At 42.4% G+C, this 576,716-nt stretch overlaps 1 protein-coding gene and 1 non-coding gene across 4 annotated transcripts; one reads left to right on the top strand and one right to left on the bottom strand.

Moving 5' to 3' along the window:
• Positions 1-107,446: 107,446 nt before the first annotated feature.
• Positions 107,447-523,171, bottom strand: DST (dystonin). 3 transcript variants are annotated; one of them, XM_056108983.1, is made up of 98 exons: positions 523,050-523,171; positions 428,158-428,219; positions 393,361-393,450; positions 390,946-391,023; positions 387,401-387,493; positions 347,610-347,776; positions 324,798-324,910; positions 324,599-324,705; positions 321,525-321,644; positions 317,203-317,298; positions 316,991-317,118; positions 312,128-312,221; positions 311,649-311,803; positions 310,165-310,627; positions 309,946-310,074; positions 309,714-309,791; positions 309,462-309,623; positions 309,270-309,374; positions 306,596-306,691; positions 304,981-305,106; positions 303,992-304,144; positions 303,593-303,747; positions 303,267-303,393; positions 301,675-301,858; positions 299,986-300,143; positions 297,966-298,144; positions 297,116-297,254; positions 295,552-295,745; positions 294,340-294,502; positions 293,880-293,963; positions 291,014-291,121; positions 290,243-290,341; positions 279,572-279,700; positions 275,845-275,933; positions 274,559-274,694; positions 268,070-273,520; positions 267,802-267,951; positions 264,430-264,645; positions 264,092-264,241; positions 262,312-262,545; positions 260,710-260,862; positions 259,526-259,759; positions 258,496-258,762; positions 255,014-255,562; positions 252,725-252,901; positions 243,008-243,131; positions 241,452-241,660; positions 239,748-240,065; positions 239,088-239,254; positions 237,133-237,289; positions 236,110-236,236; positions 231,538-231,600; positions 230,559-230,800; positions 229,082-229,211; positions 227,015-227,214; positions 224,070-224,565; positions 220,495-221,963; positions 201,050-201,211; positions 198,580-198,750; positions 194,996-195,162; positions 192,624-192,783; positions 190,836-190,920; positions 188,659-188,900; positions 187,234-187,440; positions 177,843-177,962; positions 177,533-177,640; positions 172,843-173,061; positions 167,552-167,755; positions 166,018-166,249; positions 165,015-165,241; positions 163,753-163,875; positions 163,148-163,249; positions 160,698-160,799; positions 158,537-158,710; positions 157,466-157,621; positions 152,184-152,381; positions 151,001-151,129; positions 150,037-150,207; positions 149,045-149,200; positions 148,637-148,843; positions 146,712-146,831; positions 144,272-144,441; positions 140,884-141,043; positions 137,556-137,750; positions 136,557-136,685; positions 132,398-132,541; positions 130,614-130,802; positions 128,935-129,064; positions 126,856-127,019; positions 125,331-125,493; positions 122,848-123,002; positions 122,559-122,633; positions 121,725-121,742; positions 118,310-118,427; positions 115,320-115,391; positions 114,172-114,371; positions 109,663-109,786; positions 107,447-108,714 (listed from the first exon to the last, which is right to left on the bottom strand). In XM_056108983.1, the coding sequence occupies exons 1-98, from the start codon at positions 523,138-523,140 to the stop codon at positions 108,452-108,454; spliced, it is 22,344 nt and encodes a 7,447-aa protein (XP_055964958.1). In that variant the 5' UTR covers positions 523,141-523,171; the 3' UTR covers positions 107,447-108,451. The 3 variants fall into 3 exon arrangements, with proteins under 3 accessions (XP_055964958.1, XP_055964956.1, XP_055964957.1); XM_056108981.1 differs by lacking the exons at positions 115,320-115,391; positions 262,312-262,545; positions 264,092-264,241; ... (1 more) ...; positions 267,802-267,951; positions 268,070-273,520 and adding exons at positions 113,437-113,547; positions 192,078-192,404; XM_056108982.1 differs by lacking the exons at positions 262,312-262,545; positions 264,092-264,241; positions 264,430-264,645; positions 267,802-267,951; positions 268,070-273,520.
• LOC130018233 (small nucleolar RNA SNORA11) lies at positions 194,003-194,115 on the top strand. The gene has a single exon (XR_008791509.1). It is a non-coding gene; the product is annotated as a small nucleolar RNA SNORA11 (small nucleolar RNA).
• Positions 523,172-576,716: the final 53,545 nt, after the last annotated feature.

The following is a 576,716-nucleotide window of genomic DNA, read 5'->3' as shown; positions in this document are numbered from 1 at the left end:
AAGACGAGTTCTCGTCCACTTGTTTGCATTTCCCTGATAATTAGTGATAATACTAATTTTTTCATGTGCCTATCAGCCAGCTATGTGTTTTCTTTGGGGTGTGTGTGTGTGTGTGTGTGTGTGTGTGTGTGTGTGTGTGTGTGTGTGTGTGTGTGTTGAGGGAAAGGTATTAGGGCTTCACTGGAAATGCTCCAGAACTTATCTTGGACCTGAGTTCAGGGATCACTCCCAGCGATGCTCAGGGGATCATACGTGGTGGTGCTCTGGCCCTATCTTCTTTGGCAAAGTGTCTCTGCCATTTTTCTGAAGGGTCATTTGTTTTATTGCTGTTGAGTTTTGTGAATTCCTCATATATCTTGGATACAAGCCTGTTGTAGAGTGCATGGCATACAAATATTTCCTCTCATTCAGTAGAACGTTTTTTAAAATTTTAATTATGGTATATTTTATTTTACCATTCAGATGAATTTTAGTTTGATAGTTTCATTTGTTTTTGCTTTTGTTTCCCTTTCTGTTGTAGTCAAAATCCTAAGGCAGTTCTAAAGCCAATATGAGAGTATTTTGCCTGTACTTTGTTTAGTATACTCACGGTTTAAGATCTAACATCCAATTCTTTTTCAACATTGAGTCACCTTTAGTGCATATGATACAGTGATCCAATTTCGTTCTTTTGCATGCTATTACTCAGTTTTTCCAGCATCATTTATTCAAGAGACTTTCTCTATTTCGTACTTTTGGCTTCTGTAGGGTAAATTAACTGTCCATGTATGTGAGGATTTATTCTGGGCACTCAATTCTATTCCCTCGAACTGTGTCTTTTCATTGTAATACTATGCTACTTTGATTAATCTAGCTTTGTAGCTCACGCACTCTTGGTGAGAATATAAATGAACTAGCCTTTTCAGAAAATGTCTAAAATGTAGATATGATCTAGTAATTCTACTTCTAAGCAACTATCTAGAGAATACAAATTTTAAAAGATACATGCACTCCTGGGTTCATTTCATTGCTATTCACAATAGCCAAAATTTGAAAACAATCCAAATGCCCCCGAATAAGTGAGTTGATAAAGAAGATACATTATGCACACACAATGGAATTTATACAAGAAGAGATAAAATCTTGTCTTTTGCAACAACATGGAGGGGCTCGTACCAAGTGAAACAAGTCAGGAAAAAAATGACATTTACCAGATGGTCTCACTTATGTGTGTGATATGCACTGTAGCACTGTCCTCCCATTGTTCATCAATTCTCTTGAGTGGGCACCAGTAATGTCTCCATTGTGAGACTTGTTGTTAGTTTTTGGCATATTGAATGTGCCACAGGGAGCTTGCCAGGCTCTGCCGTGCGGGTGGGATACTCTCGGTAGCTTGCTGGTCACTCTGAGAGGGAAGGAGAAATTGAACCCAGGTCGGCCATGTGCAAGGCAAATGCCCTACCCACTGTGCTATCGCTCCAGCCCTGTGTGTAATATAAAGAAACAAATCCTGGGGACAGGAAAAAAAACAGCAGAAGCCAACTCGAGCACTCAGACATAGAGCTGCAGTTACCAGAGGGGAAGAGGAAGGGAAGTCTATGGGAAAGGACTGTAGCATGAATGGCTCAATGGATTATGGTACATTAAGGTACATTATGGCTCAGGTGTGGTGGGAATTGATGGATACTTTAGATGCGAATATGGTAACATTCTGAAGAAGTATGAAATGGCAATGCACTCCTAAAAAGACAGTTTTGGAAAATTGCTACTGTAATGAAAATAAATACATATTCTTTAGATATATGCATTAATCAAGCAGTGATAAAATAGTAATTTTTTTCAGAGTATTTTTACATGCATGAGGAAATGTGAACTTGACACACTGCAACGGAAGAGAACAAATGCTAAGTGGTTTGATTTCTCTGTAACTGAAAGAAAATCTTGGTTAAGAATTCAGAAGAGAAAATGCAGGGCTGTGACCATTTTGTCCCCTGGTTTAAGTCCAAGTGGTCATGGAGCTGGTCATCACACCACACTCTCTTCACCTCACTCCCATTAAAACTCATTTCCACTTCCCTTTGTTGCAGAATTATCTTCCCTCAGCTGCCAGGGAAAGTTTGTTGATATTTCTTAGGAGCAAAGCTTCAAGGTCACTTCCTACCATTAATTTTTGTCAATGAGTGTCACTTGGGGGCATTTCCTGTTCCTAGTCTCAATAGTGCTAAGGAAAAGAATTTCTCAATGGTTTCTAACTTTTATTTTATGTTAACAATTTCTATAATATAAATGTTGTACATCTCTTGCTAACACACTCTACAGAATGGGTAGTACATTATTTTCTTTCATCTTGGAAACAAACTAGACTGAGAGCAGATTGCTCAGAAGTCTGCAAATAAAGGAGGTATGAATTCAGACAATTGCCCTGGTCATCTTTACTAACTAAAGTCAATAGACCATTTGATTTATAAAATCCATGAAATGAATTAACAAAATTAAACTGACTTAAATGAAATCAATTAATAAAATTTCATCGTTGATGTTTTTATTTTTAAAGGAAGTCATCATTGGGGTGAGAGTGATAGTACAGAAGGTACTTGCCTTGCATGTGGTTGACCTGAGTTCGATCCCCGGCATCCAAAATGGTTCCCTGAGCCTGCCAGGAGTGGTCCCTGGATCTAGAATTAGGAATAAGCTCTGAGCACCACCAGGCGTGGTCCCAAAACAAACAAAAAATAAACAAAGGAGTAAGCAGTTATGAGAATTATTTTCACATTCTGATTGGCTACACATGATCATAAGTTAGTAAAATTTTTTAAAATAAACACATATTTAACTTTTTTTTTCTTTTTTTTTTTTTTTTTTTTTTGCTTTTTGGCTCACACCTGGCAATGCACAGGAGTTACTCCTGGCTCTGCACTCAGAAATCACTCCTGGCAGTGCTCAGGGGACTGTATGGGATGCTGAGAATCGAACCCGGGTTGGCTGCATGCAAGGCAAACGCCCTCCCCACTGTGCTATCACTCCTGCCCAACACATATTTAACTTAAAGAGACTTAATGTCTCATTATATTCAATATATCTGATATAAAGGAAAGTATTTTTATTTTATAATTTTATTATTCTTATCATTATTTTGCTTTTTGGGTCACACCCGGCGATGCACAGGAGTTCCTCCTGGCTCTGCACTCAGAAATTACCCCTGGCGGTGCTCAGGGGACCATATGGGATGCTGGGAATTGAACTCGAGTCGGCTGCGTGCAAAGCCCTACCCCCTGTGCTATTGCTCCAGCCTCAAGGAAAGTATTATTAAACTCCTGACTCAAAACCCAGGTATATGGCTCAATGAGAGTGCATTCCTCACTACCTTGAGACCCTGTGTTTCATTTCTGGTACTAGAGAAAGTAAGAAGCCTTGCTTGATTTGTTCAAATATTAGATATTATTCTCTTCTGTACTCAGAATGACTCAATGGTGCATGAACAGCCTGTAGAGATAACATTATCAGGTATTGTAATTTATTTTGATCCTAAATTTATAATTATAATTTATTTTCATTTGTTTTTTGAGGTGAGACCCACTGATGCTCAGGGCTCATCTCTAACTATACAGGGGTCACTCCTGGCAGAGCTCGGGGTAACGTATGTGGTGACAGGGACTGGACTGGAATCAGTCATGTGCAAGGCAAACACTTTAACCCCCATTCTACCTCCAGTCCTCAGGGCTGATTATTTTTAAAATTTTATTAGTGAAACACCATGAGATACAGTTGTAGACTTACAAATTTTTGTACTTGGGTTTCAGTTATACAATGATCCAGTACCCATCCCTCCACCAGTGCCCATTCTCCATCATTTACACTTTTTAAAACATTTTTGTTAGTGAAACACCATGAGGTACAGTTTTTTTTAACATTAAACTACATTGTTTTCCCAAAAATAACCTGTGCTATTTACTGAGAATCCTATTCGGGTCTCCCAAAGAGGAATCAAAAGAGCTAGGCTTGGAGTATCACGTTTCACTCAAAGGAGAGAAAGAATCCGGAGTTCCGACCTCTGTCCACGATCAAGAATCAGGGACGCTGTCTCGTTTGCCAAGGCGTCGAAAATCAGATGGGCTGGACACCTAATGTGATTTGGAGACGGCCGCTGGACTAGAGCTGTTACCGACTGGATTCCACGGGATGTCAAAAGGACGCGTGGCCGCCCACCTACCAGATAGTCAGACTTCTTTTCAAGACCCTGAATGATCAGTTTGAGGCTCTTCATGTTCCTGGAGCGAGAAAACACCATTGGGCTATGCTAACACACAACAGGGACGAATGGAGACGTTACTGGTGCCCGCTCGAGCAAATCGATGAGTAACGGGAAGTCAAGTGATCAAGTGATCAACCTGTGCTAACACTAGGATGAGAAAAATTACAAAATATGAAAGAGCAATATCAAAGACTATTTAAGTAAATGGAGAGGAACACTATGCCCCTGAAGGGGAGAATTTTTCAAAGTCATTTGATGAATCTCTCAAATTTATCCCACTCTTCAAAATCCTAAACTACCATAAATTCTGCAAGAGACAAAATTTGCAATTGGGGCAAATTACTCTCATAGAAAATGCATGTCCTCTAGGAGATCCTGGAAAGCTACCGAGAGTATCTCTCCCGCACAGATATCTGTGACTTATTCAATATGCCAAACACAGTAACAAGTCTCAAAATGGTGACGTTACTGGGCCCGCTCCAGAAAATGCATGCTATAAAGTGACAATAGGGTCATCACTAATTAGTCAATTTATCATTGGACATTAATCAATTCAAATCAGAGAATACACAAAGCAAGGACAATAAAGAAGTATCCTGTACATCACACAACAAAAGAAATTCCAAATGTCAGAGAAATAGAGTAAAATTGTGTCCACCAAAGAACTGGAAGAAATTCATCATGAGCAAAACGTATGTGATCTTGAAAACCAGAGATTTTAGTGGACGTAAAAGCAGCAGAGGAAAACAAAGAAATAAACTGATGAATGTTGACAGCATAGTAATGCAAATATTCCTATTTTTTTAAATTTTTTAAAAGACTAAGAATTCTCATCCATACAATCTTTCTACAATGTTTAATAAAACGAGTTAATATGTTTAACAGGAATAGAATTAGGTTGTATTTAATTCTATTCCCAATAGAAATATGGGCAAAAGAGATGAATAGAAAATTCATCAAAGATAATTATATAAATGGCTATAAATCGGTGTAAAAAAAAGGACTCACACAGGGGATTGCCCTGCCACAGAGGCAGGGGGAGATGGGGGGATGGGGGTGGGGGGATATTATCCATGGTGGTGGAAAATGGGCACTGGTGGAGGGGTGGGTATCTGATCATTGTATAATCAAACCCAAGCACAAAAAATTGTAAATCTACAACTGTACCTCATGGTGTTTCACAAATAAAAAAAAAATTTAAAAAAAGGACTCAATCTCAATGATATTCAAATATAGATAATTAAAACAACCATGATATATATTTATACAAACCAACTAATATTCTGTAATCATATCAATATTAAATCTATTCAAACTCACTCTCAAAAGTTGTTTTCTTCTAATTAAAGGTCAGAAAAAGTTTCAGAAACATTTTAATTGAAAAGCTAAATTAAAAAAGTTGCCAAAGACTGTGTCTAATTAACTCAAAAACATATATCCTTCTGTGTCAAAATATATACATAAGCTTAGAAAAAAGACAGGTGATTCATAGGCATTGTCTCCAGGTGGTCAGATACTAGGCTATTTTAAATTTATTTTGTTTTTTTTTTTGTATTTATGTCTTATTAATAAGAAAATGGAACTAACTAATGGCCCATTGCAGAGTCGGATTTCAGCTCTTCCCTGCCTGCTTCACTCACTCTCCCAGCAGTTCCTACTGGAGCAAGGTTCTTTGGGGTTGCAAAATTGAGACCCAGATGCTGAAAGTAGATTATAGACCAAACATGATTGCCACTCAATGCCTCTTTTGCAAGCCAGAACACCCAAAAGGAGAGAGAGAACAAAGTGGAATGCCCTGCCACAGAGGCAGGGTGGGATGTGGGGGGATGGGGGGTGGGAGGGATACTGGGATCCGTGGTGGTGGGAAACGGGCACTGGTGAAGGGATGGGTACTTGATCATTGTATAATTGAAACCTAAGCACAAAATTTGTACGTCTACAACTGTACCTCATGGTGTCTCACTAATAAAAATTTAAAAAAAGAGAGAGAGACCCAGATCTAAAGGGGGAAAAATGTGTCTCTGCTCCCAGCCCTCTTCACGGGGCTCCACTGACTTTATGTCCCTCCATGAGCACATACAGTGAGAACTAATCAGAGCCTTTCTGTAAAATGTGAGATTTGTCAAATATATGAAAGCGAAGCAGTAAAATTTGACACACCAGCTAAATTTAGGGGGTGCTAACATCCAGTTAAAAATAACCTTGGTCCCTAGGCTGAGGGCACGGCACATGATTAACAAAGAACTGTACCCAATGGCTGATGTGATTTCTGCATTTTTCAAGTGCCTTGCCTTGGACCTTTTCAAAATAAACCGTGGAATTGGGCTTTATGTGCTTATATGGCAAGGTTGCTCCCTATCATACCGTTACAAGGCTAAAGCATAAAATCTAGTTAGGAGTCCTTGCCAAAACATGAATCAGTTGCAGCATAATATTCTGAACTCTGGGTTTTTTTTTTCCATTCTCTAATATTTCTTCACATCGCAGCCCAAACAATCGCTCATAATTAAACTGAGTGAAGGAGGAGGCCCTGGCAGGAAATGTATTTGGCAAGAATCCCATAGCTCTTCATTGTCTTCCACACAGAACAATGACATCAGTTCCTTCCATTTCCAGAGGGAGAACGGATTCTGCAGAAACCCCAATGAAAATAAGAGGAAAGAGGCAGCTTATTTACATATTCCTAATCGGGTTAATATAGGATTTTTTTTAATGGGAAAAGGAAATGCCTTAAACAATTGGATGGTCATTTGGGAAACTTGCTTTCAGTTCCCCAGAGATCCACAGCCCATGCTGACCCTCACCTCTCCTGATGTCTGCTGAGAAACCTTCGGGTTCAAAAAGAAATTTAGTCAACAAGTGTGATATATTCCAGAGACGGGAAGCTTCAAGAGAAGTTAAATGCCATCCATGTTTGAGAAGTTTAAAATGCATCACTGCTCAGTTCTTGGGCATCTGCTATTTACTCAGTAGATTCATTGCAAATCCCGAGGCAGAAAGAGGATTTAGAGACAAAACACGTTCACTGAGCTGAGGCGAGACTGGGGGTGTCCTAAGAGTGTCTTGGCTTCATCTTACCTGAAAGACAATGTTAGCACCAACTACTACGAGCCTGAGGATGAGTATTCCCAGCTTACCTGCAGCTGGAGGGCAGGTAGACTTTACCTCAGGGTCGACCAGATCAGGTGGGGTCATCTCCATTCTAGATTGATTGTACTTCTACACTTGTTATCCAAGTCTAGAGATCTACCTTGATTAACCTTATAGTCTGATCACCCAAGTTTTCCTCTCTCTTCTACCATCCAACAACTCTTAGAAGCCTGGAATTTGTCAGGGTTTCTTTCTTCCTTCCTTCCTTCCTTCCTTCCTTCCTTCCTTCCTTCCTTCCTTCCTTTCTTTCTTTCTTTCTTTCTTATTTTAAGTTTAACATTTATTTTATTTTATAATTAAAAAAATTTTAATAAATCACTGTGAGGTACAGTTACAGACTTACAAATTTCCGTGCTTACGTTTCAGTCATACAATGATGGAGTACCCATCCCTCCACCAGTGCCCATTCTCCACCACCACTGATCCCAGTATCCATCCCACCCCCCATTCCACCAACTCACCCTACCTCTGTGGCAGGGCATCTCTTTTTGCTCTCTCTCTCTCTCTCTCCTTTGGGGTGCTGTGGTTTGCAGTGTAGGCATTGAGTGGCCATCATGTTCGGTCTATAGTCTACTTCCAGCTCGCATCTCTGTCAGGGTTTCCTGAAAGGGACAGGATAGAGTGCCAGCAAGTTAGGATAAAGATGCCAGCTCTCACCAACTCAAGAAGGGCCTGAAACATTAGCTGGGGGTTGGGGGGGTAAGGAGTGAGAGGGAGTGTCGGTCACACTTGAGTTTCTCAGGGCTTACTCCTGGTTCTGCACTCAGCTTCACTCCTGGCTGTGCTCGGTGGACCATACCTGGTGCCAGGGATCAAATCAGGGCCAGCTGTGTAAGGTGAGCACCTTACCTTCTATAATTTCTCTCCGGCCCTATATACTGAATTTGCTGTCCAGTGTTACCCTCCACAGGAGTGTTTTGGCCATTCAGGAGGAATGAGTCCTTTTTTGGACAACAAGCAGACATTAGATTCCTCCTTTTTTTTTGGCTTGACCTTTTAATTCTTTGATTGCTCACATGTTTCTTTTGAACTGAAGTCCCACGGGCCTCAGCACTCTGGGTCACCAGAGGAGGTGCAGGATCAGAGAAACAGAGGGACCACCACATCTCAGGTCCCTGCCCCTAGAGCAGGAGTGAGTCCTTTTGTGACAGAGACCTAGGGGAGCCTCTCCAGCCGATCGGACAGAGATCCAAGCAAAGGCCAGGAGGAACAATCTAGCAAGCTTTCTGCATATTGGGAAAGTACCAGGACAGTTATTCCTTTCAGAGACTGTGTTTTCCAAAGTGACCAACACCACACCCTGGAGAAGGTGCTAGAATCATGGAAAACATAGTATTCTCAGGTGTCATTAAGAGACAATTCCTGTTTGTCTGCTTAAAGGAGGTAGATTTCTGGTGGGGTTCTAAGTGGTTTTTTTTTTCCCGAAGAAAGGTAAATAGACCAAATAAATTTGGGAACTTCTGCTCCAGAGGCTAAATCCTTGGGTTTATTCTACTCTAGAAAACAAATTCCCCTGAATTCAAGTTCTAATTCTAATTCCAGGAGCCAACCCTTAACTATGTTTACAACCGGATTCTAGTAAAAATTCACATATTTTAGAGACAATGCTGATCTTGCTCTAGTTTTGGGCCACTCTGACTGTTCTCAGGATTTCTTGTGGTTTTGTGCTCAGGGGACCACCATATGAGGTGCTGGGGATCAAACGGGATGATCATAGGTGAGACAAACACCTTAACATCTGTCCTATCTCTTTGGCCCTAACATTGACTTTTGACTTTGTTTTTTGGTTTTGAGGTCATGCCTGTTGGTGCTCAGTGCTTATTACTGGTTTTTGAACAGCTTCGTGCAAAGCAAACAATATCTCCTCTGTACTATCTCTGCCCCATCAAAGTTGACATTTTGACTCTACAATTGGACCCAGAGCATAGTTCTCTGTCTCCTTAGCTGAGAATAATATTAAGTATAGAAGACAGAGGCAAAGGAAAACCAGAGAGTTTTATCCGAGGGAGCATGTCCACAGGCTGAACTACAGGTTGAATCACCTACAGGTTAAACCCCCTACAGATTGAACCAACTACAGGTTGAAGCTGTGAGAAAGGCAAGTTGGTCCTTTGTATGCAACAAATCAAGAGTACTAATCACTTAGAGGTAGTATTTAGAGTAACAGGATGAAAAAATGCAGTGGTTTAAAGGGGGATGCCTGGATCACCCTTGGTCCCAAGGTATATGGAGGAGAAGAAAGACAATGAGTGGGGGGCATAGTGGGGAGGATGGGGGTGGCAGGAAGACAGATGAGAAGCAACATGAGGCAAGGATCAAGGTACATCAGTGGTGCTAAGGAACGATAGAACTGAATATCCAAACCACAGAGTAAACAACACTGAAATCCTGAGACCCAACAACTTTAATCGCCAAACTTAGAAGGTGCCTTTCAAGATGGCAGGTGGGGGATGGTCAGAGGGGGGACCTGGGAACACTGGTGGAGAGAATTTGAGGCTGATGGCCGGTTCAGTGATGGAATAGTATACATCTAAAACCCAGCTATGAATAACTTTCTAAATAACGGTGCTTTAATAAAATAAACTTTAGTGAAGAGTATTTAGAAAGTACTGGCCGAGGAAACAGTAGAAAGTACCCCAATAAAGAAATAAAAAATAAGATTTTAAACACTAATAATGAAAGCAGCATCATATAAGGCAGGGGTGACTTATTTACAAGTGACAGATGCTCCACTCGAAAGGGAGTTTGTAACATAAGCCAAAGAGAAATTTAGTAGTTTACATAAAGAGGTCAGAGTTCTTCCCTCCCCCCCCTTTCTCTTCTCCCTTCTCCTCTTGACTCTCGTCTCCCCTCCATCCCCCAGTCCTCTTCTTCCCTGAGTAAATTTACATTAGAGGCTTCAACAATCATCTGTTTTTTCTGGCTTTTGTATATCCATGTCTTGACTTTTCTTCCTTCTCTGCTTTGGCTAAATTCTGTAGATAAGTTCTGTGACTAGAGACGTTGATTGTGGACGTTGAACTGGGAGTAACTTTTGTTCTGCAGCATCTGGAACTCTTCTCTGTGCATTAGGGAATTATTTCCCATTTCATAAATCTTGGAGGGGCACGTGTCCTCTTGTTACAGAAGCTGAAAATAGATGGTTTCCCAGACTCCATTGCAGCTGGGGCTGAGACATGTAACCCAATAAACACCAACCAAACACAGTCTTCCAAGATTTGAAACTAGAGAGAAGAAGCAGAAACGTCAAGGCATTTTTGTGTTCCAGGGGCAGTGACACCCTGGGATGGTGTCCAGAGTCCCAGGCTGTGTCAATTCTGTGGGTTTGAGGCTTCACACTCAAGCAAGATGGAGAAGTCGTCCTCATCAGACCCACGCTGAATCATAATGTTAGAGGCAGATTGTTGCCATAGAGCCTTGAGGATGATTCTGCTACCAGGGAAACTTTTGATAAATAGTCTTGAGCATCCCAGGATTCTTTCTCCCCAGATAAACTTTTAATAAATTTCTTTTTTCATATAAATCATCCAGGGTGAGCTTCTTTTGCTTGCAAATAATATTAAAGCTAAGGACCTGGACCATATTCACTCCATAACAGCTTAATAACCCAGGCTAAAATAAACTTTACCACTAGACTGCATAGGAATTCAGACAAGGATTCATGTTGATCTCTCAGGAGTTTGTGTGTTCATCTCTATTCTGGTCGAGTTGCTGGGTTTTGTGAGTGGATCAACCTGGGTGAAATATCACTTTCTGTGGCTAAGGACAGTATAGCTCATGAAAGACAATCTCATAAAGACTTTATGGGTCAGAGGAGACATTTCCCAAAGATATAATCATCCACAGCAAACACATTCCTATTGCATTAAAACTTTTCTAATTGTTCACCAGACTTTTTTTTTTTTTTGATAGAGGGAGGCACACCTTGCAGTGTATGCTTAGGGATTATTCCTGGCCTACTGATCACCCTGGAGATGACCAGGGACCATATGCAGTATTGGGAATTGAACCAGGATGGACCGTATGCAAGTATATTGCTGTAACCTTTGTGCTACTATCTCTCTGACTCTTACAAGACTCTTTCTTTTTTATGTAGGAATATTGCTATTTATTCAACCATTGATAAGGCTGATTGAATTGGGCATGAACTCCACTTTATTTTTTCTTTTCTTTTTAATAATTTTATTTATTGAATCACCATGAGAGCAGTTACAAAGCTTTCGGGTTTAAGTCTAGGTCATACAATGAAACACCTGTCCCTTTACGAGTGCCCATTCCCCACCGCCAAAACCCCCAATATAGCCCCCTTCCCAAACCCTCCCCCTACTTGTGGGGCACATGATTTCCACATTACTCTCCCTCTACTTTGATTATATTCAATATTTCAACACCAGACCCACCATCATTATTTGGGATTTTACCCCAACACTCAGATCTGCCGAAAAGGCAAACATAGACAATTTGTTTTCTATTGATGGTTATGAATAACATATGATGTCGTGTGGCTGCAGTAGTGGCCTTGCGATTTTGGAATTCCGAAATTTTAACAATTAAATCTGGCGGGATTTCTGCCCAAACCTGCTGGGTTCCATGATTTGTTCCTGAGTCTCTTGGATCATGGCCACTAAACAGCTTGATCAGGAGCCAGAGAGGCTGTACATGGGCGGCGACTTGGGATCTTGTTGGGGTGGGGAGGAAAGGACCAGCTTCACCCCCATCCTGTGAGGCCCTGCGTATTTTGTCACTGAGGGCCCAATCCTGACTGTCCAAAGACCTCTGGAGGATGGTGGCCACTGAGCCGCCAAGAGGGAACAGGGGGAGAGACAACACCCTTTCCCCCTCTGGGGTGGCCCGGCGACAGTAACCTACTGCGGGGTCCGGATGCATCTCTACCAAAAGCCGCTAGGTTCCGAGATTCGTCTCTGAGTCTGGGATCATGGCCATTAAGCAGTTTGATCAAGAACCAGAGAGGCCTTGCCTCCAATTATATAGCTGAGCCAGAGGTGGTTTGTGGGTATGTCTCCCACATACCTAACTTTTGGCCATTTGCTTTCTTGGTAAACTTGGCCCCAAGTTTTTGGGGTCTGGCCAAAGGCACAGCAGCAATTTTAGGGTATCTGGAAGTCTGAAGGCATCATCAGGCTGCTGATGCATCACCTCACAGGTACAGATCGACCTGCTGGTGGCACCATACCGCTTACAAGACTCTTAAAACTCACAAATAGGTAACTGCAAAGTGAAAGGTCAAGTCTTAGTTGCTAGTGCCACCTAGCAAGTAAGATTCCTTAAATTACAGAAACTAAGAACTAAGACCTCAAAAAGGGATCTTTATATGTTGAATTTCTCAAAATATGACAGAATGTTAGAGCCAGATTGTTGCCATAGAGTCTTGAGCATGATTCTGCGACCAGGGAAACTTTTGATAAATATTCTTGAGCGTCTAGCATCTTGAAACATTTTGTCTCCCAATCTTGCAGTTTGTAGAAAAATCTTTCAGTGACAAGTAAACATTTAGGAAATCACTCTTTCTAAGCCAAACCTCTTCTGATTATCTATCAATTTCTGGGTCATCTAGAACTAGTGAGAGTCTTCAAGATCTTATAAGAGGCCTACTGTCCTGCTGGAAGTTTGCCAGAAAAATCATTTTTACTAAGGGAAATAAATATCTTTCACCGTCACACAATGTCACTGTGCCCCAGAGAGCAAAAACCACAGCCCATGTGAGTAGAGTCTTCTGGAATGATCAATGTCTTGGCATATGGGGTCCCAGCCAGAGGCAGAGTGCCAATTTAGAAAAAAAAAGTAGGAGAATGCCAGGGATGAGGGATTATGAAAGAAAGAATATTAGAGAATGAGAAAGGGAACATGTACAAAACTGCACCAAAGTCATCAAAGCCTTAATATAAATAGTCGTGCTGCAGACCTAGTTCTCACAGATGAATCTGTGCTGTGTATTATATTTTCCATTTGCCTTTCCAAATCTGCTCTCTATCCTCATTATTCACTGACCAAGGAGATGTGGAGTATATCGATAGGCTGTTCGCTGACTGCTAAATTGGGTCTCCTTTGAGCCTGCCAGGGATTTTCTACCAGGATCATAACTGAGGCAGATTCAAAGTATTCTTCGACGACATGGTCCCCCAAGTGACTCGGGTGGGAAACTAAATGACGTTCACGGATACATTGAAAGGCAGGGAGAGAGCCCGCAGGATGGAAATGAGGAGTTTAGCTCTGCTGCATTCAGCTCACAGAGATGTCAAGTTTTGCCTAAGGGTGGAGGCTTTACTTTTAAAGAGAGAGGTTTTAGGAATTATTCATAAGTAGATAGCTTCGCAGTTTAGGAAGTATCAGAGGGAGAAGAACAGACTCCCAATGATCTCTCCTATGTGAGATGCAAGGAAAGTTTGTTGGGGGAATATCAAAAAAGAGCAAGAGAACTGGTCTTCAGCCTGTCACTGGAGCAGGGATTGGAAGAGAATAAATTAGGAAAGAAAGTACTGGAACAATCATGAAGGGGAAAGTGTCTGCCACAGAGGCAGGCTGGGGGTGGGAGGGAAACCAGGAACATTGGTGGGGGGCTGTGCACACTGGTGGAGAGATTGGTATTGGAATATTGCACACAGGAAACTCAATCACAAATAGGTTTATGACTTTATAATTCATGGCGATTCAATAAAAGTTGATTTTAAAAAGAAATTAAGAAAGTAGCTGAGGCTATTCAAGAAAGAACAAGGTGAGTCTTGGACTTTAGAAAGTGCTTTATCACAGGATTTATGCTCTACTCACTTGTCAGTCTTCATATCTGCACTAATCCTCGTCACCTCTGCTATCAAAGTGGCCAACTGGCCAAGAGACAAAAATGTCCTCTGGAGGGAAAGAGTACACATTGCTGATTAGAAGCACTTTCTTTAGAAGGGAAACATCAAGAACTTACTTTTAATTCTAAGTAATTCCACTTTAATGTACATTTCTTTTATAAATCGTTAATACTGTATAAGTTTTCTTATAATATATAAAGTACATATCCATATAATATAGTAGGTGACAATGATGAATTAAATTTAGGTTTAAAGGCATAAAGCAATTGGCAGGTGGTGGCAGGAAGAACAAGATTTAGTGGGGGAAAAGTCCAAAAAGGATTAACAAAACAAATGTCCATAAAAAGGTGACCAAATAAACAAAATGTGATATGTCCATACAATCAAGCCATTCCTTAGAATAAAAAGAAACCAGCTATAGATACACTTCAAATATCGTGCTGAGTGAAAATAGCCAGACGTAAACGTGCATAGTGTATAATACCATTTATATAAAAATACAGAAATTATAATTAATCTATAGTAACTTAATGCAGATTTCATTAGTTGTTAGAATCAGGAGTAAGGTTTTAAACAGGACTGGAGTTTTAAGAGATTTTGCATAGTTGCAGAAGAAATAAAAGAGGATATTCATGAAATACTCAATCTAATTGACAAGGGGGATGAAATGTGACCCAGTGTCTTCCAGTGTAAAATACAAGTATGTTGTCCATCAGCAGTAAGAAATCAAGATAAGATATAGATGAATGTAGATAATGTTTTCTAGATAAGTGGGCTAAGGCAAGATAATGTATACTTGTAAGTCTACGATCTTTTCACTCTCTCTACATAGAGATTCATACTCATAAGAATTAAGGCGTAACCCCTGAATGCAGAGTCAGGAGTAAGCCCTGAGCACTGCCGAGGATGCCACCCCAGCCAAACTAAGTAAAACTACAGGTTTCAGCCAGAGGGTAAGTTGCTTGCATGCACACGGTCAACTCTGATTTGATCCCCTCCATCACATACGGTCCCCTAAGCACTGCCAGGAGAAATACTTGTGCACAAAGTGAGGAGTAATTCCAGAGCACTGCTAGTGTGGCCCATTAGCCAAAAAGAAAGAAAAACTAGAGAGGTCAGAGAGACAGTACAAAGAGTTGAAGTTCATAACTTAAGATGTGTGAACCGTGAACGCAATTCCTGACACTTCATGGCCCAACTAGCATGATAGGGCCTAACTAAGACAACATTCCTGGGCCTGTCCTGATGGGCTGAGCACAGTGGTGACTGGCTTCCAGTTCTCTGAGCTCTTTTAGAAAGTTTTGCTCCCAACACCTGCCATATCAACTCCTCCAAAGAAAAATTAGAACTTTATATATAGGCAGCAGAGTCAAAAAAAAAAGAGTGCTCTAGTACCCTTAAGTAACAAGATGAGATGGAGCGATAGCATAGTGGGTAGGGTATTTGCCTTGCATGTGACCGACCTGGCCAACACGAGTTCGATTCCTCCTCCCCTCTCGGAAAGCTTGGCAAGCTACCGAGAGTATCTCGCCCGCACGGCAAAGCCTGGCAAGCTACCCGTGATGTACTCGATATGTCAAACACAGTAACAACAAGTCTCATGATGGAGACGTTACTGGGCCTGCTCGAGCAAATCAATGAACAACTCGAGGACAGTGCAGTGCAGTGCTACTATAATTATATACTATATATGATCTTAAATAAATCAGGAGCTAGAAGAACGCTAATTTTTGCCATTTAGACATACATGTGGACTCACACATGCCACACACTTCTAAATTCAGTTGTCTCCACAAACTTTCTAACTTTTGTATAAAACTGCATGATATTTCATGCTATGTGTCTCAATGTATCACTTTTTTTATTAAAATTTTTTTTAATAGTGAGACATCATGAGGTACAGTTGCAGACTTACACATTTTTGTGCTTGGGTTTCAATTATACAATGATCAAATACCCATCCCTCCACCAGTGCCCATTTTCCACCACCACGGATCCCAGTATCCCTCCCATCCCCCATCCCCCCCATCCCACCCTGCCTCTGTGGCAGGGCACTCCCTTTTGTTCTCTCTCTCCTTTTGGGTGTTGTGGTTTGCAAAAGAGACATTGAGTGGCAATCATGTTTGGCCTATAGTCTACTTTCAACATGCTTCTCCCATTCTGGGAAGATCCTCCCAACACGCTTTATTTGGTGCTCCCCTCTTTATCTGAGCTCCCTTTTCCCCTAGTATGTGTGGTTGACCTCCAAGTCGTGGAGTAAAATTCCTGGCACTAATCTCGGCCATTCTTGGGTGTTAGTTTCCTATTTTGTTACTTTATGTTCCCCAGATGAATGCAATGTATCACTTTTTGGAGTGAATATAAGTATCACTGTCCTCCTCTTGTTCATCGATTTGCATTTGCTGGATCGGACCCAGTGACATTGTGAGACTTGTTGTTCTGTGTTTGGCATATCGAATACATCACGGGGAGCTTGCCATGCTTTGCCATGCTGGCGAGATACTCTCGGTAGCTTGCCAGGCTCTCCAAAAGAATATAAGTATCTATAGGATAAATTTCTAGAAATGTAATTGGTAGGTAAACACTTATGCTTTAATACTCACATATTAAATCATTTTTATACTTCCACGGACAGAATAGAAGCGTATATTTGCTATGAACTCTCCAACGTAAGAATTTAACCAAAATTACATTTTGAGTAATCTGATAAAATAGCACCTCAGTGTAATTAATTTTATTTTAGTCCTCTTAATATGGCGAGGGGAGGTGGTTGAAATTTATCCTCTTTTCATATAGTTAGGAGTTCCTTGTATTCCTTATCTTGGAATCTGTTTACCCATTGCCTGTACCGTTGTTCTACCATATACTTGATATAACTCATTTTGGAAACTCTTCTTAGACACAATACTTCCTCATCTTCACAAAGTCTAACCTTGTAAATTGACTCACTTGCTAAAGTTTATTTGCAAGAACTAAATTAATACCCAAAGTACTTTGTGGTCACTCACAGATAAGCTCAGAGAGGTTAAAAAAAAAACTTAATCTCCTTAATCTCCCATGACAAATGACCTGGCACCCGAGCTGCGCAGGAGGAAGAGAGCGGCTTGGAACGCCTTCAAGAACGTCGAAGAAATAGCTAAGAGGACGAAGAACCTCCGGCTCCGGGCACATCTCTTTGATTCCACTGTTCTTCCTGCATTAACATATGCCTCAGAGACCTGGGCCCTACGCAAACAGGATGAGAACGCTATTCAGGTCTCCCAAAGAAGAATAGAAAGAGCTATGCTTGGAATATCACGTTTCACTCAAATGAGAGAACGAATCCGGAGTTCTGACATCGACGATCAAGGATCAGGGACGCTGTCTCATTTGCCAAGGTGTCGAAAATCAGATGGGCTGGTCACGTAACGAGATCTAAAGACGACCGCTGGACTAGAGCTGTTACCGACTGGATTCCACGGGATGTCAAAAGACCGCGTGGCCGCCCACCTACCAGATGGTCAGACTTCTTCGTGAAGATCATGAACGATCGGTTTGAGGCCCTTCATGTTCCCGGAGCGAACAGATGCCATTGGGCTACACTAGCACGCGACAGGGACAAATGGAGACGTTACTGGCGCCCGCTCGAGCAAATCGACGACTAACGGGAAGTTAAGTGATTAAGTGATTAATCTCCCAAATGAGCGTGTTCCCATATGTTCCCATGCTCATTTCTACGTTCTGTCTTCTTGTTTTAGCTTCTATTCCAAACAAGTATCCTGTGGTCTGCCACTGTGTAACACATTTGCTTTACTTTTTTGTGGGTTGTTTATGTTATATATATCACTGCATCACTGTCATCCTGTTGTTCGTTGATTTACTCAAGTGGGCACCAGTAACTATTCCTCCCATCCCTGAGATTTTAGCCACCTCTTCTTACTCATATTTCCCCCAGCGATTGGAGGCTCTTACAGAGCCCGGGGAATGAGACCTGTTGTCGTTACTGGTTTTGGCATATTGAATACGCCATGGGGAGCTTGCCAGGCTCTGCCCAAGCAGGCGGGATACTCTAGGTAGTTTGCTGGGCTCTCTGAGAGGCACATATTTATAGATTTCTTCCTATGATTTGTTAATGGGTAGAGAGTGTCCTATAAAGTGTTTGGAAAGCGGCCTGGGGCTTGGCGGCAGTTGGGTAGTGGAGGCAGTTGGGTAGTGGGGTCAGCTGCGAGCTGGGTACCTTGAGGCATGGAGGGCTCTCAACCCCCCCCCCACCTTTGGGGCACCCCAAGTGAAAACAGCCTGGTACTGAGTCCCATAAAAGTATATATATATATTTTTTACACTTTTGGTGATCTGGTGATTTAAGAGTACCCCTAAAACACAGTGCTAAAATTCTGATTATTCTTCTCCAAAGCAAGAAAGCTTTGCTATTCCTTCTGGAAAAACAGGTGAGTTTGATAAACTTCATTTAGGCCTGAGTTATTGTGTTGTTGACCATCTCTTGAAACAAAATACACATAAAACAAGGTTATGTATTGATTAATTAACAGAAATGGCATGCCAAACACCGACAGGAAAGTGCCCCCATATTTCTGCTATAAACAAAAACAGGTTTAGTACCTGCTAGCTGTGTACACGGTGACATAAAATGTTAACTATTAAAGATAATGACAACCACTTGGGAAACTAATTATGGCAGAAGTTGTAGTTAATATATCCAGCATATCACTTGTCTTATAATTTTGTTATTTGGGAATCAATATATGTTTGTTATTTTTCTGTGACCAAGTTATGAAGTTATATATTTATCATATAACCTGCTTACTGTGGTTTAATTAGAAGGGGGAAATGGATATTGGAATAAATACCTAAAAATGAATATTACCTGTTCTGTGGCCTGTGAATTTTGCCTGGGCAGAAACAATCTATCTATGCGCTCAAATAATGTTCACCTGTCAGAGAGGAAAAGTGAATTTTATGCTTGCCATCACAAAAGGGAGTAACTGGACTCTGAAGTGTACTTTTTCACTTTATCTTGAAATACTCATTTGGAGGGAAGAATGAGCCCATAATTTAAAAACAAATACATGGAAATTTTTACTTTGACTACTACAAATTTTATAATAGGAATATTGTTATATTTTTTGGTGTCATGTTAACATAACACCTATAAGGTACAAAAAAAAGTTGCTTTGGCCAATCCTAATAAAACTTTCCGTTTCATCAATTTTGACTGAGATCTTTCCCTAAACAATAAAGACCTACCTCCCCCACAAAGTGACAAATATCTTGTCAATTATCAGCTAAGAGAGTCCACAAGTTGTATTTTAATGAAACTAAAAGTGACAAAGTGACTCCAAATTGGAAGTCACACTTATAGCACCTCAGTTAGTCAAATCTCAGGTGACGGTTGATTTTCAAATTCTGAGAGCTGTATCCTTAATTTTCAGATTTTGATAGCAACATCCTCAAGAGCACCAAGAAAAAGCTTCCTCTTGTCCACAATCCTCTTTGTCAGTAATTTGACTTCAGCAACGTGTATGAATCCTTGACCTAGAAAAGAATTACTCTTGGTGACATGGATTCCATACTATAAAATGGAGATTAACAAAACCATCTGGTATAACAAGTAGTTGTGTTCATCACCAAGAGGTCACTTAGCAGGCCACACTGGTCAACTTTATATTGTCTGATCTGCACAAATGAGAGCTGTAAAATTGTTCATATGCTGATGATTAATTCAACATTTGTGCATTTTAATTCCTGAAAACTGCATTTGTAATGCCTGGATCTTCCAATCTAGATCCACATTGGGTTTTCCAACATACGTGTTTTTTCGTGTAGAACAAAAGCATAATATTGTCCCACACCCACAAAGTCTATGGAAAAGTCAACTGGACTTGTCCTTGCCATTCTTAAATAATCGTCTTTGAATAGGCTCAAGGATATCACGCTAAGCCGGACAGAGACAAACACTGTATGAATTCACTAATAGTTGCTTATAGGAAAAAAAAGATGAACTACGTACAACAATAAACTTTTGAACTCTAGGACTGATTCGTGGTCCCTAGAGAGAAGTAGAAATGGGAGTGGGGTATGAGTGGGAACAAAGAGACACACGCTGTTTTCAGTGATGCACATCTGATACTGAAGGAATGTTGCAATACAATATTATTTCAAATTTTCCAATTAATTCACTAAAGGAAACAGATTTCTGAGGAAGCAGGTACCTTGGAGGTGAAGTTAGAAAGAATGTTCTAAAGAATGTTCTAAAGAATGTTCTAAAGAATGAATCGTGACTGCTCTCCACCCCAACACATACTGTTCTTGAATTTATCTCTGTTCACCGTCATTCATTACCTTTCTAATCATTCTTATTGAGGTACTGGGATTTATAGTGCTATCAGTCGCACTTTACATGTATATGACGTTTGAAAACCATACCCACTTCCTTCCACCAGTGTCTTAAGGACTCTGCCCTCCCAAACCCCTATGTAACCTCAGTTCTACAGACAAAATCTTCAGTTCTGATAGCTTCAACTATTTGTTATTCTTTTATTATGTTTATTTTTCATCTCATTTTTTTCTTTTTTATTGTGGAGATGGTGACCCCGATTCATATAGGCAAATAGAGCAAAACTCCTGGAATTCCACAAACTACAAACCAATGATAAATTGATAAACTGTTTTTAAGAAGCTTTATCTTTTTTATGGTACATGCACTTTAAAAATTAATGTTATGAATAATACTGTGCTAATACATTTTAAAATTTTATATGAAATAGATAAATCTTACAAATGTAAAATTTAGAAAAATTGAAGGGAGTTAAGGAAAATATAAGGGGAGAATCTGAATGGGCTATAAAAGTAAAAACTGTGATTTATCCTAAGAAAAGGCATATTGGGGCTGGAGAGATAGCACAGAGTGTAGGGCATTTGCCTTGCACACGGCCGACCCGGGTTCAATTCCCAGCATCCCATAAGGTCCTCTGAGCACCGCCAGGAGTAACTCATGAGTGCAGAGCCAGGAGTAACCCCTGTGCATCGCCGGGTGTGACCCCCAAAAGCCAAAAAAAAAAGAAAAGGCATATTGACTTTGTGTTAGGAAATGTTACATATAAATACTACTGAATTATTCACATTAATATGTGAAGGATTGTAAGAAAAATCTTTATAGATGTTAAAACAAAACACCCAATCACATATATAACATTCAATATAAATGACACATTAATTCATTATTGCAAATGTATGCAATTTTTTGACAGGATAGCAGTAAACAAATCTTTCTTAATACAGTGGAAGGAAAACTTAAGAGCCATAAATGAATGCCCCACTCAATTCCAAGCGCTTTTAAAACAGTCCTTCTAATGCTTTTTTCCCCCATTTTTATAATTTTATTTATTGAATCACCATGAGAGCAGTTACAAAGCTTTCAAGTTTGAGTCTCAGTCATACAATGAAACACCCGTCCCTTCACCAGTGCCCATTCTCCACCACCAAAAACCCCAATATAGCCTCCAACCCACACCCTCCCCCTACCTGTGGGGCAGATGATTTCCACATTACTCTCTCTCTACTTTGATCACATTCAATATTTTGACACCAGACCCACCATTATTATTTGGGATTTTACCCCAACACTCAGGTATGCTGAAAAGGCAACCGTAGACAGTAGTGGCCTCGCAATTTTGAAATTCCGAAATTTTAACAAGTAAATCTGGAGGCATTTCTGCCAAAACATGCTGGGTTCTGAGATTTGTTCCTGAGTCTCTTGGATCATGGCCATTAAGCAGCTTGATCAGAAACCAGAGAGGCCATTCGTGGGCAGCAATTTGGGGTCTCCTTGGGGCGGGGAGGAAAGGGCCGGCTCCACCCCCATCCCGTGAGGCCCCATGTGTCTCATCACTGTGGACCCAAACCTGACTGTCCAATGGCCTTTGGCGGATGATGGCCACTGAGTCGCCAAGGAGGAGCAGGCGGAGGGACAGCACCCATTCCCCCCTGGGGTGACCTGGGGACAGTAACCTACCGCGAGGTCTGGATGCATTTCTGCCAAAATTCCCTGGGTTTCGAGATTTGTTTCTAAGTCTCTGGGATCATGGCCTTTAAGCAGCTTGATCAGGAGCAAATGCTCTTTGCAAGACTGATTTCAAGGTTTCAGTTCCCTCAGCTGTTGCCTATCTTTGAAATTCTGATTCACTCCTTAAAATAAGCATGTTAGGGGGCCGGAGTGATAGAACAGCGGGTAGGGCGTTTGCCTTGCACGCAGCCGACCTGGGTTCAATCCCCGGCATCCCATATGGTCCCCCAAGCATCGCCAGGAATAATTCCTGAGTGCAGAGCCAGGAGTAACCCCTGAGCATCACTGGGTGTGGCCCAAAAAGAAAAATAAAAATAAAAAAAAAAGTTAAAAAAATAAGCATGTTAATTGAGTTTAGTATTCTTGGTGACATTCATTTCTTTGGGTTGTTGTACTATTCCTCCCATCCTCTTCTGGCTCATAGAGTCTGATTTGATAGATCAGCTGTGAATCTTAAGGCTTTCCTTGATATGTAAGGTTTAGTTTTGATCTTGCTTTTTTCAACATCCTGTATCTATCTTTGGATTTTGTCATTCTGAGCAACGTCTTGGAGCTTTCCATTTGAATCTAGTTTTGCTCAGACCCTTCAGACTCTTGAATCCCGGTGCCTATAGTCCTCAACTCTGGGAAATTCTTATCGAAGATTTCTTTAACTATCGTTTCTTCATCAAAGTTGCTTCTTGTTCTCTAGGACTCCAATGTTCCCTATATTGTTCCTCTTGGATTCATTCCACAGTTCTCTGGTGCACTGTTCATTTCTTTTTAGATGTGTCCATCTTCTGTTGTTTCTACCAGTTTTCTCCATCACATTTTAGAGCACCGACATCTTTTCCTCTCTTGTTATTCTGCTCAGAGAATCTATTGAGTTCTTTTTTATATCTCTTTTTTTATGTCACCTACAATACTCCTCATTTCTGTTTGTAGTTTTCTTATTTTGGCTCTCAGACTTTCTTGTTGCTTACTGTCTACTCATGCCAATATTTCTTTGAGCTCACTAAACAATGTTTTCACCAAGGTTCATTAAAATCATTTCTGAGGATTACTGAGCATTATAACTGGTACTGGTTGAGCCTTCCATGTTATTTTTCTCACTCACTAAATTTGGTGGACTTCTATGCATCTTCCACACTGTTTTTTTGGTGCTTCTCTCTGCTAGGGTGAATCTTTGCAGTTAACTTCCCTGAGAGACTCTCTGAGAGATTAGGCTGGAAGTTGCTCTTTTCCTTTTCTGATAGGAGGTATGACTGTGAGCAGTGTGAAATTTGGTGAGGAGCCGTCACTTTACGAGCTGTGGATGTGGGTCTCTGAAATGGTGGAGGTCAGGTATGTAGACTGGAAATTAATCTGACTTGGTTAGATGTGGCAGTGAGCAGAGTTTCAGGAATGCAGATGTGAGCCCTTTGAAAGGACCCATCATTCATTATTGACACACAAACTTCCAATATTTCTTTTTTTATTTTTTTGCTTTTTGGGTCACGCCCAGTAATGCACAGGGATTACTCCTGGCTCATGCACTCAGGAATTGCTCCTGGCAGTGCTCGGGGGACCATATAGGATGCTGGGAATCAAACCTGGGTCAGCCACATGCCCGGCAAACGCCCTACCTCCTGGGCTATTGCTCCAGCCCCTTCCAATATTTCTGTATTTGGATAACGACCTTTTTAGGAGGTCACAGAAGTTTGATGCATTCATAAAGAAGGGATCATAAATTCAGTGATGCTGTTCATAACAGCCAGAATCTGGAAACAACCCGGGTGCCCAAGAACTGACAACTGGTTAAGGAAACTTTGGTACATCTACACAATGGAATACTATGCAGCTGTTAGAAAAGATGCACTCTAGCACTGTAGCACTGTCCTCCCGTTGTTCATCAATTTGCTCGAGAAGGCACCAGTAACATCTCCATTGTGAGACTTGTTGTTACTGTTTTTGGCATATCAAATACTCCACGGGGAGTATACAGGCTCTGCCGTACAGGTGGGATAGTCTTGATTGCTTGCCGGGCTCTCCAAGAGAGTTGGAGGAATCAAACCCTGGTTGACCACATGCAAAGCAAACACCCTACTCGCTGTTCTATTGCTCCATAAAATTTGCTTATAAGTGGAAGGAAATGGATAGTATCATGCTAAATGAGATGAGTCAGAAAGAGAGGGGCAGAAATAGAATGACTGAACTCATTTGTGGAATATAAAGTAACAGAAAACTGACACCCAATGATAGTAGAGACAGGGGCCAAGAATATTGCTTCATGGTTGGTAGCCTGCCTCACAAGCTGGGGGAGAAGGCAGCTGGAATAGAGAAGGAATGACTAAGTCAGTGATGGTTGGAGGGATCAGTCGGATGGGAGATGTGTGCTGAAAGTAGATAAAGGCTGAAATATGATTGCCTCTCAGTATTTATATTAAAAACCATAATGCCCCAAAGTAGAGAGAGAGTATGGGGGAAATTGTCTGCCATAGAGGCAGGGGGAGGGTTGTGGAGTGGGTGGGGATATGGGGACATTGGTGGTGGAGAATGTGCACTGGCGGAGGGATGGGTGTTCAATTGTATGACTGAAACTCAAACATGAAAGCTCTGTAACTAGCTCATAGTGATTCAATTAAAAATAAAACATAAAAAATTTTCCTATATGATTAGTAAAGTAAAGTAAAGGCCCTCCCGTTGATCGTCGATTTGCTCGAGCGGGCCCAGTAACGTCTCCATTGGAGACTTTGTTGTTACTATGTCTGGCATATCGAATACGCCATGGGGAGCTTGCCAGGCTCTGCCGTGCGGGCAAGATACTCTCAGTAGCTGGCCGGGCTCTCCGAGAGGGGCGGAGGAATCGAACTCGGGTCGGCCATGTTGGCCGCTTGTAAGGCGAACGCCCTACCGCTGTGCTATCGCTCCAGCCCATATGATTAAAATAAATTAATTAATTGACATTGATGGGCCCATAAGGGAAAGAACTCGGCTGTTTTCTAATTCTTCACTTGCATGCCCAGAGAAAAGGCATGATACCACATATCAAAATGGGGATCTTCTGGAAGTCAGGAAGAAACCTGAAATTGAATTTTTGTTTTGTTTTGGGCCACATACCAGGTGATGCTCAGGGCTTACTTCTGGCTCTGCATTCAGGGCACATAATATGGTTCAGGGAATCTAACCTGGGATGTCGCATGCAAAGCAAGGGCTCTACTCACTGTACAGTCACACTGGTCCCAGAAACCAGAATTTGACTGTGCTTGGCCCTCTAATCTTGAACTTCCACTCTCCAGAACTGTGAGGATCTAAATGTGTGGTTTAAGTCCTAAGGCTGTACTGTTCTGTTAGGAAACTCAAGCCAAGACACTGCCTCTCATTGGTGCAGGGGGCCTGGATCTTCCTTGTTACTTCTGAACGGACCACATGCAGGGGTCATCTACTCAGACCATCCCCTAGCATTACCTCAATACACACTGTCACTGTCCTCCCATTGTTCATCGATTTGCTCAAGCGGGCCCAGTAACGTCTCCATTTTGAAACTTGTTGTTACCGTGTTTGGCATATTGAATATGTCATAGGTAGCTTGCCAGGCTTTGCCATGCGGGTGAGATGCTCTTGGTAGCTTGCTGGGCTCTCTGACGGGCAGAGGAATTGAACCCAGATCGGCCAGGCTGGCTGAGCACAAGGCAAATGCCCTACCGCTATGCCATCGCTCCAGCCCAATAGCATTATAGACTCCTGACCTTTTCAGTAGCCTTTTCTTCCCAATTGGTAAAAATCTCTCCTTCTGGCCACTGCTCCCTTGAAATACTGTTCTAGGGCACTGAACAATGTTTGACCAAATAACCTGTTTAATTCTACCGGCGTCGATGTCTGGTAATGATTTGATATCATGTTCATTTCTTTCCTCTCCTAACTGGTATGGAAGAAGCAGATAGAGCAAATCTCCTGAAACCTTTTTCATATCCTCCCACAGATTTTGATAAGAACAGAACAACCCTGACAACTCTGAACTTTCTCTGGAGCCAGGCAGGATAAGACAGCTCAAGTGACACCTTCCAAATGTTCCACATGGAAGTCAAGCTTCCTTTTTCATAATCTTGTTCAATGCTTTTAGAGAATGACCCAGATCTTTGGCTTCTTATTCTGTGGTCTTTCCAACATAGCTCATTGCCGTCATTGGTGACTTCATGACAATAAATTTTTAAAAGCGAAAATATGATAATTTCAGATACTGAAGTCCATGGCCAGAAGAGAGTAAAAGATATGGGGATTTTTTTTCAACCACCATTTGGTAGTTTGATACTATTATTCCATTTCTCCATATTAAGTACAACTCAGTCCAAATTCAAAGATGAAGGAATGCCAATTTTTAAATTATTTTTGGGGTCAGAGAAATATTTCAAGAGTTTATAACTCATGTGTTGTCTGTCTCAGGCCTGTGTTCTGTAATCTCTGGTCCCTTGTGGACCCCTAAGCAATGCCAGACATAATGCTGCTGTCCACGTGCCATGTATATGGACCTCTCCAAGCACAAGTGGGAAGGTCACATGCAAGATTAGTTTTTCCTTAGGTTAAATCAATTCTTGGCCCATTCCTGCTGATTATGGGGCATTCAACCCTACTCAGCCCATTTTCAATATTCAGTCATATCAGAATCTAACAACTCAATAATGCAAGAAAATTTGATTTGGGGCGGTGGCTTAAGAGATAACCCCCTGGCTCTGTGTTAGGGAGTCACTCCCATCAGTATTCAGCAGATCATACATGGATCAGGGAACAAGCTGGTGAAAGCTGTGTGCAAGGTAAACACATTAACCCCGGTACTACCTCTCCATCCCCATGCATGGGAACATGGGGAGAGGCAAGATCAGTTTCTCCTGGGGTTCACTGATGGGCTCACAGTGTTTCAGAACTGTGTTCAGAACCTGAAGAGTTCTTTCTTTGCTTCTGTACCTTAAGTGTGGTACCATGTCTAGATACAACATCCTTCTTCTCTTCTTTCCAATGAAGATCTCTCTCTCTCTTTCTCTCTCTCTCTCTCTCTCTCTCTCTCTCTCTCTCTCTCTCTCTCTCTCTCTCTCTCTCTCTCTCCCCCACACACACACTTTGTCCAAAAAATTTTTTTCAGAATAAACTTGTCAAAGCTGAGGCTTTGGGACAAAAGCCGGAAAGAGAAATATCTTACTAACAACTTCTGTTTCCGGTCCAATAACAAAAACTTCCTCTGAACTGAATGAATATCAAAGAGCTTGGAAATGGGACTCGTGGAAATGGGAAAGAAAATATGGAGAGAAAAAAATTCCTTTTCTAAATGATCCTGATCTACCAGCAACTATTATTTGAATAGAAATATTGGGTATAATCACAGTAAGTTGTTCTTACTCTTCGTCACGTAGCAGCAACTAAGAGCACCAGTTACATGCAGACTCTCCCAACTCTGTTAATAATTCGCTATACACCACTTCTCTACTCTGGACGCAATTTTGTCTACTCATCTACTCAACAAAATATTATAAACCAATATGCTGCAGTAATTTGGGGAGAGTGTATTATAGTCTGTGGGACTTCAAGATATTCCATGACATCATAGGACATCATATCTAAGTCAAAGAAAAATTGTAAGGTTCGAGAGACATTAAAGCACCAAAGAGAGAGACACAAGGAACCACCAAGGAAGGGGACTCAATGTAGCCTGGAGGGAAATGACTGGGCTGAGACTTGAAGAAGCAGTTGATATCTAGGCTAGCGGTTCTGGAAGGGCATTACTAGGGTTTGGCACTAACAGTATCAGTAGTGTCTGAGATTTACGGAGGGACATGTGAGTACAGATCAAATCCCATTGGAGCTTACCTTCATTGATGAAGAGAATGCTTTGTTTTCTAATCGAATGAAGTCTTTTGGAACAACTTTGGTGGAATGAATTATATGGCTAAGATTTGCTTTATGTTTGTAAGGTAAAGGTAAAGGCCCTCCCGTTGATCGTCGATTTGCTCGAGCGGGCCCAGTAACGTCTCCATTGGAGGCTTTGTTGTTACTGTGTCTGGCATATCGAATACTCTCGGTAGCTTGCCGGGCTCTCCGAGAGGGGCGGAGGAATCGAACTCGGGTCGGCCATGTTGGCCGCTTGTAAGGCAAACGCCCTACCGCTGTGCTATCGCTCTGGGCTGGCAAGCTACCGAGAGTATTCGATATGCCAGACACAGTAACAACAAAGTCTCCAATGGAGACGTTACTGGGCCCGCTCGAGCAAATCGACGATCAACGGGAGGGCCTATGTTTGTCAAACAATACAAATTTATGATCTTAGATCAAGGACTTCTGCACTAAAATCAAGATGTCATCTGAGCAGAATTCCCTTCTGGAAGCTTTAGAAAAGAAGCCTGCCTTGCTTTTGGCAGCTTCTAGAAAGCTAGTCACATCCTTTAGTTCGTCATAATCTTCCACCATCTTCAAAATTAACAAAGACAAGTTGGGTCGGTCTCATATTGCATCACTCTGACCTTTTCTGCTTCTTTTGCTCAGTTAATTTTTTCCTTTTTCAAAACTTGAGATGAAACTTTACACAGCATAAAACCATTTTGAAATACGCAATTCTCTGGCTTCCTATATTCACATTTTGTGCGACAGCATCTGTTTCAAGTTCCATATCATTTAATCACCTCAAAATAAAACCCTGCACACAATTACTCTTCCACCTCACCCCAGATCCTGGCAATCACCAATCTACTTCTGTCTCTGAAAATTTACCTATTCTGGTTATTTCTCATAAGTGAAGTCATGCAACGTGGGACCTTTGGAGTCTGTCTTCTTTCCATTAGCATGTGTTCAAGTTCCATCCATGTCAGAATTTCATCCTTTTATATTGCTGATTCATTTTGTTTATTTATTTATTTATTTTGTTTTTTGGGTCACATCCAACAATGCACAGGGGTTACTCCTGGCTCTTCACTAAGGAATTACTCCTGACAGTGATTGGGGGACTATATGGGATGCTGGGAAACGAACCCGAGTTGGGCCGCGTGCAAGGCAAACGCCCTACCTGCTGTGCTATCGCTCCAGCCCCTCATTTTGTTTATTTTTAAAAATAGCTATTCTGGAGGGTTGAAAGTAGTATCTTAGTGTGGTTTTTGATTTGCATTTTCCTAATGACTAATAATGAGTATCCTTTGAAGATTTCCTTTTCAAACAACGAAAAATTGACAAAATGTGAGGACCTCTTAAAATAAAAAGGTAAAGGTAAAGGCCCTCCCGTTGATCGTCGATTTGCTCGAGCGGGCCCAGTAACATCTCCATTGGAGACTTTGTTGTTACTGTGTCTGGCATATCGAATACTCTCGGTAGCTAGCTTGCCGGGCTCTCCGAGAGGGGCGGAGGAATCGAACTCGGGTTGGCCATGTTGGCCGCGTGTAAGGCGAACGCCCTACCCGCTGTGCTATCGCTCCAGCCCTAAAAAGAAAAGAGAAGCCAGAGTGTCACCATCGCCCTTAGTCAAAAAAGAAAAGAGGTGGTCCTGATAACCTAGACTACTTAGAGTACTTCCCAGCACTGAGATTCTTTCACAGCGTGACGACCTCGCAGAGGTTTATAAGGTGAAATTTACTTGAGTCCTTAAAATTGAAACTACTTGTGTACATTAACTGAATTATAAAGCAAACCTTTATTACTGCAGGGATAACTAAGAACAAAATTCAAACGTAAATAATTTAATAATTAGAAATTAAATGCCAGTTCAGGAACTAATTCACAAATATGGCATCTAAATTTTTGTTTGTTTGTATGTTTGTTTGGGGGCTATCCCTGGCAATGCTCAAGGTTTACTCTTGGCTCTTTGCTCAAAAATTACTCCCAGTGCTCAGTGGATCATATGGAATGTCGGAGATTCAACTCAAGTCAGCTGTGTGCAAGGCAAATGCCCTACCCACTCTTCTATCTCTCTGATCCTGAAAATACTATTTTTTATTTATTTCAGAAGTGAAGAATCATGGAATTGTTAACATGATTAAATTGATTGCTTTCTTAAAATGTGAATATTGAGGTCTGGGACACAGGTGAAAGAGCATTTGTAGCATGTTCAAGGCCTCAAGTTCAGTTCTTAACACCCAAATGATCCACACAGCATCACAGGACAGGGTCCCAGTGGCTACTAAAAAAAATACTAGGTTTAGGTCTTTTTTTTTAAATTAGAACATGAGTTCTGATGGAATTAGTGCTTATAATTCTATGCAATAAAATTCAATGTTCCAATTCCCAATTCAAAGGTTATGCACTTTTTTAATAATAGCACAACTCTTTGATAAGAAGAGTTACAACTCTATTACAAGTAACAGATGTTAAAATTACCTTAATTTGGATTCTGATTTCCTCAATTGTGACCTAAAAGATGCCAAAATTAACACACCTCTAAACTTAATTTCAAACCAACATAGCATAGATTAGAGCCAAAATAGTTTCAGTAAGAGCGTTTCTTCAAAGTTAGCAACAAATCATAGATAACTGTTCATTAGACAATTCTCTTTAAAAATTAAGGACAAAATTGATTCTGAAAATACATTTAAGCTATACAGTATGAATAAGAAACACTTTTACTTTTAAAAAAGTAAAAATGTTATCACGAGTTTATGTTAATATAAAATAGTATCTTTTGAAATATTTTAAGTTTTTTAGTATATTTTTGTTAAATTTTTATTTTGTTTTGAGGCCATGCCTGGCTGTGCTCAGGGCTGGAGAAATAGGGTGTTTGCCTTGCACATGGCCAATCCGGGTTTGGTTCCTCCGCCCCTCTTGGAGAGCCCCGCAAACTACCAAGAGAATCTCGCCCACAAGGCAAAGCCTGGCAAGCTATCCGTGACGTATTTGATATGCCAAAACCAGTAACCACAAGTCTCACAATGGAGACATTACTGGTGTCCTCTCAAACAAATTGATGAACAACGGGATGACAGTGCTACAGTGCTACCTGGCTGTGCTCAGGGGTTACTCCTGTCTCTGAACTCAGGAACTACTCCTGGCAGGCTCATGGGACCATATGGGAGGTCAGGGGTCAAGACAAACGCCCTACCTGCTGTATTATTGCTCTGGCCCAGATATCTTCTGAAATATTGAGAGATACTTTGACTTCACTATCTTTAGGCTATTGAGAAAGCAAAAAATTGAAGGATTTTACTTTTCAGGAGCTACATTGAAGCATCTTTTATTTTTTTCAAGTACTTTGCTTCTTAATCTCAATTCCTCTCTTTTTCCTTAGCTCCATTGTCTTTTAGAAAACATTCCACCCAGTCATTACATTGAATTATCAACCTACCAAGTAATTTATATTGTCTTCATTTTATCATAAGAAGACACTAACTATATATTTTCTTACCACTTAACCCAACCATGCAATTATTTCCACCGAAGGAAATGATAGAGGTTAAAGATTCAAATGTAATGTTTGTAAAGAGAGAAATTAGAGGACCTGCCTTCCTCCTGATATCATCCCTCCTCATGTAACTAGAAATTTTTCACCCAATATGCCCCACTCATACGGAAGCCTGCCTCAGCTCTTGAACCAGCCTTATGGAGGATAACAGGTCTCTTAAATGAGGATTCTTCCATTTTTCTATCTACCAACTTCCCTTTACATGATCTTAGGGAATTATAAAACGTTTGTCTATAGCAATATTTTTGTCTACCTTGTGTCACCTTATACTTATTATAGATTCTTTCTCTACTTTGTGTCTTACCAAGAAGTATCTTTTACTATCAATGGTATAGAGAAATATAGAGAAATATTCTGTAGTTGCTCCCTAGCAACAAGTTTCTAAAAACCTTGTAATTTACTATTCTTTTAAAGCTAATGACATGATCTCGGGTGCAGAGACCCTAAAGATTTCGGTGTTGGGGAATGGTTGCCAGAAAAAACAACCACTTCTGGAGTAGTTGGGGATACTGAAGACTGAGTTGAATCACAGGGGATCTTTAATTCAGTCAATCACTCACTTAATCACTTAATCACTTAACTTCCCATTAGTCGTCGATTTGCTAGAGCGGGCGCCAGTAACGTCTCCATTTGTTCCTGTCACGTGCTAGTGTAGCCCAATGGCATCTGTTTGCTCTGGGAACATGAAGAGCCTCAAACCGATCGTTCATGATCTTCACGAAGAAGTCTGACCATCTGGTAGGTGGGCGGCCACGCAGTATTTTGACATCCCGTGGAATCCAGTCAGTAACAGCTCTAGTCCAGCAGTCGTCTTTAAATCTCATTATGTGACCAGCCCATCTGATTTTTGACGCCTTGGCAAACGAGACAGTGATTCTTGATCATCGACGGATGTCAGAACTCCGGATTCTTTCTCTCATTTGAGTGAAACGTGGTATTCCAAGCATAGCTCTTTCTATTCTTCTTTGAGGACCTGAATAGCGTTCTCATCTTGTTTGCTTAGGGCCCAGGTCTCTGAGGCATATGTTAATGCAGGAAGAACAGTGGAATCAAAGAGATGTGCCCAGAGCCGGAGGTTCTTTGTCCTCTTAGCTATTTCTTCGACGTTCTTGAAGGTGTTCCAAGCCGCTCTCTTCCTCCTGCGCAGCTCGGGTGCCAGGTCATTTGTCATGTTGACTTATCGACCTAGGTACACATAGCTGTTGCATTCGGAGATGGTCATTCTTTTGAGAGCAAATGGGGCATCAGGAACGAGGCTGTTTCTCATGAACATTGTCTTCGTAAGATTCAGCTGTAGTCCTACCTTTCCACACTCACGGTCAAAGTCGGCCAGCATTTGTGCCGCTTGGCTGATGTTTGGTGTTATGAAAACAATGTCATCAGCAAAGCGGAGGTGGTGTAGTTGCCGACCATCTATCTTCACTCCCATTCCTTCCCATTCCAGTCATCGCATGATGTTCTCGAGGGTGGCACTGAAGAGTTTCGGTGAAATGCACCCCTCTCTTGACATCAACGATCACTTCTTTGTAGAATGGTGAGGTCCTGGTAGTGAATCCGCAATACAGCTCACGGAGGATCCTGATGTATTGGGCTTGAATGCCCTGATTGGCTAGGGCTTCAATGACCGCTTCCGTCTCAACAGAATCAAAGGCCTTCTTTAAATCAATGAACGTTAAGCAGAGCGGCATCTTGAACTCCCGAGAAACCTCAATGAGCTTGGTTACCGTGTGGATATGGTCGATGGTGCTGAATCCTTTGCGGAACCCGGCTTGCTCGCATGGTTGTCCTTCATCTAGTGTTCTGCCAATCCTATTCAGGATGACTCGAGTGAACAGCTTGTAGATGACAGACAATAGGCAGATCGGGCGATAGTTGCCAATGTCATGGATGTCTCCCTTCTTGAACAGTAGTACGGTCCTGCTGGTTTTCCATTGAGATGGAACCTTGCATTCAGACAGGTAGCGAGTGAAGAGCCGAGCCAGTGTATTGATGAGTACTGACGGCAGGTTCTTCAGGTGTTCAGGTCTGACCTTGTCTGGGCCGGGTGCTGTTTGCTTCTTTACTGACGAAATGGCGTGTCGGATTTCGGAAGGGAGAACGTTGGGAACGACATACCCATCCTGTGGAATTTGGTATGTCGGCAAGTGGACATGGCTATCGAAGAGATTTGAGTAGAAGTCATGGATAATCTTCTCCATTGCCGTTCTGGAGGATGTGATGGATCCATCAGGACGTCGGAGGGCAGTCATCTTGGTCTCGTAGTTGGCGAAGGACAGGCGGGCGTTACGAATACTTTTCCCAGTCAATCACTCACAATGAAAAAATCATTTTAAGATTATACATTTTAAAAATGCATGCCTACTCTTTGTTTTTAATTTATTTTAAATATAAACTTTTGTCTTATTAAAGAACTAAAAGGGCTGGAGCGATAGCACAGCGGTAGGGCGTTTGCCTTGCACGCAGCCAACATGGCCGACCTGAGTTCGATTCCTCCGCCCCTCTCGGAGAGCCCGGCAAGCTACCGAGAGGATCTCGCCCGCACGGCAGAGCCTGGCAAGCTCCCCGTGACGTATTCGATATGCCAAACAGTAACAACAAAGTCTCCAATGGAGACGTTACTGGGCCCGCTCGAGCAAATCGATGAACAACGGGAGGACCTTTACCTTTACCTTTTAAAGAACTAAAATTTATAAAGTAATTGATTATTGAGTGTTAGATATATGATGTTCTAGACCAATTACATCACCAATGTACACTTCCCTCCATGGGTGTTGCCAAGTTCCCACCCCATGCCCCCAGATTGCCACCTTGACAGGCAAAAAACATGATGAATTTTAAAGTAACATGTTCATAAGGCAGGAGGATGGTATACCCTTTCTCCAAGGAGTTGGAGGCCCCAGTGCTTGGGACTGCTGTAAAGTCTATGAAACTAGGTTGTAAACATAGACTTTTAGATTCTATGAATCTCTTTGTTCATTCATTTATATTCTCAATTATGAACAGCTTTGTAATGATGTATATCATGGTTACTCAATAAATTTAAAAAAATTAAAAAAATAAAGCACACCCTATCAAAAAGAAAAAAAATATTTGCACATCTGACAAAGAGATAATATCCAAGACATAAAGCACTCACAAAACTCAGCAATGAAAAGAACCCAAACCATAAAAACAAAAACTTCGAGGGAAACATAATAAAAGTTTTCTCAAAAAAGATATAAACTGCCTACATGCATATGAAAAGGTGTTCATCATCACTTCTTTTCAAGGAAATATAAATTAACAATGAGATATCACCACACAGCTTTGATAATGGTCTATGTTTAAAAGTCCAGAATCAACTTCTGTGCTCTTTGTAAGGAAGGTGTTGGAAAAACAAAAAACCAAAAATCCTCATTCACTATTGATAGAACTGTCCTCTGTTTAAACCTCTATGGACAATAAGGATTTTTTAAGAATTAAAAATAGAACTTCCAGGTGATCCAGCAATTCCATCACTTGGAGCCTCTTCTGAGAACACACAAAAATAATACATAAAAATATATATACAGCACCTATCTTCATTTGAGTTCTATTTCAAATAGCCAAGGTCTGCAAGCAATCCAAATGTTCAATGACAGATAAAAGGAAAATGAAATTGTGGTATACAATGAAATTCTACTCAGCTGTGAGAAAAGGTGGTATCTTGTTCTTTTTCACAACTTGAATAGAATTAGAGGCTGTCATGTTAAGTAAAATAAACCAGAGGCAGGAAGATAAATGCTAGATATCTTACTCACTTGTGGTATGTAAAGAAACAAAGAAAGAGAGTGAACAGTGTCCAATGTTTGGATCCTAACAACAGAACTGATGTTATCAAGCAAGGGGACAAGAAATATGGTGAAGAATGTGACCTAGAACTGACCTAGGAACCATGGTGGAGGGGTGTTGGCGCTTTGGTAGTAGTGGTAAAGAACCTTCTGTGTGTTGAAAGGATAAACATTAACAATATTGTAAAACATGTTATCATCTTAATAAAGATATTTTGGGACAGGGAAGTATGCAGAAAGAATAAAAAAGGAAACAAAGCATGGAGAGGATCATGCTGAGTGAAATGAGTCAGAAAGAGAGCGACAGACATAGAAGGACTGCACAGATTTGTGGAATATAAAATAACATAATAGGAGACTAACACCCAAGGACAGTAGAGATAAGGGCCGGGAGGATTGCTCCATGGCTGGAAACATGCCTCATGCACTGGGGGTGAAGGCAGCTGGGATAGAGAAGGGACCACTAAGTCACTGATGGTTAGAGGGATGGCTCGGGATGGGAGATATGTGCTGAAAGTAGATAAAGGACCAAACATGATGGCCTCTCAGTATCTGTAATTGCAAACCATAATGCCCCAAAATAGAGAGAAAGATGGAAATTGTCTGCCATAGAGGCACGGGGAGGGGTGGGATGAGGAGGGAATACTGGGGACATTGGTGGTGGGAAATGTACATTGGTGTTGGGATATGGGTGTTCGATCATTGTTTGACTGAAACTTAAAACATGAAAGCTTTGTAGCTTTGTATCTCATGGGTGATTAAACAAACAACAAAATCAAACAAACACTGTCCTCCCATTGTTCACCGATTTGCTCGAGTGGGCCCAATAATGTCTCCATTATGAGACTTGTTGTTACTTGTTTGGCATTCTGAATACATCACGGGTAGCTTGCGAGGCTTTGCCGTGTGGGTGAGATACTCTCGGTAGCTTGCTGGGCTCTTCGAGAGGGGCGGAGGAATCGAACCCGGCTGGGCTGGGCTGACTGCACACAAGGCAAACGCCCTACTGCTGTGCCATTGCTCCAGCCAACATGGTGATTAAAAAAAAATTAAAAAGAAACAAAGACAATGGAAGGAAGGAAGGAAGGAAGGAAGGAAGGAAGGCAGGCAGGCAGGCAGGCAGGCAGGCGGGAGGGAGGAAGGGATGGAAGGAAGGAGGGAAGAGGGAAGAAGGGAAGGAGGGATGTAGGAAGATAGGGAGGGAGGAAGATAGGGAGGGAGAGAGGAAGGGAGGGAGGGAGGAAAGGAAAGAGGGAAGGAAGGAGGGAGGGAAGGAGGGAGGGAAGGAGGGAGGGAGGGAAGGGATATGTTAGCATCACAAGCAGAGGTGTGACTAGGGTTGAACGCTGGGCCTGGAAGTGTGACCTCTCATGGTCATATGTAGGAGTACTACAGTGACCCCCAGTGAGCACCATGACCATAACTTACTTATGTGGAGTAATTTAGAGTGCAGCCCACGGTGAGCACATCTTTAAGCACTGCAGATAAAGCAGTACCAACGTCAGTAGGCACAGTGGCTGGGTGTGAGGCACTGCAGCCTGATGGGTGGCCCGGAGTAAGCAGAATAGCGAGAAACATGTGAGCACTACAGCCAGGCATGCATGCAAACCCCAATGAGCACTATACCACCACCACCAATAAAACGATGAAGGAGGAAGGGAAGAAAATAAAAGAAGAATGTGAGAGTCCTCACTTCAGCTGTTCAGAATCTAGGAATCTGAATCTTTAACAGAACTGTAGATGATTCCAGAAGAGAGCAATTAAGAACTAGGCAACTAGTGACAAGCTCCAAAGTACTTGGTGAGAGGAAACAGCATAGGCAGGTTAACTCAAACCTGAAAAAGAAAAAGAAGACATACCAGTGTTTTCACGGTGTAGAGCATGGTGATGAGCACTGGAGCAGATAAGACCCGACCTTGCAGAGCCATCCTGAAGCGAGGCCCTGCGGGAGTCTCTGGGCAAAGCTGGCAAGAACAGGGTGTCAGCTCCAGGTGTCCAGCCTTGAGCCTCACCCGACCCCCAGTCACACGCACCAAAGACGCAGAAACTGTCACGCACACTTAGCAGGTCATCCTAACCACAGCGTCTAGCCTTGAATGGGATTGGACCAGGGCAAAACAGAGTAGAAAAGTTAACAGGCCAATAAGCTAAACTTTATGTGATTGGACCTTCCTGTAAGACCCGCTATAAAATATGTGTATATTTGGCAAAAAAGTGAACAGCCATTGGCTGCTCCCAGAGGGTGTTTCTAAGAGAGCCCGTCATACCTGACTCACGTCTGCCTAGACCCGGTCCTGGCATGTTGGGGAAAAACTGTTCCCCAACATCACAGCAAGACAGTTAATAAACTAGAATTGTGAGCAGGGACTGCAAGTCAGGACTTTATGTCTGTCTGGTAAGCATTAGTCCAACATATTCTGGCGTAGGAATGGCCCCGCACCACAACTGAACTCCATCAAGTCGCCAAATTGCTCTCACTCCTGGAGCACTCGGCAATATATATGTGACTGTGCAACACCTCCAAATTTTATAGTACCAAAAGCACAGTAGGAACACTAAATTTGGTGGGAAAACCTGGATAGAAAACTAACCAAGCTCAATGAGCAAAAACGGAAACACAGAAGGCTCCGCTAACACCAACCAGTTCTGTAAATTCTCAGACAATGACTTTAGTAACATGACTGTGAGATAGACCTTTCACAAATAACTTGTTATCGATCTATTTTCTCATAACTCTTTGTTGTAATAAGCAAGATAGATTGTAACTGCTAAGGGGGAAGGCTTGGAGGTGGGGAAAGCCAGTGTGGGAAACCAAAATACTGAGCCAACACGTGTGTGTGCTTCCTCAGAGATCAAGCACGCACACACACACACACACACACACACACACACACATGTGTGTGACCTCAGAGAGCCAGGATGTGTATGCAACCCCAGTCAGCATGCATGTACTATCTGTCCATCCTAGCAACAAGCCCCCCTACAAAGGGAAACATTAAATCAAGATTAATTTTTATTTTAGTCCATGTTGCAAGAACCAACATAAAGCCAATGATTTTGTTCTTGCTAAGAAGGCAGGCTTGGGTGATGGTTAGAAAACTGGAGACAAGGGTGAAGAAAAGATCACACTGGCGGTAGAATTGGTGTTGGAACGCTGAATGCTTGAACAACTGTATTGTGACTAACTTTGTAAATCACAGTTTTTAAATAAAGTTTAGGAGAAAAACTTATTTTAAATGCATCAATTTGCTCCAGATAGGCATCTCATTCCATTTGGGCCTGAATCACAAGTAAAGAGTCACACGAAAATGCATTTCTGGACAGTGAGATAATCCTTGGGTGGCTCTATTAAACAATGTGCCGGCATAAAAAGACATGCAGTCATTACTTTGCCTCATTTCCAAGTTGTGATAATTTTTCTCAACACACACAAAGGTTCAACAAAGAGCCTGCTATATAATTGCTAGCCTGAGCAAAAGCGCTCAAGTAAGATAGTTGTTTAGTATTTCTCTACCTCTACCGCACACTAGCTGGATGACCTTGCCTGTGTTTTTCTCCTTTTCCTTAGTTATCTAATCTGTAAAATGGGAATCATTGTGTTAACTATTCCACACAAGATGCAAGAATTTAACACACACACATATATGCATATATTATATATATATATATATATATATATATATATATATCAAAGCTCAGATCACCCAAACCTTGACAATATGTTAGTGATATCCTATAGAAAGTCTTACTGGCTTCTGCCAAAATAGAACAATCTTCATACTGTTTCCTATATGAACACTTTTTGTAAGCATGTTCAGCAGTTCTTCATAACAGACAATATGAGCTATATTATTTTGGTTATGTTTTGGGACAGGGATTGGGGTTTGGGATGGAAACATCTCGAATCTGGTGTTGGGAAGGTATCATGGTGGTGGGATTGGTGTTTGAATATTGAATGCAACCAAAGATTGTGAACTAACTTATAAGATTTAAAAATTTAAACTAATAATGCAGAGTTCATGCTCAATTCAATCAGCTTAATCAATGGCTGAATAAATAGCAGTACTCCTACATTATTTAAAAAAAAGAAGAATTTAACACTTATCCCGTGGCCGCTGTTGTGGCCACACGACATCATATGCTCTTCATAATTAGCAATAGAAAACAAATTTTCTAATTACGTCTTTGTGGCAGGTCTGAATGTTGGGGAAAGTTCCAAATAACAATGTTGGGTCTTTTGTTGTAATGTTGAATATGATCAACGGGGGGGGGGGGGGGAGAGAGAGAGAGAGAGAGAGAGAAAGAGAGAGATATGTGAAAATCTGCCTCACAGGCAGGGAGTGGGTGGGAGGGGGGTATACTGGGATTCTTGGTGGTGGAAAATGTGCACTGGTGAAGGGACGGGTGTTTGATCATTGTATGACCAACCGAGACTTGAACTGAAAGGCTTTGTAACTGTTCTCACGGTGATTCAATAAATTAAAAAAATTTTTAAAAAGATAAAAAAATATTACAAACATAAAAAAATAAATAAAAAAAGAAGAATTTAACACTTAGAAATCACTATACCTGGTACATAGTTGCCACAACGAAGCAGAAAATGAATACTTACTCCCAAGACAGTTGATGTCACAACACTGCCAACATTTTCACAATGTTGGGTACAGGGGTAGCGAGGAGAGAGGAGAGAAAAACATCGCTGCAATGCCTAGAGGGTGGACACAGTTGGCCAGAGGGTGCCTTTTATAGCTAGGACTTGGACTAAGGAGAAAGCTATTTATATCTGGGCTGGGAAACCAGCTTACTCTTGCCTCAAGCATTATTAAAATGGACACATGCCAAGGTTTTGAAGGCAAAGATAAATTTTATAATCTTGTTTGTCTGCTTTTTGCCCTCATTCTGACACCGAAATAATATATAACACACTCTCAGGGATTACGGGTAGAACTACCTGTTTCTAGATCTAATCTCTGCTTCCTGTGCTGATGACATAGTCCCCTGGGAATGAAAGTGGGTTTTGTTTGTTTGTTTTGCCAAGAGCAGCCTCCTCAACGTCTTTGACTGCCTTATTTAATGTGAAAATAGAAAGAAAATTTCATCACCAAACACTCCACACAATCAGCCCAAATAAGCAGGCAGCTACAGCTCTTTCCCAACTTTTCCCTCTAACCAAAAAGCATCTGGGATGCATTTGGAGGAAGACTAATTAATTCTTATCTTCCCAACAATCATCTCCTGGCATTGGACTATTTGATAATGAACTTTAGGCCAATGATCAGCTTGTGCTGCTGTAAATAAGACATCATCACCTGAGCTTCGCGTATTTCTCTTTTCTGTGTGTTACAATATGAAGGATAAGATATAATTAGAAATACCCAGAATCTGGAAACAGTCAAGTTATTTTACTCAAAATACAAAGGATCATGAAGATGGGCTTTATGGCAATTCCAGTGAATACAAGTTACAGCAATGAACCGGCATTGACTCTCTGATCCTCCTAGGTTATGCTTCCTAAAAGTCTGAAATGTGAGTGGGAAACTCTCTTCCCTGTGATTGTCCCAGCAGATATGTGCTAAATGACGGTATCTCATGAGTCAGAAGGGAAACAAGTGATTTCACACTGGAAACAGGTGACAGGTATTAAAAAAAATGCTCACACCTTTTTAGGAAGTGATTCATCCTCCCCTGTTTTTTTTAAGTATATTCAGCTATTCATTTATTGATTTACTCTCCAGTGGTAGAAACATAAATACACATGAAGCAGGCAGGTAGATTTGGGGGTGGGTGGGTAGCTCTCTGAGGGATTCAGTGAGTTATTATGACATAGGAAAACTAAGATGGGATTTGAAAAAGTGACTATCGTTGGTCCTAAGGCAGCTAAAAGCATTATTATTGGACCTACCTTGTGGACGTAGGAACTGAGGTATGATAAGACGGTAACTGAGGCCAGCAGTGGCCAGGAGAAGGCTTTCCCCACTTACCCAGAGAGAAATTCCAAGAGGAGCAAAGGGTTGTGATAAGGTCAAGGGGGTGGATCACTAAAAGTTTCAAACTCTTCTTTTCAATTTCATAGCAACAGTCTATTCTGGTACACTTTCACGCGAATTCAAAAATATTATGGATTCTGCTATTGTTTTCTGAAATAGTCTTAGCGACATATCCATGTCTTGTTGATTAGAGTGTTGATTGCCTGTGTTATTAAATTCAGTTGAGTTCTCCAATTTTCTGCCTGTTGAATCTGTCCATTTCTGTTGTATGTCTGGTGAAATCTTTGATTATACTTGTAGGTCCATTTTTTTTTCTTTCTGCAGTTCTACCGGTTTTTGTGTTGTATTTTTTTTTTAAATTTTCTGGAGGAACTTCCTCCTCCTTTTTTAAAATTTTTAAAAATTTTTTATTTTTATTTTTTTTTTGTATTTTTAAAAAAAATTTATTAGGGAGACACCATGAGGTACAGTTGTAGACTTACAAATTTTTGTGCTTGGGTTTCAATTATACAATGATCAAATACCCGTCTCTCCATCAGTGCCCATTTCCCACCACCACGGATCCCACAATGTATAGTTTTGTTTTGTTATTAAAAACATACATATTAAGAACAACTATGTCTTCTTGGAGACTTGATTCCTTGTAATTATTTAATACCCCCCTTTATCCCTGGTAAATTTTCTTGGTCTTTTCTTCATTGAAATTTCTTCTGATTAGTACTAACATGGCAAATTATTCTCCAACCATTTACTTTTCATCTATATATGACTTTATATTTTAAGTAGATTTCTTGTAGACTACATATAATTGAGTCGTCTTTTTATATACTCTAACATTCTCTGTCTCTTCATTGGTACATTTCCTACTGACACGAAATGTACTTTAAAAGTATATTCTAGGGACCAGAGCGATAGTACAATGGGTAGGGCATTTGTCTTGCACGAGGCTAACCAGAGTTCAATCCCCGGCATCCCATACGGTTCCTCACGCTTTGCCAGGAGTAATTTCTGAGTGCAGAGCCAGGAGGAACCCCTGCGCATGGCTGGGTGTGACCCAAAAAACAAATGTGTGTATATATATATTCTATTGATGTAATATTTCAATAATAATATTCATATAAATAGAATTTTAATTTAATATCTGTGCATACTTGATTGTGATCACCACCAAAAATCCAGTTTTTATAACCATCAGATTTTCAGTTCTTTTGTAAAACAATTTCTATTGATGTCATTGTTAAAGCTGTATGATAGCACAGCGGGTAGGGCGTTCGCCTTACAAGCGGCCAACATGGCCTACCCGAGTTCGATTCCCCCGCCCCTCTCGGAGAGCCCAGCAAGCTACCGAGAGTATTCGATATACCAGACACAGTAACAACCAAGTCTCCAATGGAGACGTTACTGGGCCCGCTCGAGCAAAATATTTTGAATATTCATCTACTTTTCAGACAGATATATGGCTTATAAAGACCTTACATTTGTAGGTTGCCTATCAAGGTCTTAGATTCTTGTTTTGCTGTTGTTGTTGTTGTGTGTGTGTGTGTGTGTGTGTGTGTGTGTGTTTGGCCTAATGTAATACCATTTGTTTATTTTTGCTTTTTCCCCCCTTTGCCATTGACAATATTTCTAGGATAACTGCCAAAATGCTATTTTTTTAGGGTTTGAGATCTTATCATTAATTCATTAATTGATCTTGAGCTAGTCATTTTAAAGTATACGATTATCTGGTATGGTCTATTCATATTTTTGTGCAACAGCATCTGTTTTAGGCTCCAACTAGTTTAATTACTCCAAAACACAATTACTCCACCAGCTCACCCCATCTCCTGGGAGTCACAAAAGTAGATAATCTACTTTATTAGTAGTAGTTCTACCATCCTTTTAAATTATTTTTTTTAAATTAAGTCAACGTGAGATACACAGTTACAAAGCTATTCACGAATGGGTCTCTTTCTCTCCCTCTCCCTCTCCATCCCCCTCTCCCTCTCTTCTCTCTCCCCCTCTTCTCTCTCTCTCTTTCTCTGCCCTCTCTCTTCTCTCTCCTCTCTCTCTCCCCCTTCCCCTGCCTTTGGGAATTATGATTTGCAATACTGATACTGATGATACTGGGCAGTTCTTATCCAGAGTGATCGTTTTCAACTATCTTTGTCATAGTGGTCCCTTTGCTGTCCCAACTGCCTTCTCCCCAAGCACTCGAAGCAGGATTCCAACCATGGACCAATTCTCCTTGTCCTTGTTTCTACTGTCCTTGGATATTAATCTCATTTTATGTTTTTTTTACATCCCACAGATGAGTGCATTCGTTCTAACTGTCCCTCTCCTTCTGACTCACTTCACTCAGTATGATACTCTCCATATTCATCCATTTACAAACGAATTTCATGACTTTATTTTTCCTAGCAACTGCATAGTATTCCATTGTGTGTGTATACTATACTATCGCTCCAGCCCCATTTTCTCTTTTAAATATTTTCCTCCTCCTTTTTCTTTTTTCCTTCATTCATACTGCCTTTTATAATAGTTTAATAGTTCCAGAAATTCTAGTCTATTTATTTTAGTCTTTGTACTATTTACTTGGAGGAGTGGGGGGGGCATGGTATTGATATATCTTTTCTCAATTTTCTGTAGTCTACTTGTAAGACTATCAGAAGTATGTACCTTTTTCTGTTATATCGTTTATTATGTTTTGTGCTTTTTTTGTTCTTTCTTGAAATTTCCATTTATCTGCTTATATCACCTACACTGTTAGCTTTTTATTAGAGCCCATAGCACATTAATCATAATTGCTTTAAATTCACAGTATAAGAATTCCAACATCGCTCCTACATCTGAGTCTGGTTCTGATGCTTGTTCTGTCTCTATAACTTACATTTGATGCCACTTTTAAATTCCTCTTCATCTTTTTTTGCAAATCAAGCATCATAAACTAGGCAAAGCAATTTTTGTAAAGAAGCTTTTAATAGTGTTTTAGAAAGGTATGGGAAATTAAGCATTCTCTAACCCTACAATTTAGGTGAGAATTTTACATTTTCTTAAATAGTGATTAAAAGCTGATATCTAAAACTGCTTAAAAAAGTAATTTTAGCATTACTTGAAAGCATCGTGTCATTTCAAATTAATGTTTGTTATTCTAGTATTCCATTGTGGTTGTGCTTCCAAATTCAGCAACAGTTAATTCCTTTCTCCATTAACTACTATGATTCTGGCAATTTTTAATGGTGCAGAATAATTTCTCTTACCCATGTGAATGATTATAGAGTTTTATCTGATGTCTTTACTCTTGGAATTAACTCCCTTCTATTTCTCTATTTTTATTTTGTTTTAAAATATTAATATGCAGTATAAATGACTTTAGTTTGAGCTAGAAATTGTGTTTCTCAGTAACAGCTTTTCTCTAGGTCTGCTTTCAATTAAAACTTAATTTCACCTTATTGTTCCCCATATTATGAAATGCGTTATATGAAATCTAATTTGCATGCCCTGAAACATTAGAAGCACACCGGAGGCACTGTTAGTTATTTTAATTCTGAAACTGTTCCCTTATCCCACATCTGGTGGAATCATGTAATGGTCACTTTTTCTTATCCTTTGAAATTCCCCTGTGAACCATTAACACTAGATGAAATCACCTTCATAGGTTCTAAAAAGGACTTTATCAAAGATTCATACCTCTAGTATCTTGATCTCTTGTTATATTCACATACAAAAGATCTGTCCATATTTGCACAAATAATTTTTTTGTTATGGGGGCCACACCCAGAGGTTTTAAGGACTTACTCCTGTCTCTTTGCCCAAGGATCAATTTTGGTGGGGCTCAGGGGACCATTTGGAGTGTTGGCAATCCAATCTGGGTTCACTGCACACAAGTAAAAGGCTCTACCCACTGTACTATCTTTCCAACCTGGAATAATTCATCCTTACTTGTCTCTAAATGTACAATTGCATTACACTTAAAAAAATGATTATGGGACTGGAGCGATAGCACAGCGGTAGGGCTTTTGCCTTGCACGCAGCCAACATGGCCGACCCGAGTTCGATTCCTCCGCCCCTCTCGGAGAGCCCGGCAAGCTACTGAGAGGATCTCGCCCACACGGCAGAGCCTGGCAAGCTCCCCGTGACGTATTCGATATGCCAAACACAGTAACAACAAAGTCTCCAATGGAGACGTTACTGGGCCCGCTCGAGCAAATCGATGATCAACGGGAGGGCCTTTACCTTTTTTACCTTTTAAAAAAAATGAGAAGGATCAATGATGTTTTTGGAATTCATTCACTCATCCACTCACTACTGTGTGCATGCTTATGCACACAAAGAGACACAAATCCAAGGTATTGTATATATTTAATTTTGGTAATACTCCTTTGATTGCATATATCAGAGAACACAAAAAATTAGTTTAAACAAAATCGACTGGTTCATATTATCATAAAGTACAAGAGCAGATTTCCTTTTTTAAAAAATTTTAATGAATCATTGTGAGATACATTTACAGACTTACAGACTTTCATGATTGCATTTCAGTCAAACAATGCTTAAGTACCCATCCCTCCAGCAATGACCATTCTCCACCTCCAATGTTCCCAGTATACCTCCCCCCACCCCCACCCCTTTCTACCTCCTGCCTCTGTGGCAGGCACAATTCCCGAGAGCAGATTTTCAAGGGACTGGATGCCCAATCAACAAGCAATAACATCAGGCTTGAGTTTCTCTATTTCTACACCTCAGCTCCTTTTCTTTCTTCTTCCCCTGCCTGCTTTCTGCATGTCCCTTCCCAGAGCTTTCCCCTCCTCCACGTCTTTCCTTCTTCCTTCCCCCTCTTTTTTTTTCATTCTTTATTACACAGTCATTTAACAGGTACTGGGACAGAATAGCTACCGGCGCTTTGGTTTCTTATAATTTGCCAGTTTAGAAGTCACATTAAGAAAGATCATTTCTTCCAGCAGAGTTCCAAAGAGCCATGCATTGTATCATATTGAATTAATTTGGGTCAGTTGCTCAACTTCAGTCTGACCACTATGACCAGTGGGTGACACCTGCCTACTGACCAGGCCATTTCACATATATCTCCAGGATCCAGCGAGGTTGATTTAAACAGGCAGAAAGTGGGGGAGAAGAACCTCCTAAGTGAACTTAGTGGGGCATTAAGGGCAAGATACAAACTAAATATCTACCACATTCCCTGGAGAATGTAGAGAATCAAATTTTCCTCCAGCCCAAATCAGATCCTTCATACTTTTTTACTCAAATAATGTGCTTAAATAGGCCAAATGATTCAGTATGTAAATCAAATCACTAGAAGATTTGAAATCTTTGAATGCTATTGTCAAATAGAATGTTGTCATCAGACACACAAATGCGATAACTGGCTATAGTCATCACAGCAATAAGGTCAACATCAATGAAAAAGAAGGGTTAATCTATCCTAGCTGAGTTAAAGCAACATATTTATCTCATCTATCTTCCAAAAGCCCACTAAAGTGACTGTAAAAAAATCATAAACTCAGTAGCACAAAGAAAATAACAGAAGAGATGACAGCAATGAAGATCAGGCAAAGCTGGAAAGCAGATGAGCATGTCTGTAGAAAACGAAGAAGTGAGCCAGCAGGGGATGGGGGCCCAGGAGCACAACCAAATCAAAGCAGGATGGTGGAGAGGACAGACACCTCCAGAGGACTTTGGAGGGGGCTGAAAGCACAGGAATCAGATCAAATTAAGCAGAGGACCAGTGAGATGTGTAATTCTACCTCCCAATCCAGAATGAGAGACTGACAACACGAGGGACATTAAAGAAGACTTGAAATATGAGGGGATATGAGACAAGACTGAGTGTCAGGATAATGAGCTCAACATATGTGTGCTTGAATAGTGAATTGTAATGTAAGATGATTCCCCACCCTCCTTCATCCCAAGAATTCTAAACTTGATATTTAAAAAATAGGTGTCCGAGAGTCCCTTTCTCCCCACATCCACGCCAACACTGGTTGTTTTTGTCCTTTTGGATGTGGGCTAGCCTCTGTGGTGTGAGATGGTATCTCATTGTTGTTTTGATCAGCATCTCCCTGATGATTAGTGATGCAGAGCGTTTTCTCATGTGCCTTTTAGCCATTCTGATTTCTTCTTTGAGAATGTTTCTGTTCATTTCATTGCCCCACTTTCTGATGGGGTTGGATGTTCTCATCTTGCAGAGTTCAACCAGTGCCTTGTATATCCTTGATATCAGCCCTTTATCAGATAGGTATTGGGTGAATATCCTTTCCCATTTTGTAGACTGTCTTTAGAGGTACATAAGTTTCTGGTCGTTGGCCGTTGACCGTAATCCCCTCAACGGCCAAGACTCAGAGACTATAAAATCCAGCTCCCGGACGAGACCAGTGCAGTCTCCTGCCCCTGCGCCTGGCTGTTCCTCGCCGGGGTCCCTTGGAGGGGAGCGGGTTGAGCTTTCCTCCCCGCCCCGACCAGGGCTCCAGCAGCAGAAGACCTCCAGGACCAGCCACCACCATGCTGAGACCACTCTCCGCACACATGAAGGTACTGGCAGAGGGACAAAGCCACACAGGTTCCGAGGCCGAGATCTCCAAGCCTACTCAGATTGGAGTTGAGCATCCTCCACCCAGATCCTCCAAATTCCAGTAGGCGGGGGTCACACCCACCACATGGCCCCCTGGCACCGTGTAATCCCATCAACGGCCAAGACTCAGAGACTATAAAATCCAGCTCCCGGGAACCGCGCGGCCACGTGACATCTTATCAGGACATCTTATTATGACATCTTATTATCTCATTCCTACTTTGGACAAACTTGCAGGCTATCGAATGTAGCCTGCCCACAGGGCAGAGTCTGGCAAACTCCCCGTGGCGTACCCAATATGCCAAATACCAGTAACAATGATGGGTCTCATTCTCCTAAAGAGCCTTGAATATAATCTCAGGGCTAGGATGAAAGAGACGTTACTGGGGCCTGCTCGAGGCAATTGACGAATAAGAGGATGATGAATGAATGAATGAAGTTTCTGGTCACTGTTTCTTTAGAGGTACATAAATTTCTTACATTAAGTTAGTTCCATTTATTTATCTCTGTTTCCAATTGCCTGGTCAGTAGTGAGTCATCTTTGAAGATACCTGTAGCTTCGATGTCGTGGAGGATTTTGCCAACCTTGTCTTCAGTGTACCTTAAGGATTCTGGTCTGATGTTGAGGTCTTTTATCCATTTTGATCTGACTTTTGTGCATAGTTTTAGGTAGAGGTCTGAGCCCATTTTTTTTGCATGTAGCTGTCCAGTTTGCCAGCACCATTTAATAAAGAGGCTTTCCTTGTTCCACTTCATATTTCTTGCTCCCTTATCAAAGAAAGCCGACTGGTTCAGCCCTTTTGGAAAACAGTATGGACGCTTCTCAAAAAATTAGAAATTGAGCTTCCATTTGACCCAGCAATACCACTTCTGGGAATATACCCCGGAGAGGCAAAAAAGTATAGTAGAAATGACATCTGCACTTGTATGTTCATTACTGCACTGTTTACAATAGCCAAAATCTGGAAAAAATGCGAGTGCCCAAGAACAGATGACTGCTTAAGGAAACTCTGGTACATCTACACAATGGAATACTATGTAGCTGTTAGAAAAGATCAAGTCAGGGAGTACCTGCCCACCTCATAGCTGCACCAACTTCTCTGCAGGTTCATAGGTCAGCGTGTCCCTGCCTTGTGCTCCCCCACTGCTGGGAAGCCAGACAGGACCGCTGACTAGCATTTGGGACTGGCTGCAGGTGTGACCTCCACTGTAGGGGGCGTGGCCTCCACAGAAGTGGTGTGGCCTTCTGTGTGGCTGGTGGCTGCTCATGCGGCCGCAGTCGTCCCCATTCCCAGTACCCTCAACTCATATGCCAACCTATATCATGTAATTCTGTGCAAAACGTCCCGGCCGCCTCAACCACAATGTGACAGCAATCCACTACACCAACTCCATTAAAAGACCAGTGTATGCAAAAGGCTGTACAAGCCCTATATAAAAAAGCACATCCTCCAATGTTTCACTAGATGTCTATCCTAAGTCACAGAATAATGTTTGAGAGGAAGGACATATTCTAGAAGGGGAGAAGGGTGACCACCATCTACCAAGCTCATTCAGAACCCTTTTCCCGCAATAAGAGGGAACAGTACTAGTGAACTTGAAGGTTCTACCTCTATACAACTGCAACAACATGAAGAAACAGCTCAAATCTCCACTACGACGAAGAGTCGAGTCCCGAATCCTAAACAGGGGTTACCCACAAATATGATCTCTCCGATAAAGAAATCCGAGATGATATACTGTGGATGTTCAAGGAACTCAAAGAATCAGTGGAGCAGAATCCAGAAAATTAAAGGAAGAAATGAAAGAAACAGTGGATCAAATAGTTGAGAAAATTACAGGAAGAAATGAGAGAAGAAATAAAAAAAGCTACAAAAAGAAGTGTCACAAATAAAGGATTTGGTAGATGAAATTAAAAACTCAGTGGGTGCCCTTAACAGTAGAATGACGACAGCCAAAGACAGGATCAGTGAGTTTGAAGATGAGTAGCAGGAATCGTATAGGCAACAACAAACAATGGAAAAAGACCTCAAAATAGTTCGAAGGTAAGTCAGAGACCTAGGGGATGACACCAAGAGGAACAATATTAGAATCATTGGAGTACCAGACGGACAGGGAGGCAACCCCAATGAAAAAGCCACAATGAAAGAAATCATTTCGGAAAAATTCCCAGAGTTAAAGAATGCAGACATCCAGATTCAAGGATCCAGAAGGGTGTCAGCTAAAAGAGACCCTAAGAAGAACACTCCAAGGCATATCATAGTCAGAAGGATTGATGCGTGGATAGAGACACAATACTGCAAGCAGCAAGGCTGCTGGTACCCACTGGAGCAAATTGATGAACAACAGGACCACAGTGCTGCTTATAAAAATACTCTTTTTGTTTATATAAAAGCAGTAACTATCTTTTGGTTTACATAAAGGCAGTATTAGCCATTCTTGCCCCAGATCCTGCAAAGAGAGTTCAGAACAAATGGGAAAGACATGTTAGGATGCACAACGTGCTGGAGCACATGCTTCACATGTGGGAGCTCCAAGCCCTCTCTCTGGCACCACATAGTCCTCCAAGCACCATAGGTAGCAACCTTGGAGTACCAAGAGTAGCCTCCAAGTACTGACCATTGTGACTTCCCCTGGAAAACTGGCAAAAGGAATTTTGAGGAGTACAGTTCTGGGAATAGAAGCAAGCAAAACAAAGTCACCAGTAAAAATAGTTGGAAGAGAGCTTCCAAATGCTACTGGCACCGAATTTCTCAACCTCCCTGCATCTGTACACAGAGACTTAGCGTTTACTTCCATGGTAAATAAATGAGTTGTCCCAACTCCACTGAAAGGCCAGCTTCTTAAGTGTTGACTGGATTCTGTCTTCTACCACCACCTGCTCAAGAATAGATGTGCTGTGGTTGCCTCTCTCTATGCTGAAGCATTCATTTTTTTTCCTCTCAAGTGAATCACTCCTATTGGAACTCCCATTAAAGAGATGAAGAGCTGGAGGAGGAGGCGACATGCTTGAACTCAGCTCTCTGTAGCTACCACCACTCTTTCTGCAGCATTCAATTTTTATCAAAATAGAACATGTCGGGGCTGGAGCAATAGCACAGCGGGTAGGGTGTTTGCCTTGCACGCAGCCAACCTGGGTTCGATTCCCAGCATCCCATATAGTCCCCTGAGCACCACCAGGGGTGATTCCTGAGTGCAGAGCCAGGAGTAAGCTCTGTACATCGCTGGGTATGACCCAAAAAAGCCAAAAAAAAAAAAAGAACATGTCTTTAAACGAGTAAAGAAAGCATATGGAAAATTCACTCAATCCTAGTTACTTTTCAGTATTTAGCTCTCCACAAAAGATAGGTAAACCTTAAAACAAGCCCCAAATGTGGCAAATACAAGTTTTTAAAAGTGACAATTACCTTTTGTAGATCATCAGTAATACCTTTTAGAATTTGATAAAAATAGTGATCTCTCTATTAAAATAATGAACTAAAAATCCCAGAGAACTCCATGACTTTCTCATACTTACTCTTAAATCTTGTTCACAACTGCATATTACAATTAAGAACTCTTATTTTATTTTTATGCTTTTAATTTATTTTTTAATGAATCATCATGAGATACAGTGTTGGAGTACAAGGAGTTTACACAACACAGTTACAGACTTACAAACTTTTGTGCTTACGTTTCAGTCATACAATGATCGGGTATCCATCCCTCCCCCAGTGCCCATTCTTCACCACCAATGATCCCAGTAACCCCCCCACCACAACCCCAATTCCACCCCTGCCTCTGTATCAGGTGGATCCCCTTTTTACTCTCTCTCTCTCTCTCTCTCTCCTTTAGGGTGTTGTGGTCTGCAATGCAGTGACCATCATGTTAGGTCTGTAGTCTACTCTCAGTACACGTCTCCCATCCCAAGCGGGTCCTCCAAGCATCCTTTACTTGGTGGTCCCTTCTCTCATCTGAACTGCCTTTTCCCCCAGCATGTGAGGCCGGCTTCCAAGCCATGGAGCAATCCTTCCGAATAACCCTTATTTTAGAGAAAATAATAAAAGTCAGACAAAATGTTAAAGCCTTGATGCGGTTCCTATGGTTCCTTCTTTGTCAAGAATTCATAAAACTGGCTGAGAGCATATGACAACGGTGAGCCATTAGCTCTTTCATACAGGACCAAGATTCCAAGTGTATCTGAAAAAGAGTCTTGTTTGCAGTCACTAATACTATTTCCTGCTCTGTGTGGTTTTTAAGCCCCGAGGGCAGTGCTTCTCTTCCATACTAAATCCCTCTCTCTGCTTCAAGAGTTTGTTTTATTTTGTTTCAAAGAGTGTGTGCTCTAGAGATTGGATAGCACAGGATTCACACACATTTCCTCTCCATTAGCAATGTTTTGTTTAGCTGGAAAGTGTTGGTCCATACTTCCATCTTCTGGACCCAATTTGACTATAAAAGATTAAAGAAACCAAAACCAGATCCTTTACATATTAATAATGACAAAGGCCCCGTGGAATTTGGTATATAAATGTTTGCACTTAACTAGAAAGTCTTCAAGACACTATTGAGAGAGATCAGGTTTGGCCAGAGGGGTGGGGCGGGGGGGAGGGGACAGGAAGATTTTTCAGACTTTCAGTCATTCGCAGAGACCCACTTCAGGGTTTTAGAGACATATTATAGAAAATATAAACAGGGCGAGGAGAAAAATGAAGGTGTCAGTGAAGTACAAATTGGGAGTGACTTTGAGAGACCAAGTTTCCCTGTTGAACATGACTGTTGAGTAAGACTTTACACCAATCTCTCCATTCGGTAATCTATAACTCACATGCAGTCCACTGCCAAATTAAAAGGATGCCAAATAACATTATTTATAAAATGTGGAAGAATAGTTAGGCACTCTTTTTTTATGCTGGCAATCTTCCCCACAAGAAACACAGAAATTTAGAGTTTGCAAGATACTTATTGCACAAAAGAAAAAAATAAGATTATCTTGCAGTCTTTTATAACTAGTGGATTGCAAAGCTATCCTCTTCTCTAACGCCAATTTTCAAAAAATATATAATTTTTAAAAAGCCAGTTCTGGAGTACTAATTTTCCATATTTGGGTCTGTATTCAATTGAATTTTAGTAAGACCCTCTCAGTTTCTTTGCTCTTCCCAAAAAAGGCTCTCATGAAGAGAAACATTTAATGAAATTATTTTTCACTATCAGTTAAGAGACTGCTCTTGCATATTTTTCCATATTGTTCAAAAACAAAACAAAACAGAAAACCCAAAAAGAATTAAAAATTAAACCAGAGAAGAGTATATAATATTCACATGCAATGAATCATAGGATCCAGATAAAGACCAATCAACTAGGTTAGCACTTAAGAAGAATTGGCCACATGGGAAGTTAAAGAGGAAAATGTTAGCTACCACCAAACCTATAATCACCATGATCTTCAGGATAAGCCATTAGTACACTGAGAGTCTTTTAGTCTTTCATATCCACTCTGTAAGCCTATTTGCCTCCTTGTCTTCTGTCTGTTTGTGGGCCACACCTGGGCTGGAGCAATAGCACAGCAGGTAGGGCGTTTGCCTTGCATGCGGCCTGCCTGGGTTCGATTTCTCCATCCCTCTCGAAGAGCCCAGCAAGCTACTGAGAGTATCCCGCCCGCACAGCAGAGCCTGGCAAGCTCCCCATTGCATATTTGATATGTCAAAAACAGTACAGCACGTCTCACAATGGAGACATTACTGGTGCCCACTTGAGCAAATCGATGAACAACCAGAGGACAGTGCTATAGTGCTACAATGGGCCGTACCTGGTGGTATTCAGGGCTTACTTCTGACTCTCTCTTAGGGATTACTCTTGGAAGTGCTCAGGGGACCGAGGAGAGTGAATCAGAATTGGCCACGTGAAAGAAAATGCCCAACCACTGTCTGAGCTCTCTAGTCCCTCCCCATTTGTCCTTAATCAGAAGAAAGCTAAAATGGTTATATTCTCTCAGCTCTTTTTACTGGTTTACCTCAGTACCCAGAACAGGAGAATTTCCATGTGGGTAGTTAGACCAAGACTAGCCAACACTCCATGCGTTACAGAACCCAGGAGGGCACAGAGAAGCGAAACCAGAACTTTACAAACTGTGCAGTGTAAAATAATGTATCCCCTTATTGTTCAAACCTGTTGGTCAGTGGCTTCTAGGCTTTTCGATGACGGTAGCATAACAAAGGTGAATGACACGTCCAGAGGACATTGCTGAGGATTTTTCTTTTTAGTCTCTATCCTTGGTTTTCTCTTAATATCAGAAGCTTCCTATATAAGAGTCACACAAACCAACAGGAAAACCAGCCTGATTTCAAAGCACTCATTCAGTTTCCCTAACACCATTTGAAAGAGTCCATATTTTCTAAAAAAATTTTTAACATAAGAGCTGGAGAGATAATATAGGGGTTAAAGTATTGTCTTGCATGCAGGTCACACCAGTTTCAATCCCAGTATCGCACACAGTCCATTAGTATCACTAGGAGCAAAGCTGGAAAAAGTTAAGATCCAGGAGTTTCCCCTGATCACTTCCAGGTATGGTACCTCCCACATCCCCCACATAGCAATATGTATCTTTAAGAAAGTCATAATCATTACTACTGCTGTGGTGTAGCATGCTACAGAGTGAGTTTGTCAGCAATAATCATTCCATTTCCATTTATGACAATTTTTTGGTTTTGTTTTGCTGTATCTGGAATAAAACCCAAGTCTTCACACATACCGGGCAAAGGTTCCTCTTGAGAAGGAGGGAGGAAAGAAAGGGAGAGACAGATGGGGATGGGGGTGGGTGTGTTTATGGAGTATTGGAAAGATAAAAATAAGGATAAAGCAGGAAGGAGGTATGCATTGCTCAAGAAAATCAAAGCAACGGTGACACAGTAATATCATTATTGCCAACTGAGAAAATTTAATATAGTGTGCTTGAGAGACCTACTTCTAAATGAATCATTTACTGATTATCCATCAATGAATAAAGGTAATAAACACCCGCCTGCTCCTCTCTGGAAAGAAAGATGGCGGCCGCACGGGAGCCTTGTGGAAAGCGGGTTTGAGCCGGGCTCGGGGGAGCGGCGGGGACCTCATGGGAAGGGGGGCTTTGTGGGCCGTCCCCCACGCCCCACCGAGGTCGCCAGCTGCCCCCCACGAGCGGCTCTCCGGCACGGCCACGGCCCTGGAGGCACAAGGACTTAGCACAGAGAACCAGCCGCTTGGAGCAGAAAAGCAAATGGACTTGTGTTGATCCGCGCCACCAAGCCTGCCCGGAGGGGGAAGGGCGTTGACCAGCCCGCCTGCTCCTCTCTGGAAAGAAAGATGGCGGCCGCACGGGAGCCTTGTGGAAAGCGGGTTTGAGCCGGGCTCGGGGGAGCGGCGGGGACCTCATGGGAAGGGGGGCTTTGTGGGCCGTCCCCCACGCCCCACCGAGGTCGCCAGCTGCCCCCCACGAGCGGCTCTCCGGCACGGCCACGGCCCCGGAGGCACAAGGACTTAGCACAGAGAACCAGCCGCTTGGAGCAGAAAAGCAAATGGACTTGTGTTGATCCGCGCCACCAAGCCTGCCCGGAGGGGGAAGGGCGTTGACCAGCCCGCCTGCTCCTCTCTGGAAAGAAAGATGGCGGCCGCACGGGAGCCTTGTGGAAAGCGGGTTTGAGCCGGGCTCGGGGGAGCGGCGGGGACCTCATGGGAAGGGGGGCTTTGTGGGCCGTCCCCCACGCCCCACCGAGGTCGCCAGCTGCCCCCCACGAGCGGCTCTCCGGCACGGCCACGGCCCCGGAGGCACAAGGACTTAGCACAGAGAACCAGCCGCTTGGAGCAGAAAAGCAAATGGACTTGTGTTGATCCGCGCCACCAAGCCTGCCCGGAGGGGGAAGGGCGTTGACCAGCCCGCCTGCTCCTCTCTGGAAAGAAAGATGGCGGCCGCACGGGAGCCTTGTGGAAAGCGGGTTTGAGCCGGGCTCGGGGGAGCGGCGGGGACCTCATGGGAAGGGGGGCTTTGTGGGCCGTCCCCCACGCCCCACCGAGGTCGCCAGCTGCCCCCCACGAGCGGCTCTCCGGCACGGCCACGACTCCAGGGCACAGAAACCAATCTCTTAACTAGCTAACTTTTAATAGAAATTCTTCCAGGGTCAATAAGTAAAACAGCAGAAATTCAAAACCGCGCGGCCGCTATTGCGGCCGCGCGACATCATTTTATTCTTAAACCAAGTTGTAGAAAGCAAATCATTTCACAACGCTGTTTCAGCATGTCTGATTGGGGGAGGGGTGGGTCGTAAACTCTAAACAATAATTGTGCATCTTCTATCGAAATAATCTATCTAGTCAAAGTAGATAGAGTATTAACTAGAACTCATCTGCCTCACAAAGAATTGGGAGGGGTGGGAGGTGGGGGTCTATTGGGGTTCGGGGTTAAAAATGAGTATTGGTAAAGGGAAATGTGTTTGGTATCTACATGACTGAGACCTAAACCCGAAAGCTCTGTAACTTTTCCCACAGTGATTCAATAAATAAATAAATTATATATATAAAAAAAAAAAAAAGGTAATAAACACCTTTATCACTAGTGTGTATAACCAGCTAGCATGTAATCTATGGTCTTTTAAGTGGTCTACTAAACGTGGTGAGAATGTACAGAAAAGAGATCTATATCTAATTTACATCTATAACCAGATTTATTTTTAAAGAACTAAACATGGGGTTTGGAGCCAACAGTAGGAAATAGTATTTCACTCTCCCGGACTTTGGTTATTAGGGTAACATTCAACACATCAGGTTTGGAATAGAGGACAGGCTATTCGTTCCTCCAAATAGCCTCTGCCCTTTGCAGGAACATCTGGGAGTCTTAGGGCTTTCTTTCAAGCAGATGAAATTGACTCTTCAGATGAATCTGAGAGAAAGTGAACGACCAAGTCCAATGTGGTACGAGGCTGTTAAAAGATTAGTATTGACTTTTGGTGGAAAAACAATTACTCTGGCTTAGAAACATCTGCCGTACACTCAGCAAAGTAGTAGAGAAGGCAGATTTTTCCTCACATTTCACTTCCTGGGCCCTTTTTAATTTTCAAATTGGAGACAATTCTCTAGCTGTTACTTTAAAAGAATACAGAACCAATGTAGAAGCCTGATTCTTTATCCGCTTCTGTTACATCCACGATTCTGTACTTGTATACAGTTTTCTGGACTGTCTTACAATATATGACTTTAGAGTTTTACCTTATATTATTTGGCTATTCATTTGATTCAAAGACTTATTTACATTAATTCACTCAATAGACTCTAGAGGTTTCAGGTTAAGTTCCTGGTTGAAACCATTTTCACCACATAAACCAATTTTCTCTAAGGCAGTTTAACTATAAAAGGCAAAATAATTGGTTGACGGTTTAGGCTAAAATAGTTGGATTTCAAATTCTGTCTGCACAGCAACAAGTAAGTGTGGTGGTTTTGAAGTAAAGGAGGAGAGCAGCATCATATACTGACTTGATATAAAACACAATAAGACCTACTGAATGTGTAAGTAAGAGCAGCTAAAGCCAGCTTGCATGCAATGCCAGAAAGTGGTAATATCGGAGTTGGCAAATCCTCCCATGAGCACAACCATCCCTGTGACCTGACAAAAGCTTGTGGAGTAGAGGTCCTGGAAACCATGGCCGTTTGACCACTGTCATACTTCCAGCTGTAGCCCTGGTGACTCCTGAGCACTGCCAGGTGTGTCCCTCCCCCAGTGTTCTCTTTTAAAATTTACCATGCTGTGACAGAGAATAGGGGCGGCCAGTAATCCACACACTCTAACAAATATCTAAGTATTGTTATTATTCCTCTGCACAGCAAAGTCTGGCAAGCTACTCGCGATGTATTCAATATGCCAAACACAGTAACAACAAGTCTCACAATGAGACATTCCTGGGCCCGCTAGCGTAAATCGATGAACAACGGGAGGACAGTGCTACAGGTATTACTCTTATCACATGTTCGAAATGCTTTAGAATGTTTTGTGTATTCATTCTTTAAAATATTTTCAATTTTACAGTTAATGTTTCCTCTTTTCAATGTATTTCGAACCCAGGTTGGCCACAGGCAAGGCAAACGGGTAGGGTGTTTGCTTTGCCCATAGCCAACCCGGGTTCAATTCTTCCATCCCTCTCAGAGAGCCCGGGAAAGTACCAAAAATATCCTGTCTGCACAGCAGAGCCTGAAAAGCACCCCATGGAGTATTCGATATGCCCAAAACAGTAACAACAAGTCTCACAATGGAGATGTTACTGGTGCCCACTGGAGCAAATCAATGAACAAAGGGAGGACAGTGCTACAATGCTTTAATGTATTTCATTAATTAATATCCTTTTTTATTTTTTGTATTTTTTTTAAGGGCCGGAGTGATAGTACAGCGGGTAGGGCATTTGCCTTGCATGCAACTGACCCAGGATCAATTACTCCCCCATCTCAGAGAGCCCGGCAAACTACCAAAAGTATTCTGCCTGCACGGCAAAGCCTGGCAAGGTACCTGTGATGTATTCGATATGCCAAAAACAGTAACAAGAAGTCTCACAATGGAGATGTTACTGGTGCCCGCTCTAGCAAATTGATGAACACTGGGAGGACAGTGCTACACTGCTATTTTTTTTTAAAATCACTCTTATTGTGTGAGTTACCCACCAGTGGATCATCCAGAGGTGTACTCTAGGGATCATGTAGTGCCAGGGATCAAACCGAGTGACTTCTATAATCAAGGCATGTGTGCTTACACTTGAGCAAGATGCCCAGCCCCTAACTTGAACTTTGTTATGGCAAAATTGCCTTCTCGATTATCAGTTATAAAGCACAAGTGCTTGCAGCGAATGTTAGCACTAAACAGTTTATGGAAAATCTAGCTTGGACAAATTTGATAAAGGACAAAAAATTAATAATATATCATGATCACGATCATACTGTTGTTCGTTGATTGCCTCAAGCAGGCACCAGTAATGTCTCCTTCGTCCTAGCCCTGAGATTTTAAAAAGTGCCATATCCAAGGCTCTTTCAGGGTTAGGAGAATGAGACCCATTATTGTTACTGGTATTTGGTATATTGGGTACACCATGGGGAGTTTTCCAGACTCTGCCACATTGGCAGGTTACATTCGGTAGCCTGCCAGGTTGTCCAAAGTAAGAATGAGATAATAAGATGTTACGCAGCCGCAAATGCGGCCGCACGCTTCCGGGAGCTGGGTTTTATAGTCTCTGAGTCTTGACCGTTGATGGGATTACACGGCACCAGGGGGCCAGTAGGTGGGTGTGACCCCCGCCTACTGGAAGATGGAGGATCTGGGTGGAGGATGCTCAGGCCCGTTCCGAGCAGGCTTGGAGATCTCAGCCCTGGGACCCGCATGCCTTTGTTCCTCTGCCAGTACCTTCATGCGTGTGGAGAGTGGTCTCAACATGGTTGTGGCTGATTCTGGAAGATATATATATATACATATATATATATATCTGTGTTTCTTGTGCCCATTTCAACCTATTAATAACCAACATTATGATGTACCTATCCTTGTAGTTCTTAGGATTACAGACCCTTCAGCAATAACCATAGAAAGATTTGGGGTCGGGGGAGAATGAGGTGTATCACTTACAGGACCTGGAAATTATGCAACATGCTAGGGTCCAGAAAAGTCACAGGTGGAGAGAGACCTCATTCATGGGCCTAAGGTCCTGCTTTTACTGGAGTTCAGGGTTGTGAATCTAGATTTGTAAAGTTCATTCCCTATTGGGATGAATTACTATATCAAAGAAGAGGAAAAGAAAGAAATGATAAGCGTCTATTATCTATGCAAATCAGACTCTACTGTCCATTATTTATGTAAATCACTCTGTAAAATACAGGCAACTCAGTGTGGAAAGGAAGATTTATTCTTTATATGTTCATATGAATGGCAACATGTATATTTCAGCTAACCCTCTGTGAAGTGCATGCATCAAAGAGCTTAAATCAGACACTTGCATTACAAAGAAAATTATGTGGTTGTGGGGGGTTGGGGAAGGGGTGATATGATTGTTAATAATTTATCAAATATTCCTGGACAACAGAGATCAAGACAAGGAGAAAAGCTACTGGTTCAGTTCCCTTTGTTGCACGACTATGCGAAGATTTATGTGGAGGGTTCTATGGTAATGGTGCCATGTTGAGAAAGCAGTTTAAAAGGAAGAGAAATAGGACTGGAGCAATAGCACAGCGGGTAGGGCATTTGCCTTGCACGCGGCCGACCCAGGTTCGATTCCCAGCATCCCATATGGTCCCCCGAGCCCCGCCAGGAGTGATTCCTGAGTGCAAAGCCAGGAGTAACCCCTGAGCATTGCTGGGTGTGACCCCAAAAGAAAAAAAGTAAAAGGAAGAAAAATGAGTTAGTAATTGCTAATAATAAAGGTTATTATGAGTTTTCTATTTGTAGGGAGGGGATGTTTGGGCCACATCTGATAGGGCTCAGGGATCAAATCCTGCAGATGCTCAGGGGACCATATGTGGTTCCAGAAATTGAACCAGGGCTGGCCTCTTCTAAGGTAAAGGCCCTACCTTCTTCTGCATTATTTCTCCAGTCCTGGTTCTTATCTTTGTGGGGATAATTCGGTCCTTTGGGCCAATTCAAATTAGTAATTATCAAAACAAATTTACTTTAACCCTCTTCTTCACCCTTGTTTGCTTCTGTACTATAAAACCTTGTGAAAATTGCTGTTGTGTTGTTTCCATTCTCCCAGGTTTACCTCCATTACTAAAACATTTTCCTAGTCTTAGTCACAGTAAGTCAGCCTGAAGTCTTTCATTTCTTTAGACTGACCCTGAGCAGAAATACGAAGAGTTTTTGAAGATAGTGCTGAGTTAAAGCCTTTTTTTTTTGAGCCTACTTATAACTGTCCATGGAATTTCCAAGAATGGAGCATGACTGCTACTTTGTACTACCGCCATACCCTCCTAAAGACCCTGTGAAGAGAATACTCTTCCTTGCCCTCAGTTGACTCTGGAGGTTACAGAAATGTCATATTTGGCTTACAAGACCTTTACCTAGTGCTTGTGAGGCTGAGAGGTCCCTCCCTGTACTTCTAAGCCAACTCGGCCAGTGGTTCAAAGCAAAGGCTTGAGAGTTAAGCCCTTATAGTCCCAGGGATTACCCAGGCCATCTTGCTGGTGTCCCCGGGCCCTCGAGGACTGTACCTAGTAATGCTTTGGGAAATTCAATGCTGGGAATGAAACTGGGCTCAGCTGCATGTAAGATAAGCACCTTAACCCTTATATTCTTGACCCTAAAAACGCTTTCTTTCCCTGCAGGTCCCTTGTTAAAAGTGCAAAGGGCTCCACAAAGTGTCAGGAATCAAACTCAAAGCCTTCTATATCGCATATGCTAGGCTGTGCTCTCCTATCTGACGACTTATCCCTGAGCCCTGGGAATGCTTATAAACTGAGCAGAGCCCTTGCTGAGATTGTGGGGATATGCCTCGTTGCAGATCATCATAATCCCTTCTTACTGCAGGATCCCTGAAAGCTGTTGACTGGCTTCCTGAGCAGTTCACCCCTGATTGTGGGTCAAAGTCCTCTCTTTATCAGTGGTCTGGCCACGCTGTATTCGTATATTTAGTCTCTCATCTTCACGGCCTGCAAGCCCTGAGACCACTGAGAGATCAGGACAATCCTTCTGCTAATGCCTAGCAACTGTTATTTACCCTAAGAGCTGGATGCTGGGTAAGCTCTGGCTTTTGTTACAAAGCCCCAGGGATCCTGGAAAGCCAAGTGTGTGTGCCAAGAAGCTCTGGACTGCGCATTCATGAAGAACCTGGTGGCAACCACCATCCTACAGTTTTAAAAAGAAAAATATTACTCCCATAGAGAGGTCAGAAAGAATCGTCTGGTGTCAGACAAAATCAGTGTATCGGCATTAAAAACCAAATACAAAAGACTAAAATTTTTTTAGTCTTAGTTAAAATATGCAAAAGTGGCATCACTCAAATGATCAAATCACAGGCAAAAATTTCAGAAAGTCGCTTGAACTTCTCTCTAAATGTCTACCCACCCATAAACCCAGGAAGAGTTTTGAACCCTTGAGAGAATGGAGTCTGGCTCGCAACCCTTTAGCAATAGAAGCTGATGAATACACTGAAACATCCTCAAGAATCCTTTTCCCCAAAAGCCCAGCACCAGGATAAACAGAGCTGCACGAGGCGACCTTGGCACATGCAATCACACCAGCCTTAGAGTTCAAGAGGCGGTCAGGAGTCCTGAAGTGCACACCACCCAATTACCATCTATTTGTGGAAAGCATAATGTGTATTTGCTTTCCAGGATGACCATATGCTGAGGAGAATGCAGTTGACAGCCTAATGTTTGATGGATCCATAACATAAACAAATAAAGTGCAAAAGGAACATGTCACAAATCTTTGACTTGAAGGGAGAGGTGTTAAGATGAGAAACGACCGTGAACAAGATGCAGCACTTAGTTGGATCAAAGTGCTCAGGATGATAGAAATGGCGTCTGGCTTTCGCAAGGGATAAGACCTGAAAAATGAGATCCTACTCAAGTAATTCATGACTTCCCAGCCAATTGCAAATGGACCCAGTTAGCCATGAAATTGTGTTTGTGGGGGAAAAGGTGACCAATCCCATGAGGGTAATTGATCACTTTCTGAAGTGGCCTTAGAAAAGAAAATGTAGAAAGGGCATGCTATGAAAATTTAGAATTTCATTACATGAGTCTCAACTGACTAAGAAAACAGCACTTGTGAATTTTCTGTGTACACAAAAAAGGGAGCAAAACTGATGGAGAATGTTGCCTCACTGGTCTGCAACAAGATAAGAGTGAGGGAAAGACACACAGCGTGTTTGCTTTACTGCAGTATTTGCACAAGGGGGTATTTTCTCATGAGAAGCAGGGTCTTCTAGCACCGATTCCTTTTTTTTTTTTTTTTGCTTTTTGGGTCACACCCGGCGATGCTCAGAGTTTCCTCCTGGCTCTGCACTCAGGAGTTACTCCTGGCGGTGCTCGGGGGATCCTATGGGATGCTGGGAATCGAACCCGGGTCGGCCACGTGCAAGGCAAATGCCCTACCCGCTGTGCTATCTCTCCAGCCGCCTCGATTCTATTTCTAAGAAAATTATTGACTGTCCTTCCTCTATATCCCCCCATTTTCAGGATGGTGACCAGTTGGGTTGGCGTTGGACCACTGTCCTCACCTCTACCATTACCATCATCATCTACTTCCATCATCATCACTAATTCCATCACTAAGTCTCCACAACCCATCCCCACTTCCCACCCTGGGAGGAATGCCAGAATGTTATATAGAGTGTGAGAGAGCCGGCTTAGGTGCAATTGGAAGGAACATCCTGTCTGTTTGCATAACGAAGGTAGATTTACATGGGGGTATTTTTTTTTTGAACTTTTAAAAATATATTGGCTAGAAGTGAATATCAGGCACTTGAAATTTCATAATTTGTGTTCATTAACAGCTAATATTAATTTTTAAAGTCATGTCTATAATTATATCATCTTTGTAAGATTTCAAAATTAGCTTGCTTGCAAAGTTACCTCTTTTTTTCATTTTTATTAGTGAAACACCATGAGGTACAGTTGTAGACTTACCAATTTTTGTGCTTGGGTTTCAGTTATACAATGATCGAGTACGCACCCCTCCACCAGTGCCCATTCTGTACCACCACGGGTCCCAGTATCCCTCCCACCCCCCATCCCCCCATCCCCCCCCCCCCCCCCCCCGCCTCTGTGGCAGGGTATTCCCTTTTGTTCTCTCTCTCCTTTTGGGTGCTGTGGTTTGCAAAAGAGACATTGAGTGGCAATCAAGTTTGGTCTATAGTCTACTCTCAGCACGCATCTCCCATCCTGGGAGGATCCTCCCAACACCCTTTATTTGGTGCTCCTTTCTCTATCTGAGCTCCCTTATCCCCTAGCATGTGTGGCTGGCCTCCAAGCCATGGAGCAAACCTCCTGGTACTGATCTCGGTCACTCTTGGGTGTTAGTCTCCTATTTGGTTACTTTATGCTCCCCAGATGAATGCAGTCTTTCTATGTCTATCCCTCTCTTTCTGACTCATTTCGCTTAACATGATACTTTCCATGTAGTACCACTTATACGTAAATTTCATGACTTCGTCTTTTCTAATAGGTACATAGTACTCCAGTGTATAAATGTATCAGAGTGTCTTTAACCAGTCATCTGTTCTCAGGCTGGTTTTTTCCAGTTTCTGGCTATTGTAAAGAGTGCTGCAATGAACAGACAAGTGCAGATGTCACTTCGACTATACTGTTTTGCTTCTCTGGGATATATTCCCAAGAGTGGTATTGCTGGGTCCAATGGGAGCTCAATTTCTAATTTTTTGAGAATCGTCCATACTGTTTTCCAAAAGGGCTGAACCAGTCGGAATTCCCACCAGCAGTTAAACTCCACAAGAAGAAAACATCCGACCCCATCAAAAAATGGGGCGATGAAATGAATAGAAACTTTCTCAAAGAAGAAATCCGAATGGCTAAAAGGCACATGAGAAAATGCTCCACATCATTAATCATCAGGGAGATGCAGATCAAAACCACAGTGAGATATCATTTCACACCACAGAGACTGGCCCACATCCACAAGAACAAAAGCAACCAGTGCTCGCACTGATGTGGCGAGAAAGGGACCCTCCTTCACTGCTGGTGGGAAGGCCGTTCAAAATGACTAATATTAAGAAGTAGAATTAAGATGAATGTTTAAATTGTTGTTGTTGGACTAAGGAAAGAAGAAACATCCCCCAGATGATATTTCTCCCTTGAGCAGGATCTCCTGGCTGCAGGAGATCTTTGTCTTATCTTAGAAGAGCTTACCCCAAGGAAGGGCTTTCATATGTTGACTGGGCCACCTGACCTGGCTGTGGTTGCTACCCCCAGTGCTTAGAAAGGTTGGGAATGAGACTGTTGGCAGAGGCTGCAGACCAGAGTGGGGGAAAAGACTCATGGCCACCGATGGCAAGATGCACGTGGCAGGTGAGAAAGGCCAGGCCAGCAGTGTCCAATCACTTGTTTTGTGATTCCTACAGGCCCAGACACCAACTTCTGAAGACCAGGCCTCCAGGGACGGAGGGAAATGGGGACAATTTTCTTGGCCTGCACAGGCCCTCAGCACGGATTGCTTCTGCTCTTTCAAGAAACTCTGAAGAGGGGCCCCTAAATAAAAGACATTGGGGAGGGGCATTCAGAACTTTCTCCCCTTCTTTCCCCCAAATACCCTCGCCCAATCCAGAGGAAGAGGAAGTCCTAAAAATGGATTTAAAGTATAAATAGTATTTAGAATCCCCATGTTCAAACCCTGGATCTATAATTTAGTAGATTTACACAGCAAAATAAAATCAAGTTTAAAATACACCTTGAATCTGTCGTGGCAATTATCAAATTAATACATCTGGCACTTGTCAAATCAATACGCCAAATTAAAACATTACCACATCTGTCAATGTGATAGATAACTTGAGCTATCTTTGCTCTAACTTTATTGTCTGTAAAAAAAAAAAGAGATGCTAATTCTCATTATTGATTGGGTTTTGAGGAGAAGTTAGCTAATGTTTAATTACTCAAGTTCAATCACAGATCCAGCTTTTTGAGTAATTCTTTCTGCAGAGGTATTGTAATATAAACGTAAGTCTTATGAGCATGTGACTCTACTGAAGAAAGAGGCCTTGTCTTATTTTTTAAAGATTTGCCAAGATTTAGCATAGTACCTCTGGAATCCCCCAAATATGTTACAGCTTTTAGATTCCCATGAAATCTTAATTTGGTTTTCTGTCAATATCTTATTCAAGAGTTTTCCCATCAATGTTGATATAATTTTGAGCTTTTGCCAAATTTGACAGAAAAAAAAAAACTAAGAAATTCCAAACTCAGAGAGTTTTGGATCAAAAATATTGACACAGGAGAGGATAAGTTACGTGCTAGCCCAAACTAAGTAAAAACAGATCAGGATTTTAGCCTAACTCTGCCTCTTACAAGGTCTGACATAATATGTTCTTTAAACTCTCTAAGCAACAGTATCACATAATAAAAAAATACGGGATACATAATGAAGGCTCAATAAATGTTGCAGTTAATATTACAGTGAGCTGGATATGGTTGTTTCTAGTACAAATAATATAATCAATATTTATATGTTGACTGCATCCAATAAGCGTTCTGTCCCTGTGGCGTACCCAATATGCCAAATACCAGTAACATTGATGGGTCTCATTCTCCTAACTCTGAAAGAGCCTTGAATATCCTCAGGGCTAGGACGAACAAGATGTTGCTGGGGCCTGCTCGAGGCAATCGACGAATAACAGGATGATTGTGATTGTAATTTATATCTAATGTGATTAAATATAATAATGGTCAATTCTTCTGAATTTCCTATGTCGTGTGTGAATAATATAAACTTTACTTCATCATTTCCTATTTTTGTGCCTCTTATCTCATTTTTTAAAACATTATTCCATGGATAAAGCCCACTAAAAACATTGAACTGAAAGGGAAATAGGGATTAACTGTCTCTTATTCCTGACTCCTAGAGGAAAGGAAATAAAAATCAGCATTTCATAATTTAATAAGGAATTGGCTATGGAATTTTTTGCAGACATCCTTGGAAGTTTTAGGTTCTTTCCAAGAATTGTTGATAATCTTTATTATGAGTATGAATTAAATTTGAATAATTTATTTTCAAAATTTATTAAGAGCTCAAGCAATATTTCTCCTCTTAACTATTGCTAACGTAGACTACATTGATAGATAATTCTGTACAGTAAAACAACTGCATGCCTCTTGAATAAATGCCACTTGGTCACTTGTGTATTATCAGGGCGCTGTTTACTGATGTTTCTGAGCTACAATTCTTTTTTCTTTTTTCTCCTATTAACTTGTTTCATTGTTGTGTTCTGGCAATAAAGTAAGTTCAGCAGCATTATTTCTTTCTTTGTTTCCTAAAAAATGTGCTTGAGATTGGTATTTGTTCCTTGAATATTTAAAAAAAAATTCTTCAGATAAGCCATTTAAGCCTAAAGTTGTCATTGTAGGATCATTTTCAACTGAATTCAACTGCTTTTATACTTGTGGTATTATCCACATCTGTTTTTCTTGTTGGTGGATTCTGATTAACTTTTGTATTAATTAATAATATTTTGAGATAAGCAACCTCCCACCACCTCCCTGTACTTCCGGAAGCCCAAGCAGTCACACCAACATCCCACGCTGACACCATGTAAACTGATCTGCCAAAATAAATAAATAAATAAATAAATAATAAATAAATTCACCTGCCAGTCCTGTTCCAGAAATTCATAAATAAATCTCGAAAGAGAGTAACTAGCCACAAAACTTTCTCAGATACCAAGTCCCACATGAGATCTCCTAGGCAAAAATTGGGAATGGGTCAACTCATGTCCCCACCTACCCAGGCCCAGGCATCCACACTCACTAACACGCCAAGAGCTGCTACCGTGTCTCTGGCCAGATCACGCAGTTAAATACTCTGGGTTTTCTGGAGTACAAGACCAAATTTGCGGTCCCATAACATCTCCAAACTCTACAATACTAACATCCTAGTAGGACTACACCATATTGGATGGGAACATAAAGTAAGGTAAAGGCCAGGTAAGGGCCCTCCCGTTGATCGTCGATTTGCTCGAGCGGGCCCAGTAACGTCTCCATTGGAGACTTTGTTGTTACTGTGTCTGGCATATCGAATACTCTCGGTAGCTTGCCGGGCTCTCCGAGAGGGGCGGAGGAATCGAACTCGGGTCGGCCATGTTGGCCGCTTGTAAGGCGAACGCCCTACCCGCTGTGCTATCGCTCCAGCCCAACTATTAACACAGAAGGCTTAACTTAAAAAACCACTTAGTCAACCCTCCGAAAAGTACTCAATGTCCCCATGGTAAGATAAAACAATTTTCACAAATTTTCTTTTACTGAAGTTTTTATTATTTTTTTTTGATAATTCAATTAGCCATTTAGTGGTACCAAGCAATATAAAACGAATTATTGGGGATCTGCTTTGGGGGTGTGTCTTCCAAACAGGAAATACAGGTTTTCTTCCACTTTCTTTGATCATTAATGCTTCTTATGGTAATACGTTTCTTTTTTTTATTTTATGAAGCAAAATCATTTTGTTTGTTTTGGTTCGGGGGGCCACACCTGACGGTACTCAGTGATTACTTCTGACTCTGTGCTCAGAGGTCATTCCTGGAAGTTCTAGGGGGACCATATGGGATGCTGGGGATCCAATCCAGGTTGGCAGCCTGCAAGTCAACTGCCCCACCCGCAGTACTCCAGCCCCTAAAGTAAATCAAATTTAAAGAAACTTTCTTGGGGAAATGTGGGGGGAGAGGGTATCTGTTCAAAAGAGAATGCAGGTTCCTCTGAAAGAAAAGTGCCTAGCGTGTAACGTCTCAGGTTAAGATGCGAGCCAGTGAGCTGGGTGAAGAATGAGCCCTGCATGCCTTTGCAAAGCAGACTTCATCATAGGGTTGCTTCAGAACTGTGTTGTCTGTCATGTTCTGCATGCAGAAAAGTTAGTCTCAGTGTTGTCTAAGGTGAAAAAGTCTTAGAATTTTGATGGTCCTTTCTCCAGTCCAGCAATTTGGGTTTCTCAAACATAGTATTTACTTAATTCGTAGCACTGTAGCACTGTCGTCCCATTGTTCATCGATTTGCTCGAGCGGGTCCAGTAATGTCTCCATGGTGAGACTTATTGTTACTGTGTTTGGCATATTGAAAACTTAATTAGTATTAACATAATTACTAGGATTCGGGGGTATGAACTTACACTATTATTTTTTTATTTACTCAAATAAGTTGTTTTCTTTGTTCCTGTTTCCAAACCTTTTGAGTTATTTTTCAGTATTCCATTTTATCTTTCCAGTTATCAATCGAATATTTTTAGTGGTTACTCCAAGGATTATAAAATTAATCTAATTATTGACTAAGTACAACCTACTTAATGAATAATTTCACACTACATATATCATCCAAGAACTTCGAAAACACTTTCTGACAGCATTTACCTGCCGCTGTGCTAGTTTTTAAACAGTTTATTTCCACAACTGCCATGACGTTATGAAAATGCTATTGCAAATATTTCAGCTGAATTTTTTTTTCAGATTTATGCTCAGCTGTCCTGTTTGGTAAGGGGCTGCCTTTGTTCCTTCACGCATACTCTTCATATTAATTTTCTTTCACCCCAAAGAACTCACATCAGTTGGGATTTCTCCTGTTGCAGAGTTGCAAGTTAGAACTTGGCCTCACATTTTTTCTGAAATGTTTTCGTTTTCTATAATTTTTTTAAGATTTTTTTTAGGATATAGAGTTCTGTATTGGCAGCATATTTGAATTTTCTTCTTAATACTTTAATATCCATCCTGGGGCCAGGAGATAGCTCAGATGGTAGCTCATATGCCTGGCATGGGAATGACTCTGGGCTCATTGTGACACTGAATGTCAGTGAACCCCTTTCTGCCTGATATCTGAGCAGTGGGGCCTCACAGGAACCCCAGAAGTAGCCCTGACCCACTGAGTGCCAATAAAAAATAATACATATATATTCAAATATATTATCAACCAATATCCTTTCAATGCTTTCTAGTTTCATACTTTTTAATTGAAAAGTTAACTTTTGAGGGGGGCTGGAATGATAGTACAGTGGGGAAGGCATTTGTCTTGCATGTGAATGACCTGGTTTCAATCCCTGGCATCCTATATGGTCCCCCAAGCACCACCAGACATGATTCCTGAGAGCATGAGCCAGGAGTAACCCCTGAGTATTGCCGGATGTGACCCAAAAAGAAAAAAGAAAAAGAAAAAAAAGTTACTTTTTTTTGTCTTGGTGTTCTTTGGATGTCAAATCTGAAACAAATATGCTTCCTCTTTTTGTTGTGAAGGGTTACACCTGGTGGTGATTCTAACAGTACTCAGGGGCTACCAGGGTCCTACCTAGTAGTACAGAAGGTGATGCAGGTGGCAGAAGTGCTGGCCGCAAGTCTCTGTTCGTTTGTGACTCAATATTTTCAAGAATGAAAATGTTGAATAAAAAAGATGCTCAGACTCAGAGTTCGAAAGTAGAAGAGAAAAGAAAAGGAATTCCCCAAATGGGGAAGAACTTAGTATAAGACTAAGTTAAGACTAAGAGTTTTGTGTAACAGTAGAAATGACATCGGTACCTATATGTTCATTGCAGCATCACTGTTCACAATATCCAAAATCTGGAAACAACCCATGTGCCCGAGAACAGATGACTGGTTAAAGAAACTTTGGTACATCAACACAATGGAATACTATGCAGCTGTTAGGAGAGATGAAATCATGAAACTTGCTTGTAAGTGGATGGTCGTGAAGAGTATCATGCTATGTGAAGTGAGTCAGAAACAAAGGGACAGCTATAGAAGGACTGCACTCATTTGTGTAGTATAAAATAACATAACAGACGATCAACACCCAAGGAGAGTAGATAGAAGGGTCAGGAAGATTGCTCCATAGTTGGAAGCCTGCCTCATGAGTGGGTGGGGAGAAGGCAACTGGTATATAGAAGGGATCATTAAGAAAATGGTGGTTGGAGGGATTGGTCGGGATGAGAGATGTGTGCTGAAAGTAGATAAAGGACCAAACATGATAACCTCTCAGTATCTGCACTGCAAACCGTAACGCCCAAAAGTAGAGAGAGAGTCTGGGGAATATTGTCTGCCATGGAGGCAGTGGGAGGGTGGGAAAAGTGGGGGTATACTGGGAATATTGGTGGTGAGAAATGTGCACTGGTGGAGGGATGAGTGTTTGATCATTGTGTGATTGTAACCCAAACATGAAAGCAAAGAGTTTTGTGTAGGTCTTTTTAAAGACCCTTTGAATCAATCAACTATCACAAAGAACATGGGGAATCTACGGGTGGTCTGGCCAGTTTGTCTTTCTGATCACCTGCATCGGGTCTTGTTCATTATCTTAGTCTTGTGACTCCTAGTTCTGGGAAAGAATGATATGGTGAATGACTTTTAACTCTGTGTTTACCAGAAAAAGTCCAGGAATTTTCAGGGAGCCAAAAATGTGGAATGGGCCAGCTAAAAGTTAGACTGCTCACAGCAGCTGTCAAGGTAAACTGAGGCTTCATCTTTCAAAGGTAGGCCTAAAGAGCAAGGGATTGGACCTAGGTCCTTCCATGCATGGCATATATTCTACCACTTGGGTAACACTTCTGTCTCCCTAAAGCACTTGTTCTTACGTATCCATAATTTCCATCTCCCTCCGTGACAAAATGTAAAGTTCTTGATGTCAGGGGCCATGTGTGGTAGTTTTTATTCTAAGCATATATTTAATAAATTGATTGCATGCTATAATTTCCAAAGAATGGAGGACATTGATTAGGCCTGGAGATTAAAAGTAGTTTTGTGTGATTTTAAGTTAAAAATACAAAATTGTCATCTTAAGAGTTAGCAGTACTAGTCTTACAAAGGGATTTTTGTCCTCCTTTCTAAAGTAAAAGATCCCATGTTTTATAATAAATTGGACTTATAATTGACTCTGACACTTTTTCAGACAAGCACTTTCAGTGTTCTTGTCTATAAAAAAAATGGTGCAAAATGGCCATAGGCTCCACCTGAGTGATGAGTTAAGGGCTTCTAGATTTTGTCTATATCACTCGACAATGTTGAGGCCAGACTCTGGAGCTCAAATTCTTATCTGGCCTCTAGTTCTTTAATGGAAGGGTAAAACAGATAGGCTGCACATTAATCAGAATACTAATGCTTATGGCATAGACAATAACGAGTGTAGAAAGAAGTGGGGAAATGAGGAAAATTAACTTTATCTCTGACTCCCTGACCTCTACATAATTCACTCCCAGGAACCTCTCTAAAAATGAGAAGAGCAGAGACCTGACTATCTTTGTATTTTCAAACCTCCTTCTGGGGCACATTTTGTTAAATCAGAAATAGATTAAAGAATACTTGGGAACATTTTTTCGTCATAAGATATTTACTATAACCCTATTTGTGTTTGAGGTTGCGTGGTGACTAAGAGCCAAATCATGTTCCTCCAATATTTCCTAGGCAGTGAGAGAGGCTGAGGGGACTGTCAGAGGAGGGAGGTCTAAGCCACGCACAGACAGAAGGGCGGCGTGCACAGGAACTGGCCTAGTGATGGAGGGGGTGAAGCCGTGGGGTGGGATGGAGAAATTAGGGGATGTTGGGAAGCTAGAGAGCATCCATCCTAAGGCAAGCACATCTAGGTACCAGGAACATGGAGGTATCACAACAAATTCTTATGATAAACACATTCTCTTGTGTAACAGATACCCCAAGAGGCAGACAACACCCCCCAAAAACTGCTTCTTTTTTATGCAAAAGGAGCTACTGTTGGTGCTAATTATTTTTTTAATAACAGCCAAGAGTCTTCATCGGGGCCATTCAGAGGGGGACGGGTTGAGTTCTCCCTCCCCACCCCAAGCAGAACCCCGGCAGCCAAAAACCTCCAGAACCCAGCCACAGCCGTGCTCAAGGCCACTCTCTGCAAACTCAGATGAGCCTCACACATGAAGGAACCAGCAGAGGAACCCAGATATGCTGGACCCGGGGCTGAGATCTCCAAGCCTGCTCAGATTGGGACTGGGCCTCCTCCACCCGGATCCCCCATCTTCCAGTAGCTTGGCAGCCAAACTCACAAACTGACCCTGGTGCCATGTAATCCCATCAATGGCCAACATCCAGAAACTATAAAACAAAGCTCCGACCCCTTATAGTCTAGCCCATTGATGTACCTAAAGCAGCACAAATGTGTTTTGTTTTAACACACTTGCTTGTATTCTCTTATACACATTCTCTGTCCCTTTTGGAGAGCCCGGAAAGCTACCAAGAGTATCCCGTCTGTATGGCAGAGCCTGGCAAGCTCCCCGTGGCATAGTCAATGTGCCAAAATCAGTAAAAATAATGGATCTCATTCCCCTGACCCTGAACGAGCCTCCAATATGGGAAGGACAAGTAAGGAGAGGCTGCTAAAATCTCAGGGCTGGGACAAATGGAGGCGTTACTGGCACCCACTCGAGCAAATCAATGAACAATGGGATGAAAGTGATACAATGATAAGAGCCAATGAATATGATAATAGCTAAAGCTCCTCGTTGCATATTTACTCTGTCTGAGGTACCCCACCTGGGGCTGGGCAAGGTGTCATTTCATGCGATAAACCCAATGGTGTCAAATATTTAAACAACTATTTTAAAATATTAAAAGAATTACAGACGTGAAGAGTGGTTTGCTCAGATTCACCGAATCAGTACCACGTGAGATGCAATTAGCGAGGCTCTGCTAGATCCCAGGCAGAACCATGCCATGGTGCTTACAGTCATAAGCCACACCTTGAAGTCAGCAGCTGTTCGTTTGGTTGTTTTTTTGAGGGGTCACTCAGGACTTACTTCTCACTCTGCACTCAGGGGTCCCTCCTGGCAGACTCAGAGTACCATAGAGTGTGCTGGGGATCAAGCCTGGATTCGCTGTATTCAAGGCACTATCCACTCGCTATACTATCTCCCTAGGTCCTAGAAATCAGCAACTATTAATCCATTATTCACTACTGTCAGATTAAAATAGCTGAAATTGTCAAATTGTCTCATTTTTAAACAGAGAAAAATGAGGCTCACCATAGCTGAGGAGCTTATAATATATAACATCTTATTGTTGTCAACTCTGAGAGGGAAACAGTTGAAGTCAAGAGATGAAATGATAAATATCAAAACATCTAGGCAATGACATCGCCAAGATAATTGAATAGGGAATTGCAACCTGAACAATTAAACTACTAGAGTTGCCTCCAAACCCCACATCAAAGTGAGTTTCATATCTGGAGTACCCCAGAGGGGAACAGGTGAGCCCACCACTTGACCAAACAGAGCCCTCAAGAGCCGAAAACCTCCATAATCCAATCACCACCATGCTCATGGCCGAACTCCATAGGATCAGGACGAGCCTCATGCAGGAATAAATATGTTGAAAACCTCAGGTATGCGGGTTTTGTGACCCAGGCTCTAATGGAGTCAAGGGTTCCCCTCCCCCATCTCATCCCATCATCCTGTTCTTCTGGGAGCCTGGCAATCACACCCATGAACTGCTCTACCGGCCAAGATCCAGAGACTCATAAACAAATCTCAAAAGAGATCAACAAGCTGTGGAGATGCTTCCAGACCCCAAAGTCACCATCCAGTTAAAAATTTAACTCCAGCCATATCACCCCATTCAAAATTTTAGGAATTCCCAGAGCATGTGGCTGTGACTGCGACATCTCATACTCTGATATACCAGAAGTAGCACACCACACCACAGGTGTGGCCCAAACCAACCCCTGACCCCTAACACACATACACACACATACAGACACACACACACACACACACTCAATTTTCTTTCCCAAGCAACAAACCATTATAATTAATAAATTCAATACATTTTCGTGATATAAAATCAGATTTATTTCTGCATATGAGGAGTAAATTCCCGGAGCGTGTGGCTGTGACTGCGACATCTCATACTCTGATATACCAGAAGTAGCACACCACATTGGATGGGATGTAAAGTGGAAGGCATCCAATCTTGTTTAAGAAAATATTAACATGCAAAACTCAAAATGTGACTGACACGTTACATGGGCTTAATGGCTCCAGGGTGAGATACAACCATCTTGACACATTTTCTTCTGAGGAAATCTTTTTTTAGATTATTTTTAGTGAATTCATCATAACAAGCAATAAAAAATAAATTACTTAGGGACTACTATTGGGGCAGGCTTGGGTAGTGGTTGGGAAAATTGGAAATAATGGTGGTGGGAAGTTATAATGGTGCTGGGATTGGTGTTGGAATATTGAATGTAATAAAACATCATGAACAACTTTATAAAAATTAAATTTAAATAATAATTAGACTGCTGTATGAACAAAAAATAGCTCAAGGGGAGTGTCAAGATTAGTCCTTCAAGTGACCAACAGGCAGCTGTCATAAACCTGAATGAGAAAGGAAGAAGAAAAGATTCTGTTGTTTGCTGAGGGTATGCTCTTGTAGAAAATCCTCACTCAGAGATCTAGAAGTAAGTCCTGAGCACAGCCAGGTGTGGCCCAAACCAACCCCTGACCCCTAACACACATACACACACATACAGACACACACACACACACACACACACACACACACACACACACTCAATTTTCTTTCCCAACCAACAAACCATTAGAATTAATAAATTCGATACATTTTCGTGATATAAAATCAGATTTATTTCTGCATATGAGGAGTAAAAAAAAATCTGGAATAATTATTTTTTTAAAAATGAAAGCAATTACTCCATAGCTTAGAGACCAGCCGGGTATTCTAGGGGAAAGGGCAGCTCAGATAGAGAAGGGAGCACCAAATAAAGGGTGTTTGGAGGATCCTCCCAGGAGGGGAGATGCATGTCGAAAGTGGACTATGGACTGAACATGCTTGCCACTCAATGCCTCTTTTGCAGACCACAACACCCAAGAGGAGAGAGAGAACACAGGGGATTGCCCTGCCACAGAGGCAGGGTGGGATGGGGGGGATGAGGGTGGGGGGATATTATCCATGGTGGTGGAAAATGGGCACTGGTGGAGGGATGAGTATTTGATCATTATATGACCGAAACCCAAGCACAAAGATTTGTAAATCTACAACTGTACCTCATGGTGCTTCACTAATAAAAAAAAATATTACAAAAAAAAAACTGAAAGCAATCTAATTTACAGTACCACAAGAAAACAAAACTACAAAATACATTGGAAAAAGCTACCAAGGAAACTATAATATCCAAACTATATGACTGATGTAAGAAATTTTTAAAAGACACGAGTAAATGAAAAGATATCCTATATTTCTGACCGGAAGTAATTTTATTTAAATTCCCATACTGCCAAAATCAACCTACAGATTCAAAATTCCCATGCTATTATTTATAGAAACAGAAGAACCAATCCAAAATTCATATGGAAATACAAACCAAAATAAACAAAGCATGAAATGCCAAAGCAATCCTTAGAAAGAAAGGCAAAGCAAGAGGCTCACCCTTCCTGATTTTTTAATTTAAATTATACTACAAAGCAACAGGGAGGCAGCTCTATCCACCAGCCCCCAGGCAGGGGACATGTTTCAAGACCCCAATGAATACCTGAATCTGTGTGATACCAAGTGCCACAGTTTTCTCCCCACAAGTACACACCTCTGATAAAGTTTATTGGATAAATTAGACACATTTAGATATTCACGACAGAAATTTAAAAAAAAAACAGAACAATTCCAATGCATTGTAATCAAAGTTATGTGAAGTAGTCTGCCTCAAAATCCTTTATAGTACTGCACTTATTTTTCTTGTGATGAGATGATGCTGATACTATACATAGGTGAGGAGGTGAGGGGACCGTTGTATACGCATCGAACAAGAGCATTTGGCTACTACACAGTATGAACATGCCCTGGATGAATGGGTGACTTAAGGCGAGGTAAGATCATGAATGTCAACACCACTGGAAACAAATCACCTTAGGAATAATAACTGTCTAAAAAGAAAATTAAATAAAATTAAAATTGTAAGGGTGTGTTTTTTTTTTAATGGGTGGTACACATTGGGAGAGGGGCAGTGAAAGGAAAGACATGAGCTTTCATTATCCATGTTATTCCTAACAGAGTGCAATTTGAAACTTATACTTTTTTTTTCTGGAATTTTCCCACTCATTTTGAACCATGGATGGCGATGGCTAACTAAAACTGCCCAAACAAAACTAAAGAGATGTATATGATAACGTTTCAGTATCTGTATTGCAAGCCTTAATGCCCCAAAGTGGGGGGGAGGGAGAGAGGGAGAGAGAGAAAGAGAGAAAGAGGAGAGGGGAGAGAGAGAGGGAAAGAGAGAGAGAGGGCAAGAGAGGGAGAGAGACAGAGAGAAAGAGGGAGAGACAGGGAGAGAGACAGAGAGAGAGGGAGGGAGGGAGAGAGAGGGAGGGAGGGAGAGGGAGAGAGAGGGAGGGAGAGAGACAGAGAGAGGGAGGGAGAGAGAGGGAGAAAGAGGGAGAGAGAGGGAGGGAGAGAGAGGGAGGGAGAGAGAAGGAGAGAGAGGGAGGGAGAGAGACGGAGGGAGGGAGGGAGAGAGAGGGAGAGAGAGGGAGAGAGAGGGAAGGAGAGAGAGGGAGGGAGAGAGAGGGAGGGAGAGAGAGGGAGACAGAGGGAGGGAGAGAGAGGGAGGGAGAGAGACAGAGAGAGGGAGGGAGAGAGAGGGAGAGAGAGGGAGAGAGAGGGAAAGAGAGGGAGGGAGAGAGACAGAAAGAGGGAGGGAGGGAGGGAGAGAGGGAGGGAGAGAGATGGAGGGAGGGAGGGAGGGAGAGAGAGGGAGAGAGAGGGAGAGAGAGGGAGGGAGAGAGGGGGAAGGAGAGAGAGGGAGAGAGGGAGAGGGAGGGAGAGAGAGGGAGGGAGAGAGAGGGAGAGAGAGGGAGGGAGAGACAGGGAGCGAGAGACAGGGAGTGAGAGACAGGGAGTGAGAGGGAGACAGAGAGGGAGAGGGAGAGGGAGGAAGAGAGAGGGAGGGAGAGACAGGGAGCGAGAGGGAGGGAGAGAGAAGGAGGAAGAGAGAGGGAGAGGAAGGGAGAGAGAGGGAGAGGAAGGAAGCGAGAAGGAGAGAGAGAGGCGCCTGCCATAGAGACAAGCAGTGGGAGAAGGGTGGAAGGGAAGGAAACTGAGGACTTTGGCGGTGGAAAGTGTGCAGTGGCTGAAGGGACAGGTACTGGAACATTATGAGAAAACCGGTTATGAACAACTTTGCAACTGTGTATCTCACTGTGATTCTAGAAATCAAATAAATAATTAAAAAACAAGTAAATAAAAACTAAGCTGCATGAACAGAAAAGGGGAGCCCGTTATAATCAAAGTAAAGCAATACTGCAACACGGCATAAATTCGAATTCCTGCCTTGTGGCTCTCATGCAAATGTGAAGCTCCAGGTTCCACTGATCCCAGAAACTGCCAATGCTGCTGGGTTCAAACCCTAAATGGGGCAGGGAGTAGGTTTCCAAAATCCAGCAGTGACATCTTCGGCACCATTAAAGAAAAAAAAATGGCATCATGGATTCATACAACAGAATCAAGACCTCACAGAAAAAACCCTTGCATATATGATCAAGTAATATTTGATTAGAGTGACAGGAACCTCCAACACAACAGGAAGAGTATCTTCAACAAATCCTCTGCAACAAATCATGTGCAAATAAATGAAACTGGTCCCTTCTCTAACAATGCACCTCAAAATGAACCCAAAATGGATAAAGACTTGAATAAAAGGTGCGAAATTCTAAAACTTCTAGAGAAAAGTAAAAGGGAATAAAGATCCTTGATAAGGAATTTAATAGTAGCTTTTATTTTTTTTTTGATGTAACCACAATAAATGCGATCAACAAAACAACAGCAATATCCATCAAGTGGGACTACCGCAAACTAAAGACCTTCTATAAAGTATAAGAAACAATTCATAAAATAGAAAGGCAACCCTCAGAATGAGAGGAGTTATCTGTAAGCCTTCTATTTGAGAAGGGGAAGAAGGAAATGAAATCCAAAATACATGCTCCAACAATTCAATTGCAAATAAACAAAACAATCTGTTTGAGAACATATTTGAAAAATAGACATGTTTTCAAAGAAGACATATAAATGGCCAACAAGCTAATTAAAAGACAGTGATTACTTAGCAAGGGAATTAAGTAAAACATAGAGACAAATTTCTAGATTTTCACCCAGTGTAGGTTATCAGACTATGATTTATACAAGCGTTGCTGCCAATGTAATTCTCATATTTGGTCAATAAGAAAATAACAGTCACGGGAATGAGCAGCTACTCTCAGATACATTCAAAGAAAACTGATTGTAAATTAATGTAGAAAGTTATAACTTTAAATAAATATAGGGTGTTGTGAGGATCCTCCCAGGGTGGGAGAAGCATGCTGAAAGTAGACTATAGACCAAACATGATTGCCACTCAATGCCTCTTTTGCAAACCACAGTACCCCAAAGGAGAGAGAGAACAAGGGGGAATGCCCTGCCACAGAGGCAGAGTAGGATGGGGGTATGGGGGGTGGGAGGGATGCTGGGACCCGTGGTGGTGGAGGATGGGCGCTGGTGGAGGGATGGGTACTCGATCATTGTATAACTGAAACCCAAGCACAAAAATTTGTAAGTCTACAACTGTACCTCATGGTGTTTCACTAATAAAAATGAAAAATAAAATTAAAAATAAAAATATTTTAAAAATTCTGGCAGGCAAACAGGGATTTTTTTTTTGTTTGCCAGGTGAAATCTAAGATAAATGAGGTCACCTATTGATAATATTTAAGATGTTCAATGATCAATTATATCTTGTGCCTCACTGAATATATTTAAAATTATTTTTCCACCAGTATCTTGCCATCTTTTACTTGCTATATATCTTCATGTTGTAAGGCCAACCACAAACTACTCTATCATCTACTCCATCATTTTAAAAATGGAATAACATTTTCTATCATTGGACTATTATGAAGATGCAAACAAAATTTATATACCTGCGTAGTTGTATTGATAGTGACACACATTAGCTATGTTTTGTGTGTGTATGTGTGTTATCTTATAGCTTTTTGTGTCATCAGTTTTCTATACATTGACTCGGGTTTTTTCCTCGGGGGTGGGGGGGTTTGGGTCAGACCTGGTGATGCAGGGCTTACTCCAGACTCTGAGTTCAGTGATAAATCCCTGGGGTGCTGGGTGGTGGGGGGAACTATGGGGTTCTGGGGATCAAACTGGGGTAGGCTGATTGCAAGGCAATACTCCAGGTATTTGAAAGTGCTAGCAGACACAAATTCAACAACATATAAAGCTTGTTTTGGGATTTTATGACATTTTCAGAACAACCACACATGAATGCAGTGCAGGATAGGTCATTCATCATTCCTTTGGCCAAAACAACTTTGGTCGGTCTGGAGAAGATATGTACATCTGGTATGCCCATCTTCAAGGAAAATTTCAAGCTCTTTTTCAGGGCCTTCGATACAGACTTCTTGAAGTGCACCCTACAGATGTTGCAAATATTGACGGTGGGTCCATTTCCTGCTCACTACCTTCCTGATGGCATAATGGTCCTTTTTTTTTTTTTCTCTCTCTACCCTTTCTGTTAGGAGTCATTTTGCTGGGCCCAGATGAGAAAAGCGAAGAGTGAAAGGTTTGTCGAGAGAGGAGTCAAGGTCAAAAATGGCTGTGCCTTGAGGCGTGGGCATAGCTCTGGTTGTAATGATTAATATACATGTCTCTTTTTGCCTTTGATGTGTCTATAGCCCTTCACAGTTTAAAGGCTGAATATTTGGCCTATTAGACAAGCTCATCTCTGATTATACTACTTTGATCTATATTTCTGACAATTCTATTCTTAGCCTTCTTAATGCATCTGTCCTGCTTCCATTGCTAAAACAGACAGCATTTCCGAAATGTGAAATTTGGGGGCAACACAAGATTGAACAATATTTAACAGATGTCACACATTTTATTTCAGCAGAAGTTCTCAGAGCCTTTGTTATATATAACACATGAATCTCCACGAGAGTACTATAACTGACAGCATACTTTCCAAGCTTATTTCACAATGGAACTCCTCTTTGCCTGGAATATATATATGGGTTCCAGTGGTCTGTGAAGCACACATTTGCGAAATTTTGCTCTTTAGACGTGGCGGAAATGATCCCACTGCTGAAGATAAGGTGCTTCTCCATTTCAGGGCCTTTAGCTCCCCAAATCTCATTTTGTCCTTTGATATTGCTCTTTAGATTCTGTAGGACATATAAATATAACTGTGAAGTTATGGAACAAGATATTCCTATTGCATTCAATTTAATTACATTATCATAAAGTGTTTCAACATGGTCACAGCTAAACAACCTTGCAGACAGCAAAGTGTTGAGTACCCTAAATTTTCCAGGGCCAAAAATACTCAAATATATTGAAATTTCTGCTTCACTGGGTTCATTTAAGCTAAGAGCATTTATAAAGTCCATAGATATACTTTTAAGACATTGTCAATTCAATACATAAGCAGAGCTGACACGTGTGTTGATTTGATTTGGTACCCTTGTTTGCATAGAATATTTAAATTTGGTAATAATTATACCATCCTATAGAAATAGAAGGCGTAGTGCTTTCTTTCAAAATTTTCCTGATCATGCCCAGGATGGGAGATGCCTGCTGAAAGTGGTCTATGTGTAAAATCTTATCACGCCGAAGGTTGTGTGTTCACGGGCTCGCTGGATAGCACTGTCTCACCACCTGCGTTCCTTGCTCTTGAGCTGCTGTGTGTGGCCTGGATCGGAATGGCTGTTGGCCAAGGGCAGACGGAAGAAGAAACAAGGGCCAGGTCGGTCTATATCAATAGTAGTTTAGTCCAATCCTCTTCACTCCTGTCTTTCTCTGCCTCCTTGTCTCCTGGGCCCCAATATTGGAACCTCTCTCCTTCTGGCTCTGACTCTGGATCTCTGGAGCCCGAGCTCTCTCGCTTCTGACTCCCTCTCCGAGCTTACATCTTAGTTTATATAGCAGTCACATAAGGAGGTGACATAAAGGTGGGTTGAATACTGACGAATCAACAAACAGAGGTAAGACCACTCCTCCAGGAGATTAACTCAAGGATAAAATCTCATCTACAGAGATTACTTCAGATTACTAGGAGATCCACCCAAGGGTGGGATCCCAACAAGGGTGTGTTCTCCCCTCAGTAATCTACTTAAATAGTTGTAATAAATCTACTTCTAATATTTCTAGCAATGTCATTCTGTATGAGCACAGTAAGAGATATAAATTTAGTTTGGTTCTTCCTGAGAACATCTCACTATACATTCTGCAGTCATCAGGCCAGGTTAATCTTCCTAGCTCCAGCAGGGTCCTAGTCTCGTCGTTACTTACTTTTGGATCATGACAGCATTTGTCCATGATCATGCCCTCATATAGTTGAGTATCGTGGCTCTTTGGCCTGGCCCATTTCAATGCCAGGGTAGCTCACTGCTTGCCCTGGGTCCATTCAGTCCCTCGTCAGGACCCTGCTTTTGCGGTGCTAGGAACTAAGGGCAACTGAGTCAAGAAATCAGATGCCCAGGAGTAAATATTATTTGGAGTCAATCAACTCCCAAGTTACAAAGCATAATATTAACTGTCTTCCTGTGTCCACACAGAAAGGACATTGCTTACAAGTTCAGTGTCCTTAGATGGGTGTGACCTGACAAACCTAAGCTACCTGAGGAAGGACAAAAGAGTGTTATCCTACAGTCTATGGACCGAACATGATTGCCACCCAATGTCTCTTCTGCAGACCACAGCACCCAAAACCGGAGATAGAACAAAAGGGAGTGCCCTGCCATAGAGGCAGGGTGGGATAGGGGATGGGGGGGTGGGAGGAATACTGGTAATGGTGGGGGTGGAGAATGGGCACTGGTGGTGGGATGGGTACTGGATCATTGTATAACTGAAACCCAAGCACAACAACTTGTAAGCCTACAACTGTACCTCGTGGTGTTTCACTTCATTCATTCATTCATTCATCATCCTGTTATTCGTTGATTGCCTCGAGCAGACCCCAGTAACGTCTTTTTCATCCTAGCCCTGAGATTATATTCAAGGCTCTTTAGGAGAATGAGACCCATCATTGTTACTGGTATTTGGCATATTTGGTACGCCATGGGGAGTTTGCCAGACTCTGCCCTGTGGGCAGGCTACATTCGATATCCTGCAAGTTTGTCCAAAGTAGGTGTTTCACTAATAAAAAAAAATTTCCTGATCAGGGACATATAATAAATTTTAAAAAATACCAAAGTTTATTTTCTGAACACTTGTGTCACATTCCAAATTTTCAAGCATGAGTATTAATATTCATATAGTATAAATAATGAGCCTGAAAATTTTATGGTTTGGATTGAACAACTTTCTGCTTTATATGACTCTCCTCTCCTACCCACCCAACCAGGTAAATAACTTCACTCATTAGAATTCTCACCAGAATTTGAAAAAAAAGAAGCTAAACATTTGAGTATGCTGAAAAATGGCAAGTGCCTTAAATTAAGGATCATATTGACTGAGAGCAAAGGTGTTTAAAGGTACAGAAGACAATGCAAGCAAAGGAGTCATCTATTTTGATAAAACCACTATAATATAAATGCATACAAATTAGCCTAAACAAGAGAGGAGATGTAGTATTTCTCCCCCAGGTAGTATTCTGGCTTGAAATAACTCCAGTTTGATTCAATAACTATTCATTACACAGGCACTTTTTCTTTTGGCGTCACTCTAGCCTTATTTAACTCCCAAATACAACCATGTTCCGTCCAGGAAGATGGAAAAAGAAGGATATCCTCTTCACCTCACAAAGTTGCACACGGCACTTCTATATCACCTCCGAACTTGGTCACTTACAGAGCAACATCTAGCAGAAAGAGCCATCTTTCGCAAGGAGGTCAAATGTCCCGAAAAACGCTAGACTTCCGTTGTTAAAGGAAAATGAATCACTATTGAGGAACAACTAGAAAACCGTCACATGCCATAAGTAATCTCATTAAGTAATGAGATGTAAGTAATGAGAATGTGGGAATTTAGAGGAATAAAGGAATTTAGGGACAAGAAAAAAAATTCCCCCTATTCCTTTCGATTTGTATTTATGAAGATGTTTAACATAAAACAGGTTAGTAGGGGAAATAACAAAATTACAAAAATATAGAAAATCTACATGCATAGTATGTATATTCATGTATATACATACAAATATTCATAACAAGAAAAAATGAATAGGAAATGCAGCCATGGGAGAGATTTGAGTGGACTGGGATTTCTTGTGTAGATCTTTTTATATTTTTGACACTGAATCATATGAATATGCTGCCTATTTAAAACAGAATTAAGATTTTTTTACCACGGTCCCAGGACAGACAACGCTGAAAAAGAGAAGACCTAGTGGCATTTGATTCACACGTTGAACCCTCTTGGGCCTCCAGGGACGTAGGACTTAATACACACATCAGTTGTGTTCTCTGGGCACTTGGAAAGGAGCCAAGTACTTGTCCCTAGTGCCAGTCTGTTCTCAGATGAAACAAATGTGAGATTCAAAGGCAAGTTCCTGGGAGACGGGATGCAAGGGTCTAAGAATTCCATCGCTGGAGGCATCAAGGCGCCATCCTGCTTAGGTCGCCCAAGGCCCTGCCTCTGGCTGAGAAGAGAGAACGGAGGCACAGGGATTTGGCAACGGGCTTGCAGACTTGCACACTGTCTGTAAAGTGAAGAATGTTCCCGGGGAGGAGTGAGAAAATACAGATCTTAAAGGAGGAAGAGGAAAAAAGAAGCCTCTGGAACACGATCACAACCATCCTGTTATTCGTCGATTGCCTCGAGCAGGCCCCAGTAATGTCTCCTTCATCCTAGCCCTGAGATTTTAAAAAGTGCCAAGATTCTTGCAGAGTTAGGAGAATGAGACCCTTCATTGCTACTGGCATTTGGCATATTGGGTACGCCACAGGGAGTTTGCCAGACTCTGCTGTGTGGGCAGGTTATATTCGGTAGCCTGTCAGGTTGTCCAAAGTAGGAATGAGATGATAAGATGTCACTTCCGGGAACTGGGTTTTATAGCCTCTGAGTCTTGGCAGTTGATGGGATTACACGGTGCCAGGGGGCCAGTTGGTGGGTGTGACCCCTGCCTACTGGAATTTGGAGGATCTGGGTGGAGGATGCTCAGCCTGGATCCGAGCAGGCTTGGAGATCTCAGCCCCGGGACCCGCATGCCTTTGTTCCTCTGCCGGTACCTTCATGCGTCTGGAGAGTGCTCTCAGCATGGTGGTGGCTGGTTCTGGAGGCCTCTGCGACAAAATTGGATGAAACCCAGTGAAGAGGGATCCTGCAAGAATTTCTTACACTATTCTGTTTATTTTTTTTTTTACCTGGCGATACACAGGGGTTACTCCTAGCCGTGCTCAGGGGACCATATGGGATGCTGGGAATAGAACCCCGGTCGGCCTTGTGCAAGGCAAACGCCCTATCCAGCCCCTCTACTCTATTCTGTAGGAGTTCCCGTCCCTGAGGACCCCTCCCTTCACAGGAAAATAGTTTCCCCAAACAACAGCTGGTGTCATTCAGGTACAAGCTTGATACTCATTCTGGGTTCCTGTGGAGTCTGACCTGCAGCCTGTCCTACTTGAGATCTCCGGGCGTCCCTCTCCTATCAGCTTTATTATTATTTTTGAATTATTATTGTTTTTTGTTGTATTGTTGTGGGGCTGGAGAGATAGCACGGCAGGTAGGGCATTTGCCTTGCATGCGACCAGCCCAGGTTCAATTCCTCCACCCCTCTCGGAGAGCCCAGCAAGCTACCGAGAGTATCTCGCCCTTATAGCAAAGCCTGGCAAGCTACTCGTGACGTATTCGATATGCCAAACCCAGTAACAACAAAGTCTCCAATGGAGACATTACTGGGCCTGCTCGAGCAAATCGATGAACAACGGGAGGACCATGACAGATTATTGTTGTGTTATTGGCTTCCGCTTGAGTAAACCCACGAACAATGGGAGGACAGTGATACAGTGAAAGTGATTATTGTTACTGTTGTTGCTATTTTGGTTTGGGAGCTACTCCTGGCTAAGTTCTGGGCTTACTCCTGGCTCTATGTTTCTGGGGTTGCCCCTGGTGGTGCCGGGAAATGACCCCGAGTTAAGTTTTGTGCAAGGCCTTACCTGCTATACTCTGTCCCTCCCTCCCTCTCTCCCTGAGACCAGGCAATTTTAACACTTAGAACCTTAGCCAGTATAGTAACAAGAGTCTGGTGAGAGAAACACTACCTTTTCTGGGGCTGGAGCGATAGCATAGTAGGTAGGGCATTTGCCTTGCATGTGGCTAACGCAGGTTTGATTTCCAGAATCCCATATGGTCCCCTGAGCTACCTCCAGGAGTAATTCCTGAGTGCAGAGCCGGGAGTAACCCCTGTGCATCACCAGGTGTGACCCAAAAAGCCAAAAAAAAAAAAAGGAAACACTACTTTTTTTTTAAATTTTTATTAGTGGCAAACCAAGAGGTACAGTTGTAGACTTACAAATTTTTGTGCTTGGGTTTCAGTTCTACAATGATCGGGTACCCATCCCTCCACCAGTGCCCATTTCCCACCACCACGAATCCCAGTATCCCTCCTACCCCCTCACCCCCCCCATCCCACCCTGCCTCTGTGGCAGGGCATTCCCCTCTGTTCTCTCTCTCCTTTTGGGTGCTGTGGTTTGCAAAAGAGGCCTTGAGTTGCAATCATGTTCGGTCTATAGTCCACTTTCCGCATGCTTCTCCAATCCTGGGAGGATCCTCCCAACACCCTTTATTTGGTGCTCCCTTCTCTACCTGAGCTGCCCTTTCCCCTAGAATGCCCGGCTGGCCTCCAAGCCATGGAGTAATCCTCCTGGTACTTATCTCGGCTATTCTTGGGTGTTAGTCTCCTATTTTGTCACTTTATGTTCCCCAGATGAATGCCATCTTTCTATGTCTGTCCCTCTCTTTCTGACTCATTTCGCTTAACATGATACTTTCCACGTTGTACCACTTGTATGTAAATTTCACGACTTCGTCTTTTCTAACAGCTACATAGTACTCCATTGTGTAGATGGACCAAAGGGAAACACTACTTTTCCTTTGTGTCCTGCAGTATCACACACTCCAGCTGGGTTCTTTTCTAGAAGCTAGGTTGAAGGACACACGCATGCAGACTTTTGAGAAATTCTGCCCCAACCGAAGCTGCTTCTCGTTCTACTCTCAGCAACAGTGCCTGGGTTTCTGCCCTTCCACATTCTCACCAACACGAGACACTCTCAGCCTCTGCTCAGAAGCTGGAAGGGAAGGCTGTGATCTCCTAACGCTTACCTCTGATGAAGGCGAGCTATTCACAGTCTTTTGACGTGATTTGTAATTCTGTGCCTATGAGGAAAGTTGGGGCTAGAGTGATAGCACAGCGGTAGGACCTTTGCCTTGCACGCGGCTGATCTGACCGACCCAGGTTTGATTCCTCCACCCCTCTCGGAGAGCCCGGCAAGCTACCGAGAGTATCTCGCCCACATGGGAGAGCCTGGCAAGCTCCCCGCGACGTCTTCGATATGCCAAACACAGTAACAACAAGTCTCACAATAGAGACGTTATGGGCCCGCTTGAGCAAATCGATGAACAACGGGAGGACAGTGCTACAGTGAGGAAAGTTGAGAGAATGTGTTTGGAGGTTCTAGCAGGGGAGCGCAGCTACTCGTATACCCTCGACCGAAGACCGGTCCGTCTCTATCGGGGAAGGCCGTCCTCTTCGACCGAGCGTGCAGCTTCGGGAGGGACGCACATGGAGCGGTGAGGGAGGAAGGGGACACCCGCCTAGCCAGCCAGATCAGCCGAATCAACCCTGGCGATCAATGGGGTGACAGATGTCGCAGCCAGATCGCCCTCACATCCACGGGGCTGGTGTGATAGCCTTGCACGTGGCCTACCCCGGTTCAATTCCTCCACCCCTCTTGGAGACCCCGGCAAGCTACTGAGAGTATCCTGCCCACATGGCACAGCCTGGCAAGCTCCCCATGGCATATTCGATATGCCAAAAAGTCACAACAAGTCTCACAATGGAGACGTTACTGGTGCCCGCTCCAGCAAACTGATGAACAATGGGTGGACAGTGCTACAGTGCTACAATGCATGAGGAAAGTTGTGCCCTTTGCCATTTCCTTGTGTGTCATTTCTGGGGGGACCACACACAGTGGTACTTGGGTCTAACTTGCAAGCAGCAAGGCAGAGGTTAAACCCCTGCTGTACAGCTGTACAGTTGCCCTAGTCCTTTTGGGCTTTTTTTTTTTTTTTTGATGATCAGGCAGGCATTCTTTATCCCTTTTATGGTCCCTGAATTTTGTTTCTTGCTTGGAAAAGATTTTTCTACTCTGAAACGATATTTTTTTAAAAAAAAATTATCTCTTGTATTGTCACACATTTTCCATTTTTATCTGAGTAGTGGACATTAATGGTATCATTTTTTTTGAGGGAAGGCAGAACTGCACCATTAAAATAATGAAATCATTTTATAAAACTGGGTTTTTTTTCTCCTTTTGTATTGGTTACTCAATGACATAATGGTTTGTTCCCTGCCTGCTTCTCTTGGGGTGTTTTCAAGTCTTTTTTACAACCTTAATTAAAAAAAAATCTATAGAAGCATTGCTAATGCTGAGTACAGGCATTGCTGAATTTTCCCATGCTGTGGACAGCCTACTTCAGGGCCCCCGACAGAGAATGTTTTCTGACCTAACAACAATCTCCAGTATGTAGACGCATGACACAGGAGAAGTGAACTTTCTAAAGACTCCTCAGTTGGACTTACATTATTTGTCAATTACCAACGTGAAAACACGATGTGACAGGTGGTTAATACCATGAGCTCTAAGGCACCCACCCACAAAGGAAAAATTCTCCTAAAGTGTTTTGTTCAAAAACATCGAGACATCCTTCTGAAGAAATGGTCTCATCAACTTTAATACAGAGCCAATTTTTAACTTCAGTTCTTGATTTGGAAGGTCTGCCAGAAGTCATTGTATTCCTCCTCTCCAGGAAGAATACTCTTAAGGCCTTATTCTTTGGGAGAAGAAAATACAAAGCCTGTTGGACTTGTTGCATCTTGGCGGTAAATTCTAGAATTCCTGGTAGGAATAGTCTCTGTCTAGAAGTGCTTCCAATATACCACCAACACAGTTCAAGAAATTTTTATAAAAAGGAGAAAAATGTTCTCTTCTGCACTCTCCACTGTCCTTTGCACCTACCAGGGTATAAGAGAAGAATGAGGTGATGCTGCCAAAGGAACAAGAGACAAAGGAAAAGAATATTAAAAAGTCACAGTTGGGGCTGAAGCAATAGTATCGGTTAGGGCATTTGCCTTGCACGCGGCCGACCAGGGTTCGATCCCCGGAGTCCCACATGGTCCCCCAAGCACTGCCAGGAGTGATTCCTGAGTGCAGAGCCAGGAGTCACCCCTGAGCATTGCTGGGTGTGACCCAAAAAGCAAAAAAAATAAAAGTCACAGTTCAGGCTTTTTCCATTTTGTTGTTGTTTTGTTTTTCCAAGTGGCTTTGTGTTTGTTTTTTTGAGACACTCCTGGTGGTGGTCAGGGTTCCTCCTTGCTCTGCGCTCCGGGATCACTGAGTGGGTCAGGGGAGTGGGTTGGGTAGTTAGGATAGAGAAGGGACTATTATGACAATGATAGTTGGAAATGATCACTCTGGACAAGAACTGAGTTCTGAAAGGAGGTAAGGAGGTAAAGGGATGTACATGATAATTTTTCATTACCTGTATTGCAAACAGTAATGAGAGAGAGAGAGAGAGAGAGAGAGAGAGAGAGAAAGAGAGAGAGAAAGAGAGAGAGAGAGCGCGCGCTTGGGGGACCATTTGGGGTGCCAGAGATTGAACCTGGGTCGACCGCATACAAAGATAGTTCCCTGCCCCCCCTATACTTTAACTCTGGCCCTTGCTCTTCCCACTTTGGAACTGACCACATTCCAACTTGGAGTGTACGATCCCCGATATGTTTTTTTTGCTTTATGAGATTTTGTCCTCTGTCTCCTCCCATACGTCTTCTTCCTCTTCTGCCACACCATGTTTTTTCTCAGTGTTTACTCCTGGCTCTGTACTCAAGGATCATTCCTGGTGGGACTTGGTGGGATCTTATGCGAAGCCGGGGATCAAACCTGGGTGAGACGCTTGCTAGGCAATCGCTCTACCTTCACGCGTCCTAAATACAACAACTCGATTTCACATGCACAGACTCACAAGGCACCGTTCCTCAAAGCCATGAACTTGAACAGCATTTAGTTGTCCCCAACACGTCACTCAACTCTGGACTCAAAGAAAGTACTCATAAAGGTGATGAAATCTGGACCCCATTCTTTAAACAAACCAACTCGACTCATTCTGACACACAGTTCCTCAGTGCCCCATCTCTCTGGGGTCATGAGTGGTTTTAGTCATCGGCAACTAGAAACAGAAGCACTCAAATACGGTAGTTAGACTCAACAAATAAAAATATGCACCAGAGAGTTAGCCAGTGGGTAAGGTGCTTGACTCACACGAGGTCTGCCTTGGTCTGATCACAGACATCCCACACGGTGCCCCAAGTTCCGCTAAAAGTGATCCCTGAGCACCAAGATAGGAGTCAACCCTGAGAAATGCTGACTGTGGACCCTCAAAATAAAAATATTAGGTTTGTGGGAAAATGTTATTAGTTCACATGAAGAAGTTTAAGTAAAAATTTTCATCAAATTCAAGATAAGTAATCTGATAACTGTGACTGATGATCTTTTATAATTAAAACAAGCAATATACAAACTGTAGATTCATTCAAACTAGATTAGAATCACTAACTTGTAGCACTCATACTAACATCATTGTATCACTGTCATCCCCTTATTCATCGATTTGCTTGCGCGAGCACCAGTAACGTCTCCATTTGTCCCTGTCGCGTGCTAGTATAGCCCCATGGCATATGTAGGGCTCTTTCAGGGTCAGGGGAGTTAGGATCGTCATAATAACATAAAAAAATCCTATTCTATGTTGCTATATTCAAGTATGGGTCTGAGTCTTTCACCTGTAGTTGCAGGCCAATTACTTGCGTCTTATAATGAGGTTCCACAGTGTAACAGACCATTCTCCCCTGTTTACTGCTGGGCACTATACTTCTGTTCATATAATTCAAAATCATTTGGTACACCACACACTTCTACTGATCTCTAACTTAGAGCTATTTTTTTCCTTTTATGTCTGTATGTGGGCCGGAGCGATAGCACAGCAGGTAGGGCATTTACCTTGCATGCCACCGACCCAGGTTCAATTCCTTCATCCCTCTCGGAGAGCCCGGCAAGCTACCAAGAGTATTCCGCCTGCACGGTAAAGCCTGGCAAGCTCCCCGTGGCGTATTCGATATACCAAAAACAGTAACAACAAGTCTTACAATGGAGGTGTTACTGGTGCTCGCTCAAGCAAATTGATGAACAATGGGAGGACAGTGCTACAGTGCTACATGTCTGTAGAAAACCCCTCTATGTTGCATTTGGTTTCCTCATTCCCAAATTTACAAATCTTAATTTAATTTTATAGTTTGCTGCAGGTTGACTATAGGTTGACCTTGCGACCACTCACTACTTTCTAGAGAGCCTGGCAAGCTACTGAAAGTATCTCACCAGCATGGTAGAGCCTGGCAAGCTACCCGTGGTGTATTCCAATATGCCAAACACAGTAATAACAAAGTCTCCAATGGAGACGTTACTGGGCCCGCTCGAGCAAATCGATGAACAACGGGAGGACAGTGACAGTGACAATTTAATTTTAGTTTATATTAGTTATAGGTTGTCAATATATCATATTCTGGTTGCTATTGTTTTCCCTTCTTCCTTTTTTTTTTTTGATTTTGGGTTATACCCAGTTGTATTCAGAGTTCACTCTTTGCTCTGCGTTCAGGGATCACTCCTGGAGAAATAGGGAATCCTACTGGGTATTGTTGATAGAACCAGGGTCACCTACAAGGCAAGCGGGATCTATTACATTATATCCTATCTATTTTATTCTTTCCAGTCCCCTACTTTTTAAAAGCATGCTTAAATCTTCATCTACCATCTGTTTGTTTCAAAATACTTCTAAGTTTAGGAACACTAGCTGAGAGTTATGGTGATTCAGGAACCTGATGTTTAAAAACAAAAATGATCCCAACCATGTAAACTTGTACGGGAGTGAGGAGACTTTGCTTACTGGTAATTAGTAATCATCACTCAGGTCAGTTTATAGAACAGATTTCTGACAAGTAATAATCGCTCTAGGGAATCTACTTCACTGTGAAGTCATAGAAAATTAACAAAACAAACAGCAGGTCTTTGCAGTACCCTGAGCTCTGCAGAAAAAAAAATAGGTCAGACTCATTTTGCATTTTCAATCATGTATATTTGAGAATGTATCCTAGAATCAGATGGCTGATCCTCCTTAATATTTTCCCACAAACCTGTTGGAAACTTCACAGGATGTTGTATTTCTGGCATTTATAGTTATGCAGCTACATTTGGAAGAGTTTTCTAATAGTACAAACAAAAAATTCACTTTGCTCAAAAGACTATCCTTGTTCTTAAGGGACCCGAGCATTGTATAAAGAGATAAGAGCCAAGATCACTGATTCTTGGCACAGAAGATGGAGTCAACCCAATTGGAACCAAAATTCAATATAATTCTAAAGTGTTTATATATTATCCTCTACAAGCCAAGAGTTTCCTTGCAAGTCTATATGCAAAAAAAAATAGTTATTCTGAATTTATATCACAATGCCAAAGATGCACATTTATTGATATTTTCCAATAGTTATTTTAAATCTTTTCTCTTTTTATTGCTCACTCAACTTGGAACTCTTAGCAAGTAATATTTACATAAACTAAGAATATTCTACTTCAAAAATTTATTTCAGTTATTTGTTAGTGGGATAAACAGAATGAGGAAGAATATATTTTCAGTTACCAAAGCACTCAAATTCGGGACAAATAAGGCAAGAATTTGATAAGATGTGGACTGAGGGACATGCAAAAATAAAATCTAAAATACAACTGCACATACAAGTAGACTGTTTATTAGAAATATCATGCATTTGGGATTCAGTCACACTGGACTATCAAACGTTAATTTCTCCCTCTACCACCCAGGTAACTTGGCATGCAATTCTTAGAGTACAGCCTCATCAAATTCCTTACTAACAATTTGAATGATGCTATCCTGAGTTGAAAAAGGATTCAGAAAATATTATTTCTACAGCACAAAGAGACTTGTAAGAATCCATATTTCTTTCACTCTTGGTCAACAGAGAGGGGAACGGAAAGCATCATGTCCTCTGAAGCTGCTATACAAAAAATGATACCAAAAAATGATACAAAAAATGAAAAGTAGTGCTGCTTCATTACACATGAAATCTCTTAAATGGTAATTCAAAGTTCACAAGCAGTGCCTGCTTCTGAAGTATTTTGTACACTTTCACTTTCTAGAGAATAAAGTAAAGTAAAAAGTAAAAGCCCTCCCGTTGATCATCGATTTGCTCGAGCGGGCCCAGTAACGTCTCCATTGGAGACTTTGTTGTTACTGTGTCTGGCATATCGAATACTCTCGGTAGCTTGCCGGGCTCTCCGAGAGGGGCGGAGGAATCGAACTCGGGTCGGCTATGTTGGCTGCGTGCAAGGCAAACGCCCTACTGCTGTGCTATCGTTCCAGAATAATACAAAGTATTTATTATGAACTTCAGTGCTATCATGGGCACAAATCAGATGTCAGACCACATTGGAAGTATATATAATGAGGGGGGCCCATAGGAATGTATCTTATGTCACCAACTTCTTTCCCCTTTTATAAAATATGGGTCTTTTAAAACCAAATGCACTGCAAATAGCATCCCTTGGAAGAAGTTCTGAATGTGATTATCACCCTGATCCAATCCAGGCCAGCAGAAGAGCATTTAGGTGCCAGTTGCAAGAAGGAAATAGTTCCTGAGGTACCTAGGAGAATCAAATTTCCTGATGCAATAACCTAGAATCTCCAGGATGAAAAATAAAAGGAGTCGAGTGGAACATGAGTCAGGGAGGCATCTAAGAATGATGGATTGGTGTCATTTCCCAGCTCGAGTCCTCCTGCCATCTATCCAATCCCAGATTTGAAGAAAGTTTGCTCATTAACTTCTCTGTGTCTCTCCACTCTTCCTCTTATGGTATTGTTGATTCTCATTTGCATTCTGTCCTTTTTATTTGTTTACAGTTTTAAATATCAGGCCATATTCCTAGGACTGGTCCAATACTTGTGCAGCTCATTTCTAAATATTATAAATAACTTGCTAGTAAGTAAACTAATGTTTTACAGAAAAATTTTTTTCCCTGCCAAATCTAGAATTGCGAAACCAGGAATTACCTCTTAATGTGTCATTCTCTAAACCATAGGAAGAAGTGAATGACATTGAGACGCTTAACCAGTAACTCCATTACATAAGGAAGGAATCTGAGTAGAGCATTTCAAGTTTCATATTGTGGTGAACGGCCTTCACAGATGGCCCTCGATGAATTTGGCCTCCTCTAGTCATGTCCTGGTGTCATGCTCTGGCCCTATGTGGGAGGCTGCACCTGGACCTTGCAACTTGCTTCTGACTCACTCGATGTGGTAAAAGTGATAGGCGGTCCTTTCTGTGATGAGATTATGAGCACTGTGACTCATCTGGTCGGACTTTATTGCTTTCTTGGCATGTGTGCATTTTGCTGAAGCAAGCTGCCATGGTGATTGCTCCCACGTGTCCAAAAACTGAGCAAAGCATCCAGCAAGGCACTGAGGGATTGTGTCACTTCTCAACTCTAGTTAGATCAGCCTCTAATATATGCAGAATAGACTCCCCCACCCCCATTTTGTGTCTTCTGGATGTTTGGGATCAAGTTCAACTGAGTCCATGAAGGCTTTGAAGAATCTCTACTTTCTCCCTAACTCCTTAATCAAGGAAGCTATTACTGCTCCCAGTACTCACCTAGAAGAACATACTCAGGGTGGGAGGAGGTTAATGCAGTGTAAGTTTATCAGTGAAGACAGTCTCTCCATCTTAGAAAAGCTCTTAGAAACCCATCTTTTTACCCTTAAAAATGAAGTCACCCCTTTACATACAAGTGGTACTACATGGAAAGTATCATGCCAAGCGAAATGAGTCAGAAAGAGAGGGACAGACATAGAAAGACTGCAGTCATCTGGGGAATGTAAAGTAATAGAATGGGAGTCGAACACCCAAGAATAATTGAGGTAAGTGCCAGGAGGTCTGCTCCAGGGCTTGTTAGCTGGCCTCACATGCTGGGGCAAAAGGCAGCTCAGATAGAGAAGGGAGCAACAAGTAAAGGGTGTTGGGAGGATCCTCCCAGGATGGGAGATCCGTGCTGAGAGTAGACTATAGACTGAACATGATTGCCACCCATTGCCTCTTTTGCAAACCACAGCACCCAAAAGGAGAGAGCGAGAACAAAAGGGAATACCTTGCCACAGAGGCAGGGTGGGATGGGGGATGGGGGGTGGGAGGGATACTGGGATGAGTGGTGGTGGGAAATGGGCACTGGTGGAGAGATGAGTACTCGATCATTGTATAATTGAAACCCAAGCACAAAAATTTGTAAGTCTACAAATGTATCTCATGGTGTTTCACTAATAAAAATAAAATAATAATAATAATAATAATAATAAATAAAAAATGAAGTCACCCCAGGGGCTGGAGCAGGTAGGACATTTACCTTGGATGCGACCGACCCAGGTTCAATCCCCAGCATCCCATAGGGTACCCAGAGCACATCCAGGAGTAATTCCTGAATGCAGAGTCAGGAGTAACCCTTGTGCATCACTGGCTGTGACCCAAAAAGCTAAAAAAAATGAAGTCACCCCAATCTTACCACGTGGGACCCTCTCTTCTTAATGTCCCAGCTTCCCTACCACAGGGTTTGCACATTTACTTTAGAATTTGTAATCATAAGTGAGGGTGGAGCCATAGGATAGAGGCTAGGGCTAGAGACTTGTAGGTGGCTGGCCCAGGTTCAACCCTCAGCATCTCATATGATTCCCCAAGCACTGACAGGTGTGATTCCTCAGCATTTCTGGGTATAAACAAACATAAAAAAGAATTTTGTAGCTAAAAAACTTCCTTAAAGTATTGAGTCTTTCCCCCCTATTAATCTGAGGTTAATTTGCACTGCTTAGAAGAAGTAAATGGGAAAGAAATTTACCTATGCCCTGAGAGAATCAAGATTCTGATTCCAAAAACTGATCACTTCACTTGATCACTTGACCCCCGTTATTCATTGATTTACTTGAGCGGGTGCCAGTAACGTCTCCATTCATCCCTGTTGCATGCTAGCGTAGCCCAATGGCATCTGTTCGTTCTAGGAACATGCAGAGCCTCAAACCGATCATTTAGTGTCTTGACAAAGAAATCTGACCATCTTGTAGGTGGGCGTTCACGCGATCTTTTGACGTCCCGTGGAATCCAGTCAGTAATGGCTCTAGTCCAGCGGTTGTCTGTAAACCTCATTACATCTCCAGTCCATCTGATTTTTGATGCCTTGGCAAATGAGACGGTGTCCCTGATTCTTGATCGTCACGGATGTCAGAACTCCGGATTCTTTCTCTCATTTGAGTGAATCGTGATATTCCAAGCATAGTTCTTTCGATTCCTCTTTGAGAGACCCGAATAGCGTTCTCATCCTGTTTTCGTAGGGCCCAGGTCTCTGAGGCATATGTTAATGCAGGAACAACAGTGGAATCGAAGAGATGTGCTCGGAGCTGGAGCTTCTTTGTCCTCTTAGTTATTTCTTCAAAGCTCTTGAAGGCATTCCCAGCCACTCTCTTCCTCCTGCGCAACTCAGGTGCCAGGTCATTCATCATGTTGATTTCTCGACCTAGGTATATATAACTGTTGCATCCGGAGATCATCCCCAAAACTGATATGGGATGAAATTTTGACAACCAACCAACCAACCAACCAACCAACCAACCAATCAACCAACCATCTAAACCAATCAAGGAGTGAACTCAAAAATGGATTCTGTGAGGCCAGAGAAATAGTACAGTGGGTAAGGAGTTTGCCTAAAATGCAGTCGATTTGGGATTGATCCCTGACACCCCATATGGTCCTCTGAGCCTGCCAGGAGTGACTCCTGAACAGAGCCAGGAGTAATCCCTGAGCACTGGCGAGTGTGCCCTCCCTCTCCCTGCCCAAATGGATGCTGTTCTACTTGAACTGCAATATAAAAATTCTGCTCCCAGTTGGCACCTTGAAGGCATACCAGCAGCAGAGGATCCAATGTAGATTCACTTGGGTTCAAGACCATCAAACTATGAGACAAATGTTTTGATTCCAAGAAGTTTCAGTGCAATGTTTGGAATTCACTAAATTTGAATTTCACTAAGAAGACTGCTACCCAGGATTAGAAAATAATACAAGTATAATCACATTTTCAGTTGAGGGGCTAAAATAACTGTGGATAAATATTTTAATCATTGGTCTTTTCAGCTTGAATACATAATTTGTATTTGAAAGTACAGAATGACACACATATTTTTGAACTAGGTCAGAGAGAGAGCATAGGAGGCAACACACTTGCCTTGCGTGCAACCAATTTAGGTTCCATTCACAGCACCACAACTGGTCCCCAGAGCACTGTCAAGAGTGATCCCTGAGCACAGCTACAAGTCAGCCCTGAGCATCACTATGTGTGGCCTTAAAACAAAAAAAAATTGTTTTCTTCAAACAAAATATCAATCATTAAATTAAAAATATATCAATATGACCAAAGTTACTAGTAATTTATTTTGAGTAGTGAGATGAAGAGTGTGAAGGTTTGTATTTTTTAGCATCTACTGAATTTTCCACAATTAGCATGCAGTTACATAAACAATAAAATGTATCACTGAATGTTTGAAACAGCTCACTCCTAAAAGTCAGTCACGATATAGCAAAGCATTATCATAAGGGCCAAAGACGAATACACAAATGGCCAAAGGCAACAGAACCTGAAAACTGTTCTACACAACCGGGTTTACTGGGGTGGTGGGCCACTCTGGTAGAGGATATGGCATTGGAAAACTATAGGCATAAAATACTATCATTAACAATATTGTAAGTCATCGTGCCTAAATTTTTACATACACACAAACACACACATATCAGAGAAATCTAAATACCAATTCTTTAGAGCTCTGAAATTTGACAATGCTTTAGAGCTCTATCATAATTTGACAATTAGCTCTGGAACATAATTTGACAAAAGCAAGTGACTTTGACACACGGGTACAGTAAGCTGATATTTACCAGGTATTTTCAAAGGTAAGAATGTGTCAAAGAACATAAGCATAAAAACACACATGTGATTGAAATCTGTTTATATGGTAGTCAGATAAAAGTCTATGAACACCTTGTCAAGATCTGGAATCAAATTGACCAAAAGTTAAGCAGGAAATTCTAAATGCACATCATCCCTTAGAGAGCCTGTTGCTCAGAGCACGTTAGGAAATTTCCTTGATTTGAAAAGAGCACACCATGGTGTCGTCTCAACAAAGAGTCACAACACTTGTCTACATCTGTTTTTCTCAAAATTAACCCAAAGCAGAATATTCTTCAAAGGGGCCAGAGAGCTAGTCTAGTGGGGAAAGCACTTACCTTGCTGGTGGCTAACCAGGGTTTGATCCCAGCATCACATACGGTTCCTGAGTTCCATGAGCCAGGAGTGACCCCCGAGCACAACCCACGTAGCCTAACCCTCTCCCGCGTCCAAAAGTCTAATTCAAGTTATTTCTCTTAGGACAGTGGTTTCTTACCACTGTTCAACAGATTACTGATGGTCTATGGGTAAACCACTATTTTGCGTACCTATCTGGCTTCAAGAGGAATCTGCAGCCTCTTTGCTAGTGAAATCAGCATAACATTCTCTTCTGGTAAGTAAGTGCAGGCCAAGTGCTGCAGCAAACAATCCATCAACTCACATTGTTTGCAGGTGAGTGGGATTCACTTACATACCGATTTCTTGGCTGCCAGCTAGGAGCCAGTCCATAATAGAAGGAACACGAAATTTAGCCTGACCATCTTATTAAGAATTCTTTTGATTGACATAGGGTTGTGATTAATTCCGGTGGGGCGATAGCATGGCTGGGAGGGCACTTGCCTTGCACGCCGCCGACCTGGGTTTGATTCCTCTGCCCCTCTCGGAGAGCCCGGCAAGCTACCGAGAGTATCTCACCCGCACGGCAAAGCCTGGCAAGCTACTCGTGGTGTATTCGATATGCCAGACACAGTAACAACAAGTATCACAATTTGTTGTGAGACATTACTGGTGCCCGCTCGAGCAAATCAATGAACAATGGGAGGACAGTACTACAGTGATTAATTCCATTGTACAGTTCACATGAAGGAAAAATCATTGTCTCGAAAACTCATGAGACAAACACTCTTGCCCTAAGTTCACTGCACAAAGAAGTTATTTCTTGCACCTGTGAACACTTTCAATTCCCCATCGCATCTCGTCTCAGGACTCTGTCAGCTCCCATCAACCTGGAAGACGTTACCTAGAGTGGGGAATTCTTAGTGCAGGCACTTAGAAACTCCATCTTGTTGTCCACAAAAATGTAGAGCTTTATCTAAATTTCTCTTGTTTATCCCTGTTCCTTAATGTTAAGAAAAGTTCCTGGGACCTGAGAGACAGAGATAGAGCACTATGGTTAAAGCAGTTGCTTTGCACACAGTTATGATGCTGTTTGATCCTTGGCACTACCTATGATCCCTGCCAGAAATGATTTATCAAACCACCAGTGGCAGCAGGATACTGTGTGTGTGTGTGTGTGTGTGTGTGTGTGTGTGAACCTTTCTTTGTAGAACTTAGCACCACTGTGCAAGTTTTGCATATGTGTGTACTAGGGGTAGCAGTAAAATTTCTCTGTGCAAAGGGGTCAGCATATAAAGTACTCGCAATACCATTGGGGAGTTTATGCAATACCATTGGGGATTAGCTGTCTGTGCCTTTTTGTGTGAGGGATGGGGAGCACAGATCGCATCACACCCGGCAGTGCTCGGAGCTTAATCCTTGCCTTGTGCTCAAGGATTACTCTTGCCAGGCCTCAGAGGTCCGTAAGTTGTGCCAGTGATCAAACCTGGATCAGTTGCATGCAAGGAAAGAATCTTATCCACTGTATTCTTTCTGGCCCAAGAGTAGGAATTGTTTTAAAATTTTTATTAGTGAAACACCATGAGGTACAGTTGTAGACTTACAAATTTTTGTGCTTGGGTTTCAGTTATACAATGATCGAATACCCTTCCCTCCACCAGTGCCCATTCTCCACCACCACGGGTCCCAGTATCCCTCCCACCCCTTATCCCCCATCCCACCCTACCTCTATGGCAGGCATTCCCTTTTGTTCTTTCTCTCCTGTTGGGTGTTGTGGTTTGCAAAAGAGACATTGAGTGGCAATCTTGTTCGGAATATAGTCTACTCTCATCACGCATTTCCCATCCTGAGAGGAACCTCCCAACACCCTTTATTTGGTGCTCCCGTATCTATCTGAGCTGCCCTTCTCACCTAGCATGTGTGGCTGGCCTCCAAGTCATGGAGCAAAATTCCTGGTACTAATCTCGGTCACTCTTGGGTGTTAATCTCCTATTTTGTTATTTTATGTTCCCCAGATAAATGCAGTCTTTCTATGTCTGTCCCTTTCTTTCTGATTCATTTCACTTAGCACGATACTTTCCATGTTGTACCACTTGTATATAAATTTCATGACTTCATCTTTTCTAACAGCTGCATAGTACTCCATTGTGTAGATGTACCAAGAATAGGAATTTTTTTAATTTTAGTTTTTATTTTTCAATAAGAGCGTCATCTTCTCAGGTTGCTGGTACCCAAATAAACCCATTTTCTCACACTAATCCATATACATCTCTCATATATTGGCCTTTGAGAAGTGGCAACTGGCTCTTACCAATGTTGATAAAGCAAATTTTGTTTTTGTCTTTTTTTTGGGGGGGGGGGCACAACCAATAGTTCTCAAGGATTACTCCTGGCAGGGCTCATGGGATCACATGGGAGTGCCGGAGATCAAACCCACTTTGGAGTGTGTAAGGAAAGGGTCCTACTCTCTGTTCTATCATCCCAGTTCTAGCAACTTCATCTTTACATTTTTATTTTTTATTTAAAAGCCTCCTGTTGAAGAAACTTCTTGCTCCACTTCATGTTCCTTGCTCCTCTGTCAAAGATTAGATGATGATCATATATTTGACAGTCAGTGTCAGGATATTGAACTCTGTTGATATTGACCTGCGGATATGTCTGTATTCCAATACTATGCTATTTTAATTACTGGCGCTTTGTAGTACAGTTTGAAGTTGGGGAAGGGGACGCTTCCCATCTTTTCCTCCCCAAAGATTGTGTTAGCTCTTCATGGGGTTTATTGTTCCATATGAATTTCAGGAGTGCTCGATCTATTTCTATGGAAAGTGTCATGGGTATCCTTATAGGAATTGCATTTAATCTGTATAATGCTTTGGGGAGTATACGGTTGGAGCGATAGACAGCAGAAGGGCGTTCGCCTTACAAGCGACCAACATGGCCAACCCGAGTTCGATTCCTCCGCCCCTCTCGGAGAGCCCGGCAAGCTACCAAGAGTATTCGATATGCCAAACACAGTAACAACAAAGTCTCCAATGGAGACGTTACTGGGCCCGCTCGAGCAAATCGACGATCAATGGGAGGGCCTTTACCTTTACCTTTAATGCTTTGGGGAGTATAGCCATTTTGACAATGTTAATCCTTCGAATCCAAGAGCAGGGGATGTGTTTCCATTTCCTTGTGTTCTCTAATTTCTTGAAATAGTGTTTGTAGTTTTCTTTATATGGGTCCTTCACCTCTTAACTTAAGCTGATTCCAAGGTACCTGGTTTTCCGAGGCACAATTGTGAATGAGATTGTTATTAGAATATCTCTTTCTTCTCCTTCATTATTTGTACATAGGAAAGCCGTGGACTTTTGTGTACTGATTTTTGTAACCTGCCACTTTACTACTATACAAGCAACTTCTTTTTAAAAAAGAAAGTTGATAGACTAACAAAATTGGTAAGCAGAATCACAAGGGAACGCATGCATCTCGAAATGTCTGAAGTAGAAAAAAGAGTTAAGTAGGAACTGTCTAAAATCAGACCATTGGGGCCGGAGCGATAGCACAGCGGGTAGGGTGTTTGCCTTGCATGCAGCCGACCCGGGTTTGATTCCCAGCATCCCATATGGTCCCCCGAGCACCGCCAGGAGTAATTCCTGAGTGCATGAGCCAGAAATAACCCCTGTGCATTGCTGGGTGTGACCAAAAAGCAAAAAAAAAAAAAATCAGACCATTAGCAAACTAGTAGTCAAAAATTTGTTCAGACCAGATCAATTTAATAAAATGTGAAACAATTAAAACATTATGTCTAAAAAAATTATGTCTAGTTACAAAATATAAGGCATTTCTAACATTCCAAAATGAGTTTAAAACTGACATGATGGAATCTGAGCTTTGATATGCTCCTGACAGAGGCATGGTTGTCTTTTTTTTTTTCCCCTTTGAGTCATTTTGTTGGTACCTCAGACTGTCTTTTTTTTCTTTTCCTTTTTTTTCCTTTTTCTCAGACTTAGTCTTACCCCCCAAATTTATCAGTAAAATTTCAAACAGGCATATTGTAACTAAATTATTGACCAGAACGTATGTCAGCTGTGTGGTTACTTTTGAAACAAACATTTTTACACTAATTAAGACAAAACTATAAAATTTCTCTCTCCCTCAGCCTAGGAAGAATTGTGAAGCACTACTAATCCCAGATGAATTATACACTTTTTAACCTCCTCACCCAATATAGGTGATAACCATTTTTCCACTAAAACATGCTATAAATACCATAAAAATCAATGATTTGGGAAAACCGAGGCTTATCTTTTCTTAAGGCCATACCCACCTATGCTCAAGGTTTACTCCTGGCCTGTGCTGGACTTGCCCACGTGCAAGGCCTGAAGCCCTGTAATATCGCTCCAGAGCCAGCTGAGACTAGTTATTAAGAAAGGCTGAGGCCAGTAAAATTCACATCTTCTTCACTCTGTAGGTAGTAACACCATAGAGCCCCTTCCGCCCATTTAAATATTCCTATGAAAACTTTCCTAAGCCAAAATAACATAAAACAAAGAAGCAATTACCACTAATGTTGAGCATTCGGAGATCTAAATACCAACCTGCTACATCATGCTAAACAACATACAAAACTTAAGATAACACTAACATATAGTAAAAGGAGGACTAAGTTAAGCATAATACTACTGTATTAAGTAGTTCCTGGGGAAAGACCACTGGGTGCTTTCCTCATACTTGAGGTGGGGACAGGGGGTTCAGTCGTCCCTTCAACAGTTGTTGCATGGTTGTGTGATTGCCGTTTTCCCTTCCCCTCCAATGTGGTAAAAAGTGAAAATCCTGCTTTGGGTATTTCATTGCCAAAAAGAAGTACCGACATGGGTCTTTCGTCAAAGAGAAATGATGAACTATGAACTTAGGAAAAGTGGGTGTGGGTGCGGGGAGGTTACCTTCAGAAGTCACTCCTGGTCATAGACCAGTTGTTCTTGCTTAATTAGGAGCAGAAACCAAGGGTGGTGGAGATTGGGGTGGAGGAAGAAAACAGGAAGCTTGCACAGTGACCTCACGGGATGCGGGGAGAAAATCAGTGTAATTATTATCACATTTCATCTACTCCAGCCTGACCTCCAGAGACATCCGCAAACTCCCGTCATGATTGGTCACTGAGGAGACATGGGTACAAGAGCAGGAGCCCTCAGCAGCTTAAAACACTCCCTGGCTGTTTTCAGCAGGTGCAACAATTTATAGTTTATAGTAGAGATTATAAATTTCCTTTAATGAAATAATTCAAATTTAGGCTTTAGTGGATAAAAGGATTTAAGGCATAATGCAGGAAACCAAACTAATAAGAAAATGAGGGGATTTTTCTCTTTACCAAGCCCTTCATTAGTCAAGGGTTAAGCCAGAGAGGATTTCATCAGATTTGACCAGAATCTGGGTCCCCCCCCGCCCGAAAAAAAAACTGCCAAGATTAGTTGATTATGAACATACATGTACTCAATTGTTATTAAAGAAAGCACACCCAACATTTTGGAAATGAGCCAATAATAAAATACGTGTAAGTAAGATCTAATAAGATCTTATTACATATGTAATAAACATACAACGCAGGTGTTTGCTCAAAACCTTTCATTGGTGGGGGCAGGCTAGCGAAGAAACCGGAAGGCTACTGACACAGAATCAGAAACTAAGGTGGTGAGGGCTAAATCATGTCTTTTATTTTCCTGGACTAAAACGTAGCTAATATTTTATTTATTTATTTTTATGTAGGAGTCCTGCTATTTATTCAGCCACTGATTAAGCTGATTTAAGTAGCTAATACTTGTCGATTAGTAATTTTCTAAAATAATTTTATTTGAGGATAACTTTTAGAAACCTCTCATCTCCCCTCTTATTCTCATCTTCTAAACAGTTACTTCAAATAATCCAATAAAAATTAAGTATGAGTAAACCCACACCGTACAAAATTCCTATTGAAAATGAAAGAAACCATGTTTGTTCTTTTAACTGTATTTTACATTGTTCTATTATTTCCTGGGTAGGCTTTTAGTGTGTTAGAGTTTTCCATGAATCAACCTACCCACCCACCACACAGCAGGCAAGATGAATTGATGAATGTGGTGTCACAAACCAAGCATAACGTTTTTTTCTAATTACCACTTATGCTTCTGTACATTGGATATGTGTAAGATAAAGGTCAAACATGTAAGAATGTGGGCTTGTACCGCTTCTTTGTAGAATTGGGTGTATAATGAGTGCTGACTTAAGGGTCAGGGCTCCTTGACTTGCCTTGGCATGGGAGTCCTCAGAGCTGAGCTTTAATAAACTTTCATATGATCTCCATCTTTCTGAGTCTGGGTGTTTGTGACAAGCAATGACTTTAGACTATGAACAAATTTGCTGTGTACATATTGTTTTTTTTTTGGCATCTCACCCAGTGATGTTCAGGGGTTACTCCTGGCTCATGCACTCAGGAATCACTCCTGGTGGTGCTTAGGGGACCATAAGGGACGCTGGGGATCGAACCCAGGTCAGCCGCGTGCAAGGCAAACACCCTACCCGCTGTGCTATCATAGCTCCAGCCCCACTGTGTATATATTCTTAATTTAGTACAGTGGAAGCAAGAGCAAAAAAGAAAATTGCCCACTATTTTTTGTCTTTCATCTTAAGTAGACAATCTCTCCTAAGACAATGGAACTACAGAAAATCAACCAAATCACATAATTTGGTGAGTTGAGTAGGGATTCTTGAATATCTGAAGTCATTTGAGTCATTTTTTCCACAAGTATTTGTCTATTTTTTGGGGGGGGAGGGCTGCACCCAGAACTGCACAGGATTTACACCTGGCTCTGCACACAGGAATTACTCCTGGCAGTGCACAGACAACCATATGGGATGCTGGAGATCGAACCTTGGTTGGCTGCATATAAGGCAAGGGCCCTGCCCACTGTACTATCACTCTGGCACCTTGTCTAATGGTTCTAGTTACTCTCAGGTAGATTTTGTAAAGTTAGCAAGTAAATCCCTAATGTGATATAGGAAACTTAGCTTTTAATGCACTAAAAAAGCAAACTGTCCTTGACTTTGCAGAATCCTGAGGATAAATCCATAGCTAGCAACAGTATCATCAGAAACACAAGAAACTTCGATGCAGATCTACTTTTAGATGCTATCACATCACTCACTTGACAAGAGTTAAGGAAATCACCCACTAGTTTTTGACTTTCATCTTAACTAGATAATCCATTACCCACTTCAGAAGAGTTTATGCATCTGGAAGTATTTTATCTAAAAGGAAGAGATAACTGCATCTTATTACTATTTTCCTTATGTTTATGTTGGTTCAAAATAATCCAAAAAAGGCAGCCCAGACTTCTCTTGTTTGTGTAGACCAATTCCTGACAGCCAGTAGCGTTCTAAGCCTTCCGCCCATATCTGCCATAAAAGATACCTCTCAGCATGGTCATATGGTCAGATACATCCACATTTGTGCTGTAATCAGAGGGTACACTATTTCAAGAGATGCTATGTTAGGGCTGCAGTACAGTGGGTAGGGCACTTGCCTTGTACGAGGCCAACCAGGGTTCGATCTTCAGCACCCATCTAGTCCCCAACCCCTACCAGGAGAGATCCCTGAGCATAGAGCTAGGAGTAAACCCTGACCATCACCGAGTGTGGCCTCCCTAATCCCACCAAAAAAAAAGGAAGATATGGGAGAACTAGTGGTTTGGCTTTTAAGAGAAAACTATCCACACAATTAAGCTCTCTGCTACTTAAGAACCATTTTTTTTACATTATAATGTAATGTTTATAAAGGAAATTTGTTTCAATGCTCTGTTTTGTTTTGTTATACAGGTGGTTTGGGGCTATATTCAGGTATTCTCAAGGCTTACTCCTGATTTTCTGCTCAGGGATCACCCCCACATGTGTTGCCAGAAAGCAAATTAATGTCCTATTCTTTGAAGGAAAGAGAGGAGGGAGGAAGGAAGCAAGGAATGAAGGAAGGGAGGGACGGAAGAATAAAATAAAGAAGACAAGGAAGGAACGGAGGGAATAAGAGAGAACTCTGTAAGCAAGAGCTGTTTGCCATCACTTAAACTTAGAGGATTCCTCTGAAGTAAGCCTAAAATTCTAGGATTAACTCAAGAGGAAACAAATATCACACACATCACAGAGAAGCTCTGGAAGGAGGGAAATCACTGATAAGTTGGGGTCATTCCTTAAAACTTCTCTCAAAAACTTTAAACCACTTATCATTTTCTGAAAGCTTAGCTTACGTCTGAAAAATAAATGCTTTAACAGGGGCGACACTTAAACAGGCTCCGATAACATCATTCTCTTAAATTTGTCTTTGAAGTGGAAATGTGATCATGAGCATGGCACCAATGGAATAAAGACAATTTCTATTGCCTTTTCAGCTGGCATGCATATATAATCAGATTCTTGAATTTGAGCACACGATCGCTTGAGTTAGAATTACCCTTTCCTCAAAGCGTCATCTTTTTTGAGGAAGGAGAGATGACTCTACTTAATTATGGTGCCTCATTGGAGACCGTGGGAACTCCAGGCTCTCCAGAGTTGGCCTCCATGACAAAGGCCAAAGAGAAAAAAACATGATACAACCTCCTGGGACCCAGACATCATCACCACTGTCCAATTCCAATGTTACGTGGAAAGTTAATTATCTGTCTTAAAAGCCTCCTGCCACCATTCTTTGAGGAAATTTTATATCTAGGAAAAGTCTATGACTTGCTAAAGTTTTTCCCTGCATACAGAGAGTGGGGTAGAAGTAACAATGAAACTATTATCACAAAACCAAGTTCAAGATCTCACGTTGTTAGATTTGATGTTTGAGTGTGTACAGGTCAGAAGAATAGCACTATGTTACTTCGGTCAGTCAATTCCATCACACAGCCCTGGTCAAAGGTCACATTTCTCAGTGATTGGTTTATTCTCTGCTTCCACCTTGAACATGATGACCCTCAGGGTCACTGACGGTGCCAGATACTTGACTGGTAATTATAAAAAATATTTGTAGAAGGAGTAATCATGTCATTTTCTTACAGGTTGATTCTTTATCACTGGTGTTTGATAGCCCCTAAACAACCTGCCACTATCAATATATACCAAACATTTACCATTTAAAACCAACAGGAGAAAAAATATTTACTTGAAATAATCAGGTATTCCATATGTTCAAGTGAATATGTTTTATTAAATGCATACTAATATTGTTCTATAGTATGTGAGTATACATAATAAATTAAAATGTATATATTTATTAAATATAGATATAATACTAGAACATGATTATTTCAGATGAGAAATCAAAATAAACCCATTTGTAAGTATCTTTTGGTCACTCCAAATCGATATTGCTCATAAAAAATACACTGATTTTCCCTGGGGAAAAAAATTAATTCCATAGCAAGGTAGTTAAGGGACATGTTTTATTTTATAGCCTTCCGCAAGCAAAATTTGCTCTGATACAAAATGAGTTCAATGATACAGGTGCTATTGTCCACTCAAGCAAAAGAAAACCTCACGTTTATATGAATGCACTTTAGTTATATTCTTACAGTATAGGAGGTGTAATATTCAGGCACCTCTGGCCTCGTGTAAAGCCATGACACAGAAATGCTGCAAGGTTCGGGACGGCCATAGCAGCGGTAAGTGCTGAAAGTAACTTCCTGCAATCTCTCTGTCGGACTGAAGATCTCTGCGTAAGGAACCATGTGCGGATGTGTCTGTCTTGCTGTTTTCCTCTAGTCTGCATTACCATCATCTCAAAATACAGCTCCAGTGTTCGGTTTTCCAGAGTTTGCACACAATCAAGGAAATGTCATGAGGCATCCTTCACCCTAGCTAGGGATGTAGGGCGGAGGAGGATGTCACCGAAGATGTGAACTTACCTGTTGGGACAGTGATCGAGTTTTAGTGTAAGAGCCACACCTTGCGGTGCAGAAGGGTTAGTGCATGTTAAACTTTTTTCTTCCACAGATGATGTGACTTTAACCCGGGAATCTGACCCCAAATCAGACAGGTTAAAAAATAAAAAGACAAATACACAAATAAGGCCATCTGTAGAATTTTAAACTCGCCTCTTACAATATTTCACAATAATTTCTACATCGTATTTTACAGTTTTCGGAGTTAAATAATAAATGCTCAAGGAAGGATGGTGGTGGGACCCCGGTGCACTATCTCTTGGAGGACTTGTCCAGTTTGCTGGCAGGAGATTTCCTCTGGGGCGTCGGTATTTTGGAAGGCTTGGCTGCAGATGGCCGAGAACCTGCTCGGGGCGTAGGTCTTTGTGTTGGAGGGGCCGTGTCCACGTCTGAGCACACAGACTGGATTTCTGAAATGTCAAAGTCTGATGCATCACTCCCTCGACGGCTGCTGGCCCGGCTGCCAGCTTTGCTTCCAGCTCTGCTTCCGGGCCGGCTGGGGGTCTTCTTGGGATCTGGGCAGAGAGAGAGAGCGAAGATGAGACTCCCTTGTTGAAGGGCACGTCTGTGCAGATAGCAATACCTACAGCACCTTAAATCGCCTGTTCCGGATTCCCAGCAGGCGCTCTGCAATACTGTGGGTCATGAGGCCTTTGTCAGGTCCCGCCAAGGTAGAACACAGAGCACAGAACTCTACAGATGCAACGTAAGGACTCCTCCTATCCTTTCGGATCACGCCTTCAAACGTCATAATGTGTGCCCTGTGTAGTATGTCGTGCAAACAGAGCTCTAAGCTCTGCCCACAACTAAGCACACTCAAAAGATAAGACATGAACCCTTAAGATGCTTCATGCCTGGTGATATCAGAACACCGGAGGTGAAGTAAGGCTCACTATTCTCTTCAGGAGTGTGAGAAGCAAGCATTGGAAAGGCCAGGGAGGCTGTGTTTTTCCAACCACCCAAACAGAGTCCAGTGCAATTCCTTTCTTTATTTTTCCTTTTGCTTTTTGGGTCACACCCAACAATGCACAGGGGTTCCTCCTGGCTCTGTACTCAGGAATTACTCCTGGCAGTGCTCGGGGGACCATCTGGGATGCTGGGAATCGAACCCGGGTTGGCCGGGTGCAAGGCAAATGCCCTACCCACTGTGCTATCGCTCTAGCCCCCCTCCAGTGCAATTTCCAAGCCAGTGTAAGAACCAGCACTAATCAGCCTGATGGGATATGAGACTGTTATGTTTAACGGTATTGTTTCCTTCTGTTCTTCAGTCATTCGTTGGCTCTTTCCAAAAGGGATTTTCCAGTCAATATTCCTATGATTCATGTATCCCCTACCTTGGTTGGAAGGCTTGGGGCTATGTGCTTTTTCAAAACAATATGCCATCATCAATTTCTCATTTCGACCCCAAAGAGGAAGAAAAGGGAGTTCAGAAGCCATTGACGGAACGCATGCCCCACACTCACCAGCAAACTGGGTCCTGACTCTGGTGGCTGCGGTGGTTATCAAGCCACTGTCTTCTCCAGAGTGGAAGCCTTTCCCGGAGAGATATCCTGGAAGTCGAAGCTTGCTTCCTTGTATTGGGGTTCCCTGTATGGAATCAGTGCAAAGACATTTCAAGATACGGCCCCTGTTTCGTTAAATTCCACCCGCACCGTAGACAGGTGGGAACCCTCTGCTCATTGTCTTCCAAAGGGCGATGAGAGACCACAAATGGGGGCGGGGTGTGTGTGGTGCTCCCATGCTTCCTTCCCCAGTTTCTTCTCCTCTCGTTGGATTCAGAGGGAACCTTCTAAAGAGAAGTCCACACTCGAGGAGAAAACACAGACACGGAAACTCCCACAGGATGCCAAGGAAAGAAAGGCAAATGAAAGGGTGAGTCTGTTAGTTTCACACTGTCAGGGACCGTTTCTGAGCATAGAGCGTTGGTGCCAAAAAGACGGGACTGCGTGGTGCCGGGGAGAGGTGGGGATTCTGCCAGGCGGTGTTTGGAGACTAAGCTGCCTGCAACGCTTTTGGGGAACTAGGCAGAAAGAAATACACAGAAGTAGAACAGTAAGTACATAAGTCGTGCTGAGACAGCAATTATTTCTTGACTACAAAAAAAATGTTCTGTAACTTGGCACACCATGTCACTTCGCTTCTTGGTGCCATCACTGTGTACAACCTTTATATACAAGATAGCATGGCAACGTTGGGGGAATTTTTAAAATTTCTTTTAAATACTCTTACAGGCATTTGTAGACAACGTTTAAAGCAAGCACAATTCTGGGATCTTATTTTTAAGTATAAAATCACTGCATTCTTTCCAGATCATCACAACATTTTGAAAATTCTTCCGAAGTTAAAAAAAAAAAGTAAACAAATATGAGAGACTAAGCATTGCCACATTTCTCAATGAACTCACAATCAGAGTTCACTGGAGGAAGTAAAGATGTGAAAATAATGTGGTTCTCTTTAAAAGCATCTTTCTTTATATTATGAGGTTCAAAAAAATTTTTTGCGGGGTGAACCACACCCAGTGGGGTCCAGGGCTGACTCCTGACTGTGCGTTCAGGGATACTCCTGGAAGGGCTCAGAGGACTATATGTGGTACTGGGGATTAAACTTACAAGGCAAGCACCCTACCGGTTGGACTATAGCTGCTGGCCCCAGCAGTTAAAAATTCTTATAAAAGCATATTACCGTTTTATAAATTGAAATTTTAATTTTATTATTATGATTCATTTATGTAGCCTGTCTGTTGACTGAGTATGAAATTTATATGATTTACATACTTAAATTTTCAATCCCCATTCACAAAATTCTCACACTCAATCCTAATTTTATGTATTAGGATAAAAATGTAACTTTTATGTATTAGGGAAAAAATGTAACTCTAAGTTGTGAATGGATTTCTGCAAGATCTGACAAATCTGACCTTGTTAAATTCCTAAGGGAGAAAAAATTGGGGACAGAGATATGGCTCAGTGCTGAGTGTATGCTTGGTGGGCAGAAGGCCTGGGTTCCATCCCCAGCACTGCGTGGTCTCCTGAGCACTATCAAGTGAGCCCACTTTTTTTGTTTCTGTTCACTGAGATGACTCAAAAGAAAACAAACTTGTACTAGTAAAAACAAAACTTCATTTGGGAATTGCTACGCTTAACATTTTGATCATAGTAGCAGAGCTCTAAGTATTTCAGATTTGCCATTTGAGATTCTTTAATCTTTCCTCAATTTTTGCTACCAAGGTGTAGGCTTGAGTGACAGGTGTCTGTAGATGTAATATATGATATTAACACCCCCCCCTTCCCCATTTGAGGGAAGGGATGGAGATGAAGGTCTGGGAGAATGAAGAAGAGTTGAAGAAGGGGCTCTTCAACTTGTCCAAATTATCCCACTCTCAGCAGTAATTCCTATCATATTCAAGTGAGTCATGAGGGAAATGAAATTACCGTTGCCAAGCTCTTATAGTTGATACAAGGATTAAACAGGAAAGAAAATGCTTTTAAAAGAATAAAGGACTTGAAAAAGGTAGCACTGTAGCACTGTTCTCCCATTGCTCATTGATTTGCTTGAGTGGGTACCAGTGACGTCTCCATTGTGAGACTTGTTTCTGTTTTTGGCATATCGAATATGTCATGGGGAGCTTGCCAGGCTTGCCGTGTGGGTGGGATACTCTTGGTAGCTTGCTGGGCTCTCCGAGAGGGGCGGAGGAATCGAACCCAGGTCGGCCGCATGCAAGCCAAACACCCTACCTGCTGTGCTATTAAAAGGTAGAAGGTAAAGGCCCTCCCGTTGATCGTCGATTTGCTTGAGTGGGCCCAGTAACATCTCCATTGGAGACTTTGTTGTTACTGTGTCTGGCATATTGAATACTCTCGGTAGCTTGCCGGGCTCTCCGAGAGGGGCGGAGGAATCGAACTCGGGTTGGCCATGTTGGCCGCTTGTAAGGCAAACGCCCTACCCGCTGTGCTATCGCTCCAGCCCAAAAATATTCCAGAAAAAGATATTGTAATATTTTTATACAGGGTCTTGGTGACAATATGAAATGCCTCCTTCATTAAAGAAAAGGTATGTAGGGTCTTCCTTGCCCCCCAATATTATGATTATATCAAAGATGTAACTATTTGGTGATTCTGTCTCTATAGGAAAGATATCTCTTTCAAAAGATATATGACATGGGGCTGGAGAGATAGCACATCAGGTAGGGCATATGCCTTGCACGCGGCAGACCCGGGTTTGATTCCCAATATCCCATATGGTCCCCTGAGCACTGCCAGGAGTAATTCCTGAGTGCAGAGCCAGGAGGAACCCCTGTGCATTGCTGGGTGTGACCCAAAAAGCAAAAAGCAAAAAAAATCTCCAGATAAAACACAGGAAACACAAAATTTGTGTTTAAGACAATAAATATTTTTTTAAAAAAACCCACAAAAGATATATAATAGATTTTCTACTGAGTGTCAATAATCTGATATATGAGCTAATTTTGGCAAGCCTGTTATCACTTACAAATCTCCTCCCCATATATCGAATGCCACAATAAGAATCTAGAGCATGCATCAGTGACAATCATTAGTGTAAAAAAACATGCATACTTTTAAAAAATGGCAGATAATTTCCCCCCTGCGGAAACTCACTTCCTCCACCCTGACATTCTGCACTGAAAATAAAATGGTTCTGTCTACCTCGCCCATTCACTCAGTGTTCCTGCACAGAAATAAATGGAACAGATACTTGGATACATAGAATAGGACTGTGCCCCTTGTAAAGACTAGAAAAATATACTTCAAGTTATTTTCTTGCAAATCATCTTGCCTCTTGCTCTCACTTAAAGGGCATATAAAAATATCCATATAAAACAAAGGGCATATGAAAATGTTATATTTCTTGGCTAAATTATGTCTAGAAGTCAAGTCATGCCACTGGAAGTGAAAGAAATTTATTTAGGTCTGGATATAATCTCTTGTACTTTGCCGCTCAAGAGATAAACGTAAGAAAATGAAGGACCGAGGAAGTATCGCTCTGTAGCTGTGGTTATGCTGGGCTCACATTCCTCAGGGAGCTGTAAACGGTTTCTCCTGTTACCCTCACATCTTTCCAGAAACCACTGAGCGAATATTTCTTACAGAGAAGCTGACTTATAAATACATATCGTGTTGTCATAAGTACGTACATCAAGGGAGAAGTGAGGCGATGTTAGTGGGAAATAGTTTTGATTAGCGAAACTGGTTAGACCAGAAAGTGGGGCCTTACAATACCTCTGCAGATGGTACGGAAAAGTCTGAGCTCTCTGCTGGCTTACAAGGAGTTGACATTTTGCTGTTTGTCAACCATGGTTTACCATAATTGCGTGTTAAAGGTTGGAGAATCTGCATGGCAAATCAAACAATGGCAAATCAAACATAAAGGACAGATGAAAAAAAAAGCCACGGAAGAGATATTTATAGCAAAGAGTAACAATTCACAGAAAGAATGATAAAAATAATTAAAACATGGAAAGATTTGATGGCAAAAATCCTACACACCCAAGACCAAACCAAACCAAACCCCTGAGTTTTTCTGAAGAAGGAACAATCTGTCGGATAACAAAGCTTCTAAATAGCCTGAAGATGGGCCATTAGGTGTGATGGACATAAGATGGGCATTAGATGGGCATGTGTGTGTGTTTTTTAAAAAAAACCTCCATTTGTCCGAGCAGGGCACAAATGGAGAGAGTTGGTCTTATGATTTTTTTTTTTGCTTTTTTGGGTCACATCCAGTGATGCACAGGGGTTACTCCTGGCTCATGCACTCAGGAATTACTCCTGGCGGTGCTTGGGGGACCCTATGGGATGCTGGGAATCGAACCCAGGTCGGCCGTGTGCAAGGCAAACGCCCTACCTGCTGTGCTATTGCTCCAGCCCCGGTCTTATGAATTTTTGAGGGCTGTTAATGCCCACTAGTATGTGTTGATTGCTCAGAAACGGGGGAAACATGTCACAATTCAGCCATACCTTGGGGGTGCTGGCAGAAGGGACCTGCGGGGAGGCCACTTGAGCAGCCTGACTGGACACGGACGTTGATCGGTTGGGTGAAGCTCCTCTCGAGGAAGGCCGAGATCTTCGGCCCCGGGGCCGGAAGGCTGCCATGCCCTGACTGGCACCGTCGGCTAAAATGAACTTCTCACGCAGTTCCATGTTTGTCCTTCCTTTCGCTGGATGTCGGAACATACAACGGTGCAGACAAACAACAGAGCAAAGGGGAAAAAAAAAGGAGGCCTTCAGTCACGGAGGGGAAGAAGCAGGTACCAGAGGAGGCTTTGAGGATGTCAAGCATGTCTTTTTGCCATGCCAACTCCAACTCAGCATAACAAAAAGTCAAATGCATTCCTTCACAATGCATTCCTTTCGGATACAAGTAAGTTGGGAAAAGAAAAACAAAAGTGTGCTTATTCTAACACTAGACACCAGCAAGAATATTCACCATTACAGAAAAGAGTCAGCATGAAGATGGGAGGCTCATGCTAATTACTGTTAATCCACCAGGTACCGATGCCCACAGGGTTCCATCACCCTTCCCCCACACTGAGAAGACAAGCCGAAAAGGCAGGGACTGTGTCTTGTGCATGTACTACCGAGGCAAGGAGAACACTCGTGTTTAAACACTGGGATTAATCGGACAATAGAATTACACAGAATGAGAAATGGCTTGTTAATCATGGTGACAACATATAAAATGTTCAGGTTTTTTTTTTTTTTCACTAAAATCGAGGCAGTTAGCATTTTTTTGGTTTTTAACTCTTGGAAGACTCTTTTACCAACATGCATAATGAACACCAGACCCAAGGGCCCATAAAGTAGGTAGTCAGTGATACAACACTCATACAAACACATATGCACACGGAGACCACGCCACAAGAACCCGATGAGCAACGTGTTAGCATGTGTTTGATCACTTGCAGAAGACCCGTATTTGAAACACACCGGAAGTGTGCCAAATTTTCAGAGGTTTGCGAGTTGGAAGCATCAGCTCAGCTGGATATGGGTTAAGCCATACGCAATGGATGAAGCGCATTATTTCAAAACAAAACGGATTAAAGCAAGAATGTTCAAAGTACGAAGGAGAAAACAAGAGCGAAGAGGCAAACAGAGGGGTTGCCAACCTATAGTAGGCTGAGTAGTAGTAATTGAAGAGTTTGATTCCGAACGTAACATTTTACTCCCATGATGATGAACTAGAAAAAATGACACAGGATACCAATCACATTAAAGAATACCGTTAGCGGGAGAAGAAACAGTACAGCAGTTGACTAGGCAAAGGTGTTCAGGCCGGGCCTTCGGCACTTATTTTAGAAGAACAGTTGCGTGAGGAAAGAAAGCATGCAAAGGTCTGCCTCGGAAAGGAAAAAAAAAATATATATATATATATATCTGGAGGACTTTACCACTGTCATGCTTCGCTCTCCTACGTAACCCAAACCACTACGGCTCGACTTGCTCTGTTTCAGAAGCGACGCCACCTCGCCTTAGGCTTCTTAATTTTCAAAATATGAAACAAAACGGGAAGTTTCTCTTCTGAGCTCACTTCTTGCACCTGCAGCATCTTTGACCTGCCTACAGCAGGGTTATTGGGGACACTTGTCGAAGCACCCATGGGGTCCTCGGCCCCCAGCTGCAGACTTTGAAAATATACTTTGACAGGCCTGTGGGATTCAGAGGCAGCCAAGATCCAAAAGATCCCACTGGAGGGACCTAGCATTCCTACCCCATAGTTAAAGAGCTCCAGCACCAATTGGTGTTATTATTAGGTAAAGGTAAAGGTAAAGGCCCTCCCGTTGATCGTTGATTTGCTCGAGCGGGCCCAGTAACGTCTCCATTGGAGACTTTGTTGTTACTGTGTCTGGCATATCCAATACTCTCGGTAGCTTGCCGGGCTCGGCTTTAAATAAGTTCAGAGATTAAAGAAAAGTGTAAATATTTTATTGCCTTTTTTAAAAAAAGGGTTTTACTAATTACTTCTTGAGGGACTGAAAGACATGATGCTTAAGGACTCTGTATTTAATTTTTTAAGAAATGCAAACAATAACAAACTATAAAGTAGCCAGCCCCCCCTCTGGTGGGTGATATAAACAGAAAAAAAATTATGTTCATTTAAACCGGCAATTAAATGAGTTCCTGCTGTAGATTCTCTTTCCCTTAAATATGGCCATGATGTTAACCTTAAACAGATGACAAGAGTTTGGTCTTTGTTTTTTTCCATGTGTTTCTAAATATCTCCTAATTAAAAAAAAATAAAATCAGTAGGTAGCGAACAGTGATTTTCTTCAGATAAGCTACAGAAAATGAACTCGTTTTACATGCTGCTTTAAAAGGGAAGTTTTAAAAATCAGATTACAAAGTTTAAACAGCTGTCAAAACACCACACTTCACACTTCCTTTTAAATATTAACTAGCTATGTTTTAGTTACTCCTTACATTTATTCAATTTTTAACTTTTAAAAAGACTAAAACATTTTTTTAATTGAGGGTACACGACTTAGATGATGTCATGACATGCAATCACGTAAGTCATGTACCCTCGATTAAAAAACAAAACAAAAAACACGGAAGTGCTTTTTCCCACCTCCTCAGAAGTTGACACATCACATAATGACCAAAATGCCAAAATTCCTCCACCACCATTTATTGAATGTACCCCCCGCCCCCAGATCCTCTGTGTCCTTAATATCCCCCTCTCCTCAATCTGGCAACCAACCTTCTGTGGTCTAAATCCAAGGGTTGGTTAGCTGGTTCTGTTGGTTCCCATTCTCCTTCCTCCTTTTTTTTGTTTTTTTTGAATCTCAAATACATGAGCGAAAAGATCCAGGATTTGTCCTTTGCTTTCTGATTTATTTTGCTTAGTGTGAGCCCTTCCAATTCCACCCATGTTGTAGCCAAGGATAAGATTTCTTCTCTCCTTATTAATGAATACTACTGTTTTTTTTTTTTCAAGGAATAACGGGTCAACTAGGTAAATAGGATCTAACACTGCAACTAACAGGTCATTTTATTTATCATTTTTTTTATTAGTGAAACACCATGAGGTACAGTTATAGACTTATAAATTTTTGTGCTTGGGTTTCAGTTATACAATGATCAAGTACCCATCCCTCCACCAGTGCCCATCCTCCCCCACCACGGGTCCCAGCATCCCTCCCCCCCATTCCCCCCCCCCCCCCCGTCCCACCCTGCCTCTGTGGCAGGGCATTCCCCTTGTTCTCTCTCTCTTCTTTTGGGTACTGTGTTTTGCAAGAGAAGCATTAAGTGGCAATCATGTTCAGTCTATAGTCTACTTTTAGCATGATCTCCCATCCTGGGAGGATCCTCCCAACACCCTTTATTTGGTGCTCCCTTCTCTATCTGAGCTGCCTTCACCCCTCGAGTGTGGCCTCCAAGTCATGGAGTAAACCTCCCGGTATTTATCTCAGCCATTCCTGGGTGTTAGTCTCCCGTTTTGTTGCTTTATGTTCCCCAGATGAATGCAATCTTTCTAACAGGTCATTTTAAAGGTAAACCAATGATGAATTAAAAAACGGACAGCTCTGAGAAAATAAGAAAAATGACGCTTTGCTGTAAGTCTACATGAAGAGAGCCACGGTATCCTAAGTCTATATTTTCAGTGCTCTAAGCTGCAATTTGGAAGAGTCACAGTTAGTAGTTATTAAGTATGACTCTTATCCCTGCTCCCTAATTTCGTAGCCTTCACTCTGCAACGTTTACTTTCCAATAGCGTTGGTCTTCAACTCCACTTCCTTTCCTCTTATTTTGCCCTTTAATGAAACATGAAGCCTTTTCCACGGTTGATACAATTGCTCATTTTTAAAGACTGCAGATGGGAGCATCACAAGAAGAAAGGCCAATCTTCTATATTTCCTGCCTATCAGCCCCAGATCCAGAAGAAGTGAAACAAATAAATAAGCGTATAAATAAATTTTGTTTAAAAGAATGAGAACATGGTTTACATGATTGCCACGAGTTCTTTGGGTGCCTTCGGCTGACAGAGACCAATGTACACATTCACTGTTAAATAAAATTATAACTAAAAATATAACCAAGGTGCAGTTGACACCACAACTGCTCCACAAGTTTCGTCCCGACATAAGCACTTCCTTACCCCTGCAAGGATCATTTTTCACCAAGAACTCATCAAGGGCCATCCAGCCGCCACCGACACGAACCATCACGGTGCTTCGTAAGATTCGGACAAGTCGCAGCTGTTGGGAGTCTCCAAACTGTGAAGATGAAGAAAAAAACAGCCTCGAGTTGTCAACAGTCATTCTCAGCAGAAGGAGGACGCTCAATATGAAGTAGCTTAAGCCACCAACTTCAATTTCTTGCTTAGTTCACAGTGATTAGTAAAAAAGAAAAAAAAAGGAAAAAAAAAACTCAGAAGAAAGGGGTGGGGTCTGTAATGATTTGCTTGTTAGACTGCTGCATGCTGTTTTAGCCCACAGGAGATAGTTTGGAAAGAGATAATGAAGGTTATCAAGTATATTATTGAAGCTTCCTTCGAAAAGGTATTTCCCTTCGTATGACAGAAACAATATTAGTAAGGCAATCATAGGAAACAGCTTCTAGAAATTCAACGCCAGTCAAAAATGAACCCAGGCACACTTGCCCAGAGGCTGTGTAAAAGAAGACAATTCTAAAGAAAATGTAAAACTCCTGCCTACTTGTTTACACCTGATCTTACATAAAATCTTTTCCATTATGTGTGGAAGAAATCTTTAGAAACTCATTTTGCTTCCGACAAAATATGGTGGCTTTATTAATAGCTCATCTGACACGAAAAATGTTTTCCACTGAAGTCTGTGGAAGGAATATTTATGAATTAATTGTTTTTTTTTTCTAAGAGGAGTTAGGAGGATAACCTGGGGAATGAATATGACCAATACAAATTTCACAGCCAGCTAAAATTCCTGCATCACTAATGATGTGACAAGACAACGTGTTAAAGGCTGCATTAATGTGTCATTTAGGTTACTGCAATATTAGAACAGCAACAGATGTTTTATTGACACCACTTTTAAATTTAAATGTGATTTAGATTTTAATCACATTTAAATCCTTTTTCATACCACCACTGCTTAAACTGATAAGCAATCACCTTTTCTTGCCCTTTCAATTGATCTCCGCTTTCTTGAATATACTACGAATTTTGAAAGTCTTGAATGAATGACAGATAGTTTCTGATAGTGAGACTTATTTATCTTGAAAGCCCATGAGAAACAATTTCACACTTTCAAATCATTTCTAATAGGCTCGTGTCCAACTTAGAAAAACCACCATACTGAATTTCATGGTTGCCAACTCAATAGACACCACGGCAAAATAAGCAGTCAATTAAACATAAATAGCTTATTTGTGAAGCAAGTAAGACACAATTGTGACTGTAACTATTTGTCTGTGTTCAGGAGGAAGCCAAATTTTTTTTTTTTTTTGCGTTTTGGGTCACACCCAGCAATGCTCAGGGGTTACTCCTGGCTTTGCACTCAGAAATAACTCCTGGCGGTGCTTGGGGGACCATATGGGATGCCGGGGATCGAACCCGGGTCGGCCACGTGCAAGGCAAACGCCCTACCCGCTGTGCTATCACTCCGGCCCCAGTCAAAAATATTTAAATGGAAATAGCTTTTTTTTTTTTTGAGGAGGGGTCACATTCAGCAGTGCTCAGGTCTTACTCCTGGCTCTGTGCTCAAGGATCATTCCTGGCAGGACTTGGGGGACCATCTGTGGTGCTGGGGATTGAACCCAGGTCAGCTGCATGCAAGGCAAATGCTTTACCTGCTGTACAACTTCTCCAGCCTCCAAATGAAAATGATTTGTTATGTCTAAGTTTTAGGATAAAACTTGCAAACAAAGCCAAACAATCAAGACCTGACACTGAAAAGCATGTGGAATTCACCAGCAGAAACTCATGCAGTTCCCAGCAAACCCTTTTCTATCATTAGATATAAAGTCCATTTTTAGGCCTTGAGACTTACACTTTACTATAACGGAACCTACTCCTTGACTCATTAAGCTTAAATTAGAAACCAAAATACACATTTGTTAGAATAAATTTGTGCCGCTAATAAGCAAAGGGAAAGGAGGAAGTTTAAAGAGAATTACCCTTAAGGAACCAGATAATCTTACTTTTGGGCCAAGACTGTGTTCAAAACAAACACTTCAGGAAATAACTGAAGCAGTTTACGGTGATTCCATTTCAATCACAGTACACATGAATAATCTTATTTTGAAAAAGTAGTCTCCAGGTAACAAGCACCGTCACAATTTCCCTAAGATCCAAATTGGTTCAAGAAAAAAAAGAGAGACTAATGTGGTTCTTTTTGTGCTTTATATGAATGAGTAAGACCTTTTGAGATATTTCGTCCTCCTTAAAATGTAAGTTGTGATAACTTCTGGTAACTAAGGAGTAACTAAAATGGAAAAGAACCATATGTATTTTCTATTAATTAATTTGTTTCATTTGGGGGACCACATCTGGCTTACTCCGAGGTCTGTGCTCACAGATCATTTCATTTCTCTAGCCTCACTTCCGTATTTTTAATGGATGTTTTAAAATCATTTGTTCCAAGTAACCCAAATTTTTATTTGAAAACTATACACTTGATGAAAAACACGTATGACAGGTAATTTGAAACTTAAGGTGTTAAAAGGTCTTTAAAAATGAGTGGCAGATGGGGTCAGAGCAAGGCCTGGGGAGAGCCGTGTGTGGCCCCCCCAAAAAAACAAAATGATGGAGTGGCACAGTCATATCATATATGATGCCGTCAGGTAGGATAAATGGTTCTCTGAGTGCATGCAGTAAAAAAATACTTCATATGGAATCAAAAACACAATCCGTCTTTAGTTCCAAAATTCTAATCATGACGTTGAGTCACATAGTTTGTATGTGAGGTCAAAATGGCACAGAGTGTAACTCGGATTTTGAGTACGGGTCAAATTATACCTTTCTTCTGAGGAATTCCATCATTTAAAATGTCAGGGGACACAAAGCCCTGCATCCTTGATTGAGGACAAGCGAATCATGGCTGTTCTGGAGAGAACTCATCGCGGCTGAGTTCCATGGGGAGTCCTTGGTCTTCCCATGTCTCTGCCTGAGGCAGATTCATTCCAGCTAGTGCCCGCCACCTGTCCTCAATGAGCAAAGCCCTGCGAAGCTGCCGAGATAAGTTGAGAACCACATTCATGCTCCGGTGGGTATTGGCACATAAGACAGGTGCTAATTACACCATTAACCATGGGGACTGAAAATTGCATCCGGAACCCTGTATTCAATCAAGCGAAGATACATTATCTGGTTCACTTAAAAGTAATCTCCCTATTTAAAACACAAGGCAGTAGGAATCCTGAATCAAGGACCCTCAGAGCATTTACAGAAACACCACGCCAACCAACAATGTAGTAGCTGGGGGGGGGGGGGGGGGCAGCATGGGAAAGATTGGCCATGGCAAGCTTTAATGACTATGAATTAAAGTTAAAAAAAAACCATTGGGAACTTGAGAATACATTCCACTGGTTTATACCTGATTTCCCAGGAAGAACTGATAAAAAAAAAAATGAAAAATGGAAGAAAGACACAATTAGTTCAACAGGAAACTTTCTATATGATTCTAGAACACAACACACACACACACACACACACACACTCTTACACTCTGCACTTCTGAATATAGTATCTAGCTTGGAGATGTGCAGGTGCCCATTTGAGTCTAAGTTAAAATTCAAATATGTAGATAAACAAAAACTAACAGGGTTTCATCTGAAAGTAAAATACCCTCTTAGGGGAAACCCAGCACATTTCCTATCTAGCTACTCCATGTACGAGATGTTCCAAAAAAAGAGAGAAAGTTAGAGAGATGAAATCACATTGATCTTTGAGTTACTGTTTTAAAGGTGAAACAAGTTATTCAGATTCCTGAGCAAAAGGAAAAAGTACTGCACAAGTAGTAAAATGAAAAAGTCTCTATTCCATATTTATAGAGCCAATATCTTAAATTTTGTGCTGAGATGTAATCTTCTTGTTATTGGAAAAATTAAATGTCACATTGATCATAATGAAATAGAAAGCAACACGAAGAAACCTAAATAGAAAATAAACATCCAGGCAGTGTTTTTTCCTCTCACTATTTTTCCTTAAAAGTAATGTAGCTATTGTGAATCTTAAGGATGTGTAAGTCATAGACAAACGAGAGCTATCTCTAGATGATTGACAATGACAAAGTTAAAATTCCACGTATCATTCAATTTGGCCTAAGGTAAAAACTAGCATTCCTGGAACACAAGGCAAATCAAATTACATACAGATTTTCACTTTTCCATTATTTAAAAGAACCGCAAAGGTCATCTTGAAAACTTACCCTGTACTTGTTGTCTCCAATCTGTTCAACTTGAAATCGTTTTGCACACTTACACTTCGCAACCTGTCTTGTCACCTGCCAAAAACAATGATAAGACAGCGCTTTACTCATATTCTAATAGCAGACTCCTTAAAAACCTTGATGTAGCAATTAGCTATGGGAATAAAGAAAACGGACTATAAATGGCCAGTGTTATCTGAGCAGGGCACACTATTACTGCTGTAGGGGCAAGCAATAAATAATACTAAATAAAATTTATATATTTATAAAAATAAATAATAATAAATACTTCATCTTCAATTTTGTCAGCATCAGTGACAGGCTTGTAGGCATCTTTGTTGGGATGAAGGGCGGCTACAAATTCGTAGTAGTCAATGTAGCCATCACCATCTCTGTCAAAAATGTCCGCAACGGCACTCATCTCCAGGCGACTGGTTGGGAACTCTGAAATTTTCAAGACAAGAGTAAATGAGAACTCAGGAAGGACCAAGTTTTAAGACATTCAAAGCACACATCACGATGATGTTGTATGTGTTTACAATGTGAAAGGACTTCTGCCATCTGATCAACACTTCCATGACCTTGCATATATATTTATCTGTGTGTGTGTGCATGTGTATATGTACACATGATGTGTGTGCACACTCATTAGAGAAAGAAAGGGCATTTAAAGTTCTATTCTTAGCAAATTTCAGTTGTACAACCAGTGTTACCAGCTATAGGAACCATGTATTAGCTCCTTAGTCTTTATTTGTCTTATGGTCTGAAGTTTGCAACCTTCACTAATCTCTTGTTATTTCCCCAAAAATGGCATGCTCCAACTCATTGTTTCTGTTTTTTTAAATTTAGACTTAACATGCAAATGTAAATTCTAATACTCCCAGTATTAAAGTACTTGTAAATTTATAATATTTGATACTGACAACACAATTTCACAAAAGGACTAATCTTTATTTAAAAGGTACTCAGCATGAACTGTTAATTCGGCTTGGTATTATCAATTGTGCCATTCTATCTAAGTGAGGCTTGATAGGTTATTAGTGTTCTCAAATGTCTTAATATCCTTTAAAAAAACTGATTTTTAACATAATCAATGAACTAAGTATAAATTATATATTAGATGTTAACTTAATTCCCACTAGGGTGGATTGTGTAATTGTGTGAGATTGTTGCTTCTGGGCTAAACATCAGAGCAAATTACATAGGGTTCAACTACTATTTTATTTAAGGAATGGCTGATATGCAATTTAAGAATGCCTTCCTGTCACAACTCTGAGAGAAATCTCTCATCCTCATGACCTAAAAATAAAAACTGACACATCCTAAAAATTCTTAAAGAGTTCGATTTTTGCTTGTTTGTTTATTTGTACCACAAACACTGGTGGTGTTCGGGGCTTACTCCTGGCTCTGCACTCAGGGATCACACCTGGTGGTGATCAGGGGACCGCACGCAATACTGGGGATCAAACCTGGGTTCAACATGTGAAAGGCGAGTGTCCTGCCTGCTGTACTATCTCTCTGTCGCTTCTGGAGTTCGAATTTATTATCAACAATAATATCAGATCAGAATGAAAAGGAAAAGGACTGACTTTGCATGTATTGATTTCTATTATATTCCAGGCAACGCGGATGATGTGAGAATCAAATAATATCACTCTTATCACACTAAAGATTTCGGCAGAGTAAAGAAGAGTACCCGTAGCTATACAATTAGGAAAATGTACCAGATCCAAAGCCATAATCCACCACCCCCATTTTAATTGTGCCATGATTCACAATATTATCAGTGATAGTTTCATGCATTCAACATACTGCTTCAACACACCAACCACCAGAATATTTCCCTCCACCAATGTCCCAAGGACACTTTAAATCCCCAACCCCAGATTTTACCAAGGAATCACTTTCTTTTAAGTGTAAAGGTGTTGTTTTTTTTCCAAATTATGTGTAAAAACACAGGCATTACTTAGTAAGTTTTTATTTAAGTCATCCTGCTGTTACTCCTTTCCCTCTGGGTACACACTCCTCCAGCTCCAGTCTCATCTTCATTTTAGGATAGCCATGGAGAAAACAGGTACCAAACACTGATTCCCCACAGGAGGGTTATGCAGCCCAGCAGAAGAAGCAATGGTACCGTCTGAGTGGCCACTGCATCAGGGGGGAGGCTTCAGTCTTTGGTCACAGCCTTAAGAGCTCCTGATCTCAATCCCCAACGTCTCTTTGAAAAGGCCAGACAGAACCTTTCATTTGTTTAGGGTTATGTACTACACAGACATGTTTATAATATTTTTTTGGGGGGATGGTTTGGGCCACACACAGTGGTGAACAAAAATTACTTCCAGTTCTGCACTTGGGTGCTGGTCCATGTGGTGCTAGGGGGATTGAACCAGGGTTGGATGCATGAAAATTAGGTGGGAAATGGGCACTGGTGGAGGGATGGGTATTTGATCATTGTATAATTGAAACCCAAGCACAAAAATTTGTAAGGCTACAACTGTACCTCATGGTGTCTCACTAGTAAAAATTTAAAAAAAAAATCAGAGTTCCAGGGGGCTGGAGAGATAGTATAGTCCTGAGCACCACAAGGTGTGACTCAAAGAACAACAAAACAAGAGCTCAGAGCCCTTGCCTTTATACTGTCTCTCCAATCCCGATAGCCAAGTTTAAAGGCAACCCTCGTTAGCAAGACAAGTTTGCTGGTTCTGCGATTTTAAATGGTACTTATTTTCTTTAAAAATCACATCCATTAGAGTCCCCTCTTCTGGGACTTACTTGAGGAAAGAATTCCATCAATAAATTCTTGTCGGGTTATTTTCCCATCTTGGTCTTTGTCAATTCTCCTAAAGAAGTCCATCACGCGCGATTTCTTGTGATTCATCCACCGCATGTATTTTTTCCGCCAGACATCAAAGTCAAAGTTTGCAAATTCCTTCAGCTGAAAGGGGCAAAGTGGATATTTTGGCTGAGTTAACAATGTGCCCAAGTTGTATCTGTTACCAGAGATTTTTTTAACTGCCGGTCCTTATACCAGTGCTGGTCTTGAAACCAGTCACAGGTTTTTAAAAAGGTTGGAACCCCCTGTCCAACATGATAGGAATAAAGTTATTTTCAGTGATTCTCTAGATATCACACATACCTTTCCAGTGACCATGAGAGGAACATTCTTAAAAAAGGAGATTTTGAACATATTTGATGTGAAGTTTAAGTTCATTACTACCAGTGATTTTTTTTTAATTGAAGAAACAAAACTCAAAAAAAAAATTAAGTGAAATATTCTGACAATACCAAAGTTGGCCACAGGTGTCATGTAAGTGATTTCCCCCAAAGTAAGCCCCATGTTTCGCTGGATAGTAGGTAGGGATAGTGGAAATCTTGCAAAGTGGCCGAGCAACATATATAAGACACTTCCTACCCATTTATGCCTCTCAGAGAGCCCGGCAAGCTACCAAGAGTATCCTGCTCACATGGGCAGAGCCTGGCAAGCTCCCTGTTGTGTATTCGAGTGCCAAATACAGTAACAACAATAGGTATCATTCCCCTGACTCTGAAAGAGCCTCTAATCATTGGAAAAGACAAGTAAGGAGAGACTGCTAAAATCTCAGGGCTGGAAGGAATAGAGATGTTACTGGCACCCACTCGCGTAAATTGATGAACAACGGGATGACAGTGGTACAGTGATTCGAAGTCTGATATATTCTTCTCTCCGAATTAATGCTCGTGGCACTGATTTTAGAAGTAAAATATGCCCTTATGTAGTAAGAGTTTTCTTATGTATTGTCCTAGCAGGACCACAATCACGACCATCCTGTTGTTCATCGATTGCCTCAAGCAGGCAATCGATTGTCTCCTTCATCCTAGCCCTGAGATTTTTTAAAAAGTGCCATCTTCAAGGCTCTTTCAGGGTTAGGAGAATGAGACCCGTCATTGTTACTGGTATTTGGCATATTGGGTATGCCACGGGGAGTTTGCCAGACTCTGCCATGTGGGCAGGTTACATTCGGTCGCCTGCCAGGTTGTCCAAAGTAAGAATGAGATAAGATGTCACGCGGCCGCATTTGGAGATCTTCAGAGACTATAAAACCCAGCTCCCGGAAGAGAACAGCGCAGAGTCTCCTGCCCCCGTGCCTGGCTGTCCTGGACGGGGCCCCTTGGAGGGGAGCGGGTTGAGTTTCCCTCCCCGCCCCGACCAGGGCTCTGGCAGCCGAAGTCCTAACAGGAAAGTTGGAAAATCATGATTTTGGCAACCCGATTGAACAAGGACAAATGACAAGATGGGGTGAGTGCTGGTGTTACTAACCTCCTCTAGTCTGTCCAAAGCATCATTAAGCTTTCTCCTTCTTTCCAATGCAAGAAGCCAGACCTGTTGCCATTTGCTCACTAATAAGTTGATCTTGGGATTCTTGGTTTCAATTTGCGTCTGTGATCCAGAGGGATATAAGCTTGATGATGGAAAGCATTTCCCTGTTAAAAAATATAAATCTGGTTAACATAGCAAAAATTTCAGAGTTCTGAAGTATGGGAAGGTTTGACCTTTATTGTTCCGAGCTAAACTGACTCATCTTAATTACTGGGTATGACAAGTAGAAATACTCTAATTTAGATGACGCATAATGTTAGGACCCAAGTACATTTTTCTCATTAAGGATCATAAAAGCGGTCTTTGACAGGCTGTTTGTAGAAACGGTACTTGACAGAAACATTTAAATTCATAAAGCTCTCTCTCCATGAATCTATGCTTAAAACTGCTTCCAGTTTAAAATTCATGACATTTCAATGAAGCATCTTGTGATTCTCTTCTTCATTAATATATGATTAAATAAATTTCTCAGAGAAGTAAGATATGTCTTAGACTTAATTACAGCAAACCTAGCTGCCCCAGGAGACACTGGGCCTTCATCAGTCAAAGCAAAATACTGTATCAATTCCCAAGTCTTTCTTCAAAGTCCATTTACTATGTGCAGTTTTATCCTCCAATTTACAGCCTTACTAAAAGTTTTATACCTTGCTATTTTTCAAAAGTTTCTACAACCTCAAAAGATAGTAATTTCAGTGCATTCTTCTCGTATAACTCAATGGGTAAATGTGGCCTAGAAATATTACTGACCTAAGATTCCATAGGCTATTAATAAGGAAGCTGGAATTTTCCCAGAATTCCCTACTCCCACAGGATTATATAAAAATATCAATAGGTAATAGTCACTGACCATTGAACTACAGGCCAGGAAGGATGGGATGCTAAACACTTAAAACACATTAGCTCATTTGATTCACACAATGGTTTAGCAGGAAGATTATATTCACCCCCTTTTATAGGTAAGGAAACTGAGACACAGTTTAATTTGTCCAGAGTTCTTTTTCCTAGTTGGTAAGTGGTAGATGATGGACAAGGAGTTTGTTTCAGCATGTTGATGATGATGATGGTGATGATGATGATGACATCTTCTAGGACCATATCAGCTGTGCTCAGGGACCACTCCTGGCAATGCTCAAAGATCATACACGGTACAGGGATCAAACCCAAATGACTGTCTGCAAAGCAAGTGCCTTAGCCCTAAATTATCTCTCTGGCCCTCAACATTTTTAACCACTTGATCACCTTAACTCCCTGGACAGTAAATTACTACAGATAAAAAAAACAAAACCCTACTATAGATGCAAAAAAACCCCCAAAAACCAAAAACACTACTATAGATGCAAAAAAAAAGTCATTAGTTGGGGCAAAGTCATCTGAGAAGTACATAAAATAGAGTCTAAAGTCATGAACATGGGCAAAATCTACCAGACTGCATACAGGACACTAATGGATAATTAGGCCTATGAACTTTATCCAGATCATTTCTGTTAAATCCAACTTGAAAATTATTTACATTTATAGAAGCAAACATGGCAAGAGCCTGGCAAGCTACCCGTGGCATACTCGACATGCCCAAAACACTAAGAATGATGTCCTCATTCCCCTGACCCTGAAAGAGCCCCCCATACGCCATCGGGCTACACGAGCATGTGACAGGGACGAATGGAGACATTACCGGTGCCCGCTCAAGCAAATTGATGAACAATAGGATGACAATGATACAGTGACAGAAGCAACATGAGACCATTAACAGTGGGGTGATGATTTCTGGCCTTGTAAATACTTCCAATTTCTTCTTAGAAAGATCATGCAAGTAGTTACATAAACAGACCTAAATGCAACCTTTTCTTTCTTTTTCAGTAGGTTGCTCTATACTTGAGTCCATGTACTCTTTAAAAAAATCTTTTGTGATAGAAAGTCCATGTAGGATCACCAATTGCCCTGAAATATCACACAGTAACTCAAAATGAACTTGCTTGCTTGCTTTAACCATTTATTTGTAAGAAGCCGGCCACTGCTTACTTGCGGTCCGTCCTTTATCTAAGACTGGGATATGGGACTGTATTGAGGAAGGATCAGCCACTCTCCTCTTATAGGTCTTTGTTACTTTATCAACATCAGGCTGTTTTCTGGTCATTTCCTCCATGAAAGTCTGAAATAAAAGAAATCATGACAAGTAAATTCAAGTAGATTATGAAAACTATCTTCAGACATTCAACTAAATAAAAAATGTTAAAAAATCCACGCTATTTTTTCTGAAAATGAATAAATCATCATGTTTTATCTTCAGGGGAAATCTAGCCCATCAGAGTATATATTTATTCATATTTAAAGAATGCATAATATTACAGTTTATAAAGACAGTAAATTTCATTAAAAACAAGAGAACTCCAGGCCAAGACAAATTAAAGAAATTGTCTACACTGTCTTTCAAAAGCCATTAGAGGTTTTTTGTCCCTTTTGGAAACCCTTGTTTTCTCTTGAACATGTATTACTCTTTTTCTCCTCTCAGAACTCTCTACTTAAATTTCTTTTGATAAAACTATTCTGTTTCATATACCAAAAAAATGTATTTTTACTTGAAACCCACCTCTGAGAGCAGTGTATGAGTAATAAATCCTGTCGGTGGCCCAACCTGGATCAATCTTTGCAAAGTCTTCCTGAAGAATCTTAGCATTAGCTTGCAAAGAAGCTAGCTAACTGGAGTAAGCCCTAGGATTTTTCTGTGACATATTTCACCTACAACTTTGAAACAGTCACACTAAGTGTGAATAAATTTTAAATATTCCTAGCAGTGTATATGCTATGTGAAGGAGAACAAAAATTATTCAGGTTATAATTAATATTGTAAAGGACTGACCATCCTGCCATTTCTCTTTCTTCAGACTTACTGTTGGCTGTTGTTAATATTACTACTAACTTTGCTGTCATTACTTCTGGAACAAATGGCAAAGAAAGACAATCAAAGGTGATTGGAGATTTATAAAAATTAAACTGAAGTAACACATTTTTAGAATATCTATCTCCTTGGAGCAATCTGATCACTCTAATACCTCTGATCACAGAGAACAGAGCTAAAATGCTTCAGTGCCCATTATTTACATTGGTATCTTATATGTTACCCCAAAATACATGATCAAAATTAACTGCTTATGCTGTGAAGCTGAATACAACGACTCTATTTAAAACAGGCATGATACGTGGGAAAGGTAATTCCTCTGAGCAAGGTCATGTATGTCCTTGCAGATACGAAATGCCTGAAGCTCATTGAAGGTGATGTTTTGCGGAAGAAGTAGAACACTCAAACATGGAATCAGGTTGACATTTTGAAGGTCAGAGAGAGGGCAGGAGCCAATCTGATACAGTGCCGTTTGAATATAACAAACTTCACAGAGGCCCCCTCCCAACCCCTCCCCCCCAAAAGTTTGGGGAAATAGCACAATAAGGGAAAAACATCAAAATTAAGTTAACTAGGAAGAGAGAAGAAATAGGGCAATGGTAGAATTCGAATCCCAGCCGGAAGGAAGTAACGAACATGTTTAAAAAAGTAGGGGCATGGGTTTCACTAATAAAAATAAAATAAAATAAAATAAATGAGAAAAAAACAATATATCAAAAATTTAAAAAAAAAAACAAAAAAAAAGAGAGGCAGTGAAAGAGAGGGAAACTGTGTGCAGACAGGAATTAGGATTGTATTTTACCTGGTGTTCTGCAATGAGCGCTTTCACTTCTTCAATTTCCTGGGGGATGACCTCTTTATCCTTATCACTAAGTGTTGTTTCAGCCCACTGCAGCCAAGCCAGCAAAGCCTCCAAGAGTTCTTGTTTAGCAATCAGTCCAGCCAGGGCACTTGCTAACCTTTGCTGATGTTGTTTTGCCCAGGCCAGCACCTGTGGGAAAAATAGACAGTTCTTTTCATTTCTTACACGGCAGAATTTTTTTATTTTTATTTTTATTAGTGAGACACCCTGAGGTACAGTTGCAGACTTACAAATTTTTGTGCTTGGGTTTCAATTGTACGATGATCAAACACCCATCCCTCTACCAGTGCCCATTTCCCACCACCACGGGTCCCAGTATCCCTCCCACCCCCCATCCCCCCATCCGACCCTGCCTCTGTGGCAGGGCATTCCTTTTGTTTTCTCTCTCTCCTCTTGGGTATTGTAGTTTGCAAGAGAGGCATTGAGTGGCAATCATGATCGGTCTATAGTCTACTTTCAGCATGCTTCTCCCATCCTAGGAGGATCCTCCCAACACCTTTATTTGGTGTTCCCTTCTCTATCTGAGACAGCAGCACTTTTTAAGATAAAATGTCCACTACAGAACACTGGACATTACATAAAATTCAGGTGAGTAACTGGTGTAAAAGACAGAGAATGTACAGGAAATTGGGCTCATTCTACATTATCTCCACACTGCTTGTTTCTCTTCCTCCTGTAAGTAGCACCGAGACCCAATTACAGAAGGAAAGGACAGCCTGTAGGATGTTGACGACCCTTAGAACTTTAAAGATACATTTTCATTCCTGAGGCTTCCTTTTGTTTTCTTTTTCTTTCTTTCTTTTTTTTTTTTGCTTTTGGGTCACACCCGGCAATGCACAGGGGTAACTCCTGGCTCTGCACTCAGGAATTACCCCTGGCGGTGCTCAGGGGACCATATGGGACACAGGGAATTGAACCTGGGTCGCCCACGTGCAAGGCAAACGCCCTACCCACTGTGCTATTGCTCCAGCCCCTCTTTTCTTTTTTTTTTATTATTTTTTATCAACTTTTATTGGTGAAACACCATGAGGTACAGTCGTAGACTTACAAATTTTTGTGCTTGGGTTTCAATTACACAATGATGGAGTACCCATCCCTCCCCAGTGCCCATTTTCCACCACCATGGGTCCCAGTATCCCTCCTACCCCTCACCCCCCCATCCCACCCTGCCTCTGTGGCAGGGCATTCCCTTTTGTTATCTCTCTTCTTTTGGGTGCTGTGGTTTGCAAAAGAGGCATTGAGTGGCAATCATATTCAGTCTATAATCTACTTTCAACATGCATCTCCCGTCCTGGGAGGATCCTCCAAACACCCTTTATTTGGTGCTCCCTTCTCTATCTGAGCTGTCCTTTCCCCTAGAATGCCCAGCTGACCTCTAAGCCATGGGATAATCCTCCTTTTGTTTTCTAACTTAAGCTCAATTACTGCATTCTCTGAAGAATTAAATAGGCTCACTTCAGGAAGTACAGAGTGGAAATAAAGACAACTGAAAATGTTAGGTACAAAATTAATTTGCTTCGTGTATGCAATTCACTCCAAAGACCTATGGCCGTCTGAAGCACTGTGCAATGGCTGTCTTATTCTCCCCCCCCCCCCCCCCCCACACACACACTGTGGAAGAGGGGCAGGACATAAAGGTTCTATAGTGCACCATAATGGCTGAAGTTCCACACTCCCCCGGATGCTCAAAGCTACTGCTCTTGGGATGGCCCGAGAACACTGACCTCTTCAAACCTGGCCCGGATGATGGTTATCCAGTGCTTAATGGTGGTGATCGAGTCAGGGTGGCAGATGGCCAAGACAGCATCTCCCATACTGGTAGCTTTATTTAGTGCAGATCGTTTTTCTTCCAGTTTTTTCATGAAGTCCTACATCACACACAAAGACATCAATTAGTTGTTGGCACTGTCTGAAAACAAAATGTCAGTGGCATTCATTGGCTTTTCTGTTGAACAGATGAACAAGAAGCTCAACGGGTATATTCATAACTGGACATAATTCACTAATTGGGGGGACTAAGGGCAGAGAAGGGACGAGATATACAAAATAGCTCTCAAGAGTACATTTTAAAATACAAGTCAAGGGTCCGGGATGTGGCTTAAGGACCTTCCTTTGTACAGGTGAGGCCCTTGATTTATCCCTAGCCTCATGCAACCCCAAGTAGGTGTGGCCTTGCTTCCACTGCCACCACCACTGGGTATGGGCCCTAGCACTATAATAGAAACACTGTCACTGTCACTGTCCTCCCGCTGGTCATCGATTTGCTCAAGTGGGCCCAGTAACGTCTCCATCGGAGACTTTGTTGTTACTGTGTTTGGCATATCGAATACGTTACGGGGAGCTTGCCAGGCTCTTCGAGAGGGACGGAGGAATTGAACTCGGGTCAGTCATGTTGGCTGCGTGCAAGGCAAACGCCCTACCGCTGTGCTATTGGGCCCGCTTGAGCAAATCGATGAACAACACAGTAACAACAACAAAAAAACACAAGTCTACAGTAATATCTCATACTTTAGGAAATGCATTATACCAAAAAGACATACTCCTAAATTTGGCCAGATTATATCAATGGGGAGTAGAGCTAGAAAGATTGTAATATCTGAGATAAAAATAATACTGATTTGAAAGAAAAAACTAGAAATAAGAAAAAGAGGATCAAATTTAAAATAGTATTAATTGCCCCTCCCCAGGAGGGAAAGGGTGTCTGTCTCTTCTGCCTGACCCCCCAATCCCCCGCCAGCAGCATGGTGGCTGCCACCTCAGACCCTATTGGACAGACAGGTATGAGCTGGCAGTGACGGGGCAACTGTGGCTTCATGGGATGGGGGGGGCGGAACTGGCACATCCTTCCTGCCTGGCTGAGACCATGAGTTGCCTCCACGAGCGGCTCTCCAGCACGGCCATGGCCCCAGAGGCACAAGGACCTAATTTGGAAACCAGCAGCTTTTGGCAGAAATGTGAATGGACTATGCATTAAGCTAGGGCGCTGTGCCCCCAGCCCCGGGAGGGAAAGAGTGTCTGTCTCTTCTGCCATCCCCCCCCCCCCGCCCAGCTGCATGGTGGCCGCTGCCTCAGAGCTTACTGGACAGCCAGATATGAGCCGGTGCTGATGGGGAAACTGTGGCTCATGAGTTGGGGGGCAGAACTGGCACGTCCTTCTTGTCCTGCTGAGACTAGTTGCCCCTCACGAGTGGCTCTCCAGCACAGCCACGAACCCAGAGGCACACAAACCAATCTCTGAACTCTTTGGCTTTTGGCAGAAATCCCTCCAGACTTAATTAGTAAAATAACAGAAATCCAAAATCGCGTGCCCAGGACGTCATATGCTCTTCATAACCAGCAAGAGGAAACAAATTATTTCACAATGCCTTTTCAGTAGGTCTGATTTTGGGGGGGGGATTCCAAATAATAATGGTGCATCTTTTGTCGAAATAATGAATGTAATCAAAGTAGAGAGAGAGTCAAGTGGAAATCATCTGCCTCACAGGTAGGGGGAGGGCTAAGATGGGGGGTATATTGGGATTCTTGGTGGTGGAAAATGTGCACTGGTGAAGGGATGGGTGTTTGATCATTGTATGACTGAGACTTAAACCTGAAAGCTTTGTAACTGCTCTTACAGTAATTCAATAAATGAATTTTAAAAAGTAAAAATAAAATAGCATTAATTGTAGCAAAAAAAAAGATAGAAATATGTACATTAAAGTATGAAGGAAGAGGTAAGAATAAGAATGGGACCAGAATGTTTGGGGATCTGAACTGGGGAGCCAGGCTATGTGATAATGTACCTTTCAATGGTCAATAATAAAACGTTTCCAATGAACAAGCCACTACAGGTTTCAAGAGTCTCTGGAATCAATCTTTTAGTAAGAGTCTCACACACAGGGGGTATGGTGCCGCCAGCAGGTCAATCTGTACCTGTGAGGCGAGGGCATTAGCAGCCTGATGGCACCGTCAGGCCTTCAGATACCCCAAAATTGCTGCTGTGCCTTTGGCCAGACCCCAAAAACTTGGGGCAAAGTTTCCCAAGAAGGTAAACGGCCAAAAGTTAGGTATGTGGGAGACACACCCACAAACCACCTCTGACTCAGCTATATAATTGGAGGCATGGCCTCTCTGGTTCCTGGTTGGACTGCCTAAGGACCATGATCCCAGAGACTCAGAAACAAATCTCGAAACCCAGTGGCTTTTGGCAGAAATGCGTCCAGTCCCTGCAGTAAGTTACAGGCGCTGGGCCAACCCAGGCGGGAATAGGTTTCGTGCCTTGGCCTGTCCCCCCTCGCGGCCCAATGGCCGCCATCCTCCAGAGGTCACTGGACAGTCAGGTTTGGGCCCATACTGACGAGACATGTGGGGCTTCATGGGATGGGGGTGGAGCCGGCTCTTTCCTCCCCGACCCAATAAGACCCCGAATCGCCGCCCACGCATGGCCTCTATGGTTCCTAGTCAAAGCTGCTTAACGACCATGATCCCAGAGACTCAAAAACAAATCTCAAAACCCAGCGGCTTTGGGCAGAAATGCATCTGGACCACATACACGGCCATGGCTCCAGAGGAAACATCAATTGATATCAATTCTTGGGCACCAGAGTACAAACTAAGATCGGTACATAAACACCAGATTGGGGAGAAGGGAGGATTAAGTGGACTGGAGGTGACACAGGGGCCAGGGGGGTTGGGCACTTTAGTGATAATGAGGTAAGGCAACTGTGTTGCCTCAAGACCATGAACGTCAGCTCTATTATAAACACATAACCTAAACTGTAATAAAGTTTTGAAAGTTATGTTTTTAAAGTACAAACAAACAATGGTCAGAGCCAGAGAGGGAATAGAGGAATTAAAGTGCTTGCCTTGCCTTGTATGCGGCTGGCCCCCGTTTAATCCTCAATACTGCATATGGTGGATGAATACTGCCGGGTGTGGCACAAAAATTCAGCCCACCAAAAATTCAATTGTCAGGGGCAAGAGAGACAGTTCAACTATTGTTTTGCATGCAGAAATTCTGGGTTTAGTTCTTGGACCATGCGGTCCCCCAAGCACCATCAGGAGTAAGTCCTGAGCACTGGGATGAGAACTGTTCTTGAGCATCACAAGGCATAGTCAAACAACAACAACAATGAAAATCAATGGTCAGGGGCCAGAGCGATAGTTCAGTGGGAAGGGCATCTGCCTTTGCATGCCGCTGACCTGGGTTCTCTCCCAGGCATGCCACATGGGCATCCCCTGAGCACTGTCAGGAGTTATTCCTGAGTGCAGAACCAGGAGTATATCCGGAGTATAGCTATCACTCAAGACCCCCAAAATAAATTAAAAAATTTTTAAAAAAAGAAAATCAAAGGTCAGACTTTATTTGGTTAATTATTATATCTTCTTATATAATTCATTAAAGATTATAATTTATACTATGGGTTACTTCAACATATTTAAAATTTAAGAAGACTTTTAGCTAAAAGCAAAAGTAACAAAGGCTTAAAAATACTATTAAGAGATCAGTTATTAATTTACTTGTTTATCTTGCTTACAAAGGTCAAACTTATTAATTTAAAAGTCCAATAGTATAATTGTATAAATGTTGAACTTTCATGAAGTTAAGTTTCATCTTTTAAATGCACATACAAGTAAAACAAAACTGATCAAAGGTGGTAAGAAATCCAATATTCCTTCAAAAATCAATATCCTTTCTAAAATTAGGAAACAGTGACTGATTTCACAATAATCACCTTCTTCACATGAAAAACACAAATAGCTCTACACACCTAAGCAGGCTGGGTACGGATGACCCTCAAATGTACCAAAATGACTTCAGAGAAAAGAAGATAGTCAAGCAGTGTTCTCAATTCATCCACTTTGATTTTAAAGCTAGTATTACTTAGCAATCATGCAACTCACTTTGTGCTGATCAATCAGAGTCCGGAGAGCATCTTCATCATCTGGGAGAACGCCATGGAAACGGAGGGTTTGTTCTGCCTCAGCCAGCCATTCCAAGAGGGCATGTACCACTGAGTGAAATTCCTCTGCCTAAGAGATGACACACACACACACACACACACACACACACACACAGTCCAAACAAAATCCCCAAATCACTGGTTAGTACAGTAAATTCTTCCTGGCAATAAAAAAAGTCTTAAATTTAAACTCATAATTCCCATTCAAGATAAAAATATATGGTGCTATTTTACAAATGTAGGAAAATCTCCAGCACTGTAGCACTGTCCTCCCATTGTTCCTGGATTTGCTCGAGCGGGCACCAGTAACGTCTCCATTGTGAGACTTGTTACTGTTTTTGGCATATCGAGTATGTCACAGGTATGCCAGGCTTTGCCTTGTGGGCAGAATACTTCAGTCGTTTGCCAGGCTCTCCGAGAGGGGCGGAGGAATCGAACCTGGGTCAGCTGCATGCAAGGCAAACGCCCTACCTGCTGTGCTATCGCTTCAGCCCTAGGAAAATCTCTAATGTCAAAAAGATGCCATATAAAAGGTAATTGACGATCTTGACTTTAGACAAATGGCGTTCACCATACACTCAAGCCGAAAAATCATGCACCCTGGGCTTTTCTGTGAAAATTAGGAAACCTTCCTCGGAGTAATTCACATTCTTGGGGGAGGAGTACCAAGGCGAAGATACTTCAAGAATCTCCTTGGCTGTAGCAGGGAGGGCATTTGCTTTGCATGCAGTTGACCTGCGTTCAATCCCCAGCATCCCATGGTCTCCAGAGCCCCCCAAGAGTAATTCCTGAGTGCAGAGCTAGGAGTGAACCCTAAGCATCACTAGGTGTGTCCTCCCGGCAAAACTTTTTCTTTCTTTAATGAAAGAATAAAATAGTAATTTGCCGAAGCTCCAATCCCTTTCTTTGTACAGCCAGTTATAGTTCGCAGGACTCGTACCTGCTGCAGAGCTGCTTCCAGACGTGTTTGCTTGGATATAGAGAGGGCACACACGGTCTCCCAGCGTGTGCTTAACTCCTGCATCTGGACCCTGACCCAGGAGGAGTCGTCTCGGCTGCCTTCGATGAGCTCCCTGGCGGAGCGCTTCAGGGCCTGCACGCTGCTCGTCCTCTTCCCCAGCTCTTTTTGGAAGACCTAAAATCACCATATTTTTAAAAATTAATTGTTTGGTTATGAAACCAAAAAAGTAAGACATGCTATTTGAAATACAGCCATGTGTGTGCACGTATGTGTATGTTGAGGATACACGGATGTGTATCTTCAACACATTTCACGATCGTATGTTAATCTCTAACACCTTCAATTTAATGGTCCGCATTTCCTGCAGAAACTTCAGAAGATATGGCACGCTGCTCAAAATAGTCAAGAGAAGCAAGAATCTCTCATAAATCTGGTCATTTCCATAGCAGTCTCCCGAGTCAAAAACCATTTTCGTAAATGGCACATTAGAATCAAATAATGGTAACCAACCTTGTTGTTACTGTGTTTGGCATATTGAATACTCTCAGTAGCTTGCCAGGCTCTCCGAGAGGGGTGGAGGAATCGAACCCGGCTCAGCCGGGCTGGCTGCACACAAGGCAAACGCCCTACCGGAGCGATAGCACAGCGGTAGGGCATTTGCCTTGCACGCAGCCCACATGGCCGACCCGAGTTCGATTCCTCCGCCCCTCTCGGAGAGCCCGGCAAGCTACCGAGAGTATCTCGCCCGCACGGCAGAGCCTGGCAAGCTCCCCGTGACGTATTCGATATGCCAGACACAGTAACAACAATGGAGACGTTACTGGGCCCGATCGAGCAAATCGACGAACAATGGTAGGGCCTTTACCTTTACCTAACCTTGTTAATCTTAACTATGCACACATGCGTGTGCGCGCACGCACACACACACATACACACACTATACACACACTATACCTAAATTGTTTTCTTATTCTGGGAATCTTCAATAGGAAGTCCTTATTCCTCAATTGTTACTGTACCAAGACAGCTGCTGACTGCCGATAGATACCACTCTCAATTAGCAAATGATCTGAGACTAACAGATTCATTGGCACTTTGGGGTTGTAACTTTATAAGGGGGGGGTCTATTGGAGATAATGCCCCAAAAAATCTCAAAAGAAGTTGGCATGCGATCTTCTGTGGGCCACATCACGCAGTGTTCAGGGATCACTCCTAGTGGTCTCAGGGCACCAGATACAGAGCAGGGGATAGAATCAGGGTTAGCTGCTGTGCAAGGCCGTGAATTAACTCCTGTACTATCTCTCTGGGCCCAAAGCCTGTGATATTTTCTTCCTATGCTATGCCTTAGCCTTAGGACCATAAAAGAACAGGTAAGAGCAAATAGCACCCATGGGCCAAATTTTAGGGGCTATAATCCTTATCCATCACCTTTCTGGACAGGTCTTCTTTGAAATTTTTGCCTTATTCTAATGAACTTCAATAGTCCCCAAATCAAATAGCCTTTTTGGGGGCAATCCAAGAAATGAACACTGGGCACTTCATTTCTGATCCAAAAATCTCTAAGGAACACAGGTACAGTGTCCTTTTTTTAAATTAACCTCATGCGTAGAATAAAACTAGCATGTACTTCTAAAAGAAAAATGATCACGAATGGGCTGGAGTGATAGCTGAATTGGGCCGAGCGCAAGCTTTGCGTGCTGAAGGCTTGGGGTCAGTTCCAAGCACCACAAGGTCTGCCATGAGGCAACCCTGAGCACTGACCAGGGTATGGCCCCCTAACAGCACAACACAAAATGAAACCAAATCATCACAAATGAGTATTACCCAAGCACACTTTATAATCCTAGCTACAATCATGACATTTTACTTGGATACTCAGAAACAATCCAAACATAGTGTGATATGTTTAATTATTTGTTCATTTCAGGTTAATACTGTTCCATGAGATTACACACACACCACACATACATGTGCAAACATATAGAAAAGAAGTATAATGTCCAAATAGTCTATTAATGGTAGGAACAATACAACAGTCCTAAACAGACTTTCCAATGTTCTTTGTATACTAAGACTTTTTTATGAGCCTTCCAATAGTATTACTAATGCTGAATGATTAATTCATTCTTGATGACTTTTAATATATAAAACCCAATCTGACAAATGCCTCCGGGAGTAAATATTTAGACAGTGAGGTTGTAAAAATAGCATTTATGTATAAAGTAACATCGTATTATTCATTACTCTTTGAATGAATGTCGGGTAAGAGAATCAACAGAATCACCTGCAATAGTCATACAATGAACATTTGTTTCCGTATAAGCTAAAGCAGAATAATTAAATATTTTTAATTACTGAAGGGCTAATCAGTGTTTTTCATTTATAATATTATTTTCTGCTAATATTCATTTCATTCTCTTTTATAAAAAACAACCAAAAAGGGGAAAATAAATATACAAAAGGACCCTAAAAGAACAGGTAAGAGCAAAATAGCAGGGCAGTATAAAGGACATTTTAAAGTAAAATTTTCTGAACTCAAAAATGATAGAAAGGAAATGACACATGAATTCAAATGCAGTACTGTGAGCTATCTATAAATAAAACCTAGCCTGATATTTTTATTCTACATCAGTAGCATGCCTCATATTTTTTCAAGGTTAAGTTGTAATATAAGCACTTAATTATAGTGGAGCACCTCAAATACTATGCCTAAAATATTACTCTTGATTTGCATAATAGTTGAACATACTTATCAGGACAATGCAAAGAAACTACTTTTATTAAAGTAATAAATCCCTAATAGCACAGGCTGGCATCTCCTATCTTGCTATATAGTTCAAGGGCTAGGTTAAATATTTTTTTTTAAGGCAGCTAATCATGATGGCAACAGATCATACCACAAATTTATACCCCTATGTAATTACCAGTTCCAGGCCACAGAATGATTTTAAATTCTATTACATATTATGTAAATAAAACAAAAGACAGTAAAACATTCTTGAAACATATTTCTCAGAACTAGAAGCTGAAGTCATCTATTGCCTAAACTGTAATAATAAAAAGGTTTTGGGTTTTGAAATTAAACATGCAAACTGTCTCACTAGTACAAAAGTCATTTTCTTACATTACTTTAAAAAAAAGTTGCTTCCTGATTCTGCTCAAATGTACCAATACTTTAATATGCAGGACTGTTACATAATATGATATATAGTCTTTAGATTTTAAAAGACTACATTAAGTGGTTGCAGTTTCCTCTCTACTCAGAATAATCAAATGAGATCAAACAAAATGTCCCAAAGAACATTACCTTGTGATTATCGATCAGATTCATCACTAAATCAATGTCTCCGTGGACAGGCTGGTCTTCTGCCAGCTGGGGTTCAACTCGATACAGCCAATCAATCAGAGCCTGCAGGGCATCTGTGAACTGTCCAGAAAATATCAGGGCTTCCTCCAGTTTATTTTGTCTGAGGAAAAATGGGGGTTAAAAAAAAAATCAAAGTGAACAACAACACAAAGTCATCCTATTTTTCTGAATATTCAAAATTCACTTATGAAGGCTGAGCAGCACTCAAGAAAAATAAGATATTGCAACTGATCGCTGTTCCTCTGCTTCCCTTCGAAATTTTTCATTTTTTTTCATTTCATCATCCTGTTATTCGTCGATTGCCTCGAGCAGGCCCCAGTAACGTCTCTTTCATCCTAGCCCTGAGATTATATTCAAGGCTCTTTAGGAGAATGAGACCCATCATTGATACTGGTATTTGGCATATTTGGTATGCCACGGGGAGTTTGCCAGACTCTGCCCTGTGGGCAGACTACATTCGGTAGCCTGCCAGTTTGTCCAAAGTAGGAAAGAGACAATAAGATGTCGAAATTAACAACTTTTTTTTTTGCAAGTAGGGGGCTTCCGAATGGTACACATATAGTATGAGGTAACTCCTGGTGATAAATGGCCAACTAAGTTGGCAGTTCAATACCAGGGCCCATGGGGTGACCACTGGTCCTCCTGCGTCTCCAGAACTACACCTGATGGTGTCTAGGCCTGTGATGCTTGGGCTCGAATTCATGTCCTGGTGTGAGCAAAGTATGCTGGGCTAGCTAATCTCTCTGGCTCACAATTTCTTTTTTTTAATTAATTTTTAATTTTAGTCATTGTGATTTACAATTCACAATAACGTCATGACGGGGTTTCATAAATACAATAATCCATCCCCACCAGAGTGTTCACTTCCTTTTACCATTGTCTCACGGTCCCTCTCACTCTGTCCCCACCCGGCCTAAACGTTCCCCATTTCCGTCCGCCTAATCTCACTGCCACGGTTAGCTCAGATCTGCACATCCGATTCTTAGATTCTGTTGCTTTGGGCCTTTTGTTATTTCCCTACTAAGCTTCTTTACATCCCACACGTGAGAGAAGCACTCTGTATCTGTCTCGCTCCTCTGGATGACTTCACTCAGCATTATACCCTCTAGTTTCAACCACTGTTATTCAACATTCAACATTGGAAGTCCTGGCCAAGAAAGAGAAAGTAAGGCATCCAGGTTGGGAAAGAAGAGGTCAAGCTATCATTACTTGCAGATGACATGACATCATATTTAGATAATCCAAAAGATTCTACAAAAAAAAAAAAGCTCCCAGAAACAATAAACTTATACAGGAATGCAGAAAGCTACAAAATAAATACACAGAAATCTATGGCATTCCTAATGTAAACAAAAAATAGAAGAGAAGGAAACAAAATAATCCCATTCATAATTATCCTTCTAAAATTCAAGTATTTAACAAAAGAGCCGAAAGATTCGTCTAAAGAAAACTGGATTTCACTGCTAAAGCAAACAAAAGAAGATACAAGGCAATATATCCCCTGTTCATTCATTGAGAGGATTAATTCTGTCCAAATGACAGTCCTACCCAAAGCAACATACAGATTCAATGCAGTTCCTTTACAAAAATCATGACATTTTCAAAAGGCACAGACCAAGAAGCTTTTCTTTTCTCAACTTTAAATTATACTATGAAGTCACAGTAATCACAAAAAAAGAATTTCATTTTTGTTTATTAAATAGTTATTATCTGTTCTAGGAAAAGTGACCATCTCCTCTAGAGAATATCAATTCCTCAGTTTCTTAAAAAAATTAAATTAAATTAAATTAAGTTTAAATTAACAATAACTCAAAAGTTTAACTTTTGAGAAGTAGAGGGTTCTATAAATTTTAACACATGTATAGGTGCAGAACAATCCCTAAACTCTCAGAATGTCTCTCACAAAGTCTCTTTGGAGTCACAATCTAGCCCCATCTTCAAATTTGGAATTCACAATCTGCTTTTACTCCGACTGTGGATTCTCAGGAATGTCATAGAAATGAAGTTATTTACATGACACTGCATAAAACATGGCAAAATTTGGACAACTGAGAAATCAAGGAAAAAAATTTTTTTAAAAGAAACAAGATAGTGAATTTCCCTAGAACCAAAATTAATATTTGATTTCATTTTGATCCAATAAAAGCAGTTTTTAGGTCAGATTATTTGGGAAAATAAAATCACACCCCAGAAAGTGCAAATCCACAGAGACAATTTGAAAAATTTGAATGACTCTCAAAAATTATTCGGCAATATTAACTGGCTGGAGCGATAGCACAGCGGGTAGGGTGTTTGCCTTGCATGCGGCCGACCCGGGTTCAATTCCTCCCTCCCTCTCGGAGAGCCCGGCACGCTACTGAGAGCATTCCACCCGCACGGCAGAGCCTGGCAAGCTTCTCGTGGCGTTTTTGATATGCTAAAAACAGTAACAAATCTCACAATGGAGACGTTGCTGGTGCCCGCCCGAGCAAATCGATGAACAACAGGAGGGCAGTGCTACAGTGCTACAATAAAAGTAACTGACCAATGAATGAAAAAACTGGAGACATGCAGAAATTACAGAGCTTCTATTTCGAAACAATTTCAGGTAAACCTTAGGCCTTCGGGATTGTATGCAACTACAAGAAAGGGGACGAGAAAGGAGTGAAGGGCAGTTGGAACGGAACCAAGGTCAGATCCTGAGGACCTTCCGTGTGTGTCGTAACCAATAGCAAATCCCCAAAGGGTATGAATTAGGGAAACGACAGGATTCCATTTATCATTTTTTTTGATTTTTTAAAAAAAAAATTTATTAGTGAAACACCATGAGGCACAGTTGTAGACTTACAAATTTTTGTGCTTGGGTTTCAGTTTTGCAATGATCAAGTACCCATCCCTCCACCAGTGCCCATTTTCCACCACCATGGGTCCCAGTATCCCTCCCACCCTCATCCCCCCCATCCCAACCTGCCTCTGTGGCAGGGCATTCCCTTTTATCATTTGAAAATGTAATTTACAATGGGAAGAGCCCTAGTGACTTGGAAATTGGATTAAGGAGACAATAGCAGATGAGGGTGGGAGGAGGGACTCGTAGGCAGCTGTTATCATCAGATGTATGAGCTGCAGCTGTGCTGGAGAATTAAATCATTTCCGAGTGAACTGAGCAGTTAAAAATAAATAATGAACAGTAAAAGCTGCACACAAAAACTACTTAGTACTTAGTACTGGGGTATTAAGGATGAGCAGAGTTCTCGGGGGAAGTAGGGTAATGAAGTTTCCAAAAAGGGCTCTGCAGAGGGTCACTCGCCAAGATCTGAAAACCACCACACGGCCATCAAGAACACTTTACCTCTCCACAGATTTCCCGCAGATGGTGTCCCATTTATCTCGGAGCTCACTCAGCATGTCATCCAGCTTCAGGTTGTCATCGGCCAGAGTAGTTTTCTCCTTCAGAGAACGCCCTGTTCTGTTGGTGGTGTCATAGACAGAGTGCTTGGCTCCCAGTGATTTCTGAAACTCCTGTGGTTTTAATGAGAAAGCAGTGTGCATTTCTACTTGGGACCAACAAACTGGTAAGAGACCTTAACAAAGGTATTCCTAATACATTAAGTACAAACACTGGAAAACATCAACAAATAATTAAGCCACGTAGGCACTGCTATCCTTTACACAAGAACGCACAAAGAAAGGAATGAATGTCAAAACTTTCCAATGGAAGGATGTGTTTCTCTCAGAAGCCAGGTATCTTTGAGCGCCTAACTATTAGCAAGAACATAGATCGAAAGCAAGACACACCCTAAATCTCTTGTGGCTATATAAACAGCAAACTATAATAGCTATGATAAAGGGGCATTGCTGCTAAATTATTGAAAAACCAGAGTTTGGAGAAGAAAATGGGTCCAGCAGGAACACAAAGAGACTCAATAATGTATAAATCTGACAGTTTACTGTCAAGTTTATTGTCACACACTATGGATAGTCACAATAATGCTACATGAAATTTTGTCTGTGCGTGAGGATGAAGGACAAGAAAGAACCACACCTCATTTTCCACATTCGGATCTACTGCTCAGTCTCTTTGCACCACTGGGAATGCCCACACCACACCCCTACCTACCCCACCTCCCCTCTATAAAGCCTACTGAAGTTTCAAAAGAGCTCGTGATTACTTTTCAAGTATTAATGATCTAAATTGGGTCTAGGGATGTAGTTCAGTGTTACACCAATGTCTTGCATTGGGTAACCCGGGTCTGGTCCCCAGCAATGCAAAAGAAAAGAGATCAGAGAGTCAGTGCAACAGGCTGAGTACATGCTTTGCCTACAAGTGACCCCCGTTCTAGTTCCAGCCCCCCAAGAGTCCTGAACTCAATGGATATGAGCCCATGAGCTCAACGGAGTAGGACCCAAAAGCGAATCCTCCAAAGAGTGAAGCAGAATAAATGAACTTAATAACTGCTTTATTATGTTTGTAATGTCTATGCCTTTGTACATTTTATCTTGCCAGTGATTCTTTTATATTTGTGCAGGTATATGTCTAAGAGGGGTGAATTACATTTCCTCTATATAATTTAAGCCTCTAGAGAGCAGATATAGTATCTTTATCTATTATTTTGTATTTTAAAGGTACTTGGAAGTATTTAATATAAATGGAAACGACTTCTTAATATATGATCACAGGTAGAAGAGCACATGTCAACTTAATGAGCAGCTTAGCAACTCAGTAAGCATCAAGAAAATAATAGTACTATAGTTTTCTTTTGGGCCACATTTGACAGCACTGAGGCTTTACTCCTGGTTGTAGTGCTCAGCAGACCATATGTGGTACTGGGGATCAAAATAGCTGGTCATACCAAACATGATTGCCACTCAATGCCTCTCTTGCAAAACACAGGACCCAAAAGAATAGAGAAAGAACAAGGGGAAATGCCCTGCCACAGAGGCAGGGTGGGATGGGAGGACGGGGGTGGGGGGGGGGGTGGGAGGGATGCTGGGACCCGTGGTGGTGGAGGATGGGCGCTGGTGGAGGGATGGGTACTTGATCATTGTATAACTGAAACCCAAGCACAAAAGTTTTCAAGTCTATAACTGTACCTCATGGTGTTTCACTCATAAAAAAAATTTTTTAAAAATTAAAAAAGAAGACAAAAAAGCTGGTCATAGACAAGGCAAGCATCTAAATCCCAATTTAAAGAAACTTTCATTGTCAATCCTGGGAAAATGCTAGGATCACCTCAAATAGTTATATGCCATACAAATGTATTATTTTACAAAATACCCTTAATGTTCCAGTTACCTAATAAGTTTTCATTGCTTTTAAATGCTAGACTCTTCTCATTTGTGGGGCACCCTCAATGGTACTCAGAAGCTACTTCCAGTTCAATCCACTGGTGACCGTGTGTACTGGGAATTGAACATGAGTGTCCTGCATGAGTGTCCTGCTGTAGCCTATGAAACTCTCTCCAGCCCCAAAGTCAGATACTTTAAGTATCTAATATAACTAAGCTATTTATTTTGTTTGCAAGAGGAGGCAACTACACTTGGGATTTGTAAGTAATAAACACCACTACCATGCATATTTCTGATGTTTATTTCTTTAATTACTATGTTTTCAAGTGATTCTACACAAAAATCCTCATTTTTGACTTAGAGATTGACAAGTTTCTTCAATAGATAGTGTATCCCAAAAGATACATAGTTCACACCAGAAAGCCTTTTTTTACTTTGCTGATGAATAAAATACACAAGTAAGTCGTGTACAAATGAAATATTATGCTTAATTGGACACCCACCTTATGTTGAGCAAGTTGTGTCTTTATTTTGTGTGGATCATTGGCAATTTCCAGCTCAGAATCCAGAGACTTCTCTGACTCTTCAAGCCACTCCATAAGTTTACTCCATGCTTCATAGAACTGTAAAAGAAATTCATGTATTTGTTGAGAAAACATTCAGGCGTACTCAGTTATGTCTGAAATGCTGCATAATTTTAACAGAAGTTAGTATTAATGGAAATTTCAAAGCAGAACCATTAAAAATTTTCACTGCAGAAGATAAAAGGGAATTTTTCTTTGCTTTTTTAAATTTATTTTTAAAATTTCATTTTATTAAAGTACCAATTTGCAAAGTTTTTCATAGTTGAGTTTTAGACACACAATGTTCCTGTACCCGTCCCACCCCTGGTCTCTTCCCTCTACCAATGTTCCCACACCCCCTCCTCTCTCTAACAATCCCCCAAGTCCACAGCCTGCCATCTTGACAGGCACCATTGCAACTTTGGTTGTTAAAATTTGGGTATCATGGGGCTGGAGCAATAGCACAGCGGGTAGGGCGTTTGCCTTGCACGCGGCTGACCCGGGTTCTATTCCCAGCATCCCATAGGGTCCCCTGAGCACTACCAGGAGTAACACCTGAGTGCAGAGCCAGGGGTAATCCCTGTGCATCGCCGAGTTTGACCCAAAAAGCAAAAAATAAAAAAATGAGTATCATGATTTCAGTGTTGTAGATCCCACAGTTTGGATATTTAGCTCTTTCTTTCCTTAACACCACTGATGTATCTGACTATAAAATAATCCAATGCTATATGTGTATGGAATATATTTATATATATATGTATTATAAAGAGAGAGAGATTTGATTGTGGCTATAGTCCTTTTATCTATTTATCATAGAAAGCTAGGGTCATTATTTTTATATATTTATATTTTTGCTTTTTGGGTCATACCTGGCAATGCACAGGGGTTACTCCTGGCTCTGCACTCAGGAGTTACTCCTGGTGGTGCTCAGGGGACCCTATGGAATGCTGGGAATAGAACCCGGGTTGGCTGCGTGCAAGGCAAACGCCCTACCCGCTGTGCTATCTCTCCGGCCCCGGGTCATTATTTTTAGATACAAAATTGTAAAACTGGGGACCAGAGTGATAATACAATCCTGGGTAACCCTTGTATCCCTCTGAGCCCATCAGGAGTGATCCCAGAGTGCAGAGCTAGGACTAAGCCCTAGCTTACTGGCTGTGGCCCCAAAAAACAAACAAAAATCAAATAAACAAAAAGAAAGCAGTACACAATCCTCATAAAGTTGACTAAACAAAAAGGGAAGACAAAAATTGATCCGGTAAACCTGCCTACAAGGAAGGAGGAGTTGTTAGAGAATGCCGGAGAAAGAGAAAATGTTGGAGAAGAAATGAAGACTAGTCAAGAAGTCATGGGATAGCCTCAGAGAGGTGAGGAATATCACCCATTCGAACAGAAAATGCTCTTTCAGAAAAGCTGTCTCCGGGACTCAACGTCTGGCTCCAGCTCTGACAGCGGTGAAGAAAGTCTGACTAAGAAAACTAAATGAAAGGTAGCAGAATAATGAAGGCTGACATCTCATTCTGACCAGGAGAGAGGAGGCTGAAAGGACAAGGCAAAACCCAACAAACTCAATAATCGAAACACTGAGTCTCTTCTTGGGCCTTAATTATACGGCTCTATCTATGAAGTCCAGCTCTAGTCAGACTCCCAAGATGAGTCCCCAGGCATTAAACTGCTGCCAGGTGATGTCATCGCCCCAACAATTAAACCACAGCTCTCTCAGAAAAATACACACCAGGGCTTCAAGCCACGATTGTTACTCCTAATGCAGCCTCCTGTGATGAAAGTTATTCAGAAACATGCACACATGCCAAGAACAAGAACTCTCTGATTGCCAAGTTCAGAGAAGTCTTATGAAGGCTTACCTGCTTGGCCCTCTTCCTTGCTTCATCCAGAGATCTTCCTCTCTCTACCAAGCGCTGAACAACTTTCTCCCATCGACTCTGAACGCTGATCAGTAGGTTCTTAATTAGGACAACGTCTTGTTTCTGACTGAAATATTTCAAGTGAGTTCCGGTTTTGTCCAGTTCTACTATTTGCTCACGGTGTGAATTGACTTCATTGGCAAAAACCTTTCCCAAAAGAAAAGGTTCTAATTAGAATGAAATGATAAATGGATCCCCCCAAAAATGGATCCCCTGGCGCTCCAGGCTAAAACTGTTACAATGGTCAAAAGAAAGCACTAAAACACCAAACCCAGCCTCTGACAGTAAAAAAGCCCGTTACCGAAAAAGTTCTGAAATGACAAGCTCTTCATGTGAATGATGACATACCTTGTGTTCATCGATTTGAAATAAGACTGTGTCCAAGATAAGGCTTGGCCGAGAAGCTACATTAAGGGTCTGTTCAGCCTGTGTAAGCCAGTTGATAAAGTCTTGGAGAGAATTGTGGAATTCCATTGCCAAGTTGAGGGCCTCTTCCAGTTTAGTCTGCAAAGACAGATTATTTTTGTATTTGATGATATTTAAGATTTCTTAATCCCAGTTTGACCACTTTCTGGAAGATCTTCTTCTTCTTCGCTACACTTTATATATAATCCATACTCCATTAATGGTTTATAAATACAATAAGCATTTATAAAAACACTGGAAAACAACACCCCTTTGAAGTACAATTTTTTTTGTATGTAATAAACTGTGGTTTCGTTTGGGGTAGTTAAGCACAGAATACAATTCTCAAATAAATTTGAGAAAAGACACCCATAAAATTAATTTGGGGGGGGTCAAATTTATTTATGAAATATTCACTGTGCACTGACAAACTGTGCACTCTAATATTCACAGTCTCAGTTTTATAGTATTAAATCATAATATTAAGATTCCTTATTTATTCACTATTTAACAACTGACAAATATGAAAAAATTCATAAATCAATATAATTTCTAATTTCTTCGTATGAATTTTTATTAGATAAGTGCTTATTTCATATACAATCATCTCACTCTCTTTCTTCCTTACCTTTACACAATAAAGTCCTTTGATTAATAAAATGTATTTAGAGCTGCATTTCATAATCCACAATTTGAGTGGCTCATACTTTTAAAATGTACAGAGTTACACTTGATGTTATGCCTCTATCCTTGAGTTGAGACCATTAATTGTTCTCCTATGTTAACACAGCATAATTTTTTCCCAATAAATTTCCAGAGTATACAATTTGGATCATTAAAAAATTCTCTAATAAATTCTACTTCAGAGATAAAGCGAAACCCATCAAATTAAACAACACAAACATTCATTATGTCATATTCATCAAAGCACATACTTTCCTTTCATTGAGCTTGGTTTCCACAGATTCCCATTTCTCTTTCAAATTATTGATGTCTTGGTCAATATTTGTCTCTGCAGATTTGGGGCACCTTGCAAGCATCTGCTGGCCTTTCTCCATCAGATTCTTATATGTTTCTTCTTTAACGTCAAAGGCCGCACAGATTTCCTACATTGAAATATTCCTCCAAGTTATATCATTTTCAATAGTTTGATTTTTCTCTAATAGTTCAATTTTTCCAGTTTATCGATCCTGGAAGCCTCTTGCATATTCATACGATCATATTCACAACTCTAAGACTCTTGTCATCTATATCCCTACTGTGTATTTAAAAACTCAAACACAGTTACACTTATATCTTGTGTGTGTGCTGGAAGGGACTGGTCCTAGGGTCTCACACATACAAGGCAAGCACTCTACCAATGAGCACCATCCTTAATTCTCAACTTTTCAGTCTACTGAACAAAACCTAACGCCTGCAACTATGCCCTGCCCATGAAGAAATCTCAGAAATGATGCAACCATTACCAGTCCAATTTGGCCTGCCAAGGCTCATGAAATAGCATTTTGATTTCTATCAAGAAGCACTTTATTGTAGCTTTGTGACCTAAAATGAGTAATTTAACCCCCCTGACCCTCAATTTCCATCTCTGTAAAACAAGGGCTTTCTAAGACTCTCCTCAAACTACTATAAAATGACGAATACTGTACTCATTTAACTTAACTCCACACCCAGAAGACATGCAATAGATAGAAAGTTGAGACAGTTTCTAGTAAGACATCTAAATGGATAAACCTGAGTCCAGAATAATAAATCTTGGTGTTCCATGCACTCGTATGTCCATTCCTACTACAACTGCTTTTCATTTAAATCTCCCCCACGACTTATTCATCACCAGGGCTTATCTGAGTCATCAATTTCTTAGTCTGAAGCCAGCGTTACAGTCAAACAGGAACATACCATGTGGGCATTAAGCTGCTCCCTGGCTGTTTCTGGTAAGCCTCCGAGCGGTTTGGACGCCAGAAGATGACGCTCTGTGTCAGTCAGCCACTGCTGCAAATCCTCAATTTCACCATGAAACCCTTTAGCCTGGAGAGATAGAAAGTTTTATGTTCTGACCCTAGACACTGTGACTTTTGAACAGAATATGTGTTAACAGCAATAAGTGTTCTGGCCTGCTAAGCATTTCTTCCTTCCTTCCTTCCTTCCTTCCTTCCTTCCTTCCTTCCTTCCTTCCTTCCTTATTATTTTTTGCTTTTTGGGTCACACCGGGGGTGCACAGGGTTTAGGCCTGGCTCATGCACTGAGGAATTATTCCTGGTGGTGCTCGGGGGACCATATAGGATGCCGGGAATCGATCCCAGGTCAGCTTCATGCAAGGCAAACACCACCCCCCCCCCCCCCAGCTGTGATATCACTCCAGCCCCTGCTAAGCATCTTTTTTTAAAAATTTTTATTAGTGAAACACCATGAGGTACAGTTGTAGACTTACAAATTCCTGTGCCTGGGTTTCAGTTATACAATGATCGAGTACCCATCTGTCCACCAGTGCCCATTCTCCACCACCAATGATCCCAGTAGCCCTCCCACCCCCCATTCCCTGCTAAAAATCTCTATGTCCTCTTAAGAAAGGTCCCACGCCAAAGGATTGGCCTTTTCTATCTCCATCAGTAGTGTGCTGGGGGATAAGACTATTATACTAAGAATTAGAGAGCTCTTTTCTCTTCATCTCTGTCTGTTCTTTAGCACACATGTTATTTTTCTTCTTAGCACTGCACCATAGCACTGTCCTCCCATTGTTCATTGATTTGCATGAGAGGGCACCAGTAACGTCTCCATTGTGAGACTTGTTACTGTTTTTGGCATATCGAATATGTCATAGGTAGCTTGCCAGGTTTTGCCGTATGGGCAGAATACTCTTGATAGCTTGCTGGGCTCTCCGAGAGGGGTGGAGAAATCGAACCCAGGTCGGCCACATGCAAGGCAAATACCCTACCCTGCTATGCTATCGCTCTGGCCCAATTAAGGGTATCTTTTTTTCTTCTTTAGGAAAAAAAAATTAAAACATGGCTCTGTAAACCAATGAGACAATTCCATGCTATTTGATCTTAAAGACAGTTTTAGATTTTTTTGTTTTTTTCACCTGGCGCAAGGCACCGTCCAGCTGCTGCTTCCTCTGTTCTGTTTTCTCCAAAACATTTTGCCAGCGTTGATTTAAGATCTCCAGCTTGTTCTGCAGGTTGCTTGCTTCTTCTCCTGCACTTGATTCAATTAGATCATTTCCTGCTTTATTAACAGCTTCCACTGTGGACTGATGGGCTAATACATCATTTTGGAGAACCTGAAAATATTATGATAATATTATGTTAGGTTGTTTGAAATGTGTTCATAGTACTTTGAATTGACTCTTTCATTTCTTGGCTATGAACACTTTTGCACCCAGACCATAATATGAAATTTTTACAGTAAGAGTTTTAAAAAGACGGTTTTCTTTTCCTTAAACATTGAAGCTTTCCTAGTTATCTCTATAATCCAGCAATGTTTCTTTAAACAATTATATAAGAATATTTTGCCTGTTCTCCCATTAGATAAACTTTGCAACTGATGATATTAAATGTCTACAATTAAAAGATTTAAAATATTCCATTTGATTAAAGTTAATTTTAACTGAATTCAATTTCCATGTCTTAAAATTTTTTAAAGATATTTTGTACATATATACATTCATTTTCAAATAAGACATTTCTAAGATATATGGTCCCATATTTTATAAAGAGCACTCCAGAAGGACAAAAATTCCCTCAGATGGTTTTCATTGTATTCCAGGGATACTCAAAATCAGCATAGAATATTTAGTTATTCTTTGATTAGAAATTACATACAGGGCATGTATACTAAGATATCTGTTATGAACAGAAGGCATTCCGTTCTGTGTTAACAAAAGTTATACCATTTTGTAAACTTCTTTTGTTTTGTGTGTGATACAGTTAGCTAATAAGCCAGGCTGACACATCTCCTTATCAATGTGGGTCAGATACTTCCAGCCTTGAACTTGGACTGGCCAATTCAACTGGCAACACTCCAAATTGACTGGTCAATTTCTTCTTCTTCTGATAGCGCCTGTCAGATTTGGAAAGAACCTTTGGATCTTCTCCCTGTCTTCAACATGCTTGGGACCTGGCGTGAACATCTGGATCTCCATCTTGGCCCCAACGTTCCTGAGACTGGGATGAACTCTGCCTGACTTGTCTCCAACCTGTCTGAGGGACGCCACTGCTCTTGACCCGTCCCTCTGCCAACCTGATGTCAGGTTCACTGGACAATCCCAAGATGAGACTGTGGAGTTCACTGGTGGCCTAAGACATGTCACTTTAAGAGTGCCTGAGGTGGATATACAAGACACTAGTAGAACTGAACAAGAAAAAAACCTCCAACCCCATCAAAAAATGTGGAGAAAAAATAAACAGATGTTTCCTCAAAAAAGAAATACAAATGGCCAAAAGGCACACAAAAAAATGCTCCACATCACCAGGCATCAGGGAGACGCAAATCAAAAAAACAATGAGATATCATCTCACACCACAGAGACTGGCACACATTTAAATGCCCTGCCACAGAGGAAGGGCAGGGTGGGGGGATGGGGGTGGGAGGGATACTGGGACCTGTGATGGTGGAAAATGAAACATGAAAGCTTGTAACTTTCTCACAGTGATTCAATAAATTTTTTTTTAAAAGAATGTCTGAGTTGTGGTTTCAGTCAGCTAGAGGTGATGATACGATTGGAATATGAATGTTTTTAGCTGGATGTGCTTATTTATATATATGATTTTAGTGATTATATTGATTGTGTACATTGTTATTCAATAAATTGTGTTTAAGCATATCTGATTCCACTCGCCTTTATCATGCTCATAACAATGTTCCAATAAATAGCACTTTCCTTTAATATCATAGAAATATAACAGACAAGTAATAGTCAGATACACTAATCCAGGGAAAAAGTACTTGTGCAGAAAGCACCTGCTAGGCTAAGAAAATGAATGTCTAAAGCTGACAAGAATTATTCTTCAGAGGACAGAGTGAGCATAGTGGGTAGGGCTTGCCTTACATGCAACTAACATGGGTTTGATTCCTGGCAGCCCAGATGGTCTCCCAAGCCTGCAGGACTAACTCCTGAGCGCAGAGCCAGGAGTAAGCCCTGAGCACCGCGGCCTGTGGTCCCAAAACAACAACGACAAACGACACCTTTAAAGAACAAATATAGCTTTGTAATAGTTTCCTTTTAAGAATGCATGTTTTCCCAAAACAGAACAGAAGCGCATCCTCTAAAGAAGAGTGCTAATACTTTCTGATGATCACTGGCTTAGCAATAGGAAAGAAAAGGAACACAGTTCTTCTACTGAGACATTCTACATCTGGAACGAAACTTAGACCCAGGGGATTTTCAGCAAAGATCACTGGACATTTGTGGTCACTTTCTCTGACCGGATTCCTTCCTATGTTAAGGCATCTGGTGAGGGAGTGTTTGTCAAATCCACTGACACAACCAGCCGAATACGAAAGCCGTCTTGATAAAAGGGGGCAGATGTTAACAAGAGAAGCCTTCTTCACCAAGAGAGTTACAAGTTCTTGCGGTCAAAGTGTAAAATATAATTCTATAGAATTCATTCTTCTCAACGGCCCGGGTCCTGCTATATAAGGCAAAGTTCTTGGGGTCAGAAAAACAGGAGCAAGATGGAAAGATTCCCTCATTTCTTTTAATAACTGTGCTGGCAAGTTCTGAGTCCTTTAACTTTTGACCTTTGAGAAATGGAAGGAGAAATGACAAGGAGCCTCCAACTGCTTTGAGACCGATGAAAAGAAATAACTGGATTAAAATAAAAAAGAAAGAAAGAAAGAACTGGTTTCCTACTCACTCCTCACCCAAAAAAGAGCATCGGTGAGCTGCTTCTTCCTACAAAAACTGTCTTCTACAGATTTCTTATTACTGACATGAGATACTTAGAGGGAAACCAGTAAATTTATAAAAATGTAAATCCATGAACAAACACCAAGAACAAATATTTTGTTTTTATGCAAAGCAAAAACATATATATGATACAAAGACCTGATTGCTTAATTATCTAATTGCTTAATTAGATACAAAAAAAAAACAAACACTGTCCTCCCATTGTTCATCGATTTGCTCGAGTGGGCCCAGTAACGTCTCCATTATGAGACTTCTTGTTACTGTGTTTGGCATATTGAATACATCACAAGTAGCTTGCCAGGCTTTGCTGTGCCAGTGAGATACTCTCAGGCTCTCTCATAGGGGCGGAGGAATCGAACCTGGCTCGGCTGGGCTGGCTGCACACAAGGCAAATGCCTTACTGCTGTGCTATCACTCCAGCACAGTCATTCCAACTCTTAACTAGATAGAGTTGGAAAATGACTACACATAGAGACAGTGTCAAGCAAAAGAGAAAGAAAAAAATTTTACTTCAGGCAACAATTACTGTGAAGAAAAGTGTAAAAAGGAGACCTAGAGCAGAAATAGTGGAAAATTATATAGAATGATCTTAAGGTACTAAAACCCTATTCTTTGTTTTAAAATGCTACCAAATATGTAAAATAATCAACGTTTCTATTTAGTAATCATGGGAAAACTACTGAAAGTAAAAATTTAGGACCCAATAGTAAATAAAATAGCACTATTGAATGTGAATCTAAAACTCTAATAAAGCCTGAGGTTCCCAAACTTATCTGTCCTACTGTCCCCTTAAAAAGAAATTCTCAGTTATCCCCCCAAAAATATATCTTCTTCAAGCAAGCAAAAACAAAGCCCTTCTAATTCCTACTATCACTCCCCCTAGAATTTTTGTGTCCCCCACCAACAGACAGAGGGGTCAGATATTGACCAATTTGGGAAACAATGGGATAAACATTACTGAATATAGCCTTGCTTAATTTGGGGGTGGGGTAGTGGCGTCGACACCCAGCAGTGCTCAAGGATCAATCCTAGCGGTGCTTGAGGACCAAGTGCAGTGCCAGAGATGGAACTAGGATCAGCCAAACGCAAGATAAGCATGATACCTGCTATCCGCTATCTCCAGACCCAAAGATAGAGAACTTTATATTAAAAACTCATAACTAAGTACAAAGATGACAATAATATAAACTCTTCCCCGGTACCTCTTTAGGCAACATTTTTCTATTTATAAAGTTTAGCTCAAGTAAGGTATACTTATATATATTCTTTTGAGCATAATAAATATCTAATGACTTAGTAAGGACTGAGATACTCAAAAAAAATTCAGTGAAAAGAAACACAGATGGGGCTGGACAGACAGAGAGTTCAGTGTTATGCTTTGCATGTGGTTGGCCCCACTCTGATTCCACACACCACCTATGGTCCCCCAAGTACTGCCAGGAGTGATACCTGAACACAGAGACAAGAGTAAGCATCACTGGGTGTGCCCCCCAAAACAGAGAGAGAGAGAGAAGAGAGAGAGAGAGAGAGAGAGAGAGAGAGAGAGAGAGAGAGAGGGACCATCCTCCACATAATAGAATGGAATATACATACAGAGACAGGGTGGACATGTCAAATTATCAGCCAGAGATATGGATGAATTGAGGAAAAACAAGCACACACACAACCTATAGTGGAATGTTTTCAGTCTTGGAGGCTACCTTGACATTAAAGAAAATAAGAACAAGTTTATTGCCTTAACATTACCTAATACCGTGTAAGTTTAAGTTGTATAGCATTATATTTAGATACTAAATAGAATCCATTATGATGCTGGTGAAGGCATGAAGAAAAGGGATCCTTTGTTTGACCTTGGTGGAAATATAAACTGGCCGCAGCTGTTCTTCAGAACGGCATGGAAATTATTGTAAAAAACTAAGAGTGAAAATTTCATATGATCAAGCTATTTCCATTCGAGCATTTATTCGTGGAATAAAAAAGCAGTCATTTGAAGAGACATACATGCAGACCCTCTGTTCACTGCACCACTTTTTTCTATACCAAGATTTGAAATACCCACCAATGAATCAATGGATAAAGGAAACTGGAGCACAAAGACGTGGGATCCTACTTATATATAAAAAACAAAGACGAGATCCCAACAGTATGTTCGTCCTATGGCATTAATTATCAGGGATTTAAACCTTCAAGTGTATTTCATGCAGTCACAATAAAATTGAGCCCAAACAGTCTCATCTCTGCTAGGCGCTTTTTTTTTTTTAACGAAAACAGTGTTAAGCACATATTTTCAGTATAATCTTTTAGGAAGAATGTTTTCAGCAGTTTAACCTTTAGCCGTAAATGTCAAACCGAGCTTGTGCTAAAATTGCAGATGCAAAAATTGCACGGAAGAAGGTAAAATATGATGGTGGCAGAGAGGCACAGAAAAGAAACATGCAAGGCAGAAAGCGACCTACGTGATGCTTGGCAAGTTCAATCTCGATGGCCTTGGGGTCTCCTCCCACGGGTTTCTGTTCATTTAGCAAGCCCTCGGTGTGGGTCAGCCATGCAAGGAGCTCGTCCAAGGCATGCTGGAACTGACCCAGTGCCAACAGAGCACCTTCTAGCTTGTGCTGCAAGGAAAATGGAACAGAGGAAACATTAGGAACTTCATATCATTCACAGCACATATTTATAAAAAAAAACAAGAGTAAAACATAGATGGATTCATGTTGCTTAACTCAGTAAAACTATCCAAAATCAAATTGCCATCTATTTCCACATTAACTTTCTTTCTTTCTTTTTCTATTTTTTCATTAAACTGGCTCATAATATTTTATAGAATTTAAGTGGAACCAGCACTGTCCTCCCATTGCTCATCGATTTGCTCGAACGTGCACCAATAACGTCTTCATTGTGAGACCTTATTGTTACTGCTTTTGGGATATTGAATATGCCATGGGGACCTTGCTAGGCTCTGCCATGCGGGTGAGATATTCTCTGTAGCTTGCCGGGCTCTCCGAGAGGGGCGGAGGAATCGAACCCTGGTCGGCCGTGTGCAAGGCAAACGCCCTACCCACTGTGCTATCGCTCCAGTCCAGGATTCAAGTATACAGAATTATATTTTGATTTTTGTTTGCTTTGTTTTGGGGTCACACCCGGTGAAGCTCAAGGGCTATTCCTGGCTCTGCACCCAGGAATTACTCCTGATGGTGCTCAGGGGACCATATGTGATGCCAGGGATTGAATCCAGGTTGGCCGCATGCAAGGCCAATGCCCTACTTGCCGTGCTATCGCTCTGGCCCCCAGAATTGCATTTGGACATCAACATAGGCTATATTCTGATCCCACCAAATGTTTAGTATCTTTCTACAATTTTTTTCACATTTTACGCTTGAAATTTTTTTGTGGTTAAAATTTGGGACATAAGAAAAAAGTTCTGGTGAAATCAAAGAACATAGGTGTTTAAATGACATAATTTTATTTTTTAATAATTATTTTGCATTACTGTGACTCTGAAATTTCTTAGTAAAGGTTTCATCATTTACCTGTCTGTTGATAATCCTCTCATCCAGACTGTCCCATATCAATTTCAATTCCATTAATGGGTCCTGAACGGTGTGTTTGTCACTCTCTTCTGTTACTTTCTTCAGTAAAAGTTCTGCTTGATGATTCAATCTTTCCATTTCTATCTGTTGTTGATAAGCTTCTGACTTAAATTGCTTTGTAACAAAAAAAGATACAAAAATGACATAAATATGCAATGTATATATAAGATACACAAATGTACTGATTTTTAAATCAGCAAATTATTAAACCAAAAATCCTATGAGTGAGGTGTTGATTCTAACTCTTAATTCACATTTTTTAAAATTGGTGGAAATTGTGGGAAAGAACAAAATCTAACATTGGGTTTATCAGGGAAGACTTAGATACTAAAAAAAAAAAAGGCAGCAAAGAAAATCCTTTTTATCTATTCAGTATTTCTGATGACAAGATGTTTCTACTTATAATTTTGATATTTTATTTTTATCTCTATGATAAAAATTAAACTTTACACTAATCTTACTCCAATATCCACATATACTCAATAAATGAATACTAAAATTGTAGAAAAAAAGCCCCTATACACATTAACACAGATGAAACCCAGAGAACATATCTGATTTTTTTTCCTACTCAAAAACATATACACATCTTATAGCCACTAAACATTTTGTTTTCTGTATGTTCTATGCAATGTTCATTAATATTTAGTTATTACTATGCCTCACCATTGTTCTCCCAGAATAATTCTCATTATTCTCTCCCTTGGTGCTTACTGACACTGACATACATTTATTACTCTTGGGTTTTCAAAACAACATAGGTTAGTAAATACTATCTCGTAATCAAAAAGTGTTCTTTCATAAACTTTATCTGTAATAGCAAATAATTTGGTAAGAATGAAAAAGCCGTTCCTTAATTTTTCAAACGTGAAAATAAGTTAAAAACAAGCTAGAAAGAATAGTTGCTTGTTTTTCAAATTATCTACCACAAATTTACAAAGAAAATAATTTTGCCCCTCATTTAAGGATGAAGAAGTGAGGCAAATAAGATAACTCTCTGGAGGTCGTTTATTTTACTAGTAAGTAAATAACCTGGGATGTAATGTCTGACCACCTGATTTTGGAGTAATGCCAAATGAAAACCAGCAAGGGTATTTTAAATTTTCAAAAATAAAGTCTTCTCAATTCTGGTATATCTACATAAAGGATACCAGGTGGTTAGTACATTGACCAAACTAATGTGGTTAGTACGTTAAGTTAAGAAGTGCAACACAGTGATACGAATAGTAAAATTATTCCTCCTTTACACATACTAAAGTATGTGAAAGTGCTTTAGTCATTTTCACAGCTGGAGAACAAGGATCGGAAAAGATTATTACAAAGGAGAGCACCAACATTTTAAAACAGACATCTTGGGTAACACTATTATATTATATGTGATTGCTTCTTTAGCTTTATTGAATCACACTGAATGCAATGAAGAAAATAAAAATGCTCATATATATATATATATACGCATATATATATAAATAATACAACTGAACAACAGTTATGAAATTCTTCCTGTGCTCTGTGTGTGCATAACGCTCAAACACACTCCACACCTCCACCCTGCTCCTAAGATAAGGAATATCTATATCCAGAAGATTAGAAGTCAGATGTCGAGAGTGGCTGCCTCTGGGTCTATAATATGTTGAGCAACTTATCAATTTGGAGGCTGCAGAGATAACTCAAAAAGAGTTGGGAGCCGGATCTATCACGGTGAGGAGCTGTGGTAAATCCTGTATACTGCATGGCTCCCTGAGCAACTCTGCATGTACACCTGGGGGTCCCCTCCCCAGTGAAGCACACTCACTGGCAATAGCCTCTGACACTCTGAGCACTGCTGCGAAGCCCCCCCCCACCCCAAAGAATCATTTTGCTTATTTCTATTTTGGAGATTTTATATAATGGATAGGTATTAACTTAATAATAAAAAAAAAACTATGAGTATTTTATCCAATGTATTCAGGAGGCACTTAACCACTGCTTCATTAAAGCGTTTCATGGCCAAAATGTAATGCTTCAATTATGTAAAAGTTAAACGAATTTGGTGTATAGACTCAAATGAGTCAAGATTTTTTCACATGTCAAGTCTCCAGGCATGAACGCTCACCCATACCTTTAGCTCTTCAATCTGTTGCTTGACAGTCTCAAGATCAGTTCCAATTGGAGACATTGAAGCTAATTTGCCACCTGCAATATCTACCCAATCGAATATGGCCTGGAAAACACAGCAGTCCATGTGTTATTATAATAGAACATTTAAGATGATCACATATCAAGTTTTATAAGAAAGAACAATCATATATCCACAAATATATTAAGGATTCAGACTCTTTTACAAGAAATTAAGATGATTTGCCAAAATAAAAATAGCACTGCACTAAAAGTAATTGTTCCAAACACTATATATATATTGATATATATATATCGATATATATATTGATATATATATCGATATATATATATCGATATATATATTGATATATATATCGATATATATTGATATATATATCGATATATATATATATATCTCCAATTGTGCACCCAGTTTTGCAAAGAAAAGTCTTCCTTGAATAGAATTCAAAAATGTTAAAAAAAATTTTTTTTAAATCCCATTTGCAAAAAGGTTTTACAAATTCAGTAGCAAATTCAGGAAATAAAATTTTCTATGCTTTCTCATGTCTGTCTACTTATTCATATTTACTGAATAAATATATTAAAAGATTCAAATCCATCTATTTATCCAAATAAGCAGTAAGTTTATTGTCTAATACCTTAGCAAACATCTTTGGCTCAACAAAATCCTTAATTACATATTTCTGAGATCATCATTAAAATCCTAACTTAAAATGGTTAGTTTTACTAGTGGAGGGATGGGTACTCGATCATTGTATAACTGAAACCCAAGCACAAAAATTTGTAAGTCTACAACTGTACCTCATGGTGTTTCACTAATAAAATTTAAAAAAAATGAAATAAAAAAATGATTACCATTAAGACCATTATTCTACTGGAATAGACTCCAGACTCCCCTAGTTATCTATTCTTTCTAAGTGAAAAAACAAAAACACCCTAAGCACATTTTATTCTTATTTTGCCGTTACAAATTTTCCAGATCACAAAGTAGATTAAACAAAAAATACCTTGGAAAATATCTGTTATCTAACATTGTATCATTAAAAAATTCCAAGAACATAGAAAATAAAATTTGCTTTATATCAAACCTTTACGACTACGGAGCCTTGGACATCTAGTCAGAGCCTGTACCAGCAGTGTAATAACCCTTTCAGTTTCGCAGATAAGATGCCACATCCCATGGTCACGGATCTCTGATGGACCTTGTTTTTGTGGCAGTGCAAATCAAATGTCAACCCTCTGGCCTACCGTTAATGAGAACTGAGGTCCAATGGCTCTATGTGGTGGCAGTATCACAGAAGAGGGTCATAGCCAAATGATTGTTCAAAGGCACATGAAAATAATCACTGGCTTTACAGACATGATTGGCTGGTGGGCACTGATCCCTAACTAATAAATTGCCACCTTGGTTAAAAAAACAACAACGGACCAGAAGGGAGCATATGTCACCTGTAGTGACATCTACAAATACACTATTTGTATATAGGTGACAAATATTCCTGTAGTGACATATATAAATATATGACATCATATATTTCCAACATTCCAAACAATTGAACTGCATAAGCAGGATTTATGATATTTATTTTTACAAATATAGAAACGGAGAGTTAGGATAAAAAAAAAGATGAGATGCTCTCATCTGAGCTTTAGAATATTCACTTGGTGTTATGGAAATTCTTAGGAAGGCTTTTTCCATAGGGTAGGATGAATGAAAAATTAAACTCTTGCCAGCCTGTCAGGAAATGGAATAAAGAGAAGGTAAGAAGAAAAATATTCCTGTGTTGGTCTCAATCAGCAAGGGTATTTGTAGTTAAAAAAAAGTTCAAAAAATTGGCTAATTAAAATAAATGAATGGGAACATTTAAAGTTGTGGAAATGACTATTATAAGGAATTATATAATGGAAAAGAATAAAACACCTTTAACACTAACAATTATGACTTAATAGAAATCTATTTCAGTTCAAGGCAGTACTGGCCTCAAATCAAATTACTGTACTTCTGACTTTAGTTAAACTCAGTGATATTTTTAGATAGTGTTTACTCCTTTCATCTTATTCCACTCAACTTCAGAACAGAACTCAGATTCAGCTCCATTTTACTGTCTGTTGTTGAGTCACTTTTGAAAAATACCGTGTGGGAACATTTACTCTCGCTTAAAAAAAAATAAAATCATTTCTTTCCAAAGTCAAGTTCACTGACTGTATATATGGCCATGTGTTTTGGAGGTCTATATAAATCCACACACATCTCAAGCGTCAGAAATTTCTTTTGAAAGGCCAAATATGGATTGAGGCAACTGCAGGAATAGATTTGCCAGCATACAAACTTGCAGCGCTGGGGTAGCGCCAATGTGTAAATTGGTAGACATCAATTAACACGACTCTTCTTACCAGCCAAGACCTTCAGACACTCTGTAATTCCCTCACCTGCAATCCATCCTGGTACTGAACCGCTGCCTGCATAGCATCCTCGAGTTTGTCAACCCGGTCTTTCCAAGCTTTATTTAGAGAGTCCCAAGCGGAATTTAACTGGAATATAAACAGAGAGCTCTTTCAGTGTTACATGTTAAGTCCTCGACACTTGTGCCAATAGGCACTAGTTAACAAAATCTTTTTAAAAGATTTCTGTCAGGGGGCCAGCGTAATAGTACATGGGGCAGGATTCTTGTCTTGCACATGGTCAACCCGGATTTGATCCCAGGCATCCCAAATAGTCCCCCAATCCCCGCCAGGAGTGGTCCTGAGCGCAGGGCCAGAAGTAAGCCCTGAGTGGCCCCCCTCCAAAAAAACAAAACAACCAGACAAAACGATTTCTGACAAAAGAGTAGAAATTGCATTGGGTAGGGCATTTGCCTTGCACACGGCCAACCTAGGTTCGATTCCCAGCATCCCATATGGTCCTCTGAGCACCGCCAGGAGTAATTCCTGAGTGCATGAGCCAGGACTAAACCCTGTGCACCGCCGGGTGTGATCCAAAAAGCAAAAAAAAAAAAAAAAAAAAAAAAAAAAGAGTAGAAATTGTCTTGATGCACCTCATCTATACTTTTCTTGACAATGGGCTTATCAGGTTCCCCACAGGCAGAGATGAGTTCAGAACCCAGGTTAACAACTATGTCCAGCTCTTCTTGTAATCCTTCTATTTCTTCTCTGATGGCCTAGAATAAGAAATGGCAGTGTTAGAGTTTTTTTTTAATTTCATGTTGAATTTGAAAAGATGAAAATAAAAACGTTTACAGTAGATATTGCTAGGAAGTGGGATAATGGTCTTTCACTTTCTTCTGTCTGTGTCTACAATAAACTTTTTCAATAAGAACAAAGGAGAAACATTCAAAATCAGTATCTTGTGAGTAACAAACGCATATCAGACATCCATAAGAAAGGCAACAGTACAGGAAGGATCCCATATAACAAACATATAAAAAAAGGAATTTTTAATATCAGCAATATTGAAAAGTATAGAGACATTTCAGTGGTATGTGCCCAAGGGCGGTAGGAAGGTAAAGCAAGGAAATAAAGAGGCAAAGATTCACCCAATGCCTCTTTTGCAAACCACAACACCCAAAAGGAGAGAGAGAACAAAAGGGAATGCCCTGCCACAGAGGCAGGGTGGGTTGGGGGGGATGGGGGGTGGGAGGGATACTGGGACCCGTGGTGGTGGGAAATGGGCACTGGTGGAGGGAGGGGCACTTGATCATTGTATAACTGAAACCCAAGCACAAAAATTTGTGAGTCTACAACTGTACCTCATGGTGATTCACTAATAAAAATTTAAAAAATAAATAAATTTAAAAAAGAGGCAAAGATTCAGAGGCGAGAAAAACCTTTGCACAGAAGTTGAGCAGGGGAAGGGCAACCGCTTCTAATTACTAGAAGGAGCTTGGTAAAGAAACAGGAGGAAAATTCGGCTTTGGAAACAAAGACGGACTAGATTCACCCTTGGAAAGCTTGCAGGTGGCACTGAAGCCCCTTGAAGGGTGTTAAGTAGTGACACGACTGTCAGCAATGTTTGGGGTCTGGTAGGTGAGGACACCCTACTCTGTAGCCAGACACACTACTTTGTGTTACTTCAGAGACATGGAATTAATACAGAGCAGAATCTTTTAGAATTGATACCATCTATGTGAAATCTGTGGGCGCAGTCTCTCTCTTGTTATATTATTTTTCATCCTGATTTTGGACACAAATATGAATCTTTAGAGAGTAATCATGGACCCTTACCAAAGAAATCTTGCTTTCATTATATAACAAGTTTTGGGTATTTTTTTTTCACCTGAAAATGAAATCGACTGCTCACCTCTGCTGCTTCTTGCTGCTGTTTCACTACTGAGGGATCAATTCCAGGATCCTCCAGGTCACGGATGAAATCTTGAGTATCTTTAGTGGTAACAACTAGTGACATGTGATCGCACCAGAACTTCTCTGCCAATTCCATTACATCCAGTAGTTTGGCTTCCCGTTCTTCCACCAATGTATGTATGTTCTCCCAGATGAAAACCATTTGGTCAAGCTTATCTTGAACAGCTATGGCACAAAGAATTACCAAAAATGCAACACATTAGCCCCATTTAGGCAGTAAAGCAGAATATTTTAGTGCCCACAAAAAAACAGGGCTTCTACTTACTAAGTTATCTAAAACTGGACCAAACGTTTGGTTGACTCTAGTCTAATAGTTATCACTGGACCCAGTGACCTTTGCCCAGACAAAAGCAAGATCTGAGGGTGTCCTACTTCCTCCTGAATCAAGGCTTTTCCTGATAAAAGTGGAGGCTCAGAGACAGAGAGCTCAGAGCGGAGCCAAGTTCACCAAGTTTCAAGTTTACCAAGCCTAGTCTTAATTCCAGAGAAAGTGACACGATCATTGAAATACAATTCAATCTTGATCATTGAATACATTGAATTGTATTTCAATGAAGTTCAATGATTGTATTTCACGATCATTGAAATACAATCTTCATGTTCTCCAAATCAAGAACAAAGATACATATTTCTTTCCAGGAATATAACAGGATAGGCTTATTTCCAGATTCTTTCTCATGGATTTTAATTTTTTCATTTTCATTTTTTTTTTGCTTTTTGGGTCACACCCAGTGATGCACAGGGGTTACTCCTGGCTCATGCACTCAGAAATTACTCCTGGCAATGCTCTGGGGACCCTATGGATGCTGGGAATCGAACCCAGGTCGGCCACGTGCAAGGCAAACAAACACCCTACCCGCTGTGCTATCGCTCCAGCCCCTAGATTTTATATTTTTTTTAAATGAGAAGAGTTCAACGGTTCTCATCTACTGAAACATTACCTTTGGCAGATATGTCTTTATCAGTTCCCCCAGATCGAGCAATCATTTCCTCTCCCCGCTGTCTGAGAGTTTCGTACAGTGGCTGAAGCTTCTCCATGTCTACAGACACATTCTTATTCTCACTGATTTGCTCCTTAATCTTCTCCACCTCTGCAGAGATCGAGGGGGGCTGCCTCAAGCGTTCCACAACGCGCTCCAGGCTCTCAAGGATCTGGTCTATTTTGTCATGGAACTGAGGGTAAAACAAGAGGATTATTTACGGGAGGAAAAACAATCTGATATACTGGGATCCGTGGTGGTGGGAAATGGGCACTGGTGGAGGGATGGGTCCTTGATCATTGTATAATTGAAACCCAAGCACAAAATGTGTAAGTCTGCAACTGTACCTCATGGTGCCTCACTAATATAAATTAAAAAAAAAATCCGATATACCATACACAAATTTTAAGTAAAAAAATAAAAGCCCATAGATTTAATTCCACAAGAACTACATTTTAGTTCCTTTGTCAATAGAACCATCCAAAAGGTTAAATCCAATGGTACGTAAAGGAATTCATACTGTGTATATTTATTTGAAAAAAGAGCACATGCTTATATACAACTAGGTTAGCTGTAGCATATTTTTTTCATCTCACTCGTTAATGATAATTAAAATTAATTTTAAAAATTAAAAAAGGTAAGCCAACTGTTCGTTCTCAAAACACACTGTTGTACTCAATTTTATTAATTTGGTGTTCTAAGAAGTGACGAAGTTCCTTTGTGAGAAATGCTTGAAAAATTAAAAGAAAACGCCTGTAAATGTTGTAATGGAAGTTTATATTTAATTCATGGTCAGACATATGATCAAGTTCATGAAAGAGTTTAGAAGCTTTATTTGCAAAGTTAATTCATAGAGAATGAAGTAAAATTATAAAAGTGTGTCAACTGATACTTATAGAATGTTAAAGATTCACAATTGTGAACATTAAGAAAAAAATCATCACTTGGGACCAGAAAATGAAACATTCTAATGCCAGGGTATCTAATGATAAAAATCAACCATTTAAAAAACAAAACTATTTTCAAACTTAAAAACAGAAAATCTGTAGGTAATTTCAAAGTCAATTACTTGGGGGAAAAAAAGGTATCGCAAAAAAGAAAAAAAAGTCCATTCTAACTATATATTTGTCTCCTTTATGTGACCTATTAGTCCTTCTTCTTACTGCATGGCTGAGAGTACTATATTAATAATGATGATGTTTGCTATTTTTCTCTCGCCATGGCAAATATTGCATTCTCCCTTAATGAGAACTAATTTAAATATTAGGACACTGAAGGCAAGGGTATATTTCTAAGTGACTGAAAGCTCTGTCAGTGTAAGTAGGAGCACACAGAAAAACTAAGAACTGGACAGGAGTATTGACTACCTCTAGAGACAAAGGTATCAATATTACAAATAATTTCAGTTGAGATTTTATCAGGCGATCAAGGAAAACATCTTTTCGTGCCGAGCTGCTTGGAAGAGCTCAATCATGCTTCCGTGGTGAGTGGTTACCTGAGTCGACTGAGAGATGGCTTCATCCAGAGCCACTGCCCGCCTTTTGACGTCTTCTTTAATTTGACTGTAAAGGGTGTCGGCTGCCACATACTTCTCTTGGATGGAAAAGCCTTCGCCTGGGCTTAATTCCAGTAACTGAGGCCCAGTTTTGTTCATCTTATCTATATGAGGTTTGTGTTCGGCTATCAACTCTCGCAGTTGCTATAACAAATCAAACAACTTCTTAGTAACGGAGGGTTACACCTCTGCATTACAGCTGTCTGCATCCCCAGTGCATCCAGCTGGCATGAAACTCCCAACAAATACCCTCCCCGTCTTAAGGCACTTGACACGTGATAGCTCTGCCCACCAGAGATGCCACTGGCACAAAGATTAAATGACAGTGTGGCCATGTCAACGTTTCTATAAAGGTACCTACAAGGCCGGGAGGTTGAACGAAATCATGAATTGCCATTGCTTATAATTTCACAACAAGAGCATCACATTTTGACAAGAGCATTAGCCGAGACTCTTATTACGCAAAAAGTATTAACTGTCACTGTCACTGTCCTCCTGTTGTTCATCAATTTGCTCGAGCGGGCCCAGTAACGTCTCCATTGTGACACCTGTTACTGGATTTGGCATATCAAATACGACACGGGGAGCATGCCAGGCTTTGCCATGCGGGCTAGATACTCTCGGTAGCTTGCAGGGCTCTCCGAGAGAGGCAGAGGAATCGAACCTGGGTCGGCTGGGTCGGCCGTGTGCAAGGCAAACGCCCTACCTGCTGTGTTATCTCTCCAACCCCTATTTGTGTTTATTTTTAATGTTAAATTCAGGGAGTACAACCAAATATAGTTATGTACTAAAAACCACTTGAAAGTTAAATTTAAAGAAAAACATGACATGTGAATATTTTCATATTATCACTGAATTAAGAACTAAAATGATATGCCTATATAACAGATAGATGAGTGGATACGGAGTCCAAGCAGAACCACATTTCTTTTTGGGAGACAAATAAACTGGACTATCTCATTCATGCCTGGGACTGGAGGCCCCCATTGCCCGGAAGAAGATGCACATTTGCCTAAATATTTCTTTAGGTGGTCTCCCATTTGCAGTAAGGAATTGGTACCAGATGACCGATTTAAGGAATTGTTCTTGGCCCCCACTGGTAAGTGAGTTTCCAAACTGTTGCTATCAATCCCTCTCAAAAAATATCTTTGAGAGAAAATTGTATTTGGGAAAGACTGTCTAATAAAAAATTTACCATTCATCAAGAATAATCACCAAAACAGCCACATATCTCAATTTTTACTGAAGGTGCCCACTTAATCACTATTATTAGTAAACTATGCTGAAAATAACTGAGGCCATGGTTACACAGAATCAGTCACAATTTCCAGTGTAAAGCAAGTAGAATGCTTGCCTTTTACACGGTTGACCCAGTTCAATCCCCAGCACCCGGTATGGTTATCGAAATCCACCGGGGATGATCCCTGAGCACAGAGCCAGGAGTAAGCCCTGAGGATAGCCAGATTTGGCCCCAAAAAACAAACAAAAAAGAATCCCCCCAACCCCCCAAAAATTAATTTCTAACATATCAAACTATTTTTAAAGTTTGGGGAAACTTCAAAAATAGTACTTCTTATATTCAAAAGAAACACAAACTTTTACAAATACAAGTCAGCGGTTTAATCCAACATGATACACATAGGAAAATCATGGAGGCAATCCATCTCATTGACAGTTCTAGTTCAGAGTTTTGTTTCAAATAATCAACTCATATCTGCATGCTGCTTTGCAGAATTGAGGTGCTCATGACAGTATCTTCTAATACACAAGGTCAGTGTAAAGTGAAATGTTAAGTCAGTCTGGTTTCCATATTCTAGAGGGCCCGTTTGCTAAGCCAGCTGACTCAATAGATTCAAACTGAGGGGCTATAGGGAGATAGTTCAAAGGGCTGAAGCATCTGCCTGGCATGTGGAGGCCTTCCATTCTTGGCACCACATGGCCCCTGAGCAGTGCTGGAGTCTCCTTGGTGACACCAGGACCGCTACATCTGAATAGCATCACTGAGCACAAATTCATCTGGCCTGCACAGCTGGGTGGAGCATTACAAGGAGTGGCTCCAAGGCCCCGTGACACTTCTTGGGATACATCTCCCAAATCAAGTTAAATACACTAAATGAAATATCTCTGCCAAGATTGCTTCTGTTCCCTAGAGTCTACAGAGATGTCATATGCGTGGCACTGTGATCTTTGCTCTGGATCTTTGCTCCGAAGTAATGAAATAACCCTGTGATAAACTCTCCCAGAGCAGACGAGAAGCCTCCAAAATGCCTACTTGGGAGTCAAGAGATTGTACAGTGGTGAGGCACAGGTCTTGCATGCACCTGACCCCGGCTCGATTCCCCGCACCACACGGCCCCTCCCAAAGGACTGCAGGCTGCAGCTCCGTAGAACCCTAACACTACAAGGTGTGATCCTGAAAACCACCTGCACCAATGGAGTGGCAGCTGGCTGAGAATCACTGATGGAGTCACTGGATCTTGAGCACCACGTGGGAGATTCTTCTCTACTGGCAAGCTACCGAGAGTATCTCGCCCGCACGGCAAAGCCTGGCAAGCTACCCGTGACGTATTCGATATGCCAAACACAGTAACAACAAGTCTGATGATGGAGATGGTACTGCACCCGCTTGAGCAAATCAATGAACAACGGAAGGACCGTGACCGTGACCGTGACCCATGTGGGTATGCACATACATCAGGAAAAAGGCCTGAAAGGAAACACCTTGCCTTTTATGTTACAGAACTCTTCTGGGCAACAGACCTTAATAAAAATCTAGTTATGCTAGAGATAGTATGGTATCAAGGCATCTATTTGGTTAGAATGACCTTCTGAAAGGCTGAAAATATTGTTATCAATTTAGCTAGAAAAATTGAATAATTTGGCTGCAAAGTTTTGTATGCATTTATGCATTTTGAGGGGCAGAAGATTAAACAACAACCACCACAAAAAAAATCAATGGAACTTTGAAGTTTTGGGTTTAATAATGATCTTTGTCAGCCATACTATTTGATTTTATATTAAAGAAGCAGCAATTTAATCAATTCAGATAAAGGGAATTTCTGACATTATTTTACATTAAGTGTCGATCAGTAGTTAGGTGTCAGAATTTCTGTGACAAAACTGCATACTAACATTGAATTCAATTCTCAAGTCTTTCCTTGGTTGTATGATTTACAGAAAACTCTCAAAATTTCCATGTTTCACTAAATGTTCTCTAAAACTCTCTTGTAAACAAATGCTTCTATTAAAAGTAAACAAACAAGATTAATAAGTATGTTACTACTGCAAACAATGATGTAATATATCCCTAATTAAACCTTTCTCTTCTCTCTTCAGTTTCCCGCCCCCATCTGTCTCTCTTTCTCTCTCTCTCTCTCTCTGTTTCTCTCTCTCTCTCTCTCTCTCTCTCTCTCTCTCTCTCTCTCTCTCTCTCACACACACACACACACACACACTGAAACGCCTCAGAGTACATCATGTACTGATCTGGAAGTGCAATTAAGTTCACAAGTCTATAAATAGTAAGTCCTTTTATTTTTTTCTGATAGTTTTGCCTTTCTCACTCAAGTCTTTGCAAAATTTTAATTTTGGGGGTTTAAGTTAACATTTAGGTGACTGAGAACATGAATACTTGTTTCATGATGCTATTTTATATTTGCTTGAAAGATGATACCCGGATTCGATTCCTCCGCCCCTTTCAGAGAGCCCGGCAAGCTAATGAGAGTATCTCGCCCGCACGGTAAAGCCTGGCAAGCCATGACGCATCTATTTGATATGTCAAACACACTAACAAGTCTCACAATTTGTTGTGAGACATTACTGGTGCCCGCTTGAGCAAATCGATGAACAACGGGAGGACCGTGCTACAGTACAGTGCTATATTTGTATGGATGAATAAACTCTCTAGTTAACTCATGTACAACTCACAGGAGCCAAGAACCTCAAACAAGTTCATGCATACAAGGAGAAAACAATAAAAAAACAATTGTCTTTGGGCCAGAGAAAGTACAAGGTGTAAGTTGCATGCCTTGCATGTAATAGACCTGGGTTTAGTTCCCAGAACTCCATATGGCCCCCCAAGGCCCGCCAGGGGTGATCCCTGAGTGGAGAGCCAGGAGTAAGCCCCGAGCACAGCTGGGTGTGGCCCCAAAACACTGTCACTGTCACTGTCCTCCCACTGTTCATCAATTTGCTCGAGTGGGCCCAGTAACATTGTGAGACTTGTTGTTACTGTGTTTGGCATATCAAATACATCATGGGTAGCTTGCCACGCTTTGCTGTGCGGGCGAGATACTCTTGGTAGCTTGCTGGGTTCTCCGAGAGGGGCAGAGGAATCGAACTCTGGTCGGCCATATTAGCCGCTTGCAAGGCTAATATATATATATATATATATATATATATATGTATATATGTATATATGTATATATATGTATATATGTATATATATATTGCTTCTATCTATCTATCTATTGATTTATCTATCGATTTGAGGCTCTTCGTGTTCCTAGAATGAACAGACGCCATTGGGCTACACTAGCACACGGCAGAGACCAATGGAGACGTTACTGGCGCCCGCCCAAGCAAACGGACAATTAATGGGAAGTCAAGTGATGAAGTAATCTATCTATCTGCCTATCTATCTATCATCTATGCTAGATAGCTCTAACCATTACATAAAACATAAGACCTAGTCAAGGAAAAAAAGCTGAAAGCAAATTTTTAAAATGAAAATTTTGTTCCTGGTCCCAAATGGTTTGATATTACATACTAACTAGTTTACGAAAGTTGCAATGTAAGGGTAAGGTCCTCCCGTTGTTCATCGATTTTCTCGAGCGGGTCCAGTAACATCTCCATTGGAGACTTTGTTGTTACTGTGTTTGGCATATCGAATACGTCACGGGGAGCTTGCCAGGCTTTGCCATGCAGGTGAGACATTCTCGGTAGCTTGCTGGGCTCTCCGAGAGGGGTCTAGGAATCGAACTCGGATTGGCCATGTTGGCCTCGTGCAAGGCAGACACCCTACCCACTGTGCTATCTCTCCAGCCCCATATACTATGTTCTCTGCCCACAAGTCATATTCCCACAATGCTGGTTAACAGGTAAGCAGACCAGAGTAAAATTATGACTGCAAAGACCCAATCACCAAAGGTGCTGTATAGACACTATACAGACTTAGGATCCTTTTTGTTTTCAGTGAGAACACCTCAGTCTCCTTTACACACTGTGCTTACCCGATGCTCTTCCTGCTGTTGTCTCAGAGTTTCATATTCAAGAGCTGGAGCAGGAAGTCGCGAGATGATTTCTTGTGTTTCTGTCAGCCACGGCCAAAGTTCTTCGTAGGTTTCCCAGAACTGGTTCACCAGGGACTGTGCCCGTTCAAGCTGTAGATATCTTTCTGAGTTTATCTGGCAGATGGCATCATAATTCTTCAACACCTTGTCCAGTTTTTTCTGGAAATTAAGATAATGACATATGTTTAACCTTACATCCGCATGGACAAGGCAACAAGTAGCACGGCTACTCTGGATTGCTTCCTCTAGCATCAGATACCTGCTGATGAGAAGCAGTAACATCAAAATACACCCCCAAAAGAATTCAAATTTTAACTATTTCTATGTATAAAAGTTTATATTGAAGAAAGGCCCTACTGAGAGGAATTGCGTATGTGAGGATTTCCTCCCCTTTTAAAACAGATTATATTCTACTGCAGGTTAAATATTCTTTACACAATAAAATGATTAAAACTATCAAAACATCTTAGTGGAAAAATCTCATATAATAATTAGAGATCTGGCTTATAAGCTATATGTTCATACAATATCATTTTTATGCACTCATCAAATAATGTGGGAGTTAATGACAGACAAGATCTCAAAAATTATATTAGGTGACAAAATCTAATAATAGCTGGGTCATAGTTTTTTATAAGACACAGACGCTCACCCCTCCATGACACTGAAGCTTAAGGCATTTCAAAGATGAAATACCACTGACCGAGCAAGTGGAAGCAAAGATAAACAAATGGGACTACATTAAGCCAATGCCTCTTTTGCAAACCACAATACCTGAAAGGAGAGAGAGAACAAAAGGGAATGCCCTGCCATAGAGGCAGGGTGGGATGGGGGGATAGGGGATGGGAGGGATACTGGGACCCGTGGTGGTGGAAAATGGGCACTGGTGGAGGGATGGGTACTTGATCATTGTATAATTGAAATCCAAGCACAAAAATTTGTAAGTCTACAACTATACCTCATGGTGTTTCACTAATAAAAAAAATAAAATAAAATAATGCCAAAAAAAAAAAAAAGAAATGGTGACCAAGATACAGAGACAACACACAAAATGGAAAAAATTATTTACCCATCAGATAAGGGGTTAATATCGAAGATGTGTAAGTCACTGGTAGAACTTTAGAAGAAAGAAATTCAACACCATCAAAATATGGGAATAAGAAATGAATAGAAACTTCCTCATAATAAAAATACAAATGACCAAAAGGTAAATGAAACAATGCGTCTATATTGCCAATCATCAGGGAGATGCAAATCAAAACAACAGTGAGATATCACCTTACACCACAGAGACTGGCACAAAAGAGTAAGAACAACCAATGCTGGCGTGAATGCAGGAAGAAAGGGACTCTCATTCACTGTTGGTGGGAATGCCAAAAGGTTCAGCCTTTCTAGAAAACAATATGAGAATTCCTAAAAAAAAACCCTAGAAATTGAGCTTCCATAGGACCCAACAATACCACTTCTGGGATTATTCCCCAGGGTGCAAAAAAAAAAAAAAACACACACACACACATAGCAGAAATGACATCTGTACTTGTACTTACATGTTCATTGCAGCACTGTTCACAATAGCCAGAACTGGAAACAACCCAAGTGCCCAAGAACAGACAACTGGTTCCATCTATACAATGGAATACTATACAGCTGTCAGAAAAACTGGTCATGAAATTTGCTTATAAATGGATGGACACGGAGAGTATCACGCTGAGTGAAGTAAGTCAGAAGGGACAGGCATAGAAGGACTGCACTCATTTGTGGGAGATGAAAACACAGGTGGAGTAGGAGACTAACAAGGACAGTAGAAACAAGGGCCAGGAGAACTGGTCCACTGTTGGAAGCCTGCCTCAAGAGCTGGGGGAGAGGGCAGTAGGGACAGAGATAAAGAAGGGACCATTGGGACAATGGTGGTTGGAAGGGGTTGCTCTGGATGGGAGATGTGTGCTGAAAGTAAAGGACCAAACCTGATGGCCTCTCAGTATCTGCGCTGCAAACCATAATGCCCAGTAGGGGCAAGGAGGAAGAGAGGGAAAGGGAAAGGGAGAAGGAGAAGGAGAGGGAGGAAGAGGGGGGGGGGGTAAGGTGACACTTCCTGTCACTGGGGGGAGACAGGAAGGATACAGGGGATATTGGAAGTGGGGAAGTGTACTCTCATGGAGGGATGGGTGCTGGAACATTGTATGTCTGAAACCCAATCATGAAAGCTTTGTAACTGCATCTCAAGGTGATTCAATATTTTTTTTTAAAAAAAGAAACACAGACTTTCTACATATAATGAGCAAAAATTTCTACATATAATGACAGGTTAGAAAACTTGTCTCACATGAACTTAGCAACGTTTACTTTCTTGGAAAAAGTTAGGACTTTTTGGTATAGTTCAGACTGCAGGAGGAATGTTCAGCCAGCAAAATTAACTACACATATTTAGAATCAAAGTAGAACACGAAGCCACGCACTGACTTTATGAGTGTCGTAATAAATGAGAGCTCAGCCAATATAGTCCCTCTGTGCCTCCCAGAATACTTGGAGGCCACAAGTTAAAAGACACAAACAAACAATCCCATAAATGGGGGGCGGGGGGCATTGACTGAGACTAAGTAGCCAACTGATGGGACAGTTTAAGACCACAGACAAGAAACAAGGTCAGAAGCAGAGAGAGGTGGGAAAAAGGTTGAGAAACATTGTTTTTAAATAATAGCATAAATTCGTGTCACAACGTGTTTGTAGATGATAAAACATAGTAGTAATCCAAGTCCCCAAATGGCAGAAATTATTTTATAATCATTGTGCTTTTATAATCATTTGTATTTAAAAATGTATTTTTGTAATTTTGTACATTTATAATAATTATTTTTATAATTTTGTACATTTATAATAATTACTTTATAATCATTATATTTTTCATGTAAGAATCTTTGCAAAGATAATAAAGGGATATTAAATTATAGATAAGGGGTGGGGGGTGGGGTTTTATTGGGGTTCTTCATGGTAAAAAATAAGTATTGTAAAGGGAAATGTGTTTGATATTTGCATGACTGAGACATAAACCTGAAAGCTTTGTAACCTTTCCCACAGTGATTCAATAAATAAATAGAAAAAAAATTAAATAAATAAAAAATAAAAAATAAAAAAATAAAAATAATAAATTATAGATAAGTAACATTGGAAAATATAAATAAAAGATAAATAATATATATTCAGTATCAATATATAGCATATATTTTTTGGCCTTTGGTGACCTTAAATGCAGCACAAAACTTTAAAATGTGATATTAGGCAATGATACATACATATATCTTTATATATCATTTTAATTTTTTAATTTAAAATTTTTAAAATTTATTTTGGCAATTTATATGTCTTAATGTAAACTGACTAAACATTTTTGCTTTTGGCTGGTTTTCCATCAACTTACAGTATCATTAAAACCTCACAAACAGGGAGCTGGAGCGATAGCACAGCTGGTAGGGTGTCTGCCTTGCACACGGCCGACCCGGATTCGATTCCCAGCATCCCATAGGGTCCCCTGAGCACTGCCAGGAGTAACTCCTGAGTGCAAAATCAGGAGTATCCCCGTGTATCGCCAGGTGTGACCCAAAAAGCAAAAAAACCAAAAAAAACCCCTCACAAACAGGATACTATCTTAATTATTCAGCTCCTTTTTTCCTCAACACAGCTTAATATAAGTTTCACAGAATGAATTTTGGCATTAGAGAGAATTCTATTTCGGTTTTGGTTGCAGCTCTAGAGACTCAATGTCCTAAAAGCATATAAGTAAGGCTTGACATATCTATTAACATTTTATACGGATAATCATGGCAATAACAGTGTACCATTCATGGAATGCTTACAAATGTGACAGTTATTCAAGGACTAAAACCTTGATAGCTTTTTAAGATTTCTTAATTGAGTCACCGTGAGATACTTAATAGCTTGTACATCTATTAAAGAAGCCTGTTCTTGGGCCAAAGAGATAGCTCAGTGGACTGGAGCACAGGATTGCATCCTGGACATCACTTATGGTCACTGGAGCTGCACCACGAGTGACTCATAAACACCAAGTCGGGAGCAGTCTCTGAACACTTCGAGGTGCTAGGTAGCACTGTAGCACTGTCCTCCCATTGCTCATTGATTTGCTCGAACGGGCACCAGTAACGTCTCACAACAAATTGTGAGACCTGTTGTTACTGTTTTTGGCATATTGAATATGTCACGGGTAGCATGCCAGGCTTTGCCGTGTGGGCGAGATACTCTCGGTGTGGTCCCAAAACAAAACAAAAAATACTTGTCCTTGGAGCAATTCCCTTAAGGAATGTTCCCTTCACTTTTTTTTTCTGCACGTTTAAAAAATGCCTTATAAAATTAAAAAATTTAGTTGTGGCTAACTGGGGGCATTGGTGGTAGGAAATGTCCACTGGTGGAGGGATGGGTGTTGGAACATCGTATGACTGAAACTCAATCATGAACAACTTTTTTTTAACTGAATCTCACAGTGATTCTGTTAAAAAAAAATTTTTTTTAAATTTAATTGTTTGAAAGGCAGCTGTGGATAAAGGAAAAGTGGAAAGTTATTACAGTTCACGCAGATGCCTCAAATTTCACTACCAGTCACAGAGACAAGGTGACATACCTTCACTGGTTTCTTTTCCTCTTCACTGTATGTGGTCATGATTTTATGTCCGGATTTAACAAGTTCATCGATAATATCTTTGTGTCTCAAAATCTCCATGGTGAAAGTCTGTGATTTACCAAAAAAAAAAAAAAAAGATTAAAAAAGGAGAGTATGTGTAATTCAAATGATAGCAAGAAAGCCAAGTAGTTAAAAAAAAATACCAAGTTACACTGGCAGAGTCTTAAAAAAGTAAATCATACAAGCAAATCTTCTAGACTTAGGACACTCTAGCAAGTATTTAGATGCAAAGGAAAATATATTTCTTCACCTTCTGGACCTGAAGCTGTGCAGAGGTCTGGTCTTGCTCAAGCCTGATGTCACCAAGAGACATCAATTTCTTTTCTGTTTCAGTAATCCAGGATAACTCAGCATCAGCTGCTTGGTCAAACTAAACAAAAGATAAATAATTAGGTCAGCAAGTTCCTGTTACTGGTGCCAGAAAAATACCTATCTACATTTCTTTGAAATATCCTCATTACCCAACTGGAAAAATCTGAGCTTATCTCTTTAAGGCATCCTGAAAGTTTATCATAATGACTGAAGTTGTAAAAAAGGAGAGCTTTCCGCAGCATAATAAAACACATGCTCTCAAAACACAGTGACTTCCTAATGGCACATTAATCATTCTATGACATCTAACACTGTTGTCTTCTTTTCTGATAACTCTAAGAAACTGTCCATAGAAGTTAATACTCAAATTAAAACGTTAAAAATCTCAGCAGCTGCAGATCAGTCTTTCAGTTATTTCACTCACGACCCTAGCCTATAGCCTAGCCTATAGGACAGGCGGACAGTATTCTGCTATTAAAGTATGACTCCTAACTAAAAAAAAGGAATATTTTATTTATCAGTTATCTGCCGTATTATAATAAGTACAAAATATTTCTCTCTGTATACAGAGTATACAACCCAAATAACCTGAGCATAATATTTAACATCTTTAAAAATTACAATTAAAAAACATGCTTAATGCTGAAAGTAGACTATAGATCAAACATGATTGCCACTCAATGTGTCTTTTGCAAACCACAACACCCAAAAGGAGAGAGAGAGAGAACAAAAGGGAATGCCCTGCCACAGAGGCAAGGTGGGATGGGGGGGGGATGGGGGGTGGGAGGGATACTGGAGCCTGTGGTGGTGGAGAATGGGAACTGGTGGAGGGATGGGTACTTGATCGTTGTATGACTGAAACTTAAGCACAAAAATGTGTAAGTCTACAACTGCACCTCATGGTGTCTCACTATAAAAATTAAAAAAAAAAAAGAAAAAGAAAAATGGATGAAGGTGATCAAAAAATAAAAACTTTCAGTTTCTAAAAAAAACATGCTTAAGAGTTTTAAAATTGAATAGTCATTCATAAACATGGTAAAAGTCCATAAAGGAAAGGAACATATATAAAGAAAATAAAAAAATCAGAGTTAATACCATTGTTAATTTAGAAACTGGTATTTGTAGAAGTTGGGAAAGACTTACAAAGGTCTGAAGTAAAAATACTGGAAAAATGGTTTTATTACCAATTATTATGCATTCTCCATTATTATGAAGATTTCTTACATCACATTCTTTGAAGTAAAATTCTAAAATAAAATCACTGTATTCTTATATACCTGGATACTTGCATTTAGGCTGTGGATTTTTTTTTTGTGATTTTATAAACAACCCTGTGATAACTATCCTGGCATAAAAATCTCTATTGATATTTCTAATACTTCCTTAGGAAGATTCCTAGACGTTGATAACCAAGTCAAAAAGCACAAACATTTTCCAAGTATCTTGCATCACAGAAGGTAACTGTAGAAGTGATCATAAAGGAATAGAGAGATCAAGTGTCACCACACGTACTAATGACAGATGTGACCAACAATGGCCTCAGTTAGAAGATTTACTGGGTCCGGGCAATTGTGAGTGTTTAAGCCCAGTCCTGATGACATGATTCACTGAGAGTACAAAACTCAGAAAAACAGCCCAAGCCTTTCTACCTGAGTGCGAAGAGTGCAAAATATCTAACACATGTTTTTCAGTCATGAAAAACAAAAAGCAACACGAAACACATACTGTTTGTGTTCCGGCTATTTTTAGTATTTACATGACAGTTCTAATAAAGAAAATCAGGCTGTTACTGCGTGTATTGATTTAATACTACTTCTGCCTTCACTAAAAGGGGAGATGGAGAGAGAGAGAGAGAGAGAGAGAGAGAGAGAGAGAGAGAGAGAGAGAGAGAGAGAGAGAGAGAAAGTCAAATAAAGCAGCCTGATGGAACCATGGAAATCGCCAAATGGGAGACAGAAACTCAAACAGTCCTTCTTTACCTAAGGCAAATATTTGTGCTGCTGAAAGAAAACAAGATTTTAAGCGAAAATTTTCCTTTTGTCTCTTCTTTGGAGATTTTTTTAAAAAGTAAACACATATTTATTCATTAGCAAAAATGGAATAGCCGCGGAGTCTACAAAAAAGCAATTTACAGTAAAGCAGGGAATTTCAGGCTGATGATTCATTCAAACAACTAGTTAGTGTGCATTTCTAGTGGAATGTAAAAAACTGTATTTTCCTCCTGAACAACATGGAGCACAGGATTTCTTTATTGTTTATACACATAGCAAACGTTACCTTCACATAAACTAAGATCATCTTTATGTCTCACAAATGCTTTCTGAGAAACACTTTACTTTTGATTTAAATGCTTTTATTTTAATTAATTTTGTTTTTTTATCCACACCCAGCGATGCTCAGGGGTTACTCCTGAGTCAGCACACAGAAATTACTCCTGGCAGGATTTGGGGGACCGTATGAATGCCAGGGACCCAACCCGGGTCAGCCGTGTGCAAGGCAAGTACCCTACTGCAGCCCCAGCTTTCTACGAAATACTGTCATGTCTTTCTTTGGCGAAATCTAACCATCGTCCTTAGCTTATATAACTAATTAATTCCCATTTTAGCTGAATCAACGCTTGAGAACTTTCCTATAATTTAGTGAACTACTTTTCATTGGCTATTTCTAAATATTCCCGAGCGACACACTCAAAATCATTGACTGAAGTGCCTAAAATACAGTATCTCCTTTAGCCTTTAGCCTTTAGCCTTTATCTCCTTTAACATCTACATCAGTAAACAATCAACCGAGACTCATTTTTTAAAAAATTAAGGTAGAATGAAGTTAACTTTGCAGAGCTTCTTATTCAGTTAGTAAATGCCAAAGCTGAGAGTCAAACATTGGTCTGACGCAGAGTCTGCACTCTCGGTTGGCCTGTTACACATCATTTGTGCTTGCAGGCATGTGGGCTTCCTGAAGGCAAAACATCCCTCTGATTTCAACGCAAACGGCTCCCACGTCAGAACAGGCAACGGGCAGTGGATCTTAACGTACTCTTTAAACGTTCTCTGGTGTCTGACACGTTGCTTTCGCACTTTTGGGGAAAGTTTCTCGAGTGGAAGTCGAAGTTAAGGACAGCGCGATAAAGTGAACCTTAACCTCAAGGACATCCTTTCTACTCCCTTTCCCTGGCCGCGGATCTTATCAATTTCTTTTGACTGGCGTTTCCTTCCATTTTTCGCAGGCACTATTCATAACCTAGCCCCTATGCTCCCACTCCCACACCACCCTGACCGGTCTAAACAAATCTCCCTTCCTCTGGGGAGGTTTCCTCCTAGTTTTTTAAAGTACATAAACAGGTGTAGGCTGATTCAGAATGATCCGCTGGCTTGTTTATTTTAATTGCCCCCAAGTCACCTCTGCGTGGTTTGATGGTGTTATTGGAGCCAGCACAGATATGCTTAGAAATTAGAAATGCTGTCGCGTATTTGGGATTCGCAGTCCCAGTGAGGTACAAATCATTTTCAAGCTTCTAACAATATACATTTTCTGTCCCTCTCGGAGAGCCTGGCAAGCCTGGCAAGCTACCGAGAGTATCCCGGCCGCACAGCAGAGCCTGGTAAGCTCCCACTGGCATATTCGATATGCCAAAAACAGTAACAATGATGGGTCTCATTCCCCTGACCCTGAAAGAGCCTCCAATATGGCACTGTTGGGAAGGACGAGTAAGGAGAGGCTGCTGAAATCTCAGGGCTGGGACGAATGGAGACGTTACGGGCGCCCGCTCCAGCAAATCGATGAACACCAGGATGACAGTGATATCGTGATACTAACAGCGGTACATTTAACCTTCAAAAAAGGCAAAGAATGATGACCTGCTACTAAGCTTAAAGGAGCACAGTGGTCTGAACTCAGGCTAAAGGTCTGTGCTTTGTAAGCAAAAAGTACCTTCCCCTATTTCCATGTTGCTCATTTGGTTCAATTTACAAACAGACAAAGAAACGTTACAAAGATATCTTACTGTGTGAGGTTCAATATGCAAACCCACATACAGTTTCTAGCCATATAGTGCACGCATTGTGAGAGAGGCAGCTGTGGTGGGCGTGTGTGTTTAAATAAAGCACACCATCATTATTTACTGAAACTGCCTTGTTCTATTCACATATTTCCTAAAAGTAATGAATGGCTTTAATTCTTTTTAAAAAGAATATCCTCTTCAAAATAACGCTTGCAAATCTGTAGAATTATATTCGGAGGCTTGTTACTGGTAGCACAGTGAATACAGGACTCACTCATTCACCCATAATTGAGCCTGTTCAATTATTTTCCAAATCAAAATAAACATCATTTACATTTACACTGGGCCCTGGGCCCTCTGATTTCAAGATTCAAAGGCACATCTTCTTGAACCTGTTATTATGATACAAGATCAAAATGAAAAATCTGAATCATGAATAATTAAAAAAAACTTCTCATTCTTTCCCATGTATTTTCTGGACACATTTAATTTGGTATTTGGAGAGCAAACATTCCACTTCTACATTCTCTAATAGTGATCTGAAATGACTGTCCACAAATACTCATGAATTTGTTCAATTCCCCAAAAGGCAAGTTATCATAAAAGTTAGGTCTGTAAAAAATTAACTTTAATGCCAGACCAAAAAAAAAAAAGACATAAATTAAGAGAGTTTACTTGAATCAGTTTAATGTAGTTAGGTTATTCTGAGACAAATTTCATCTATTAAAAAAAATTTCCAAAGCAAAAGAGTTTATTTGAATCATGTTAATATAGTTAGGTTATTCTGAGACAAATTTCATTTATTAAGACAAAAAATTCAGATTCAAGACTCACACCTCCACCTTTGTCACCTCCGAGTGTGGCTGCACTGGGGAAGATTTAGAAAGGGGTGATAGTAAACTATGTCACTAATGACATGTCTAAAAAGATGAAGAGTGGCCAAACCATGGCCATACATCAGGTGAAAAAGAGAGAATAATCGATGATTTGTTTATATGTCATGAAACAGGGAGCTAACATCTAGGTCAAAAGTTTGGTATTTTGGTTCTCTCTGTCGGTTGGTTTGGGGCCACACTCATTGAAGCTCGTGGTTTCCTCGTGGCTCCATGCAGGGCTGGGAGAGCCACATGGGCTGCCAGGGATGGGACCTCGGTCAGCTGTGTGCAGGGCAAATTCCTCAGTCGTACTCTCTCCCAGCCAGTTCTGGTCCCTCCTCTTGCATCCTTCTTCTGTTTCACTGATCTATTTCCACTGGGTAGACAGCCAACAAATCTTTGACACTTAAACTGTTTTCTAGTCCCAGTCTCAAACGCCTATAAATGGGTTAGCTCTAAAACAATTTTAGTGATGGGTCAGCTCCTTTATAAACTTGAGCGTTTTGAATTGATAAAATACCCTTTGGAGAGTTAAACAGAAACTCTGTCAAACAAGAAAGGCAAGCTACTCTATTCTGATACTTGTTTAGGAAAAATAAGATTTCACGATCCTTTCGGCTTGCATTTTCATGTCTCATAGCCATCATCGTTGGAAACATTCTTATCACATACATTTTGCCGTAACAATGGCAACTTTCCTCAGATTACTAAAGGGAGTTAGAAACAAAATGGATTAGCCTTTAAGATTTTTTTCTTCTGATGTTATTTATCAGGTGACTCCGGGGTGAGACACAATAAGATGTGGGTTAAATTCTGTTTGAAACTCTGTCTGAGGTTATAGAAAATTCACCTTACTATTCACTGCATGGGCTGGAGCTATAGCAAAGTGGTAGGGAGGTTGCCTTGCACGCAGCCAGCCTGGCAGACCCAGGTTCGATTCCTCCGCCCCTCTGGGAGAGCTTGGCAAGCTACCGAGAGTATCTCGCCCGCACGGCAAAGCCTGGCAAGCTACCCGCGACGAATTCAATATGACAAACACAGTAACAACAAGTCTCAAAAATGGAGACGTTACTGGGCCTACTCGAGCAAATCAATGAACAATGGGAGGATGGTGATGATTCACTGCATATGAATAGCTCAAAGCTCTAAATTGCCATTAGACAGATGTATTTCAAGAGAATAAACATATAAACACAGAAAATCATATGTAAAAATATCTAACAATCAGAAGATATTAATGGCACTATATGTTCATTAGGTGTTTCTGTATTCTTTCAGAAAACATGAAATTATAAAAAATAAATATTTTTATTTTTTCTGGAGGGTATATAATTTAGGTTCTAGAAGATTCATACTGAACTATTTACTTATTTTAAAAAAACTAAACACATTTGGCATACGCTTATAAAACCTTGACTAGAACTGGCTACAATTAATGAATGACTAGGGCATTTATCAGAGCTTACCAAGCACTGTAAGCATAACTTGTCACTTTACCCTTAACTGTCTCATTTTACCAAACTAACTAACCATAGTCAACTTCTTAAGAAACTCTTACTCACAAGAGTCAACAATACTTCCCTTGTTTTTCAGAAAAGCCCTAGTGCCAATCCTGAAATGTTCAAATAAATCTTGGTGGAAAACATCACATCGGTATTTTCAAATAGTTGAATAAACTTCACAAATAAATGCACTCATTTTCCTATAATAATGAGGCATACAAATTCCTCCAAACTTTGAAAACAGAGTCATGCAAATACATTCCTCAGGCATGAATGCCGCCCTCACAAAACTTTTCTGGGAAGGTCTCTTGCTAACATTGTATTTTCAGCAGGTTTTGTGATTCTAAGGCATAGAACTAAAGTGAGAAGTACAGAGAGCTTAAGGAAAAAAAATATATGTACATGTACATATGTGTGTGTGTATATATATATATGTTATACTTTTACAGTGTCCTTAGAAAATAAATAGTGAATGCTCCCACAAAATCTCCTAGATTTGTATTTTTTACTTTGGCTGATGTTTCAGGCATAGATATGAAGAGTCTTGGTAAAATGAATTGGGAGGAAAACACTGTCTAGGACCGAAGCAGCCCAAAAAACCATGAAGGCCTTTGAGACACAGACCCCATCTGAGGAGACTAGAAAACCTTTAATAAGATGCAGAACTTCAGGTCCAACCTTGGCTGGGTTGTCTGGGAGGAGAGACCCCCAGCTGGAGCAAAGGCCAGGCTAAGAGTATCAAAGAATCATCGACAGCTCCAAATTTCCCCCTGTGGCATCCACCCCAGCAACAGACTGGAGATGGAGGGCATTTGGGAAAGCATATACATCCACAAGGCCGAGGGGAAAGTGCACATTTCCCCATTCCAGGGAAGAGTCTTTCATGAGATGTGTCCTTCCTTCCTTCCTTCCTTCCTTCCTTCCTTCCTTCCTTCCTTCCTTCCTTCCTAATTTTTATTAGTGAGACACCATGAAGTACAGTTGTAGACTTACAAATTTTTTGTGCTTGGGTTTCAATTATACAATGATCAAACACCCATCCCTCCACCAGTGCCCATTTCCCACCACCACGGGTCCCAGTATCCCTCCCACCCCCCATCTCCCCCATCCCACCCTGCCTCTGTGGGATTCCCTTTTGTTCTCTCTCTCCTGTTGGGTGTTGTGGTTTGCAAAAGAGGCAATGGGTGACAATCATGTTCGGTCTATAGTCTACTTTCAGCATGCTTCTCCCATCCTGGGAGGATCTTCCCAACACCCTTTATTTGGTGCTCCCTTCTCTATCTGAGCTGCCTTTTCCCTTGGCATGTGTGGCTGGCCTCCAAGCCATGGAGTAAAATTCCTGGTACTAATCTCGGCCATTCTTGGGTGTTAGTTTCCTATTTTGTTACTTTATGTTCTCCAGATGAATGCAATCTTTCTATGTCTATCCCTTTCTTTCTGAGTCATTTCGCTTAACATGATACTTTCTTGATGGCATGCATTCTGCTTCCTGCAAATTCGCTCCAGAATCAACATGCGATGTGCATTTCTCTTGAACATGAAACTCTTTCTTTCTTCATGTTGCTCTGAGTCAATTTCTTTGAATAGAACTTATTTCAAATCACTATTTCGTCTCCTCCTAAAATTCTTTAACATGAGAGAAGGCAATGGTGCTGGGAAACCTGGCAGAATGTGGCACTGATTTCCCTTGTCCCGAAAAAAGCAATTCCTCACTCCAGCCTGTGTCCTTGGCTTCCCCAGAGCCAGGTGGCCAAGACCAGTTCCTGCACTGTGCAGACCCAGGAACTTCAGACACAGCTTGACAGCGGCCTCCTGGGGTGGGTGGGACGCTAACCTCCAGATTGCATGGGTGCTTGTAGCTAACTTGGCCAGTCTTGACCCACCCCAACTCACCTTCAGCACAACTGGCAACGTAGCCAGGAGTCAAGAGACCTGCTACAATATTCACAGGCAGTCTGAGGAACCCTCTTATTTTGGTGGGAATCAAATAACAATATTCAAATGATACTAGTTACAGCTTAGTCACACGGCTCCTGAAACTATTTAATGTACACGGGGGCCGGAGTCATAGTAACAGCAGCAAGGGCACATGCCTTGCACACGGCAGACCCAGGTTCAATCCCTGGCACCCCAGATGGTCCCCCAAGCCTGCCAGGAGTGATTCCTGAGTGCAGAGTCAGGAGTAACCCCTGAGTTATCACCGTGTAGCCCCCAAACAAACAAACAATAAACAACAAAGTACACTTTGAGATCACACCATCACAGGAAGTCTGCCCTAAGAGTCTAATGATGCAATCACGTAAATACCCAGAGATTTCAATAAAAGTTTATCAGAACATGCATGATGAACGATTACAAGATCCCAACTGCTGCTCAGAGCTGTCTGCATGAGCAGTGCATAGAGGCTGTCTATAAAATTCTTTGGAACTATAAACTGTATGAGTCATAGAGAGGTCAGGCACAATCATGGTCCCCCTGGAGTCATCTTCGACAAACACTCTCCCTTCCCCACACAACTGCTTCCTTGTTCACTCCGAAAGAACAGACCCACCCTTGGCCACAGTTGCCTGGAAGGGAACAGTTCACACTGACAGGATAACTCTGGTGTTTGCTGACAGAGATGAGATATAACTGCCCCTCAGGCAACAACACTTAACGCCTCAACAGGCATCTACGTGGGCCACAAAGCATTTTTGCCAGAAAGGCAGGACTGATCTCAAAACCGTGGCTGACCTGGCGTGGCTCAGTCTTGGACACAAAGGGGCAGATGGCTGTCAACAATGCACCAATGCGCCTTGCCCTGCATCCTGATGCTGGAGCGACTGGGTCGCATTCTTTTCCTATCCTGGCAGAACAAACGCATGGAAACGCTGCTCCCAGAAACCTTTGGTCAGGTAAGGCCTGGAAACAACTGGAGAGAATGTATCGCCCAGACAACAAACCACGGGCCCCTACCTGCTGCGACCTCAGAAGGGCAGCATCGATCTCCTCCACCTTTTGAGCGATGGTGTCGCTGACTAAGCGGTAGCGCTCGTTGTCCTCGGCCACCATTTTTTCAAGACCTTCCCGGGCCCTCCACGGTACCAGTTCCAGTAAAGCACTGCTCACTTCATTGAGGGAGTCCACTATAGCTTTGCTGTTCTGAGCTTCCTTTTTCAACTCCTGAAAACAGAATTAAGAAAACGTACCAACCTCTTGGCAACGCTGAAGAGCGTGAAGAGGCTTTTTAGCTATCCTTGGGGTGGGGGGTACGGGGGTGCTAAAGTCTTTGCAGGCAAATGATGGGATACAGTGACACCCACCCCCCACCCCAATGCCCAGATCTAGTGAACGTTCATAAACCTTCGTTGATGCAAGCTACTGTAGAAAGTGTCTACTGAGGTGTTCAGAGAACAATTCTTTTGTCAGTGTGCTAAGATTTTTTATTTGCTGAATGTACATGTTTATTTGTTGGGAGACGTTTCTGGTGCTCGCTCGAGAAAATCGATAAACAACGGGAGGATAGTGCTACAGTGCTACATGTTTAAAATTTGGGAAACTCGGGGCGGGCTGGAGAGATAGCACAGCGGGTAGGGTGTTTGCCTTGCACGCGGCCGACCTGGGTTCGATTCCCAGCATCCCATATGGGCCCCCGAGCACCGCCAGGAGTAACTCCTGAGTGCAGAGCCAGGAGTAACCCTTGTGCATCGCCAGGTGTGACCCAAAAAGCAAAACAAAAAAAAAATTGGGAAACAAAACCAAGCAAGTTAATGCAAAGTGATCTTTACTATTCCGTAACCCGGAAGTGATCGGGTACTAGAAAAGTCAAATTAAAGAGAAAAGCCCAAGTCAGAATAATGCATAATATGACCCTCAAAATGAGGACATACTGGCTTTCAATCATTCTAGCTTCAACACCCAGGCTCAGGGAGCTTGAGCCTCATGTATACTCCTATGTTTAAGGATAATAAAAAACAGAGCCTGAGATCTGAAAAAAAAAAAATTAACTTACACAATGATCAGCAAGGCTGAGTATGATTTCTGTACTGTAATCCTAAAAGCTACTTCTTGCTATGTATCCCTCTTATAAAATGGCTATTCTAAGCAAAGAACAATAACCATTTCCCTTGCTTTGTTTTTCTCCCATCATTCTAGCTCTTGTGTAACAGGCTGCCCCAAACAGCAGACCCTGGAAGCGCATTATAATACCGTGTTTTCATCTTGGAGCTCCTAAATGTTTAAACAGTTGATCTGCTGCCAATTTCCGCTGGGTTCCCACCCACCCCGGCCTCCTTTAGCGTACACTAGTGATGATACGAAACAAATCAAGCTTCGTTTCAGTGTGAATATGACTCCCGGAAAGATGACACAGTGACCCAGAATGGATAAATCTGAGCGTACTTTTTGCCGGGCTTGTGCTTGGCTAGCGGCTTCTCCCTTCAGAACCTGGGTTTCATAGGAAAGCAATTCCACCTCCACTTTGTCTAGCCAGGTGCAGAGCTCCTCGTGCGTGGAGTGTAGCCGTCTCGACAGCTGCAGGGCCTGGTCCAGGATCTTGGCGACGTCCGCACTCAATTTTGTAATGTCTTTGTACCTTGCTTTAATGGCTTCCAATTTATCTTGAATTATTAAGACTTCATCACCTAAAATTTCAAAGGCAAGTTATATCTCACAAAAGAAAAACAAGGGGGGGGGGAGAAATGGGTTCTTTGCATATTATTGTTTGCTGATGAGATTTTCTGGAAGGGGGACAAAAGGAGGAGACTTTTCTTGAAAGGATTTTTTTTTGAATTTTTATTAGTGAAACACCCTGAGGTACAGTTGTAGACTTACAAATTTTGGTGCTTGGGTTTCAGTTATACAATGATCGAACACCCATCCCTCCACCAGTGCCCATTCTCCACCACCACTGATCCCAGTATCCCTCCCACCCCCCATCCCCCCATCCCACCCTCCCTCTGTGGCAGGTCATCTTGAAAGAATCTTGAGTCAAGAAAAAGAGGCCCTTGCTCAGAAAGAGAAGGGAACACGAAATAAAGGGTGTTGGGAGGATCCGCCCAAGATGGGAGAGCATGCTGAGGGTAGACTATCGACCAAACATGATTGCCACTCAATGCCTCTTTTGCAGACCACAGCACTCAAGAGGAGAGAGAGGGAAATGCCCTGCCACAGAGGCAGGGTGGGATGGGGGCTGGGGGGAGGGAAGGGATACTGGGATCTGTGGTGGTGGGAAATGGGCACCGGTGGAGGGATGGGTGTTTGATCATTGTACAATTGAAACCCAAGCACAAAAATGTGTAAGTCTACAACTGTACCTCATGATGTCTCACTATTAAAACAAAACAAACAAAAAAAAAAAGAGGCCCTTTCTGGGACGTAATCTCTTCCAGGACTTCTGACATGCAAACAGTAGAACCGGAAAGGGTCACAGTGACCTCAAAAGGTCACAGTGACCTCAGTTACATAGGAAGCAGTCTTTCCCTTTTGTATCTATTTATGTGGTATTTTCTGTTTTAGGGCTAATATACTGGCTTTGTGGACTATTAACTTTTCCAGGGTACTGGCTTTCTGTGTCCCTGTTTACCAAGTAGAAGTACAGAACCTTGTTCATAAGGCTGTGACCAAAACCCAGTTTTTATTGATAAAGTATTAAGGACAGTACCTGGCATATGGATATGCATATCATACAAATGTTGTTAATTAAAAAAAAAACCTACAGAATTTTAAATATAATCTCATTGAAAACTCATGTGGTTTATGAAAAATACATTTATCGGACTTTCCTACCAGATTCTCACTTGCCTCTACCTTTTTTTTAGAGACACAGAGAAACGGAATCCTGGATTTTAGATTCCCAGTTCTAATTTCAGATACTATATTGAATTACTTCAACTCATAATGAATGGTACTTGCTCCCACTACACACATGCCTGTGCGAAAGAGAGAGAGAGATGGAGAGAGAGAGAGAGAGAGAGAGACAGAGAGACAGAGACAGAGAGAGAGAGACAGAGAGAGAGAGAGAACTGGATATAGGTATAGTAAAACTTTCTCAAGACCAAAGGAATTACAAAAGCAAGTAATTGGCTTGTTTTCTTAGTAAGCATGAAGAAATAAAACCTGGGATCCGTCACAGTAAGTATCACTGAATGCAATTTGTTTTAAAACTAAATTAATGCAAAAAAACCTAAATAAGTGCACACACAAACACAAATGCTAACACACACGCACACACACACACGCACACACACACACCCCAGTGGGAAAAGAATCTAGTTCCATTAGATTCTCTGATCTTCTAGCTCCCAGGGACGCTGTGCTTTAGGTTATGAGTAATCCACACTAGTTCTCTTAAGATCTAAGTGAGATCATGAGAAAAAGTTGGGACCACATTCCACCGACTGCCCTCCCGACACCCCCCTGCAACCCAGCTCCACACCGCTCTTTCAATCATCCCCCAGTCAAGTCGGAGAGTGCCCTCAACATGGAAAAAGAATTTTGCTTCTCCCCCACGGCTAAAATATTTTGAAAGCAATATAAAATGCAGATTGCATGATCACGTGATCTGAAAGGTATCTCACCTGTCGTTTGTTTAAGTAGTTCCAAGCCATTTAGTAACGCCTGATCTACACTTTGTTTTCTGAGTACGATGTCCTCTTGCAGAACCTAAAAGGCAGGTGCCATTTTTCACGTGGTGGCAGTGGGGAATTAAATAAACATTAGAGTTAGTTAATATTCCAAAAATCATTACGGTTCATAAAGATACTCATGTGCTGACTTGGAGGCCAGCCACACATGCTAGGGGAAAAGGGAGCTCAGATAGAGAAGGGAGCACCAGATAAAGGGTGTTGGGAGGATCCTCCCAGGATGGGAGATGCATGCTGAAAGTAGACTCTAGACCAAACATGATTGCCACTCAATGCCTCTTTTGCAAACCACAGCACCCAAAAGGAGAGAGAGAACAGAGGGGAATGCCCTGCCACAGAGGCGGGGTGGGATGGAGGCGTTGGGGGGTGGGAGGGATACTGGGACCCGTGGTGGTGGAAAATGGGCACTGGTGGAGGGATGGGTGTTTGATCATTGTACAATTGAAACCCAAGCACAAAAATTTGTAAATCTACCACTGTACCCCATGGTGTTTCACTATCAAAAATTAAAAAAAATGTAAATGATGGAGAATGGGCACTGGTGGAGGGATGGGTACTGGATCATTGTATAACAGAAACCCAAGCACAAAACTTTGTAAATGTACAACTGTACCTCATGGTGTTTCACTAATAAAAATTTAAAAAAAAAAGAAATTTACTCCAGTAGTCAAGTAACCTATACCACCAACTTTTGGAATAACGATAATGAAAGGAAAAAGGAAAAGCAAACTTGAATAAAAATGTTATCACCTTCAAAAAAAAAAGATACTCATGTGCAAACATCTTTCAGTGTCCTATAATTACCCTCCTCTTTTCAGCACTATAGGCTTTGCCCATGTTTATCCACCATGATTGACAGCACTCTTCCGTTCAAAAAAGGATTTAGGGCACAAATGAACATGGGCTGTACGGAGACAGTGGTTAATGCTGGGTCTCGGTAAAGACAATACAACTTAAAGGTGGGAAGGGAAAACAAAATCCAACTAATGGGATAAATTCCATCTCCTCTTAAAAATGACTTCCTTAAAGGTAATCTGAAGACCCAGGCAATCCTTTCTGGGTACGACAATCCATCTACAGCACAGTGAACACAAAATAGAAAATAGAAAATAAGAGAGACACGAAATAGAAAACAATAGAAACGGAAATGAAATGAAATAAAATAAATCAAAATACCCGAAGTTCAGACTGTTGCTTCCAGAGGCCCTCATTGCTGTAATCCTGGACCGAGAGCTTGCTTAGTTTGTCATGCACTTCATTCAGCCAATTCATCAGTTCAACTTCATCTTCCCCAAAAATCTTAGCATTACATAAGGCCTGCTGGAGGAGCTCGGACCTGCTGTGACTTCTCTCTTGAATCTCAAGGTACCACACTTGAGAGGAGTCTAATTTATTCTGTACCATATCTTTATCCTCCCTGGAGCTTAAAACCTTTAAGGACTGGCCAATGCTAATAGCCTGGTGTAAAAGTTTATTGTGATTGATGATGTCATCTTCTAAGGCCTAAACAGAGTTTGAACAGAGAGAAACAAACAAACAAACAAACAAAAAGAATGGAGAAAAAAAAAATGAAAACATCAACAGAACGAAATGAGGGCTTTTGAAATGGATTCAACTGGCAGTTATACACAAAACAACAATGGTATACGATTCAAACACATGTCATACAACCACAAAGTAAATGAAAAATTGGATCTTAATAACGTGTGATTACTAGCTTACTTTGTGCTGTGCAATTTGTTCCTCAAGTTTAGATGCCTGGGTCCCGATGGGCTCGGAGTTCGCCAGCCTCTTCTCGATGGTCGTGAGCCAGTCGTTCAGTGGTTCTAAGGTTTCATGAAACTGCTGTGCTACCACACAGATACCTTCCAATTGACGATTCCTATAAGAGAGCCAAAATAAAGGTCACTTAGGGATAAGGAATGTATGAAATAGTCAACAAAAGTCTTTACCCATGCATCTGCATCCTATCTGAAGCTCTTTTATATTTAAAAGCTCAAAGGTTAAGATGAAAATATTTAACCTTTCACGCACATGTTAAAAATAGTTGTTAAGGACATTGGTAAGAATATGGAGAAAAAGAAACTCTGGCATACTATTGGTGAGAATATAAATTGGTGATGGTCCCATAGAAAATGTTATGGGAATTCGTTTTATTTTATTTTTATTTTTAATGGCTTATACATTTTATTTCTTTAAAAGTCGCAGCATCCATTTTCTTCTTTTTAATTTTAATTTTTATTGAATCACAGTTACAAAGCTTTTATGTTTGAGTTTCAGTCATACAATAACCGAACACCCATCCCTCCACCAGTGCACGTTTTCCACCCAAAAAAAAAATAGTTGTTAAGGGGCTGGAGCAATAGCACAGGTGGTAGGGCGTTTGCCTTGCAAGCGGCCGACCCGGGTTTGATTCCCAGCATCCCATATGGACCCCTGAGCACCGCCAGGGGTGATTCCTGAGTGCAGAGCCAGGAGTAACCCCTGTGCATTGCTGGGTGTGACCCAAAAAGCAAAAAAAAAAAATTAATTAAAATAAAAAATTTAAAAAAGAATAAAAATAGTTGTTAAAATTATAGCTCAACAACAGACTAACCTTAAGCGCCTATATCTTATGCGTCCTTTTGTTTGTCTTTGGGTCACACTTAGTGGTGCTCAGGGCTTACTCTTGGTTCTGTGCTCAGGGATTATTCCTGGCAGGGCTCGGGGGATCATATTGAGTGCCTGGGATCACACCTGTGCTGGCTGCAGACAAAGTTAGAGCCCTACCCACTGTATTATTGCTCTGGGCACCAACTTTTAGTTCCTGGGGAGCATTTTTGTCTAGGGTCCTAGGAAATAATGAACTAATCCTACTGCAGAATTCAGGATTAGGCAAATTCTTCTTCTTGCCATTCCAGCTCCAAAGAAGACAGGAATTTCTCGAACACAGTCACTCTGTTCGGGGGTTTATTTATTTTCAACTCAACTAGTGTATGCGGCTACACTTCACCGTAGCTCCCTCTCAACACCAGTCAACGTGGTGCCCATGCAGATAATGAAAAATGTGAAGTGCAAAAGCCCAGGGAAGGGGTGTAAGCATGGAGAGATGAAATAAAACAGTGGTGGGGGGGGAGGGGACTAAAGAAATCGTTCCTCTATTTATTATACACCAAACAGGAATCTGGGCTCACTGACAAAATTTGTGCCTTTCCTATCAAAATACCCTCTAGGTAGGAAAAAAAAAAAGAAAAAGAAAAGAAAAACCTTAAAGAGCTCTTTGAAGCCATGCTCCAGGCTACCTGGCCTTCATGAATATTCCAGCACCTTCTTGCAGTTAACTGCTGCTCCTCTTTTTAAACACAATTTATCTATGACTTCCCTGCCTCCAGACCAGGTTCTTCTTATTACATAATATCCCATAGCAGCCTATTGATTTGTTCTGACAGATCATACTGATTATTGCTTTTCAATGGCTATAAAATCCTACTAGATATAAAACCCTGGAGGAGGGCCGAGGTGATGTGTCCAGCTAACTCCCCTAAAACCAAAACCCACCTTCATGCCTGATGCATGGCAAAGAGATAATCACTGTGATACAAACAAACAAACACTGTCCTCCCGTTGTTCTTCGATTTGCTCAAGTGGGCCCAGTAACGTCTCCATTTTTGAGACTTGTTGTTACTGTGTTTGGCATATCGAATACATCATGGGTGGCTTGCCAGGCTCTGCCGTGTGGGCGAGATACTCTCCATAGCTTGCCAGGCTCTCCGAGAGGGACGGAGGAATCGAACCCGGCTCAGCCGGGCTGGCTGCGCGCAAGGCAAACGCCCTATGGCTGCGCTATCGCTCCAGCCCAGAGAAATAAAATCTATACTGGACGAAAATGCTCTTCTTTAAAAAACAAAGGGATTGGGATAAATCCAGTAATTGTAAGAATTGCCACCAGAGGAAGGGAGAGAGGGACCCCTGCCCTTGCTTCCTATGTTCACAGACATGATCAACGTAGGAAAATGACGGTCTGGAAAAAGGTATTACCAAAATTTTTTCAAAAACAAGAGTCAGTATGAAAGCCACTGTTCCTCTTTTTTAAACACCGGCAGCATTGAAATTACCGTGTTTCGGCTTTGCTCAGCAGAGCGTCCCATCTGCTATCCAACAGATCCAGCTGTTTCAAGATCTTCACTTTATCGGCAGGTTCTGCGGTTGCTGCAATTTTTTCTCCTTCTCTTTTGATTACTTCCACAGTCGATTTGCGGTCATCCAGCAGTCTTTGGAGAAGCTTGGGACAAAACATCAAACACGCGTAGAGATAAAAAGCCAGCCAAGAAAGAATTGTATCAACATAAAGGGAAATGTATTCTAAGTTTTTTTGATAAGCGTCAGATATAATTTGTACGGATGCACACCGAATACCCAAGAAGTAGGATTTTTTCATCTGTTTTTGATGATTCATTGTTTCTGGTAGTAGATAATATTAATGTTTATAAGGCCATAAACATGTCATTATTAATTTTTAATGTAAAATAATAAAAGAGTGCTATCTATGAAAATTTCTGAATAATGGGGAAAGTACAAAATTCATTATATTAATGAAATGAAAATGCCCTAAATACTCAACTACTCTCTATCCCACTGATACAAATTATATCATAAATCATTTAATGTTTTCAAACCCATTTCCCACATTAAGTGATCTATTACAGACAATGAAGAGGAGACTTAGCCAAGTTGGTTCACAAATTTGTGAGATTAACACTTGACAAGGCAAGACTAAATCCTCAAATTCTTCATAAAGATGGAAACCTCAAAAAGGACCCTTACATATCATTTCCAAAAGGAAATGACAGTAGAACAAATCTGAACTCTTTCAAGTTATCTAAGTGAGAAGAATATTTTAGGATTTAGCGGCAGAAATAAAATTTAATTTCAAGTACATGTTTCAAGACGACTGGAATGGAATGCTTGACAAAGGGAGCCAGCACTCATGATTACCTTGTTTTAATCTAATCAAAACAAATACTTTAAGAGCAAGTGTTATGCCCTGGCACTGCACGACCAGCAATGAGAAAGGCACAGGTGCATAAAATACTATAAATATTTCATCTCTCCCTTAATACGATTCTTACTGGGAGAAAGCAAAGAATGAAAGATTGCTGGCAGAGGCAGCAAGCTCCGAGAGTGTTCTCTGACTTTCGTTTTGACATCTAGACCACCAGAGCAAGAGGCGAGGTGGAAAAAGTCTAGAAAGAATAAACTCCTGTCACGGGTTAGAATCATGAGACAAAACACGGCAGGTGGTTTCGGCAGGAAAGAGAGCACATGAAGTCAATCACTTTCATTAAACTTCAACAGCAAAGTCTCTGGCAATGAAGATAACAAAATCAATAGGCTTTGTTGACTAAGCATATATAGTTCATTAGCTCTAGAAGAATAATGAAAGATTAAGTTGGAAACGGCAGCAGCTAAATTATTCAAATATCACACACATTGTAGGTTTCCAGCTGTGTTTGTTCAGTTCTCACCTCTAACCTAATTCTACTGTGCCTGTTTCCCAATATGCTGAAGCCTTCCAAAAGTACTTAGAGAGGGTCAGAAAATAGGACAGTGGATATGGCCCTACAAACAGCCGTCCCGGGATCAATCCCCAGCACCACATAGAGTCCTCAGAGCACCTGGAGCATGATCCTGGAGCACAGAGCCAGGAGTAAGCGCTGAGCACTGGTGAAGGTGCGTCCAAAGCAAACAAAAGAGGAATTTTTAGAGTGAATTCAACGGAGCCTCTTAATTTTCTCCCTCCTTTTGAAAATTTCACATGAGAAACTTGCCCACGTACTGTGTCCTAGGTCCCTCCCCATAGGTTAATTCAAGTCTGGATTGAAAAATAAATATGAGGGGCTGGAGTGATAGTACAGAGGGTAGGGCATTTGCTTTGCACGCGGCCAAACCGGGTTCGACTCCCAGCTTCTCATATAATCCCCCAAGCACTGCCAGGAGTAATTCCTGAGTGCTGAGCCAGGAGTAACCCCTGTGCATCGCCGGATGTGACCCAAAAAGCAAATCAATCAATCAATAAATAAATATACTGTAATACTGTAATACTGTCCTCCCATTATTCATCGATTTGCTCGAGCGGGCCCAGTAACGTCTCCGTTGGAGACTTTGTTGTTACTGTGTTTGGCATATCGAATACATGCTCGAGCGAGCCCAGTAACGTCTCCATTGGAGACTTTGTTGTTACTGTGTCTGGCATATCGAATACTCTCGGTAGCTTGCCGGGCTCTCCGAGAGGGGCGGAGGAATCGAACTCGGGTTGGCCATGTTGGCCGCTTATAAGACGAACGCCCTACCCGCTGTGCTATCGCTCCAGCCCATCGAATACATAAATAAATGAAAAAGAAAAATGAATATATCACCAGTTGTTCTGTAGCTGAATCTCTAAACTCTACCATCAGTGAGAACACAGAAACTCTCACATGGTCCCAAGGATTTATTAACTCTCTAGTGAGTATGTCTTTCCAACTCCGTCATGCATTCGTGATGTTGGAGAGAGAACAGCACTCTCTCAGCATATATGAATCAAATATTTGCCTCTTCAACAGACACTGGATCATAGAAATTGCCTGCATTTATTCTATGAAACAAAAGCAGTTTTTTTGGGTCATTTTGCTTTGTTTTTTGTTCCACACCTAGCAGTGCTCAGTTAGGGGTCATTATCAGCTCAGTGTTTGGGGGGAGATCATGACGGTACACCGGGACCATCTGGTATCAGGAGAGAACCCGGGATTCTGACACAAGCTCCAGCCCTTCGGGCTACTCCCCCAGCCTTAACAAAAACAATTTCAAGTGGATCTACCTAATGTATTTCTGTCCAGGGTTCTCTTTTGGTAATGAGATTTTTCCTGGTTTACACTATGTAGCACAGCACCATTCCGATGGTCATTTCCTGTTCCCTATCCTAGTTCTGTCACTTCCTAATTCTTTCTTTCTTTCTTTCTTTCTTTCTTTCTTTCTTTCTTTCTTTCTTTCTTTCTTTCTTTCTTTCTTTCTTTGTCCCACCTCGCGATGCTCAGGGGTTCCTCCTGGCTCTGCAATCAGGAATTACTCCTGGCATTGCTCAGGGAACTACATGAGATGCTGGGAATCAAACTCGGGTCGGTCGCGTGCAAGGCAAACGCCCTCCCACGTACTGTGCTATCGCTCCAGCCCTGACTTCCTAATTCTTATCTCCCATCCCTGCATTATTATGACCTGCTAACTTAACACGATTTACTTTTTATATATCTTGTTCCCTATTCCTTTCTCCCAGTTCCTCCCTTCCTACTAGACCTTTCTTGAACTACGTGAGGAATCGTTATCTTTTTTCATGCAGTGACGTGTCTCCGGCACCTGGAACAATGCCTGACCCATGACAGATGCTTAGCAAATATTTGTTGAATTGCTAGTAAGATGTCTATCACCTCCGTAAATAGTTAACTGGAATATCGAATAACACAAATAGAGTCACACAGTAAATTTTATTTCCGTTCATAAATAAATGGTCTGGGGGCCACACCCAGTGGTGCTCAGGGGCCAGATGAGTTGCCAGAGATGAAATCCAATAAACTGCATGCAAAGCAAGCCCCTTACCGACTCTTCTCTCTCTCTCTGGCTACTAAGATTCAACACGGGATACGATACGAAAGCTTGGCCAACTCACCTTCTGTTCTTGTATTTGGGCCTTCACCACTTTGAACTCTGCCGACGGGGGCTTCTGATTGGCCACAAGCTCCTCAGTGTCCACCATCCAGCTGAGCAGGGACTCCAGGGCATCCTGGAACCGCCCACAGTGCAGCAGGGCCTCCTGCAGCTGGGCTGCTCGCTGAGCCACCTGCAATGGGCCAATTGTTCAACTCATTTACTTGTTTCAGAAAAGGATGAAGTTTGCCCACCCGTCACCCCTTTTCCAGCTTAGCTTCCAATCTGTTCACTCATTTTCCTTTCCTTTTCACTTAAAATACATCCTGCATATTTAAAAAGTGAAGTAAAGTAAAGGCCCTCCCGTTGATCATCGATTTGCTCGAGCGGGCCCAGTAACGTCTCCATTGGAGACTTTGTTGTTACTGTGTCTGGCATATCGAATACTCTCAGTAGCTTGCCGGGCTCTCCGAGAGGGGCGGAGGAATCGAACTCGGGTTGGCCAGGTTGGCTGCGTGCAAGGCAGACGCCCTACCCGCTGTGCTATCGCTCCAGCCCTAATATTTAAAAGGGTAAAAACAGCAGTAGAAAGAGGTCAACCTCTAGCGAGTGAGCAAAATATGATACGGTTATTGGCCTACAGTTATCATTCTCAACAGTAAAATACTGTCACTGTCACTGTCCTCCCGTTGTTCATCGATTTGCTCGAGTGGGCCCAGTAACGTCTCCATTGTGAGACCTGTTACTGTGTTTGGCATACTGAATACGTCACGGGTAGCTTGCCAGGCTTTGCCGTGAACAGTAAAATATGAGAGGTAAAATTTTAGAGATTTAAAAGTACCAGTATATTTATTATTAGCAATAAAACTGACTCACACATCTGAAGGTTACTGAAACAATGCGGAAGTCATTTTTAGGGATACTCAAATTTGGGAAATTGATTTTTAATTTCCTACCAATGAGTATCAGAGATACTGATTTTAAGAATGACATTGAGGTATACAATTAAATTCTGTCACCACCAAGTGTTAGGGGCACTATTTTTTTCTTGATAAACCAAGGCTTCTGTTTTCTAATAAATGGAGTTTCTGTTCCTTACAAGGAGATATCCTTTTGTCCTGCTTATAGATGATTTCCTTTTAGACAGAAAAAGTACTCAGCAAGACATTTTAAACACTACATAATAGATTTACACTGACACTGCATTCCAACTGTGTTTGAGAAACAACACTCCAATATAAATCAGACTTTAAAGAATGGCAAATGTAGTTTTGAGACCGGGCTACTCCTCAGAATTTCAAAGTAGGGAAGACACATGAACGATAACGCCAGTTAAATACGGTCATCCCATAATCATTTTGGATTATCAGTCTCATGTGAAGAGTTCTCACTGTGAGTCAGCATCAACCTCTTAAAATAGCAGAGGTATTATTTACCAGAGTTCATCCTCATGGGCAGTTAGTAAAGAGCTGACCTACATCTTATCAGTGAAATAATATTTGGAGCCAATTATCTATAGAGAGGGAGGCAAGTGCTTAATTCAAGCTAATAGAAAGCTGCAAGTTGTTGATAGCTGAGAATTGGAAGGTTTCACATAAAACATGAGGTTTCTGAGTTCTTTTTTTTTTCTTTATGGGTCACACCCGGCAATGCTCTGGCTCTGAACTCAGGAATTATGCCAGGAGGTGCTCAGGGGACCATATGGGATGCTGGGAATTGAACCCGGGTTGGCCGCCTACAAGGCAAACGCCCTGCCCACTGTGCTATCACTCCAGCCCTGGTTTCTGAGTTCTTTGGAAAGTAAGTAGACTATTGAGGAACAATGAACCCAGAGCTGCTGAAGTCCAAAGGTTGCTATTCCTTAAAGGAGTCCTGTGAGCTCTTTTGGCAAAGGACTTGGCTCATGGGTCACACTCATCTCACCTGCTCTTCTGTGTGGATACTGAGTCAAGATAATAGCAAAGAGGGGCCCTCATCCGCTCAGCTTCCTACTCTTGTTTCTTTCCTGGGTGCTCCCTACCTAGCTCCTATGGGCATCTGGGTTTGGGACATTCTCTTCACAGAACAACTAAACTAAATTTTAAAAAGTCAACACAGGAGCTGGAGCAATAGCACAGCAGGTAGGGCGTTTGCCTTGCACGCAGCCGACCCGGGTTCAATTCCCAGCATCCCATATGGTCCCCTGAGCACTGCCAGGGGTAATTCCTGAGCGCAGAGCCGGGAGTAATCCCTGTGCATTGCTGGGTGTGACCCCCCGCCAAAAAAAGTCAACACATCTTTCACCATAAGTAGCATTAATGGTCAGAATACAGCAATCCCTTGATCACTTGATATCCTGTTACTCATCGATTTGCTTGGGCGGGAACCAGTAATGTCTCCATTTGTCCCTGTCGAGTGCTAGTGTAGCCCAATGGCATCTGCTTACTCCAGGAACATGAGGAGAATATAGCAATAAATAACCGAAGTATCAAAGAAGGGGATAGAGATGTTACCTTCTTATTAAGAGTCTTCCACCTTGCATTGACATCATCCAGGTCATGTTCCAAAGTCTGGGTGCTGGCACCCTTCGCAGCACTCTGAATAAGGCCTTGACCCAACCAGTTCACATCTTGCTGTTTAACCTGCAAAGGTTCGATCTCTTCTTTTTGGAATACCTGCAGTGGAATGGTTAGATGAGTTATAAATGACCCAACTACATAAAAAAAAAAGGTGATCATCTACCAGGCATCAATTGTTAAAGGCAAAGACAACTGTTGCTTCTATTCTGTGAAAAAAACAGTAAGAAAGCAAACTAAACACAGATCCATCCTGTTATTAAAACCACTCACAAGCATTAAAGAAGGGTGTGCTAAACTCACTGAATCAGATCACCTCTAAGAGACGACAGTGTAGATTTCCTCTCTCTCTCTTGCTTCATTTCCACAGCAGAAAATTTCTCTTGTCATTCCAGTTTAACTCTAGCAAACCAATGTATAAAAAATGCCAAGAAGCAAACTGATACTATGAGCCCAATATGCATCCTCCTTGGCAATGAGCTTTACAGGAGCATTTAGGGGTGGCTGCTGTTAGGGAGCAACTAAAGCCTGAGACTCAACTTGGAAACAGAAATCACCCCGAGAAGATAAGTCAGGCAAGAGGCCAATATAAGGCTAGTCAGAGGGACTAAGTACAGGGATGGGACAGAAAAGAGACAGATACCGGCAGATGCTACTGTAATGTGGAGCCCTATATGGTGATTCCCTCAATGCCTACCCAAGTATCTGTGGTTAGTGCATAGATCTGATCCTGTACACACCGCCAGCCCAGCAAGTACTCTCTGTTAGATACTACCTCTCTGGCTGCACTGCCAGGAGTCCCCAGCACTGTCTTCCAACTTTCCATCTCATCCAAGATACTATCCTCAGTTGCCTTAATGAGCAATAGATCCTCCACTGTGCTGGGTTAAGTTGATGCTTGTGTGTACCACTGGTGGCTCACACTTGAATGTCGCTTAATGAACTAAAATTGCAGTGCTGGTGTCAATGTGGTGAAGAGTTCTACGAAGGGAAGATGGATGACACTGGGTGCTATGATGGAAATGTTATATTCCTGAAATTCTACTACGAAAAACTGTAAATTACAGAGTCTTAATTAAAAAAAATTTTTTTAAAGTTATACAAAAGCAGAAAATTATTTTCCTTAGAGCTGTTTTTTTTCCCTCAGAACTACCACAGTACCTTCCAGGTACTATGTGCCTAATAATTATTTGCCAAATGGATATCAATAAGGAAAAATTCTACTTCCATCTTGAGGTCAGTGACATCAAGTCATCAGGAGGGAGTATTAGGCTACAACAACTCTTTCACAGACAATGTAAATATTTTTATAAGATCTTGAAGAATGTCACAAGAAAAATCAACAGAAGAAGGAAAGATTTAGGTCAGCTTATAATGGTAAGAGAAGATTTGGGGGGCATAAAAGTGGAGTCACTATATAAATGTATCATTAGTCCAGTGAATGGGCAAGTGAGAATACATGAAAACAGGATCAAGGTAAATTTCACAAGAGCACTTAGAATTATAGGCACCGTATGGAAAATAATTTTGAAAGTGGAGGCTGCAACAGGCCAACTCTCCAGACTGTGACCCGGGGCCATACATCCAGAATGCTTCTATTATTGTATGAATAAAGACAGAATGCAACAGCAAACAAGAGAGAGACTATTTCCTCCACAGTTTCCTCTTAGTCAAAAGTCCAAAACTACTTCATATAGGCAATTTCCACCCTAATATTTCTGAACAGTTATAAATAGCAAGACCAACTGCACATATCAAAGAAATTATAAATCTCAAATCACGAGAAGAAAGCAACAAGTTGGGTTAGCTTTATAAAGTCATTCATTTACCTGCAAACTTAACACAAAGTTGCGGGAAGGTGGTGAGATTATTTCGCTTTTTGTCAATATCATTTTCTCAGTCACTACTTCTAAGAATAAGGGAAGGATTTTTGTTTGTTTTTACTGCTCTCAAAAAAATGGGGTGGGGCAGAAAAACTAGTACATTCTCAATTCAAGGAATTTGTCTGGGTGTCGGGGTCCAAGGAAAAGTTTAATTCTCCCTTTCAGTTTTCAGGATTCCAAGACCCCAAAACAACAAATATCATAAACTAGCCTTCTAATGTCCCAGAGTTTGAAAGAAATTAATCTTAGAACAGTATATCAGAGTCTGTGGTAATTTTCTACATAGCTACAAAAATACACTAATAATTTTGAAAGGTAACTACAAACAATCTATATAAACTCTTGGGTGTTCATTTTTTAAAAATAATCACTGTGTCACTATATCACTGTCATCCCATTGTTCATCCATTTACTCGAGAGGGCACCAGTAACGTCTCCATCCATCCCAGCCTTATGAGATTTTAGCAGCCTCTCCTTCCTCGTCTTTCCCAACTATTTAATCCATGGAAGAAGAGAGAACTCTGCTAAGCACTTGAATTCGCAGGACATGTAAGACCTTCTCAAGGAAACAATATTGCTAACTTGAACTCACTTCAATAGACTGAGAAGAGAAACTTTTCTGGTATGCCCCAAATTCCTTATCTTTCAGTGATAAAAAGCATACCTATAAAGAGAGTTCCCCATCCTTGCGCCCAAATTCATAAGCATACAGGCAAAAAAAAAGAATAGTTTACAATGAAGTAAAAAAGAAAACAAAAATTCTCCCAGTAAGGCAAAGCTCACCAGGAGAGTTTAGTTAAAGTACCAAAATAGCTGAACTTCAATCTGAGCGGGAAGCAAAAAATTACAGGCTTGCCAAACAAGCTCTGCTTATTATAAGGCTGAACCCTTTCCTTCCTTACCTCATTCACCACTTGCAAAAGTTAAGAGCTACGAGGACTCCAAAACACAGCTAGAATAACTTCGCTCCTTCCACACGCAGAGCGACTGAGAAAAGTTTCAGTACAATTAAAAAGTCCTTCATTTTCGGTCGAGCGCTTCAGAGACCACAACATAACGCTGTTTGTAACCTTCATGACTAAGCCTGTTCAAGCCTAATAAACTCAATATAACTGCCCTTAAAAGGCAGTGTCTTAAACCACAATTGGTGTAAAAGCCTAATGTTGACATCAATTCACAGTGGAGGCATTATAAATGAAAGGGGACAGCCACCATCTGCACAATCAATAGCAGGGTTTTCAACAGCTGGGAGCAATTATTTGTCTCCAAAACGGACCTAAATTAATTTGCTACAAGGATCAACTTATCAATAGCTGGCATCTTGCAGGCAACTGGCATCTTGGGGGAACAGCGCCCAAAATAAAGGACTGGTTTGGACCATGATTAGAAACGTCAGTGACCACTTTCCAACATAAACCACAAACTTCCAGCAGTGAGTTTCACATCGACATGAATTACCTGGGCAGAGGGAAAGCCGTTACAGACGGGGTCCAAGGTCCCTGGGTGGGCCCTGGCTTTTCTGGGAGCTCCTTTCTTTCTTTCCGGAATGAATTTCGGGGAGCACTTCACGTGGATCACTTCCACCGTGTGAGCTGGAAAAGGAACCTCCCCTTCCTGTTTCGGTGCTACGCTGGGTTCTTCCAGATCATACTGGGTCCACAGCGTGGCATTTCCTACCACCCCTCTGTCACACTCTGCGTCATCCCCCCGAAGACCTGTCGGGGTGGCAGCTAGATCCTCAGAAGAGTCCTCAAGAAACTCCCTGCCTTGCGCTGGGATTTGGAATTCACCAGGTCCATACACTTCCTCTTCCGCTGGGTTGGACAGACACTTGTTTTCCCCACCTCTTGGCACAATTAAAGGGTGACACTGAACAGTGCTCTCTTTCAAATCATTCTGCAGGCAGCAATTTTCCCCACGAATTTCCCTTTGGGCATTTCCAGGTTTCATTTCCTCTAGTGGTGAAACATCAGGTAAAATCATTTTGCAGTTCTCATCAGCCCTTCTACACGAAAGCAGTGGAATTTTCTGTTCACTGACAGAATTAGCAGGAAATAACGCCCTGCCTTGCTCTGCTGAATAAATATCCTCGGCAGAAGACAGGCTTCGGATTCGGGAGGGTTCTCCACTCCCGACGCCCTGTTTCTCTTCCCTCTCGACCGGAGGGCTACATAAACCAGAGTCATCCTCCTCGGACGTGAGAGAGTTAGTGCCCCATCTGCACTTGCGTGTCTTGGGAACAACATCTGAAATATCAGTAGGTTCCACAAAAGAGCTTTCGCTTTTGTTTGCATAATCCATAAAATTGGCCGGGACGAACATTCGCCAGGACCGTCTATGCTCTTTCTTCTCGGCGTGGGATTTGGCCTTGGGCAATCCCGTGGTGCGGATGATATCGCTATTCAGTTTGAGCGCATCGAAGATCATCTTTTCATCTAGCTTGTTGGCGTCCCGACCCCTCAGCTCAAACACACTGGAAGAAGCCAGGGCACCGTTGGAGCACAAAGAACTCACATCCAGTGTTCTGTGACTATAGGGCAAAGTTCGGTCTGCAAAATGCCGGGAAGACAAGCTGCCTTTCGAACCTGAGTCTATTTGTTCGTTGAGTCGCACAGTGTCATAGATCGATCGCTGTGGGACATAACAGTCCTCAATATTCAGGTCCTCCTCTTCTTCCCCCTTCCCTACACACGGGGGATTCTGACGTAAACAGTCTGGTCTGCTGAGTGGCTTCCCCATTTTGCAGAGTTAAGACAAGAACGGCAGCTCTTGACACAGAAAACAGGAAGTGAGATAAAGCATCTTTCTGAAAGGTGTGTTTCTGGACAGTACTATAAAGTGCCTTCGACATAAAGACGCACGTTCAAAGACTAGGCATGGCCATATATGAGGTGTTTAAGGTCACAGGCAGTGCATTCAGCCTACATGCAACGATCCCTTTTCCTGGCTGCTTCAGAACGATTTGAAAATAAAGTGCACCAAGAACAGAAAACAAAAAATTTCCTTCCTTCTTCCTCCATAACCCCTCCTCCCCCTTAAAGTTCCCTTTCACACAATTCCAAAACACAGAAAACACCACACGCACACACACACAAACACACACACACACACACACACACACACACACACACACACACTCTTAACAGTGGCTCAAACACTCAGAACATTCCACGGTCGGTCTATTTCCCTTTTTAGTCTAATGTTGCATTTGAGATTTCCAGATTAAAATTCCCAAACGAGGAAGCACCGTTCACTTTGGCTGTGTGTTCATGTCAGCGGCGCTCTGGTCAACTGTAATCCATTTACAGCGGGCTTGCAAAACTCCCTCTCCTTTATAAATAAACCATGCCTCAGAAACTTAGAGGACAAACACAGGGCTGGAGCGGTGGAGGGGAGGGCATGTATTGTTCAAGGCACAGAACAAATCTTCAGAGAGAAAAAAAAAGATAAATCTCACGTTGTATATATATATTTAAAAAAAAGTCAACATTTTCTTTCTATCTGGGGGCGGGGAATCTATAAATAATCCCGATTCAAAAGGCAGCTTTTCTTCCCAGCGCGTCTTTGAGGGACTTTTGAAGAGCCAGGCGAGCAGGAATCAATCCAACAACCATTGAAAGTCAAAACAGCCAGAAAGCCTGGTCTACTCTCAACTCCCCGGGAACTGTAAAAAAAGTCCGAGGTCCAAGGTGTCCTTATCTGGTCCTCCCGGAGGCGACTGGCAGGCAGAGAAGCGCTCCCCGGCTCTCCTCCAAGGCACAGGGCGTTGGGAAGCGACCCACTGCGGCCGCTGCAGCTGGGCTCTGCCTATTGCTGGCGAGAGGCGGCGGCGGTGGTGCTGGTGCAGGCTGCAGCCCTGGTCCCCGGCAGGAGCCCCGCGCGGTCCCCGCAAGCATCCTCCCGAGCCGGGCAGCATCCGACGCGTCCCCGCATCCTCCGCGCGCGCGCGCGCGCTCCGACCCGGCGCGCCGAGTACCGCGCGCGCGCCGCTACGCCCCGGGGTGACTCAACCTCGCCCCCAAGTCCGAGCTGGCTGGCGAGCGCTTCTCGAGGGCGGGGAGGTACCTAGCGGCTGACGGGCTGCAGTGCAACAGCCCGGCGGTGACATCAGCGCCAACCAGACCTCCCAGGGCCAGGGAGCGGGGCAGAGAAGGGGTCAGCGCTCCCAGGAAAAAGCGCTCGGAACTGGGAGGATGCGCAGAGCCGCGGGTCTGCAGGGAGGCAGGACCTGGCAGCAGGGAAGGGTCCCCGGGGAAGGGTCCTGACCGCACTCTGAATATTGAACAGCTGGGGGAAGGGAGAGGCACCCGGGTTCGACTCTCAAGCCTTTGAAGCCTGCTTTTTTTTTTTTTCCCTGCAGGGCAACCACCGCAGGCTCTAGGCGAGGTGATGGGGAGGGACCACTTTGAAGCTGAGTGTTGTGGACATTCCATCCCAAAGTTCAAGTCTGACTGTTCTCCCAAGGAACTTATTCCGACGAGCGAGCACGGAGCCCTGAGCACGTTCACAGCCAGGAATATATATCACGATTTGCTAATGAAAGCCCGCGCAGTCCTCTTGGGATTAGTGCAAAGATCCAGGGCAGTCGGTCAGAGACAATATTTGGTAAAATCACACCACAGATTTTTTTGTTTTGTTTTGGTGGTTCCAAAAAAAAATTTTTTTTTTAAATTGAGGCATAGGTAACATTGCTTTAGGACTCATGATAATAATTCAATATAGGTGTATATTGCAAGACAGCAGAGCAAATGGAATTAACATCCACCACCATACTTTCTTGTGTGAAAAGAACCTTCTTTTATTGTTTTTATTGGGGGGGTACACAACACGGGTTTTGATTTATTTTTCATTTTGCCTAGCTTATTTTTTTTATTTTAAATTTTATTAAAACACCAGGATGTACAAAGTTATTCGTGGTGGGTTTCAGACGTACTCTGTTCTGGCACTAATCCCCCACTAGTGTTTCCTTCCCTCTTCTAGGTTTCCACCTTTCCTCCCACTCACCCTCCTTTCCTAGTTTATTTTTTATATCTGTCGCTCAGATTAAGCAATTTCTGTTGTGTTTTTTTTCTCTCTTTCAACACAGATTTTTTTTAAATCCAATGAACACTCTTTTAGAAATACTGTTTAAAAGGAAAGTCAAGAAGTGAACTATTTCAACAAGTACCAGGCTGTGCGGTATTCAAATGTTAAAAATAAAAGAAAAACAAGCACTTAGTTTACTCTGAATACTGGAAGGGCCACCAGACAAAGAAGTGATCGAAGGGCTTTACTTTTGACTGCTTCTACTTGGCTATGGAAGATGAAAATGACTTGTTTGTAGGAATATTCATAATAGCATTTCCCGTGAAATGTGAATGGGCGCCCTTCTCTAAACATTTCAAGATCCTCATTGAACTTATCAGAATTATCACTTCAATTCTTTCCCCAGAGGCCAATAGGAGTGATTTCTGAGTGCTGAGCCAGGAGTAACCCCCCCCCCCAAGTACTGCCAGGTGTGGTCCCAAAGCAAGCAAACAAAAAGGCCCAAAGCCAAACCCCAAGCTTCAAAACACATTTCACATGCAAACACTAAACAAAGAAGTAACACAAACCTAAAACTGGGATAACTAAAGATATATGGGAATCATGTACATGGACACAGATATTTTCATGACTCCTGAATAGCTTATTTGATCACTGTATAATTGAAACCCAAGCACAAAAATTTGTAAGTCTACAACTGTACCTCATGGTGTCTCACTAATGAAAATTAAAAAATTTCAAACAATTTTAAGAAAAGCTTCTAACTTAGTTTACAACTGCAACATCTGCCTATCGCAGAGTAACTTTTAATAAACGATTAGGCTTCTTTCGAAATGCTTAAAAAGAGTGCCTGTCACAGTGGCAGGCGGTGGGAGGAGGTGGAGGGGCAGGAGGGACACTGGGACACTTGGTGGTGGGAAATGTACACTGGTGAAGGGACAGGTGTTGGAACACTACATGACTGAAATCCAATCATGGACAACTTTGTAAGTGCGTATTTCACTGTGATTCAATTTAAAAAATAAATGGGAAAAATAAAAAGAGAGAAAATTAAACACAAAATAAAAAGATTTCTCCATAAACATTTTTAAAGAGTCCATAAATATTCATATAAAAAACCTGATATACACAATCTCACAACAACAAATCATATTGTATGCTCTCTTGCGCACCACGCACAATTGTGCAGCTTTCCATAATAACAGACCCTATGATATAGGTCCCGCACAGCAGAGCCTGGCAAGCTACCTGAGGTGTATTCAATAAGCCAAAAACAGGAACAATAACGGGTCTCAGTCCCCTGACCCTGAAAGAGCCTCCAATATGGCAGCACTGGGAAAAACGAGAAAGGAGAAGCTGCTAAAATCTCAGGGCTGGGACGAATGGAGACACTACTGGCGCCCACTCGACTAATTCGATGAACAACAGGATGACGGTGACACAGTGACACAGGGACGATACAGGTCTCTCCTCTAAGGGAGGCCAGTAATAACAACAGTAGCTGCTATCTTTTGGAACTTTGAGGGGAATCACTTAAAAATAGTGACTTCCCGGCTACTGAGATAGCTCAACAGGCTGAATGCATGCTGTGCATGCAAGAGGTCCTGGTTCAACCTCCAGTCCAGAAGTACCACAAGGACCAGGCCCCCTCCTGAGCAATGAGCTGGGAGTAACTCCTGAGTCCCATTAGGTGGGACCCCCCCAAAAAAGGTAATACAGATTTATCCCATTGATAAGAATCTTCTTTCCCCCTCCAAATCTCGTTTTAAAATCTCATGGTTGGAAAATCGCTCTGGATGGGAGATGTGTGTTGAAAGTGGGCAAAGGACCCAACATGAGGGCCTCTCCGTATCTGTATTGTAACCCATAGGGGGATGGAGGAGGGAGAGAAAGAGAGAGGAGGAAAGAGAAAGAGAGAGGGAGAGGGAGAGGGAGAGAAGAAGAGAGAGAGAGAGAGAGAGAGAGAGAGAGAGAGAGAGAGAGAAAGAGAGAGAGAGAGAGAGAAAAGAAAAGGGCCAGCTATCGAGGTAGGCTGGGGTGGGGGTGACAGGAGGGATATTGGGTATATTGATGGTGGAAAATATACACTGATGGCACACTAAATGACTGAAACTCAATTATAAAAGCTTTGTAACTGTATCTCATGGTGATTCAAAATATAAAAAAAATTAAAAAATTTTAAAAAAATGCAATCAGAAAAACATCAATTTCTCAACCTTGATAGAAGCCGACAGAAATAAAGTGAAGCTATGCAGTATACAGAGCTAAAAAGGCCAGCTGAGAGCCCGCACTGCCAATTCGCTTTCACAGACTTTCTGAGCAGAATGGCACATTCGCTGTGAGGCAGAGGGCAGAGGGCACGCATACGTTATGCCAAGTTTGTGCGGGTGAGACTCTGAGGCAGTACTAATACTTCGGAGCAGGTGAGCTCCAACACTCCGTGGTCTGATGTGCTCTCCACCTCAGTGGGGCTTTTGCCTCCTGCCCAGCATGTGTGGTGCCCTACCTTCCCAAAATGGCCCTCTGACCTAGCTGCTTAAAGAAAGTGGCCCTTATCCCTGATGAACACGGATGCGAAGATTCTAAACAAAATACTAGCAAATAGAATTCAACAGCTCATAAAAAAGATCATACACCATGACCAACTGGGATCCATCCTGGGGATGCAAGGATAGTTTAACGTTCGGAAATCTATCAACATAATCCATCACATCAACAAAAGAAAAGATAAAAACCATATGACCATATCAACAGATGCAGAGAAAGCATTTGGTAAGATCCAGCACCCGTTTATGATGAAAACCCTTGCCAAAATGGGGATCGAGGGGACTTTCCTCAATATAGCTAAAGCCATCTACCACAAGCCTACAGCAAGCATCATCCTCAATGGGGAAAAACTGAGAGCCTTCCCCCCAAGATCAGGGATGAGACAAGGATTCCCACTCTCTCCAATGCTGTTCAATATAGTACTGGAAGTACTTGCAATAGTGATTAGGCAAGAAAAAGATTAAGGGCATCCAGGTGGGAAAGGAAGAAATCAAGTTCTCACTATTTGCAGATGATATGATACTATACTTAGAGAACCCTAAAACCTCTACCAAGAAACTCCTAGAAACAATAGACTTGTATAGTAAAGTTGCAAGCTATAAAATCAATACCCAAAAGTTCATGGCTTATCTATATGCTATTTGCATATTTGCATTAAATATTTTGCATTATTTATGAGAGAGAAGAAAGTGACATAAAAAAAAATCCCATTCACAACCATGCCTCAGAAAATCAAGTACCTAGGAATCAGCTTAACTAAGGACATAAAAGGCCTGTACAAAGAAAACTACGAAACGCTACTTCAGGAACTAAAAGAGGACACAAGGAAATGTAAAGATATCCCTTGCTCATGTATCAGGAGAATTAACATTGTCAAAATGGCAATACTCCCCAAAACACTGAACAAATTCAATGCGATTCCTATAAGGATACCCATGACATTCTTCAAAGAAATGGAGCAAACATTCCTGAAATTCATATGGAACAATAAGCCCCCACGAATAGCTAAAGCAATTCTTTGGAAAAAGAAAATAAGAGGAATCAACCTCCCCAACTTCAAACTCTACTACAATGCAGTAATAATTAAAACAGCATGGTACTGGAACAAAGGCAGAGCTGCAGACTAATAGAACAGGGTTGAATATACTGACATCTCCCTCCAAACATATGATCATCTAATCTTTGACAAGGGAGCAAGAAATGTGAAGTGGAGCAAGGAAAGCCTCTTTAACAAATTGTGCTGGCAAAACTGGACAGCTACATGCAAAAAAATGGGCTCAGATCTCTACCTAAAACCATGTAGAAAAGTAAGATTAAAATGGATTAAAGACCTCAACATCAAACCAGAATCTATAAGGTACCCTGAAGACAAGGTTGGCAAAACCCCCCACAACATTGAAGCTAACTGGCCAAGCAAGTGAAAACAGATAGACAAATGGGACTATTTTAAACTACGAAGCTTCTGCATCTCAAAAGAAACAGTGACCAAAATACAAAGACAGTCTACAGAATGGGAAAGGATATTCACCAATACCCATCCAATAAGGGGTTGATGTCAAGAATATACAAAGCACTGGTTGAACTCCACAAGAAGAAAGCATCCAATCCCATCAAAAAATGGAGTGACAAACTGAACAGAAACTTTCTCAAAGAAGAAATCCAATTGGCTAAAAGGCACATGAGGAAATGCTCTACATCACTAGTCATCAGGGAGATGCAGATCAAAACCACAGTGAGATACCATCTCACACCTCAGAGACTGGCCCACATCCAAAAGAACAAAAGCAACCTGTGTTGGCGCGGATGTGGGGAGAAAGGGACCCTCCTTCAGTGCTGGTAGGAATGCCAACTGGTTCTGCCCTTCTGAAAAACAGCGTGAATGATTCTCAAAACATTAGAAATTGAGCTCCCATTTGACCCAGCAATACCACTCCTGGCAATATATCCCGGAGAGGCAAAAAAATTACAGTCGAAATAACATCTGCACTTCTATGTTCATAGCTGCACTATTCACAATAGCCAAAATTTGGAAAAAATGCGAGTGCAGGAGAACAGATGACTGGTTAAAGAAACTTTGGTACATCTACACAATGGAATACTATGCAGCTGTTAGAAAAGATGAAGTCACGAAATTTACATACAAGTGGTTCTACATGGAAAGTATCATGCTAAGTGAAATGAGCCAGAAAGAGAGGTACAGACATAGAAAGACTGCACTCATCTGGGGAATATAAAGTAAAAGAATGGGAGTCGAACACCCAAGAATAGTTGAGATAAGTACCAGGAGGTCTGCTCCACAGCTTGGAAGCTGGCAGCACATGCTGGTGGAAAAGGCAGCTCAGATAGAGAAGGGAACACCAAGTAAAGGATGTTTGGAGCATTCACTTGGATGCAAGATGCATGCTTGAAAGTAGACTATACACTGAACACAATGACCACTCAATACCTCTATTACACACCACAGCACCCAAAAGGAGAGAGAGAGAGAACAAAAGGGAATGCCCTGTCACAGAGGCAGGGTGGGATGCCAGGGTGGGAGGGCTACTGGGATCATTGGTGGTGGAGAATGGGCACGGTGGAGGGATGGGTGTTTGATCATTGTATAACTGAAACCCAAGCACGAAAGTTTGTAAGTCTACAACTGTACCTCATGGTGTTTCACTAATGAAATTCAATCAATCAATCAATCAATCATTCAATCCTTTCACTACATGAAAAAAAGGAAGGTAGCCTTCCTTTAATTCCATGCAAAGAGTTCCAGTGTCTACTGTAAAAATACTTTCACCTGTTAAGATCCCAGAAAAAAGAGTCATACCACCTCCTTGCTAATGTGGCAGTCTCATTAACAGTAATACAGCCACACAAGCACCTCAAAAGCTTTAGGGGGCTCTCCACTCTCAAAAAAAATGATGGACAATTCAAGGGAAGCTGTATAATAAAAACCAGCTCTTAAAGTATCCTATGAACAGTTGAACTTCAACTCTAAAACTACCATGATATTAGGCTGGAAACAGCTCAAAGGGCAGGCAGGGTGTCTAGCATGCAGAGACCTACAGTTTGATCCCTAACGTCACCTGGTTTCCAGAACTCCATTGGGTGTGGCCCACATGGTCCCCAAAATGCTACCACGTGGGGTCTGGGTACTGAACTCAACCACTGCACAGTCAGGCTGCGTTTAGCCAAAAGTAGTCATGGACCTCCTGAGCCCTGCTTGGGAAAACCCCCCCATATATATTTTGTTCAATCACAATATATAATTGTTTTATTCTCATTTAATAGATAGCTGTTGTTTTGAAACAACAATGATTTAGTGCCGCAACACTGTTTCTGGGTAGCATGCAAACTGCCTGGCCTCTTTAGCCATGATTCTTGGTATTTTAGTCTAACCAATATTCCAATGATACGTCTGGATTAAAAGTGCCTTCACCTAGATGACAGAAAGTTTATTACAGTGTAATTACTCGTGTGTTCTGGCGTCTGACTCTGGTTACAACTTGGTTTAACGATTGATTATCTGCTTCATGTCACGTCCATTTTGAAAATAAAAAGAAGTCTTTGGTTCAGAGAGACTTCAACCAGTGATGTGATCATCTGCCAGGGCAACATGATTTACTGTTGGGGTAGCAACAGAATGGCCAAAAATAAACAGTGAGAAAATTCCAAAGTAAGACCTTTTGCCATGGCCTAGATAAAGGTAGGGAGGGTTATATATTTAGCTAGGATGCACTCGTATATATGTTCCTTAAAACAACAAGTTTCGTTCATCTTCACTGAAGTTAAATCAATTCAGTATGGTGATAATGATGACTTCATCATGATCAGAAGAACTTACAGGCTGTTGATGACATCATAGGAATTCTGTTAGGATGTGTTCCTTGTGTATAGCTGGTTACATGTGGCTTTGATACATAAAAATATGGAGACATTAACATTACTTAACAACGCAGTGTGGCTTTGAAGATAATCCTGAATTAGAAAATTTTAATCGGTGGTCCACAAAGGGGAAACCAAAGGGAATTCTCTGCTTTCTGTCCAGGAATCTATGATAGTGTATTTAGCACATAACTTAAGGTAGAAATAAAAAAATATAGTAGAAGTACTTTCTTACAATTAATAATCACAGTAGACACTGCATTAACTTCTCAGACATTTTAATTTAATGACTAATATTTAGAAGTTAGAAGTAGGAAAATGTATCATAAACAGAATTTACACAATTTTTCTTTTCTTTTTTTTTTTTTTTTTTGCTTTTTGGGTCACACCCAGCGATGCACAGGGGTTACTCCTGGTTCATGCACTCAGGTATTTCTCCTGGAGGTGCTCGGGGGACCATATGGGATGCTGGGAATCGAATCCGGGCCGCATGCAAGGTAAATGCCCTACCCGCTATGCTATCACTCCAGCCCAGAATTTATACAATTAAAATAGTTTAGGACTGGATAGATAACACAGGGTTTACGGCACTTTCTTGCACGTTGGGTTCAAGTCCCAGCACTAGGTATGACCCCTGATCACCACCAGGGGTTACTTCTGGCACAGAGCCAGGAATGCTACTTGAACACTGCCAGGTATGTGCGGAAAGCATCTGACCGGATCTGGTACACGAGATCAAATCCTGGTTGGTGGTGCAAGGTGAGTGCCTTAACCCATGTATTCTCTCTCTGACCCTCGCATTTGTTTTTAATCAATGTATTTGGGCTGAAATCTTAAATTAATTGTTTCCCTTTCAAAGATATTAACTGTTAATACATAAAATTAAGTTTTAAAGGGGATGGGGGTAGGAAGTCTGTCTTACCTACCTTGAATGGTCTATTATACTCCCACTGAATATAAAACTCCCTCCTGGGTAGTTGAACAGTAGCTTTTACTTCGTTTCAGTTCTATCTACTCTGAAGGCAATTTATTTTATTTGATTTTAGGGACACAACTGGCAGTACTCAGGACTTATTCCTGATGGGCTCAAGGAACCAACAGAGTGACAGGAATCAAAGCCAGTTGGACCGCTTGCAAGGCAAGTACCTTACCCACTGAACTCTCTCTCTCTCTCTCTCTCTCTCTCTCTCTCTCTCTCTCTCTCTCTCTCTCTCTCTCTCTCCCCCAGCCCAATTTATTTTATGAGACAATGTTTCAAGATTTATCCATGACATTAAATTAAATAAAGCTATCAGAGAGAATAAAGTCAAACAACTATTTTATAATGATGAGAAAAATCAGTATTTCACTGCTTTGTTTCATTTTTAGAATTTACAATTTTAGTAGTTTGCTATTTTCAGTAAACTATTAGTTTCTTTCACTTGAGATATATTATACCACTGGAAAAAAATTCAATTCTCTTAAAGCAGTATGTTAAAACTAATGCCTAATATCCAACAAAAAGCGAATTTAGATCTGAAATCAAAACTTTAATCAAGAAAGATAAAACTGAACCAGGGAGACAGCACACATGGAGGGGCACACGGACCAGGTTCAATGCCCAGCACCATGCAGTGGGCCGTCCCAGCACTTCTGGGTGTGGTCCTGGAGCTCCCTGAGCACTGCCTGAGGAGCTAACCCTCCTTCCATGCTGAGAAGAAGATATATCCACTTCACGATGAAATGTTGAGTTCTAACTCAGTGATGGTGGTCACTGTTATCATCTATCATCCTCACACTCTCTCTACATAGGTTTGATACATTCAGGATTTCCCACGCTTTTCAAAGCAATCTGTTTTATTAGTACACTTTTCTCAAAGAGACGGTGAAGGATTAAAGTGAGTAATGGATGATTACCCAAACCAATCCAATTCAAGGGCAGCGAAAACAATCTGAAATATTTCTCGAGGAAATATTAGAGTGGAATATGATGAATAAAGTTGACACAAAACATAGTCTTATTTCCAACAAAAACACCCAAGCCCTGTCACTTACTACCTGCTGTTTGACCTTGGGAAAGGCACTCAGCCAACCTGGGTCAGCTGCCCTACAATACAATGGAAGGAATAACGTCATCCACGCTCAAGATTCTTAAGAGAATTAAAGGCAGAGAGTTTAGAACAAAGATAGATACATTAAGTCCACAGTTAAATGTTAATTCCTGTAACTTCTCTTTTCTGAGCACACACATATAAATAAGAAAAAAAACCTATTGACTACATAAATAACCATCTTTATTTCCTATAGTAATTTCTCTCTCTCTCTCTCTCTCTCTCTCCATCTTTCTCTTAACCTATGGAACTATAGTTATATTAAATGCAAAGATTTGTCCACCTTGTTTTAATCACTGGATCTCAAGAGTGTGGAGATATGTCGTGGTATTTATTACGACTATGTTTTGTTAAAATCAATCAACTCCTTTCAAAATAATCAGAGAAGAGAGCAAACAGAGTATGCTAAGTGGCTTATTTTAGAAGACGTGATCACTTCAATTCTCTTTGCGATCAAAACAATCTCTAATTGGTAATGGTAATGATGCTTATTTAGTGCTTTTCACCCTGCAAAACACACTCTTCAAGCAAAGATGAGAGCGTTAATTCCTAAATCTCTTGATGCTTTTTGCTTTCCAAAGGATTCCCCAGATGGAGAGGCACATTTTCACTGTGGACTCATTCTTAGGAACACAATGAAAAGAAACCTACTAGCACCAGCATTAATATTATCACTTCTGTGTATTTTCTTAAGAGTAGTTGACATCATAAAGATAAATGAAGGCCTCCCCACCATCTCCCACATTACCCCCACAGTGGTGTGTCTTTTTTTCTTTTTGGGTCACACCTGGTGATGCACAGGGCTTACGCCTGGCTCTGCACTCAGGAGTTACTCCTGGCGGTGCTCAGGGGACCCTATGGGATGCTGGGAATCGAACCTGGGTCGGCCGCGTGCAAGGCAAACGCCCTCCCCGCTGTGCTATCTCTCCAGCCCCCACAGTGGTGTCTTGAGCCTCGTGTATCTTGTGCTCTATCAACTCAGTCACAACCTACTCTTGTTGTTGTTGTTGTTGTTGTGTTTGCCTATTTCACCCAAGAGAACGATGTTGTACAAAGGTAATGAACATGGTTTAATTTCATTAGTGACAAAGACTATCCGATTATCGTCATTTAAACTTTGATGTCTTCTCAGGAGTCTATGAAAACTTAAGTTTTCTCTTCTGGGAAGGGTCACTCCACACACGCTTCCCTCTAGTCTTTGAAGCAGCAACTGCCACAGAACTTATGTTTTTCTGAAGAGAACTCTTTTGTATGAGGTTCTTATTTTGCAAATCAGACATATGCAAGATTCAGACCAATGAAGGAAGTCATAAAATTAACCATTAGGATGCTTCCTTCACCACCAGAAAACAAGGGCTGGAGAGGCAACATAGAGTTTAAAGAGCTTGCCTGACACCCCACAGAACTGGGTTAGAATCCCTGGCACCACACAGGGTCCCCTGCGTACCACCGTGGGTCACTACTGAGCAGAGCCGAGAAGAGTTCCTGAGCACAACCGATGTGCCCTCAAGCCCCATCCCCCACCCAACATCAAGATCCAACTAGAAGAATCGGAGATTTTCAAGCCTAGAAAGAAGACCTGGACTTCCAGGACAACATATAAACAGCAACTAACTGAAACAGAAAGAGGAGGTATTTTTCAAAATTCAGCCATCTAAATAATCTTACTAAGGATAATCAAGGAAACTCTGCAGCAACTATAACAGCACAAAATTCCAGAAGTCCATTTGATCTATATTTATTTCTCATGAAAACATTTTTCGGTTGTTCAGGCGCTGTTTTTATTTAGCCTCGTTTGATCCTTTCCGGGCTAGTGGTGGGACTTATCTTTCACTGGTCAATCCCAACTCATGAACAGAACAGGGCCTGGGCAGGAAAGACAGTATGGATGGTAAGGTCCTTTCTAACTCTGTCGCTGGGCCTGTAATATTGGAACAAACATGGTCCCTTGAGCACATAGCCAAGTACGGCCCCTGAGCACTGCTCAGAGTGCCCTGTCCCAGCCCCCAACACACACACAAAAATGATCCGACCTTTTGCTGCAAATGCTTGCTTATTTAGAACCATTTCTGAACATGAGGACACCCAATGTTGTCCCCAGATGCCATCTCTGGTCACTATCGAGAATGAAGAAAATTCCAGGACATGGAACCCAGTTACCATTGTAATCTACTCTCCACTCATCAAGCGTCACTGAGCACTCTCAGTTGGCAGCTGTATCTTGGCACCTGGGGGCCTTGCGTGACCATCAAAAATAATTCTCTCTCACTGGTTGAACTCCACAAGAAGAAAACATCCAACCCCACCAAAAAATGGGGCGAGGAAATGAACGAACAGAAACTTTCTCAAAGAAGAAATCCGAATGGCAAACAAAGCACATGAGAAAATGCTCGACATCATTAATCATCAGGAAAATGCAGATTAAAACCACAATGAGATACCATCTCACACCTCAGAGACTGGCCCGCATCCAAAAGAACAAAAGCAACCCATGCTGGCGCGGATGTGGCGAGAAAGGGACACTCCTTCACTGTTGGTGGGAATGTCCACTGGTTCAGCCCTTCTGGAAAACAGTATGGACGATTCTCAAAAAATTAGAAACTTAGCTTCCATTTGACCCCGCAATACCACTCCTGAGAATATATCACAGAGAGGCAAAAATGTATAGTCGAAGTGACATCTACACTTGTTTTTTTAATTGCAGCACTGTTTACAATAGCCAGAATCTGGAAAAAAACTTTAGTGCCTGAAAACAGATGACTGGTTAAAGAAACTTTGGTACATCTACACAGTGGAGTACTATGTAGCTGTTAGAAAAGATGAAGTCATGAAATTTACATACAAGTGGTACAACATGGAAAGTATCATGCTAAGCGAAATGAGTCAGAAAGAGAGGGATAGACATAGAAAGACTGCATTCATCTGGGGAACATAAAGTAACAAAATAGGAGACTAACACCCAAGAATGGCCGAGAATAGTACCAGGAATTTTACTTCATGGCGTGGAGGCCAGCCACACATGCTAGGAGAAAAGGGAGCTCAGATAGAGAAGGGAGCACCAAGTAAAGGGTGTTTGGAGGATCCTCCCAGGATGGGAGATGCATGCTGAAAGTAGACTATAGACCGAACATGATTGCCACTCAATGCCTCTCTTGCAAAACACAGGACCCAAAAGAAGAGAGAGAGAACAAGGGGGAATACCCTGCCACAGAGGCAGGGTGAGAGGGGAGGATGGGGGGTGGGAGGGATACTGGGATGAGTGGTGGTGGGAAATGGGCACTGGTGGAGGGTTGGGTACTTGATCATTGTATAATTGAATTCCAAGCACAAAAATTAGTAAAATTGTAAGTCTACAACTGTACCTCATGGTGTCTCGTTAATAAAAAAATTTTAAAAAATTTAAAAAAATAATTCACTTTCACTCTTTGCTTTGGCCCCTAGGAAATGAGTCAAAGGTCTGTGTTTTGTGCAACATTCGCTGCTTTTAAAAAATAAATATATATGAACTTTGGGAAGAATCAAATATTTACAAGAAAAAGTCTTTAACGGCAAAAGATAGAGATAATAAAGAGGGAGAGAGCAAGAAGAGACCTTAGTTCATCACGGAGAAAGGGGGCTGTGTGAAGAGAACAAGCTTTTATGTAATGGACAGATCCTGGCTCCGAGCTCAAACATGGCCCTAATTCCCTGAGATGTCAACTGTCAATAAAACCGGAGACCCCTCAATGATGGCCATTTCAAGCTCTCTTCTGACCTCTTAAAATTATCTCCAGCTTGAATCCAGAAGGAGCTGAGTCCTCAGTAAACTGTCCTGCATGCCCAACTTATAACCCCAATACACTCATCCCGTCTCGTGCGGCGGGGATGTTGGAAGGTTTTACAAAATAGGCCATCTCGTACCTCTACCAAATTGCGAATTCCTTTGCATAATAAAAATGCTCAGCAGAGAGGAAGAATTCCCTACCTTGAACACATCAAGCTGTTGGTTAATGGCCTCCGTCTCCATACCAACGGGTCCCTGAGACTCTTCATGTTCTTCGGCTTCCTGAAGCCTAGTGGAGAAGTCTTTGAGCTTGTTGTAGAATTCCTCGACACGTTCGATTGTCCCATCCACCTGCTCTTTCCGAGCCTGGGCTCGGTCCAGCAACTTGTGGCACTGTTTGCTGAGCGCCTCTAAGTCTCTTTTGATCCCCACGAGGTCGGGAGTGGTGTCCTCCGTAGCCAGCATCATTTGGCAGGTCCGATTGGCATGGTCGTTGCTTGTCATGAGTGCTGCCAGTTTCTCCAGAAAGACCTTCATCGCCTCCTTCTGCTTCTGCAACGTTTCCACCTCTCTGCCCACCGGGGCCATGCTGTCGAGTTCATCGTCAAACTCCGCAAACTGAGAAAACATTTCCCGGATGGTATCCTGGAAATGCCCAATGCCCTGAAGCTTCGTTTCTAAGAACGAACACTTCTCATCCACCTGCCGGCTGAGTTCTCGATGTTCCTGAGCTAAGGTTTCTGCCTGGAGTAAGATGTCAGAGGTCCCCTTAGAATCGGATGTTTCCAGCACAAGGGCCTGTGCAAGTTCTTTCGACAAATCAACCTGCTGCTTCAACGTCTTCAGGGATTTCTGCTGAGTCTGCATCATCATCAAGTGTTTGTTACTGTAAGCCTGGGGTCCAAGGGAATCGTGTACGTCCAGCTGCTCCTTTGCGCACTGAAGCTGCCTCTGAGCTTCCTTGGAAACGTCCTGAAATTCTTTAAACTTCTGGGCCATGTTCTCCAGGGAGGATTTCTTGCTGTGAAGTTGCTCAGTGACCCTGTCCATTTTCTCGATCAGCGATCTGTTCTCCTCCGTAACAACCTCTTTATCGGTCTCACAGACACTGAGCAGGCTGTTGGCTGCGTTGTTGAGCAATTCAACCATCCCAAAGTGTTGGTCCGTTTCCTTCTGCAGAGATTTTAACTTGGCAATAGAATTCTCTGTTTCAGCAGGATCCAAGGAAAATTTGATTTCCTCCAGGTTACTCTGACATTTTTCTATCCACGGCCGAAGAGTCTCGACATGCTCTTGATATTTGAGGGCTTTTCCCAGGGCGTCTTTTACTCTGTCCTCTTTTTCTTTCACTTGCTTCTTAAACCCATCCCAGTTGGTTTTGATGGTATTGAGTTGTGACTGCAAGGCCGCCTTCTCGGAGCCCTGGGCCTTTAGTAACAGATTTTCGCCTTCTGCAATAGTTTTCTCATAATTGGACTGCTCGTTCAAAGTTTCACTGAATTGTTTTTGGTCTTCAACTAGCGATTTTAAGACATCAAGTTTGGCTGATATTGGGTGAGACTTATTCTGTTCTTCTTTCTTCGTATCTAGCCAGTCCTGGAAATCTCGGGACATTTGCTGGAATTGATGGGAACTGGCACAGGCTGACTGAAGGTGCCGGACATGATTCTCTGAAAATAAAATCACAGCCATGTTACATGAAAATATCGATATGACCGATGAAAAGCCAAAAGGGGAAAAAAAAGCACCAGATAAGTGTACGGAACTCTAACAGCCTAAAAGCAAGGACTGCGAGCACTATCTTATAAGGAGAAAACTACTAAATGAGTGGAAGTTATTGATAAAGGGGAAGTAAAGGAACAAGAGGCAGGCCCTACAAGAAAAGAGACAGGGCAAGATTTATTCCAATATAGGGAAATGACAGTGGCTCAAAGTTCTACTTATTCTGAGAGATAACCCACCCTTTATCAAACAGGACTTTTTCATTGAATTTATTTTGATACATCCGAGATTTAACATAATATAGTATATACGAGCACACAAATTTGAGTCCCAGCTCAATTTCTTAAGAACTGTTTTCATTTTTTCATTTCATTTCATCATCCTGTTAATCGTCGATTGCCTCGAGCAGGCCCCAGTAACGTCTCTTTCATCCTAGCCCTGAGATTATATTCACGGCTCTTTAGGAGAATGAGACCCATCATTGTTACTGGTATTTGGCATATAAGAACTGTAAAATGATGAAATCACTGTCAGTTCCCCAGATATAAACTGGCAACATCAACAGAAGCTGCTGTGACAATTAGAGAATATTACACATAAAGTGTTTAGCTTATGACTGCCACAGAAAGGTTCATATGAGTGATAATAATCATAATAGTGACTATTTACTAAATATAGAGTGTGTCTAAATAAGTCGGTCTGAAACGGTTGCTGTAATAAAGAACAAATTAAATCCGTTAAAAATTTTACACTGGTATTTCTAGATACCTAGTGTCACTTCTCAACAGAATAAATGTAGCAGCAGTCAAAGGCATTCTGCAATGGTAGGTTCTTGGAAGTCCAGTATCTCCTATTGCCTCTGACACACACGGGTACATCGGTCACTGAATTAAAGCCAAAGTAGGTGAAAGACAAAAACAGGGCCAAATGCTTTTCTCTTCCAAACCTTTCTTTAGAGAAGTTTTCTATGACAGAATAGCTACAAACGAACAAATTATACAAAGGCTTTCTAATCATAGCATTCTCCTGCTTTTCTGGGGCAATGTCACAGAATGAAAAACATTCACACCTGTTAAAGTACAAGTCCCAGATGGGGTAGGTGCTGCATCCTGCTTCCTCCAGATGGAACCCTGGTGACCATGAACCTCTACAAGCATAGCTCGAGTATGCGGGAACCAGGACTTGGACTTTTCCTCCAAACTGCCAGGACTGCCCTGGCCCCCAGGTAACCTCTGATTCCAGAAGTCATGCCCACAACCCTCCTCCCAGCGCCATCTTTACAGCACACAGTCACAGAGAAGAAAGGCTGCGGGGCGGGGGTGGGGGGAGGGGGCTCCACAGCTCCTGGAGAATGCACCAGGTCCCGAAGAGAGCCGAGATCACCGGGAAGTCCCAGATGGGGTAGGTGCTGCATCCCGCCTCCTCCAGATGGAACCCTGGTGACCGTGAGCCTCTACAAGCATAGCTCGAGTATGCGGGAACCAGGACTTTTATTTGAAACTGCGCGGCTGCTTATGCGGCCACGCGACATCTCCCTATATGCAAGGTGATCAATGGAAAGTAAATCATCCAACATTTCTCCCTGAAAACCAGGCTTAACTCTTATACAGGCCACAACACCCAATGGGAGAGAGAGAACAAAAGGGAATGCCCTGCCACAGAGGCAGGGTGAGATGGGGGGGGGGGGTTGGGGGTGGGAGGGTTACTGGGATTCGAGGTGGTCGGAAATGGTCACTGGTGGAGGGATGGGTATTCAAAATAAATTAATTAATAAAAATAAATAAATAAAAAATAAAATACAAATCAGAACACCTAAGGTTTGAATGGACTCTCGCGAACTGGACTTTTACCAGCCGACTCTCTCTTCTCTGTGTAGAACCAACCAATCATGTGTACATGAACAAAGACCCTCATCTCTGCTCTCGTGGGCAGACACCTCTTCTCCTGCGTTTCCCAAAGGGGCAGACTCTGTCCTGGGTCCTGGATTACAGCCACGAGCTTGGAAATGGACAACGGGCGATCTCCATCCCCAGCACATATCTGGAAAGACCAACCTGCTTTCTGTTCGATATCCTTAAACGATTTTAAGATGCCTTCCAGCTGCCTGCTGAGCTCTGCTTTCAAGTACTCTTCTTTCACCAGGGATGACAAATCCTCACAGAGGGTCTGGGCCACTTGTACCTGCTTCCTTTCCTGCTCTACTTCCTGCTTCATTTTCTGGGCTGTTTCCAACTGCTGGTCCACAGCATGGGGCTGCGTGCTCACCGCTGCACTGCTGCTGAGTCTACTGTCCAAGTCGTTCAGCTTACTGGAGAGGCTCCTCAGCAAGCTTTGATACTGGGTGCTCTTCACGATGGCTTGGTCAATCCGGTCACATCTGTCGCTCAACTGTCCGGTGAGGCAGCCCCACTTCTGGGTGACAGCTGCCAGCTGCTCTTTCACGATCCCATGGAAAGAAGGGTGTTCGCCAGGTTTGCGCACGATGCTCTGGCCAGCTGCTGTTAGCTGTTCATACTGAGGTTTCCGAGTATCAAATTCTTGCAGTAAAATCTAAGGGGAAGGGGAAAGATGAGGAAATACACACACAAGTTATCAGGTAATGGCAGAAAACTAAGTTTCAAGTTTCCAAGAAGGCAGAAATGGCAGATATTTATTTTCTACTTGTTGGTTACTGTCTTCACACCCACCACCTGGCCCCCTGGCGCCGTGTAATCCCATCAGCGGCCAAGACTCAGAGACTATAAAATCCAGAAGCGGCCGCGCGACATCTTATCAGAACTTTTTTTTATGACATCTTATTGTCTCATTCCTATTTTGGACAAACTGGCAGGCTATCAAATGTAGCCTGCCCACAGGGCAGAGTCTGGCAAACTCCCCGTGGCCTACCAAATATGCCAAATACCAGTAACAATGATGGGTCTCATTCTCCTAACGAGCCTTGAATATAATCTCAGGGCTAGGATGAAAGAGATGTTACTGGGGCCTGCTCGAGGCAATCGAATAACAGGTTACTGTCTTAAAAAGGGGAGGTGGGATATTTATTTTAAACCAACCGAAGGAGCACTTACGACTTCAGAGATAACTAGCCTAAAAATAGCATCCTGGACTCAAGCGATCACACAAGTATTAAGGTGCTTGCCGGTCTCACAGCCCTCCTGATTCCATCCCCAGTATGACATACAGTCGCCTGATGATTACGAGGAGTGATCCCTGAACATAGGGCCAGGAGGAAGCCCTGAACACTACTGAGTGTGGCCACACACACTGTGTGTGTGTGTGTGTGTGGGGGAACCCCAAAGTAACATTCAAGGAATAAAAAAAGAAAATGATTGTATTTTCTGGCAAAAAGAGTACAATTCAGGAAAAAACTTTCATGCACAAAGAGAAATGTTGTGTGTGTTGGTGGGAGTAGGGACACAGTCCAGCAATAGGGCACGTGCCTCACATGTATGAGGCCCAAGGTTTGAGTCTCTGAACCATCAACCCCACAAAAAAAAAAAACTTCACTTTTTGGCCACATTCATATAACACTAGCACCAAACCTGCTTATTCTGTCTGGTTGCAAGATTCTGAAAACCCCTATAGCATTTACCTAAGGAAATGCATGGCAATAACAGTTTTATAAGACGAAATAATTCAATTCAGTGACTGTAGAAGTTTCTAAAATGTAAGATGTACTGGCATGGAGCTAGAGCCATAGAACAGCGGGTAGGGCATTTGTCTTAAACGCGGTCGACCCGGGTTCGATTCCCAGCATCCCATATGGTCCCCTGAGCACGCCAGGAGTAACTCCTGGGTGCAGAGCCAGGAGCAGCCTCTGTGCATCACCAGGTGTAACCCCAAAAGTAAAAAAAAAACCAAAATATGCATTGGTATTTACAGTCTTGAAATGCAAAACATTTAGCCAATAAACCTGAGTTTAAAAGGCTGCTCATGGGGCTGGAGCAATAGCACAGTGGGTAGGGCATTTGCCTGGCACGCGGCCGACCCGGGTTCAATTCCCAGCATCCCATATGGTCCCCTGAGCACCACCAGGAGTAACTCCTGATTGCAGAGCCAGGAGTAAGCCCTGTGCATCGCCAGGTATGACCCAAAAGACTCATTACAAAATCCCCCAAATTTCCTTCTTAATTATTTTAAGGGCAACGTGGATTAATGCATGCTAATCTTTCTGGTTCCACTTTCTTCAGCTTAAGGATATATATGAACCAGAACCCTAAACTCTAAACTGACTCTGAACTCCCAAGACTGACTTGTATTAGCCGCATCTCACTGCTCGAATGCCGCCAAGTCACAGAGAAATCTAACGGAAACGACCACGGAGCTTCTGCTATTTCAGTGGACTTAAATTTTACGGCCATTTCCCCCTTCTGGAATTTATGTGCTTTGCCCGACCCCCGAGGCTGGAGGAGCCCACTCGCTGCTTCCCTGATCTTTCTCCTCTTCCTCTTCCATCTCCCCACGCGTCCCTGTCAGTGATGTTAGTGTATTAGCTTTACAAGTTTCCTTATCGAATGCCACAATCAAGATGAATAAAACCTCAAAGGGACAGTATCTAAACAATAAAAAGCTTATGCTAGTGTCTCATAAAAATGTTATTATTTATACAATCACATTAATACTTCAAAGACAGTCGTGTTATTTTTTTTAACAGTCTGCCCATGAGCACAGGGCCAGAAATAGCCCTAAACACCACCGGCTACAGCTCAAAATACCCCCTTCCCCACCCCACCCCCAAAACCCCCCCCCAAAAAAAACCTAGGGTCTGCACAAATTACAATATGAAATGTTTACAGGACTAGACCATTCTGGGGGGGGGCTCCTAGATTTGGTTCTTGAGAGGGAAGGATGGTGGGATTAACCTCACGATGGCGTCTTAGGTAGGGACATATGAAACACTGCACATAGACTCCAGGAACTGAAGGCACACAGTGTTCAAAGCTACCGTGTTTAGAATGAAACCGGAAACATCTGTCTTGTTCAGTCAAACCATACTCACCTGCACCTGCTGCTTTTGTGTGTTTAGCATATTTGGGTCAATAGATAAGGGCCCGAGCACGCTGACCATAAGTTCCTTTTCCACAAGCCACTGTTTTAACTGAGCCTCGATGGTTTGGAACTGGGTTAGATTGTTAGAGGATTCTTCCAGTTTTTGTTGTCTATCAACTGTTAATTGATTGAGTTCCTGCCACTTGTGATCTAAAAGAGAAGGGATACGTTTGTGGTGGTTTCTTTCCATGCAAAATATCACAGGATCGAGAAAGACTGGAGGAGAAAACGGAAAAGATGCCGAGTGCCGCCTATATGTCGTCCTATGCAGCTGATGAGTCTTCTAACAAATTTGCCTGCATTGCATAAATGAAACTAACATTTTTTCATCTGTAATTCATGTAAAACCTAACCTAAGAGAATTCCATTTAACTATGCAGATCTCACGGGCTTGCGAATTGAGTGTGAACAAAAGTCCAGGGAAAATATGTCTGAGTTCGATTTTAAATGGAATTAGAAAATATGGAATATTCCATAAAGCCCCATGTTCCTAAGGTATTATTGCTTCTGGTAGAGTCTGTTTAGTCAACAATACTGACCTTAGAGCAACAGACATTTGTTCTTTTATAGTAAATTTTCAGTGATCTAGTCTAGGCAAACGATCCCCAAATTTGCTTATCTAGTCCAATCCTTTTCTTCTATTCAAACCACCCACTAGTAACCAGGTGCTCAAATATTACACTGAAAAACCTCATCAACTCTCTAAAACTCACCTTTAAGAAAAAAAAAGTATTCCTATTAAAATTGGTAGGCTTTTTCTAGTTCAAACAAAATGTATTCCTATTAAAATTGGTAGCCTTTTTCTGATTAAAACTAAATGTATTCCTATTAAAAATTGGTAGCCTTTTTCTGACTTTTAGATTTCTTGCAAAGGTCACATTGGCTCCCAATGATTCATAACAATATTTAATTAGACTTTCACATTCTCATCTCCTAGAGTATAAAAACTCAGTGCACCTTTTACATTCCCAGTAACCAGAACTTCATTTCTGACCTCAGGATGTTTCGCTTAGATTATTGGTTCTCAAACATTAGCAGCATTAGAATCACCAGGAGAGTCTTTAATACAGATTCCTAGATCCCAGGGTGATAGTTTCTGAAAAAACAGATCTGAAGTGCAGCCTGAAACTCCGCATTTCTAACAAGTGTCCCGGTGATGCTAAGTTTGCTATTTCCAGAAACACAGACTGAGAACCACAGACTCAAACTATTAGTCTTCTAATAAGTTTCCCTGAATTGCACCAATACAATTAACATTATCAATTGTAATTCAACTCATTCTGAGTAATTTCTTTAAAAATGAAAACTAAAACACTTTGAAAAATGCGATTTTGGGGGCCAGAGAGATGGCACCACGTGTAAGGCACTTGCATCAATCCCAACACTGGTTCAATCCCTGGCACCACACAAGGTCCCCGGAGCACTGCTGGGAGTGATCCCTGAGCACAGTCAGGAGGAAGTCCTGAGCATTGCTGGGTATGGCCCCGAACTAAAATAAATTAATGAATAAATAAAAATAAATATACTGGCTGGAGTTATAGCGTAGCGGTAGGGTGTTTGCCTTGCACGCAGCCAGCCCGTCCAAGCTGGGTTCGATTCCTCTGCCCCTCTCGGAGAGCCCGGGAAGCTACTGAGAGTATCTCGCCCGCACGGCAGAGCCTGGCAAGCTCCCCGTGACGTATTCGATATGCCAAACACAGTAACAACAAGTCTCAACATGGAGACGTTACTGGGCCCGCTCGAGCAAATCGATGAACAACGGGAGGACAGTGTTTATTGTTTGTTATACTGTGCTCAGCAAAAACAAAAAACAAACAAAAGAAACCCCCAAGAATTGCTAAGTTGCAATACAATAAACTTGAAACACTTATTTCCGAATGTGCAAAAATGAATCCTGAAACATTAAAATAATTAAAGCAGAACTATGACCATTACATAAATATTTTCAGATAAAGGCTCTGATTTTTAAAAGATTAAGCTTCTGTTCATGGACTCTGGTGGAGGCAACATAACATACCTATTTCTGCCAACAGCTGCTTCCATTTGGGGGTGTCGGGAGTGTTTGGGTTCTCGTCCAAAAGCTCTGTCAATTTGTCTTTCAACTCCTGCACTTTGTTTACATTTTGCTTAAGTTCCGCCTCAAAAGACTAAGACGGGGGTGGGGGAAATAAAATGAAATATATTAAATAACTCCACATCAAACAAAACTCAGAACCACAATTAAAATAAAGCATTTGCCCCTTAGCATGACCCAAATAGGGGGAAAAAAATCCACTATCAAACACTGAAGTAGGTGATGCCCTGAATTTAGAACCATTTATTTTCCTTTCCTCTTCTTAATTAATCTCCAACTATCTGAAACAAAATCCTGAAGAGGAATACTAATACTAGAGAGATGGTAACTCTGGTCCCACTATGTAGAAGGAAATTTGTTATTATTCTAAAACATATCCATCTTGGGGGAAAAAAGAAGATGAAATTAGTAAGTTTCTAATTAGTAGAGGCTCACTATTGATAAAGTCTGACAGATTTGAGAATCTACTACTTAATAAGCAATTTCCTAGATAACACATTAAATTAAACTTTTTAATTATTCATTCTGGGGATGCTAATAAAAAATAAATCATTTTTGTTCAAAAAATATTTGTCATTCCAGAACATTCTTGCCATCATTGTTACAATCGAAAACTATTTTCTCAGTCTTTCCAGGTGTAAAAGAAATACCATGTATTGAAAAAGGGGAAGAAAAAAGCTATCCCTCTTTTTAAAAAAAAGTCATCCTACTTAAATAGAAGAGAATAGAACCCTAATGCATTTGGCCCTCAAATCTTTTCCAATAATTAACTGTTAAAATAATAGATTTGAACTACTAAAAAAGGGACTGAAGCGATAGTACAGCGAGTAGGGCATTTGCCTTGCACGCGGCCAACCCGGGTTCGATTCCCAGCATGCCATAGAGTCCCCTGAGCACCATCAGGGGTAATTCCTGAGTGCAGAGCCAGGAGTAACCCCTGTGCATCTCCGGGTGTGGCCCAAAAAGCCAATAAATAAATAAATAAATAAATAAAAGGTAAAGGTAAAGGCCCTCCCGTTGATCGTCGATTTGCTCGAGCGGGCCCAGTGACGTCTCCATTGGAGACTTTGTTGTTACTGTGTCTGGCATATCGAATACTCTCGGTAGCTTGCCGGGCTCTCCGAGAGGGGCGGAGGAATCGAACTCGGGTCGGCCATGTTGGCCGCTTGTAAGGCGAACGCCCTACCCGCTGTGCTATCGCTCCAGCCAAATAAATAAATAAGTAATAAAAATAAACTACTCTAAAAGCAGCAGGACTACTTATATACAACAGCTCGCTCATTTTTATATCTCATCTTGGCAGAAAGGCACGAAAACTGGCCAACTACATGCTGATGATCACAGACCTAGGATCCCGGTCTCCTGATCACCAAGACCAGTTGAATGTGAATCTCTCGTGGACTGGGCCCTCCGAGTCTACCTTATTCTGCTCGACTTGCGTCTTCACAGCTTCCGTGTCTGTCGGGGTCGGTGCCTGATGCCACTTCGCCGCCGTCTGGTTCATCTTCTCCAGCCACTGCATCATCGCGCTGGATTCTTCCTGAGCCTTTTGCAATTTGGAGAGTTTAGCATTCAGTTCTGATATTTTATCCTTGAGTAAGAGGCCAAGATCTTCATAACTGTGGTTTATGTCAGTCATGTCCTTTTTGATGGATGTTAACCCTGAAATTTTCAAGACAAACAAAAATAATAATATTGAGCAGAAGTGAAGAGTGACGCAGGGAGGACACATGCCTTGCACAGAGTTGACACAGGTTCGATTCCCAACATCCCAAATAGGACTCGGAGTCCTCCAGGAGTGATTCCTGACAGACATAATCCCTGAGCACCACTGGTGTGGCCAAAACCAAAAAATAACACCGACATATTTTCAGAGTTCTTAGGGCAGAGCTCTATAAACAAAAAGTTTGCTTGGCACCATTGCTTCCTTCTATTTTGTCAGTGGCAAACCTACTAGAATATTATTATTATTATTATTATTATTATCATTATGGGATAGCACTGCAGTAGGGCGTTTGCCTTGCACGTAGACAACGTGGCCGACCCGAGTTCGATTCCTCCGCCCCTCTCAGAGAGCCCGGCAAGCTACCGAGAGGATCTCGCCCGCACGGCAGAGCCTGGCAAGCTCCCCGTGACGTATTGGATATGCCAGACACAGGAACAACAAAGTCTCCAATGGAGACGTTACTGGGCCCGCTCGAGCAAATCGATGAACAACGGGAGGGCCTTTACCTATTATTATTATTATTATTATTATAAAACTGCTCTAAGGAGCGGTTTTAAAACTTGGAAGATCAGATAAATTTCAACTTGAAATTTCATTATAACCACTATTCACATCTATTCTCTCTCTCTCTCAAAAAAGTTAATAAGAAGCATTATTTTAAATTATCAATCACCTTTATTTGCCAAAATTCCCTGAGTATCCATGGCTGTTCCTTCACCGTTTAACATTACTCCACCTGCAAAAGAAAAATTAACATTGAGGCAATAGGATTTCCTTAGCATTTCCACACATTAACAGTCAACGGCATGAAATTAAATCTCATAAATACTGACCGCTTTAAAATGCTATTACTAATGGGTTCAGAAAGATAGTACAAGGCTTGGAGCTGGAGAGATAGCACAGCGGGTAGGGCGTTTGCCTTGCATGCGGCCGACCCGGGTTCAATTCCCAGCATCCCATATGGTCCCCTGAGCACCGCCAGGAGTAACTCCTGAGTGCAGAGCCAAGAGTAACTCCTGTGCATCGCCAGATGTGACCCAAAAAGCAAAAAAATAAAAACAAAAATAAAAATAAAAATAAGAAAGATAGTACAAGGCTTAAGGTGCTTGCCCGACACACAGCCAACCCATTTTGAAACCCTGGCACTCCAGGTGGTCCCTGTAGCCTGGAGTAAACCCTGACCATAGAGCCAGGAGTAAGCCCTGAGCACTGCTGCCTGTGGCATTATCACTGTCACTGTCACTGTCCTCCCGTTATCGACTTGCAAGACATTGTGAGACTTGTTGATACTGTGTTTGGCATATCAAATACCTCACAGGTAGCTTGCCCGGCTTTGCCGTGCGGGTGAGATACTCTCGGTAGCTTCCTGAGCTCTCCGAGAGGGGCGGAGGAATCAAACTCGGGTCGGCCCAGTCAGCCGCGTGCAAGGCAAGTGCCCTACCGACTGTGTTATCGCTCCAGCCCATTACTATTTGAAAATGTAAACCAGTGATTCTATTGCAATATCAAGTGAAGGTTCAAGATTAAAGACCAAACGATAACCTCTCTTCTTTAGAGAACTTTGGCTGAGGAGATTAGTAGTAGAATACATGCCCAGTGTATGCAGGCCCTTAGTTAACTCCGTAGGACTGTGTGACCTCCCTATCTCTCCTCAGTCCATAGCCAGAGCACAGTTAAGAGTTGAGCATCATACTTTTTGGCCTCTCCGGGGTATATTCCCAGGAGTGGTATTGCTGGGTCAAATGGGAGCTCAATTTCTAATTTTTTGAGAGTTGTCCATACAGTTTTCCAAAAGGGCTGAACCAGTCGGCATTCCCACCAGCCGTGAAGGAGGGTCCCTTTCTCGCCACATCCGCGCCAACACAGGTTGCTTTTGTTCTTTTGAATGTGGGCCAGTCTCTGCTGAACGTTATCTATGGACCGAACATGATTGGCACCCAAGGTTTCTTCTGCAGACCACAGCACCCAAAAGGAGAGACAGAACAAAAGGGAGTGCCCTGACACAGAGGCAGGGTGGGATGGGGGATGGGGGAGTGGGAGGGATACTGGGATTGATCGGGGTAGAGAATGGGCACCGGTGGTGGGATGGGTACTCGATCATTGCATAACTGAAACCCAAGCACAACAACTTGTAAGTCTACAACTGTACCTCATGGTGTTTCACTAATAAAAAAAAATTTTAAAAAAAGGAGTTGAGCATCACTAGATGCTATCCCTAGTACCTGACACTGCTGCATGTGGCCCCTATTAAAAATAAAATTAAATTTATGCTTCAAAAAAATTCTGAATGAATTGGGAGGTGCCCCTACCTAACAGTATATAGGGGCTATTCCTGGCTCTGTGCTCAGAGGTGACTCCTGGGGATATTCTAGGCACGATAAGTGCTAGCAAGACTGGAATCAGGGTTGTGGATAAGTGAGTGGTTATAAAGGTAAAGGCCCTCCCGTTGATCGTCGATTTGCTCGAGCGGGCCCAGTAACGTCTCCATTGGAGACTTTGTTGTTACTGTGTCTGGCATATCGAATGCTCTCGGTAGCTTGCCGGGCTCTCCGAGAGGGGCGGAGGAATCGAACTCGGGTCGGCCATGTTGGCCGCTTGTAAGGCAAACGCCCTACCCGCTGTGCAGGCAAATACCTTTCCCCCTGAATTAACCCTCCAGTCTCAAAAGAAAATCCATTCCCTAAAAATAAGTAAGATGACTGCCTTAGACAGATTCACCAAGCTGATATTTTATGCCTCAAGCTTTAACTATTAATAACTTGGTACAAAGTTGTTTTACTAATAAAGCTATCTTAGCCCCCAAAGCTTATAAGTTGCTCACTCTATGTGTACGCTGGATGAAGCTAAAAGGACTACCAGACAAAAGAACATGTCTCCTATGGGCTAAAAATAGTTACACAGTGTTATCACGGGTTTAAAGGAGGCATGCGGTACAAAAAATACATGGAAAAGGGCTCAATAATGCGGCAAATAAGGCCCTTGCCTCACATGCTATTAGCCAGGTTCAAACCCTGGCCCCCGCTAATGATTCCTGAGTCCACCAGGAGTGATCCTTGAACGTAGCCTAGTGTGGTCCAAACACCAAAAAGGGGGGGAAAACATTTTTCTAAAAAATGAAAAGTAAAACCCAAATAAAACATAACCAAGCACTAACCTATCAGCACAGAGAGGGAAGAGCACTGTGGCTCAGAGTGTCTGGACTTTGGTCTTAAATTCCAACGCCACTGATTACCAGCTGTGGGAATGGATGGAATTACCACCCTCACACACTAAAAGGATGATACCCAATTTACGAGACCAAGGGTGAAATTAAAGAGAGTTTAACCCAGTATTGAACAAATAGGAATTACTCAGTGATCTGTCACTGTTCTCCCGTTGTTCATCGATTTGCTCAAGCAGGCCCAGTAACGTCTCCATTGGAGACTTTGTTGTTACTGTGTCTGGCATATCGAATACTCTTGGTAGCTTGCCGGGCTCTCCGAGAGGGGTGGAGGAATCGAACCCGGCTCAGCTGGACTGGCTGCGTGTAAGGTAAACGCCCTACCGCTGCGCTGCCGCTCCAGCCCCAGTGATTTTTTCCCTTTAATTAACATAAACACATAGTATTCTCTTTCTCACACTGATTATTAAATCAAATTACTTTCAGGGCAGGGAGATGGTACAAAGAGCAGGATGTACACCTTGCACACTGTCAACCTGGTTTGATCCCCAGCTGAATCCTGCCAGGAGTGATCCCTGAGTGCAAAGCTAGGAGTAAGCCCTGAGAACTGTCATGGCCCGGCCACCCAAACAAAACCAAAAGCAAAAAAAAAAAAAATCAGTGACTTCTTTGTGCTGATATCAACTGACTATGTATCCAAAACACAATGATGGAAATTGAGCAGATGGGAGAATACATTTAAAAAGAAAGACTTAAGTATCTGCATCTAAATCCAAGTTTCATCCTTTTAAAAAAAATCACACACAATGGCATCTCAGATGAAAGTAGAAATATGCTGTAGCTGCCCAAGACTAAATCCTACAGTGCTTGATGGTTATCAAGAGTAGAAAGAAAGTACATTTTACTTATCACAAATGTAATGTGGGTACGAGGAACCAAAATTAAACATTTAAGGAAATCTGATGAGGAGAGGAAGAGGAGAGATCATCACAACATCAATGAGTATGCCCTGAAATGGGATTATAGGGCAGAAAAAAATGACTGGCAATGAGGACTTCAGCTGCAACACTGGTCTCACATAAGGGGCCTGGGTGGCTGAGCAGAACCGATAAATCTCAGATACTCAGAAATTCTCGAAATAAAAACAGGAGATATGCTGTCTGTCCCTAGGGCTTAAAAAAACACTTGATAGTAACACAATAAAAATATGTTTTAAACTTCAAATGTTATCAATGATGTAAACTGATCTTAAAATCACTATGTTTACAGGACTCTCCCTTATGATAAGGCAGCTAACTGACTAAAATGGCGATTTAGACATGCTGACTTTGTTTCTGACTTTTCTTTAGCAACATTGTATCTGACTTTTCTTTAGCAACATTGTATCTGACTTTTCTTTAGCAACATTGTATCTGACTTTTCTTTAGCAACATTGTATCTGACTTTTCTTTAGCAACAGAGTACAAAAAAAAAGTAGCCAGGAATGAAATGACAGGTATGCCTTATCAAAAACAATCTCTTTCTTTCTTCCCTTTTTACCCAGACCAGCAGACTCTTTTGTTTTGCATTTTTTGTGTCACATCTTGGGGTGTGCAGGGGCTATTCCCAATTTGGTATTTGGGGGTCACTTCCGGGCGGGGGGACGCTCAGAGGATCTCACCTGGGTTCATTAGAGGAGCTGCATTTCAGCAGCACACTGGGCTCTCTAACAGATTGATTCATTACGTGAAATTCCTCAAACCACTTTCAAACAGCTCTATTCCGAAAAACGAATTGGAATCTGCGCTTTCCTCTCTCCCAACATAATGCTCCTTATTCTTACATACTAATTTGGCTATGTATAAATTGCGGTCTTGAATAAAACCGAAGAAAACGGAAAGCTGACTAGTAACAGATACTTCGCCAGGGCAGCTTTTGATGTGTGTGTGTGTGTGTGTGTGTTTATCTACACACCATCTTTCTTCTTTCTCTGTCATGTTCCCTTACTCTCTAAAGCTACTTCATGCATCAATGCAAAACATACACAAATGAAGCTGCCCCGCTGGGTCCAATTCCGTCCACACCAGCTATCAACACAGGACATACCTGGTATCACTGTGGCCAGAGCCTTCGCAGGGACAGTCACAGCACTTATGAGGTTACATAGCGAGATCCCACTGCTGTTCACTTTCTGAACCTCTGCTGTCTTCAAACTCCACTGTTCTTGTAATTTCTTGAGATATAAAAACACATTTATTTTCAGCCTTTGTAGTTTTAAAGTTACACATTCTAATTCAACTTCTTAAACACATCTCAAAACAATGATTGTGGGTCCTGCTTTGTGGAGAAGTGGATGGAAGAACCATCCCGGGTTATTCCAACAGCCTCGGTGACTGTTAACACTGTTAGTGCCGGGAAGTAGGCTAAGGGCCAGCCTACATTCTGCTGTCAGTCACAGTGACAGTCACTCGCTTCCCAGGGGTCAGAGGTTCCAAAGTAACTGTCAACTGTAACTCTGGAAATCACAGCAGGTAAGAGTAGCCAAGTTACAAGAAGAAATATCTAGAAACCATAAAATAAATAATGCCGAATTCCATTTAATGGTGAGTGTTAAATCATCAAAATTTAGAGTGACATTTAAAAAAATACCCACTGCCAATGATTTAGAATGGAAAAATGGTGCCAAATGGGGTGGTCAATTGGGTTTTATGACTTGAGTCAAATGACCAAAGATTTGCATGTGATTTTACTAGGTAGTCAAGTAACTTCTTCTTTCAAATACTGGTGATGAGGATATATTCTAGGAAGAGTGAAATTTTAGTTGAACAAGGCTCTTCCACTTAACCTTTTGTGACAAGGTATCAAAAATAACTAAAAGTAGGAGATTTGTGGAGAAGCAAATTTGATTTAGATACCTAAATAGTCACTCTGCTATATCTCACTGGAAGCCAAAAAAAAAAAACACCTCAATTAGTCCATTAATATTCATGACTTCTGAATATTATAATATACTGTATAGACACAAGAATCTAATTCATGAGATAATAAATAAAAGAAAACCACTCAGACTTTTGCTTTTCATTAATGACAAAAGCAAGTAATAAATTAGTATGAGATACAAGAACTCACTTTAGTTTCTTCCAAAGCTTTCTCTAAATCCTTTGACCCAAAAGAAGGCTGTATAACAGGCACTCTCTCTGCTGTTTCTTTTATCCAGGACTTTAATGACTTAACAAGTGCTTGGAAACCATCCATCTGTTCTTGACAAGAAGATACAGCTTCTTTTCTAGATAACAAAAATCATCGAAGACAATCTCTCAAAGCCACAGCAGAGAGACATTCCAGAGAAAGTAACTGCTAATTACTAATAATTATTACCGCATTAGATTTAATATTAAAGAAAACCTCGCCAGCACCCACGGCAACGCTTGGTTAGAGGAGGAAAGGTTTCATTGGGAACAAGTGAAATGAACTAAGTGTCTATTCCTTGCGCAAGGCCCATCGCTAGAGACCCCAGTAGTTGGGAAATCTGTGACCCATATGTGAAGACGTGCAATAATGCTACATAAACTCTAAAGGCTATATAAACAGCTTTAACATTATTTAGATTCAGTGGGCTTTGATCTGTTCACTTTATATGGTGCTTAATGCCAGCAGGCAGAGAACCAGAAGGAAAACATTTAGGAAGTATCTCTAACGTGAAAGAAATGTAACGCCACCTAGTGGCTCCTATTTCAGACAACTGTCACTCGAATGGATGAACGAGGTGCACCGAGGACAGATTTCAGTCTCCAAGAAAGGAGGTGAGACTAGTGACAGAGGAATTTCCCCAGGTGTCTCACCCATAGGTAGCCACTGAGCTCCGCAGTGAGCGACTCACAGGTCTGCGCATTCAGGGCTGAGAGGCAGGACACATGCTCGGCATATGAGCGTGTGTGAGGACTGTCACAGTGAGCATGAGGACGGCATGTGGATAACACGTGCAAGCGTGCAAGTAGATGGAACTAGGAGTACCCCCTAGCAGCGGGACAAATTATGACGACTACGTTGTTTGAAAGTTGGATACACCTGGCAGAATAAACCATCTGGGACAATTAAGAATATTTTCTTTTGTGCACTGTGAATTCTGTATGTGTTATACAGAAACAATAGCTCTAATATAAAGGAGTAGAGACTGCACACAAAAGAGGTAAAGAGTTCTGAAGAAACAGGGGAGATCTAAATGAGAAACGACCATTGTCTCTTTAGGGTCTTCTTTATGAACTGAAGCAAAAGCAGGATGCAAATTCTACACTACCACGAGGTCAGAAATATAAAAAGTTCAGCCACAAATGTATGTCTAGCTTTCTAATTCAACTTCTGTTCATTCTACTGTTTTTTTTTTAACTTGTTTAATCACAGTCAGGTCTTATCTAGGATCCTTGATAAAGTAAACTTTTACCAAAAGAAATGGAAGAGGCTCAAAAGCTATTTTCAAACTGTGCAGAGTTTTTCCACGGAGCCCAGAAAACAACAAATACTAAGTTGTGCTTCAAGATTGTTTCTGCCTTTGCATATAAAAATGCAATCTACATCGAAGGCTTCAGAGATGAGAGTTAACTGTATTCATAGCACACTGCCATCACCATATCATTATTCCCTTACATAGTACTTTATACTTTCGTGTAAGAAGCATTTAAGTCCCCCACTCAATAGTCTTTAGCGGCAAAAACTAGCAATAAAAAAAAAAACACTTGTAAAGTCGCTCTATGCTTACTCTCCAGTGTTCAAACTGTTTTAGGTATCCACATGATTGAAAAATTCATTTGAACTAGTAGTGCAAAGTAGAAAAAAATCCAATTTCTTTCTTTCTATTTTTATATGAGTGAATCTTTTGTTGTTGTTGTCAGGGGTGGGGATTGGTTGGGTCATAACTGGCAATGCTCAGGGGTTAAGCTCTGCACTCAGGAATCATTCCTGGCAGCAATCAAAGACCATATGGGATGCTGGGGATCGAACTTGGGTTGGCTGCATGCAGGACAAACAACCTACCCACTAGACTATTACTCCGGCTCCCCAAATCCAATTTCTTACGTGATACTTACTTTTCTTTGATGGTATCCTCCATTTCCTTGAATTTCTTGGACAAATTATTTGTTTTTTCAAAAACCAGAGCCTTATCCCCTGGCAAACCATGGTTGGAGATCTCCTTCAAGAGATTCTGTAAAATTTCAAGATCTTTCTTGCGTTCTAAAAACTCAGAGGTGGATTCCTACAAAACATTTTGACATTTATAATCAAGATAAGATGCTTACTACCTCTTCCACTGACACTCCACTGAAAGTTAGGGATGATACCTGGATGGCTCTAATCAGCGTTTCATGAAAGAATGATCCCATCTATAGTCAATAGACAAATAAATACAAATACGCTGTCCTGAAAAAGCACGCGTGAAACTGAACTTTTAAAATACACTCTATATTATGTCCCCGTACATTCTAGAACATGATCGACTTACATCATCTATAAGTGTGTGCAAAGTGTACATATGAAAGAAGGTGTCCATGGCTAGTCAACAAGCAAGGGCTTCAAGGAGGAGATGGGCTGTGAGGTTCTTTTAAAGAGGGGAAACACAGCTATACACACCTACCCACAACCACAATGAGGGCGGCTAACTACAATTTGCCCATAAGTGTGTGAGTTGATCTTACACTCTGAAGATGCTTGATCTGTCTGATGCATAGAAAAAAAAAAAACAAACGAACCTGCATATGCTGGGACAATTCAGTGACATCTTTTCCAGGTGCGTCGACCTCAGTAAGGGCCTGAGACTTGGTTTCTACAAACGTCTGCAGCTTTTCTGAAAGATTCTCGAAGAGTTCTACTTTGGATTTCAGGGCTTCCATTTTGGCAAGTTTTTCTTTGTGTTTCTGACTCGCTTCAGAAAACCGGACTGACAGGTCCTTCATTTTGGCTTGCAGGCAGGATGCAGTGGATGGATCTGTTGTTTCCATAAACTTCTTCACTTTTTCATTCATGGCATTTATACTGCTCTGTCGACCTGCGATGTCTTGCTCCAACAACTGAAATCAACCAGGGCATCTGTTTTATCATGGTGTTCTACCAATAATATCCGTTTCTGAAAATTACTATCCATAACAGCCTACAATGAAACCACCTAAAGGAGGCTAAGAGTTGGGGTGGACTGACAAGCCCGGTCTGTCCCTGGAGGAACCTCATCCCAGATCTCTTTGGGGGGAGAGCAGAGAACAGCTGGCCAGCTGCCTGCTAGAGGCAGGCGGTGAGTATCCCCTGCCAACCCCTGGGATCCAAAGGAGCCTAGAGATTAGCCATGGTCTTTTTGTTTTGAAAAGACCAGACAGCAACAAGATTGATCTCATTAGCCTCATGTGCAGCTGGGGGAGCGATGAATAACAAGGACTCAATGTATGTGCAAGCCCTCTATAGTGCATAATATTCAGTAAAAATGCACACAAAGCTCTTTCTGTCGCTCCTTTATAGAAAAAAAATCATCTGTATGCAAGCACTACTTTCTGCGATTATATTCAGGGAACTTTTTCCGTATCCTCAAATCTACCTCCAACATATTAACTCTTGGAATTGAGAAAGATATTTTTTCCCATCTAAAAAGCAATGTTTTGGGCACGGCCACGGCCCCAGAAGCACAAGGACTTAATGCAGAGCCCAGCAGCTTGCAGCAGAAAAGTGAACGGACTATGTGTTAATCCACGCCACCATGCCTGCCTGGAGGGGAAAGGGTGTTGCTCCCTTCCGCCTTTTTCCCTTTGGAAAGAAAGATGGCAGCCGCTTGGGAGCCTTATGGAAAGCCAGGTATGAGCCGGTGGTGATGGGGCGACTAAAACCTCATGGGAAGGGGGGCGTTCCAGGCTTGTCCTTCATGCCCTACCAAGGTCACGAGTTGCCCTTCACGAGTGGCTCTCTGGCACAGCCATGGCTCCAGAGCACAGAAACCAATCTCTTAATTAACTCTCAGCAGAAATACTTCCAGAGTTAATAAGTAAAATAGCAGAAACCAAAATCGCGCGGCCGCAATAGCGGCCATGTGACATCATTTAATTCTTGTGACCAGCTGTAGAAAATAAATTATTTCATAGTGCCTTTTCAGCAAGTTCGATTTGGGGGTGTAAACTCTAAATAATAATGGTGCATCTTTTGTCGAAACAATGAATCTAGTCAAAGTAGATAGAGTGTTAACGAGAATTCATCTAGGTCCTAGGTCTGGTTATGCCTCACAGGCATTGGGAGGGTTGGGGGTGGGGGGTTATTGGGGTTCTTCGTGGTGAAAAATAAGTATTGGTAAAGGGAAATGTATTTGATATTTGTATGACCGAGACTTAAGCCTGAAAACTTTGTAACTTTTCCCACAGTGATTCAATAAATAATTTTTTTAAAAAAAGCAATGTTTTGCAGTGTAAAATGTCACTCACAGTGTCTTTACTGATGATATCCTGAAGAGCAGCAGAGTTTAAGGGCACTTGACCATGTTCTTTCAGAGAATTCTCCACAGTTCCCATCCAGTCCAGCATTTCATCCAGGCCATCCTGCACACTCAGTGAGCGGGTCAGGGTTATCTGGAGTTTTTCGTTTCGCTCATTAACGGACTTGGACAGATCATCGTACCTCCCAACAATATCATCTAGTCCAAAATGATTGGGAAACATTAACAGCAAGGTTTGCTTTGCTATATCCTGTTTTAAAATACCCTAAGGTGAATCACGGTGTTTCGCACCGAGATTGAAGAAAAAATTCAATGATATATTTGAAATTCATAACCAAAGGAATACAACCTGAAAAGCTGAATCATATATTTTTTTACAAATCATAACAAAAAGGAAGAAGGAAGGATGAAAGGATGGGAGGGACAGAGGGGTGAAAATACAGAAAAAAGTGAAAGACAGACAGACTGGATATAGTTCAGGGGTCAGAGATATAAACCTACACACCCAAGGATGTCAATGGCAAAAGCACAGGAGAAAAAAATTTAGACCTCCCATTCATAGTTCTATCTTGCATTTTGAAATTTTTGCTTGATTGCTGCCATGCATATAGTAAAATACATGCATAATTTATAAATACACATGCAGATGTGCAGGTGTACCCAGTGAAAATTATTTGATGGCACATGATCAAAAAAAGTTTGGATATTTGTAAAAGACAAAGATTTCTTTCTACTGAATGGTTTGGAAGAGCAGAGTTTCTTCATCTAAAATTTCTACTCCGATTTTAATTGATGCTCTGTTTGGGGTAAAACATATGTCTGATCATCTGTTGTGTTAAGTTTATTACATAAAGAAATCTGTAGTAACTGCATGATAAATCTTATAAAAAGCAATGAAGTCAAAACAAAATTTCAGTAAGACAGTGGAAAACACCAATAAAAATCACTAAGTAGTTAACACAAAGTTTTGTGAGTAGATTAAATGGCTATAACTAATTCATTCTCTAAAGAAATACACAACTTTTAAGGCTAGAGGGTGCAAAAGTACCACTCTAGGTGGGTACAATTTCTAGTATCATTGAAATACCAATAACTGAACTCTATGAGACCATTCAAAGAGTTCTATAAAGTGAAAAAGTCGGTACAACACTCTGACTCTCGATCTCTAAACCTATGTTTCCATCTTTGATAAAAATACATCTCCCAGAAACCTGATTTTGGCCATGGGTTGAAAAGGTTGCATCTTTCTAAAACCACCAACTAAGAGAAAGCGTGTTAAATTCTACTTTCTGTGACAAATATTATAAAATGAAGACTTTTTGTTACATTTTCTAAGTATGAAATTAAAATCTAAGTATACACTTTAAACTATGCAGTCCCTACTCCCAAGGATTCTGATACACGTGCCAAAGCCAAGCTTCTCGGGTTGAGAAGAGAAAGGACAGAGGTTACACAATGCAGAAGAGTCAAATTTTCTCCAATCCTACTGGAATATCTGCACTCGAAATTTACCTCCAGGAAAGCAGGTACGGAATGAACACTTACCCAATGTTTTCTGGATATCATTCTTAGCAGGCAGTAAAGACCCCCTGGCATCTAACAAGACTTCGGCTGTCTTCTTCAGTTTCTCAACAGCAGCCTGCTGACTTGAGATCTGTCCTTGCAGAGCCTAGAGGATTACATGCTTGCATTACTTCCAAGAGAACCACACAGCAAAGTTCCAACATGAAAGAAATTGTTGATGGAGGACAAAGTTAAACCGGACAGAAAATAGAAAACTTTATTGTAAATTTATTAAGTTCGTTATTCTAAGAACTAAGGTGAGTTATAAAGTGGCATTTAGCAAAAGCATCGGGCAGTCTGGAGAATACAAAGTCAGTCTGCAAACAAGCCACCAAGTACATGATCCTGATGATTTGCCCCGATTCTCAATCCTAAAACCCTCTATCCTTATCCTGATTTCCCCCAATTCCCAAGTCCAAACTTTGTATAATACCTTGACTACTACAAGAAAAGAAAAGAAAAAAAAGCAAAGTATAATTGAGAGAAGTTCGGAATATTTGTGCATAATTCTTTTACATAGAGCAGGTTTTGGGCTGGAGCGACAGTACAACAAGTAGGGCATTTGCCTTGCACATGGCTGACCCAAGTTTGATTCCTGGCATCCCATATGGGCCCCCAAGCACAGCCAGGTGTAATTCCTCAGTGCAGAGCCAGGAGTAACCCCTGTGCATCACTGGGTGTGACCCAAAAATGCAAAAACAACAACAAAAATCATAGAGCAGTTTTTCTCTCCAGCTCAGGGCTCCTACAGAAAAGCTTCAAGTCATCTCATCCAAAACTGTTTTGCTTCACTAAAATGTCTTTCAGACCCCTCTAAGGAAAGAAGTCCGATGATCTAATGAAAGTGCCCGCTAAGGAAAGATTTTATATTTCAGTAGATCCTTATATTTACTAATGAGTCATATTTGTTTCTATTCAACAGAAGTTACTGAACACCTAACAAATTCAAAAACGTTCTGTGAAATGTTTTGCTATAGTTTGTGAAAATTTAAAAATCGGCCAGGCAGCTTATTCCCAAGAATCACACAGTGTAGGGCAGAAAGTGATCAGAGCCCCAGGATTCAGGAGAGGGTACTGCTGAAAGTTGGGAGAAGGAACTGTAGAAGGAAACTATGATTTGAAAGTTTGTGGGAGAAGAAATAGTAACAGGATTAAGAGGCTTCCGGTGTCAGGCTGAGGAGTTTACATGTTCTTCTATAGCAATCAAAGTCAGCCAAGATGTCTGAATAAGAGTTAACATACTTAGAGCTATCTGAGGATAAATTTTTTTTTCTCTTTAGGTCACATCCGGCATTGCACAGGGGTTACTCCTGGTCATGTACTCAGGAATTACTCCTGGTGGTGCTCGGAGGACCATATGGGATGCTGGGAATCGAACCCGAGGGGTTACTCCTGGCTCATGCACTCAGGAACTACTCCTGGCTGTGCTTGGGGGACCATATGGGATGTTGGGAATCGAACCCGGCTCGGCCTCGTGCAAGGCAAGTGTCCTACCCGCTGTGCTGTCGCTCCAGCCCCCTAAGGCTAAATTTTTAACACTGGGTGAGATTAATTAAATAAGGAAGAAATGAAGCATCATTTCAGGGACAACTACAGCCGTATGTAGGAAAGGCCTGTCTGAACAAGGAAAGTCAAACTGATTACAGAGTTGGGAAGAGCCCAGAAGACTCGAAGACTGTCTCAAGCAGGGCTGTCTTAGTGCAGAACGCACTCACCACAGATGTCTTTTAAAAGTTTCAATTAATTAAAATCAACAAAAAATTAATTGCTCACTGGTACTCGTCCCACTTTGAGTGGCAAATAGCCACATGCGACTAGTGGCGGCCGTGCGGGCAGAGAAGATTATAGAACACATTCTCATCCCAGATTGCTCTACTGGGCAACTCTAAGACACAGATATAAAGGACAAGGGTCAGGAGGAGATGAAGCACCAACATTCTTGGGCAGTGAGTGGAGTGCATCATCAAAGTGGGAGAAAATTTAGGAGCGAATCAGAACTTTGTGGGGAATAACTCACTGGAGAGAGCTTTTTGGAGGTTCATCTACAGACCCCCCTTAGGTGTATATGCTGCCTGAGGCCATGTGCTGCTTGTGCCCACGTGGCTGAGCACACGGGGTGCCAAGTACATGTGTCACCTTCATCTCCCTTCTTGAGATGTGTTTCATAGTTTTATATCTACTGCTGGGGTGTGTGCAGAGACTCTCTTTGCCCTTGGGTAGCCCATTGTTGTCTCTCGAGTGCATTATTCTCACCTTCTCTCCCTACATCCCCTTCCTAAAATAAATCCAAATTCCATTTTTATTTCACAAAAAAATCAAATAAATAAATAACGATCTTCATTTGATCCCCAGAAAAAAAAAAAACCTGGAATGAAGGAAAGAAGCTGGGGAAAACAGAAAAACTAGAAAAGGCTCGTGACAGTAGGAATTGAAAATGGAAAAGGGAGCAAAATTCCTGCTCCATGACTTGGAGGCCAGCCACATGTGCTACGGGAAGGGGAAGCTCAGATAGAGAAGGGAGCACCAAATAAAGGGTGTTGGGAGGATCCTCCCAGGATGGGAGAAGCATGCTGAAAGTAGACTATAGACCAAACATGGTTGTCACCCATTGCCTCTTTTGCAAACCACAACACCCAATAGGAGAGAGAGAACCAAAGGGAATGCCCTGCCACAAAGGCAGGGTGGGATGGGGGGATGTGAGGTGGGAGGGATACTGGGATCCGTGGTGGTGGGGAATGGGCACTGGTGGAGGGATGGGTATTTGATCACTGTATAATTGAAACCCAAGCACAAAAATTTTTAAGTCTACAACTGTACCTTGTGGTATCTCACTAATAATAATAAAATAAAAATACATCCCTCTTAAAAAAATGGAAAAAGGAGCAATGCAAGCTGGAACCAGACCTAAAGCAAAGCACTGGGCGTCAAGACCCACGAGAGAGACTTCCAAGGAGAGCCAACTCAGGAAAACCGGAGAAGGAACCCCGAAGGGCTCCTGGATCTCCATTTAGGAGATGAGGGTAGGGGGAGAGCCAAAATAATGAGGAAGATGGAAATGCGCCCAGCTGCTCTCTGTGCTTAAAGAGTTTAAAGGCAGAGAAAGTGATAAAGGTTAAGCGTGTCAACGGCTTCCGCAAAGGTAGACCGAATGTGCTGTCCATATGTCCCTGCAGTTCTTTATGAAGTACAAATGCAGTTCCACAGCAAGGGTGGAGGAGCAAAGAGGCAGGAACCACGGGGAAGTCTTTGGAACTCCTCACCCTTCTGTCCAAATGGACTGTCCGCCCACTCAGGGCCCTCGCTTGGCTTTCCCTTCACACGAGGTGTCCAGGCCCCGCTCCCCCTCTGTCTCTCATACAGATTTTAAACTCAAATTCCCACGTCCAGCTGTAGATGAACTCATCCGTGGCCACGGGCCCGGGTCTCCAACTGTTCCACAAATGTTTCCATCTGGCTGTGCACACAGCCACCAAACACTCAAAAGGCCAACTCTGAGCTCATTATCTCATCCCCTACACCCGCAGTTCCTTCTGGACTCGCATCTCATTCGACTCGGAAGCCTGCAGCTCCTCAGAGACTCTGGAGCACCCCCCCTCCCTTAGCAGACACAAGTCAACCCTCAAGACCTGACCGTCTTCCTGACGAAAAACATGGGTTTAGTCAGCTCTCTGCACTGCATCCCTCCACCACTGCAGGAAGCTCTCTTGCTCTGTTGAAAAGGGCTCCCTGACTGTGCTCCTTGAGCCCGGAAGTCTCACCAGATGAAGCTCCCCACAGTGCATTTGGGTCTCAAATGTGTGTCTTCCTATATCACTCCCCGCTTTATGAAGGGGGAGGGTTATTTGGTCCACATCCGGCTGAGCTATGGGATGTGGTCCAAATGGACTGTCAGCCCACTCAGGGCCCCCGCTTGGCTTTCCTGGCTCTGTGCTCAGGGATCTTTCCTGGCAGGGCTCAGGAAACTGTATGGGGTACCAGGGATCAAACTGGAGCAGCTGCATGCCAAGCAAGGACCTCCACCCCTGTGGTATCTTTCCGGCTCTCCTCTAAACTCTTAGGTAGCATCCATGGTTTTTGTGATAAAGGTGAAACCTTGATGATGTCATAAAAACAGTCCATAAAATCGATCCCCTAATTCTATTTTCAATCTTTATTTTTTTTTCATTTTCCAAAAATGTTTAACAACACAGCTTGTTTGAACTCCTTGTTTCTAATCATTCTCATGTCCTAACATCTCTCAGAAACCAACTTGGCATATAACCTTCATCCTCACTTCATTCTCCCCTTCGGAGAGCCCAGCAAGCTACCGAGAGTATTCGATATGCCAAACACAGTAACAACAAAGTCTCCAATGGAGACGTTACTGGGCCCGCTCGAGCAAATCGACGATCAATGGGAGGAGGCCTTTTAGGCCCTTTTAGGCCTCACTCCCATCATCCCGCCACCATCCTGGACTTGGCTTGTATTTATCCTTCAACATTCAGCTCTCTGGGAAGTTATCCTCTCTTCTTACTTGAAAGTATAATTCTCCCCCCTTTCCTGGGAGCCCCCAATAAATACTCCATCGTCAATATTTGTCTCTTCTATAAAATTGTCACTACTTACCTCTCCTGATCCTCTCCTAAAAAATATTTTTATAACGTGGGCTGGAGTGATTTGCCTTGCAAGCGGCCAGCATGGCCCGCCCAAGTTCGATTCTTCCTCCCCTCTTGGAGAGCCCGGCAAGCTACCGAGAGTATCTCGCCCACATGGCAAAGCCTGGCAAGCTCCCCATGGTGTATCCCAGATGCCAAACACAGTAGCAAGTGTCACAATGGAGACGTTACTGGGCCCGCTCGAGCAAATCGATGAACAACAGGAGAACAGTGACAGTGACAGTGAGATCCCCAAGAAGAAGAGGTGGAATTTTGAGATTTGTGTGATCACAAAGTGATGGGCCTGTCATACAAACGTCTACTGAATAGAAGAATGTATGATGGATGTGATCATGGTCCTATAAAACATTAAAGGGCAAAGATGGTCCAAAGCTGCCATCTTGAAACTTAGAAGTGTGGCTTCTGTGTCCAGCAGGGAAGGTGCTTGCCTTGCGGGCAGCTGATTCTGGCCCAGTGATACATATGGCCCCCTGGGCACAGAGTAAACCTCAAGCATCCCACCAGCCTAGCCCAAATCTCTCTCTCTCTCTCTCTCTCTCTCTCTCTCTCTCACACACACACACACACACACACACATAGAGACCAAAAAAAACCCGTCAAAAATAATAAAAATAATAATAATACATCTTAGAAGTAGATTACAAAAGAAGAACCATGCAATCTTCTTTTTTCTTCCCAAACAGCCCATGTCTTTTCTCTCCGTTATGCTCAAGAGAGTCAGTATCTGTTATTCCCTCACCTGGATCTGGTTATACCTTCACTACGACATTAGTTTATGCTGCTACTTTGTAATGAAGTTGCAAATTATTCAAATGGTAGACCTATCCTTTTTTATGGATAATTTTCATGAAAGCAAAACATGAATGCATCTGATTTTGATGCAAGTTAAACATGAATGCGGGGGTATGTTGCAAGATAACTGGTCTTGAAGTTGGTGTTCTTTCCTGGACCAAAAAAGAGGGAAGTCTATGAAGCTGATCATTTTGAGGGTATTTGCAACCTGAGGGTGTCTCCATCTGAATGTGTATCCATCCTGATTCACCTTTTGAGGCTCCTCAAAAATTCTGACCTCAAATCAGCACAGGCTGAGAAGATACGCAACTTCTGACAGTGTTCTAACTCCATGGAAAGTGTCAACATTCCAGCAGCCTGTCTCTCGGAGCCTCGGATGGGACCAACTGTTCTGCCCACTGATTTTCTGAGACGCAGATCTCGAGTGATGTCATTTCAGTTTGGTGGCACCACAGTACTGACCAGAGAGCCACCAGCTTTATGAGCAATTATGATACCACAAGGCACAGAAATGATTTCAAATCAATCAATGAGGTGCCCCTAAATTGCATTTTTTATAAATAGAAGATGCTGGTATAAACGTGGAAAAGATTAGATGAGTTTTTTTAAGTCGGTTTTACATTGTTTTATATGATTCTTAAACTATTATCTGATGTTAATCAAAATGAAAGAAATGACTACCTAATTCTCATGAAAATGTATGCTTACACGTAATGGCACCATCTCTAAGGAAACATATGCACATGTCAGGAATGACTTTAATTACACACTTAATTTTTAAAATCATGCTGTAACTTAATTAGAATTCACTCTCCTTTGAGACACTCTTGTGGGTTTTTTTTTAAAAAATTTTTAAGTATTTCTTTAGCTGTGCCTTAGAATTACAGAAGTCTTCTTTGTCTTATATCCTGGAACATTTCCTGTTTTATAATTAACCAGATATCTACTTAATTTAAAATCCGTAGAATTCCTTTGGGCTTTTCTTTTCTTTCCTCTATAGCCTCATAAAAATTACTTCTATACAGAGCAGCATCAGTTTTCCTAGTTAAATGGAATATACTTAAATTATACATTTAAATCATAAACGGAATAGATATAAATCATAACTATTTAAAGCTCTTGGCAATTCCCATCAGTGTAAATACCTTTCTCCTCAACACCTCCTCTCTTGACTCTAAAGTATTCACTGTCCTTAGAGAGTAATCAAGCAGAACTTGAAACTCAAGACAGGTTTAAAAAAAGAAAAAAATTACGGCAGAATTGTTCTGGCACTTACGGGAAAGAGAGAAGAAAAATCCCAGGATCAACAGTAATACCCCGTAGGATAACACTGCTTTGTCCTTTTTCCCTTGCTCCAGGGAGCTTAGGTTTTCGGGTGCTACCCATCACAGTGCTCCTGAAGCACCCCCATTCTCCTGTGTTTATTGGAATGTAGCTCTAAACATTTTAGGATAACATTGATATGTCCAGTTTCCCTTGCCACAGGGAGCTGAGGTTTATCACAGTGCTCCTGAGGCATTTCCATTCCACTGTATTTATCTGTAAACTCCTCTCTATGCTCTTTTCCCCAATCGGTCGATCACCCTTTCCCCCTAATCAGACTCTGTTAACTTGTAAGGTCAGATTCCTCAGAACTCTATGATTTTGTATGTATGAGTAAAATACTGCCTTTCTCCTCTCCTTATGTCTTTTGAATGGTTTACTTTAAAGCTATATCCTTTATGTACAGACACAGGAAGACAGTTAATATTAAGCTTTTTTAACTTGGGAGTTAAGACTCTGAATAATATTCCCTCCTGGGCACGTGCTTTCTTGACTTGAGCCTTGGTTGCCCTTACTTCCTAGCACCCCAAAAGCAGGGTCCCGACGAGGGACTGAATGAATGGACCCAGGGCAAGCTGTGAGCTACCCTGGCATCGAAATGGGCCAGGCCAAAGCACCACGATACTCAACTATAAGTTGAGATCATGGTCATGGACAAATGCTGTCATAATCCAAGAGTAACAACAAGATTAGGACCCTGCTAGGGTTAGGAAAGACTAATCTGGCCTGAGAACTGTAGCCTGAGATCAGGATGACCCCAGGAGAGCAACTCTACAAGCTTAAGGGATCTCTTACTGTGTCCATACAAAATGATTAATATTATGAATGCGTATATGTTTGTTGGACTAAGGAGAGGAGAAACACACCCACAGTTGGAATTTCGGTCATGGGAGAGTCATCCTGCTGGAAGAGAATCAGTCCTAGAAGCAGCTTCCCCTGAGGGAAAGACTTTACTCCTATTGATTGTGACCATGCCTATGAGTAAGCCCCAACCCTTCGTGCTGGGGGATTTAATAGGGCTCTAAGAGAGGACTGGGGGACCCAGAGCAAGAAGGAGAATTGGAGTGGGATCGAGGAGAATGAAGCCACATGGGGGAGGAAGAAACAGGAGGAGAGTCAGGGAAGAATGGAGATGAGATTGGAATAAATGGCAATGGAGACCAACCAGCCTGGCCCTCGTTCCTTCCTTTGCCTGCCCATTGCCATCAGCCTCCTGGGTGAGGGGTACGGGAGGCTGGAACGAGACTACCGAACGCGGGTGGCGAGAGAGAGAGCCTCCACTGAGGCCCCGCGCAATTTATCTTTTGTGATTACACAACACCCCTGGAGAAGGCTGCAATCAAGCACAGCATCACGTGTGGGTTCTGGTCAGTGAGGGGAATCTCCCCACTACAGGGAGTGGTAAACCTCCCAGCCAGGGAAAAAGCAGTGTTGGCTTCTATCCTAATCCCCTATCCCATCTCTTCTCTCTTCCTGTCATCTTTTAACTCCATCCCCCTCTTCCCTGTCTTGGGCGTAACCTGACTCATTTACCGAGTGGAGGACTTCACTTCATCCAGCCAGAGAGGTTTGCAGTGTCAGGCATTACCTAACTTGAGTCTCGCTCAGGGCTACCTGTTTTCCGTGGTACCAGCTAAATACTGATTTTTGACTCCATAATTACTTAAAAGGACAAACTAAAGGCAACTGTTTAACTGAGAGTGTTTATTTTCAAGCTAACAGCAGCAATGAACAGTGGCTATCCACCTGCCTAAAAAAAAAGCCACACACACACACACACACACACACACACATATATATGTATACATGTGACAGAAGAGATTTTACAAATGGAAAAATGAATTTTCAGGCTCAAAATTACTGATGATATACAAGAAGAATAAAATGTTGCAAACTTTCTCTGCCCTAATTATAAGAATTGGAAATATGCTCAAATTTAATAGGATAAAGATCTGCCCTGCCATTGCAGATATGAGACTCTCACCGGTAGACAATTGCCACATTCAATTTAAAAGAATGGGCTGGTTTCTGGATTTCTGTATCAGGTTGGAATGAAGTCTGAATCTCTATAAATCCTGGAGATAGATACTCAATAGGAACCGCAACCCTACTGCTCAGACACTGAACACGACAATAACCTCTCTTCTTTTGTCTGGTTTGACCGATTATTAACCAAGAACAACTCTGGGCCAGGTACAGGTTCAAGTACTGAGAAAAGAGCAGTGAACAGAGGAGAGAAAAACACCTGGCCACAGGGAGCATGAGTTCATGCAGGAGAAAAGCAGTTAATCAAATCAATTCGTACTAAGACAAAGGAAACAAGTGGCCCAGACAACAGTGATTTTCCTCGGGGACAGGAGAGGGCTGGGAGGCAGGTGACGTGTCATACTTATGTCAAAGCACTACAACAGTGGAAAAAGAGAAACAGAACGGGAAGTGACGAGACCACAAGGAACAGTCTTAACTCCCTCTAGTGAAAGAAGTTCTATTTTCTCCATTTTTCATCCCACTCATCTCCCAAACCTCCATAGTTGAAACTGTCACTGTCACTGTCCTCCTGTTGTTCATCGATTTGCTCGAGCGGGCCTAGTAACGTCTCCATTGTGAGACTTGTTATTACTGTGTCTGGCATATGAATATGTCATGGGGAGTTTGCCAGGCTCTGCCGTGCGGGCGAGATACTCTCGGTAGCTTGCCGGGCTCTCTGAGAGGGGCGGAGGAATCGAACCCGGCTTGGCCGGGCTGGCTGCACACAAGGCAAACACCCTACCGCTGTGCTATGGCTCCAGCCCATAGTTGAAACTACAATGAAAAAGTGTAAAGAAGTGGATGATTTCCAGATTTCCAGCGATACTGCTCTCTTGCACGTGTGCTCCTGTTTTATTCTCTCTCTCTCCTCTCTATCTCTGTCTGTCTGTCTCTCACTCACCTTCGTCTCCTCTAGTTGCCGCTGCAGATTTTTCGGGTCGACAGCAATGGGCTCAGATAAGTGCTTGCTTGCTGCCCCCTCACAGGCCTGGAGCCCGGAGAGAAGTCCACAGGAGGCATCTTCGTAGTGTTGGTATTTATCCACAAGATCTTTAAGGTTATTCCCAAGGACACTGCACTAAAAAAAAATAATAATAAAAGATAAGAGGGGTGAGGGATTAAAATCCATTATTTTTTAAAATTTTTATTAGTGAGACACCATGAGGTACAGTTGTAGACTTACAAATTTTTGTGCTTGGGTTTCAGTTATACAATGATCGAGTACCCATCCCTCCACCAGCGCCCATCCTCCACCACCACGGGTCCCATCATCACTCTCAGCCCCCATCCCCCATCCCCCCTGCCTCTGTGTTAGGGCATTCCCTTTTGTTCTCTCTCTCCTTCTGGGTGCTGTGGTTTGCAAAACAGGCATTGAGTGGCAATCATATTCCATTATTTTTTTATACAGGCAGATTAACCATAGCGCCTATGAATCATAAAACTTGGAAAACACCAAGGACTTCAGCAAAAGTTAAGTGAATATAGCAGGGTTATGAACTTCTTAAAGTAGAAAGTATTCATAAACAAATCAAAATGTAACCATGAAAATCAGAAGCTAGTGCCAGACTTACACAAGCTCAAAATATATTTAAAAGGGCTGAGTTTTGGGGCCAGAACAATAGTACAGTGGGTAGGGAGTATGCCTTGCACGCAGCTGACCTGAGTTCAATCCCTGGCACCCCAGATGGTCAGGAGAAATCCCTGAGTGCAAAGCCAGGAGTAACCCAAAAAGCAAAAAAGCCATCTTTTTAAATAATAAAATAAAAGAGCTGAGGGTTAGCCTAGAATGAAGGATTTCTTTAGATATGAACCATCATAGACACTCCTATTTGGTTTCATACACCGTGTACCTACGTGATATAAATATTTTCGAGGTGCCTAACATAATACCTCTTCGTGTTTTCCCAAGACTGATCAACTTAAGAAGTGAAAAGTATACAGACCACTATGAATTAAAAGCAACAGGCAATGATTCTCTCTAAAACATGTGTGCATCTTAAATCATTTCAGCTTGTAGTGTAAACAAGGAAATGTTTTCTCAGTTAAAAAAACAAATAAACACACACACAAGGAAACTAAACCTTTCACGCATCCACAGGAAGAGCCCAGTTCGCTAGCAAAGGCTAAATAAAATATTCCACTGATCAAGCAGCTCTGTAAAAGAAACCATGCCGCCTGGTGGTAAAACTGGGTATTAGCACTTTTGAGTTGGGGCCCTCACGAAATCACTCTCCAAACTCACTCCATAAATAATCAAATCATCAATCTTTTTTTTTTCTTTTCGGGTCACACCCGGCGATGCTCAGGAGTTACTCCTGGCTCTGCACTCAGGAATTACCCCTGGTGGTGCTCAGGGGCCCATAGGGGATGCTGGGAATCGAACCCAGGTCGACCATATGCAAGGCAAGCACCCTACCCGCTGTGCTATCGCTCCAGCCCCATCAAATCCTCAATCTATGTGGAGGGATGGGTATTTGATCATTGTCTAATTGAAACCCAAGCACAAAAATTTGTAAGTCTACAACTGTACCTCACGGTGTCTCACTAATAAAAATTTAAAAATTAAAAAAAAGAAATCCTTGGGGCTGGAGTGATAGCACAGCAGGTAGGGCATTTGCCTTGCACGCAGCCGACCCGGGATAGATTCTCAGCATCCCATATGGTCCCCCGAGCACTGCCAGGGGTAATTCCTGAGTGCATGAGCCAGGAGTAACCCCTGTGCATCGCCGGGTATGACCCAAAAAGCAAAAAATAAATAAATAAATAAATAGAAATCCTCTATCTTTAAACGACGCTTTTAGAAAGCAGATGAAGGAGACTCAGGATGCCAGTATCTTACTTCCCTGGAGTCAAGTTTTAGAAGGTTTCTGAGACGAAAGTTAAGAGAACAAAAGTGCCAACTGTTGAAGCCAGCACTCCAATGCCTTGAAGCGGACTTGAAAACAGAAAAATAATAAATAAATAAATAAATAAATAAATGAGGGCCGGAGCGATAGCACAGCGGGTAGGGCGTTTTTCATTCCCGCGGCTGACCTGGGTTCGATCCTCGGCATCCCATATGGTCCCCCGAGCACCTCCAGGGTTAATTCCTGAGTGTAAAGCCACGAATAATCCCTGAGCATCACTGGGTGTGACCCCAAAAGCAATAGATAGATAAATTAATCAATTAAAATAAATAAATGAGATTTACCTTCGAGTAGAGAGATCTGAACCGCTCGGTGGCCTGGTCCAGTCTGCTCTGGACTTCCCTGTGGGTCGCAGACGTGTCAACGTCCTCCTGTCCGGCCTGGCCACCGCCGGCTCTCTTGCCGCATGACTTGGCCGCTTCTAAGACTCTGCTCCCAGAAATGGTGATGTACCTCAGGTCGCCCTTGTGGGAGATGATGTCTTCGGAGAAGCTCTTCTGCCTCTTCAGCTTGGCCAGCAGGCCTGGGAGGTCGTCGGCGCCCGCCTGCAGGTTCTGCAGCTCCTGCTCCGACTGCCCCAGCCAGTGCTCGAACTCCCCGCAGTCGGCGTCGAACTTCTCCAGCTCCTCCTGCAGCGAGCGCGTCAGCTTCACCCTCTTCTCGGACGCGGCCAGGGCCGCCTCGTAGTGCGCCTTCAGCTCCTCCACGTGCCTCTGCAGCTTCTCCTTCTCCTCGGGACACAGGTGACGGCCCTGCCTCTCCAGCAAGGTGTGGGCCGACTGCGTGGCCAGGAGGACGGCGGACTGCCGGGCCGCGAGCATCTCGTGCTGCGCCTGCCGGGAGGAACAGGAGATGCTGGGTTGGGTTTGCAGGCCAGGAAGGGCCTGATGATAACGCTCCCCTTGCAGGCCAGGAAGGACCTGCACCGAGGCCACCGGGTGCACCCTGCCTTCTGGTCCCCATCGGAGCGGTCCAAAAGGACCTGACGTTTAGGGTCAACCAACAGCTTGCTTCTCAGGGTGCACCTGACTGCCCCTTTATCAGCAAATTCCAGAAGAGCTGCATTGGGAACACCCGACCTTGATCTTTTTGGGTCACAGCTCCTGGTGCTCTGGGCTTGCTACTAGGCTCAGGGATCACCCTTGTTGCTGATGCTGGGGAGATCACATGTGATGCCCTGGATGGAACCGGGCTCACATGCATGCAACAACAATCGCCTTAACAGCGCCTCTCCCATGCCACACACACACAAACCATCTCCCCTGTCCTCAATTATTCTTCTCTCTCTCTCCCTCTCTCTCTCTCTCTTCGGCTATACTTTGTTTACTAAATTTTCACAAAGCCTGGCAAGCTAACCGTGGCATATTCGATATGCCAAACACCGTAACAAGTCTCACGATGGAGACGTTACTGGACCCGCTCGAGCAAATCGATGAACAACGGGAGGACAGTGACCGTGACACTGTGAGACAGACCTTTACAAAGCTGTTCGTGATGAGGTTTGAGCCATACAGTGTTCCAACATCCACACCTCCACCAGTGTACGTTTCCCAGCACCAGGGTCCCCAGGTTCCCGCCCATCACCCCCCATCCCCCACCCCAGTTCAATAATAATGAGACAAGTACTGTTTCTGTGAATTTTGGAAAATGTGCAACAAGCTTCTAATTCTAAAATAAGGACCCACACTGTCTACTCATTCATACTCATTCTTCCACACAGTTACCAGGCACCGTAGCACTGTCCTCCCATTGTTCATCGATTTGAACGAAGGGGCCCAGTAACATCTTCATTATGAGACTTGTTACTGTGTGTGGCATATTGAATACGCCACAGGGAGCTTGCTAGGCTTTGTCCTGCGGTTGGGACACTCTCTGTAGCTTGCCAGGCTCTCCGAGAGGAGCGGAGGAATCGAACTCGGGTCGGCCGCATGCAAGGCAAACGCCCTACCACTGTGCTATCACTCCTGCCCACAGCTCCCCCAGGGGACTGTTAATTCTTGACCTAATTATTCAGAAGTAGAATAATTTTTTTTATTAGAAGATGATCCTAAACAGACATTTAAAAGAGGAGTGTGGGGGCGGGGGGGGGCATGGAAGGATACATTTGAGTCATACTTTCACTTTCTGTGCAGTTTCATTTTATTCTCTATAAGAACCTCATCAAAATTGTTTTATGCCAAAGTCTCCAGAGTTTTGGAGGAAAACCAATAGAACTATGTATATTCCCAAAGTGCAGCCGAAAGCCAAACACTGAAATAAAAGGATCAATTATGAGATAATTTGAAAGTGAAGTGTCAAACACTGCCTTGTTCCGACAGTAACGACGACAGTGGGATTAATTTCCACTGTGCAGTGAAATGTTGGAAGGGCTCTCATTCCTCATCTCAACACCACCACAGCCTTCACTGCAAAGATGATAAGAGGTGCAGAGGAAACGAGTGAGTTCCTGGCTACAGCCCACAGACATGGGGTCACACTGCAGCAAAGTGACTGGGCGTGTCACTTCATTCAAAATCCAAACCTGATCCCTTGTTAGACAGGTAAGCTTGGACAAGTTACTTCACTACTGTAAGTCAGTTTCTCTTGTTATGAAATGAGCATAATGGCCTTCAGGGTTACTGAAGTGCAAGGGTTAAATAAAGATGCCAGGGCTTAGAAGTGTGCCTTGCCCTCTGTTACTGGTTATAAGTTATAAGAATTTTAGTCATTAGTTATAAGAATGCTGAGCCTAAGGGTTTATTTTCATGGTCTTTGACTTGCTGAAAATTCTAGAAAACCTATGTATATGTATCTTATACATATTATATTTATATAACATATATATGTGTATATGTTTATTTTTTAAAATTTGAACAAATTTTATTTTGAAAAATATTCATATTTCATCTTTGAATATCATTCACATTAACTCCTGATACTTCAATTAAAATTGATTTTATATTGTCAAATGAATACTATTACAAAATTATTTGCTCCCAAAACTCTATTGTAGTACTTTCATGGCTATTTCCTGAAATTCTGAGAGAATATATTTTTTTAAATTTTTATTAGTGAAACACCATGAAGTACAGTTGTAGACTTACAAATTTTTGTGCTTGGGTTTCAATTATACAATGATCAAATACCCATCCCTCCACCAGTGCCCGTTTCCTGCCACCATGAATCTCAATATCCCTTCCACCCCTCCATCCCCCCCATCCCACGCTGCCTCTGTGGCAGGGCATTCCCTTTTGTTCTCTCTTTCCTTTTGGGTGCTGTGGTTTGCAAAAGAGGCATTGAGTGGCAACCATGTTTGGTCTATAGTCTACTTTCAGCATGCTTCTCCCATCCTGGGAGGATCCTCTCAACACCATTTACTTGGTGCTCCCTTCTCTATCTGAGCTGCCTTTTCCCCCAGCATGTGCGGCTGGTCTCCAAGCCATGGAGTAAACCTCCTGGTACTTAACTTGGCTATTCTTGGGTATTAGTCTCCTATTTTGTTACTTTATGTTCCCCAGATGAATACAATCTTTCTATGTTCACATATATTCACATATATATTTATATATACACATACACACATACATACATATATGCGCATATATACACATGTATATATACACATATTTATAAATATATACACACATATATATGTGTATATAAAATAATGGGCCTATCCCCCCCCAAAAAAAATACAACAATGGACCTATAAAAGGGACTTGATTCTATGGGCATTAAGGCCTAAGAGGATATAGCAATCAAGTGCATTGCGTTTGAAATAACACACCTTAACTTTCTGGTATTGCTGGTTCAGATTCTCCTCGGGGCTCAGGATAACCCCGTCCACAGCAGTCTCCAGCAGGTTTCCGTTAACTTCGTCCTCTTCCCCAATCTCAGACTTCCCATCACCATCTTGCAAGTGGGTGCCATTCTGCTCGACGGCCTGCTTCTGGGTCAGCCCTGCCTTTCCCGAGTCTTCGTCAATGTTCGAGAGCCAGTCCAGCAGCTTCTCTATTTTGGCTTTGTTCTCTTCCAGCTGTTTCACAGCAGCAGCCTGGACAGGAAAAGTTCACCACAGCTGAAGAGAGGCCTTAGTCCTTTTAATTTTATTGCTATCATTCTTTTGGTTGTGCTCAGGGTTCACATGTGGCTCTGAGGGACCCAGTGATTTGTCCAGGATCCACTAAGGTTGGGGCTGGCGACATGAGAACTCTCTTTGGCCGAAGGTACTAGTTTAAGGCATTAAACATAACTGTTCGGTTTCTTTTAAAATCAGAGGATACTAACGCCGGCTCAAAAGGAGAAACAAAAGCAATTAAATTAAACCTGAGAACCTTAGTCCCGGCAATAGGCAGTTACTTTTGCTTTTTTTGCTTTTTGGGTCACACCCTGCAATGCTCAGGGGTTACTCCTGACTCTGCACTCAGGAATCACTCCTGGAGGTGCTCAAAGGACCGTATGGGATGCTGAGAACCGAACCCGGGATAGTCTCGTGCGAGGGAAACACCCTCCCCTCTGTGCTATAGCTCCAGCCCCATGCAGTTACTTGGAGAGTTCTCAAAGTTCTTAAAAATATATTCCAATTTTTTAACTAGATGAGTATGCACACATTTCTAAGTCATAAATCTCACGATGCCATTTAAATTTTCTTTAAAAAGTTAAGCAAAACTTTCCCTGGCATTTAGTCAATTACATGCCTGGACATCTATCTAGAGCTAATCACTGATCATTACCACCTGATATTATTTAATAAATCAAGCAGACATCATGCGAATCAATTTTAACCAAGCCATAGTGTACCACGCTTGAATAAGGACCTTTTCAGTTTCTTCCTTCATTGCCGTCGTCACGACTTTATCCAGCTCCTTTTTCGACTCCTCCGCCTTCAAATTAAGCTGCTCACACTTTGACTTCGCTTCATTAAGTTTCTGTTCAATCAAAGCCTTGTCTTCCGTAGACAACATCCCGTCGTTCTCTTTCAAGAATTTCTCTGTGTTTTTCACTATTTCTGCCAATGCCTGTGCACTTCCTTTCATGTCTTTCTGTAATTCCTTTTAACAGAAGAGGGAAAAAAAAGTCTTACTAAATTAAGTACTTAATTACTCCTCAGCTGTAATTCTAAAAGAATGGGTTAGCAGCGGAGAACCTAACAAGTGGGAACTGGAAAATGATAGTCAATATGCTAAATGAGCTGGCTAAGTAGATCACAATATTTTGCGTAAGTTGAAGTCTTGACCAGCATAAAAAAAAAATACGCATGTAGGGGTAGAGAGGTACTGCAGTGGATAGAAAGGGCACTTGTCTTGCACATAGTCAATCAAGGCTTGATCTTTGGCATCACCTAACGTCCCCTGAGCCCCACCAGGAGTGGTTCCTGAGCACTGAACCAGGCGGAGTGGCCTAAATAAAATAATAACTACTATTTAAGAGAGACAAAAGGAACAAAAGAAAGCTGATAAAGGAAAAAGAACCCCAAATGATGACAATTTCCGAGTGAGTTGGCCTTAATGGATCCAAATTTTATTTTATTTTTTATTTTTATCTTTTTAATTTTTTTTTTGATTTTTGGTTCACACTGGGTGATACACAGGGGTTACTCCTGGCTCATACACTCAAGAATTACTCCTGGAGGTGCTCGGGGGACCATATGGGATGCTGGGAACGGAACCCTGGTCGACCGCGTGCAAGGCAAACGCCCTCCCCGCTGTGCTATCGCTCCGTCCCCCATGGATCTAAATTTTAAGACATCACACAAACCCATACCAAATCTCCTTTTAATTTCCTCTACTCAGTATTTCACCTAACAACAGTCAAGAAGATGACTTTCCTCCTTCCTCCTTGTAGTTGAGAATGTGTCAAGTATAGAAGAGCTTAGAGCCCAGGCGTGGAGAAATCTAGGAAGCCTGCCTGGGGAAAGCTAAGACCATTGCTACTTCCACTGCCGAAGAGTTGCCAGAGTTACAGCGACTCCGGCTCACTGATGCAAAAAACCAGCTCCTACCTCTTGCTTGGACTGGTACTTCTTTAACTCGGTTTTGCCATCCCCAATCACAAAGGCTTCTTGGTGGCCAATCAGGCGGTTTTCAGTCTGGGTGAGGAGATCGCATATCCCTTGGAGCTTCTCCTTGTATTCCTGCCGTCGAGCCACCACTGTCTAAAGCAGAGAAAACCCAAAGCATCTTACGCGTGTGATCGCAAACGCCTCACTACCATCATTGCCCCCTAGAACACATTTTGCAAGTTTCCTCTACACACGCTTTTCTTGTATGCTGTAAACATGATAGCAGTGGGGTGCAGACTGAGCGAGGAGACACAGAAACAAAGAGAAAGTCTCAAACACAAGGAAAAAGGGATCATGTTTAGATGAAACAGCTCAACAGAATACTGGCCATGCATCTATGCGAGAGATGAAACTTCCGACCCGCGGGAAGAAACATTCCATTTTCTCTTAAGCTCTTGAAACCTGCGACACACACAATTAATTCTGCAAAAGGATATCAAAACAGAAGTTAGTAGTGATTTGTCTGTTAACATACTTGACATATGTATAAAGGTCATCATGCTAGAGACAAAGCCTAATTGCTTCAAGAAACAATAAAAGAGAACTGTGGTGTTTTCACTTAGCTGATTTCTAATTCCACTGCCACTTACACTTCTTAATACCGATGTCACACTTTCTATTTAATTGCATTTATACTGCCATCTATAAATATACTGCCTTAATAAAACCCATATAAATATACATTAATTTTCATGCTTCATAGAGAAATAACTCAATAGTAATTGCTTGCATCTTTCATTTTCCCATTACGAAAACACTACTTATTCATTTTCTAGCAAGAGATCACTTTTACTAATATTGTAATACAAGTTAGGCAAAATATTAAGTATTTGACATTCATTCTTTAATCAGTGCTCAAAACTACCAGGTATTATTCAATACCCCTATCACTGTCACTGTCCTCCCATTGTTCATCGATTTGCTCGAGCGGGCCCAGTAACATTGTGAGACTTGCTGTTACTGTGTTTGGCATATCGAATACGTCACGGGGCGCTTGCCAGGCTTTACCGTGCGGGTGAGATACTCTAGGTAGCTTGCCGGGCTCTCAGAGAGGAGCAGAGGACTCGAAGGCGGAGGAATCAAACTCTGATCAGCAATGCCACAAGCAAGGCAAACGCCCTATCCGCTGTGCTATCGCTCCAGCCCAATGCTCCTGTATTATTTCTAATTCACCAATGAGAAAATGGTAATGTCTGGCCCAGATTACAGAGGGATTAAGTTCAACTGGGATATAAACTCAGTTGTATAAACTCATGTTGTCCCACTTCCCAAAGGAAAAAGATATCCTAACCCTTTACATATTTGTTTCTCAATCAATACTTTAAAATTTCTGAGTGCATCTGTATTTCCTACTCCTTGAAATTCGGATTGTGACCTGAAAACCATTTTAGGAAGTCATGAACTTAAACCTACTAATTAGAGCCTTAGCATGGGAAACAACACTATGTATTAAAGGTCCTCTCAATTGTATGTTATATTCTATCAAGTGCCATTCCAGAAAAATCTTCCCTATCATGCCATAATTTGCGGTTATCTACAAACCTTCTGATCATCAAGATCTTGTTCTAGCTGTAACTGAGTTTCTAAACATTCCACCTGGGTCGACACTGATTCCTGTACATCAAGAAAACATTTCTGAGTTGAATTTAAGAGCCTCAGCAGCTGTTTGCTCTGGCTGGGAGACAGATCTTGTGCACGTTCAGAAATGAAGAACTGCACATCAAAGGCAGTCGCCTCCAGCTGCACTTTGGTGTGTCCAAGGTCCTTTAGCACATCCTGTGAACAAAGCAGTGCAAGTTACCAATAAGCAGTTATGCCATGAAATAAAGCTTATATTAATGATGGTATTTATTTAAAACTGTCCTTCTTTTGCATATATAAAACATATAATGTCATGTTGGGCTGGAGCGATAGCACAGTGGTAGGGCGTTTGCCTTGAGGGCAGCCAGCCCGGCCAAACCGTGTTCGATTCCTCCGCCCCTCTCGCAGAGCCCAGCAAGCTACCGAGAGGATCTTGCCCGCACTGCAAAGCCTGGCAAGATCCCAGTGACATATTCAATATGCCAAACACAGTAACAACAAGTCTCATGAAGGAGACGTTACTGGGCCCGCTCGAGCAAATCAATGAACAACGGGAGGGCAGTGACAATGTCATGTTATATCAATAAAAATATATTAAAATATGCTGCTTCTTTGGGGACTCAATTTTTTGGGGGGAGAGGGTTTAAGCTATACCTAATGGTGCTCAGGACTTACTCCTGGATCTGTGCTCAGAAATCACTCCTGGCATATTCAGAGACATGAGGTACTGGGGATCAAACCTGGGTTGGCTGTGTGCAAGGCAAATGCCCTACCTACAGTACTATCACTCCAGTCTCCAAGAGACTCAATGTTTATTGACATATTTTCATTATTCATTGAGACAAAAACCTATTCATCATCTATTGATAAATGTCCATGACGAAATTATGTAATTACTATGATAGCTTCAAGCCAACGCAAAGATAATCCCTCTAGGAATATTAACCTTGGCTGCCACATCACACTTCCAATGGAAATCCAACCAAAGGGGAAGATCCATTGAAGGGAAATTATCAACATTAAAAAACTACAACTAATTACGGTATCCACAGAACTATAAATGAGACTCCAGGCAATATGAAACAAAAATTTCACAATTTGACTCCCATAGAACTCAAACCTATTATTAGGTATCTAATAATTACTTAATAGTTACTCATCCCCATCAAGACGGGGGGGGGAGGGCAGGAAAAGTGACTAATATATATAATTATGACTAAAATATTACTAATTTTATTATGTAAGTCTATATTATTTTATATCTGCCTAATACAGAAAAATCACGATCACGATCACGACCATCCTGTTATTCGTCAATTGCCTCGAGCAGGCCCCAGTAACGTCTCCTTCATCCTAGCCCTGAGATTTTTAAGAAAATGCTATATTCAAGGCTCTTTAGGAGAATGAGACCCATCATTGTTACTGGTATTTGGCATATTGGGTACGCCATGGGGAGTTTGCCAGACTCTGCCCTGTGGGCAGACTCTACAGAAAAACAGATAAATATAAATCTTAAATGTCAGTGGTAGCAAGAATTTGTTAAGTCATAGCATCGGAATGAGATCCTATAAAACTGCAATTATTTCAGTTATCAACTACGTAGAAACACTGCATAAAGAAAGGAAATCTTTTGCGTAAAGAAAGGAAACCTTTTACATTCTAGAGACCGCATATGCTTTCTAAACATTTGTTGTACAAGTCTACCAATTTTTGCATACACTTTGCCTATTTTGGTACTTACTTTGAGAAAGTCCAAACTTTTCTTAACACCGTCAGTGTCTTGAACACTAACAGACTGAAGATCCTTCACAGATTTGTTCTTCGCTGATATCCAGTGGGAGAATGATTCAAGTTTATGCAGAAATTCTTCATGGGTAACTGCTAATTTAGACTAGGAAATAAAATCATGTGTTTATTTTTGTCTTTTACCAAATTCCGAATTCCTATTATTTAAATGTCAACAGGAGGAAGCTCAATAATCTGGAAATAAAATACTTGAACTTGTGACTAAATTTTTAACTAAACACATTTTCTTCACAACTCCACATCCGAGCGTGTATTCAATATTCTGACACCTACCATTTCAGAGTCAATTGCGACCATAATGTGTTTCATTTTTTCTGAAGTCACACTGCTGAGGGAAGAGAAGGCACTCTGTAGACTCTGGTGGCTTATATTCAGTTCCTCAAGATGTTCTTTAGGGAAGTCTACGGGAAGAGACTTTAAAAACTCTTCTACCAACTTCATGTCTTTTTTCAAAAGAACAGCAACTGGAGCCAATCCCAATTCGAACATCTTAAAAAAATGAAGAAATAAGAACTCCAGATATAATTGCCACCCATTGCCTCTTTTGCAAACCACAACACCCAACAGGAGAGAAAGAACAAAAGGGAATGCCCTGCCACAGAGGCAGGGTGGGATGGGGGGGATGGGGGGTGGGAGGGATATTGGGACCCGTGGTGGTGGAAAAAGGACACTGGTGGAGGGATGGGTGTTTGATCACTGTATAATTGAAACCCAAGCACAAAAATTTGTAAGTCTACAACTGTACCTCATAGTGTCCCACTAATAGAAATTAAAATAAAAAAAAATAAGTAAGATAAATTTAGGAAGAAAATCAACTAGGAACTCTGGAGAGGTCTGAGTGGCAGCAGTGACTGTTTTACCTGCCCAAGGGAGGCTGTGGGTTTTTGTCTTTTTGGTTTGTTTGTTTTGTTTTTTGGGTCACACCTGGCGATGCACAGGGGTTCCTCCTGGCTCTGCACTCAGGAGTTATTCCTGGCGGTGCTCGGAGGACCATATGGGATGCTGGGAATCGAACCGGCTTGTTCGCGTGCAAGGTAAATGCCCTACCCGCTGTGCTATCGCTCCAGCCCCCAAGGGAGGCTGTGAATCTGATCCCCAGCAATGCCCACAGGCGCCAACCGAGTCCTTGCAGCTCGACAGGGAAGGACCCGAGCATCCAAGCCGAATTTGTGATCTCTGGCCCCCACACACAGGTCTGTGTGAACACCACAACTGAAATGTGTGAGCCCTGCTGAGCACCATGACTAAAGATGTGTGAGCACCTCGGCCATGAGGGCAACCTCCAGCATCCAGAGATTACAGTGCCACTAGGACCAGAATGTGCTCAAACGCCACAACTGAAAGAGCGTGGCCCCTGGTGAGCTTTTGTGCAAGTACCAGAACCAAAGTGTGGGACACCCTCCATGAGCACCAGAGTGTGTGAACACCAGAAGCACTGTGTGTGAGCCCCCAGTCACAAGGGGGAGGAAGAAGAGCAGAGGGAGGGAGGAGAAAAGGAAAGAGGAAGGGATAGAAATGGAAGGGAAGGGGAGGGGAGGGGAGGGGAGGGGAGGGGAGGGGAGGGGAGGGAAGAAGGGTAGGAGTGGGGGGGAGAGAGAGAGAGAGAGAACAGGAGGGAAGGGAAGGGAAGGGAAGGGAAGGGAAGGGAAGGGAAGGGAAGGGAAGGGAAGGGAAGGGAAGGGAAGGGAAGGGAAGGGAAGGGGAGGGGAGGGGAGGGGAGGGGAGGGAAGGGAACGGTAGGAGAGGGAAGGGAAGGGGAGGAGATGGGAGGGAAGGGAAGGGGAGGGGAGGGAAGGGAAAGGAAGGGAAGGGAAGGGAAGGGAAGGGAAGGGAAGGGAAGGGAAGGGAAGGGAAGGGAAGGGAAGGGAAGGGAAGGGAAGAAGGGCAGGAGTGGGGGGGAGAGAGAGAGAAAGAGAGAACAGGAGGGAAGGGAAGGGAAGGGAAGGGAAGGGAAGGGAAGGGAAGGGAAGGGAAGGGAAGGGAAGGGAAGGGAAGGGAAGGGAAGGGAAGGGAAGGGAAGGGAAGGGAAGGAAAGGGGAGGGAAGGGGAGGGAAGGGGAGGGGAAGTGAGGGGAGGGGAGGGGAGGGGAGGGGAGGGGAGGGAACGGAAGGGATGGGAAGAGAAGGAAAGGGGAGGGGAGGGGAGGCGAGGGGAGGGGAGGGAAGGGAAGGGGAGGGAAGGGGAGGGAAGGGAAGGGAAGGGAAGGGAAGGGAAGGGAAGGGAAGGGGAGGGTAAGTGAGGGGAGGGGAGGGGAGGGAAGGGGAGGGGAGGGAAGGGAAGGGAAGGGAAGGGAAGGGAAGGGAAGGGAAGGGAAGGGAAGGGAAGGGAAGGGGAGGGAAGGGAAGGGGAGGGGAAGTGAGGGGAGGGGAGGGGAGGGGAGGGGAGGGAAGGGAAGGGATGGGAAGAGAAGGAAAGGGGAGGGGAGGGGAGGCGAGGGGAGGGGAGGGAAGGGAAGGGGAGGGAAGGGGAGGGAAGGGAAGGGAAGGGAAGGGAAGTGAAGGGGAGGGAAGGGGAGGGGAAGTGAGGGGAGGGGAGGGGAGGGAAGGGAAGGGGAGGGGAGGGAAGGGAAGGGAAGGGAAGGGAAGGGAAGGGAAGGGAAGGGAAGGGAAGGGAAGGGGAGGGGAGGGAAGGGAAGGGGAGGGGAAGTGAGGGGAGGGGAGGGGAGGGGAGGGGAGGGAAGGGAAGGGATGGGAAGAGAAGGAAAGGGGAGGGGAGGGGAGGCGAGGGGAGGGGAGGGAAGGGAAGGGGAGGGAAGGGGAGGGAAGGGAAGGGAAGGGAAGGGAAGTGAAGGGGAGGGAAGGGGAGGGGAAGTGAGGGGAGGGGAGGGGAGGGAAGGGGAGGGAAGGGAAGGGAAGGGAAGGGAAGGGAAGGGGAGGGGAGGGGAGGGGAGGGGAGGGGAGGGAAGGGAAGGGGAGGGAAGGGAGAAGACAGGAAAGAAAGGAAGAAGAAAGGAAAGGCAGGAATGAAGAGGTATAGGGAAAGGAGAAGGAAAGGAAAGCGAAAGGAGAAAAAGGGACAGAGGGGGGAAGGGTAGGGATGGGGAGAGAAATGAAGGGAGAGGGAGAAAAGAAGGGGGTGGAAGAAGAACGAGGGATGAAGGGGAAGGAAGGAGTGGAGGTGTTAGGTGCCCGAAAGTCAAACCTAGGGCCAGATCGCAGCCATGACCGGCCACAGCTAACATTAAGTTCTGACTAAGCCTAAGTTTCTGTTTCCCAGAAACTGAACTTGTAATTTCTGGGAAGGAACTGCTAGAACATCTGACTGGTCTGAGGGATCACTATGCCCATTTTTGGGGAACAACCAGAAACTGACTGTTATCAAATGTTGACAAATAGCCGATGACTGTTGCTTGATCGCTGCTACCATAGCGCTTGCTCAACCTTGGAATTGATATAAACTGCTTGCACTTGGAGGTCGAGGTCGCTATCAAGAGACCACTTTGTGGGTGAGATAGTTGACCCCAGTTCACTGGAATAAAACTCTTTTGCACTTGCATTTCAGTGTCTCTGACTGTGTCATTCACACCGTGACCCAAAAACCCGGGTAAACGGAGGGAAAGGAAGGGGAAGGGAGGGAATTAAAGCACATAAAATAATCAAAACATAAGAATAAAGGACTGCGCTTAAGGCAGCAGACAATTCTCACCTCCAGGTGTTTAAGTTGACTCTTCAAAGCTTCAAGACTATTATCCAGAGTTTCGGGGCTGTCTATGGGAGGCTTCATATCTTGAAGCAAAACCAAATACTCATTCATTTTTGATGTGTACTGTAAGCACTGCTGCAGTTCACTGGAAAACTAAACACGAATTTAGATATTTTAATTCAATGTTATTTTGCAATTATTAAGCAAATACGTAGAATTATTCCCCAATGCTCTATGCCTTTGTTAGCTATAAATGTGTCAATTCACTTACCGGTTCCGTGGAGGAGTTATTTCCAGGAGTCATATCTTTGGACTTAGAAATATATTCCACCTGGTCTGGGAAATCGCTGCATAGTTCCTCAAATTTCTCATCTCTTGGCAATGCTGATGCACACACAGTAGAATCTTCTAGTTGAATTTCGTCAGCATTTTGTACATTCTTGGCACGGGACTTTCCTTCTCTGTTTTTAAGATCATCAAGAATAGAGGGTTTTACATCTGCTGTCTCCAAAGTGGAGGATGTTTCCTTCAATTCTCCAACGTGTTCTACTTTCTCCGAGAATTTATCAGCAAGTAGCTTGTAGAAAATATTTTCCAGTTGCAGGGGAAGTCCTTGGGGTGGAATTCCTCTTTTCTCGAGACCATACTCCATCTGAGTGAGTTCCTTCATCAATTCAAATGTTTCTGTGATTTTTGGGCTCTGCTGATTTTGCATAAGTAGATCTAGCAGAAGTTCAGATCGAAGATTTTCCATACGCAATAGATCGTCTCTACTTTCTGCTTTCAGTATTGGTAAGTCATTCACGACACAAGTTCCAGAAGCATCAGTGAGTTTAGAATCGCTCGACGCACCTGATGCTTCATTTGCCAACTGTGATGTGCTGATTCTCTTAATTAAGTTCTGCAGGAGTACTTTTGTGTCTGCGCAGGCTAAAGGCTCTTCCGCTTCTTGAGGCTTTGTGACGCCTTCTTGCAATGGAGTTTTCAAACGATTCTTCCCATTCTCACCCACAGCCTGATATAATTCAGGAAGTTGAGTCTCTTCCTTGCCTTGAAGTTTAGGAGATAAAGTTTGTTCTTTTTGTGGCTGCAGCTCAATCCCTTCCTTCTTGTTATTAATTTCTAAGTAAGAATCATTAGTGTTTAGAGCGCTACTGGCGTGACCATTCCTTATCTCATTTGTACAGAGTTCTGATGACACAAAATCTGCGTTTTTCCCATGGCCTTCCGTGTTCTTAAGAGGTAAGATTGAAAGTGTGCTTTCACTTTTTCCTGGAGTTTCTTCTCCTCCCTCTAAGATGCTTTCTACACTAAAAAGATCATTCCTTTGTGCCTTCTCACTTCTGTGTATGTCTCTTTGTGTGAAAGCTGCCTGATTTTCCGCATTCATTCCTAATTTTAAGTATTCTTGCGTGGGAGGGGGCTCTACCAGAACAGAACTTGGGAGATCTTCATTTGTTTTCAGGGCATCTTTTGTTTTTCTACATTCAGTATCATGTTCTACATCAGCACATAGATCAAGCTTCTTTTCACACTCACCATCCAGTGAATCTTTCTTAACACTTGTATTCCCTTTGGACAATGTAGTGTCTGAAGTAAGTCTATCATTTATCTCTTTAGAAACCGATGGGCCAAAGGTTCTTTCAAACTGAACAGGACTTACACTAACCATTTCTGGTAGATTTCTGGGTTCAACTTGAAAAGTTTCAGTTGCTTTTTCAAGGCTTCCATTCGGAGTCTGTTCTTCACTGTCTGTGAGTTGTGGGAAAGGGACCTGGCTGTTGACTGAATCAAGATTCTCCCTTACAAAGTTACAAGGCACACGCTTGAGGTACTCATTGTCTACTACACCTTCTATATGCTCTGCTCCTTCACCCGAGCACTCACCATGAATGGAAGCCCCATCTTCTCTCAGTATACCATTTTGATCATCTTTTTGAATTACATCCCTTCGAATTTCTGGATGATCTTTGTCAGTGACAAAGGCTATGGGTGACAAGTGGCTATCCTCAGTAGATTTTCTTATTAAGTGAGGCTCAGAACTAATGCTTCTATTAAAAAAAGAATTAACTTGAGGCACCTCATTCTCAAAACATTGATCTGCACCTTTCATGGAATCAGTGAATTTTGGCTCTTGAGCCAACTCATTCTGCATGCTCACAGAATCATTATCTGATCTGGAAGCTGAGCTTACAGTAGTATTATGGACAAATCCTACAGGCTGAAGGGTGTTTTCTGAACCAGGATCTTTAGTGACAGGAAGCAACGTATCTTCAGGAACCATCTCATTATTCAATTGATATTTTTCAGTTTTCCCAAGTACCTCAGTTGTATCTTCTGAATCGTTGCTTCTTTCTGTAACTAAAGTACTTTCACTAGTTGAGTCAGGCTGTTTTTCTAAAGAGCTGCTCTTCGGTATCTTATCCAGAAGAATCATTTTATTAATACTTTGCTTGTCATGACTATTTTCCTTTACATTTATGATTTCAGCACACAACTGAACATCCCCTTCTTCATCCTTATTATGGCACATGGACTGTTTTTTCTCATAACCTCCTCTTCCTTCATCATTACCATCAGAACTAGCATCATCAGCATCTTCGTCACCTTCATCATCCTGATCATTACTGTCACAAGTATAATCCCAATAACTTTCTTCGTTCTGCACAGAATCTAAATATTCAGAATCTGAATTGAATTCTTGCCCAGTGAAGCACTCTTTGCTACTCTCTCTCCAACAGCCAGTGTCATCATCGAACAAGGCACTGAAGCCTTCTTTTCTTTCAACAAGCCCATAATCAGTCAATGAGTCAGACTTATCCCCTTCATGGTTATTAGTACTTTTTCCTCCTAATATAGTTTCTACCGACTGTTCATTCACGTTGTACGCATCACCTGAATTTAAGTGCGTTCTTCCCGCAGAGTCCAAGTCAGTGGACTCTCTACCTGGGACAAAATTCTGAAGAGATCGTGATCCCTCCCTCAGACCTGACCGATCAACTAGCTCCTTCTTGGTAGCAACAGAATTACCATCCTCTTTTGCAAAATCTTGGAAACCAGAACCACAAGGAGCAACCTTATCACTTTCTGCCTGGCGTGTTTTACAGTCTTCAGGTTGCAGACCATCACGACCATCCTCTTCAAACAAGGGAGTGTCATAAAAGTCATCATCACTGCCAGTGTCTGTTTCTGTGTCACTTTGCTGCGTGTCCAGTAATGATGTTTCATAGTCACCAGCACTGGCAGACTCTTCAAATAATGGCACATCAGAGGGACTAGAAGCACTGATGACGTGATCAGTATCAGTACCTGAAGTCATGGCATGGGAGTAAGCCTTCATACTGGATTCATTTAGCTTGTCTTCAGATTTCGGCTGAGAAACAGCGTGCATCTTTTCATCTCCATCACAGATATGTGCAATCACTTTATTATGATATTGGACTTGAGAATCACTACAACTAACACATATGGGTTCTTGATCAAAGTGTTCTTCCTGTAAACTGATGTTAATAGCTGCAATTCCCAGGAAATGATCTTGAAAAGTTTCTCCCATTGATTGACCCAGTGACATGGTTTGGTCATTGATAGTTTGGTTATTGACTGGCAACGTAGCATCTTCACATTTATTTCCATTTTCCTCTGTGCTGACTTCAGCACTAAAACTCCCCTGGTAATTCAATTTGTCGTTACTTAATAAGGCACTTAACCTTGGAGAATAGTCAAACTTAGTCAAATCCTTCTTGACATCATCTTTATTGTCTGTTTCAACCAAATCACTAATTCTACGAGTTTTTGATTTTGCGTTATGATTTTTTGTCAAATCACTTGCAAAGTTTTCAACACTTTCAGCACGATAACATTCATGTGAATGTTCATCTGTTTCAACTTGTTGGCTTTCCCAGTTTTCTCGAAGGTACTCAGAGTCTTGTTTAAACATATCACCTTCTGCAAGTTCAGGCTGTCTTAAATGTGATACAGAATTTGGAACACATACACTAGATAAAGTCTCAATTTCATGTTCAATTCCTATTACATTTGCCCCATTTTTTAACTGATCAAGTTCACCATTGAAAACATTAGTTTCCCTTTCATGAAAGTCTTCATCTGTGCCATAGTTTCTATTTTCAGGGATTTCTTTTGGCTTAGGTTCTTTGCAATGAATTTTATCAAAACTACTTGGTGAAGTTGTAGTTTCTTCCTTTTCTTTGCTTGGAGAATGACTCAGAAATCCACCTGGGAGTCTTAAGACATCAAGATGATCGTTTTGGAGAATGTCTTCATCATGTTCTACATTAGAGTCTTCCAGTAGCATAGTAATTGCCTCACTCAAGTCCCCGTCATACATCAAAAGCCTTTGTCCTGTGTTTGCATCCATATAGCTGTTTATCATCAAATAAGACAGAAATAGTTTTTTAGTCTGTTCTGAGCTCTCAGTTGCCACCGAATCTTCTCCATCTAAGATATCCTCCTGTTGCCTGTAATCGTGAACAGTAGACGGCTGGAATTTACAAAAAGAGAGCCATCTTTTGGAATTTTTGCAAGCTGCTAACTCTCCCAAATCTGGCATTTTATCAGGAAGGGTTACACTTTTTAAAATGGACGCAGTGTTACTGTCTATAATTCCAAGCTGCGTAGCGGCATCTAAGTCAACGACTTGAGAAGTCTCTGGAATATAAAGAGCAGCTATCTTCTGCCTGCCATCCAGGATTTTGTATGCCAATTCATTTGTAATCAGGTCCTGCTGCAAGGAAGATGATGCAGGAAATATTTCACCAGAGTGAGGCCAGATGAGTCCAACGTAGCCGCGCTGAGCTTCGAGTACCAAAAGAGCACTGCTGGATGTTATTAGATCACACTGGACAGCTTCGTCCACTGTCAAACGTTTAGCCGGATTTGACTGCATAATGCCACCTGTTTGGACCTGATACGTGAGGATGCTGCTAGCCATATCTCTGTCGATCACCCCTGCTGCCATAGCTTCTTCAACAGTCATTCTTTGATCAGTGTTGCAACTGATAAGACCTCCAGAAAGAAGCTGTGCGCCTAACAACCTAAGCATGGTTTCACGGTCGATGAGACCCTCATGAGCGGCCCTTAAAATGCTTATGCTCCTTCCACATTTTAATGTTATTCTGCCGCCTTCTTGCGGTCTCACAGGAAGAAGACGCATCCCAGTGCTTTCCTGTAAAATACTTCTCTGCATGATGTCGTTTAATGATACTTTCTCAGAGGTGCAGGGATCGATAAGATCTCTGCACGTATTTTGCCTTTCCAGGACTTTAGAAAATAATGTTGAGGAAATCAAGTTCTGCTGGAAGGCCTTATGGAGGGTCAACTGTTCTCCTGTGGTTGGAATAACTAGAAAATCTGTGGAAATCAGTATCTCAAGAACCCGGATGGCCATGGATTCTGATATCACTCCTTGAGCCAGAGCATCCAGAACTGGAACTGTGGTCGATGACACAGCGGAAATCAGCTCCTTGGCTTGACTGAGTTCTTTGAGGTGGCTCAGAATTTGATCATCAATAAGGCCGAGCCTTTCAGCATCTTTGAGGCCAAAACCTTTTCTTAGTTCTGGTGATATTATACCACAAATCATTAGCTGTGTCTCAAGCAAACTGATTCCTGTGTCATAGTCAATGAGGCCTCTTAAAACTGCCTGAAAAACTGGAAGGACTTCTCCAGTGGCCTGATCGATGGTCCCTGCGATCACCTTATCCAGCTGGAAGGCAAACAGAATTCTCAGTCAGTCTCTGAGATGAGTGTTGGCCGTAATCCATAAAACTTAGTAAGGTTTTTGAAAAAAATAATTCACTTCAACACAAAAATCCTCTACTTACCCAGATGCAGCAAGGCTGTGAATGTTAGGCAGCTCAAAGGCACAAGTGATCTATGTCAGTGATCTATTCAACAGCACAGGATGTGATAAAGCTTTGAAAACAACATGCATCTGTGAATTGAAAACTTAATATTGTGTACAATAACAAGGTTAGTGAGGACACAACGGAGAAAATGATGAGAGTGAGAAGAATAGGACACATACTTAGAAAGAGAATCATGCTTTCTGCAATTCGGTGAGATTAGTCTACTGACGTGAGAGAGATCTCAAACCCCATGCTATTGATGTTTACAGCATACAAACTTCTTCACAGAGAGTCAAAGATTAAAGAACCATGCCTCCAACAAATTGTACGTAAAATATTCCAGGAATTAAGAACAGTGAATACAACGATAACCTTTTGAACACTGGATATTGTGTTGAATATCAATCATTCTTACTATGTATTGTCGAGTGTTAAAAGTTTAGAGATGGGCCAAATTTAAATTTCTGTTGTATTTTAAGATAGATACCACTGTAACATAGGACCTAGAATTATTTAAATCCACGGATATGGCTGAACATCAAAAAAAGTCTTTAACACTCTAATGTCACCTTTCGAGCGGCTATTTTGTAACATTATATCGGTACAATAAAATAACTAATAGCAGTAGAAGAAAGGCTTTCAAGAGAAGAGTTAGAAAATGAATGATTCCTCTTTAACCATGCAAGGCGCAGTTAAGATGCCACAGAAACTGATGATAGCAAGTGTAAAATTATATAAATTCTGTAAAATTAAACACTCCAAATACTTAAACAAACTTCACTCAGACTTTCTCCCTGTAAACAATTCCAGATCATTAATTTATACTGAAATATGTAACTCTGGAATAAAATGAAAAAGTCTTGAAATAGTTTCATGTTTTAAATAAATAATATTACCTTCTCCTCTACCTTCTTATCTCCTAAAGTCTGTGGTTCCTGGAGCTGTTTCAGAGACTCACTGAAGAATAAATTATAACTTTCTTGAAGACTTTTCACTTGTTTTTCCAATTCATTTCTTTCTTCATCTGTCATTCTAAAATACACAGAAAGTCAGAGGAATGCAAGTGATAAAGATGACCCATTAGGCTCAAAGGCATTATAAAGCAGAACTACTTTTCTCAATAAACAGATCAGCATAAAATGAAATACAGCCTCATCGACATACTGCTTGTCGTAGACTGATGATGTGTGAAAATTAAGGATCATCTAGCAATTCTTCCCTTGCCTGAGACAAGGACTGGAGGAAGGAGGAACTTGTTTATCAAGCAGCAGGTCTTCTGCATATATTGAAGCACTGTCCTCCCGTTGTTCATGGATTTGCTCGAGTGGGCCCAGTAACGTCTCCATTGTGAGACTTGTTACTGTTTTGGCATATTGAATACATCACGGGTAGCTTGCCAGGCTTTGCCATGCGGGCGAGATACTCTCGGTAGCTTGCCGGGCTCTCCGAGAGGGACGGAGGAATCGAACCCGGCTTGGTCGGCTGGCCGCGCGCAAGGCAAACACCCTACCGCTATGCTATCACTCTAGCCCTCTGCATATAGTTTTTAAAATAATACTTCCTATCAAACGACAGAGGAAAAGTTCAATTGCAACCTCCAACACAGAAAGAGGACGGTACAATTCAAGGTGAAATTTACATAAGCTGAAAGATTACGAGAGATGAAATTATGAGGTATATGTGATTCTCTAAAGTACAATACAAAATTTTCCTGGAACAAACCTAAAGGACATAACTAAAAAGGAATTAAGGATAGATTCTTTCTCTCCCTGAGGAAATAGCAGAAATAAATAAATTATTTCGGTGTTTCAAATAAAACTAAAATGTGACAAATAAGTTAGCCATAGTTATCAGTTCTAAAAAATAAAGAAAACAGTCACACATACTTTCAAAGTCTAAGTCTTAGAATTGGCTCGCAGACTTTACCACTCCCTAGCTAGAGACTCTTAATCTCTCTTAACCTATTTTTTTTTATCAGCAACCTATAGGGAGAATAGGAACATTTCCGAGTTTGGGCAAATATTGAAAGTAGACAATAAATTGCAAAGTATATAACTTTATACCAATCCCTAAACTTGTGATTGAGTGCCACTTTTAATATTTCAAAGAACACTTAACATCTTTGCATTGCTAAATGAATCTACCGTTTTCCTAATAAAACCGTTCATAAAAACCAACATACTTATCTCCGTGTTTAGCCAAAAACAGCTGCATGGTTTGAAGCGCTTCAGAAAACTGTTCTTTCTTAGCTGATATTTCCTCACTGGAAATCTGCAAGATAAAGAAAATGCATCAAACTTTCCCCTCAGAAAAACTAGACAAAGTCATTCTTAAATTTAAGTAAGTGCAACTCATGACCCAAAGGATAGTTTTATTTTCTGGGGGATTCCAAGTCCCCAGCCAAACCATTGATCATTATCACTCTAGAGCCCAGGACAAGAAGAGCACTTTATTTGGAATGCATGGTTAACGAAATCTACGTAATCTAACAATAATGCCATCACTTTTATTAAAAAACTAATAATAACACAGCATTATTAACCAGCTCTTGCATTCTCTCAGTCCCTGATACTGAAAGTCTATCTGATCACCCCATGAGGCCAGAGTGTCAGGACTGGCCCAGTGTTCTCCTTTGGCTCATAACTCAAAAAGATATTTGCCTGTAGACTACTACACAAAAAAGAGTACTTTCCCCCAAGTTTCTGGATTTAGAGCCTCTTCTGACAATGTGGGGAAAATACTATTCTCTGGGATCAAAGTCAAGATTAAATTATACTAAGATGCTCACAAAAGTCTGTGATATTCAGAATAAGATGTGTTTGAGGAGAAAAAATGATTTTAATACTTCCTCTTAATGTAAAGGCCCTCCCGTTGATCGTCGATTTGCTCGAGCGGGCCCAGTAACGTCTCCATTGGAGACTTTGTTGTTACTGTGTCTGGCATATCCAATACTCTCGGTAGCTTGTCGGGCTCTCCGAGAGGGGCGGAGGAATCGAACTCGGGTCGGCCATGTTGGTCGCTTGTAAGGCGAACGCCCTACCGCTGTGCTATCACTCCTGCCTCTTAATGTATTATATGTATATAGTACATGATATCTATAACATATATAATACTTTCTCTTAAACCATTAATGTATCTTCTGAATATTTTATTTCAAATATTAAATGCATTTCTTTTAAATAAGTAGAGAAAATGCAGACTGATAAAAGGAAAAGTTGAGTTCCCTCCCCTTATCTTCTACTTAGAATCATTACTTTTTCTTTTTTGGGTCACACCCGGCAATGCACAGGATTACTCCTGGCTCTGCACTCAAGAATTACTCCTGGCAGTGCTCAGGGGACCATATGGGATGCTGGGAATTGAACCTGGGTTGGTCGCATGCAAGGGTAATGCTCTACCCACTGTGCTCCAGCCCCTAGAATCATTTTAAAGTTTTTATTTTTGTAGCTATACACACTACCATGTTGATTTTGGAAAGACACATTGTCTACATCAAAGCACTCTAGATTTCTTTTGACAGAGACCATCAAGTATCGTTCAAGATTTATAATTTAGGACATGATCCACACTAACAAGACAATCTGAGGTTACCTAGCCATCAGAGAAGGGAGCTGAGGGATGGGACAGAAAGAGGCATTCGGCATAAAATGGTGTAAGGACAGTGGTGTCATAATGGAGAGTCTTTTGCAATTTGGTGGTGGTAAGGTCCGGTGGTTTTCTATATACCACAAGCATTAACACTATAGCAACCTGCAACCTCAAATACAATAAAAAATTGAATTCTAAAGAATTTATCTATGAGGCTGGAGCAATAGCACAGAGGGTAGGGCATTTGCCTTGCACATGGCTGACCCCCTGGTTCAATTCCCAGCATCCCATATGGTCCCCTGAGCACTGCCAGGAGTAATTTCTGAGTGCAGAGCCAGGAGTAACCCCGTGCATCAGTGGGTGTGACCCAAAAAGCAAAGGACAAAAAAAAAAAAAGAATTGATCTACTCTTCTGTTCCTACTTGGTTTTAAAAAAGATCCAGAAACATTTTTGAAAACATAAAATTACAGAATAAAAAGACACCAAGGGTCATTCATGTTTCTATAAGTCTTGTTCTCCCAAGCAATCCTTGCTGACGTTAATATCCCGATTTTAGTTCTCCCATTTGATAAAGAAAAAAGGGAGAGGCATTCTAAATTAAGTATGCTTATATAAGTGTTCTGAAGAATTATTCTATAAAACACCTAACGTGATTGTTTTACAACTTACTTCTTCCAAACAACATAAGACAGAGTGTGCAGGATTATGAGTTATAATTATGTTTAAATTATAATTATATTTTTATTTTTAGTTATAATTATTAAAAATAAAAATAAAAAATAAAGGCCCTCCCGTTGATCGTCGATTTGCTCGAGCGGGCCCAGTAACGTCTCCATTGGAGACTTTGTTGTTACTGTGTCTGGCATATCGAATACTCTCGGTAGCTTGCCGGGCTCTCCGAGAGGGGCGGAGGAATCGAACTCGGGTCGGCAATGTTGGCCGCTTGTAAGGCGAACGCCCTACCCGCTGTGCTATCGCTCCAGCCCATAATTATTATTGTTTTATATAAGGATTATTATTTTTTCCCCAACTGAACAAAAATTCCGGTATAAAAAATTCTATTAATTCCCAGAGGAACCCCAGATAAGGCAAAATTAAACAAGACACTGAAGTTTCTCTCTCTCTTTAGTTGTCAATAACATATATTTCTGCTATTGACAAGTGAGACGTGATATGCACAGCTAGCAGCAGCTAATGACAGCTTCCTACAGCTAACGATAGAAAATGACACCACTGCAATTTCTGAAGGGCAGAAAAGGGCAGCAGGGCAGTGCAGAAAAGGTGTGATGAGAGAAAAATGTTATTTAACCTAGCGGAATATATCTATTCTTTTGATGCAGCAGCAATTTTAGTACTACCACCAGCTACCGCAACTCGGGAATTGACATATTAACTACCAAAACCCCTAAAGTGGGGCACTTCATCAGCTGCCATGGAGATCTAATATCTCACAAGATGCATCTATTCAACCAGTGCCAAGTAACTGAGGTGCAGACAACAGTCCTGCAGAACTAAGAACCCAGGGGAAAATGGTTGGAATCAGGTTTCTGGTTCAGATGTTGCTTCATAAATGTGCACACCTAAAACTCGTATGCTATGAAATGACACTGTTTCAATTAAAAAATTTTTTTTCTTAGTGTTTCATTTTTTTAATTTTTTTGTAATTTAAAAGATTTCTTTTAAAAAAATTCACCGAGGAAACAATCTGGAATTGCTGATTAGTGAATAGATTTTTTATGAAATCGAAAAGACACGGGAAAGTATCAACCAAATCTAGCCCCTAATAAATGTTGATATCCTAGATGGATTTCCTGTCACTCTGAAATTTATTTAAGCTAAGAAGAATGAGACCGCCTATCTTTGCAATCTGGGGTGCCTGGACTTACTCGCCATGCTATTGTGTAATTCTCAAGACCTATTAGGAAAAGCAGCGCAAAGTTTATGGAGACTCGTGTCTAATGGTCAGGCTCTGGTATCTTAACTGATTCCTTGAGCGAGTTTCTCTGATGCTTATTATAACTGCCTATAAAAATGAACACAAATTAAGAATGAAGCTTTTTATTTGTTTGTTTGTTTTTTGGTCACACCCAGCTATGCTGGGGTTACTCCTGGCTCTGCACTCAAGAATTACTCCTGGTGGTGCTCAGGGGACCATATGGGATGCTGGGGATTGAACGTGGGTCGGCCGTGTGCAAGGCAAATGCCCCATCCGCTGTACTATCGATCCAGCCCCAGAATTAAGCATTTCATTAGGTGGGACTGTATCAACTCAGTAAATCTAGCCACTGTTCCTAAGTAGATCCTTGGTGAACAGGAATACCTTTTGCTTAGAGAAGGGAGATTTTCCAGCCTTCTCTCCATCTTTCAGAGTCTTGTTGATATTTGATACCCATTTCTGTAATTCTTTGGCTTTTTCAACATGTTCTTTCTTTTCTTCTTCCAGTGACTTCTGATAGATGGAATTGGTTAAAAAAAAAAAGATATGATTCAGTGAGAGATTAAACTAACCCTTCACAGAAAACACGGATGTAAAAATTCATCACACAGGTTATTGAGATATTTTATTCATTTCATTATCCATGTTTACCGTATCATGTAGCAGATATACTTCCCAAAGGTCTGAGTAGTATAGGAAGCTGTGAGATGCATTCTTTAATGATCAGTCCGTCTGACCTCCCAGCTGGTTTTTACAATATAACAAATATAAAATGCAATTTTATTCATGAAGCACTAGGAGACCTTTAAACTGCTGCCTTTGTATTAGCATTACAATCACCATTGTTTTGAAGAGTACCAGATAATCCTGAAGAGTACCAAAGGAAAGCTGAAAAAAATAAACTCTACATACATATAAAAAAATACAAAGAAAGAAGAAAAGTCTTTCTCCTCTGACACATATAAAAGCACTTGCAGTCGCACACACAAGCTACTTCTAATTGTAGTTTTAATTAGAAATAGGAGTCTTAGGAAGTGTTTAATATGTAAAGAATGTTACTATACAGAGAATATTAGAAAACTTTTTTTCTCCCCCTAGGATAACCTGAAACGCTGCAGGATCATTGATGTGGGAACAATTTTACATCTCTCTTTGATTTCAGGGTGCTTTTAGAAGTGCTCAAAAAATGAGTGTGTAGGGCCATTTAATAAATGGATTGCTAACATAACTCTTGCTAGATCCAGTGAACCAAGATCTGTTCAGTGTGAAGAATAGCTATTGTGAACTTGCTGGTGCTGTCTCAAGCCTCACCCATATTGTAGGAAAAATAATGTGTAGTCAGGATATATGATTGAAGAAAATTGTCTATCCATTATTAAGAGCAATAAATCATTTATTATTTCAACTTTGAAGACTTTCTCTTTTGAGCAGTCAACTACTTCCAGCTCAAAAGAAACTGTGTTCAAGTGTGCGACATGATTCCTAGCATGTCTATTTAACTGATCTCATGCACTGCACTGGGCAGATCACGGGATCAGTTGTGTTTCCACTACTGCAAAGTTTCCTATGCATGTCCTACTGTGAAGAATAGTAGAGGCTAGAAATTCCTGTCATCCAGGGTTCAGACACTTCTAGCAGCTTCAGTCCTGTGTGAAAATCGAAGTCCGCCTGTTCTAGGGCTTCTTTATACGTCAGTTTCCTTTTTGTCTGGGGACATATTATATGTCTGGCATACGATTTTTGATCCTTGAGTTCTGTAGCAATGGAGACGTCAATGATACCCACTTGGAGAGCCTCTTCTAAGGACAATCGGGACTGAGCCTGTGGATCTATCAACCCCCCCGTCAGGTACTGGAATTCCAAGCATCGGATCCCCATTTCCTTACTTATGATATTTGCACTCACAGCTTCTACCACAGACATGGGCTTGTTAGTCACCGGATGGCTGAGGCCCGTGATGACCAACTCACACTGGCGAAGTTGCTGGGCAAAGCCCTCATCAACGAGGCCTCTGTGCAAAGCGTCAGCCACGCGGTACTTTTTCCCAGTAAGAGGATCGATGATCCCCCCTGTACTGACTTGGGCTTCCAGGCACCGGAGGGCGGTAATCCTATCCACCAAATTTCTCCGGGAGGCCTTGAGCACAGAGATCCTTTCTCCACTGGCGGTCAGCCAGTACCCGGCAACAGGACTCTGCACATCCTTTTTGGGAGTTAATCGGCTCAGGAGAGAATCAGCAAGTTCTGTCAGTGTGATAAGGCCATCGTGATACTTTTTGAGCAAGGACTTGTCAAGAGTTCCCTGCTCGGTGGCCTCATCGATACTGAACTGCAACCCTGTTTTACTATCAGCTAGCACATGGGAAGGCTGCCCGTAAGATTCAAAGAACGTGGCTTCCTTCCACTGATACTGCTGCCCTGAGAGTTCAAGGTACGTACTTTTCTCGATCAGGTTTCTCTGGAAGGCCTCAAAGGCAGTCAGCTCTGCTCCTGTTTTAGTATCTACCACAGAGATCCTATGTGTTTTCGCTACATTGAGATTGGAAATGTTCCTCTCTCCAAAGGGCAGCAGAAAGCACTGGCCGTCTACATCGAACACACACATTCGCAACAATTCCGAGTAGTACAGAGCTTGCTTGTTATTGGGATTAGGGAAAACCCTTGTGTTGCTCGAGGGCTCGTGTAAAAATTGCAGGATGGCATTGTTTAACAAGCCCTGCTGCAGAGCGATTTCGGGAGGCACGCGAATGCCTCTCACGGGATCAATGACACCCCCCGTGGCAATCTGGGCCTCCAAGATATGTTTGCCTTTCTGTCTATCAAGCATTCTACTCTCCATGGCTTGAAACACGGACAATGTCTTAGAGGAACACGGATATCCCAAAGCTGCCTTCTCCGCCTCCAGGAGCCTACTTTTGAATTCCTGGTCGATAACTCCTTTGAGGATGGCGTCCTCAACTGTGTACATCTGACCTGAAATAGGATCAATTATAAAACCCGTTGCAGCCTGGGCTTCTAAAAATGCGAGCGCAATCATTTTATCAATTATGATTTTGTTGGCTGCGGAAGTGAACGAAATCTTTTCTTTTGTGGATTCTAGATAAAGCCCCGCAATGGAGGTGGCCTTTGTCAAAAACTTGCTAAGAGCTTTTTGAACTTCTTCAACAGTCTTAAGACCAAGTCGCAGCTGCTCGATTGTTTTCATGTCCAGAAGCCTAGCTTCGACCAACTGTCGGGCTGTCACAGAGCGTCGGAGTCCTTGGAACTGAAATTCATCATCCCTGACCAAACAAGCGTCATCACTATCACCATTCTGCAAGGCCTGTGGTTCTGAGTCTTTCTTTAGAAAGTCACACTGGAGGCCACTAGTTGCTCTGCAGCCTTTAAGCATCCATTCTTCAGCATTGGGGACTGGGTTCTTTTCTTGTTTTAATGTCGTGACTTCTGTACGCATGTCATACTGTTTGTTCTTAGCTATCTGTAATGGGAATTTATAAGATGTTAAAAGTTATCTAAAGAACATTAGGCTAATTTGCTCATTCTAAATCCAAGTCTAATACCCCGCATAACAAAGAAAAAAGGTGGAGATTGTTTATTTATGTATTTATCTGCATTTGTGGGGGTCACACCCGGCGATGCTCAGGGGTTACCTCTGGCTCTGAACTCAGGAATTACTCCTGAAGGTGCATCCCACATGGGATGGGATCGAACCTGGGTCAGTCGTGTGCAAGGCCCTACCCATTGTACTGTAACTCCAGCATCAAGGGGAAAATATTTAAGGCCAGGAGGATTGAGGAACAGGCAGTCTTATTTTGAGAGTCAAAGTTTCCTTTACATAATAATTACAATGTGAAGCTGCTATGTTTTCAAAGAACAGATGAAAAATTGTGAGTGTAAAAATGTTATCTTCTTGCTTTTTTTCCCCAGTTTTTTCTATGATCATGTTTTGTCCAAAAGACAATGACAGTAATATAACACTATAATCATTGTTTAAGATGAAGCTTTTAGAGAATAATTTGTAGTAAAGGTTCAAGTAAATCACTGGGAAAAGACAGTCTTGTTTACTGATAAGACTCTGAAATGCCAATGACGAATCACGACCATCCTGTTATTCGTCGATTGCCTCGAGCAGGCCCCAGTAACGTCTCCTTCATCCTAGCCCTGAGATTATATTCAAGGCTCTTTAGGAGAATTAGACCCATCATTGTTACTGGTATTTGGCATATGGGGTATGCCACGAGGAGTTTGCCAGACTCTGCTGTGTGGGTAGGCTACATTCGGTAGCCTGCCAGTTTGTCCAAAGTGGCCCTGAGATCTTTAAAAAGTGCCATATACAAGGCTCTTTCAGGAGAATGAGACCCATCATTGTTACTGGTATTTGGAGTATTATTGGGTATACCACGGGGAGTTTGCCAGACTCTGCCGTGTGGGCAGGTTACATTCAGTAGCCTGCCAGATTGTTCAGAGTAAGAATGAGATAATAAAAATAGCAGTACTCCTATATTATTTTTTAAAAGAATATATTTTAAAAAATAATATAATAATATATAAATAACAATATTCCTATATTATTTTTGTTTAAAAAAAAGATGCTGTCAGGAGTACGGTGCCACCAGCAGGTCAATCTGTACCTGCGAGGTGAGTGCATCAGCAGCCTGATGGCGCCTTCAGACTTCCAGATACCCCAAAATTGCTGCTGTGCCTTTGGCCAGACCCCAAAAACTTGGGGCAAAGTTTACCAAGAAAGTAAACGGCGAAAAGTTAAGTACATGGGAAACACACCCACAAACCATCTCCGGCTCAGCTATATAATTAGAGGCATGGCCTCTCTGGTTCCTGATTGAACTGCTTAACGGCCATGATCCCAGAGACTCAGAAACAAATCTCGAAACCCAGCGGCTTTTGGCAGAAATGCCAATGACATTTGACAATATTTTTTTTTAAATTTCTAGCACAGAAGGGACATGAAAGAAGAAAACTGACATTAGACAGCAGATCAGGCCTGCGAATATACCTCGAGCGGTGCCAATAGCTTCACCAGGTTCATTTCGCATTGGTCATCCTGGTAGCGGACAGGTAGTCTAGAACTGTAGGGCACTTGATCTCTCAGCTTCTCAATCCCTGGCAACCGCGTCATAGGGCTGGCCTCATCAAAAGTTATCTGGAGTTCAGTGCTCGTTTGAGAAAAATACTCAGAGTAACACTGCTGGCTTTTCTCCTTCTCCCGTGACAATCCTGGTTGCCAGAACTGCACGTCCTTGGGTCTCTGTTCAACAATCAGATGGGACCATTTTTCTTGCGGTTGCTGTGGCTCCTGAGGCCATCTCAGCAGAGAAGATGTAGCCGCTGAGTGAAGCGGCCCTGTGCTCCGAGAGGAGAAGTCACGAGAGTTCTGACACTCCTTCACTGCTGTCTCAAAATCTGCCTTGAAAGCGCAGTCTTTAACTGCATTCTTTCTCTGAATCTCACGCTGGAGCAAAGCTAACTGGTTCTCGTGTTCTTTCATCTGTTGATCCATTCTGTGCTTCAGCGTTTCAGCTTCCCGTTTCTGGGCCGAAAGCTCATTCTCCAGCTTCCGGCATTTCTGGTAATGATGGGTGTCCACGTTCTGCCCCTGCTGCATCTGCTCACGATACTGCCGAAGCTGCCGCTCGAGGTCTTCGATGTGCCTTTCGTAGAGTTTCGCGTTCTCTTGGGCTCTGCAGTTTTCTCGCTGCAGAGACACAAAGTCGAGCTTAATGCAGGACATGTCCTTCTCAGTGACCGCTTTGGAATCCATCAGCTTCTCCATCTTTTTCCGAAATTCCTCTGCCGAACGTTTGAGTCTCTCGGCTTCCTCCTGAAACAGAAGCATCTTTCTGTGGGTCATCTGCTCCTCGATGGTCTTCAAATGCAGTTCATCCTGAACCTTCTTCAACTTGTTGTTTAACTCCTGTACTTGAGCTTGCTGAAGCTGTGCTTTCTGCTCCCCAAGTCGCTTTTCCTCTTTGGAAGCATTCAACTCGGCGCTCAGATTTCTAACCTCTTTCTCCGTGTTCCGGATGATAATATTCTGCTGGTCGCACTTTTGCTTGAATTCACTTACTAAATTCTGACTTCTGGCCAGATCATCTTCCAGGCATTTAATTTTTCTATGGTAGTCCTGTTCCGTTTTCGTCTGTTTATGCAAGTGTTCGTTCGTGTTACGCAACTGGTCTTTAAAACCATCTGCCTGAATTTTCAGCGTTTCACATCTTTGCTGGATGGCTTGTTTTTCTAAGACCACATTTGCCGATTCCGCCTGAATTCTCTGCATCATTAATTTGGTTTCGTTATTCTGTCTCGTAAGTTCGTCTACTTTTTGTTTCAGGATTTCTGCACATGCGTTACTTTTCTCCAGTTCTTCGTTAAGCCTTTGGATTTTTTCATTATTTTCTTTCTCAGCCTTAATATTCTGAAGTAACTGTGCCTGGCTTTTCTGAAACTGGTCTTTAAGATGATCTGACTCTCTCTGGCAGAGTAGCATTCTCTCATTAGAAGCTTCCTTCTCGTTCTGAAAAGAGTGAACTTGTGAATTCAGGTGCTGAATATTCCTCTCCGTGATCGCGTGAGTCCTTGTGATTCTGTCGACTTCCCTCTGCAGTTTCCCTTTCTCCTGCTGAAGAGACGCCAATTCTACCTCATAACTGTGCTTTATCTTCTTGAGATCATTGGCTTCTTGCATGACTTCTTCGGCTTTACCCGTGGTTTGGTTCAGCTGCCAACTCAGTTCCCTTAGCTGCTGGGAATAGCCTTCCTCTACCTGATCTTTCCTTTCTAACTCTAACTTGAGGCTCTTGAGCGTACTGTGGGTTTCGTCCAATTTTTCCTTCAGCAAACGAGCCTTTTCCTCGGATGAAGTTTTTTCAAGCTGGAGGGCACTGAGTTCATACTTCAGTTCTCTCATGTCCTTTTCAGCCTTCCGGTTGGCGAGGGTCAGCTCGTCAACCTGCTGCTTGAGTTCTTCTGCTTTCTGCCTGTCCAGCTCCTTCTGCAGGTCTGTTCCTGGGCACGACGTGGTCTGTGGGATCAAGCACGCGGGCACTGGGTTTTCTCTACAGGAGTACTGAAGTTCCGTGATTTTCCTTCTGGCTTCCAGCTCAATCTTCTGCTTCTCCTTCAACTGCTCCTCCGCTATTTGTTTCTGGAAGGTTAGGTCTTTCTCCATCTTCTTTACCAGCTTCAAGAGCTCTTCTTCATTGTCTCTCTTTCTTCTCAATTCATCCATCAACTTCTGTTTCTGCTGCTCCAAGTCGTTCAGGCTGGAGTCCTTTCGTTTCAGGTGATCTTCCAGCGTCCTTCTCGTCACGGTGCTCTCCTCTATCTGGTTCCGGAAATTCCGCAGGTTCTCTTCCACGGCCGCTCTCCTGGCTTCTGCATCCGACGTGAGCTTCCTCACCCTCTCCAGCTCTCGTTCTGCAGCTTCCTTCTCTCTCACGATGGTCTCCAGCTCCCAGCGGTACTGCCGGGCTTCGCTTTCAGCCTTGGTTTTCTGCAGAGCGATGTCTTCCACGTTCCTCTGTTGCTTTCTCAACTCGCTCTCTGCAGCCTCTCTGACCTTGGGAAGTTCTGCCTCGATCCGAGACTTCTGCTTCTTCAGGTCAGCTACCATTTGCTCCAGTTCACTGATCTTGCCCGTCAGTTTGTTGTTCTCGATCATCGTGGCCTTCTGCCGCTGCAGCAGATCTGAGTAGGCCCCGTGTTCAGAGGTCTCCTTACACATTTTAATCTATAAGAGATGTTCAAAAGCATGACTCCTGGTCCACCCACGATTAGTTTTTAAAAATACAAAACAATGATGATAAAAAGTACTTCCAAAAAAAAGTGGACTCAAATGCTATCACGGACACTGCTGCAGCTGGCGTGACCACCACCATCACCTCTTACCACCACCATCACCTATTAACACCTTCTTGAGAGAGAGAAAGCATCAGAGAATCAGCAAGAGAAGAAGACAACCCCCCCCACCCCCCGCCATGGCTGTTCACTAAGCTGAAGAATTCATTATTACTTTTGTCTCTCAGGAATAGCTTTGGATTTAAAAATTACCCGGCTCAGAATTTTTAGAGCATGGACATGGAACATGACAGATGCAGACCATTATCCAACTCTGCACCGATGAGGAAACTGAGTCATGGGGAGGTTAAATAATTTTTAGAACTTAACCAGTGGTGACAACATGGGAATGAAACCACTCAGAACAATGCTCTTTCTGTTTTCATGGGTACAACTTGACACTATCCACCAAAACCACACCACGTAATAGGAAGCAATGGCATTAACGAATTTTCGTTTTCAACTTCTTGCTAGTCTGCAAGAATTTTGAAAGAACATTTACATCCCCCGTTTTATGGTCACAGAAACAAAGCACAAAATTTTGGAACGGAGAGTCTCAAGAGAAAAAAAATAAAATAACATGGAAAAGGAAGAAAATCGTATTTAAAAAATTTGAGTCAAATTCCGTACTTGTTGACACATGCCATGTGATGTAGATTACTAATGCAAAGGCAGCTGTGGTCCCTGATGGCTTAAGAAAATTTGTGCTTCATGTACTCACAGGCTTTGTTGTTGTGAATGATATCCTTCACATGAATCCACCTTGACAAATACTTCTAGATACTCCATAAATACAAAAATATATGTTAAGCAGAAGTAATGTGACAAACACACCAAAGGATTCAGCTCCATTTTGTAAAATAAAAATATAAGAAATATCTTGCTCTATTGATAACAAATCAGAGCTCAGCTGGGAGGAACTTACACTGACTCTGGAACTCCAATATCAGATTGGATCATTCATAAATACAGTTTAATTTCACTCTATTAATATCAGAAGGTTGTTAGTTTCTTAAATCATCATAAACATGAATTATTTAAATAGAAGGAAACACATAAAATCATCATAAATATGAATTATTTAAATAGAAGGAAACAAATTATTCCAGGGAGCAAAGCACCTCCTCACTGAGTAGCTTTGATGGATCTCAGAATCGGTATTATCTTTAATATCTATTAAGGTGGATCCAAGTTTCTTAAACTGTGGGTTACAATACCATCTTGAGCACGTAACTAAATATGGGTGCTATCAAAGGTGGCAACAGTAGAATGTTTCTGAGTGTGCAAGGATCGATAATTAATTCAAAGTCAACCCCGCGATGTATTCAAGGTGTTACTGTTAGTGCTTGCTCACTTGAAATTCTAGGGCAAAAAGGAACTATAAGTGAAAAAAAGTCTGACATTCTGGTCTAAATAACTTGTCTTTAGCAAGTTCTAGAAAATTGCTAAGAAACACTTAAATCATATTGCTGATTTGTTTTCTTGTAGATGCAAAACTTATTCACATAAAAGTAACTTCCTTAAGTTTAATGTTTCCAAAGAGACATATGTGCCCCATCTCAGCAATTTTTTAAAATTTTAATTAAATATAAAATATATATCCTTAAATTTTAAATATAAAAATATATATTTTATAATATAAAAGTTAATATAGTTTGCTTGAGAAAATAAACAGCAGAAATCGCCTTACTCATCTAATATCCAATACAGACATGCTACAAACATTTCACTAGTTTAATTTTACCTCCTGAAATTACTGATCTTATGCTTATCGTGGAAATTTTGCTTTCAGATCAAAGCTCCTTACATGAATTTCCACAGATTTACTTTCAAGAATACTACTAAAAATTTTGGGTCAAAATAAGGTATGAAAAATCTTGTACAAAACATTTCATCAATATGGACCTTAAGAATTTTTAATCAGGAATTTGAAAGATCTATTTTATAGTCTTTGTATGGTCTTTCCTAAACCACACTGTTTTGATTTTTAATTAATGATAAATAACTGACACTTAAAAATGATGATCAGCATAGTTTGGACACATCAGATATTTTTGGGAGTTATTTCAGTTCTGTCAACTACTAGCAGCTTACTTCATCAGATATATTAAGAAAAGTGTTGACTCTTATATGTGCAGGTAGATATATGCTACAAGAAAAAATGTTACTTAATTATAATGTTAACTACTAAATATTCCATTTAGAAGGTGCTATTTAAAATAAAATCAGATCTCTGAAACAGCACATATGCAAAAAACTATTTAGAGCGTCACAAATATTCCAGTTTTCCTTCCTATTCACAAAGAAATCTAGATAGAAAGTCTTTCAGTTTGCGACATTAGTGGTTTAGTTGCAGAAAACTCTCGGCTCTGAACAGACTAAAATAGCTTATGAAATCTGTTATCACATTCTTAGAAAGTATAAATTAACAGCTCTGAGACTTTTACTACTGTTCAGGTTTTCCCATTATAGAAACTGTTGTACTCAAGTAGAATTATCTTCAGAATCTCAGCAACAGTCTAATTTCAAAGAGCCAATGCATTCTGTCTACTATTTTTGTCTGTTCTGGTGTTAGGAATTAAAAGCAGTAGCGGGTTAATAAAGCATAGCATAATCCCTTCAAAATCAGATATCACAGTCCTTAGGACAATTATATTTTTCATCAGTAACTCATTCCTATTTCTGAATATATTAAGAGATGGAATAAAAGACACAGAAGTCCTTCAATTTGGAATACTAAACAGTCTTCACCACACACTATACTTTTGGCAAAGATAACAGCAAAACAAGAATTATTAAAATGTATGATCAACGTAAGACCCTCCTACTCTGTGTTTATGTTTTTAATCTTTGAAAATGTAAGTAAATTTAACGTGCAAAAAACAAATATGCATAATCCAAACAGTATTAACTACACTCAAAGAAATATACTTGTCAACTGTAAGAAAATTGCAGTTCCACCAAACTAACATTTCATAATTTAAAGAGGAATGTAATGCATTAATCGCATTTAAAATCTGAGTGAAAGTTAAGAATATTCTTCCATTTTCAAGTTCATTGACATTTTATAATTCAATCATTATTTTCATCACCTACCAACCATGCCAATTTATCATGATCTTTTTTTGTTTGCCCAAACCAAACTAGAATGCCTTTGTATTTGTAGTTCCATTTTAGTTAGCTGTTCATGATTAATGGTTACCTCCTCCTCTTCCAGTCTCTTTAATGAGTCACCAGCAAATTTAATATACTGTGTCATGAGGGTAACCAGAGCAGTATACCGGGTCCTGAGATCCATGAACTGTAAGTAAGGAAAGAAAACAATAAAACTATCAGCTCCAGTTTTCCTAAATGAATGGAACAAATTCTGAGTAACCCTTTTCCCTGTGCTTTGTGAAGTAAAGTCAGAGCTCACCATTAACGGAAATTAGCTGCAATAAGGAACCAGCTTATTATGGTGTGTTAAACAAGACTCAATGAAATGCTCTTCTATGTTTAATCATGGAGTACATCTACTATTCTCTATGATTAATAGTTGTCTTGAATAAAGATTTTCAGAAGGTTTAAAATATACTTTAGAAAATAGAATAGTAAAGAGTTTCTTTGCGGGAAGACAAAAAAATTCTGAAATTGTACAGTTGTCAAAGATGTACCCCATTGTCAATGTGTGAATGTCACTGAAAGAAGGGTGCGTAATCTTTCATGTGAGGGCTCAGAGAGACAGTCCAGCTAGCAGAGCACCCAGTTTTGCACCCAGCCAACCCAGGTTCAAGATGGTACCCCACAAGTCCCCCTGAACCCTTTCCGGAGTAATCCCTGAGCACCCACTGAGTGTGGCCCAAAACAAAAACAAACAAAATAGGTTTAAATGCTACGTTTTCTATTTTGTATATTTTTCAACAAAAATGTACGAACTAAAATTTTGAAAATTCCATCTCTCTTCCCCGACCCATCCTTTGTATCCTTTTATTACCTCTTGAATAATGAGGTCCGCGGAGCTCTGCATTCTTCGGCGTTTCACTGGAGATTTTTGTTGTGAATCCACCATGGCCCGGTAGGTCATTGTCTGTAACTCATAGTCCTGTGTAAGACAGTCAATAGGGTTATGTTAATTAAACCAAAGTGCTAATAAGGTAGAAGCTGTCACAGAGCAATGGAATTTAATTCGATAAAAGAAAAGTATTTTAAGATTATATTCTTTTCCCCCACATATTCTATTTATTACACATAAGACTATACCAAAAATGGAACAGGAAAAGGAATCTAATACATAATTGTTAAATATATACATTTATGTGCCGACTGCAATTTTAAAAGAACTACTGAGATTTCAGACTACTTGTAAACTAATAGCATCTGGACTGAGGTGAAAATAACCTAGAACACGTCAGCCAAACATCCAAAACAACTACTGATATTCACATCAATATTTTTTGCATGAAAAGAGTATATTATTAAAGAATTCGAACAAATCTCCATTAAGCAATTTTACCATAATTAACTGTTTATCTTTAAAAATTCAGGGACTAATTTCCAACATATCTAATTCTATAAAAATACTGCTGTATCAAATATGAATCAATCACAATTAATTCCATTGAAGAGCTGTCTTCCTTCTGTTAAGTACTAATTCAAATTATGGGATAAAGACTACATTCTTAAGAATCTAGCTAATCGTAAGATGTCTTCCAACATGGTGATAAAACCAGTAATGTTTAAAGTGGTCAGGAAAAATTCATGTCTCTTTATTAGCTCAAACATTTTTTTAAAAAATTATTATTAACACTATCAAAATATGTTAGTTATAACCAGATCTCTTTCTTCTAGTTAGGTCACTGATCTGAGAAGTTGAGAAAGAAACAAGGTGCCAAAAAGTACAACTTCAAAAATTATGAAAAGTATCTGCCATGTTAGAAACTTCGGCGTTCTTCCACGAAAGAGGCGGCAAAGTTGGAGTGAAAGAAGGAAAATCTCACATCAAATGCTGTAAGAACAAATTTCAGGGCTGGAGAGATAGCACAGCGGGTAGGGCGTTTGCCTTGCACGCGGCAGACCCAGGTTCGATTCCCAGCATCCCATATGGTCCCCTGAGCACTGCCAGGAGTAACTCCTGAGTGCAGAGCCAGGAGTAACCCCTGTGCATCGCCAGGTGTGACCCAAAAAGCAAAAAAATAAAAAATAAAAAATAAACAAATTTCAGGGCAACATATTTATTCATGTACATGTGTAATATGCATGCATGTGTGTACACAACATGTGTACATATATCTGGGATTGAAGGAGATTAAGTGCATACTACACATGTGTTGAACTGTATTATGTAGCAAATATACACAAAACAGAGCCTATTATTTGATTTCACAAAAAATTACAAGTGTCAGAGCCGGAGCAACAGTACAGCGGGGAGGGCGTTTGCCTTGCACGTGGTCTACCCAGCCTCAATCCCCGGTGTCCCATATGGTTCCCCAGCAGAGCCAGGAGTAACCCCTGGACATCGCTGGGTGTGTGAACCAAAAAGAAAAAAAAATAGAATTCCAGGTGTCAAAGGTTAAAGTGATTCCAAGTATCCAAGGTTAAAGTTAAAATTGTTTTAATTGCCTAACCTGCAGAAAAAATGAAAGGCGAAAAGTTCTAAAATATGATGAGTAGAATAAAGAAACACACACAGACTAGGAGAGATTATTTTCCCACCACATATCTCATAAACTATTGGCATCTAGTATATATAAAGCACAGGTAGAACTTTACTAAAGCATAGGTAGAACTTGACAAGAAAAGAAAAAGAAAAAACATCAGCCCCATGAAAAATTGGGGGGGTGGGAGGAAGGGGAGCAAAAAAATCAACAGAAACTCCCTCAAAAAAGACATTCAGATAGCCAGAAGGTCACTGTCACTGTCACTGTCCTCCCGTTGTTCATTGATTTGCTCGAGCAGGCCCAGTAACATTGTGAGACTTGTTACTGTGGTTGGCATATCGAATACGTCACGGGGAGCTTGCCAGGCTTGGCCGTGCGAGCAGCCAGAAGGTATATATAAAAAATGTTCCGCAACACTTGTCATCAGGGGAAATGCAAATCAAAACAACAACAGATATTACTGTTGTTTGTCACCAGTGAGACTGACATATATCACAAGGAACAAAAACAAGTGTTGGCACGGAGTGGGGGAAAGAAGGCCCTGCCTGGTGGGAATGTCATTGGTTTCCCCATTTGGGAAAATCAATAGATACTTCTCCAAAAAACTAGAAATTGAGCTTCTATGTGATCCAGCAATTCCACTTCGTGGCATCTACCCTAATGACCAAAAAAAAAAACTATTCAGAAAAGACCTATGTTCATTGCAGCATATTCATAATAGCCCAAATCTGAAAAACAGCTAAAATAACCAAAAACAGCGGACTAGATAAAGAAACCGTGGTACATGTTTATAATGGAGTCCTCCTCGGTTTTAAGAAAAGATGAAATCATGCAATCCGTTGCTACATGAATAGACCTAGAAAATATCACGTTGAGTGAGCTTAGTCGAGGAAAGGGACATGGAATGAGGTCTGTAACATATGGGATATGAAGAAACAGAAGAGGTGAATAACATGTGCCCAGAAGCAACCGAAACAGGAAGTGATCTTCATTAGAAAGCTTTCCACAAGGTGGGGTTGGCAGGTGGCAGGAAGGGGCAGTGGCAGTGGCAGAGAAAAGGGGATATTCTGGTGAAGGGTGTGGTACACTGCCATTAACAGTTTTGCAAACCACACAGTGTCTAAAGTAAAAATGTTAAACCATAAACAACAGAAAAACTTAGGTGTACCCATCAAAACCTGCATTTGACGTAACCGATCTTACCTTCACTGTCGTTGAGTATTGTTCTGCGTATTTCTGACATTCATCTATTTTACTCTGCTTCATTTCTATTTCAGACACCAGCGACTGTAAAGACACACAGCTCATTTAAAAAAAGAAAGAAGGAAATTCTATGATGTGCTCTGTTTAAGATGCTTAGGATCTTAAAAAATAATATAGCCACATTGTTTAATATTGGGCCAGAGCAGTGGTACAACACACAGGGCACTTGCCTTGCATCTGGCTGAGCTGGGTTGATTCCCAGTACTCCTGCCAGGAGTGATACCTGAGCTCAAATGCAGAAGTAACCCCCAAGTATGGCCAGGTGTGCCCACCACCTCAAAAAAAACCCCAACAACAAATATAGTATAATTCCTATCCTAAATGTGCAAATTATAAACAGTCAGATTTATGACCAACCAAAAACACACATAGCTTAATATAAAAAACTGCATTTACATACCTTCTGCTGATTTAATTGTGTGGCGAGGGTTTTGCTATTTTCAGGCTGATTTTCCTGAATCTTTCTCTGAGTGGTTTCCACTTGTTGAATCCAGTCATCTAAAGGATGATAAGCATCTCTGTAGTATTTCAAGGATTTGCCAATGCCTTCTAATTCTCGTAGCCTATAAGGAAAATAATAAAAATTAAAAGCAACGGTTTCCAAATAAGTTATTCATTAGAAAGAGGGGAAGGTGCTGAAAAGAAGGGGAACAGGGTACTTTAATACTATAGTGTTTACTATGAAGGATAAGGGAAAAATAACAAGTTCAAAGCTACAGTACCCTGAGGCATACCTCAAAGGCATTTCTTGACTACACTTTGCTTCTGGAATTGTGCAGCTTAGTGGTTTAGATATTTCTTAGAGCACGCCCAAAAAATCAAGGTAAAAAGCAGGGAAATTGTAAACATAACCATAAGCACTATCAACCGGCATATTTCTGAATACTTATGAAAAAGGAGAATCAGTGAATGGCTTATGGACACTCATGAAACTTTTTTAAAAGCTCTATTTTAAAACTTTAGTTTCCATTATTCAAAACCCTTACATTAAGACTTTTACATGTACAGAGAAAAACTAGCTATCTGAACACTACTTCTCAAGAATGGTTACTATTATCATGAAAACGTTTATTTGCACTAATATATACGGGAAAATAAATGAGAGAGAACATTTCATTTTAAGATGAGCCCTAAAACTCTCCCATTTCCTTTCACTTTATTACACAAATAATTTAACTTTATCTTCAGTTACGGTGATCATCAGGTCATTCCTATTTCCTTATACCTCTGAAATCTGATAGACTGCTACATATAGAAATATCAAATGCATCAATGTTGCTCTTATTAAGTGCTGGCTATTTACATACTATAAGACAATGAAATTAAATAACTATATGATTTCCTTCAGAAATGGCAACTATATTATACAAATGCTGAACACATAAAAAATTTTATTAACATAGAAATGAAAAATAGCTTAAAGTTAAACATCTTAACGTCAGTAAGGAAATATAATTAGGTATATTAACACAAATATAAATATAGAAGCTAATGTATGAAATAAACTATAAAATTTTATTAATATATTTTTAAATAATCCAAGTTTAGATTTTACTTAACGTATACAAATAGACATGAAATTGGTGCTAAAAATGAAAAAATATAAACTAACCTGTTGTCAATCTGAACATGAACATTTTGCCACCTTTCAACCAACTGATCTGCTTTTTCTTTGTGCCAGTCAAAGTCAAGGTCCCGTTCTTTGTATGTCTTAAACATTTCATCACTGATGGCCTTTGCTTTCTGCAACTCGTCCTCTAATGCATGGAACACCTCTCTCTTTTCATCTACTTCAGATCTCCATTGCTACAATAACGTTATAAAAATGTGTCAGTCACTCAACAGGCAAACATATTATTCCCTTTCCCTTTACAAATGATTTTACAATGACATTAAACCTGATAAAGAAAGAATACATTTTGCATACACAAATGCATTAGGCTGAATGCAAAGCAACTGTAACGACTTAAAAAAACATAAATTTTATAAAATTTGACCTAAAATGATCTGTGTATTAATAAAACAAAAGTATGTTCCATAAGCAAGTTCAAGCTACCAGCTGTCTTTTTCCAATGCTTATTTTTTAAATATCCGCTAAAATCTTTTTTTATTTCTTTTGGACCAAAGCCAGGTGTGCTCAGGGCTGACTACCGGCTCTGTGCTCAAAGACCACATCTGGTGGGATTCACGGAACCAGGTGGGTTGCAGGGATTGCACCCGGGTTGATTGCAAACAAAGCAAGCACACCCCCTGCTATACTATGGCCCTAGCCACTCTCCATCTCATCGTTTAAAAATGAAGGCACAATTAAAAATAAAGTATAATATTTTCAATTATTTTAATGGCTTTATTCAGCTTGCTAAATAGAACTCACACAGATGGGTATCAGAGCCAAACTTTTCTTTTATTAACTCTGCTACTCACCTCAATTTCTTAAAATATATCCTTCTTTCGGTAAAAGAACTTATTACAAATCACCTACCTTTTAATTTCAATTCCCTTTACTGATAACATCAATCAATTATGAGTAAAAAGGGACATATTTATGGGCTGGACATAGTTAGATGGCTCCAAGAACTGGAACAAAAGTGCTCATACCAGAGGTCTAGAATTGATCCCCGACCTAGCACACAACAGGGTCCCAGACGCACTTCCCAAGTGATGCTCCCAACATGCCAACCCCACTCCAAGCTTAACACAGCCCCTAAGCACCATAGCTCAAAGTCCCTAGCTCACACACACAAAAGTATTTTCAGAAATATTTGAATAAGTCAAACTCAGGGAATTAGAACTGACTCAATTGCATTGCAGGTAGGGTGTTTGCCTTACACGCGGCCGACCTGGGTTCGATTCCTTCATCCCTCTCGAACTGCCTGGCAAGCTACCGAGAGTATCCCACCTGCATGGCAGAGCTTGGCATGCTCCCCGTGGCGTATTCAACATGCCCAAAACAGTAACAACAAGTCTCAAAATAGAGACGTTACTGGTGCCCATTCGAGCAAATCGATGAACAACAGGAGTTCAGTGCTACAGTGCTATAGTAAATTACATATACTAAACGGTGGCACCAGGAGGTCAAATGAAAGTAAATGTATTTCAGTCAAGACAACTAAATGCTGATGTTTGAAGATCTACAATGCTAGAGGATGAATATTATCTTCAAAGACAGTCCATACCTTTAAAGTGCTTATTAGGTTTTCGATGTTATTCTTGTCGGCTATCACTGTTTCTTCCTCACACAGTTTAGTTTCATAGAGTTTCACAAGAGCTTCTGCAGACTGAGTGTTTTTTAATACCAAATTAACAGTTTTCAATCTAAAAAAAAAAAAGAAAATTAAACAAGAGCCTCTGGGTCAACATTACTTTTATCATAACACTTTCAGGAAGTACCATTATGGCCTACGAGGGAGCAAACCCTTCGTCCTGGAATATTCACAGGTTTGCTAAAGGGTCATCGCTTGAAATCCCCCTCTACTTAATAGACACCACGTATTTAAGCTGATACTCAACAAAGCAGCACTTGGCAAGAGATCCCAGCATGAGATCCTTTTTTTTTTTTTTTTTTTTGCTTTTTTGGGTCACACCTGGCGATGCACAGGGATTCCTCCTAGCTCTGCACTCAGGAATTACTCCTGGCGGTGCTCAGGGGACCATATGGGATGCTGGGAATCAAACAGGGGTTGGCCGCGTGCAAGGCAAATGCCCTACCGGTTGTGCTATCTCTCCAGCCCCCATGAGAACCTTTTTTATCAAAACTCTTTTAAGTCAGACATATAAGCTACAAGCAGTAAGGCACAAAAATGATAAGCAAAATGTAGGGCAGTCATAAATGATGCCCTAAGACTGGGCTACATTCCATTTCCCGTGAAGAAGGACCCAAAGCTAGAGAAATATTTAATATGGTGGTGATCAGGATAAAAGAGAACCAAATACGTCTAGTTCATCAAATACAGGATGTGAATAAGACATGTCCATATCTATATAATTCTTCTCCGAACCCAACGCATTAAGGCAGCGCTGGCGTACTTATCAATGTAGGTAGAAGACATCGAATAGACTTGGTTCAGGCTCTGAATGACCACGCTGAGTTCCGATCGTAAGGTTGGAACTGACGGAGCATTCGCCGCTTGACTGAAGAAATCTTCACATTTACTTGTGATTGTTCCTAAGTCGTCTTTGAGTCGCTCCAGCTCTTTGTTTAGTTTCTATACAACAGAGAAGAAACACAGGAACTAGATTATCTCCCCAAATGAGATATCTTCCTTAAAGCAATTTAAAAGCACTCATTGTACGTGATTCTTAGTGACTTAACTACCTACATAATTTTATTTTTTTTAAATTGAATCACCATGAGATACAGTTACAAAGCTATTCAGTCTATTATATTCCAATACCCCTCGCTCTGCCAGCGTACATTTCCTGTCACCAATGTCCCCCCCTCTCCCTCCTGCCTCCCCCCCACCCTCAGCCTGTCTCTATGGCAGGCACTTTCCTTCTCGGTGTGTCTCTCTGTCCCTCCTCTCTCTGTGTGTCTGTCTCTTTGTCTCTCCCTCTCCCTTCCCTTCCCTTCCCTTCCCTTCCCTTCCCTTCCCTTCCCTTCCCCTTCCTTCCTTCCTTCCTTCCTTCCTTCCTTCCTTCCTTCCTTCCCTTCCCTTCCCTTCCCTTCCCTTCCCTTCCCTTCCCTTCCCCTTCCTTCCTTCCTTCCTTCCTTCCTTCCTTCCTTCCTTCCTTCCTTCCTTCCTTCCTTCCTTCCTTTTTTCCCTTCCCTTCCCTTCCCTTCCCTTCCCTTCCCTTCCCTTCCCTTCCCTTCCCTTCCCTTCCCTTCCCTCCCCTACCCTCCCCTCCCCTTCTCTCCCCTTCCCTTCCCTCCCTTTCCCTTCCCTTCCCTTCCCTTCCCTTCCCTTCCCTTCCCTCCCCTCCCCTCCCCTCCCCTTCTCTCCCCTTCCCTTCTCTCCCCTTCCCTTCCCTCCCTTTCCCTTCCCTTCCCTTCCCTTCCCTCCCTTTCCCTTCCCTTCCCTTCCCTTCCCTTCCCTTCCCTTCCCTTCCCTTCCCTTCCCTCCCCTCCCCTCCCCTCCCCTTCCCTTCCCTTCCCTTCCCTCCCCTCCCCTTCCCTCCCCTCCCCTCCCCTTCCCCTCCCCCTCTACTCTCTCTCTCTCTCTCTCTCTCTCTCTCTCTCTCTCTCTCTCTCTCTCTCCCTCTTTTGAGCATTATGGTTTGCAATACAAATACTGAGAGGTTATCCTGTTTGTTTCTTTACCTTCTTTTCAGCATGCAGTTCTTATCCAGAACGATCATTGGCAACTATCTTTGTCACAGTGGTCCATAGTTATCCTAACTGCCTTTTCCCCAAGCACTTGAAGCCGGCTTTTTACCCTGGGCCAATCCTTCTGGCCCCTGCTTTTACTGTCCTTGGGTATTAGTCTCATATTATGGTGTTTTTTTTACATCCCACAAATGAGTGTAATCATTCTCTGTCATGTCTCTCTCCTTCTGACTCATTTCACTCAGCATGATACTCTACATGTCCATCCATTTATCAGCGAATTTCATGACTTCATTTTTCCTAACAGCTGTATTCTATTGTGATAACCTACGTATTTCTTGAAACTGTTATAATCAATATTAAAACCAAGTTTATGATCAATGATCCCTTTATTGTTTATCACCTCAAGTCGAAACATCTAACTTAATGCTTCTGTATAGATGCTTTTGTATATGATGACTTGATGACTTTCACAAAAAGACCACATAATTTCCATCATTACAGAAAAGGGTACATATATTTCTGTGTTTTAACCTACATATATTTCTGTACATATATTATATGTAAGGGTACATACACTTCTGTGTTTTAAATTTTAAATAAGAGGAAACTTATTTTTAAAAACCCTGGTTTATTATTACTAAAAAAGTAAAAATCAGACCTCATGAAGTGATTGCTGAGCGAAGTTTGAATGTGTAAAAAGTCACAGGTATCAAAGATCAGGATCTAAAGATAGAAAGTCACCTTAAGTTAATTTTTCCCCATTATATGTATAAATCTCACCTCCTGCTCTGTAATTCTGAACACACTTTCATGCAAATCATCTCTTTCCAGTGGAGTTCGGATCTGTCTAATTAACCGATCTTCACAGTTCTCCAACCGAAGTCTAATGTTTCGAACTTCAGAGATGTAAAGATTATAAACAGATTCCTCTTGCTCCTCTGTAAAAATATAATATTTAGGGAAGTAGGTGCGCTGTTGATGGGTGTGGTACTGGAATTAATATGCATGGGAAAACATCAATAAAAGTACTGCAAATCACGGAATCATAATCAGTAATTAAAAAATACATATAATGTTAGAAAATAGCTTGTTTTCTATCTTTTGGATGCTCTTGTTCATATCTTAATATATTACCATCACAAAGGTACCCTAAGGCTACATATAAATCTTAAAGAGAGTTAGGAAATTTCCCCAATGACACTTGAAATACCAATTTTCTACTGTTTTATGTTTGAGCAATATAATATATGGCTTTATTTTGTGTTCGGACAATAAGAGTTAATTACAAATAGTTTCAAATGAATTCTAAAAGTAAAATCAGTATCTTTCATAACGAAATATTAGGTAAATAGTGTTTATGTTTAAAACAATAGCACTGTAGCACTGTCGTCTCATTGTTCATCGATTTGCTCGAGCAGGCACCAGTAACGTCTCCATTGTGAGACTTGTTGTTACTGTGTTTGGCATATCGAATACGGCCAGGGTAGCTTGCCAGGCTTTGCCATTCGGGCAGGACACTCTCAGTAGCTTGCCGGGCTCTCCGAGAGGGGCAGAAGAATCGAACCCAGGTCATCCCGGGTCAGCTGTGTGGAAGGCAAACACCCTACCCACTGTGCTATTGCTCCAGCCCATTGAAAACAATATTAAGTAAAATGTTATCGGTAAAGTTTTTGCCTCCAAATAACAGTGAAAGAGTTCAGAATTGAGTTTGTACTTAACAAAAAGCTAACTAGACAAGATCTTTTTCTTTAGTCCTTAGGTAAAATCCAAGTAGTGGTGAGAAATCACTACACCTTCATCTGAATTTCACTATGAACCTCAAGTCCTTTAAGCCAGAATGTACATGCTTCATATATATAATCCCTACCACCAAAAATAAATATTATTTGTAATCTCAAGTTTGGTACATGGGGGGATATGTACACATAGATATAAATATATAGATATATAATATATATATACTAATCCTTTTCTGACATAGAAAACTTTTCAATCTGAATATCACATCACAAAATGGTGAAAATGTTGAGAAATGAATTCTTTTCTATTTTTTTGATGGGAGGCCACAGTGCTCAGGAGTTACTCTGAGCATGGTTCTGCACTCCCAGCAGAACTCAGGTTCTGCACTCAGTAATCACTCCTGGCAGACTCCGGAGACCAAATGGGATGCCGAGGATTCAACTAAGGCCTGCTACATGCAAGGCAAGCATACTACCCACTATACTATCCCTTTGGCACAAAAAAGTAGCATTTTTAAAACAAACATTAAGCATTTCTTTGCCATACTATTTGATTGGCATCATTAATTCCTCATTTAGAAATAAACCGACTGCTCTTTTGCATCTCCCTAATGCAAACAAGTTCTCAGCATTTCAACTACTGTATCAGAGGCCAAGTAACAAAACACTTAAGACTGTAGGTCTAACCTACACACCGATGGCCAAAAAGACAAGGATTCCCCGGATTTACCTCTTTCTGCAGATTTCAGAAGTTCTTGATAGTACTGTTTACATACGTTGACTTCCTTTTCCAGTTGTGTTATATCTGAGCCAGAAAATATTTGGGATTCCTGACTATCTTCCAGAAAATCTTCAAATCGAGACTGCAGATTACTCAGAACTTGTTGGTGCTCACCAGGTAACATGGTTTTGATCTGAAGGGTATCAAACATAATTAAATGTGTAAAGTACCAAATATTTATGTGAGACTGTTTCAAGTTGGTTTTACAGCATGGAATCAGTTTATATTAAGATTAATACATAGAAGGTCCATTTGAAATTAACCTTTTCATTAAGATTTTGAAAGACAAGAAAAAGCAGCCCTATCAATAAATAAAATCAGACTATGCCAAACACTGTATCTTTTCTCTCGGTCAAAGGCACTGAATGAAATATGTAATCTGTTGACTTCTGCAATACACAAAAGTGCCTCGTATATGGCAGGTATTATCAAACATCCAATAAACTTAATTAATATTTCCATGGATCTGCCAGGCTTTCTACTACAAGGCCACAATTCTCAAAGTTGATTACAGACTGGAGTTACAAGAACAAATCAGAAAAATACCGCAAAAAGCAAAGAGAGGCCAGTCAATAGTGTATACAGCAAGCAGTCTTGCACATTGTGAACCTGGGGACAAACCCTGGCACCACATACGATCCCCCAAGGCATGTCAGCAGTGATCCCTGAGCAGAACCCAGGTAAGTCCTTGGCAACACCAGGTGTGGCCCAACAGACAGAAATATTGACTCGGAGGTCACACCCTCAGAAATTATTCTAATGTGACTGCCATGGCTTTGTTCTGGCCTCAACCATGTTATTAGAAGTATAAAGTTCGGGGCTGGAGCAATAGCACAGCAGGTAGGGCGTTTGCCTTGCACGTGGCTGACCCGGGTTCAATTCCCGTATGGTCCCCTGAGCACCGCCAGGGGTGATTCCTGAGTGCAGAGCCAGGAGTAACCCCTGTGCATCACTAGGTGTGACCTCAAAAGCCAAAGCAAAAAAAAAAAAAAAAAAAAGAAGTACACAGTTCAAGAAACATATTAGGAATTAAAAGGCATTCAGGACTTCCAAAGCTCCCTAAGTGTGTGGCCGGAGCGAGAGCACAGTGTGGGGTGGGGCAGACACTTGCCTTGCACAAAGCCAACCAGGGTTCAATCCCCGGCATTCCATATGACCTCCTGAGTACCACCAGGAGTAGTTCCTGAATGCAGAGTCACGAGTAACCCCTGAGCATGGTCAGGTATGGCCAAAGAAACAAAACCTGAAAGTTCTCCACGTGCTTCATATAAGGAGGAAACTTTGAGAACTTCTGTTCTAGAGTGAATACAAGGTCTACCCTTTGTAGAAAGGTTCTCCCTAATATTTTTTTTTAAAGATTACTCCTCTGCCCCTCTCAGAGAGCCTGGCAAGCTACTGAGAGTATCTCAATATGCCAAACACAGTAACAACAAGTCTCACGATGGAGACATTACTGGGTCCACTCGAGCAAACTGATGAACAATGGGAGGACTGTGACCATGACCATAATAGATTACACCGATATGTGAATTTATACTTACAGAAGCCACATTGCTCGCACGAATTCTGTCAATTTCATTGACCAGGTAATGCCAGGATACCACACTCTTCATGTTTATGTGAGACTCGTGCCAAAGAGTCAGGACATTCTGATACTGCTGCTCAATTCTGTAATAATTAAAAGAATATATATATATGTATATATATGAAGGCTTTTCACTCTCCTGTGAAACACACACTGCAATTTTTCTCGCTAGCAAAATACCCCGCATTCACCAGTTCTCCATCTTTTTGATCCTCTGCCCGTTGACATAGCATTGACAGTACCTATCACGCACGTGAGTCTCCCAAACTCAGGCACACTAACCTGTTTGCAAAGTCAACAGCTTCTTTGTTTGGTGGGGGAACTGTGAAGCATACAGAAGGGACCATAGCCTCATTCCCAGTCGGGCTGATGACCTTCCACTTGGCACGATGAGAGTTGTTGGCCAGAACACATTCATCATCTTTGAAAATCGTGATCTGGTTTTCCAAAAAGAACACAATTACCTGATGTTGACCAAAAGTTTTCCACTAAAAGTTTTCTATCTTGGGCTGTGTGTGTGTGTGTGTGTGTGTGTGTATTAGGCCGTGTATGTGTGTGTGGGTTTGTTAAGATTAAAAAATAAAACCCACTGTAGTACTAGAGAAACAATACATCTCCTTTTAAAATAGGTGCTATGTGCTCGAGGACGAAATTAGATCTATTTCCAGGAACTGCAATTACCTCAATTTGTCTGTAGTCACAAATAGCTTTGATTGGAATAGAAGTCTTGAGCGGGCAGTCAGGGTTCCTTGGCTTCAGCTGAATTATTGTTTTCGCTCTTCCCATCAGGCTGGCCACTGTACTTTTATACTGCAAAAGCTCTTCTTTCTCTTCCTGTGTAAAAAACATCGTGAACTTTAAAAAGTCAAAGACCTGTACTCTCTGTTCTGACAAGGCTTTATATGCATGTGACTTCCTCACCAAAGCCTTTCTTGACTATCTAGCCTATGTTTTCAACCCCTTCTTCCTACTCCGCCTATATTCATCACCCCGTGTTTTATTTGGGCAGGGGACTTGGGGACAGCACGCCCAGCAATGTTCAGGGGATGACTCCTGGCTCTGCACTCAGGACTTGCTCCTGGTGGTGCTCGGGGGACCACAAAGGATTCCAAGGACTGAACCTGGGTCGACCGCATACAGGGCAAGCGTCTTACCTGCTGTACTATGGCTGTGGCCCCCCATCTTCCCTTGTTTTGTTCGTTTGGTTGGTTTGATTCCCCGCTGCTTTAGCATTTACTACCACATAAGACACAATACTTTACTTATCGGTCACGTTTACATTCTCTTCTCCTTCTAGCACATAAGTACCGCAACAATAAAAGTCATGTCTGATTCCTTCCCCTCTCTAGCCCCTGCAGCTAACTATAGTAGCCGAGATCTAGAAAGTCTCGAACAAGTATTTACGGAATGAACAATGACTAAACGTATACACACTTAGAACACTGCCAATGCGTTTTAAGATATTCAGGACATGACATGAAAAATACTGTATTGGTTACAAAAAGCACTAAAGCTGAATGTTTAAAGTGTTAAAGTGTTCGAATGAAAAATGACGTGGAGACAGTAAGAGTATCAGAAAAATATGAAGTTCTGAAAATATAAAACCAGAATAAAATAATGAATGACTCCCACTTCACATCAGTGAATGGTCTGAGCTTCTGAATTTATACCATTGATTCCTGAACCAGGTCTTCCAGCTTGTGAATGCTACTTGATCTATCGCAGCTGTATTTCCGCTGGATGGCATCTTTGAGATACTTTAGGTAATCAGTAGCTTCTTTGGCATCGTCGAAAAACTAGGGAAAGATGAAAAAGGGCAGTTAACAAAAACACTAATTCAAAATGACATATACATACGCATATCCACTGCAGCACTATGTACAAGCGTCAAGATTGGGAAACAACCCAAATGACTAGATTAAGAAGCTGCGTGTATACAAATTGGAATCCTACTTAGCTACGAAAAAGAATGACGTCTTGCTTTTGACTGCAACATGGATAGAACAGGAGGATGTGATTCTAAACGAAGAAAGTCGGGCGACAGAAATACTAGATGCTTTCAGATGCCAGAAGTGTAGACAGAAACAGAGCAAGGGACTAGACCGGTGTTTGTCAATCTCTTTCTAACCATGATCCCCTTCTTTGCTCCTGTTCTACTGGGTGATCCCTCATCTTCTGCTGTGGTTCCCCTCATTTTTTTTCCTCTTTTCACCTGCAGTCCCCCTGAAACAGTCTGGGGGCTTGCACCCATATGCCCTTCCAGTTGAGAAATGCAGTCAAGAAAATAACCAATGAAAATCAACCTTAAGATCTTTCACAACAAAATGGAGGCAGCCAAACAGATAGTAAAGGGTGCGGATGAGATGAGATGAAAGTGGCAGGAAATGATTCACAGAGGGGCGTAGGGATATTGGTATCAATCCCAAACAAATCTTATTGGTGGTACATTGTGGAACCACTGAACCCCAAAAACAGATACACATCTATATTCTGCTACACTGTTACCTTAATAAATGACTATGTCTTTAAAAAGAATAAATGACTAAGTCTTTCATAGTAAAGTATATAAATATCAGTCAGGCAGGGAGTCAAAAAAATTGAGTCCAAGAATTCTACGTATAGGCCTCTGGAGCAAAAAATGGAATAAAATTACAATAGAATTCAACAGTCACAGCTATATTTTAACCAAACAACACTTGAACTTAGGTGGTTATGAATGTAAAGCTGGCCAAGATCTGGCCCAATATTATTTTCATGGAACGTTTGCTCTACTTTAGAGTTCAAACAATTCCTAAATGGAGAAAACTTCCGAAATCATCTTAAAAATTTTGAAGGGGAAAAAAAGGTCTCTCTGTCATAAAAATGCTTCCTTAATAAGAGATCCATGTGGATATTTTCAAGTAGTTTTTAATGGTTTTCCTCCTTCATGCTGTCCTTTCAGACTTGACCCTCAAAGGAAACAGTTCCGTTCATCTCCCTTTACACATCACGCACATCTAGATTTTTATTTAACATCCGTGATTTAAATTATTTATTGTTGCTGTTCGTTTTTCTGGGGGAGTGGGAGCCAAACCCGGTGGGACTCAGGGCTTGCTCCCGGTGGGCTCGGGGTATCATACGGGGTGGCTGGAAATGAACTCGTGTCAGCCTCACGCAAGTCAAGTAAGTGCCTTACTGCTGTGCTATGACTCCAGCCCCTTTTACATAACATATCTGAGCAATGCATTACGAGGAATTTTAAGTCGGGCAAATCCTCATGACACAGACGTGACTCCGTCCACATACCTCAAAATAAGCACAGTTCTCCTTTATGTGTTGCTCCACACACTGGCAGAGCTGTAAGATCCAGCTCCACTGTGTCTGCATTGCCGCTCGGTAGGCCTGCAGGATAAAACACAGTTACCACAACGGGCTGGAAATGAAACACCTCAGCACCCAGCAATGCCTTCGGGATCAAAGGCTCAACTGTCCAGATGATGAGTCACCTCAGCAGAATAAGACCTGACACATCTATGGAGTGAAATGCTGAGTTCTTACCTATACGATTCAGCTCAAGAACCTTAAACATAGTTTATAAAAATGTTTTTTAGATCAATCCAGTCAATACCTTTCCAGTGTTAAACTTGAAATTTCTTAGAATAGATAAGGAAAGCTAATTGGCTATTATTTTCCCATAAAAAAAACATTTAATATCTGGAGTGGAGGCAAACTCGCTTTGGTACAGGGAAAACTGTCCCTCCCCCTCCTCTCCCACCTAATCCTTCCACCTACTTTGTGAAATCCTCAAAGACACCTTCCTTCGCAACATCGTCTTGTCCTTCACCTTTCCTTTCTCTAAATATTTTTAGAGGGTCCCAATAATTGAATCCAGGGACCCAGATATGTAAACCACATACTCTGCCACTGACCAAATCCCATGGTCAGATTTCTCCGAATTTCTATGTATCTGTGCCTGATTTTTCTTTTTACTACTTTTTACAAATTTTTGCTATTGGTTCACAGAAATCGTCTGCTGACACGAGATTATAAAGCTGAATAATTTTTGCTGCTGTTGCTTTGAAACAATCTATGTAGTTCACTACATAGATTTTTCAGAATAGATTCTTGGTGAGAGGGTGAATTATTTGGGATGAGAAACATGTGAGTAGAGCATGCAATCCCATCAATTTTTATTTAAAGTATTTGTTTAGAAGCCAGAGAGATAGCATGGGGATAAAGGTGCCTGCTTCACATGGGGCTGACCCCAGTTCATTCCCGGTGCCACGATGTTCTCCCCGGCCAAGTGTGGCCCCAGAAGCTCCCAAGCATCCCTGGGATAAAACTGGGTAATCCCAGCTACCACAGGGCCCAGGCAGTTCTGCAGCCTCAGGGCTTCTCTGGCCTAGCTGGCAGAGACTTGCTTTAGACATTTTAGACTTGCTGGTCCCTTTAGGGATCCCCACTCCCAACCTCAGTACCGTTTGGAAGATCTATATAAAAAATTTAACCTTGTGCCTACCCTCCGTAACCCCACCAACCTGCACTACTTCGACGATGAGTTCACGAGTCTGCCCCCTGCCCTGACCCCGCCCGATGGCCACAGCCCACTCAGTGCCCACCAGCAGGCCATCTTCCGGGACTTAAACTCTGTGTCCGAGCAGTTCTTAGAGTCCTGAGTGCTCCCCCACTCCCCCCCAGTGGTCCATGGGAGGGGGTCACAAGCCCACCCCACCAGGTCCCAGTTTCTGGTTTTGATACTGGACGTGCTTTGCGAATTATTAAATTTAAATTTATAAAAAAAAAATTAACCTTGTGAAATTAAATATTTATTAACTAGAATTTCTATTTAATTAAAGTGTATCTTCTGGGATTGGAATGACAGTACAGCTGGTAGGGCTTTTGCCTTGCACGCTGCCGACCTGGGTTCAATCCCTGGCATCCCATAAGGTCCCCCAAGCACCGCCAGGAATAATTTCTGAGTGCATGAGCCAGAAGTAATTCCCATGCATTCCTAGGTGTGACCCAAAAAGGCAAAAAAAAAAAGTGTATCTTCTATGAGGGCAAAAATACTATAGAAAGTCCATCTTTAACATAAAACATCCTTGTATATTTAAGGCACAACTTCTTGAGTTCCACAAGAGGGTTCTCAAGGAGTTGTTAATAAACTATCTTGCTTGGCATTTTTCCTTTAGGAAAAACTCCTCTCAGCTGAACCATGCTTGGGCAGGCTTTCTCAACGGAATGCACTGGAAATCTGGCAGCATATCAGGGTCAGATTACCTGTGCCCTCAAATTAAGCTGCTCTGAAAAAATCGGCTATAAAAGACACATTATACTTTGTTATTAGTTTGTCATATAAAACATGAAATTGTGTTCATAATTATTCACATACCGCAAGTCATTAGCCGGGCCAGTCAAATCATAAAGTATTTAACTTTATGCCTCCAAAGTCCTTAATGAGAGTAACGTTTCTACAGAAGTCAGATTCATAATCACATTTTCCATTCCCATCAGTAGTCTAGTTTTTTCTGGGGCCTTGCCAGGCCAGGTTTGGGGGTTATAATACTCAGACTGCGCTCAGGGAAACTGAGGGTGCTGGGTATCAAAGCCAGGACTCCCACATGTAAAATATTAAAAACCTTAACCTCTGATCATATTTTCTAAGAGTTTCATCTCTCCACCCTCAGGGAATACTTACTTGCAGTTTACCCGAGTATCAATGCTTACTATCGTGTCCTTATCTACCCTTGTAGGTTTTGTACACTCTTTCTGTGCCATTTCAAACAGAGGTGAAACCCTATTTTCATGTGAAAAAAAGATGAAATGGAACATTCCCCAAATTTCCTCGTAAGATCTGGAATTTTACTGATATTCTGTGGCATCGTGATTGATTTCAGTGAAATAACTACCCTTATCTGATCTGTGAGCAATTAGAGAAAGGGAATTAATTATCAAATGTCTGTTGTACTTGATGACATACCTCAATAGTTAACCGGGCTGGGTGATTTTCCAGAAGTAGCTGCTCTGCTATCTCCTGTACCGCTTTAATGTTTTCTTCCTTTTGATCAAGCTCTCTCATTAATTCCTGATGTAAGAAAGAACACAGGCGTGTGTTAGGAAAAATGATTTAAATCCAAATACAATTCCAGCACTCAAATACCAAGGTACTTACGGCATGGTAATCTTTTTTCCGAGCTATGTGGGTGTTTCTTTCACTCCAATCATAGGCAACTTCCTCCTCTTCTTTTTCATTCAACCATATAAGTTCATTGGTTGCACGAGTCACAAAATTATGGAGTGTATCAAGGTGCCTCTCCTGATTCCTGGACGTATTCTTTGCAAGAAAAATCAACATAAGAACCATGGCTTTGTTAAAGAGAGGTTAAAAAGAAGAAAATTGAAAGGAAAAACTAAAAATCCTTACCAAGAGTTTTGCATAGAGACTCTCTAATCTGTGCAACTTTTCTGTATAAGTCAGTTTAAGCGGTGCTGTCATCTGGATCTGTAACACAGAATTTATAAGATACCAAGATTAAGAACCTCGAGGAATTCTTAACTTCTCATTTATGTTATTATCTGTCAGTGCGTCTTTATAAATAGAACAAAAAACAAAGGAAGGTCAAGGAAAATACATATAGGTCTTTGAATTTTAATACCTCACTGATCTTAGCTTCTTTAAGGCTCGATTCAAATTCCTCAATAGCTCGATGGACATTTTTATGATTTTCTAAATGGCTCTCCACACTTGGTAAATCTGAACCCCATTCAGTGTGGTCCAGCTGCACCTTCAAATGAAAACAACAAAAAGAGAGCAGATGTGAGAAAGAAACTGAGAGCAGTAAGACTAAAGCTCTCAAGAAAAGTGAAACTTGTACCTGCATCTCATCCACCCAATTTAAAAGGTCCTGGACAAATTTCATGTTTACTTCCTCTTCGGTCAAGTTCTGATCCAGCAGGGAAGACTTGACAAGAGGCTTTCGGATCTGCATCAGTTTGGGCGTCTGCAGTGAATTTGTCTCTATTCCGGAACTGAAGTGTGTCACTAATCCTGATGGGAACCCAGGTGTATAGGCTGGAGTGACAGAGGGAGTCAGTCGGGAGGTCAGACCCGAGGACAGGCCTGAGGTCACACTTGAAGAGGTCAGGGACGGTGTTAAACTCTGGGTCAGCCCTGAGTTCAGACAGGGGTTTAAGGTCTGTGCAAATCCTGAGTTTAAGCTTTGAGTGATTCCTGATATCATGAGCTTTGTCTGTTCCGTCGTCAGCATGCGCCCTTTGCTGTACACGGAAGAACATTCGTTCCTTAAGGCCATAATTTCATCGCGCATTTTTGCAACCCTGGAAGGTACAATATAGAGGCACTTTTGAAGAAAGAATGTAATGTGATATAAGTGATAAACGTTCATTAACAATAACCTATAAATGCCGGTTAATCAATGATAACAAATGTACCACAAACTCACACTGTTAATAAGGGGACAGAGATTTTGAGGATCTACTTTCCACTCATTTCTTCCACAAATCTAAACTGCTCAAGCAATCAAGTCCACTTCTTTAAAAAGTTACTGTAAAATATTGATTAATTATTTATCAATAAGTAATTGATAAATAATTAATTATTAATTATTAATGTGACTCTTCACTGAATTTGTAGTTTGTGCACTTATGTATATTTCTTACCTATAATTTATAGTGAACACAAATGCTATATTTTAATGTGATTTTTCTCTTGCTATTTAAATTTAGGTTACTTCTAAATTTCTGCTATATTTTAATGTGATTTTTCTCTTGCTATTTAAATTCAGGTTATTTCTAAATTTCTGCCACTAGAAATATTTCTGGCATGTATAAAAAGCTTTTCTAGTTTTTATCATAATTTAAATCACTATAATTTCTAAAAGTGAAATCAACAAATGAAAACATCAATTAATATGTTTTACTTAAATATACAACCATATCCATCTCTGGTATAGATAGAGCATATAACCCAAAAGGTTTTATTCCTCCCCTTGTCCCTACTTCCCAAATGTACATGTGTGTGTATGTGTGTATCTTTTCAACAATTTTTCATACAACAGAGAAAGCTGAAAAAACTGAACTAAAAGATACCCTTTTCAGGTGACAGATCACATTAACATTAAGTGATATTAGTTACTGTAATCTTGAAATTATACATATCATAAAAGGTTTCTATTGTTTCCTTTGAAGGATGAATATCAACTTCACACACCAAAATGTGCCAGAATTTATGTGACAGTACTCCCCCACCCAAAAAAAAAGTAATAAAGACGTTTTGTCTCATTGTTCCCCAAACCCATTCCTATCATGAAAGGACCTGGGATGAAAGAGCAGTACCTACCTCTGCACCAACTGATCTGCCTGGTAGTATTTTCCATCAATAAGAATCTGAACATCGATTACATGCTGGCGTAGAAGATTCTCACATTCAAGTATATACCCGGCAATCTCTGCTTCATTCTGAAACTGCACCCCTGATTCCAATCTTTTAGAATCCTGCATTTAAAACACGAAAACACGAACCAAAATGCAGCTTTGATTCTGTGGAATAACTTTCCAAACTTGACAAACAGAATCCTGCAAATATTGGAACTGAAGTCGACTGGGGTTTCCTGCCTTCCCTTTCAGCTCGAACATGCCTTCCTTTCACTCCTGTTTACTCAAGAGAGCAGTGATCAAAATCTTTAACAAGCTTGAAGTGCCAATATTTAATGTCTAGAAAACAAATGCCCATGAATGGCCACGAGTTATGCAGAAGTCCCAATTCACTCATCCATACAAACCCCTCAGTTGCCGTCTCCCACAGGCTCTTAAACTTACACACTGGAGAGCTTTCCGTGCCAGCATTAGTTTGTCTTCACAGATGACACTGTCCCTCTGAACGCGGTTAGCAATCTGCTGCAACATTTCCAACCTGAAAAAAAAAATACATAAATAAAATCAATCCTCTCCTAGCGAAGTCAGCTCACCATCCCGAAAAACGCAGCCGATCAAAAGTAAAATAGAATCTCACACCAACAGTCCACTACCTGTGTCCATTAAAGGATTCATTGCCAAAGCTGATGCAGGAGTTGATCAGCGTTGGACAATTAACGGAGAGAAAATTTTCACTTGAATCAAGACTGGCTCGAGTGCTCGTCGTGTTACTAAACACAGAATCACTGCTATAGTAACTATAAGTATTACTGTGCATTTTTACTCCTGAAATGATGTTCTTTTTTTTTGACGAAAATCGTAGGTTTGAAACAAAGCTCAACGTCTAACGGTGAAAAGTGTCCACTGGAACGTCACAGCGGCGAAGGCTCTTTAAATATGCTCCGACATGCATATTCAACACATGGCAAAGGATATGCTGATAACTATTCAAAAGAATCTTGCCTAAAGCCAGCTAATGTTTGCCTTTTGTAGTCTGCATTAAAACCCTACAAGTATGAACACGGCCAACTGATTGGGGCGTCACCGAAGAAGACAAGCCAAATATTTTCACCAAGAGTCATACAATTGCAACCACCTGAAAAACAACTCAGGTGTCTCACTGAAGCACAGGTAATGATTAGGAGAAGTTATTCTGGAAATATCCAATCATCAGCTAAAAGAACACAAATATTCAATCACATCCTGACTTCTATAAGCTGCAGTTCCGTACTGAAGAACTGTCCCTGTCACTGTCCTCCCATTGTAAATCGATTTTGCTCGAGCGGGCCCAGTAACATTGTGAGACTTGTTGTTACTGTGTTTGGCATATCGAATATGTCACGGTGAGCTTGCCAGGCTTTGCTGTGTGGGCGAGATACTCTTGGTAGCTTGCCAGGCTCTCCGAGAGGGGCGGAGGAATCCAACTCCGGTAAGCCGGACTGACAGTTCAAAGCAAGCATAAATGAATGAGTCTGACGAGAAATAAATTCATTTCCACTTTGACCAGCATGTCATTTGCTTAGGAGGCCAAATGAACTGGAAAAGTATATATCTTTCTTTACATGACATGCTCTCAGTAATATCACGTCTCATTTTAATACAGTGTTTTTTATTGATGAAAGTCTAAGGGCTAAGAAGAATATCCATGCAATGCTTGCAAATTTGTCAGTGCCTGTTTTTTTCCCATTCTATAGGGTATTACAAGGCAAAAGAACACTGGCCATTTCTCATTTGTCTTCTGCACACTCCCAGTTCACATAGCTATTAGTTGCAGTTAATAAATAGTTAGGCCAAAAAACTTGTTGTATCAAGAAATGTAAAAGCATGTTTTCAACCATGCTCCTAAATATTTTCCGACAGTTAACACAACAAACCCAAACTGTTGCTTCTCTACACTAAAGACAAGAATCGAGAAATTTTGTGCTTTCTAATAAGCAGAAAAAGTAAAAGTAATAGTTACACCTAATACTTCTTTGGGATTTTTTTTTTTGCTTTTGGGGTCACACCCGGCGATGCACAGGGGTTACTCCTGGTTCATGCACTCAGGAATTACTCCTGGTGGTGCTCAGGGGACCATTTGGAATGTTGGGAATCAAACCCGGTCAACCGCATGGAACACCCTATCCGCTTTGCTATCATTCCAGCCCCTACACCTAACATTCCTTAAGCAATTATTATATGACAGGATATTACCTCCTCTTTGACATATACTACCTCATCTTATACTCATAACCACAAAATGTAATAAATATCATTAAATCCTGTTTACAAATGAGGAAACTGAGGCTTAGCAAGTTAGGGAATATATCTGATCTTGCATAGCTTATAAATTAAGCTAATAATCTCGTGCAACAAGATGGACTGGTTCCTGAATCTTGAAATCTTAACCAGTGGATTATTTTACGAAAGTATCAAAAATTTAATACCACACGCATTCTTCAAAGATACTTTTTCATTTTTATTTCAGATGATCAGCTTATATATTTCATTTAAATCACCCAGAATTTCTTCCTGTGAGAGACTCATTTTATGAACCTGGGGTAACAACCCAATTGCATAATTGTTTTGGTTCTAACAACCCAATTCCATAAATTTGATATTATTCCATAACAAGAGTCTGGGGAGAAACTTAATAAAGAACCCGCAAATTAGATTCGTTCTTTTTATTTTCAACACGTTATTTCCTATTTCAACACTGAAGCTGCATGTGCGTCACAGCGCCCGTGAGACCAGTCAGCACCTCCAGGCTACCAAGCCCTGTCTTGGGCACCACCACAGAACACTTGTTTCCACATTCTTGAAGCACGCTGCAGCCCTTCTCCTTATGAACACAGAAATCAATACACAATCACCAGCAACACAAAAGTGTGACAAAAGGAACAAAACTGGTCAAACACGAGAATGATACCCAAGACATCTCAATGGGCTGGGAACATCACGGAAAGTTTCTTAAGAAAGTAATACTGGAGCCAAGATCTGAGCGTGATTAGAATGATAAAGATAATGAAATGCATTTCTCTGCCCAAAAAAAAATGGTGTAACGAGCTTGCTCGAGGAGGAGGGTGGGTCCAGCCTGACAGAGCTACACAGTGGCACTGTGGCTGCACAGCAGAGAGCTGGGAGGGCATGGGGTGAGGCCCCAGGGGCTGATGTGCCGTAAGGTCCAGTCCCTAAGGGGTGCACACCTATGACGAACTGCAGTTCCCACATGCCAAGACTCAGGCTGTGGAATAAGGGCTCTGACAGAGACAGATTCATTCTATAACCTCTCCAGGGACCCAGCAGTGCCCTCCCAGGAAACAGGACACAGAAAAAGACTGGGATAATAAACCACAGCCCGGTTTATGTAACTTCCTTTCTTCCACGTGATGGTTTTCTTTCCCTCTCTTTTTCCTCTCTCCTTCATTTTCTCTTTTCCTACTTCCCTCCCTCACACTCTCTATCTCACTCATTTTTTTTTCTAAATAGAACTACTTACCTCTAGGAAGGGTTAAAAAAAAACGCACGTAATGAATATCCCAGGAGATATTCAAAGGGAAAGGGCTGGAGCTCAGTCTCTTCTATTTCATGTGTTCTTGAAACAGAATTCTTACTATCCAGACAGCACTAAAGTATAGTTTCCTAGTTCCTGCTGTTTTTAGGCTTTGGGACCACAGCTGGCAGTGCCCAGGAGTACTGTTGGCTCCGTTCAGGAATAACTTCTAACTGGGTTTGGGGGATGAGATGGGGTGCCAGAGATTGAACCGGGGGCTGGCTGCATGCAAGGCAACTGCCCTACCCACTGGCCTATCGCTCTGGCCCCTAAAATACAGTTTTGATATTGGTCTCCGGGGTGGCTCATGAAACGATGTTTGTGGGTGGAATGTGTGAAGCCTCAATTCAACCCCCGGCCACTGCCTGGCCCTAAGTACATCAGGCATCAATGGGTCGTCTCTGTGCACAGTTACCCAAGCAGCAATAAACCATCAGCTTGAGAATCACAGGAATGGTGCCTGGGTCCCCGTCCCCAGGCACTGTTGGGAAAGTCCAAATAACGAAACAGAATGAATGATGAATTCACGAAAATGCATTTGCAGCACCAGGACAAAAGGGAGTTAAAACTCACACTGATTGGGCATTTTTTTGTTCACTTAATTTCCTTTAAACGAGGGCCAAAGGGTACACAAGTTGGAAAGGCACTTGCCTTGCAAACAGTTGGCCCAGGTTTGATCCCTGGCACTGCATATGGTCCCACAGTATCATCAGGATTGATCCCAGAGTGCAGAGCCAGGAATAAGCTCTGAGACACTGGGGAGAGCCTGCAGGCCCTCCACCCAAAAATCTGTCACTGTCACTGTCCTCCCGTTGTTCATCGATTTGCTCGAGCAGGCACTAGTAACGTCTCCATTGTGAGACTTGTTGTTACTGTTTTTAGCATATCAAATATGTCACAGGGAGCTTGCCAGGCTTTTCCATGCAGGCGAGAGACTCTCGGTAGCTTGCCGGGCTCTCCGAGAGAGATGGAGGAATCAAACCCGGGTCGGCCGCATGCAAGGCAAACGCCCTACCCGCTGTGCTATTGATCCAACCATAATAAATAATAATAACAACAATTTCCTTTAAAAGCAAAGCACATTGTCCACTGTTTGGCTTCCCATGGCTCCATGAAAAACGAGTAAGAGCCAAAAATATAACAAGAAACCAAATAGGTTCACTGTTATATTTTCCTGGTTGACCTATATGTGAATTTCCAGATCTGGGCCTGATGACTTAAGAGCCAGCTTGAGAAATTCTCCTGGGCAATTTTTTTTTTTTTTTGGTAAATGTGTCAGTCTTTTTTATTTTTTCCATTATTTATTTATTTATTTTTTTAATTAGTGAAACACCATGAGGTACAGTTATAGACTTACAAATTTCTGTGCTTGGGTTTCAGTTATACAATGATCAAGTACCCATCCCTCCACCAGTGTCTCCTGGGCAATTTTGATTCTTTCAAAACGGTAACCACCTTACTAGGTGAGACTTCACAACACCAAACCAGCCCATCTGGCCCTTATGAACAAGACTTCACTGATTTACCCCGTTCAAACCTCTCAGAATAGTTTCCAGATGAGTGAAAAGGAAACACTGGAAAGACGCAATGGCTTAGCCAAGGTTACCCAGGTAATAAAACGGAAAAAGTAAATACAGGTCCAAAATCGACCTGGCTCTCAAACTTAAACTCCTTCCACAAAACCAAGCAGTCTCCTTTCCACGGCACTCTGGAGACAGAGGACAGCGGTGGCCTACCTTTCTACTTCGGGACGGAGTGCCTTCTCCCTCTCAAGCATGGCGATGATGAGTTTCCCCCACTCTTTTTCAATGTCATTTGGATGATAACCTTGAAGGAGTTTGATGCGGCCAAATTCTATCCAGATCTTGAAGGAAAGAAATGTTTAGTGTGCGGAGAAGTTTGTGAAAAGACATCTGTGACGGATCACACGAACAGCATTTCTGCTTACCTCTAGTAACTTATAGAGGCGTTTAATTTTTGACTTTTCTGTCTCCTTTGGTGGAATTTCTGTTTCTTTAAACTGTAAATACTGACTATAAAGTGCCTGAAGTGAGAGAGAAAAGACATGGTAAGAGCCGAACTTCAAAACTTCGCTTTCATCAGTGGGAGACTCTAAATTGGATCCCAGGTAACACCAAAACAAACAAACAAACAAACAAAAAAAAATCCATTGTGTCATATGCAGTCACCTGTATAAAACAAAACTGACACACAGGAAACTACCAATTCTTAGCTGGTGACTAAAGTAAAGTAAAAGTAAAGGCCCTCCCGTTGATCATCGATTTGCTCGAGCGGGCCCAGTAACGTCTCCATTGGAGACTTTGTTGTTACTGTGTCTGGCATATCGAATACATCACGGGTGGCTTGCCAGGCTCTGCTGTGCAGGCGAGATACTCTTGATAGCTTGCCGGGCTCTCCGAGAGGGGCGGAGGAATCGAACTTGGGTTGGCCATGTTGGTTGTGTGCAAGGCAAATGCCCTACCGCTGTGCTATCTCTCTCTCTATATATATATATTACTTTATATTCCACAAATTATCACAACCTCTGGTTACTGTTGAAGCTTCTCTCCCCGGGGAACCACCCTTTTCTGGGCCAGTGCTGGTGACAGCATCTGATCAAGCCCCAGTTCCTGTGGTCACCGAGGGGATCCAGTCTTCAAGCTTTGGGGCTACTTTATAGCTGGTAACTAGGATCACAATCACAGTCCTCCTGTTGTTCATCGATTTGCTCGAGCGGGCCCAGTAACATCTCCATCATGAGACTTGCTGCTACTGTGTTTGGCATATCGAATACGTCACGGGGAGCTTGCCAGGCTCTGCCGTGCGGGCGAGATATTCTCGGAGGCTTGCCGGGCTCTCCAAGAGGGGTGGAGGAATCGAACCCGGGTTGGCTGGGCCAGTTGCGCGTAAGGCAAACGCCCTACCATTGTGCTATCGCTCCAGCCCGTAACTAGGCTAATTGAAATCAAATTCTGATTTCAGGTTCTGTTTGGAGGATTGGGGTGGGAGAGGTTGGGCCACAACCACCTGCGCTCAGTGGTTATTCCTCGGTCCGTGCCCAGGGGTCCTTCTTAGCAGGACTCAGGGGGCATTTGTGGTGGTAGGGATCAAACCTGTGTGTAAGGCAAGCACCTTATCCATGGTACTAGCTCTCTGGCCCCTAAATCATATCTTGGTTTTACTTTTTTGTTGATGCTGTTTTGGGGTTTTTGTTTTTTGTTTGTTTGTTTTTGGCTTTTTGGGTGACACTGGCGATGCACAGGGGTTACTCCTGGCTCTGCGCTCAGGAATTACCCCTGCCTGTGCTCAGGGGACCATATGGGATGCTGGGAAGAATCGAACCTGGGTTGGCCATGTGCAAGGCAAACACCCTACCAGCTGTGCTATCACTCCAGCCCCCCTACACATCTTCGTTTTATTAGTTCCTGAGAAACTCATTGCCAGGGGCCCCCTATCTACTCTTTCTGTTTTAATGCCTCACTGACCAAAGTAACTACACAAAACATTGTGTAGTAAACAAAATTAGATGCTGGCTCCTACATAGAGAAATAATATGAACGTGCAATTATTAACTAGTTTTTAAACTATTTACTAGTTTCTGTAATCAGTATATAAGGTATAGATACAAACCAGAGAATATCCTAAATATATTTGTTTTATTGAAAAGGATCTTTATAAAAATCACTTAGCTTGGGGGGAAGGTTCAATTGTAAAATGCCTGCCAAGCATATGCGAGGTCCTTGGTTTGAAGTAAGCAGTCAAGCAAGGAAGCCCCTTAGCATTTAGTTTCAAGAAAGCACTTTTTTTTTTAAATCAAGAAATATTTAAGAATTCTAACCCCCCCAGCTCCAGGTTGAAGACTCGGCTCAAACAAGGCCTGGACAGCTCAGATATAGAAGCGAGCACCAAATAAAGGGTGTTGGGAGGATCCTCCCAGGATGGGAGATGCATGCTGAGAGTAGACTCTAGACCAAACATGATTGCCACTCAATGCCTCTTTTGCAAACCACAGCACCCAAAAGGAGAGAGAGAACAAAAGGGAATGCCCTGCCACAGAGGCAGGGGGGGATGGGGGAACGGGGGTGGGAGGGAGATGCTGGGACCCGTGGTGGTGGAGGATGGGCACTGGTAGAGGGATGAGTACTTGATCATTGTATGACTGAAACCCAAGCACAAAATTTTTAAAAAAAAAGAACAAAAAAAAATAAGAGTTATTTTTGCTGCACTGTCTTCTCCCGAGATTCTGTTCTGTGGGAACAGACAAATGAACCTAGGAGCCTGCAGAGGTCAGGACTGATTTCCTCTTTTCCTTGGAATAGCATGGCCTCATTGCAACCTGCAAACCACAGCTCCCCAAATTAAGGAGGCAGGCACCAGCGCCCAGGCCAGGCCAACTAAATGGATCTCAAGTACAGATGATGCTGCCTTAGTAGAGTTGGCAGAGATGCAAGATCCAGGCTGGGCAGAACTCAGGCACACTCACCAGTCTTGATCTCCCTGGGGACTTCACCCACAAGGTCCTGAGAGTGAGGTGCTGGGCAGGGGAGGTGGGGTGGGTGTAAGACTGCAACACTTCCTCTTTGGTGGCTACCTCCTTTCCACTGTGCAGTGAACCACTACTCCTCCCCCACATCAGCAACAGTTTGATCCCCAGTATCATACACACCCACATATACAAATGCTTATATATTTAATACCACCATATTTACTAAGCATTCATTCTTTCATCTTAATTCACACTGTTCTAAATTAAGTTCCTGTCACTCTTCAAGCAGAACACATCTCAGAAGGATTCCAATTTATTGTCTGGGCAGCTAATAAATTTATTTGCCATTTTCCCCCCAAGGTGTATTTTCTTCCCAATATTATGATCTAACCTCATAGATTACGAGCAGTGATCTGTGGCTCACTCAAACTTTGTTCCTCACTTTAAGAACCTGCATCACCCAGGAGTCAGTTTGCTCAACTATACCTAAAATCGGAATCCACTTGGAAATTATTTGAACTTGAAATCTGACAGCCTTCTGGAACTCCAAATAGAGTGCTTCTGTAAGGAAGGATGCAATGCCTGTTTGTGTTTTTGCTGTCGTGATAGATGTGGCGACAGAAGAGGGAAAGCTTTCTTGGACTGAACATATTTACCTGCACGTCAGGAAGCGTCAAACTGAGAATATTTTAAAGGCATAAGATTATCACATGCCAAGTACCCTCATGCCCTGCTAAATAAGAACCACTCCACAGATATGCTCTGTTTTTGGATAACCATAACAACTAGCTTTAATGGTACCCACTCTCTAGTATGACCGTTTTTGTGATCTCAGTTCAATCGTTAAAACAAAACTAAAGGAACTAAGCTCTACTGTCAATAATCAGGTAACAGAATCTTGACATAAAATCAGTTACTTTGCTATTATAAATTCGAATACATAAATGAGGCGACTTCAATTTCAGTGTGTTTTTCTTTTGTTTCTATACCTTTGGCTCAAAGAATTGGGTAGACCTTCATATGTAAGAGCAAATAGTTTTCTAAGTCATGAATTCATTTCTACTTCAAGTCAGAATAAGTATCTCTGAATTCTTGGTGAAATACAGTATGCATCCTTGCTATATAAAATTAGTTCCTGGAAGACAGGTTTTTGCTAGATTGTGACCACTGGCTGTCTCCTAGTCTTTGCTGTACTTCTGCAACCTTCTTCCAGCCTTCTGCCATCTGATGAGATCCAAGTATCAATAAACAAAATAAACCAAAAGCAAACTGGCAATGTCAGCTCACAACTAGCTCGGACTAAATCTTGAATCTTTCTCCAACTAAAACTAAGACACTATAAATTTCTTCAGGATGTTATTATGTTTTAATTAATGATGTTTACCTTCACACACTGTATTACAGGATGACAGATTTTAATTATGCCGACTTATTAGTGGCTTCATATGAAAGGTTTCTGCTGTATTCCAGATTATGGGACTACTATAGCATCCTTTAAAAGTTTACGTCTCACTAGCCAGAGGGATAATATAATAGATAGGGCCCTTGCCTTATACATGGTGGCAGGTTCGATCCCTGCATCCCATATGGGTCCCCAAGCCCCTCCAAGGAGTAATCCATGAGCACAAAGTCAGGAAGTAAGGCATGAGTGTAGCCAAGTATGGCCCCCAAACAAAACATTCTACAAGTTTATGCCACACATGTAAAAAGCTTGGGAACCACAACCCCTGGAACCACACAACGAAACCTAAGTACAGAAGTAAAGGAATCCTAGAGACACAGACCTTTAGTTCTACAGGATTATTAGGAAATGTTCTCTCAGACATGGTGGTCACATGGTGTCTAATCCACTGAATGAGGTAGTTCACCATATTCTGGTATTCAATCCATTTGACTTCAACATCCTGGAATTAAAAAAAATGACAGAAAAGGTTTATGTCTGTAGATATCAGCAATCATACCACTTTGGTCGGTCATCATACTATGAATTTTCATATGTCTAAACCCAAGAAAAGCCAACTAAATGCTTTCTATTTTCCACCCAGTCCAAATTCTTTCTACATACACAGCTTTAAAAACATGGGATCCAACTCTGACCACTAAAATTAATCAAAGAAGTGCCAATTCTGATCAGAGAGCATGATTGCCAGGAACACTGCGTTGAGAAGCTTTTGAGACCACATCCAAGAACAATAGGAAAAAACTCCACAGTTATTTTGGGTCCTATGCCAGGTGATCAAGAAGGAGGAGTAACGTCTTGTATAAGCTAAGGTAGTAGCTTCTTCTGCAACCCTCTGACGATCTAAGTCCACTGAGAACCTGAAACTCAAAGGAGCTGTATGATATGTAAACAAATCAGGCAGCAATGAAAATTACAGAAAACCCACGGTGGCATTTTTTAAGGACTCAGTAAGCAAACTTCTTTAAAGTGGAAGAGACAGAAAGGTTGTCAACTTCTATTTTCAATTAGGTACTAAGTGAGTGCTTATTATGTTCAAAGCACTGGACTAAGTATGGCAATAAAAATAAAATATATTAAGACAATACCTACTATCAAAGAGTTACTGTTGAGATGGAGAGGCAAGGATTGATTCCTAATACAGACCAGTTAAAGAAAATTAAAAGCAGTGCTTAATTAGGTGTTGAAATATCTGAATCAGGAGTTGAGATAAAAATCAAGTAAGCGTCTATGTGCTTCAAAATAGTCACTAAAAGCTTTTTGACAGAGGAAGTCCCTGGACAGTCAGTAGCTGGGGGGTGGTGGTAGGGAAGTCAGAAGACGAAGTAGGGAGTCTAAGGGAGTTGGGACTCTGAAAGAGAAATTGCCTCGCTACCAGGAAACTGTTCATGTTGAGACATCCCAGTGAAAGTATGTAGGTAAGTGACATTAACATACGCAGAATTCTGAAAGTCAGAATATCTAGATTAGATTTAATCCTGCGTGTTCGGTATAATCACTAAGTTTTTTCAAACTAATTTGGCAGCAGGGTACATAACAGACAGACATAATGGAGATGAAAAGCCAAGGGCAAGCTTTCATTCCCATTTCAGTGTCAAGAGATATGTCAGAAATTTTGGGGGGGGAGTGAAAAGATAAACAAGAAATCTTCACAAGAAATATTACAAAACCAAACTTCGCTGAATTGAAGGCAAACATCAGAGGAGAGGGTGAGTATGGGCGCAAGTTTCATATCAAGACAGAATAAGATTGGGGCTGGAGCAATATCACAGCAGCTCGGGCATTTGTTTTGCACACAGCTGACCCGGGTTCGATTCCCAGCATCCCATATGGTTCCCTGAGCACCGCCAGGAGTAATTCCTGAGTGCAGAGCCAGGTGGAACCCCAGTGCAATGCCAGGTGTGACCCAAAAAAGACAAACACAAAAACACTGTCCTCCCGTTGTTCAACAATTTGCTCGAGCGGACCCAGTAACGTCTCCATTGTGAGACTTCTTGTTACTGTGTTTGGCATATTGAATACTCTCGGTAGCTTGCCAGGCTCTCCGAGAGGGGCGGAGGAATCGAACCTGCCTTGGCCAGGCTGCCTGTGCACAAGGCAAATGCCCTACTGCTGTGCTATCACTACAGACCCCAAAAAACAAACAAACAAACAAACAAACAAAAGAAAGAATAAGATCTTGGAGAAAAAAGAGTAAAAGAAGAAAAATGGAAGCCCAGAAATAACAACACAGTGATGAAGAGAGACACCAGTAAAATGAGCCCACCAATATGAGCTCCTAAATCTTCAAGGAAAACAAAAACGCATCTACCAAGAGTAAGGGAGAGACCCAGGGGAGGGTGTGGGGCTCAGGGATCATCTGGAAATGCAAGCACACACAGGACTTTCTGTGCTCTTCCAGAAACATATAAGGACCTGCCAACATGACCTCTATCAAATGTATTACTGAACTGAAATATGCAGATCTCTGGGTGACCATGCAATAATAAAGACTGTAAAGCTATGTGTCAGCAGATACCATGCCCTGCGACAAAATAAGTCTGGTAAAAATCTAGCAAAATCAAGGAACTTTCCTCTGAGTCATACCTTTAAAATGAAAAAACAATTATTTCATGGAATTATGAGTTAACAAACATGAGAGTGATTTCAAAAGTAAAATGTTGGGGCTGGAGCGATAGCACAGCAGGAAGGGCATTTGCCTTGCACGCAGTCAACCCAGGTTCGAGTCCCAGAAACCCATAGGGTCCCCCAAGCACCACCAGGAGTAATTCCTGAGTGCATGAGCCAGGAGCAGCCCCTGTGCAATGCCGGGTGTGATCCAAAAAGCAAAAATAAAATGAAAAAGACAAAACTGAAATGTCCTAGAATCAGTCAACAAATAGAGCAGTTGGAATATAGTAGCAAACTAAAAATAAAAATTTCCAAATTCATAGAGCTATTACTCATATAGTTATTACACACAAAATGCTATGCAACTTATTTCAACTATGACACAGAATAGATGGTCTTAGTTATAATTTTAGTGGTAGAATGGTGCCTTCAAATGTTTATTGTATAGTTTATTAAATAGTAAAAAAATGGTCAATTAAGATATTTTAAATATTTAAATATTTAATGAAATATTTTACTATTTTAATATTAAATATTTAATTAATATTTAAACATTAAAATATTTTAGAACTACAAAAAGCATATCCAGGGCAAGGAAAAATGTACAAAGGGTTGAGCTCTGGTTCTGCATGAAGGTACCTCAGGTCTGATGCCTGGCACCTAAAGGATAAACCCTGATAACTGTAAGGTGTGCCTTAAAAAGAAAACAGACAAAAATCACATCCAAAAGTTCAGTGAACTAATTATTACTGAATCAGCAGCTTTAAGGATGGCGTAATCAATACTTACATTTGCACCGATGCCTTCACCTCCTTCTGGGACTTTGGGAAATGCATCATAGAGGGATGACACATAAGTTATTACTGATTTTTCATCAGGTGAGGAGACATCAACATCTAAAAGCAGTAACAGAAATTATTTCAAAATGCTGAGACCTTCGGAGCAGATTTTCACTTCAGTCTACAAGAGAGACCGCAAAACAGCTCACCTTCAGGGTCAAGAAGTCTAATGACACCGATTTTTTCTGCTACATAAAAAGCATGTTCTAAATTTGCAAGGTTGCTTTGAACAGCAACAGTATTCATGTCTATCAGGTCCGGCCTAGAAGGAAAAAAAAATCCACTTTATTAAGTTGTCTCACATACTAACTCAATATTACATTTCCACCTGTACCTATTTAACGTCTCTGAATATTAATTCTGAGTCTGTGCTTGATGAAATTTTCACCAAATGTCTATTATTTCTTGTTTCAGAAACTACTGAGGGGCTGGAGCAATAGTACAGCAGGTGGGGCGTTTGCCTTGCATGCGGCCAACGTGGGTTCGATTCCCAGCATCCCATATGGTCCCCTGAGCACCGCCAGGAGTAATTCCTGAGTGCAGAGCCAGGAGTAACCCCTGTGCATTGCCAGGTATGACCCAAAAATCAAATTTAAAAAAAAAGAAAGAAACTACTGTATGCCACAAATAAACGCAGCAAGAAAAGTTTTAAAAATTCAATACACCTACAAATTTCTCAACTGAGTTCTTTGTTCCAATCAACCGATTTCAGCTGGCCTCGTCCAACAATTGCCCTCAGTCCATCACAAACCTTTTTCCCCAGTGTTTCTCCCCAAGCCTGAAAACAGGCACTCAATTCAATGCCATGCACACAGCATGATCATTTTCATTTGTTTTCTGCCATCCTTACAGAGAGCTCTTCTTTGCTTCCAAGACTTTTTCCCCCCCTGCAAAGTCTTCCAAGACTTTTTTGTTCAGTCTTCCAAACCCTTGCTTTTCTGCCTGATCCCTGATCTCATTCTATTCCTGGACTAATCACAGTCAATTCAGCACTCAGGATAATCATGTACTACAAATTCACTCTTTATTACGCATACCCATTCCCGACTAGTCAACTCAATTCATTAAGAACCACATTTGAATAAACTTCGCTATTATAGCCTCAAATTGACATACGGAGGGGCACAGACCGGGCTATTCCGTAAATCTCTACAGATAAGATAGTATGTTGGTTAATTTGGAATTTGAATCGCCAATGAACAAAATAAGCACTCATTAATATCTTCACAAGTATGTGTGAGCTCCCTCTTCCTCTTTTCCTCTCTCATACACCAGACCTTCATCTCTTTGTATTTTGTGAGACTTAAACAATGCTCATACCACAGAGATTCTTTCTTTTTTGAAACTTTTTAATTGGGTCACTGTGAGATATGCCCTTGTAAAGCTGTTCATGATTGATTTCAGTCATACAGTATTCCAACACCCATTCCTCCACCAGGGTACATTTCCCAGCATCAGTGTCCCCAGGCTCCCTCCCATCACCCCAACCCCAACCTGCCTGCATGGCAGATGCCATCTTTCTCTCTCTCTATCTCTCTCTGTCTCTGTATCTCTGTGTGTGTGTCTCTCTCTATCTCTCTCTTTGTCTCCTCCCCATTTGGGCATTGTAGAAACTACAGAGATTCTTTGAAATTATCTATATACAGTAAGATTTCCCTAATGCACACATCACCTAACAATGGGAATGAATTTTGGAAAAAAAGAAAAGTATTGCTACTTTTCTTCATCATTGTGCAAAAGTCATAGAGTCCAATTTATAGACACCTAGATGGAATACTTTATTACATATCTAGGTCACATATTACACTACCTCACCCCCAACTCCTCACCAATATATTGGGATTTCCTTTTGGAAACATTCTGTTGCACTGCAAGCTGTTGTTGGCTAAAATGTCTTTGAGGAGGGCCCTGTACTCCTGATATAAAATTGGGCAAAATATGATAGTTGCAAATTTAACTCAAGACCAGAGGCCAATTAGGAAAGTTTCATTTCAAAAACAAAGCTTTCTAAGAATACAAAACAAGGTGAAATCGGTAAACCTTAAAAAAAAAAAAGTGGCATCCACCCTGACTCCACCCCTAAATCACTAAGAACTCATTCATTAACTTCTAAGGCAATGTTTCATACAAAAGCGTCCTATGTGAATCCTGGTCTGCACATTATAATCATCTGTGAATCTGGAGAAAGAGAACAAGGACTCAGAGGTAGCATGGGGAAGAAAATGCAAGAAAATTTGACAACTACTTGGGAGATTGTTTATATGAGAAACTGAAAATCATATCATTAATGTTAGAATGACAAATAATTTGCTCTTTTACTTTTCTCTGATGAAAAAAACATCTTCAAGGAAATCTAGTTACTTTTTTTCATAGCACATTATAGTTGAAATCACCATGAAAAGCAGCGTCCTCCTTATTTCCCAGGAACTTGAGAAATTCTTTAGTATTTTTCACATGCTATCAATATGATCCCCTAAAAATGTAATCCTACATTTATTATAGGAACAATAACTAGTGGCATACCTCTAAAAATAACATCTTTTATTCACATAAAAGCATTCTGAAAACTCTGCCAACTTGAAGAGGTATGTATGACAGTCTAGACAAAAACAAATATCTAAAGTTCAAAAAAATTCCTTCGCTTCCAGAGTTCAACATTTTGAAGAAATAAGAAACAGCCTTTCTGTGTTTGCCAAATCTCCTAACAAGAAACGGCACGTTGTTCTGAGAACCCTGCCATTAGCAAAGAAAGTAAACAATGACTAATCCCAGAGAGCATGAATAAAATCATTGAAGAATGAAGCTTCTGATTTCGCGAGTAAGACATAAAACTTCTTCACAGTGACAGGGGTGTTTCAGCACAAAAGCGGCTGTATAATAGATTGGGTTCGGATAAGTTATCTCTTTTATCATAGAATTTAACACATTCATGGGACAAAAGCTTAAATAGTTTTCCTCCCTTAAAAGACAACAGTAGATGAGATGACGTCAGGAAACAAAGTACAAAAAACAAAAACACCAACAACCACTTAAATACTGAAAAAGAAATAACTTCAAAGTCTTCACCACTCTCCGCCTCCAGTAAGGTAGCTCTGGTCATTTCTAACCTTCATCCTGCTTTTCCTCGGGTTCTTCAGAAGAAATGCAGGCTTTGACCTGCCTACCTCTTTCCTTCTTCAGTCTCCCTGAGGTAATATAGTCTTTTAAAACTACAGATGGTGGAGAGTCGGGAGAAAAGAGGGAGGGAAAAAAAAAAAAAAAGCTATTTTCCCAAAACAATTTTATGTTCATTCTAAGAACTTCATGTTTCCTTTTTATGTAATATTAACAGGAAATTTCTCTCCCTAGTACACTGGGCTAACCCAAGACTATGCTATACTATACTGTGTAGAAGGGAGAGACCAGATTCCAGTATTTTAGTTTAGAGGACGGAGCATTAACTATGCCGACTTCACTATTTTCTAGACACCTTTCAAAATCCTATCATGTAATCCTGTCAGTTAAAAACAACATGCATTTGTATTTTTATGGGGGGAAAAAAAGTCATTCTAACCGTTGTGAGATTATTCAGTGATATCATAATCTTTTCTGAATGATTAAATCATGGATGAATTTTTTAACATTTTTAAAACCTTGCTTTATACCTATAAAATGATTAGAAACAGTTTACCAAAAACGCAAATACAGAAGAGAACATAAAATCTAAATTTAAAGTATAAAACCAAAAAAGATCTATTAAAATTGCAAACGAGGATAAAACTTGCAAAGCGTTTACATGTAGGTTTAATGCCCTTATATTTGTCCCCAAAATGTATGGGGGAAGGAAAAATGAGTTGTTTTGAGTCTGTTGCTGAAATACTAATAAGTTTAGATCAATTCATGTTCATCTGTCATAAAACACCGATCTTAAATGAATCTTCTTCCTATACACACATAAAAATACATGTGGGCATAACTACATGTATGTGTGCATATGTAAGTACGCAAATGGAGACTTACATATAATTTAATATATACAAATGCACTCATATAAAGGTCATCACCTATACTAACAATCAAAACTGCAGCACATCAAAACTGCATCCAAAAATGCTGATACAGACAACCCAAGCAACTTTCCTAACTTGAAACCTTTCTACAGTAGCTCACACGAGAATTCTGAAGTGACTTTTGAAAGTGAATGCGAGTTCTATAATGTGATACTTGGCTGGAACTATTCAAAAAAGACTGCCTAAAGGCTTCCTCCTCAGTCTTCCACATCCTATCGTGCCAAACAACATGTTTTAAGTACAAGGAAAATAAATTAAATTCCACCTATCTGAAGATTTCACTAATTTTAATAACATCTCTCAGAGTTCTAATCAGAGTTTCAAATGCTTATCAGAATCCACATGGAACAAGGAAATAATGTCAGAGTCCTCCAAGGGCCTCAACAGACACACACCCATCTGAGATTTACAAGGAATTTTCTCTGTGAAAACAATTTGAAAAATAGGCAGGCAGTGAAAACAAAGAAGGAATTCATGTTCAATTTGAAAAGGGAAAAATTACTGGGCCCAGATTCTCCTTTGACAGGTTCTCAGCTGCCCTCCTCTTCAATGTACATTGCCAACTAGGCTGCCATACAAAATAAAGCCTGCAACGAAATGACTCTGAGAAGAGAACACACACTGATATTCAGTCGGGGACAGGGAGTGCAAAGCGATTCGCCTCTTTAAAGCCTCTCAACCCGAAGCAGGACGTTGTGTAACTCATCCTGAACTTACAGAGGAGCAAACAAAAAGCTCCAAGAGGACACACATCTTGAATAAATCACAATCTGCCATGAGACGGGAAGATTTGTATACTGAGGTCTGCCTTAGCCCAAAGCCTGAGCTCACTGCATCACCATGATGGCATCAGAAAGTGAGAACTATTTCAACAGTAAACTAATTAAACGTCTGAGATGAAGCTGACAAAAAACAAGATAAAGAAAATAAAGAAGAAACTCTGTGCCTGCTGTTGGTGGGACTGTTAACGATGGGGTTACTCCCCAGAGAAATGCCAAACTAAGCATGCATGTGCTGCCTTCCTTAGATCAAGTCACGGTCATGGTCCTCCCGTTGTTCATCGATTTGCTCAAGCGGGCCCAGTAACGTCTCCATCGTGAGACTTGTTGCTACTGTGTTTGGCATATCAAACACATCACGGGTAGCTTGCCAGGCTTTGCCGTGCAGGCGAGATACTCTCGGTAGCTTGCCGGGCTCAAGTAAATATAAGAAAAAAAAAAGATGAAATTCCAGATAATTAAGCAACCAGCACTCATCAATATACACTCTACTACATCAACTTTCCACTCCTGAAATGAACTGAGGGCCCTAATTGCAGACTAGGACATGGAGAGAAAAATCCTGGAATCTTGAATTGGCTCTCTCCCCTCTTTTTCTGAGGCTTAACAAGCAAGTTTATGGTCTGAGTCATCCGGAATTTTCTCTCTCTAATGAATCTTTCCCTTTCTTTCAAAATTAACATTTGTTTTTTTGGAGAGGCCGGATATAAATGAAAAGAGGACACCAAGGCAGCAGTACTATCCAATAACATTAGCAAGAACACACAAACACACCTACTGCCTACTGCCCTCGGTGTGAGACTGCCCATCTTACTGTAAAAAAAAAATTTCTACAAGCCTACAGATAATGTGAAGTTCTCCACTGCCAACACTAAAACACCCTTGGACTCCTCCTAAGTTTCCACTGCCTCACAAACAACTCCTGTATCTACCACGAACACTGGTACACATTCAAGCACTGTGACTAATAGGGAAACAACAGTAACTGAAGCGACTTTTAGTTACTGAGCAATCACAACGTCAACTAGTCCATCTGTACCCTGTACAGACCACTTTACAACATCTGAAACTATATCAGGTATCACATGTATCTTAAATTAATTATATTCATTACATTAATATTTAAATATTCCGGTCCTTTCATTAATGTCCTATGATTTGTTTGACTTTTATACTTCTGATGACTACGAACTATCTTTCAAATTGGAGTTTTGTTTTATATTTTTTAGGATTAGGCATTAAATAATAAAAATTTTAATCTTAACAAAAAATTTTTTTTCTTTTCCAATGTTCTTTTTTTTATTATTCAAAACAAGAGGAAAAGAACAAGTTTGTAACTGCAGGGGTGGGGGGCTATGGAGTCTTAGCCTAAGACTGGAAAACCCAGTCAAATGATAAATCAGAGAAAACACAGCATTTGGTTAAGAGATTTTATTTTCTTTTGTTAAAATTAAAAACCACTTAAACTCTGATTATGAGGTGTCTGATCATTCCAAAAGACACTAAGCGATAATGTTTGTCCTCAATCAAAAAGGTAATCATGGGGGCTGGAGCAATAGTACAACAGGTATGTGGAACTTGCAATTTACAAAGTTGTTCATAATAGAGTGTAAGGCTTACAATGTTCCAACATACTTGCACGTAGCCACCGCCGGTTGGATTCCCAGCATCCCAAAAGGCCCCCCGGAGAACCCCAGGCCCTGATTGCAGAACCAGGAGTAAACCCTGAGCACCACTGTGAGTGGCCCCAAAACAAAACAAACAACAACAAAAAAGGCCTAGAGGCTAGCATATAAATATCGATGGTATCACAAAAGTTTGATCCCTGGCATCCTATATGATCCCCCAAGCACCACCAGAAGTGATTCCTGAACACAGAGGCAGCAGGAATCCCTGAGCATTGCCGGGTATGGCCCCAAAACCAAATACCAAACAAACAAACAATGAAAGTCAAAAGAAAATTTTCACATGTGTAAGAGAATACATTATACTATGCATATATGAAAAGAGTTAGCAGAGCTTATGACTCAGGTGTTCTGTATCACAAAACCCCACCCACTGCAACTGAGGTGCAGCCCTGGAGGTCCTTGAGCACTGCCAGGTGAGGCCCTGAAATACCTGACCACTGCTGGGCTGGTCCTGAAGGTCCCCAATACTGTGGGGTCCAAACATCACCACAACCTCAGGCCTATGCATTCAACCCTTTCTAAATCGAGTCTGAACTTGCTCTCTGGCTCTGAATACACATATAGACACACATACAGAAAACTTTGTCTCATTTCCCCTCTACAGAATATTAAAAACAGAACTTGCAAAACCACTTGTGTCATTAAAAGAATTGATTCAAAAAAAAAAAATCATCTACGGGTTGAAGAGATAGCACAGTGGGTAGGGCATTTGCCTTGCATGCGGCCAACCGGGGTTTGATTCCCAACATCCCAACATCCCATAGGGTCCCGTGAGCACCACCAGGAGAAATTCCTGAGTGCATGAGCCAGGAGTAACACCACTGTGCATCGCCAGGTGTAACCCCAAAGGCGGGGGGAAAAAATCTAGAATTTCAATTATCCCTGATGAAGCATCTGGAAATGGAAGGATGGGGGCTGCTAGAGCTGGAAGTTTTGACAAACTCGGCTGATTTGCTGCCAAAGAGCCAAGGGAGGATTTAGGACAAAGCATTTGTAAAACTAAGTGAACTTCAATTTATGCAAGTGATTTAGAAGTGTCTATTGACACAGAATCAGTAGTAATGAAAATGTAATCATAGAAGGCCTAACTCTGACTTTGGGATGCGACTTATAACTCTTTCAGGCACCAATTAGCAAGTTCATTCCTTCATTCAGTGTTTAGTGTCCTGTGTACCCAGGAGTGGGGCACCAGGCATATAAGCTTCATAAATACAGAGTGCTCAGAGCTCCCATATAAAGCAGGAGTAAACGAGGCAGCCAGAGGGAGAGAGAACACGTGTGCTCTGTACTTGAAGGGAGTGCAGGGACCAAGAGAGCAGACCTGGGTGAAGAGCCCACAGCAAAGAGAACCTGGACAGGGATGAGGCTGGTTGGGTGGCAGGAACCAACTGATGCAGAGTCTCGTGAACGTCTTAAAGAATTCTGAACATTTTTCCAGGAACTAGGGAAAATGCACTAGGAAGATTATAAGAGATTAACTGATCCTGAACTGAAGTCAGATGGGTAAGAAATGGTGTTTCACTAACAAAAATTTTTAAAAAATGTATAAATGATGGAAAATGGGCACTACTGGAGGGATGGATACTGGATCATTGTATAACTGAAACCCAAGCACAGAAATTTGTAAGTCTACAACTGTACCTCATGGTGTTTCACTAATAAAAATTTAAAAAAAGAAGAAATAAATTTAAAGTGATATAAGGAGCCCCACAAAAATCCATTGAGGGTGCCACAACGTCTTGCAAAAGAACAGAGCGGAGGTAGACTGACCCTGACAGGCCAGGAGATGGCTCTAAGGTCAAATCTGCAGAATTCACAACGCCCGCTCCAGTAACAGGGAAGGTGGGTATGAATAAGAATCGATACAGAGAAAGTCAAAGGAACAGTCTTGAAAAACTCTAACGTGTTAGGGGTTCTGTAAAGAAAGCTGAGTCAGAAAGGGAATTGAAAAAGGAACAATCAGACAAACGAGAGAAAAGTCAGTAATGCAGCGTATAAATTCGAAGAAAGAGTATTTCCAGCAGAGTGGTCCACAGGGTCAAATACAATTGATGTTACAGTTAATAACCAGGGGAAGATTCTTGTCAATGATGACCTCAGGGAAAACTACTTTAAATAAGATTGTTTGGGGGCAGAGCAATGGTACAGCAGGTAGGGTGCCTGCCTTGCACGCTGGTCCTGGGCATCTCACAGGGTCCCCCGAGCACCACCAGGAATAATTCCTGAACACCGCTGGTGTGGCCCCAAAACAAAAGACAAAAAGAAAGCACCTCAAAAACATAACTAACATTGTCTTGTTCAACACTGGCATGAATTTCTTTTCTTACACATATTTTAAGAAAATGGCACTGAATGAATGACATTCACAAGGGCCTGCCATACTAAGACATGAGAAAGATGAGTTCTAAAAATTGCCTATCGGATTCTGTCACAAGAGTCACATAATTACCACCCTCAAAAACAGTATTTTTTTATAGATTACAGAAACAAAAGTCAGCATAGAGTGGGTTGAGGAATAAATATGAAATAAACTGATGAAAATGGAAAGTAGAGACAATTCTTTGGGAAGTTTGGCCATGAGAGAAAACAGTGAGATAAAGTGGTAACTGGGAAAAGCCTGGGGTTGGGGGAGAGGTTTTATTGTGTGATCAATGGAGGGTCACCAGCCTGCAGAAGACCCCATGAGAGATATCTGCTGAGAAGGAAATTTTGATTGAACAATGATTGTGAGACCAGAGTTTTGAACAATGATTGTGAGACCAGAGTTTATGTGAGAGCCAGGCACACAGATGGAGGCAGATCACTGTCACTGTCCTCCCGTTGTTAATCGATTTGCTTGATCGGGCCCAGTAACATTGTGAGACTTGTTACTGTGTTTGGCATATAGAATACCTCACGGGGAGCTTGCCAGGCTCGGCCGTGCGGGCAAGATACTCTCCGTAGCTTGCCAGGCTCCCCGAGAGGGGCAGAGGAATCGAACCTGGGTCGGCTGCGTGCAAGGCCCAACCCGCTGTGCTATCGCTCCAGCCCAGGGAGGCAGATAAGGGGAGAAACGATTCCTCTGTTAAATGGGAGCAAAGATGACAAGGATGAATGCAAAAACTTTTATCTTTGGTTGAAATTCCACCAGCTGCCCTCAATTTTCTTCGAGAACACAAGTCCAGATCATCAGGTTAGAGAGCAGGGGGAAACTGGGGACAGGAATGAAGGGCTTGATGCTGGAACATTGTACGACTGAAACTTAATCATAAGTAAGTTTGTAATTCATTGTGATTCCATTTTTTTAAGTGTTAAAGATAAATATGAGGTCAGAGCGATAGCCCAACGGGTAGGGTGTTTGCCTTGCACGCGGCCAACCTGGGTTTGATGCCTAGCATCCCAGAGGGTCCCCTGAGCACCGCCAGGAGGAATTCCTGAGTGCATGAGCCAGGAGGGACGCCTGAGCATCGCCCCGTGTGACCTAAAATGCAAAAAAATCAGACTCGAGGGGCTGGAGAGATAGTACAGTGGAGAGGGCACTGGCCTTGCACGTGGCTGACCCAGGTTTGATCCCCAGCATCCCATATGGTCCCCCAAGCACTGCCAGGAGTAATTCCTGAGTGCAAAGCCAGAAGTAATCCCTGAGTATTGCTGGGTGTGACCCAAAAAGCAAAATAAATAAATAAATAAAATTTGTTTTAAAAAATAAATATAAATATAAGTATGGTGAAAGGTTAAAAAAAATGTGAGGAGCTGGAGTGATCAGTACAGCAGGTAGGGTATTTGTTTTGCATGCAGCTGACCTGGGTTCAATATCCGACATTTCATATAGTTCCCCTGAGCACCGCCAGGAGTAATTCCTGAGTACAGAGCCAGGAATAACCCCTGAGCATTGTTGGGTATGACCCAAAAACAAGCAAACTAAAAAAGGGGGGAAGAAAAGCTCATGCGAGGCAGCTGGAACAGAGAAGGGATCACTAAGAAAATGAGGGTTGGAGGAATCGTTCGAGATGGGAGATGTGTGCTGAAAGTAGATAAAGGAAAAAACATGATAATCTCTCAGTATCCGTATTGCAAACCACAATGCCCAAAAGTAGAGAGAGAGTAGGGGGGAAATCGTCAGCCATAGAGACAGGGGGAGGGTTGGGATGGGACTCAAACATGAAAGCTTTGTAACCATACCTCATGGGTGATTCCATTAAAAAACTGATTCAATTAAAAAAATTAAAACTAAATAGATAAAAAGAAAAACCCATTCGAGGGAGAAAAGGGGTGAAGGGCACAGAGCAGGGCAAAAACCACGTGAGGCTTGGAAATCATGAAGCCAGAGTAAGAACAAGCTACCCTCTAGTGTGACTTTCTCTGGTGTGCGTCACTGCTTGGCTTACAGGCAGACATGGAGCTGGGCTCACAGGAAGCCCTGCTGGCTTTGCTGGAAGGCTAGTTCTGGGCTTGGCGGACTGCAAAGAAGTGGGAAAACAAATAAAGAACCAAAAACAAAGAGGTCTCGGGGCTGGAGCGATAGTACAACGCGAACGTGGCCAACCCAGGTTCGATTCCCAGGATCCCATATGGTCCTTCGAGCACCGCCAGGAGTAATTCCTGAGTGCATGAGTCAGGAATAACCCCAGCACATCGCGGGTGTGACCCAAAAAAAAAAAAAAACAAAAAAAGAAAACCCAAAGAGGTCTCTACCTAGCTGTCAAGCTAACAACTTCTGTATCCTAGGTCGCAGCTCTCTAACTTCCACACTGATCAATGAAGTCACATAAATCAAATAACATTGCTCTTCAATAGATCATACAATTTAAAAAATGAATTAAATATGCCTCGTTTATTCAGTGATGGCAGCAGAGCTGCCATAACAAATTCCTAAAGATGAGTGGATTAAGTCATGTCCGGGCTTAGCATCCTCTCCCCTTTCTCATTGGCCCAGAAAGATGTCTCCTTGGTCCCCTCCCCTCAGGGGGGGAAATAAAAGGGCCTGTAATATGGTTCTCCCGCTCCCCTGGCAAGTGAATGGGAACTTGCAGGAGACCCACCCACCATTTCATAACTAGGAGCTGACATTCCTTTATGTTCATATTTGGGTACATGCCGCTGAAAGAGACAAAGGCCAAGAACGCCAAGGTGGCAACCAGCCTTAAAGGTGGTTTCTCCTTCCTGCCAAGCTAGATGCCTGAATCCATTGCTTTATTCTTTTGGGGTTTTTTTTTTCGAAGTTTTATTTTTTTTTTTTTAACAAAGTAGTTCTGTCCTAAAAAGCCAGAAAGCAAAGAATAAGAAATAACATAATTTACAGCTAACTCGGCAGTACATCACGACTGGAATCTAACAACCACAGAAATTAAAAGATACCTATTAAATTAAGATTCTCACCTGACAAAGAATAAATCAAGCTTATAACAGCCTGAATGATTTTAACGAATATGAAAAATAGTACTGATTTTGGTAGAAAAGTGACTCCCTTCTATATCTATATTTTAGTGAATTTATGAGAGTCATTGCAAGTATGCTCTAGGATAAATACCATCCCCCACCTGAAAAAAAAAGGGATAGGTTAACTGGGGAGAGGGGAACCAGGGAGCACTCCCAGCTGTGCTCAGGGATTACTCTTGGCTCTGTGCTCAGGAATGACTCCTGGTGGTGCTTGAGGGACCATATATAGTGTCAGAATAGAACCCCGGTCAGCTGCATGCCAAGGCAAGCACCTTAACCCCCATACTATCTTTCCAGCCCATGGGTCAATTATTTTTTCACTTTGACAGAAAATAAACTATAGACCTTTTTCACGACAGAAGAACCTAAGAACGTGATCCCATAAACAAGTCAAAATAAGTATTAACGATAAAATAGATGAACCTCAAAAACAAAAGTTAATTGAGAACCCATGCCAGCTGATCAGGTAGGGTAAGAGAAATCTGTCAGGAAACAGGGCCACAGCAGGATAGATTTCAGAGTCAGGTCCCCGGGCAGGGGGAGTCTTCGTTGAAAGCCCATCTTGGGCATCACATATCCAATTAGTGGTGGGCTGACAGTAGCTTTTGAGAGAGAGCGTTACACATCCATCCTCCATGGACAGTCTCTGGCACGTTTCCTCCAGAGAGTCCCCATGCTGATAGCCTAACTTGTTAAATTGTGGTATCACTCTGACACTTCACACAAGAACATACATGTTTAGAGAGCGAGTTTGCATGAGAGAGGGAAACAGAGGGTCTCAAATTTTAGACCAGCACCTACTTCAAGAGCGGAAATAAAATAATTGACTGCCTGGGCTGAAACAATAGCACAGCGGGCAGGGCATTTGCCTTGCATGTGGCTGACCCGGGTTCGATTCCCCACATCCCATACTGTCCCCGGTGCACCGCCAGGAGTAATTCCTGAGTGCAAGAGCCAGGAGTAACCTCTGTGCATTGCCAGGTGACCCAAAATGCCAAAAAGAAAAAAAAGTATTTGACTGTCTGATGGAAGAGTGAATGAAAAGGTAAATTTAAATTGCTAGGGTGCAAACAAGATGGAAAAGTTGTTTGTTATATTTTTTTTAAGTCTCTGTCTCGGGGACTTAAGAGAGAGCTCAAAGGGTTAGAGGTCAGGCTCTGCCTGCTTGAGGCCCTGAGTTTGGTCACAGAAACATCATGTGAAGTCTTAGAGGCACTGAGCATCACCAGGTGGCATAGCCTGGCACGAGGACCGGCTTGTTTGGCACAGTTGGTGAAGTATCACTTGGAGTAACCCCAGGCCCCCTGCTTGAGAGCTACCCACCACCTACCCTATGAAAAGCTTCTTCCCCAAAGGTATCATGGAGAGGACACAGTGAGAAGGAGTACGCATCAGTACCGTTCTTTCAGAAAATTCAGACATATGTCTTAAAATTTTAAATTCAATACCCTTTGTCCTCTTAAAGGACACGTTCTAAAGACACATCCATACATCTGCACAAAGATGCAGGGATCAGCATTTTCGAATTTAAAAGTACATAGTATTGGGGAATATAAAGTAACAAAATAGTCGAGATAAGTACCAGGAGGTTCACTCCATGGCTTGGAGGCCAGCCGCACGCGCTAGGGGAAAAGGCAGCTCAGATAGAGAAGGGAGCACCAAGTAAAGGGTGTTGGGAGGATCCTCCCAGGATGGGAGAAGCATGCTGAAAGTAGACTATAGACCAAACATGATTGCCACTCAGTGCCTCTTTTGAAAACCACAGCACCCAAAAGGAGATAAGGAACAAAAGGGAATGCCCTGCCACAGGGTTGAGGTGGGATGGGGGGTGGGAGGGATACTAGGAGCACTGGAGGTGGAAAATGGGCACTGGTGGAGGGATACCGGTACTCAGTTATTGTATAACTGAAACCCAAGCACAAAATATTGTAAGTCTACAACTGTACCTCATGGTGTTTCACCAATAAAAATTTAAAATATATATGTATATATATATATGTACATAGTATCTATAGACAAGGTGATATTAAATAGTTAAATCCCTGTAATAGAACAATGTGCATCATTAAAGAAGGATGAAATAAAAATTACATGAAAAGACTTCCAAAAATGAGGGGGGAAAGTAAAGCAAGAAATAACATATATATTATTCTTTGTTTTTTAAAAAGATTAAGGTTTAGCATTATAAAGAAAGTCTGTAAATTAATCTAGAAATCAATTACAAACAGATAATAATATGCCAATTGCATCCCCCAAACTATAAGCGGAAAGGCCACAGATACACTAAAATACAAAAAGCAGTCTCTGAATAAGGACACAAATGCATTTGGCTTATTGGAGGCACACACATTACATAGGGCTTGTGAGCCCCCTAAGGAATTAAAGATACAATGGTTAGAAATTGGGTATGGTGCCACCCACAGGTCAATCTGTAACAGTGGGGCAATGCATCGAGAGCCTGATGGTGCCTTCAGACTTCCTGACACCCCAAAATTGCCTCTGTGCCTCTGGTGGACCCCAACAACTTGGGACCGAGTTTACCAAGAAATTAAACGGCCAAAAGTTAGGGATGTGGGAGGCATGCCCACAACCCCCTCCAGCTCAGCTATACAAGCGCATTTATTGGTCTTATTTCAGAAACTATATAGATAAATCTCGAAAGAGATCAAAAGCCACAGTTAAGCTCGGACCCGCGCATGGCTGAGCAGACTGGAGGAAATCAGAGGGGGGCAGGTTGGCCCGTGCCTGCCCAAGCAGAGCCCCCAGCAGCCGCTTGCTTCCACAATCTAAAATTGCCGCCATAGCCCTGGTCTGACTCCACCATCTCAAGATGAACCCCACCAAGATATAATCTGCTGAAAATTCAGGTATGCAGGTTTTGTGACTGAAATCTCCAGGCTTTCACGGAGTTGAGATGAGTTACCTCCTCCTCACTTCCCAATACACATGGAAGCACTGGCAGTCACCCCCACAAACCAACTCCGGCGCCACCCTGTAGATTCTATTACTGCTCTTGCTTCAGAAATCACGAAAGAGATCAAAAGTCAGAGATACAGCAGCAGGTCCCGGAAGACAGCACCAGAGATCTCTCTTGGGGCCCCATACTGAGCCCATTTCACCAGGGCACCCCGGATGGAGCAGGTGCAGTCTCCCCACCTACTCCAGATGGAATTCCAGCAACCAAGAGCTTCCACAAGCAAGGCCCAGGTATGAGCGTTCCAGGACTAAATCTCTATGCCACATGGTGGCATAAGCGCCAGGCTGCCTCTCCCCAGCTCCCCACCCACTTGTCTGCTGGCTGTCACACCCACAATGTGCCTCCAGGCGCCATCTTGGCGCACCAACAGTCAGCCAGTCCAGAGGCGCCCAATTGAATCCCAAAATGGATTAGTGGGGCTGGAGCGATAGCCCAACAGGAAAGGCGTTTGCCTTGCATGCGGCCGACCTGGGTTCGATTCCCCGCATCCCATATGGTCCCCTGAGCACCCCAGGGGTAATTCCTGAGTGCAGAGCCAGGAGTAACCCCTGAGCATCGCTGGATGAGACCCAAAAACCAAAAAGAAAAAAAAATGGATTAGTGCCCTACAGAAATGTCTCTGGAACCCAACCACTTAGAATCTAGGATTCCAGAAGCACGTGGCCACGGCACCCCTGATATTCAAAATGGGCAGTGGACAATAAATGATCTAGCATCTGCCCCCAGCAGGTCAGTTTGAATGGTGATGGGAAATTCGAGCAAATTATAATGCCCAAAAGGAGAGAAAGAGCATTGGGGAAACTGTCTGCCATGGAGGCAGAGTGAGGACTTGGGAGGGGGGAAGGGAAGGGCAGGGAGGGGAGGAAGATATCCTGGGGAAACTGGTGGTAGAAATTGTGCCCTGGTGGAGGGATGAGTGTTCGATCATTGTATGGCTGAATCTCAAACATGAAAGCTTTGTAACTGTATCTCACAGTGATTAAAAAAAATTAATGTGGAGTTCATGCCCAATTCAATCAGATTAATCAAAGGCTGAATAAATAGCAGTATTCCTACATTTAAAAAAAAGAAATTATTCATCTATGCTCTGACCATTCAACTCCTCTAAGTTCATTTGGTAAGGTAAACAGAAACTGAGTTTGTCTCATAAATACTCATGACTGTTTTGTAAAAACTAAATTCCCAACTCTCATATATTGCTGGTGGGAACATAAGTTGGTAAAGGGTATAGGGAAAATGATAAGGAGATTCCTTTAAAAAATAAAAATAGAAAATAGCATTACCCAGCAATTCCATTCTGAGGCATTTTACCAAATAATATTAAAACATTAGTTTGAAAGGAGTGATGGATCTCTGTGCTCAGAGAAAATTATTCACAACTGCAAAAACACGTAATCAGCTTAAATTTCCAATGACAGACAAACAGATTAAGTAGGGATGAAAGAAGAAGCATTAATGAACGGAGCACGACGGAGCTGATTATTTGTGAAAGACAATCTACTTCCATCTGTGACAGTACAGATAAAACGTACAGTGACCATGCTAAGTCAGAAAGTAAAAGACATTTAGTGGATGCTTCCACTCACTTGTGGGAGAGAAAACACCAAAGCAAATGAACTGGTAAATGTGAGGAGGGAAATTTAAAAAACAAAAGCAAACACCGTCAAAACGGATTAACCGTGGCCACACAAACCAGCACCCTTACCTGTGTGTGTGTGCACACACACATATATCCACACACAACCTCCCATCTCTGGGCCTGAGGGCAAGCCGGGGTTTGAAGGAAAAGAATCACCAAGTCAACACCAATCCACCCTCCTGTGGGAACATTTCAAACCCTCTGGGGCCTCCTCCCTGCATTATATAAACCAGTCCAGTTTAGTTTCTGATGTATGACTAAATCCAAGCAGATGGCTGAGTCATGGGCCTCCAGGATACACTATTAAGCGAAATGACTCTGACCACTGTCTTAGAGTCTAACCCTCCCAATTACAGCATCCTTAACCATTTAATATAAGGACAATGATGGTCCCGTTAATTCTAATTCAAAATCCAAACAATGCAGGGGAAAAAATGCATAGTCAAATGCTACTCAAATGCATAGTCACATCAGTGGAAAAACTCCTAGTCACTTTCTAGAAAATATTGAATAATCATCTCCTGAACACACTCAAACACACACATTCAAAAACACTTTAGACCTATGGAGGTGATCTATTAAATTGTGCCAGGAATCCTAAAAGGAGATTTAAATAGGAAGTTGAGAGGGAGTCTAGGGGTGGAGGCACTTGCCTTGCAGACAGCAGACCCTATTTTGTTCACCATCATCATATATGGGCTGGACTGATCGTACAGCGGGTAGGGCGGTTGCCTTGCACGCGGCCAACCCGGCCGACCCGGCCGACCCGAGTTCAATTCCTCCGCCCCTCTCGGAGAGCCCAGCAAGCTACCGGGAGTATCTCGCCCACACGGCAGAGTCTGGCAAGCTCCCCGTGACGTATTCGATATGCCAAACACAGTAACAACAAGTCTCACAATGGAGACGTTACTGGGCCCGCTCGAGCAATCGATGAACACAAATCGGGAAGCCAGTGCTACAGAGCAGTGCATCATATACAGAAGCATATATGGTTCCCCTGAGCACAGAGCCAGGAGTATCCCAACCCCACCCCCCCACCAAAGAGTCTTTAAGTAAATGAACAGGGCACAAGGAAGTACGACAAGGAAGAGAGTAGTATCTGGAAATCGCTGCTCTTCCAAACACACAGCCCTAGAAGAGGTTAGTCTGACCTGTCCTCTACCAAGCCTTAAGCTCCCCTGGTCTTCCTGCGCATTTCACTCTGGCCTAAGGGTTTGCATTCAAGTCCGTGCCTGTTCCAGCAAACAAGTTTCCATCCTAAGCAATTCTAGGCAGGCAGGTGCTGCTCTTATGGAACTGGGCCTTTATCAAGGTACTAGGCCAGATACCCACAGGAAAGGACACGTCAGAGGCTGAACTTCAAGCTGGAAGTCAGAGTTTTCTCTTCCAGAAAGAAGCAAAGCAATTTTACTGCGATGTGTGAGCACTCTGAACTACTTATTCATCAAGCTTTTGCCGTGGCATCTGTTTTTGTTGTTGTTGCTATTGTTGTTTGTTTTGTTTTCGAAGCATCATGACTGAAAATACTGTTAATGGTAGGGTTTCATGCATACAATATTAATATCACACCCTCCACAAGAATGTGCACTTCCCTCTATCACTATCCCTGGATCCCCTACTAACCACCCAGCACCCTCCACGCCCCCATCCACAGTAAGCCCAGTTCTGTAAATCAGTCTTCAGGTTCTATGGTCCTTAGCCACTTATTCTTTCCATGTTATGTTTCTTGATAGGAGAAAAAGATCAAAAAGATGCCACAGGATAATTTCTCCTAGGTGGGCATGTGATGGCCTATAAGAGAGATCATTCTGTGACAGCCTTTTCATTTAAATCCACCAAACCCAGTCCTACTTGCTATTCTTCTAAGTGAAACCCAGTTTAGGGGGCAACAGTAAGGTTTATTTAGACTAAGATTTCTTACCAGCTGTGGACTTTAGTTAAAAGATTTAAAAATACTTTTATGCGAACAAAACAAGCAGGAACTAGCATATGTACATGTGTGCATAGTGTTTTTTTTTTCATTAGAATCCTTTTCATTGAAAACTAATCATAACAGACATAAGAGGAATTAGCCAGTTGCCAGCCTATGCCAGCTGGTGCCAGTCTGTGCCTATCAGGGCCAGGTGCCGCTCTGCCAGCCTATATTATACAGTTCGAGGCAGTGCCTCTTATGCCAGGTAGTGCCAACCTTGTTGGGCACTGCCGGCCAAGAAGCAGCAGTCTTGTGAGGGCTTTGCTGCTAGGGCCAGACACAGAGGACAGGTATACACAACCGAAGGTCCTCTGCTTGACGTCATTTGCCTCTGAGGAGAAACTATCTGTCATTTGAGTTTGGTCCTTTTCCTATCACACGAGTGAAATCATCCAGTATTTGTCTTTGACTTATTTCACTGAGCACACTGGCACACAAATTTGTTTATTCATCTACGCATGATGAAGCTGGTCCCACACCCAGGATTTCTCCCAAGCTACCCCAGATCTGTGCTTAGAGGTTATCCCAGTAGTATGCAGGGAACTGTGAAGTGCCAGGAATCCATGAAGTGGGGTCAGTCGCATATAAGGGAGTGGCTTAACCCTTCCAGCCCAATGCGGATTTAGTTTGAAATGAGTGATACTATTTTCTAATTCAGAGAAATCTTTGTGATTCTACTTGGACATAGAGATTTGCCACATAAGAGACAAGCTATCCCTCTTCCCATTTATCACAGTAATCACAAGTTTCTTTCTGCTAAACCTTCATTCTCTCTTACGATCCCCCAAACAAGTATTCCAAACTCGTCCAAACAAAAAGTATCTTTCAAACAAGTATTCCACATGGTTAGACTATAATAGTTGGAGAGAGACCAAATCATCATACTACCTTAGCATTTTTTTAACCTTTGAGTCAAATAAAATTCATATAAATTATAAAACTAGTTATCAAAAGGTCCAAATAAATGTCTTCATTCTTACAATGAAAGGCAAACATATCCCAAACAAAAAACAAACACTGTCATCCCGTTGTTCATCGATTTGCTCAAGCAGGCCCAGTAACGTCTCCATTTTTTTGAGACTTGTCATTATTGTGTTTGGCATATTGAATACGTGGCGAGTAACTTGCCAGGCTTTGCCCTGCGGGCGAGATACTCTTGGTAGCTTGCGGGGGTCTCCGAGAGGGGCAGAGGAATCGAACCCACTCGGCCAGGCTGGCTATGCGCAAGGCAAACGCCCTACCGCTGTGCTATCGCTCTAGCCCAAACATATCCCATATCACAAAATTCATAGTTATAATCATCAATAAAACAACTGCTAAGTAAGATATTTTTCTCTAAGTGTGATTATTCGTGTGCAGTGTCCAAGAATCTGCCAATGTGGTTCTTTTGTTTCTTCTGCTTTTAAAATAAATCAAAGCATTGAATAGTAGAAAACATGTCATTCAATCTCATCCATTTAATTGCTATAGATCATGTAAGAAATGTAGTCATCTGTTTTTTTCATTTAAAAGGGAAAAAAAGTCTGTGAATTTCAGTTAAAAACAAATCACAGTAGTAATTTATTAGGTACCAGATAACTGAACAAAACTTCCACAACAAAAAATTCTTGTATGCATTTAATCCTGACATACAGTAAATGAGTTCTAAAAAAAGAAATCAACAAATTACATAGTTCAATGTTGAGGTTAAAAAGCTTTTAAAAATTATCACTCCTTAGACATGAAGAGTATCATGCTAAGTGAAATGAGTCAGAGAGGGACAGACAGAGAAGGACTGCACTCATTTGTGGAGTGTAAAACAACGTAACATGAGGCTGACACCTAAGGACAGTAGATACATGGGACAGACAGATTGCTCCATAGCTGGGAGCCTGCCTCATGAGCAAAGGGGAGAAGGCAGCTGGAATAGAGAAGGGATCGTTAAGAAAAAGAGGGCTGGAGGAATCGGTCGGGATGGGAGATGTGTGCAGAAAGTAGATAAAGGACCAAGCATGATAACCTCTCAGGGTCTGTATTGCAAACCATAATGTCCAAAAGTAGAGAGAGAGTATGGGGAATATTCCCTGCCATGGAGGCGGGGGGAGGGTGGGAAAAGGGGGTTATACTGGGGATATTGGTGGAGGGGAATGGGCACTGGTGGAGGGATGGGTGTTTGACCATTGTGTGACTATAACCCAAACATGAAAGCTTGTAACTATCTCACAGTGATTCAATAAAATTAAAATTAAAAAAAAAGATAGTCAGAAAAATAAACAAATAAATAAAATAAATCTGGGATATAAAAATAAATAAAAAGTATTACTCTTTAATATTAAAAGTCACACTCACATGATTCAGATTGTCTCCTAAGGCAATATCTATTCTGTGATAGTAAACTTTTCGTAGAAATTTTAAGATGTTTGATGCATACTGGCCCTTACAAAAGTACTGAGAAAAAAATGCATGGCACGAACACACACACATGTCAATTTATACTCTGTAACTATTGAGAAGACAATGCCTAGAAATCATTTCTAAATCTAGTTATTTATTAGATTAGTTAGCTTCTAAATGTTTTTCTTCTACCTAAAAAATTCCAAAGAGCAAATCCTTCATGATGCTTCGAGACATACGTATATAATCCAAATATGCTTATTCAAAGACACAGATCTTATCATCCCCACCACAGAACGTGACCAGCTCCCCTGCCTTCTAAAGGCCTGGTATTTTAAATCACATGGAAGTGTGGTGTGATAATCACAATGTCTGTAACCACTAAGCCATTCTGGCACCAACACTTAGGGAGCCCTGGTACTTTCTTTTGGACAAGCATAGGTAAACACATCCTGGTTTTTTCTTTTTAATTCAGTAATCTAACCCTTGTCTTTACTGAAAGGCTGTTCAATAAAGGAAAAAGACTGTTGTCGTGTTTAAAGGGGCATTTTAAGAACTTAAAATTGTTTAGGGCTAAAGTTTCCAAAATAAAAAAAAAATGAAATGAGAAGGCAAAAGAAAGGGAATGAAAAGAAGAGGTGGAAAGGAAAAAAGAAGGTGGGGGATAGAATTTCACGTCAAACAGATGTGGGTTGGAATCAAAGCTCTGCAGGTTATTTCCGAAGGACCCTGGTGAATCTTAGGTCCTCATCAACAAAACTTGGGCCATTGTTCCTGCTTTGGGAGACTTGCTGCGAGATCTGACCACAGCAACAGGTATAAAACTTAAACAAGTCCCTCACATACAGCAAGCATTCAAAATATAAACTAGCCAAGTAATCATTATTTTCATTTTAACTTTACAAATTTCTCCGCTTGATGAGTATACAGTTTCAGTACTGACTATGTAGGAATCCTTTCAGTTCTTCATAACCATGATAAAAATCTTTGTAACACTAGGAGAATAACTGAGACTTAAAAGAATACACTTGCCAATAAATATTTTCTAGAACTCTAGCTCGGAAATAAGCCCTTGTGTTGCTATTCATTTGTTGTCCAAATGCACAACTCAGGTTAAGCTACATGTAGATTTCACATATCAGAAAGAAGAGTAGAAGGGCTCTCCATGCGGGGTTTGACTGCAAAGTATATCATTTACTGACTCTGTGTCTCAGTTTCCGAACCTTATGCACTCAGGAATTATTGCTGGTGGTTGCTTTATAAACACAACTCTTCCTTACAAGCTAAGTATATTTTTGTACTCTACAGGTAAGAAAACAAAGTTTCAAAATAGGTTAGACTGAAAAAAATTAGTAGACTAACCCAAGAAACTAAACTTTGTATTATCCTCATAGCACTGAACATTCTATTCTATTCTATGGGATGCTGGGAATCGAACTCGGGTCGGCCCCGTGCAAGGCAAACACCCTACCCGCTGTACTATCGTTCCAGTCCCAGTTTCCAAACCTCTTAACTGAAGATGCCAATCTCCCTTTAGAGGTACTGTGAGAATTGGGAGAATACATGTAAATTAATAAGGGCATTAGCTAGCATTTAAGTGCAATGCAAACAATTTGTAGTAATTCTAACCAGGAAAATTGTATCATCACGTGAAAGTCTCTGTAAAGGTCAGATCCTCACTAGACTAACTAGACCAGGGGGGCCTATAATTTGGAAACTTGTGAGTTCTTAATCGGAAAGAAGCCCTTGTGTTGCTACTCATTTGTTGTCCAAATGCACAACTCAGGTTAAGCTGCATGTAGATTTCACGTATCAGAGATTACTATTTTCTGGGCTACTGGCAAAATACGAACACATATTGTATTTCTACGTCTGTGTGAGTGCATTAAAGTTAAGAGTGAGGGTCTCTGAGTGGTGGGAATACGTTATTTTCACTTGCCCACATTTTAAAAATTTTCTACCGTGCCTTCAGGTGAATTCCAAATGAATAAAAGATCGAGTATTTGAAAATGACAGCAAGATACCTCGTATATGTCTAAAGGGGGGAAAGCTTGCAAATTCCATACCTGTATCTGTGAATGATGGCATTGAACAGTTTTCCATCTCTCCAGCAAGTAGTGAAATTTTCACACCGAATTCCAGCATACCCTTCGGTGGCCTGCTGCGTCCACAGGAGCAATCTCTCTTTCGCAGACATATCCTCCGACTCTCCAGTAACATGGATGTCAGATATCTAAAGAACAGAAAAGTGGAAGACCATTAGAAAGGAAACTGAGCAGTAAGTTGACCAGTAAGAAAGGAATCTTGGGGCTGGAGCGGTAGCACAGCGGGCAGGGCATTTGCCTTGCACGCGGCCGACTCGGGTTCGATTCCCAGCATCCCATAGGGTCCCCCGAGCACCGCCAGGAGTAATTCCTGACTGCATGAACCAGGAGTAACCAATGTGCATTGCCGGCTGTGACGAAAGAAAGAAAGAAAGAAAGAAAGAAAGAAAGAAAGAAAGAAAGAAAGAAAGAAAGAAAGAAAGATAGATCTTAACACAAATTTAAGAACTTATTATGTACCAAGAACTTTATAAAAACAACTCTTCCTTGTAAGCTAAGTATATTTTTGTACTCTACAAGTAAAAAAACAAAGTTTCAAAATAGGTGCGACTGAAAAAAATTAGTAGACTAACCCAAGGAACTAAACTTTGTATTCTCCTCATAGCACTGAACATTCTATTCTATATCCTTTACATTATGTATTATCCTCTTGGATAAAAATACAAATACAAATACTGAAATTTTGTATTATCCATAAAGCACTGAAAATTCTGTTACCCTTTACATGTCTGAGTTCTTTGTTATTATTATTGATTCTTTGTTATTATTATTATTATTATTATTATTATTATTAACTAGAGCAGGTAGGGCATTTGCCTTGCATGCGGCTGACACGGCTGACCCAAGTTTGATTCCACCACCTCTCTCGGAGAGCCCGGCAAGCTACCGAGAGTATCTCTCCCACAGGGCAAAACCTGGCAAGCTCCCTGTGCCGTATTCAATATGCCAAACACAGTAACAAGTCTCAAAAAAATGGAGACATTACTGGGCCCAGTTGAGCAAAATCGATGAACAACGGGAGGACAGTGACAGTGACAGTGACAGTAATGTTATTGCTGTTACTCTGAGGCCAAACTCAGCTCTATTATGAACATGTTTTTAAATCATAGTGTGTCTTAATGAAAAAAATGTTTAAATATAACCATCATGGGAAAAAAGTTTCCTAAGATGAGACCAGAGTGATAGCCAATGCATGCATTTCATAAGGGATTCAAATCCAGGTTCAATTCCTGGTACTGAGTATGGTCCATATCAGGAGCAACTGCTGAGCACCAAGAAGGGAGTAGTCACTGAGAACTAATGAATATAGCCCCCCAAATTATTAATAATAATGATGATGAAACAATGAAAGAAAGTACTTTCTCAAGTTCAAATGGATGAAAAATAAACCTACTAATTAATCTAGATTACTACCTATGAAGGCAAATTTGACCCAATAGGTCACCTGATCACTTGACATCCTGTTACTGGTCGAGTTGCTTGAGTGGGCACCAGTAAAGTCTCCATTCATCCCTGTCACATGCTAGTGTACCCCAATGGCGTCTGCTCGCTCCAGGAACATGAAGAGCCTCAAATCGATCAATCAGTGTCTTGATGAAGAAGTCTGACTATCTCTTAGGTAGGGGGCCAGCGATCTTTTAACATCCCATGGAATCCAGTCGGTAACGGCTCTAGTCCAGCGGTCATCTCCAAATCGCATTACGTGTCCAGTCCATCTGATTTTCGACACCTTGGCAAACAAGACAGCGTCCCTGATTCTTGATTATTGAGGGAGGTCAGAACTCAGGATTCTTTCTCTCATTTGAGTGAAGCGTGATACTCCAAGCATAGCTCTTTCGTTTCCTCTTTGGGAGACCCGAATAGTGTTCTCATCCTGTTTTCCTAGGACCCAGGTCTCTGAGGCATATGTTAATGCAGGAAGAACAGTGGAATCAAAGAGATGTGCCCGGAGCCGGAGGTTCTTCGTCCTCTTAGCTATTTCTTCAATGCTCTAGAAGGCGTTCCAATCCACTCTCTTCCTCCATGCAACTCAGGTGCCAGGTCATTCGTCACGTTGACTTCTCGACCTAGGCACACGTAACTGTTGCATTCGGAGATGGTCGTTCCATTGAGAGTGAATGGAATGCCAGGAACGAGACCGTTTCTCATAAACATTGTGTTCATGAGATTCAGCTGCAGTCCGACCTTTCCACACTCACAGTCAAAGTCAGCCAGCATTTGTGCAGCTTGGCTAATGTTTGGTGTTATTAGAATGATGTCATCAGCGAAGCGGAGGTGGTGTAGTTGCCGACCATCTATCTTCACTCCCATTCCTTCCCATTCCAGTCGTCGCATGATGTTCTCGAGGGTGGCACTGAAGAGTTTCAGTGAAACGGTATCACCCTGCTGAATCCCTCTCTTGACATCAACGATCACTTCTTTGTAGAATGGTGAGATCCTGGTAGTGAATCTGCAATACAGCTCATGGAGGATCCTGATGCATTGAGTTTGAATGCCCTGTTTGGCTAGGGCTTCGATGACCACTTCAGTCTCAACAGAATCAAAGGCCTTTTTTAAATCAATGAACGTTAGACAGAGCAGCATCTTAAACTCCCGAGAAACCTCAAAGAGTGTGGTTACCATGTGGATATGGTCGATTGTGCTGAATCCTTTTCAGAACATGGCTTGCTCGCATGGTTGTCCTTCATCTAGTGTTCTACCAATTCTATTCAGGATGACTCGAGTGAACAGCTTTTAGATGACAGACAAAGGGCAGATCGGGTGATAGTTGCCAATGTTGTGAATGTCTCCCTTCTTGTACACTAGAACAGTCCTGCTGGTTTTCCATTGGGACGGAACCTTGCATTCAGAAAGGTAGCGTGTGAAGAGTCGAGCCAGTGTATTGATGATTACTGATGGCAGGTTCTTCAGGTGTTCGGGTCTGACCTTGTCTGGGTCAGGTGCTGTTCGCTTCTTTACTGATGAAATGGCGTGTCAGATTTCAGAAGGGAGAACATTGGGAACAACATATCCATCCTGTGGAATTTGGTATGTGTGCAGGTGGATGTGAGCAGAAGTCATGGATAATCTTCTCCATTGCCCTTCCGGAAGATGTGATAGATCCATCAGGATGTGGTGGGGCAGTCATCTTGGTCGTAGGGTTGGCAAAGGACACGCAGGTGTTGTGAATGCTTTTCCCAGCTTCTGCCATATCGGCCAACACTGATGCTCTTCTCTCTTTGAGTTCTTCCTTTATTGCTTCTCTGGACTGCTTTGAGAGCTCAGACATCCACTTACGGTTGCCTGAGGCATGCGCCAAGCCACACTGGTGAATAAGCTCAAGAGTTTTCAAAGACAGGCATTTTTTTTGTGGCTATCTCTCTCTTGGCATTCCTCGCACAATCATGGAGGTGCTGAACCAGTTGATCGTATTTCTCGTCAATGTTGTTAACGACAGCATCTTCCCATGTTGCCACAATAGTGCCAAACACATTATAAGACACTTAATACCCATCTTCGAAGATTACCGCACTATATTTGATGGAGTTCAAATATGGTTTGTACTACAGGAACACCTGCAAGGGCGATTAGATCTGCCCTAAAAGACTCTATCCATCTCAGAGAGCCTGGCAAGCTATCCGTGGCATATTCAATATGCCAAAAACAGTAAAAAACCAAAAGGTATTCTGTATAAAGAACAGAGGAAAAATAGTACCCTCTTCTGTTAATAAAATTATGAACAATCTGGCCTGAAGTCTAATTTTATCATGGGTCCTCGTTCAACTTACTCAACAAAAGACCATTTCTTACTGAATTTTCCCTACCCTTTGCTTTCAACATTCTTTTTTAATACCTCAATCATTTAGATACGCAAATAATACATAATGTAATATAAGATAAATAACAAAACAGGTCACCAGTTTGCACAATTCAGTTTCCTGAGAACCCTGATAAAGTTCCCACTTAATCTGCTGACAGTGGTATTGAGATACAAAGTGACTTGATTTGGGGTCACATGGCAATTCCAAAGCTGAGATTAACATCAACAAACAACTGTTCCCTCCCATCAGTTGAGGGTAAAAAGCCAAGGGATCAAGACGACAGGTGGCACGCAGGGACCAGGAGGTGCAAAGAAGAAGCTGGGCACAAGACCCAGGGATTTCCAAGTCATTTTGCCACAGGAAAATAAAATCTTCAAGTCACAAGACTGGGCTCCAGCCTTGGCGGCTAGTACTCTGGCTGCGGATAATTCATTTCATATCTATGAGTCAACTTCCTAGTCAATAAATTAGAAAGGCGGAGGTGGAAGCAGATACTGTTTAACTGCAAGTGCAACACCAAAATCAGAGGTCAAAATACACAGAACAAATAATCAACTGTAAGGAGAGAATAAAATACCCGGGATGAGCCTAGAGAATGCTTTTTCCATGAACACTGATGGGTTTAAGCTGGAAATTCCCTATTCTTTTTCTTCTGGCTGTGCCAATATTCGGGGACAGTCCAGGGACACGGGTGAAGAAAGTGTAGTGGTCAAAGCCCATGGCAGGCCTGGAGAACCCAACCCCAGCCCTTGGGGACAGCGGCAGGGGCCACACCCCACACCCGTTCTCAGGAGCCTCGGCCTGGCCTTGCCATGTGGTACTCCATTCTCAGCCTTGCCTGAGTCGCTCCTGGACAAACAACAGTGACTCTAAGTGAAACAAAGCCTGTCACCTTCATCATCTTTCGGGTAGAGAGAGAACTTCTCTCATGTAGGACTTAAGAGATACACAGCAAAGTAGGGGACAAAGGCAACTGAGTTAGAGGAAGGAGGCGTGGAAAAGGAAGTGCTTTGGGATCTTTGGGGGAAGGAGATCGGTACAGTTGGGATGGGTGTGCTTCTTGGAATTAGGTGCAAGGGAAACCATTATTAACACTATTCTACACCACAAAAACTTGTTCCATTAAAAAAAATAATTAACCAGGGTTGAAGAAATAGTGCACTTGTCTTGCACACAGCTGACCACAGTTCGATCCCCGGCACCCTGTATGGTCCCCAGAGCCCCACCAGGAGTGACCTCTGAGCACGGAACCAGGAGTAAGCTCTGAATACTGCCAGGTGTGCCTCCACAAAAGAATTAACCATCTTTCATAGAACTGCACACAAATTTCCAAAGCATGATTTAATCACTTAATCACTTAACTTCCCGTTAGTCATCTATTTGCTCGAGCAGGCGCCAGTAACGTCTCCATTTGTCCCTGTCGCGTGCTAGTGTAGCCCAATGGCATCTGTTCGCTCCGGGAACATGAAGGGCCTCAAACCGATTGTTCATGATCTTGATGAAGAAGTCTGACCATCTGGTAGGTGGGCGGCCACGCGGTCTTTTGACATCCCGTGGAATCCAGTCGGTAACAGCTCTAGTCCAGCGGTCGTCTTTAAATCTCATTACGTGACCAGCCCATCTGATTTTCGACACCTTGGCAAACGAGACAGCATCCCTGATTCTTGATCGTCGACGGATGTCAGAACTCCGGATTCTTTTTCTCACTTGAGTGAAACGTGATATTCCAAGCATAGCTCTTTCAATTCCTCTTTGGGAGACCCGAATAGCATTCTCATCCTGTTTGCGTAGGGCCCAGGTCTCTGAGGCATATGTTAATGCAGGAAGAACAGTGGAATCAAAGAGATGTGCCCAGAGCCGGAGGTTCTTCGTCCTCTTAGCTATTTCTTCGACGTTCTTGAAGGCGTTCCAAGCCGCTCTCTTCCTCCTGTGCAGCTCAGGTGCCAGGTCATTTGTCATGTTGACTTCTCGACCTAGGTACACATAGCTGTTGCATTCGGAGATGGTCGTTTCGTTGAGAGTGAATGGGGCATCAGGAACGAGGCTGATTAACCAGTAACTACAACTGGTCTCATTCACCTGACCCTGAAGCATGATTTAAAAAAAAAAAAAACTATGTGCCTGAACACATTACACAGTATTCATACTAAGGCTTTTTGTTGTTGTTGTTTTAATGGTGTGTAGGGAGAACATAAAAATCTCCAATATTCTTCCCTCCAACAAATCAAGCTCTATCAGATCAGAGTAGAGCAAGCCCTGGCATAGTGAGACTAGAGAGACGCAAAAACTTAACTTTATTATTCTCTCAATTGTTTTCCAGTAAAGATATATAAAAATAAAATAAAATAAAAATGGTTTTATATGTTTATTTGTTTGGGGGTCACATCTGGCGGTGCCAAGGTGAGGATGGGGAGGAAGGCTACTCTGGCTTCTGTGTTAACTCATCACTCCAAGTGGTACCCAGGGAACGATTTGGTGCCAGAGATCAAGTCCGGGCCTCCCACATGCAAAGATGTGCTCAGTCCCTGGAGGTAACTCCCTGGCCTAAAATTCTTTAAATGTGCTGCTTCAAAGTCACCAAAATCTATGGAAAAAAAATGGGTGTACAGTGACCTACCCAGGAAGAAGCTGTGGAAAATAAAAAGTTGAACCTCTAGGCAAAATTTTACAACTTCTTAGTCTACAAAATACAAAACAACGGCTTTGGGAATCATAATTATAAAGCAGGTACCACACAGGTTGTGTTTATAACTATACAGAGCAAAGGGAGACGGGTTGGGGGTGGCACTATTTTTCTGCTGGATCAAGAACATTCCATGCCTGTCCAGTCACAGACAGGCATCTCCATTAACAGGGAAAGTCAGTACTTCCAGCACTACATGGAACCAGCTGAAGTTTGCATGTGCACAGTATGTAACCAGAGGAGGGATAGCTAAGGATAAGGAGACTAGAAATCTGAAAATGAACTAAATGCTAACCAAGAAGAAAAACATGTATAAAGTTTTCAAAAGATTGTTAGTTTCAATTTTATCCCATTGGTTTCAATATGACAGATTTTAGTCACATACAATACTCCTTACTGAGACACATGTACACTATTTTAATTGAAAATTTCCAGATCCATACACAAGAGCCAGAGAGGTAATACAGGATGTAAGGTGCTTGCCTCACAGGCAGCTGTCTTGGTTCAATCTCCAGCAGTTTGATCAGAGAGCTAGGAATAAACCCTGAGCATCACTGGGCATCACGGTCACGGTCCTCCCGTTGTTCATCGATTTGCTCGAGCGGGCCCAGTAACGTCTCCATCGTGAGACTTGTTACTGTGTTTGGCATATCGAAAACGTCACGGGGAGCTTGCCAGGCTCTGCCGTGAGGGCGAGATACTCTCGGTAGCTTGCCGGGCTCTCCGAGAGGGGCAGAGGAATCGAACTCGGGTCGGTCATGTTGGCTGCATGCAAGGCAGACGCCCTACCGCTGTGCTATCCCTCCGGCCCATCACTGGGGAAGAAGAAAGAAAGAAAGAAAGAAAGAAAGAAAGAAAGAAAGAAAGAAAGAAAGAAAGAAAGAAAGAGAGAGAGAGAGGGAGGGAGGGAGGGAGGGAGGGAGGGAGGGAGGAAGAAGAAGAAGAAGAAGAAGAAGAAGAAGAAGAAGAAAAGGAAGAGGAAAAGGAGGAGGAGGAGGAGGAAAAAGAAGAAGAAGAAGAAGAAGAAGAAGAAGAAGAAGAAGAAGAAGAAGAAGAAGAAGAAGAAGAGGAAGAGGAAAAGGAGGAGGAGGAGGAAAAGGAGGAAGAGGAAGAGGAGGAGGAGGAGGAGGAAGAGGAAGAAGAAGAAGAAGAAGAAGAACAACAACAACAACAACAACAGCAACAACCAATTCCTTACTCAATTCTGCCTGAATTCAAATGCCAACTCCAAACAGTTAACGGGATGATTACCTTGAGGTGTCTATACAACCCTAGAAAATATTCTCTTCCTCACTTGGACTTTTTTCTTTTCTCTGTTTTGGAGGAGATTCCTCGTACGTGGCACCCAGAAGTCCCGGATATTATTCCATGTTATTATTAGCCAGGTGGGTCAGCAGCTCAGTGCGAGGGCCTGAGGCTGCAGCGTTGCTTGGGTCTTGCAGTTGCAGCGATCAATAGGGCTACCCCCAGCCCTGTCAAGGGGCTTTCAGGGCTCTGCCCAGTGACACTGAGGTGCCCTGTGAGGCCGAGATCCAAATCAGAGTCAGGCACACGGTAACCCCTCTCCTTTCCACCTCACTTCTGAGACTTAAATGATGACATCATACATCCTCCCCGATTAACGGGTTGTAAAGTTTCGGAAACCAAAGAGTACAGTCGGTAAGGCACTTTCCCTTGCATGCAGCTGACTCGGGTTCAATTCCCGACATCCCAGATGGTCCCCTGAGCACCATCAGAAGTAATTCCTGAGTACAGAGCCATGGGCTGGAGCGATAGCACAGCGGGTAGGGCATTCGCCTTACAAGCGGCCAACACGGTCGACCCGAGTTTGATTCCTCCGCCCCTCTCGGAGAGCCCGGCAAGCTACCGAGAGTATCCGATATGCCAGACACAGTAACAACAAAGTCTCCAATGGAGACGTTACTGGGCCCGCTCGAGCAAATCGACGATCAACGGGAGGGCCTTTACCTTTACCTTTACCTTTTACAGAGCCATGAGTAACTTAAGTGTGCAAAGTATGCAACCCCTTCAAAACAACAACAAAAACCCAAAAACAAACAAACAAAAACAAGGTTATAAAGTTTAGATAAAATAGGTCATCCCAAGCACTTAGCATAGAGCATTTAGAAGACTATAAATATGAATTCGACTTGTATCAGCAGTAGACTGCTGTTTAAAGTCGTCTCACCATCAGGCTGCCAATTAGTATCAAACACAAACAGAATACTGTCTACCAGAGTTCCTTTAGGAAACTTGACGCCCTCATGCTTTATGTCCAGATCATCGCTGGCCACCAACCAAATCCAAGCTCTTCCTGTCACTGAGCCTCTCATGCCCTTATTTCATCTCTGCCTCGTCTCTCCTGACCCAGCTTGCCACCACTTTCGAACTTGCCAGATATATCTCTTCCGTGGTGAGCAAAAGCTCTTACACCTCCAGCACCCTCCAGAACTTCTGCCTTTCTCTCGGGCTCCAGGTTTTCCCTCCTAAGGTAACTCAAGGTCCAGACCACGAGCCAGGCCAGTGCTCTCTAATTCCCCCCCCCCCCCCCCACACACACACACACAGTACAGAGCCAAGAGTCTTCAATCTCCTTTGCATTGTAAGAAAGCCTCACTGTCTCACAGTCCAAGTCACTTTGGCTCTACCAGATTCCTCTTTGTAAAAGTACTCCAGTATATCCCAAATTTTGGGTACTGAGCCGAGTGAATCCCTGTCTCCACCTGGCCCCCCATCCTCCCAGTGTGAGTGTCTCTCCTGTCAGTCACCCACAACTGCTACTCAAATGGAACTAGTCAGCTCAGATTATCTCCCTTCTGACAGCCATTTCCTGCTCTTCCAGCACTGTTCCTGCCCAAACTGTAGCTAAACCAATTAGCACTAAATCGACAGCTCCCCATTTGTCTCAGAACATCCAACTCAGACTCTGAGTCCTCTTCTTTTCCTCCTCCTCTTTCTGGCCTGTCCCATATGATTTCTCACTTCAACCAATAGCCTCGACTCCCTGGCACCCCTCCTTGTTCTTTTTGTTTGTTTGTTTTAATTTTTTTTTATTCTAATGAATCACCAAGAAATACAGTTATAGACTTACAAACTTGCATGATTACGTTTCGGTCGTACAATGTTCAAGTACCCATCCCTCCACCCATGCCTATTCTCCACCACCAAGGTTCCCGGCATCCCTCCCTCCACCCCCACCCCCCCATCTCCCCACCTCTACGGCAGGTACATTCCCTCTTACTCTCTCTCTCTCTCCTTTTGGGTCACACCCTTGTTCTTACTTTGCAACCACACAGCTAACTTCACCCCTGGTCAAGTTGGCTCTAGATATTCCCTACTCTCGCTCTATGGTATGAAGCTCTACGAAAGGAAACCACACGACCACATACATACATGGCTACCACCACAAATCCCAGCGCTGCAATCTCTCGTAGGTAATCTGTGAAGATTAGCAATCTTATTTTGGGTTCTAATTAGCCACTTTTCCTGCCCCAACCCCACCTGCAATTCTTCAACTTTGCCTAAAACTCCCTACACCATTCAACTTCTCATGTATGTTTAGCAATCACTGATTTTTTTTTTCCTTCTTCAGAGGAAACCATAACAAGACTAAGACTCCTTCACTATCATGTTTGTGGCCTACAAATAGTGCTCCTTCTCCCACATCCCGGGGGTCTCCCTCGATCAATTATCTTCTCTTACCTGGGTCTTTGTTCTCATACTTTAAGTACCCAATTTCTTTCCATCCTAAAATAAACTTCATAACTCAATTCCCTCTTCCCTCTGACTCACTCTCTCCTCTCTCCTTCAGTAAAGTAACTCAGAAAAAAATGTGTTAAAAAAAAACATTATCTTGGGGCTGGAGCAATAGCACAGCGGGTAGGGCGTTTGCCTTGCACGTGGCCGACCCGGGTTCAATCCCAGGTCCCCTGAGCACCGCCAGGAGGAACCCCTGTGCATCGCCAAGTATGACACACACACACACACACACACACACACACACACACACAACATTATCTTTACTTAACCTGTTGTGTTTTGTTTTCTGTTGCAATCCACTTCCACTAAAACTTAGTCAAATGACATGATGATTAGCTAAGGAAGCATTATGATACTTTGCCAGTCATGAAGGAAATCAGATATCCTATAAAACATCATCACATCACAGGAGGGTACAAAAAGAGGCAGGTCACATGGAACTAAAGGGGTAATCATTGTGAGGAATCATCAAGTGCCTCCTCCTCCACAATCACTTAATCACTTAACTTCCCGTTAGTCGTCGATTTGCTCGAGCGGGCGCCAGTAACGTCTCCATTTGTCCCTGTCGCGTGCTAGTGTAGCCCAATGGTATCTGTTCGCTCCGGGAACATGAAGAGCCTCAAACCGATCATTCATGATCTTGACGAAGAAGTCTGACCATCAGGAAGGTGGGCGGCCACGCGGTCTCTTGACATCCCGTGGAATCCAATCAGTAACAGCTCTAGTCCAACGGTCGTCTTTAAATCTCATTACGTGACCAGCCCATCTGATTTTCGACACCTTGGCAATTGTCGTACCATATTTGATAGGGTTCAAATATGGTAACACCTACAAGGGTGATTAGAGGTCACCCCAAAAGCCTCTATACCTCTCGGAAAGACTGGCAAGCTACCGAGAGTATTCCGCCCGCACGGAAGAGCCTGGCAAGCTATCCGCTGTGTATTCGATATGCCAAAACCAGTAACTACAACTGGTCTCATTCACCTCATTCACCTCCTCCACAAATACAATAAAAATGCTCACTTGTACCATCCCCAGACCTTGGCTATATGCTGATGGCACTAACAATCTAATGATAGAAAAACAACATGAAGATGAGTTCGAGGTCTGTATTTCAATTCCTGCATTTTCTACTCTTAATCTCTCTGAAGCATCTCTCATGGTGGCTCTTTCCTCCCTGGCTTCCTTAATGACAATCCTGGTCCCCCCCGTCACCCCAACTCTCTCGACATTTCTTCTCACAGCCTCTGTCTTCTCTCTCCCACTGGACAATCTCAGCTCCAACTCATCGAAGCTTTAACTTCACACTCGTGAGCACAAGTCCCACACAAACTGTACCTTTAAATGAATTCAAGGCCTCTATAGACCAACTCTCTCATGCACTCTTTTGCTGAAACAGTGAAATGAACATTAATGGACACTTTAAATGAGCCAATTATGCTTAAATATTCCCAGAGTTCTCTCTTTAAACCTCACAACATGCAATACCATTGTACAAATGGTTAAGGGACAAAGAGTTATATGACTTGCTTTAGTTACACAAGGTCTACCTAGGTCGAGAGGTCAACATGACAAATGACCTGGCACCCGAGCTGCGCAGGAGGAAGAGAGCGGCTTGGAACGCCTTCAAGAACATCGAAGAAATAGCTAAGAGGACGAAGAACCTCCGGCTCTGGGCACATCTCTTTGATTCCACTGTTCTTTCTGCATTAACATATGCCTCAGAGACCTGGGCCCTATGCAAACAGGATGAGAACGCTATTCAGGTCTCCCAAAGAAGAATAGAAAGAGCTATGCTTGGAATATCACGTTTCACTCAAATGAGAGAACGAATCCGGAGTTCTGACATCCGTCGATGATCAAGGATCAGGGACGCTGTCTCATTTGCCAAGGTGTCGAAAATCAGATGGGCTGGTCACGTAATGAGATTTAAAGACGACCGTTGGACTAGAGCTGTTACTGATTGGATTCCACGGGATGTCAAGAGACCGCGTGGCCGCCCACCTACCAGATGGTCAGACTTCTTCGTCAAGATCATGAACGATCGGTTTGAGGCCCTTCATGTTCCCGGAGCGAACAGATGCCATTGGGCTACACTAGCACGCGACAGGGACAAATGGAGACGTTACTGGCGCCCGCTCGAGCAAATCGACTACTAACGGGAAGTTAAGTGATTAAGTGAAGTTACACAAACTACTAACAAGCAAAGTGAAATCTGAACTTGAATCTATCTGTGCTTAAGCACCATATTCCATATCACAGTGTCACAATCTCGTCAAACTACCTGAATTTCTCTCCATTCTGCTCTTCCTTTTGTACTCCTGTCTCAGAGAGAGTCCCCCTTCTTCTTTCATTCCATGCTCAACCCTATCCCACAACCAAAAACCCTTGAGTCCATCCTTGAATCCTTTTCCTCAGGCTGAGTCATTCTTACACAGCCTTCTGGATCCTCCCTAGCCTTCAACGGGAGGGCCTTTACCTTTATTACCTTTACCTTTACCCAAACTCCAGCTACAAAACACGACTTCTAAAATTTCCTCAATACAAATGTCTTTCCATGGTTGGAAATACCCTGGAATCCCCAGCTAATTCAATCACCAGTGTCTGTGTGGGGCGATCCACCCATTCTCTGGTTCCACAGCACATAGAGCCAGGACATCAGCCCAAGCCGTGCATCATCACTGTCTGTGGATGGATCCACTCTCCTCCTAACACTTGAGCAAACATATGTACCACAACAATGTGCTCTTCTCTTTACTTTGAACTTTTTGGCACACGGGAGTAGCCACCCAGTAAATGATGAATGAACTTTCTGCTGAATGAAGACTCCATGGACTGAGTTACCTGGGGCACACATATTCATTCATTCGTGGTCATTCAAACCAGGATATCCTTGATCAATTCTGCTTTATAATGTTTAAGATTCCATACTAGGAGGAGAAGCTTTATTACATGCAGTGGCTATGCAAAGATCAACCAACAAAACTCATCCATCGACTCAACCTAAGGGTCTTATTTACTTCATATTTACACAACAGAAATGACTACACTCTTTGAAAAGATCTGACAGCATTTTTCGAAAAAAAGAAAAAAAAGAAAAATGTTTTGATAGTGTGAAAATGACCAGAATCAGGCTGGCAGGATAGTATGAAGGGTTAGGAGTCTGTCCTGCATACAACCAACACAAGTTTAATCCCTGGCACTGTGTATAGTCTCCTGAAAACTAGCCAAGAGTGTGCCCTGAGCACCTCTAGGTGTATCTTAAAAGTCAAAACTAAAAAAAGATCACAAGTAGTAGTCTCCTAGCCCACGGGAAGTATGATGAAAGATATTAAGCATCTTTCATTTGAATAAATACATTGAATAAATACATTTGAATAAAGTGTCTTTTGATGACAAGACCAAATGAACTTCAATGCCAATCTCAATGGTGTCTTTTAAGGAAGCATCGTTAATAGGTCTAATTTGGCTCAGCAAAGTCTCTACCTTCTATAAGTGACCCTTACTGTTGGAAAGCTGAGGATGGTAAGAACTGCCATGCCCTAGTCTGACTGTTGGGGGCTTTCTACTCTACTTAGAACAAAATTAATATTTTGGCTTATTTTCTTCCATTTTTAAAACAAGTCCAATTATCTTTTCCAGTCTTATCTCTCAGTGAAAATTTTCAGTAGTTTACCACAGATTCTGATTACATTTCCTCTAACTTGTTATTAAATCCTGATCAATTGCTACACAAAAGTGATATGATTTGTCAAAGCAAATTAACCGAAGTATTAGATTTATGGGCTGGAGCGATAGCACAGTGGGTAGGGCGTTTGCATGCGGTCAACCCGGGTTCGATTCCTCCGTCACTCTCAGAGAGCCCAGCAAGCTACCAAAGAGTATTCCACCCGCACTGCAGAGCCTGGTAAGCTCCCCGTGGCATATTCAATATGCCAAAAACAATAATAACAAGTCTCACAATGGAGACGTTACTGGTGCCCGCTCGAGCAAATCGATGAACAACGAGAAGACAGTGATACAGTGCTATTATATTTATATACACTAAGTAGACTGACCAAATCTTTATTTCACTTGAATTACAGAGGAAGTTTATTTCTTCTCCATAGAGTTAAACCTAGAATGTGTTGGTACGAATACATGATGACAGCAAGAAAAGGTAAGACACCTTTTACCACCATCCTTGTTATATATATTCCTCCTCCAAGATAGTCTAAACTATAAGTCAGGGAAAAAAGAATCTGCAGGTTGCATATCAAGTGTCACGGTCACGGTCACGGTCACAGTCATCCCGTTGTTCATCGATTTGCTCGAGCGGGTCCAGTAACGTCTCCATCGTGAGACTTGTTGTTACTGTGTTTGGCATATCGAATGCGTCACGGGGAGCTTGCCAGGCTTTGCTGTGCGGGCCAGATACTCTCAGTAGCTTGCCAGCCTCTTCGAGAGGGGCGGAGGAATCGAACTCCGGTCAGCCAGGCTGGCCGCGTGTTAGGCAAACGCCCTACCCGCTGTGCTATCACTCCAACCTATCAAGTGTCAATATTTTCTAAAACCCTGATGAAAGCTAGCTTACAGAGAATGGTCTGGCTATAGCAATACCAATAAGGAGTGACCAAAACTGCCTGACCATGTTAAATTCTAATTAATTGGTCTTACTCCTAAGAAAACAAATGCTCAGAAAATCTACCCATTTGCTGCAACTTAGATAGAACTGAAATATATCATGTGAGGTGAAGTGAGTCAGAAGGACAAATACCGGATGACCCCACTTATCTGTGGTCTACAGAAGAATAACAGGAAATGGGACTGCATATTCTCAGAGGGGAGATGCCCAAGGGCACTTGACCCTGGAGCACAGAACCGAGAAGGCCAGGAAAGAACAGAAACGAGTGGGAAATCAGAAGAGAGGAAAGAACAGTATGGGGTAAGGTCAGAGACCTCAAGCACGTCAACAATGTAGAGATGAGGTCTACGTACATATGTAAACTGTAGAGCCAACAATACTTTAAGGATGAAATCCAAACGACAAATATAAAATGTAAAAATGCTGCCATCAAAGAGGCAGATGGTGGGGGGGCAGATTCTGGGGACATTGTTCAAAGTAAGACAACGGTGGTTGGACTGGTGTAGGAACACAGTATGCCTGAAATCCGGCTAATGTAAACCCAACGATGTAAACTCAACCACGTAAACCAAAGTACCTATTACCTAGCAAAATAAAATTACTTTTAAAAAAGAAAAGAACGGGGCTGGAGCGATAGCACAGCAGGTAGGGTGTTTGCCTTGCATGCGGCCGGCCCGGGTTCAATTCCCAGCATCCCATATGGTACCCTGCATACCGCCAGGAGTAATTTCTGAGTGCAGAGCCAGGAGTATCCCTTGTGCATCGCCAAGAGTGATCCTCCCCCCACAAAAAAAGAAAGAAAATCTAACCATTTGTATAGAAAGTTCTCAAACCCATGCAAATTAGAAATCAGACTGGTGGCTATGTTCTTCACAAATCATTCTGAGCCCTCTAGGCATTAAAAACAAAGTAATAGATCTTTACAGCAGCGATAGCACAGCGGTAGGGCGTTTGCCTTGCATGCAGCCAACATGGATGACCTGAGTTCGATTCCTCCATCCCTCTCAGAGAGCCCGGCAAGCTACCGAGAGTATCTCGCCCGCACAGCAGAGCCTGATAAGCCACCCGTGATGTATTCGATATGCCAGACACAGTAACAACAAAGTCTCCAATGGAGACGTTACTGGGCCCGCTCGAGCAAATCGACGAACAACGGGAGGGCCTTCACCTTTACCTTTACAGCACACAGCCACAGAGAAGAAATGCCGCTGGGCGGCTCCACAGCTCCTGGAGAAGGCACCAGGTCCCTAAAAGAGCCGAGATCACCGGGAAGTCCCAGATGGGGTAAGTGCCGCATCCCACCTCCTCCAGATGGAACCTTGGTGACCATGAGCCTCTACAAGCATAGCTCGAGTATGCGGGAACCAGGACTTTTACTCCAAACTGTGCAGCCGCCTATGCGGCATCTCCCTATATACAAAGTGATCAATGGAAAGTAAATCATCCAACGTTTCTCCCTGAAAATCAGGCTTAACTCTTATACAAACCACAACACCCAAGAGGAGAGAGAGAACAAAAGGGAATGCCCTGCCACAAAGACAGGGTGGGATTGGGGGGGTGTGAGGGGGGAGGGATACTGGGATCCGTGGTGGTGGGAAATGGGCACTGGTGGAGGGATGGGTATTCAAAATAAATTAATTAATAAAAAAAAAAGTAATAGATACTCATAGACTTGCAAGTTATTCACATCATCCAGCATCCTGGAAATGGAGAACAAAGAAGCTACAATTCGTATTCCTTCATTTCAAACAAGCAAAATCAAAACTGAGATTTAAAAACTGAAAACTAAGCTCAGCTGAAAAATAAAATTGCCAATAACAACAAAGGAACCAGATTCTTTCCCCGCTTTGGCCCTTGTCTCTTCCAGATGACCTCTACCCTCACAAAGAACACTAATATTTTTCTACATGTTTTCCCTTCGCCCTCTTGGCAGAGCTGAGAAAACATTCCATGATTGAAACTTAACAATCATAAGAAGGCCAGGGACTGTGGACGAGGTTCGAGGCAGGGTGCTGGCATACAGGTAGGGAGACCTCAGACACGGGAAGCAAAGCCTGACCTCATCTCATCTCCCGACATATGCCTGTTCACAGTTAGCTGGGGATAAATTTTATTTCAACATGTCGGTCTGATCAAACGCCTTACCAATAAAGTCTTTCTGTAAATATCTCCAAAGGAGACAAAAGTCTCAAGAAGTAGTTGAAAGATACAGGGAACACCTGAAAACAGAACTTTTGCTTCTACAATATGGGTCACGGTCACGGTCACGGTCCTCCCGTTGTTCATCAATTTGCTCGAGCGGGCCCAGTAACGTCTCTATAGTAAGACTTGTCGTTACTGTGTTTGGCACGTCGAATATGTCACAGGGAGCTTGCCAGGCTTTGCCGTGCAGGCAAGATACTCTCGGTAGCTTGCCAGGCTCTCCGAGAGGGGTGGAGAAATCGAACCCGGCTGGCTGGGCTGGCTGCGTGCGAGGCAAACGGCCTACCGCTGTGCTATCGCTCCAGCCCCTACAATATGGGAGAGAGACAAAAACAAAAACAAAAACAGTGATGGAGCTCTCAATGCATAAAGGATAAATGACTCGAACTCCACCATGTGCTGGCCCTACCTTGCCAAGTACCCTTCTGCTCTCTCTCTCTCTCTCTCTCTCTCTCTCTCTCTCTCTAATATATATATATATATATATATATATATATATTTCCCTAGAGAAGATTAGAAGCATTTAATAATAGATAGATTAACTGCCTCAAGTTGGTATTTTTTTTAAAAAAACAAAAAAGGGGATTATAACCCTATAATCCTAATTCTCTTTTCCTACCATCAACAACTGAGCTGAGGGGCTAGAGCGATCGTACATCGGGTAGGGCGTTTGCCTTGCACACAGCCGACCCAAATTCAATCCCCGGCATCCCATATGGTTCCCCCAGCACTGCCAGGAGTAATTCCTGAGCGCAGAGCCAGGAGTAAGCTCTGAGCATCGCTGGGTGTGACCCAAAAAGAAAACAAAAAAACACTGAGCTAACAATTATTTTTGGTCTCTAGGCAAGAAGTTCACAAACTTATTTGGCTTACTGACCCCTTTCCAGGGAGGAAAAAAAAATCATTCAGCAACCCTCCCACCAACTGCCCACCAAAAATCTTCTTTTAGAAGATTTAGAAAACAAGCAGGAAGTGTCCCCCAATTGTACCTAAGGCTATGACTGCCCATCCCCCCTTGGTTTCTCCAATGTCCCCCAAGGGGGAGAATAGCCCAGTTTGGGAAACAGTGATCTAAGATACTTTCAAGCTTAGATGTCAAAGACATATTTTAAGACTCAGTCAAAATTTAGGCCTAGAGTAGTAATGGGCTCAAGAATTATTCCTTCTGAAACTAACCCTCAGCACCTAGGTTCCAACTAGTTTCACTGGACCAAGACGTGACCTCTTTTCAACTTTCCAGAGTCCAATTTGCTCTTTACTCTGTGATCACAGAGTCCAGCTTGGTCTTGACTGACCTGACAAACTCCAGCCATTCTCCTCCTAGTCTACGACTGACCATCTGAGCTACAAAAGGCATGAACTCCAAACTGCAAGAAGCACATGCTCCTGCTTTCCTGGGGTCTCCATTCAACTGCTTCTCTCCTTGGAACATTCTCTCCATCCTCTGCTCTAAACGGCACATATTAAAAGCTCATTAACTATTTGCTGATTAAGAGGAAGGAAGGAAATGAGAAACACGTTTTCTGCTTTCATTCAGTATGAATGAGTCTGCACTGGCCATAGAAACCTTATTATTTTAGAAAAGTAAATGTTTCCCATTAGCCAAAACTTTTCAATAATAACAATAACAGCATACAAAAGCATCCCAGAGCAAGCAGAAGAATCGAGAAAATTCAATGATTTCCCGTAAAATACGGCACATTTTATAATGTGTATATTTTACATTGAGAGCCCAGTTGGTGAGTCTGAATTTCATCTGAATTATTTTTTTATAAAACAATTTTATAAATCCAGGAAATAAATCTGCTTACTTGAATGTGTTGGCAGAAATTTAGAAATGACTGGCAACCGTAAAGAAAGCCAAGTTACAAGCCTTAGCAACACTGAGGTTAAGTAGCTATAGCAGAAAAAAAAAGATTTTTTAATTAAAAAACACTGTAGAAAGTGGACATAGAATATAGCTTCAACAACAAAAAGGGAGAATAACACCCAGGAATGGCTGAGATTAGTACCAGGAATTTTGCTCCATGACTGGAAGGCCAGCCACACATGCTAGGTGAAAAAGAAGCTCAGATAGAGAAGAGAGCCCCAAATAAAGGGTGTTGTGAGGACCCTCCCAGGGTGGGAGAAGCATGCTAAAAGTAGTCTATAGACCAAACATGATTGCCACTCAAGGCCTCTCTTGCGAAACACAGTACCCAATAGAAGAGAGAGAGAACAAGGGGGAATGCCCTGCCACAGAGGCAGGGTGGGATGGGGAGGATGAGGGTGGGAGGGATACTGGGATCTGTGGTGGTGGGAAATGGGCACTGGTGGAGGGATGGGTACTTGATCATTGTATAACTGAGACCCAAGCACAAAAATTTATAAGTCTATAACTGTACCTCATGGTGTTTCACTAATAAAAAAAATTTAATAAAATAAAACAAAAGATGACTACCAAAAAAAAAAGAATATAGCTTCAAATGTCTCTTGAATGAAAGAAAACAAGCCAACGTATGCCTTCTCACGGCATAGTCATTTCATTCACAGTTTACGGCTAAAATGACCCAACTGCTAGATCCATTTCGACTGCCTTACTGTCTTAGTCAGCTGAGCTGCAAATGTGAAAGTCCTCAGAGCAAAGTCAATGCCACCAGACAACTGGGCGACAGGATCACCCTATTTTTACAGATGTTGTCATGGTTCTGCTATGCACCAAGTATACGAAAATGGCCAGCTCCAAACCTGAGTCAGATTTTCCCTTAAAAGACTACTCATATTCTGTAATGTGCATATTTAACATCTCTGTATAAGGCAACCTTTATTTTAAAACCTCTAAAATTAATTCTTGAAAAGACTAGAGAATTTCATCAAATTTATTATCTAAGTAATTTACGTGCAAATCTAACTTAGGAAAAGGCAACATCTTTGAGGGTAAATGTTTAGCTAAATATTAGCTAAAAGTTTTAGCCTAAAGGAGGCTATAAAGGGCCTGAGTCCAGGAAAAAAGGAGCTGGCTTTACATAAGGCCAATCCCAGTCGGATTCTCTAGCACCTTCTGGAGTGAACCCTGAGCACAGAGCCAGGAACAGCCCCTGAGCACGCCGGGTACACCCCCAGCCCCAATAAATAGGCTAGAAATGCAAAGGAGGGTTAAGGAAATGAGAACTCAAACAGAACAGATCTGCTTGGTGGGCGATTCCTGTGTTTCACTGGTGAACAACGGAGCCTTTAAAGGAGCGGATAGGTCTCGGGTCTCAACATGTTTGCCAGAGGTCTATGAATGGAAGTCAGTTCCTAAATTAAGTTCCGGATCTGCCAGGAGAGTGAGAATTCCTCCCTATTAGGGAAAAAAAAAACTATGCTAATAATTCACACTAAAGTTTCCTCCATACCAGCATCCACAGCGGGGGGGTCCCATTCAGTGCACCCCCACTCACTACTGGGAGAATGGCCAAACCCGGACGGCTCACAGTGAAAGGCTGCAGGAACTGACATTAGGGACTTCCATGTTAGTATCGGCTCCACATGGAACAGGCATATTGAGCAGGATATCCGGGTTTATCTTTAACCTAGCTGAGACAAGCACTGGCATACGTTCTGGAAGGCATGGAAAAGCAGAAGAAGAAGCAACAGTCCAAGACCATAAAAGGCAAAGTTCCCAAAAGGGGCAAAAGAAGTCACGTAGAGTAACCTGAGTTTATAGGAAGGGTTGCAAGGAAGGAATAAACCAATCAGGAAAAAGAAAAACACGACCCTAGGGTCCTGGGAGGGAGCCAATCCAAGGCACGAAGGTCTGAACCCAAGTAAGAAGATAAACACCTACAGTGAAATGGGGTCGCCCCCTGTGCAGGGGACCCTGGTCGTCTACTACGTGTGCTTTGCGCGAATACAGAAACTTCTTCGCTCCCATTTTGACTGTGTCTCACTCCTCAGATCACAGACCCTAACAATGGAAGGGCCTCTCCCAGATTGGTCTCAGCCCCTACCATCAAGGCTCTTTCACTAGCACTCCTCAGACTACAGGGCAAAGCCAGTGATACAAAGAACATTCCATATTCGCGGAAGAAGAGAAAATCCTGGATATCTCGCATGGCCAGATGTCGGAGCTCCTGAAATTTTTCCTCACCAGACTAGACTCGCCAAATAGCAGATGGATCTCTGCCATTAAATTTGTGTCTTTCTCTTCCATCAGCTACTCCCACCCCTACCCCTGAAATGTACCCACCATGAGGTGTCGATAACCACGATGAACTTCAAGGACTGTTTTCTGTTCCAACAGGTTGATAAAACCTTCAGCTACTTATGGCATTCGGGACATAGTCATCACACTGTCTGACACATGATCAAGGATTCAACAGCTATTTGTGGAGCACATTTGGTGAACCGAGTTGGGGTGAAGGGGTTGTGGGAAAGTTGCCGGCCTGCACTGTTTCCTTGGGATATTTCAATCACAAAGAAGGGGAAGACATACTCTGCTCAAAATTTTCAACACTTATAGAGCTCAACTATGTGATGGACCAATTAAAGATGTTTTCTCTTCTCTACGTACGACAAGAGAAGCTACAAAGCATTTTGCAGCCTAGGAAGTCTTTTCAACATCTATTACTTCATTGATCCTCAAATAAATAAATAAATAAATAAATAAATAAAGCAAGCACATCTACTTGGCAGATGTGAAAAAATAAGACTGGATTATGAGTGTTCTGAAGTGAAAATCTCATAAATTTTCTTTTTTTTTTAATATACCTAATCGATAGTGATAGTCCCAACAGAGCTTTTTGTATCAATGAACCAATGCTTTTTTTCTGTTTTTGTTTTGCTTTGAGCACCAGTGATGCTCAAAGCTTACCCTGATTCTACATTCAGGAATCATTCCTGGCAGGGCTCTCCAGACGGGATAGGGCACCGGGGATCAAACCCAGGACAGCCACATGCAAGGCAAACCTGCTATCCACTGTATTGTTGCTCAGGGCCCAAACCATTGCTTTGTAATAGAAGAGAAAAACTGATTTAAGGGGCACACACTGAACACAGAAATGACAGCTAATCAGACGTTCTTCCCTACAGAAAAGTCCCTATTTTAGTTCAGAAGTTTAAACGAAGATCACCAAAGGAATTTAAATATATCCGTTTATTTTGTTTAAACAAACAACCCCAAAAAAAGTTCATGTTTTGCGAGAATTCAGAGAGTGATAAGAACAAAAGCAGCAAGATGGAAAAGGTGAGTCTCAAAATTCTTCTCCCATCCTCCTGTCTTACTAATTGCTCCAAGAATAAAAGTTTAACAGAGAGGAAGATTGGTGGAGAACTGTGGAGGCTAATGACTGAGTTTAATTCCCGACTCCACTAAAAGCTAACCCCCTAACTCCTCTGAATTTTGGTTTCCTTCATGCACTGCACTTCATTAAGAGACTAATTAGGCCCTGGGTTTAGCAGTGTCTACTCCTCGAAGAGTGGAGGTAACTGTGTTAAAGAGTGAGTATCATTGCTCAAACTCTTTTATCGACATCTTTTCATAATAGAGTTAGGCAAAACCAAATTCCCTATCAAAGCTACCAGCATGGACAAATATTTCCAAGCCAAGATGTTTGCCCATAAAGGAAATCTTTTTGAAGATGTTTTAACTATTTGGGCAGAAACAAATGTAATCAACACATTTTTACTGTCTGCTTCCAAGTTTAAAATATATGTGTAAATGCTCCACAAAATATTTTTTAAGTGCAAAAATTTAAAAAAAAATTCTGAAACTTCTGTCTAGTTAAAAATGCCCTCACTGAAAGTGCTGGAGAGTAAAATCAAAAAGAACAGCAAAAAAAGAATAAAGCCCAAGTGCTAACAGTTACCTCGGGCAAATGTTCATTTTTTTCTTACTTAAATCCTGGGGTAAATTAATTGAGAACAAATATTTTTTTTTGCACGGGAAAAAACTTTGAAACTTCATTTCACTAAAAATACATTAAGGCTACTACAGACCCGAACTGTGTGCCATTATTTTATGACTGAATTTGATCAATTAAGAAATCCAAATGGAGGGAGCTGGAGCGATAGCACAGCGGGGAGGGCGTTTGCCTTGCACACGGCCAAGCCGGGTTCGATTCTCAGCATCTCATATGGTCCCCTGAGCACCGCCAGGAGTAATTTCTGAGTGCAAAACCAGGAATAACCCCTGTGCATCACTGGGTGTGACCCAAAAAGAAATCCAAATGGAAAAAAAAACATCAGTCAAGGTATTTTCATTCAAAAAGATTAAATATTTACCAAAGACATAAACTAACTAGCTATAAACCAAGTGGCCTTTGGGGTCACAGAGATATATCGCTCAAGGGGCTGGACCACGTGCCTTGCTGATGCGCCCAGAGCCGGCTCCCAGTGGTAACATACTCCTACCCCTCTGCATTCACAAGTGGCCCTAGTGGTCCTCAGCATCTCTGGCCTGAGCAGCAGAACATCTGGTTCTTAGCGCTGAACTATCTGGTCCAGCTGACCACAAGAGTGCTAGGAGTGGCCTCCAGGACCCTGAGGAATCCTTGGAAGCTTCCCCTCAAAAGACAAAGATTTTCTGTGAGTCTTTGAATTTGTTAAAACTTCTATAGCCTTAAAAATATTTAAAAATAAAATATATATTCAATGGGGAAAAAAATCTCAATTATTGCAATAAAAAAAAACTTCTACATTCATAAAAAAAAAACACCGTGGTTCAGGAAAGAAATTTTCAATGTTGTATTTCAGTAAGCTTGAAAATGAATGTATTCCTCACATTCGGAAATGCCCCTTAATTTTTTGTAGTCTCAATGTACGAGTCAATTCATAATCATTAGTTAATTCTTCACAGGGGGCACTATCTAAATTGCGCAAAAATTCCTCTGAAACTCCTAATTTCTCCTCCTTCTTCCTCGGCTTCTTTAACTCCACTATTTACTGACTAAGTGATAATGTAAAAGATAAAAAGGAACATAAGATTTTCACCAAAGGATAAACAGGAACATAAATCACTGTCACTGTATCACTGTCCTCCCGTTGTTCATCAATTTGTTCAGGCGGGCCCAGTAACATTGTGAAACTTGTTGTTACTGTGTTTGGCATATCGAATACGTCACAGGTAGCTTGCTCGGCTTTGCCGTGCGGGCGAGATATTCTCACTAGCTTGCAGGGCTCTCCGAGAGGGGCAGAGAAATCAAACTCAGATCAGCCATGAAGACCATGTGCAAGGCAAACGCCCTACCCGCTGTGCTATCACTCCAGGCCTGGAACATAAAACTTTTCATTATACAGCTAGAAAGTAAAATGGGAAATTATTTTGAGGGGTGCCTCTCCAGCAGTGCTCAGAGGCTGGGGGCTAAAGTCTGTTCAGCCGTTGGGTGTTTGGGGACACCAAAGGCTGCAGCCGTCAGAGTTCAAAGGCCACCAGGGCCACGCTGGGTGCTGCTCAGGATTCCTGGGGTACCAACGGATCACATAGGCAAGGTCCTTTCGCATTCTTGCTCTGGTCCTCAAAATTTAAATTATTCGTGTCCATCCCCAGATCAACCTTTGCAGGTTTATTTTCAGGTCATATATTTTCAGAAATAAACCTCAGGATAAGAGCCATGGTTCCCATCAATTGCTGTGGACCAAATGATGAAATACAGTGTACACAAAAAGGTTATCTTTTACGTATCTGATTTAGTTTAGTTTTTTGATTATCACGTTGATTATCACGTCACGGTCCTCCTGTTATTCGTCGATTTGCTCGAGCGGACCCAGTAACAGCTTCATCGTGAGACTTGTTGTTACTGTGTTTGGCATATCGAATACGTCACGGGGAGCTTGCCAGGCTCTGCCGCGCGGGTGAGGGACTTTCAGTAACTTGCCGGGCTCTCCAAGAGGGGCGGAGGAATCGATCCTGGCTCGGCCAGGCCTGCTGCACACAAGGCAAACGCCCTATCTCTGTGCTATCGCTCCAGCCCGATTAATGTATAACAGGTTGGTAATAGAATAAAGGTAATGAAGGATGGGAGAAAGAAAGAAAATACTTAACAAAAACAGCTATATACGGAGATTCATAAACGTTTCAAACTGGAAATGGGAAAAAGTGAGTAACTCATGTCAGTTCAATTTGGGTCAGGAAGATAGTTTAAGAGCTAGAGTGTATGCTTCTCCCTGGCGCCAACAAGTCCTCACCTGAGCACCAAGCAAAGAGAAGTCCCTAAGTATCATTGGGTGACGCTCACTTCCTCCCACCCCAAACAAACAAACAAAACAGTTTAGTTGGTAGTTTATTATGGGTCAAATTCAAGCTGTTCTACTGACTAGGCAAGTGATTTCAGCAAATTACTTGACTTTCCTTAGGCTCGATTTCCATATCTGTAAAGTGGAGCCAATAAGAGACTTACTTCAGAGGCTTGCTCTGATTGTATTGTATTGATGTACTGATGTATTGATGTATTGTATTGATGTATTGTATTGATGCAGCACTGTCCTCCCGTTGTTCGTCGATTTGCTCAAGCGGGCTCAGTAACGTCTCCAGCATTCAGCATTCAGACCTGCTTTCTAAGCACAATCAGTCCTGCTTATTATTATTATTTAGTGTGTTTTTAAGACACATGTCAAGGTGCGTAAAACATATGCAATGTCGCAGCACTCTTTACAATATCCAGAATCTGAAAAATTTGAGTGCCCAAGAACAATACATTATTTTGTAAAATAATGTATTAATGGAATTCCTAACCATATAATGGGATTAAGCAGGTTATAACAGCAGCAGCAGTAGTAACAATGATGGTCACAGTAGTGTCATGATCTAGTCCAACAGATTGCTTTCCTAGAAAATGAATCTAAGATCTACATCTGCAGTGTGGTCTGCAGGTATAAAAAGGTTGAAGTATACTGGAGTGCTGGAGCGATAGCACAGCAGGTAGGGCATCTGCCTTGCATGCAGCCGACCTGGGTTCGAGTCCCAGTATCCCATATGGTCCCCCAAGCACTGCCAGGGGTGATTCCTGAGTGCAGAGCCAGGAGTAACCCCTGTGCACTGCCAGGTGTGACCACACACCCCCCCCCCCCGCCAAAAAAAAAAAAGGTTGAAGTATACTGATCTAGAGAAATAAAGGCTGTTCAAATTACAAAGCTTTTGGCAAGAGCTTGACGAGCATTCAGACCTGCTTTCTAAGCACAATCAGTCCTGCTTATTATTATTATTCAGTGTGTTTTTAAGACACATGTCAAGGTGCGTAAAACATATGCAATGTCGCAGCACTCTTTACAATATCCAGAATCTGAAAAATTTGAGTGCCCAAGAACAGATGACTGGTTAAAGAAACTTTGGTACATCTACACAATGGAGTACTATGTAGCTGTCAGAAAGGATGAAGTCATGAAATTTACATACAAGTGGTACTACATGGAAAGTATCATGCTAAGTGAAATGAGTCAGAAAGGGAGGGATAGACATAGAAAGATTGCATTCATCTGGGGGGACATAAAGCAACAAAACGGGAGACTAACACCCAGGAATGGCTGAGATTAGTACCAGGAATTTTGCTCCATGACTTGAAGGCCAGCCACATGTGCTAGGTAAAAAGGAAGCTCAGATAGAGAAGAGAGCACCAAATAAAGGGTGTTGTGAAGACCCTCCCAGGGTGGGAGAGACATGCTAAAAGTAGTCTATAGACCAAACATGATTGCCACTCAATGCCTCTCTTGCAAAACACAGTACCCAAAAGAAGAGAGAGAGAACAAGGGGGAATGCCCTGACACAGAGGCAGGATGGAACGGGGGGGATGGGGGTGGGAGGGATGCTGGGACCCGTGGTGGTGGAGGATGGGCGCTGTTGGTGGAATGGGTACTCGATCATTGTATAACTGAAATCCAAGCACAAAAATATGCAAGTCTACAACTGTACATCATGGTGTTTCACTAATAAAAATCAATAAAAAAAAAAAACATATGCAATGTTCTCTCCAGTCCACTAGAAGACATTCTGGAACAAATTAGCTTTAGGATGAGATATGTTCAATAAAATATTTCACAAGCTAATAGTGCAAGAACGACTTGAAGTCACACTTAAAGAAGCATCTGTGACTCCTCCCTGTTCCCTCTCCTCCCCCTGCTCTAATTTACTTGAATCAAAGAGAGACAGTCAAGCACCTGTGGGCTTTATTTCTTGTTTGTTTTTGTTTTGTTTAAGCTCCTCAGAAGACAGGTGTGACCTGCTAGAGAATGAATGACTGGGGAAAAAAAGCATCACTTTGATGAGATCAAGGTGGGAGTATGATCCTTTGCAGAATAAAAACTCAAGGGCAATGGACTTGAAAGCATACACAGGTTTACAAAAATAAGGTGACATACTGAACTAGGTGTGCCCCAAACATGACCTGCCTTTGTCACTTCTGTTTATGTGATTATCTTTCATGGATAAGCATTAAGAATCACGACAAACATCCACCCCTGCTCTGAACTCACAACTGCTGCAGAATTTTGACAATTGATCTGTCAGATACCATTACAGGGTTTAGCTTGTTAATCCCATTAACTGGGTTGCCTTCGGATATTACGTAACATCCAAGTTCTTCACTGTACAAGAAAGGAACAATTTTGCCTATTCGATCCAGTTGTTAGGATGATCAAAGGTGACAATACGTCTGAAAGCATCTTTTCCGATTCTAAAGCAATTTAAGACACTTTCCTCATTAACGTATTAGCCTAACAAATAAGTTACATGTTTATGCGATTTAAAGGAGGTAGTCGAGGAAGGTATGACAGAGCCTTGAAGGTCGCTCTAGTTCATCCTAGGAGCGGAAGGATCTAAAGAGAAGGGAAACTGATCATCTCGACTAAGAATTTCACAAGGCCGTGGAAATCAAACCAGAGGCTGAACTCAGTCTAAATTGAAGATCATCCCAAGGCACTGTTCACCATTGTATTGTACCCTACTGTTTGGAAGGTAACCCAGAAGGCTCCAAGCCCCAAATAACTGCCTAAAAGTAAAAACAGATCTAAAAAAGAAGACCAAATAAAGGGTGGGGTGGGGGATGGGAGTGATACTGGGATCCGTGGTGGTGGAGAATGGGCACTGGTGGAGGGATGGGTGTTGGATCATTGTACAATTGAAACCCAAGCACAAAAATCTGTAAGTCTACAACTGTACTTCAGGGTGTTTCACGAATAAAAATTTAATTAAATAAATAAATAAATAAAAATTTAAGAAATAAATAAATAAGAAGACAAGGGAAAAGCCCTTGAAAGAACCAATTAAAATAATGCTGGTTACCAGCCATTTCTGAGTAAAATACTCATGAGGGGCTGAATCTGCACCCAAGGCTACAGTGAAGAAAGAGATGCAAAATAAATAGTTCTTTCGATTCATTATCTAACCAAAAGATAATTAAGTAAACAAAGGTAAACATCTCACAGGAAATGGAATGAAAATCCTAAGAGGAGAGCCTAGCTGTTGTTTTTTTGTTGTTGTTGTTACAATGAACAGTCTTTATCCGGATTAGAGAGAAGCAAGATATCAGACTCACCAAATACAAAAGTACTTAAGTCAGTCAAATTTTACCTAGAAGATATGCTCTCCTTAACTATCTCCATATCATAAATAACTTAACTCATCTTATCAGCAGACTTATTCTTATTTTCACAAATTTAAATTGAAAAGACATAAAATTCTTGCCATAAGAATAATACAGAAGGGGGAACCACTTAGGAAACAGATGAAAGATTTTCCACTAATGAAAAATGCAGGTTTATCTGAAACCAAACTATGCAACAATCAGTAGTCAAATGTGTGTCCAACATGACAGAGTGTTTGCATTTTTTAAAAAAACGTAAGCCAAGTACACATTCCCCCTACTGAGAGCAGCATATTCCATACTGGAGCGATTTGCTAGATTAAGGGGGGGGGGGGGGCTGGAGGAGGGCATTTAACAACACTATTAGCAATAATTTATGCAGAATTTATAATTTAGACTTGAGCATCCCAAGACATACCAAATGATGCCACATAGAAACGTGCGCTGCTTTCAGATAGCAACGAAACCTGCATTTTCCCTTTCAGACTGACTTTCTGCCAGACCTACATAGGTAATAACAAAGAGTAGATATTTTCTTTTAAAAACGGAACCCCCGTCAAATGTAAACAGAACAGCTGACATAATACTGGCAAGGTGTGGTGTGCATACAAACAGGAACATGTGCAGAACTCAGCTGCTTTAGGTCAATAATGAGTGTAAACACCAGTTCCAATAAAATTTTTGATTACCCATCACCGTGCAAATGATTTCTGCCCAAGGGTATGATGACCTCTGCCAGGTCATCATAATATCACCTACACCTTTGACGGCCACACTTTTTTGCTAAAAGACAAAGGAGGAATAGCCTAAGGAAAAGGCCATCAACTCTTAATCAATAACATGTAAATTACAGGCTGTTTGTCAATGGATTTCTTAGATAAATAATTAAACAGTCATTTACATTTGAACAACAAGTAAAATACTCAGGGGTAAAAAAAAAAAAAAAGATCTAAAGCCAATAAAGAATAAAGATCTCAACTTCCTGGCAGCCTGTGTCATAATCAAATTCTCACGATGCTCACATGATTTCTGATTACAGACCAGGGCTGGGAAATAATTCAAGTAACCAGGAAACAGAATAAATCTGGGTGATTTCACCTGCTCCCCGATCACAACCCACACAAACGGAATTGAAATATTAGTGAATTCTTATAATGAAGTATGAAAAAGAACCAGAAAGATGCTTTTCAATATTTTGATGAGCAGATGAGTTTTAACTGGTAATTACTTTGCATCTTCCCTACATTTGCCTGGAAACTATTGTGACAATGGTCTTCTGGTATAACTTTTACCCACATAAAGACTGTTTCCTAAGAAAACTCAAGAACTTCGAAAGATTAAATAATGTCCTTCTGAGTCTCCCAGTAATAGCAAAAATGTGTGTTAGGGAATTAAAGTGTCATGCAAGAATGCCAGTAGATTAAAACAGTAAATAATAATCAAACCAAAGGCTATAAATGAAATACACCAAAAAGTCCAATCCTACACAAACTCCTAGGAAAATAGTATTTAGAAAGATCAGCATGGAACTCAGGCAGAGATGCGTCCCTGGAGTACTTAGAGACTCTCCCTCCAACTCCACATTTCAACTTACCTCTCTTCCATCTGTGACCTTGCAGGCAGAAGACACATTAATACAGACAGAAAGACACCTCCTTTTTTTGAAATGAAAATGGGGCGCTGCCCGAGAGCCAGAACTATCAGAGCCCTGTTTTTCCTGACCATTGCTCCAACTCTTTGAGCAGCACTTGGGAGAAAACCTACTCTTTTCAAATGATCTCTCCTGGTCGTGGTGAACAGAAGTTAAGCTGACTGCCTTTCGGAAAGAAAAACCATCGGTTTTCCTCTGGAATGTGATTTGCCTCGTGTTGACATCGTCTAAGGACTTCTTCCCTTGAGCACAATATGGAGTGCCTTTTTCTGAAATCCTTCCATCCAGTTCACTCCGTTTTACTGCTGTTTCACTCTCTCCAGCAGGAGAAAAGTCCCCAGACTGGAGCCCAGGGCTTGCAGCCCTGGGCAGGGATGTCTGTGTAACACTGTCATCTCCAAATTCTGTCTTCTGCTGCTGAATATCATCTTCCAGACTGAGGTTCGGGGTAACAGAATCCTCCGGTACCAGTCTCCCAGATAAAAGAGCTGGCTGTTCTTCTGAGGGCTGAATACCATTCTTCTTCTCCCCTTCCTTTTCACTGTGTAGCTCTCCTGATTCTGTGTCGGCAGTGATTCTCTTGATCGGTTTTCTTTGGAAGTATCTTCTTCCAGGAGGGCACTTTTCAGGGCGCAAAGGAGCTTGGGCAGGATCTACACACCGTTCTTCCTTCTCTGCTCGCACACATCCACAGAGATTCCCCATTTGATTTGCAGGGGTCACGGTTCCACAGAAGCACTCATTTCAAAATCCAGCAGCGAGTTAGATCTTCCTGAATTGCATCCAAAAACTCCACTCTGGCTTCTGAGTCCTCGGACTCCCTGACCATCCTCTTCAGCATGAGGCCATTTTGCTTATGAGAAAGGCTCACACAAGAAATGCCATGGCATCTTGCCCAGCTGGGTCCCTGTGTCTCATTAGACACCGCGGCTTATTTCTGGCCACCAATCGTCTGAGGCAAACAGTACAGCTCACTGTCAAATTACGACACACTGACGACTTTTCAAGGCAATTGCTTAGCTTTATTGTCCGAGACCATTCCGACCCTCATTTAACTTTCAGTTTTCTGAAAGGCAGTTGTACTTCCCAAGTTTGCATTAACCTTTGAAACTACTGTTCGCAAAACAAGTGTGATAGCAAACAGAAAGCAGTGCTAGCAAGACATATTCTGCAAAGGATCTTTCAAATGTGGTGTTAAAATGCCTCTCTGAAACTTAGATTGGAGAGTCTCTACCATAACAACTTTTCTTTAGAAAACACTGATCTCCTTCGGTGTTTGGAAAAATCAGATTAAATTTTGTTAAAACTCAATTAAAACAGCATTTTTTAAAAAGGGTGGTTCATTATCATTGGCTAAAAGTCAATAACGCCCTAATAAAATGTATCTACATATTTTTCAGTGATTTAAATATAGCTTGTGTTTTCAAACAGCACAACTCTTGAAGACATTTCTATTATCTGATCATTAGGAATTTCATATAAGCAAATAGAAAATCTTTATGACTTTAGAGCACTCAGCCAAAAGAACTGTGCAATTTTTATACGTGCAGTTAACCTATATGTTCATTTTTGTTTGGGGGTGGGAGGTGTCACACCTGGTTGTACTCAGGGTTAACTCCTTGCTCTGTGCTCAGGAATCATTCCTGGCAGTATTTGGGAAGACCATAAGCTTCGCCAGGAAAGCGATCTAAGTCAGCTGCATGCAAGGGATGAGTCTTACCTGCTATACTATCTCTCCGGCCCCTTTACGTTAACTTTTATTATTACACCCTAGTTAAATATTATGAAGTTTTACTAGGGCTGTGTTATAAAACTAATAAATCCGTATGGAGACTGATTATCGGAGATACACATACTTCTAACATTGAGTCACAGCGACATGGTCAAAGGGAAATACATGGCATGACAAGACTTCGCAGAAATCATTTGACCAATAGCGTCGATAACTGCCTTCCTCTAGGTAGTTGTTAAGTTGGTCAAAAGGTAGAAATTTTCATCTTTCAATGACACACTTGCGTTACAGATGCTGTTGCCGACGCTTGTCAGTAAGAAGACGCACACTGAGATTTTCCTGAATTATTTAAAGAAGAAAGTCAACATTCTCCAGTGGCACAAACTGAAGATGCAGGGAGGCATGCAGAAGACCAAAACAAAGTGTCAGGTTTGTTGACTGCATTTTGTTTGCTCTTTTTCCTTTGGATCTGGGGACCATGTGGTACCAAGGAAACAAGCTTAGGGCTTCACACCGTGCGAGGCACGTGTTCTACCACTGAGTGAAGTGTTCTACCCACTTTTCCTGGTGCTTTCACTAGTGATGGAGTATCACGCGAGAGAATTTAGGGTTTAATGGATCACTGTCACTGTCACTGTCCTCCCATTATTCATCGATTTTTTCGAGCGGGCCCAGTAACGTCTCCATCGTGAGACTTGTTGTTACTGTGTTTGGCATATCGAATACATCACAGGTAGCTTGACAGGCTCTGCCGTGCGGGCGAGATGCTCTCGGTAGCTTGTTGGGCTCTCCGAGAGGAGGGGAGGAATCGAACTTGGGTCAGCCATGTCGACCGCATGCAAGGCAAACAAACGCCCATGGATACAAATTTCTAACAGAGGATAGTCAATGACTTGAACCCCACCTACTCCCCCTTCAAGCCTTGCCGAACTGGGCAGATCACCATCTGTCCCCTTTTGGGCCAATCTCTCTCCTGGAAACAGCCCAGCCTCTGGAAGCAGGCAATATCTTAAAAACTCACCATCTCTATCTCAAATATTAATGAAACTATCCCTTATCCTCTTAACACCTTCCTGATTCCAGCAAAGCAAACCCTCATCGATAGCCCTCCTTTCCTTCCTACTGCAATGGACTCAGCTCGAAATTAGTCCACTTCTGTGAGCATTTTCCCAACAGAACAACACACCTCATAATTTTAGCAAACGAGAACAAATGGCACATTTACTGCGATGATAACGTTAACTTTCAGGGTGGCTCACTAGAAAGGGATTCAATATGCCATACCCCTACAAATACTTTAAAAATAAATGAACAGAGGGCCTGGGGAGAGTTTGGCAGCAAGAAACTCCCGCCTTAAAAGGCTGCAAGTTTGATCCTGGCACTACCTACATGCACCAAGACCACTTCCAGCACATCTACTGTCAGGGACCTCTGGAACCCCCAGAGAACAGACAATTACTAGCAAGCACACGGATGGTCCAAGTCCTAGTGCATGGATGTGGAAGCACCACAGAGATCCCCAACGAGCCCTATAACCCTACAACTAGAAAGTGTCCAAGCACCACAATTAAAAGAGTAAGACTCCCAGCCAGGACCAAATTACCTGCACACACATGATGTCCCTAGCAAGTACCACAACCAAGTATGTGAGATCCCCTCCCCCCAAATCAGCACAACAGCAGCAAAAGGAAGCAAGGGGGAAATATCACAAAAACAAAACTTGAAAACTCAACTGGTCTTCTTGACATCACTTCCCTTACTTCTGCAAAGTATACTTAAAGAGAAGAAAGAAAGAAAGAAAGAAAGAAAGAAAGAAAGAAAGAAAGAAAGAAAAAGAAAGAAAGAAAGAAACCCAGTCACACTGCATGAGGGTAATTTACCACTCCTATAAATAGTCTGATATCTTGGCACCACCAGTAAAACTCTAATTTTTTTTTTGCGTTTACATTTTTTTATTTTTTTTTTTATTAGTGAAACACCATGAGGTACAGTTGTAGATTTACAAATTTTTGTGCTTGGGTTTCGATTATACAATGATCAGATACCCATCCCTCCACCAGTGCCCATTTTCCACCACCATGGATAATATCCCTCCCACCCCCATCCCCCCATCCCCCCTGTCTCTGTGGCAGGGAAATCCCCTGTGTTCTCTCTCTCCTTTTGGGTGTTGTGGTCTGCAAAAGAGGCATTGAGTGGCAAACATGTTCAGTCCATAGTCTACTTTCGACATGCATCTCCCCTCCTGGGAGGATCCTCCTAACACCCTTTATTTGGTGCTCCCTTCTCTATCTGAGCTGCCCTTTCCCCTAGAGTGCCTGGCTGGCCTCTAAGCTATGGAGTAATCCTCCTGGTGCTGATCTCAGCTATTCTTGGGTATTAATCTCATATTTTGTTACTTTATATCCCCCAGATGAATGCAATCTTTCTATGTCTATCCCTCTCTTTCTGACTCATTTCACTTAGCATGATACTTTCCATGTGTAAAACTCTAATTTTAAGGTGTCCTAGCACTGAGAAAATTTTATTTAAATAAAAAGGTACATTTCCGTCTTACCAAAATACTGATTCATTCCCTGAAAGCTTCTGATAGGACTTTTAGATAATGATGATGAGTTAGCAGTAAATAATATCTAAGAATTCGAATTCTAAAATACACTGAATGACCAAATGATGGCCATCCAATACCTCTGTTGCAAACCACAACACCCATAAGGAGAAAGAGAGCCACTAGAAAAGGGAATGCCCTGCCACAGAGGTGTGTGTGTGTGGGGGGGGGGGGGGGAATACCTAGATCATTGGTGGTGGAGAATGGGCATTGGTGGAGGGATGGGTACTCGATCATTGTATGACTGAAATGTAAGCATGAAAGTTCTTAAGTCTGTAACTGTACCCCACGGTGATTCATTAAAAATAAAATTTTTAAAAAATATACTGGATTCCCTAATATAGATCACAGGATAGTAGTCGGAGCAAAACTTGTCTTGGTCCTTCTGGGACTGATGCTCCCCCCTCCTAAAGACACCTGAACCCAGAGAATCTTTTATAGATATCTTCTGAAACGCCTTTTGCTTTGAACTTCCTAAAAATCGAGGTCATTCTCAGCCAGGTATTTACAGTCTCCTCTGGTGAGTGCCAATTTTTGCTCCCAGTAGCTTGGCAGGGTCTTCTCCAGGGTCCCCAATGTCCTTCCTCTAAACAAACCTGTCTACCTGTGGCACGGTAGCACTGATTGCACTGTCCTCCCACGGTCACGGTCATGGTCCTCCCGTTGTTCATCAATTTGCTCGAGCCGGCCCAGTAACGTCTCCATCTTGAGACTTGTTACTGTGTTTGGCATATCGATTATGTCATGGGTAGCTTGCCAGGCTTTGCCATGCGGGCGAGATACTCTTGGTATCTTGCTCTCCGAGAGGGGTGAAGGAATCGAACAAGGCTGGACCGGGCCCAATGTTCATCAATTTGCTCAAGCGGGCCCAGTAACATCTCCATTGTGGGATTTGTTGTTACTGTTTTTCACATATTGAATACACCATGGGGAGCTTGCCAGCTCTGCCATGCGGGCAGGATACTCTCGGTAGCTTGCCGGGCTCTCCGAAAGAGAAGGAGGAATCGAACCCGGGTCGGCCACATGCAAGGCAAATGCCCTACCAGTTGTGCTATCACTCCAGCCCAACTACCTGTATTCAGTGTGAATTTTATGCGTGCCAGGGGCATTTCAATTCCTTTCTACTTCAAATTCTCCAACCTTGGTTTCATCAATGCCACATTTTCTTGGTGGTTCTTCCACCTCTCCGTATGTTCCTTCTCTATCTCCTCAGATCTTCCTCCTGCATGACAGGCCTTGGCCAAATTTCTAGCCATAGCTCTTAATTCCTCTCCATTTATGCTCCTGTATACTCCAAAACCACTCGCCTTCTGAGAGAGGCAAAAACGCTTGTATTCAATTAACTCACGCGTTTGTTTTTTTGTACCCTTGACTTTTGAGTTCTGCTTTCACCTAAATGATCACTTGACGGGTGTACAAGACGGCTCAGGAGGCCTGAACACACCCAGAAAGTCTTTCTGCTTCCCCTTTACCATCATCCCCATTGCTCACAGTGCCTGTTGTTTGGGGACTTCTTTGTTGTTATTGTTCCAATTTTGCTACTATCATCCATGTTAAAAATATTTAGCCGGGGCTGGAGTGATAGCACGGCAGGGAGGGCGTTTGCCTTACACGCGGACGACCCAGGTTTGATTCCCAGCATCCCATATGGTCCCTTGAGCACCACCAGGAGTGATTCCTGAGTGCAGAGCCAGGAGGAACCCCTGTCCATCGCTGGGTGTGACCCCAAAAGAAAAAAAAATTAAAATTAAAATAAAAAATATTTAGTCATAACAAAAACAAACACTGTCCTCCCGTTGTTCATCAGTTTTCTAGAATGGGCCCAGTAACGTCTCCATTTTTTTGAGACTTGCCGTTACTGTGTTTGGCATACTGAATACATCACCGGTAGCTTGCCTGGCTTTGCCATGCGGAGGAGATACTCTCGGTAGCTTGCCGGGCTCTCCGAGAGGGGCGGAAGAATCGAACGCGGCTCAGCCAGGCTGGCTGTGCGCAAGGCAAATGCCCTACCGCTGTGCTATCGCTCCATCTCTAAAAATACTTAATCACAGTCAATAATGGAAAAGAATAATACCTTAGACCAAGGGGCTCATAGGGTCTAAAGGACTCTAAGGAAGACATAGAATGGCACTTTGGTAATAGGTGTCATGTGGTAACACTGCATTCCTAAAACATATAAATATTTATACTCAATAGTATTTCTGTCAAAAAAATGAACTGTGTCAGAGACAAAAAAATAGTTCAATAGACGCAATTATGCAAGAGATCCGGGCCCCATCCCCAGCACCACATGGTCCCCAGAGCACTCCCAGAAGCCTCAACGGGCACAGAACACTTTGGGTCTGCCCCAAACACCAATAAAAAAAAAGCTTTGTCATGTTTAATCATTCTCCTTCATCCTCAAGGCCTGGTCGCCACGCATCTTCCGCCCTTCCTCAAAATGAAAACTCTTCAAGTTTTCACTCCATCTGTGTTGTAACCTTTATCAATCTATTCCAAGGTCACCACCTCTCTCTCACAAAGGCCTAGGCTCATTTTAATCTATTTTACAGAGGATTGGATTCCGTTTTCTAAAACATTGTTTTTAGGCTGAGAGTGCTTCAAAGACTTATGCAATGCCCTCACAGTCATAGATGAGTTAGTGATGGATGACTCTTAGCTTTGGCCTCTCCAAATCCCGGGGGTTTCCCACTGCCCCATAGTGATCTTAACTCTGACATGAAGAACCCAGACAGCCTCATCGGTTGTAGGGAAAATTAAGGTTTATAGGGGAAATAATAGTCCTGGAATTTATTTGGGAATAGAATAAACATGACAGATATGGAGAGTTATAATTAGAGTCTAGATAGTCTTTCCTAGGTAAGTAAGCAGTTGAGCACAAGTTGTCAAATAACAAACACTGTCCTCCCGTTGTTCATCGATTTTGCTTGAGCGGGTCCAGTAACGTCTCCATTTTTTGAGACTTGTTACTGTGTTTGGCATATTGAATACGTCACGGTAGCTTGCCAGGCTTTGCTGTGCGGGTGAGACACTCTTGGTAGCTTGCTGGGCTCTCCAAGAGGGGCGGAGGAATCAAACCCGGCTCAGTCGGGCTGGCTGTGCGCAAGGCAAATGCCCTACCACTGTGCTATCGCTCCAGCCTGCAAAAGTTGTAGCAGTAGGAAATTTAAGGAAGTTAACTAAGTAGCCCCAGGTACCAGAAGACCCAGGTATGAATAAGGCAGGTTGCAGCCTTAGGTAATAAAGGTGAAATGTCCACTTAATCTGGGCTACTGGTGACAGGGAAGTCAGTAACAGTAACAGGAGAATAACCCCAAGGGTAAATGGGTTCTTATTATTGGAGGATCTCATCCTTATGCAACTGAAGATGATCCTATACATTAACTAATTCAGCACAGGATTTGAGCATGGAACCAGACCTTTGCTGAATTGGTTGAGGACTAAGTAGAACTGGCCAAAAAGCTTAGTTCACTTGGAGTTCTTTAGCAGTGTTTCAGGGGTTCTTTGATTTGCCCCACGTGGATCAGATGGGTAACTTTCAGAATAGGTGGAACTGCCTGAATATAGGGAATTCTGATGGAACCAGGAACCACCTGCATCATTACTGACAGAGCCAATGAGGTTGCCATGTCTGGGTTCTTCGTGTCAGGGTTAAGATCATTGTGGGGCAGTGGGAAACAGTGCCACGCGACATCTTATTATCTCATTCCTACTTTGGACAGACTGGCAGGTTACCGAATGTAGCCTGCCCACACGGCAGAGTCTGGCAAACTCCCCGTGGCGTACCCAATATGCCAAATACCAGTAACAATGATGGATCTCATTCTCCTAAAGAGCCTTGAATATAATCTCAGGGCTAGGATGAAGGAGACGTTACTGGGGCCTGCTCGAGGCAATCGACGAATAACAGGATGATTTGTGATTGTGATTTGTGGGAAACACCCGGGATTTGGAAAGGGCCAGAGCTAAGTTTCATCACTAACTCATCCATGACTGTGATGGCATTGCTTAAGTCTCTGAACCACTCTGAGCCTAAAAAATAATGTTTTAGGAAACTGGAATCTACAATTCTATGTAAAGTAGACTGAAATGAGCCTAAGCCTTTGTTAGACGAGTCAATAATTAAAATAACAAGTAAGTCTGCCCAAGATTTAGTTCCAAACTTGAGCTTCTAGGGCTGAAGAAGGAGTACAACAAGTAGGCTGTTTGCTTTGCTGAACCAAATTCGATTCCTGGCACCTGACACAGTCCCCCAAACCTCGCCAGGAGTGCAGGACCCGAAGGAAGCCCTGAGCACAGCCAGGTGTAGCGAAAAGAAACAAAAACAAAACTTCTGCTCTTTTTGAACAAGCAAACTGTCCCGTCCTCCCCTGAGGCCCAATCTTCTGCCAGTCACTCAGGCTTGTGCCGGGCTCGCCCACAGGGTGAGGCTCTGTGGGACACACAACACTGTCTCGGCAAGCAAACCCTTGAAAAGCTAGCACCCACCTGAAACCAAAAAAAAAAAAAAAATGACTTTTCCTAAATGAATCATTTTACAAACATCCAAATCAGTCCCCAGTTGACACAGATTTGTTAAGCGATACCTAGGTAATACACGGGCATTCAGTCCCCTCAAATCTAGCTGGAAAAACACATGGCTACAGAAAATACCAATACTTCTAAGACAAGATCGTCAAGATCGTGCTTTGTGATAGTTCTACTGCCATCTAGTGTCGATTCGTAGAAGACAGTTTGTGTAAATCAGAAATAATCAATGAAAACCGTTCTAAGCAAGAACTAAGACCAAAGAAATTTTGTGTCTAAATCCGGTAACGGTGTCCCGTAAACAAAAGAAACATCTAAGTTCAATACAAAGAAATCTCTGCATTACCATTCTAAGATTATGAATATGATTACAAGCACTATTAAAAACATATACATTATAGAAAATCGAAAGAAAACAGAAACTAAAAATCACACACCTAGATTTGTAACAACAGAAACCAGGGCAAAGATACAGATACAATATGTTACTTGAAACAACTCAAACAGTAATAGTATGTCTTATACGTATTTTTTTCCATAGTACACGAATACCTAATTCACCCTTCATATGATCCACTTGAAAACTTGCAATGAGGAAGGTAAATGAAAAGGCAATTAAGAAAATGTGATCTTACCTGGAAGTGCAAAATTATTGTCCATATTAATCCCAAGGTCAATTTTGGATTTCCATCTGTTATGTCATCATTTCTGATGTTCACCAATTTCACCTGTTATTTTTTAAAAAAAAAATTTTTTAAAACCAGCACATGAGTTAGCCTCATCTATATAAAAGCAATTTGAAATTGTAAAAGATAAGAATCAGTCACTTAAATACCAGTTATATTCAAAATATTTTCTTATTTTCTAAATTCATTTTAGTTGGCAAATTATAAAGTAATTGCAAAGGAGAAATGGGTATTATTTTTATAATCTCGTTTGTTAAAAAATATAATCTATGTAAGAGGGTCTAAATACAATAGTTTTTTAATTATAATAATTCTCTCGCCCGCACGGCAGAGCCTGGCAAGCTCCCCGTGACGTATTCGATATGCCAGACACAGTAACAACAAAGTCTCCAATGGAGACGTTACTGGGCCCGCTCGAGCAAATCGATGATCAACGGGAGGGCCTTTACTTACTTACTTACTTACTTTTAAATAAACTAATTAATAACTAAGAAAGTGGGTCCAGAATAAAAGTAGATAGGGCCTTTGCTTTGCAAACACCCTATCCAAGTTCAATCCTGGGCGCCACATATGGTCCCCTAAGCCCTACTAGGACTGACCCCACAGTGCAGACCTAGGCATAAATGTGGGCACAGAAGTGTATGCCCCCCAAAATTTTTCTTTCAATGTATTGTTGTTTATTCAGCCACTGACTAAGCTGACTGGAGCAAGCAGGAACTTCACCACCCCAAAATTATTTATTTTTTTAAAAAAACTAACTTTTGAACCACAGAGGAATTTTAACTTTCTCGTGTTTATGGAAAACAAAAGCTTTTTAAAAAAACAGCATTACTTTTTATTTGTATATCAGAAAGGACTACTAAGATAAATGAGTGAGTCAGCGAATATTTAGAAAGTCTTTCAGATAGTTTAGAACATAAACCTTGCACATGGCAGACCTGGGTTCGATACCTCCGCCCCTCTCGGAGAGCCCAGCAAGCTACCGAGAATATCTCGCCTGCACGGCAAAGCCTGGCAAGCTCCCCTTGCATACTTGATATGCCAAAAACAGTAACAACAAGTCTCACAATGGAGACGTTACTGGTGCCGTAATAATTATTATTATTACTGGGCGAGAAAATCCATGAACAATGGGAAAACAGTGCTACAATGCTACACAAAAATCAGACATAAAGCTTATCAACTGAAAAACTATGCATTGAGGCAAATCAATGTAGTGATCCGATACATCCTGAACAACAGAATAAAGTATCAATTAAAAACTCAAAAATTACTGGCGCTGGAACCAGTACAGTGGGTAGGGCGTTTGCCTTGCACATAGCAGACCCAGGTTCGATTCCCAGCTTCCCATATGGTCCCCCAAGCACCGTCAGGAGTAAGAGTAATGCCTGAGCATCGCTGGGTGTGGACCAAATAGCAAAAAAAAAAAAAAAAAAAAAAAAAACACCCTCAAAAATTAAGTGATAAAAAGCAGTACCAGGAATCTTCAGACGGGAAGACATAATCAACTATTCAATAATCCTTCTGAAAGCTTCCATTAGAATTATAATATAGCAAGTACTTAAAATAATTTAGTACTATTTACTCCAGCTTAATAAACTACAAACATTCAGAACAAGTCAAACGAACAAACAACGACAGATGGTGTTTCTTTCTGTCTCTTTCCCTCCCTTCCATTTTCCTTTCCCATTAAAAAGAAAAATTTGACACCTCTGATTTCTCGTTGTTTTCTATTTATATTTAGAATCTCCAATTCTCCTGTTTTTTTTTAACTTTTTGATGACTCACTGAAAAATGCATTAACACTTTGTTTTAAAATCTAGGACAGGGGCTAGAGCGATAGCAGAGCAGGTAGGGCGTTTGCCTTGCATGCGGCCGACCCGGGTTCGATTCCCAGCATCCCATATGGTCTCCCGAGCACCGCCAGGAATAATTACTGAGTTGCTGAGCCAGGAGTAACCCCTGTGCATCACCGGGTATGACCCAAAAAGAAAAAGGAAAAAAAAATCCAGGATGTACGGTGATGCATCATTTCCCTGATTTCTTATAAAATCTCATGAAAGCTGGGGACTGTTAGAAGTTTTCTTTTTAACCATTTAAAAATTACTCACTACTATCTCCCTGTAGAAACAAATATTGCCTTGTCACTACTAAAGATTAAATAGAGTCGTTCTCACCAGGTCACAGTCATTTCTGGAAACTGGTGACCAAGATGCCACTCAGTGCTGCCAGGTGATAGAAGTCAGAGGGGGGCATGCATGCCAGGGAGCAATTTCAGGGTTCTGCATTCCAGCATCTGAGCTCTGAATCTGAGCTATCTCTGCAGTCTACACTGTTTTTCAGAGGCATTATTATTTTACAGACTAAGTATGAAAAACAACGTCAGGCTTCCCCACTAGTAACAAGTGTTCATACACAGTCTTTTGTATTCTGGGTTTGGGTAGCAAACCTGCTAGCACTCAGGGATGACTCCTGACTCTGCAACTCAGGGATCACCCCTGGCGGGTTCAGTGGACCATATGTGGTCATGGGGAATCAAACTTGACTATATCATGTCCAAGACAAGCGCCCTCTATGTTGTACGATCATTGGATCATCGTGGCCCTGTTCACACACCATGCACATTCCTAACATTCTTCTGCTCTTGGGCCAGGGCAATAGTACAGGAATAAGGGCATTTGCCTTGCATGGGGATGGCCCACCCCGATTTTATCTCCAGGACCCTATCTGGTCACGTGAGCATGGAAAAAAAAAACCACCATGGCTATTACAATGCCAAAGGGTCCAGAATACAGCAGATACAGCGCTTGCCCTGCACAAGGTCAATCTGGGCTCAATCCCACTACCACATGCAATTTCCCAAGTCTCGTCAGGAGAGATCCAGAGCACAGAGCCAGGAGTAGACCCCAAGAAACCAAATAAATAAATGAAGAAAATGCCATGAACTTCCCAGGCAAAAATATTCTAACCAGAACAGAAAGTAACCACTAGCTTTTAGTCAAATGGAAATCTAATCACTTGTAATTCTTTGGGCTTACAACTACTTCCTGCTCTTTGGAGTAAATATTTTTAAATATTTTAAAATATGTCTGTCGGGGCTGGAGTGATAGCACAGCGGGTAGGACATTTGTCTTGCACGTGGCCAACCCGGGTTCAATTCCCAGCATCCCATATGGTTTCCCTAAGCACCGCCAGGAGTAATTCCTGAGTGCAGAGCCAGGAGTAATCCCTGAGCATCGCCGGGTGCGACCCAAAAAGCTAAAAATACAATAAAGAAAGAAGAAATAAAATATGTCTGTCACCAAAGAATAAGTTTAATTATTATAATTTACAAATTCGTGCTTTTATTTCCAGATATATTTCTGTCTCTCACAGAAGCATAAACTCAATTATTGTAATTTACAAATTCAATGTTTTTATTTCCAGACATAGCTCTATATATATTTACTTAGTTACACGTGTTTACATAACTGCTACACTTGAGAACATCTTACCTGGTGTCTTTTCAAATAGTCAAGTGCAATTTGAACATTCTGTAGTCTGTGAAAACGCATCCGCCCTTTCTCTCTGGGCTAAGAATAGAAAAATGCACAGTATAAAACACATTATAGTCTCTGATACCACTGATTTTGCTAAATATATTTACGCTAAGTATGCTAAATATTTATACTTTAAGTTAATACTAAAAAGTCAACATTGCATTCACTGTTTTTGGGTAAGCCCGCTGAATTCTTAATTATAAATTTCTTTGTATTATCTAGGATTGAGCCGAAACTACTAAGGAATTTTGCAAATGTTTTGTTTAAACATACAACTTATTGTAAATACTTTATTTACACAAAGTAAAAATAACATAAAATTATCTTTTTATAGTCACTATCCCAAATTCTAGTCTATAGTTCCTTTACCTATGGATGCACAGAGAGAATTAAATGTGATCTCTCAATTTTTCCTTCTTAGTGAATTATAAAAATCACCAACGGGAGTTTTACTTCTGTGTGACATGTTAATGAAAATAATGAAACTAGCATGCAGTTAGCATTAACACCACCAAGAGGGACAAAGAGAGTGGAGTTTTAATCAGCCGGGAGAGAGGAAGAGAGAAACAATTAAAAGTCAGAGAATATATTTCCTCTTTATTTTATTTTTGCTTTTTCCCCAAATCAGGTGGACTCTGTGATAGTATTACGTCGCTAAGGCTACGGATCTGGTTATTCACGACTTCAGGAAAACTAACAGACCCACGATTCTTTTCCTTGATGCTGTTTCCCTTGAGAGAGGAACTTACAAGTTAGCAGAGGGAAAAACATAAGGAAACAGAGCCAGGAGAATGCTTAACAAAATCCAAAAAAAAAAAAAAAATGGAGCCGAAATTTACCACATAAAATCTTTCAGAGGGCAAAAAGAAAAAGACAAATGGACGGCTTAGCTTCTCAAATATGAAAAGGTTTTGCTGAAGCTCAAGGCAGCATAATAAAGGGGTAAAATAAGCTCTAGATGACAGGTAGATATGATACATAAGTTCACCCACTGCATCCAAAACAAAAAAAAGACAAACTGTAATGAGGACTCGAATGGATGTAGGACAAAAAAGCAGGACCTATGTCTCCCGCGGCAGGCTACTGTCAACTAAATATCACGGAGATGAAACAGCTCTTGGAGCTCTGTCGGCACTCCAGATTTGAGAATCTGCCTCCACTCTCAGTAAAACAAGACATGGAGGTAAGGGAGAATGCCCGTCAAATATTTTGACAACAGGTAAAATTCAAAGGCATAAATCTCAATACTAAATATCATTTCCAAACCTTCCTTTTAAATAAAAATATAAATAAAAATATAAATAATAAATAATTAAAATTCCTTTTAAATAAAAATATAAGCAATTGCCCTGTTTAAGATATAAAATTCCAACAGTGGACTAAATTGGTATAAAAATTAAGCTAAGGGTTTTGTCCTATTTATATCAAATGTGGTGGGTATTTTCTTTATTTTTACTTTTAGCTAAGTCACCATCACATAATTGAAGTTCAGATCTTTGCTGACTCTGAAGTGCACTACAATGCACAAATAAATTTAAAGAGAAAATATTGCCTTTATCCATTTTTTTTTGAGGGGAACACACACCATCTACCTCACTCTGGGTCTGGGTCCTTTCTGTCGTTTTCTAAAAAGGAGCCTGAACCCGTGGGTTACTTCGCTATCACATTAGCTCTCACAGCACCGTAACGGCTCGGTTAGTCGAGTTATGGGGGCCGACACCTACCCCCTTATCCTCATCCTCCACATCCTCATGCTGTTCAATTGCGCATGCTTCTGTGGCACTCACCAATCGTAAGGTCTTCAAAATATCTCGCTCCCTTGGCTAATGAATATAACAGACAGAAGATAGAACAGCAAAGACACAAGACAGACCAAAAACGAAAAGAAGAGCATGAACAGAACATAATGAAGGAGAACAAGTAACCGAGAAGGGGAAGGAATGTTCACAAAAAAAGGCAATGACACCTGTGGATGGGTTAGACCAGATTTTAGAAAGCAATGTTCATTTCCTTGCTACCGGGCAAGAGAATTTTAATATGCTGTTATAGTATGCATCCAATTTCTGCTAAGCAAAAGCCGAAGGTAAAAAAAAAAAAAGAAGCAAGAACACAAAGAGTGTTTTTCATTATAGGACTGGTTATATAAGCAAGGTAATCAAGGTGTTTCATTTTCCCAAATCCGCAACATTCGAAGTCTCAAAATGTTTACGAATCTAACCAGAACTCGTTCTCAGGCAATAATATGTGAATCAAATAAACACTTTAGGGGGAAAAAAAATCAGAATTGTCTGTGCTCAACCACACCTATTTTGTGCATTTTGAAAACATATTGCATATTTTTCCAAATAAGTCAAGAAGTTCAAAACTTACCAAGGTGTCCCCTGAAAGAACTTCTAGAAGAGAGATCAAGTTGTGTCCATCTCTTAAGTCTTCATAAAGATCATTCACATGTTTTCGAACCTAGGTAGAAAAAAAGCAATTTAAAACTCTTAGAACTAGAACGAAGGGTCATCTTTAGATCGGAAACTAGAAAGAGGACAAGTAGAAACATACCTCATGTGATGTTCTCATTCATGCAAGGTTTTAATTTTTATTTTCTCACTAATTAAAAAGTAAATTTAGGGGCCGGAGTGATAGTACAGTGGATGGGGCGTTTGCCTTGCATGCGGACGACCCGGGTTCAATCCCCGGCATCCCATATGGTCCCCCAAGCATCGCCAGGAGTAATTTCTGAGTGCAGAGCCAGGAGTAAACCCTGAGCATCGCTGGGTGTGACCCAAAAGGAAAAAAAAGTAAATTTAAAATCTTCAAAAAAGAATCTTTCAGATTAACAACTCAAGAAGACAAGTGGAGGGCTGGAGTGGTAGCACAGCGGATAGGGTGTTTGCCTTGCACACAGCCAACCTGGTTCGATTCCCAACATCCCATATGGTCTCCCAAGCACCGCCAGGAGTAATTCCTAAATTCAGAGCCAGCATTAACCCCTGAGCATCGCTGGGTGTGACCCAAAAAGAAAAGAAAAAAAAAAGAAGACAAGTGGAACTATTGCTTCGTTAAAATACTTAGATGAATGCAAACTGGACAACTACCTAGAGTTACAGTACTTTAAACACACAGTCCTGATCTTATTCATCACTCCTGATACCTTGCCCAGAGTCTCAGCAGAAGAGTAAGACTTCATCTCCCAGTTTGTTCCCCTACTTTCAGGGACACATGGTCAAGATGCCAGAGAAAACACTTTAAAAGTCCACAGATGTAAGTCTGACGAAGGTGTACATGACACTATGCACTATTTCTGAAACTTTCTGTCAGTCTACCACTGTTTCAGAATTGATGCTAAAACTATAATCTAGACCCAAAATTGCCACGGCAAAACATAAACCTTGTACTTTTCACAAGAAATTCCTACAGCTTCCTTCCCATTAACATCCACAGAGAGTTAACACTCAAGCTACGTAATACGCCCCTCACCCCTCAATTATCCATAAAGTGAAAACATAATGAACGGTGGCCTGGAAATATTCCATATAGAAAGGTATTCGGGAGAGAGACCACAAGAGACCACCCCCATTCACTTACTCTGCATTACATTCTGTTGTTGCAATTGCTCTTTTTAAATTATTTTTGTTGATCTCTTCTTGCTGTGCCTAACAAACGAGTTAACGGTTATCACAAGTATAAATGTGTGAGAGAAAATGGACTATATAGTGCTCAATAGCATCCATGATCCCAGGCACCCATGCTGGAGGTATGAAACATATCCTCTATGAACAAGCGGCAAAAAGGCTGCTGAAATAATTGCCTCTTCCATTCCATGGGTCTGATTTAAAGTTTTCATCTTAGGGCCCAAACTACCAATGGTTTCCCAGACGCTTTGTTCAACTGGCCTTTGTTCAACTCCTGTAAATATTTGGTCTACTAGAATGTTTGTGCTAGACAGAAAAATGTCAGAGCAGGCCACGAATACAGCTATCCCACAGCTGACCAGCACATTTCCATTTTCTCACCTTTGAGTCATTCTGGGCTGCGTTATTTTGCATTAGCTATCAGGAAAGTCGCTAAAAAGTGGTCAAGAAAGAAGCAGGCCAGAAGCCCGCCATCACCACACATGGCTCAAGCTTCGCAGTCTATCTAGGTAATCTAGTTTTTACATGCATGGATTAAACTTCTTTAATCCACTTTGAAAACATGGAGTGATCGTGCCCCACAGAGTAACCAAAAGATCTAAGATATAAAAATTACCTAACGACATAATAAAAAAAAAAAGACAACTGGAAACCAGAAGAAAAAGAAATACTGAAAGTAAGCTGTTGCTTTAAAGCAAGTCATTCTAGAAGGAAGGAAGGAAGGAAGGAAGGAAGGAAGGAAGGAAGGAAGGAAGGAAGGAAGGAAGGAAGGAAGGAAGGAAGAACTGGAGTGATAGTACAATGGGCATGGCGTTTGCCTTGCATGCTGCCACCCCGGTTCGATGCCCAGCATCCCATATGGTCACCCAAGCACCGCTGGAGGTAATTCCTGAGTGCAGAGCCAGGAGTAACTCCTGTGCATCACCAGATGTGACCCCCCCAAAAAAATCCCTTTCTTTAAAGCAAGTCATTCTAAAATAAATAAATAAATAAATAAAGGACTGGAGTGACAGTACAATGAGTATGGCATTTGCCTTGCACGCAGCCGACCCGGGTTCGATTCCCAGCATCCCATATGGTCCCCTGAGCACTGCCGGGAGTAATTCCTGAGTGCAGAGCCTACCAGGAGTAATCCCCGTGCATCGCCAGGTGTGACCCAAAAAAGAAAGAAAAAAAACAAAAAGAGGAAAAAATATTTAAAAATTTATCATCTTAGTTGATTACATAGTCTTTTCCGCATATCTTATTACAAGCATGAAAAATAAATTGCCTAACAAAGCAAAAATTTCCTTAAGAGTTTCGAAACAAGGGGCCCCAAGTGGGCACAAGTGTCTACCTGAGGCCAAGAACGCGTTCAAGTTCATTCCCAGGTGCTGGTTCTATGCACAGGTGTGGAGCGGTCTCAGCAGCTCTGTTGTCAGAGGTCCCTGACACCGCTACAGAGTGGCCGTCCCTAACACACCACAGCCGGGCACATGGAAGTGCCAGAGCACCACAGCCACCCAGAAGCACCTCTGTGGGCTCCACAACAGAATGTGCAGGACCTCCAGCGAGCACCAGTGCAAGCATCTCAAATTAAACGTGCCATCCCCCGTGAGCCCCACAAAAAAAAAAAAAAAGTGTGCATAAGCACCCGTCACTGCCACCTTAGCAGCAGCAATACAACAAAAAGGAAAGGCAAGGGTTTAAAAAAATAAAGGATGATTCATATCATACTCACCAACTCCTTTGTGACTCATGTTTGGGGCCTCTCTAGCTATAAGCCACAGACCTTTCAACATTCAAATACCCATCCAATGACCGGTTAAAGAAACTTTGGTACATCTACACAATGGAGTACTATGCAGCTGTTAGAAAAGATGAAGTCATGAAACTTACATACAAGTGGTACTACATGGAAAGTATCATGCTAAGCGAAATGAGTCAGAAAGAGAGGCACAGACATAGATTGCATTCATCTGGGGAATATAAAGTAACAGAATAGGAGACTAACCCCCAAGAATAGCCGAGATAAGTACCAGGAGGTTTACTCCATGGCTTGGAGGCCAGCCGCACATGCTAGGGGAAAAGAGAAGGGAGATAGAGAAGGGAGCACCAAATAAAGGGTGGTGGGAGGATCCTCCCAGGATGGGAGATGCATGCTGAAAGTAGACTATAGACCGAACATGGTTTCCACTCGATGCCTCTTTTGCAAACCACAGCACCCAAAAGGAGAGAGAGAACAAAAGGGAATGCCCTGCCACAAAGGCAGGGTGGGATAGGGGGATGGGGGATGGGAGGGTACTGGGACCCGTGGTGGTGGAAAATGGGTACTGGTGGAGGGATGGGTATTTGATCATTGTATAATTGAAACCCAAGCACAAAAATGTGTAAGTCTACAACTGTACCTCATGGCGTTTCACTAATAAAAATTTTTAAAAAAGAATATTAAAAAATACCCATCTAAGCACTATTAACTACAAGCAACTACGAGTACACTACCAGTACGTTCAACAGTGACAAGTACCTGTTGATGTCAATAGGATCTACAAAGTGAATAAACGGCCAGAAAAAAAAAATAACGGGCGTCAGCTTGGTTTTCCACAAGTGTTCCCATTTTCACCGGTATTTCCTTCCGATTGCTTAAATCCCAAGATGTGACAGACGAATCCTTTGTGTCACAAGGTAAGTTTACAACAGTAAAATAAAATTCAAAAGCAGATCACTTCAAGCCAGAAAAACAGTACAAGGATTAAGATGCAACCAATCCTGGTTCGATCCCTGACAGGTGATGATATTTGGCCCACGGAGCATTCAAGAAGGGACCTCCTCTTTGTATCACGTAAACAAAATACAAAATCAGTTTGGAGACCATCCTGGCCGTGCACAGAATCAAGAACGGATCCTAAGCACTGCCTAAGCACTGTGGTCCAACCATCTCCTCCCTTCAGCAAATAACCTTTACTTCCCTTAAACGACAGCTTACCATCACGTTTTAGATGATCTTTATTTTTAAACTGAATAAGCAACTCAGATGAAATGCAAACACTATTCCTTCCACTTAGAATAACAGAAGAGCAGTGATAATCTCGAGAACTTTCAGAGACAAACGAATTTTCACGAAGCTTTTCAGAATTCCTTCACATTCTACTACATATCTGTGTGTGTGTGTGTGTGTGTGTGTGTGTGTGTGTGTGGTGTGTGTATGCATAGAGAAAAGAAGTGTAATGAAATGAATATTCATGCTTAACTTTTCAATCATGTTTCGAAGCCCTGTAAAATACTGCTTAGTACTTTGCCAATCTGAACTTAAACCTTTCACATGAGGGGGGCGTGTACCCTGCACTGCTCAGTGCTCAGGGCCTACTACTAGCTCTGTGCTCAGGGATCATTCCTGGGATGGCTCAGGAAACCACACTCAGTGCCGGGGATCCAGCCCGGGTTGGCTGTGTGCAGGGTAAGCTTCCCTCCCTCTCAAGCCCCATTTAGGACCATTCTAATCCATGAGCTTCAATTTAGAAAGCTCAAGCCTTCCTTTAGCTTCAAATTCATGCACATCAATGGATCTCTTTGTATGCAATTCTCTGGGTATCTCCAGCGTGGCCAGAGAGCTGAATAATTATATTTTTAAAAATCTAAAGAGGAATATAAGAGATTACATGTAAACAAAACACAGAATCGGTTTTGAGGCCATCCTGGCCGTGCTCAGAGGCGACTTCTGGCTCTCGCTCTTTGAGCTAGTTTCCTGGCCTCCAAGACAGTATTTTGCAGTTCCTAACCTTACCCTGTTGCTTAATCTCTTCAAAATAAATGACCGTAGTATGCAGCTCTAACAGCCATGGCGTACACAAGGAACAGTGGAAGCACAGGGCCAGATGTGGTCTCCTATGCCAAGGAACTAACACACAGTGCTCGGGATCAATCCCATGCTCTCTGGTCCTGCCACCCACATCCCTGCCCGAGCCACGGTTTCACTACATCTCCCCCTTCCTATGTCTGTCTCACTGCAGGGCGGTTAAAGATGGGGTGTGATTCTGAACGCTTATTTCATAGGAAGGCAGTTCCACAGTTTGCTTTGCCAAACAGAACTTAAACCTTGCACATGAGAAAAATATTCCCAAACCAGGAGTCATTTTCCACCATCAGATTTACACTCCAGTAAAAAAAAAAAAAAATTAAACTGGGAATGACTAGAGAAAGGGAAGATGATTATCATTCCCTAGCAAAAACAAGTTAGAAAAAGAGAAAGCATATGGAAAAAATTACATTAATAATCACTGTCACTGTCACTGTCCTCCCGTTGTTCATTGATTTGCTCAAGCGGGCACCAGTAACGTCTCCATTGTGAGACTTGTTACTGTGTTTGGCATATCGAATAATAATAATAATATTTCATGCAAAATAAGCTAGAAAAAGAGAAAGCATGTCACAAGAGATCTGCATTTCTATCTTGCTTCTGTCATAGGTCTCAATGAAGCAAGACTGACCACTTACATTCTCCAGGCCTCAATTTCTCATTTGTAAAATAAAATCTGAAAAAATAGCATGCCTCTATTTCAAACTGAAGAAGAAAATTCTGTGTTCAGAAAATAGAACCGTTGAGGATTTTAGGATCAATGTGTCAGTAAAAAACACATATAAAATAGAAAGCCACTCTTAAGCCTTGTAACTTCATTGTTTAATAATTTGAGGAAATAGAAAGGTTCAAAATTTCTCTTCTGTGATGTTTGAAAAATTCCTGAGAAATTGTTTATTTGGCAATTCTTCCTATGTTTCCGATCTCAGATGAATGAATTCTAGGGTCTAGAATGTTTTGTCTACAAAAAATGATGTTTACAATCAACCTTTAACAACATGTTCATGATATCCCAAAGAACGTCTTAATGGCTCCGGCCGAAATAGAACAATCTTCACACTGTTTCCTCTGTGAATACCTTTTCATAGCATTTTCATAGCAGTTTTTCATAATAAACACTATAAAATATATTGTTTTGATTGTGCTTTGGGACAGGGATTGGGGCTTGGCATGGAAACATCCCAAATTTGGTGATGGGAAGGTGTAATGGTGGTGGGATTGGTGTTTGAATATTAAATGTAATCAAATATTGTGAACTACCTTATAAAATAAAAAATTCTAATAAAATAAATGATATTTAAGTAAGAATAGCATCATTTTCAGTATTGTGCTATGAAAAACACTACCACTGTATATGTGATGCATAGAGTGTTATTATAAGGCACCTGATCCTCTTCTGAATGCTTGATAAGTATTGGCTCATTTTATTCACTATGTGAGACCAAGACAAAAGTGAACATTAACATTTAAAATTTTAACTTAGTAATACAGGGAAGAAATGCTCATAGATAAACTGAGGCAGGGGAGAGGATCTGGGACTATAGTTAGGAATAGTTAGGCAGACACTTCAAATCTTTCTGTTTGGTCCTCCATCTGAGTGACAGTATTTGGCCTGGTAGCTTTCCATCACGGATGACTGACTAAAGGCCAACAGTCTCCACCTTCCATCTTCAATTTTTAATAAAACTCTCTTTCTTCTCATTTTGGATGTTTTGCCCCTGTGGGACAAAAGAGCTGTCTGAATAAGCGGTGCTAGGGGAACTGGTGAGCAGAGTGAAAGCACTTACAGAGACTCTGGGATTAAATTACATAACTTGAGTTACGTAATAAGGATGAAGCATCCTTTCTGTACATGACAGAACTTTGCAGTGTTTTTAATGTGGGTGTGCCAACTGCACCTAGAGTTTACCCCTAGAGGGCACTCATCCTTAGCTTAAGAGAGTACCCTAACGAAAACACTGGGGGGAAGGGGGAGGGAGATTCTAAAGGAGGTACTGTGGTCAGGACAGAAGGCAATGTTTCCGTTGCATTTCCAAAAGGAAGAAGACTAGATTAAGCCACGTGTGTCTCCTCCAAATGGAGTGACTATTCACCAGTACTGGCCTTTGTGTGTGCTTTATTTCACTTTCTGTAGGTTAAACAAGATTCAACCACGAAGGGTATCACACACTGCATAGTAAACATTTAAAACTGCCTTTCTCGGGGCCAGAGGAATAACAGTACAGGCAGCAGGGCATGCAGCCAATACCAGCTAGATGCACAGGACAACAAATGATCTCCCAAGTTCAGGAGTGATCCCTGAGCACAAAATCAGGAGTAAGCTCTGAGCACAGCCACAGAGGCCCCACTCAAAAAAAAAAAACATAAAAAATGCATATTTCAGAAGACTGAATTTGTAGTGGCTGATATTTAATCTAAACAAACTTCACCCCCCCCAAAAAATAATTCTCCCCATAGTAAAATACATTACTACCAGGTGCTGCTTTGCAGTATGTATTAAGCATTCATTGTTAGGATACCACTGAACTTCTAGAACTGCAGGACTGTAGCACTGCCCTCCACTGTTGTTCATCGATTTGCTCAAGCGGGTACCAGTAACGTCTCCATTGTGAGACTTGTTGTTACTGTTTTTGGCATATGGAATACGCCACGAGGAGCTTGCCAGGCTCTGCCGTGCGGGCGGGATACTCTCGGTAGCTCGCCGGGCTCTCCGAGAGGGACAGAGGAATTGAACCCAGGTCAGCTGCGTGCAAGGCAAACGCCCTGCCCGCTGTGCTATAACAGGCAGTTTGGGTGAGAGAAGAACCATCAACATAAAGTGAATATACTGAGGAAGTTCGGATGAGGCTTAGGAACATCCAGATTTTAAGTCCTCTAAGTCAATGAAGAAGGCAGAAATTTTCCAGATGCAGAAAGAACAAGAACAAAGGGGGGAAGTATAGCAATGCATGAAACTCTGCAGTGAACTCCAAGAAATCAACACAGCCCATGAAATCAGTGAGCAGGGAGGTGGAAGATGAGGTAGGAAAGGCAAGCCGGGAGGCCAGGTGCTCCATGCGCAGGCCACTGAAAGTTGTTCAGACTTCCGCAGGCAAAGGCTTCTCAGCAGAATATCTGAGCAACACAGAAACTTCTTTGTGAATTATAATCTCGAGCAACCCATATCACACATAGAGCTGCCCAAGGCCAAACTGTACACAGTCATGGAAGAAACGCCCCTTAAGGGGTGAGGGGCAGGCCAGCGAATTCCTACCGGGAATTCTCATCTTGGGGCTGGAGCAATAGCACAGTCGGTAGGGCGTTTGCCTTGCATGTGGCCGACCCAGGTTCGATTCCCAGCATCCCATATGGTCCCCCGAGCACTGCCAGGAGTAATTCCTGAGTGCAGAGCCAGGAGTAACTCCTGTGCATCACTGGGTGTGACCAAAAAAAAAAAAGCAAAAAAAATTAAAAATTAAAAAAGACTCTCACCTTGCACTCAACAGACCCTATTTAGATGGCCATATGGTCCCCCTAAGCACCACCAGAAGTGATTCCTGACCACAGAGCCAGGAGAAAGTCCTGAGCACTGTCTGGTGTACCCTGACCCTGTAAACAAGCAAACTGGAAAGGACATTCAATAAACCTTGGGTAAAAAGCATCCCAGGCACAGCAGCAGGGAACAAAGTATTAGCCACATGAAGGATCACAGTCCTCTCAAAGACACTGACATCTGAAGGATGCGGAATTCCGGAACAATGACAGGCTATGTTTAGTAAAGAATATAAATAATTAAAGAAGGCTTATTCCAAAATAGTTTCCTTCCTTCACTGCCTTCGGCCAACTGGGGAAAGAAAAGAGGGCAGTCGGCTTTAGTAAAAAAACAGATTCTTCTCAGAAATCCTACTTCAGAGATCTATCATTACACGACCAAATTTAAAAAAAAAAAAAAGACAGAACTTCCACGTGGCCCAGCAATACCTCTTCGTGGTATTTATCCCCAAATCACAAAAACATTAGTTCAAAAGGACATATACACACACCTGCACTCATGGAAGGGCTTAGTACAAAAGCCAAGATACAGAAACAACCCAATTGTCCAACTACAGATAGATCCAGAAGTTGTGGTATATGACTACTATGAAACTACTTCTAAGAAAGGACCAAATTTTCCAATTTTTTTATGACATGGATGGCACTAGAAGATATCGTGCTGAGTGAAGCCAGACAGAATAAAAGTAAGAGACACAAACTGATCTCTTTCAGATGCAGGACCTTAAGATTCATAATAAGTCCACTTTCAGCATGCTTCTCCCATCCTGGGAGGATCCTTCCAACACCCTTTATTTGGTGCTCCCTTCTCTATCTGAGCTCCCTTTTCCCCTAGCTATAGACCAAACATGATTGCCACTCAATGCCTCTTTTGCAAACCACAGCACCCAAAAGGAGAGAGAGAACAAAGGGGAATGCCCTGCCACAGAGGCAGGGGGGGATGGGGGGGATGGGGGGTGGGAGGGATACTGGGACCCGTGGTGGTGGAAAATGGGCACTGGTAGAGGAATGGGTACTTGATCATTATATGATTGAAATCCAAGTGCAAATATTTGTAAGTCTACAACTGTACCTCATGGTGTTTCACTAATAAAAATTAAATTAAAAAAAATAAAGATGCATAATAAGGAAGAAACAAGTGGCCAAAGGCAACAGAACCGGAGAGCTGGTCCACAGAACGTACCCTGAGTGGGGTGCAGAGAGGAAAGAGCATTTGGGACTATGGTGGAAGGAAGTGTGTACCCCAGAGGTGGGCGTGGTACTGAAATAAGGTATGCGTAAAACGACCACTAACCATATTGTAAATCGCAGTATCTCAGTAAAGACCTTTTTTTTTAAAGTAAACTGATGCTTTTAAAAACCACAAAGGGGTAGGAAAGATAGTACAACAGAAAAGGCCACTTGTTTGCATGCAACCTGGGTTTAATCCCCAGCACCACATGCGAGGGGCTAAGCACCACCACTCAAGGACTGATCCTTGAATGCAGCGTCAGGAATTAAGCCCTATGGACTACCAGATGTGATCCCTGCCCCCAAAAGGAAAACAAGACAAACATAGTATACAGAAACACTTAAAAATAACATTCTCTTAGGTAGTAACCTTATTTTAACTGTTTTGATTATTACATCTGTGTCATTTGATGGTCATTATTATTTATTCCATTGTTTCATTTGATTATTACATTTGAAAGGGTAATGTCTTTAATTTCTTATTTAATCAGCTCAAATTACAGCTCATATCTGACCAAATTTTAAATTGTTGTAGAAGAAAAGGATAGCGTAATGTTCATATTTAATTATATAAGTTAAAATATTTGTTCTCAGGTGATAACAATGGATCACCTTTAAGGACATACATCTCATGTCCACTGTTTTTTTTTTTTTGCTTTTTGGGTCACACCCAGCGATGCACAGGGGTTACTCCTGGTTCATGCACTCAGGGGTTACTCCTGGCCATGCTCGGGGGACCACATGGGATGCTGGGAATCGAACCTAGGTCGGCTGCGTGCAAGGCAAACGCCCTACCCGCTGTGCTATCACTCCAGCCCCCTCCACTGCTTTTTAAGACTATAAGATAAACCATCTTAAACACTAATATTAGCTCTAAATAAGTACAAATAATTCATCTACTGCGTAATTCACTTAATTCACTTAACTTCCCGTTAGTCATCGATTTGCTCGAGCGGGCGCCAGTAACGTCTCTATTTGTCCCTGTCGCATGCTATTAAATTTATTTTTTTTCTTGATTTGATGCCACACCTGGCAGTGCTCAAGCATCTACACCTGGCTCTGTGCTCAAAAATCACTCAGGGAACCATAGGTGGTACTGGGTATCAAAGCGAAATTAGCTATGCAGAAGGCCAGAATTTTAATCCCAGCACTATCTCGCCTGACCTTGATTAGTTCTTTAAAAAAAGAAGATGCCTTGGGGGCTGGAGCGATAGCACAGTGGTTAGGGCGTTTGCCTTGCATGCGGCTGACCTGGGTTCAATTCCCAGCATCCCATATGGTTCCCCGAGCACTGCCAGGAGTAATTCCTGTGCATCGCCAGATGTGACCCAAAAAGCAAAAAAAAAAAAAAAAAGATGCCTTATTTTTTTTTTTATTAGTGAAACACCATGAGGTACAGTTGTAGATTTACAATTTTTTGTGCTTGGGTTTCAATTATACAATGATCAGATACCCATCCCTCCACCAGTGCCCATTTCCCAACACCACGGTTAATATCCCCCCCACCCCCATCCCCCCATCCCCCCCTGCCTCTGTGGCAGGGCAATCCCCTGTATTCTCTCTCTCCTTTTGGGTGTTGTGGTCTGCAAAAGAGGCATTGAGTGGCAAACATGTTCAGTCCATAGTCTACTTGCGACATGCAAGAAGATGCCTTATTTAAATGTTCATGTTGACAATCTACAATACATTTTAAAAAACAAAGGACTAGTATGTATGTGCTTCAGCAATAAAACATTTGCCATTCATTTATGGGGCCCTGGGTTTGATTCCAGGCACCATTTAAAAAAAAATTTAAATATGGACTCTGAGAGAAAGAATAAGAAGAAAGACACTTGCCTTTTATGCGCTGTGGCTTCAGACCCTGGTTTAAATCCCAATCCTTACATATGATCCCCTGAACACTGCCAGGACTAATTCCTGAGCACTGAATCGAGAATTGTCTCTGAGCATTCCCTACTCCCCCGAAATCAAATCTTTCACCAGATGAGTCTTTCATAGGTTTATCTTTCCACTTATACAGATAATTATTATAATTATAATTATACACATATTATTATAAACAAGGTAACTCAAGGAGAAAAATGAATTCAGAATCTGCTCACCCTACACATAATCTTTACATATATATATACATATATACATATATCTATATATATGCACACAAGGCTCAACCTTTAACACCCTGTTACTAATCTCTTACAGAAGGGCTTAATGGCCCGTGGGTGAAATACAACAACCTTCACACTCTTTCCTCTAAGAAAACTTTTATGGAGCATTTTAAGCAGTTTATTCATAACAAACAATATAAAATAAATTACTGTGGTTCTGCTTCGGGGCAGGGGTTTGGGGTTTGGGATGGAAACATCTAAAATATGGTAGTGGGAAGGTGTAATGGTGGTGGGAATGGTGTATAAATATTAAATATAACCAAATATTATGAACTACCTTACAAAAATAAAATTAAATTTAAAATTTTTTTAATTTAATTTTAAAAAAGGGAAGATGAGTGGGATAGAACTTGATCAGCTGCACACAAGACAAGCTAGTGTATGTGTATTCACTATATTAAGTCTCCAGCCCCGCTGTAAGCAAAATATTCTTATCTTACCTAAGTGCTTAGTCATTTTGGGCCAAGTCCTAAAATATGTCATTGATATAAGGGTATTTCATAAAAATAGTCTTAGCAATAGAACCAAGTCCTGTCTTTCATCACCAACACTCTCAAGAAATTTGACTGCATTTTCAAATTCTGGATATAAAGATTCTAAACAGTTACACGCTTTTAAATCAATTTTCAAGAATATTAAAGGTTTACGTCATAGTAATGACCAAAATTTACAACTAGTTCAAATACATATATTTCCTCACAAAATCCCCCAAAATAGCAACTCCCTGGCATGGTCATATCGATGTCATAAATCTGGCTCAGGTTAATCACCGTGAATTGGTGATAAATTCAGGAAAATACATTCCACTCCCATGTGAAAATAAAGACAGTTACTGGAATGAATCTGCTCTTCATTGCTAGGTGATTTTATCAGACTGCTTTTCTTATTAGCACCTAGTTATGAATGATTCCAAAGACACTTTTAGCTTCATTCTCACTACGATTCAGTATTGGTAAACAGGGAGATTGCAAAAGCGCGGCATGGACTCTGGAGGAGCTGGCAAGTATAGGGAAAGGAGAATTCAGAAAAGGGACAGAGAGAAGTGACAATAATTTCAATGACTTTGCTTTAACTCTGACTCAAAAGCTCACTGTGGCAATTGCCTGCTAAATTCTTGCTGATTCTATGTGGTATGAATCATCTTTGGAGCTTTCTGTCAAATGTACTAGAGCTTGTCCGTGCCTGACCTGCTCTAGTATGATTCACCAATTAAGCACATACTTGCCCCAGATGAGAAGTGTTCTCTCTGCTTTGGGCACTTTTTAGCTTACCTTTCACAACACAGGTATTTATAGAAAAATATCGCTATAATCTCAATGTGTGAGAACACAGATGTGTGAGTACGTGCGCGCGCACACACACACACACACACACACTCACAATTAGAGAGCAAACTAAGTCTTAAAAAAAATAACTTCATTTGGGGCTGGAGTGATAGCACAGAGGGTAGGGCATTTGCCTCGCACACAGCCGACCCCAGTTCGATTCCCAGCATCCCATATGGTCCCCCAAGCACCGCCAAGAGTAATTCCTGAGTGCAGAGCCAGGAGTAATCCCTGTGCATCACCGGGTGTGACCCAAAAAGCAAAAATACAAAACAAAACAAACAAACAAACAAAAAAACCACTTCATTTTCTTCTTGAAAGATGGCTGGCGTGATTCTGCCAGTCCTCAGCTAGGGAACCACTGACGGAAAGAGTGTGACGTAAATAAGGTTCTCACTAAATAAGGAATCTGCAGACAAGTGAAAAACCCACACATGGATAAGGATGGGAGAGGTAGGTGGAGCTGGAGCTGGCCAGTGTGTCCAGTGTGGCTATCTCAGGCCTCACCACCAGAGCCACTTCCTGAGGTAATACTTCAGAGTATTATTTACCAAGGCAACAGACTAAACCTCCAAGACTAGAAAATATATGGGGGGTCTCTAAGCATTTTATATACTCTTGAGGCCTTAATAATATCTGATACCCTCTGATACAAACGAGTCTACTCTTCTTTTAAATATAAACCCATTTCCTCCACTTCTGACATATAAACAGCAGATTAAATCCTCTTCATTAAACCAGGATTACGAACTGACAACTGTCACAGGAGAGATGAACACTGCCACTATTTTTAAAGACACCCACAGATGATGGAATTCCACTGCCTCTGCTAAGAGCCACTCGAATGCTCAACACCTCTTTCCTGCTCAAAATGTTTCCTTAAAACCAAAGTACCACGATCTATATTTTTCCACAGAAAACAAAGCAGGGAAACTGGTACACGTGGATGGAATTGCAAATATTCTTTAATTAACAAACACACTCACATGCTATGCATGTTTTTTTACTAACATTAACATCTGCAATGGAATTATACCACCTTTAAGAAGGTTAGGACTTTCAGAGATGTAATTTCTTTAGAGAAGTAGTTTACGAATAGCAGCCACTTCCAAAAAGCCCTACAATTTGCCCCATTTCCAGATTCCATCCATCCAGAACATCTGTGGACAACGTATAGCACGTAGCTAATCTTCCTATTTGTTCATATCCCAAGTCACAAAAGAGATGCTGCACTTACATCCTATAACAAAGTCTGAAATCTAGGTAATTTTCTCTATAGTGCCTGCTCTGTGCACCCTAGGTTGAAAAGTTTTAACGAAAGTAGACTAGAGCCACTTAACTGTCAGGGTCACTGTCATGACCCTCCCATTGTTCATCGATTTTCTCGAGCGGGCCCAGTAACGTCTCCATCGTGAGACTTGTTGTTACTGTGTTTGGATGTCGAATACGTCACGGGGAGCTTGCCAGGCTTTGCCATGTGGGTGAGATACTCTCAGTAACTTTGCTGGGCTCTCAGAGATGGGTAGAGGAATCGAACCTGGCTCGGCCAGTCTGGCTACACGCAAGGCAAACGCCCTACTGCTGTGCTATCCCTCCAGCTCTTAACACCCACTGAAAATGAGTCCCCATTTCCAAAGGCGAATCACATGGGACCCATGAATAGTACACTGAATAGTAAGTAGTTCTCAGCACCCTAACAGCAGAATTACACGTCCAGTTTCAAATGCTAGGGGACTATGAAAAGAATGTAGTTGGATCATTGAAATCATCCTCAAAACCACCACTGCCAAAACCTCAAAACCATCTCTGCTTGCAGTCAAGATATTCCTTCTACCTGAATTGCAATTTTGCTCCCATTTCTATTGAATTTTTTTTCCTTTAAAGTCAAGCACTTGGGGGCTGGAGTGATAGCACAGCGGGTAGGGCATTTGCCTTGCATGCGGCCAACCTGGGTTCGATTCCCAGCATCCCATAGGGTCCCCTGAGCATCACCAGGAGTAATTCCTGAGTGCAGAGCCAGGAGTTACCCCTGTGCATCACCAAATGTGACCCAAAAAATAAAAGAAAAGTCAAGCACTTATATCACCTAGGCTATTCAGACATCCTCTTCTGTACACTTATATATCGTGGCTTACACCAGGACATCAATCATTATTTTTCTTACAGAGCAGGCATATGCATTACATCTAACTATTAGTTCCTTAAAAGCAGAGGAACCTCTCCTAGGTGCTAACTGCAAATTCTCAAGCTTTGCACACAGTACCTTTCATACTGTAGATATTCAAAGGTTGGTTCATTAAATAAAAGATTATTCACTACATTTTGCCTACAACTTAGCCATGCTCTAGCTATGCACCCCTGCGTGAAGGTCCAGTTACTTCTTACGGAAGTGAGGGGGCAGAGAAACTCGGAAAATAGATTCGTGAATTCCATCAAGTCACTGCCTTAACAAGGGATCAGCTCCCCCCAGAGCCATCCTGGCACCCATCAAAGCTAGCATATGGCATCACATTCCACCATACAGTTGCAAAATAAGTGTTGCTAAATGAGTACAAGGTTTTTTTTCAAGGTGATAAAACATTTTAAAATTAAACTATGGTGATGGTTGCCTGATTCTATAGAGTTACTAAAAATGACTCCGAAAGATAGGTAAAAGTGGTAGCACGTGCTTTACATGCAGCTATGTGGGGCTCAGTCCCTGGAACAGGCTGGTCCTGGGTAACTGTCAGGGTCTGCCCTCATGCAACATTGAGTCGAGAGGCCCCTTAGCACCATCAATAGCCCATTCTGGCGGGATGGGGGGAATGGGGGGTGGGAGGGATACTGGGACCCGTGGTGGTGGAAAATGGGCACTGGTGGAGGGGTGGGTACTCGATCATTGTATAACTGAAACCCAAGCACAAAAATTTGTAAGTCTACAACTGTACCTCGTGGTGTTTCACTAATAAAAATTAAAAATAAAATAAAATATACAGTTACAACATACGTCTATACAATATAAAAATAAATATATGGTTATGCTTTTTAAAAATAGCCCATTCTGTCTGCCCCCCAAAATCATTTCATCACACACTATTTTTGTCAAATGAAATTTCATAGTGTGTATGTTATGTCAAACTATTTGCAAAATATTTAATCACCCCCTCTATGGGATTTTGATGGGCAACTATGTCATTATCATTCAGCACAACCACTAGTGATGAGATGTAAGATTTCTAACATGACCATTACATACCACATACACTGAAAATTATTTATTAAAAAAATTTCCAAGATAACAACAAAAGGACTGATCACAATACTAATAAAGCTGGATTATCTGGACATGCAAATCACTATAAAACCTTTAAAACAAAAAAAGGAGAGAGAAAAGGACCCAAGCTACAGTACAGAGAGAGGGTAGGGCATTTGCCTTGCATCGGCCAACCCATGTTTGACCCTGTATGGTCCCCTGAGCACAGCAGGAATGAGTGTAGCACCAGCAGTAAGCCCTGAGCATCACCAGTGTGCCCCCGCATTACCCCTACCAAAAAACAACAACAACAAAAAACAGAGAGAGATATAACACTAAAAGCAAAAAAAAGCAAGTGAAATCATCCAGGGCCTATCAAATGATCTCATTAGAAAATAAATCTGTCTACTGAGCTGTGACAGAATCGTGTGCTCCGTTTTGTATCAGCATCAGCACTGCTTACTCAATTATTTGCAGTGACCGTCACAATACACGATTCATGGCCACATCTTCACTTAGAAGACTACGACAAATACAATTCTGCCTAATTAATAAAGCAATACTATACAGACAGGGGCTTTTCAAATATCACGTTTCTCAACAAAGAGTGAAGTTCATTCAGAAAATCAGTGCATTGTTCATTCAAAAATTACATACAAAATTATGTTCATATAGCCAGAGCGGAAATTACATATAGAAAAGGAAATCTTTTGATATGTTTAGGAGAAAACACAAAGAGGGGAGTCCACACCACATAAGTGAATATATACAAAAAAAATCATTCTATATACACACAAAGTTCAACCTGCACCAAAAGTTGGAACCCTTTTACAGTAAAGAGCCAGCTACTAAATATTTGTGGCTTTATGGGTCATGCTGATTGACAATATAATTGAATGATTGCAGCTTAGTTATGGAGACTGAGTTTTGAATTTCATGTTACTTTTAGTGTCTCAAAATATTCTTCGTCTTTTGATTTACTTATTCGATTCTTCAAATACATTTAACACAATTCTTAGACCATTGGCCGTACCAAAAACTGGCTGTGGCTCCAATTATTTTTGTAAAACCCCATCCAAGAGTTCAAAGTTAAACCCTCATGCTGTCAGGAGATGAATTATTCAATTGTCTTCCTTTGTTATAGCGAATGAAGAGTAGAAAAAAATTTTTTCTAAAGGAACACTATCTCGTCCTCCTCCAGTAATAAAAGTAATACATTTACTTGTAGAAAACTTTGGTTAGTTAAGACTAAAGGAGTTATCTTACAGTGTGAGGGTGGGGGGAGGGAAATGCTATCTAAGTTAATGAATAGAAAAAAAGTTCGACATGAACAAAGAAAGGAAGAGAGGAAAAAAGGCAGATTAAATTGATAAACAGTTAAGATCACGCTCTAGATACAGCAGTGCACACTCATTGTGCAGCTCTGATTATTTTGCAGACTTCCTTCAACTCATTAATCTTAGGCTCATAAACACTCATTTTTTCTTTTTTTCTGCTTCCATGCAGTCATTTTCCTTTAAGTGGTAACAAACTAAGCAAAATACTCTGGCTATACTATACCAGTGAGCAGCACGGGAGACCCATGACCCCTCAGCTCTGGTGAGATGGGAACTGCTCTCAGGTGCTTCACTACTGCAAATCTGAGGTCAACCCTTGGCATTAAGAATTACTGCTACTGCTTCGCGCCCTACCGAGGTCACAAGTTGCCCCCCACGAGCGGCTCTCTGGCACGGTCATAGCTCCAGAGGCAAAAGGACTTAATCTAGAGCCTGGCAGCTTGCGGCAGAAAAGTGAATGGACCATGCATTAAACTACACTGCCATGCCTCCCCAGGAGGGAAAGGGTGTTGCTCCCTTCTGCCTTTTTCCCCCCTGGTACCAAGGTGGCCACCGCCTCAGAGCTTATACGAAAGCCAGGTATGAGTCGGTGGGGATGAGGCAACTGCAGTCTCATGGGAAGGGAGGCGGTACCAGCTCATCCTTCACGCCCTACCGAGGTCACAAGTTGCCCCCCACGAGCGGCTCTCTGGCACAGCCATAACACCAGGCACACAGAAACCAATCTCATAATTATCTGGCTCTTGGCAGAAATCCCTCCAGATTTAACTAGTAAAATATCAGAAATCCAAAATCGCGCAGCTGCACATCATGTGGTTCTCATCACCAGCTGTAGAAAACAAATTATTTCACAAAGCCTCTTCAGCAATTCTGATTGTTGGGGGGAAATTCTAAACAATAATGGTGCATCTTTTATCGAAATAATGAATGTAATCAATGTAGAGAAGAGTTAAGTGGAAACCATCTGCCTCACAGGCATTGGGAGGGGTGGGAGGGGGGTATATTGGGGTTCTTGGTGGTGAAAAATGAGTACTGGTGAAGGGAAAGGTGTTTGATCATTGTATGACCGAGACTTAAACCTGAAAGCTTTGTATCTTTTCCCACAGTGATTCAATAAATAAATATAACAATAAATAAATAAATGGCAAATATTAACAAGAAAAAAAATTACTGCTACTGGGGCTGGAGTGATAGCACAACAGGTAGGGTGTTTGCCTGGCACACAGCCGACCCCGGTTCGATTCCCAGCATCCCATATGGTCCCCTGAGCACTTCCAGGAGTAATTCCTGAGTGCAGAGCCAGGAGTAACCCCTGTGCAATGCTGGGTGTGACCCCCCGAAAAAGAATTACTGCTACTCTGCCATTCATCACAGGGTCTTTCTGTCTCTGGGCAAAATATTACACTATCTGCTGTCAAATTTTGCCCTTTGGATCAGACTGGATGTCCTTCTTCCTTGATCTTTCACTGTGAATTACTCCCATTACTCCCAGACCTGCTAGTCTGACTTCTCTGACTTTTTTTTAATTTTTTAAAATTTTTTTATTTTATAAGGTAGTTCACAACATTTGATTACATTTAATATTCAAACACCAATCCCACCACCATTACGCCTTCCCACCACCAAATTTCCATCTCAAGCCCCGATCCCTGTCCCAAAGCACAACCGAAATAATATAGTTTTTATTGTCTGTTGATGAAGAACCGCTGAAAATGCTCACAAAAAAAGTATCCATATAGGAAACAGTGTGAAGATTGTTCTATTTTGGCAGGAGCCATTAAGATATTCTTTAGGATATCACTAGCATGTTGTTAAAGGTTGAGGGATGTGAGCATTTGTATATATATATATATATATATATGAAAGTATGTAAAAACAAACACTGTCCTCCCGCTGTTCACTGAGTTGCTCGAGGGGCCCAGTAACGTCTCCATTGTGAGACTTGTTAATATGTTTGGCATCGAATACATCACGGGTCGCTTGCCAGGCTTTGCCATGCAGACAAGATTCTCTCGGTAGCTTGCCGGGCTCTCCGAGAGGGGCAGAGGAATCGAACCTGGGTCAGCTGGGCCGGCTGCATGCAAGGTAAACGTCCTACCACCATGCTATCGCTCCAGTCCATGAAAATATGTATATATACATATATGTATATATATATTTCCCTCTATGATTTGTTGCCTACTATCTGAACCCCATCAAATGTAGTGTGGTACTTATGGACAATGGGTAAGAGTGTCTTATGGTGTGTCGCACGGTCCAAGAATATGTCCACTTGCTTGTGAGGCTTGGCTCCAGAATGTGGGCAGTGGCCTTGAGCGTGGTGGCAGTTGGGTTCTGGAGGCTTTAGGCTGCCAGGGCTGGGTCCCCTGGGGCGGGGAGGGTTCTCACCCGCCCCCCTCTGGGGTGCCCTGAGTGAAACAGCCTGGCGTGGAGTCCGTTGGCATGGCTTGGCAGCCTTCATGTTACACTCCCTTCCGGGAGAAAAGAGCCGTGTGTTCTGACCTCATCTAAATCTCCCTCAAAGCAAAGGAAAACAATGACAAGACTCTCTTAGAGTCAGCCAGCTACACCTCTACGGGTTCACTAAGTCAGCAAACAAGGGACTATTGTGTCAAGACACAATCCTGTCACAGAATTCACAATATAATCACACTCAGTTCCCTAACACTAGTTAACCAGCTAAGGTTATTCCTAAAATTCCAGTTATATTATGCTGCTCTTGTCCTCGACATGATCCAACAATGTACTGCCAGGTCAATCACATCTGTTCCTTACCTGGTTTCACAAATTTTTTTATTTTTTTTAATTTTTTTTTATTTTGCTACATTGTTTTCTTTTTTTTTTTTTAATTTTTATTAGTGAGACACCATGAGGTTAGTTGTAGACTTACAAATTTTTGTGCTTGGGTTTCGATTATACAATGATCAAATACTCATCCCTCCACCAGTGCCCATTTTCCATCACCAAGGATCCCAGCATCCCTCCCACCCCCATCCCCCCCCCCCCCACATCCCACCCTGCCTCTGTGGCAGGACATTCCCTTTTGTTTTCTCTCTCTCCTTTTGGGTGTTATGGTTTGCAAAAGAGGCAATGAGTGGCAATCATGTTTGGTAGGTAGTCTACTTTCAGCATTCTTCTCCCATCCTGGGAGGATCCTCCCAACACCCATTGTTTGGTGCTCCTTTCTCTATCTGAGCTGCCTTTTCCCCTAGAGTGTGTGGCTGGCCTCCAAGCCAAGAAGCAAAACTCCCGGTACTAATCTCAGCCACTCTTGGGTGTTCAAGTCCTTCTTGAAAGTAAGTAGAACGTTACTGTATATGAAAATATCTCACAAGAAATCGCTGTTCTTCATGGTGGGAAGACATTCAGAAACTCTCCGTGATGGCTATTATTGATCTACATGGAATCACTTTGTAGTCTTACTCTTAAAACTGTCATATACCTCTTATCTTGAAATCATCAAAGTTACCAAATAATAATTTTTCCATTTATAAAAACATGATTTGCTTTTAAATGCTGTACTTCTGATCCTGAATCAGACATTTCCCCAGCTTTCAACATTTCCTCTACCATGCATGAAGCCATTCACATCAGAAATAAATTAAGACACCGATCATATTTGTAAAAGATATCAGAATAATGTCCAAACATCAAGCTAAGACTTTATTTTAGTTATAATCACACAAGTATAAATTCATCCTTACAAATCTGATGTAATACAGAAATAAGTTAATGCCAGGCCCAGTAGCGTACAATTTTTACTTCCTCCTTAAACGGTCGTCCAACCTGCTGAAAATTCAATAATATCTTTAACCTAGATTTCCACACAAGTCCTGAAAATTACTCATTGTATGACCTTGGGAAACTATGGACCTCCCTGCAGTCCTAATTTCATTTATCTGTGACAGAGGTTCTTTCTCCTTTTTTTTTAATTTTTTATTAGTGAGACATCATGAGGTACAGTTGTAGACTTACAAATTTTTGTGCTTGGGTTTAAGTTATACAATGATCAAACACCCATCCCTCTACCAGTACACCTGACAGACATGACTCACTCTGCACTCAGGAATCACTCCTGGTGGGCTCGAGAGACCCAGAGGGTCTGAATGCATTCATAGGTCTGAATTCAGTGCATAGGGATTGAACCCTGGTCGACTATATGGAAGACAAGCACCCTACTTGTTGTACTATCTCTCCAGGCCCCTAGAAAGGCAATTTCATGAAAGGTGGTAAAGGTAAAGGTAAAGGTAAAGGCCCTCCCGTTGATCGTCGATTTGCTCGAGCAGGCCCAGTAACGTCTCCATTGGAGACTTTGTTGTTACTGTGTCTGGCATATCAAATACTCTCGGTAGCTTGCCGGGCTCTCTGAGGGGGGCGGAGGAATCGAACTCGGGTCGGCCATGGTGGCCGCTTGTAAGGCGAACGCCCTACCCGCTGTGCTATCGCTCCAGGTGGTAGAAATGAAATTTTCAGGTCACACCCACCACACCTACTGAACCAGAAACTCCTGAGGTGAAGCACAGACACTGCAATAAACCCTCTGAGTCTGATGCAACTGAAGCTTCAAAACACTCCTGTATAAAGTGGTACTACATGGAAAGTATCATGTTAAGCGAAATGACTCAGAAAGAAAGGGATAGACATAGAAAGGATGCATTCATCTGGGGAACATAACGTAACAAAGTAGGAAACTAACACCCAAGAATGGCCGAGATTAGTACCAGGAGGTTCACACCATGGCTTGGAGGCCAGCCACACATGCTAGGGGAAAAGGGAGCTCAGATAGAGAAGGGAGCACCAAATAAAGGGTGTTGGGAGGATCCTCCCAGGATGGGAGAAGCATGCTGAAAGTGGACTATAGACCGAACATGATTGTCACCCATTGCCTCTTTTGCAAACCACAACACCCAATAAGAGAGAACGAAAGGGAATGCCCTGCCACAGAGGGAGGGTAGGATGGGGGGGACGGGGGGTGGGAGGGATACAGGGATCCGTGGTGGTGGGAAATGGGCACCGGTGGAGGGATGGGTACTTGATCATTGTATAATTGAAACCCAAGCACAAAAATGTGTAAGTCTGCAACGGTACCTCATGATGTCTCACTATTAAAATTTTTTAATAAAAAAAGTAAAAAAAACACTCCTGTATATTATAGGGCTTATTTTAAAATAAAGACTTATTTTCAGTTTTTAAGACCCAAATACTACAATTATTGTACTATATACATATATAGTACAATAAACTGTAAGGAAAGGTACTTTTCATTACCCTCTATAAAGTCAATGATCCAAAATCCTTATCTGTGCCCACACATGTAAAATTACCCTGCAAGTATGCAAGAGTCAAGAACTCAAAGCTTTTCCCCACACCGCCTGAAAGTTTATCACTGCGTTCTCAGGTTAGGAATTTACGTTTCCTTCCAGCCAGCAAAACAGAAAACAAAGAAGAGTGTGATCGATTCAGTGGAGCCAGAAAGTCGTTGACTTTACAATGTGAGCAAAGGATATCTATGTCTTAAGTAAAATTAAGCTCTCCAAAGACATGATAGAACACATATAAGAATTCTGATGATCCGCTTGGTGTCTCCACATGGTAACCAGGTAACTAACAAACCGGGTGTGGCTGAATATTGCAATTCAGGGCCTCTTCTTCAACAAAGGCATGTATGCATCCCACAAATTAAAATTCGGACCAGATATGCTGTTATACAATGTTAAGAAATAAATTTCCATACAGTTAACTAATGCTGAAGAATATATTTCCTCTATAGATTTCCATTATAAAGGACTCCACACAACTTCTTCACATTCTAATTCCTGCTAAAAAACAATTCAGCCCCTTAAAGCCCTGGTTTTCCAGCTCTGTACAGCTGGGAGCTAGCACCTATCTGTGGCGGTGCGTGTGTGTGTGTGTGTGTGTGTGTGTGTGTGTGTGTGTGTGTGTGTGTTTACCAGTACAGTCAGTTTAAGACAAGCGTAGTCATACATCTGAAATACCAGAACACCTATCAGTGGTACAAACCTCTGCCTTCAATGATAGCTCTCTGATGCGGCCTCTCATTCATGGGTCAAGTTCAAATTCTGAGTTGAAGTAAACAATTAAAAGGGAATTTTCTCAGCACAATAAATAGTAAGTCTACAACTGTACCTCATGATGTCTCACTAATAGAAAAATTTTTTAAAACAAGGGAATTTTCTCATTGTTGATCTAAGAAGCTACCTCCATCCTGTTTCCCGTCAGAGCCAGGAAAAATCTAACTCATAAGAACTTCAATCTTGGGTGGCATCTCTTACATCATTCCTGAAATATTTCTCAACAGCAAAACAGAGATGCACAAACTCAGCAATCAGCAAACCTAAACAACGTGTAAGACCTCTAGTTTATGAAGTGTCATCGGTAGAACAGGTTTAACTAAATGTTATAAATAATAAAAGAAGGTCATTACATTTTTATTCTGGAAAAACAGCTAGCTGAAGTTGCCGGTATTTTCAAAAACCGCCGCTTTGTGTTTTAAGACTATAATTGAAATTGTACTAAAAATAAAAGACATGAATGTTGTGACACCAATCGTTTCCTTGGAGATGGGCTTTGCAAAATAAACACTCTGGTCTACTCAGGGTGTGAAGAGATGTGAAGAGGTAGCAGACGGGAGTGTATGAACTATTCTTTACTTTCTCGGGCATCCTGAAGGATGATGAATCAAAAAGAAAACATTCTTGGGCCCAGAGTGAGAGTACAAGAGTACAGTGGTGGGCATTAGCCTTGCACGAGGCCGATCCAGGGTTCGATCTCTATCATCCCATGCGTTCCTCTGAGCACCACCAAGAAAAACTCCTGAGTGCAGAGCCGATAAACCCTGCGCACCAACAGGTGTGCCCCCCCAAAATAAAAAAATGGTGGTCGTGTGTGTGGTGTGTGTGTATGTGTTTGCCCCCCCCCCCACAAAAAAAAAAAAACGGTGGTGGTGGTGGTGGTGGTGTGTGTGTGTTTGGCCCAAAAAAAGAAAAAAAAAGAATAGTGGAGGTGTGTGTGTGTGTGTGTGTGTGTGTGTGTGTGTGTTTGGCCCAAAAAAGGAAAAAAAAAAAAGAATAGTGGCGGTGCGTGTGTGTGTGTGTGTGTGTGTGTGTGTGTGTGTGTGTGTTTGGCCCAAAAAAAAAGAAAAAAAAAGAATAGTGGCGGTACATGTGTGTGTGTGTGTGTGTGTGTGTGTGTGGTGTGTGTGCGTGTGTTTGGCCCAAAAAAAGAAGAAAAAAGAATAGTCACGGTGCGTGTGTGTGTGTGTGTGTGTGTGTGTGTTTACCAGTACAGTCAGTTTAAGACTGGCGTAGTCATACATCTGAAATACCAGAACACTAATAAGTACACTTGGAAAAAAGCCAGAGACACCGACTCATCAACAAATATAAATTCCAATTAAAAACTAGTTCACTTGAAACAAATGCAAATTTAGATGCCATAGAGATGCCCCCAGGCCCCGCTCAGGCAGGCTGTCTTATCCGAGGCAACCTGGAGGGTGGCAGGTGAGTTCCCCTTCCTGCCCCACCAGAGCTCCAGCGGCCGAAAACCTCCGAAACTTAATCACCACCATGCGCCCATATGGCGACTTTCCACAGGCTCAGACGAGCCTCACCCATGAGTGAACATATTCCTAGATTATGCACCGCATTTGCGAGTGTGCAACATCTCATACTTTACACCACTGATATACCAAGAGTAGCACACCACATGTGATGGAGTTTAAAGTAGAAGTGCATATATAGTGCGTAAATATATATATGCACATATATCAGTAACAATGATGGGTCTCATTCTCCTAATCCTGAAAGAGCACTGAAATGGCTCTTTTAAAAATCTCAGGGCTAGGAAGAAGGAGACGTTACTGGGGCCGGCACGAGGAAATCAACGAACTACAGGATGATTGTGATCGTGATATATATGCACACAAGGCTCAACCTTTAACAACATGTTACTAATCTCTTATAGAAGGGTTTAACGGCTCCTGGATGAAATACAACAATCTTCACACACTTAACTCTAAGACAAGTTTTAATTTTCTTTTTTGGGTCACACCCAGCAATGCTCAGGGGTTCCTCCTGGCCCATGCACTCAGGAACTACTCCTGGCGGTGCTCAGGGTAGCATATGGGATGCCAGGGATTGAACCCAGGTCGGTCTCGTGCAAGGCAAAGGCCCTACCCGCTGTACTATCGCTCCGGCCCCTGTAAGAAAACTGTTTTTGGATTATTGTCTGTGCATTATTCATAACAAGCAACAGAAAATAAATTACTTCAGTTCTGCTTTGGGGACACGGTTTAGAGTTCGGAATGGAAACATTCCAAATTTGGTGGTGGGACTGGTGTTCAAATATTAAATGTAATCACTTATTATGAACAACTTCATAAAAATTTAAAGAACAAATGCAAATTCAGCTCTAATAAAAATAAAACATTTATTTGTTTCTGCAGAAAAAAAGTTGTGTTTCAAAAAGATCCTGACCCAAACTTTTAAAGCAATAATGATTTCACCTAGAGACAGAACAAGGAACTTAGTAATCATTTAAAAATTCCACAGTGTTCGCTTTTCCTCAGTCACATACACTTTAAAAAAATCAGCTGAGCTGAAATTATTCCCTGGGCTCTGGTATATGCAAATTTACAGCTGCATAAATCCTAACTCTCTAAATTATAGGGATTAACTAGGAAATAACTGAAATGACAAGGGAGAGAAAAGGAAGCACCGCCAAATAGCCACACAGAAGCTCCAGGCAGATAGATCTGTGGCACCGAACAGAACACAGATAAATCAAAGGCTGGGCACCTTCCCTCAGTCACTTGGACGTCCTGACTTCCAGGGCAGCCCTACTGGGAAGAAAGTGTGGCAGGTTTTCCCTGCTGGGAAATGAGGCCAGTGAACTGGATGGCTCAGAAGAGGCCCTTCAAGTGGCAATCTAAGTGAAATGAACACAAGACCCCAAAGTGGGGGGCTGGAGCGGTAGCACAGTGGGTAGGGCGTTTGCCTTGCACGCAGTCGACCCAGGTTCGATTCCCAGCATCCCATAGGGTCCCCCAAGCACCGCCAGGAGCAATTCCTGAGTGCATGAGCCAGGAGTTAGCCCTGTGCATCGCCAGGTGTGACTTAAAATGAAAAAAAGAAGAATAACCTAAAGTGTCCAAAGGAAGGGCTTCTCTGCCTCCGTTCCCAGGAGAGTACGTGGGAGCTGAAGAAGGGAGGAGAGTGGAAAGAGTGACTTGGGCCCTAAAATCAATCCATAAAATGCCTAGGGAGAGGTGGCCAGGGAGGGAGGGGGGCAGGATTATCTCAGGGCCCTAAAGCATTAGATCAAGCTAACAACGGATCATGAACCCACCAGTCTCCTGCCCCCGCCCCATGCCTGGCTGTCCTCGCCAGGGCCCCTTGCAGGGAGGCGGGTTGAGTTTCCTTCCCCGCCCCGAACAGAGCTCCGGCAGCCGAAGACCCCCAGAACCAGCCACCACTATGCTGAGACCACTCTCCACATGCATGAAGGTACTGGCCGAGGAACAAAGGCATGCGGGTCCTGGGACTGAGATCTCTAAGCCTGCTCAGATTGGGGCTGAGCATCCTCCACCTAGATCCTCCATCTTCCAGTAGGCAGGGGCCACACTCACCAGTGGCCCCCTGGCGCTGTGTAATCCCATCAACGGCCAAAACCCAGAGACTATAAAACCCAGCTCCCAGAAGCGTGCGGCCGCATTTGTGGCCGTGCGACACCTTATTATCTCATTCTTACTTTGGACAACCTGGCAGGCTACCGAATGTAACCTGCCCACACGGCAGAGTCTGGCAAACTTCTAGTGGCGTACCCAATATGCCAAATACCAGTAACAATGATGGGTCTCATTCTCCTAGCCCTGAAAGAGCCTTGAATGTGGCACTTTTTAAAATCTCAGAGCTAGGATGAAGGAGACATTACTGGGGCCTGCTCAAGGCAATCGACGAACAACAGGATGATCGTGATCCTGATCATGAGCATTGGATCATGAACCCCTACAGGTCAGGGCATTACTTCCCTTTTTGGGGCAGACAATGGTATTCAGAGCTTCAGACATTCAAGGCATATGCTTGGCCACTGATGCGTATCTCTGGTCCACGTCTCCTCATTTGTTCATTCATCTTAGAAGCTGGAGTTTGGGGGCAACCCCAAAACACCTCTGTCTGCCTTACAGCTCTCCCTCCCACCTCCCACCCTACATCTTTGGCGTACATGCCACATGCTGAGAACCCTGCAGCAGACAGTCTCCTTCCACAGCTGATCTGTTCTAAGTGAGCGGAATGGACTCTTTTATTGAGTGAAAAGTGGAGGAAAAAATCTGTTCGTGGGATGAGCCTCTCCACCCCCTCACTGCCAAAAGGAAGAGAAATCAAGAACAGTTCTCCTTTTGCATGCTGAAAGTAGACTCTAGACCAAACATGATTGCCACCCAATGCCTCTTTTGCAAACCACAACACCCAAAAGAAGAGAGAGAGAGAACAAGGGGGAATGCCCTGCCACAGAGGCAGGGTGGGATGGGGAGTGGGAGGGATACTGGGATCAGTGGTGGTGGAGGATGGGCGCTGGTGGAGGGATGGGCACTTGATCATTGTATAACTGAAACGCAAGCACAAAAATTTGTAAGTCTACAACTGTACCTCATGGTGCTTCACTAATAAAATGAATAAATAAATAAATAAATAAATTTTTAAAAAGAACAGTTCTATTGCCTTTGGCCATGTGTTATTCCCTTATTCGGTTTCTTCTTCTTTTTTTTTTCAATTGAATCACCATGAGATACAGTTACAAAGCTTTTATGATCGGGTTTCAGTCATGCAATGTTCCAACACCCACTGCTGTACACCAGCGTGCAGTTACCAACACCAATATCCTCCTGTATCTCTCCTATCACCCAATGCCCACCACTGCCCCCAGAAGCCTCTATAGCAGGCTCTCTCTGTCTGTCTCTGTCTGTCTGTCTGTCTCTGTCTCTCTCTTTCTCTCTGTCTGTCTGTCTCTCTCTCTCTCTTTCTCTCTCTCTCCCCCTCTCTCATCTCTTTTGGGCATTATGGTTTACAATACAAATACTCAGAGGACATCATGTTTGGTCCTTTTTAGACTTTCAGCCCACCTCTCCCATCCAAAGAGATCCCTTCCAACCATCAAGGTCATAATGGTCCCTACTCCATCCCAACTTCCCTCTCCCCCAGCCCTTGAGGAAGGCTTCCAACCGGGGACCAATCCTCCTGGCCCTTTTTTTCTACTGTCCTTGGGTGTAAGTCTCACATTGTGTTTTGTCATATGACACAAATGAGTGGTCATTCCATGTCTGGCCCTCTTCTTTCTGATTTATTTCACTCAGAATGATACTCTTCGTGTCCATTCATTTATAAGCAAATTTCCTGACCTCATTATTCCTAACAGCTGTATTTAGGATTCCATTGTGTAACTATACCATAGTTTCTTTAACCAGTTGTCTGTTCTTATTATGTTTCTTATAGCCCACATGAGGAAGATCATTTGTGTCTGTTCCTCTCCTTTTGACTGACTTCACTCTGTATAATACTCTAGATCCATCCAAGTAGGGGGAAAATTGCACGATTCTTGTCTTTTCTTATATGACCAGTTAAACTTGAACAAAGGGCCAAATAGTATGAAGTGGAGCAAGGAAAAACTCTTCAATAATTGTTCGGAAAACCATCAGTCACATGTGAAAAAATGAATTTGGAACCCTTTCTCACACCAAGCATAAAGGTCAAATCAAAATAGATTAAAGACCTTGATATCAGACCAGAATCCATAAACATATTTGTTTATTTATATTTGGGGGGTCACATCCGACATTGCTCAGGAATTATTCCTGGCTCTGCACTCAGGAATGACTCCTGGCGGGGATGGAACCCTGGTTGGCCATATGCAAGGCAAACGCTCACCTCCTGTACTATCTCTCTGGCTCCAAAATCCACAAATATATTAAGGAAAACAAGAGCAAAAAAACCTCATGACATTGAAGCTAAAGGTATCTCCTCCTTGCTTTTCCTTCTCAAATTTCCTTTGCTGTTGCTACTGTTCTCTCAATTTCTTTTACCTCAACTTCCCCCACAGCTTAAGGCCTTCTTACAATTGAAGTTAAAACTGACTGAAGGCTGAATGCAATGCAGAATCATTCACATTTTGTCCACATGATTATAGTCCCACTTTTCCCCTCTTTGTCTTCATCACTTACTCTTTCGTTTTATGAACTCATTCTCAGGGTCACCCTTTTCCTTAACATTTAGATAACATGATCCTACTCATTTAAAAACTCTTTCTAACACAGACCTTTAATTAATTGAGAAGGAATGGGGTACGGGCAATAATAGAGGGCCCGCTTCTCCCTCATTTGCTGAACAAGCTCAGTATTTCAAGTGGTGGATAAGAAAATCAGTAGGAAAGAAACATTTCTAGCATTAAGAGTTCTTAATCCAACAATTCATAAACTTGTCCTATTTCCCGTTAACAGGATTAAGACCCAAAGGCCACCTACAACAAAAGTGTGCACCATCCTACTTAGTGCAGGAAGAAGAGCTGACTCCTAGTAACAATGTCTGTATCATCACTTGACCCAAATTTTGTAAGATCACACAAAGGCTGAATTTTCTCAGGTTAACCAATAGTGGGGCTGGAGTGATAGCACAGCAGGTAGAGTGTTTGCCTTGCATGCGGCCCAACCCGGGTTCGATTCCCAGCATCCCATGTGGTCCCCCAAGCACGGCCAGGAGTAATTCCCAAGTGCATGAAACAGGAGAAACCCCTTTGCATCACTGGGTGTGACCCAATAAGCAAAAAAAAAAAAAAAAAAAGTACCACAAATTTTAACTGTCTGTTGGCTCAAACATTTTTAGGATACTTGTTTCGCTTTTCTTCCAGTTAACACTGTAACTTCAAAATGTAAAGGCCAAAAGACTTTAAAGTATGTTCTCGCGTATTTAAGTACTACATCAGAATTTTCTGTGCACAATTTTTAGGCCAGAGCAGGTGACCTGAAGATGAGGGGGGAAAATAATTCCTGTCAATGTTAAATAAAACAGCATTACCTAAGCAAAAATGCGAGTCCTGGGGCTGAAATCTCCGAGCCTGCTCGGATCGGGCTGAGCATCCTCCACCCAGATCCTCCATCTTCCAGTGGGCAGGGGTCACACCCACCAACTGACGCCCTGGCGCCGCGTAATCCCATCAAGGCCAAGACCCAGGGACTACAAAACCCAGCTCCCAGAAGAGAACAGCGCAGAGTCTCCTGCCCCCACGCCTGGCTGTCCTCACCAGGGCCCCTTGAAGGGGGGGGCGGGTCAAGTTTCCCTCCCCGCCCTGAGCAGAACTCCAGCAGCTGAAGACCTCCAGAACCAGCCACAACCATGCTGAGACCACACACATGAAGGTACAGGCAGAGGAACAAAGGCATGCGGGTCTCGGGGCTGAGATCTCCAAGCCTGCTCCGATCGGGGCTGAGCATCCTCCACCCAGATCCTCCAAATTCCAGTAGGCGGGGGTCACACCCACCAACTGGCCCCCTGGCGCCGTGTAATCCCATCAACTGGCCAAGATCCAGAGACTATAAAACCCAGTTCCCGGAAGCGCAACATCTTATAATCTCATTCTTACTTTTGGACAAACTGGCAGGCTACCGAATGTAGCCTGCCCACAGGGCAGAGTCTGGCGAACTCCCCGTGGCGTACCAAATATGCCAAATACCAGTAACAATGATGGGTCTCATTCTCCTAAAGAGCCTTGAATATAATCTCAGGGCTAGGACGAAGGAGACGTTACTGGGGCCTGCTTGAGGCAATCGACGAATAACAGGATGATCGAGATCGTGATTGTGACCTAAGCCAATGTTCTTGTTCTAAGTCTTTTTACTTAAAATCGCAGTTTTCAATGACCTATCCACAACGCCAAATGGAAGAACTGCTGGGCCAGGAAAGGTTACTTGGAACTAACCCTACAAGCAAATAAACAAGGATATAAGCAACCGACAGGGCAGTTGGCCAAGAATGTGGCCTACGCGTCCCACTGCCTAGAATAGCTCCTCATTTACTAAGGGGGACTTTTAAATTCTGACCTATAACAGACTTCAGGAAACAAATGAGGTCACTGGATTACAACTCCAATCAGCTGTATTACACAGTCTAGTAGCCACTGCACCTAAAATACACATTTCAGATACATGTAATACATACACCAAAACTTTTTTTTTCTCCTTTGGGGAAGGCACACCCAGTTCAGGGATCATTTCTAGCTCTGGGCACAGGGATCACTCCTGGTATTGCTTGGGGGACCATTTACAGTGCTGGGGATCGAATCCAGTTCTGCCCCCATACACAAGGCAAGTGCCCTACCCACTGCACTATCTCTGTGGCCCCAAGGTACCAGTTCTTTTTTTTTAATTTATTTTTTTATTTTAAATTTTTTAATTTTTATTAGTGAGACACCATGAGGTACAGTTGTAGACTTACAAATTTGTGTGCTTGGGTTTTAATTATACAATGATCAAGGACCCATCCCTCCACCAGTGCCCATTTCCCACCACCACGGGTCCCAGCATCCCTCCCACCCCCCCACCCCCCCATCCCACCCTGCCTTTGTGGCAGGGCATTCCCTTTTGTTCTCTCTCTTTCTCTCTCTCTCTCTCTCTCTCTCTCTCTCCCCTTTTGGGTCCTGTGGTTTGCAAGAGAGGCATTGAGTGGCAATCATGTTTGGTCTATAGTCTACTTTCAGCATGCATCTCCCATCCTGGGAGGATCCTCCCAACACCCTTTATTTGGTGCTCCCTTCTCTATCTGAGCTCCCTTTTCCCCTAGCATGTGTGGCTGGCCTCTAAACCATGGAGCAAAATTTCTGGTCCAAGGTACCAGTTCTTATATGACAAAATTACGTCTTAATTTTGAGATGTGTCATCTTAGCAAAAGGTAAAGGCAAGGTAAAGGCCCTCCCATTGATCATCGATTTGCTCGAGCGGGCCCAGTAACGTCTCCATTGGAGACTTTGTTGTTACTGTGTCTGGCAGATCGAATACTCTCGGTAGCTTGCCGGGCTCTCCGAGAGGGGTGGAGGAATCGAACTCGGGTCGGCCATGTTGGCTGCGTGCAAGGCAAACGCCCTACCGCTGTGCTATCACTCCAGCCCAGTCATCTTAGCAAAAAATAAAAAGTTACATGTTCTAGGTAAATAAGAATCTAAACCCTTGTTTAAGATCCAGAGGCTACATTGGAATAATTACTAATAATCCACTCTGAAGTGTTGCTGGGAAAATCAAACTGTTTGATGTATGTGTAGAATACACAGTGAGAATAAGGTTGCCAGGTACTGTGATGAGACCTACAAGTGAATCAAGACAGTTGTCAAATGGCTTAACTACAGGCCTGACGATTTTAGCAGAAAGGATAGAAAAGTCATACTCAATAATCCGACTTATGACCCATTCATAATGAATGGACCAATCCGCCATGCCTGACAAGGATTAGGCCCCCAATAAATTTCTGTTCTAGTGTAAGCACTAATCTCTCAAGGGGACATGGCCATTTGTGCTGCTATTATCATCTAAGCACTGCCAGCAGTTATGTCATGATTATTAACTGGAACCATAGCAGCTATCTTCTGGAAGTCTCCAGAAGTATCCAGAATAATTTGTCAGGAGACAGCCACCACCAGTTTTAAAAACTGGGCCCAAGAAAGAGTTCAAAGGCGGAAGTACAAGCTCTGCATGCGAGAGACCCAGTTCCAGTCCCATCACAGCACAGTCCTGAGCAGGCCAGGAGGGACCCCTGCCATGAACAAAGCTTAGTCATATTTAAAATAATGTTTCTGTGTGAGAAAATACTGCCTCAAGTGACAGACTTAAAATATTACTTATTTTCTTTTTTTTTTGCCTTTTTTTGTTGTTGTTGTTGTTTTTCGGGTCACACTAGGCAATGCACAGGGGTTGTTCCTGGCTCTGCACTCAGGAATAACTCCTGGCGGTGCTCAGGAGACCATATGGGATGCTGGGAATCGAACCCAGGTCGGCCGCGTGCAAGGCAAACGCCCTCCCCGCTGTGCTATTGCTCCAGCCCCAAAATATTACTTATTTTCAACTTTAACAATGCCCCTAAAAGGTTTTAATAGCTCACTGCAAAGTCTTGAAGTTCTTTGCTTAACATTTAGAGAGTGATTTCAGAGGAATTCAACAATTCTATTGAAGTATGCCAAACCTATATGCACACGTACACACAAATAAATTTGTGTACATATGCATACAAATAATTAACATGCAGGAGAATTGTTTGTCATTTATTTCAGATTCTCAAAGCAATCCATGGCTCACAAATGAATATTAACTCAAGAGCCACGAATGTTTACTGTTACCCTGCAAAAAAGAAAATATCAGCACCAGGCCCTGGGCCATAACTATTAAAAGCAAAATGCACGTAGACTTCCGTCTCTTTGACCTTCATCTCTATCCTCATCTTATGCTCTGCACTGATATTAAGTCCGATGCCAGAACTCGGTTTCAATCTTGAGAGATTAAAGGTACCTTCCTGAGAACTGCAACTTTTCCATGCTTTCCCATATAAATATTTACATGTGTTAAACTACAGAGCTTTTTCAGAGCCCAATAATAACAGGTCTTACTAATGTCACAGAATGCCCTGCAATCACCACGTTTTTATCTGCCCACCTCCATCATTACCCCTAGACCACACACCAAATAATTACAGATGCCTAAAATGCATGAGAAATGCTCTAGAATTTAAGCTATCGGTTAATATTGAAAAGCTGTGCGTCCAAGTTATACGATTACTTCACAGTAAATTAAAGCAGGCCAAGCCACTGTAAGATGTGATGGACATTTAACTCACCTTCATGAGATGCTGATTTATCCATTTTGTAAACGTTTTCTTTTGAACTTTGTCCCGTTCATCTGGAAGGGAAAAGATACGAATGTGGTTGGTAAAAATCGACGAACAGGAAACTTTGGTTGTGATTATACACATAAACAAAAATAAGATATTGAAGAAGGTAGTTTGAACGTTCCGGTCTAAGTTTAACAACTCTAGACTATGTGAAAAGAGCTGTTTGTCAGATGGTCTCTTCCCAGTACTGTGGCAACATCACCACTTTAGACAAGCGCCTCTGTGAGTTCCGCTGCAAAAACCCACCACCACGAACCCCTCTGGAAGCTGGCTAACCTAAACTTTACGAGCTTCAAGTAAGCCCTTGCACTGAACGTCACAAAAACTCTTGGGCACCGCATCACATTCCATTTGGCCATCACAAGAATAAGGGCAAGGTAATTTTAATTCCCACATTACATAAGAGGAAACCAAGAAAGGCAGAAGTCAAAGATTTGTCCATGACTGTTCAGCTATGCTTTGCTCCTGGGGAGAAGGGGATGCCATCTCCACTTTGGCGCCTGGAGTTTGCTCCCAGCTGGGTTCAGGGGACTATGCGGTGCCCAGGTGTCGAACTTGAGGCTCCAGCAAGCAAAATATGCTCTCTAATCTTGTTTTTCTAAAAAGAAGATTTACAGTCCAGACCTTTGGCTTAAAATGGATCCTGGTTTTACTACTAATCATGCTGCTAGTAGCTAGTCAACAAAAATGGCCCAATTAGATTCCGCTACAGAGTGTGAGAGATACAGCTCTGATTACAGGGGCTGTGCAAAGAAACGGTCAGGGAAGACATCTTAGGATTTACTTTCCTGACATGGACATAGAACTAACTTTTTTTCCGCTTTTTGGGTCACACCCGGCGATGCACAGGGGTTACTCCTGGCTCATGCACTCAGGAATTACTCCTGGCAGTACTCGGGGGGCCATATGGGATGCTGGGAATCGAACCTGGGTTGACTGCATGCAAGGCAAACAGTCTCTGGAGTTCATTATCCTGAAAGGGTTCCTGACACAAGGCAAGTGAGATAAAGTATGCCAACCAAGCAAAAGATGTGGTACTCACCATGAAGGCAAGCACAAAGAAAAGAAAGACCAGCCCTGATCAGGGCAGTCAGGTGACGTTTAAAGCAGAGAAAGCAGACGAGCAAGACAGAAGCCAGACTTGTGCAGACATCTTCATTAAAAAAAAAGGAAAGCTGAGTGCTGGGGAAAGAAAAACTCACCCACTGTTGGTGGGAATATTGAATGGCCCAGCCTCTAAGGAAAGCAATAGAGATCTATCCCAAAAAAATGGGAATAAAATTCCCACACAATTCAGCAATATCACTTCTTGGTATCAATTCCCAAAAGGCAAAAACATTCAAAAGGATACACGCACACAAATGTTCATCACAGCACTTAGTACAATAGTAAAGACATAGAAATAACCCAAATGGTCAACTATAGATGAATGGATTCAGAAGTTGTGGGATAGATACATAATGGAATATTATGCAGCTCTGAGAAAGAACAAAATCATGCAATTTGGAACCAGAAGATATTGTGCCGAGTGAAATCAGTCCAAAGGAAGAACAAAAGTACAGAGTGATCTCTCCCATTTGAAGAACCTTAAATACACATCAAGATAACAACAAAGGGCCAAAGGCAACACAATGAGAAAAATGATCCACAAAACTGAGTTTGAGAACAGAGTGCTCAAAGGAGGGGCACTGGAATCCTTGGGGAATGGAGGTGGATACACTGGTGATGAGTGTGGTGTTGGAATTATGTGCATGGAAAACCATCACCAACCGTAAATGTAAATCACAGAACCTCTGTCCTGTTCTGTCCTCCCGTTGTTCATCAATTTGCTTGAGTAGGCACCAGTAACATCTCACAACAAATTGTGAGACTTGTTGTTACTGTGTTTGGCATATCGAATACGTCACAGGGAGCTTGCCAGGCTTTGCCGTGTGGGTGAGATACTCTCAGAAGCTTGCCAAGGCTCTCCAAGAGGGGCAGAGGAATCGAACCCCGGTCGGCCAGGTCATCCACATGCAAAGCAAATGCCTTAGCCGCTGTGCTAGCCTCAAGAAAGAGAACTTCAATTAATCACTCAAGTTTGCTCTTTTTTTTAAAGCACAAGTAGGACACAAGTACTGTAATTCCTCCAGAGTTTTTTCCACTAACTCAAGAGTGTCATTTTCCAAATAAAGGGTTGAACACATTTCAATCACAGATGAGGCAGGTTGGGGAATCTGGCCCTGCCCTGTGATATGAACTTTGTACAAGGGAATTCAAACAATGGAACCACTGTGCTAAAATCTAGTAGTCAGATTACATTCTCAGCTGCATTTTTCTGAAACCCCCAAAAGAAAACAGTGGCAAAAAACTAACTTTCTAGGTGAGGGCTCTCCTATAGCACAGCCGGTAGGGCGTTCGCCTTACAAGCGGCCAACATGGCCAACCCGAGTTCGATTCCTCCACCCCTCTCGGAGAGCCCGGCAAGCTACCGAGAGTATTCGATATGCCAGACACAGTAACAACAAAGTCTCCAATGGAGACGTTACTGGGCCCGCTCGAGCAAATCGACGATCAACGGGAGGGCCTTTACTTTAGGACCACATAAGAACTTACAACTTAATAACTTAAGACCACAATTAAATTGTCCAGAAAAAAAAAGGTTTATAATGTACCATTCATAATAAATTTTCATAATTCTGGAGCGATAGCACAGTGGGTAGGGCATTTCCCTTGCACGCAGCTGACCCGAGTTCAATTCCTCCTCCCCTCCTCAGAGAGTCCAACAAGCTACCGAGAGTATCTCGCCCTGATGGCAAAGCCTGGCAAGCTCCCCATGACATATTCGATATGCCAAAAACAGTAACAACAAGTCTCACAATTTGTTGTGAGATGTTACTGGTGCCCATTCAAGCAAATCGATGAACAGCGGGAGGACAGTGCTACAGTACAGTGCATTTCAGGAACAGAAGGTATCCATATCAAGTTACAACATCTGAGATTAAGACATTCCTATTTCAGGTCTGGAGTGATAGCACAACGGGTAAGGTGTTTGCCTTGCACACAGCTGACCCTGGTTTTTTATTTTTGTTTTTTTTTTATTTTTATTAGTGAAACACCATGAGGTACAGTTGTAGACTTACAAATTTTTGTGCTTGGATTTCAGTTATACAATGATCGAACATCCATCCCTCCACCAGTGCCCATTTTCCACCACCACTGATCCCAACCCCATTAAAAAATGGGACAACGGAATGAACAGAAACTTTCTCAAAGGAGAAATCCGAATGGCTAAAAGGCACATGAGAAAATACTCTACATCATTAATCATCAGGGAGATGCAGATCAAAACGATCCAGGTTTGATTCCCAGCATCCTATCTGGTTCCCTGAGCAGACCACCAGGAGTAATTCCTGAGTGCATGAGCCAGGAGTAAGACCTGTGCATCGCCAGATGTGACTCAAAAAGAAGAAAAAAAGAGGGGAAAAAAAAAGAAAAAAAAAGACATTCCTATTTCCATCCTTCAAAATGTAAGTAATTCATAGAACCATATAATATTAATGCTAACATGTTTATCTGTCCCATTAAACTAAATATATCAAATCTACAGACTACTCTCCTTCAAAATGGTTAGTGGAATATTTCTTATTTTCCAAATTAATATTCCCTGTATGTTAAAAAATGAAGCAGAACATGTATTCTAAAGACCAATCATTTATTAATTTCTTACCAGGTGATGTATATTAAGAATGTTGATTTGAGCAAACAATTTAGCTCCAAGCACAAAGGAGGTATTAACCTAAACATTTCCCATACAAAAAGGCTCTTTTGGTCACTAAGGTTTTGTTGGAAGGTTGTGGCTAGTGGCCCAAATGCAGTATTGAACATGCAAGACTGGCACTAAATTTGGCAGACAATATTGAGGAAGTGTTTGGAGACTATATCCACAACTAGAATACACAGTACTGAAGTGTGTGACAGAGACCACCTCTTTTAAACTCTAGCAAGTCTACAAGAGTCCCATTGGTATCAATCCCTGGAACTTTTTCATATTCAAAGAATTAAGATGAATTGTGTACCAAAAAAATCTACCAATTTTAACGTCTCAACTTTCTTCAGAAAAGCAATGTAGAATTAGAGAATAACTGAGGTCTGCAAAGACTGTGATTTACCACTTTCCATCCACATTATTTCAAAAGGGAGTATTCCAGATGACACCATCTAATTTTCCAATTACAAGTCTCATAACAGTCCTTTATTTCACTCCAGTGAGGGACGTCTGACACTGAAATTTATAGTTAGGATACTGTTGCTATGACAACAAAAGGGAAAAATATTTCTGTCACTTTAACTCGCTCTGGTCACTTAACAGACGATCCGGTTACTTTTCTGAATGGAATTTCACTACATTTGCCTACCTGAAAATTATTTCATTTATACGATAAGGTTTGAGAAAAATATACATTTATGACCACTTTTCCTTTTTAAAAAGTGGCTGAAAATACATAAGCCAAAGAATGAAAAAAGCAACAAAATTTGGAAGCAAGGGACACACCCAAATGTACCAAGAAAGAGTAATACTACCTACAGTGACTGGTTTTCAATGAATTCCAGAAGAAAGGACACTCAAATATCACACAGCCAATAAATACTGAGATTATTGAGAAACACATACTCTGCACAGCAGTAAGGGGTAAGTGCTCTCTGGGGAGCTGAGTGCTGTCCAGATTTCTAAAAGGTGTCCCACAGTCGGCAAGCTCCCACCACGTAAACCAACACACGGTCGCACACCTCTCCCTCTCTCGGTTCTAAAAATAAGTGAGATTGCAGAGAATCTACTAACCCAAACAGCACATGCGCCCCACCAGCCTTGCGTTCCAGTCGTGATCATTTTTCAAGAGCTGCCCCATCATTCTCCGGGGAATCTATCCAATAGCTTCGCAAACTCTGTGCACACACGCCGGTGTGTCAGACTCCAGTTAACTTGCTATGTGGAAAGGGAAACACTGACTAGACACTCCCACTGGGAAACTGAAAACTAGTCAACGCCCCTTTTTAAACAAACATTAGCAAAGTCAACCTCCTTCACTACTGGGTTGCTGATATGAATAACTATTACAAACAGGAAAGTACATCATCTGTTAATCTCTCGATCAGTTTATATGGAGTCATTTCAAAAGAGTTTTTATTGGCTACTCCTTTCTTCTTAAACAACAGAGGCAGAATTCCTTTGGGGGATAAAAAAAATTAAAAAAAAAAACCAGCCTAACTTGTAAAACTCATCCCTGATTTTCATGCTACAAAGGTGATCTCCGCTTCAGGGGTACGACACATAGCCTCATACCCTTCAGGGAGAATGCCACTATCAAGAATTTATTAATGCATAGTTCACACAGACTGTCTTTTAAGTTGGATGGCACCATCCTCACTTATTTAAAAAAATGCAAAAACAAAGCTTGGAGTGGTTCAGAACATAGCCTAAGACTTCACAAACAAAATAGGATCTTAAGTCTGATTCCAAAGCCCACAATTTTTTTTGATGTCATCAAACAAAAGAATAAGCAGTCTCCAACTGATGAGAGCTTCATTTCTGAGCATAAAGGGGAAAAAAAAGACAAGAAGTAAAAGCACTTGTTCTAAAGAAACAAGAGTCCAAGTACCTCCTACCTTTTGCCTGAAACATTAGGCAGACGTACCTGAATAGAAATTGTACGAACAATAATTCCAAAACAGTATACAAAGAACGGCCATTCTTCACTCGCCAGAGAACCAAAAAGTTGTCATGAGAGAGGAAAAAAACACAGAGACTAATAGTTGTCAGTATGCTTGGAAACATTCATATATAATTTTAGCTGCATTCTAAATATATTGTTAGTGAAAAAAAAAAAACCTGCCCAAACTTCTGCGAAAATGTTCAAAGTCTCCATGTATCTTTCCTTCCTTTCTCTCCCTTCCCAGTTCTCTTTGTTTCGGGTCCCCTGACTTTCCTACAGAAAAAGTCTGAGCCAATTTCCAATTAGGATGAATTACAGTAATAAGAGTAGACACATAGGGTATAATCAATAAGTGCCAATACTGTTCTCCGTTAAGTCCCTATAACACAGATACATCAATATTATTATTCCAACAACTCTATGTAATTAAGCCCATTTACAGAAAAAGAAACCAAGGCACTGAGCATTTAACAACTTACCCAGGATCACAAAGCTACCAAAGACAGATAATGGGGGCTGGAGCGATAGCACAGCAGGTAGGGCATTTGTCTTACATGAAGCCTACCCGGGTTCGATTCCCAGCATCCCATATGGTTCCCCTGAGCACCACCAGGAGTGATTCCTGAGTGCATGATCCAGGAGTAACCCCTGTGCAACGCTGGCTGTGACCCAAAAAGAAAAAAAAGGTTTAAAAAATATATATGAAGACAGATAATGGGTAAAAGCACACTTTGAAAAAGTACGTTCAATATTGTAGAGAGGGAAGATGAAAATGACTATGTCTCCGATGGGGTCACATTGGAATATAGGCAAGGATATGTTTCCATGCTTATTATTAAGAATAAGCATAGCACCGCCCCATAGCACTGTCCTCCCGTTGTTCATCGATTTGCTCGAGCAGGCACCAGTAATGTCTCATTGTGAAACTTGTTACTGTTTTTTTAGCATATAGAACATGCCACAGGGAGCTTGCCAGGTTCTGCTGTGCAGGCGGATACTCTCGGTAGCTTACCGGGCTCTCCGAGAAGGACAGAAGTATCGAACCCAGGTCAGCCGTGTGCAAGGCAAATGCCCTGCCCGCTGTGCTATCACTCCAGCCCATTTTATAAGGTAGTCCACAATATTTGATTACATTTAATACTCCAACACCAATCGCACCACCATTACACCTTCCCACCACGATATTTGGGGTGTTTCCATCGCAACCACCAAGCCCTGTCCCAAAGCACAACTGAAATAATATTTTGTATTGTCTGTTATGAAAAACTGCTGAAAATGCTACAAAAAAAGTATCCATAGAGGAAACATTGTGAAGATTGTTCCACTTTGGCAGGGGCCATTAAGATATTCTTTAGGCTATCACAAACATGTTGTTAAAGGTTGAGTGCTGTGAGCTTTTGTATATATATATGAGATTCTCCATTTCTCATCAATGGCTTTATCAATATAAATTCAACATAGATCTCCAACAACAATGATCTTTAGCTTTCTCCTATAACTTATTTGCTAGAACCTACCTCTGAATAAAACTTAGTGATTTGACAGTTTTTTGTCTTGATCAAAGAAAAATCAGAATCTAACTGCCATACCAGAAATTAGGTATGATTAAAAGCAAAGTGAGGTTTTATTTATTTATATTTGGCTGGAGTGATAGCACAGCGGTAGGGCGTTTGCCTTGCACACAGCCAACGTGGCCGACCCGAGTTCGATTCCTCCACCCCTCTCGGAGAGCCCGGCAAGCTACCGAGAGTATCTCGCCCGCACGGCAGAGCCTGGCAAGCTCCCCGTGACGTATTCGATATGCCAGACACAGTAACAACAAAGTCTCCAATGGAGACGTTACTGGGCCCGCTTGAGCAAATCGATGAACAACGGGAGGGCCTTTACCTTTACCTTTTATATTTGATTCGGTACGCCAGTGGTGATCAGGACTTATTCCTGGCTCTGACCTCAAAGCTCACTCCTGGAGGTGATCGTGAACCATAAGTGAGATTATATATGGTGTGGGGATCAAACTGGGGTTAGCCACATACAAGGAAAACCTCCTTATTCACTCGCCTATTGTTCGAGCCCCTAGAAGCAACATTTTAATGTAAGTTACTGTCAAAGATGAGAATCTGCAATACAGTTCCTACCTCTCATGTGTAAGTCTCCAGGTTCGACCTCTTACATCAAGGAAGAAAAGTGTTATTAGCAGATGTAAGTTATAAACTTTATTAATCAGCTCAGGGCTGAAGCAATAGCACAGCGGGTAGGGCATTTGCCTTGCAAGCGGCCAACCCAGGTTCGATTCCCAGCATCCCATAGGGTCCCCTGAGCACCACGAGAGGTAATTCCTGAGTGCAGAGCCAGGAGGAAGCCCTGTGCATCGCTGGGTGTGACCCAAAAAAAGCAAAAAAAAAAAAAAAAAACCACAAATCACTTTCAAAAAGCCTAAATTTTCTACCAAGGATATGGAGGGAGATGAAAAAGAAGACATTTCCAAATATATATATATATGTATATATATATATATATATATGTATATATATATATATATATATATATATATATATATATAAAAGAAGACATTTCCTGGCCAGAATTACAGCACAAGAGGCCGCGCACCTGCGTCACTTGCATAGGGCCCAATTTCAATCGCAAGCAGTATCCAGTCCTCCAAGCTGAGCCAGGAGTGACTCCAAGCACAGCACCAGAAGTAGCCCCAAAGCACCGCAGGGTGGCCCCAAGAATGAAGGAAAATGATCATCCCCGAGGTCACTAGGAGTGATCTGAGTGCAGAGCCAGGAGTAAACCCTGAACAGCGCATGTGTCCCCAAAATCGAAAAAATAAAACAAAATAACTCAATGAAGATGAAATGAAGTATACTTCTTCTATTCTATTATCAAGGGAAAATCTATATAAGATGACATGAAAAATATTTCAATAGATACAGTTGATATGTAAAGGATGCCCACCGAATTGAGAAAACACAGTTTTCCAAATAAAAAAGTAGAGGCAGAAAGACAAGGGAATTTCACATTTCATTCTGCATTTTTTTTTAAATTGTCTGAATCTTTCATAAGGAAGGTGTACATGTATTAATAATAACCAAGAGAGGAAAATGTTCCAAGTTATTTTATTCATTTATGCATACAATACTCTGGACAAGTTCTACAGAAGGCATTGAAACAGTTGAAATAACAGGCCTCTGCATCCCAACTTAGTGCAGCACGCAGAGCTAAACATTCCAGAAGAGTTTGCTCTTAGCCTAATGGTTATGGAAGGGAAAGAAGAGGGAAGGGAGAGGTGGGTGAGAAAAGAAGGAAGGAATGAGGAAGGAGAAGGGAGGAACAAGAGGTTGGCAGAGGTGGAGAAAAACCAACTTGTGATACATTTCAGAGAATGGTTACCCAGCTAGTCAGAATGAGGAGGATGGATGACGTCTCTGATAAGAGAATCAATAGAGTTAGAGGGGCCAGGGCTATAGTACAGCGGGTAAGCGCTTGCTTTGCACGTGGCCGACCTGGGTTCAGTCCCCGGCATCCCATATGGTCCGCCAAGCACCGCCAATCAATAATCAGATTCTCTGCTTTCCTGCTTGTGCAGGGTCTGTGCAGCCAAGGAGCCACAGCATCTTAGCTGGAGATGAGACCCTGGGTCTTAAGAGGAATTAACTGGTGTCTGTTCTTACACTGACCAAAAGTTCAATATAAACTCCGAGCTAGAATCTGCTTTTAATCTACTCTTCCAACTCAGCTTTCTAAAAAGAGGTACACACACACACACACACACACACACACACACACACACACACAAATTTTTTTAAAAAATCACTGCTTCTGATTATAGTGAAACTGCATTTAAATAGAACAAGAGTCGCTGGTAAGAAGAGAGAGTTTATGCAATTCATTTGGTGTACTAAATTAAAGATATTCTGAGTGTTGGCTGTTTTATTTTCAGTCTTTGCTTTTCTGTCTAGATTCAGAGTTCTATTTCAGCATATATCCCAGAGGGAGACGCAGGTTCAATCCTGGCACCATATGGCCCCCAGAGCTCCACCAGGAAAGCACAAAGTCAGAAACAGCTCCCAAGAACCACTGGGTACAGCACCAAAAACAAAATAAAATCAAGTAATAATATAATCCAGAGAATCCAGGGATGCTCAACCATAGAAAGTTCCTATAATGGGGGCAGAGATACTGCAGGAGGAAGGAGCTTCTCTTGAACATGGCCGACACTGGTTCAATCCCCAGAACCCCATGTGATCCCCGGAATCCCGCCAGGAGTTATCCCTGAGCATAGAGCCAGGAATAAGCCCTGAAGATTGCTAGACATGCCTCCCGCCCCCCCCCCCCCAAAAAAATACACCAAAAAGTCTTGCAAGTCTGAGGGCAGGAAAGTCTCAAATCTAATGGCACCAGCACAGACAAAGATACCATCACACACACACACACACACACACACACACACACACACACACACACACAGCAACACCCACATGCTCAAGTGAGGGGTCAGCTCCTCTTCCACCTGGGAACCCCCAGTCTGAGGATGAATGTGTTACCTTCAGCAGATGGTAGCCAAGTGCGTCTGTAACCATGACATAGTGTCAGACACAGAAACCAAGCATGTGACCCTTGGTCATCATATCATATCAATGACAGAAAGGCAGTAAAGAAGAAAAATAAAAATATTGCTTCATAAAATTGATGACAAATTCAACTTTTTTCCGGACACTATTGATATGTAAGATAAATCCACTATGTTACTTCTATAGTTTAGATAACACTGTAGCACTGTCCTCCCGTGGTTCATCGATTTGCTCAAGTGGGCACCAGTAGCGTCTCCATTATGAGACTTGTTGTTACTGTGTTTGGCATATCGAATACATCACGGGTAGCTTGCCAGGCTCTGTCATGTGGGCGAGATACTCTTGGTAGCTTGCCGGGCTCTCTGAGAGGGGCGGAGGAATCGAACCCTGGTCGGCTGCATACAAGGCAAATGCCCTATCCTCTGGCTATCACTCCAGCCCGCTTTAGTTTAGATAATCTGAAGGTTTAGCGTCTTTAGAACTGAGAGCTGGGAATGCAACTGAGTGGCAGAGTTCATGGAAGCCATGGATTTGATCCTCAGCACTATATATACTATATCTTTATTGTCTTGACTATTGAAAAAAATTCTACAAGGATTACTATACATCAACAGAGAGTAAAAAAAAAAACATTGGTCATGAACCAATATGTCAAAAATAATCAAAACTTGATTTCCAGTAGCTCAAACACAAATGTAGACAACACATCTGAATAAATGCATCTAATGTCTCAGATTTTGATGAAACCCTGTGACCTTGTTTCTGAAAGAATCATATACCCTCGGCGCTTATGCAATTTATTTCCTGTTACAAGGAATACAGAGAGACCAATAAGCATAGACCTCACCCAAGGTGTCCAAACAGACCTTTTTAAAATTTACCTTCACACATTTTGAGCTAAGGTCAATCGTTACTTTAATCACCTAGATAAATAATGATTATCCAGATTTAAGGTCCTCTCCAGAAACCTCTTTTCTATCTATCTCTACAGAGAAACCTACCTCTACGGAAGACAGCTCGAGACCTTCTGGTTTTGTCCTTATGTCACGCCTCATCATGCGTAGTCTTCCTCTTAGATGCCCTTTTATGATAAAAACTCTACTGTATTAATGTTAACTGTAGCGCCATATAACTTCTCCATATGTGTGTAACTAAATTTGCACATTTTTTTTCTTCTAGTAATCTTCCCGATGCTGTGATATTTTGATCAACTGGGTGATCAGATAAGGAAAAACTTCCCTCTTTGCCTCTGAATCGTATTTAGATCTTAATCCCTATAGATGTTCATATGTTTGTGAAATGATCTGATGTCTTAAGACTTTAAAACAGAAAAAGATGCCCTGTCTCTAAACAGATCAGACATATACAACCTGCATTGAGCAGATCCTAGAAGTGGCGGCAACAGAATTAGAGAGATTTATGGGTCAATCGGAGATTAAAGAATCCACACTATACATATGTCAAAATACTGGCATCCACACTGGCTTACAATTTCAGTCTGGAAAAACAGCTCTATTTGTGTGAAAATCAAGTCTACTCATGTGTAACACAATTACCACCTGCAGACACCTTACTGTGTGACTATAAGTGAAATAGACTAGGTCCTCAACAAATCCACTGGTTTCCTAGCCTCTTGAATTCAATTTATAAACATGAACTGAAACCTACAGCCGATATCAAAGTCACAGCAAAGTTACTATGTATGCACTACAGAACTTATTGATCGCACAACAATCCCACAACTGTCCTAATGTATCATGATCCTTATTTGATTGAGTAAAAATATACAAGTCTCAACTCACTTTAGCTCAAGGAAACAAAGCTTAAAAACTGACCTAGATTTTCTAATTCAATTTCTACGACAAAGGAAAAAAGATACCAGGGTCAATTAAACTTGATACAGCATAAAATCAAGGAACCTAGGAAAGGACATAAGAAAAACAGATTCTTAGCACAATGAGGCGAGGCTTCCATCACTGAACACCCTCCTTCAATTTGTGAAGTGTGAGTTCGATCCCTAGCACCTCTCCAAATGCTGGGCGAAACCTCTATTTGTAATGTCCAGTGCACACCAATTAAGCATGCATATAAACTCCACAACTAAAGTGTGTGACCCTCCACAAGCACTGCAACAAAGTGCTGGAAGTTTTGGGAACATTGGAGTATGAAGCCAAGTAAGTGTGTGACCACCGCGTACAGGAAAGACAGTACAATGGTTAAGGTGTTTGCCTTTCGTGGTGTGGACCCATGTTCAATCCCTGGCATGCTCTATGGTCCCCCTGGCTCCGCCAGGAGTAATTGCTGAGTGCAGAGCCAGGAGTAACCCCAAGCAATGGTGGCTGTGACCCAAAAAGCCAAAAAATAAAAATTAAAAAGTGCGTAATCATTAATTGAAAACCAGCCATTATTGCAACGAGAGTAGGGGTCAGGAGGAAGTGGGAGGCAAGAGAGAAATATTTGGTTCTTTAACTTCTCACCATAACAATGAGAAAGAAAAACACAAAATTCCACGTCCTCAGCTACTGAGAAAACGATCCGTTCGCCAGGCAAAATGCATAATTTATCGATATAAATTTCCTGTATCTCTATACAGGAAACTATAGAAAGTCATAGGGAAGTTCTACATTCTGTTCAAGGTGAATTAATCAACACAAGGACAAAAAAAAAGCACTTGGGACTTCTCATCTCTGGTACTAGACTCTGGAGGGTTATTACACAATGGAATGTGTGTTTGCCTTGAACACAATCAGTCTTTCTTGATAAGTATTAGCTGGTACCGTGAATTTATCAAAGTGGCCCGAGGATCAAAATCAAATAGATGCATGTCTTACTACTACAATAAGTTTCACTTTCACCGGAGTGGGTTCCAATTCTTAGTAAATCCTTTCACACCGTTACGGGACTCTTCGAGAAAACTTGAAGAGGCCATGGAAACCTCTCAGGGCAATGGAAAACTCAGAGTGATTCACACACCTAACTCTTCACATCCTGAGTCAGAAGTTGGGTAAAAGGGTGGAGAACACCGACAGACAACCTCCCTGGAACACTGGGGTGGGGGTGGGGAGGGGAACTACAGCCTGGACTTGTTTCATAAAGAAACTCCTTCCACCCCTCGTTGTCTTTGTTTTGCTTCTACTTGAATGCAGTTCATTGCTTGTAGAAGTATCTGCTTTAGCTATACCATGCAGACCCCAGTGGGCTTCAGAAGCCACCAGACCACCCCAACCCGTGCCAGAAGGGTTCGGCCTCTGCCGGTACCACTGCACCCCTCACAGAAGTCACACCCACAAGCACTCCGGAGCAGAAAGGGACACAAGCTAGGAAGAATCTGGGTTGCCAGGAGACTTCCCCTTAAGGCTCATTTCCTAAGGTGGGGCCGTGGGGAGGAGGGGGTGTGTGTTCAGGGGGCCGTGGGCTGCTTGCAACAGGTATGAGTTAGGCAGGTCTGCATTCTCCCAAACTTAGCCAGGTCTGCATTCTCCCAACCAAAGCTGACCCAGGACCGGAAGAGATGAAACAGATGGAGACAGAAACAGCTCTGAGTGAAACCAAGGGAGAAAAGGAACTTTTTGGCTTTTTTAAATTTTTATTAGTGAAATACCATGAGATACAGTTGTAGACTTACAAATTTTTGTGCTTGGGTTTCAGTTATACAATGATTGAGTACCCATCCCTCCACCAGTGCCCATTTCCCACCACCACGGATCCCAGTATCCCTCCCACCCCCCATCCCCCCCTCCCACCCTGCCTCTGTGACAGGGCATTCCCCTTTGTTCTCTCTCTCCTGTTGGGTGTTGTGGTTTGCAAGAGAGGCATTGAGCGGCAATCATGTTTGGTCTATAGTCTACTTTCGACATGCATCTCCCCTCCTGGGAGGATCCTCCCAACACCCTTTATTTGGTGCTCCTTTCTCTATCTGAGCTCCCCTTTCCCCTAGCATGTGTGGTTGGCCTCCAAGCCACGGGGCAAACAAAAATGAGCTTTTCTTGAGCTTCATCCAGGAGACAGTGTCGCCTTGAGCTCATCAATTATGAAACTGGCAGCTAACAGAGGCCCCTTAGCAAAAAAAATTTAGGCCGGTCAAGTAAAAATCAAGATGCCAACAAAAAAAAGGGGGAAGAGTTATTCCAGGGGCTGGAGCAATAGCACAGTGGGTAGGGCATTTGCCTTGCATGCGGCCGACCCGGGTTCGATTCCCAGCATCCCATATGGTCCCCTGAGCACGGCCAGGGGTAATTCCTGAGTGATGAGCCAGGAGTAACCCCTGTGCATCGCCAAATGTGACGCAAAAAGAAAAAAAAACGGGGAGGAGTTCTTCCCCATGGAAGCCCAAGGCCCAGGACCCAGTTGTGCCAGAGCAATAGTACAGCAAATAGGGCACTTGCCTTGCATGCAGCTGACCTGGGTTCGATCCCTGGCATCCCACAGAATTCCCCAAGCCCCGCCAGGAGTGATTCCTAAGTGCATCGCCAGGAGTTAAGCCCTGAGCACTGCCAAGTATGATGCCCAAAACAAAAAACAAAACGAAACGAAAAAGACTGACCTAGTCTGGGGGCAGGAGCAATAGTACAATAGTACAGCAGGTAAGAACTCGCACAAGGCCAACCCAGGTCCACACACAGTACCCATAGGTGCCCTGTGCTCTGTTTCAAGTGATCCTGAGTCCAAACACTGTGGGGGGATAGTCAAATGCAAACCAACCAAAAAACTCACCGACCCTGCCCAGACCCCTCAGAAGATAATTCGGTGAGGACAAAGGTGGAAGCTAGGATTAACTTTTTTTTTCCTTTTTGGGTCACACCCAGCAATGCTCAGGGGTTACTCCTGGCTCGTGCACTCAGGAATTACTCCTGCCGGTGCTCAGGGGACCATATGGGATGCTGGGAATCGAACCTGGGTCGGCCGCTTGCAAGGCAAACACCCTCCCCACTGTGCTATCGCTCCAGCCCCTGGGACTAACTTCTTTACCCTGCCAAGAGCACAGGGCCTGATCAGCATGACTGCTCCCTGAAAACACAGTTGGCAGGGACCAGCTCACCCAGACCCAGGGCTGTTCCCAAATGCAGCTTGACAACTGCCTCAGCTGTGCCGGCAGGACTTGAAGGTTCCACAGAGCGGGAGTGTGTGCGGCTTCCACCAACCCCAACGCGCTCACCTCACAGACATTTCCATCCCTCAATCTTACAGAACGCTTGCCTTGCTCTTTCGGCATTTTCCCTCTTGAAAAATCCAAAAAGAGTGTCCTGATAAAGTGGACACTCTTCTCATCTATTTCAGGGTGAGGGGCGAAGCATGTGTCCACACCTGGCAGTGCTCAGGGCTCAGTCCTGGCTCTACAGTGGTGGGGTTCAGAGGGCCATTTGGGGTGCTGAGGATCAAGCCCCTAGTCCGCCACCAGCCAGGCCAGTGCCTCACCCACCGTATCAGCTTTCCAGCCCCTCTTACGTATCCTTACAGGCATTTTTCAACTGTTCTATCTGACTCTATTGTTGACTATTAGATTAGGGAACTCAAACTTAAATTCCATGAGTCCTACCTATGCTCAAGAGAAATTATCACTGCACTGTCGCACTGGCCTCCTGTTGTTCATCAATTTGCTCGAGCGGGCCCAGTAACGTCTCCATTGTGAGACTTGTTGTTACTGTGTTTGGCATATCGAATACCTCACGGGTAGCTTGCCAGGCTTTGCCGTGCGGGCGAGTTACTCTCAGTAGCTTGCCAGGCTCTCAGAGAGGGGCACAGGAATCGAACCTGGTTTGGTCAGGCTGGCCGCTAGCATTACATAATTTATAAATTGACTTGTTAGTGTCACAGTGAGTGGAACTGTTTTGTTTTTTTTTAATTTGGGGCAAACAATATTTTCAGAGTCCTACGGAGAAAACAATGAGAACTTCCTATTGACATTACGGTATTTGGGAGAATATGAGAACAAGTGGTATGTAACAGATGATTCATGCACTTGTCATCAAAATTAGACAACTTCTGATACGCCCCCAGCAACAAAAACATCAAATTATAATGAAGTCTCAAATTAAAGGGAATATTTGCCGTATATACCTTATTAAAAAAAAGAACCATTGTCACATTAACACTGCTGACCAGAGAGACAGCTCAAAGGGTTGAGCCTATGCCCTGCACACCAGAGGCCCTTGGTCAAGGCCTGGGTTTCATCCCTGGCATCCCAGACCATCCCCCGAGTACTGAGCTCAGAATCATCCCTTCACCTATCCCAAGATTGGCACAAGAACAAGAACAAGAGGGGCTGGAGTGACAATACAGTGGGTAGGGGCTTGCCTTGCACGCAGCCAACCCAAGATTCTATTCCTGGCATCCCACAAGGTCCCCCAGCACAGCCAGGAGTAATTCCTCTAAAGCTTTGCGGTTCTGTCAGGCAGGGGTCCGGGCCACTACAGACATATGGTGAAGGGCATAGCCCACACACCACCTGGCAGCCATATATATTCCAACCCCTTTAAAAACAGATCAATACACTTTATCCTGTCACTGTCACTGTCCTCCCGTTGTTCATCGATTTGCTCGAGCAGGCCCAGTAACATCTCCATTGTGACACTTGTGTTTGGCATATCAAATACATCACGGGTAGCTTGCCAGGCTTTGCCGTGCCGTGAGGGCGAGATACTCTGTTAGCTTGCCGGGCTCCCCGAGAGGGGCAGAGGAATCGAACTCGGGTCGGCCGTGTTGGCTGTGTGCAAGGCATCCATTTAAAATACTGAGAAATTGTTCCCAAAAGATAAGCTACTGAATTTCCTCAGGGCATCACCGTGTGGTCCAGCCACTATAAAATCAACTTTCATTTCATCCCAAAGACAAACAGATTTCTATCACTATAGACTGGTTTGGCCTGTTCTAAAATTTCATATGTAGAGAATCACGTAGTCTTTGCAAGTCTGTTTCACAACAAACATAATCATTTACTATGTATGCATCAATAACTTAATTTTTGTGATTGAGAGTATTTCATTGCATAGATAAACCAATTTGTTTAGCCATTTACCAGTTAATAAACGTGGGCTGTTTTCAATATAAATCGCCCAAATCTATGAAATGTGTCACTTCTTTGATTCATATTTTTGTGTTTTAATGTAGGAAACAGGAAGGTGGAGAAAATGAAGTAGGATGCAAGGACAAAGCTAATAGATCAGGCAAACTCACAAGATAATTCAAGGTGATCAGGCAGGAGCAAAATGTGAGATGCAAGGGGGCTGGAGTGATAGCACAGCGGGTAGGACGTTTGCCTTGCACACAGCCCAACCTGGGTTCAATTCCCAGCATCCCATAGGGTCCCCCAAGCACGGCCAGGAGTAATTCCTGAGTGCATGAACCAGGAGTAACCCCTGTGCATCACTGGGTGTGACCACTGTCACTGTCGCTGTCTTCCCATTGTTCATCGATTTGCTCGAGCGGGCCCAGTAACATCTCCATTGTGACACTTGTTACTGTGTTTGGCATATCAAAAACGTCACGGGAAGCTTGCCAGGCTTTGCCATGCGGGCAAGATACTCTCGGTAGTTTGCCGGGCTCTCAGAGAGAGAGAGGGGGGCGGAGGAAGGGTCGGCCGTGTTGGCTGCGTGCAAGGCAAAGGACCTACCCACTGTGCTATCATTCCAGCCCAGGGTGTGACCAAAAAAGAAAAAAAAAGTGCGATGCAAAAAAAAAAAAAAAAAAGTCAGGGAAGGTTAGACCAGAGTTAAAGGTTTTTAAGGATAAGCCAACAAAAGAAGTTGGAATAGGAAATAATGCCTTCAAATAACTGCACAGACACATTTTTTCTTACAACCTCAGTGAATTTATAAGACACCAATTCCATCCTCAGAAAGATATTGCCCCAAATCCCTCCTCTGTTATTTAGTTCAGTAGGCTGGAACAAAATTATGTTCTTTGTCATTAATATGGAGATAATGCCACCCATTTCAAAAAGTTATAGAGAAACTGAAAAAAATAAAGTAAAACTGAATGTTATACTGTCAAGAGAATACTTGGGAAAACTGGTAGTTCCTTTTATTGATGTCTGATAGATTAAATGCAGCCTTTCCGAACATTTCCTGCAGTGCAAGTAAATTTAATCCTGGCAACAGCAATGTCAGAAGCATCCTTCATGGCTTCTGCTAATCTCATGAAACATTTTTTTTTTTAAATCAAGATTTGTCCATCGAACTGCTAATAATTTGTTTGGGGATTAAATTACTCAATTTTCTCTAGAGATTTTTTTAGGATGATAGCTAAGCATGAATACAATAAACAAAGTAAGGTTTGGAAGGCCACGTATCATGGCTACATACATTCATTCACCAACTAGACATTTGTTCCCAGTTATTGCTATCCTAACAAAACAAGCCTGGTTATCCAGTTAGAGTAATTATACAAATGGCAGAGCCACTTAGATGTCCACAGTCTCAAAATGCAACCGGGGACAAGGAATACCAGACTGTCCAAAATACAATTATTTTTTTGCTTTTTTGAGTCACACCCAGTGATGCACAAGGTTACTCCTGACTCATGCACTCAGGAATTACTCTTGGCGGTGCTGGGGAGACCATATGGGATGCTGAAGATCGAACTCAGGTCGGCCACGTGCAAGGCAAATGCCTTACCCGCTGTACTATGGCTTCGGCCCCCCAAAATACAATTTTTGTATATATGCAAGATTTCAAGAATTCATTAGACACTGTTGATTCCTGAGTTATTAATTTTTTTAAAAATTCTACTGATTACATTAATAAATGTTCAAATACAAGACAAATAAGGATTCCTGTTTCTTTTGACAAAGAGTGAGAAGAAGAAATGACGCCACCATATAGTGTTGCATGGCACACAGCTGAACCCTGGTACGATTACAGCAACTTTGATAAAGTGAAGCTTTCAAATCTGGTTTTCCATTTTCCATTTTAAAACTTTAAAAAAATCAGTTTCCTTAAATTCAACAGGAGAAGCACATGACTATTTGCAAATGCTGAGTTTTTAAAAATAAAAAAGCAAAATACACGAACACTCAGAAATGAAGGTACATTTTTACCTAGCTTTGGGCATTTGAAAGAAACATTGTATTTAGTAGACAAGAATCTCTGGGATTTATTCTCTTTAGATTTACCCTCTTTTGGGTGTAGTTCCAATTTTAGTATATGTGCTGCTGAAGCAAACACTTTATTTTCTGCTCTAACTGGAAAATCAGACTTCCTTTAATTCACCTTAGCCTGTCATCTACCACAAGGCCTTCGAGCAAAGGTGCTCGGTTGATCCTGATTCAGGCGATCCTGTCCATTACGCAATCTCCCAGCAGTCACATATGTATCTACTGGCTCAGTGTATGTGGAATATGAGCATGTTTGATTATTGAAGACATAGTTCTGGAGAAGCTCCAAGAGCTATCTATAAACATGATATATAAATCTGGAGAACCTATATATAAATATAGATACAAAATATGATATATAATATAATTAATATTATATAATATAAATATATATAAATATATAAATAGAAAATCAAAATGTCACATATACAGTAGACCTTGACTCAAAGTAAACTAAAAATAATAATAACCTTCGAGCTACAACTAGTATAAATTAACGTAGTTTCAAAATAAGCTTCTAAAGTCTGAAATTATTTTATACCAGACCAAAATTTTATATGTACAGAGTATTTAAGTTAAAACATATGTTCTTTATTTTCAACTAGTTATTCAGAGGTTAGGTACTTTCAGCATCAGGAAGGGATCAGGCAGGAAATAGGATTATCAAGCAAATATAATTAGATTACCCTTCTATGTCGTTGGCTTGCAGTAATACCAAAATACCACAGAGTGACTTCAGCACCAAAGTGTACCCCAAGACTACAGAAAATAAGAAATTAAATGAATTAAAAGGCAGGAACAATACAGGACCTAGGAAAGAGAAATATATATTATATATCAATTAATATATAATATATATTAATTATATTATAAAGGGGTACACATAACAGATTTATTCTGGGATACATTACAGTTACATAAAATAGAGCCTCTGTCATCAAAGCATTTCAAATCCAACCCAGGAAAATCAAAACCAAACATCAGATACATGACCTGAAATGGAAATCATATTGACCACATGTGGACTGGGGACCGAGAGCAGCCGGCCTGGTGTCGCTCTGAGTGTCACTGGCAGGCATTCAGGACAAGCTGCAGGAGGAACAGCCCCAGAAGTACACCAAGAAGAAGAAGTGCAACGGGAAATAGGAAACAAATTCAACTAAACTATGTCACATGCTGAAATTTGCAGAACACTTTCGCATAATCATCCTGCTTGACGGCCGCCTACATTTTGCCAAGGAGCTATGTGTTCACTTTCAGTGATGAGAACAACCAAAGCACTAGTTGATGAGAGCAATTTATCCCACATCGCTAGCTGATAACCAGGAGCTGAACACAGGTCTCTGGATTACCAAGTTTCACCGCTAAACATAACCAGCAACGAGAATGAATTAGCTGATACAAAATTCAAGACTAATTTTTTATACCTTGAAAACAAGAGAATTAATTTTGTGTGTATCTGTATAGTGGGGTCACACCCACCAACTGGCCCCCTGGCACCATGTAATCCCATCAATGGCCAAGACTCAGAGACTATAAAACCCAGATCCTGGAAGCACATGGCCACATTTGCGGCCGCGCGACATCTTATAATGACATTTTATTATCTCATTCTTACTTTGGACAACGTGGCAGGCTACCGAATGTAACCTGCCCACACGGCAGAGTCTGGCAAACTCCCCATGGCGTACCCAGTATGCCAAATACCAGTAACATTGATGGGTCTCATTCTCCTAACCCTGAAAAAGCCTTGAATATGGCACTTTTTTAAAAATCTCAGGGCTAAGACAAAGGAGACGTTACTGGGGCCTGCTCGAGGCAATCAACGAAATACAGGATGGTCGTGATGGTGATCTGTATAGTGCTGGAGATCAAATCCAAGGCCCCATACTTGCAAGGAAAATATTCTACCACTAGTTTACATCCCTGGCCCTAATAATATTTTGAAAACTATCCCTATAGTATGGGCTGGAGAGATAGCACAGCAGTAGGGCATTTGCCTTGCACACGGTCAGCCAGGCAGACCCGAGTTCAATTCCTCTGCCCGTCTCGGAGAGCCCGGCAAGCTACCGAGAGTATCTCGCCCACACAGCAAAGCCTGGCAAGCTCCCCGTGACGTACTCGATATGCCAAAACACAGTAACAACAAAGTCTCACAATGGAGATGTTACTGGGCCTGCTCGACCAAATCAATGAACAACGAGAGGACAGTGCCGTGCTACCGTGCTATCCCTTCAGTCTCTTGCATGTTGACATAAAATGTACAATATCTTTAAAAGAGAGAGACAGAGAGAGATGGGACAGGAGAGATAGAACAATGAGTATACCACTTTCCTAGCACGTGGACAACCTGGTTTTTCTATCTGGCACCACATATGATCCCCAAGTACCATCAGGTATGATCTTGGAGCACAGAGTTAGGAGTAAGACTTCAGAAATGCTACTAAAAGACAGATAATCACTTCTGTCTTGCTAAAATACGATAATTCAAATTATCTTATTTTTAAAAGACTTTGCTAGAAAATTCTACAAATTGTTTTAATTGCTTTCCTGATCCCTGCCTCCTGCTTCTTTGGGGGCCATTCCCAGCAGCGCCCGGGGCTTATTCCTGGCTCTGCACTCAGAGATTTCTCCTGGGAGTGCCAGGGATCAAACCTGGGTCAGCTGCCTGCAAGGCAAGCACCCTTACCCACTGTATCATCTCTCCAGCCCTCAGTGACTCCTTTGAACAAACAGAAAAAGTCTTCAGGTAGGAGAGATAACCCTTGCAGGCATGACAGTAGAGTCACATGGCCAGTTAAAAGGAGCATATATAGAATATGAAATAGGTATATGAGGGGGGAGGGGAGAGTGTGTCAAGAAGCAAGAAACAGGGCTAAAGCGATAGCACAGTGGATAGGGCGTTTGCCTTGCACGCGGCCGACCCGGGTTCAATTCCCAGCATCCCACATGGTCCCCTGAGCAACGCCAGGAGTAATTCCTGAGTGCAGAGCCCGGAGTAACCCCTGTGCATTGCCGGGTGTGACCCAAAAAGCTAAAAAAAGAAGCAAGAGGGGGCTGGAGCGATAGCACAGCAGGTAGGGCGTTTGCCTTGCACATGGCCGGCCCGGGTTCGATTCCCAGCATCCCATATGGTCCCCTGAGCACTGCCAGGATTAACTCCTAAGTGCTGAGCCAGGAGTAACCCCTGTGCATCGCCGGGTGTGACCCAAAAAACAACAACAACAAAAAAAGCAAGAAACAATCTCCCCTGTCCAGGTTTGGGGCCTCAGGGAAGGCAGTAAAATAGGGATAATGGGGGAAAGCAGAGGATTCTTCCGACTCTATTCCAAATTTAGGATCTCGGGAAAAAGGATTGCCTTGATTTAATTCTACAGAAGCACCGGTGGTTCTGGCTGAGGCACTGGCCAAAGGGTCCTCCTGGCAGGGAGAAGGAAGGGGCTGAGTTCGTAAGGGCAGAAGCACGGACTGACTGAGCTTCGAGCTAGACCTACATGAAACCAAGCAGCAGCTAGAACAAGCAAGATCAAGTCAAGCAACGAAGAATGCGCCTTGAACCAGAAGAGTGAGTCCCAAGTTCACTGCAAACAGACTTCGCCAACAGCCCCCAACAGGCTTCGGGGAGAGGGTAAAAAGGCATCACCTGGGAGGGACTGGAAAAGGAGGAGAAAGACTCTGGCCATGTTGCGTACTGAGGGCAGGGTTGCGTACTGAGCTCGTCCAGGCAGGTAAGGTCACTGAAGGCCACATCGCTCTCAGATTTACAGAAAGAAAATGAGGGAGAGGAGGTGAAAACATGCACCCAGGAGAGTCGGAACAAGACACACCCTCCAGATGACCACAGGGAATAAGTTTTATAACAGACTCAGCTGAAGTCCATTTCCTCTACTGGCCGGTCAGAAGGTGGGTCACACAACATAACCAGAGCAACCATAAAATAAAGCAAAACATTTTCACAGTTCCGAGTTTAACAGCGAATAAAAATCTCTGAAGCATCCCCTCAGGGCAGAAAAGCTGCTTTAGAGGGAGAACAACAAAGAGACAAGGTCTTTCCCCAAGAGGGGCTTAGCAAGACAAAAAGTTCTATAGCAACTGCCGGGGAGACAGAGATGAATCAGTGCGATGAATCAATGCCTGGCAACCGGTTTCAGTCCAGTAGCAGAAATGACTGAAATGTTCAGACTATGTCAATTCTAAAAGAGAGGGGAAAATTCTTCCAGGGAGGCAGCCCCCTTCTCCCGCCCCCCCTAAAACAGCACTTTTTCAAAAAAAAAAAACAGAAGCTCCAACAATACAACTGTGGACAAATGAAAAGCTGTGACAGACGGGCCTATTGTGTGCGTACCAGAAATGAGGCTGTTCTTTTTCAGGAAAGGCACTGAGCGTCGGGGCTGAAACAGTGCAAGTCTGTTCATGACTGCGTATCGTGCGAGTCCATATCAGCTGTCCTTGGTGGTTGGGAAAACTGGAAATAATGGTCGTAGAAAGGTGCAAAGGTAGTGGGACTAGAACTGGAATATTGAATGGCACAAGTCGTCGTGAAAACTGTATACAAATAGCACTGTAGCCCTGTCTTCCTGTTGTTCATCGATTTGCTGGAGCAGGCACCAGTAATGTCTCCATTGTGAGACTTGTTGTTACTATTTTTGGCATATCAAACACGGAGTTTGCCAGGCTCTGCCGTGTGGGCGTGATACTCTTGGTAGCTTGCTGGGTTCTCAGAGAGGGGCGGAGGAATCGAACCCGGGTCGGTCGCATGCAAGGCAAATGCCCTATGCGCTCTGCTATCACTCCAGCCCTTATAAAAATATTTTTTAAAAAAAGAAAGAAAGAAAAGAAAAAGAGGGGACTGGAGATGATAGCACAGCAGGTAGGGCGTTTGTCTTGCACGCGGCCGACCCAGGTTTGATTCCCAGCATCCCATATGGTCCCCTGAGCACCACCAGGAGTAACTCCTGAGTGCCAAGCCAGGACTAACCCCTGTGCATCGCTGGGTGTGACCCAAAAAGAAAAAAAAAAAAAAAAAGAAAAAGAAAAAGAAAAGTTTTCTTGGTGTGACTGAATAAATCACAAAAGTTTAAACTTCCCTTGGAAAGTTTCTTTCTTCATTTTAGAAAATAAACGCTATTAAAATACAAAAAAAAAAGAAGAAGAAAAAAGAGAAACCAACATGGAACTAACCACAAGTGTGTATGGGGCTACAGTAGGTAAGATAGAGAAGAGACCAGTATGACGATAATAGCTGGGAATGATCACACTAGACAAGATCTGAGTGTTAAAAGTAGGTAAAGGGATGTTCTTGATAACCGTTCAGTATTGATATTGCAGACCACAATGCCCAAAAGGAGAAAGAGAGAGAGAGCGAGAGAGCGAGAGCGAGAGAGAGAGAGAGAGAAAGAGAAGAAAAACACCTGCCATAGAGGCAGGCAGGGGGGTAGGGGTGGTGGGTGGTGGGTGGTGGGAGGAAACCAGGAGACATTAGTGGTGGGAAATGTCCACTGGTGCAGGGACGGGTGTTGGAACACGCTATGACCGAAACCCAATCATGAAACAGCTTTGTAAAGGTCTATCTCACAATGATTTAATTGAAAAGTAAAAAAAGAAAAGTCAGCTGCCCCTACAAACCCAACTGTTTTAATAATGGAAAAGGAATGACTGCCAGTTGGTGTAAACATAAGTGTAAATCGGCCTTAGACTCCCAGTGCACTTTCTAAATATTTTCTCTCTGTGTTGCAAGATATAATCCGGCAAGCCAGAGTTCTCTACCAATTGGCATCCTTCAGCAGAGCCTGCTACCTGAAATAAATGCTATATTTCCCCCAGCAATACTTTGAAGAGGCTTGGGCAGGGATAGTAAAATGAGTTTGGGGTTTTTGTGTTTGTTTGTTTGTGGGTGACACCCAGTGATGCTCTGGGGTCTCTCCTGGCTCTGCACTCAGGGATCACTCCTCGCAGTGCTGGAGGACCATATGGGATGCTGGGGATCAAACCCGGGTCAGCCGCGTGCCAGGTAAACGCCCTACCTGCTGTATAATCATCGCTCTGGCCTCTCAAATGACAGCTTTGCTCAAGGAAATAAAGGTAGAAGGGTCAGATGGCAACTTCTAGGAATTTTCTAGGAGAGACACCTGGCAATCTCCTTATCTCTTCCTTTTCTCTTCCTTTCCACCAGCTGGAAAGCCAACGTTGGTGGATAAAATCCAGGCCATCACCCAGGGCCACTGGGAAGCATCTTAAGTCTGCCCCTACAAGATAAAAGGAACCACCACCGCTGACAACGGCAAGATTGACTGGTCCTGGGCTGCCTCCTGCTGGATCCTTTTACACAAACCCTACTCTCTAAAACACAGTTGACACTGCTGGACAGACGTGTGGTGCTAGCTTTCTCCAAGAAATTCTACCACCAGCCGCTTTGTAAGCCACGGTGCCAAAATAAAATTAAAAAATAAAGTAACAGTAGATTTGTTCTGATTTGCAAAACTGGATTGTTAATGGTTGGTTCTAATCCTAATCAAAATAGAGTGTTTCCCAAACCCACATCCGTGACGGAGCACTCTTCAACATTTCTGGGAGAAAAACAAGCACTGACAAAGTGCAAAAAAAAAAAATTTTTTTTTCTTAGTGTAAACAAGCTTACATAACTCTGAAATTAAGCTGTGAGCAGAAATTAAAACTTAATTTTAAATTTCCTCCCTTATCCAAAGGAACAAAGTTTCTTCGTTTTCAACGTGGTCATCAGGAATTAATACAGATGTCCCAGGCTTCCTCTGACCTAAATGTGGTTATGTTCTGGTACATTCTGGGCAATGAGATGTGAACAGAAGAGAGTGTGCTATTTCTGGAGAACGTCCCTCAGGAGAAAGGCAATGCATTCTCTGAAATGCCTTTTTCTGTACTTCTTGGTGGAGGCGCCTGGAAGCAGATCTGGTGCTTATCGAACCTAAGAACAATATGTGAGGATAATAACCTGAGTTGACAAAGCCGTTTATCCAAAGAAGCTCGGAAGCCTGATTCAATTGCTTTTACTGGTTGCAAACCACTCCAACCTCAACTGTGAAACAATCATTCATTATGCTCCCAAACCCTGTAAGTTAGAAATTCAAAACAGGCATAAGGGGACATCTTGTCTCTGTTCCACAACATCTGGGTCTCAGCTGGGGAAGCTTGACAGCTAGACAGCTAGAATAGCTTGATCTTGGTATCACGATCACGATCACAACCATCCTGTTATTCATCGATTGCCTCGAGCAGGCCCCAGTAGCGTCTCCTGCGCCCTAGCCCTGAGATTTTAAAAAGTGCCACGTTCAAGGCTCTTTCAGGGTTAGGAGAATGAGACCCATCATTGTTACTGGTATTTGGCATATTGGGTATGCCGCAGGGAGTTTGCCAGACTCTGCCACGTGGGCAGGTTACATTCGGTTGCCTGCCAGTTTGTCCAAAGTAGAAATGGAGGATGCTCAGCCCCAATCCGAGCAGGCTTGGAGATCTCAGTCCGGGACCCGCATGCCGTTGTTCCTCTGCCGGTACCTTCATGCATGTGGAAGATCTTGGTATAGGACAGTCAACTCAGCCCAACGGCCAGGCCGATAGGGCTGGTTCAGCAGATAGGGTGCTTGAGTTGCAGGTGGCCAACCCCTGAGCACTGCACTGCCAAGACTAATTCCTGACTGCAGAGTCAGGCGTAAACCTTGAGCATCACCGGGTGTGGTCCACCACACCCCCCCTGCCAAAAAAAAAAACCCAGCCAGGTCATTGTTATTGTTTGGGTAGTTGCAATCATGTTAAAGTGTAATGGTATCAATATACACAACTACTACACCCTACCACCTCCAAAGTGCCCACGACCCTCTACCACTGTGCTTACATCTCCTCTACTCTGCTCTGCCTCCATTGGCCCCAACTATCTGATAATCCATTTTGTATTCCAATGCCAGGTCAGTACTGCTCTCCTTTCAACTTTCTCTACTCTGGATAGCGAACATGCAAAATAAAAATTTTAGCTGAGTCCATGTCTCACACCATTCATGAAAATCAACTCAAAATGGGTCAAAAATCTTAAGATTTGACCAGAATCCATATCAAGCATTGAGCAAAACATAGGGAGAATTCTTAGGAAAACGACCCTCAGTGGGGGGGTCTTGAATGATCTGACTTCAAAAGCAAAGAACACCAGAATAAAAGTAAACAACTGGGGCCCTCCCTAACAATTTTTTTTTGCAAAAATTCAGAATTCTGAAAGCATGTGTCACTGTAACAAAGAAGAAGTTGCCTCGCCTCATTGACCCTTGAAACTCTCCAACACGTCACGAACTCCACCCTCCACGGGTTCTAAGTGAGCCGTGTACCCAGCCTGATACAAGGGGAAGAGACCAGGACCCCCCCCCCAACCTTTCCCTGGGAAAAGCAGTAAACTGCACATATATTCTGATATCACCACATCTGTCACCTGACCTGTCACGCCAGCCCTGGCGAAACTGCACAGCTGCTCTGAACTACGATCTCTGTCCGACTACACAAGTGGAAACAAAAGCGACCCTTATTAAGACCACTGCTACTGGGGTCGCTAGCGAATTTTTAGAAAACACTTATGTCTCCCCTGCCTCCAAATATTTAAAACTAAATCATCAAACACAATAAAGCACATCCCTATCTCCAGAAATCCATTTTGTCATCCACAGAATGACCTCTATCTAATAAGCTTTATGTCATATCTTGATTTCCTAACAGTTGCTGGCAAATTTTTTTTTTCTATTTAGACATTAAAAAAAAAATCAGAAATCCCGAATACAGTATCGTCCTTACAGCATTTACATTCCACTGATTTCCTTCCTAGTGTAGGGGACCAAAGAGGATTCTGAGCACAGACAATGAAGATGCTGACACAGCCAGAACTGCGGTCTGAAAAGCAACAACTTCCACATCCCGTGGCATGATGAAAGTGGGGCTCGCCTCAGTGTCTCAGATCACGAGAATCCCCACCAAAGCAAACACCGGAGAAAACTGAGAGTTCCACCAAATTGTTTTATTGTCTAATCATTTTGCCTGTTCTGAATAGATTATTACCCTTATGATGTGTGTGTATGTGTTTGCGCGCGCGCGCGCGCGCGCGCGTGTGTGTGTGTGTGTGTGTGTGTGTGTGTGTGTGTGATTAACAGAAAACCCTCTCCATCTCCATACTGATGGAAAGATTGTTTAGCAGGGACAAAAGATAAATCACTTCATAAGCCAGGAGTAAGGCGGTGCTGTAAAGAATGTCTAATAAATCAGAACCCTAAAGCCTTTTATTTTGCACAACAGAAGGAAGGTTCTCAAAGGAAGAATGAACTAAATGAAGCTGGATTTGCACATCCAAAAGGTTTGCACCCTTGCTTTGAAATCCCTTAGTTTTTCTTCCTTTTTTTTTTTTTTGCCCTCCGTCCCTTATTCCCTTTCTTTCTTTCTCTCTTCCTTCCCTTCTGTCTTCTGTGTGTATTTGTTACGGGGCGGGAGGAGAGAGGAGACTGGGGTGCTGAGGACGAAATTCAGGCCTTGCATATGAGAGGCACATAGCCTACTCTAATTTGCTTTCTCAAACTGTATCACAGTACCCTTTAGTTACTAAATTGGTATTTCGATAAGTCCCCCCCGTTTTTTTTTTAAGAAACCTAGTCACGTATGGGTAATTATCTAAATGGGGTGGCCAGAAGTTAATACCCCTGGCTTGTAATCACTGAAGGAGTTGAAGATTAGGAAAAGATGAGGAAGGAGAGGCAGAACTCTGCTCTATGGGACACCTTGGGGTCTACCTTCCCAGCTGGCTCAGTGGCGGGAGAGAGAAGATGGAAAACAAGGAGAACCTTGAGAGATTCCTTCCAGCTGAGATTCAGAAAGAACTGTAAAAGAAGTGCCACAGAGGCAGGGTGGGATGGGGGGAGGGGGGTCGGAGGGATACTGGGATCCGTGGTGGTGGGAAATGGGCACTGGTGGAGGGATGGGTATTCGATCATTGTATAATTGAAACCCAAGCACAAAAATTTGTAAGTCTACAACTGTACCTCGTGGTGTCTCACTAATAAAAATTTAAAAAATAAATTTAAAAAAATAGATAAATAAAAACAAAAAAAAGAAGTGGTTATTAATTCTAAGACTTCAAACACGTAAACTTTAAATAAAAACGTGCCACACAGCACGGAGAAATAGAATTCAGCTACATATTAATCCTTAAAATGTTTATATTTAAAGAAATGTCTTGACAGGTAAATAAACACTAGTACAGTACCTACTAGTACAGTGTCTCCTGCCATCGCGCCTGGCTGTCCTCACCGGGGCCCCTTGGAGGGGAGTGAGTTGAGTGTTCCTCTCCATCCCGGCCAGGGCTCCGGCAGCCGAAGACCTCCAGGACCAGCCACCACCATGCTGAGACCACTCTCTGCACACATGAAGGTACCGGCAGAGGAACAAAGGCATGCGGGTCCCGGGGCTGAGATCTCCAAGCCTGCTCAGATCGGGGCTGAGCATCCTCCACCCAGATCCTCCGAATTCCAGTAGGCAGGGGTCACACCCACCAACTGGCCCCTGGCGCCATGTAATCCCATCAACGGCCAAGACTCAGAGACCATAAAACCCAGCTCCCGGAAGCCTGTGGCCGCATTTGTGGCTGCACGATATCTTATCATCTCATTCCTACTTTGTACAAACTGGCAGGCTACCGAATGTAACCTGCCCACACGATAGTCTGGCAAACTCCCCGTGGCATACCTAATACGCCAAATACCAGTAACAATGATGGGTCTCATTCTCCTAACTCTGAAAGAGCCTTGAATATGGCACTTTTTTAAAAAAAATCTCAGGGCTAGGACAAAGGAGACGTTACTGGGACCTGCTCGAGGCAATCGACGGACAACAGGATGGTTGTGATTGATTGATTGACAGTACCTACTGTACCTTTTTTTAAAAAAAAATCTTAAAACTGTAATTCGGGGCTGGAGCAATAGCACAGCGGGTAGGGCGTTTGCTTGCACGCATGGAGACGTTTCTGGGCCGGCTCGAGCAAAGTACTTGTGAAAAAAGCCATCTCTGTATTTCTCATGAGGAGTTGGGGGGCGGGGGATAGTTGGATTTTAGGGCCATAACAAGTTGTGTCCGGGTTTACTGTCGGTTCTGTGCTCAGGGATCACTCCTGGCGATGCACTGAGGACCACATGCAGTGTTGGAGCTCAACCAGAGTCCGTCTCTTGCAAAGGAAGCACCTCACCCCGGTATTCTCTCTAGCCCACAGTCTTTTTTATTTTAAGGTTTTGGTGCCAGTGATGCTTAGGGCTTATTCTTCACTATGCACTCGGGGATCACTCCTGGAGGGTCTCAGGGGACCATATAAGGTGCTGGGAGTTGAACCTGGGTCAGCCACATGCAAGGCAAACGCCCTACCCACTGTACTATCTCTCCAGCCCCCCCCCCAAAGTCTTAATTTCTTTAAAAAGATAGTTATTTAAAAAAACTGGGTGTAATATATTAATTGATTTTAATATATTACACCCAGTTTTTTTAAATAAATATCTCAGCCATGAAGTGTGCAATCACTATATACTGTAAAACTGTAAGTTACACAAGCAATTATTATTTTTTAACTATTTTGAAGCACTTTCAATTACAAAAGTCACAAAAATAGTAAGAGAATGCCCACATACTCCTTTATCCACATTTTCCAAATGTCAAAATCCTTTACCACCATAATATTAGCAACTCATTCCTCCTGCCTAAAACAACATACCAAAAAAAGAAAGGATTTTAAGAGAAATGTTTCATTTCCATAAATTATACTCCTTGAGAAGTAGAAAACATGATCCTTAATGACAATATATATTTTTTCTTTTTTTTTAATTTTTATTTGTGAAACACCATGAGGTACAGCTGTAGATTTACAAATTTTGGTGCTTGGGTTTCGATTATACAATGATCAAACACCCATCCCTCCACCAGTGCCCATTTTCCACCACCATGGATCCCAGTATCCCTCCCACAACCATCCCCCCATCCCACCCTGCGACAATATGTATTTTTAATGCTTTCTCCTTGGCTAATTTTTTTCTTCCTTTTTTTTTCTTTTTGGGTCACACCCGGCAATGCACAGGGGTTCCTCCTGGCTCTGCACTCAGGAGTCACTCCTGGCAGTGCTCAGGGAACCATATGGGATACTGGGAATCGAACCCAGGTTGGCCACGTGCAAGGCAAACGCCCTACTCGCTGTGCTATCGCTCCAGCCCCATCCTTGGCTAATTTCTTAACGGGAACAGATATTGATCAAAGAGGGAGCCTTGAAAGTAGGTCCTTCAGCACAGGAAACTTTCTCACTGCTGCTTACAGGCAAGAGCTGGAGAGAGTGTAACCTTGCTTGTAATCACAATCACGCTAGCACCACAGGTCAACCACAGCCTAATCAACTTTCTTTTTAACTCCTCTGCATTCTGGCTAAACAGCACCATCTCAGAACTCGGGCACACATCAGACTGCTACTAAGGAAGACGATTATGACACAATAGGTTTTATTTGGATTCAGGGTGAGATGAAGATGAAGATGAAGAGACAGAGCACCAATGCAGCAGGACCAAGAGAAAGCAACACTGTAGCACTGTCCTCCCGTTGTTCATCAATTTGCTCCAGCTGGCAACAATGACGCCTCCATCCGTCCCAGCCCTGAGATTTCAGCCGCCTCTCCTTACTCGTTTTTCCCAATGCTGCCGTATTAGAGGCTCTTTCAGGATCGGGGGAATGAGACCGGTTATTGTTACTGTTTTTGACATGTCAAATACGCCATGGGGAGCTTGCCAGGCTCTGCAGTGTCATGAAGTGAATATTATAATAAAATCTCTCTTAGGAACCAGGAGACTGAGCTTGAAGGATCGAACAAATCCTACAACTGTGCGGCGATTTTGAAATCGGTCACAAATCTGCACTTCTCCCTTCAAAAGGTGAAGCTAACCCCTCCGGTGAATGTGGAGACTCTTAATAAAATGAAACTGAAATGACTCTTAGGCTTCGGAGACTTGGTCAGAGGAAACCGTGTGGCTTCCTCCATTCCCAGGCTAGGACCAGTCGTCACTGGAAAGGGAAGCTGGTGGCCTTTTTTTTTTCCCCCTTTTTGGGTCATACCCAGCGATGCACAGGGGTTACTCCTGGCTCATGCACTCAGGAACTACTCCTAACTCTGGTGCTTGAAGGACCCTATGGGATGCTGGGAATCGAACCTGGGTCGGCCACGTGCAAGACAAACGCCCTTCCCGCTGTGCAATCGCTCCAGCCCCAGTGGCCTTGTCTTTCAGACACTCTGGCAGCAGCAGAGACTGTGGTGGCAAGGCACAGAGGCCCACCCGTGACACAGATCCTCCAGCTCCAGTCAAATCTTCAGATAAGCACAGCCTCGAGCCAAATATTCGTTTTCTGAAACAGATCAAATTCTCATTGAATCTACTTCAGAATTCCTGGCCAAAAGGATAAGCGAAACGTTTACAGTCTCAAGCTTGTAAAGTTAGAGGGAAAATGCATTTTGCGGCGTGGGATGATTAACACAGCTGCAACGCAGCTAGCTAAAGGCCAGGGTCAAATCTAGCTACTCCAGTACCCAAGGCCACCATCAGGTACACCGTATGGTAGGAAATGTCACCAAACTACAATTTTTATGGGTATCACTAATATTTTGAAGCCTCAACAACACAAGTTAGCAAAGCACCACTGAATGGTCCTCAGCCATGCTGACCATCAAAACCATTCTGGACTGCATCTCAGCATCACAATGAGACGTTACCTACCTCCTGTTCCATCAGCCACCCTGCCAAAGTGCAGAGATTAAAAGGAAGAGGCAAGGACAGTGGGGAACTCCTTCAGCGAATCTATCCTGCCACGGCCACTTAGAAACAGAGATCCCTCAAAAAGTTCAAAGGAGAACAACCTTCCAGATGATCCTCCCAGAGGTTGTGTTTTAAAGCTTCTGTCCATAGAAAGCAGACTCCTGCCCCCGTGCCTGGCTGTCCTCGCCAGGGCCCCTTGGATGGGGGAGGGTTGAGTTTTCCTCCCCGCCCCGACCAGGGCTCCGGCAGCCAAAGACCTCCAGGACCAGCCACCACCATGCTGAGACCACTCTCCGCACACATGAAGGTACTGGCAGAGGGACAAAGCCACGCAGGTTCCGGGGCCGAGATCTCCAAGCCTATTCGGATTTGGGCTGAGCATCCTGCACCCAGATCCTCCAAATTCCAGTAGGCGGGGGTCACACCCACCAACTGGCCCCCTGGCGCCGTGTAACCCCATCAACGGCCAAGACTCAGAGATTATAAAAACCAGCTCCCGGAAGCCCTGCGACATCTTATCATCTCATTCCTACTTTGGACAAACTGGCAGGCTACCAAATGTAACCTGCCCACACGGCAGAGTCTGGCAAACTCCCCGTGGTGTACCCAGTATGCCGAATACCAGTAACAACAATGGGTCTCATTCTCCTAACCCTGAAAGAGCCTTGAATATGGCACTTTTTAAAAAAATCTCAGGGCTAGAAGCAGGAGACGTTACTGCTCAAGGCAATCGACAAATAACAGGATGGCTGTGATTGTGATTGATTGATTGTCCATAGAAAAGAAATCAGTCTTTTTTTTTTGCTTTTTTTGGAGGGGGTCACACCCAGCAATGCTCAGGGGTTACTCCTGGCACAATATGGGATGCCGGGAATCGAGCCCGGCTCGGTCGCATGCAAGGCAAACGCCCTACCTGCTGTGCTATCGCTCCAGCCCCCAAGATCACTATTTAAAGATCTACCAGCACTCCCATACTCCTTGCAAATATTCACAATAGCTAATTTATGGAGGGCGAGGAGGGGAGGGCAGAGAAGCCTATGAATGAGAAGCATCCATGAATGAATGAAAGGGAAAATAGGAAACACTTATGTAAAAAAAAAAAAAACACACAATGATCATTCAACCATGACAGAGATGGCATCCTGCCATTTGTGATGTGGACCCTGAGGGCATTTCATGAAATAAGTCAAAGAAAGATAAAACTGTATAATATCACCTAATATGTGACCTTCCTTGAATTTTGTTTTAATTGCATTAATTCAAATAAGCACCGTTTTGTGGTTTTCTTCTTTTCTTTTTTTGGCTTTTTGGGTCACACCCAGCAATGCAAAGGGGTTACTCCTTTGCACTCAGGAATTACCCCTGGCGGTGCTCAGGGGACCCTATGGGATGCTGCGGATCGAACCCAGGTCTGCAAGGCAAACGCCCTACCCGCTGTGCTGTCACTCCAGCAACAAGCACCATTTTTAACTTAACTGCTACTATGCATAATCCTGAGGTAATATGATTGATGAGAATGGAGGCTGTAGTGATAGCACAGCAGTAGGGCGTTTGCCTTGCGCGCAGCCAGCCCGGCCGAGCCGGGTTCGATTCCTCCGCCCCTCTCTGAGATCCTGGCAAGCTACTGAGAGTATTCAATATGGCAAACACAGTAACAAGAAGTCTCACAATGGAGACGTTACTGGGCCCACTCAAGCAAATCGATGAACAACAGGAGGACAGTGTGTGACAGTGACATTTATAGGAACTTGGTAGTTACTCCTTGTTTGTCCGTACAGCTTGCCCTCTGTGGCCACACATGTATTCTAATTTTCTCCTTTCTATCTATTCCAGGGCTGGAGCGATAGCACAGCGGTAGGGCGTTTGACTTGCGCACAGCCAGCCCGACCGATTCAATTGGGTTCGATTCCTCCACCCCTCTCAGAGAGCCCGGCAAGCTACCGAGAGTATCTCGCCCACACGGCAGAGCCTGGCAAGCTCCCCGCGACGTATTCGATATGCCAGACACAGTAACAAGAAGCCTCACGATGGAGACGTTACTGGGCCCGCTTGAACAAATCGAATCTATTCCAGGCACAGTCGTATAAGCTTCAACTCATGTCCCATCTTCCCAGAGACTATCTGATACAGCCAAGTACTTCTCTCTTTGCTTGGGTAAAATCCAGCTACCCTTTTCTTTAAGACTAAGGTGGGCCGAGAGAGGAGCAAAGTACTGAGCAGGCAAGTACTAAAAGGCTCATTGTGTGAACGATCGTTTAAATATCAGACTGACAAGGAATTCTAGATACTTCCCATCTGCACTTTTTTACCACTGGAGAATGTACTGAGGTTAAGTCCACAATTACCTAAGGCTGGAAAACAGTTTTGTTTTCTCTTATGGGAGTTGCCAGGTCTCTGTTTGAACGCCTAATGCAACTGAACTGACTACACGTACAGATTACGATTCCAGACCAAGTTTCCTTTCGCAGTGCCAAGGACCGAACCCAGAGCGTCCGACATGCAAGCCAAGTGCTCTACTGTGGAGCTACACTGTCAGCCCTAATCCAAACAGAGGTCGTAATCCAATGAATGACCAGCCAATAACTCTTCCTCAGTACCTTTCCCCAAAGCCAAGACCCTTTCTCAGTGTGTCTGTGCACTGCACTGTCAATTCACTTTGTCTGTCTGTCTCTGTTCGTCCGTCCCTCCCTCCCTCCGCGCCCCCTGCACCCCCCTACACACACCAAGGGCTATGAGGTCTACTTCCACCCAGTAAATGTCCGGCTGTCCTGCGCACCCTGGTGGCGAAATTTAAAAATACAGGTCATCACCAATGCAAACAACTTGTTTTCCAAGACATTTTTTTGATCAAACTACTTTCGTAGTAAATAACATTTTCTATTTTGCTTATTTCGGAAACTTTTCTTCCACCTTAGTTGGTAACTGTAAAAAAAATCCTGACATTTCGGGGACACTCTCACACACTGCCCGACCTGCTATGCGCCTTCTGTTTTTATAGGACCCTTCAGGATCCTTTGGCTCTGTGTAGATGTCCAAGTCTCTGTTTAGACGCCTAGATCCCCCACTTTTTATGATATAACTGTGAGAACAATAACCTTCTTTCACTTACCTTTATTCCCAGAAACAAGCACAGTGAACGGTGGAGAGAAAGTATTCGATTATTTATAGAAACATGAAAATTAGGAAAGGAATTAGGAAAATTCACTGGGAAGGAAAGGTGTTAGAAAGGATTTAAGCAAAGGAAAAAACAATAAGAAAAATTTAAAATTTATTTTATTGAATCACCATGAGTCACAAAGTGACCAACGTCTCCATGACTGGGTGTGAGGCATCACATGTTGCAATATCAATCTCTTCACCAACAGACACGAATTGAGACTCAGCACATCAGTCTATGCTTGTTCGCCACTAGCTGACTAGAAAGCACGGGATCAATCCTTGATATAATATTGCTATAGCCTATGATCTCTGAGATCTGCGACCTGCATACTCTAGTACTTATTTTATCGTCTTTCATAAATGCTTACTGCACTTATAGTCACCACAGGAAACGCTGTCAATGAGACTTTCTAAACAAAGTCTCTACCTCCTGTCGTGACTCTCTCGGCAGTACTCAGGGGTGCCAGGGATCAAACCCCAGTCAGTCGTGCGCAAGGAAAATGCCCTATCCACCGTACTATCACTCCACTTCTTGGGTTTTACTTTTAAGACTAAGGATTTGAGTCTATAAACTCACAGAACTTGACAGCAAACAAAACAACTCAATCCCAAAAAATGGCAGAAGATTTAAATACTCTTCCAGAGCGGACATACAAACATATATAAGAATGTTCATCATCCCTAAGGAAATGCAGATTAAGACAACAATTAAATACTTCATATTTCAAACACTTGAGATAAGTATTGGAGTATTGGAGAGGACGTGAAGAAAGAGGATGCCAGTGGCCTGCTGGCAGGAATATGAAATAAAATAGGTGCCATCAGTTTGGGAAAAAGGCTACGGAGCAAAAGCTAGAGACAGAGTTTATAGTCTATATGATCCAGTGATGCCGCTTTTGGATGTCTTTCCAAAGAATATGGAAATATCCACACAAAAAACATGCCAGCCACATTGTGACTGCATTGTTGTTTACAAAGTCTAACTGATGCAGACCACGTGCCTATGAACGAAGGAACTGTGAAGGAAGATAGATGTGCTGCCTACTGGCACAGCGGAATCCTCTCCAGCTGTTTAGACGAAAGAAATCCTACCACTCACAACAAAACGAGAGAATCACGCGAAGTCAAGGAAGTCATAAGGAGGGAAATTATTAGGCGGTTTTGCCTACGTGAGTAAGAATATAAAACTGATGATACAAAGGATACAAAACACAACGTTTCAGGTTGATGGCTCAACGTGGTCACGCACATGCCTGGTATGTGCAAAGCCCTAAATTCAATCCATTGCAGTGCCTGGCCCCCCAAAGCACTTCTGGGTATAATTTGTCTGGCCCCAAGTTCTTCTGGGCCCAAGTACTGCAAGACCAAACCAAAATACCCAAATACTGAGCTGTCAGGCCCACACCAATGGATCAAATATCGCCAGGACTGGCGCAGGATGTGTCCCCTAGGTTAAAACAAAAAGAAATAATAGAACTAGGATTAAACTGGGGTGGGAGAAGAAGGGAGGAAGGGGAGGGGAGGGGAGGCAGGAAGGAAGGAAGGAAGGAAGGAAGGAAGGAAGGAAGGAAGGAAGGAAGGAAGGGAGGTAGGGAAGGAAGAAAAAAGGAAGGAAGGAAGGAAGGAAGGAAGGAAGGAGGGAGGGAGGGAGGGAGGGAAGGAGGGAAGGAGGGAAGGAGGGAAGGAGGGAAGGAGGGAAGGAGGGAAGGAGGGAAGGAGGGAAGGAGGGAAGGAGGGAGAAAAGAGGGAAGGAAGGAAGGAAGGAAGGAAGGAAAGAAGGAAGGAAGGAGGGAAGGAGGGAAGGAGGGAGGGAGGGAGGGAGGGAGGGAGAGAGGGAGGGAGGGAGGGAGGGAGAGAGGTCAATTACTAAAAAAAATTACTCTCCTTAAATAGCACATTTTTCTGCTACATTTTTTCCGTACTGGGGACCAAACCCTCCTGAACTCCACACATTCAAGGCAGATACTCAACAGCTGAGCTACAGACCTGTCCCTCACTACTCAATTATCCACATTCTATTTCCAAAACTTAAGATGACAAATCAAAAAGCATTACTTAAAGGGCCAGAGACACAACACAAAGAACAAGGCACCTGCGTGGCGTGCTGCTACATCTGCGACCTCAATTAGATCCCTGGCCCACACACGGCTCCCAAGCACTGCCAGGCATGGCATCCAAACACTACCTGGTGTGATACCCCCTAAAAGCTACTTAAAGGTAAAATTACAGAGGCCAGATGGCTAGCACAGTGGACAAGGCATTTTCCTCGCACAAGACCAACCGGGATCAATCCCTGACACCATGTAGGTTCTCCAGACCCCCAAAAGTAATCCTAGAGCCCAAAGCCAGGAGTAAATCCTCAGTAAGCCACACAGCAGACTAAGGCTCCAAAACACAAAACACAAAGTAGAGTAACAAGATATAAAAACAAATTATAAGGAAAGCAATATAGCTCTACCAAAACGTAACCTAAGACTCGCTTTCAGTATTCCTTCTCCAACCTTCCCCCATAAACCCTGGTTTATTCTCCTGGGGCTTCATGAATCCGTCCTGCATAGCACCAAATCCAATCAAAATTCGACAACCACGGGTGATGCCAACCAACCAACCACGCCAGGCCACACATTAAATCACTTAAAAGAAGGTAAAAGATACAACAGTAACCAGGAAACCATAAATTTGGCGAACAAGCTGACGGACAGGGAAGTAAATTAATGAATGTTCCAGTGGCTTTACTCATGAAACGGCATTACTCAGGATTTAACCCTTGGTCCGTTGGACTCCAAGTCCTCAAGGTTTTGGCTATATGCCAACAAGTATGACATCATTTATGTACTGTTATAACTCACCGATTATAACTGCGCACTGCTGTAATGTGCCTTCAATATTTGCAGTGCACAATTATAATATGTAAGTTATAACAGTACATAAATGATGTCATTCTTATTGGCATATAGCCAAAACCTTGAGGATAACAATTTTTAGGTCATAACGTGTGTGTGTGTGTGTGTGTGTGTGTGTGTGTGTGTGGTGTTAAGGATTGAACCCTTAACATCATACATACAAGGTAAGTGCTCTATCTCTGAGCCATATTTCCGTATTAAACTATAATCTTAATTACAAACCCGGTTAGATCCCTATTGAAATCCAGACTATGTGGTGCACTATTTTACTGCATGCATCTATGCAGAGCTGGCCACTGGGGCATACTATAGTGAGAAAAATGAATCTACTATACTCAGTTTATTCGAGACATGCCAAGAAATAAAGATTTGGGGTATTTTCTTCCATAGTGCTTGGGGAACCACAGAGTAAGTCAGGGATGAACACAGAGCCTCATACATGCGAAGTAGGTGCCGACCACTTAGCTACATCCCTATCTCCAATAAATATTTTAAGAGATGATCAGAACTTTTCCCCAGTCCCGGTCTTGCCGCAAGATTTACTGCATAATGCTCTAGATGCATGTTTGTCTCTCAGTAAGGACACAACCTTAAAGTGTAACTCACCTCAAGACTTACTGCCTTTAAAAATATAAACAAGGAAATAACTAGCCAGAAACCTAAATTAGGAGTGGTTAGGTAGGAGCTGGAGAAAAGGAAGCTCTATTTACAAAAGTATTTCTGTAAATACTTGAGCTCCCAGATCCCAGAATGATTTATCTTTTAAAATCTCTGACTACACATTTATCAAGAGATGCTGTCACTACATTCTTGTTACATAACAGAGTCTCTTCAAAAGGAAACAGAATCATAAACATGAACCTAAGAGAAATGGGGTATGACTTTAGAAGCTCATAAACGCTTTTAACTCTGGGCCCCCCAATTTAGTCTAAGGCTAATCCTCGCATTGCTATGTGACTAAAACTGTCTGCAAAGAGCAGTTGTCCTGCTGACACCCTGGTCTGTCTGTATGTGACAGTTGAAGAATGTGGTGTCAAAAGCAAAAAGAGTAAAATGACAAAAAAAAAAAAAAGAATGTGGAGTCATGTAAGGAGACACCATAATTTTCCCATAATTTTCTGTACTGGAGACAAACATGCTTCTGAAACATTTAGGCTGTAAAAATTATTTCTAATAATCCCAAATGTATAAAATATAAAATGGGTACAAAATTTCCAGATTAAAATATCCAAAAGTATGAGGGTTTTTTTTAATTTAAGTAGTTGGAGGCAAAAAGCTGAGACTATATATTTCTATGAAAAGAATTAGAAATAGGGGCTGGAGTGATAGCACAGCGGGTAGGGCGTTTGCCTTGCACATGGCCGACCCAGGTTCAATTTCCAGCATCCCATATGGTCCCCTGAGCACCGCCAGGGGTAATTCCAGAGCCAGGAGTAACCCCTGTGCATCGCCAGGTTGACCCAAAAAGTATAAAAAAAATTTAAAAAAAGAATTAGAAATATCTATACCATATTTACCACAAACACAACGAGCACGTGAACAAAATCAACCACAGTTCTAGGATAAGTTAGTATCAAACACCAGGCGTCATGGGTCGTTTCTAGATTGCAAGAATTTGGTGAGACATGTAGGCTTTCTTCCGAGTGTACACAGCATGCATACATGAACAACAGAAACTTCCTTCTGAAACTTTCAAGAGTGGCTAACCTTTTAATCTCTGTTTATAAATTTACAAAATTTCCAGATTAAAATATTCAAAAGTATGAGGGGTTTTTTTTTAATTTAAGTAGTTGGAGGCAAAAAGCTGAGACTATATATTTCTATGAAAAGAATTAGAAATAGGGGCTGGAGCGATAGCACAGCGGTAGGGCGTTTGCCTTGCACGCAGCCAACATGGCCGACCCGAGTTCGATTCCTCCGCCCCCCTCGGAGAGCCCGGCAAGCTACCGAGAGTATCTCGCCCGCACGGCAGAGCCTGGCAAGCTCCCCATGACGTATTCGATATGCCAGACACAGTAACAACAAAGTCTCCAATGGAGGCGTTACTGGGCCCGCTCGAGCAAATCGACGAACAACGGGAGGGCCTTTACCTTTGCCTTTACCTTATAAATTTCTAATCTGCCATAGAGGCAGGCAGACTGGGGGAGGTGGGGGACACTGGGAACACTGGTGGTGGGAAATGTAACGGGACTTTACACTGGTAAAGGCACAGGCATTGGAACATTGCATGACTGAAACTCAAACATGAACAACCTTGTATGTATGTCACAATGGTGTATGTCACAACTATGTATCTCACAATGAATCAATTAAAGTAATAACAATAATAGTAAGAGTAGTAATAATAATAATGTATGACAAAAAATTTCCTAATCTGAAAAAGAAAAAAAAAATGTACAGGATTGCATCAAAGAGGCACTAGGTGTGTGCTCTAACCTGTGAGACCCTGGGGCAGGAAGTGACACATACAACTGGCTAAGGCTTCAGTGAGGAAATAAGGGAATACCAGCAATGCCAAGGAAGTGTACAGTGGAAGAAAAACCGCAATGGAAGCAGGGGAAGGTTAAGCCCTACCCCTGTGGGACGCAGGCAACTTTCAAATGGCAATATTTAAAATACAATTGAGGGGCTAGAGTGACAATATAGCGGGTAGGGTGTTTGCCTTGCATGCAACAGACCCGGGATCAGTTCCCAGCATCCCATATGGCCACCTGAGGCCCCCAGGAGTAAGCCCTGAGCATAGCCGAGTGTGCCCCCCAAAAAAAATCCATAAAAATAAAATACAATTGAGCACGTGGGGGCAGAGAATGAGGCTCTAGGAGCACAGCACATAGTTTACATGCATGAGGCCAAGATTCCTTTATGTCCAGCACCACGTTGGTGCTTGAGCACTACCTGGAGAGACCTCGTACCCCTGAGCCCCACCCCTGCCCAAGCACTGCTAGGTATCACACACACACACACACACACACACACACACACACACACACCCCAAAAATAAATTTGAGCAATGCAAGAAAGCTGATCCATCAAAATCTCCACCTTTTAAATATGTGTATATAAGGGGCTAGAGCAATAGTACAGTGGGTAGGATGTTTGCCTTGCACATGGCCAACCTGGGTTCGATTCCCAGCATCCCATATGGTCCCCTGAGCACCGCCAGGGGTAATTCCTGAGTGCAGAGTCAGGAGTAACCTCTGTGCATCACCGAGTGTGACTTACATATGTGTGTGTGTGTGTGTGTGTGTGTGTGTATAAAATACTGTTTTTCTGGGTAGAATCCCAAGCCAAAATTTATACAGAAAAATATAGACCAAAAATATATATAACATCTGAATTATTTCATGTGATAAGACAAAAATCATAAGTACAGGATTTAATAGATGAAACATGATAAATTTCCTAAGACAACCTTCTTATAACAATACTCTATTGATAAGGATAGGCAGAAGAGTGACTGGCAGAAAGAGCCAAATCCACTCAACTATTAACTGACTTCTAGATACATAAATGAAGAGAAATAAGATTGTTTAGCCCTTTATCATTCTACATCTCAATTCTTTGTTCGTTTTTGTTTGGAGGGCCGCACTTGGCAGTGCGCAGGGCTTACTTCTGGTTCTGTGCGTAGGTGGGGGTTCAGGGAATCATAGATGGTGCCTGGAATTGAACCTGGGCCAGCGGCATGCAAAGCAAGTGCCTTACCCTACACTCTCTCTCCAGCCTCAACATTTCACCTATTATCTGAAAACAAGTCTGAAGTTTTATAAGGAATGATCCCAAAATAGCAGTGCTATTCTTAACAAGAGATGACAAGCGCCAGGGAAGTGGTTGGAACCAATACTTCACATGTGGGCGTCCTGGCTTCAATCCCTGGCACTGCATAAACCCCTCTCCAAGTGACCCAATAAAACTGACAAAACATTTCGCAGGCCCACTGTACAGACCTTGGTTTCTTTTGTTTTTTAATTTTTATTAATGAAACACCATGAGGTACAGTTGTAGACTTACAAATTTTTGTGCTTGGGTTTCGATTATACAATGATCAAACACCCATCCCTCCACCACTGCCCATTTTCCACCACCACGGATCCCAGTATCCCTCCCACCCCCCATTCCCCTCCATCCCACCCTGCCTCTGTGCCAGGGCATTCCCCCTTGTTCTCTCTCTCTTCTTTTGGGTCCTGTGTTTTGCAAGAGAGGCATTGAGTGGCAATCATGTTTAGTCTATAGTCTACTTTCAGCATGCCTCTCCCATCCTGGGAGGATCCTCCCAACACCCTTTATTTGGTGCTCCCTTCTCTATCTGCGCTCCCTTTTCCCCTGGCATGTGTGGTTGGCCTCCAAGCCATGGAGTAAAATTCCTGGTACTAATCTCGGCCATTCTTGGGTGTTAGTCTCCTGTTTTGTTACTTTATGTCCCCCAGATGTATGCAATCTTTTTATGTCTGTCCCTCTCTTTCTGACTCATTTCGCTTAGCATGATACTTTCCATGTAGCACCACTTGTATGTAAATTTCATGACTTCATCTTTTCTAACTGCTACATAGTACTCCGTTGTGTAGATGTACCAAAGTTTCTTTAACCAGTCATCTGTTCTTGGGCACTCAGGTTTTTTCCAGATTCTGGCTATTGTAAAGAGTGCTGCAATGAACAAACAAGTGCAAGATCTTGGTTTCTTTTTCTTGATGGGGGAATGGCCATGCCCAACAGTCCTCAGGAAACACACCCCAGTGATGCTCAGAGGACCAGGTGGTGCTCAAATTATGCATTTCAGTGTTTGAGCAGCTGCTCCAGCTCTCAGGTACCTCCTCCAATAACAAGGACCAAAGTTCTTCGTGATGGTGGAGGAGAAGAAGGAGGGAAGGAGGTGGAAGGAAGAAAAAAAGAAGAGAAAAGGAAACAGCAGTTCTTCTAATGTGAGAAAGTAAAGAAGTGAGCTGAAGAGATAGTATAGCAGACAGGAAACTAGCCCTGTATGCCTTTGACCCAGGTCCGATCTCCAGCACCCCTATGGCCTCCAAAGCACTTCTAGGAGTGATCCTTGAACACAGAGTCAGGAGTAAGTGCTGAGCACAGCTGGGTGTGACCCAAAAACAAACCAAAAAAAAATCACAAATAGAAATACGATGTGATCTGTCAGTATCCTAGCCATTTATCTGAAGAATATGAAAACACTAACTCAAAAAAGTACTTGTACCCCTATGTCCACAATTATCTTATTCATAAAAGTCAAACCATGGAATGAACATAACTGCCCAGCAACACATCATGGATAAAAAAAAAGTTGGGATATATACTCAATGGAATATTACCATGTATTCTGTCTTCTATTTTTTTTAAGTCTCGGGGTATGGGTGGAAGACTCAGGGGCTACTCCTTGCTCTGTGCACGTTCCCTAGTAGTGCTCGGAAGAGCTAGAGTTGAATAGGGGTCATTAGGATCAAGTTCTTAACCCTGTACTCTCTCTCCAGCCCTTTGAAGTTTCTGCCACAGGAGACACAATGATAGACAAAATGAAGTCATTATGCTATGCGAAAACATGAAAGGGGCTGGAGCGATAGCACAGCAGGTAGTGTTTGCCTTGCACACAGCCAACCTGGGTTCCATTCCCAGCATACCATATGGTCCCCTGAGCACCGTCAGGAGTAATTCCTGAGTGCAGAGCCAGGAGTGTGACCCAAAGTATCACCAGGTGTGACCCAAAAAGAAAAGGAAAAAAAATAACAGAGAAGTGAAAGACAACTATTAGTGGATGGTGTTAGTCATGTGTGGAATACAATTAAATAAGCAAGGTGGCACAAAACACAAAACTCACTCTTAGACTCAATGAAAACTGTGGTATTTATAGAAGGGAAAGAGGATAGAGGTGGGAGGGATGGGAAGAGTGGTCTTCATCGGCAAAGGATGCCACCGGAATTTTGGCAGTGAGTCTGAGTCCCAGACTCATATACAGGTCTAAGCTACGTACACTGGAAACTCTACAGTATTAAAAAGTAATGATGAATTGATTTTTTTAACTGCCCAAGGTATTAACAGTACAGAACTAACGCCAAGAATATTACGAAGGGATTACAGACAGTAGAGTTCCTGTTTTGCCCAGAATTTCCCTTATTTTCTTATTTTGTTCTAAACCTCATTTCCTTCCACTTTCAAGAAACTGAAAGAAACTGAGTGGCTATGGGTCAAGAAACTGAGTGGCTATGCGTCCTTCACACAACACTATGATGGTTCTACCACAACATCACTGTGTCACAGCTCACTCTCTGCAGGATCATCCCCTTACATTAGCAGTTACCTCAGGGCCTACCATACATGACTTAAAATATTTAAATTATCTCAAATTCTGTAATAACAAGAGTCTATTTCCAAGACATGATCTATGCCCCTGCTTCCTCATTTGGACAATGACACAATGTGGACCTTTTATTTCTGGATTCACATCGTATCTTCATAATTCCTTGCAGTTGGTGTATGTGTGTTTATTCAACTACTAGATAGCCTGAAAAACTTCAGAACTTACTGCTAATATTTTTCCTTCCCTTTTTTTCAGGTGTGGTGGGGTCGTCACTCACTAGTGCTCAGGGCCAAATCTAAGGTTCCCATATGTAGTACATTGCATCCACCTAAGCCATGTCCCTAGTCTTTAATTCAAGTCTGTGCTGACCATGTTCCAATGTTCACATTCCTGGTCAGTCTCTCACAAGAGTCAAAGACCTTGAATACAGTTCGCTGACTTGAACGTGTCTGTATCACCAAACCCCATAGTTCCAGATCATTCCTTCTCTTGAGAACATGCTCCCAGCATCCCAATCCAAGCATATTTTGAACCCAAAATGAATCTAAAAATAACCAAGTGTTCCATGCACTTATATTAAGGAGTCAACAAAAATAGGGAGGGCTGCGGGGGGCAGGAGGAAGAAATGCCAACCGCTATTTTTTCTTTAACTCACAAACGATGGGATCGCGTTTACCAATCCCAACAAACGGGCTGAGAAAATGAATTTAGGGAGACCTTATGACAATCAAAATATTCAAGAGAAGGCAGCCTACGCTGTTCAGCTCCAAGGTCAGGCAGATTTCTGTAGACATTTCTGCTTCTTATGGTCTACTGCAGCGGAATGCACTCCTGAAAGGTGGAGAGGGGCACAGAATCTAACCTGACTACGTTAGTTAGGGCACACTTCGTTGTAGTCATCCTGATATTCAGCATGGTAGGAAAGGCTATAACTTGGAAGTTATCTGCTGGGTAGTAAACACTCTAAATTATAAATTGTGATCACAGGCTCCAAGATATTGACCATAACATTGTTGGACCACCGAGCTATCATCACATGCCTGGCACTGTCCAAGAAATTCACACGCAATAACTTATTCCCCCCGCCCCCACTAACTCTCTTAGAAAGTACAACTGCCGGGCCCATTTTTTACATGTGGCCTAAGGAGCCATGGTGACATATTGGGGCACTCAATGACAAAAGGAACCCTACATCGGGAATTATATAGTGAACCTTCCCATGGTAAACAGGCCTGGAACAGAAAATATCGGATTCACAGAAGCTGTGCCTCCGATCATCTCTGGTTTTATCTCAGACAATTACACAGAGGCTCAAAAAGATAAAATCATCTCATCGAGGTCACTAAAACTGAGATTTTTTTACATGGACAGTCAATATCAGGTGAAGAAAACTAGATTAAATGCTCTCTGCATTCCTAGACACTGCGCTGAATGATACAAAACAGCTTGAGGTAATTTATGGGCTTAAGTGCTTCACTAAGACAGGCTGCAATTCTTACCAGTGTTAATGGAGAAAAATATGAAATATTGTAACAAGATGTAGACTTTCCATCATTCAGAATTAATATTAAATCTTACAAAGAACAAAATAATCACCCAAGGGTCATTCCTGGTTATTATAACTGAAATTATTAATGACCAAATAAATCCCAGACTATCTTTAAAAAGAAGTAACAATTATCAAAAGATTCTAACAGGAAATTTTTAAGAGTTCCACAGGATATTCAATACAAACTTCAGAGAGAAAGCATAGTAACTTTATATAAGTGACTCCTGTGATGTGAACTTTGCAAAAAAAATTAGCATTTTTGGAAGCAAGTTAAACATAAACCTTTCATAAAATAAAAACTCATAGTCTGGGGACCGGGGAGATAGCTCAGAGGGCTGGAGTGTGTGCTCTGCATGCAGAATCTCCAGGTTCAATCCCCAGAAAAGCATTATACCCCAAGCATAACAACCCCCAACCACTCCAGAAGTCCCCCGTAAGCACTGAACTATGAGTTGCCTCAAACCACTGCTGGATGTGCCTCCTCTCAAAAAATTAATCTTGTTTTTTTAGATTTTTATCAGTGAAACACCAAGAGGTACAGTTGTAGACTTACAAACTTTCATGCTTGGGTTTCATTTATACAATGATTGAGTACCCATCCCTCCACTAGTGCCCATTCTCCATCACCAATGACTCCAGTATCCCTCCCAACCCCCCAACCCCCCATCCCCCTTTGTTCTCTCTCTTCTTTTGGGTGCTGTGGTTTGCAAAAGAGGCACTGAGTGGCAATCATGTTCGGTCTATGGTCTACTTTCAGCATGCATCTCCCATCCTGGGAGGATCCTCCCAACACCCTTTATTTGGTACTCCCTTCTCTATCTGGGCTGCCTTCAAAAAATTAATCTTATGCTTTGAATAACACTTAAATTTAATGATGATGATTATAAAGAAAAATGTTCTATAATTTCTCATCAAGTATTTTGGTGAGCAAAAGCATACAAAATAAGCATAGAAGATCAAATTTTATTAGACTTACTGGTATAGTATGAATTACAAAGTTTCTTGTAGAGGGGTCAAATTATTTGTACAAATTAGGAGAAACTCCACTACACTGGCTGTGACACAATGTACAGAGTTAAGGAACTTGAAGTTAAGTTGTTTATATATGGAACCTGTACTTTTTGTAAGCATAACTTCAGTCAAGGTATCTTTGTATGTCCAAACATATTTCTACAACATTTGATTCCACTAAAATGATGGATACACCATAATCTAACCAATTCCCTGATGCTAGACAATTATAACCATCTCCAACTTTCTATCACTAATGTAAGTAGTGCAACAATCAATACCCGTGGTTAAATAATTGAGCATACTTACCTTTCCCTTACAGTCAGTCTTATAAGTAATTCCGCAGCCAACTTTAATGTGCCCTTGGTCCAACTGAATGACTACATCATGCTTATTCTTAATAGAAATGCTGCGTAATACAGCACAATAAGAAAGACCTGAATACACGGATTTCAAAACATTTGTATCTTACAGATCATTATACGTGCATACACACCTCTATTGCACAACCTACTTTGTATAGTTAAGTCCTTTTATAACATCCTCAATAGTTCTTGGAGATTGCAATTTTTAATTACCGCTAAACAATATATGCACTGTAGCACTGTCGTCCCATTGTTCATCGATTTGCTAGGGCAGACACCAATAATGTCTCCATAGCGAGACTTGTTGTTGCTGTTCTTGGCATATCAAATATGAGTGTACTTCCATATTTTAATATCTAATGCTGGGATGTGTGCTCAAGATCCCTCTTGACTGGAGAATCTCGTGTTCTCTAGAGAGTGTCATCTCTCTCTCTCTCTCTTTCTCTCTCTCTCTCTCTCTCTCTCTCTCTCTCTTGTGCACGCGCATGTGCGCGCGCCCTTCCTCAAAATTTCCAAGTAAAACCTATTTTAACTTAAAAAAGAAAATAAGAACTCACTAAACAGTAGCTCTGTCCCTGGTAAGCATCATTCCACTATCTCTGAATAAACTGCTTTGGTCAACACCACCTTTTCCGAAGAAAACAGAAAGACTGTCCAAGTTGCTTCCAAGCCTCCAGAAGTTACTACTGCCTCCACCACCCCACCACTCCAGGGAACCCCTGCCGTATTTTTGCCAAAAATGTTTAAACTTAATCCAGTGGCATCACCCATTTTAGGAAACACTGACTGAACAATAACTGATTCAGGTGCAGGGTAAAGAAAGTGCAAAGCAGGGGCCTGAGCGACAGTATAGTGGGTGGGGTGTTTGCCTTGCATGCAGCTGACCCTGAGTTCAATCCCCCCAACATCTCAGATGGTCCCCCGAGCACCGCCAGGAGTAATTCCTGAGTGCAGAGCCAGGAGTAACCCCTGAGCATCACTGGGTGTGACCCAAAAAAGCAAAAAAAAAAAAAAAAAAAAAAAAAGAAAGAAAGTGCAAAGTTAGCCAAAAGAATATTCCAGAAAGCAAAGAAGTGCTTAAAGGTTAGTAATAACATGGTAAAAAGATGCCAGTTTCAAGAAACTCCCACGAGCCAAATTTAGAGCAATTTAAGCACCATAAAGCAAAGCAATAATAATGGATCCAACATGCTGAATAAAAAAGAATTCATGAGACAACAGCAATACTTTTTTTTAAAAAGGGGGGATGGGGCTGGAGCGATAGCACAGCGGGTAGGGCGTTTGCCTTGCACGCGGCCGACCCGGGTTCGATTCCCAGCATCCCATATGGTCCCCTGAGCACCACTAGGAGTAATTCCTGAGTGCAGAGCCAGGAATCATCCCTGTGCATCGCCGAGTGTGACCCAAAAAGCAAAATCAAGAAGAAAAAAAAGAAAAGAAATATTCTTTTAAAAGGTACCTTCCACTTAGTGCGAAAAGTCAAACCCCAGCTCGGGGCTGGAGAGGCGCAGAGGCAGCAAGGCACCTGCCTGACATGCAGGCCTCTCCAGCCCCTCCCTGGCACATCACAGACCCCTAAGCACTGCCAGGAGTGACCCTCACGCACAGCGCCAGGAGTAGCCTCTGAGCACCATAAGCTATGGCCCCCAAACCAAAAACATCGACAAAGAAATGAAATTATCAAATAGAGCTTTTCAGATATTGTTCCTGATACACACGTGAGGACCATCATGTTTTAAATAAAATTTGTTTTTATTAAAAGCTCATTATGAGACAAGGCTGTCGACTGTCTAGAGGAAAGGAAAGGTCTTAAAATAAAACATGACAGAAAAGGCTGGCTGGTGGGACACCTGCCCTGCAGGCACGAGGTTGCCAGGAGGCCACAGGGTCAATTCCGAGCACTGCCCACACGCCGAAGGGGCGAAGGGGCGGCCGTTTAGAATCCCTGGCACCACCACAAAGTCAGGGAGCACCACAAGCAAGTGTGAGCCGCCCCCACCACTCCAACAACGACAACAACAAGGAGAAGGAAGGGGCAGCTGAGAGAGAGAGAGAGAGAGAGAGAGAGAGAGAGAGAGAGAGAGAGAGAGGCATGACATCATCCAGTTTTAATTTTAAAGCGCAACAAAGAATAGATGAGCTGCCGGTACTAAATATTCTTTGTGACACTAAATATTCTTTGTGACATTTGGTTGGATGGACGCGTGGTATTAGGAAAATAAACTGTTTAAAATGTTAATGTAGTCCATGACAGATTCAAAGAAGGAGAAAAAAAAATCAGGCTCTTCTGGTGAAAGCCAATACAGAGTTTTAGGGTTCCCAAACGAAGCATTTTATTTTAATGCAGACTGTCAGTCTGCAGCTCAGTAAGTGTTTAAATAACTTGACTAAATTTAGCTTTCGGTCCCACTAGCTGCAGAGCGATCCAGCACCAAGAGAGCTGCACCAGGGGCCGCCGCCCAGCCTCTGCGGACGTTCTACATGGCAAGGAGTCTGGCTGAAGCGCTAACGCCAGCAAGAGTCATTAGGACCATCTGAGATGTTTTCCCATCGCCTCATATTTTATTAACATCACATCACTTGAATCTGAGTAAGGCAGACTAAACACTAAACTCACCTTGACTTGCTGCTCCTACAAACACACTTCACTGACAGCAGTAGAAATGTGCCTTGTTTTTTTCTTTTTGTTTGTTTGTTTGTTTTTTGCTTTTTGGGTCACACCCAGCGATGCTCAGGGCTTACTCCTGGCTCTGCACTCAGGAATTACTCCTGGTGGTGCTCGGGAGACCATATGGGATGCTGGGAATCGAACCCGGGTCAGCCGCGTGCAAGGCAAATGCCCTACCTGTTGTGCTATCGCTCCAGCCCCCTTTATTTTGTTTTTAATACAGCCACTCAGACCAGTACAAAAGAAACAGCACTCAGAACACTTGGGAGCCAGGAAGAAAAGGTGGGACTTGATGTATCAGAGAGAGTTAAATCCTACACCAGCAGTGAGGACAGCTCAGAGAAGAGCGATTCACACCTTGAACATCCCCAAAACCTCTCAGAATCTGCTGACAGCAGGTACCCCCGGAAGCTGGGGGTGGGCCCTGAACCAGGCGGGTGAAGTTTATTTAAGAGGCAGGTTTCATGCCCTCAGATGTTGCTGGGCCACTGAAATGTTTGGAAGTTTCCTCCTGGCAGAGAGCAAAACAGAGTCAGGTCTCTAGGCTTCAGAAGAGTCAGAGATGAGAAAGCGAGTGTGAACTCAAAGTGAATTCCAACCATGTTCAGGGCACTCTGCAAAATGAAATTGCAACTTGCAAACAATATTTCCCAGCAATCTGCCTCATCCAAGAGAAGAGCTCTGAAAATACTGAGGCACGTCAAAAAGAACCTCAAGGAAATGTCAACCCAAACCACAAGGAGTTATACCTCAGGGTGGCTAGAATGGTCATTATCAAACAGGAAAGAGACAACAAATTGTTGGGGAGGATGTGGAGAAAAGAATCCTGTACACTGTCAGCAGAAAGGCAAACTGTACCCCCATTCTGGGGGAAACAGGGAAGACTTTTTCCAAACAGCGAAAGTAGAGCTATTACATGAATCCCACTTCTGGTTGTAGAGATGAAGAAAATAAAATCACCCTCTTGAAAAACTACCTGCACACGCACCGCCCCTGAAACAGTATTTAGAAAATAACCAAGAGGCAGACGCAAACTATGATCGATTGATGAATTTTAATGGATAGAGCAAATGCTGACACATATAATATGTACAGATGTATGTTACGCAGAAGAGCATATACATACTATTCGGCAATTAAAAGGAATTCCTCCCATGTAGAATAAAAATGAAAAAAACCTTAACCTTCAGGGTCTTTTTTCTTTTCATTGATGGAAAATTTTAAAAGTCAAAGATAAATACCGTATAATTGCACTTGTACATGATGTATTAAAAAAGAAACTTGAGGGCCGGAGTGATTGCACAACTGCATTGCACTCAGCCGACCCGGGTTCAATTCCCAGGATTCCATATGGTCCCCCGAGCACTGCCAGGAGTGATTCCTGAGTGCATGAGCCAGGAGTAGCCCCTGTGCATCGCCGGGTGTGACCCAAAAAGCAAATAAATAAATAAATAAATAAATAAATTTGAGGGTTTGGAGTGATAGCACAGTGCGTAGGGCATTTGCCTTGCACATGGTCGACCCGGGTTCGATTCCCAACATCCCATATGGTCCCCTGAGCACTACCAAGAGTGATTCCTGAGTGCAGAGCCAGGACTGACCCAAAATGCGAAAAGTAAATAAAAAATAAAAATAAAAAATAAATGAATTCATGGAAACAGAACAGACTGGAGGTTTCTGAAGTGGCAGGGAAATGGGGTGATATTGGTAAAAAAAGGTCCAAACTTTCAGCAAAGTTCCTGGAAGCTAACGTACTACATCGTGGTTATCAGTTAACAATCCCGTGTTTCAGAATTAAAGCCGCTATATGCAGATATTAAATATTGCCACGCCACACACAAAAGTAAGAGTGTGAGGTAATGAATGAGGTATTAGCAAACCTTATCACAGCAATTATTTCACAATGCAGTCATATATACAATCACCATGTCATAAGCCGTTAGACAACAATATGTATCAGGAGACTCTCAATAAAGCTGGGAGCAGGAATTCCTGAAGACAGACTAGGCAGAGCACAATAAGTGAATTATTGGGCAGGGGGCAGAGTCTGCCTAGCCATGAGGGCACAGGGAGGGAGAGCTGGTTAGCTGGCTATGTTTGGGGAAGATCATAAGGTGTTTTTTTGTCTAAGGACACGGTTTGCTTGACGGCTGTCAGATGCAGACTGGCGGGCAGGGGCTGGGTCTGTCCGTGACCGAGACAAGCACTCCTGACTCTCAGTCCCAGTCTAGTGAAACTCTGCTGGGCGAGTGGAGTTCTCCTGGGGGATTTACTCTCAGGATGGGTTACGGTGGAGAGCGAGAGCCAATCTGCTATCTACTGGCCAGGCCATGTGCAAGGTTGTCAGAGGTCAGTGGAAGCTGCCTGCCAGAGTCCCTGAGTCTTGTTTAGAAGTCAGAGTTTCTTGCTTCCCGTTCCAGCGTTCTAAGTATAGGATGGCCGCACTCGGGTGCTGGGTGCTTGGCACACACCCTTTCTTGGAGTGAAGTTCTACTCTCTCATGGGGGCGGGGGTTCTCGGTGAGTATGCCTCTCTCTGTCTCTACTTGGTCTGGATGCATCCATTTGTCTCTTGCTATAAAAGCACTGTTCTTTATAGCTAACTTCATTTTTTTAGTTTTGTTTTTTGATTTTTTTTAATTGACTCACTGTGAGATCGTTACGAAGCTTTCATGATTGAGTTTCAGTCATACAATGTTCCAACACCCATCCCTCCACCAGTGGACATTCCCCGCCACCAATACCCACTATGATCACCACCCCCCACCTCTCCTTTTGAGCATTATGGTTTACAATACACTTACTGAGAGGCCATCATGTTTGGTCCTTTGTCCACTTTCAGCACACATCTCCCATCTAGTTTATAGCTAACTTTTTTTCAAAATTTTATTAGGGAGACACCATGAGGTACAGTTGTAGACTTACAAATTTTGTGCTTGGGTTTCAGTTATACAATGATCAAACACCCATCCCTCCACCAGTGCCCATTTTCCACCACCACGGATCCCAGTATCCCTCCCACCCCCCATCCCCCCCATCCCACCCTGCCTCTGTGCCAGGGCATTCCCCTCTGTTCTCTCTCTCCTTTTGGGTGCTGTGGTTTGCAAAAGAGGCACTGAGTGGCAATCAGGTTCGGTCTAGAGTCTACTTTCATCATGCATCTCCCATCCTGGGAGGATCCTCCCAACACCCTTTATTTGGTGCTCCCTTCTCTGTCTGAGCTGCCTTTTCCCCAGGCATGTGCGGCTGGCCTCCAGGCCATGGAGTGAACCTCCTGGTACTTATCTCAGCTATTCTTGGGTGTTAGTCTCCAATTTTGTTACTTTATATTTTCTAGCTAACTTTAAAGCTAACTTTAGAGTTCATCCCATTGCTATCATTCTAATTCATTTTTTCTAATATGTATATAGTACTCAATACCTGTATACATAATCACTTATTTATCCATTATGCTACTAACAGCCATTTAAGTATTTTCCAAAGTAACTCCTTTAAAAACAATACTGTGATTTAAAAAAAAAAATTCTTGCTACTTGCACACATGCGAAATTTTCAATTTTCATTTGTCTTCAAATGTCTTGTCTGAGGTTCCCCAAAAATTTTTAAATCCTTCAAACATTTCGCAAGAACTAAATCCTAGACTTTGGGATGTCACAAGTTTCACTGACGTCTTCTTTCTGGTGCGGCAAGATCTCATCCAGAGGTCAGAGATGCATTTATCTGAAATGCCTCCCCATTCCAAGGGCTCATTTTACACTTTAACTCAGGAGAAACCTTTTTTAAGAAATGTCAGTTCTAAAACATATCATTTTCACCATTCAGCACCTCAGGTCCTTCTGCTCAAAAAGAAAATAATATTATTTGAGACTTTCTAATTAAGATCATGATATTAAAGGATCACATGCTTTTGGATGTGAGAGCATAAATTTACTTTATATTTTTCATATTAACGAAAGGCAAGCATCAAAAATTTCTCCACTCACAAACAAAAAGAATTTTGTAAGAATTCTGTAAGACTTTTGTAAGGAAAGAATACCCCCTCTTTCCCATCCCCAATATAGTTTCATGCCTATAAATGCTTGAAGAAATCAAAGACACTTCACACATTCATATAGAACTCTGTAATAAAATTTTGTTGTAATTCTAAGAAGAATCATAAAGACAGTCAAAAAATGACACTGCAAAACACATTTGATGTTCTAATCTTACTGATAAATATTAAGGGAAAACACAACAATTATTTTTAACTCAATATTTAGTCTAATATCTACTCCTTGATTGCTTTTTTTAAATCTTTTCTGTTTAAAAAACAAAAGATGAATTTAAAAACTCAGCGTAAGTGGAATGAATTATGACAAATTAAGTGAGAAATATATTTAAATTATAGAATTTTGTAGTAATTAAAATCACATCTTTTAACTTCCGTGGGCAATGAGAAAAAAAAACTTAATTTTATTGGATCCAGGTTATCAATTATACTCAGGGGGAAAAAAATCAGCATTTTTAACTTGATCAAAAAAAAAATATACATCTTAGCAAATATCACGTTGACCAAGTATAGCATGTTAGATCTTAATAAATATCTTTGTCCAAGCTCTAATTAATACCACTAGTTTTTCACAAACTCAGAAGATTCTCATAATTTTTCAATCACTGAGAATTACATCAAATATTGACTCTTTACTCTTAGTTGGACTCTAAGGACCTCAAGACAAAGACATCTTTTAGAACAAACATGAGCTCATGGGAACATACTAATTTGTCTCCTGTAACACACTGCCCTACTTTTGAGTAGCAAGACCTTTCCCGTGCTCTACACACATAACACCCATTGATATTCGTGGAAGTCCGATGCAGGGAGGAAGCCCACGTGGTCCCTCAAAACGGAAAAATTTATGTCTGCTTTTGAATGCTGTTGGCCACCTGGCTTCTGGCCAACCCAATATAAACATCACTATTCATGAAATATTGGATAATTCCCTGTCTTCAGTAAATTCCAGACTTTTGAAAAGGTCAGAATTCAGCTTGGAAAGAGGAAAATCATTATACTTAGGGCACAGACACCCCGCAAAAAAGGAGTACCACAAAGTATAATACAATACTGACAAATTATCCAAAATACTCTCCTGTATCTGACATGGAACTCGACACAATAGCTGCCATTCTGTGCCAAGCACTCAGCCAAATGTTGTATATATCACCCCATTTGGTACTTACAAAAAAAAACTTTCAAACGGATAGTGTCCATATTTTTCAGGTGAGGTAAGGAAAACTTACAGAGAAACTAACAGAGTCAGCCAAGATCATAAAACTCTTCTCATCGTGAAATACAACAGCATACCTACCACTAATGCTACATGGGCAAAAACATTAACAACATTTATGTAACTGCTTCCTTCAGAAATCTCTTTTAACATTTTTGCTGCACTTTTGTCTGATACTCTGCTTTCTTTTTTCCCCCAAAGGATATTTTTCACTTCCTTAACTTCTATTGCTTCTATGTTTTCTCAAGAGTTCAGGAAAAAAACACCTCTATAAAGAAGAGCTGTTGGGGCTGGAGCGATAGCACAGCGAGTAGGGCGTTTGCCTTGCAGGCGGCTGACCCAGGTTCGATTCCCAGTATCCCATAGGGTCCCGCGAGAACCGCCAGGAGTAATTCCTGAGTGCAGCGCCAGGAGTAACCCCTGTGCATTGCCGGGTGTGACCCAAAAAGAAAAAAAAAAAGAGCTGTTTACTATTATTGAGGTCATTCTAGTTTACATCAAAAATTTTCAGACTACAAGTTCACACCTCACCAAATGCCACACCACACCTAGCACCAATGTGCCAGTCACCGTCAGCTCAGAGTCTCGACCTTTTGTTCCTTCCTACCCTGTCTCCCAGTCTCACAATCTCAGTTCTGCACTCGGAACTCTTGGAAGGTTTGATTTTGTTCGTTCCTTTGCTGTGTTGAATTAAAAAAAAAAAAAAACAATGTCTGGATAGTTAACAAACTGAGAATAAGCATTATCTGGTAAGTTCACCTACTGTCACTGTCCTCTGATAAAAATCACTGACCTGTCTGCCAGAGTAGAATTTGCTACCTCCCACAATCCCCAAATATCAATCTTTAAAATAAAAAAGCGGAAGGGCAGGGGTGCTAGCTGGGGGTGTAGATCAGCACTAAAGCACATGACCCGCATGCATGAGACCCTGGCACTCCACCGCTCCCCGAACCTCACCTCAAAAGACCACAGTGACCAGCAAGTCAACACCTATCCTAGCAGAGAGAGAAGAAAAGAAATCAAGAGGGGGAAGAAGAGAACGGGAACTAACGGGGGAACGTACATCAGGGTTTCAGTTAGGCTGGCGATGTGGGAGAGTGGCATAGCCATAGATCCAAAGCACAGACTCAACAACACTGAAAACAAGAGCTCGAAGCTGCAACCACTGAAACTTTGTAATGTGCCTGTCAAGCTGACAGGCAGGGACAGGGCAGGGGTTGGGGTGGGGAGAGAATGCATGAACATTGGTGGAGGGAAGTTGACACTGGTGTGGAAATATTATATGCCTAAACTCAACAATCAACAATTTTATAAATCATAGGGACTGGAGTGATAGCACAGCGGGTAGGACATGTGCCTTGCACGCGGCCCGACCCGGGTTCGATTCCCAGCATCCCATATGGTCCCCCGAGCACTGCCAGGAGTAATTCCTGAGTGAATGAGCCAGGAGTAACCCCTGAGCATCGCCGGGTGTGACCCAAAAAGCCAAAAAAAAATTTATAAATCACAGATCTTTCTCTTTTTTTGAATGAAAAATAAAAGTGTGGTAACCCAGACCGTTCGAATATTCAAGACGCCACTCTGCTCTTGTCAAAGCCATAAGAAACCTCCCTAGGATGCAGTCCAACAAGAATCCTAAAGGACCAAACGTGATAGCCTCTCAGTATCTGTATGGCAACCATGATTCCCAAAAGTAGAGAGCAAGTAGGCAGGGGGTGCAGTGGGATTGAGGGCAGGGGGCAATCTTGGGGATACTGGTGGTGGACAATATGCACTGGTGGACGGGTGGGTGTTTGATCACTGCATACCTGACACTCAAACGTGAAAGCTTTGTAACTGTGTCTCATGGTGATTCAATAAAAAAATAAAATAACAATTAAAAAAGAACTTTAAAAAATCAGGCAAAAAACTAAATAAAGAATTCTGTCACGTGTGAGGAATCTAGACAGCACAGATACAATTCCTTTCTATTCCCCTAATAAAAGACACTCCATGATTTAGAGCAATGCTCACTGGGCTTATCAATGCTTGGGAGGAATCAGGGTCACCGGGACCACCCCCACAGCTCTGAGGGACCAGCAGGGCTACCCCAGTGGTATTGGGGGCACAGGCAGTGAACTTGGGCTTCCAAGCATGAGCTCTGCCACAGGAACTCCCGGGCCCTACAATTTCTTGATAACATTTATCCTCAAGTGGGGATCAAGGTACTAGAAAAGAAGGTGCTTTTCTCACCACATAAATGGAAAGAACAGCAATCACCGTTTCATTCCACGGATTCTCTTCAGTTCTGAGTCCCAAACACACAAGCAAGTTGTCTTGCACACTATTACAATCTAACTGTTTTCTTTCGGACATCAATTTGAACCTATCATTTAAACTCTAGATTTTATATATGATGAGATATGTTATCAAGAAACAGACCACGTTCATATATGTGGATGTGTGTGTGGAGAGAGAGGAGAGAGAGAGAGAGAGTAGAGAAAGAGGGAGAGAGAGAGAATAATTATATAATAAAATATGCCAAGAACTCTATATTTTTACCTAAACAACTGAACAGATAAACAGATGATAATCTGATTATCTGCAGAAGTGTGAATTGTTGGAGACAGCCAATTTCCAAACTCAACAACAGGTTAATGTAAATATAGCTTTTAAAATTAATTTTAAAAATAAAAGAGGTTTAAAATACCTATGACACAGAGATAAATGTTACGCACCACTCAAATTAAAATTAAAAAATTAATTTAAATTTAAATCTTCATTTAAAGAGAATGAAGAAATATGAAATATGATATTGCTTACTCAAAATGTCTAAAACCCTTGGGGCTTTTAAATATATCTCAGCCCTTTTCAAAAACTGACACCTGAACAGATAAAACAGACTGATCTTGAAGATCGAAGAGACAGTGGAAGGGACAGTGCACTAACACCACACTGAAATGCCTTTGTTAAATCTATTTTCACAAAGGAGATGATGGCAACTGGTGTCATCCAAACTCAGATCCCCCACACATCCTGTTAGAGCAAGTCTTTTAATCTGACAATAATTAAGCCCTCACAAAAACAAAACTTAAAAAAAAAAAGGTTTTTTTCTTCATGAATAATCCATCAAAAATAGAAACAACTTTGCTGCTTTATTTTGTCTCTCAAAATTGAATTTTGCTGTTCTGGGGAGAAGAGGGGGCCCCCAAGTTACACACAGGGAGGCTAGGGGTATCTTAGGGTCCAATAGGCTGGTGACTCAGTGCTAGGACCTGGGGATGTGGTGCTGCTTGGGTCCTGCAGTGCCTGGGGACCCCTGAAGGACACTTGGTAATGTTCAATGCTCACGAGACTGTGTGTGAAGGGACTGAATCCAGGCCGGGCACTTGAAACCCTCTCCTGTCCTATGTCCCCAGCCCAAATTTTGATCTCTTAATACCCTGTTTTCGCATTTTACTTTTTATTTGTGGAACTTTTTTTTTAATTTTTTTATTAGTGAAACAGCATGAGGTACAGTTATAGACTTATAAATTTTTGTGCTTGGGTTTCAGTTATACAATGATCAAGTGCCCATCCCTCCACCAGTGCCCATCCTTGTAGAACATTTTTTACAGCAGTATTATTTTACATTAATGTGACTTTCAAGTTCTTTGTTCCTGAATGAACAACTTTTCTGTAACACCTCGAACTGGCATGGTTTAAAATATAAAACTTTTAAACTCTCCAAATCTATCGTTTCAAGTAAAAATTGCCTAACTAATGTACATCTCATGGTACAAAAAAGCAGAAATTATATTTATCCCAATAAATTATCAATTATCAATTTTTTTAATCAAATATCCATTGGAGTACAAATAGGATATAAATTACATAAGGGTACTAACTATACTTTAAATTTTACATTTTAACTTTAGGCCTTTTAACAAGTACATACTTACTCATAAGTAAACATTTATTCATTAAAATTACTCATATTTCAAGTCTTTAAAACAAGGTACAAACAATCGAGGGTTCTTAAGCAATTTGACACGTAATTTATAAACTATATGTATCTAGATAAAATATATGAATCTGGATGATTCAGTTCCTAGGGAAACCGAATCATCTAGAATTGAGGAAAAAACAAGCCAAGAGTTATTATTTCCAATGTGGTCATTAGTGAATCAAATACCTTCCTTGTGACTCAGTTAGTTTATGTAGAAACAGGGTAAAACAAAGAATCTTTGGAAAATCAGTTTCTATTGTTAAAGAGATCAGTGTTATTTTCAGCGCTATCTAAAAAATAAAAACCTGAACTCAACATTTTCTATACTTGAAAACAATCTCATCATAGACTCAAAAGACCCCTCTAGTAGTACAGTACAGCAATTCAGTAGAGTGGTCCAGTAGTTTTCCAACTCTTAAGTTAAAGCAAGTCCATTTACATATTTAAAAGAAACCCTTTTTCCTATTTTAGAAGGATGATGAAAGAATGAAACTGTTTAAGCCATATACTTGACTAAGTGATTTTTACTGAACAAAGTAAGCATAGGATGTCACGTTTCGAAAAACAACGAAAAAAAAAAAGAACAAAATGCTCACACTTAAGCACTATACATCCAGGCTGCTCTGAAAGTCTCATTTTAGTCTAATCTGCAAAATAGATGAATACTAATATAATTTCCTGTACACTTATAGCAAAAGTTCCTGATGACGCTTGAGAGGGACAGTGTTGACCAGCAAACTTAGTGGGAATAAAATTATGAGTGAAGAGTTTCATTTTCAAACAATGGACTTCCTGTATCATTAAACTGGGCAAGCAACCAAGACCCCAGAGGTGACTCAGTAGTAGAGCACATGCTTCCTATATGTGAGGCCCTGGTTTGATACATAAAAAAAAAAAAGTGACATTAAAAATACAGCAGGAGAAATAGCACAGGGGCTAAGACACTTGCTTTGCATGTAGCTGACCCTGTTTCAAATCCCAGACAAATGTTCCTCCAAGACCTGACAGGATTGATCCCTGAGCACAGACAGGTGGAAGCCCAGAGCACAGTCAGATGTGGCAAAATTATTATTATTACAAAATCTGAATTAGGTAAAACAAACTGTGATGATGCAGTTATAAGCTGACTCCGGCAATAACAAATTATCTTCTATTTCAAAACTTACATCTTTAAAATGTTTAACAAGAAAAAGCAAACGCCATCCTGTCTTATTTTCTCAACTTTCTCACAAGTGGGGCAAAATTTATAAACGCACATCATGTGTAAACATTCAAAACACTTTTTCTTAACAAACAAACTATTGCATAACCAACTATTCTGCAAACCACTCAAATGTTGAAAAACTGGGGTGTATGAGGCAGCTCCAAAACTCTACAAATCAAAACCCATTAAACAAACGTGACAGGGAGAGGTCCGAAGAACACTTCAGGTAGAACACGTCACACAAAATCTTCCTGGCAAAAGCAGAAAGCAGAAAGCAAAAACTGGAAAACCGAAAAAAAAAAGAAGACGTGACTGCATGCAAAGAGAAACTGTAGCCAAGTCTCAAAATATACTCGAAAGACAAGAGTATGTCCCAGCTAAAACCGGAGAGTGATCAGCATGCTGTTGAAAAGAGAGAAGCCCAAAGAGCAAGAGTTTGGCAGAGTTTGTAAGAAACGCTGATAAAAAAAACGGAGTCCTGAGCAGCTGCCACCAACCGTTCGGTCACTGGGCAAGAATAACAGCGTGGCAGAAGCCATACCAAGCTATCATTACTTGATAATCGCAACAACAATGATGATGATGGTAGCCAACTTTTTTTGTACCACACCCCGCCATGTTCTGGGTGAACCCTGGCTTGGTGCTGGGTGTTGTCAGGGACTGACCCCAGGGCTCCTACGTGCGAGACAGAAACTACAGGCCTTTGAGTTGTCTCTCCAGTCACATCAGCTAACTTAACACTGTGCACCTTTGTCAGACACAACATTGGTCCCTTTAGATACACACATGTTTCACTTCATTGTTGTATACAACCAATGAAGTATGATCACTGGTCTAGATTAGAAACGTGAGGCTCAGAGCACAACGTAGGTTAGCAACTCACCCACTAATTGGCAGAGCCGTGACTTCAATCCAGTTCTGAGTTCCTGTCTCTGCTAATGAATGAAATAAGGGCTACGACGGGACTCCAATGGCAGAGGCCCTGCACCAGAGAGCTCATTAAACATCGCATGACATGGCTGAGCGCAAGAAAGTTTTTAATTTAAAATACACTGATTTTTAAGTAATATAGAAATAGAGAGGGTGGGAGACAATACAGGGGACAAGGTGTTTGTCTTGCATCCTACTGACTCAGGTTCAAACACCCAGTACCACATGTGCTCAGTTCCCTGAGCACTGCCAGGGGTTACTCCTCAGCAAACAGCCAGGAACAGTCCTTAAACTCTGCCAGATGTGGCCCAAACAACCACTTCCCCCCCAAAAAATATATAGAAACAGGCAAGAAAAGAGCCAAAACAGTAAGAGAACAAAGTTGGAGGGCTTGCTTTCAAGCTACCTCATTTCAACATATATCTATATGCACCAACATGGTGTGGTCAATGGCATACAATTAATCACAAGGGCCGAGAAGAAATAAGAGGGTCGAGATGGGTCCAGATATATTTGGCCAATATATTCCTAACAAAAGTGCCAACTTCAGTGGGGAATAATTCCCGGAGGAAGGACATCTCTCCTGTCTTCCCCAGGTTCCCTTCTCTGTCGTTGTTCCTATGGTGATCAAGGGTTGTACACAGTCATGGTACTTATAAACCAGGTTGCAGTGCTGGCTCTCATTTCTTAATTTGGGTACTTGCTGGGAATGGGGAGGGGGGAGGGGTGTCACATGCTTTAGTTTCAGTGTTTGCATAACTTGGTTGCAGTATGCAGATTACACATTGTCGTGGCTACAGGGATCCCAAACAGAACCACTGCAACTGCATGTATGTCTGTGTGAGTGTGGCGTATGTCCGTGTGTGTGTGTGTGTGTGTGTGTGTGTGTGGCAAACTCACAGCCTCTACAACAAAACCCTGCAAAGCTTTTGATGCTCTACCAATACGAGCTCTCCCGCAGGCCCCAGAAAGTTCCCCTGAACATAAGGTGCTGGACCAACCTGGCGTTCATAGATGCAGTTAGCATAGGTACCTACATCATATACACAAAATAGTCCATAGTCCTAAATATAAAGACGAAAAGTATCGAATTTTGCGATTACAGGCAAAAAGCTTTACGGTCTTGAGTTCGACAAATGCTTCCCTAGATGTGAGATCAACAGCATAAACCACAGAAGAATAAACCCCAAAAGAGAACATAATAATCCCTTTTTTAAACTCTGCTCTTCCAAATGACCTATCTATCTATCGCCCACGTCCCACGCACACCAGGGCTTCTCCTACAGCTTTTCTGATAGCGTCACCTAAGACATTAACAACCCGTCCACTTAGAGTTAAAATTCTTTTTCGCTCTCTGTATATTGATTTTGGGGGGCGGGGGAGGGGACAGATCCCAGCAGTTCACGGGGACTCCATCGTGTAGGGGATCAATTATGAGCCTCTTGAATGCAAAGTGCTCCAGCCCACTTACCCATGTCTCCCTAGTCCCTCGCTATATTTTTGTATACACTAGCATTCTGGTTTATACATGAGTGTATTAAAAGATTACTGGCATAGTATAGTAAGTCTCTGAATGGAGTGAATCAGAATCTCTACAAAACAAAACTAAAAGACAGTCCTGAAACACGGTTATGTCATCCAACTAACACTCTGATGACTCCAAGGCCACCCATCACACACTAGCAAAATTTCCATCTTTCTACCTCTTTTCTAAACTAAAAGTATTCTTGTAAGCCAGCATCCCAGTTAAACACGAATGCTTGCACACTGACATAAAAGTTGAACTGGAATAAATAGTGTTCACTCCTGAATGCTCAGCAAATCCAATGCACAAAGAAGTGGATGGTTTTAAAATAAACACAGGAGGCGGAACAGATAGAACAAAGGGGTAAGGCACTTGCCTGGCATATGTCTGACCAGGGCTTGATCACGGGCACCTCAAGTGGCCCTCAGTCCTACCAGCAGACGTCCCCAAGTCAGGAATAAGCCCTGAGAACAGGTGGGAGTGGTTCCAAGACTAAAATAAGTCATAAAATTAAATGAAACTAAAAGTAAATCAGGGGCTGGAGAGATAGCACAGGGGGTAAGGTGTTTGCCTTGCACGCGGCCGACCTGGGTTCGATTCCCAGCATCCCATATGGTCCCCTGAGAACTGCCAGGAGTAACTCCTGAGTGCAGAGCCAGGAGTAACCCCTCTGCATCGCCAGGTATGACCCAAAAAGCAAAAATAAATAAATAAATGTAAATCATACCCATGACTTAATAAAACCTGACACAGTGGAGAAAACATTTAAAATGCATTGTCTTCCGTTATAATCAAGAAAAAGAATCATAATGGAGTCTTTGAGCCACACCCAACTGTGTTCAGTGCTTACTCCTGGCTGTGTGAGCAGGGCTCACTCCTGGTGGGGCTTGGGGACCCACAATGGGGTACCGGAGACCAAACCCAGGTCAGTCAAGTGCAAGACAAGTCCCCGACCTGCCATACTTTCTCTCCGGCCCCAACATTTTATTGATTAAAAAAATAAATAAATAAACCCTGTGACTCTCGCTACTAAGTAGAATCAACATGAAATATCACTCTCTCGACTGCAATTCGGATTCAACCGATTTCTCTTAAGAAATAGTATCCAATGTTTTCCTCTCATTCCCTTCAATGAAGTGGTGACAATAAAAAAAAATCCTGGTATTTTTATAATTAGCAGATGGAGCCCAATCTAATAATAGAAACTGGACATTTTTCTACCACCTGCTGGTTGAGTGTTGGGAGTCCGTGGCAGGATTTCAGCAATTTCTGAATAACGGCGAGTTGGCAAACGTTTTGCATGAGGCAGATGCACCAGTGCACGCTGGACTGGAGGCCGTGAAGCCGACGGTGTGGTCAGCCTCCCCGGCGGCCCGGCGGTCCTCGCACATACCTGCAATGTCAAGTCACTCAGCATGTGGTCCTTAAGGCGCAGCTGGGAGGAAGGACTGTGTGAAGACAGCCCACAAGCACGATGGCTCACACCATCCAAGACTCCCCACCCTCTCTTCAAAGGCCCTAAAATCCCCTCTTTAGTAGCTGAGGCTCTGGTGCACGCCCTGATGTCTCAAAGATAGCACCCCACCCTGAATTCCTTCCAGCTCTCCCACTCGGAGCCAGGCTCATCCCTCACAAGTATTCAAGGAATGGGGCTGGTCTGGGGGAACACACCTCCCTTGCCTTTCCCTTGCCCAAGTCTCAGTTCTAGATCATTCCCACCATCTTGTTCTGTTGGAGGTCGGAGCTCAGTCGAGAGTCTGGTAGCAGAGAGCAGTCTGGAGTCTGAGAAGTCCAGAGTGTTTCAAGATCAGATTGAACCACACTGCTTCAAAATCGAACCATTGCGGATCGGTACTTAGACTAGATTCTAACATACTGCCATCTGAGAATTAATTTATCATGCCATAAGACATTAGAAGCCCCAAAAGTTAGAACCTCTAATAACTAAACACTCGGAGCTTCATTTAAAAAAAAAAGCAAAAAATTAAATATATGAATTGGCTGGTGACCGCACATTTTTACCTGTTGTCCACCTTTTCCATGGGGATAACAAGTGAAGGTCATAATACAGACTCCCACCAATGACTCACAGTGCAAGATGAAGTTTCAATCACATCCATCATTTTGAACTAAGGAAAGCAACAGATACAGTTTGCACAGATTTAAAGCCTTTCCTCTGATATATATTTTTTGTTGTTGTTTTGGGGTCACACCTGGCGATGCTCAGGGGTTACTCCTGGCTCATGCACTCAGGAATTATTCTTGGTGGTGCTCAGGGTACCATATGGGATGCTGGAAATTGAAAGTCCATAAACTATGTAAAATTTGCAAATTTTTGGCATTTTTGTTTATCAATATTAGTTTTCTGGGGAAAACTTAATGTGCTATAAAATGAAAGTATGATCGGCTATCACAAAAAGCAAATTTTGGGTGCTCAAATATTAACATCAACTTCTGTACAACATGAAACCACTTCCTACACCATTTGCAAGTCCCCTTTGAAACTATTAGCACATGCATATAATGCTAGAGCAGGAAGAAAAATTACAGGTAATCTAAGGCTAGATTTGCCAGCTAGATCCTTAAACTGGGGTAGTGATTCCAGGTGTGGTTCTGTAACTTTTTAAAATTTTGTAGAAGATTCTTAGACAAAGACTTAACAACCCCATAAGAGATAACAATTTTCACACCAAAAATCTGATCTTTTATACGTACTGATTCCAATTTTTTTACCTGCGTAAAGACAAAAGCAGAGTGCTTGAATTCTATTTAAGAAGAAATATCAACAGTAAGTCCAAAATAAAAATTTTTAGAAAAATGTTGAGAGAGAAGAAAAGGTAAAACAAAAGCAAGGAAAATTCCAAAAGAAAAAATATCTGAGGCAAGGCCAACATCTTAATACTGTAAAACATTTCCACTAAACAAAATGAATTAAATGCTTGAGTGTAAGACATTATCAGATACCTCACATCTAAACTGCAAAACCGTGGATAAAACAGATATTATGTTGTCAAATCTTAGAATAATAATGTGTATCAATTCTTTATGCAACTATTTCCATTTTATTTGACAAAATCACTTATGAAGCTAATGATTTTAATTCCATTTTAACATATATAATTCTTAAGCCACTTATTCCATATTTGCCTAAAAAGTATTTGTATTCTATTGCCAAATAACATGTATTAAGCAATATGTATACTGCCTGATATGTACAAATACTAAAATTATTACATCTTTCATCACTCAATAGCCAATCTTTTACTAAGCTACAAATAGAACTGGTGTTTTTAGTAAATCAATTTTCTTCATTGCCATATCAAAGATGATTTTGTGTCACTAATTCAAAATAAGTTGATTCCCAACACAGCAATGATGATGCCAACACATGAGACTGAATTATTCCCTGCTGTTACAGAAGTGTGTGTGTGTGTGTGTGTGTGTGTGTGTAAATTTATAAAGAAGAGATGCATTTCCATGACTTCATTTTCTAAGTACAAAACTCATGGATGTGGAAATTGAACAGAGTCTAGGCAGCTTCACTTCGCTAAGATTCATTTTTTATCACTACACAAGGAATTTTTACACATAACATTAAGTTGTGTTTCACAAATTAAGAACACTCTTTGATCCGAATTCTTGTACAAATGGAACGATTGAGAGAATGACGGAGTGCTTCTATTTGAGGAAGTCGCTGTACTAAAAATTAGCAGCGACCATCCTGGTGACAGAAATAACACCTGCCACTAACAGTCCATTAGAGTAGCAGTTGACCTAGGTCTATAAGGGACCAAAGGAAACTCTTCACTGAAGTCTCGCTCTTCAATCCTCATCGCATTTGTATATCACATATAAATAATGTATATGTGTATATATACACATATACACACATATATACACGAGTCCGGCAAGCTACCGAGAGTGTCTCGCCTGCATGGCAAAGCCTGGCAAGCTCCCCGTGACGTATTCGAGATGCCAGACACAGTAACAACAAAGTCTCCAATGAAGACGTTACTGGGCCCACTCGAGCAAATCGATGAACAACAGGAGGACAGTGTTTGTTTGTATACACACATATATACACATATACACCTATGTGTATATCACATATGTTTTTCGTTTGTTTTAGTTTGGGGGTCACACATGGCTGTGCTCAGGGCTTACTTCTAGCTCTATGCTCAGGGGTTCGCTCTTGATGGGCTCAGGGGATCATATCGGGTGCCAGGGGTCAAACCTGGGTTGGCCACGTACAAGGCAAGTGCCCTGCAGGCTGTACTCTCTCTACAGTCCCTATGTAAGATCTGTCTTCATTTTGCCATAGTTACACCCATTATACCACAGAATAAACACTCAAATTGTATATTTGGGACAGGCTGGAGTGACAGCACAGTGGGTAAGGCGTTTGCCTTGCACATGGCTGACCCGGGATTCCTCCGTCCCTCTCGGAGAGCCCAGCCAGTTACCGAGAGTATCCTGCCTACACGGCAGAGCCTGGCAAGCTACCTGTGGCATATCCGATATGCCAAAAACAACAAGAAGGAGTCTCACAATGGAGACGTTACTGGTGCCCACTCGAGAAAATCAATAAACAACGGAACGACAGTGTACAGTGCTATCTATGGGACATTTATGCCCATTCCATCTTTGCAGAGCATGCAGCTTCATATAGGATGCCCTCGTTGGCCAAATTTGTTACTGCCTGGAAGCGTTTCCCACATCTTTCCCAAAAGGAGTAGGACCACTTCAGGCCCTTTTTACAGCACAGTATTGGCTCTCCACATTTAGACCTGGGTGAAAGGTCCGCGCACACGGCCTTTAAAGATGATCCCCACAAAGGGGAAAGATACCTCTAAAGCCAAAATCCTAGTACCTCTGCCTCTCCTTAGCTTAGGGCTTGAGTCCATTTCAGAGAGCGAAGGAGTACATCTGAGATTAAACTGAAACAGCTAACACAGTGAACACATTATAAATTCCCACACACATATTATTTCCCGCTCTATAACAATGATTTATGCAGTCTCTATCCCAATTAAAAAGTAATGCAAAATTTTGTATAAAATTTGTTTTAATTTGCTACCAATAGCGTCTAGAACTTGGACACAGACACGTAAGATATAAAGAGTACCCCCAATAACTCTGGTATTTGATAATAAAATGATGAAAGTTTTATTATCACCATGAAAGTCAGTCTCATGCCGTTACTCTGAACAAAATTAGGATTAATTTATCTTGCTTTCTCCTCTTCCTGTTTTCCACTGAGAGTGCAGGATTCTAATAATAAAGGGAATACTCTTCTAATTAATGCCATACTCCAACTCATTTCCTTCTCCCTAAGATTTCTTGCTTATTTAGAAGCTTCAAATCCCCATTTAAATCATTCAATTCAATAATACAAAGTAAATCCAAGGTAGCAGGAAGTGTTAATTGATGAAAACATACAAGTGTGGGGACGTATCTACATGTTGTTATTTTTAATTATTTTAATTGAGTTATAGTGAGAAAGGCGCCCTCATCCACTGTTGGTGGTTATGTTGTCTGGCTCAGCTCTTATGTGGATCCACCAAAAAATAGGAACAAAACTCCCATCCGACCCAGCAATACAGCTTCTTGGCACCCAACCCCAGGACAAAAATATATGTAATTTTTTCAAACGCCTTGAGAAACCAAACTAAGGTGAAAGGCGGGTGAATGCTCCTTCAGGACTAAAGCTTCCACAGCCTCTTGGATAAATCCCACTCTGCGTGAAAAGTCTGTATCCACTTTACATGTATTAGTTCAGAAAAGGGTTAACAGAGCACCCAAGAGCTATGGCATGTGTAAGGACACTTATCTTTGTCCCTAAAGTATTATTATAGGTCTCTGCTTCATCCACATAGCAACAGCATTCTACTGTAATCGCTCTGACTGTTCACTGTGAGCATGCTGGCCCTTATCTATAAAATAAACAACAGCAAATGAATCCCCCCTCCCTGTGCCCTAAGACCACTGCGAGCAATGGCAGACTTATTTAATGTTTCAGTTTTCTCCTTCCAAACACCCTTACAGTCACTGCTCAGTTCTAATTTTACACTGCACCAAAAGCCAAGTCTAACTACAACCTCCTAAGATCCTACCAAGCAATGCCCAGACCCTGACCCACGGAGAATCCACGTGAGGTAATGAAAAGGTGTTGTCCTATTTTCTAAAGTACCAGGAACCAAACAGACATTGGAAAGAAAGAGAAAAAGAGAAGTTTTCCTCTTCTATTGGGGGAAGGGCGCACCTTCGGTGAGAACTATCAACTTTCATGCTAGCATCTCCCTTTCTAAAAATAGTGACCAGACTGACCTATTTCATTGGATGACTAAGAATGAAAATATGAACCGGGTCACTCCCTATTATCCTTTCTCAAGCAACCAGTGTCTACCACCGTGTCCACCATCTCTCTCTCCAAATACTGAGTAGTAAGAAAGCTTTTACTTCAATGACGATAGACCTGCACACTTAGGTCACTGGATCTGGCCCTGATTTATCAACAGTGCTCGTCCTTTCATCCTTCTCCCCACTCTCTCCCCACCTCCAAATGCCTTTACCAGCCTCAGAAGGAAACACTGAAGCAAGTCCTTCATAACCCATATCAAGAGATGATGAGTCTATTCATATAACTTACATTTTTTTCTTAAAGACATTTCTCTCAAACCAACATGCAAATCTGAAGTTTACAATCTCCAAAATTTACTGTCAACTTTATTTTGGTGTCTCGTCATTTCTAAGATGAATCCAAAGTATCTATCAGAAGCAGAAGCATGTATGAGCTCTTAACTGGCCAACACCACAGAGAAGGAGGTAAGAAACCCTGAAAAGCCAGAAACATCCAGGTACATCCATTTCTCAAAAAGGTGTGTAAATAAATCAATGAATGAAAACATCACAACTTGTAATTTAAGGGTCCTAGAAATTACATGACAAGTTATAAATCATTCCTTTGGGGCTAATAAATTTACGGCTATCCATTTTACTTATTGAAGTAAAAGAGAACATATTCTTAATCAGAACAAAAATAATTTACTATTATAAATCATTATCCTTGTTTGAACTCAGGGTTCATTTCTCAAAATGTCTAATATTATAATAAGAGCTTTTAAAAAATATTTTCAATTATTTAAGATATTAGAAAAAGGGCCAGAGAGATAGTATGGTGGGTAAGGCATTTGCCTTGCACGTAGTTGGCCTGGGTTCCATCCCCAGCATCCCACATGGTCCCCTGAGCAATGCCAGGAGAGATTCCTAAGCACAGAGTCACGAGAAAGCCCTGAGCACTGTAGGGCCGGAAATAAGCCGAGAACCATGTGACCCAAAAACAAAACATAAGCAAAATAAATAAATAAATAAATAAATAAAAGAAGATATCAGAAAGACTCTGTATAAGAAATGGGTCTTATACGTAGAAATACTTCTACACATTTCATTCTGACGTATAAAAAAAATTAACAGAGACTAAAATAATCGTTATAGAACTCTGCAATGGGTCAGGCATTCTCCAAGGCTTGCGTTAATGCTGCAAAAAACAAAAGTCACTGTCTCTCTGCCTTCAATGTTTACAGGCCATTGTTTGATTTTATGAACTGCTTATTGAAGTCTCTGTTCTGTTCTTCTACTGGAAAAAAGTAGGGCTTTTCTTTCCCTCATCTATTTGTAAAAATATTTCCTAGCTATTTCCTGAAACAAATCATAAAATAATTCTGAAGCATGACTAATATGCCTAAGTTTTATCATAGCTACTACTGGCTCGCATTCAAGAAGAATCTTTAACCTCAAGAGACAGAATCGCACGGTAGTTAAGAGCACAGACTCCAAGGAACAGGTGGCCTGGTCTGAACTCCAGTTCTGCTCGAATGAGCTGACTGCAGAATTTTCAAAATCATATTAGCCAGTTGAGAAACATCATCATTATAAATTACGGGCGCTGAAGAGATAGTGTAGGGGTAAAGCACTTGCCTCGTGTGTGGCTGGCCCAGGTTCGATTCCTGGCACCACATATGGTCCCCGGATCCCCTCAGGGACCAATGAGTGATCCCTGAGCACAGAGCCAGGAGTAAGCCTTAGGCATTGCCAGGAGTGGCCCAAACCACCAACACTATCACCTCCAAAAAAAATTAAATTACAGGCTAAAATATTATAGGGTTAACTGCATGCCTGTATGCTGCTGACCCAGGATCAATCCTTCACATCCCATGGTCCCCCTAGGGTCCTCTGGGGCAGACTCTCCAGCCCCTCACAGCACAGCGGTAGGGCGTTTGCCTTGCACACAGCCGGTCCGGCCAAGCTGGGTTCAATTCCTCCGCCCCTCTCGGAGAGCCCAGCAAGCTACCCAGAGTATCTCGCCTGCACGGCAGAGCCTGGCAAGCTACCCGTGACGTATTCGATATGCCAAACACAGTAACAACAAGTCTCACGATGGAGACGTTACTGGGCCTGCTCGAGCAAATCGATGAACAACGGGAGGACCGTGACCGTGACTGGTCTCCCTAACCACCATATCTGAGTGCTCTCCCCACCCCCCACAAAAAAAAAAATAAGAGAGAGAAAGAGAGACAGAACAGTGTTGGAAATGCAGCTCCGTTATATTACACTAATCTTGCAGGTGTGAGGTCCTGGGTTCAAATCCTGACACCACCAAAAAAAAATTGCAAAGATAAATATTCAAAACACATCACTTACAAACTAAATTACTACATTTTACTATTATCTATTGGCTGGAGCGATAGCACAGCGGGTAGGGCATTTGCCTTGCATGCATCCAACCCGGTCGACCTGAGTTCGATTCCTCCACCCCTCTCGGAGAGCCCGGCAAGCTACTGAGAGTATCTTGCCCACAAGGCAAAGTCTGGCAAGCTACTCATGACGTATTCAATATGCCAAACACAGTAACAACAAGCCTCACAATGTTACAATGGGCCTGCTCGAGCAAATCAATGAACAATGGGAGGACAGTGACAGTGACAGTGACTATTATCTATGCTCTTGAGTTTATTTACATCTACTGCATCCAAACTATATATATATATATATATATATATATATATATATATATGCTGTATAATGGTGTGTTAATGGGCATCTCTTTTTTACTTAACATTTAGTAAAACCAAGTTGATAGCTTCAGAGTGACCATGAAAGTAAGTAAGTAAGTAAGTAAAGGCCCTCCCGTTGATCGTCGATTTGCTCGAGCGGGCCCAGTAACGTCTCCATTGGAGACTTTGCTGTTACTGTGTCTGGCATATCGAATACTCTCGGTAGCTTGCCGGGCTCTCCGAGAGGGACGGAGGAATCGAACTCGGGTCGGCCATGTTGGCCGCTTGTAAGGCAAACGCCCTACTGCTGTGCTATCGCTCCAGACCATGAAAGTATTTATACAAAAAAAAAAAGCAAATGATGTAACCAAAACTTTTTCAGCAGAAGATTTGCCAAAAAACACCACTTATTGTTATTATTATAAAAAAAATTATTTTTCTCCATAGGAAAAAAAGAAACTGAAAAATCATAGTCCGTCTCCCTCTCCTCCCCTCCATTCCTCTCTCTCTCTCTCTCTCTCTCTCTCTCTCCCCCCCCCCCCCCAGTTGTATTCAGGGCTTACCCCTGGCTCTGCACTTAGGGATCACTCCTGGCAAGGCTCACAGAACTGCATGAGGTGCTGAGGATCAAACCAGATTGGCCACATGCAAGGCAAATGTCCTACTTGCTGTACTATCTCTCCAGTTCCTAGTCTACTTCTTGTCTCTATGTGACACTTTGAATAGAAACTTGACTGCCAACCTTCGACTTCCATTCAGACCTATGGCCCTAAGGGACCAGATGTCTTTCACAGAAGTGTGCCAGATGGAGGCTTTGCCCCTTCATCAGAGCCCACGAAGATTCTGTATTCTTACCAAACTCTCATCAGTCATCGTCTGCAAATCTTTTAAAATTGTCCTGACCTGACATTACTTAGCAACTCCAGTCAATACCAAACAGGCCCACTCTAGATGGAACACAAATATTAACTTTCAGAATAATGACAAAGTAATCAAGCGCCGTCCAATCTCACATTGTCCGTCTTACATTAGGACTCAAGAGAATTACACACATACTTGATGTGTTTCAAGGGACTAACTGAATGCTCCTATGAAGTGGGTGGCAGTGTTCTCATGGCACAGAATGAATCTTGCAAGGCAGAACGGATCTTGCAAGGAAAAAGGTAGAAAGGTCGGAAAGAGTCATAGGACTACCCTCAGCACCAGGAAGATGAGGCAGCCCACCTCTTGCAGTACTTAGGCAGCACAAGTCTTTTGTGCTTGTCAGTTCCTTTCTCACAACCCCATTTCTACTGGCGCACCATGATTGACAATACCGTCAATTGAGGGGCTAGAGCGATAGTACAGCGGGTAGGGTGTTTGCCTCGCACGGGGCCGACCTGGGTTCGATCCCCAGCATCCCCTATGGTCCCCTGAGCACCGCCAGGAGTAATTCCTGAGTGCAAAGCCAGGAGTAATCCCTGAGCATCGCAGGGTGTGACCCAAAAACAAAAAACTGTCAATTGAGTTTCATGCACATGTTGTTCCACGACACCCCCCCACCAGAGTCCACTTCCAGGGTTCCAAGGACCACCCTCTCCGAGCCCCACCCTCAAGCTACAGGAAAGCACAGTTCTGTAGACAAGTCTCCAGTCCTGCTGCCTTTGACCATTTGTTGTTTGTTCCCTCACTGTTTCTTTATTTTTCTTTGTTTTGTTTTTTTATTTCAGTAATTTTATTTTGTTGTTGTTTGGCTGTTGATACTTTTTTAATTATTTTTATTAGTGATACACCATGAGGTACAGTTATAGACTTACAGATTTTTGTGCTTGGGTTTCAGTTATACAACGATCAGGTACCCATCCCTCCACCAGTGCCCATTCTCCACCACCACGGGTCCCAGTATCCCTCCCACCCCCCATCCCCCCCAATATGGCTTGGAGGCCAGCCACACATGCTAGGGGAAAAGGGAGCTCAGATAGAGAAGGGAGCACCAAAGAAAGGGTATTGGGAGGATTCTCCCAGGATGGGAGAAACATGCTGAAAGTAGACTCTAGACCAAACATGATTGCCACTCAATGCCTCTTCTTTATATTCTTTAAATTGTTTCTTTCTCTATTCTTTATATCTCTTACTATTTTCTTTGTACCCAACCTGTTCCATTACGGTTTCATCGGAGAGAGATCATTCTATATTTGCCTCTTAGTGATTTCTCTCCCAACGATCACGATCACGACCATTCTTTTTGTTCATCGATTGCCTCAAGCAGGCCCCAGTAACGTCTCCTTCATCCTAGCCCTGAGATTTTTTTAAAAAGTGCCACATTCAAGGCTCTTTCAGAGTTAGGAGAATGAGACCCATCACTGTTACTGGTATTTGGCATATTGGGTACGCCATGGGGAATTTGCCAGACTCTGCCGTGTGGGCAGGTTACATTCGGTAGCCTGCCAGTTTGTCCAAAGTAGGAATGAGATATTAAGATGTCGCACAGCCGCAAATGCAGCTGCGCGCTTCCGGGAGCTGGGTTTTATATTTTATATTTTCTCTCCCAACGATACCCTCTAATTCTACCCATTTGGTAGCAAATTGTATGATTTCATTTTTTTCCTTATAGAGGAGTAGTATTCCATTCCGTATTATGTACCATGGGCTTTTTTTCTGTTCATCTTTTCTTGGGCACTTGAGTTCCAGATCTGGGCTGTTGTGAATAGTGAGTGCTGCAATAGTGATGGTATAGCAAATATCATGACGAACACCAGAAATGATAAAGATTTAAATAAAAATATTTTCTAGGGGCTAGGGATAGCTCAGTGCTAGAACACCTGCCTAGCGAGCCTGAAAGGGAGAGTTCAAACCCTGGCACTGCCCCCAACACTGAATGCGATCCTGGAGGCACGGCCATCTGTGACCTCTGGCAACCGAGTGTGCAATCTCCAGCACACCCTAATCACGTCTCCACCACAACCCACGTACTCCCAGAGGCAACCCCTGCCAACTACTTCAACTAAGCACACACCACAAGCAAGACTATATAACCCCGGTCATCACAACCGTCACAAAAGGAAAAGAGGCAAAAGGAAATCTGACAAAGAACTAACCAGAATTCTCTGGCCAGCCAGGACTCCTGAGAGACCATGAACACATATGTCTAACCCTTGGAAGGCAGGGCGCCCTAATCCCACTGGACGCCGCCTAGGAAGACAGCCTGTAAGTCCGTAATGGAACCAGATGCTGCGAAGTGGTAGCTGAAGTCAGAGTGAGCCACCCCAACCCTAAATGGCCACACACCCCTCTAAATTGTTTATGAAAAGTGGCAGATGGTCGAACAAGTCGGTAACTTAATACTCACCATGGTGGTTTCTACATCATCGCCTTCAAATGCACATGGAGCAAAAATTTTTTTTTAAAAAAATCTTATTATTTTCATCACATGTATGTAAGGATTTCATTTTCCCTTTTTAAATACCATTTGAGGTTGTATTTATACTGGAAGAGTTGTACAGACTTTTTTAAATGTCAAATATAAAGAATGGCAAAAAAAATTATCCAAGAATTAACCACTAAAAGTTTATGAATGAAAATCTTTCATTCATTTATCTCCTTATGTTTAAATATCAATTCATTTAGGAGGGAGAGGGCTTGGAGGCGGGGGAGGAAGGACTCTCCAAAGTGCTACTCGGGAGGTCTAGGCCCCTCCTGGTGGTCCTCTGCCCACCAGCTGTCGATCCAATATGAGGACCCAATGGCCTGCAGCAAAGGGAATTATCTGGGCCTCCCCCAAGTGCTCAGGGGCCTTTCATGCCCCCCCAGCCCCCTGTACTAATCTCTCCAGCCCCTTACTTTTTTCTCATCTTATGAAAGTGTCATAAACATAAATCCTTCTTCCTAATCATATTTCTTAAAATTATACTGTAGAATGTTTTAGGTACGTAGTTAAAATATCTAACTCAGTTTTTATAGTTTCTTAGCAGTCCATGAACAAAAGCATAAACATTTATTTAACTATCCCTTGCCTAGAGTCATTTGGGTTATTTCCGATATTTGGCAATTATAAACAAGGTCATGATAAATTTCTTTTTTTTAAATTTATTCATTTATTTATTGAATCACTGTGGGAAAAGTTACAAAGCTTTCAGGTTTAAATCTCGGTCATGCAATCATCAAACACATTTCCCTTCACCAGTACTTATTTTTCACCACCAAGAATAAATTTCTTGAATTCAATGGGCAGGAAGATTCTGAAATTCTGACAGACCAAAACCACTTTGAACAGCAATCTTCTTTTTCCCAAAAGATGTACAAAATGGCATTGCCACACGCAATGTGTGTCCATACTAAATTCCAACATTCTGGCCAGCGAAAGATGCTGCATCAGATATTTATGGAAGATGAGAAGGAAATAATGAAATAAAAGTGGCTACTACCTTAACAAATGCTATTTCTGTTGGTCCAAGCACTGAATCATTAGATCCGAACAGCCAAGCTGAATACCTCTGGGTGGTCTCTAAATTCTACTTGGGCATGCCCACACCAAAAAGAAAAAGAAAGAACTTCTAGTTTGTTTGTTTGTTTGTTTGTTTTGGGTTTGAAAATCACACCCAGTGGGTGCTCAGGACTTATTCCTGGCTCTACACTCAGGGATCACTTCCAAAGGAAATTGGGGGATCATTAAAGGTGCTCAAGACTGAACCCAAGTCAGCTACATGCAAGAAAAAAACCCAAACCATTGTACTATGTATGTTTCTGGACACTTCTAGCTTTTGTTTTAAAAAAAAAAAAACTCTATTCTCCATTGTCTTTTCCCAAGAATGTGCCAAACAAAACAAAAATAAATAAAATAAAAACTGCTATTGATTGAAGTCAAATGATCCATGCTAATGCAAAATTCTATTTTTTTTTAATTTTTTAAAAAAGGTAAAGCAACACTACTGATATCCAGCACAGACTGGTATTTTTTAATTCATTTCTTTTATTTATTTTTTTTTTATTGAATCACCATGAGATACAGGTACAAAGCTTTCATGTTTGACATCTCTAAGGTGTAAATAAATCCAAACTTTCCATCAATTGGCTACCACAATTATTTTGTAACTATGCTGGATTTTAGATCATACAGCATCCTCGGGCTGGAGCGATAGCACAGTGGTAGGGCATTTGCCTTGTGTGCAGCCAGCCTGGCCGACCCGAGTTCGATTCCCCCGCCCCTCTTAGAGAGCCCGGCAAGCTACCGAGAGTATCTCACCCGTACGGCAGAGCCTGGCAACCTACCCATGGCGTATTCGATATGCCAAACACAGTAACAACAAGTCTCACAACGGAGATGTCACTGGTGCCCGCTCGAGCAAATCGATGAACAATGGGACGACAGTGCTGCAGCCTCATCGTTTCATTCTTTAGTCCTAATCCGAAGCAGAAGAAAAGCATGGCAGCCAAATCCTCAGTTTACCAGACATGGGAAAAGGCTGAGGAGCGGGGGTGGGCAGTGGCCCCAGTCCACCTGCCCGGAGCTTATAGCTTGCAGCTGAGCAGAAAACAACCACACACGGATTCAAACGCTGCAGCCAAACTGGCAGACGAACGTATTTCTTAAAGCCCTAGAACAGGGGTGAACTGAGTGACGGCAAGTAACTTGACATCACTGCCAGACTGTTGATCCCCCACTGCCATGAAGCTCAAACACCAAAATCTCTCAGCATTTTCACTGCATTTCCAGTAAACTGCAAACACTACTTCTGTCTTTGCAGCTGCTTCCCTTTTTCCACTCCTGTTTGTCTATATTCTTCCCCTTACTAATGTTGTCATAAGTCATGGCTTTTTCACTGACTTAAAAGTAACGAAAAAATGCTACCCCTTCTATCAGCAAAAAAAAGTAGACCCAGCAACGAGAACCAGAAATAAAGAAACCTCAATTTAGATTTTTCTTTCTCCATTGGTGATTCCTTTCTCTGACATTAATTTTCTCAAGTGTAAAAATGAAATTTGCACAGCCTTCATCTGTTCCTCGTGTCAACTATAGACATTGGTAACTTTCAAAGGAAAGGTAGGAGAGTGAAGTTAGAGTTGGATATATAGTTAAATAGCAGTTTCTTTGACAAAAATCATCCCATTGTTTTGTTAGCTACAACTAGAGGGAGCAAGAAAGGTATTTAAAAAAGAAAAAAAAGAAGAAAAGGTGCGGGAGGGGAGGGAGGGAAAGAGGGAGGGAGGATTGTCACGCTCCCAGAATGCAGCCACATCTAAGCTGGAAACCACGATCCCTAGTCCCCACCTCAGGACTCAAAGCACCGCAAAAAAATCTTCGAAAAATAACAGATTACCAACCAAGAACTGCATGTTCACATCCATTGTTAAAGTGAAGAATGAAAAGCAATACAAAAGAAATCGTTCACTTAACCAGAGATGGCAGTTGCTCAGAATATAACATTTAGGGCTTTCTTCAAGATTGAGTGAGAGTAATAATAGAGCAGACAGGACACTTGCTGTGCATATAGCTCACCCAGGGTTAGATCCCAGGCACCCCATCTGGTTCCCTGACCACCTCCAGGGGTGACTGCTGAGCACAGAGTCAGGAGTAATCCCTGAGCACTGCTAGGTGTGATCCAAGGGGGGGTGGGAAATTATACCTTGTGATGACCTGAATACACACAAAAGAAACAGACCAAGACATGCTGGAACACACAGAAATAAGAGGCTGGAGGGCTGGAGGGAGCCAGGTAATTCTTGGTGATTCTCTACAAACCAGGCCTGCGGTTTGGTGGGCACGTCAGAGGATACGGTGCAGCTCAAGCCATGGGTACCAGGGATTACCCAGAAACAAGAGATACTTGGAGGCCTCCAGGGTCACAACCTGTCGTAGCTCAGGGGTCTTCAGCAGTGCTTCAGGACCAGTGGGTTTCAAATCAGGGGCAGCAGCATGCAAGGCATAATCTTTAACCCAATACTATCTTCTCCAACCCCCAAGACAGATTTTGAATAAGCAGACCTCAAAGGCACCAAGTTCACGGATCCTTACTGCATGCGATGAGAACGGGAGTTATTTCAATTGACGTGGGGAGCATATTCAGTGACGCTCAGTCTCATGGTCCTTCCTGGTGCCCAGTGGTGGTGAGAGTGGGCACAGAGAGGGCCACACGGTTCTAAGGATCGACCCCGGGGTCTCACGCATGCAAGGCATGTACTCTCCTGCTGAGTCATCTCTTCGTCAGCTGTGAGTGGAAAGCTTAAGATTTTGAAATGTCTTCCATTGTTCCCCTCAAATTGATGCAAAAACCAAGCCGTCCAAAACACCACTTAATTCCATAGTATTAACAAAGAACTAAATCTTGATTCGGAGCACAAGTCAGTCATGAAATGTGAATGCAATCAATGACTGCAATGGTTATCAAAAAGTGCTAAAGGAATTTTGTTGTTGTTTGTTTTGAAGCCACAATTGGCTATGCTCAGGGTTACTCCTGGTTCTGCATTCAGGGATCACTCCTGGTGAGGCTCAGAGGACCATAGGGGTGTTGGAGATAGAACCCAGGTCAACCATTTGCAAGGAAAGCACTCTACCTTCTGTCTTTTCTCTCCAGGCCTGAAAGTCTTAAAGAAAAATTTTAAAGGCTTTCAAGGGACCAGGAAAATAAACAGGCACATGCTTTGCATGCAAAAGCCCTGGTGTGATCTCTGACACATGATTCCCCTGGGCACCGTTGCTTGTGACACCCCAAAAGCTAACCCCAAGAAACTAACCCTGAACACAGCTAGGTGACCCTAAAACAGAAAGGGGGAAAAACAAAATTCTGAAAGGATCCAATAATAGTAGCCTTTGTGGAAAAGATTATGAGTGTGGCGATACACTTCCCAAATAAAAAATGAAGTGGATGCCATTCGCAATGAAATGGATTAGAAAGCGATGTCAAGGATTTCTGGAAAGAGCCTATCATTCATGTGTCAGATTCACAACTCTACCAAAAAATCATGGAAGTTCACTAATTTTCATATGTCTATCACTCTAAGGAGCACACCTAGCAGCACACGAGAAACACTCAATAAATTTTTCTAAATGAATAATTATTTCATTCATTCATAAGACAGATATTGTAAGCTGATTAGCAACGTTGGCAATCATTCATTTTAACCTAATAGTCTATACAGTGCTAGCTAGCTAGCAAGCTAAAAAGCCAGAAATGGACAGTAGTTCTCCTGAATGTTCTTCATTGTTTCTTTTATAGTTGAACTTCTAGAATCCAGAGTGGTTTAATTTTTTTTTTCTGGGTATATCACTCAAGAATCTACTGAGTCATGAATTAGGCAGTATCTTTTAAGTAGTTCGTTGCTCTGTGTCTTACATAATCTACATCAGGTTTTCTTAAATTTTTCCACTTGACACCTTTTTTCGCCTGACAAATTTTGCCCCACCTGGTATATAAAATATGTATGAGAATTTCAAACACTTACTGAGAATAAATCATAAAATTTATCTTATGACAAAAAAATGTTAGAAGCCAGACGAACTTATAAGGTATCATGACCCTCAGTTTTAAAAGCTAGACTTTAGGGAACTGGAGCGATAGTACAGTGGGGAGGGCATTTGCCTTGCACGCGGCTGACCCGGGTTCGATTCCCAGCATCCCATATGGTCCCCAGAGCACCGCCAGGGGTAATTCCTGAGTGTATGAGCCAGGAGTAACCCCTGAGCATCACTGGGTGTGACCAAAAAAGAGAAAAAGAAGCTAGACTTTATATGACTTCTTATTTATATTGTAAAGGAAGTTGATACATTTCTGAACTCAATGATAAGAAAAGATAACAATGTAGCATTAGCCAAAAAAACCTTTAGGATATAAAACTGATAAAGAAGCTCCAAGATACTGTTAGTGACCACTACAAATTACCTAAGTATGTTGTTACAGCCTCCAAGAGGGTCCAAAGCAGTGTTTTCAGCTGGGAGCCATGTGGCTCTATGTTGACCCCCAGTATAATCCAAACAAACAAAACACTGTCCTCCCGTTGTTCATCGATTTGCTCGAGCGGGCCCAGTAACGTCTCCATTGGAGACTTTGTTGTTACTGTGTCTGGCATATTGAATACGTCACGGGGAGCTAGCCAGGCTTTGCCACGGAGGCAAGATACTCTCGGTAGCTTGCTGGGCTCTCCGAGAGAGGCGGAGGAATCGAACCCGGGTTGGCCGGGGGTTAAAGACAGAGAGCCAAGGAGTAACAGAGAGGCCACAATAAGGAAGTAAGTTCAGATGGGGACCACAACCAGAGGAAAGTTGAACAGCACCACTCTAAAGGACAAACTCAAATAAGAGCACATGCACCTTCATTTAAACCTATTAGCCTGGTATAAGCTAGGTAAAGAGGTAAAAAAAAAAAAATTACAGGACTGGAGCAATAGTACAGCAGGGAGGGTGTTGCCTTGCATGCGGCAGACCTGGGTTCGATCCCCAGCATCCCATATGGTGCCCCGAGCACTGCCAGGAGTCATTCCTGAGTGCAGAGTGCAGAACCAGAAGTAACCACTAAGCATAGTGGATGTGATTCAAAAAATACCAAATAAAATCATTAAAATTGGAAAGAGGTAATAAAATTATCTTTCCCACTATACAGAAAACCAAACTCTGAATTTCAACCAGTTTTCACTCTACCAATAAGCATCTTCAACATTCTCTGCTTTCTATTATGTAACTGTAAAGAAAGTTGTCATGGACTGAACTTACTCAAAGAACTGAATTCATGCTTTGCATGCAGGAGGACCTGAGTTGATCCTAGCCACTGCATGGTCTCCTGAGAACTACGGGGTGGTAGGATACCACACCCCCAAGCCCCAGCTCTGAGCCTGCAGCAAGCCCTGAGCTCTGCTATCTGTGTCCCACACCCAAATAAAAAAGAGAAAACAGGGGCTGGAGTGATAGCATGGCGGGTAGGGCATTTGCTTTGCACACGGCCGACCCAGGTTCGATTCCCAGCTTCCCGTATGGTTCCCCGAGCACCGCCAGGAGTAATTCCTGAGTGCATGAGCCAGGAGCAACCCCTGTGCATCGCTGGGTGTGACCCAAAAATAAAAAAATTAAATTAAATTAAAACTAAATTTTAAAAACTAAAAAAGAAAATAATCATTTTCATTCATCATCCTGTTATTCATCGATTGCCTCGAGCAGGCCCCAGTAACGTCTCTTTCATAATATAATTTCATAAAATAATCATAAGAAAAACAAAAATGCGCCACTATTACTCTTTATAATCATTTTTTTCTAACTGCCAAAGGCAGTCAATGATTTTCAGAATTCAAATGAATTTATGGACTGTGCTCTTCTAAACTGTGAACAAGAAAAATGAACTACTTTTGCTCTAATTCTTTCAAAAGGAAACATATTGTTAATGTAAAATCAGTACCAAGTGGCCAAAGTAAAACTTTGTGTTTCTAGATATTATAAACAAAGTAAGAGCACACCTGTTATATATAATCAAGTGACTACAACTCAAACCACAAAGAGGACTTTCCAACCAAACGTTTGATAATGTTTTAAAACAAACAACCCAATCTAGGAGTTTCACTTTCACATGTTTTGCAGGACATGAACTAGTAATTTCAGTCTGTCCTTAAAATAGAACAGTTCAACTAATTTTAGGCTCAAGTGTTATAAAGCAACAGAACTGCCAACTAACTGGATACCTGAGCTGGAAATGCCATGTGCAGATACACTAAGACAAACCGTCAGATTGCTGAACTCCGAGACAACACATGCATTTCTATGAAGTAAGCACAACATACAACATATGTCAAACATAAAATAATATCTAAGAATAGGACCATATCAAAGGAAATAATCAGGAATTTCCTTAAATTATATATATATATATTAAGCAAAGGATTTGATTGTGTCAAGAGGCTGCATTCCCCGCACACGCTAGGGGAAAAGGCAGCTCAGATAGAGAAGGGAGCATCAAATAAAGGGTGTTGGGAGATTTCTCTCAGGATGGAAAAGGCGTGATGAGAGTAGACTATAGTCCAAACAAGATTGCCACTCAATGCCTCTTTTGCAAACCACAGCACCCAAAAGGAAAGAGAGAACAAAAGGGATGGGGTGGGGTGGGATGGGGGGTGGGCGAGGTGGGAGGGATTCCGGGAGCATTGGAGGTGGGGAATGGGCACTGGTGGAGGGATGGGTACCCGATCATTGTAGAACTGAAACCCAAGCACAAAAATTTGTAAGTCTACAACTGTACCTCATGGTGCCTCACTAATAAAAATTACAAAAAAAAAACAAAAACAGGAAAACAACAACAAAAAAGAGGCTGTATTCCTCATGATGTTTCACTAATAAAAATCTAAAACAAAAAAGAGGCTGTACTATAAAAAGTATAAATATAGTATAAAAGATAGTACAAATAATATTAAAAAGGTGTTCAATAAAATACTCATGTGATAAAGCACCACAATCTAAAATACACAAAAACTCTCACAACTCTGGGGCCAGAGCGATAGTACAGTGGGTCATTTGCCTTGCATGCAGCCAACTCGGGATCTACCCCCAGTCCCCCATATGGTCCCCCAAGCACTACCAGGAGTGATTCCTACATACCAAGGCAGGAGTAACCCCTGAGCATCGCCAGGTGTAAGCCAAAAACAAAAAATTTAAAGAAAAAAAAAACCTTACAATTCATAGTAAAGGCCAAGAATGTGTCTCTGTGACAGAGCATCTGCCTTGCATTTAAATATGAGGCCTGGGGTTCCATCCCTGCTTCCCTAAGTGTGGTCTCCATACCACCCTCACTGCCAGCACTACCCAACACAACAAGAAAAACAACGCAGCATGAAGAAAACAACAAGTCCATTAAACATGAGTAACACTCGTAGGGAATGGTGGTCACCGAGGCATGCCTGAGGAACAGGTGAAAGGAAGAGGGTCGCAGACACAAACTTACAGTTCAAAAATAATTTTTATGAGAATACAGTGGTGCAGTATGGAGCGATAGCACAGCGGGTAGGGCATTTGCCTTGCACGCAGCCGACCCGGGTTCGACTCCTCCGTCCCTCTCGGAGAGCCCGGCAAGCTACCGGGAGTATCTCTCCCACATAGCAAAGCCTGGGAAGCTCCCCGTGGTGTATTTAATATGCCAAACACAGTAACAACAAGTCTCACGATTTGTTGTGAGACGTTACTGGTGCCCGCTCGAGCAAATCGATGAACAACGGGAGGACAGGGCTACAGTGCTACAGTCTCATGTCTATCAAGGTTATTACCAATAAGAAATGGCGCACTGCATATTTTAAATCTCATGAGGATAAATCTTAATATGTAACTATGTGTGGTAATGAATTATCAACTAGATTTGTTCCGATGATGATTTCTCGGATGAAATCATGCTATACACCTGAAATCTATGGCCTATGCCAGTCACACAATGAAAACAAAGTTTGTTTTTTTAACAGGCAAGCTGGAGAGAGACAGTACAGTGAGTAAGTCAAGGCGCTTGCTTTGCACTCGGCTGACCCATGTGCAATCCCTGGCCCCCCACTTGTTCCTGTGACCATCACAGGGACGATCTCTGAATAAAACCAGGAGAATGCCACTAAGTACTGCAGGGTGAGGTCCAAGTCAAAAATAAAACGATTTTTTTTTTAGAATTATTGATGCAGGAGGAACCGGGGGCCTACCTCATTATCTACCTGTGAAATTTCTATGGCCCAAAACACTTCATATATCCTATGTGATGCCTTCTTCTTTAGCTCTCTGAGGCCCACACATCTATTGCACTGAGTTAAGGAGTAAATGAAGAAATATGACTACCACGTAGCATTATTTCACAACAAAAATCAGTAATACAACTTGTCAAATGTCATAGCCAGTATAGAGAACTCTAGCACTGAATATAAGGGCATACTTTTAATTCACTTGGACAATAGTATCTTTGTAGAATGTCTTTAATACCAGGATTCACTGGGAAATATTTTCACCCACGAGAGAAAAATCAGGACTTTGTCAGTTCCCTTTGACAATTCTTTCCAGGAAACATTTCAGGCATGTATCAAGGCGGTCACATTCACTGGTGACATTTACAAAACGTAACTGATTTTACGATCTCCTTAACCTAAAGACACAGTAGAAGTTCTCATACTAAAAATGGATTCTTCGTGGAGATCTAATCATCAGAATTTATAATCCTGCTACGATATAATGATTCAAGTGCCACAGTCTAAAATACTTATATTAAGAAAAACCTATTTTAACCTATAAATTTTGCATCCATGTAAACACATCTCAGAAAGTTCTGGTAATATCAACATCATAATCCACTTATGAAGCTGTCTTTGGGACCACAGCAATGGTAGGGCACTTGCCTTGCACATTGCCAGCTGGGGTTCAATCTCCAGACCCCATATGGTCCCCAAAAGCCTGCCAAGACTCATCCCTGGACACAGAGCCAGACGTAAGCTGTGAGAACTACCGGGTGTGACCCAGAAACAAAGACAAAACAAAAAAATTGTCTTAAAAACTATTTCTTCTACATTTCCCAGTCAACAGAATGAAGCTTAAAACGTAGTTTATGCCAAATAAACGTCTGATATGCAAACAGATAATGCCACTGATGGCTATATGATTTTAATAAAATTAACTTTTCTACGCTCCAATTTTTATATTAATAGAACGACAGTGGCTAGGTCAGTATTTCCAAGGTCAAGGGAGATAATATTTCACCACCAACCAAAGATCTAACAATTTTTAACTTCATTTCAAAACTGTATTTTCTATTGCACATTTTTTAATTAAACGAAAAACATCTCAAGCTTCTTTATAGATAACTGTATCATAAGAAAGTATTATAGCCTTTCCTGTCCCAAACAGAACCAGTGAAGTCTGCAATGCTATCCAAAGCCAGACGGTCACGTTGGAATGTCTTCCACTCCGACCACTATAATTTTACAGAAACCTCTAAATCCATCTCCCTGCCTCTTCAGGCTTCTTTTCCGCTCAGCCCTCCACTCATTATCACGGTTACTTTAAATTGATTTTACTGGTCACATTTTAATAAAGATCACCTTGGTTCCCCTCCCAACCTCAAGCATAATGCTTAATTTGGTGCTGTGAGGGACACTCCGGGCATTTTTTCATCGGAACCCAAAATAATGTTCTATATTCACCATTTCCATCTTCCTGAAGCCTCTATCCAATTCCGTCTCCAGACATTAAAAGAGAAGCCTGTGGTCATACTAATGAAATGTGAGAGTCAAGCCAGTCTCTCCTCTTGGAAGTTCTCCTCCCGGGCACGTCCCATTTGCTCCAACCCAAGCAGAATTATTAACTTCCTCTTTGGAGAAGGATGGACGTGTTTTGGTGTTGGTTTTCTAACTCTCTGAATACAATGGAAAATAAGAGCAAGAACAAGTTGCATTAACCCACTGATGCAGCTGCCAACCGCCAGTACTGGATGGCATGTACCACCGGTGGCTCACAATCTGCTGTCACGTGCATACCGTGTATGTCTCCTCATTTACTTGCTAAATCGGGAAAAAAGGCCATGCGGTTGGTAATTCAGTTATTAATCATTTCGATTTTGAAACTTATATTAGTGCAGCGATAGCACAGTGGTAGGGTGTTTGCCTTGCAAGCTGCTGGCCCGGCCGAGCCGGGTTCGATTCCTCCGTCCCTCTCGGAGAGCCCGGCAAGCTACTGAGAGTATCTCGCCCACACGGCAAAGCCTGGCAAGCTCCCCGTGACGTATGCGATATGCCAGACACAGTAACAACAAGTCTCACGATGGAGACGCTACTGGGCCCGCTCGAGAAAATCGATGAACAACGGGAGGACCGTGCTACAGAGCACATTAGTGGAAAGAAAGTAGGATTGATGTAAAGAAGTCGTCAGGTGCTGAAAAACACAGACTGGTAGTGCTGGCATCACGGGTTAAAGGAAAAGATCAGATCAGTAAATAAAAGCCTTATTTATGACTTGCTGAAATCGTGATATACTTCATCAAGGAGTCTTTTGTGCAAGCAGCCAGAGCAAGGCCTCTAAACTACTAAGGGTTGAGAAACAGATGCACAAGTCTTTCTTGGAAACCACTGGAAGGACCGGGAAATGGGTCAAAGTGGACAAAGCAAGGTCACAGGCTGGATCCCCACAGCGACCCAGTCCCCAGGTAGCCTGAGGTGTGCCCCTCTTCAAAATAAAAAAGCCATACAGAGAGAAAAATCCCATGTGACTGAAGATTCTTCAACTGTATGCATCTTTACTCTTAGTCAAGAAACTGAAACGGGAACACATGAATCTGGACATCCTATCTTTCTGTCACTCCATAGTGTCAGATGTTGTCACAACCTTTCATATCATTAATATACTCTGGCAAACCCTCCAGCCACCACAAAGCAAGACTGTGGGCTCACAGGACCCAAAATCAGACGCAAACTCCTCTATGGTTGGCTAGGGAACAACAGTCCAGCTAACCGTTTTCAAAAGAAAACAAGCAAAAGGCACGTCAGAATGATATTTTGGTTCAATTAATTCGTGGTGTTTACTGACTAACCTCATTCCTGGCCTGATACATGTTCCTTATGAGGTAAGTCAATGGACAAGTTCTTTTGCCATTTTCGAATCAGAATTATTTTGCAGGCATAATTTTCAAATCTGTATTTTAATATTATAAAATATTCCATTATGGAAAGGGCAGTGCTCAGGGCCTCCCCCGGCTCTGTGCTCAGAGATCTCTCCTGGCTCAGGGGCCATGTGTGGTGGCAGGGATCAAACCTGGGTCCATGTACTAGTGAACCCTTAACTGTGCCTTTTTGAAAATCCCCTGAGACTACGAGGGAGCACTGATAGTCTCTCAGTCTTTAATGAAATCCAATATCTTGTGTTGTGGTTTAAACATGTGTCCAAACTTAATTTTCAAATTCATGACAGACACATTCCTCTCTGCATGCCAGAAACCGCCTGCTGCAAAACCAACATTCATTCTTATCTTATTCTTTTTTCTTTTTTGGGGGGGCTGTAATGGGGATCCATATCCAGTGGTGCTCAGAAGCTACTCCTGGCTCTGTGCTCAGTGGCGACTTCTGGGGGTGCTTGGGGGACCACATTGCAAGGGACCAGGGACAGAATCAAAGTCCGCTGCATGTTACTCTTTACAAACAGAGCATCCAATTTTGTTCAGAGCACTGAATAAGGATCACTCAAAAAAAGACAACCTATTTTCCAGCACCGAAATGTGACTCAAGGGTAAAACACGATCCTCAAGACCGCCCCGCATCTTAGTGCAAAACCGACACTGCAACTAAGATCCCCAGCACCCCGAGTGTGTGATTCCCAGACAACACAACAACAAAGAGAAGAGAAGGTGAAGGTGAACAAAATCACTTTTTCCTGGTCTGTACTGCAGACAGGAAGGAGGGACCCCTGAGACGATGCTGGTTCATGAGACACAATGGAAAGAAGCCAAGTCAGATTCCAAATTTTTAAAAGATTTTTGAAAGATTTAAAAGACTTTTTTTAAAAAGGTTGATTCGACTATGCATTTCCTTGTCCTGCATTTGCCCTTCTTCCTGTCCTTAATTGCGATCCCAGGCCTGGGAAGAGTTGCCCGTCCTTGTGGCGACAGATGGCCTACCACATCAGACACATGAGCAGCTAAGAGAAAATACAGGCATTTGGATTCATTAGGCAAATAAAGGTACCCTGACCATCTTGGGCCTCTCAGCACCCACGAAAAAGAAAACATCTATCTGGCCAAGCACTATCAGCTGTTTGCACTATTAGCTGTTTTCATTACAAACAGCCAAACTCAACTCACACTCATTAACAGATGAAACTTGGGCGAGAGAAGGTTGTGTGTTGTGTTTTGAAGACTAGGCCCAGAACAGTATAGGTTCGACAAAATACAGCACAACACAATTGTGATGCAGCGCGAATTTCAATTATTCCAATACCTGAGCAAAGCAAGCGCAGATAAAATTTAAATCCAAGTTTTTGCAGAATTCTGGAAACCAACTGAAAGTGACTCAGCAAGATCACCAAAGGCTACATGTTAGGAAAGGGGAAAAATTCCCAGAAACCTTTGTTCCCCAATCTTCAACTCTTTTACCAGAATTGGCTTACAGTGCAAAACACAGAAAAAAGGTTGAATTTCTGCTAATCACAATCTCTACGTGGGGCCATAGAACTGAACTGAAAATGAAAACGACAATTAAGGCTGTTTCTCAGTTCCCTTCATCAGCATGTGAATATGTAGAAAAGTCTGGTCCTAATGAGAGACTAAAGTAAGTATCTGAAGTTTCTGTGAAAAACAAAATTTGCCTATTTTTAAAATATCAGAGGAAGTTTTACTGATATTATAGACAAGCAACACATCTGCTATTCAGCTTTCATAAACACTGAAAAAAAAAAACACTTCCCAGTCATCTGAAGACAACTAATTGTGTGTGTGTGTGTGTGTGTGTGTGTGTGTGTGTGTTTGGGCCACACCCAGTGGTGCTCAGGGGTCACTCCTGGCTCTGCACTCAAGAATAACTCCTGTTGGTATTTGGGGGTCCATATGGGATGCTGGGGATCAAAACCAGATTAGCCACATGTTAAGGCAAGCGCTTTTCCACCTCTCACCATCTCTCCAAGGCCAAGGACATCTATTATCCAAGTAAATGGGAAAAGATCCATTTTAACTTAAATCCAAGACAGTAAAGTAAAGTAAGTAAAGGCCCTCCCGTTGATCGTCGATTTGCTCGAGCGGGCCCAGTAACGTCTCCATTGGAGACTTTGTTGTTACTGTGTCTGGCATATCGAATACTCTCGGTAGCTTGCCGGGCTCTCCGAGAGGGGCGGAGGAATCGAACTCGGGTCGGCCATGTTGGCCGCTTGTAAGGCAGACGCCCTACCCGCTGTGCTATCGCTCCAGCCCGAAATCCATGGCCTTTAAAATCCAAGACATGTGGAATAAAATATAGCTTATATAAGATATAGCTTAATGATCTCATTTTCATACAAAAATTCTGAAAGTGATATGTGTTTAGAAAATAAATCCTTCAAAGGCTTCTAGCATATATTCTGATTAAAGTGGTACTTAAATTAATACCAGTATACTAACTATATCAGCAGTCTCTAGGTTTTCTTATGTAGCACTGGAGCACTGTCCTCCCGCTGTTCATCGATTTGTTCGAGCAGGCCCAGTAACGTCTCCATCATGAGACTTGTTGGTACTGTGTTTGGCATATCAAATACGTCACGGGGAGCTTGTCAGGCTCTGCCGTGCGGGCGAGATACTCTCTGTAGCTTGCCGGGCTCTCCGAGAGGGGCGGAGGAATCGAACTCGGGTCGAACATGTCAGCCGCGTGCAAGGCAAACGCCTTACCCGCTGTGCTAGGTTTTCTTATAGAGAGGAAAAATTCAGGAGTGATCATTCTGTTATCTTTTTCACTAAGCTACTAAAACTATTTTTGAACTTCATGGTCATTTTCATTTTATGGTAAATTCACTACAGATAATAAAGAAGGGCACCACCCTGGGGCCAGAGGTGTAGCTCAGTGGAACAGCACCTGCCTTGTATGATTAAGGCCCTGGGTTTGACCCCTAACACTGTCCCTCCACCCTCCTCCCCCAAAATAAGAAATTTAAAAAGCATGGACTGAGAGATAGCACAGGAGTTGGAGCACATGCTGGGTTTGATCCCTGGCACCATATGGCCTGGTCCTCCAAGTGTCACTAGGTGCAGCTCTTGACAGGAGCAATACCGGGTGTGCCCTGGAGGTCTCCAGCCACCCCTGTAATGGCCAGATTCATCTCAATCACCAGAGCACCTAGTAGCAGTGCATCCTCCAGCCCCAGTATTGACCTCTGTCCTGGGTCAAGAATCACGGGTAGGGCCTCCAGATCCTCTGAACACCGCTAAGGAGCCTCTCCAAAAATAAAAAATAAAAAACATAAGCAATGCACTGATCTGGGCCATCTCTAGCATACACAAGAAGAAATACGTCTTATTCCTAAAAGATGATTTTGCCCTGATTGTATTATCAGCTGAAGTGATGGGATATTTTTGTCAGAGGCCCTGAATATTCTATGAATGTATTCTGCAAGAGGATTGGAATAGAAATCAGAACACAGTTTCTTTCTCTGTGGCTAATCGTTCTCTGTGCGTTATTCTAATTCTGCAAGCAGTTGCCTAAATTCACTCAGGAGCAAGGACCAAAGAAAGACACAAGAATAGACCGACCATATCATAAATAATTAGGGCTCACTCACCTGCCACTATCCTTGTTTATCTGCAGAAGGCTAGTTTTGAAGTCCTTCCAAAGCTGTCTGAGAACTACGTCCAACAAACTCTTCTTCTAAATCTAATACTCCTAGTTCCTATTATAGATCTTTATAAATCTACTTTTCTGACAACAGGAAGATTTTGAATTGGTTTCAGCTGCCTCTAACACTTACACCATTCAACAGCTGGGGTGTACAATAGCTCGGCAACCTGGTAATAATCTCTATGCAAACTCGTCCTTTAACCAGGGAAGTTTGTCAAAAATCAAAATCAAAATATCTTCTATTAAGTTGGAATGGAAATGGAAAGTGTCTCCAACAATGCGTGATTTCAGAAGAGGAGCAACTGCACCGTTGAAAGTTTCGTGGACTGACACTCCCTATTCAAAGCCTACAATTCTTTTCGGATTAGATCAGTCCCCATGGCAAGTCATCAGGGTAAGCTTTGTAGTGAAGTCATCGTATTGGATGCTGATGGGAAATCATTACTGGCTTCAAACCCCCATGAGGGAAACAATGAGTTTTCCAGGTCTCTAGCTTTTCAAGTAGTACACTGGCCAATACCCTTACTTTCCTTTCCAAGACGAAATGAAATACAGAACATCAATAAAGCCAAGTATACGTGGATGGCCTAAGCATTTTTAAACTACAAAGAAAAGAAGCAATTCTCACTTTTTACAGAAATTTTGGACTACATGCTGGAAAAAGTGTATATTTAAGTGAAATCCGATCATTAAGTTAAAAGTGTGTGTGTGTGTGTGTGTGTGTGTGTGTGTGTGTGTGAGTGCACGCGCACGCATGTGTGTTTCAAGGCCACACCCAGTTGTGCTCAGAGCTTACTCCTGGCTCTATACTCAGGAATCACTTCTGGTGGGTTCAGAGGACCAGACGGGTTCAGAGGATGGAACCAGGTCAGTCACATGCCAGGCACACACCCTACCTGCTATCCTGTTTCTCCAGGCCCCGTTAGGTTATGATTTAAATGAAGGGCAGTGAGAAATGGAACAGTATTCATTAAATGGCATTTAATTTCCTTTTATTTCCAAAAGCAGCTAAGTATTGCTTGCTTTTTCGAGACAAATGAAATCAGCACTACTGTTAGCCTTGCTTTCAGACAGACCTTAGGTCGCCGGTATGTTAATGAAGTAAAAAGAGGACAAATTCATACAGCTGTAATTTGGTTCAAACATGTAAGATTTATACGCATAAAAACTTTCAGGTATTTTTTTCTGACTTTAATGGACATGAGTATATAACTTAAAAATGTTTATCAGTCTCATCTGATATATTTTCCTCTTTTAAATTTCTACAAATGACTAAGAATCTTTCTTTAGATGAGAAGATGGCTGTAAACATGAGTCTGGTAGACACAAACACATCTGCTTTAGCTTAAAACATCGCTACACTTGCTCAGTGATAATATTATACACAATAGAGTCTGGGCGGAAAGGAATTCTGATTGTACGATTTACAGAATTCTAGACAGATTTAAAGAATATTCATGATGAGATACATGATAAAAAGAGGTTTAAAAAACATGACTGTGGGTAGATTTTTAAATTCTTGAGAGATCTGTAATTAAATCATTCGGTTATATATATCTTCTACTGGTAAAAAAAAATTATGAGTACCTTCAGTTTAAACTGTATAATCCTACTGAACATGGAGTTTCTAAAACCATGAGCAAATATTCAAAGATTGCCACAGAATTTGTATTCAGCCTATGAAACGGGCGACTATTTACAAATAAAAGCTCTGTGAGCTACCCTTGGGTGTGGAATGTCTGAGCAGACACAGTAAGAGAACTGCCAAAACTCAGTGAAAATAATTTCTAGGGGGGTAAAAAGGCTTTTTAAAATGAGAAAGGGTGCACGTTGCCTAACGAACATCAGACGAAACTGTAAAGTCAAAGCATAGATAATACTAAATTACCACGTCAACACAGAATTTGCAGGAACAGGCTATCTCTCAGAATACTCCACTTCACATTCAAAATTTACAATAAACTCACTGACAGGTCCGCGGCCACACTAGCAAATCATTTTTATAAATATATAAGACATAATAATACAGTCACAAATCCCAAACTTTTCCCCTGCTGGGTCATTTTTTAAGACAAATGATTTGCCGAGGTTCTCACTAAGCAGCCCGCTTATTTAAAAACCTTCTGGATAGGGGTTAACCATGCACCCCCATGCAAGAAGCAGCCAACGCTTCGCAATCCCGTGGAAAATTCTTCAGTGGCCACCCTCTCGGGGTGAATTATGAGTATGCGGAGTACTTAGGCGCTTTCATGAAGAAGATAAAAGGCCAAAAAAAAAAAAAAAAGCTTCTTGCAACCCAAACCTCTTCCTCTCCATCCAAGGGTGTCTCCACGCCACCCGGGCGCCCCGCCACCCCTCTCTGTGCTGGGGGGGCTTCTGCATCCCCCCGGGAAGACCTGATCCATCCCCACGACTGGCCCAGACACCTGTGTATTCCTGCCCAAGCCCCCCGGTAGCCCCGGGTGGGCACAGGTAACGGTTTCCCTGGGGTGTGCCAAGCGCCGGGGGCCCACCTACCTTTGTACCTCTCCAGAACATCCTCGTAGGCCTGGAGGTACTCCTGCTCCTCCACGTACAGGTATGCGGCGGGGGACAGGTACCCCGCCATGCCGAAGTTTGCCAAAGCGACGACGGGCCGAGCCCCCTGCCCCCACCCCCTCCCGGGGACCACCCAGCCCGGGGGGGTCCCCGCCAGACGCAGCCTCGGGAACTGGGAAACGCAGAAGCAGCGGCCGCCTAGGCGGGGAGGTGGGGGGCGGGGGGCGCGCGGAAGCTGGGGGGAGGAGACGCCCAGGACCCCCGGCGGAGCCCGGGGAGGTGGGCGGTGGGGTGGGCGCACCCGGATCCCGGGGAGCCCGACCCCGTCTTTCGGGGTTCAGCGGCAGCGAATCCCGGCACGGATCCCGGGGGTGGCGCGCAGGGGCGCCGCGCGCCGGGCGGGGGGCGAGCGAGGCGGGGGCCGGGCGAGGCGATCGGGACCCGGGCTGGGGGGCGACGGCGGCCGGGGTCCGGGGTCCGGGCCGGGGGGCGCCGCGGGAGGAGCAGGGGCGAGGCGGGAGGAGCAGGGCGCGGCCGCCGCCGCCCGGGATGCTGCGCGCGCGGCGCGTCTGCGGCCCTTCCCGGCGGCCGCGCCGCAGCCCGCGGCCCGGGGAGGAGGGAGGGAGGGAGGGAGGGAGGGCCAGCGCCGGCCACTCCCCGCGGGGGGCTGGACAGGGCCCAGCACGCCCACCGCCCGGCCCCCGGGGCCCCGTTTCTATTCGGGACCCACAACAGGTGCCCGGGAAACAAAACGCCGCAGCGCGCGCTCCCCCCACCGAGATGCGCAGCGCCCAGCAGGACGGACGGACCCCGCATCGCCCGTCCAAGGGGGCCCGGGTGGAGGCGGGGGGGACAAGACTGTTTTTTTTTTCTTTTTTCAACCCCTCGGCATATCCGAAGCGCCCAAGGACTCCGGTCCCCCCGCGGGGACCAGCGATCCGGGGGTGACATCCCCAGGGACCGGGCGGGGCGGACCTTGCAGGTGGCCCCGCGCGTCAGGGCTTGACAGCCACGCGCCCCTGCGCCTGCGCGCCGGTCACCCGGGGCCGCCCGAGGACCAGCCCCGCGGTCCCTCCCCCCACCCCCAAACCCCACCCCAGAGCCCGCCCCGGGCATCCGCGGCTGCGCCCACGGCTCCCGGCTCCCGGCAGCTGCCCACACTCCCGCTGGCTTAAGGCACCGCCCGCCTCTCCATCCACCCCCTCCTTCATCCCACACCCTGCGGGAATGCGCTCCCCTTGCTAGTGGAGCAAGGGCGTTTGCCTGGCACGCAGCCCACCCGGGTTCAATCCCCGGCATCCCCTGTGGTCCCCCAGAGCATCGCAAGGAGTAACTCCAGAGTGCAGAGCCAGGAGGAACCGCTGAGCATCGCTGGGTATGACCCCAAAACCAAAAAAACAAACAAGCAAACAAAACACGCTATGTTATTAACAGATTGAACATAGGTGCCATCCCCTTCAGGCTGGTTCCAAACAGGGTGCGATAAACAGCCTCCTGGGAGTACCAGTTGGCACCAACCAGGGCATGGAAAGGGATTCGTGGGTTCTGAAGATAGGCTGCCTTGGAGGGCCTGGCTGGATGACACAGGCAAGTTTTTTACTGAGCCGCCCTGGGCCTCTCTTCAGCAGTGGCGATCATTAGTCTTTTAAGTGTGAGCTCTTTTTGTTGACAGATAACTTGGCCAGTTGGTGACTGAGACAGCTTCACTTCTAACCACATCTTTTCTGTTACCTCTGTCCTACAAATGGACCTTTCTTGCCCTTGAGTTAACTTTCCTTTCTTTTCCAGTGTTGTAAAATCTGGGCCTTTTCCCATCAACTCTTGGATGGGGATGGGAGGAGTGGGGAAAGCCAGGATATAAACTTAATACTTCCGTTAGAAATGGAAAGCTTAACTTCCCACTAACTAACTGGTCTACTTTCATTAACTCCAAGGCAAGGCTATGTCTCTCTTTTCTGTCCTGAACGCTAGTTTCCAAATGAGTTTAATCCCACATCTTATGAAGGCTTTCGGACTAGCAGAAATTTTTTTAGAAACTTGATAGATGCGCATTTCCGTAGGCAGTACTGCACAAGCATGTTCTATGAGACATGGCAATAAGGGGTTAAATTCCCAAGACCTGTTCCATTCACTGAACACACCTGGATAGACTCAGAGCTCACAATAAATGAAGTTTGGGGGCACTGTCTGTGCATTCGTTGGTTATCAATCACTGCCAAGGAAGTTTAGAAACAGAGTTAGTTCACATTTAGTGATTTTTGTTTGTTTGGGGACCACACCCGGGGGTGCTCAGGGCTCACTCCTGGCTCTTCGCTCAGGGATGACTCTCTAGCAGAGTTCGAGGACTGTATCAGGTGCCAAGGACTGAACCCAGGTAGGCCAAATGCGAAGTAAACACCCTGTCCCCCATACTACGTCTCTGGTCCTAAAACACTTAGTGATTTAAACTGTCCCTTTTAAGAGTCAATCAAATGAAACACAGTTAGTGTTCTCTGCAAAAACAGCCTTCACCCCATACATTCCTGGAGTGATACTTGTTCAATCTGTTAGTAACAATAGTGTTTGTTTGTTTGTTTGTTTGTTTGTTTTTTGGGTCACAGCCAGCGATGCTCAGGGGTTACTCCTGGCTTTGCACTCAGGAGTTATTCCTTGTGATGCTTGGGGGACCATATGGGATGCCGGAGATGGAACCCAGAGATTGAACCCAGGTCGGCCGCGTGAAAGGCAAATGTCCTACCCGCTGTACTATCACTCTGACCCCAATAAAGACAGCGTTTTCCATAAGAAAATAGCAACAGCATAGTGTTTGAGAGCTTAGACACACCCAGCTGTGCTCAGAGCTTACTCTTGATTCTGGCTTCAAAACTGCCTGAATTGGGGCTGGAACAATAGCACAGCAGGTAGGGCATTTGCCTTGCATGCGGCTGACCCAGGTTCAATTCCCAGCATCCCATATGGTCCCCTGAGCACTGCCAGGAGTAATTCCTGAGTGCATGAGCCAGGAGTAACCCCTGAACATTGCCCGAATGTGAGGCTGGAGAAATAGTATGACAGGCAGGGATTTGCTCTGCATGTGGTCCACCCAGGCTCGATCCCCGGCACTCTATAATGGTCCCTTAAGCTTTGCCACGAGTAATTTCTGGGTGCAAAGCCAGGAGCAACCCCTGAGCATTTCCAGGTAGAACCCCAAAATAAATTTTTTTAAAAGCCTGCCTGAATTAATATCAGAGCTCCATTAATCCCCAGCTGGATGGCCTGGAGGAAAGCCTCCCCCTCACTCAGCAGTTCTGGAGTGAGAAATGGATAGTAGTATGGGCTGGAGAGATATTACACAGGGTCAGGCACTCTGCCTTGCACATGGCCACCCAGGTTAAATGCCTGGTACCCCCATATGTCCCCTGACCCTGCTAAGCAAGACCCTTGGCAGATCCAGGAGTAAGCCTGGAGCACAGAGCATGCAGATCAAACCAATAAATAAATAAATAAATAAATAAATAAATAAATAAACAGTACCTATTTCACAGGGTTATTGGGAGGCCTAAATGAGATACAATATTGTTTATTAAAACAAATTTATAAGAGCCTGTGGTCATCAGTAAACAATCAAAGGCTGAGAAAATTTGTCCAGAGAAGGGAAATTATTATTATTATTATTATTATTATTTTGCTTTTTGGGTCACACCTGGCGATGCACAGGGGTTACTCCTGGCAGTGCTCAGGTGACCCTACGGGATGCTGGGAATCGAACCCAGGCAGCCACGTGCAAGGCAAATGCTCCAGTCCCCCAGGAAAGGGAAATTTAACTGCAAGTATGCTTGAGTCTAAAGTCTGATTCTGGGGGCCAGTTAGTACAAGTAGACTACTTGATTTGCACATGACTGACCTGGGTTCAATCTCCAGCACCCCATAGGATCCCCTGAGGCCCACCAGGAGTGATCCCTGTGCACAGAATCAGGAGTAAGCCCTTAGCACCGCTGGGCGTGTCTCAAAAAAGACAGACAAAAAATTACAAAGTCTGATTCTGCTTAGATCTTTGTATTCTAACTTCAAAGCATTCACATGGGGCAAAAATCTATATTTTAAAATAGCACTGTTGGGGCTGGAGCGATAGCACAGTGGGGAGGGCGTTTGCCTTGCACGCAGCCAACATGGCCGATACAGGTTCGATTCCCAGCATCCCATATGGTCCCCCGAGCACCGCCAGGAGTGATTCCTGAGTGTATGAGCCAGGAGTAACCCCTGAGCATCGCTGGGTGTGACCCAAAAAGCAAAAAAAAAAATAAAATAAAATAAATAGCACTGTCATTGACAAGTACGTGTCAAGAACCTTTACAAGCACTTCAAGAATAAGTTAAAGGGGCTGGAGAGAGAGTCCAGCAGGAAGGTGCTTTCCTGACACATGACTGACGTGGGCAAAATCCCTGGCACCACAGATGGTCCTAGAGCACCACCAAGAGTGACCCCTGAGTAAGCCCTGAGCATTGCCAAGTGTGTGTGGCCCCAAATCCAATAACAAATAAATAAAAGAATAAATTTTAAAATAAAACTTAAAATACTCAGCAGATCTGGGGGCTGGGGGGTAGGGACTGGAGCAATCGTACAATGGGTAGGGCATTTGCCTCACACACGGTCAAGCTGGGTTACATTCCCAGCACCCTAGCATCCCATATGGGCCCCTGAGCCTGCTCGGAGAAATTCCTGAATACAGAACCAGGTGTAACTCCTGAGCATCCCAGTGTGGCAAAAAAAAAAAAGGCCTAGATCTGAGGGCCAGAGCAATAGTACAATGGGTAGGGCCCTTGCCTAGCATGGGGTCAACCCGGGCTTGCTCCCCAGTGCCCTATATAATACCCTAAGCCCATCAGGAATGACTGCTGAGCAGAGCCAGGAGTGACCCCTGAACACCACAAAGTAACCCTGCACTGTAGCACTGTCCTCGCATTGTTCATCGATTTGCTCGAGCGGGCCCAGTAACGTCTCCATCGTGAGACTTGTTACCATATTTTGCATATCAAATACGTCACACCAGGCTTTGCCGTGTGGACTTAATATTCTTGGTAGCTTGCCGGGCTGGCCCAAAAATAAACAAACAAAAGAGATTAGCAGATCTGTGTTTCATTTTTACGTCAAAGGCATTTTATACAATGAGTTTTACAAAGCCCCTTTCCTTTCTTTATTATTCTCACAAAGACCCTGATAGACAGGAAGGGCCTATATTACAGGCTGAGATTTCAAAATTAAGAAAACAACACTAAATGCAAAGCACTTTTAAAAATACAAGGTGTCAGACGTGTGACACTGTCACCAGCAAAACTTTCTACACTGCAAACCTAATTATGTTACCGCACTGCTTAAGAATCTTTCAGTGATTCTCCACCAGTTACCAGCATCAAGAGTCCAAACTCCTCACTAGAGTGTGTAAAGGCCTTTATTGTCCAAGCTATTTCCTACCAAAGCCCTTGCTTCTGTCCCCCAAGGTGCTAGAGCTGCCATTTAAAGACATTTCCCAGGGCATCAGGGAGCGCACCAGAGCACTCACCTTGCACGGGAAGCCTCTGAGTTGCATCCTCAGTATTGACTGCTTAAATACATCAATCAAAACAAAGACACCTCTCTACCTCTGCCCTTGTACTTCCATCCCTCAGAAGTGGCCCTCCCTTTCACCCCAACTCCACGTGCCTCCAACACCTTCCAAGAACTTCCCAAGCTTCATCCTCCCGACGGGTTTATGAGGCTCACCCCAGGGTCTTTCAACATTATGTATTTGCAACCTTTACAACTAAGTTCTCCCACCCTGCTGTAATGACATTATCTCGAACTGGGCTATGATTTCTTTAGAGACAGAACTGTGTGCTTTTCTTGGTTTTATTCCAGGGCCTCAGTGAATATCTACATGTCTGTTAAATATAAATAAAGTAAGGTCTTTTTGACTCCAGATATTTTCATATTTAATTTCATTCTTATTTTAATCTTTTTCTAAGTAACAGTTTTACTTAAAGAGATAAGAGAGGAAAGAGATACGCGTTTAAGAGAGAACAGGGGCTTCTCCGAACGCCCATTTTGGGTTGAAATGTAGGTAACCCTCACAAGGAACGCGTCTGTTTTTATTATCTTAATGACAAATACAAAGGACTAGAGAGCTACAGCAAGGAAGTGGCTTGCCTTGCACAAAGCTGACCTGGGTTTGGTCCCCGCACCAAATTTGGTCCCCTGAGCCCTTCTAAGAGTAAGCTCTGCAGACAGTAAGAAGTAGACCCTGAGCAACATAAGTGTACCCTGCCTGCCCCCCCAAAAAAAGACAAAAACATTGAACTTTTAGCTCTTTTTATTACTAATGAGCACCAAAGCCATCTTCACGCCCTTCCTGAATCTCACCCAACCTTTTATAAGGGATAAATTTCAGAGATGGACTGAATGTCAGGCACAGTCTAAAAATGTCTAATAAAACTAGAAGTCAGAATTTTAACAGTACATTTCCAAAGTATCCACCAAATTCCCTCAGACAGCTTAGTCTCATATTCAGACTGAGTGATCAATAGCCAACTGAACACATAACGTATCTGGGCCAGAATGAAAGTACAGCAAACAGAATGTCTGCCTTGCACTTGGCCAACCCTCATTGTTTCTCTGGCATCCCATATAAACCCTTGAGCACCACCAAGAATAATTCCTGAGTGCAGACCCTGAAGTAATCCCTGAGCATTTCCAGGTATGCCCCCCATCCCCCCAAAAAATAAAAAAACACATAATGTATTTAAATTTTATAATTTAGCCACATTACAATTAAAGAGGGCTGGAGTGATAGCACAGTCAGTAGGGCATTGGCCTTGCATGCAGCCCACACAGCCAACCTGAGTTCGATTCCTCCGCCCCTCTCGGAGAGCCCGGCAAGCTACCGAGAGTATCTTGCCCGCACAGAATTGCCTGGCAAGCTACCTGTGACGTATTCGATATGCCAAACACAGTAACAAGTCTCACGATGGAGATGTTACTGGGTCCGCTCGAGCAAATTGATGAACAACAGGAGGACAGCGACAGTGATTATTAAACTGGAGAGATAGCACAGGGGGTAGGGCGTTTGCCTTGCACACAGCCAGCCTGGCCGAGCCGGGTTCAATTCCTCTGCCCCTCTTGGAGAGCTCGGCAAGCTACCGAGAGTATCTCGCCCGCACGGCAGAGCCTGGCAAGCTCCCCGTGACGGATTCGATATGCCAAACACAGTCACAACAAGTCTCACAATGTTACTGGGCCCGCTCAAGCAAATCAATGAACAACCGGAGGACCGTGACAGTGACAATTAAAGGGGACCCAGCTCCAGCAGCCGACCTCCACTACCCAACCACCACCATGCTCCAGGCAGATGCTCGGGCCAAGTCACACGCATGATTGAAGTCCCATGGAACCCAGGTAATGTGGAACTTTGTGATCTTGGACTCTGGACTCAATGGGACCCGGGAGCAGAGATCATCTGCCTGCTTCCCCCAGTCTCCACTGACCCAGGGCTCACACCCATAAACCACCTCCTGCCTGAGCCAGATAATCTCCTCATCGGCCACCCTCCAGAACTCATGGCTGCTTCTCCGAGAAGGGAGCATAAAATGAGGCCCCCATAACCATGCCACCGGACTCTGCACCAGGCTGTTTTCACTCGGGGCACCCCAGAGGGGCGTGGATGAGAGCCCTCCCCACCCCAAGGGACCCAGCCCTGGCAGCCAACCTCCACTACCCAACCACCACCATGCTCCAGGCCGCTTTCTACATGCTCGGGCCAAGCCTAACATATGAGTGAACACATCATAAGTCACTCCCTACCCATTTTCCATAATTACCTCACCATACTTGATGGGGTTCAGACATAGGCAACAAATCATAGAGGGATAGTTATAGATATAGATATAGATATAGATATAGATATAGATATAGATATAGATATAGATATATATGGGCTGGAGCAATAGTACAGCGAGTAGGGCGTTTGCCTTGCACGCAGCCAACATGGTCAACCCGAGTTCGATTCCTCCGCCCCTCTCGGAGAGCCCAGCAAGCTACCGAGAGTATCTCGCCCGCTCGGCAGAGCCTGGCAAGCTCCCCGTGACATAGTCGATATGCCAAACACAGTAACAATTGTCACAATGTTACTGGGCCCACTCAAGCAAATCAATGAACAACGGGAGGACAGGACAGATATCTATCTATCTATCTATCTATCTATCTATCTATATGTATATATATATATATATATGTCAGATAGTCCAGCAAGCTACCAAGAGTATTTCGCCCACATGGCAGAGCCTAGCAAGCTACCCATGATGTATTCAATATACCAAAAACAGTAACAATAACAGGTCTCTTTCCCCTGACCCTGAAAGAGCCTCCAACATGGCAACGTTGGGAAAGACAAGTAAGGAGAGGCTGCTATAATCTCAGAGCTGGAACGAATGGAGACCTTACTGGCACCCGCTCGAGTAAATCGATGAACAACGATATGACAGTGATACAGTGATACAGTGATAATTAAAGGAGTATTTATTGACTGGCAAATTGTCTATATTCCTGATGTGATTACTTTTTTTTTTTTTTGCTTTTTGGGTCACACCCGCCGATGCTCAGGGGTTAAGTCCTGGCTCTACACTCAGGAATTACTTCTGGCGATGCCTGGGGGACCATATGGGATGCTGGGAATCGAACCCAGGTTGGCCGCATGCAAGGCAAACGTCCTACCCGCTGTACTATCACTGTACTATCCGCTGTACTATCCGCCCTATCCGCTGTACTATCACTGTGACCGTGATTACTAATTTTGGCTTATATGGCAAATCTCCAATTTACCAATATTTATTTAAAATACAGTAGGTGCATGTTCATATTAGGTCGATATGTTCTGTATGTTTTCTTCTGCTTTTGAATAGTTAACATTATCTTTAAGGGATATATGTCTTGGGCCAGAGAGGAAATACAGCAGATAAAGTGCTTACCTTGCATGTGACCAACTCAGGTTCAGTCCCAGCAAGCCAGGTCACCCAAACCCAACCAGAACTGATCTCCAAGCACCGAGTCAGCAGTAAGCCCTGAATACTGCCAGGTGTGGTCCAAGCCCCCTCTCAAAAAAAAAAAAATGTCTCAAGAGCATCAATGCCAACAACCTCAAACCAAGCTCTACAAATCACTCAGCAAACATATGACAAGAAATAAAGCATGATGCCTTCCTTCAAAGAGTTTTACAGTCTGCTGCTGTATCACGTGTTCATCTGTTTCATCCCTTTAGAACACCACTTCCCCCATTCTTTCTTGTCTTGACCTGTGTCAAAGATTCCCAAACTTACATGGTCTTCTTGCCCCCTTTTCAGAAACCAACAAAATGACTCAGTGCCCTTCGGAAAAATTACCTTCCTATGCAAACATATAGGAAGTGCTCTACCAGTTCCACCTGAAGCTACTGTCCCATCCTGGGGTCATTCCAGCACACACCCCCAGCGGGCAGTACTGCCCATGTGGAGGAACACTGATCTATTATCTACAGCACAGACGGACAGCCACTATCACCAACTTTTCATGACTTCCTCTCCAGCAAAGCCTTTCACAACTCATATGATCTCATACCACTGTAACCTGCCTTTTACTCTCACTGACACTTCACTATAAAAAAAAAAAAAAAAGCAAAATGCCTTTAAACCATCCAAATCCCTCGATACTATCCGAAGTACCTCCTACTTTCTATAAGAATCCGCCGAGCAAACCTCCCCTTTGGATAGCCCAGTTTCCAAAGGGCCCAACAACTTCTCAGACACAGTGACCTTCCCTTTGGGCAAAGCGAAACTTCTCAGACTGTCCCTCCTTTCACTGCCGCACAATTGCGCTGGGGGTGGTGGTCTCAACAGGGCAAGGAGCCAGGACTCTGTGACTAAACACTTTTTGGTACTCTAGGATGACGAAGTAGGTCTGCCAGGGCTCTCCCGGGCCACCCCTACTGGCTGTCACTTGACTTCCAGACAGTCTCGGTCCTCCATCCTCCCCCTTCCTCCTCTTGCCCTGCCCCACCCTTCCCTTCTCTTCAAAGGGGAGATCTGCCAGCAGCTCACGACTAAAGCCAGAAGAAGCTCAAGGCTGTTGCCCCAGAAACCCAGACTAGAGAATGACAAGGATGGGCGGTGTTTGTACACGCGCACACGCGCACACACACACACACACGCACGCACGCACACGCACCTCTAATCAGAAAATCCAGACCAGAGAATGACAAAGATAGGCAGTGTTTGTACACACACACACACACACACACACACCACACACACACGCACATGCACCTCTAATCAGAAAATCCACCAGGGAAACACTAGGGGGACTCGCGGCAGCCCCTGAGATTGGGATCTCGGGAAGTCCCCACCGGCCCCCAGGAAGAAGATAAAGTACCAACTTTGCATGACAGTGGGAGGCAGAGAAACTGAGTGGGAGGGGCCTCCCCGGCAGAGTGGAGGAGGAGGAGGAGGCCTGACCCTTGGCAGCTGAAAACAACTTGGGAAAAAAAAAAAAGAAAGCTCAGATTCCGGCCTTTGCAACAGAGCCTCCAAGGACATACTCCATCCAACACTATTGCATTGCCAAAGTAAAAAAAAAATACAGTTCTGAAGGAATCGAAGGAGAGGCCCCTCCAGGAAGCCTCTCTCGTGTACAGAACACATACACCCAAACACACAGGCACGGCGGGGCAGGATTGATTACCCCAGTGTTCTCAGCTTTCTGTTTGGGCCAAGCAAGCTGGCACTTCTGTTCGACTTGTATAACCAGTGCAAGCGAACACCGGGTAACACAGAGCAGAAACACTGGCACTTCCTATAAATTAATTAATTAGCCAGAAACGCTTGGTGGCTAAACCCTCCAGAGCACTAGGGACAGAAAGCTGCTCCGAACAAAACTAATAAGGATATTAGCATTAAAAAGGGGGGAGTTTTTTTTAAAAAAAGAAAGAAAAAGAAAAGCATCCAAGATGCTGGTGGTTATGCACTCTGCAATCCTGGGTACCAAAAAACCCAGGCATCTGCAGGGCTGCAGCCTGCGGAACTCACTCCGGCCGGACACATTTTAAATGAAGGCTCCTCCCTGGGAGCTTCCAGTAAACACACTGGGAATCACTGGGCGTTAGTTGTTCTCAGATCCTCTTCATAGCTCCTGGACGTCAGTCTGATGCAGACGTCTCAATCTCTCTCAAAAATATCGATTCCTCCAACCCCAGAGACAAGGCCAAACAGCTTAGTCACCAACAGGCACGGCAAATCGCTCCATCAAGAAACCGGGGCACAGAGTAGACAGGGTCGTCGTCCATCCCCCCACCCCCACCCACCACCACCACCACCACCACCCCGGAGCACCAATCTCGGCCCGGAGCATCAGCGCCCAGAGGCCCCCCACGCCACCCACCCCCACCCCCCCAGGCCCCGGCCCCCTGCGCGCTCACCTGCAATCCGGAGCACGGCCCGCTCGGCGGGGTCCAGCACGGAGCCCCCGTGGATCTTCCTTTTGGATCGCTCGTGCTTGGGCAGGTTCCAAGGCAGGGTGTCCCCGGGGGCGGGAGAGGCCGAGCCCGACTTGGCGCTGGGGTCCTCCTCGTCGGAGAAATCCGCCGAGGAAGACATGGAGCAGCGGTAGGACGCGCTCCCCGAGCTCTGCGGGAGGAAGGAGAGGAAGAGGAGAGAGAGAGCATCAGCGGCCAGACGCGCAACAGACCGCCCGGCCGATTCCCACCGCGCCCCCGCCGCCCCCTCCCTCCCCGCCGCGCGCGGTACCCACATCCTCCGGCGCCCGCATCCTCCGGCGCCCGCATCCTCCGGCGCCCGCATCCCCCAGGCGCGCGCATCCCCCCGGCGCGCGCTCAGCCTCCTCCCGGGCGGGACCCCAGGGCTCGGGCGCAGCCTCCTCCCGGGCGGGACCCCAGGGCTCGGGCGCAGCCTCCTCCCCGGAGGGGACCCCAGGACTCGGGCTCACCATCCTCCCGGGCTGGGCCGGGCCGGGCCGGGCCGGGCAGGACCGCAGAGACGCGCCCAGACGCACAGCGACTCGCACCCCGGCGGACGGCCGCGCTCTGGTCCCCAGCCCCCCTAGAGGACCGGCCCAACAATGAGGCCCGAATCAACAGCCTTCCTGCTCCAAACCGACAGTATCTGGCTCCCCCGCCAGGACAGGAGCGACATTTCCCCCGCCAGCCCGGCCTGCTGGTTAATTCATTAAATGCAACTAACTCCCAAGTTTCGAGAAAAAAAAAATCAACAACAAAGCACAAATGCAGGATGTCGGCTTCCCAAGCTCTTTTTCCGTTGCCACTTGCCTCACCGTTGCAGTCTCCTCTCTGGTCTTTTTTTTTTTTTGTATTGTTTTGTTTTGCTCTTTTTTTTTTTCTCCTTTCCCAAGCGCCTGGTCCTCTTTTATTTCATTTTCTCCATGAGAGCCAGGCAGGTTCCGAGAAAGAAAAAAAAAAAGAAAAAAGAAAAGAAAAGGAGGGAGGAAAGGCAGCTTCTGAGAAGAGCCTTTTTTTCTTAAGACTGGGAGAACACAAAAGGCTGTTTTCTAAAGCCCAGGGCAGCTCCCATAAACAAACATCTGAACTCCAGTTTAAAGTCCATGAGATAATTCAAACTTCTAGCAAAGCTAACAGCCGCCCATAACGTCAAGGCAGTGATGTGGTACTGTCACAGGAAGAGACTTCTCAGCTCCGGGTCTTCATGCAGTGGGATGAGAAACAGGATGCTTCTCCCCAAGCATTTTGCCCGAAGGAGCAAAGCTGCCTGGTCACATCTTGTATAACGGGATTGTATTTTGCATTAAAATGCAGAAGATGCCATGCCTTCTTTCTTTATGGTGTTTGTGGTTATTTAAAGGGCCACCGGTTAGCAAAAACAAAAGGCTGCTATGCTGAGTGAGACATAAAAAGGAGGAAAAAAAAAGGGAGCGGAGGTATATCATTTCAAAGTCTTCACTTTTTCCCTCTTCCAACTTCACTTAGCTAACCCCAGGCTCCGAGGTACTCAGGTGAAGGAACAACACTGGCATAACTTCAGTTCCTGAAACGTAACTTTCAGTCACGGTTCCTAAGAGACGATCTGCAGGCAGGGATCAGTGAGGCATGCTTGAATTTGAGCGAAAACAGTGGACCACTCACAAAAGCTGTGACGATTGCAGGGAAGGAAAAAAAAGAAAAAGGCTGGTGGGTTAACCTCATAAAGCACTCACTCAAGGCTTGTGAAATAAACTCTAACTGAATCCAGACGACTGACCTTAGCCAGGTCGACTCAGACATGGTACACAGAACCACTTTACTATTTCCTGCCCCAAAAAAGCATACAAGATGTCGCTTTCGTACTAGTCTTTCCCTCCAAAGCCTTCTTCCATTTTTTTTTTCTTCTACGTGAAATTTCATCACCTTGGCTAATTTCTTTGTTTAGGTTTTGTGTGTTTTTCCAAGTAGCAATAATTAGGCGAATAAATAAATAAAATTGATTTTTCTGTCTTAGAGAGTCCACAGAGAGTTGTGAGTGGTATTAGGTCCATCATAGTCTGCTATTATCAACCTAATGTATGTTATGTTTTTCTGAACATTCATCTTGAGCTCTCCAAGGTTACAGTGTTGGTTGACCTAATCTGTGAAAAGGGTGATCATCTTAAGAACTTTCAACGGGTCTTGGGTTTCTTCTGTTGTTTTCTGTCTTGTTTAAAATGGCCTCCTACCTGTCCTTACATAAGGTCATCCTTTTCTTCTGTAAGATTATACTTCTTGCCGTCTGCCCTATTTCAGTGAGTATAGTAACTTGATTGTTTATCTTTACAGACTTAGGAAATAATAGTTAAAGAACTGCTCCTTTCCACACAACCACTGGTTATTGATTTTTGTAACTAGAGTAAAAAATTTTAATGGCCAGAGTCTCAGCTGATTGAACAGCAAAAAGTGATTTATGCCATGACAAAAACACCATTAATCACTGGAACCAGATGGGAACAGCTACTACCCCTCGACCCTAGGGAGTTGACTGGTGCAACCTCTAATCTGATGGTGTCATTGGTAAACAGATAAGAGAAAAAAGAAGAAAAGACCTCAGTAATATCTCTTATAGCAACATATCATGGGAAAAAATGTGCACAGAGACTAAGAGATACCACACACATTTGTATACAGTACAAGCTTACATGAGTCAAGTATTTTAAAACATGAAAGTATTCATCTTGTTCCACAATAATTTTTACAAAGTTTTTTAATGGACATTAAATATCACAAAAGCAGACGGACCCCTTTGAACCTTGAAAATCAAGAGCATATTTACATGAAGCAGCTTTGAAGTTGGTGAAACCTATAAAATTATTCTTTACCAATTTAAAAGTACTTGTCATGTAGCTATCTTAGGGGTTAGAGAGAAAAGTAGGAGAGGATCTCTTTTCTTTTTTTTTTCTTTTCTCTTTTGGGGGCAGGCATTCATAGGCCACATCGGACTGTACGCAGGGCTTGCCCCTGGATATCCTCTGCACTCCAAAATCACTCCTGTCAGGAACCACATATGATGCCACAAATTGAACCCAGGTCAACTGATACAAGGGCAAAACTCCTATACACTGTACTATCTCCCAACCACCTCTATGGTTCTCTTTCTGGAAAAGAAAACAGTTCTCTACCCCAAAGGCAAGTACCAAACCTGTGGGCTTGAAAAAGTAAAATAAAGGAAAAAGGATTTTATCACAAACAAAAGCCCCGAGTTCCTGGATTAGATTGCCTAAATTTCAATTTCTATTATGTGAAAATACCTGTGTCTATTTATATAGGGGCTTGGTTAAATGAATTAGCTTATAAATATATAAGCAATTATATAAAAATATTGATCTACTATAGACCAAACACGATGGCCACTCAATACCTCTATTGCAAACCACAACACCCTAAAGGAAAGAGAGAGCAAAAGGGAATGCCCTGCCATAGAGGTGGGGCAGGGTGGGGGGCTTTGAGGGAGGTGGTAGGGCAACTGGGTTCATTGGTGGTGGAGAATGGGCACTGATGGAGGGATGGGTACTTGATTATTGTATAACTAAAACCCAAACACGGAAGTTTGTAAGTCTACTTACAACTGTACCTCATGGTGTCTCACTAATTAAAAAAAAAATATATATATATACATATATATTGTTCTACTTTTAGCAAAATACAGAGTACTTATAGAATGACTCCTTTTTTAAAAAATCTGTGCTTCTGTGTGTATGTGTCTATAGAAACAGCCAGTTGGCAGGTAAATAGGTAGGAAAGTAGGTAGACAGACAGGTAACATATGTAAATAGTGGCTATCTCAGCAATGACTAATACGATGAATGGATTTCATTTTACTCCTTATAGTGTTCAATCCAAATCAAATATGCAGAAAGATTGTGGAAATAAAGAGCTACTTTGTAAAGGACTAAAAGGAAAAATCCATAGCAAGAAACAAGTATTTAAGGCAGTGATTTTAACCATTTGGGGCTCACTGACATCCTTGAAAAATTCGCGTTATCTATCGAAATCTCTCTTCAAAACAAACCACATAAGTAAATACACACAAACCATACATATAATTTTATAGAGTTCACTGACCCATTGACTCCAGGTTAAGACCCCAATTTACACCATCATCTGTCATCACCAGTTGACAGGCAAGTTGTGTCCGAGAAAAAAATGCAAAGTGCTACTAAGTACTTGCACCAAAGAGGGAAAAGTTAAACCGATATTAAAGATGATGCTGGCTTTGTAAGGTCATAAAATTTAATCACATTTGTTCCTTTTTTTTTTTGCTTTTTGCGGGGGGTCACACGGTACTCGGGGGACCATATGGAGGCTGGGAATCGAACCCAGGCTGGCTGCAAGCAAGACAAACTACCCACTGTGCTATCATCCCAGCCCCCCACCCTTTATTTACTTATTTATTTTTACTTTGTAGTACGTTTTTATTTTTATTATTATTTTTTTTTCTTTTTTAGTGAAACACCATGAGGTACAGTTGTAAACTTACAAATTTTTGTGCTTGGGTTTCAATTGTACAATGATCAAATGCCCATCCCTCCACCAGTGCCCATTTCCCACCACCTCAGATCCCAGTATCCCTCCCACCCCCATCCTCCCCATCCCACCCTGCCTCTTTGGCAGGGCATTCCCTTTCGTTCTCTCTCTCCTTTTGGGTGCTGTGGTGTGCAAAAGAGGCATTGAGTGACAATCATGTTCAGTCTATAGTCTACTTTCAGCATGCATCTCCCATCCTGGGAGGGTCCTCCCAACACCCTTTACTTGGTGCTCCCTTCTCTATCTGAGCTGCCTTTTTCCCTAGCATGTGTGGCTGGCCTCCAAGCCATGGAGCAAAATTCCTGGTACTAATCTCGGCCACTCTTGCCCACCCTTTTTTTTAAAGGATCCATTAACCACCTCTCAAGTGAAGTTGGGATGCTGAATCTCTACAATCAACAAAACATTTGATTGTGAGAAGTCAAAAGAAATCTCTACAATGAAACCTTATTATAGCGGGTTTAACAATTGCATTAGATCACCAAGAACTTCAAAATTCTTCTCCTAACAGCCAGTTTGTTCAGTTGGTATAAAAACAACCCAAATCTCCTAGAGGCAGGATAATTACATAATGCAAAACTTTTAGAAGGGGAACCAAACAATAACTTTTCTAGCTGAAATCCAGGTGGGGGATCTGAGATAAGCACAATTGGAAGCCGCCCAGCCTTAGCACCCTGATCTGTAGGAAGGAGCCAGGAAATTGTTTTTGCATTGGGTATTCTCTACATACAAGGAGAAACAAGTACAGAGTTAAGGGTGTGTAAAAATAGGCAGATTTTAAATCCCAGAGGCAGGAAAATAAACTTTATAAGCTCACCTTACAAATCATGTATATGTTTTCATATATATTTCAAAAAAAATTTCCAAAACCATGAACAATAAAAAGCATATGAGCTAGCAATTAGACAAGTCTAGATAGCAAGGCATTCCACAAGATAACTGTTTTGGAAGCTTCAGAAGGTTAATGTCAAACCAACATGGCTTCAGAGATAGCTCAATGGGCTGAAGCTTATGCCTTGATGCAGGATCCTCAAGCCTGGTCTCCAGGAAAATCCCCAGAGCACTGGACTGTGAGCAGTAGCCCCTAAGCACCATCAGGGTTAAAATTAAAAAAAAAAAGCCAATGTCAGAAAACAGATCACTACCCAAATGCAGAGGGTGTTATAAATTTTAAAAGACAAAAGAAGCAGAACAATAAATTCATATGCCTTCATTAAATTCTATGTCATTTTGGTCAGCTAAAAAGGGAGATTTGGGGGACTCTGAGAGACATTCAGGGATTTAGCATTTGCCTTGCTTATGGTCAACACTGGTTTGATCCAGAACATTGCATGTCCCCCAAAAGTACTGCCAGGAGTAATCTGAGTACTGCCAAGTTTGGCCCAATCCCCACCCACCAAAAGGGAAATTTAAGGAATTACACACATGGTTCATGAGCTATTAATTAAATTAACAGATTACTGTTCATTTTCTAAAATGTGATTATGATGGGCTGGAGCGATAGCACAGTGTTGGGGCGTTTGCCTTGCACGCAGCCAACATGGCCGACCCGAGTTCGATTCCTCCGCCCCTCTCGGAGAGCCCGGCAAGCTACCGAGAGGATCTCGCCCGCACGGCAGAGCCTGGCAAGCTCCCCGTGACGTATTCGATATGCCAAACACAGTAACAGCAAAGTCTCCAATGGAGGCGTTACTGGGCCCACTCGAGCAAATCAATGATCAACGGGAGGACAGTGACAATGACAGTGATTATGATACCGTGCTGTATAGGAAACTGTGTTTATACTAGGAAACGGAGGCTTGTAGAAACTCAGAATATCTGCACTTTCAACTGTTTCACTCAAAGCTGAGAGTGGGCTGGAGTGACGGCGCAGTGAGTAGGGTGCTTGCCTTGCATGTCGCCAACAGAGGTTCAATCCCAAGCACCACAGATGGTTCCCCAAGCCCACCAGGAGTGATCCCTGAGTGCAGAACCAGTAGTAAGCCCTGGGCACTGCCAAATGTGGCTTCCAAACCAAAAATAAATTAAAGCTGGAGGTCTAGTAATAATGTCAATAGATTGATAATATACACTCGCGGTATTATTCTTTTAACTTTTGTATAAATTTGATTATATTCAAAATAAGGAGTTTAAAGGGAACAGAATGACCGTTTTGGTTCAAGAGTCGACCAGTGTATGACCAGAACTACAGTACAGTGAGTAGGGCATGCAGGCCTTGCATGCAGCAGACCTAAGCTCGATACCCAGCACCCTATATGGTCCCCCAAACACTGCCCCGGTAATTCCTGAGTGCAAAGCCAGAAGTAACCCCTGAGCACTGCCAGGTGTGGTCCACCCCCCCGTGCCCCCAAAAAAAGAATTTCCCAGAGTCACAATGGGTTTGCAAGTACAATGTGGTAGTGTCTATCTAAGTAATTCCTAGCAGCATTTCTTCATCTGTCCTTGATACACACTGAAGCACTGGACTGTTTCATCAAAACACCAGAGAAAATCAATCAGCTCGCCTATGTCCTAAGCATAGTTTCAGACAGAATGATATAAAAAAAACTCCCCTGTTTTTCATGTAATATATAGCCCAGTGAACACAAACTTCAATATAAAATGGTGTATGCATACTACTTATAGCTAGATAACTATATTTCAATAGATATACGTAATAATTGTAGCTATATTTTGAAATAAGTCAAAAGAAAAGCACACGTGAACAAAATCAGATTTTTTTTTTTTTTGCTTTTTGGGTCACACCCAGCGATGCCCAGGGGTTATTCCTGGCTCTGCACTCAGGAATTATTCCTGGCGGTGCTTGGGGGACCATATGGGATGCCGGGGATTGAACCCAGGTCGGACGCATGCAAGGCAAACGCCCTAGCCGCTGTGCTATCACTCCGGCCCCCAAAATCAGAATTTTAGAGGGCTTAGGAAAAGTAATCTCGACAATGAACTAATGTAGAGTACAAATACACTGTAGCACTGTCCTCCTGTTGTTCATTGATTTGCTCAGCTGGCACCAGTAATGTCTCCATTGCGAGACTAGTTGTTACTGTTTTTGGCATATTGAACACGCCACGGGGAGCTTTCCAGGCTTTGCCATGCAGACGGGGTAGTCTCGGTAGCTTGTCGGGCTTTCCAAGAGGGATGGAGGAATCGAACCCGGGTCAGCAAACGCCCTACCCGCTGTGCTATCGCAGTTTTTAAAAATATGAGAAAGTCGTTTAACCTCTTGAGAACAAAATGAGTCGCAAACGTTGGGGACCTGATCCACCTTAACTATTTTTAAAACTAGAGAACAATTGAAGTATACTTATTATACCAATAGCACGTAATTAGCTCTCCACTGGACATCACCTCATAATAGGAGGAAAGAGGCGGGCTCTGGCGGGGTGAAGCCCCAGCTGGCTCTCACTTTCTCCTCTCAGAGGTTTGCCAGAGTCCTTAATTCCGAGAGGAAGAGGCACCAGGGTGGAGCCAGAGAGGAAAAGGAGGCCAGAGGGAAGAGAAGCTGGAAGCTGGGAAGGACACTGGACACTAGGTTTTTGGGATCTGACTCAAGAATCCTTTCTAGGTGCAGGGGCTGGTTCATGAGCTTGTGAAAGAAAAAACATGGGGATTCAGAACACAGACTCTTGCAGGGCATAAAGGCTGCATTAGAGTGCGTTTCAGGATTATTTAGGGGCTACAGAAATAATAAATCTGGGTCCTGATGAGACACAAAAAGGAGGCTCTTTCCAGCATCATTTAAAACCCAGCTAGCATGGGGTTCAGACAGTAGGCAACACATCATAGAGGGACATATATATGTATATATATATGCATATATACATATTTTCAGATATATATACAAAAGCTCACATCACCCAAACTTTAACAACATGTTAGTGATATCCTATAGAAAGTCTTACTGGCTTCTGCCAAAATAGAACAATCTTCACACTGTTTACTATATGAACACTCTTTTGTAAGCATGTTCAGCAGTTCTTCATAACAGACAATATGAAATATATTATTTTGGTTGTGTTTTGGGACAGGGGTTGGGGTTTGGGATGGAAACATCCCTAATTTGGTAATGGGACGGTGTCATGGCGGTGGGACCGATGTCTGAATATTGTAATGTAATCAAATCTTGTGAACCAACTTATAAAATTAAAAAATTTAAAAAAAAGTAATGTAGAGCTCATGTCCAATTCAATCAGCTTAATCAATGGCTGAATAAATAGTAGTGCTCCTATATTGTGTCACTGTCCTGTCCTCCTGTTGTTCATCGATTTGCTCGAGCGGGCCCAGTAACGTCTCCATTGGAGACTTTGTTGTTACTGTGTCTGGCATCTCGAATACGTCACAGGGAGCTTGCCAGGCTCTGCCGTGCGGGCGAGATACTCTCGGTAGCTTGCGGGGCTCTCCGAGAGGAATCTTACAGTAATTATAAAAAATAAATAAATAATAAAACCCAGCCACCTGAGAGGTTTTCAAGGTAAGTGTCAAAGACTCATTTGCAAGCCAAACAAGCTGACTTCAGAGGCTAAAGCAGTCTTCTTAGCACGGAGACATTCTGGAAGACTTCCTTCCTTGCAGCTGTTCTAACTGTAGTCAGGAGCTGTGCTAAACATTTTCAATTATACTGTATTTAATACTCACTGCAACTCAATAAACAAACAGATGTGAGGCCGGGAAGACAGTGCCATTGGCTAAAAACACAGGCTTTGCATGCAGGAAGCTTGGGGCCTTTCCCAGGCACCGCCTGGTCCTCTGAGGAACATAAGGAACAACCCCCCAAGCGCTGAGCTGGGTGTAGCCCCGAGCACTACCAGATGTGGCCCCAGTGCAGAAGGAAAAAAAAGAGAGAGAGAAGCAGATATAACGAAAGTTAAGTAACTTGTCTATGGATGACGGGACTTAGGTCTGTCAGTGCAAGATGGAGCCAGGCTTTTCTTCCAAATCCACGTGACTGCACAGCCTGAATTCTCAACCTTGTGTTATGAAATGCTCCAAAATGTAGTCCCAGGCTCTAGCTACTCAGATCCTGCAAGGACCTCACTGTGCATTCAGGATCTCCAAAGGGAGTAGACTTGCTCTGTATTCAGTTCTAGGCCTAAAGTATTAAAACAATCAGTAAATGCATTATCATTTTATAATCAAGACAAAGCATCCCTCATCCCCAATTCAGCTACTCAAAGGTGGGGAGCACTGACTTGCATGGCCGTGGGCATCTTCCAACTCCAAGGAACCAAGCCCACACTCAGCGAAACAATGAATTTACCCTGATCTCTTTCAAACCTAAGATTCTTTGGTCCATTGTGCTGTGTAAGTCTCTCCCAACTAGATCATAAATAAAAACGGATAACTGTCCTCCCCTTGTTCATCGATTTGCTCGAGCGGGCCCAGTAACGTCTCCATTTTGAGCCTTGTCGTTGCTGTGTTTGGCATATTGAATACGCCACGGGGAGCTTGCCAGGCTCTTCTGTGCGGGCAAGGCAAACGTCCTACCGCTGTGCTATCACTCCAGCCATAAATAAAAAGGATAAATGTTTCAAAATACCAATTTTTCTCAATTTAAAGGTATCTCAAAAACGATACAAGTTTTTAGTTGCATGGCTATCTTAGTTCAATTATATTAAAGTTACAAAATTAAGACATCAAGAATTAACCAATTTGCATCTGAGCCTCTGCAAATAGTACTCCCAAAGTGAGGACGAGCACTTTAATTATGAGCCCCTGCAAACAGTATTTCCAAAGTGAGGAAAAGCGCTTTAATTAATTGGCCTAAAGGAAAGCAAGCATAACTCTAAAAATTGCCTCATAAAATAAATTCATTAGCACAATACAACACAAATGCAGAAAACATCTCTTCAACTGGATAATTTATTAGTGGGGAGGGAGAGGTTTGCCAAGGATAGAACCCAGGTCTCATACATAGGAGGCAAGCTTCTGATCAGTAAGATCTGCCCCAAATGTTGTATTTTAACTGTCCGGGGGGTTGTTTGTTGGGGATTTTGAGGGGACACACCGAGCAGTGCTTAGGGGCTCTTTGTGTTCTCTCCTCAGGAGTGACCTCTGGTTGTGTTCAAGGGCCATATGTGGTGTCTGGATTCAAACTAGGGTCATGAGGGGATGCAAGACATGTCCCATCTCTCCAGCCCCTAAATTGTGTTTATTCCACAGTGAGATGGTGCTTCAACCCTGTGGGAATGGTCTATATTTTAAAAATAAGAAAAAAAAACACAATTCCTAGGGTGAAGTTCAAGTTCATGTCTTTCATGGTTGAGGCCCTGGGTTTGTTTCCCCAGATTTGTATGTCATCCGCCCCACACCCAAAAATATGGACAGGAAAAAAGCAAAACATAGAGAAAGAAAGATTTATACTGCTAGTCCTTAAACAAGAATGTGGAGAAAAAGGAGACTTGTATACTGTTGGTAGGAAGTAGACTGGTAAATGAGGAAGCAAATTATACCATAGAAAATAATATAAATGTTTTCAGTGTATTAAAAATAACTTTAAGGGGCTGGAGAGATAATACAGGGCACTTTCCTACATGCAATTGACCCAGATTTGATTCTCAACACCACATATGGTCCCCCGAGCCTCACCAGGGGTGATCCCCATAAACTGAGCCAGGAGTAAGCCCTGAATACACCCAGGTATGGCCCCAAAATTAAAAAAAAAAAAGATGAAATAAATAAATGGTATGTTTCAGCAATTCCACTCCTGGGTATTTACTCAAAAGATATGAAAATACTAATTTGAAAAGTTACATGCACTCCTGGGCTGGAGCGATAGCACAGCAGTTAGGGCTTTTGCCTTGCATGCTGCTGGCCCGGGTTCGATTCCTCTGCCCCTCTCGGAGAGCCTGGCAAGCTACCGAGAGTATCCCACCCGCATGGCAGAGCCTGGCAAGCTCCCTGTGGCGTATTCGATATGCCAAACACAGTAACAAGTCTCACAATGGAGACGTTACTGGTGCCCACTCAAGCAAATCGATGAACAACGGGAGGACAGAGCTACAGAGCAGTGCAGTAGGCAAAATAGCTCAGGTGTGCGTCAAACGGAAACCACTGATGCCATGATACCAGGTACCCCTGATGCCTGGCGCTGATCTCAATCTGATCCATCCCTAAGAACCCTGGTACACAGATAAGTCCTCCCCAAACAGAAACAGACAGACTCAGCAAATGCCGACCCATCATCCCCCTAGATCTAACTGGACCATTCACCATCACTACCGCTGCTGATGCCACACTGCGTTTTTCCCCTGTATCAATCCTGATCCCCACACGTCCCCCAATCCTTGTCTGTTCCATGGAGGACCCTTTGATGATAAGCACTTCAGACCGCCAGGATATGGCTACGGCTTCTGTCAGAAAGGAAATGTGGGGTCTGATTACTCATACGGCGCCCTAAGCAAAAAGCCCAGGTCAAGCCTTAATTACCATTTGTGTTATCTAGTCATAAAGTGAAAGATAAATACGAAGCAATGCAAGATTAGAGGTCGGGTTAAACAGCTCTCTGGGCTTTGGGTTTCTGGTCTGAGAGATGAAGAAAAGACATAAGGTGGAGTTTGCGGCAGAGTAAGTGATTGAGCAAGTCAGCTCAGAACAACTCCCAGATATAGAAAACAAATCGATTTTAGTTGTGAAGTGATCTTACCTATTCGCAATGTAGGATCCAGAAGTAGACAATCTAACTCCAGTTGATCCAATGTGACGGTCATTCCAGGAAATTTGAAACAACCAACGGAGTCATAGAGACTGTAAATTATTAGACCTCGGTCACAGAGGTAACAACTCGAAGAAGACAAGGTCCACACAGTTCCCATACTTTGCAAGCTTTGTTAATGAATTTTTAATTGCTTGGGATACCCTTGTAACATTTCAATACATTCCTTTTTTCTTTTTTTTTCCTTTGAACTCATTTTCTCCATTATTGGAGACAATTTTTTTTGACAAAAGATGCACCATTATTATTTAAATTTACACCCCCAAATCAGACCTGCTGAAAAGGCATTGTGAAATAATTTGTTTTCTACAGCTGGTTACAAGAAGCAAATGATGAATTTTGGATTTCTGGTATTTTATTTATTAACCTGGAAGTACTTCTGCCGAGAGTCAGATAATTATGAGATTGGTTTCTGTGCTCTGGAGCCATGGCCGTGCCGGAGAGCCGCTCGTGGGGGGCAACTCGTGACCTCGGTAGGGCGTGAAGGATGAGCCGGGAACGCCCCCCTTCCCATGAGGTTTCAGTCACCCCATCACGACCAGCTCATACCTGGCTTTCCATAAAGCTCTGGAGCAGCTGGAGACAATTTTAAAAGACCCTAGACAGACACATTACTGTATTGTATATACTGCATATAGATAATATATATAACTAGATAAACACACTTATATTTATAATATATATTGTATATGTTATATAAAATAAAGAGAAATATATATATGTGTGTATATATATGTATATATATATATATATATATATATATACATACATCCCTCTCGAAGAGCCTGGCAAGCTACCAAGAGTATCCCGCCCACACAGGTAGAGCCTGGCAAGCTCCCCATGGCGTACTCGATATGCCAAAACCAGTAACTATAACAGGCCTCATTCCCCTGACCCTGAAAGAGCCTCCAATCGTTGGGAAGGACGAGTAAGGAGAGGCTGCTAAAATCTCAGGACTGGGACGAATAGAGGCATTACTGGCACCCACTCGAGTAAATCAACAACAACAGGATGACAGTGATACAGTGATATTTGTAATAAACACAGTATATATATATATATATATATGAATAGCTGATGTGAATAGCTGATATATAAGATATTCATAAATGTTCAACTCTTCCCTGTTAAAAATACAAGCTGGATTCCACGGACCTTTGATTTGGGGGTTCAGGGACCACAGGAGTGCCTGGACTATGAGCTCCCACTCACACACTTGCAAGGCTGCAAAACTGCACTCATTTTCCGGGTCTCTTTGTACCTTCTCTATGGTTCCATTTCATCACCTGTCTTCATCTAATGATATTTTAAAAACTGCTTTTGAAAATAGTTGTTACATAGGTATTCCTACAAACAGGCAAAGTAAGGGTAAGAAAATTACTCTCTCTCTCTCTCTCTCTCTCTCTCACACACACACACACACACACACACACACACACACACACACACACCAAAAGCTTCTTTAATAATGGCACTGGAGCCAAGCCCACCAATATTAGGTTCCTAATCTCTTCTAACGCCCCTCAACTGAGGAAAGCAGTTGAGCAGAGACAACTCCACTTCCCTAAGTCACAACTGACTAGGACCTGCCTCAGTGCCTGGACATCGGGAGAAACGTGCTTCTGAGCTGAACCCCGGCTGGGTGGAAACCCTCTCACTCAGGATGCTTTATTAGCGGATGGTAGCAACCAAATCTGACCACAGCTTTCCCTGTGGAGAATGAATTTCAAAGTTTAACTTCTCTTGGGCGTTCCCTAAAACTTGAGGTACATCTCAATCTTAAAGCACTCGAGATCTACCCAGAAAAACAATGTGACCCAAGGCCCTGGTTTCAAGACCCCTTGTTTTCAGTTAGTCTTTCTAACAGATCTCTCTGATGGTCGCTTAGGGCTGGCCTTTCCTTGCTTTACCCCGGGAGGGACGCTATGTGGCAGACAGGACATAGCTTGCAAGAGTACCTGATTTTATTTTCCACAAGCCTAACCCTGTGGAGACCAGGAAGAATGAGGCAAAGGGTTCTAGAGAAAAAACCTTTCACCAGTCTAGCCAAAATGACTGCTCTGAGCCAGAGGAACCTCTGCGGGTCTGAGAACAGATGAGTTCCTGAACCCCAGAGAAAACTCGAAAAGAGGTAACACGTCACATGGTTAACCTTGCCAAAGATCCCTGTGCCCTGTAACTACTCAGTTATAGGAATAAAGATGACTGTAGCCTTAGAACTAACAAGCATTCAACGGCCAAGATCCAGAGACTAAAAACCAAAGCTCCCGGAAGAGAGCGACACAGAATCTCCTGACCCTGCACCAGGCTGTCTCCACCGGGGCAACTCAGAGAGGGGTAGACTCAGTTTCCCTCCCCACCCCAAACTGAACCCCGGCAGCCAAAAACCTCCAGAACCCAATCACCGCCACGCTCAAGGCCACTCTCCACACACTCAGACAAGCCTCAGCCTAGTGGGATCTGGCAGAAAATCCCAGGTATGTGGGCCCCGTAACTGAGACCTCCAAGCCCGCTCAGATTAGGACTGAACTTCCACCCCCAGATCCCCCGTTTTCCAGTAGCTTGGCAGTCACACCCACAAACTGCCCCCAGCGCCATGTAATCTCATCAACAGCCAAGAATCCAGAGACTTTAAAACAAAGCTCCCAGAAGAGAGTGACACAAAATTTCCTGGAGCTCTTATACGCTCAGCCACTTACGTACCAAAAGCAGCACACATTTTTTGGTTTTTAACATACTTCCTTGTGTTCTCTTATATGCGGGCTTAAATGGCTCCAGAATGAAATACAACAACACACAACAACCTTCATGCACTTCCCTCTTACTGTGGTGAGAAGCTGCTCAGTGGTGGAATTGGCGTTTGAATATTATCTGCAATGAACTATTGTGAGTTACGTTATGAAAATAGAATATACAGAATTGAAACAAAAATAAACTAACAAGCACAGAAGCAGGCTGAAGACTGTCATGCTTCCACGAGACTTCCATTGAGACAGTTGTGCATCAATCAGCATGACCTGGAAGTGGAAAAGGTGATCTCCTGCCTGCTCACACCTTGGCAACCTAGAGGACTGCCCGCCAAACACAGCTGGAGTAGAAGTCCCAGGCTGTGTTCAGTGGGGGACTGGGATGTGAGGCCCAAGGTGTGATGGGAAGGAGAGAAAATGCCGTATCTCATGCAAGAGCTGATAGACTAAGAGTCGGTCTCATTCTGTGGGCAGGGACTCTTCTCATCTGCTTTAGAGCCCCAATTCTTGTAAGTGGGCCCTAAAGACTGTGGGTGAACCTACTGGTTTTTTTGGGGGGGTCACATCCAGAGATGCTCAGGGGTTACTCCTGGCTCTACACTCAGGAATTACTCCTGGCGGTGCTCAGGGGACCATATGGGATGCTGGGATTCGAACCTGGATAGGCCACGTGCAAGACAAACGCCCTACCCACTGTACTATGGCTCCGGCCCTAACCTACTGGTTTGGCAGCTTAGTTTATGAGTGGAGACTTAGAGAGGAAACTCCTAACTAGGGTCAAACATGGTGCCCTGGGTTTGCCTGTTTTCTTTAGTGAATACACACACATGCACACACGCACGCACACACACACACACACACACACACACACACAAGATCACCACAACAGCCAGCTCCAACCATACCACCTCTTACTACCCTCCTCCACTTTTTTTTAAGGGTACTTTGAATTACCCTAGAAGCAGAGAAGAAGGAAATGCTTTCACTGACTGGCTTCCTGCCACTTTAAGAATACGATGGGAGGAGTCAGAAAGAAAGTACAGTGGGTAGGCACTGGCCTTGCAAGCAGCTTACCCAGGCTGGACGCCCAGAACCCTTCCAGGAGCGATCCCTGAACACGGTGCCAAGTGTGTTCACCCTGAGCACTGCTGGGAGTGGCCCCCCAAGTCAGAAGAACATGATGGATGAAAGGGACAGAATGCTAAGACCCAAGAATTGTTTAACCAGCACCTTGGGAGGAGGCATCAGAATAGATTAAGTTTCTGAGAAAGCAAAAGGTGGAAGTGGTAGCGAATGAGGCTGAGGAAGCAAGCGACAGACAGAAAGCATTTGGGGTGGGGGGCCAGGGGACGGGAGGGGGCACGTACAAGCCGTGCGGAGTTGAATCTGCAGGGCTGCGTTGTTGCTGGGAGGCCGTATGTCATTTGTCCCTATAAATGGGTGACTCTGACAACCGTGGAAAAAAAAAATAGATTGCAGGGGTCAACCACAAACACGGGGAGTTGACAACAGCTGTAACAACAGCCCAGCCAACGGAAACCTCAACCACATCAGTGGACTTAGGGAGAGAAAGGAAAGGGGGAGTTTGAGAACTGCCTAGAGCTGGAGGAAACGGAAGTGAGGACGGAGCTGTGGTTGCCAGGCGAAGAAGTTGGGGGACTTTACCTACCAAGAGGCCGAACAGCTGCAAGTCAGAGAGCATGAAAAGTAAATGATGCCCAGGCCAATTCAAACAGGGAGTCTGGACATGGCGACACTTTTTTTTTCTTTTTTTAAAAAAAAAAAATTTTATTAGTGAAACATCATGAGGTACAGTTGTCATGCTCACGGTCCTCCCGCTGTTCATCGATTTGCTCGAGTGGGCTCAGTAACGTCTCCATCGTGAGACTTGTTGTTACTGTGTTTGGCATATTGAATACGTCACGGGGAGCTTGCCAGGCTCTGCCATGCAGGCGAGATACTCTCGGCAGCTTGCCGGGCTCTCCGAGAGGGGCGGAGGAATCGAACTCGGGCCAGCCATGTTGGTCACTTGTAAGGCAAACGCCCTACCACTGTGCTATCACTCCAGTTGTAGACTTACAATTTTTTGTGTTGGGTTTCTATTATACAATGTTAGAGTACCCATCCCTCCACCAGTGCCCATTTTCCACCACCACGGATCCCAGTATCCCTCCCACCCCCCATCCCCCCCATCCCACCCTGCCTCTGTGGCAGGGCATTCCCTTTTGTTCTCTCTCTCCTTTTGGGTGCTGTGGTTTGCAAAAGAGGCTTTGATTTCTGATAAGTCAGTGTGCATGGGGACTCGGATGGGATGTGGTCAAAGGCCCGGTTGTCACCAAGCTCCAAGAAAACTGGTTTCTCCCCCAGCCCCAGCCCCCAGGGTGGGGTGGCAGTAAGTGGCCGTGGAAATCTACAGTTTTCAGAAGGAGCAGATGGTGAGAGCTCCACAGGTGGCCACTGACCTGGTACCATGCTGGTACCCGAGTTACTGAGTCCTTCGGTCCTTCACTTGCTCTTTTTCTCAAACACAGAGAACAAGACTCTAGCAACGGTCTTGTTCATTGTCCCCTTCCACACAGATGTTGGACTGGAGAACAGGGATGCCATTTACACGTACTTCTAGGTCTGTGTGCTATGCGTTATTCTGCTACCAGAAAAAAAAACTCACAAAAATAGCAAGACCTATATTATTTTGCTGGGTCCTAGTTGTCTATAACAGGTGAACTCTCCACTGTATTCATAAGGCAAATCTATTCATTCGAGCACAGGCCACTGCAGGGTACACATCGTTTCATCCAGCTTTATGGCCTGGCTGTTTCTTCTCTCTCCTCCTTAGTCAAACGGTTCGCAGATGATGCGTGAGAATTCCAGTGCCGTATCCTCCCTGCTTCCAGGCTGAACCCCGACCCTGAAATATACAACTAAAGGTTTTTTCTTCTTTCATTTTTCAGTTGGGGCTTTCCAGCCAGTCTAATGACTTCCTCCAATAACAACTCTAGAAACAAAAAGAATTTCTTTAAATGTGTATGAGTGGACTGGAGAGATACTTGCCTTGCACATAGCCAATCCTAGTTCAATTCCCATATGGTTCTCCATATCCACCAGGAGTGATCCCTGAGCACAGAGCCAGGAGTAAGCCCTGAGCAGAGCTGGATGTGAATCCCAAACCATAAAAAGATAAATAAAATAACTGTGTGTCTATACATGTCTAGAAAATTATATGATGGTACACATACAGACACACACACACACACACACACACACACACACACACACACACACCATCAAGCCATAAATAGCTGTTTCATGATGTCCCTCTGCATTCTCCTGATCTCGTATTGTGTCTGTATCCACAGCCTAGAAACCAGTTGGAAAGTTAAAAACAAAGTGTCCAGACAGCTTCAAATATTTACTCAATGAAAACCATGATTTCTTGTGTGACAGTTGATTTTATGTGTCAGCCTAGTTGGAGATGACATCGGACTTTATTTTAAATGTTCCTAGGAAGATGACTTTTATTTATTTTATGTATGGGAAGGCACACGTTCTGGTGCTTAGGGGCGATTCCTAGTCCTGTGCTTATGAGTTATTCCTGTGCTGCTCAGGGAACCATATGTAATGCCAGGGATTTGAACAGTAGTAGGCAGGATGCAGGGCAAGCACATTACCCATGGACGATCTCTCTGGTCCCCAGGTGTTTTTAGATTGAATGTTGAGTAGAGCAGATTACCCCTCTATGCTGTGGGTGGCTGAAACTAGGCTTCCTCTGATGAGGACTTTCTTTCCCCCTTTGGTTTTGTGGCTATACCCTGAGACGCTCAAGGGTTACTCCTAGTTATGAACCAGAAATTACTCCTGGAAGGCTCAGGGTACCATATGGAATTTCAGGGATCGAAACCAGGTTGGCTGTGTATAAAGCAAGCATCATCTGTACTGAAAGTTTTTTTCCCAGTCCCTACGACTAAGATTTCATTTCAAAATTATGTATTTTTTTTTTGTTTATTTGGGAGTCACACCCAGTGGTGCTCAGGACTTACTCCTGGCTCAAAGCTCAGGGATCACTCTTGGCAGGCTCAAGGGACCATATGGGGTGCTGGGGATTGAACCTGGGCCGGCCATGTGCAAAGCAAATGCCCTACCCGTTGTCACATTGTCCCAGGCTGGGACTAAGATTTCTAAAAGAATAAATTTCCCCCAAGTCTGTCACACAGAAACCATATCTGAGTTTCCATCAGTATTTCTGATACCCTGTGGAATTTGCAACATCGACCCATCCGGATATTTTAACCTCCTAATTTACCATACAGACTTTGCATTTCCTACAGTCACATAAGCCAATCACTTAAAATAAATCTGAGTGTGCGTGTGCATATGTGTGTATGTGTGGCACGTGCCCATGCTATTGGTTTTGATTCCCCAGAGAACCCTAATCCAAATGGCTATGATGGTGATCTAAAAGTTTTAGGACTAAACTTTACGACATTCCAGAGAAGCACAAATACCTGCTCTGATTCCCATTTTACAATTCTAAGAAAAGAAAGACTATGGAGGATTTTGATCAAATTGGTTAGGTGCTTCCTCCAGCTCCATTATTAACTACATCTACTATCATTATGGTAAAGGTAAGGTAAAGGCCCTCCCGTTGATCATCGATTTGCTCGAGCGGGCCCAGTAACGTCTCCATTGGAGACTTTGTTGTTACTGTGTCTGGCATATCGAATACTCTCGGTAGCTTGCCGAGCTCTCCGAGAGGGGCGGAGGAATCGAACTCGGGTCGGCCATGTTGGCTGCGTGCAAGGCAGACGCCCTACCGCTGTGCTATCGCTCCAGCCCAGTAACAACAGTAACAACTATCACTATGACTTTATTGAATCTGACTTGTCCTTTTGTTTTGTTTTGTTTTCTCAGCCACACCCAGCAGTTCTGGTTCTGCACTCAGAAATCACTCCTAGCAGGATGAGGGACCATATAGAATGCTGGGGATCAAACCTGGGACGGCTACATGCAAGGCAAATGCCCTACTGCTATGTTATCACTCTGGCTTCTAACTTGCATATTTTTTTTTTTTTTGCTTCTTGTATCACACCTGGTGTTGCACAGGGGTTACTCCTGGCTCATGCACTCAGGAATTACTCCTGGCGGTGCTCAGGGGGCCATATGGGATACCGGGAATCAAACCCGGGTCGGCTGCATGCAAGGCAAGCACCCAACCGACTGTGCTATTGCTGCGGACCCTGACTTGCATATTTTAAATGTGGATAATCATACTTTATCGAATTTTAGATCGTCTTTAAAAAATTGATGCATATGACACATCTAATATGCTGCCTGCCTAATACATAATCACCAATATAGCATTTATGCTAAGATATATATTCTAAGAGCTTGCGGGCCAAGGTGAATGGAAGAGAAAAGAGATTATTCTCACAGATGAAGAGTTCAGGTCATCCTGGCAACTCTCAGTCCTAAACGAAAGGTCTGCTCTGCTTTTAAGTGTTCAGATGCAGAAGCAAGGGAGCAAGCAAGCATGTTTACCCAAGCTAAACTGCAGGTAGGTTCACAAGGTTCTGGAGAACAAAGGGTTCCATCCCGGCTACCTCACTCTTTGTGTGTGCAATCCGTCACCGTCTTCCTTCTCAGCCCCCAATGCCCATAAGTGTCTACCAGCTTCCCTCTGAGCAGGCTTGGAGATCTATGCCCTGCATAGATCCGGCACATCTGGGTTCCTTCATGTGTGAGGCTCGTCAGAACGTGTGGAGACTGGTCTTAAGCATGACTGTAGCTGGAACTGGAGATCTTCAGCTGCCAGGGCTCTGCTCGGGGTGGGAGGGAAACTCAACCCACCCTCCTCCAAGGGGCCCCCGTGAGGACAGACAGGCGCAGAGGCAGGAGACTGGGGCCTCCTCCACCCAGATCCCCCATCTTCCAGTATGTAGGTGTTACACCCACCAATTGCCCCCAGCGCCGAGTAATCCCATCAACGGCCAAGACCCAGTGACTATAAAACCCAACTCCCGGAAGCTCCCGGACATCATATTATCTAGTTCTTACTCTGGAGAACCTGGCAGGCTACCAAAAGCATCCTGCCCACACGGCAGAGTCTGGCAAACTCCTCGTGGCGTCTTCAATATGCCAAAAACCAGTAATAATGACGGGTCTCATTCCCCTGACCCTGAAAGAGCCTCAAATGTGGCACTTTTTAAAATCTCAGGGCAGGACGAAGGAGACGTTACTGGGGCCTGCTCAAGGCAACCGATAAACAACAGGATGACAGAGATACAGTGATACAGCTTCCCTCACAATACTTAAAATAATATGATTGCAGTTATGATGTTTTAAAAGTATATCATTTGGGGAACTTAAAAAAAAATTGAACTCCCTTCACATGACTATCATGTGGATACCCAAATTTTCAGTATCAAAGACTCACTCCTTAGGCTGGAGAGAGTCAAAAGGGTTGCATGCAAGATTCCTGGATTCCATCTCTGACACCATGTGGTCCCCTGAGCACCACCAAGCTTCACCAGTAGTGCCCCCCCCCCCGCCCCAATCACCCAGCACTACCAAGTATGGCCCAAATACCAGAAAGGGAAAAAGAATCATTCTGTGATTTATATTTCTTTATTAATAACCAAATTTCTTACAGATAGATGACATTCAATGACACCAGTTGATTATATCTAGTGAAATTTAGTAAGGCCATCAGACTGTCCTGAAGGTATGGTGCTTTTGGGATTTTGCTTTATTTGGGTTTTGGGTTTTTGGGTTACAGCTTGTGGTGGCTCACTCCTGGTATGCTGCTTGGGGGTCACACCTGGCAGTCTTGGAGGACCATGGAGTGCTGGGGTTGAACCTGGGGTTCATCTATTAAGCTATCTTGCTGGCCCAAGAAATGTCTTTGTAAAAGGAAGAGGAAACACTAGGGCTTTTCAGAGTAAAGCAAGTCAGGGTCAAAAAGATAGCAAAACAGGCAGAGTTCTTGCCGTGAACATGCCCAAATCCAGATTTGATCCCCAGCACCATGTCTGGTCCCCCAAGCCCCAATAGGTGCCCCGAGCACAGAGCCAAGAGTAATCCCTTCATCACCACCAGGTTTGGAAAAAAAAACCCTTTTTTATAAAAAAAAAAAGGATTAAAGTAAGATACACTTACCTACCTCACAATTCTTTTTTTCTTTTTTAAATTTTTATTTTATTTTTGAAAGTTGTTCACAACAATTTGTTACATTTAATATTCCAACACACTAATCTCACCACCACTACATCTTCCCACCACCATATTTCGAATGCTTCCACCCTGGCCCCCCAAACCCTGCCCCCAAAGCAGGACCTAAATAATTTATTTTGTATTGCTTATTATGAATAATCTGCTAAAAATGATCCCAAAAAGTTTCCTTAAAGGAAAGTCTGTGAAGATGGTTGTATCTCACTCTGGCGCCAGGAAGCCCTTGTGTAAGAGATTGCCAACATATAAAATGTCACGTATAAAGTTATACAGCTGAAGTTAATTGAATTTTCTTTGAACTGGATGATGACGTTGGGGTCGGGAGGCATGTCTACAGCACATCGTCCTGTGTTGCTCTCTTCCTAGAATTTTATTTGTGTGTCTCAGGATCATGGCCGTTAATAGCGTAGATGGTGCCAGAGGCAATTCGTGGGCATGACTGCCCTGCCAGGCTGCTGGAAGCACAGTGAGATGGGGGGAAGTCATGATTCTTCCTGGAGTCAGTTCCATCTACCACCCCCCATCACAGACTCACAGATGCAAAGAGCCAAATTAGACACCGAATAAACAGAAAGAGTCTGGTCCTCTGACCTTATTCAGGATATTATTCAAAAGGAAAACACATTTTCCATTTAAATGTGGCAATTCTCTCTTCTGCTTCCCTAACTCGGAGTTCGAGCACATCTTCACAGCTCTCGGTTTACTCAGAGACAGATGACCTTCCCTGCTCACCTCCCAGATTCCCCAAAGACAACATCATCTTTTGGTCTAGAAAAAAAAAAGATTTCCTGCCAAAGCCTGTGCACCACGAGAAATAGCTCAAAGGACTGGAGCCCGTGCTCTGTGTGCAGGAGTGCATGGTCTGGCACTGCATGGTCTCACAGACACTATCAGAGGTAACCTCTGAGCACTGCATCAGGAATGGTGCACCAGCACCAGCAGGTGTTAAATTATAGTTCCAAGCATTTTAGGCTTACCTCTGGGTTGTCCTTTCTCCTCCGGCAGGGATTTTATTTATTTGAGTGACACCCACTACAGTGCTCCCATGGGCACACCTAATTCCACTGGGGCTCTCCAATGCCCCCTGTTTATCTTTAACCACTCCTTGGTTTCCTACTCTTACCCTTTGGTCACAGATATTTCCAAATCAGACATGGTAACTTGTCCAGTCAAACGTTCTGATGGCTCTGGATTTTGTAAGTGAAATACTTGCTTTTCTCTTTCCTTTATGCCCTTTGCGTATTTTTATTTTAATGTAATGTCCTTTTGTACACGGGAAGAGAGTAAATGCTATGCTTTTGTATATGGGAGTTAATTTACTCTGAAAAAATTTACTCCTGGGTATTCGTCATATTTGCTTGACTTAAGCCTTCAGTCTAACGCTCTCCCAACTGAGCTATTAGATGCCCTTAGATTGACCCTAGATCCTTACATCCCGAGAATTGGGTCCCACTGAAAGACTTGGATGGATCCGAGGTGTTATATCAGAATAATCAATTCAAGGTCCAGAAGACAGAATCTCAGAACCAAGTCTAACATATAGGACATTCTAATGACAGCTGTAATACGGAAGTGTTGTGCCAAAATTGTTCATTTGATAGAAAATCCCTAGAATCTTAGCTGAGAGCCCTGAAGCAAATTCCAAAGCCACTGGAAGGCTCTTGGTCCTATCACTTTCTGCACTGGCATAACTTCATTTCATTGGATTATGAAATGGTAAAAGCGATTGATACAAATTACACAGCGGCATTAATAAGTGAGGGTTGTGTTAGTCTTTTTCCGAGCTACGTTCTTCCCTTGTTCACCAAGAGTCTATTCTCCATCCTGCGGCTAGACTGAGTCTTTTTTTTTCTTGTTGCAAAGCCACTCAGTGATGCTCAGGGGTTCACAGGATCCTGAGGACCAAAGACAGGGCATCACATATGTAGGGCATGTGCACACAACTACGTGAGCTATACCCCCAACCTAGAACAAATCTATAAAAGTATACAAGTCACAATATATCATGCTGTCATCAAAACTTTCTGGAAGTGCAGGGTAAGATCTGAAGTCGAAACGATGGCCTTCCAGGGCCTCAGCATCTAGCTTTAGAGTTCTGCTCAAACTTTCTAAAGAGAGTTGTTCCTGAACAACCTTATACAACATCGACCCCACTAACACAAGTACTCTCTTCCTCTTAACCTGCTTGAATCTTCCACACAGCACTCACCACCTGACATGTTATATCCTTTTACGTGATAATCTGCTTTGTCTCTCAACCACAATGAAAAATTGGTTCCAAGACAATGTACAGGGATTTGCTTTGCTCATAGCTGCATCCCTCATTCCCAGCAGAATGAAAAATTTGTAAGTAAACAAGATTAACATTTGAGGAACAAAAAGGCAAACAGTAGATAAACCTCGCAAAAGGCACTGTACTGCCTACCTTGTAGAAGTATTGAGTAAATATTCATTTATTTTGAATAAATAAATGAATGTTACTGAATGTTACCTGCCCACACGGCAGAGTCTGGCAAACTACCCGTGGTGTAACCAATATGCCAAATACCAGTAACAATGATGGGTCTCATTCTCCTAATCCTGAATGAGCTTTGATATGGCACTTTTAAAAAGAAATCTCAGGGCTAGGACGAAGGAGACGTTACTGGGGCCTGCTCGAGGCAATCGACGAACAACAGGATCGTCGTGATCGTGATCGTATTTTGATAAATATTAGTTCCTTGCCATCCTTTTCCTCCTCTCCACAATCACTGCCCTGAAACCTGACTTTGAAACTTTCGCAAAGAAGAAATTCGAATGGCAAAAAGGCACATGAGAAAATGCTCTACATCACTAATCATCAGAGAGATGCAGATCAAAACCACAATGAGATATCATTTCATATCACAGAGACTGGCCCACATCCACAAGAACAAAAGCAACCAATGCTGGCGCGGATGTGGTGAAAAAGGGACCCTCCTTCACTGCTGGTGGGAATGCCAGCTGGTCCAACCCTTTTGGAAAACAGTACGGAAGATTCTCAAAAAATTAGAATTTGATCTGCCATTTGACCCTGCTATAGCACTCCTGGGAATATATCCCAGAGAGGCAAAAAGGTATAGTCGAAGTGACATCTGCACTTGTTTGTTCATTGCAGCACTCTTTACAATAGCCAGAATCTGGAAAAAACCTGAGTGCCCAAGAACAGATGACTGGTTAAAGAAACTTTGGTACATCTACACAATGGAGTACTATGTAGCGCTTAGAAAAGATGAAGTTATGAAATTTACATACAAGTGGTACTACATGGAAAGTATCATGTTAAGCGAAATGAGTCAGAAAGAGCGGGACAGACACAGAAAGATTGCATTCATCTGGGGAACATAAAGCAACAAAACGGGAGACTAACACCCAGGAATGGCTGAGATTAGTACCAGAAATTCTGCTCCATGACTTGAAGGCCAGCCACATGTGCTAGGTGAAAAGGAAGCTCAGATAGAGAAGAGAACACCAAATAAAGGGTGTTGTGAAGACCCTCCCAGGGTGGGAGAGACATGCTAAAAGTAGTCTATAGACCAAACATGATTGCCGCTCAATGCCTCTCTTGCAAAAACAGTACCCAAAAGAAGAGAGAGAGAACAAGGGGGAATAACCTGCCACAGAGGCAGGATGGGACGGGGGGGGGGGGGGGGATGGGGGGGGATGCTGGGACCCGTGGTGATGGATGACGGGCACTGGTGGAGGGATGGGCACTTGATCATGGTATAACTGAAACCCAAGCACAAAATTTGTAAGTCTATAACTGTACCTCATGGTGTCTCACTAATAAAAAAAGAAAAAAAAATGAAACTTGACTTTGAATTAAAAAAAATAGTTCTATCACCTACTGCAAAGTCTCTAACCAGGATCTGGAGACGAAACTGTTCTTAGCAAGCTCTCTGGGTAAATAAGAAAACCCAGGTTAGACATAACTTTGGAGTCTGGTAGCAGAGTGATATGCCTTTTGTCTAAGTTTCACCATTGAAGAGCTATGCAATTTCAGACAAGCTGCTTAATCTTTCCGAGCTTTGCTGTTCTAATTGTGTGTGTGTGTGTGTGTGTGTGTGTGTGTGTTCTATGGCTGCTGTCAGGATTAAGTAAATTAATGCCCATTGCTCAGCACAACTCCTGGCTCACAGAACTTGCTTTACAAATGCCAGTTACATGGGGCTGGAGAAAGAAAGAGAGCAGTGGGTGAGGTGCTTGTCTTGCACCTTGGCCAATGCAGATTTGAATCCAGCCTCTCATATGATCCCCTGAGCACCATCGGGAGTGTTTCCTGAGAGCAGGAGCCTAGATTAACCACTGAGCATCACCAGGTGTGGCCCCAAACAACAAAAACAAAATGCCAGTTACCATGACTACTGCTATCTAGCAAGTTAAAATGCTTCGAAGGTGAAGTGCCTACGTGTCCTTAGAACTTCTTTTCTTCGACAGTTTCACTTATTCATTTCTCTGGAGCTACAAGAGAACTGCCCATGTTCCAAAAACAAGTTCTAAGACGATTAATAACAGGAAATAATGATAGTCATTTGTATATAAAAAGCAAGGTCCTCATTTAGGAAGAACTTATTTTTTTCACTTCCTAGTATCCTCAGATATCTTCATCTCAGACTTCCTGATTCTTCTGATCTAATAAACAGTCAAATCAGCCTAGACTCATGGTGATTACGCATATTCTAGACATAAACTTACACAGCCGATTTTGTCCACTTAATATTTCCCAGAACACCAAAGCTTATCGTTTAGTGTGTGTGTGTGTGTGTGTGTGTGTGTGTGTGTGTGTGTGTTTGTGTTTTGGCGAAGTATCTTTACGCTGGTGTATTATTGAGATTTTAAGAGTGCCTCCTTTGCCCTGATTTTCTCCTGGTACCCTACACCCACCCACCCCTGCCTTCCCCTTCCCTTCCAGTAACTAACTGCTACTACAGACCAAAAGGTTAATATTGTTTTACTTAGGTCACCTCTCTTTTTTGTACCATGTGTGAGTGAAGTCCTGGCATACAGGGACAGAATCCTTATTTAAGATTTTGAATTTTTCGGTCTGATTTATTTCAGAAACCAAAAGCAAGCTTAGGGAAGACAGAAATCTTCCACAGTCAAAGGCTCTCTTGATTCTGATACTTAGGTATAAGATTTCTTTAAAAAAAATTTTTTTATTCTTATTCCTCAAGACCTGCATTATAAACACCCCTTTTAGTACTGTTAATTGTTAACAGTATTAAAAAAAAAAACACTGGGAATTTTTAAAATAAGTCTTTAAAAATTTTTTGGTTTTGGTTTTCCTCTTCTCTTGATCCCTTTACCATTATATTTGTCTATATTTTGTCTATATTGTCTATATATTGTCTATATATAAAAAAATATATGTCTATATTTTTTCTTGCTGCTGTATTCTGATGTTCTGGTAAGTCATATTTTCAATTTCATTCATCTTCAGGTATTTCTTTTAATTTCACCTTTTGTTTCCTTATTGACTCAATAGTTTTTCTGTGGCGTGTTTACTTTCCATAATTTTTTTCATTTTCCCCTCTTTCTTCTTTTGATTAGATTTCCAGCTTCCTCTCATTCTGGAAAGATGCTTGAAATGATTTTAAGGTTCTTAATTGTATTGAGAATTGCTATACATCTCAACATAAAGCCTCTACTTGCAAATGTTCTGGGAGCATTTGAAAAGAATATATTTTGGAGTTTTGAAGTGAAATGCTCTGTAAGTCCTGATTCAGTCCATTTCGTGTAGCTCGTCATTTAGTTTCTTTGGTGATTTTTACTGTTGCTGCTTTTTTCCTTTGTCTCTTTTTATTGTTTCCATAGATGGATTATCCATTGAGTAAGGGGGATGTTGAAGTCCGTACATTATTGCGTTGCTATTAATGTCTCCCTTTAGGTCTTGTAATATTTGCTTAGTTTGATGCATGTTTGCTCGAGGGGCCCAGTAACGTCTCCATTGGAGACTTTGTTGTTACTGTGTCTGGCATATCGGATACGTCACGTCACAGGGAGCTTGCCAGGCTCTGCCGTGCAGGCGAGATGCATGTTTGTTACTAATTGTTATGTGTATAAGAAAAACCAAACCATGCAATTTGCTCCAAACTGTGTGCAACTGGAGACCATCATGCTGAATAAAATAAGGAGAGGGACAGATCCGGAATAATCTCTCATATGTGAGAGATAGAGAAAAATGGTATGAGAATAACAAAATGCCAAAGACAATCAAACTTGAGAACTGGTTTGCAGAACTGAACTAATCATTGGGGTGAGGGATTTGGAGGGACCCTAGGCAATGGTGGAAGGAAGTGGACACTCAGAGGCGGAGTTGGAGCACTGTCTGTGTGGAATGCTAATTGTTAACAGTATTTAAAAAAACACTGGAAATTGTTATAATAAATCTTTAAAAATTTCTTGTTTGCCTCTTCTCTTGATCCCTTTACCATTATGTAATGTCTATATTTTTTTTTCTTGCTATCTTTTTTCACCAGTGGTCTGTTTAATCTAAAACAAGTGTTACAGTTCCTACCTTTTGAAGTTTTCCATTGGCTTAAAGAACTAGTTCCTGTCGATTTATTTAAAATTTATGTTTGCCTTTATAGCTTAAGTGAGTCTCTTATAAATAGCGCATGGTTAGGGTTTTCAGTTTTATCCACCTGCTTACTCTGCCTTTGATTAGTGAGTTCACTTCTTGATCACTTGACTTCCCGTTAATCGTCGATTTGCTCGAGCGGGCACCAGTAACGTCTCCATTCGTCCCTGTCGCGTGCTAGTGTAGCCCAATGGCATCTGTTCGATCCAGGAACACGAAGAGCCTCAAACCGATCGTTCATGATCTTGATGAAGAAGTCTGACCATCTGGTAGGTGGGCGGCCACGCGGTCTTTTGACACCCCGTGGAATCCAGTCGGTAACAGCTCTGGTCCAGCGGTCGTCTTTCAATCTCATTACGTGACCAGCCCATCTGATTTTTGACACCTTGGCAAACGAGACAGCGTCCCTGATTCTTGATCGTCGACGGAGGTCGGAACTCCGGATTCTTTCTCTCATTTTTAGTGAGTTCATCCAGGACAATGATGACCTACGAGCGCTTGCTACTACCTTTGTGGCTTTATTGTTCTGGTTCTGTTGGGCTACTTCCTTGTTCATTTTGTGTGTGTGTGTGTGTGTGTGTGTGTGTGTGTGTTTGTGTGTGTAGAATTTATCTCTTCAATTTAGATCAAAGAGCTTCTTTCCATGTTTCTTTTATTTATTTTTGGTTTGGGAGCTATACCGGGCAGTGCTCAAGGGCTACTCCTAGCTCAATAGTTGGTAGTTGTCCCTGACAATGCTCAGGGGACCATGAGGTTCCAGGATTTATTTGCATATGCTCTGCCCTTTAAGCCACCTCCTGGTCCCTCCTCTGAACATTTCTTGAAGGGGAAGTCTGCCGTTGGCCAATTCCTTCAGCTTTTGGATGTGAAAGACTTTATTTCTCCCTCTAACTAAAGAGAATTTTTCAGGATATACTATTCTTCTTTTTGCTTGTTTATTATTTGGGGGGACCACACCCAGCAATGCTCAGGGTTGACTCCTGGCTCTGCACTCAAGATCTACTCCTGGAGGTGCTCAGGGGATCCTATGTGATGCCAGAAATCGAACCTGGGTCAGCTACGTGCAAGGCAAGCCTCCTTGTTAGCTGTACTATCGCTCCAGCCCGGGACATAATATTCTTTGCTTTAATTTTTTTAAATCTGCCATTGTGTTCTCTCCTAACTTGAAGAGTTTCAGCTGAGGTTAATGGAAACTAATATAAGTACTGGCATATGCGACGTGGTTCTTTTCTCCCTGGCAGCCTTCATCATCTTTCTTGGTCTTGAACTATCGATAGTTTCCATATTATAAGCCTTGGTGTAGGGTCTCCTTAAAATTAAATAGGCAGGTGTCCTATTGGTTTCAGAGACATATAATCTGTTTTTTCTCCCAGTTTGGAAATTTTTCTGCAATTATTTCTTGGAATAAGCTCTTTGTTCCCTTCTAAGATGCCCATTATTTTAATCTTTCTTTATGTTGTTGAACAGCACTCGTAGTTTATTCGCTGTTTTCGCATCTAATGTCTCTCTCTTCTTCCACTTAAATCATTTATATATTATTTTAAAAAATATTTTAAATATTTTATATTACTTTTTGTCTTTCGTGGCTGGTTCAGGAGGTCTTCGGCAGAGTCTCCTGCCCCTGCGCCTGGCTGTCCTCACTGGGGCCCCTTGGAGGGGGGCGGGTTAAGTTTCCCTCCCCGCCCCGACCAGAGCTCCAGAGCAACACCAAGTGTAGCCAAAATAAAAAACACACAGAAGACCCCACAGCGCGCTGATACAAAATAACACCATGATGCTGGGGGCGGGGAGGGGGGCTACTGAGGCAGGGGAACAGAAATGGGGGAGCGACTGGCTCCCTACAGTGCATCTTTCTCTTTTGAATTCGGTGCCATGTTGAAGAAAACGTTGTCCAGTGCTAGCCAGGGGCTGGAGAGGTAGTACAGTGGGTGGGGTGCTCACCTTGCACACAGCCGACCTGGCTTTAAGCCACAGCACCACATCTGGTTCCCCTGAGCACTGCCAAGCATGATCCCTGAGTGCAGAGCCAAGAGTAAGCCCTATGCACCACTGAGTGTGGCCAAAAGAACCCAACAACAACAACAATCCCAGCACAGGGTCCAGGACAGGCTGACCTGTCCCAGGAGGGCTCCGGGGGCTGCAGCAGAGATCTGTCCTCAGGCAGCTCCTGGTCTGCATTGCCCAGGCTCAGAGCCAGCAAATGGGATGCTCCCCAGGTATGCTTCCGCCCCGGGAGCCTGGGGAGAGCCTCTCCTCCCAGCAAATAAAAATTCCAGTTTCCAGCCATTCTGCTCATCACCAGAGCCAAGACCCAGAAGAGAGGAGGAGCCTCTTCCAGGGCCACACAGAAACAACGCGACCCACCAGCCTGCCCGTGGAGCTGTCACTGGGCAACGTTCCTTCCAGAAACCACGCTCGCAAGCTCAGGGCAAGGTGGGGGTGCTGACTCCCACCTTGGCTGACATCTCCAAGACTGCTCGGACCGGGGCTGAGCATCCTCCACCCAGATCCTCCTTCTTCCAATAGGCAGGGGTCACGCCCACCAACTGGCCCCCTGGCGCCGTGTAATCCCATCAACGGCCAAGACCCAGAGACTATAAAACCCAGCTCCCGGAAGCAACATCTTATTATCTCATTCCTACTTTGGACAACCTGGCAGGCTACCGAATGTGACCTACCCACACAACAGAGTCTGGCAAACTCCCCGTGGCGTACCCAATCTGCCAAATACCAGTAACAATGATGAGTCTCATTCTCCTAACCCTGAAAGAGCTTTGAATCTGGCACTTTTAAAAAAAAAAATCTCAGGGCTAAGACGAAGGAGACGTTACTGGGGCCTGCTTGCGGCAATCGACGAACAACAGGATGGTCGTGATCGTGATTGTGTCTTTTGAATTTGTCTGATAAGGAGACATAATCTTGCATATCTCTAAGGATGGAGTGTTGTTCTCTTCTTGTGATGCCAAATTCCTTGAGCTATCAACAATTTTGGTACTTTAATTTTCTCTGTTGGGTAAGGTGCTTGCTTTGCATGTAGCTGACCTGATCAGATCCCCAGTACTATATAGGATAGAACTTGAGCACTGCCAGGAGTGACTCCTAAACCAGGAACTAGTCCTCAGAATTGCTGGAAATGACCCCGATATCAAAATAAATAAGTAAATTTCTCTACTGTTTGTTTTGATCTATCTGAATCCGTAAGAAAATTGCAGAAGGAGTGCTGTATTCGATTAGGTTTTAACTCTGACCTCATTTTTGTGACTTTTTTAGACTTCCTTGTAATTCCTTGGGAATTAAAGTTTTGTATCTACATGGTTGAGAAGGGACATGAGCGTGTTGAAGTGCTATCAAGAACACACTGCAGGGACAGGGACAAATACCCCAGATCTCTGAGTCCCGGATCCATCATTCAGCAATCTGTATGTTCTCAGTGAGGCTGGGAAGGTTACGAAAAAGGACTGCATCTACAGCCCATTTCCATCATTCTCCTTGCAGGGGTGCCTATGTGGATCACCCCAGCTCTCTCATGTGAACTTTACCCCACCTCAAACTAAGCTGAATTACAACATAGTTCAGAAAGTTGTTAATTACCAACACCAATAAATAAAATTAATTTATCTGAAGTATTTATTAAAAATTACTAATTTAATAATTTTATCAGTAAATAGTTTCTGTTATGATTTAATGATTATAAAAATACGCGAGTAAGTCAATAACCACAAACGTTATGTCATAAGTTGTTTGTATTTTTGTTACCAAAAAATTGCATGACTATTTTTCTCAATATAATACCTTATGCCCAATTCCAAGTTACAGAAAAAAATACTGTGCAACTAGGAGGTTGAATTGGCTTAACTGAGCTGGCCCATCACTGTATCACTGTATCACTGTCACCCAGTTGATCATCAAATTACTCAGGTGGGTGCCAGTAATGTCTCTATTCCTCCCTGCCCTGAGTTCTTTTTTTCTTTTTTTGCTTTTTGGGTCACACCCGGCAATGCACAGAGATTACTCCTGGCTCTGCACTCAGGAATTACTCCTGTCGTGCTCAGGGGACCATACGGGATGCTGGGAATCGAACCCGGGTCATCCACATGCAAGGCAAACGCCCTATCCGCTGTGCTATCACTCCGGCCCCCAGCCCTGAGATTTTAACAGCTTCTTCTTACTCGTCTTTTCCCAACGACTGGAGGCTCTTTTAGGGTCAGGGGATTGAGACCTGTTGTCATTACTGTATTTGGCATATCGAATACGCCAAGGGGAGCTTGCCAGGCTCTGCCCGTGTGGGAGCTGGCCCATATTTACAGAAATTTGAAGTCTAAAACTAAGTGAGTCACTAAAGTATGGCTCAGTATACACTGTGAAAATAAATTCTACTGTCTTCGGGAAATGACATTGTAGTGTCATCACTTATAGATGAGAAACAGCTGGCACAATGTGCTGCCTAGCCCTGATTAGGATAGAAATTATGATGGAAAGAAGAATTAGAAGTTGGGTGTTGCCTGCACCCTTCAAATACATCCAAAAAAAAAAAAATATGGGCAGACACTCCTAGATACCAAACCACAGGGATGTCCTGGGATACCACTCCAGTGACAAGGGAAACAAAACCAAAAATAAACAAGCGACCCTATAACAAACTAAAATACTTTCGTCTAGAGAAAGGAACCACCACAAACATAAAAAGGCCATTCCTTCTAAGACTGTCCTCTTTATCTCCGATGGCAGACTCTTGTATGCATACCACTAATGGATCTGATTTTATTTATTTAATGCATTTAATTCGGAGAGCCCGGCAAGCTACCGAGAGTATTGGATATGCCAGACACAGTAACAACAAAGTCTCCAATGGAGACGTTACTGGGCCCGCTCGAGCAATGCATTTAATTAATTTATTTAGGGGGGTAGGTTGAGCCACACCTGGTGGGCGGTGTTCAGGAGCTAAGCCTGGCTCTACGTTCAGGAGTGACTCCTGGCAGTGCTCGAGGGACCATATGTCTGGTACTGGGTGTGGGATCAGGATAATCAGGATGTGAGGCCTTAACCCCTGGGTTTTTTGTTTGTTTTATACAATCATTCTTTGTCTTTTTTTTTTCTTTTTGGGTCACATCCAGCGATGCTCAGGGGTTACTCCCGGCTCTGCACTCAGGAATTACTCCTGGTGGTGCTTGGGGGACCATCTGGGATGCTGGGGATTGAACCCAGGTCGGCCATGTGCAAGGCAAATGCCCTTCCCGCTGTACTATCACTCCAGCCCCTTTCTTTGTCTTTTGACCAGTGATGTCAGACGATTTGTGAGGCTTCCTTACTACTAATACACCTTTTAATCCTGCTTTCTGTTTGCCTTCTCTTTTTTCCATTCGTTCCTGACTTTTCATTTTAATTATAGATTATTTTCAAAGTTCAAGTTCCATACTTCTGATTGTGCAATCAATAAAATATTCGGTCATTCCAAGTGGCCTACAAAGTGTCCACACTCCAAGTTCAGAAAAGAATGCTGATGGACACAGAATGTTTGAGTCGCGAATGGCTGGAGCGAAGGCAAAAGGCTGCAGTGGATGGCTTCTGGCTGGGATCTCGGTCATCACACAGTTCCTCCCTGCCATCCTCGATTTCTACCCTCAAATCAAGTTCCATGGAAACTCCAAAACTCTCTTGCTCCTCATTCCCTCCACCTCTACCGCTGCCCTCCAAGCCAACTTTTTCTTTCTTTTCTTTTCTTTTGTTGCTTTCTGGGTCACACCCAGCCATGTTCAGGGCTCACTCCTGACTCTGCACTCAGGAATTACTCCTGGAGGTGCTCGGGGGACCATAACATGCTACGTGATAGCCAGGATAGCGGCAATCAAACCCCGTTGGGCCAGTGTGAGGCAAATGCCCAACCTGCTGTACTGTGACTCGGACCCCAAACCAACTTTTTCTAGGCGCTCTTTGGAAGCTTCACTCCACCATCAACGACCTCTCTTGCCTCACACACTCTCCACTGCTTGTCTAATCTGCCTCATTTATGAAGTGCCTGCTCGCACCCCTCTGTGTTCCTCCAGCAAAAGTTGCTCCTTCTGTGTATACCGTGAAAATCCCCACTTAAGTTTAAGTCCACGCCATTATCTCAGATCACTCTCTTCCCTTCCCTTCTGGCCACACCCCCTCACTCACCAGGAACTTCAGCCTCTGACTCACTCAAGGCTTCTCCTCTTTGAGGTTATTATCTGCAAAAGATCTCCAGGTCATTTTGATAAGCCAACTCTTCCACTTCAAAGAATCTTAACCGCTTGAATTCAAATCATCTTTACCATTTTTTTCTCTTCTGCCCCTTAGATGATGGGGTCTGGATGATGGGGTCATCTGGAAAGGAACCAATTCTAAAGACTCTCATTCTCATGGAAATGACCTTAAACTGCTGGCTCTCGAGGCTGGGGATACCTAAGCTTGTAAAACCCCTGCAGAGCAGGAATGAAGCCCAGTTCAATCTCTAACCCTTGCCCCTGCCCCATGTGCTGAGCACGACCTTTAGGATACCCTGTGTCAAACAGGGATCTGATATGATAGCTCCAGGGCAGTTCAACTGGGAATGAGGATCAGAACAAAGTGCAAGCACTACAAAGAGTGCATAAGACACGCAGCTAACGTTTGTGCTGCCCCTGGCAAGCAACATAACTGAAGTGTGGAAGTACTGCAGCCAAGTGTGAGGCTTCAGCCACTGAAGTAACTGCAACAGAAGGAAAGGAGTGAGGGAGAGAGAGAAAATATTGACTACAGAAATTCAGACTCCCCAACTCTTCTGACTTTTCAAACTAACTAATCAGATCTCTCATCCTTCATATCACTAATTTTTCTTGAGCTCTATCACATTAGAAATAGGAGTCAGAAAGAGCGGGACAGACACAGAAAGATTGCATTCATCTGGGGAACATAAAGCAACAAAAAGGGAGACTAACACCCAGGAGTGGCTGAGATTAGTACCAGGAATTTTGCTCCATGACTGGAAGGCCAGCCACACGTGCTAGGTGAAAAGGAAGCTCAGATAGAGAAGAGAGCACCAAATGAAGGGTGTTGGGAGGATCCTCTGAGGGTTGGAGGAGCATGCTGAAAGTAGACTATAGACCAAACATGATTGCCACTCAATGCCTCTCTTGCAAAACACAGTACCCAAAAGAAGAGAGAGAGAACAAGAGGGAATACCCTGCCACAGAGGCAGGATGGGACTGGGGGGGATGGGGGGTGGGGGGGATGCTGGGACCCGTGGTGATGGATGACAGGCACTGGTGGAGGGATGGGCACTTGATCATTGTATAACGAAACCCAAGCACAAAGTTTGTAAGTCTATAACTGTACCTCATGGTGTTTCACTAATAAAAAAAGGAAAAAAAAAAGAATAAAAAAAAAAAAGAAATAGGAGTCAGTATCTAAAGCACTGACTATGTGCCAAATGCTGTTTTGAGCACTGGTTAAAAAGATGCATCTTTACAGTAATGCAGTGAAGTTATAACACTCACCAACAAAATGAGCTGAAAAACTTACAGCACCCAAAGGCATGTAGTGGGTAAGTGCTAAAGTCAGACCATAAATTACTCCAGGCTTTGTGACCCTAGAATAAACATTCTTAGCCACTGTGTTATTTTACTTACACTTGCAAAGGGGTTTTAAGTTTTCACTCAAACAAAATCAAAGTGAATCTGGCTATTAATAAACCAGATGCTATTGTAACATGTTATATTTAAAATTTTAATTTCCGTTCACATGATGAAGAAATTATTCGCAGATGATTATCACTTAATCACTTAATCACTTAACTTCCCGTTAGTCGTCGATTTGCTCGAGCGGGCGCCAGTAACGTCTCCATTTGTCCCTGTCGCGTGCTAGTGTAGCCCAATGGCATCTCTTCGCTCCGGGAACATGGAGGGCCTCAAACCGATCGTTCATGACCTTGACAAAGAAGTCTGACCATCTGGTAGGTGGGCGGCCACGCGGTCTCTTGACATCCCGTGGAATCCAATCAGTAACAGCTCTAGTCCAACAGTCGTCTTTAAATCTCATTACGTGACCAGCCCATCTGATTTTCGACACCTTGGCAAATGAGACAGCGTCCCTGATCCTTGATCGTCGACGGATGTCAGAACTCCGGATTCGTTCTCTCATTTGAGTGAAACGTGATATTCCAAGCATAGCTCTTTCTATTCTTCTTTGGGAGACCTGAATGGCGTTCTCATCTTGTTTGCGTAGGGCCCAGGTCTCTGAGGCATATGTTAATGCAGGAAGAACAGTGGAATCAAAGAGATGTGCCCGGAGCCGGAGGTTCTTCGTCCTCTTAGCTATTTCTTCGACGTTCTTGAAGGCGTTCCAAGCCGCTCTCTTCCTCCTGCGCAGCTCGGGTGCCAGGTCATTTGTCATGTTGACCTCTCGACCTAGGTACACATAGCTGTTGCATTCGGAGATGGCCGTTCCATTGAGAGCGAATGGGGCGTCAGGAACAAGGCTGTTTCTCATAAACATTGTCTTCGTAAGATTCAGCTGTAGTCCTACCTTTCCACACTCACGGTCAAAATCGGCCAGCATTTGTGCCGCTTGGCTGATGTTTGGTGTTATTAAAACAATGTCATCAGCAAAGCGGAGGTGGTGTAGTTGCCGACCATCTATCTTCACTCCCATTCCTTCCCATTCCAGTCGTCGCATGATGTTCTCGAGGGTGGCACTGAAGAGTTTTGGTGAAATGGTATCACCCTGCCGCACCCCTCTCTTGACATCAACGATCACTTCTTTGTAGAATGGTGAGATCCTGGTAGTGAATCCGCAATAGAGCTCACGGAGGATCCTGATGTATTGGGCTTGAATGCCCTGATTGGCTAGGGCTTCAATGACCGCTTCCGTCTCAACAGAATCAAAGGCCTTCTTTAAATCAATGAACGTTAAACAGAGCGGCATCTTGAACTCCCGAGAAACCTCAATGAGTTTGGTTATCGTGTGGATATGGTCGATGGTGCTGAATCCTTTGCGGAACCCGGCTTGCTCGCATGGTTGTCCTTCATCTAGTGTTCTGCCAATCCTATTCAGGATGACTCGAGTGAACAACTTGTAGATGACAGACAATAGGCAGATCGGGCGATAGTTGCCAATGTCATGGATGTCTCCCTTCTTGAACAGTAGTACGGTCCTGCTGGTTTTCCATTGAGATGGAACCTTGCATTCAGTCAGGTAGCGAGTGAAGAGCCGAGCCAGTGTATTGATGAGTACTGACGGCAGGTTCTTCAGGTGTTGAGGTCTGACCTTGTCTGGGCCGGGTGCTGTTTGCTTCTTTACTGACGAAATGGCGTGTCGGATTTCGGAAGGGAGAACGTTGGGAACGACATACCCATCCTGTGGAATTTGGTATGTCGGCAAGTGGACATGGCTATCGAAGAGATTTGAGTAGAAGTCATGGATAATCTTCTCCATTGCCGTTCTGGAGGATGTGATGGATCCATCAGGACGTCGGAGGGCAGTCATCTTGGTCTTATAGTTGGCGAAGGACAGGCGGGCGTTACGAATACTTTTCCCGGCTTCTGCCGCATCTACCAGTACTTCTGCTCTTCTCTCTTTGAGGTCTTCCTTGATCGCATCTCTGCACTGCTTTGCAAGCTCGGACGTTAGCTTGTGGTTGCCTGAGGCATGCGCCAAACCACGCTGGCGAATTAGCTCAAGAGTTTTTGAAGATAGGCGACTTTTTGTGGCTATCTCTCTCTTGGCGTTCCTCGCACATTCATGGAGGTGCTGAACCAGTCGATCGTATTCCTCGTCAATGTTGTCAACAATGGCATCTTCCCATGTTGCCGCAATAGTACCAAAGAGTTCCCAGTTGGTGGTCATTCTGGGAGTTCTCTTTTTGAACTTTGCAGCCCTTTCTCCCCGCTCTGTGAAGTAGAATTTTGCACGAAGGAGACGGTGGTCCGATCCCGTTCGAAATTTTGGGACAACAGCGACATCAGTCAGGCAAAACCGTCGATTGAATATGATGTGGTCTATTTCGTTGTGGAATCGTCCACCGGGAGACTCCCATGTCCATCGTTTAGATTCTGCCTTCTGGAACTGTGAGTTACCATGAATGGTCTTGGTCGACATGATGAACTCAGACAGTCTCTCACCCTGTTCGTTCCATTCTAGGCCATGGGTTCCGATGTGAAGTTCTTCAGCTGATCTTCTCGGTCCTATCTTGGCATTAAAATCACCCACAATGATCTTGTAGAAGGTGTGGTCTTCTTTATAGAACTTCTCTAGCTCCATGTAGAACTTCTCGATTTCTCTTTCATCATAATGAGATGTTGGTGCGTAGACAACGAAGATAGAAACTGCAGGCAGTGAGCCACATCTATTCAAATGTAAACGTCCGATTCGGGTTGTTAGGCATTCGAATGAATCAATGCCCTTGGCCAAGTTTGTGTTGACAAGGACACCGACGCCTCCAACACCTCTTTTATCGCATGTTCCGAGGAACAATTCTTCTCCAGTGTCGAAAACGGCATGGTGAGATTCGTGTCTTCTTGTCTCGGTCAGACCAATGATGTCGTACTTGATCATTCGCGCTTGTACCATCAGGTCCTCGATGGATGCATCTGATGCTAGCGTACGTGCATTGAAAGTACAGACGATCATTTTTGTCTTCCTTCGTTGTGGCAGCCTAGGTCGGCCTTGAGATTTTGTCGGCCTCTCCTTTCTCATCCTTCTCAGTGCTGCCATGTCGGTGAAGCCTTCAGGGTCAGGTGAATGAGACCAGTTGTAGTTACTGGTTTTGGCATATCGAATACACAGCGGATAGCTTGCCAGGCTCTTCCGTGCGGGCGGAATACTCTCGGTAGCTTGCCAGTCTTTCCGAGAGGTATAGAGGCTTTTGGGGTGACCTCTAATCACCCTTGTAGGTGTTACCATATTTGAACCCTATCAAATATGGTACGATGATTATCAACAAAGGTATTTTGAAATAAATAAAATACAATGCAACGTGGTGATTTTTCATGATAATCAAGTCGATAATTTTCCTTTTCTCTCATTCTTGATTTCTCACCGTACAACTGCTCATACTCCATGATGACTAAGAAGTAATTATGCAGGGGGAAAAAAGGCAGAACAGAGGTTCATGGTTAAAAACTTACTGAGGGCCAAGGATGACGTAAGGGCCATAGTTCATGCTTTTCATGTAGGAGCCCTGGGTTCGATCCCTAGCACGAGACGAGGCCCCAGGCACTGCGAAGTACCCCTCCTAAATTCTGAAATCCATGATTCCTTAACACTAAAATTTAGAACACAAAGCACGGCCTCTCTTTTCATAAGGCTACATAATTCTCATTATTAACATAAGAACACAGAGACAGAATTATAATGAAGAAATGACTTCAGGTCAAACAACTTTCCTGCTTATTTCTCAGAAAATAATCATGCTTGTTCTTTGATTCCTCTGGTGCCATTAGTAAAAGATCTATGTCTCAAAATATCAACAAATGTAATACTTACCCAGCACTTAGAATAAAAAACTCTCTTAAAACTCAGTTTATATGCCTGGGAAAAATCAACAGAAACAGTATAGGGCCAGAGAAAGATAGTACAGAGAGTAGGGCACTTGCTTTGCACATGGCCAACCTGGGTTCAATCACCAGCACCCCGTTATAATTCCCCAAGCCCAGTAGGAATGATCCCTGAGAGCAGAGCCAGAAGTAAGCCTTTAGCACTGTCAAATGTGACCCCCCAAATAAAAGCAAAATAAAAATAAACAGCGTACACACTAAGGATATAAGGCAAATACCAAGTACTTGCCCCAAAAATGAGACTAAAAGAGTCTGGCATCCAATATACTCATCTTTCCATTCTGCCCCTCCTGTTCACACATAATAGTCACATTAAAAGAGAACCACCCGGATTTTAGAAGCAGATCATTGGCCACAAAATTCTAAAATTCTTGAATTAAAACAGATAATAATACAATTAGAAAACAGGTCAAGATACTGCAGCAATAGTATATAGCATATAGCAATAGTATATAGCAATAGTATATTGCACGCAGTATATTGCACGCAGTCAACATGGCCAACCCGAGTTCGATTCCTCCGCCCCTCTCAGAGAGCCTGGCAAGCTACCGAGAGGATCTCACCCGCACAGCAGAGCCTGGCAAGCTCCCTGTGGCGTATTTGATATGCCAAACACAGTAACAACAAGTCTCATGATGGAGACGTTACTGGGCCCGCTCGAGCAAATCGATGAACAACGGGAGGACCGTGACCGATAGGTAAGGCATTTGCCTTGCATGTGGCTGACCTGGGTTCAATCCCCGGCATTGCATATGGTCTCCTGAGCACTGCCAGGAGTAACTCCTAAGAACAGAGCCAGGAGTAACCCATGAGTATAACTGGGTGTTACCCAACAACAAAAACCAAACAAAACAAAAACAGCAGGTCAAACTAACTTTATTGGTGGAAATCAAATTTTTTTTATTACTTGTCCTCAGTGGAAAATATAAAGCTGATTCACTTTAATTCACACTTTTATTAAGGTTGGGGTTAATCAACTGTGTCACAGAGGCATAAAAAAAATCAACACATCAGACAAAATGTTGGGTCAGGTGCTGGGCTGATGACTTCCCGGCTATCTTTTCTTTAACATTCCAAAGAGCTGAATGAGCACATGAATGCCACATAAAGCATATAGGTAGGTTAAAAGTATAATTTTTGCCCTTCTGACCTCCTGGAACAAAGGCTTAGGCTCAGTAATATTTAACCTTGGAATGCAGAAGGAGGAGAAAAAGGCTGAAAGCAGTACAGCACAACTGATTATTATCACAGTTCAAGGGAAAGGGTGACTCTGATAACAGAGAAAAGAGATTCATTTGGAATGTTTATGCTAGCTATTTTAAAAGCATTACTTTCTGTTGCAACAAGCTATAAAGATTCGTCCCGTGAAAGCACAAGTTCTCTGAGGGTCCTTTGCTTCTTTGATAAAAGGTATAAGGGGCTTCACAAGGGAAGATCAGGGAGCACCACATCTGATAATTTTCAGCCAACTAGGTCAGAGAGTAGAATACCAGGGCCCAAGGATGCACTCCTGCTCAGGACCCATAGTACTATCCAGGTGGTGCTCGGCTGTACCGGTGATGCTTGGGGGTCCTATCTGGGGACTATCTGGGGTGACTATCTTCCAAGTCGCCCCCCCCGCCATTCCATTGCTTCTTTTTTATTTTTTATTTTTATTAGTGAAACACCATGAGGTACAGTTGTAGACTTACAAATTTTTGTGCTTGGGTTTCAGTTATACAATGATCGAATACCCATCCCTCCACCAGTGCCCATTTTCC

This window comes from Sorex fumeus, unplaced genomic scaffold, assembly GCF_029834395.1.
Source record: "Sorex fumeus unplaced genomic scaffold, SorFum_2.1 ptg000241l, whole genome shotgun sequence".
NCBI lineage: Eukaryota > Metazoa > Chordata > Mammalia > Eulipotyphla > Soricidae > Sorex > Sorex fumeus.
Note: the sequence above shows the minus strand (reverse complement) of the source record. Positions and strands in the feature narration are given on the sequence as shown.

Bases quoted from the DNA above. Each gene is read 5' to 3' on its own strand.
- DST (XM_056108983.1), bottom strand. From the start codon at position 523,140: ATGGCGGGGTACCTGTCCCCCGCCGCATACCTGTACGTGGAGGAGCAG. The intron at 309,624-309,713 runs GTAAGGATTTTT...TTTCTTGCAAAG, and splicing joins GTCTCTATGCAAAACTCTTG to AATACGTCCAGGAATCAGGA. The intron at 158,711-160,697 runs GTATGGGTGAGC...TTTGTTACAAAG, and splicing joins AACAGATTGAAGAGCTAAAG to CAATTTAAGTCAGAAGCTTA.